The 504,494-nt window shown below is 36.3% G+C and overlaps 1 protein-coding gene, 1 long non-coding RNA gene and 4 pseudogenes across 26 annotated transcripts, besides 11 other annotated features; 4 read left to right on the top strand and 2 right to left on the bottom strand.

Moving 5' to 3' along the window:
* Positions 38,186–38,393: a silencer, noted in NCBI's record as "fragment chr5:108533816-108534023 (GRCh37/hg19 assembly coordinates)". NCBI's record gives its function as "represses an EF-1alpha promoter that drives an FKBP-Casp9 reporter gene in an ReSE screen in HepG2 liver carcinoma cells {active_cell/tissue: HepG2}" and the evidence as "EXISTENCE:reporter gene assay evidence [ECO:0000049][PMID:32094911]".
* FER (FER tyrosine kinase) lies at positions 39,667–488,611 on the bottom strand. 25 transcript variants are annotated; one of them, NR_146155.2, is made up of 20 exons: positions 487,515–487,560; positions 438,119–438,384; positions 403,565–403,738; positions 400,701–400,800; positions 368,558–368,741; positions 365,006–365,143; positions 364,296–364,415; positions 352,990–353,112; positions 338,660–338,849; positions 338,376–338,545; positions 290,286–290,378; positions 281,576–281,779; positions 277,161–277,283; positions 199,030–199,086; positions 191,713–191,828; positions 189,310–189,404; positions 135,989–136,112; positions 55,607–55,761; positions 50,186–50,308; positions 39,667–49,075 (listed from the first exon to the last, which is right to left on the bottom strand). NR_146155.2 is itself a non-coding variant. In NM_005246.4 (20 exons), the coding sequence occupies exons 3-20, from the start codon at positions 438,323–438,325 to the stop codon at positions 48,933–48,935; spliced, it is 2,469 nt and encodes an 822-aa protein (NP_005237.2). In that variant the 5' UTR covers positions 438,326–438,384; positions 468,270–468,415; positions 488,508–488,611; the 3' UTR covers positions 39,667–48,932. The 25 variants fall into 25 exon arrangements, 21 of the variants coding, with proteins under 21 accessions (NP_005237.2, XP_011541571.1, XP_011541572.1 ...); NM_005246.4 differs by lacking the exons at positions 338,376–338,545; positions 487,515–487,560 and adding exons at positions 468,270–468,415; positions 488,508–488,611; XM_011543269.3 differs by lacking the exons at positions 338,376–338,545; positions 487,515–487,560 and adding exons at positions 99,324–99,368; positions 488,508–488,611.
* Positions 42,233–42,433: a silencer, noted in NCBI's record as "peak5412 fragment used in MPRA reporter construct". NCBI's record gives its function as "represses an SCP1 promoter by STARR-seq MPRAs in K562 erythroleukemia cells {active_cell/tissue: K562}" and the evidence as "EXISTENCE:reporter gene assay evidence [ECO:0000049][PMID:32103011]".
* Positions 42,473–42,673: a silencer, noted in NCBI's record as "peak5411 fragment used in MPRA reporter construct". NCBI's record gives its function as "represses an SCP1 promoter by STARR-seq MPRAs in K562 erythroleukemia cells {active_cell/tissue: K562}" and the evidence as "EXISTENCE:reporter gene assay evidence [ECO:0000049][PMID:32103011]".
* LOC124901040 (uncharacterized) lies at positions 55,755–73,801 on the top strand. The gene is made up of 2 exons (XR_007058897.1): positions 55,755–69,679; positions 72,808–73,801. It is a non-coding gene; the product is annotated as an uncharacterized LOC124901040 (long non-coding RNA).
* Positions 65,439–65,994: an enhancer, noted in NCBI's record as "NANOG hESC enhancer chr5:108506215-108506770 (GRCh37/hg19 assembly coordinates)". NCBI's record gives its function as "activates a minimal SCP1, AML or CMV promoter by ChIP-STARR-seq in primed H9 embryonic stem cells {active_cell/tissue: H9 hESC(primed)}" and the evidence as "EXISTENCE:reporter gene assay evidence [ECO:0000049][PMID:30033119]".
* Positions 80,573–80,773: a silencer, noted in NCBI's record as "peak5410 fragment used in MPRA reporter construct". NCBI's record gives its function as "represses an SCP1 promoter by STARR-seq MPRAs in K562 erythroleukemia cells {active_cell/tissue: K562}" and the evidence as "EXISTENCE:reporter gene assay evidence [ECO:0000049][PMID:32103011]".
* Positions 183,852–186,926, top strand: GJA1P1 (gap junction protein alpha 1 pseudogene 1; annotated as a pseudogene).
* Positions 201,842–201,891: an enhancer, noted in NCBI's record as "active region_22878". NCBI's record gives its function as "activates an Ori minimal core promoter by ATAC-STARR-seq in GM12878 lymphoblastoid cells {active_cell/tissue: GM12878}" and the evidence as "EXISTENCE:reporter gene assay evidence [ECO:0000049][PMID:35858748]".
* On the top strand, positions 221,568–221,673 carry RNU6-47P (RNA, U6 small nuclear 47, pseudogene; annotated as a pseudogene).
* Positions 242,903–243,792: an enhancer, noted in NCBI's record as "H3K27ac hESC enhancer chr5:108328417-108329306 (GRCh37/hg19 assembly coordinates)". NCBI's record gives its function as "activates a minimal SCP1, AML or CMV promoter by ChIP-STARR-seq in primed H9 embryonic stem cells {active_cell/tissue: H9 hESC(primed)}" and the evidence as "EXISTENCE:reporter gene assay evidence [ECO:0000049][PMID:30033119]".
* Positions 341,838–342,518, top strand: LSM2P2 (LSM2 pseudogene 2; annotated as a pseudogene).
* Positions 369,333–369,533: a silencer, noted in NCBI's record as "peak5407 fragment used in MPRA reporter construct". NCBI's record gives its function as "represses an SCP1 promoter by STARR-seq MPRAs in K562 erythroleukemia cells {active_cell/tissue: K562}" and the evidence as "EXISTENCE:reporter gene assay evidence [ECO:0000049][PMID:32103011]".
* Positions 450,911–452,503, bottom strand: RACK1P1 (RACK1 pseudogene 1; annotated as a pseudogene).
* Positions 487,065–487,474: a silencer, noted in NCBI's record as "silent region_16223". NCBI's record gives its function as "represses an Ori minimal core promoter by ATAC-STARR-seq in GM12878 lymphoblastoid cells {active_cell/tissue: GM12878}" and the evidence as "EXISTENCE:reporter gene assay evidence [ECO:0000049][PMID:35858748]".
* Positions 487,605–487,664: a silencer, noted in NCBI's record as "silent region_16222". NCBI's record gives its function as "represses an Ori minimal core promoter by ATAC-STARR-seq in GM12878 lymphoblastoid cells {active_cell/tissue: GM12878}" and the evidence as "EXISTENCE:reporter gene assay evidence [ECO:0000049][PMID:35858748]".
* Positions 487,745–487,844: a silencer, noted in NCBI's record as "silent region_16221". NCBI's record gives its function as "represses an Ori minimal core promoter by ATAC-STARR-seq in GM12878 lymphoblastoid cells {active_cell/tissue: GM12878}" and the evidence as "EXISTENCE:reporter gene assay evidence [ECO:0000049][PMID:35858748]".

Here is a 504,494-nt window from a genome sequence, read left to right as displayed (position 1 = left end):
GTTTGGGACCTTTATTAAATCTGCAAAATTCCTTCACAGCAGCACCCAGATGGGTGTTTGCTTGAATAACTGGGAGGTGGTATGTGTGCATTGGGTGCTGGGTATCTGGGAGGACCACCTTAGAATTCTGTCTACCACGCTATTTTAGAGGACAATGGTGAACAAAGCAGATGAGGTGGGTTTTGCATTCCAACTGTGGAGACAGACTATAAACAAGCATACAAAGGAATAAGGTCATTCCAGGCCACGGCCAGTATGTTAGGCTGTCTTTGCATTGCTATAAAGAAATAGCTGAGACTGGGTAATTTATAAATAAAAGAGGTTTGATTGGTTCATGGTTATGCAGGCAGTACAAGCATGGCACTGACCCCGTTCGGCTTCTGGGGAAGCCTCAGGGAGCTTTTACTCATGGCGGAAGACAAAGTGGGAGCAGGCATGGTCATGGTGATCATGGTGAAAGCAGGAGCAAGAGAGAGTTGGGAGAGAGAGGTGCCACATACTTTTTAAACAAATGTTTATTTCAATAGTTTTTTGGGCAACAGGTAGTGTTTGCTTACATGAAATAAGCTCTTTAGTGGTGATTTCTGATATTTTGGTGCACCCATCACCCAAGGAGTGTACACTGTACCCAATGTGTAGTCTTTTTTTGTTGTTGTTTTTTTGAGATGGAGTCTCGCTGTCGCCCAGGTTGGAGTGCAGTGGCGCGATCTCGGCTCACTGCAGGCTCCGCCCCCCGAGGTTCACGCCATTCTCCTGCCTCAGCCTCCCGAGTAGCTGGGACTACAGGTGCCCGCCACCCCGCCCGGCTAATTTTTTGTATTTTTAGTAGAGATGAGGTTTCACCGTGTTAGCCAGGATGGTCTCAATCTCCTGACCTCGTGATCTGCCCGCCTCGGCCTCCCAAAGTGCTGGGATTACAGGCGTGAACCACCGCACCCGGCCCCATTGTGTAGTCTTATCCCTCATCCCCCCCCACCCCATTCCCCCAACTCCCCAAAGTCCAGTGTAACATTCTTATGCCTTTGCATCCTCATAGCTTAGCTCCCACATATGAGTGTGGACATACAATGTTTGGTGTTCCATTCCTGAATTACTTCACTTGGAAAAATCGTCTCCATTTCCATCCAGGTTGCTGTGAATGCCCATTATCTCATTTTTTTTTTTTTTTGAGAGATGCCACACACTTTTTAAAGACCAGATCTTCCCTATTGTGAAGCCAGCATCAAACCATGAGGGATCCGCCCCCATGACCCAAACACCTCCCACCAGGCCCCACCTCCAGCATTGAGGATTACAACTCAACATGAGATTTGGGTGGGGACAAATATCTAACCTATATCATTCTGCTCCTGGACCTCCCAGATCTCATATCCTTCTCACATTGCAAAATGCAATCATGCCTTCCCAATAACCCCAAAAGTCTTAACTCGTTCCAGCATTACCTCAATCCCAAGCCACATCTGGAGATGAGTTCCTTACACCTATAAGCCTGTAAAATCAAAACAAGTCGGGAATTACAATTCAATATGATATTTGGGTGGAGGACAGATATCCAAACTCTGCCAGCCAGTGCCATGAAGGCAATGCCATAGGTCTCCAGAAGGCATCAGCTACTTTTTCATAAAGGGGGAGAACCCACAGTAGATTGGTCCTTGCTCCTCCTACTCCTTGTCCCCTGGAAACAGGTGCTGGGACACACCAAGGTCATCCAGTGAGTTGAGGCTGCATTAAGACTAAAGTCTCCCAAGCCTGGGCATTTCTAGTGCTGCCCCCTGGGGCTGGGGCTCACCTGCACCCACCACCTGCTCCCACCACCTGCTCTCACAGGCAACCAGGCTCCTGCGAGAACTCAGGTCTCAGAGCAAGGACACTTGCTGTGCCACGTCTGACCCAGGCCAGAGGTGGCAAGCAGACAGGCTAGGAATGGGAGTACTCCATCATACCTGACAGGTAGACTTTAGGGCACCATGACCTAGGGGAATTCAATTTTGAGAGGAAAGCTATGCCCAGCAGCTGAGCCTTCAGTGGTTGTCAGCCTTCCCTGACCCCTGCCCTCCCTGTCGCTCCCCTCTAGGACCTCTGTGCCCCTCGCCACCCCAGACATTTTTGTGAGCCAGCTCCTGAACACACAAAGTTCCCAGGGTGTGAACAGTATTTCCACACCACCTTGGCACTGCTGCAGGGACAGGAGGTGTGAGCTCTTGTCACCCACCAAGGAGACAAGAGCAGGGCTTGCAAGGACAAGGTGTGGTTGGGATCAGAACAATGGCTCTGTCCTCTATTGGAACTCTCAAAGATTTTTTGGGAGAAAGTTATAGATGCACATATATGGTTCTGTCAGTGGGAGCACCAGACTTCTGAACAGATTTGACTTTTTGAATGAAGGTTGAGATGATAGCCATTATTTTAAAAGTCAAAGATCCATCAGCAAAGGAGCTTTGGGTCTCCTTGTGCCTACAGAACCCCCCTGGAACACTCTGCTTGCTACTGAGTGAGCAACTGTTGGGGAGGAGAAGAGAGTCCATGACCTCAAGGAGCTCTGGATATGTAGAAAGGGTTGAGCTGCAGCCTCTGAAATTATTAGAGACCAGTCATTCAGTCCTGTCAGCCACATCTTCAAAACCTATGCCAGTTCTGGCCTCCTCTGCACGTCCACTGCTACCCTCTTGACCTGAGCCACATCAGGTCCCACCTGAAGAAGCTTTCTGAATGAACTCTGTGCTCCTCTACCACTGAAGTATATGTTCTCCACACAGCAGCCATGAAATATATAAAACAGAGACATATCCGCACTTAAAGGCTTCTTATAGCTCCTTCCACACTTGGAATACAACCAACATTTGTTAAGTCTATTTGGGGAACATTGGCATCTTAGCCATATTGAGTTTTCCAATCCATGAGCATCGTATCTCTCTGTTTATTTAGGTATTTCCTTAATTGCTTCAGCAGTGTTCTTAGATATGTTGAGGTATTATTTACATGTAGTCAAATTCTTTCTTGTTAGGTATACAGTTTGAATTTTGACAAATGTATACGGTTATATAACCACCACGAGGCCTGGTTAACATGGTGAAAACCCATCTCTACTAAAAATACAAAAATTAGCCAGGCATGGTGGCGGGCACCTGTAGCCCCAGCTACCTAGGAGGCTGAGGCAGGAGAATCACTTGAACCTGGGAGGCGGATGTTGCAGTGAGCCAAGATTGTGCCACTGCACTCCAGCCTGGGTGACAGAGCATTATTTCAAAGTTTCCCCCCCTTTTTTAGTCCATCCTTTCCTCCCCTTTCAAATCCTATAGTTTTGCCTTTTTCTAGATGGCATATAAGTGGACTCATAGTGGGTAGCCTTCTGTGTTTTGCTGCGTTTGCTTTGTGTGATGCCGTTGATGCTTATCCATGCTTTCTATGTGCGAATAGTTAATTATTTTTTAGGGCTGAGTGGTATTCCATTGTAAGAATAGGTCACAATTTATTCATCTTTGGATTGACATTTCAGCTTTTTCCAGTTTTTAAGCTATTACACATACAAGTACATGATTTGAGTACAAGACTTGTGACAACAGGTGTTTTCATTTCTCCTGGGTAAATACCTAGAAGCGATATTGCTGGGTATGGTGGTAAGCGTATGTTTAACAATATGAAAATGTCTTCCAATGTGCTGTACTATTTTTTCATTATCACAAGCAATGTTTGTGAGTTCCAGTTGTTGAATATTCTTGCTGGCACTTTGTATTGTCCAGCTTTTGTTTTTTGTGATCCACTGCAGTAGGTGTGTTTTATACCTCATTTCCCTACAGACTGTTGATACTGAGCTGCTTTTTACATATCCCTTTATTGGGAAAGTGTCTCTTCAAATATTTTGTCTTTTGCCCATTTTTTAATGTACACTGTTTATCTTGTTATTGAATTATAAGTGTTCTTTTATGTATCTTGGATTAAGTCCTTTATCAGATATACATTCCACAAATATTTCTTCCGGTCTGTTTTTTTCTAGAATTTTTATAGTTTTAATTTTTATGGTTAGCTCTATCATCCATTTCAAGTTGATTTTTGTAAATGTGAGAAAAGAGTTAAGTTTGGTGAGGGGGGGTGGTTGGTTTTTGCAAATGGATGTCCAGTTGTTGCCAGCATCATTTATTGAATAGGCTATTCTTTTTCCAATGAATTGCCACAGCAGCTTCATTTAAAAAATCAATTGAGCATATATATGTGGACCTATTTCTGGTCTCTCTTCTGTTCCATTGATTTATATCTTTGTCTTCACACTCATGCCACATGGTCTTGATTGCTGTAGCTTTAAGGCAGGTCTTGAAACCTCATGGTAAGAATGCTCCAACTTTGTTCTTTTTCAAAATTATTTTGGCTGTTGTAGGTCCTTTGCAATTGCATATAAATTTTGTTCTCAACTTGTGAATCTCTACCAGAAACATCCTGTTGGGACTTTTATTGAAATTGTATTGAATCTGTAGTCCTGTATCTATTAAGTTGAACCTGTAGTTAAAAGCTTGCCCACAAACAAAAACTGTAGGTGAGCATAGATTCACTGATGAAATTTACCAAACATTAAAGAAGTCATACCAATTCTACACAAGCTCTTCTAGAATATAAAAGAGAATGGAACACTTCCCAGCTCGTTAAATGAGGGACAACATCCTGACTAAGCCTGAGACCAAAACATTATAAGAAAAAGAAAACAAAAGATTGATATCCCTCATCAGAGACAAAAATTCTTAACAAAATTTTAGCAGATGTCATCTTGTCCTAGCTCTAAGCTTTCCTTCCAAGATATTTTGAAAGAGCTACAGATTTATAGCAATACAAATTCCTTCAGTCTCCTGGGGCAGCTGGAGCCCCTAGGTCAGTTGCTTCCAACTGCCAGCAGTCCATTTACCTGGTGTGCCGCTAGGTGCAAAAGGTTAGGAAGCACTGCCTGGATCTCACGGTCTATCACTTCAGTGCCCCTGGCTTTTGTCCTAAACTGTCTTGCCCTCAACCCTCATAGTTTCCCTTGTGACTGCCCTCCAGTACCCCCAGCCCCTCTATTCACCTTCAGCTTGATGTCTCTGCTGCTTCCCACTACTGAGCACTGGTTAGGAAACCTTATTTATGTTTATATAGAGAGACAGACAAGGTCTTGCTCTGTTGCCCAGGCTGGAGTGCAGTAGCACAGTCCTAGCTCACTGCATCCTCAAACTCAAGCAATCCTCCCACCTCAGTCTCCCAAGTAGCTAGGATTACAGGCAGACCACCATGCGCAGCAGGGCATCACTTTTTATATGGGTCATAGTCACCAACCTTGACTAGCCCTTGGTGCTAGACAAGCTTTCCATGGGTCTCAGCCAATGACCCCTCACATTTTCCTCGGTTATTTTTCTATTCTCAATTGCTTTTTTAAAAGCCTCCTCTCCAACTGCAGCACCCTTTCTTCTCAGATAACCTTACTTGGTACTTTACTGAAAAGAAAAATGGAGGCCATCGGATAATAACATTCTTAGCTATTTTCTCAGCCAGCCACAAGTTCATCCGTGTTGGCATACATATGAGGAATGATTCTCCACGAATCCCTCAAGTCATTAGATGTCTAAGCACCAACAGCCAGTTAGATTTAGACTGTCTTCCCGAGAATGTTAGGATAAGCAAGGGCCTTGGAAAGATAGAAATGTCTCTTACATTACAAATTAGTAAAAATAGAGACATCTCCCTTGCCTCCTCAGGGCAGATTTGCTTATATTTCTGGGTAACAAAGATATCTCTTTCTGGAAAGGAAGATGGGTGACTTTCTCTTTCCGGAAACCCTTATAGGAGATCAGCTCTTCCTAGTCTCAGGCTCCTTCCCCACAGTGCAACCCTCCACATCTGCTGGCAACACTTAGCCCTGATCATGTTGCCCTGTAAGAATTGGGATTTGGGGAACTGGTGCCAGATGTTACTCTGCCTCCTACTGTTGCTGAGAGTAATCATCTGTTTTTTGCCTTCAACCCAGAAGCCTGTGTTTTCTGCCAATATTTACGAAATGTGGCAAGCTGTCTTGTTAACTTGCATATAGAACAGAATCTTAGACTCTCATAGCTCTGGACTTGGCATATACTCTTTGCACCTGCCCTTCAGTCTCAGGAGAGTTCTGGTCCCTCCTCCTTTACAAGGCTAGTCCCTTCTCTCGGCCTTTGGTTCCATCATTTCTCATCTCTTCATGGACTTGGTCCATTGATAGTCACTCCTGTCTGGCTTTCCCCCACCATCATGCTAAACATCATCAAGTCTCTCCCAATTAAAAACAAACATTTCCTCCCTCCAGCTACCATCCTTCCTGTCTTCTTACTAGCAAGCTTCTTGAAAGATAAGTCTCTTAATGTCATTTCCTACCTCCCATTCATTCTCCAGCTCACTGCAGTCTTATAAGTCTCCTTTACCTGGGTCTACCACAAAAACTTATCTCTATATTGCCTAATACAATCAACATTTTATGTGGTAATCCTACTTCTTAGTGACATTTGACGAACATACTTCTTGATTTGTCCCCTGGACATTGTGACATGTCTCTCAGTTTACCTCCTTTTCATTTTCTTTCATGGGTTCTCTTTTCTTTCTCACCTTAAGCATCCATAAGGCTTAGTACTTCACCCTCTGCCTCCTGCTCTTCTCACACCACACCCTTGCTCTCTGGAGACTCTCATCCAAACTTATCCAAATTCATAGCTACCCTTACCCTCAGGAAGCAGATAAATCCCAAATTTACATTTCCATTCCCAACTGCAGACCCATATACCCAACTGCCTCCTGATCATTCCCATTTGGATGCCCCAGATTGGACTCATTGCTTTTTCCCACACCTGTTCCTCGCTTGCCCTCATACCCATCTTAGTGATGCCCACAGCCCTGCCAGTCTTGAGACAAGGGACATCAGCATCATCTTCCATGCCCTCATTTCGCTTTTTCCCATACTTAATCCTGAAGATTTACCCTTCAGATGTGCCTTGAAGTCATGTCTTCCTCTCTGTCTGCACAGTCATACTTTAAGAGTTGGGTGCTAAATGCTCTGTTTCTTCCCCCCCAAAAAAATGTGGTCCTGTCCAGCACCGCTTCAAATTCTTCAAAGTTTGTTGGTGTGATGATTAATAGTATGTGTCAGCTTGAGTGGGTTACAGGTTGCCCAGATATTTAATTACACATTACTTCTGGATGAGTCTGTGAAGGTGTTTCTGGAAGAGAGTAACATTTGAATTGGTAGACTGAGTAAAGCAGACTGTCCTCCCCATTGTGGGTGGGCCTCATCCAAGCTGTTAAAGGCCTGAATGGAAGCCCTGAGTAAGGGAGAATTATTTCTGCCTATCTTTGAGCTGCAATATCAATCTTTTACTGCCTTTAGACTTGGACTCGAACTAGAACTTATACCATTAGCTCTCCTGGTTCTCAGGCCTTTGGACATAGCCTGAAACTATACCAGTGGCTCTCCTGGGTCTCCAGCTTGCCAATTGTTGATCTTGGACTTCTCAGCCTCCATAATCATATGAACCAATACCTTACAGTAAATCTCTCTAGATAAATAGATTGATAATCTTTCACCCTCTCTCCTTCTCCCCCTCTCCCCTTTCCTCTCCCCGCTGCTTCCCCTACCCCCATTGGTTCCATTTCTTTAGAGAACTCAGCCTGATACTAATACAGATGGACTTTCTATCCGTCCACACATTTCATATTAGCATGCAAAGCCCTTTGTGTGTGATCTCTCCAGCATCTTCCCTCTAGTCTCATTGCCTCCCCTTCACAAAGGGGAGAGAACTCAGCCTGATACTAATACAGATGGACTTTCTATCCATCCACACATTTCATATTAGCATGCAAAGCCCTTTGTGTGTGATCTCTCCAGCATCTTCCCTCTAGTCTCATTGCCTCCCCTTCACAAAGGCCCTCACCAGATCTATGGAACCCCTTCCAGCTACCCTGTGTGCCTGGCTTCTCTGCCACTGGATATGGTATTCTTTTTACTGGGGCTGCTCTTCATTCTTCCTTTACTACCTCCCACCCATACTTCAAATCTCAGGTCAGGAGCACACATTAAGTCTTTTTGAAACCTTCTGATCTATTGCCCCTCAGCAAAGTCCCAAAGTTCTTTGCCCTGCTCTGATATTTCTCATACTTGGTAATCATGGTTGATTCATTTTTGCCACTCTCAACACTGAAAGTTCCTTGATGATGTGAATTTTGTCTCAATTTTTTCTATCCCCTGCACCTAGAAAATTCTTGACTCATATCAAATGGTTTTAGTTATTGGTTTAATGAAAAAAATAGAAGTCACAGCCATGCCCAGAGCCAACCTGGAGCCCAGCAAAGGAGATAGGAAGAAGTAACACTGGTGTCCCTTCCTCTGGCTCCCTTACCCTTCAAATCCATCTTCCACACTGCCATGGGGTTGGTATTCATAAAAGGAAATGGGCATCTAAGTTGGCCCCTCTGAGTGGGCTCTACTAATTGGAGACCATTTGAATGACAGACTTGTGGAACCTGAAATCACTCCATCCTCTGGCACCAACTCATGACTCCTTAATCATCTGACTAGAGCCCCACTAGGGTTGCCCCACCAGTCCTGCCCCACCAGTGCTCTAATTATCCCTACATTTGCCTGAGTCTTTTAGGGGCCCAGTTTGAACTAGAACTGATGCCCAAATCCTACAGGAGATGCAGTGTGACCATCTGTGACCCCTGCCACATGCAGATAAGACACTGATGCTTGGGACACTGTGTCACTTGCTCATAGCGCTCCCACCCCTACCCCCAACAGCAAGCTATCTTTCTCCTGTGCTAGCCCACCTCCTCACCCGCTTTGCCCCCTCTGCCCCTACCTTCAACCAGCAAGGTGTGCCAAGTCCTCTGAGCAGCCCTTTGCCTTATAATCAATAATGAACAAAGTAGCCCAAGATGGCTGCCCTTGGGCTGACTAGATATTGAAATAGAAGCAGTTTATAGTGAAATATTTCTGTATTTCAACAGCATTACATTTCTGGCTCTGAATTACATTGCCAATATCTTTTCATATAGTTCAGTTTCAATGAGCAATACATTTCTTTTCCCCAGATGCCTTTTTAGATGAATTTTCTGGAAGGCTGCACCTCTTATCCCAAGTGTATTGCATGCACCTAAATAAATCTCAATTTATATAATCCCAACATCACAAAATAAATCTGTTGCAGAAAAAAGACTTTGAGACAGGCAGGGAAGCAAAGTCGAGCAGGGTTCCTGTGACTTCGAACCGGTGACCATACTTCCGGGATAGTCCTGTTGTCCCAGCTTGACTATGAAGAGTGTCCCCTTTCACTGTCAGTATTTTCCTGTAAACCTTTAAGGCCCCCTCCCAATCATCTTCCCAACATCCCTTCGTCATCTGTGGGCCACCCATCTGAAGACACGGCTTCACTTGTGGCCAGAAGGGAGGCTAATTCTTGTGGACTCCATCAGTTCATACCACCTCCTTGTAGATTCCCAAACAAGTGAGGTCCTTGAAAGTGTCTGTGCTGGAATTGTTTTGGACCAGTGAAACAATGGATAGGATAGGTCCTTGAAATTTAACTCAAGCTGCACTGGTGTAAAATATTCCAGTAACTGTTATTATTATGACTAGCATTAAAAAGCTGTAAAGTGCCTTCATAAGGCAAATATGTCCCAAAAAATTCCAACAGTGATGTAAATGAAAGGAAAGGTTCCCAAGAAAAAGTGCATCGGCCACCTCCTCCTCCAAATCCTTGGTTCTCTGTCTCCCAGGACTTACAGACTATTCATTCCCACTGTGAGCTGTGCTGCTCTCCTCCTCTCCTGGGCGTCCAGGCGCCCAGAGGGATGTGGCAAAACAGGAGCTGTGAGCCCAAGGGCTGATCACATTAGGCCAACAGACACTGAAAGCCGGAGCTGCTTCAGGGAGCTTAGAATTTAGGAAGCTGAAAGCAAATCCTAGAAGCATGGAGGTTAGAGGAAAAAAGATGGTGGAAGAAGTTTCCAGAATGACATTAAGTACTGGAAGGGTAAAAAGTATTCCACATCTTTCAGAGAACTGAGCCAGATGGCTTTCCTGTTACCAGTTCTATTTTTCTCAAACTTTAGCACATTTTGCTTTGCAATAAATAAGCAGATGTCAATTTGTCAACAAGCCATTAGCAATGCCTTTGCCTTTGTGCAATGCGAATCTCCCTCTTCTTATTCCCCAGGCTGAGGCCAAGTTCCAGATGACCAACCTTGAGCATCCCCTCTGCCCACCACGCCTGCCTCCCGGAGAGGTGCATATGATAATGAGGTAGCACAATCCCTCTGGACACATGAAATTGTGGCGTTGCTCTCCTGGACTTGCTGTGAGGCCCTTATTCATTTCCAGTCTCTTGGGGAACTCTAAGGCCAAAAGAAAGATTTGTTTTTTCACCTCATCATCTGAGTTGTTAAAAAGTATTTCCAAACTATTATAGATAGAAAATATCTCATCCATAAGAGATATAAAGTTACCAATTTCCTCCCTGTAAAAATATGCTTCAGAGGGATAGAGCCAGTGCAAATCAATCAAGAGAGCACAACATGGTTCCCTGCTCAGAGCCCGAGCATGCGCTGAGCTGGCAATGGGCCTGTGGATGTGCCCCAGACAGACCTCGTGTGTTTCTTTTATCTCCAGCGTCAAGACTCCAGGCTTATTTTGTACTTTTTCACTGTCAAATTCTTGCCAGGAAAAATTCTGAAAAAAGGTCTTTAAAGCAGGCATGGTAATGCGTCACCCAGAGGAGGCTCAGGGGTCACATCACGGCAACAATCAGTGGGTTTTGAGTGAAACAGCCTTGTGTTTGATTGTTAGTGAAAACAGTATCATTAGTTTTTAAGTCTCAAGACCAAACGTTCCTGACCACTGTCATGTTTTAGTCTGTAGTCTGACACTTGACGGCAACTCATAAGGATGAGAAACTCATGCTCATGTGAAGCTGATCAATCCAGCACATAGAAGTCGAGTGGCTGGAGAACCAGAGAGGCTGTTCTGAGCACCATTCTCCAAGCATGTCTAGGAGCCCTGTTTATTGTAGAAACTAAGAGTCACTGGAGTGGGTATGTGTGTGGCTCTCCTGAGGAAGAAAGTGGAATCCTACAGCATCACAGCATGTAGGGGTGAAGTGTCCTTGGGGGTAACAGCCAGGGTTCCCTAGATGCCGGTCATTTGTACTTGGCCCTGACAGTGCCCCTGTGGCCGCATATCACCTGGACTGGTGTTTATTTACTCCCAGAACAAAATTCATTTTGTTTATTATAAATGAAAATTATCCCTTAGGTTTGATGGGCTAGTTGCAATTTTTTATTACCACATATTAGAATAAATGCACACCTATAAAACTGATATACCACCTGAATCATCTCTAGGAATACCCAGTAGCTCACATACCACTTTGAAGAAATATCAGGTGTGCCTGGAAGGCTGCACCAATAGTACTGGGTGCCATCAGCTTTCTTCAATTCTTGATGTCTTCCCTTCAGCTGGATACAGCCTGGCTGGCTGTGCCAGGCCAAAGCATTCACTTCTCAGTGTCTGACTGAAAGATATCAACTCTAGTTTAATACTGCTGATTTCATGGGAAAATCAATTGACTGTTTTTTCATACATGATTTGGAAAGACACGCTATCAAAGTGTGTGTGTGCTGGGAGTAATATAAATGGGTTTTTAGTGGTGGAAGTTTAGTTCAGACAACACAGAATGGGTAGATGAAGAAACTAAGCTTTAGAGAACTCCAGGAACACACAAAGGGAGAGAGGCCTGAAGCACATGGGCTCTGATGCCTGGCCACACACACCCCTTTCCTCTGTGTCACTGGCTTCTGCCACTTCCCTCTCCCTCTCCCCAGGGCGAGTTGCTCCTGGCCACATCTGCATTAAATGGATGACCACAGCTTTTCCCAAGGAGCTGCAGTTCCCTGACCCAAAGGAGGTACAAGGCTGGGAAATGGGCTGTGTTGCACTGGAATGATTCAAATGCTGGCACCTGTACCCAGTGTGAGTGGTTAGGGAGCTCCATGCAGGGACCGTGAGGCTCTTTCTTACTCTTTGATCCCCATTCAGGGCCATATGAGGGCCTGGATGATAGAAATTGTTTGATAAAAATGTGTGAAATAAGTGAGTGGAAGAGTGAGTAAATTAAACAGAAAGCACCTCCCGTGTGTTGTCTACCCCTCCTCATGGGACCCATCTTCCCTAAACAACAAAGCTAGTGTTGCCCCCCATTTCTTCCCAGAGCAAATGTCTTCTGAGGCTGGCACAGAAGTAGAGCCAGGAGTTTTAACATTGCCACACAGGCCGCAGTTGACACACCTGGGCATATTTAGCATGGAGAAGAGAACTCTTGAAGGGGACATGCCACTTTTCCAGGCTGCAGCAGACATAAGCTAAGATGACCACCGTGAGTCGTGCCCCTGTCTGATAACCTTGTCTATAATGGTGTGGGTGGAACCTGCGACTGGCTTTTATTCAATGGAATATGGCAAAATTGATGGATGCCCCTCCCTTGATAGATTACTTCATCTGGCAAATGCCGCTCCTGTGATTGTATCTCACTCTGACACTGTCTTCTCAGACTAGAGAGAAACCTTGCTGCTGTCTCTGAAGGAGCAAGCTGCTGTCTGCCACGCAAACTGCTGTGGAGGGGGTCAGCATGACAGGAAACTGGGTGGTCCCTGGCCTACAGCCAGCAGTGAAACTGGACCTCAGTGCTACACTTGCAAGAAGACGAATTCTGCCCACAATGAGAGACTGTGTTTTGACCCTCTTATGACACTGCAGCCCTGCTGACACCGGCATTGCCGCCCGGTCAGCCCCTAGAGCGGAGGCCCCAGCTAAGCTGTGCCTCCTGCTGGAAACAATGTTTGGAACTTAGAAAAAACAAATATATGTTGTTTACTGCCTCTAGGTTTAAGGTGATTGTTACGGCAACAGAAAACTAATGTCAAGGCTTTCTCTCGGCCGCATCCTGTGGTAGACATTTAAAAATGGATCATCTCACTTAATTTTCACAAGAACCATAAGAAGTAGGCACCACAATTTCACTGGTTTTACCAATGTGGAAATCAGTGACAGATTTGAGCCGTGGTAAACTTCAGGTAACTAAAAACTTATGACTAGGCTGATGGTTCCCAAACTGTGCACTGAGCTTCCCACCAAACCCCCAGGGTGCCGCAGAAACTCACAGGCACCTCCATGGAACATTTTAAATTTTTGACGAAAACCTCTGTTGGGTATTGTTTGAATGACTAGCTCAATGTGGTTTAGTTTCAATATTAAATGATACTATATTCTATTTGATGAGATCATATCTTTGTAAAACTGGGTTTTCAGTGGTTGCTGCAATAAAAAGTATTGAAATTGGGGTGGTTAGTCCAATCCGATTCCAAAGTTTGAGAAGCCGTGCAGGGCCCAACATGCACACATCCCATTACTAAGTAATTGTGGTTATTTAGGAACAAAACCAAAATTTTTTTCCTTCAATTTATGAGTGTTTTTATATCAAACAGCTACTAAGCTGTTAGAAGATAAATTTCCACCGAGCCTCCATCCAGCCAATCCCTGAGAGTCTCCACTTAGAGCTCAGCTCTGGGACTCTCTGTTCTTCCCAGAGCCAGGCATTCCTAGGGAACCTGGAACTCGAGGATCTGGGCATTGGAGGTAGAATGTCCATATTAGCCCAGTGGTAGACTAATACGATGCCATAAAAAAAAAAAGAGGCCCCAACCACAGTAGATTTAACATGTTTCTCTTATTTAACTCCTTGAGAACACAGGACTGTAATCTAGGGTTGGAGGAGACCTCTCCACCATTTTCAACATGTGGTTTCCATCCCTGTCCCCTGTCCAAGGAAGCTTCTCTGCTTGTAGTCATCTCCCAGCCAGCAGGAGGGAGGCAAAGGGACACACGGAGTGCAAGTAGCTTCCACTTGAAAGGCAAGACCTGGAAGCTGCCATGCAGCTTCCGCTCACATCTCACATCCTGCTGGCTCCAACTTTGTTTTATGGCCCAACCCCACTGCAAGGAAGGCTGGGAAATTTAGTCTTTCATATGCTTAGCTATAACTAAAATAACTCTATTTCTAAAGTGAAGGAGAGAATGAATATTGTATTAGTGTGCTGGGGCTGCCATAACAAAATACTACAGGTTGAGTGGCTTAAACGATAGAAATTTATTTTCTCACAGTTCTGGAGGCTGGGAAGTCCAAGATCCAGGGGTCAGCAGGTTGGTTTCTTGAGAGGCCTCTTTTCTTGGCTGTCTTCATGTTCACATGGCATTCTTTTTCTATGCATGTCTGTGTCCAAATTTTCTCTTCTGAGAAGGACATCAGTCATATTGGATTAGGGTTTACTCTCATTACCTCTTTTTAACCAAATTGCCTCTTTTAAAACACTGTCTTCAAAAATAGTCACATTCTGTGGAATCAGAGGTTAGGACTTTAACATATGAATTTTGAAGGGGCATAATTCAGGTCATAACAGATATTGAAGGACAATTCTCAGTCTTCCACAAGTGTCAAGGCCCAGAAGCCTCAGAGATACCCAGGCTGTAGTGATCACAGCAGAAACTGAGAGGAGGAAATGAGAGGCAGGGAATATTCAAAGGCACCTGTGTCAATCCCTCAGCTAATTCTAGTATCAGGTAAAGGAGCTTAGAAAAATGAGCACTAGAGATTTAGAGATCAGGAAGCCCGTCTAAACTTATTCAAACTCAAAAATTTGAAAAACCTACTTGGAATACAATGTAACTATGGGTAGGATTTTGCCTGAAAGTCACCAAGGACAGAGCCTATGTCTGCCAGTTTTCCAGCCCTGACATTATGTGGTGTGATGGCCTTTGGAAGGGCTGATGATGTTATAGGTCTCAGGCTTTTTGGCTTCTCATGTAATGAAAATTAACATGGGGCCAAGCAGATGTCCCAGACAAGGCTTTTATTTCAGGGCCTGTGTCTGAGCACAAGGAAGACAGTGGAGGTGCAAGGATCCTCTGGCAGATTCTCAAAAAAAAAAGCTAGTAGGGATCTTTGATTAGGCAAAGTGTGGGAATTGACATGGGGGTCGGGTTGCAATGGTTATCTTAAGTAATGGACCACCTGATGGTCTGGCCAGGAGCACCAATGCTGTAAGGCAGTTGTTTAGCATTCCTTCCCTAGGTGAAACACTCCATGACTTTGTTTGATATTTGGATTTTCTAAGGCCAGTTTCTGGAATTCTTTTAGGTAAGAGGCATGGTTAAACATGGCATCAGTGAGGCAGTGGTGTGGGTTTTGTGATGAGTGGGGATGTGTGAAAGAATGTTCTAGCAGGGGTGACCTGAAGCCAAACTGCATCCTACCTTGTCTCAAAGATAACTCATCTGTTACTGATGGCTATGATTCCTTGAATAGAGATAAATGGATGATATTTACAAGCATTTTGAAGAGGAAATCTCTGGAAAAAGTTGAGGAAGGAGAGAGGAAACATTTATGGAGCACTTGTGGGTGATTGTTCCACTGGGCACCTTTACACACATTGCTGCTAATTAAAGCACATATCAATAGGATGGGTATTATCTTTATTTTGCTGATGGAGGATCCAAGACTCAAGAGATACTGCGTTCTTTTTTCAATGCTTCACGGTGTGTGGAAGAGCCAGGATTTGAACTCGGGTCCATTTGATGCTGAAGCTCATGTGCTTTTCATATTTAAATTTTTTATTTTTTGACCCCTTGCTCCTCCCCTTCATGTGCTTTTACCATGCCCTGCTGTTTCATTTATGTCGAGGTGAAAATAATTGAGAGCTGAATTTCCCTGATAGAAGACATTGCCAAGATAGACAAAGAGTCAGAGTGGCAGGCTTCAAAAGCCCTGGGAAGGGTTCAAGAGAATGAAAGAGTGGGAAGGTCTACTGCCTGCTTCTCCTGGCACAATTCTATTTTGCCCAGAGCTAGCACTGGGCATGCTGAGACTTGGCTGTGCTTTCTTTCTTTTTTATAAAGAAAATAGATATTTATTTCCTCATAAAAACATCAACATCTACAACAAAATCATTATATAGCTGGAGACTTGTAAAGAAATTGATAGGCTAAGAGAAAACATTCTTAACATAAGAAAAAGGTTTAATATTCTATATTCATCAGTACATATTAAATATGTATACTATATGTCAGGCACTGTTCTTAGTTGTGAGGATATTGAACTGAACAAAATTGATTAACTTTCCTGACTTCTATGCCTTTAAACATTAACAAATAGTTTCTTAAAATTAATTTTAAAAAAGAGAAAACCCAAAAGAAAAATGGCAAATCTCGGAAGAAGAAATGAATATGACTGAAGGTAAAGATATGAAAATGCAAACAAAATAAGGATATATCATTTCTTTTACATAGATTGGCAGAAATGAAAGGAATGATAATATCTAGTGTAGGCCAAAGCATAAGGCTTTAGGCTGCCACAGCTGTGCTTTCTTGAGAGCCAAGGCTTTCCCAACCTGGCTGAACAGGGAGGCTGGGACAGAATGGTGCATCTTCTGTAGCAGCTGTCCTCAAAATTTTTGACACCAGGGACTGGTTTCATGGAAGACAATTTTTCCATGGACAGGGTGTAAGGTAGAGGGATGGTTTTGGGATGATAATTCAAGTGCATTACGTTTACTGTATACTTTATTACTATTACATTGTAATATATATAAAGAAATAATTATACAACTCACCATAATGTAGAATCAGCGGGAACCCTGAGCTTGTTTTCCTGAAACTAAACAGTCCCTTCTGAAGGTGGTGGGAGATCATCAGACATTAGATTTTCATAAGGAGCGTGCAACCTAGATCCTTCACGTGCAACCTAGATCCTTCGCATGCACAGTTCACAATAGGGTTTGCCTGTCTATGAGATCTAACGCCACCACTGATCTGACAGGAGATGGTGCTCAGGTGGGAATGCGAGCAATGGGGGTAGCTATAAATACAGATGAAGCTGCCCTCACTCACCTGCCACTCACCTCCTGCTGTGTGGCCTAGTTCCTAACAGGCCACGGATCAGTACTGCTATGTGGCCCAGGGACTGGGGGACCTTTGCTCTACAGCAATCCACAGGCTGACAGAGAAGACCCAAATGTGGGACCCCTGCAGGGTGCAGGAGGACCCCCACCCCACCTGCAGTCTGGGTGCTGCAGAGAGCAGCTTTGTCCCACAGCACGTGGGGCAGCCCCATCATGTGTGTAGAACAATCTCCAGAGCAGCCGTCGTCATTTTTGTCCTCATTCTTTAATTCCTTTCCTTCCTTCCAGTGATTTCTCTTCCCCAGTCTTTCCCAAATGGGCACTGGCTCTCCCAGAGCCCAGGCTCAGCTCCAGGAAAGAGGAAGCAGAAGACTGGGGCTGGTTCCGGCAAGGCTCACTGATTAATTTCACACATCTCACCCCTCCCAAGATGCTCGTTTCTAAGTCCAGCCTCCTCTTAACATTCTTCCTATTTCTGTATTTTCCTGGCTGCCTTCCATGGAGATTCGGATTTCATTAGTGATGTGAGCTGATAAAGACAGACAGCACATCCACAATTTTAAATTCGCTGCTCTAATTTAATCTATCATTTGATGTTTCTGCTTTACAGGCAGGATAATCAGTTGGATTTTCTTGGCTGCTGTTCATAGCTCTAATGTTTAGCTCTGGGGTCAATGTCTTTGCCCTTCCTTGACCTTTCCTCAGAGTAATTGGTCTCAACAAGCATTCCATCCACCTGAGGAAAATACTTTCTCTCTCATCTTCTAGTCTCATAAATTCCTAATCTCTTGTTCCATTATATGCTGTGGGCATCTGGTAGAACAATGAGCCCTGACTGAGGCCGACTATGTCAACTGTGGTTGCCCTTGAGGTTGGTGCCTCACTGGTGTTCAAGCATTCTCTGGCAAATCTGGGCTGGCAGCTAGGCTGGGTGCTCACTTTTGAAGGGATGTGAAAATGTGTTGCATGATAGAGGTGAACATAATCATATCAATCTTAGGTTGCTGAGCTTTAGGAAAACTCCTGTACACGCTGGTGATGACTTCCCTTTCCAGTGTCATGTTGTCACTGCAGCTCCACCTCATTTCCGAGCAAAACATTACACAGCAGCTCGCTTAGGGAGGATCCTTGCCTGAGAAACTAGATGAGGCAGGTTAGAGGGGGCATTTACATGAAGATATCTGCACACCACCACTGCCATCCTGTGTACCTGATTGAAAAACGTTGTCCTGAGGAAAGGAGGCCACAGGGACACTCTGGAGATGGCTCCCTGAGATCACTCAGCATAGCCCTATACGGGTGAGTATATATGTCAGTGTGTGTGAGTGTGGAGTGGGGACAGGAGGCTGGATAAAGGTTTGGCTAAGACAAATTGCACTAGAAAACCCATTTTGAACTGATTAGAGACAGAGAGAGGGAGTATTATAATTTTGTTGTTAAATTCTACAGTTTCAAGGCAAACTTCCCAGGAGCTCAACCATCTGCCTTTTCTCTTCCAAAAACCTAAAAATGAATCGATTTCAAGCACAGAGGGCATCAGAAATGAAGAGCTAGTCAACTAGACTCCCTAAGCCTTTAATTCCTTCCTTGGGCAAATGGTCGTCTTTTTAAAATTAGTTTCGAATGGGTTACATATTTACATGATTCAAAGAGGAAAATAATATCAAAAGGTACATACTGACAAGTCCCCATCTACCCTGGTTATCTTTCTAGTATCTCTCTAGACAAATGTAAGCAAATGATGATATATATTATTTCCTGTTTCTTAAATAAAAGATAGTACACTCTAGATATAGTTCTGCACCTTGCTTTAAAAAAAAAAAGTTACAACAGACCTGGCGCGGTGGGTCACACCTGTAATCCCAGCACTTTGGGAGGCCGAGGCGGGCGGATCATGAGGTCAGGAGATCGAGACCATTCTAGCTAACATGGTGAAACCCCGTCTCTACTAAAAATACAAAAAATTAGCCGTGCGTGGTGGCGGGCGCCTGTAGTCCCAGCTACTTGGGAGGCTGAGGCAGGAGAATGACGTGAACCCGGGAGGTGGAGCTTGCAGTGAGCCAAGATTGTGCCACTGCACTCCAGCCTGGGCGACAGAGCGAGACTTTGTCTCAAAAAAAAAAAAAAAAAAAAAAAAGTTACAAATTTCAAAGAGAAGAGTTGAAAGATTTTAACAAAGATCAACCATATGCCTACCACCTGTATTCTACAATTACATATACACAATTATATATATATCTACACTTGTATACATAGAGTTGTCCTATACTTTATCACATACCTAATCATTTTTCCATTCCTCTACCCTCTCATCAGTTCATAGTTTTTGCTGTATTTCAGAATAAATTAGATAATAAATTATGTCCTAATATAGTTCAGTATGCTTATCATTAGAGTTCAATATTTGTGTACTCTTTTCCTTTGATGTAAAATTTATAAACAAGGAAGTGGAAAAATTTTCACTGATTGTTACAAGTAGATGTCTCCGTGAAACCCAAATCCCTGTCAATACATAAAACATAGTGATTTCCATACAATGGTCCCACGTGTCTCTTACTCATTCCTTGTTCCCACCCAAGAGGGAACTGTTCTGATTTTTTCTCCACAGCAGAGTAGTTTTTCCTAACCTCATGAAAATTGAATCTCGTAATATATACTTTGTAATGTAAGACTTATTTCATGTAGAATAATGCTTTTGAGGTTCATTCTGATCAGTAATTTATTCCTTCTTATTGTTGAATAGGATCCCATTGGGATACATTATACCACATGCCAGTTTATTCATGTTTGTGTTTATGGACACCCAGTTTTTTTTTTTTTTTTACTAGTTTTTGGATGTTATGAATAACATGAACTTTCTATTTTTTGTTGACATATGATATATGTTTTCATTTTTCTTGGGTAAATACCTAGGAGAGGTTGGGTTGTAGGGTAGGTGTAGGTTTGCTTTTATTCAAAACTTCAAGATGTCTTGTAAAGTAGTTGCACCATTTTGCACTCCAACCAGCAACAGATGAGAGTGCAAGTTGTTTCATATCCTTGTCAGCACTTGATACAGCCAGTCTATAATTTTAGCCATTCTGGTGATGTCTGGCAGAATTTCATTATAGCTTTCATTTGCATTTCCCTGATTAATGATGATGTTGAATGTCTTTGCAGTGCTTATTCACCCTTCCTGTATATCTTCTTTTGTGAATTGTTTAGATCTTTTGGCCAAATGTTTTCTCATTTGTCAATACTTAGGCCAATACTACACTTTACTGTATGTCCTCCTACTTTATTCTTCTTTGATAGGACTGCTTTGGATATTCCAGGTCCTTTAAATTTTCACACATATGGCTATTTAGAATCTGCTTGTTGTTTCTTTAAGTGTGACATTTTGCCAATCTGTTAGGTAAGAAATGGCATTTCAATGCAGTTTTTATTTTCATTTCTTTCATTAGATGTTAATTTGATCATTGAACAAACTTTCTAATAGTAATTAGAAAAATGCAGCCTAATGCTTTGGAAGAAGGGAGTGAGCTGGATCAGGTAAACTTTTGACAGAGAAGTATAGTCATGCATGGTGTAATTATGGGAATACATTCTGAGAAATGTGCATTGGGCAATTGTGTCGCTGTGTGAACATCATAGAGTGTACTGACGTAACCCAGATGGGACAGCCTACTACAAACCTAGGCTATGTGTTATAGCCTGTTGCTCCTAGATACAAACTTGTACAGCATGTAACTGAACTGAATAGGCAACTGGAACACAATGATATTTGTGTATCTAAACATATTTAGACATAGAAAAGGTACGGTAAAAATATGGTGTTATAATCTTAGAGACCACTGTTGTATATGCAATCTTTTGTTGACTGAAATGTCATTATGTGTAGCACGACTGTATTTGTGAGAGGACTCGTAATTGCCTGGCTTCCCACTCCCATCATTGCACCATTTTCATCACTTTCATCCCTGCCTGTAACCTGCCTCAGCCTCTGGTCTCTTCTGGGAGGTAGGGCTATAGGGTGCTTTATGGCAGCTCAGTAAAATAGCAGCTTAAAAATAAATGTGGAAAGATGGACAAATACACGGGAATCAAGTAGATGGCACAGGTCTAGACTTCTGGGCAGGGGATTCAGAAATGGGGAGGAAGGCTAAATGCCAAACCCTCCTGTGTGAGCTGTCCAAACTAGGACATTTGCTTAGCACTCCCCAGGCCTCTGTGCACCCTCTCCATGGCCTCTTGGAGTCGCTTTGACTTGGCTGGACTAAGATGGCCAAACATGTTACAGCCTGGGTGTTGGAATAAAGGTCAACAAAGGATCACGCTTCACACTCTGAACCTTGCTCTTTAAGCAAAGCTTTGGCATGGCTGAGATAAAACAGGGAGATGGAATTATTTTCAGATAAAGAGCAGCCCTTCCAGGTTTCCTGTCTGTCCGCATGCCAGCCAAGTAAAGACAGTGCTCTTTAATGTGAATGGCAGTCTTGAGATGGTTCCCTAAAAGGCATTTTAGGCATAGAACATGCCATCTAATGGGCCTGCTGTCCCATTTCAGTAGAACATTCTGTCTGCAGATAGAAAACACTTATTAGAGAAACAAGGTACTACAAGCACTATGTCCCTATAGGAAAAATATTAAACCAATAAATACTTATTTTATATAAGAAAACTGATAAAATGCCTCTTTAGTTGCCTCAGCACAGGAAAAATTGTTCTAACACACAAATTTATAACTCAATTTTTTTTCCTTATTACTTTTAACACCCATTGTATTATGAAAATATACAGAAATATATACTGTGTAAGAAATAAAGAATAACAATATAGGTATCAGTGTAGAGAGCACTTACCTTAAGAAGTAGAGGATTGAGTGTGGTTCCAAGATGGCCAAATAGGAACAGCTCCAGTCTACAGCTCCCAGCGTGAGTGATGCAGAAGACGGGTGATTTCTGCATTTCCAACTGAGGTACCCGGTTAATCTCACTGGGGCTTGTCAGACATTGGGGGCAGGACAGTGGGTGCAGCCCACCAAGTGTAAGCCGAAGAAGGGTGAGGCATCACCTCATCTGGGAAGAGCAAGGAGTCATTCCCTTTCCTAGCCAAGGGAATTCCCTTTCCTAGCCAAGGGAATTCCCTTTCCTAGCTCAAGGGGAATTCCCTTTCCTAGCCAAGGGAAGCTGTGACAGATGGCACCTGGAAAATCGGGTCACTCCTACCCTAATACTGCACTTTTCCAACAGTCTTCGCAAACGGCACACCGGGAGATTATATCCCGTGCCTGGCTAGGAGGGTCCCACACCCATGGAGCCTCACTCATTGCTGGCACAGCAGTCTGAGATCGAACTACAAGGTGGCAGTGAGGCTGGGGGAGGCGCACCCACCATTGCTGAGGCTTGAGTAGGTAAACATAGCGGCCGGGAAGATCTAACTGCGTGGAGCCCACAGCAGCTCAAGGAGGCCTGCCTGCCTCTATAGACTCCACCTCTGGGGGCAGGTCATAGCCGAACAAAAGGTAGCAGAAACCTCTGCAGACTTAAATGTCCCTGTCTGACAGCTTTGAAGAGAGTAGTGGTTCTCCCAGCACAGAGTTTGAGCTCTGAGAATGGACAGACTGCCTCCTCAAGTGGGTCCCTGACCCCTGAGTAGCCTAACTGGGAGGCATCCCCCAGTAGGGGCAGACTGACACCTCATACAGCCAGGTACCCCTCTGAGATGAAGCTTCCAGAGGAAGGATCAGGCAGCAACATTTGCTGTTCAGCAATATTCAATGTTCTGCAGCCTCTGCTGGTAATACCCAGGCAAACAGGGTCTGGAGTGAACCTCCAGCAAACTCCAACAGACTTGCAGCTGAGGGTCCTGATTGTTAGAAGGAAAATTAACAAACAGAAAGGACATCCACACCAAAACCCCATCTGTACGTCATCATCATCAAAGACCAAAGGTAGATAAAACCACAAAGGTGGGGAAAAAACAGAGCAGAAAAGCTGAAAATTCTAAAAATCAGAGCGCCTCTCCCCCTCCAAAGGAATGCAGGTCCTCACCAGCAACGGAACAAAGCTGGACGGAGAATGACTTTGACGAGTTGAGAGAAGAAGGCTTCAGACGATCAAACTACTCCAAGCTAAAGAAGGAAGTTCAAACCCATGGCAAAGAAGCTAAAAACCTTGAAAAAAGATTAAACAAATGGCTAACTAGAATAAACAGTGTAGAGAAGTCCTTAAATGACCTGATGGAGCTGAAAACCATGGCACGAGAACTACGTGACGAATACACAGCCTTCAGTAGCTGATTCGATCAACTGGAAGAAAGGGTATCAGTGATTGAAGATCAAATGAATGAAATGAAGCAAGAAGAGAAAAAGAGTAAAAAGAAACGAACAAAGACTCCAAGAAATATGGGACTATGTGAAAAGACCAAATCTACGTATCATTGGTGTAACTGAAAGTGATGGGGACAATGGAAACAAGTTGGAAAATACTCTGCAGGATGATATTATCCACGAGAACTTCCCCAACCTAGCAAGGCAGGCCAATATTCAAATTCAGGAAATACAGAGAATGCCACAAAGATACTCCTCGAGAACAGCAACTCCAAGACACATAATTGTCAGATTCACCAAAGTTGAAATAAAGGAAAAAATGTTAAGGGCAGCCAGAGAGAAAGGTCGGGTTACCCACAAAGGGAAGCCCATCAGATTAACAGCTGATCTCTCAGCAGAAACTCTATAAGCCAGAAAAGAGTGGGAGCCAATATTCAACAATCTTAAAGAAAAGAAGTTTCAACCCAGAATTTCATATCCAGCCAAACTAAGCTTCATAAGTGAAGGAGAAATAAAATACTTTACAGACAAGCAAATGCTGAGAGATTTTGTCACCACCAGGCCTGCCCTAAAAGAGCTCCTGAAGGAAGCACTAAACATGGAAAGGAACAACCAGTACCAGCCACTGCAAAAACATGCTAAATTGTAAAGACCTTCGAGGCTAAGAAGAAACTGCATCAACTAATGAGCAAAATAACCAGCTAACATCATAATGACAGGATCAAATTCATACATAACAATATTAACCTTAAATATAAATGGCTAAATTCTCCAATTAAAAGACACAGACTGAAAAATTTGATAGAGTCAAGACCCATCAGTGTGCTGTATTCAGGAGACCCATCTCATGTGCAGAGACACACATAGGCTCTAAATAAAGGGATGGAGGAAGATCTACCAAGCAAATGGAAAACAAAAAAAGGCAGGAGTTGCAATCCTAGTTGCTGATAAAACAGACTTTAAACCAACAAAGATCAAAGAGACAAAGAAGGCCATTACATAGTGGTAAAGGGCTCAATTCAACAAGAAGAGCTAACTATCCTAAATATATATGCACCCAATACAAGAGCACCCAGATTCATAGAGCAAGTCCTAAGAGACCTACAAAGAGACTTAGACTCCCACACAACAATAAAGGGAGACTTCACCCCACTGTCAACATTAGATCAACAAGACAGAAAGTTAACAAGGATATCCAGGAATTGAATGGAGCTCTGCAACAAGCAGACCCAATAGACATCTACAGAACTCTCCACCCCAAATCAACAGGATATACATTCTTGTCAGCACCACACTGCACTTATTCCAAAATTGACCACATATTTGGAAGTAACGCACTCCTCAGCAAATGTAAAAGAACAGAAATTATAACAAACTGTCTCAGACCACAGTGCAATCAAACTAGAACTCAGGATTAAGAAACTCACTCAAAACTGCTCAACTACATGGAAATTGAATAACCTGCTCCTGAATGACTACTGGGTACATAACAAAATGAAGGCAGAAATAAAGATGTCCTCTGAAACCAATGAGAACAAAGACACAACATACAAGAATCTTTGGGACACATTTAAAGCAGTGTGTAGAGGGAAATTTATAGCACGAAATGCCCACAAGAGAAAGCAGGAAAGATCTGAAATTGACACCCTAACATCACAATTAAAAGAACTAGAGAAACAAGACCAAACACATTCAAAAGCTAGCAGAAGGCAAGAAATAATTAAGATCAGAGCAGAACTGAAAGAGATAGAGACAGAAAAAACCCTTCAAAAATCAACAAATTCAGGAGTTGGTTTTTTGAAAAGATCAACAAAATTGATAGACTGCTAGCAAGACTAATGAAGAAAAGAGAGAAGAATCAAATAGACGCAATAAAAAATGATAAAAGGGATATCACCACCGATCCCACAGAAATACAAACTACCATCAGAGAATACTATAAACACCTCTACACAAATAAACCAGAAAATCTAGAAGAAATGGATAAATTCCTCGATACATACACCCTCCCAAGACTAAACCAGGAAGAAATTGAATCCCTGAACAGACCAATAACAGGCTCTGAAATTAAGGCAATAACTAACAGCTTACCAACTAAAAAAAGTCCAGGACCAGAGGGATTCACAGCTGAATTCTACCAGAGGTACAAGGAGGAGCTGGTACCATTCCTTCTGAAAATATTCCAATCAATAGAAAAAGAGGGAATCCTCCCTAACTCATTTTATGAGGCCAGCATCATCCTGATACCAAAGCCCAGCAGAGACACAACAAAAAGAATTTTAGACCAATATCCCTGATGCACATTGATGCTAAAATACTGGCAAACCGAATACAGCAGCACATAAAAAGCTCATCCACCATGATCAAGTGGGCTTCATCCCTGGGATACAAGGCTGGTTCAACATATGCAAATCAATAAACGTAATCCAGCATGTAAACAGAACCAAAGAAAAAAACCACATGATTATCTCAATAGATGCAGAAAAGGCCTTTGACAAAATTCAACAATGCTTCATGCTAAAAACTCTCAATAAATTAGGTATTGATGGGACATATCTCAAAATAATAAGAGCTATTTATGACAAACCCACAGCCAATATCTACTGAATGGGCAAAAACTGGAAGCATTCCCTTTGAAAACTGGCACAAGACAGGGATGCCCTCTCTCACCATTCCTATTCAACATAGTGTTGGAAGTTCTGGCCAGGGCAATCAGGCAGGAGAAGGAAATAAAGGGCATTCAATTATGAAAAGAGGAAGTCAAATTGTCCCTGTTTGCAGATGACATGATTGTATATTTAGAAAACCCCATCATCTCAGCCCAAAATCTCCTTAAGTTGATAAGCAACTTTAGCAAATCTCAGGGTACAAAATCAATGTGCAAAAATTGCAAGCATTCTCATACACCAATAACAGACAAACAACAGAGAGCCAGATCATGAGTGAACTCCCATTCATGATGGCTTCAAAGAGAATAAAATACCTAGGAATCCAACTTACAAGGAATGTGAAGGGCCTCTTCAAGGAGAACTACAAAGCACTGCTCAAGGAAATAAAAGAGGACACAAACAAATGGAAGAACATTCCATGCTCATGGATAGGAAGAATCAATATCGTGAAAATGGCCATACTGCCCAAGGTAATTTATAGATTCAATGTCATCCCCATCAAGCTACCAATGACTTTCTTCACAGAATTGGAAAAAACTACTTTAAAGTTCATATGGAACCAAAAAAGAGCCTGCATTGCCAAGTCAATCCTAAGCCAAAAGAACAAAGCTGGAGGCATCACGCTACCTGACTTCAAACTATACTGTAAGGCTACAGTAACCAAAACAGCATGGTACTGGTACCGAAACAGAGATATAGACCAATGGAATGGAATAGAGTCCTCAGAAATAATACCACACATCTACAACCATCTGATCTTTGACAAACCTGACAAAAACAAGAAATGGGGAAAGAATTCCCTATTTAACAAATGGTTCTGGGAAAACTGGCTAGCCATATGTAGAAAGCTGAAACTGGATCCCTTCCTTACACCTTATACAAAAATTAATTCAAGATGGATTAAAGACTTAAATGTTAGACCTAAAACCATAAAAACTCTGGAAGAAAACCTAGGCAATACCATTCTGGACATAGGCATGGGCAAGGACTTCATATCTAAAACACCAAAAGCAATGGTAGCAAAAGCCAAAATTGACAAATGGGATCTAATTAAAGAGCTTCTGCACAGCAAAAGAAGCTACCATCAGAGTGAACAGGTAACCTACAGAATGGGAGACAATTTTTGCAATCTACTCATCTGACAAAGGGCTAATATCAAGAATCTACAAAGAACTCAAACAAACTTACAAAAAAAAAACCATCAAAAAGTGGGCGAAGGATATGAACAGACACTTCTCAAAAGAAGATATTTATGCAGCCAACAGACACATGAAAAAATGCTCCTCATCACTGGCCATCAGAGAAATGCAAATCAAAACCACAACGAGATACCATCTCCCACCAGTTAGAATGGTGATCATTAAAAAGTCAGGAAACAACAGGTGCTGGAGAGGATGTGGAGAAATAGGAACACTTTTACACCATTGGTAGGACTGTAAACTAGTTCAACCATTGTGGAAGACAGTATGGTGATTCCTCAAGGATCTAGAACAAGAAATACCATTTGACCCAGCCATCCCATTATTGGGTATATACCCAAAGGATTATAAATCATGCTGCTATAAAGACACATGCACAGGTATGTTCATTGCGGCACTATTCACAATAGCAAAGACTTGGAACCAACCCAAATGTCCATCAATGACAGATTGGAATAAGAAAATGTGGCACATATACACCATGGAATACTATGCAGCCATAAAAAAGGATGAGTTCATGTCCTTTGTAGGGATGTGGATGAAGCTGGAAACCATCATTCTCAGCAAACTATCAGAAGGATAAAAAACCAAACACCGCATGTTCTCACTCATAGGTAGGAATTGAACAATGAGAACACTTGGACACAGGAAGGGGAACATCACACTCTGGGGCCTGTCATGGGATGGGGGGAGGGGGGAGGGATAGCATTTGGAGATATACCTAATGTTAAATGACGAGTTACTGGGTGCAGCACACCAACATGGCACATGTATACATATGTAACAAACCTGTACATTGTGCACATGTACCCTAGAACTTAAAATATAAATAAATAAATGCTACATTAAATTAAAAAAAAAAGAAATAGAGGATAAGGAGGACTCTAAAGACCCTGTGAACCTCTCTCCATCATGCTCATCTCCTCTTCCCTCACAAGTAACCAAGATTTAAAATTGTGCATTTATTTTCTTGGCTTATGTTGTAGTGTTAACTGCATGCTTGTGTATCCCAAAACAAGGCTGAAAATTTTACATGAAGTTTGGATCTTTATATAAATGGGCTCATATGACGTATCTATGATTTGGTTTTCATTAAAATTTTTGCTTGGTTTTCTGAGGTATAATTTACATATAATAAAACTCACCTTTTAAAATGTACGGTTCAAATGAGTGTTGAGGACTGTATACAGCTGCATCATCATTCTGTCACTAAGAGGGACAGTATTTCCACCATCTCACAGTTTCCTCGGACCCCTTGTAGTCAAACATCATTCTCTGGCAACCACTGATCTGTTTTCTGTTATATATTTTTTGCCTTTTCTAGAATGTCATATAAATGGGGTGATATGGTATAAAGTCTTTTGTGTTTGGCTTTTTTTCCTCTTAGCATAAACCTTTTGCACACAGGTCATTGTGTGGTCTTTTGTTTTCATTTCTTTCCAGGAGTGGATTTTCTGCATCACATGGTAGGTAGATTTTTAATTTTACCAGAGACGCTCAAAATGTTTTCTGTGCCGTTTTGTATCTGCACTGGCAATATGTGAGAGTTCCAGTTGTCCAGCATCCTTGTCAGTGGTGGTAATATCAGTCTTTTAAAGTTTAGCCATTCTATTGGCTGTGCAGTATTAAGGTTTTAATTTGTATTTCTTTGACAACTAACAATATTGAGTAACTTTTTATGTGCTTATTGGTTATTTGTAGTTTTTCTTTGGAACATTGGTTCAATTTTGGGGGTCTATTTTTGAAAAATTGAGTTCGTTTTATTAGTAAGGTATAGAAGTTCCATGCATATTCTGGAAACCTTTTTCAAATGTGTTTTGTGAATATTTTCACCCAGTCCATCATCTGTCTTTTCATTGTATTAAAACTATCTTTCAAATAGCAAAAGCTTTTAATTTCAAGGAAGTCTAATTTATAATTTTTTAATGGTTTGTGCTTTTTGTATTTAAAAATCATTTGCCTAACCTATGACTGCAAAGATTTTCTCCAGTGGTTTCTTTTAAATGTTTTATAATTTTACCTTTGTGTTTAGGCATATTTACCTTTCTGTTTATGATCCATTTAGAAATATTTCTTATTTGGTGAGAAGTAAGGGCAAAGGTTCCATGGCAAATGGCAAGGGTTTTTGCATAGGAATATCCAATTTTTTGGGCACCGTGAGCCTATTTTGGCATGTGAGTCTATTTTGGAATCACAATTTGGTTTCGTTGATCTGTACATTTATCTTTATGCAAATACCAAATGCAAATACAACAGTATTTTGATTACTTGTAGCTTTAAGTAAATTAGATATTATAAGTCTTCTTTCTTTTTCAAATTTTTTGACTATTTTCAGTCAGTTGTCTTTACACATACATTATAGAATCAACTTGACCATATCTAAAAGTGACCTGCTGGAATTTTGATTGGGGTTGCATTGAATCTTTGGATCATCTGGGGGTAACTGACATCTTAATCTTGAGTCTTTCAATCTATGACCATGATATCTCTCTCCCTTAATTGCTCTCAGCAACTTGTATGTCTTAGTGTACAGTTCTTACATACATCTTGTTAAATTTATCCTTAAATATTTCATGTTTTTGATGCAACTGTAAATGGTTTTTGTGAAACTTGTTTCCAGTGTTCATTTCTAATATATAGAATCAGATTGATTTTGTATGTTGACCTTTTATTCTGTGACCTTGCTTAATTCGCTGAATAGTTCTAGCAGCTTTTTTGGTAATTTCTTAGGATATTTTATATGGATGATCATTCTCCTGCAAATAAAGATGATTTTACTTTTTTCCTTTTCAGATTTTTTTTTTTTGAGACAGGGTCTTGCTCTGTTGCCCAGGCTGGAATGCAGTGGCACAATCATGACTCATTGCAGCCTCAGCCTTCTGGGTTGAAGCACTTGTCTTACCTCAGCCCCCAAAAGTATTAATAGCCGGGGCCACAGGCAAGTGCCACCATGCCTGGCTAATTTTTGTGTTTTTTGGAGAGATGGGGCTTTGCTGTGTTGGGCAGGCTGGTCTTCAACTCCTGGATTCAAGGAATCTGCCTGCCTTGGCCTCTCAAAGAGCTGCGATTACAGGTGTGAGCCACTGTGCCCAGCCTATTTCTTTTTCTTACATTAGTATAGTGATTATGACCTCTAGGACAATTATAAATAAAAATGGTGAGAGTAGACATCCTTGCTTTGTTCTTGATCTTAGGGGAAAAGACTTCTTTTTTTAGCATTAAATATTATATTACCTGTAGGCCTTTCATAGATACCCTTTATCAGTTGAGGATATTTCTATTCCTAGTTTAAGCATTTTTATCATTAGAGGATATGGAACTTCGTCAAATGTTTTTTTGTGCAATTAATGAGACAATCATATAGGTTTTCTTTTTTGGTCTGTTGATGTGGTTAATTCCTTTTTAAAACAAATTTTATTTTTGTTGAAGCAACCTTGCAGTTCTGGGACAAAATCCATTTGTTCATGATTTATTATCTTTTTTACATATTGGTAGATTTTTATATGCTAAGAATTTGTTAAGTTTTGTGTCTATATTCCTGAGTGATATTGGTCTGCAGTTTTCATGAAATATCGTTCTATGGTTTTGGTATCTGTGTAATGCTGGCCTCTTAAAATGACTTAAGAAGCATTTCTTCCTTTTCTAGATTCTAGAAGAGTTCGTGTAATATTGTTACTATTTCTTCCTTTAGTGTTTGGTAGATTTCATCAGTGAAGCCATCTGGCCTAGAATTTTCTTGGTGGGAAGATTTTTAACTATAAATTCATTTTATTTAATAAACAGCTATTTGGGATTATCACTTCTTGACTGAGCTTTCATAGTTTATATCTTTTAAGAAATTTGTTGATATTATGTAAGTTGGCAAATTTACTGGCATAAAGTTATTAATAGTGTTTCCTTATACTCCTTTCAAGGTATATAGAGTTGCAGGAGTTGTCCCATTATTACTGATATTGGTAATCTTTGTTTTCCCCTTTTTCTCCTTGATCAGTCTGGTAGGCCTTTGTTGTTTTCACTGATTCTGCCACCCACCCAAGGAATGAGCATACTTTCATTGATTTTTCTCTTTTGATTTTCTATTTATTTCATTGAGTTCTGCTCTTATCTTATTTCCTTCCATCTGCTTACTTTGGCTTTGATTCTCTTTTTCTTCTAGTTTCTCCAGGTCATTGATTTGAAGCCTTTCTTCTTTTTAGTGTAAGCATTGAATGCTATAAATTTCCCTCTAGGTGCTGCTTTAGCTACATCCCACACCTTATTTTATGTTTCATTGAGTTCAATGATGAAGTTTTCTCAGCATTCCTATCCCCACCCTGATGGGAGACCACTTTTCCTTCCCCCTACTCAATGTGGGCCTAGCACACAAGGGGGTTTCCTGCCTCAGAGGCAAATTTTTTTTTTTAAATCACAGAAATGAATAATGTTTAGGGGGTGGCCAAGTTCCTGCCTGTCCTTTAGCAGCAACCACTTGTAATCTTGTATTTCCACTGGGTTAAGATTGTAGATGGGTTTCTCCTAGTACCTCTGTTCTACTCTCAAATCTTGGCAGTCTCTCATGCCACCAAGAACGGCTTTCTCAGGTCTCCCACTCTCATGAGCACCTTGGTGGATACACATGGAGAAGAGATGGCAAGTGGGTGCAGATGCCCTTTGTGGCTGGAGCTCCAAGACTGCCACATGATTTCATACTTTGCCTTTAAGTGCTTGTTATAATTTCAGTTGCTTTCTGTTTAACTGCAGATATGACTATCTCTTCTTCCTGTGCTCTGCCAAAAGTGAAATAGTTTGTGTGTCTCATGTCTTCTCCTAGGATGTGTTACTCGTTGCAATTTAATTTACTTGGTTATATTACAACATTAGTTCTCTGGGGGTCTACAGAAATTTATGGTTTTGTGGATTTTTCAGGGTTTTTTTCATTGTTTATGGTGAGAGTGACATTTTCTTGTGGCTTCTATGTCCTAAGCAAAAGTAGAAGCCTCCAAAATTTTATTTTTGAGATTTATTCATGTTGATTCTACTAAACACAGCTCATTAATTTTTATTGCTGTACAGTATTTCACCATAAGAATATATCACAATTTATTTTTCCATTCTCCTGTTAATGAACATTTCATGTTTCTTGTCTGTTTCTATTTCTTTCTATTCTATTTTCACAGAACAGTGTTACTATGCACTTTTATTTTCTATTTATTTATTTAATTTTTGAGACAGGGTCCTGCTTTGTGGCCTAAGCTGGAGGGCAGTGGTGCAAAAATGGTTCACTGCAGCTTCAACCTCCTGGGCTCAAGCAATTCTCCCACCTTGGTCTCTCAAAGTTCTGAGATTACAGGTGTGAGCCACTGCACCCAGCCTGAACTGTGTGTTTGAATGCCTGTTGGAACACTTGTGCAAGTATTTCTCTCAGACGTATACCTAGGAAAGAATTTTCTGAGTTACAGGCACAACCCATCACTCTCTAAGAATTACTCTTTGTTCCCTATCTTCATCTACGCATGGTATTACCCAACTTTTAAATTTTGCCAGCCTTGTAGGAATCAAATTTTATGTGCTTGTAGTTTTGATTTGCATTTCCCTGATTACTAAAGAGGTTGAGTTTTTTTGTCCCCCTCATGTGTTTATGGGTCATTCATCTTTCTGTGAAATGGGTTTCATTTTTCTCTTGGGTGGTTTGTCATTTCTTATTGATCTGCAGGAGTCTTTTGTATATTACTGATGATTAATTCTTTGTCAGTTGCATGTATTGTAAATATTATCTAACAGTTTATGGTTTGTCTTCACTTTTTCATGATTCCTCTGCATTTACATGTTTTATTTTAATGTAATTGTATTCAGAAGTCTTTTCCTTTTGTGTCTTGTTTAAGAATCATTTCTCTGCTCCAAAGTTGTAAAGATATCTGTATTTTCTTCCAAAAGTTTCAATGTTTTGCTTTTTATATTTAAGCTTTTAATCTAGTTGGCATTTTTTAAGTATGTAGAGTATGAGGTAAGAGTTTAAGCTCATTTCCCCCTCATATGGGTAAGCTAATCTCCCTGCACCGTATAATGAGTAGTCCATCTTTTCCCCACTGATCTGCAGTGCTGTCTTTGCAATGTATTAAATATTTGCATTTGTTTGGGTTTATTTTCGGTCTCTCTATTCTGGTCCATCTTCCTGCTTGTTCATCTCTGTGCTAATACCATACTCTAGCTTTATGGTAAGTCTCATCTCTTTAGGAGTGTCATTGCTATTCTTGATCCTTTGTTCTTCCATATACATTTTAGAATCATCTTAATTTATATAAGGAATCCTAGACATCAAGAATTACATTTTATTTGTAGTCAATTTAAAAAGAATTGATAGTTTTATAATATCTGAGTAAAAATGCACAATATCTTTATAAACTCTAAGTAAAAATGTACAATATTTTTACAGTATCTGGGTATTCCTAGCCATGAAAAGATATGTCTCTCCATTTATCTAATGGTCATCTTTAACATTTTGAAAACTTTCTCCATAAAGGGCTTACATATCTTTCATTAGTTTATTCCAGAGTGTCTTGTAGTTTTGGTTGCTATTGCAACCAAATTTTGAAATTTAAATTTTAAATAAAAATGGTATCTTAAAAATACCATGTATCTTCTCCTTTGACTGGTATACAGAAAATTTTTTTTTTTTCATGTTGATCTTGTATCTAGAAATTTAGCTAAACTCTTATTCACTCTAATAATGTGTTAGTTTTCTGAGGTTCAAAATGTAAGCAATCATATTATCTGTGAATATGAAGTTTTCTTTCCAATTATTACACCTTATTCAGAATTTATTTTTCTTGTCTTTCTGTACCGGCTGGAGTTTCCAATACAAGAATGGATAGAAATGGTGGTTGATGTTCCCTTTTCTTGTCCCTGATTTGTGTGTGTGTGTATGTGTGTGTGTGTGTGTGTGCATGTGTGTGTGTGTGTGTGGTAGAGATGGGGTTTCACTATGTTGCCTAGGCTGGTGGTCTCCAACTCATGGCCTCAAGCAATCCTCCTGCCTAAGCCTCCTGAATAGCTGGGTTTATAGGCACAAGCGATCATGTGTGGCTCTTGGTCCTAATTTTAAAAGGGATGCTTCTAATGCTTCACTGTTGTGTCCAATGTTTGCTGTAGATTTTTGTAGATCTTTTTATAATTTTAAAGAAGTTACATTTCTCCCCTAGTTTTCTAAGTTTTTTTGATTGCCTGGCAGAATTTTATGTGTTTTCTTCCTTGTTCTGTTAATGTGCTAATTTATATTAATAACTCATAAAAATCATCCTTTTATTCTTAGAATAAATCTAATTCAAAATTGATATTTTATATATTTTATTCATTGCTGAGTTAACTTTGCCTTTACTTTGGGAGAAGTTCATCTGTATTCATGATTAAGATTGGCTTGTAGTTTTTTGTATTTTCCTTGTACTTTGTTTTCAAAGTTATCTCATTAGATAGATTGAAGGGTCATTGTCATCTTTTTTTCTTTTTTTCTGGAAGAGTTTGCAAGAATTATCTGTCCCTTGGAAGCATGGTGGATCACCTCCAAATCCTATACTTCTTGGTCTGTTATTGTTTTTGTGGGAAGATTCTTGCTTCCTTATATAATTTTTTAAACTTTTCACTTTGAAATAATTACATATTTGCAAGAGGCTGCAAAGGAATGCACAGGGAAATCTGTGTGTTTCTCCTGGCCACCTCCAAGAATTTGACAGGGGTACAACCATAGAGCTTATTCAAATTTCACTGGTTATACATGCACCCATTGATGTGTTTGTGTGTATGTAGCTCTATGAAGTTTTATCATGTGTAGCCTTGTGAAACCAGCATTATATTATGATACTGAACTGTACCATCAGCACAAGACTCTTTCATGTTACTCATTTATAGCCACCCTCACCCCTTCCCCATCTCTAGCTCCTGGCAATTGCTGATGTGTTCTCTATCTCTGTTGTTATTTCATCAATATTACATAAATTATGCAGTATTTATCCCTTTAAGATTGGCTTTTTTTTTCTTAGCATAGTTTTCTTTAGGTTCATCCTGTGTGTATCAATAGTTTATTGCTTTTTATTACCGAGTAGTATCTCATGGATATACCACAGTTAATGATTCACCTACTGAAGAACTTTTGGGTAGTTTCAAGTTTTTGGCTGTTTTGAAGAATGCTTCTATGAACATTTGTGTACAACTTTATGCATAAAAATAAATCTTCAATTCCCTGAAATAAGTGCTGTGGGAAGATTTTAGACTACTGATTTCAGTTCATTAATGGTTATAGAACTACTCTGAATGTGTATTTCTTCTTGAGTTTGCTTTGGTAAACTATATTTTTTCCTAGGAATATGTCAATTCTTTTTAAGTTTTCAAATTTATTGGCATAAAGTTCATAGTATTCATTTATTACCTTTTCAATCACTGCTGTTTCTGTAGTTCTTTATACCTGTTTTTTGTTTTTGTTTTTTTAATTCCTAGTATGTTTTTTTTTTTTTCTTGGTAAATCTCATCAGAGGTTGGCCTTAAAGAACTAAGTCTTGGCTTCGTTAATCCTCTAGATTGTTTCTCTGTGTAAGCAATATATCAAATATGTCAACTTTTGGGAAATACATTTTAAAACATTCTGATTTTTATCTTCTCCTGTTCCTTTAAAGTTTGTCCAGTTAAAGTCTTCCCCTGATTCTGGATAGAAATTCAGATAGGCCCCATGACTGAAGGTTTCTCAATCATGCCACTACTGACATTTTGGGTCAGATAATTCTTTGGTGTGGGGTCTGATCTGTGCACTAGAGGATGTTAAGTGGCATTCCTGTCTTCTGTCTACTAGATGCCAGTAGTACTCCCAGTAGTGACAACAAAAATGTGTCTGCAGACATCGTCAGATGTCCCCTGGGGGACAGAATGGCTCCCAGCTGAGGATCCGTGCCATGACTTGTGTTCAATCTTAGAAAACATAAAGTCATAGAATAACTTTTTTTCTGACCTTTTAAGTTAAATGCCAAATTCATTTTTCTGCCTTTTTCATTTTCTAAAATAAGTACTCCTCATTGTTTGTTTTGGTTGTCAAGAGATCCAGTGCCATTTATTGCCTAATTGCAGTCATTAACATATTCCAGATACTTGTGTGTTTTTTTTTTTTTTTTTTTTTTTGCTCTTTACAGTTAGATTTTAATTCTAATTCTCCTCTTTTACCTTATGATTAATCTTGTGAACGATCTCTGGTCTTCCCAATATAGACCAATGATTATATTCATGGAACATCTGCTTTGGGGTAAGAAACTGTGGTGTATACTGATAGAGGACTCATTTCAGACCAGGAGAAAGGGTGTGTCTGAGAGAGAAGAAAAGGAAGAATGGGAGGGAGCAGTGAAGCAAAGAGGGGTAGGGATGGTGCTGGAAGTCAGCTGGTCTCCTAGTTCTAAGTTTCTATATGCATTAGACCTGCACAGGGGAGCGGCTGGTATTAGTTTGACATGAAAAGAAGTTTAGGGGTTAACCTGGCTGGAGCAGACAGCTGCTCCCTCACTTTACTTTGTCGAGATGAAAAGTAATGCCAAAAACAGGTAAGATGTCCCCATCGCTGGCATTCCCTGGAAGATGAATGAAGTGTGCAATCCTGGAGGAGAAAATAAAAGCCGGCTTCTTACATTTTTGGCTGGCTGTGACAGGGTCTTCACTATTCTAAGGCTGTAAGACTGTGAACCTGGATGGGTCACCAGTGAGCAAATCCTTCACCTGCCCCACTAACTTCCTTTCATCAGGCTCATGTATCCTAAGTACCTTCCTCAGAGACCCGCTGTGCTGCATCGCTGTCAGAATCATTCCTTGACATTTGGCAGGAGGACAAGAAGTGAGTGGCAGGCAGAGGGAAGGGCTCCAGGGGCTACTTGGGAAATCAGCTTGAGTTGAAATACCAACAGGCTTATTTATTGGCTTTTACCCAGGCTTAAAAGGAGACATTTTGTGAGTTTGTTTGTTTTCAGGAGAGGGAAAGGCCCTTCTGAATGTGGACTAAGACTAAGCCCTGCTGAAAGCTGGGAGACAGAGGCCCTAAGAGGGGAGCTTCTAAGGCTGTCAGTACCTCAGCTTCCTATGACATTTGTTTTTCTATTAATTCTTGGCATTTATATTGCTGTGATAGATCAATTAGCCCATCACAATGTCTAGTCCATTGATCTTATCATTTATCCTGTGGTACCACTGGTTACCACAGGGAGACTGCAAAAGAAACATTTATAATTTTGAATTACTTAAGTCCAGAGCTGGGGAAATATGAAAAAGCTTAGTTTGGATAATCAGCAGCACATTAGGTGAGGGAAACTTTAGGGAATTTTCCTTTTTCTCATCACTCTTGAATTTCAACAGCCATGTTGTATGAGGAAAGGAACAGAACCCACCTCATATAGCGTTGGTGTTTGGATATCTGAAATGACTCAAGAAGCCTTGGGAGATCACACAGTCTCAAAGCTCGAAGGTGTCTTAGAGATCGTCATATTGGTCAGGATCCTTGGCTGCAGACAACAGAAATGGACTATGGATGACTTAGGTTAAAAAAAAAAAAAAAAAAAAAAAAGGGAATTCGCTACAAGGCTGACATGGGCTCCAAAGTTAATGGGGAGGCTAGAGAATGAGGTTTGGGAATGGAAAAAACTAAGGGTGTCCTGGAGTGTTGGGTAGCAGGAATTACAGCAACACTTTACTAGGGAGAATGGACTCTGCTTTAGTGAATGCTCTCAGGCTGTTCTTTGTCCTTCAAGTGTCAGCCCTGGGAGAAAGGATCCAATTGGATAAGTTTACAGACTAGTGAGAGTCCAACCAGGAATGAGATCCTGAGTTTCCCAGCTCCCAGCTTGGTGCTTGTTTCAACACCAGACAGCTTTGGAACCCAGCACCATCAGCCTTCCTTGGGCATAATCACAAGTCTGACCTAAGTGTGTGGGCCAGTCCACGTGTACCACCACATTTTGGAAGTTTGAAAAAGCACTTCATTTAGATTCAGTTTTTATTGAAGGGGCAGCCATTGATGCTGTTAATAGAAACTAGTTCTTACATTTATGTGTGTGTGTGTTGTTGTTTTTGTTTTTTGTTTTGTTTTGTTTTTTTGAGACGGAGTCTCACTCTGTCTCCCAGGCTGGAGTGTAGTGGTGCGAACTCAGCTCACTGCAAGCTCTGCCTCCCTGGTTCACGCCATTCTCTTGCCTCAGCCTCCCGAGTAGCTGGGTTTACAGGCACCCGCCACCACGCCTGGCTAATTTCTTTTTGTATTTTTAGTAGAGACGGGGTTTCACCATCTTAGCCAGGATGGTCTCGATCTCCTGATCTCGTGATCCGCCCACCTTGGCCTCCCAAAGTGGTGGGATTACAGGCGTGAGCCACCGTGCCTGGCCTTTTTTTTTTTTTTTTTTTTTTTTTTTTAACAAGCAACATCACCATTTGCCTGAAGAAATCAGCTAGAAGGGGGAGTGTGAAACGAAGTGTAGGACTTCAAACACCAAAAGAACTCCAGGATTTCAGAGATGCTATTTATTCATCTTGGGGAATGGGATTTCAGTCTGATAGCCAACCTTCTTTGGTGGTGAATGTACCTCATCCTAATTAATTGAAGTCAGTGAAAGCACAGGTTGTCTAGGAGACTGTGCCAGATATCAAACCTGCTGGAGCAGAGGATGCAACTCTAGACAGACAATTATGAGCTATGGTGAAAATGAATTCACCAAGGGCCCAGAAGCACACAGCTCTGGGTAGGGTGCTGTGGAAGCAGGAAGGTTAAGAGGATTGTATGGATTCATTTTGTCTATCCTAAGGAGCTTGTGGCCTACCCCATGAACAGTAAACATGTGTGTTTTTGAGAAGCAGTGGAGGTTGACTCATCTAATCCAAGCTCAGGGATGAGGAGGGGGCTTGGTTTAATGTAAGGGAAGTGTATGTTGCCCAAAATCCATGTAAATAACAGCCGGCAGTTTTAGGAAGGTTACCGATTTGCCAACTGAAGGGTACCTAGAAGTTAAGCGATGGCTCTGTGACCAGCTCAGTCCTGTACAGGACAGGCAAGGATACACATCTGAACTGCTCTAGGGTAGCAGGCTTCAGCCTCTGTTTCCAAACATCTCTCAGCCATCTTTCTCCCGCAAATCCTTGTGTTATGTCAAACAAATCTTGTTATGAAAAGCAAAAAAAAAAAAAAAAAAAAAAAACCCAAAAACCCAAAAGTAAAACACAAAAATCCACGCAAATAGCGAATCCACCCAGATAACTGGGACTTGAGCTCCATTACAGTTTTGATTTCTAAACAGGAAGCAGTGATTGGACTGTAAGCAACACACACCCATTATCATCAGAACTAATAAGCTTAATTACAGAGAAACTGAAAGCTAATAATTTTTATGCACTGTTATATCCCTAGGAGGCCAGTTACCATGGAAATCTTGCCTGCCTTTTCTTCCACTTGGAGCATATTTATATGGAAAAGGAAGAGAAATATAAACATGATGGAAAGATTAAATAAGACAAGGCACAGTTTGCTACAAATATTTTACATTTATTATAGGAATACAATAAAGAGGTTCTGCAGACACATGAGTGGTAACTGGTCTATTGGAAAAGAAAAGACAATTAAAAAATGATCTAAGTTTACAAAAATGATGAATCATGCTTTAAAAATGTAGAAACAATTAAAAAATATCCTACAATGTTAGCCAAAGTTCAAAGTGTATTTCTTTTGAATGTAAAAACTAACAAATAAATAAGTGTTAAATACAGATCTGAGTAAAAATGATAAAAGATAGACAACCAACTGCTTTATATATTTAGCTTTCATCCATTTTTCAGACTTGTTTATAAAGCCAGATAAACCCGCCAAAGCCTTGTTTGTGTTTTACACTGAACTTTCCAGAAGAAGCACCCTATTTCCAGTGTTTATCCACTTCACAAATACATTATCTTAAAACAACAAAAATGATTAAAGGTGCTTTAGCCTAACATTAAATGGACCATAAATCGGCAAACCACAGCAGTGCTTTACTCAAAATGCTGCTTGCAGGTGGAATGTCTTTACCAGAAGTGCCTGAGGGCCCCACTCCTACTCCATCATCTCAAACTCATCTATCAAAAGGAAAAGGAAGGAACTTAGAAAAATCATATTTCCACAACCATTCACTAAGAGAGCCCTAGACTAGAGGGCCACCCACAGTCAAATGAATGGCATGGGCACCATTTGTACATTTTGTCTTGGCTTTCAATTTGCTTGGATTCCTGAAGAAGTCAGGGCTGTTGCTGGAACTTTGACAACTTGATTTTATTCTTCCATTTTTTCATCTGGGCTTTCCCATATGGTTCTATGTCTATGACTTTATACAGTGTTCCAGTCTTTTAGGGCACTTGCCAGAAGAAGCCAGACAAAACCAAGAAAAAACACGAAGAAAACCATAACATAAAGCCAGCAGAATTTGCACCACCACCAACCCCCACTATATTCATTCAGATGCTCAATTGGGCCATCTAACTTAATGCATTTAAATGTAAATTTATGTAAAATCTATAGACGTCTGACTAAAGAAGCTGTTTCAGTGGGAAACCTCAATGCTCTGTAAAGAATGATGAACAGAAATGGCCCATAAATATGCTCCTGGCCACTGGTCCACATTGACAGTCTGATCATGTCACAGGATGCAACTGGGTAGCTGACATTTTGTATAGTAAAGTGAAATGCTCAGCAGGTATAAGAGTTTCATGTCTTTGGACACTTTGGTCATGGATTTGAAATAACTAAGACCCCTCTCGACCAGTTCCCCTTTGTCTGTGATTTTGATTTGATGCTTAGAATCTATATTGGGGATTGAATTTAGAATCATAGGATTATAAAATTTACTTGTTATGGGAAATCAGATGAACCTTGTAGAACCAATCTCTTTGACACTAAAGCCAAAAATAGTGAATTCCATTGGAACATGTACATATTCTGTACACTGCAGGTATGAGAGGTCTAGAATCTAAGGTGGAATTATGACAAGTTATTTTCTGTTGGACTGGTCTTCTGATTGTTACTGAAGCAAAGCAATTCACATTGGCATGGCATGGGATAGACCTCCATAGCATCTTATAGTCTAAATACAAGCAACGTACTTTAATTAAGGAGAAAATATTCAAAGTCCTATCAAGCATGGCTCTGGGCACCTTTCCCTCGGCATTTGCTTCCAACTGTCTGGCATTTAAGAGCAGGCAGGCAAGTTTATTTCTACCAGGTCAAATTATTTGTAAAAGGGAAATTCCTACATAAGAGGGTGTGTTTCTTTCTTTCTTTTGGGTTTAAAAATAAAAGCACGGACCAATGAGGTGGGAAAGACTGCCAGGCTGGTTCTTTTACCTAGGATCTCAGTAATACCAGATTCCAGATTCCCTCTCGGCCTCTAAGGCTCTGAATCCAGGTTAGAGGTCTGAACCCCTCCCCCCGTCCCCAAATGGGGGGCATTTAGTTTTTTGTTTCATAAATACTGTCCAGGCAACTCAAAGAAGACACCAAGGTTATACTATTTGACAACAGCTATATGAAAAATGACTTTGGATTCTGTTTCCTTTCCTGCTCAGTTTTTTGCTGCTCCAGTGTATGAATTGAGATTTATTTTTTAAGGCCCTCCTACATTTATCCTGTGTTGCTCAGAACGCCGACGTTTCCCACTGATATCTGTCCTATACTTTCAAAAGAAGGTATGATCTTCTGGGATCAGATGAATTGCTTAAGTGGTTACAGTTTTTGCAAGGGTGTTCTAACTGATGACAGTGGGGTAAAGTGGGATTTCTATTGTCTTCTTTGGTTACAATTTGAATCTGGCTTCTTACTATGTCATTTTAGAATCTGCTTTGGATACTATTTACAACGTGCTTATTCTGATTCTTAGCAAATAGGAAAATAGGTGTGGTGTTTGGCTTTTCAGGAAGAATACTGCTTTGAGGAACTGCAGAGTACAGGTATTTTCATGCAATGTGCTCTGGGGTCTGTATTTCTAGGTAGAATGACTTATTTTGAACTTAAGGCTTCATATTTGCTGCCCTCTTTTCTGAAGCTATGAAAAAACTCCTTAACATTACACAATTGAAATACTTTCAGACATTTGCTGCCAAGAGGAGTGTGAAGAAAACAACAAAAGGTATTGGCAATAGAACAGTGGAATGGAAGAACTGAGTATGTCCAGGAGTTTAAGATAAAGCAATTATTGCTAGTGTTTACACATTTCTTTAGTGGGTAGAGGAGGCCACCTGATCAGCTTACTTGGTCAAGTCAATAGGCTGCCTCCCAGGATACCTCCCAGGATACCTCTACTCACAGAAATCTTGCTGCGTTAGGAAAATCTCTCAAGAGCTTCTACTGATAGTGTTAGTCATCTAACAAGTGTGACCTGATCATCCTGTCTCCACATCTAGGACTCCAACCAGGTCTTTGAATTCTAACCTGCATCCATCATGGGGCTTATCACATACTGAGTGTGTAGCTGGCCTTGTTAAGTAGGTGCCTGGGAGTTCCTTAGAAGGCTAGGGGCCCCCAAGTACCTGAGGAGAAACTTTGATTGAAACCAATTACAACATTATTCAATATAAGCTGATGATAAAGGCTTTACTATTTTGGTAAAGCAAAATCTTGAAAAACTAAAGATGAGAAAAGGAAATAGTAATCAGAAGTCAAATACTGGAAAAACTAGCACCTGGTAGTATTCTCTGCACCTCATGTGGCAGATGTTCAAGAAAAACTTTCTGAATGAATACAGCTGAGCGAAAACATAACATTCCACTTCCAGCATCAACACTGTCACTTAGAACAGTTCATTATTTTGTAGAACACTTGCATCTTGCTGGCCTCAGTAATATTTGAGAAGATAGTTAGAAATTCAGGATTTGTATCTCTTAGAGTGAATTCCAAATATTCATTTGTTTTGAGGTTTTTACAAATTTGCTGACAAGTGGGAAGCTAAATCTGTCTTCGTGTCACAAACCTGAAAGACTTTTTCTATATTAAAATTAAAAACAGGAGGTTCACAGCAATTTTCCTGAATGCTGGCTATCCTAGACATATGTGTGCCATTACTCAGCTTGCTACTGCTTAGGGAGAGGGCTGAACCACCGTTGTGTCTGAGGCCTCACAGATAAACAGAGCAAGGGTAATTCTGATTAAATAATGGTTACCTCCTGAGATTATAGGGAGCGTAGGTAAAAATTAAACCAATGTCCAATTCAATGCCCTTTAAAAAAGTGTTGTAGAGACTTAAGAGGCACGCACTGTTTAAGGACACACAGCAGGAAGCTCCTCAAACCCTTTGTGAGGGTTAGTTTCCTTTATTGTTATTGCATTTATTGTTGGCTATGGGTCATTTTACATTGGTGCTTTGTTACTGCCCTTCATTTCCTTTCAACCTTCCTTTCTGGATGTCTCTTTCTTTTTGTGTCTTACCTTAGGCACCCTGACTAAGCTTTAGGATTTCTAGATTCCTTTCCCTCAAATGTTATTGAAGACAAGGAACATTGCTACTTGTATTCTTCCATTTCTCTGTTGAATACTATGTTTCCCCACAGTAGCTCTCATCATAGTAAGCTCCCTCTGTGGGTAACTCTAGGAGCCATTTAGTCAACGTTAGTCCAAAGGTGAAATAGGGCGGATCTAAGTGTAGTCCCATTTAGGAGACTTTAGCCCAGGTTAAGCCTCACTGTAACCAAAGATTTCTAATAACGTGTGGATAATCAGTGATCTTAGCTTAAGAAATATTAAATATAACCAATGCAAATGTAAAGAAGCTTTGGGTAGTGTCTTTGAAAAACTGGAATACATATGTCCAAATGCATTAGTTGGGAAATAATGAATATAAGCATTTCCCAGCACACAATCATCTCTGAGCTGGGAATATAACAGTGCTCCTAACACAAGGAGAGGTATTTGGTTTACTCTTTGCTAAGGCCCACACACTGGAGATGACTGCTTTTGCTTTAGTTCTGCTGATCTTTTTTATTTTCCATAGGACAGGATCTGGCCTTGTAGCATGTTCTCCTCAGGCTTCCTAATGACACTGTCCAAATCTTTGTTTCACTTTAATTTTTCCACACTCTGTGTGGGGGTGCATCATCCTGCCTTGGAATAACTGGTTCCTCCCTCTTTTGCATTTGAATCTGCTGCCTCAGCACCTTATTAAATATACTGAAGCCTATGCTCATTACTTCTATGCAGTTTAAAGTGACTAAGAATCTAGCACACCAGGATTTTTCTGCCACCCAAGAATCTCAGTCCTTATTAAGTGGCTAAGTGATTCCTAATGCCTACACTAAAAGTTCAGAATTTAATTTCTGAATCGGTATGAGGCAGGAGGATGGCTTTTAATGGGGTAGTATTTCATTAAATTGAATTATGGCTAAGGTATAGTTTATACACCTTCTGTAGGACAGCATTTTTTTTAAAGGGGAATTTTTGGGACTCTAAGAGTGTAGCAAAATCTCCTTCAAGTAGGTCATTCTTGGTACATGAAATCCTGACTTTTAAAATCAGTATCTTCATATGTGGTTTTGGATTCTTCCAAAATATAGTATTCAGACTTGATGTGAAACTAATCAAAACATAGAAAAATAAATGAAATTAAAATATTTAATGAATATCATTCTGATATGTATAAGCAAATCAGAGTTAGTCATAAAAGAAGTAACGCTATTTTGATGGTAAACTTTCACACTGACTTAGTATAATGGAAATGTAATATAAACTCATTTCCATACAAAATCTGATTCCATTTAATTAAGATATTAATACCTAAAGAAAACATGTCTTTTCCAACTGTCTGTCTCTCTGCTGCTTATTTTGCACTGTTCTGTTTTGTGGGAGGGTGTGGCTTCCTAAATGCAAAAGCAAGTCTTGCGATGACTCAGCACTAACCAGGGCAGCCAATTTTGTTGATAAGAAACATCTAAAATATCAATGATAAATGGAGTATACGTAAAAAGAAGAGGGCTGAGGCAAACAATGCTTTTTCAGAAAATATCAAACTTCAAAAGATGCATGGCCATTAAACAGTGTACACAGTATACTAAGTAAGGTTTTCAGGTACATTCCTACATCTGATGACTCACCAGAATTAATTATAAAGTGGTGTGACTGAAAGAACCCTGAAAAACTGTGACTTATGATTCAGATATTTGTATTGTTACATTATAATTTATTTGGATTGTTGCATTTTAATTTTTGTTTATCCCACTACAAGGTCCTCAGTGGGTGGCGTATGTTGTAACTAAAACACTTTCTTCTTGACATAATCTAACACTAGTATTGTGAAGCCATAGTTATTTTGTGGTACTAGCCAATCTTCACAAAAGTTATATGGGAAAACTGAACTGAATATAATATAGATAGAAAAACCAAATTATGGTTTAAAGGAAATTAAAACTATTTCAATTACAAAACATTTTTTCTTCTCAAAATAATCCTAAAATGAAAAACAACTGTGAAATGTGCACTGAAAATATCTAACACAGTTAGGCTCCTGGTCTATACTTATCTGCTAATAAGATGTTTCAGTAATATCGTATTTGTAATAAAACAGTGAATTACGAAAGGAGAATTTTATTGCCCACATTAAATTTGGGAGATAAAAGAGAAACAATTACATGAGACCTTTCACTGGAGACCTCTCACTGGAGACCTCATGGCAGGACAGGCTGAAATAAAGCTTCAGTTTCTGAAGTTTAAACAAAACCTGTCAATTTTATTTTCCCAGAAGAGAAAGAATATGTTGGCTTTGGCCTTAGATTACATGGAATGCAAAATTAATTTTAGGTTTCACATGTTGGTAATAAATGTTAATTTAACAGTGAAAAATTTCTTTCCTTGTGAAATGATGAACAACCTAAACTGTCTCATAAAGGCCCCTTAGTGACCAGTGAGACACAGACTGCTTGTGTTTACCTCCCCCTTTTAATAAATTTAAGGACTTATGAGAGGAACTATGCAGTAGTAAGAATATATATATATATCTTGAATAATCCATTAACAACACAAAGATTTGTGACTGGACTAATTACATCCGGACCAGAAGAAATTTTGGTTACAACTCTTTTCTTACTAAACAAATCACAGGATTTTGTACATTTCTGAATCTTCCTTTCCCTACATCAACTTGCACATTCTGAACAGTATGTTCGTGCTTCCTGGGCATGGATTAGCCTCCTAAAGTATATAATTCCAATAATTAATTATCAGTGACAGAAGGGATGAATAAATTATGCTTCAAGCACAACAAAATTAACAGTGAAAAACTGTTTGCGTAAGTTTTTCTTAATGCATGTGACTATATTAAATTTAATATTCTATATGACTGAGAGACTCCCAATAAGTTATTAATCCTGAACTATACCACTGCCTGCTTTAGGACAAAGAATAAAATGGAATTTAAATGCTACACATGTCACGATGTTTTGAAAAGCTTTTTAAATTTAAGCACAGAGTAATGATGTGAACTGCAAATTCTAACAGCCTGGATAAGTGAAATATCAATGCTGTGTTCATTCTTAACACCAGAATGTCAGGATTAAGCTTTAGGTCTTGTTCATAAAACTAAAGCCAAAACCATCATTCTCTCTCCTTGCTGAGAGCTTAGCATGAAGCCACTATGAGATGGGAGGCTGTTTTCTTTAAACAGACAAAGAATATTACAGAGATTCACTTAGAAATACTAAAAAAAAGGGTAGGAATATCCCATTTTACTCTTACTTTTGAAGGTTGGTAAGTGCCTCAATACCATAGCACTTCTGAGTTTGCGCTTTGATTTACCATAGTACGTGCCATCAAAAGAAATTTCCCTTTAGTCTGAATGTACTAATCATTAAGTATGTATGAAATCTGCAAGGAGATTGAAATGTTAGATACAAGTCACTTTTCTCTTCAGTATTATCTTTCATACTCTAAAGTACTGGTGTGAGTTCTGTGCGATGGTACAGGCAGCAAACAGCTGGAGAGGGCAGGAGGCATTTTCTATCCCTAAGCTCTTCCAATGAATGCAGACCAAATAATCACTAAGGTAATGTTTACCAGGACACAGGCCTGAGAACTTATAAAAGGCTTCCAGAACATATTTAGCCCTGAGCATGACCATCTTCTATATATGCATTTATCCTGAGAGGCAACTATATACAGATCATGGGGTAAGTAAGTAAGTTCCCTAGATAAGAGTTAAGATACAGAATCCTAGTTTTAACTGAGTGAGTGAGTTACATTTTATTCACATGAGACATCTTCAGCACTCTGCTTGCATACCTGTCAGCTAATGGTAAGAATGTCCAGGGGGCAGTATAATGGTCAATGAAGGTGGAAGTAGAAATGGGAGGGCTGTCCCTATGTCATATTTCTCATTAATATTCACCTGACTTCTAGACTGTCTACTTCATTCACATCTGTCTTGCACCTTGGTGGTGTGTGTGCACGCGCATGTACACACGTGAATGTGTTGGTGAACTAGAATCATGAAATTCTGACAGCTCTAAAAACTGGTACAAATAAAGGAAATTACATTTTGGAATGCCCCCTCTAAGGTGAAAATGCTTAACTGAAAGTATGCTGTTATTTCTGTGGATTTGTGCTTTGCAGTTTCTCTCAAAATTTTTGTTGCCATTACGAGGACTCTACGAACTCCTGAAACTTTTCTTAGGACCTTTCTGGTAAATTCAGACCATAAAATAGAATATGTATTATTATGTGTTTTTAGAATAGAATATGTGAATGTTTGTTTGTTTAGATGTTTAGAAAGGCATAACTCTGATAAGGTGGTTTTATATTTTCACTTTCTTCTTTACTCTGTTAATCATTCTTTAGCTGCTCTGTTCTCCAGCCCACCCTCCTGTTCAAATCTGTTTCTTGCTTCACAGCTCTCTGTACATCCTTGAAAAGCAACTGCCTCAACTCTAACTTTGACGACGTTTCATGCGTTGTGTGTGTGTTTCTTTTTTTTTTTTTGGTAGAGACAGGGTTTCACCATGCAAGCCAGGCTGGTCTCGAACTCCTGACCTCAGGTGATCCGCCTGCCTCAGCCTCCCAAAGGAGGGAGGGGGCTGGGCACTGTGGCTCACGCCTGTAATCCCAGGCATGAGATTACATGCCTGGGATTACAGGCGTGAGCCACCGTGCCCGACCTACGTGCATTGTTTTCTGATGCCCAGACAAAGGAGGAGGAAAATGACAACCTTACAAATAATGTAGGAGCATGATGATTCTTACATTGGGCTTATACCTGGCAAGAAAGAAAAGAAAAATCTCAGGAGGTCCAAATAATTCCCAATATAAAATTCTGTTTGTTTGTTTACAAATATAATCCTGCTTTGGCAGAGGTGAAAGCCAGCTGTGGTTGGAACATGTCCTGCAAACATGGCATTACCAATGCTGTTTATAGCACCAACGGAGTAGGGTCTGTGGCATAGGATGGCAGCCTACAAACTGTGCCTGAAGTAGAAACAAGGTGTGAAAAGGATAGGATAGATCTTTTATCCTTCACACACTTAGAAGCCTGTGCTTTTCTATTTGCAATGGCCTGAAATGGTAGGATTGCTATGGTTAGCTAAGAAAGCCCTTGGTAGGACTGCCTATTTCTTTAACAAATTTGCCTTTGACTTTTTACAAGTGGAACGTACTTTTAAAACACCCAGTTAATAAAAAATAATGGTAGAAGACTGTCGAAGGTAATGTGGTATAAATTCATTGTTAATGAGAACAATAATGTTACTCTGCTGGAGGACAGAGTCCTGAAGGCTGAGTTTGGCGCCATCCTGTCACTATGTGAGTTTTCTCTTGATGATAGTGAGCTCTTTCTGAAGTTCACTGAACTTAGGGCGATTTTCAGGTTTATAATCCCAACACTTCATCATGATTTTGGAAATATCCTCTGGACAGTGCTGGGGAGCTGACATCCGGTATCCTGAAGACCCAAGAGAAGGAGAACAGAATTTAGAATGGAGGTAAGACACAAAATGTTCACACAGGGCATTATGCAGTTATTAACTTTTGGTACCTTATGTTGTAGTTATATGGAAACAAAACATCCATTTCTGGGGAGGCTGAGTTTTTATTTTCTACAGGTGATGCAGAATTCAATATTACAGAGTCTTAGAGTTCTAATTCAAAGAACATTTTTTATTTGTTCATTTCTCAGAAAGTCTGATGTAAGATACAATACAAATGCATATTTTAGTTGCTCTAAGTATTCACTTTCAGAATTAGATCCTGTGAACAGTTTTAAAAAATCATCTGTGTTTTTCAAGATGAAGAGAAGATGAGGATTTTATAAATGTGAATTCAATATGAGGATTTTATAAATGTGAATTCAATAGGGAAATAAAAATGAATATGAGTCATATTCTTTTACCGTCTGTTGGTTGGCAGTGTTTCAGCAGTGCATTGGGTAGTGTGTAAAGGTAGGAGAAGGTAGAAAGGAAGTTAGAAAGGCATCTTCCTTCATCCACTTCTACAACCATGCCCCTCACTGGGGACCAGACATTAGGGCACAGTATTTTATCACGAGCTTTCTTTTTGTCGAGACTGTATGCTACACAAGTGCATGCAAGCCTGTCACCATTACTTAGTTATTCCCATCTATGGTCTAGGAACCCCAAAGGGTTTCTTCAGAAGTGCTACAATGTTGTCATATTCTCAAAGACTTCCTGAAGACTAACTGCATTTCAATTGGGAATATTATTTAAAAGGAGGTTTATCTGGCATAGAATACAAGAGTTTGAGAAACACCACCCTATTTCTCTTAACGACAGTGAACAGCACAATCCTGCAGCTGTCATGCCAGACAGGGAAAGGGTGGAAGAAAAGCCTATATACCTCTCTCTCGCATTGAAATCCTTCAAAGTGTTTGGATAAAGAGCAGAGATGTTAGATAAATCTGCTTCTGAACCCCAGAGATGGTCTCATAACACAACCAAACAGTATTTAACACACCCCTCCTCAAGCAGACACACTATAAGCACTGCCTACCCCTGGGGCTGGACATGAACACTAACAATGAATGTACTTGGCTCACCTCTTTCTACTTGCTCTCTTGCTTGCTGATTTGTCATTCCAGGGTACGGACAAACCCCTAAGCTGAAGGTCTCCCAGAGAAGGATGCCAAAGCTCCACACGTCACTCTCTGAACTGTATCTCCCTGGAAGAGGAACAACAACCATAACCACATGAGGCACAGTAGACAAGTAGGTGACCCTTCCTGGTTATGTATGTCTGTGTCAGTCATGCACCACATAATGATGTTTGGTCAATGATGGAGCACATATATGACAGTGGTCCCAGTATAATGGAGCTAAAAAATTCCTATTGCCTAGTGATGTGGTAGCCATGGTAATGTCATAGTATAACACATTACCTTTTCTATGTCTAGATACACAAAAACTTACCATTGTGTTAAAATGACCTGTAGTATTCAATACAGTAACATGCTATATAGGTTTGTAGCCTAGATGTGTACTTGGTTTCTGTAAGTATACCCTATGATCATGGAATGATGAAACTGCGTAACGACGCATTTCTCAGAGTGTATCCCTGTCATTAAGCGATACATGACTGTATTTAAACTTACCAAATGAGTTCGACATGCAGTCTTCCTATTCTCTTTACTGGTTTTACATTCCAGGTCTAGTAATATTACCAATTAAATAAATATTCTTCAGGCTGCTAGTTTAATCAAACTAGCCTCCAAATCACTCTCCCTCCCCCCAAGAATAAATATTCAGCCAGTGTGCAAGCTTACTTTCTCTGTGGTATCTGAATGAGATAGATGGCTTATATTAAAAAGATATACATTTTTACGTTATCAATCCTAGGAGATTAACCAAGTTGGATTCCTGCGATTTTGTCTTACGCCTACTTCGTTTTCTTTCCATTAAAATTACAAACAAACTTAAAGCAATTAGGAAAGTTTCTTCATTTTTTCACTCATTGCTGTTTACAGATGTTCTTACATGCTTAAAGGTCTCATTTTCTCTGATAGTTTCATTTACGAAAAATATTTATGTGTGTTTTAAACAGTGGAAATTAACATAGCTGGCTAACAAAAACGTCTTTAAATCACATGGTGCCTTGTTTTGTTGAAATACCTAGGTGCACCTGTTTTACTGAGCTACATGAGCTAAGCTCTAAGAATTTTTTTGGTAGTCTCCTAGAGAAGCACAAAGATACAAACCAGCACAAGGTTGTCTTCTGGAGATGGACGTGGAATAAAGGAGGGGAAGCAGATCAGTTTTTTCCAATCTCCAGCCTCTCCAAGAAGCTAAGAGTTTCCAAGATGTTCCCAACATATTTGTATTTTTTACTTTTACATATACTATCATAACTAAACTCCATTTACAGTGGTGTTAAAGATTTCTTAAGTTATTTCATTTTCTATCCCTCATGTGGTTTCCTGTCTTAACTCTGCCACTGCAGGATTTATAAATACTCCTCCTCCAAAACTGTCATGTTACTTTAAAACAGGATGGCCTTTCTTAAAAAAAGAAAAAAAAGTACTTAGTGAAAACCAGAGTATGCCTGCTATAATAACTGCTCTGACATCAGAGTGGGGTTGTACTAACTGATTATCAGCTCCAGCTGTGTGAAGTAGCGTCCTTCTTAGTAGATAGATAGTAATTATGGACATTTTTGGGTGGAAGATTAATTTTCTTGTCTGCCTATCATTTCATGCTTGGCATTCAATAATTTAATACTTTTCATGAAAATCATTCTATGGCTACAAGTTAAGACTAATTCTTTAAGAAAATGTAGGTTATACAGACTCATATCTTATTTTGTAAGATAATATCTGGGCAGAGATCAATAAAGACATATTACATATAAAGCAAGATCACATTCTGGAAGTAAAAGCTTATAACCTAGCTCTGAAACCTGGATCTTTGAACCTGGTTTTGTTGGGTAATTTTAACAGACCAAGAGTAACTTACAATTGTATAGCATTTGGCTACTTTTCTATGTCTCACTTGATCTTCATAATACTCTATAGGGAAAAGGTCCTATTGTTCTTATCTTACAAACTGATGGCTTGCCAGGGTCACGCAGCTAATGGCATGGGAAACCTGCTCACTAAAAATTCTGCCTCCCTCCCATTTCACAGTACTTAGTTACATCATGCTAATATAACTAATTAGAGGATATATCAGCCCCAAATACCCAGGTGACAAAAGGAAAATTTCTGTTCAATAATTGATGATAAATAGATGATTTATGATTTCTTAGTTGGAGATCAGTATTCTATTTTCCCCTTATAAAAACAGTACCTTTGGTGACAGCTGTGACTAAGGATGGTAGCAATATATGCCAAACAGGTGTTGAGTATTCTACCATTTTGTATTTTTTTTTAAAGTATATGAGAGAGACACATACAAAAAGATTTCTCAGCCACTTATGAGAAGAGTATGAGACTGTATCAAGAGTATTTTCATCTAGGAAGGAAAATGATCTGGCTAGCAATAGGGCTGGGAAGGCCCTTTAGTATTGCTTGATTTTCTTTTTAAAGCCAAATATACAAAAACAACACTTATGATAACGCAGTGACAACAGGTTTAATTCTATGCCCCACCCCCCACTTTTCTTGAGACAGGGTCTCGCTGTGTTGCCCAGGCTGGCATGTAGTGGCATGATCATGGCTCTGTGGCCCTAAGACAGTTTCAGAGAGGTTCCTTGGACTGGAGGTTTCTTTCATCCACCCCGACCCCATACTACATGGGAGATTTGAGTGTTTCACCTATTCTGAGTGAGACAAGAGTGAAGAAAGAGTATATACTGCTTTCATATATGAAAGAAGTATTGGATTGGGCACGGTAGCTCACGCCTGTAATCCCAGCACCTTGGAAGGCCAAGGCGGGTGGATCACCAGAGGTCAGGAGTTCGAGACCAGCCTGACCAATATGGTAAAACCCTGTCTCTACTAAAAGTACAAAAATTAGCTGGGCGTGGTGGCGGGCACCTGTAGTCCCAGCTACTGGGGAGGCTGAGACAGGAGAATTGCTTGAACCCAGGAGGCAGAGGTTGCCGTGAGCCTAGATCGCGCTGCTGCGCTCCAGCCTGGGCAACAGAGCAAAACTCCATCTCAAAAAAAAAAAAAAAAAACACGCTAGGATTTAGAGTCAATCTTCAGTAACTGTAGTCTGTGGGAACTAAACTTCTCTGGGTTGCTAGGAGAAGGCTTGTAGAGTCTTTCAGGAACTCTCTCATTGGACTGGGTATTAAATACTATAAACGTCTCCTATATCAAAATCTCTCCTTCCTTGTCATCTAAATTGTTCTACGTTTCATAAAATTTACTAAAGTCTACTAAAAAAGTCCCTCACTCTAGATCAAGGATCTTCAGAGACTGGGCGCAATGGCTCATGCCTGCAGTCCCAGCTACTCTGGAGGATGAGGTGGGAGGACTGCTTGAGCCCTGGAGGTTGAGGTTGCAGTGAGCCATGATTATGCCGCCGCACTCCAGCCCGGGTGACAAAGTAAGACCCTGTCTCAATTAAAAAAAATCTTTAGACTTGACTTGTCCTTATTACTTACTTAAAATGCTTTGGGTCTGGCTGTTAGATATATCCAGAATTGAAACTTTAATTTGTAAATACAACACTTTAGTCAGCTTGAAATTCAAAAACTATACCGTGATCAAGAGGCAGAATTTTACTTGGCAAAATTGTTTAAGAGTAAGAGGACTTTTAAAGGCTATATAACACAGAGAATCTGGCAGAGTTAAGAGCAAATTCAAGGACTCCCAAGCCCAGTTACAGCTTCCTTAGTGCTTGAAAATGTTTTGTCATCTAACAAAAACCTTTGTGTAAATATTGAGTATTATAATCTATCTTTTATCCTGTGATCATCCCCCTTAGTAATATAATCTGACCCTAGAGTTAATAACAACAATCACCCCAGAGAGGAATCACTATGGAAAATAGCAGCTCTGCCATTTTTTCTAGATTCTAAGGAATAGTGGAACTGGCTTGCAATCACTAGAAAGCTCATAAGAAAGAACCTCTCTTGCTGACACGCTGAAAGACAAACTAAGGGTGAGGGTTAGCATCTGTGGTAGCTGGGTCAGCCCCAATCAACTTCCAAACCAATTACATTCAAAAGCTTTATCTGGAAAACATTTGGTGGTTCCTCAAAAAGTTAAACATAAAATTACCATATGACTTCTAGTATATACCCAGAATAATTGAAACCTGCCCAAATATACAAAAATGGATAAATAAATGGTTGTATATCCATACAATGGATTATTCAGTCCTAAAAAGGAATGAAGTACTGATACATGATACAAGATGGATGAACCTCAAAAATCTTACGCTAAGTAAAATAAGCCAGACACAAGATATCGCATACCGTATAATTCCATTTGTATGAAATTCCCAGAATAGGTAAATCCACAGAAATAAAAGGCAGATTGGTGGCTACTAGGGGACAACGGAACGGAAGAATGGGAGGAGGATGCTTATTGGTGACAGGGTTTTATTTTGGAGTGATGAAAATGTTTTGAAACTAGAGGTACTGGTTATACAACATTGTGAACTGTACTAAATGCCAATGATTGTTCACTTTAAAGTAATTAATTTTATGGTATGTGAATTTCACCTCAATTTTTTAAAAAAGCTTTCTCTAATTTGGGAATTAAATTAAGGCATTTATAAATGCTTTACAAATTAGTTTCCATAATGAGGTAATTTTTCATTTTAAATCAACAAAGAATCATTTTACATTTTTATTCAAAACATACCATACCCATTCACCAATCCATGGCTCATATGCTGCTTCCCTTAATGAAAATATAATTTCTAATTTTATTTAAAGCACACTTTTTTTTTCTCTTAAATTCTTGAGTTGTCATCCATCTTGTAATGGCCCATTTCATCCCAACCACAGATAATGCAAGTTATATTTATTTCCAATTACAATGACGCATAAAAATTCAAGTGAAAAAAATCCCTGCCGTTTTAAAATGTAATTCCCATCTCCTTCTTTGCTCAAGATTTATATCAGTTCCACAGACTGAGATGCTAAGAAACCATGTCGATTTCAGAGTGAGAAACTAAAGAACTGATTGACTTAATATTTTAGGAACCTAACATCAGATGAGGTTATTGGACCAATTATAAGACATTCGAAAGAAATGGTCCAGAGCCACAACAACGCTTACTCTGTATAATCTATTACAAAGTCATTTTTTTTTGGTATAAAAACTCTTTCTCAGATGTATAGTCATATTTAAAAGTACTTATATCTACCTTTTTAATATAGCAATGTTACATATAGAAATCTGATCAATAATTTCAACAAATTAAAAGTATGAAATTCACTTATTTGTGTTGATCCTCAAATCATTCTAACTTGCATTCTGTGCTACCCCTGTAAATATTGCTTGTGAATGTTTTATGCTGATGCCGTTCATTTTTACCATTAAAAAAAAAATGTGGTCTATTCTTACCATAATTAAGAGCTTCCGGTGCTGTCCATTTAATGGGAATCTGCTTTAAGCCAGAAGATGAATACACTCCACCATCCTCTTGACGAGACATTCCAAAGTCACTGATTTTCAGAACATTATTTTCACCTACCAGGCAGTTTCTTGCAGCAAGGTCCCTAGGTTACAGTAAGACACAGAAAACGCCTATTAAAACAAATTGAAAGCCACTTTCACATTTATGATTTCCACACTTTGCATTTTTACATTTGCAATGTATTTATAATGAGGTTAAGAATGCTTGTGATTTACCAGTCCTCATCTTTTCTGTCATAGGTAAAAAACATCCATGAGAACATATGCATATGGAGTAGGCCACATGCTAGTTTTCTAGGTACCACATATATTTCCATTTAAATAGAAAAACACCGATTCTAGCTTTAAAAGAGAAAATTACAGAGAAGAGGCTAAGCAAAGTTGGCATTATTTCTCCTTTGGCTTTCCTAGAGCAGCATTGTCCAATAAAGTAGCCATCTGCCACATGTGCTGCTGGACACCTGCAATGTGGCTAGTGTGACCAAGAAACTGAATTTTTCATTTTATATACTTTTAGTTACATTAAATAGCTGCATGTGCCTAGTAGATACTGAGTAGACTCTGATAAGACAATTCTTAGGGCTTCCCAAAGGTTGGAAAGTGGCTGAGGTACCAGAGAGTTTGGCAACTCTTTTTCTGCTGCATCTGGCCCTGTCTCTCTCTAGCCCACCTCATCTTGTCCAGTCTCCCTATCATTAATATATCCCATCCATACTGGGCTTCTTTTTGTCCCCAAATGCAGGACGAGTTCCCTAAATGAGGCAAGCTTGTTTGCACTGTATACCCTTTGCACTTAGCTGTTCCGCTTTGCCTCCAGTGTTCTTCCAGTTTTGCATAGCTGGCTCCTCTTCATTCATTCTTAGCCCAAACGCTCTCTCTTCAGAGAGTTCTTTCCTGACCACTCTAATCTTCCAAAGTATTTCTGGTGGGGAGGACATTCAATAACCAAATTCATATACAGCCATCCCTTGGGATCCATGATTGGTTCCAGGACCCCCCCTCAGATACCAAAATCCAAAGATGCTCAAATCCCTGATATAAAATGGTGTAGATTTGCATATGCACATGATCCTATATACTTTAAATCATCTCTAGATTACTTATAATACATAATACATTGTAAATGCTATGTAATAGTTGTTATATTTAGGGAATGATGACAAGGAAGTTTGTATGTTTAGTACAGACACAACTATCCATTTTAAAAAAAAAATCTCTGGATGGTTGAATCCACAGATGTGGAACTTACAGATACAGTCATATACAAAAATAACAAATAACCAAGTGGAGCTTGTCCTAGTAACACAAGGTTGGTTTAACATTTTAAAAGTAATCGATGTTATTCACTAGAGTAACAGAACATAGGAGGGAAAAACTTGATCATTCCAACTGATGCAGAAAAAGCATTGGACAAATATTCAAACCCATTGGTAAAACAATCTAGAAATATTAAGGAATTTATTTAACCTGACAAAGGGCATACACAAAAACTTAAATCCCTAACATTACACACTTAAATGGTGAAAGGCTAAATTTTTTTCTATTGAGGTCAAAGCAAGGATACCTGTTTTCACCACTTCTAGTCAAAGGGTTCTCTTGGAAACAATTTTACTACTTTTCTGATATCTGCCTCTCAATTTTGTGTTTTCTCTTATGTCTTTTTCAATTTGAAAATCTGATGTTTTTTACACAGAATATCTTTGGGAATGTTTATAACAAGAACTAGAATTAATGATTTACAAGGCTGCAAAAATACACAAAGTATTCTTGTAAGCAGCAAACAACTGGAAAATAAATTCCATTTACAGTAGTTCCAATAAGGCAAATATCTAAAAATAAATCTAACAAAAGACAAGTCCTTTATACTACAAAACTTGACTGAAAAAAATCATGTGAATATTAATTAAAAAATATGTGAATATTAATATGGCAATTCTGCCCAAATTAATGTATAGATTTAATGCACTCACAACCAAAATTTCTGGCTGATGTGTTGTAGAACTAGATAAATGGAGTCTAAAATGTATATGGAAATGAGGGGCTCTAAAATAAAGTAATTTTAAGAAAGGTGTACAAAGTTGTAGGACTTACCTAACCTGATTTCAGATCCCACTAGAAAGCTACAGTTCTCAATACAGTTTAGCATTGGTAGAAATGTTTGTAGCTCAATTGAATAGAACAGAGAGGATCTAGAAACAGACCCACATATGTATAGTCAACTAATTTTTTTGGCAGAGGTACAATGGCAATATAGTATGCACCTCCCAACTCTAGTCAGTGGGCCAAATGCCATCATCCTTGGTCGGAATGAGTTTTCAGTCACTGCAACACTTTAGTCGTGTATAGGATTTCACTGTTAGTACTTTCTTCAGAGTAATATCTATGTTTTATAGCTACATACACTTCTGTTGTCATAACTATCTTCATTGCATCACCAGTTTAGAGATTTGTCCTCTGAAATGAGAATCACGGTTCTATGAGAGGCCAATCTAAAACTAATTTAGAGATACCTCAATTCAGTGTAAATAAAATTTCAATAACATTTACAGAAAATGCTACTTCCTTTGGGCTGCATTAAGTTCAAGTGAGTGGAAATGGGATCTTTTTGAGATAATCTATGCATTAAATAAAACCTTAGGCCTTTAGGCCATAAGCAGGCACTGCATACTCAGTTTGCAAATATTCTAATAAGTATTAAAGGAGACAGAAAAAAGGATATGGTGTCTGGGCTAAGAAGCCAACAATCTAATTTGGGAGATAAGGCAATCATACACTTTTCCTCCTTTTCTCTCTATTCTCTTCTTTATTAAGCCTACTATTGCCCAGTTCTGAGTCACACTTTGGGAGACACACTAGTACTCCCAGCCTCTTCACACATAAAAGTGCTAGAGAACAATCAGTGTGAACCTGTGTGTTATAGACTGCAAATCCTACATGAATTCAGAGGTGAGAAATCTCATAATAGGCTGGTGTTGTCATTCACCTGAGGTATCAGAGACAGCTATATCTCACCACATGCAGAGGGATATAACAGCAAATGCTGCTCACTGCCAAAAGGAGATGGAAATGTTCCATTTATGTCTGCCGAGTAATCTTATTTGAAGATTCAAACTTCTGAGTGTGTAACAGAGGTGTCTTACAAGTCATACATAATATGAGACAGGTTAATTAAGGATTAAATAAGAACAGAGAGCAGTTACAGGAATGCCAAGGCCAGCAGGCAATGGAGATGAGTAAATTTTCTTCACTGTCTAGAAAGCACAATGGTGCACGTCTTGTTCTGTGGCTATGTTCACTCTTACAGCAAATCGTACAGTAAGCCAGGAATCACCATGAGGCTGAGCCAGAGTTCTCCTTTGCAATGCTGTTATGTAAAAAAAGTTAGAGAAATTTTTGCTTTTTTTTTTTTGGCATAAAAACTATTCCCACTGGGTCTGGATAATATTGAGCCACAAATAACTACTAGCACTTATGAGGAGAAAACCTCTTTAAGGCCCTGGAGTTTCCTGATTCTGGCTGAAACATGGCATAAAACCAACAACCCAGGGAGTGAGGATTAAATGAAGCATATTTCATTTGCTCTACTATATTCTGATAAAAAGGGGATAATTATTATAAAAATGTATTTATATAGTTAGCTGCAAGCATATTTGGGGGACATTACAGTAGTTAAAAGCACCAACTTTTAAAAATACATGAATTACGTTATTTTCTAATAATTTTTATATCACTTATACACTGATACATGTTCTTTAAAAATTTAAACACAAAAGAATGTGACCAAACGTTTCCCATCAGACTTTGCCAGTTTCATTTGACTCATTGTTATACATTTAGATACATACATTATTATAAAAACTTGTACTACATGTATATATTTGTTTACAAACCTGACTTTAATTGTACATTTCTTGTTCTGACATTTATTCTAATATCATTTGATGTCCTTCAGAAAATGTTAATAATTTCCTCCACACAGGCCAAGTGTACTCCTTGGCAGATTTATTTACTTTTTTTGTTGACAACTGCGAGTATACGGTTCCATTACTTCTTTCCCCTATTATTCTTAGTTGACATATAATAATCGTACATATTTATGGGACAGTGATATTTTGATATGTGTATACAATATGTAATGATCAAATCAGGGTAATGAGCATATCTATCATCTCAAACATTTATCATTTGTGTCATGAACACTGAAATCTTCCCTTCTGCCTTCTTGAGAATATAGAATAAATTAACCTTATTCATTCTACACTGCTACAGAACACCAGAACTCTTTCTATATAGCTATATTTTTGGTATCTACAAACCCAATCTCTTTCCATCCTCCCCACCTCTCTACCCTTCCCAGTCTCCTGTACCTTTCAATTCTGCTCTCTTCCTTCATGAGCTCGATTTTTTTAGCTCCCATATGAGTGAGAACACGCAGTATTTATCTTTCTCTGCCTTACTTATTTTGCTTAACATAATGTACTCCAGGCTCATCCATGTTGCTGCAAATGACGGGATTTCATTCTTTTTAAACAGGTAAATAGTATTCTATCATGTATGTATACACACCACATTTTCTTTGTTGATGGACATTTAGGTTGATTCCTTATCTTAGCTATTGTGAATAGTGCTTTAATAAACATAGGTATCCCTTTGATATACTGGGTTTCTTTCCTTTGGACAAATATGCTGGATCATATGTTCTACTCTTAGTTTTTTTTCTTAAGAAACTTCCCCACTGTTTTCCATAATATATATATTAATTTACATTCTCACCAACAGTGTATAAGAGCTTCCTTTTCTCTGCATCCTTGCCAGCATTTGTTATTTGTTTGTTTGTTTGTTTGTTTTTTGGAGATGGAATCTTGCTCTGTCGCCTGGGCTGGAGTGCAGTGGCACGATCTCGGCTCACTGCAACCTCCATCTCCCACGTTCATGCGATTCTCCCACCTCGGCCTCCCAAAGTGTTGGAATTGCAGGTGTGAGCCACCGCACCTGGCGTTGTCTTTTGATGACAGCCATTCTAACTGGGGTGAAATGGTATCCCACTGTGGTTTTGATTTGCATTTCCATAATGATTAGTGTTGAGCTGTTTGAGTTTCTTGGATATTCTGGATTTTAGTCCCTTGTCAGATGAATAGTTTGCAAATATTTTCTTCCATTCTACAGGTTGTCTCTTCACTATGCTGATTGTTTCCTTTGCTGTGCAGAAGCTTTTAAATTTAATATAGTCCCATTTGTCTATTTTTGTTTTAGTTGCCTGAGCTTTTGAAGTCTTAGCCATAAAACCTTTGCCTAGACCAATGTCCTGAAGCATTTCTCCTATGTTTTCTGAAGTAGTTTTATAGTTTCAGATCTTATTTTAAGTCTTCAATCCTTTTTTATATATGGTAAAAGCATCAACTTTTAAGTATTACATCATTTATTAGCTCTTGGAGGTTTGGAAATTTACTTACTCTTAGCTTTAGTTTTCTCATTTGTGAAATGGGGATAATAATTGTACCTACAACATGAGGTTTTTGTGAGAATTAAATGAAATATATAAACCACTTAAACAGAAAGTAGTCAGTGTCAATAAATGTTAGTCACACACACATACAAAACTGTACGTTCATCATAGGAAGACTTGAATTTAGCCTCAGAAACAATGCATCGGGGAATCTGCCTCTTTTCCCTTTCTAATTAGATTCAACTAAATTTGACAATTTTCTCTTCACATGAATATAAAAGACACTCAGTTTAGTTCTCCTAAAACCAACTTAAATAGTATTTACTATATGCTGGGTACTATTTGAAGCACTTTTTATACGTTAAGTCACTCAGAAATTACTGTACTTATGATCTCCATTCCTATAGATGATAAAACTGAAGCCCAGGAAGCTAATCAACTTGCCCAAGGTCACAAAGCCCGTAAGCGGAGGAAAGCAGAAATTGAATCCCAGCAGCGCAGCTCCAGAGTCTGTAATTTTAGCCACCTACTATGCTTCTCAATTTAGCTAATAATTCTCTTTCAGAATGTAATCAAATGACACACACCTTAACCCATGGCCAATGGCTATAACTTTTGAACTTTAAATAAGAGCCAAAATGGATGACCTTTAGGAAAGGAAGTGACACTTCAGACTCCCTCCCTGCCCCCTAAAAAACAACAAAACAACCTACATAATACACATATAAAAATCTGTTTTCTAATGAAGCAGCCAAATGTCACCAACGGCTTTGAAACAATATGAGTGTCCTGATGAAGGACAGTAGGATTGCCTGTTTCTGGCAAAATTTTGCACACAGTAACAGAAGTGGAACCATAAACTGTCTCTTAGAGCACACCAAGAAACTGAGGTTGGGCAAGGTGGGGTGTCTTTGGCAATAGAGGTGGTATGTTGAGCCCTTTTTTAAAAAACAAAAACAAAAACAAGGCAATACCATAGCCACTATTTAGCTGAAAGTGATGGGATCAGAGATTGACCAAAAAATAAATGGCTAGCCAGCTTCTTCTGCATGTCAGATGTTGCTTATTTCCATTTCAGAATCTACCTTATTTCCTTTGAACAGAATACATAAATATGGAATCTCCCTACATTTCTCATTTCAGTGCACTGCTGATCTCACTGTGTTTTCCACTCATCATACTGTTCCTCACCTCTTCTCTTCCCTTTGCGACCTCCTTTACCGCACTTCATACCTCTCTCTGGCAAGTTCTGTGCCCATTACTAACAGGGCACTTATTTCTAAAAGTGGCCCCAAAGGAAGCCTGCAGCTGTAAATTAGTACCATTATGGAAGCGTGTCTGTTCTCTCTCTTTGAAGAACTGTTCCAGTGCCACAGACTTCTGGGAGGATGAAAACAGAAGTCCCGCCTCTTTGAATGCAGCTATCAACTGATGTAGAGTGAGAGCATAATTTGTGCTTTTTTGTTCAGGGTTGGTTCAATGCCCTACAGATATTTATTGTGAGAGCAAATGACTGCTTATTCTTGAAGGATCTCTCCTGCTACCTGTCAGGACGCTCAGAATACAGTCTTCCCATTTACTTAAAGCCACTGTTAAAATGCATGTATGTTACTTGTGGGGGGGGGGGAGGTACATATTATACCACTTACTCATATTTTAGCAGAAATTATTTGAATAGATAATTGAATAGACATCACAGTCTTAAGGGATTAGGAGGACAGGGCTGATATGTTCTGACAGTGGGAAAAAATAAGAGAAAACTGGTTGAGCAGGCCTGGGTGAGGCATGAAGTAGGCTTTTAAGGAATAGTCAATTTGGGCACTGGGAGAATTCTGAAGGTTATGACAGAGCACTGGGTGGGGACAACAATGCAGACATAACTTATAAAAAAATTTGTATAGGGCTAAGCCCTGCTGTATTTATTCTCTATCGGGTTATTTCGTCTCAATAGCAGAGGAAGATCCTACTGGTGGCTTGGATGCCTCAACCATTGAGTCCATTTACTATATTGGAGTAAGATTCCTCTCTCTGGAGAAACAGAGGCCTGTGGTGATTCCCTTCAATGAGGTTGCTGCCTAATGGCTGGAACACAAAACAACCAAGTTGTTGCCTGACACAGCTGACTGAATGGGAATCACTTATGGAAAATACTGCAAGTCATCTGGCTTCCCTTAAAATGGCCATGCTCAGCACAGAGAAGTGCTTGCTGCTTTTGGATCTTTTATCTCATTTCCTTGGGTGAGTTCCCTGTAAGAGAATTCTGGTTGGACATTTACAAGTGCAGATTCCACATATTCTTTTCTTTAGCTTAGAAATCATATTCCTAGATAAAGAAAGAGAACTCATACTAAATATGAATGTTGAGATAACTCGGAACCAAACATATAGTGATAAAGCTTGTCTTAAATTTACCTGAAAAACCCAAGTGGACCTTTCTTTGCATTTAATTACTGTGATTAATCTGGATGGTTTATAGTTTATGAAATGGGTACTAAATTTGTATAGTCAGATATAAATTTCTCTCAGTCAATATTTCTGCTCCCTATCACCTGTGGGCCACATTGTGAAATGAAATACCAAATCTCCAGGCACAAATTTTAAATAAATATTGATCTATTGTTAAACCTCTTAATAAAGATTCTGGTCTAAAGGAACTTGGTGGGGGTACAGATTAAAAACATTTAAGTAAATGTTTTAATCTCTTCAGTTCACAGAAACATATAAAAAATTTTTTTCTTTTTATTTTATTATTATACTTTAAGTTTTAGGGTACATGTGCACAATGTGCAGGTTAGTTACATATGTATACATGTGCCATGCTGGTGTGCTGCACCCAGTAACTCGTCATTTAGCATTAGGTATATCTCCTAATGCTATCCCTCCCCCCTCCCCCCACCCCACAACAGTCCCCAGAGTGTGATGTTCCCCTTCCTGTGTCCATGTGTTCTCATTGTTCAATTCCCACCTATGAGTGAGAACATGCAGTGTTTGGTCTTTTGTCCTTGCGATAGTTTACTGACAATGATGATTTCCAGTTTCATCCATGTCCCTAAAAAGGACATGAACTCATCGATTTTTATGGCTGCATAGTATTCCATGGTGTATATGTGCCACATTTTCTTAATCCAGTCTATCATTGTTGGACATTTGGGTTGGTTCCAAGTCTTTGCTATTGTGAATAGTGCCGCAATAAGCATACGTGTGCATGTGTCTTTATAGCAGCATGATTTATAGTCCTTTGGGTATATACCCAGTAATGGGATGGCTGGGTCAAATGGTATTTCTAGTTCTAGATCCCTGAGGAATTGCCACACTGACTTCCACAATGGTTGAACTAGTTTACCTTCCCACCAACAGTGTAAAAGTGTTCCTATTTCTCCACATCCTCTCCAGCACCTGTTGTTTCCTGACTTTTTAATGATTGCCATTCTAACTGGTGTGAGATGGTATCTCACTGTGGTTTTGATTTGCATTTCTCTGATGGCCAGTGATGATGAACATATCAAATTTTACTGGGTAATTTAATAACAAAACTGAGCTCTGTCTTAAGCAAACAAATTAAAGGCCACTAGCTGTCTGAGGCTACAATAAAATGCACTACAAGGACCTGGCTCAGAAGTTAGTCTCAGTATTGATGGCAATAGCGTCTACTCCTAAAAGACTTCTGGAAGAGAGATTTAAAAAACATACACCCGCTCCCATTCTGAGACTATGAAGTGAAAACAGAAGTACTTGCCTGAGTGACAAATAACATAACTTAAAATGTTATACTTGGATGCAATAAGTTACCTGAGCAACAGACAGAAAAAAGTGACAAAACCACTTCTTACTGAATAGCCGTCATGATAATGGCTGTCATTTATTGAGTCCTTTATATGTGCCAGATACCATTTTAAATGTCTTTCATATAACCCATGCTCTTTCAATACTCAACTTCATGCATACTAATCTGTACACTAAATACTTCCACAGATTTTTTCCATAAGCAGTGATACAAACATTTGCATTGTTGGAAGTTCTGGACTAGGGATTAACAGAGTTTTCACCCAGTGTTTTCTTTAATAAGCTGTATAAGCTTATGTGTTCCATATTTTCCTGGACCCTGGAAATGAGAGCACCAGTTCTTGATTTTCTGAGCATGAGGGCTGCTGAATGATGTCGAACAATTTTATGATCCTTTGCACCACACATCAACCCTGATGTCATGTTTTATAATGGCTGACAGCAAAAATACAACATGATGAAAAGCTACTAAGAATTTGACAATGTTTTGAAGTGAATTTACACTCTACTAATCACAACAGTAAAAGAATAGTGCACATAGATAGATATATGCAAGACATTATTCTGTATCAGGTGATGCTGAATAGACACTTGGAACACTTGCAATAATTTGGAGGAACCACGGGTCCATGGTGCACCAGCTGGTGGCTAGCATATGACCCTTTCAACTCTAACGTCCTGTATACTCCAGGTTAAAGGCACTGTCTTCCTGTAACTAGCCAGATGAATCTAGCCTCACAGAGGTGGTAGATGGTCCTGGCAAAGAGCTTTCCATGTTGACAATACAACAGTGGGTGTCAGCAGCTAATGAATGCAAGTCACACTCAGAGGGTAAGTTAAAAGATTTCCACTACCCAGGAGCTCAACTATAGCAATGGAAGTATCCTCTAGCTTGCCTTTGCTGAGTAACTGTGGGTTACAACCAAGAAATCACACTTCCCAACCCTGTAAGAATATTGGTAACCATTGATTGACACCTATTATGTGTCAGGCACAATGCTAGGAACTTAACCTATTATCCCTAATCCTAACAATCACACTCAGAGGCATAGATGTCTTTGTATATGGATACAGAAACAGGCTCAGAGATTAAATAACTTGCCCAAGATCACATAGCTGGTAAGTGGCTGAGTATGGAATCTGTTTTGCTCCAAAGCTCTAGTTCTTTGTTTTCCACAGTGTTTAGTGTTCTTTTGGTTTCTTTGAAATACTATTCATTTTATCTTGATAAAAGTTATACTCTTTAATCCCTGAGTAGATAGATTTCTGCCATTTTGTTCCTGGGAACTATTTTCTTTCCCATTTAAGATGAATGAAATAAAGCCCCTGACTTGGCACTTAGGCTATGGAATAAGAATATATTGGGAGGACTAAAATATGCATTTTTTTCTATTCTATTTTCTATAAGGGCATATAACAATTCCTCCATAATCATTTGTTATGGTTTATAATTTCATGAAGTGATATACATAGTCACACTAAGACCTAAATTAAGATATAAAAGGCACATAAAGATACAGAGCAACTGTGTAATCTGTGATGCACAAGGTGCCATAATGAGCCTCAAGAACATTTAAATTTTTATAGTCTGCAAAATGTTCAGCTACTAATGAATAAATACACCCTAATTATAGTGGAATGCACCTAGATTTAGATACTGAATGTTCTGCAGTGGTTAACTCTTTGCAAGATTTTCTTCTTTGTACAAGGGATGCCACTGACTTTGTACTTTACCAAGAGTGCCAATAATGGACTACGTCCCCTAAATTCTCCCAACCAGACACAGCTACATGGTCAGCTTGCACATTTACCTCTGGTTTTCTGACTCCTAGGCCACACTCCTGGGTGGCAAATGGCAAACTCTTCATCTGGCATATCATCACAAAAAGCATTTTTAGAGTAGTTTTGGTCCCAACATACAAAGGGGAAATATATTTATTGTAGCACCAGTATTCTGTTAATGGAAAACAGTTTTCAGTATTTATAGGAATTCAAAAGAAGTAATGACTTTTTTATGTATCTCAGCAGTTCTTTCCTTGCCTCCCATTTACATTCTTTTAAAATGAAATTTTCATTATTCCCATTTCAATTTCTAATGTTGCTTTCTATGTTTATGAAGTAATATCCCAGGTGACTTTATAATAAATTTCCCTTCAGTCCTATGATTGCTCGCAGTGTAGAAAACTGAAATAGAGTCTAAGTTATGAATACAGGTCTATTTTATAATAATTCATTTTTATCTTGAAACAAAGATCTGAAATTCAATTTCTTTTCTGTCTCTATATATTTTCTTTCCATAGTCAGGAAAGCTTTCTTTATCTTTGTTCAATTTAATTCTGCATTATATTTGATAAGACTTTATGGTATTAAGACTTGATTTCATATGCATAGCTACTTTTCTTGTAGCTCTACAAGATAAAGGTTTTTAAAAATATTTACCTAAAATATTCACCCAATGTCCTTCCATGATTGTTATTCATTTTGTGATTCTTTGATGTAATCCACAAAAAATCTGCATTGTGCATTCATGAAGGATTATTTGTCTGAGCAAATATTAACTTTGCATATACATGTGTCCTTTTGGTCTCTTAATGAAATTTGCTTTTACTAACTTGCAGACCACAGTTACATAAAAGTGTCTGAAAGACTCCAGGTGGACAAAATAATTTCTATAAATGTAAAATTTATCATGCCTGAAGGGTTTGGAAGAATTTGGCAAATTTATAGCAATTTCCAAATTACAGGAAGAATAATGTGACAGCTGCTTGACAGCATTCAGCAACAGTGTACAGCAATGTAGGCAAGTGGGTATCATAGGATCTTGGTGAAATTCAATGTGAATTACTTATGTAAGAACTAAGACATAGGATTTTAAAATTCTGTGAAACATCAAATGGTCATTTTAGTGCTGTTAGGTAGTAGGCCTTTTAGATTATTCAAAATATTTTTTATACATGCCAGTTTATGATAAATAATATCTTGAAGAATACAAATGAAGAGGTATGGGGAAGGGGATTCCATGCCCTCTCTGGGTGCACCACCCTCCAGCACCTCCCTCATCTTTAGCTATCTGGAAGCTCTGGAAACACTGTCCTTTTGGGTTTTTATGGAGGCTTCAATACACAGGCATGACTGATTAAACCACTGGTGACCAATTTACTTTCAGCCCTCCTTCACTCCCCAGAGATTGGGGGATGGAGACAAAAGTCCCAACCCTCCAGTCATGCCTTGGTCTTTCTGGTGACTAGGCCCCATCCTGAAGCTCCCTAGGGGTTGCCAGCTGTCAGTCAACTCATTAGCATATAAAAAGACGTCATTTATGCCAGGAAAAGGGGACAAAGACCAATATATATTTCACAATATCACAGTCAACTCCCAGTCTTCTAACGGGATCTGTTACATCCAAAGAATATATGACTTAAAAGATACCGGGACATTACTAGAATTCATTTAGTCATTAATACTGTAATTTGTCCAGTCCATCATATTGTATGAATATGTCTCCTAAAGTGAGGCCACTCAGGTTTGCAGGCTTCCAAAGCAGGAGTGGTCTCAGAAAACATACAGGTTCACTCTTTCAGGCATTTGGTATAATTAAGCTAAGAGACAGTGTCATCTCTTGCTCTGAGCCTCTTTTAAGGTAATATAATATTGGATTTCTCTCATATAATTCATTTGTTCATTTCTTTACCCTCAGCTATTTTTCCTTCTGTTCATTCATACTGAAACTTTTCTACCTTTGGAAGGGACACTAGGTTTGACTACCCTGCTTGTCTAGACTATAGGCAACAATCCTAGTCCACAAGTACCTCCCCCTCAGACCACTCCCATTCAGATAGGGTAAGGTTACACTGGGGCAGAACTAGTAGGCTATTTTTACTATCAAGCAATATAGTTGCATTCATTGTTAACTCCAATTCTGGCAGAAGGCCCTCAGGAATTCTGACATAAGGTTTAAGAACTGTAGTTACAAAGTAATTTGGGTCTACATTTGCAACTACTTTTAAGACCTTGTTATTTTGGCACAAATGGTAATGAATCTGACCTTAAATACACGCCAAAGACAAAATGTAACTTGGACTATAAAAGGTCCAACATATTTGACAATGATGGTGTAGAAAAGAGATGATCATTTCTGGTTATTTGATCTGGGAACTGAATCAGGAAACATTACTAAGTCTCTATTATGCAGATGAATTTGTATGTTCTAGGAACACTGCATTCTATGGTTATTGACTGACATATACACAAAAACCCCTACTATTTTAAAATGGAAAAGACATACTTCCAATTTACTTTGGAGTTTTTGCAAAGTACCATTTCTGTTAATCTTATAATCACAGAATTTAGCCATGTAAAACAGGATATTCATTCATGTATATGTATGTACGTATCAACCAGCTGGCACACCATTCATTTATTGAGATCTTACTCATAACAAGTCCTCTGTTATATACTGCAGATATAGATAAACTAATTCCTTCCCTCAAAGAGTTCAATTCTATAAGAAGAGATAGTTATGCAAACCCATAAATTGCAATATTGAAAATTTCAAGTTTGAAGGTAATGCTGAGAGGTAGGCTCTCACAGGTGTGATATGAAAAATGAAGCCGTAACATTTTGTACTTCTCTACCCTTTTGTATCTAGGCTAACCTAGCAGAATGTGGTAGAAGTGATGGTATGAAGTTCTGGAGTGTAGGCCACAAGAGACCTTGCAGCTTCCAACTTTTGTCTTTCTGGAACATTCCTGATACCATGTAAAGAAGCCCAGGTGAGAAACCATGTCGAATGAGAGGGACTCAATCTACAGCCAGCATAAAGGCCCCAGACATGTAAATGTGAGGGTATGTTATACTCTCCAGCCCTAGTAAGGCTACCAATGACTGAAGCTACAAAAGTGATTCCTGAGTAGAACAGTGGAAAACTATTCAGCTGAGCCCAGCACAAACTGTTGACCCAAACTGACAGAACAATAAGAAATAAACAGTTGTGTGTTAAGACACTATACTTTGAGACACTGTACTATAAGACAAAATACTTTGGGGTGGTATTTTATGAATCAATAGATAACTGGGACAACAGATTGATTAATAGTGCAAATGATAGCTCAACAGTAAGAATGGGCAGACTTGGGGTTAGAGATGGAAGAAAAATGATCACTGTTCAGGGAGGGAGCAGAGCTAATTACTTGCTTCTTTCTCATTCACACCTGATAGAAAGCTGTTGCAGGTGCCTTCTCATTGGGGTAATAATGTCTTCTGTCTTGGCTTCTCATCTTCAACTTTGAACTCATTTTAACCGGCTTGTTATGAGTTACAAACCTAAATTTTCCCTCTTCCAAGCTTTGGTGCACTGACATCTGCCAGGCTATTAAGTCATATCTCTGTTAAAATATACCCCAACAGACAGACAGACAAGATGGAAACCCTATGGCTAGGCTAACATGAGAAAATGAAAAAAAAAAAGAAAATCTCATGGCTAGCAGGATGAGGGGTTGGTCCCAATGTTGTGCCATAAGTTTTCCTGTAATCAAGCAGAAACCAGCTCCTGAGAAGCATTGCTGAAACAACTATAGCTGGAAATTTTCCCAACCAACCCTGATAGACTGCTGGATGCCAGCTGACAACCCCTTTCCCCTGCCTTGTGGTCCTGCCATAACTCCAATTAGACAGAGGACCTGTTTTATAAACATTGTTTATTGATAGACAGCCAGTTTTGGTCAGCTGAAGGCTGCACACAAATTGCCTTTATGTCAAATAAGTGAATTACAGGGCATGAAGAGCCAAGTTCCACCTTACTTTAATACTAAAACGCCACCATAGAATGAACATGGGATGTATGTTACATATGTTTACCACCCACTATGCAAGTGCCTGATTTCCCTCATGAATAGTCATAGATTTTCCCCAACTCTGCTCAATATGTACATAAGACTGAGTCTGTGATATATATGTGTGTATACACACACACACACACACACACACACACACACACACACACACACACCAGTTCCCTCCTCCCACCTGTGTGGTGTGCACTTTATTTCCCTAAAAGTGACCCTTCCCTCATCTGAGGATAGTTCCTCCCTCTGAAAATCATGTTGTCTCCTTTCCTTCCTCTCTGGATCTGATGACCTTTGGTTAACATCTTCTAGGAACTGCTTCTTGGAATACCTCTGGCGCCAGCAAATGCCATACTCCGAGGATTCTACTACTACCACTTTTAGTCTGATATAAAGAGAAGAAAAATTTAAACCTGGCATATTGAAACTATTTAATTTAGAGGCACTCAAATTAGAGCAATAGAGATAATGAGGACCCTGAGTCATCAATAATGATCACCTCTTGTAGGGGTATACCTGGTGTCAGAAAGTAGTAACATGTGATTGACAATTTATAATTGTTTCCATAAACAATTTATTCATTCAAAAAATATATATGTAGCACTTACTATTTGCCAGGCACTGTTCTAGGCAAGGCAGGGAACAACAAAAGACAAGAATTCATGTCCTCATGGAACTTTTATGTTCCTCTGATAGGACCTAGTTAAATAATACATCATCAAATAGCACACATAAAAAAGAATTACTCAAGGATCTATTCCTTATAATGTAAAAAGGGAATCTACAAAAGGGGAAGAGATGGGGAGGAAAAACAGGAGCAAAGAAGTGAGACAATTACGACTACATAATTGTTGATTCATCTGTTTAAAAAATGGAGACAAAATTTTAGATGGCGTCAACATGCTAAGTGGAAGGGAGGAAGTGAAAAGTAAAAATATGCCAAAGTTGCTCTCCTGTTCACATACATGAAAATAAGGATTAGGATGTAAAAGGCAAGACTGTTTAGTATATGCTACCAAACAGAAGGTGTGACAATATTGCTATCAGGAAATGAAATTTGAGGAAAAGGCATCAATTAGAATAAAAGGAACCATATTTCTAAAAGGTGGAATTCATGAAAAAGATATGTTAATGATACTAAATGGCAAATGCAGCAAATATAGTGAAAACAACAAGAATCAAGACACATAGTTAAGAGCAAGAATAAAAGAAACACAATTCAATACAGATATAGACATGATTCAGAAAGGAGCAATGTATAAAACATGTAATAGATGGAATGTCAGCAGTATCAGCACAAATGGAGTAGGCAGCATTAGAAGCAAGTATTAAACAAGGACCAGAGGACCTCCTTCTAAGCAAAGAGCAACTTAGTTAACAATAGTAAAGAAAAATGGAGGCCACCTTGGACTATCTTAATACTATCACTAATGGAAGACAGGGTCATTCAAATTCTATCCATGTGAAAACAATCAGCAATTATGGAGTAACACACTATGCCAGCGTGGGGTCTAATTATTAAAAAGGCACTGATGTCATTTTGGGGAAGTTGTGTCTGCTTCACTGCTCAGCTTATTTGAAGCAAGACTGACGAAGGCCTCTGAAAACACCTTACTGGGAGCAAATGTGACTCTGAGAAAGAATGAGCCAATCCACTAGGACTTTCCAGCTATAATCTCAAACATTATTTTTAAATGTTAACTGGTTTAGGTTTTATGCAGCTTAGGTATTTGGGTGACTGACTACTAATACAACAATAGGCAAAACAACCACTATGCAATAAGGAATTCACTTTATTTTCTGAATGTTTTCATAATCTATTAGCTATAGAATAGACAAATAAACCTCATCAAACTGCCATGAAGTTATTGTCTAAAACCCTATCAGACATCCAGAATAGTGTATTAAGGTTTTCCTTATATTCCAAATCATATTTATGTTAGATGATCAAAGAATACACTAAGTAGCAGAAATGTTTTTAAAAAAATGTTTAGTATTTTATTCAAAAATTTTTAGGCCGGGTGCAGTAGCTCATGCCTGTAATCCCACCACTCTAGGAAGCCGAGGCAGGAGGATCGAGCGCAGGAGTTCAAGACCAGCCTGGGCAACACAGTGGGATCCTGTCTCTAATTTTAAAAAAATGTAAACCACAATGAGATATCACTGCACATACCCACCAGAATGACTAAAACTCAAGACTGACGGTAACAAGTGTTGACAAAGACATGAAGAAATAGCAGCTGTCATACATTGTTGGTGAGAACACAAAGTGGAACAACCACTTTGGAAAACAGTTTTGTAGTTTCTTATAAAGCTAAATGTAATTTTTTTCCATAGAACCCAGCCACTCACCTTCTAGATATTTTCTCAAGAAAAATAACACACTGACACAAAGACTTACATATGACTATTCAGAGCAGCTTTCTTCATAATGGCCCTAAACTGGAAATAACCCACCTGTTTATCAACTGGAGATTGGAAAACAATCTGTAATATATTCATACAATGAAATACTCAGAAATAAAAAAGCATAAACTAACATACGCAATAATATGGACAGATCTGAAAAGCATTATAAGTTACAAAAAAGAAAGCTAGAACAAAACATACTGCATATGTTTTGTTCTAATGAAATGATCTAAATGTCGATCATTTAGACATTAGAGATCATAGCTCGATGTAAATGCAATTTTAGAAACATCTAAGCTACAGTGACAGATGAGTGGTTCCCTAGGGCCAGAGATAGGAAAAGGATACTGACTGCAAAACAGTGTGAGGGAACTTTTGGGGATGATGGAAGTGTGGTAATGATTACATGACATGACTATATGTATTTGGCAAGACTCATCAAACTGTACCTTAAAATTGGTGCATTTTATTGTATTTATAGTGCAATAAAGGTGATTAAAAAAATAGGCACCTTAAGATTCTTACAAATATATAATATGCAAGTCTTGTGTGAATCTGTTATTTTTCCTGAGTAAATATCTATTTGTAACTATATAAAATTATAAAGTTACTGGTGTTACTAATAAAGAACTTGGGATGGCATGTTACTGTGGATTTCTTTACATGGGATTGCAAAACAGGGGCCACACAGTCAAATTTAAGTTAAACTCCAGAAAATAAATGTATTAAAATGCTTCTGAGGATAAGTTAAGTTTTCTGCTTTCTAAAAATTATCTTGGTGGGATTTTTGTTCAGTCATTTCCATAAGACCAGCACCCTTGTGGACCGTATTTGTGAGAGAAAAAGGCTTGCTGGGGAATGTGAGGCTCTAATGTAGCCTTTTCTAATACAAACAGGATCTAGATGGCACTTAGCTTTTCATTTTGGCCTTTATTTTTGGTAACACAGTACAAGTAAAATTCAATAAACTATTTTTGTATTTTAAGATATTATCCCATGGAAAAAATGGCATTTCTATTAATATCCAAATAATGATATGACTGTCTTATGGGATTATAATGACTAATTCTTTCAAACGAAAGAACTCTTACGAAACAGACTGAGTTATACCATGAAATGTTACTCATTTGGAGATTCCCTATTTGTTTTAAAAGCTATTAACAGTACAAAAATGACTTGAGAGTAAAGCATTCCTGAAAAAGTACATACATATTTTAGACCACTAAGAAACATTTACAAGAAAAAACCAAACAACTCTGTTAAAAAGTAGGTATAGGACATGAACAGACTTTTCAAAAGACAACATACATATGGCCAACAAGCATATGAAAAACTCATCATTGATAGAGAAATGCAAATTAAAACCACAATGAGATACCCTCTCACACCAGTCGGAATGGCTATTAAAAAGTAAGTAACAGATGCTAGTGAGGTTGTAGAGAGAAAGGAAGGTTTATACACTGTTGGTTGGAGTGTAAATAGTTCAATAATTGTGGAAGACAGTGTGGCGATTCCTCAAAGACCTAGAAACAGAGCTACCATTAGACCAAGCAATCACATTGGGGTTGCACTGGGGTCTAATATACCCATAATGGGCATATACCCAAAGGAATAAAATCGTTCTACCATAAATACACATATACGCGTATATTCACTGCCTCACTATTCACAATAGCAAAGATATGGAATCAACCTAAATGCCCATTAATGGTAGACTGGATAAAGAAAATGTGGTACATATACATCATGGAATGCTATGTAGCTGTAAAAAGGAATGAGATCCTGTCCTTTGAAGGAACATCCTTAGCAAACTAATGCAGGAAGAGAAAACCAAATACCACATATTCTCGCTTATAAGTGGGAGCTAAACGATGAGAACACATGGATACATAGAGGGGAACAATACACACTTGGGCTTATGAAGGGTGGGAGGAGGGAGAGGGTCAGGAAAAATAACCCAGTAAGTCTAGTGGGTACTAGACTTAATACCTGGGTGACAAAATACTGTGTACAATAAACCCCCATGACACAAGTTTACCAATCTAACAAACCTGCACATATACCCCTGAACTTAAAATAATATTTCAAGATACTTATGGCCTCATAATTTTAAATCTACAAATATTACTTACAGAAGCATCCTACAGACACTATTTGAAAAGGATATTTAAATAAAGAACCTTTTATAAACAACGAAGCTGTAAGAGGAATACATTAACAACATTCAGCATCTTACTTTAAGCCATTGCTCCTATTTTTAATCTTACACATTACTTTCTCTTGATCTTTGCATTTAGTGTTTATGTATGACAAGTACTCAAAAGCTTTTAGTGCACCTTGGAGAGACAGAATTTGAAAAAAGGTCATTATGCTAAGAATGGCAAAGAATAAGATAATATATCAAGGTGTGGCTTTTCTCCAACTCCCACATGTAGCATCCGTCATCAGTCTTTCAGATTCCCAAGAGAAAGTTCAGGTACTAGAGGTCTATTTTCATCTTAAATTCAGAATTTAGATAGAAAAATTCTCTAGGTGTTTTTATACAGCTACACAATTGGTCTGGTCCCAAAGGTTGGTTTGTTTCTTCTTCTATGACCCAGACAGTTGACATTCTGCTTACAAAAACAGACTCAGAGAAGAGCAGGCAGTGCTTCTCAAGGGCTGCCAAATTGTGTCTACTTCGGCATTTTACAATTAGACAAAATTAAAGGCAACAGTAATGAAAACAGTATCTAGACCTAAGAAGGAGGTTACTTGAACCAGGATTGGATGAATTTATTTAGCACAGAGAACCGAAATTTAATAGCTCTAAGAATGAATAAAGTAGGGAAGACATAGTATTTTGCACAGCAAGTTACGACTGGATGCTTCCAGAACAGGAATTTTCTTCTTATGAAACACTGACAACACCATTTGCAATTATGTATATATTTCTTCAAGAAAAGTTATTGATATACTAATAGAGAAAGGAGATGAGAGAAAATGAACTGAACCAGTTTGCATTTAGGATGCAGCAAGGTTTCCTGGTGGACAGGATGCCTCATGAATCTCTTTTCATCCCTGTCGTTTGATTCATCACTGTTTCTTCCCATGAAGTCTGCAGATGTGCCAGTCAGTATCACTAAGTCTGGAATCTGACTGAATCCTAAGAGTTACCTGTATAGTTCCATAGGCTAATTTTTAATTTTAGGGGAAGAAATCTATTCGGGATGCCTTGTTTTTCTTATACTACATCTGAATGTAGTAAGCATGAATGACATTCCAATCTTTCACTAAATATTTACTTGATTTGAGACAAAAAGATATCTCTGGTTCATTTCTTTCCTCCCAGCAGATGCTCTTACAAGGTTTAAGTTGGGATCCCCACCCCCACCAAATGTAGTCTTTCTCTTTGTCACTTTAATAACCATCACTAAGAAAACAGAAAAGGTAGGTAAATCAAAACTAGTCAATGGTTTTTTATCAGTGCAGATCATCTGCTTAGTAGATTACTGCTGCCACAGACTATTTTTGTGCAGAGCCTCTATGAGAGGCCTGGGGAGGGTGGGCTGCGACTATTCGCAGACTCTAGTCTGTGCCTCTGCATTCATAATTTTGACCTTCAAATGTTCCTGAAGTATTTTTCCAAGTAAAACTACTTCCTTTTGGCACCTATCTCAGCCATAATCCCTGAATCTCATTTTATGAAAGAGGATTCTACTGACAGTGTTTAAAGAAGTCCTTTAGTACTGACCGTACTATACACCCCACATTTATATACTACTTGACAATTATTGTCTTATAAATTAACATCTATTTTATATTTTTCTTGACATGTATTGTCTCTCTAATAAGGTTTTAAGCCCTTTAAAGAAAATAACTACTTCAAATTGCCATCAGCATGAATTCATTCATTCAACAGAGTGATCCCTGTTCATGGTACCAACTGGTTACTGTGGGAGTTCTAGCATGTAATTAAAATATAATCATAGAATGAGAGATGCTGCTATAAACACAAAAATATGTGATAGAAAAGGTAAAGATTATTTCTGATTGGTGAATGGCAGGAAAATCTGTGAAGGAAAGACTAAGTTGAGCCGCTTGAAAGAAGAGTAGGGTTTTTAGAACTATTTTAAAAGTTGAAAATAACATCTATTATTTTGTTTTCTTACTGTAAAAGCACAAGAAGTTTACTGATAAAATATAGAAAAGCCAAAACAGGGGTAGGGAGAAGAGTAGCTTTTACCCAACTGGCCAGAGATAATGACTGTTAATACCAGGTTGAATATGCCTAAAGTTTGCTCAGCAGTTTATTTTTAAAAAATGTGATTAAACATACTATATTATATCCCTTTTGTTTTATCTAGCAATATATCTTTTCATAATAATCCCATAAAATTCTTTTTAATGACTGAATTTAAAATTATTTTAATAATTATTTTAAATGACTTTCATTATTGGTATTCATGAACATACTAATAATTATTTCAGATATTTTAGGTTCTAAGAATAGGTATGATTCTAAGATATGGCAGAAAAGGCAGACAGAAAGGAAGAGCATTCTAAGTAGAAGGTATAACCTGAGCAGAGGTGGAGATAAGAAAGTGAGAAGTGAGTTCAGGGAACAACGAGTACTTCAATTTTTGAGAGGATCAGTAGGCCCTAAATTAATGAAGACACTCAAGCTAGATTCTGGAGAGTCTCGAATGCTAGCTATCATCCGAAGGCAATGTTGAGCCACTAAAGATTTCTCAAGAGAGGTATGATGAACAGAGCTGAGATTTAAAAGAATATCAAAGCAAAAGTAAATGGTAGATTGAATGACAAAATGGAGGCTATAATTCTAGGAGAAGATTGGTATTCTTAAGTGAAGCATTCTCCCTGCCATCATTTTTTTCTAACTCATTTCACAGACTCCCAGCTTCTTTATATAAAATATAGACTAATTTTTATTTTTATTATTTTTTGAGACAGTGTCTCACTCTGTCACCCAGGCTGGAGTGAAGTGTTCTGATTAGAGCTCACTGCAGCTTTGACTTCCGGGTTCAGGTGATTCATCTACCTCAACTGCCCCGACCCCGACTTCTGACCCCCAGTATATGGGACCTACAGGCATGTGCCACCAAGCCCGGCTAATTTTTTGGTATTTTTTTTGTAGAGACGGGGTTTCATCATGTTGCCCAGGCTGGTCTCTAAGTCCTGGGCTCAAGCAATTTTCCCACCTCAGGCTCCCAAAGTGCTGAGGGGTTACAGGCATGAGCCACCGTGCCCAGCCTATTTAAAAAATAGATACACGCCTGTTTTTTTTTCTTTTTTCTTTTAACTTAGCTCTCTCCCTTCTTCATCTAGCTAAATCCTATGCATTCTTCAAAACCTAACTCCAGCATTGTTACTTTCAGAAAGGCTTTTCTATGATACCATAGCAATATTCGTCACGTATCTCACTGAATAGTAATCATAGCTTTGTCTGACTCTGTCTCAAATGTCAGCTTCGTGCAGAACTTCTTATGTGAGTTGGAACCTCAAAACCGAGGTAGATGCTGCTATACAGTAGTTCTCAATACATGTTTGCTGAATAAATGCATCAAAGTTCTCAAGTCCCCAGTATTCAAATGCCACTTAAACTTTGAAACTAAATTTGTATCAGAGAAGTTCTGGGTAGGTAAACTAAAATCCACAATTTTAGAAATAATGAAAATTCCATAAAAATGGAAAGTCACTAAGGAAAATAAGTCAATTATTTTTTGGAAGCATATCCTCACAATAGGAAATCTATTGAAGTTAACAGCACTGGAGCACAGAGGCAGACTCATTAGGGAACAGTTTGAAATGCTCGATATCAGAAAAAAAAAACAGAACTCATCGCCAGTGATCGAATAAAACACTAGCAACAGCAATGTACACTCCAGCAGAAAATTCCAACAAGAAGACAATGGTTTACAAAAATGACAGTCCAGGCATGACAGAGCAAAGGGAGTAGAATTTAGAACAGTGGAAATTTTACAGCCTCCCCCATTACTGATCACAGCAGTAAATTGCATTTTAAAGTGTTTTCATAGAAACCGTCACTAAGAAAATCTGTGTAACACTGAACTGCCAGCAGATTTAAAAACACAAGTGTCTCTCAGAAGGTAATAAAGATCAGATTCAATTTAATTGTGTATATATTTTTGATTGATTGAGAAATAGTAAGTCTACAGTTCTGATTGACTTTTGGAGAGAGTAAGGGGCTATACCAAGCTTCATCATGATGTAACAAGCATGAAATCCACATAGCTTGGCAGTTTTCAAAAAACACTATGATATTCCTGTGATTTATGGCCTAGGAGAAATAACTGGCTGGGTCTCAGTTTAGCATAATTTACTTACCAAGTGTGGTCTACCTCCTCTTCTCCATGGACTCCATTAGCATCTGAGCATTAAAAAATCTTACCTTTGAGCCCCTTCCAGATATCACCCCATTCTCTGTTTCTATTACTTCACCTCCTTTCTTGGCCCTCCATAATATTAATATGATTTTGCCCCCATTACTTTATTGAAACTGCTCTAGCTTCGTTGTGGTTACATGCTATGCATACTCAGGGCCTTCTTTTTCTTGATTTTTCAGTAGCACTTTACATTACTGACCACTGCTTCTTTGAAACTATTCCTTTAGTTTCTAATCACTAGACCACCTTTGACTACCCCCTCTTGGTCTCTTCTGCCCATAAATTCCTTAAACATTGATGTTCCCCCAGGTTTGGTCCCAGGTGCTCTTTTCTTTTCAGTCTATAGGGTCTTTCTAGATCATCTCATATACTTCTATGGCTCTTACTGTCATCTATATGCTCATGACTCCTAGAGATCTAGACCTAGATCTCTGCCCTAAATTCCTCCTTTGTTCCAGGGCTTAACTAGGTGCCTCCAGATAGCTCTAGTTTGCTATCCTACAGCTACCTAAAATTTATCATAATCTAAATCTGCTTTCTTTATCAGCCAATGGTACCACTATTCACTAATTTGCTCAAGTCTTCTTCCTGAGTGTAGTGTTTGGTGTTTCACTGTATTTCCACTCTGACATTCTATTAATGAAAAACCCTGTCCACCTTATGAACTTAAGGCCTTTCAAATCTATCAACTACTGTCTAATTATACTGCAACTCTCTCAATTCCGTCTACCATCACCTCTTACCTCCTGGCTTGTCTCTGGTATTAGCTTGCTTTAAGCGTTGTCTACACTGCAGAAAAGTGTTATTTCTATAACACAAATCTTATCATTTCTTAGCCTTAGTAAATACAGATTATAATTTTAAAAAGTCTAAATCCCTTAATATCGCTTATAAGGATTTTCATGATTTGGCTGTAGTTCATTTTTCTATTCTTACTTTTTTAAAAAAACTTTCTCTTATTTGCCACTTGTTACAAATCCACTTAACTGTATTATCAATTAGAACCCCTTTCCTCATCTGGTCCTCAAGAGATATCATGAGAAACTTTCTCAAAAACCTTAGTGAAACCCTGATATAACCACACTGTTTCCCTTATCTACCAGTGTATAGGCTCTCTCAGGAAATGAAGAGAAAGAAATGTTTTTGAGTTCATGCTGGCTTCATTTGACCATCACTTTCCCTTCTATGGACTCACAATCTATTTTATCATCCATTTCAGAATTGTGTAAGAGAGTATCATCAAGCTCTCTGGTATAAAGGTTTCAGAATCTATATTTTCACTCTTGTGAAAAATCAAGACAATATTTGTAGACTTTAGTGCTGTAGTTCCCTTTCTATTCTCCATGAGTGTTGAGATCACTATCAACAGTTTAGTGATCTCACTTGCAGGTTTTCTTTTACTTTGGGCTACAATTAATCTTAACCAGGAAACCCACTCCAAGCAATTAAACTTTCCTAGTCACTCTTGAATTACAAGTACCTCTATGCAATTTCTCTTCTCTCCTGATTTGCCCTATCTCTTGTTAAAATGATCACATCTTTTCTAAGTATCGGCTCTATTCTTCCTAGTTTGAACACTAACCCCCAAAATGTTCATCTTACTTTTTTAACTTGACTACTCTTCATATTTTTCAATGACCTCAGCTCATTAAAAATTTTGAAACCTGCTTATGCTAGTCTCACAGAAAGTTTCTTGCCAGATAGGATCCTAGGCAGTAACATATCAGTTACTTAAGAGACATCAATATCTGGTTCTTCATTCCCGAGCACATGGAATACACTTCCTAGCTTCCTTAGGGCTAGGTGGGCCATATGACAAGAGAATATGAATGTGTGACATGTTACTTTTGAACTAGGGAGTAAAAAGCTTCCATGTAACTATTTAGGGCTCCTCTTGCCATGGCAAATGTAGGGTACATATCGAGATGATAGAGTTATAAGATTAACCCACACTGGTTTCTCAGAGTTCCTGCTTGAGATGGAGATGCTCTGTAGTTATAGGACTCATAAAAGATATTCCAAGAGCAAGAAATACTGTTTTATACACGAAGCCACTGAGATGTAGTATTTATTTGTTATTATAGCGTATGTCTAACTTTTCTTAGCTAATATTGGATCTTTCACTATTATTTCAAAATTTCAGTTTTGAAGGTCCCTATTCCAAATGAGTCATTTTTTCATTTTAGGGTCTTAAGATAATGTGGTAGGTTGAATAAAATTTGTGGTAATTTGTTACAGCCACAACAGGAAAAGTGATATAGATGTCGAATAGTACTTTTCCTTTCTCTGAACATTTTGAAAGTGGCTAAGGTATAAGTAAACTATGTCTTAAACGAGATTCCTCTTTCCTTCCATCTTTATCTAAATGTTAATAGTTAAGGGCTATAAGATGTGAGTTTTTTCTTCCTGTATTCTTTAACCCACTCATTCTTCCATGTTCATCTTACAGGCATGGATTTGGTTTCTTTTTTACTCTCTATAAAAAAGTTTCTTTCCTACTTTCAGTTCTGAATTATTTATCTTATCTTTCCTAATAAATTGGAACACAGAAATCATTTCATCAAGGCTTTCACCTTTTACGTGGTAAAAATCAGCTTCCATTTAATGTTCTCAAAACTGGTGATACACTTCATCAAGGAAGATAAACATAGCACAGTCTCTGAAGGTTTCTTCCCTGTTCCTTCAGTTTTCATACTTCTGGTAAAGGTTTGTAACTGTTATAGCTATCCATGACACCTGCTGTGAAGAAGTATAATGTCAAAACATCTGTTACACTTGTTTTCTGGTTCCAATTATGAGACTTATCAGAACTAAACTCCTATGCAGGGTGGACCCGTTCTTCGAGCAGCATGGGTTTTTTTTTTGCGTAAGTATGCATATTAACTATACTCTTGCTAGTTTCTGCAAACCTAGAGATCCTTAAACAAATATAAGACAATGACTTGAGAAAGATCGCTGAGAATATGGTAATTCACTGCTCCCTGCCACTTGATTCTTTCTGTGTTTCCAGGCAAACTGTCTATAATAAAACATTCTGGAGCCAGTCACTTTATTTTTGAGATGAGAAAGCAGAGGCTCTGATAACTGAAGTGACTTTCCCAATATGAGAGACGGTATACTGCTAATGGTTAAATACAAGGACTCTAGAGCCTGGGTTCAAATTCAGAGTCTGCCACTTATTACTAGCTATACATCACTGGGCCTCATTTTCCTTATCTGTAAACTGGGGATAATGATATCACTTGCCTCATAGTGAGGATTAAATTAGTAAAATTTAGAATAGATCCTGGCAAATAGAAAGCAATACATAAATGTTGATAACTACTGTGTTATGCAGTGAATAAATGATAGAGTTAGTATTAAGAAGTGATTCTGGTGCTCACTCTTCCCACTGTCCCACCCAAGATCTTTCAGTCAAATATGATATACTGGAATTGTTAGCACACTTTATTACTGAAAATACAACCGTTAAGTCAAACCTTTTTTTCCCTAGTTTTAGAATGAATTTTGTTGCTGTTGTAAAATAAGGCATTTTTAAAATAAAAAATCAAGCAATCATAGAAAAGCACAAAGAAAAACAATCATATCAAATCCTATCACTTGAAATATCTCTGTATGTATATGTACAACCAGAAGATGTAACTATATTGATGGATAATGTGATTGATCATAACATAATGCTGCTTTTTAATAAAAACTCAAATGAGTGTCCAAATTGATTTTTTTTTTTTTACCATAAAATCCTGGTTTAATAGTTTGCTTGAGAAATAGCACCACCATGGTATAATGAAATTTTCTCTGCTTCATGAGATCATAAAAAGGGCTTCATGTTCATCTTCATTTTGACTCTGTGGCTAATGAATAGATTTTCCTAATTCTAAAGACTAAATCACTTGAGTTTAGCTATACACATATACCATGTATATAGCTATGGTATCTTCTTCCATACTCTTTTTTGATACTCTCTAGTTCTAATCTATGTTTTGTTAATCCACTGTTAATCTATTTTTAAAAGACAACATGAATATTTTTAAAGCTCAATAAAATATCTCCAAAATGGCTTGTTCTTAACGGCTTCTTTTACAATGAAAGTTTTATTACGATGGTGGTAATAAGATAGGTAGTGCATAAAACTACAGGTTCCACATTTCCTTCCTTGACACAGTTTGAAAAGTCCCCTGAAAGGGCTTTGCTTTCCTGAACATGATAGCAAAACTGAAAATGTAGCCATAAGTATAATAAAGGCATGTATATACACATAATTTCACCGTGAAGTTATTCTATAAATACTTGCAATTCAGTACGTATCTGATTATATTTGTTTTATATATTGTATACCCACACCTATAAATCAGAGACATATGTTGACCTTTCTTTTTCCTGACAGCAATCATAATTCAATACTTTTCCAGAGGGCTACACGAGTCCTAAACCTGACATTTATATTTATTAATGATTTCTATACAGCCTAATTCTAATGGGTTTATGGTCTTGGCAATACTTCTAGCCTTATGTTGTCTTTTTGAAAATTAAAACTGGTCTCCCCTCTGGGTAGGCAAATGGATTGCAGTCTACATTTATTTCCCAAGTACCCCCTAATGCAGGGCACAAATTAGATAACTATATGATGAGTCTGGTAGATTAAAACAAAGATTTGGGATTTAAAAAAAATCTAGACCATCTTAAACTAAGAAGAGGAGCTAGCTGATGATATAGCAGATTTTATAACTCTCAGGAACTGACTTTGATTTTACATTTTTGGCAGCTATGGCAGAAAGATAAATATGTAGGGTTACATAGCCTTGTTTCCTCAAGTTCATATATATGTACCAAATCATCTGTATAAATGTACAGGCAAATTTTTCCTGGAATTAAACTCAAATGGAGATATTATTTACATCATGGAATAAAATACCTTGACTATCTACAGCTACGGTTGCCCGAAAGTCTCAGAAATGCTGTACAAACTGAAAATTCTTGCATTGATCCTAAGAACAGGAGGCATGACAGTAAACCATAACTCTATAAAGATGCATCTTTGTGGAGCTAAAAATAATGTAGTCATTTGCTTTCTGATTTTGCGAGTTATGAGACAGAATTTGGAAAACCTTTTTCAAATTTTGTCACATAACTTGTCTGTAAACTTTGTCTCATAACTTCGTCTGTAAAAATGTCCACTGGACTGTTTCTAAAACATGAGAAAGATGAAATGCATTTTGAGTAGGTGCTGGGCTGCTGTCAGATTATGCTTTGACCGCAGGTCTTGTGATGTATTTTCCAGATCATTGTAGCTGTTGCTGTAATGACACCAGTCTGTTTCTAAAAGTTTCTTTACTGGAACCATCTCTTCTGGAGTCAAGTTCTCCAGTAATTTCTACTACAGCAAATGCCCTAATTTACCAATGAAAGAAAATACATCCCATTAGCAAAAGCAAAACAGAAATCACACACCCTGGTCACGTTATCTAACTTTGCATATTTTTCTCATCTTTTACCTTGGGTGAAAGATGTATGTCTGTAGCTTTTGTACCAGTCTGTAAATTTAGTAATCTCTGCATTTTCTTGAGTTTCTTGTTTTATGGTCTTTGGAGTGAAAATTTAATATACTGCATATAAAGCAGAAAATCTAATTTTTCATTTGAATTTAGTAGTCTTGCCAACAATTCATCTGAATTTAACCTTATGATTCCAGTTCTTGTGTCTCAAAGTAATGTGTAGAAAAATATTACCTCTAATACTCAAAAATGGATAAAACAAATGTAAAAACAAAGTGATTTTTTAAAAAATCTGAAACCTCCATCAAAAAAGTATAGCACGGCAGGAAGCATCATTCAGCGAATTACAACAATTTTCTGTTCAGCAAAGCCATTTTAGACTATTTTTCTACTTTCAAAGGGAAAAGAAACTAGCCAAAGATACAAATTCTTCAAAATACTTGGTCTATATTTCATTATTTTAGAGCCCATTACTTATTTCCAATACAATTGTATTAAATACCACTTTGATTAACTTAACATTATTTAGTAATAATTAAATTATAATGTATTCTGTTTTGATGACTCAGTTATGTAAGATAAATTTGCAAAGGGCTCTAATCCAAGGTCAAACATTTAGAATGTCACGAATAAATGACAGATTGTTCTGATAACAATAATATAGCAAAGACACATGAAATTTCATTTTCAATAATGGCTCAGTAAATTTCTATGCAAGGAGAATGTTAATCACAGGGGAGAAACATAAACAACTATAACGTTAAAGATATATTGTCTCCTGGAACCCAAAAAGAGATAACTTATTGTTTTATTTCCTCTTATAAGAGCTAGCCAGGCCAATGCCATGCTATTCTATGGCTGTGTTTGCTGACCACCTAGTTCCTAGTTAAGTTACTATTTTGTATTCCAGAGCAGTGTCAGAGAAGTCTGAGGGAGAGAGGTAGCTATGTAAACAATCATAATTAGTGCAGTAAGTGCTATGAGAGAGTAATAAAAGGGGAAGCTAAACAATTTTTGGTAGAGAAATGGGGCTTGCTAAGGAAAATGAGGTCTAACTGGAACCTAAAGGAAATAACAAAGTGAGATGGGTATAGGATGCTCCAGAGGAAGTGAAAGTATGTTTAAAGTTGATGGAGCAAGAGAGGTATACTGGGAAAGGTGGGTTCAAAGGAAGGAAGCGATGACTTAGAGAAAATGAGAGCCAGCTGATCAGATAGATGCTCAGTTTAAGGCAAAGGGATGACTTAGAGAAAATGAGAGCCAACTGATCAAATAGATGCTCAGTCTAAGGCAGTGGTCCCCAGCGCTTTTGGCACCAGGGACAGGTTTCGTGGAAGGCAGTTTTTCCACAAACAGGGGTGGCGGTGGGGATATTTTGGGGATGAAACTGTTCCACCTCAGACCATCAGGCATTAGATTTTCGTAAGGAGTGCGCAACCTAGATCTCTCGCATGTGCAGTTCACAATAGGGTTCACACTCCTTTGAGAATCTAATGCGTTGCTGATTTGACAGGCGGTGGAGCTCAGGCGGTAATGCTCCCTGGCCTTCCGCTCACTTCCTGCTGGGCAGCTCAGTTTCTAACAGGCGAGGAACCCGTACTGGTTTAAAGTAAATATTTTTCACTTCTGAGTTCTGTGAAGTAACGGAACTTTTTCAATTCATGTTTACTACTGTTCCTGGAAATTTTATTCCCAGCCACATGGTTTTGTTGTTTTCCTATTTATCTTATAAGCGTGTTTCCATATTCTCCTAAAACTACTTACCTACATTACTCCTTTTTAAAGTAATCCTTTACAAGCTTTGTTTACTAGAATTTCCAACACTTGCCATTGTGAGGTCATACCACTGTGAGTTTCTTGATTGATATGAAATTTGTTTCTCTATTGGTGTAGGTATACAAAACTAGATTTGTTTGAGGTCCCTTCAGGATAATATGTACTCTCCAAGCAGTTCTTTGTAGTTCAAAATAAAGAAATTGAGAGCTCCTCATAAGATTTATAAAGACTCAAATAGAGCAGTTTTCTTCCATTAGAGGTGGGTTGGGGACCCCTGGTCTAAGGGATCAGACTGTAGGCGCTCAGAGAAGTTTAGGGTGTCTCATGCTCCAGATACTCTTTTATCTCTTCTCCCTCCCATCCCTATTACAAGTGAACTACTCTTAGTCTTGTACTCTTTGTAGTAAGGGGAAGAAGAGAAGAGCCATTTGTGAGAGACCTTTTACATTTAAGAGAGGCCTCAAATTTAGACTTTTAAATCATCATCTTTAAATAACGTTACACATATGGTCACAGAAACATTCACATAAGATTAGAGAATAAAAAGATGTCACAATTTTAAAACCAGGTTTTGCATTTTTTTTAATATATCAGAAAAAAGGAAAGTGACTTGACTATTATTTGGACCTTTTAGAGACCCTGATTGAACTAGGTTATGTGACAATTGCTAGCAATGGGTAAGACAGATGTAGTTTGGTCATATTTTACTCTCTTAAGTAATATTATAACTTAGGTTAAAATGCAGGTCTCTACATCTACATCATCTTTATTTGATGATCTTTCTAATCCTTAGCATCTCCAAGACCATCTTACACACTCATTGCTATTCTGGTACTTACAATGCCAAGCATCAAAGCCTATCGCTAGCCACTTGCTGGGTGAGAATACATACACACATACCCATACCAAAGCCCCATTTTGACTGTCTTGGCCAAGAAAAAAAGTATTTTACATAAGGAAATTATCCAAGTAACTGAGGGGTAACCCTTTGAGGAAAACCTTTAAAAGTTTTAACCACTTTTAGTGAAAAACTTTCTAAAATGTAGCACATACTTTCTTATACTCTTAAACAGAATGAAAATAGTATCCCAGTGTCCCACACAACTCTAGGAAATCATTATGAATAGAATAACTAAACTTTGGTGTAAGAGAGTTGATACGTCAGACTACTTAAAAGCAGGTTTCTTCCCACATGCTATCTGATGCTTTAAGAATCTTGTCCCTTTCCTTTACTGTCTTTTCAATCTTTTTAAAAAGCATCTTTGTTTCTTTTCTCTCTGGACTGCACCTTCCCTGACAGCCTTTTTCTAACTTGCAGATTAAAATCTATGAGAACCTGAAAACCAAATTTATGAGACTTATGCTTAAAGTAAAAATAAAGATGCCTCAAAAGAATCTCCTATATCTAAACTGTCAGTTTCAGTGCAGGTAACTGTATGGCATACATTTAGGCTTTAGAGCTCTTTCATGGATTAATTCCCATTCTTAATTATTCACTGGAGAGTTGGAGTTGCAGGATAATTATATCCCAGGTAAGTGAACTATTAAACAGATTATAAAATCTACATGCACCCAGTTAAGACAGATGCCCCTACTACATACTTAACCATCTATATATATATGTACAACATTTAAAAAAACCTATTAAACAAATACTTCATTGAAGAAGGAGTGACATGTAATTCAAAAATAAATACATTTTTGAGTATGGATGAAAAAATTTAATTTTTCTCTAGTTACGAAAGTGATTGGTCAATGGAAAAAAAGAACAAACTTATTTGGAACCTAACTAAAAATATCACTCAATATTTTGGTGTGTTTCACTAGTATTTCTCTGTCTCTGTCTCTCTCTCTCTCTCTCTCTCTCTCTATATATATATATATATATATGTATGTGTGTGTGTGTGTTCTCTTTGTATAGAACATACATGTTTGCATGTTTGTATGCACTGATACTTTTCAAAAAGTTACATCATAGATTCTAACATCTGGCCTGCCTTTTTCAGCTAGAAATATAGTGTGAATATTTTCTGCCAACAAATTTTCTTATGGCACAGGATTTATAATGGCAGCATTTGTATTCTACAAATGGGCATACTATTGTTTATAGAACTAATACTTGATTGTTGGATATTTTATCTTTTCAGGATTTAATTTTTTTCTTTTTTTGAAAACTATCATGAATGATGTTGCATGTCTGTAGTCTTTCTGCATGCCTGTAATTTCACAGAATATATTCCTAGACATAAAACAGCTGGGATAAAGTAAAGGCAAATTTGCATGGTTTTAGAAATATATTTCTAACTTACCGCCCAAAGGGGTTGTGCAATTTACACCCCCACTGCCGGCATATGCATGTCTGTTTTCCCATATCCTTATTCACATCGATTCATAGCATTCTTTTAAATTCTTGCCAATTTGCAGTACACAAGTATCTTATTTATTTTTATTCTGTATTTCTTTAATGACTATTCAATTTTAACATTTTTTAAATGTTAATTTTTTGTATATTAATAAGTTCAATTTGTTTTCAATTTTTTTTTGAGAAGTCTGAGTAATCACTTTTCTGTGACTTGCCTTTCATCTCCTTTACCCATTTTTCCATTCAGTTGTTTATTTATAATCTCTATGAATGGAAGTGGTCACTTATCACATATATTCTGTATTCCTCAACATTTTTGCCTCCATTTATTAATGCTTTAAAAAATACATTGTCTCTTAAATATTCCCTTATCATATTACTAAATCTTCTGATAGATTTCTAAGGCTCTTCTCTATTATTATTTTTTTAAATCTCCTTTGGATTTTCTCCCAGTCCATCAGGTCTGAGGTAATGACGCATACAACATAGCAAAGTCAAGTCTTGCCAATGCCATACTTACCATATGGAGCAACATATTAACCTCTGTGGTTCATTCTGTCAGTACTGCATCTCTGGCATATGGATATTTAAATCATTCAAATCGATGTGTCACTTTGGGGAAGAACTTTGTCTTTTGTGAGGCACACATAATTATACGATATATATGATGTCTTATAGGTACTTCATCCATGTCATGTCATACATGTCATATATGTTCATAATTTAAAAATTTTGCCATACAAGGAAATGTTACTGCATGTAGAAATAAACAAGACAGCTAAAACAATTATAATAATAACAGAGGAAATGTGGATAAATATGGCTAGAAGCATGTAAAAGATTAGTAGTTAATAATAATACTTGAGTCAGTAACTTTGGAATTTAGATATTTAACCTCTTTAACGCCAGCTGGATGAGGGGATTTCTACTTGTGCTCCCAAGGGGAGAAAGAGCTGGACCTGGTTCTCCACTTCACTGGTAAACAAATTCAAAAACACTAGAAAAGTGCTACCCAAGATATATATATATATATATATATATATATATATATATATTAGATAGATTATATATATATTAGATAGATAATATATATATATAAAATAGATAGATTATATATATATGTATTTTTTTGCTGCAAAATTCTGTAATTCTATCAGTCCCCCTCTCTGTTGTTTAAATTCAGACAATTAAAATGGAAAACTATATTTTATAAATTATCTTAATTTCATTGAGAAATCTCTACATTATATAGTTTTTTATTGGTTGCCTGGTATGTCATCTGTACGTATCTTAAAAACTGAATACCATAAGATGTAAATCACCTAAGTTTCTATCTCTATATTATTCATGCAAAATTCTGGGAGATTATTGATTTTTTTTTTAAATAATAACATACAGCTTATAAATTGTAAGATATATTTTCTAGGCAGCCAAATAGCTTCAATATTCAGCACATCTACTCAAGGCCTTAAAAAAAGCAAGTAGAAACACATTAGCATATATTTCCTGAGAAATGTAACATCAATGTGACAATAATAAAGTTCCAATAATAACATTCTATATGCATACAGCCTCCCTTCCACAAATCTGAAGCTTCCTGAATGATCTCAGAAAATGTTTTACCACACTTGAATAAAGATCTTCTTTTTAAAAAACATTTCTTTATTTTTGAATGTTAGATCTTGCTGGCAATCAAGATGCCTCCTAGTCTGCCTCCATCCAAAGATACTGCTTGATGCCAAGCAATGCAAAGCACAGAGTAATTTAAACAGAGGGGAGAAAAGTTGCGGGGGTTGGGGGAGCAAATTATTTACAACTCAGGCAAGAAAAAAATTGTAAAGAAAATATAAAACACTGAAGCACATAATATGTAGGTAAATTTAACTTCATAAAATGATATGAGAAAGTTTCTGTAATCATCCTTTTCCTTCCTCATGTTGTTGTAAAGCTTAGCAAAGAAGATGACTGTGCTATTTTGAAGTCTGGAGATTTCAAAGAGAGCATTTTCTTTGGGAATAGAGTCACTTTCTCTGCTTTGGCTGTGCAAGTCCAAGTGAGAGTCCCTTGTTCTTCAGGACATACTGGGTGAAGTCAGTGACTTTATGCATGTGCAACATTGGAGCTATCAGAAAGTTTACCAGGAAGGGAGAGAGGGAGCTTTGCTAGGCAAAGCTCTCTATAGCTGAGTTTGCCATGCATTATTAACACAAAGGCATAACTCTTAATTTGAAACATAACAATAAAGCTTAACTACATTTTCATAAAAAAAAAAACAACTAAAGAAATGAAACAATCCTGGTCAGATTTTTTTGACCTTGAAAAACAGAGAAAGGAGATTTGAAGGAGAAAAGTGGCACCACATATCTCTTCATAGCTTGAAGATTCTTCATAGATGGGAGGAGAAACTGTAACAAATTAAATACCACATTTATTCTCATGTTCTCCAATTTACTTGATTTGGAATTAGAATCAATACAAAAGATATTTGTATTTGTCCTCATATCTCCTAAGGTTCCTTTCTTGCTCCGAGATCCAAAAACCTCTTAAATGCTTTGGGTCCTAGGTCCATCCAAACAACATTTGGTAACATCTCTCTGGCCCTTAGCTACTCCAAGAATGGAGGGAAACTGGCTAGGTCCTGAAAAGGCCCTTGTGTTCTGGTTAGCTAAGTGTAGGAAAATCAAACCAAACCAAAGAAAACCCCAAAACAAGCCAAATGCACATTTCAGATATTCTCACTTTTAAAGATCGGAATGAGAATCAGATATAGGTGTATGTAGATACCATCTGATATACATAGATAATTGGAAAAGGCCATCTAGGTAAATGTAGATAACTAGAATTAGCATGCTACGGAGTGCAGGGCTCTGAGAGGATGCACTGTAATCTTGATTTCCATAGGAAGACTCAGATCTCAAGGAAGCCAGAACTCCAAGGCTGGCCAAGGACATCACCAATCCAGAATGCACGTTCACTGACTCCCAGTTGGTACTTGTTAAATATCTCCCACACAGCCTCTGAGATATAAGGAGCCTCTCTGATATCCAATTTATAAAATTAATCAATTTCTTGTTTACTTTTAAAAAAACCTATTGGTAAAAATGGTAAGAGGAAGAATATGAAGGATAAAATGAGCAGGGAAGTCGGGATTCAGAGTCCAGAGAGCTCTCTACCTTCAGCTATCTGAAACACCTTCACCAGGAAAATGGTTCCAAATCATGCTTTTGTGGTGAGTAATGGATTTGACATTTACATTATGGAAACACAGCAATAAACAAAATAAATTCCTTTCCTCATGGAGCTTAGACATTGGTGGCAAGAGCCAGTGTGTTAATGGCAATCAAGATGCCTCCTAGTCTGCCTCTATCCAAAGATACTGCTTGAAACTGAAAAACACTAGAAAGGTGCTGACCCCAAGATAGATATATATATATTTTATATAAATATATATATATTTTGCTGCAAAATTCTGTAATTCTTAGAAATTACACCTCTAGTCCCAGCTTGTAGGGAGACTGAAGTGGGAGGATAGCTTGAGCCTAGGAGTTCGAATCCAGCCTGGGCCACACAGCAAGACTTTCAAAAAAAAACAAAACAAAACAAAACAAAAAGATTGGTGGAAGACAAAAAATAAACAAGTAAATAAGTGGTACAATTTCTGATAGTTATATCTGTTTTTAGAAAAAATAGAGGAGGTTCGGGGACAGAGTATAATGGAGGTGGGGTGGAGACTATTTTCATGGGGTTCACGGATAAGGCCTCTGAGGAAGTGATGTCTGAAAAAGGGAGGAGATCTCTGAATTCTGAAATGTAAGTTACAGTTAGGCTGATAGAAAGGTCTGACATGAAAAACAGGTCGAGTGAAACAAAAACTTACACTGGATCCTAGTTAGGGTTCTGTTTTCTCCCAAATGTTTTTGCTTGTCCTTTCTTTAACTCAATACTCAGAGGCTGATTAGACAATCTATCTTTTAGGTTGGCAACAAGACAAGTAAATTTATGTGTCTAGAGTCAAGGACTTTATGGCATACAGTAAACTCTTTTCTCTGTGTAAGTGGATTGGGCTAGAGGAGTGAAGTATCTTGTTTCCTGATATAACTCTTCCTGATGCTCCCAAGATTGCTGCAAATGCTGACTCTGACTGTCCATGTTACTTAAAGGAATGACAGAGCTGCTAGCATTTTTCACTGACCCTGAACTCCTTCTTAATTAAACAGGAACATGTGACTCAACATAGATGGGTCCTTGCCTAAATTAAAGTGGCCAGAAGTGGTGCAAGGTTGCTGCTTTTTCCACAAAATAATCACATCTCATCTTCAGTGACAGGATAAAAAAGCGAAGACCCATTTTTCACTGGCTGACCATCAATCTCCCTAACATTGAAGAGGTAAAATTTTTAGGCTTCCTCAGTATCGTCTACTAGCTACAATCTACAATTCTAATACTCTGCATGCCTCACATTTTAATATAAAACACAACCTTCCACAGAAGAAGGAGTTCAATGCTAAAATATATACTGACTTGTCACTGAGAGGTCTGCTGTTTCCATTTTTTCTATTTCTATGTCTTTTTTTCTGTTTCTTTGTTTGTCCTCTTCTGTTAGTCAAATTTGCCTTTGATGCCTTTGGCCAAATCTCCCTCCAGAGTTCCTGCAAACCATACCATATACTGTATATGCTCTCTCTATAAATATTTACTTTGGATCCGTGGTACCTAGCACAGAGTCTGTCGTACAGTGGTTGCTTAATAAATGTTCCTCAAAAGTATGCCTTTCTTTTCACTTCCCTCAAGCATGGCTCTTGTTATCTTAATTATAAAAATAAGTTTTATAGTCCCTAGAATCCTACCTCTTTGATGAAAATTTTCCAGATGGAGCCTGCCTGTTTGTATATTTCCTACACCTGTTCAGTGGCTCACCATCAAACAATACATCCATCATTGTCATTTATATAATAAAAACATTAGAGAAGGGAATTAGGGTCAGATTATTAGAATTAAGCAAAGGAAGTGGAACTGAGTTTTCAAATGTTCTAATATCGACAACTTAATTATTATTTTTAAATCTCTTTGTAACTCACATTAAAAGCAATTCTCAGAAAACTCCCATTGTGTAAATAATAGAACATGAACAGGTTTTTATGGCAGTCTCTGTATCCTCCTTCCCACTCTATCTTCACCCTCTTAAATGAGATTATGAATGCCTTTTCTTCCTGAGCCCAAAGTTACTATGTGAAGGGAGTTGATAATGCTCACGGAAAATTCAGTGGTACTAACAAACCAGGAAAAACGGACCTTGGAATCCACACTCTGGTGGCCACACTGGGAAGAACAGGCCATGAAGTCCAAGGCCTCTCCCACTTGATGTGTCTGTAGGCTTTTATGCTGGTGGTTTGAAAACCACAATAAACCAGGCAAACTGTTCTGAAACCTACACTCCATTGGCATAGCAAATAGAATTGGAAGTTTGGTAGTTATATTATTGGTTACAAATATACAGTATCTCTCTCTGCAGGAGGATTACATATCTCCACCACACTGAATGCAGGCATGGCTGTGTAACTTGACTTAGTCAGTGAAATTTGAGCAGAAGTGATGACTGTTACTTCTAGGAAGTAGCTTTCAGAGCCTGCGCACAGCTTGGCAAGTTCTCTGCCTCTATGATTGTGGAAGTAACTGACTCTCCATCTTCCAGTGTCCCTAAGTCGCTACTGTGCCCAGAGCTCCTTTTCTGACACATGGTAGCAAGAAATAAACTTAGCTGTGTTTAAGCTCCTAACATTTTCATGTTGTTTGTTACTACATCTATCTGTGTTAGCCTAACTGATACAGAAGTCAAAACTTTTCTAGCTTCTGTGGTGGCTGGAATATGAGGGCCATTTGCAGTTAGTCTGCAGTACCACCTGTGGCTTTTCAGTTTAGTGAACCACCAATCAAGCCCAATGCAGAGGAAAGAAAGAATGCTGCCTTTATCTTCAAGTATTTTATCATAACTTAAAGCTCTTGTGAGCTTTTCTTATTCCTAATATTTCAGATATTCATGATAAAATAAAATATTGTTAACATGGCTTATAAAAAATTGAGAAAGGAAGTTGAATTTATATTTTCAAAAAAGGAAATCTTTGTTTTCTCCTGAAAAAGGCCCTCCCTAGTATTCTGTAGAGTTCTTAACATTAGGTATACAAGGTAAGAGGGGCCACCTGTACGCCCTCTGAAGGTGCTGACCTGGTTAGGCCTCCATTAAGTCTTATACTTGAATAAAGACCTCAGAGCTGCTCACATGTTCCTACAAGTTTTCTAAGTCTCTGAACATGGTATGCTCGAGATATGGAAGAATAGGAGCTACTGTGGAATATGGGTCCAGAATTTTACCTTGGAAGACTTCTCAATGGACTCTGGTACTTTGTATATTGGGGGCAATAATGACTTATGAGGGGACTGTTCTTGCAACTTCACTTAAATGATAAAGGATTTTTATGTCTGTCACATAACAATCTCTTCCCTCCCAATTCATTATGATTTAAATATACTCCACCCTATTATCAGATGGCTCAGACTATGAAAGGCATTTTTGTGTATTAATAATGTCTCCAGTTACAAGGCGTAAGGCTAAAAATTTTGCTATCATTAGCAGCATTACCAAAGGAAAAAGCATTTGAAGTCCAAGACTTTCATAAGGGTAGCATAAAACACTGAAATCATTTTAACAGGCTTTTGTATTTAGTAATTTTTTTTCTTTCTTGCTTCCTTAAAAGTCATTAATAGCTTTCTGATGACAATTTTAAAAAGCCACATTTTCTAGCTACATAGGTCTTTCCTAATTTTGTTTTTCTATTTCACGGGCTCATAGCAACACACCACTGATCATACTCTTACAAATGATAGCCAAACTTTTTTTCCATGGAATGCAGATGAAAAACTTGGCCAATAAGAGCACAAGATGTACTACCTTATAAGCAATGCTGTGGTTAGATGCCAATTCAAGATGCTGTTAATGGTGCTTCAGAAAGGATATGTTTTGTACTGTTTCTTTATTTGTATTTTAGATATGATTTTAGTTTAGTACAGGTAAAATTCTGTTATACTGGAATGTATTCTTTTCCATTTAAAGCTTTATTTGAATTAAGAGCCACTCAAATAATCAATTTTTAATATAATAAGCATATGTTTTTTGTGTGCACAGAATTTTAAAAAGGCTTAATTTGCTAGTAGAAAAAACTAAATACTTTGTTCACTGTAATATTTCACATTATACAAGGTAGAATTGTTTGTTTACTAGGCACTAAAGATATTCGCAATTTGAGCTTTTTTGGGAATCACAGGAAAATGCTTTGGCTTTTATTTCTGATATGGTTCAATAACATACTTGCCAGTCAGTAATTGATAGCAGTATACTGTGTTTAATTCTATTTTTTTTTATTGCAATCCATCTAGCACGGTGTAGATCCTGTCAGCTAACTGGCTGCCCATCTTCCTAACCAATACTTACTTCAGCCAATGTAAAATTGAGATGTTTTCAATCAATTCTTATTCCCAGATTGATTCATCAAAATATTAAGCATTAGGGCATGTCAGCAAAATGTGTGTTCCCATATTAACACATCATATCCAGAAGAAAACTGGGGGTTTGCTTTCATAACAGGGGATATAGTAACTACAATTTTCTGCTGACTTGCAGAAAACCTCTAAATCTTAATGGGCAAAAAAGTGAAACAAAAACCAGTCCTGACATCTGAAAATGAAGTCATAGTCAAACTATATTTTCTTAAAAATGCTCTCTTTTAGCATTTTTTCTTAAAAACTGCTATCTTTTAGCAATGTCCCTAGGTTATAAAGAAGGAGAAGTAGCAGGAGAATGGCTTGGAACCGGGAAGTGGAGCTTGCAGTGAGCCGAGATCGCACCACTGCACTCCAGCCTGGGCAACAGAGCGAGACTCTGCCTCAAAAAAAAAAAAAAAAAAGAAAGAAAGAAGGAGAAGTAAAGACATAGGCCCTGCCTTTTAGGGGTACAGGGTGGGGGTGGGAATCTTCTGCAGGGTTGACAGCAAGACAGACTCAGGAAGGAGTCTGTGGAAGACAAGGAAGTGATTTTGATAGACAATATTAAAGAAAAGACCTGAGACTCCTATATACCATCCTTGAATCACTTAGCTCCGCTGTGTTCCTTTTGAGCCTCTCTCAATGTTATACCCTCCACCCCATATTTCAACTAGACTGTTCTGGCTTTCTCTTCCTAGATGTCCTACAGGTACCTCAAATTCAACAAGTCCAAAAGCAAATGTCAAATCTTTGTTCCCTCTGAAACCTGCTCTTAACCCTGTGCCCTATGTCTTAATTCATAGATTGCCATGGGCCCTCTACTTCTGTTAGAAATGTACTCTCAATATCTTCTTGGATTCTCCCCTCTCCTTTACCCTGTCATATCAAGAATTTGTATTTATTCTATTTCTGAAAATGTTTTTGAATTCAACTATTCAACCCCTTCCTTGGCACTCATACTGCACGTGACATAGTTCAAACCCTTATCATCTCTTTCTGGAATAGCTGTAATAGTCTCCTAACTGCTTCGAGAGGGTAAGTGACTTCACAGCCCTCAATCTGTGAAACATCAGATGGAAACACAAGGATAGCTGACTGATATTAAAATAGAGTGAGAGGAACTAGAGAAATCAAGAATTTTTGAGGCAATAACATTTCTTCAAACAAACAAAAATAACCCAGAAGGGGTTGGGGAGAGTAACTAAGTCTAAGGCCTTTAGCTGACATTAAGGTCTTGAATTTTTCTTTTATATTTTAAACTATTTAATTGACAAGGGTGAATATATCCAAGGTGTATAACACGATGATTGGATATATGTATATACTACATAATGATTATCACAAATTAACACACATATCACCACCCATGCTGTACCTTGGATTCCCAGAAACTGTTCATCTTATAACTCAAAGTTTGTGTCCTTTGACTAACATATTCCCATTTCCCCTACCCCTGAATTTCTCTTCTAACATCTTTTTACTGTCTTTGATAATTCCCACTACAAAAAAAATAAGATAATAATATGAATTATGAAACATCCTGAACACTGGCAAGTATCCCTTGGTAATCTGAAGAAACATTTTCCTTTTTTGCTGAATGGAGAGAGTAATTCTTCATCCTCTTTCTCCCACCCTCCTTTTCCTGTACATGCTTTGTTCCAGCCCTACATATGGCATTCTCTCCTATAGTTCCTGAAGCATGAGTCTCTTTAGTTCCGATATGACAGAAAGACTTCAGGCTTGAGCTGCAATGCAGGAAACTGGGAAGACCAAACCAGTGCATTAGTTAAAGACTAGAGCTAGAGAGTAGGCCCAGTACATCTTGCGGGAGAAAATAGGCCAGGATAGCATTCCCAAGTTAAATCAAGACACTAGCTAATGGGTCTGGGTAAGTCCATAAGAAAAAGATTAGAATTAACCATGGCAGAAACCTCAAGCTCTGAAGATTGGAGTGGGACTGAAAATTGGTTTTGATGTCCTTTATTGCTCCTTTTCTCACTGGGTTGAAGCCACAGGGGTACTACAAAAAGGTATCCATCATTTATGGGCCTTTTGCCAGATTCAGTCTCTTACTAACACCAACCCGCCTATCTTTCTACCTTCGTTTGTGGCTCCTTTCCATCAGACATGAGTTCTTTCTCTTTCTGGTACCTGTGCATGGGAGCTTGTTAGATCACTTTGTAATTTATGAGCTAGATTTCCCCTTGGATACTATCTTGAGTTCCCCCCTAGGACTTTATTCTCTACAATTGGAAGCCAGTCTTGCCCTACTTCTTATAGTTCCCCAAGTTTCTAAAATCCAGACCAAGGTTAGTGCCTTAGCACAGTCTTTGGTGATATGTGAATAGAGAAAAACAGGCCTGTCGGGAAAGCTGGTTAGGAACAAACATGGCAGAACTATACAGCTTTAGTAAACCCTAAGGGAGAGTCAATGACTGCATGGTATGTGGACCCTCTGATTGGTACATAGTTGAAGAAGAGACAGAGCAGCCTCTTGTCCATCCTTTTTTCTTCTGGAAACCAAGGGTAAAGTCTTACAGTAGGATCTAAGATTTTGCTGTGTAGAAAAAAATCCTTTCATGACTTACCCTAGGTTGGATGTTTCCTTCATCTCCCCCTTTCCTTCACAGAGCCTAATGAACAGATGAGGTAACCAGTTTATAAAAGCCACTGACATCAAGACACAACGAAAAATATTTCTTAAGTAAACTAAGAGACTTTGGGAAATGCTATTTTAACGCACAGCACTAGTTTATACAGACAAGTTGTATAGCCTGTATTATCTGAATGTTACATTAGGATAAGGCTTCTTTGCTTCAAATTGATGATATCAAAATTGCTTTTACACCAATAAAAAATACTTCAGGTTACCTGAGTAATTATCACAGAGTTGGGAATTTACTTGTTTTATACAAATGCCATAGTGGTTAAAGCTTGGACTAGAGACTCATGTGTCTCCAGTATTAGCTAGTATTAATAAGATTTTGATTCATAGAATTTATAAATGTGAAGAGGTTTTGCATGGTAGTGAAAAAAAAAGCCTAGATCTGAAGGTAGAAAACCTTGAATGAAGCTCTGAAAACACATGTATCTTCACTAAATCTATGTTCTTTAATCTATAAAATGGTGATAATTACCTCACTAGGCTACTGTGAAGATCAAATGAAAATCTGTATATGAAAATAATTTGTAAGCTATAACTAGCTAAAAAAATGTAGTTCCTATCATTATTCTCAAGATTGTCTTTCTAAGCAGTACAGATTAAAGAATAACTGTGAGAAATATGAAATTACTTTTATATGATATTTATGTGCTACCCATACTTGGAGACATTTCTAAAACATAAAACCAGAAAGGACTCAATTAAAACACGATTTTTTATATATGTATTCTAACTATTTAAAAATTCTCTTATGCTTTAAGTTATCTCCTGTTCAATCCTTTTTTTATTGTTTTTATTTTATTTTTATTTTTTATTTTTAGACGGGGTCTAGTTCTGTCACCCAGGCTGGAGTACAGTGGCGTGATCTCAGCTCATTGCAACCTCTGCCTCCTGGCTTCAAGTGATTCTCCCACCTCAGCCTCCCAAGTAGGGTTCAAGTGATTCTCTCACCTCAGACTCCCAAGTAGCTGGGATTACAGGTGAGTGCCACTACGCTCGACTACTTTTTGTATTTTTAGTAAAAACAGGGTTTCGCCATGTTGCCCAGGCTGGTCTCAAACTCCAGACCTCAAGTTAACCAACTGCCTTGGCCTCCCAAAGTGCTGGGATTACAGGCATGAGCCACTGTGCCTGGCTCAATCTTATAGCAGTATATGCTTTATGGGTAGACCTGGGATGGCCCGGGCCAAGCAGAAGGAAGTAAGGTCATACAGAAAAGCTTTACAAAGAGTTGCTTTTGCTTTCTTTTCTGTTTTTGAGCGCTGGTTATTAGAACTTCACCTTATAGTAGCAGAAATCACCAGAAACAGAGAAGTGTCAGCCAAAGGCAACTGGACTGGTAAAGTCAAAGGAATAAGGTCAAAGGGTAAGGAATCAGGCCAATTTACAAAGAAATGGGAATAAGACAGGCTTAGAGTGGGAGTCCTGGATTACTGGATAATAGTGGTCCTTGTTTTTAGAGAGTTTTGGTGAGTTGGGGAGGCTATAGTCTATTGCCCCCAAAAGTCTTGTTTCCCTTGTTCAAACCCTTTCCAGGGTTCCATCTGTATTTATAATACCCAAATTCTTCTGCATGACATTAGGTTGAACCATTTGAAATTACCAATATGTAACCATTGCGACTTGCAAAAATGTCAGTTACATATGTCTAATTAAATACAAAAAGCCCCACACTATTAAGAGCGTAAACTTGGAGCCAGACTGCCTGGGTTCAAAAGCTGGTTCTGCCCTAAGTCACTTATATGATCTGGAGAAAATCACTTAACCTCTCTGTACTTCAGTTTCCTCATCTGTAAAAATGGAAGAATAATAATTGTACATCCTTCAAGGATTTTGTGAGGATTAAGTGAACGAATATACATAAGGTGCCTAAAACTGTGTGGTACAGTAAATGCTGAATAAATGTTACCTACCATTATTATCATCCCTCCAGCTTTATCTCCAACCATTTCCCCACCTGTCTTGACTTTGTGTTCCACAGGTATCAACAATGTATCATTTCTTGAACATCTAATGTAGATAATTCCATTTCTGCTTAGTATGCTCCTTCCTATCTTTCTTTACCTGGGTCATTCAGCAATGCTTTTCTTGAATATTGATTATTATACTAGGTTTTAAAGAAATATTGGTGAACAAAATATACACGGTTTCTGCCCTTACGAAGATCACAATCTCATGGGAGACACATCTGCTGTTTAAAGACTGTTGGTTACTACTCATTTGGACAAAGACTCTTTGCCTTAGCCATGTCCCCTACAAAGCTATCCTAGGCAGAGTGAATCATTCTTCCTATGTATTAATCATGTTTCTAGGAACATACTTTTATAGTATGAGTGCACTTGTTTCAATTATGCATTTACATGCTGTTCCTGCTTCCAAAGCAGATTGTGAACTCATCCAGGAGAGAGACTATATATCCCTCTTCTCAGTGGTTTTAGTGTCGAGCAGAGTTCCTTGGCCGAACTGCTCTTAATGGAAGCACAATCAGTCACTAGCTGGTTGTAGTGGCCAACCAATTACCCAAGTTAAATCTGTGTGGGAGCCACCTTTCAAACTTAAAAGAACAAAATCTAGTTTTAATTGCTTGTTTAGGACAGGCCTCTAAAGCAGCTGGGGTGGAAGGAGTATAATCATATCAGTATGCTATTTAAAAATAATTTTTAATAAATGACAAAGAAAAACCTTAAGATTATAAAACCTCTTGATGTTACATTTCTATTTCACCCTTTTAATTTTGATAAATACTGTAAAGGAAATTAAATTTATCTTTAAAATTTGAAACTTTATGTTTTATATAAAACTCTAACATTGACTGGGATATTTCCTGTTCTGTGTTTAGTTTTTAAAGCACAGCAGACTAATCAAGTCACAAAATATTACATAGTATGGAACTTTTCTTTGGGTATTCGAGCTTTTATTATACCAACACAATGGAATATTTTTAATATTCATTTACTTTTTCATGCTTCAACTTCACAGGAAAATGAAATCAATACAGGAAACATTCTTTTATCCTTTCAAGTAAGAGAAATAAGATACTTAGGAACTAATGTATTTCTTTAAAAATAGAAAAATTATTTATCTATCATCACAACTTAGGAAGAGAGAAAAATTATTCCTGATGTCTTAGTCAAACCCTTCAGCTATCGTCAATAATTAAGGATACAATTATTAATCAGAGGTAAAAAATAACATCTGTGATTAAAATGCTAGTCTTTAAGAACAAATTTTGGAGTTGAAATATATTTTTAATAACTATCAGCAACATTTGATGCAATCTTTTACACCAAATTTTGTTTATAGGCTTTAAAAGAATGCTGGAAATGGCAGACACTAAAGAGAAACTAGTTGACTCATGGGAAATACATAGAATATAGTTTTGTTACATAAATTTGGATTTAGGGAACAATTATCACATAAATGGAGAAGATACAGATAACAAATTTTTCTTGACATGGTCTTGCTTCAACTTTCAATTTTTCAAATAGTCAAATGTGCTTTCTTTTTTATCCCAGAGATACAGGTAACTGTTTTTAAAACCTTGATAATTATGCAGTGCCTTATAAAATTTCTGCCATTTAAAACTGTGAATAAACAAATATTTTTAAAAATATTGCCTTTACTAACCTTTTTAAATTTTTCAAGGAAACCAGCCAAATTCATCATACTATTATCATTTATAAATATTTAGAAATAAGTCCTGAAATAGCTAACAGAGTAATTTTGGCTGTTACTTTACTTGTTTTTGCTGCTGCTGCAAGTTGAATTTTAATAGTTCAGACAAAACTTTTCTGTTTTTCTGTAAGTCACATTATCAAATTTTCTAGCATTGTTTGCATATCTTCATGATAGTGTTTCTCTCCTCTAAAAGGAACACTTTCTGAAATGAAAGCCAGGAACTTATTGACTGACTTATCTCCTACAGTCACTTTCAAACTTATCAATTTATGATATGCACTTTATCAAGCTAGATAACCCTCTGCCCAAGAACATACTAACATTTACTTTCCAATAAAACCGAAAGTTACAGTATGACAAAAATCCCAACTTAAATACTATGAACATCTTCTACAATGACTTATACATGTTAGGAATCATTTTGGAAACTACATATGAGGACACATGCTTTGGTTATGCAGCAACAGGCTTCCCTCCACACAGCACCCTTTCTATCTGCCCACAGCTCTTCTCTCAACTGCTGTACATTCAGTCTCTGCTCCTGATTTGTTCTTTATTTCAGTTCTCTACTAAGAGGAGCCTGAAGTCTATCCTCAATTCCCATCAGTTGGTTTGGGCTCAGATGATGTGACAGTCCCTTTTCACCAGGTGCTGCCATCTGGGCTATATTCCAAATTGTCAGCATTCTTTTTCAGTCAGTATACCACCCATCCTCCAAACCTCTACCCAGAGATCTGTATTCCCCATAGATTGTCTGAGGCCTCTTGGACATCAACATGAACTTGAACTGGACTAAAGGGTACCTGTTTCCTCAGACACTAGGCATTAGATTTTGGCCTGATGGTCTCCTGTCCTGGGATCTAGGCCTTTTAACAGTCAAAGTAGAGCAGACCTTCCTTCCCTGCCTCCACCTGTTTCTAGCACACTCTTCTCCCATCCTCACAGCAGAACCTGCTGGGGTTGAAGTTCTAAGTCTAAATTTCACTAGAAAGACTATAATGAAGGAATTTTTGTTTTGTTCACTGATGCATCCCAAGTTCCTAGAATAGCTCCTGCCACATAGTAAGCACTCAATAGATTAAATGAATAAATAAACTGAATGCCTTAGCTGTATTTTAATTTTAGTTGCCCCTTTTCAGGAATTTCCTCTTTCTTATATTTTTCTTATGGAAAAAGATTGAGAAATCACAGCCCATAATATCAGATGTGATATTTGGCTTAGTACCGGTTGCCTATTTTGGTTTTATTTTTGGGAATTGGGTAATTTTTAAGTTTGTGAAGATGCCCAGCATTTAGATCCCAATGCCGACAACAAAGTATTTGGTTGTTTCTTTAGAAAAGATAATAATATTGATGATAATAAAAGTAACTGCTTGTTGCATATTTACTGTAGACACATACTTTAGGTACATTTATCTCATATAATTCTTGCAACAACTTTATGAGATGGGTAACATATAGATGAGATTGAGAAGATGCTGGACAAGTAGCAAAGCCTGAATTTTAACTGGATCTGTCTGACAGCAAAGCGGTTTTAATTTACATGTCTGGCTACTGTAACAAGGAGTATGCATGATACTAACATGGCTAAACAATGATTCCTAGGCCCTTAACCTAATAACAAAACTATTAGCTAAGAGCACATCAGAAAACAAATATGGATTATTTTCTGTTCTTAGCAACAAATACCATAATGGCATATGATGGCTGCTCAGTTACTATTACTGACAAACTAAAAGCACTCATCAGCATTATTTATAACATCAGTTATGTGGGGAAAAGATATCTCACACACCCAAAAAATAAATACATTACTGATCTCATCTTTCCTATTAGAAGAAAAATTGAAATATTAAAAGAAAAATTGAAATAATGTAAATGTTAAAATTAATGTTCTACATTTTAGATAAAGAAAGCTTAAGGTAATTATCATAACTAATATTATTAATGCTAAAGCTCATTATATGATTAATATTAACCAACTATTGTCTGTCTCCACTGAAGATCACAGGGGAAAAAATCTTATGCTACAGCAAAGGATTATTAAGATTGACAGGGAAGAACTCAACAGCTGTAAAATTTATTCAACAAAGAACAAGGTTGTATTAAGGAAGGCTGATAAATCTCTAATCCTTAGAGATCTTTAAAAATAAAATCAGCAATCAGCCATATTCGATGGCTTAATCTAAAGCTCAAATAAATGAACAGTTGAGGTCTTTCAATTTCTACTGCTAAATGCTAAATAATCCTACAATTTTGAACTTGTGAGACTTAATGTGAAATATCTCAAGAGATGATTTACCAGAAAAAAGTTCTTTGAAGTAAAAAATCAGTTTCTCTCTTCTCTAACTTCCTTGCGACAAACATATATTGAGTGTCTTCTATGTCAGAGATATAAAGCTGAATAAAACATGGTTACTATGTTGAAGAGCACACAATTTAAGAGATGAGTATATAAATGAAAAGTATGAAGTATAAAACAGCAAGTGATATCACAGTTAGAAACTGCAAATAAACTTGTTTGGGGAAGCAAATTCAAATATTAAAATGTTTATTAAATTCCAGGCACTGTATTAGGCACTGGAGTAAAAAGGATTCCCTTGTCCTCACAGAGCTTACAGTCTAAGGCTGTGCTGTTTGGTATGGCAGCCACTAGCCACATATGATTGCTGAACAGCTGAAACATAGCTAGTCCAACTGAGATGTGCATAAGTAAAAAATACACACCAGATTTTGAAAATTTCTATGACAAAACAACGTAAAATTTATCAACAGGCAGCAGGTGGTCAGAAAAAAAAACGTAAAATACCTCATTAACAAATTTCACACTAATTGCATGTTAAAATGATAAATTTTTCATGTATCTGTATTGAGTTATTATTTAAACTAATTTCATCTGTTTATTTTTATATCATTTTATTTTGTTTCTGTTTATATTTTTAATGTGGCTACTAAAAATTTTAAAATTACATATGTAGTTCATACTACATATCTTGGACAAGGCCAATAGGAAGTACAGACAAATTAACAGAGGACTATATACACTATGGCATCTTTAATAAGTGTTATGATAGTGTAGTACAACAGAGAAGGAAAATACAGAAAAGCCTTCTCAGGGGAAAACTGGTTTCTCTTAAACATCAAAATGTGAGAAAAAAATCAATTAAAACTCAAATTATTATATGTCACATATTAAATGCCAAATTTTCCATTAATCAGATGTATTTTCACTATAATATTTACTATGGGATAAAAATCTCTAATCATCTTTTAAATCATTTTTTAAAAATGGGATAGGTTTTGTAAAACTATAAAGGTATTTCTACTCTGAATCACTATGAAAGGAAGCATAAGTATAAATGTAAAAAAAAACCTACGCACAAGTATTAATACATTGTCCTTCTAAACTATTCATGTATAAATATGAAAATGCAAATTTATTTTTATAAAATTACAGCATACTACAACTATTATTTGGTATTGTTATTATTTCTCAATAGTAAAAGTAGGATCTCATATATGTGAGATGTAGGATTTTCCCAAAAATTTGTCATTATAAACAACAATATGATGGGCAACTAAAAACACACATATTTGATGTTTTGATTATTGCCTTAAGACAAACTCTTAGGAGTTGAATTGCTGTGTAAAAGGGTATGCATTTTTAAAGACGTTTGACACATTTCAATAATTCCTATACGAAAACCTTGTACCAATTTATACATCTGCCTAGAGCATATCAGAGTATGTTCTAAATGAACTTACTGTTCGTGTTCTTTGCTCATTTTTATATTTGTTTTATTTTGTTTTGTAAGAGCTTTTTATATCATGAAATATTAAAATTTAGTTTATCGAATATGTTTCAAACCCTTTTATCCAGGTTTCTAGGTCATCATTTAACAGTGACTGGTTGATTGTTATATGGAAGTAGAAAGCAGTGAAATAAAAGTACAAAGAGTCTTGGAAATTCGAGGAGGTTTTAATAAAATTACTATATGATACAGGACTTCAATATACCATTTTAGGATTCAGAACAAGTTAAAGGTAAACAAGTATACATAGATATGAAAAGTTTTAGAATAATTAATGGGAAAATTAAGATGTATGTTTGTGACACGAAACTCTTAAACTGTAACAAATTTTCCATATTCTCCAATAACTATTATTCAAACAGAACAAACTGCTGAAAAAGTAGAATCATTTATTAAGATTCTCCACCCGGAATTCATTTTGTTATAAGATAAGGTATGAGTATCTGACTTTATTCCTCTGCCACCACCCCAGCTCTACCACCAATAGTTACATAATTGTTCCAACACCATTTATGTACAATAATTTAAAGTAATCCACTGATTTAAAATATCATTTTTACTGTATTCTAAATCTTTATCTATATATTAGTCTATTTCTTAACAATATACTATTTCCACATACACTAAAAATAGTTCTCATTTTTACATATATCCATGTCTACCCACTGTTGCTTTAATTACTATAGCTTTATAAAATGTTTTAACATATACATGGGAAAGTTCTTTTTCATCCTTCTTTATTTTACAATGTTTTCTCAATTTTTGTGACATATTTTTCCAGACACACTTTAGAATCATTTTGTGAAGTTTTCCAACAAAAACTTTAAGTTTTGAAAATATATTAAATGTATGCTCCATATATTAAAATAATAACTCATTTAAATTTACATAATATGTGTATTTATTATTTTAGGTACATTGACACCTACATACTATAGAAATTTATGCTTGGTTAACCTATGGGTATTGCTGAATAGTAGTGTGAACATCTTAATACAATCCCCATTCTGCATTGCTACACTGGGGCTTAAACACATGATGAGAAGTGCATGCTACAAGAGAGTAAACACCAGAATGATGACAAGCTGTCCTCCTTTTCACTGATTTTTATTAGGTAACTCCCAAGTATGAATTAGAAATATCATCACATTACTGAGACTAAAGGCAACTGTCTAAAATCACATATTGATAGTAAAAGTGTTTATTGTGAATGACTTACTTAGAAGACTTATTTTAGGTTCCCAAAACTTACAATTGAAAGTTGTCATAAATATTTATAGTATGCCAAAACTCATTATTACACTTACAAATGTGAGAATCTGGGAACTGAAAGAATACTATTTCATGATTAAGAAATAGTTCTCAGTATGTCTCTCATTAAAAAAAAAAAACTTGTATATCTCACAAAGGTATGATGCTACTGACTTGTGTGATCAATCACTGGGTAAGGAAGGAGAGGGTAGGAAAATATATTTCTTTTTCATGGCTAGGATAAATTTAACCTTCAACACTGTAGCTGCTCAGCACCACTTTTACATTCCACATCTCAATTTAAACGCTAAATCAAAGACTTATAAAATTTCTGATTAACGGTTTTCAACAGAACTGGTAAAAGTTAAAATCAAATATGGATAAAGCAGTACTGTAAAAACAAGATAAAATAGTTGGTCTATAAACAGTGTTTATACTACCAAAACTAGCAAGAACATAAATTAGAATTTCAATATTATGAAAAATAACTTTTAATTACAGAACACATACATTGATTTTCAGGAGCCTACTTCTGAACATATGGCTGATTCTGGGTCCCTAGTAAAATGTAAAAATTAAGTTTGAACATAAAAATATTTTCATTTTTAATGACTCCTAATATAGTTAATTAGTAATATTTTTCTAATCTTTAAAAATAAAAATGGAGGCCAAGCACGGTGGCTCACGCTGTAATCCCAGCACTTTGGGAGGCCATGGCCGGTGGATCATGAGCTCAGGAGATCGAGATCATCCTGGCCAACATGGTGAAACCCCGTCTCTAATAAAAATACAAAAAAAAATTAGCTGATGTGGTGGCGCGTGCCTGTAATCCCAGCTACTCAGCAGGCTGAGGCAGGAGAACCCCTTGAACCTGGGAGGTGGAGATTGCAGTGAGCCGAGATCACGTCACTGCACTCCAGCCTGGCAACAGAGCGAGACTCTGTCTCAAAAAAATACAAATAAAAGTAAAAATAAAAAATAAAAATGGAAACACAGTTGAGGCACATATTATATGAACATTAATATAGTTATTTGAGGTAATAAAGACATACAATACACACAGAGACACACTCTGAACTCTTTACTATATGTTCTAATGAAATAGTGTAAATAATCCCCAAAGGTGGACAGTTTTAAAATAATGGATTTTTGTATTGGTATTCAATACAGATATATGACAAAGCCCCCAGAGTAACTCTATATTGAAAGATAATCCATGGTTAGATGGAAGTGCATACAATAAATGCCAATACATATTTATAACATGTGAGAAATAATCTTGGAACGTTCCCAACACAAGAATGTAGCAGTTAGATTTCTTTGTATTGGAAATACGTGATTTCATGAAAGGCTAAGATAGAGCTTATTATAGCCTTTTCTGCTGGTTGGTAAATCCTGAATAACCTTTGTAACACAGCCTGGAAATTTGTTCTCCCTAATCTTCACATCGCTAACTCCCTCAGTGCTCATCAAAATGTAGACTCCTCAGAAGTCTTTCCTGACTTCCTATACTTCCATATAGTTTATTCTTTACACTTTACCTTGTTTGGTTCTATCACAGCATTTATCAAAGCTAGTGTATACCTTATTATTTGTTTCTATACCTGCTTTTTATCTGCCTCTCTTGCCTAAGATGAGTTACATAATGACAAGGAGCAATTCAACCAGTACCTAGTGTGATACTTGGCACAAAATAAACAATCCGGTATCTGCTAACTGAATGAAAAAAGAGATCAGACCTGAGAAGGCTTGTCTCTATTCACTGTAAGTTCACACCCATGAGAGACAGAATCAGCAATAAATTATTATTCATTAATCAATCCCTTTCTTGAAAATTAAAAATTATTTTTTTAATTTACAAAATTTTCTTGTAACCATGCTTGGATTTAGACGGGCCTAGCCCTGAAATCAAGATCCTAAATTCTTTTTCTTCCAAGAACTTTCTGTGTAGTGGCTCCATGTATAATGGATAAGGTGAATATGTAAACAGAGGATAAAAGCAAAAGAGTATTGCTCCTGTTGCTCTAGCCCTTCTAAGAGGAATGAAGGCTAGAGTGCTTAAAGATATAGCAAGCATGCAAACCGCAGGGTTCTTAACTCCGTGTGCACTTAAAATGGGGCCAAGGGACTAGATGAACAGGTGCAAGGAAGGGGGAAAGGAAGTGCCTAAGCAGCTATCTCACCCTACACTGTGAATGTTTAGCGTCTTTTTTCGTGTTTTACAGCTAAGAACTACAATTATTTCCAAGCACATAATTCTGATTATCCACAGATAATCCAAAAAAGATCAGGGAGTCTGACAGAAAGTATGGTTTCTGGAACTCAGCCAATTACTGGCTGTATCAGAAAAGGAAAAAAAAAACAGCTATAGATATGAAGTTCTGAGCACTAAGAAATGAATCAGCCATCTGTGGATGTAGCAGTTTTAGCCTTCACCGTTTCATTCTTTCTGACAAAGGAGAAGAACAAAGAGTCCCGAAACAGTCAGGTGATGCCTAAAAAGAATTTCCAGTTTAGGAAAAAGGATATTAGGAACAACCTGGGAATGTTCTTATTCTAAAACTATTTCTCAAAAGTCTTACATGAGATGATTTACAAAATAAAACACTTGGGAATATCAGGTTTTTAGAAGGACTATATGAAGAGAGAGAGAAAAAATCCAGTTCTGTTACCTTAACATTTCAGAAACAATACTGCTACTACTAAGACCAGCTCACATTTACAGAATGATTAAAATGTTCTAAGCACTGTGCCAAACACTTTACACTGAATCTTCACCAATCTTCTATAAGTGCTATTATTATCCTAATTTCATAGACTGTGTTATATGTGAGTTTGGCGAGGGAAAGATGGTCTGAAATTGTATTATTTTAAAAATATGACTGCAGTAGGAAGAGACAGTGAACTTAGTCACAGATGTTTACAGGTTTGAATATAAGACACTTTTAAGAAAAATTTAGTAAACTTATTTATGTAAAACCACTTACATAAATAGATAAAATATTTAAATCACAATTAATTTTCACAATGATTATGATTTTATGGTTATGGAATTATCCAAATAATACTTCACAAAACTGTTGGAACTCACCATAGTATGTAATACTTCACAAAAATGTTGGAACTTACCATAGTATGTAAAGAGTTCTAATGTATGTATATAAAAGGAAAAAAAACAGATAATAATTCTAAATATTTAATTCATGGGGTATTAGAATCTTGAGAACAGCAAGTTTAGTGAAAGAATAAAGTCATTTGTTTTAAGACTTTTCCTACTGATTAGCAGTCAACTTCTATCTTTCTTCTTTTTTTTTTTTTTTTTTTGAGACAGAGTCTCACTCTGTCGCCCAGGCTGGAGTGCAGTGGTGCAATCTCGGCTCACTGCAAGCTCTGCCTCCTGGGTTCACGCCATTCTCCTGCCTCAGCCTCCCGAGTAGCTGGGACTACAGGTGCCCGCCACTACGCCTGGCTAATTTTTTGTATTTTTAGTGGAGACGGGGTTTCACCGTGTTAGCCAGAATGGTCTGGATCTCCTGACCTCGTGATCCACCTGTCTCGGCCTCCCAAAGTGCTGGGATTACAGGCGTGAGCCACCGCGCCCGGCCCAACTTCTATCTTAAAAGGAATGTTTATGTTTCTAATCTTGTATTTTCTTCCTTTTAAATGTTTTTCTTCCTAAATAACTGGCCCAGAGTCACAGTTTTGAGATCTTGATTTAAGGCTGCTGTCAATCAGGAAGGGGAGCAAAACAACAACAACAACAACAACAACAACAACAACAAAACTATTAAAAAATGTCTGTCTTCTAAGAAATGACAAACAATTATAAAGCTGGCAGATATTATGCTTCAAAGAACAACTGATACTTTTCTGAATACAGAGGAAGAGAGGAGGCTCCACAAAGCCATTCTGGGCAATTTACGAAGGGGTTTAATGAATAACTTCTTCCATCTCACAAGTACACGAAGAGTTCATAAGCCTTAAGAACCAACAGTCTAAGCACAAGCCACTTAATGGAAATATTGCTAATAATTTCCCACAGCATTTAGTTAATGAAAGCCTTCCTTCCAATTGCTTATTATAACAAAGGTAAAGAAAACTGCCAAGCACCTAGTTTTTTGTCCCTTTTAATATGTCTTTTTTGAGACAGGGTCTTGCTCTGTTGCCCAGGCTGGGGTGCAGTGGCACAATCATGGCACACTGCAGCCTCGACTTCCCAGGTTCTGTCAATTTTCCCACCTCAGCCTTTTGTAGCTGGGATTACAGACACACACCATCATGCCCTGCTATTTTTTTTTTGTATTTTTTGTAGAGATCAGGTTTTGCCATGTTGCTCAGGTTAGACTCAAACTCCTGGACTCAGTGATCTACCTCGGTCTCCCAAAGTGCTGGGATTACAGGCATGAGCCACTGCGCCATGCTCTTTTAATATTTCTTGCATTATCTATGTAAACATAATGTAAACATACAAATGTAAACATAGAACAACATAAGCCCACAGTGTAACTAGATACTAAGATGTTCAATAACAGGTTAAAATGTTCTCCAGACAAAAGGAGCAATGATCAAAATGTAAATTCACCTTCTTTTGCCCAGCAGTCACTGATTATAGAATTAAATTTCAGTCTGATCGATAATATAAGAAGATAGAAATAATAAGTTAGAAAGCAGGAGAATGGAATTAAAGTATAGAATCTTTATTAGTTTTCTCTTTGCTTGTTAGTTTGTTTATATAACCAGTGATAAATTGACATCAGTTTAAATAAAATAATTTGTTATAAGATGTTATTTGGAAGCCTCATAACCTCAAATTTAAAAACATACAAGAGATATACAAAAAAATAAAAAGCAAGAAATTAAAATATAGCACCAGAAAAAAGTCACCTTCACTAAAAAAAAACCAACAAAAAAACAAGGCTGGGTGATGTGGCTCACACCTGTAATCCCAGCACTTTGGAGGCTGAGGTGGGCGGATCATGAGGCCAGGAGATCGAGACCATCCCGGCTAACACGGTGAAACCCTGTCTCTAATAAAAATACAAAAAAATTAGCTGGGCACGGTGGCGGGTGCCTGTAGACCCAGCTACTCAGGAGGCTGAGGCAGGAGAATGGCGTGAACCCGGGAGGCGGAGCTTGCAGTGAGCCGAGATTGCACCACTGCACTACAGCCTGGGCGACAGAGTGAGACTCCGTCTCAAAAAAAAAAAAAAAACAAGACAGGAAGGAAGGAAATAAGAGGGGACCACAAAACAACCAGAAAATAACAAAATGGCAGGAGTAAGTCCTTACTTAACAATAACATTGAATATAAATGGACTAAACTCTCCAATCAAAACGTATAGAGTGGCTGAATGGATTAATAAAAAAAAGACCCAATGATCTATTGCCTACAAGAAAAACACTTCATCCATAAAGACACACATATCCTGAAAATAAAAGGATGAAAAAAGATATTCCGTGCAAACAGAAACCAAAAACGAGCAAAGGTAGCTATACTTACATCACAACAAATAGCTTTCAAGACAAAAACTAAAAAAGAGACAAAGAAGGTCATTATATAATGAAAAAGGGGTCAATTCAGCAAGATATATAACAATTATAAATATGTATGCACCCAACACTTGAGCACCCAGATATATAAAGCAAATATTATTAGGGCTAAAGAAAGAGACCCCAATACAACAACAGCCAGAGCTGTCAACACCCCACTTTCCGCATTGGACATACCATCCATACAGAAAATGAACAAAGACACATTGAACTTAATCGGCACTATATACCAATTGGACCTAATAGATATTTACAGAACGTTTCACCAAAGGCTGCAGAACATGCCTTTTTTTTTTTTCTCAGCACATGGATCATTCTCAAGGACAGACCATAAATTAGGAAGCAAAATAAGTCTAAAAACAGGATTAAAAATTGAAATAAAGTACATCTTCTCTGACAACAATTGAATAAAACTAGAAATCAAAAACAAGAAGAATTTTGGAAACTATACAAACACACGGAAATTAAACAATATGCTCCCAAATGACCAGTGAATCAATGAAGAAATTAAGAAGGAAATTAAAAAATGTCCTGCTACAATTGATATGGAAACACAACATACTAAAACCTGTAAGATACAGCAAAAGCAGTACTAAGAGGGAAGTTTAGAGCTGTAAGGGCCTATATCAACAAAGTGGAAAAATTTCAAATAAACAACTTAATGATGTATCTGAAAGAACTAGAAAAGTAAGAACAAACTAAACCAAAATAAGAAGAAATATTAATGGTCAAGGGAAGATAAATGAAATTGAAATAAAGAAAATACAAAAGGCTAACAAAACAAAAGTTGTTTTTTTTAAAAGATAAAATGGATAAACCTTTAGCCAGACTAAGAAAAAAAGAGAAGACACAAATAAAATTGAAAATGAAAAAGGAAACATTATAACTGATACTGCCAAAATACAAAGGATCATTAGCGGCTACTATGAGGAACTATAAGCCAATACATTTAAAAACTTAGAAGAGATGGATAAATTCCTAGACACATAAAACCTATCAAGATTGAACCATGAAGAAATCCAAATTCTGAACAGACCAATAACAAGTAATGAGATTAAAGCCATTATAAAAAATCGCCCAGCAAAGAAAATCCTAGGACCTGATGGCTTCACTGCTGAATTTTACCAAACATTTAAAGAAAAATATTAATCCTACTGAAACTATTCCTGCCCCCCAAAAATACAGGAAGAAGGAATACTTCCCAACTCATTCCATGAGGCCACTATTAACCTGATACTAAAACCGGATAAAGACACATCAAAAAAAGAAAACTACAGGTCAATATCCCTGATGAACATTGATGCAAAAATCCTCAAAGTAAGAATAAACTGAATTCAATGACACATTAAAAAGATCATTCATCACGACCAAGTGGGATTTATCCCAAGGTGAAAAGATGGTCCAACATACATGCAACTCGATCAATGTGACATATCACATCAACAGAATGGAGGACAAAAACCATATTATCATTTCAATTGATGTTGAAATTGCATTTGACAAAATTCAACATGTTTTCATGATAAAAACCCTCTGAAAACTTGGTACAGAAGAAACATACCTCAACATATTAAAAGCCATACATGACAGACCCACTGCTAGTATAATACTGAATGGGGAAAAACTGAAAGCCTTTCCTCTAAGATCTAGAACATGACAAGGATGCCCACTTTCATTAGTGTTACTCAACATAGTATGGAATTCCTAGCTAGAGCAATCAGACAAGAGAAAGAAATAAAGAGCATCCAAACTGGAAAAGAAAAAGTCAAATTATCCTTGTGTGAAGATGATATACTCTTATATTTGAAAATACCTAAAGACTCCACCAAAAACTATGAGAACTAACAAAATACATTCAGTAAAGTTATGGGATACAAAATCAACATACACAAATTAGTAGCATTTCCATATGCCAACAGCAAACAAGTTGAAAAAGAAATCAAGAAAGTAGTTTCATTTACAACAGCTACAGATAAAATTAAATAGCTAAGAATCAACTAATCAAATAAGCAAAAGATGTCTATAATGAAAACTATAAAACATTGGTGAAATAAATTGAACACGAAAAATGAAAAAATATTCCATGTTCATGAATTGAAGGAATCAATATTGTTAAAAAGTCCATACAACCCAAAGCAATCAACAAACTAATTGCAATTCCTATCTAAATACCAACGGCATTCTTCACAGAAACAGAAAAAAACAAAGCTAAAATTTAGATGGAACCACAAAAGACCCAGAATAGTCAATGCTTTCCTAAGCAAAAAGAACAGAATTGGAGGAAACACATTACCTGACTATAAAATATACTACAGAGCTATAGTACCCAAAACAGAATGGTACTGGCAATAAAAATAGACACAAAGACCATTGTTAACAAAATAGAGAACATAGAAACAAATCCATACATCTACAGTGAACACACTTTTGACAGAGAGAGCATACATTAGGGAAAGGACAGTCTCTTCAATAAATGGTGCTGAGAAAACTGGAGATCCATGTGCAGAAGAATGAAACTAAACCCATATCTCTTGCCATATACAAAAATAAAATCAAAGCCGATTAAAGACTTAATTCTAAGACTTTAGTCTGTGAAACCGCTAAAAGAAAACATTGGGGAAACTCTCCAGGACATTGGGCTGATTCTTCAGTAATACCTCACAAGCATAGGCAACCAAAGCAAACATGGACAAATGTGATCAAATGAAGTTAAAAAGCTTCTGCACAGCAAAGAAAATAAAGTGAAGAGATAATACAGAAGAAAATACTTGCTAACTATCCTTCTGAGAAGGGGTTAATAACTAGAATACAGAAGGAGCTCAGACAACTCTATAGGAAAGAAAAATCTAATGATCCACTTTAAAAATAGGCAAAAGATCTAAATAGGCATTTCTCAAAAGAAGACATAAAAATGGCAAATAGGCATATGAAAAGGTGCTCAACATCACTGACCATCAGAGAAATGCAAATCAAAGCTAAAATGAGATGTCATTTTACCCCAGTTGAAATGATTTCTATCTAAAAGACAGGCAATCACAAATGCTGGTGAAGATGTGGAGAAAAAGGAACTCTTGGTACACTATCTGTAGGAATGTAAATTAATACAAACACTATGCACCCAATACAGGAGCACCCAGATTCATAAAGCAAGTCCTTAGAGACCTACAAAGAGACTTAGACTCCCACACAATAATAATAGGAGACTTTAACACCCCACTGTCAACATCAGACAGATCAACGAGACAGAAAGTTAACAAGGATATCCAGGAATTGAACTCAGCTCTGCACCAAGAAGACCTAACAGACATCTACAGAACTCTCCACCCCAAATCAACAGAATATACATTCTTTTTAGCACCACACTGCACTTATTCCAAAATTGACCACATAGTTGGAAGTAAAGCTCTCCTCAGCAAATGTAAAAGAACAGAAATTACAACAAACTGTCTCTCAGACCACAGTGCAAACAAACTAGAACTCAGGATTAAGAAACTCACTCAAAACCACTCAACTACATGGAAACTGAACAACCTGCTCCTGAATGACTACTGGGTACATAACAAAATGAAGGCAGAAATAAAGATGTTCTTTGAAACCAATGAGAACAAACACACAACATACCAGAATCTCTGAGACACATTCAAAGCAGTGTGTAGAGGGAAATTTATAGCACTAAATGCCCACAAGAGAAAGCAGGAAAGATCTAAAATTGACACCCTAACATCACAATTAAAAGAACTAGAGAAACAAGAGCAAACACATTCAAAAGCTAGCAGAAGGCAAGAAATAACTAAGATCAGAGCAGAACTGAAGGAGATAGAGACACAAAAAACCCTTCAAAAAAATCAATGAATCCAGCAGCTGGTTTTTTTTTTTCAAAAGATCAACAAAATTGATAGACCGCTAGCAAGACTAATAAAGAAAAGACAGAAGAATCAAATAGATGCAATAAAAAATGATAAAGGGGATATCACCACTGATCCCACAGAAATACAAACTACCATCAGAGAATACTATAAACACCTCTATGCAAATAAACTAGAAAATCTAGAAGAAATGGACAATTCCTGGACACATACACCCTTCCAAGACTAAACAAGGAAGAAACTGAATCCCTGAATAGACCAATAACAGGCTCTGAAATTGAGGCAATAATTAATAGCCTACCAACCAAAAAAAGTCCAGGACCAGATGGATTCACAGCTGAGTTCTACCAGAGATACAAGGAGGAACTGGTACCATTCCTTCTGAAACTATTCCAATCAATAGAAAAAGAGGGAATCCTCCCTAACTCATTTTATGAGGCCAGCATCATCCTGATACCAAAGCCTGGCAGAGACACAACAAAAAAAGAGAATTTTAGACCAATATCCATGATGAACATTGATGCAAAAATCCTCAATAAAATGCTGGCAAGCCGAATCCAGCAGCACATCAAAAAGCTTATCCACCATGATCAAGTGGGCTTCATCCCTGGGATGCAAGGCTGGTTCAACATACGAAAATCAATAAATATAATCCAGCATATAAACAGAACCAACGACAAAAACCATATGATTATCTCAATAGATGAAGAAAAGGCCTTTGACAAAATTCAACAACGCTTCATGCTAAAAACTCTCAATGAATTAGGTATTGATGGGACGTATCTCAAAATAAGAGCTATCTATGACAAACCCACAGCCAATATCATACTGAATGGGCAAAAACTGGAAGCATTCCCTTTGAAAATTGGCACAAGACACGGATGCCCTCTCTCACCACTCCTATTCAACATAGTGTTGGAAGTTCTGGCCAGGGCAATCAGGCAGGAGAAGGAAATAAAGGGCATTCAATTAGGAAAAGAGGAAGTCAAATTGTCCCTATTTGCAGATGACATGATTGTATATCTAGAAAACCCCATCGTCTCACCCCAAAATCTTCTTAAGCTGATAGGCAACTTCAGCAAAGTCTCAGGATACAAAATCAATGTGCAAAAATCACAAGCATTCTTATACACCAATAACAGACAAACAGAGAGCCAAATCATGAGTGAACTCCCATTCACAATTGCTTCAAAGAGAATAAAATACCTAGGAATCCAACTTACAAGGGATGTGAAGGACCTCTTCAAGGAGAACTACAAACCACTGCTCAAGGAAATAAAAGAGGATACAAACAAATGGAAGAACATTCCATGCTCATGGGTAGGAAGAATCAATATCGTGAAAATGGCCATACTGTCCAAGGTAATTTATAGATTCAATGCCATCCCCATCAAGCTACCAATGACTTTCACTATCCAGGGAAGAGATCAAAATAATATACAGCAAATTATTATAAAAATTTAGGCATACAAATCTTATTTCCAGAAGCCTTATTTTACATAAGAATGATATGAGTTTATCACAAAATGATAGAAGTACACGACAATGTCCTTATGGTTTATAAGACCTTGATATTTCCCTGTTTCACATGAAATAGTGGAATTATAGGGTGTAGAGAATTACCAACACATGAATTATTGTTCTGTAGTCACTATTTCTTCTGACCCACAGAATCTTATACAATGATTTCATCCAATGTACAGAGAAATAGACTTAAGTAGACTAAACATTTAATGGTAAAGATAATTAAATCTTTCTGGTTTGCCATTCTAGAATGTATTCCTGAAAGAAAAAGAACCTTTCTGAATTGTAACATTTTAAGTATAATGGAGTTAACATATTATATCTGAGAAAGAATAAGTAGTGCCAACAAAGTCCCTTAAAATAAAGGTAAAATCTCATATGAAAGATGAAATGGAAAGCTAAAAGCCTGGACAAATTGTCTCACGAAAGGTTCCCTTCCAAAATTCTGACACATATGACAGAAAATAGCAAAATCATAAACTTAAAAATTCTATTCATATTCTGTTCTTTGGCCTTTTTAAAAAGCATAATCACAAAAATACGTATTTATTATTCATTTCACTTTAGTCCTTACTCTGAACTGCTGATAATTTTCATTCATACAAAAAGTGGAAAATGACATTATGTTTAAAAATGCCATTTGTCTTCAAACTATGTTTGTCTTTACTTACAAAGAGTGACATCCTGAAGGCAAAATGCAATGCAAATGTTTTATGTGTAGGAAGACAGGCTGCATCAGTAACAATTATCTCGAAATATGGTGGCAGCCTATAATCAATGACATCAGCACAAGCAACATGTAAAGAGAATAAGGCAAAATAGCAACATTTTAAATGAATAACTTGATGCAGATTTGGTTTAATTCACCAGGTGGGCTTTAGAACTGAAAGAATCATTGATTCCTTAACATTTTAGATGACATACACATTGTCAAAATATACTTTCAAACAGAAATGAAGCAATACATTGACACTGTTATTTTTTTTCATTTTTTTTTTTTTTTGGCGGGGGGAATAATCTGACAGAGCATTCTCCATAAAAAGGGAAAAGAGAAAATCTATGAAGCAACAGAAACAAGTTTTAAACAAAGACTATAGATAAAATAATTCTTTTATAACTGAAGTCTAGAGTCAGTACTACTACATTGCTTTTCAACATCTATCGGTAAAGAAAACTGGCAAACATCATTTCACAGGTTTCCATCTCCCAGTATAGGTTACAGATTTTTGGAAGCATGGCGACCTCTTCGGGACACTGCTACCATTAGAGCAAGGTGGCCAAGGGAGCATAGAGACCGTAACTCAGAAAAGGCCCCCAGCACACTCCCTTTGAGTTCATGTATCCAATCTGTTGAAAGAAATATTTCCCCAATTCAAGCCACTTTAATTTCTTTGGTATCTCATCATTTCATGTTATTATATATTCTGGTTGAATGTGTATGTCTCACATCTTCTTTTATATGAAAAACCTCCTGATGGAAAATAAATTTTTATTTATTATAGAATTCTCTGTTAGAACTAACACTACGCCTACCACAGAGTAGACCAAGGCTTGAGAAAAGGAGGAGAGGGGTAAGAAGAAAAGGAAAGAGTTTACAGTAGTATTTGTGTAAGTGATTTTTTATAATTTTGAATTATAAACAGAAAGCATCTAACTACCAAGTTTATAAATAAAAATACCAAAAACCACAAAACAATTGGAAGCTGAAAATTCTGATTTTTCTGAAAGAACAGAGGAGTCGTGCCAAACAAACAAACAAACAAACAAACAAACAAAAACTGCACAAAATCTGTCTGGAAACTTACTAGCAGGAAACTTACTTACAGAGATGTCTAAAAATAACTTGAACTATTTACATAATTTTAGGTTGAATAACTTGAGGATAAGATAACAATTATTATAAACGAACATAAAAATTCTCCTAGGTGTAGAGATAATTAGTTAAGATAAGATACCACTTACTTTGCTATCTCCATGCAAATCCTTTTCCACTTAGAACTGCCTAGGCTGGTGAATAGGTATGGCAGTATTACTTGGAAAATACCTGGTTTCAATTTGGATCTGAGAAACCTAGGAGTCACCTTCACCCACCATCGCCAACCTATCAATAAATCATGTTGATTCTACTTCCTAAATAGTCTTTAATTTTATATCTTTTTCCTATCACTACTATAGTTTAGGCCTTTCTCATCTTTTGCCTAACAGGTCTCTCTGGTCTTACATGTTTACAAATTTTCATGATAAAAATGTTAAACTCTTCATTAGCAACAAGCATTTAACGACTACTATGTTAGGGCTTGAGAAATTTAAATAAAATAATTACTTTTATAATATCTCCTAAGATAACAGTCAAGAATTAAAATAAATTCATTATTAGCAACAAAATATCTACTGGCTTCTCCATTAAGAACCAATGTGGAGGAGGGAGGGATGGTAGAATGGAGGGAAGAGAGGAGGGAAAGAAGGAAGAAGGCAATCTATATACTCGAATGGCTAACAAAAGTAGTTGGTAAAACAAGACCTTCATTTTAGAAGATAACAGGATATAATACAAACAATAGGGACAGAGAGAATGAGGGGAAGCTGATGAGAGGGGGAGTGGAAATGATTTGAATCACAGTCTCAAAGGAAAATTAAAGATAGATATGCTGAGAAGAGGGATGCTTTTGTTCTCATTTTGGAGTATGGGTCTGTAAAAACATGGCCCATGATCCAAATCCAGTCTGCTTTATTTTTTTGGTAAATAAAATTTTATTGAAACGAAGACATGTTCCTTTTACATATTTTCTGTAACTTCTTTCAGAATGGGAGAGTTGAGTAGTTGTGATGGAAACCATATGACCTAGAAAGCCTAAAATATTCAGTACAGTATTTGGCCCTGAAGAAAAGGTTACAGAGCAAGGGTTCAATCATTTTTTTTCTCATCCATTTATTATCCTCAAAAGTTCCAAGTTAAAACCCTGCATGATTATAGATAGCTTCATAAGCAATGAGGTCTTGATATTAGCATATAAAAATGAAAAGAACAGCACCATTGACTTTAATATCTTTATTAAATATTATTATTTGAATAAAGTTTACTTCTTTCTACTCAAACATCTGCAGGGTTTCACAATTCAAAAGTGATAAATGAAAAATTAATAATTGATAGCTACTGGGAAATAAATTACTCATATTAAATTTAGTCCTGGGTATGCTACAATCACCATTTGCCTATAGAGTAGTTACAAAAGACATGGCTTATAAATGAAATTAATCAAGTCCTTTTACATTAGAGTGAGGGATTAGTACAGTGAGTGGGGAAGTAAGTACCCATCACTTCCAATATACAGTTCACTGAGTGGACACACAGACTTTCAATTCTAAGAATGTCACTTTAGCACCAATCATCATTATCACATTTACTTAGAAAGCGTAAGGGCAATAGCTTAGAAAAGCCATTCTTAAGGCCTTGATTATATATAGTTTTCTATTTTTTTAATCTTGTTTCATCTGTTGCCTATTTCCCATGGCTTTTCCCTTACATATTAAATGATTTAACATTAGATAATGTTTTCAGTATATGCTCTTTGGAGCAAATTAGGGAAATTTACTTTTTCCACTAAATATCATTATCCATGAGTAAGCATTTATAAAGGTAAAACATACTTTGTGCTGCAAAAAGTTAAGATTTCTTAACACTTAACCTACCTTTAATTCTTTTGTCCATGAATTACTCAGCCATACTATGCGCCAGGCATAGTGCTAGGCAAGGGGGATAATACCTCAACATGAATATAGTTCCACCCTTCAAGAGGTTCCCGGCTTGCGCTGTGTATGCATGGACACATAAAGCAACAATATTTAAACAACTTCAGAAGAACTCAGTAGCTTGAAGAGTTTCCTATGAAAAATGTAAGTAAATTTCTGTTGCCCCAAGAAGTGAAAAGAGAATGTCTTTCCTTCCACAGATACTGCTTAAAAGTAGTGGTTCTCAGACATTTTCATCCAGTAATATAAAATAATTCCTGAAATATCCTGTTTCCTTTGCTTCTTACTGTTTAAAAAATTAGAAAAAGAAATATATTTGAGTAGGTATATATAGTCTACACCTTTTCTGTATCTTTTCCCGCTGCTTAATGTGGGACTCCTGATGTCCTCAAGTCATAGATATGTAAGCAGAAGTTCCTAGGACAGATCAAGATCAGGCAGGAAAAACCCAGTTTTCACTTCAGCAAAGACTTAACAAGCCCTCCTCATATTATTAACCTGTTACTATTAACTGAGCAATTGTGGAAGATGAACTCTGTATTATTCTGACATCATCAGGTTGGTTCTAGTTTCAGCAGTGATGGAAGCCTATTCTTATCTTTTCTCAAAACCTAGAGGATTTTAGATCATGACCACTTTTTCTTGCATTGGAAAAGACAGCTTGACAGGTAGATGGATTAGGAAAGACAGATGACTCGAGAGGGCATGGATATCTATGAAAATGTCAAAGGTTTCATACTACTGAGAAGAGGCTGTATATTTGATATATCAGATCAGAAAGCTGTCTACTCTTCTTCAGTAGGATGCAGACTAACAGCATCAAGAATAGGAAGTTATAAGATGCACTGCTGGAAACTGCAGTGACCCTTCTGCATTAGACATTCATTTTTAAGCAGTTTTCAAATGTTTCAAAATATGGGTTCAAATAAACTCTAAAACAGTGATTTAATAAAGATAATGGGAAAAAAGCTAATTCCCCTCTCTCCTCATAAAGACAAGAAAACTAAGGTCGAAACACACCAGCTAAAACTTTCTTAATGTTGCAGTATTTTTCTTCCAAGTAAATAAAATGTTAAAGATGGAAATATGAAAAAGAAAGAGAGAGTGAGAGAGGTGCAGCCAAAACCTCCGGGCATAGTGATCTCTCTCAGAGCCTGCTTTGAAGCAGTGGCCCACACCAGGGAAGGCCCACTGAGATGACCAGCACTGGATGCCAATAGTAAGTTTTACTTCAGCTACATTATAGTTGACACAGGGTCCCTTTATAGTGGATACATAGAGAGGCTGCATTCTTAATTAGAATAATGATCACCATCTACATTTATCCCATTCAAACCTTTTTTAACTTGCACCTTCTTCAACCTATTTATTCCTTCAGCTATCTTTGTTTTCTTTTCATTTTCTAATATACCTTGGTATCTAACTCCCTCTTCATCTACAACTGGATAATAATTTAATACTACTATAATTTGAACTGCCATTTAGTTTTCTCAAAACTTATCTATGTCTTATTTTAATTTAACCTAAAAAAAAACAAACAAACAGTGACTGTGAGGTAGGTTAACATTATAACCCTCTTTTAAATTTGCATTACTTCTTTCCCCACAAAAAGCAAATAAAACTGTGTAATAAAAGAAGTTCAGCATTAAAAGGTTAATTTAAGAGCATAATAAGCAGGTGTTTTTGTTCTATAATAAAAATATGTGTCCATAAGAAGTAAAAATAGGCACACCAGACCACAAACAGTAACCATTCTAAGTTATTTTATGCAAGAATTTCTTATGGTGTCGCTATGTTTCCCCACCCTAATCTCATGTTGAATTACATAATTCCCAATGTTGGGGGAGGACCTGATGGGAGGTGATTGGATCATGGGGGTGGTTTTCCCCATGCTGTTCTCATGATAGTGAGTTCTTATGAGATTTGATGGTTTAAAAGTCTCTCTCTCTCCTGCTGCTATGTGAAGAAAGTGCTTACTCCCTCTTCGCCTTCTGCCATGATTGTAAGTTTCCTGAGACCTCCCAGTCATGCTTCCTGTTAAGCCTGTGGAACTGTGAGTCAGTTAAACCTCTCTTCTTCATAAATTATCAGTCTCAGGAAGTTCTTTATAGCAGTGTGAGAATGAACTAATGAAGCAGAATTTTTTATTATAAGGTTGATGCAAAAGCAATTGTGATTTTTGCCATTATTTCCAATGGCAAAAACTGCAATTACTTTTGCACCAATCTATACAATAGAGTTCATTTTGCTTTAGAGTACATAATCTTTCTTTAGAAGGGAATGGCCTTTTTTTATACCAAACATAATAGCAAATAAATGACATCTTCTCTTTCATGTCACCTTAGTTCTATAGATAACATTGATTCTCCAAAAATTAGCCATGATCTGTTGTTTTTGTTAACTAGCAACAACACGGTTATTCACTTAGGTAAATAATAATTACCTGTGTTCATTTACAAGTCATAAAACCAGAGACCCCAGATGGAAAATATAACCCTCTATAAATTATACACATATTTAATTTTACTTATCTCTCAAAATCAATGGGTCTATGAACTAGGATACTATTAACAAAGTATACTTCTAAAGATCTAGAACTTATTTGGGAAACATATGTCCAATTTAAATATAAAAAACTGTAGCTAAGACTCTGAGTGCCATTAATTTCAAGGTCTTCATTTTTCTTCCATTACAAGAATTACATAGTGTGATAAAACAATGCCAGGAGGAATGGTACTCTGTCCATCTTGCTCATGATTGTATCACCAGTAGCACAGCAGTCAGCATATAGTAGCGTCCCAGTAGAAAAGAAGCTATGAGTTATGTTTTTCTTTCATTTGGCTCATTACAGTTTGATGGAGTAATACGTTAAAATTGTTAGAATTACAAAATAGCATTAGGAGATATACCTAATGTTAAATGACGAGTTAATGGGTGCAGCACACAAACATGGCACATGTATACATATGTAACAAACCTGCACATTGTGCACATGTACCCTAAAACTTAAAGTATAATAATAATAAAATTAAAAAATATATAAAAAAGAATTCCACTGATTCTTCATAAACCTGGAACAGATCAAATTGCCATCAATTACCCCCACCTCATGTGGACTAAAAGCCACAGTCCTTTCAATGGCTTACAAGAACTTTATGATCTGGCCATGTAACAACTCACCTAATTTTCTGACCTTGCTGGCTTACTTTGACACACCTAGCATGCCCCTGTCTCTGTTCTATCTTGCAGTTCCAATGCTCATTGCCAGGAAGGCTCTTCTCACTGATATTCACATGGCTCACTCTTTTATCTCCTTTGGGTCTTCTCTTAACACCCTATATAAAATGGTGCCCATCTCCACCATCCCTTTCTCTTTTGTCCTATTATCCTCTATATCACTTTTTAACACATGGACTATTTTATATTTGATTATTATTTTTTAAAAATATGTTTATTATCCACTTTCCCCAATTACTAAAGTTCCCTAAGGGTAGAGCTTTGTTTCATTCATCACTGTAGCCAGAGAATCTTGAAGAATGCTTGGCCAAAACATACTCAGTATTGGTAACACTTAGCTAAAGGGGTAATGAAAGTGAAGTAGCAGACTATGGAGATATGAGTGGAGTCAGAGATACAGTGCCTAGAGACAGCCCGCCTTTAACTTTGCATTTTTCCCAGAGTAAGGATTCAACCTTGTTAACACCGGATTTGGCACAAAAACCAGTATAGCCCTATGTTTAAAACTTTACATTCAACAAACCTACATAGATGTATAAGTACACCCTGAATGGGAGTATAATTAGCAAGAAAATGAGCATCTCAGATTCAACAAGGCCCTACCCTTTTTAGATAGTGTCACTATTAGAAACTCTGGGGACCATGGTAAGGTGAATTGAAATATCGTGCATTTGCTCTTGCTTTATGTGGCTATCTTTTTCTGGAACATTTCTGTATCTTCAGCTAAACAGACAACTTAATCTAATCTTAAAATGGTATGGGCGTGTGTGGTTTCTTCTTAAGTTGTGGTCCCCCTGAGATGCTGTGGGGAGTGGAAAGCCTTCAGATACTCCTTTGCTACTTAAGTAGCCTTGCCTTCTCTAACCTGAATCAGTGTACTGGAGTGAATATTATCATCCTGATTTTATACTGGAAGAAATGAAGCATAGTAAGTAACTTCATTCACTCATTCAACAAATTTTTGATGAGCAATGACTAGAAGCTCTGTATTGAGTACTAAGTAATGGACAAAATAAAGTCAATGTCCTCATGGAACTTGAGGGGGAGTTGGGGGAGATAAGCAATAAAAAGGAAACCAGTTATTTTACATATGTGTCTATATAAATACATGCATAAGCATATATACATGTGAATATATGCACATACATGTGTATGTTTATATAAATAAAATAAACAGGTGATAGTAAGGACTATCACAAAAAATAAAACAGGTTATGGGTTACAGGGAATTCCCAGGTGGGGAGGAGGGGAGGTCTAAAATCACACAGCTAATTTGTTGAAAACCTAGGATTCATGCACAGAGCATTCCAGTTTCAAATCGGTGGTCTTAGCCACGATGCTGAAGCTGCTAACTGCTCTGCAAATGCTTACACTTAATAGATATCAGAGTTGGCAATGTGGATGGAAACAGTCCAGACTGGCACAGAACACTTTAAAAGAGAAGCCTGGGACTGAAAAGGATTTCTTGTAGTGCTTTTGTATTTAATAAAATGATGAACAATATTTTAAAACAATAATTGGGCAAAGAACCCAGTAATTTTTAAAATTGAGAGTCAATGTCCAGCTAGAGTTCTCTAGTTCTGTATGTTGATTGCTCCAATCCTGCCTTGGAGGCCAGAAAGTAGGAGATAATTTGCAAGCCAGAAGGTCAAACTTGTTTCTGCGTCATCTATGTTCTGATGAATTCCCCAGAATTTGATCAAGACTAACTAGAAAAAGTGAGTTACTTTATCATAAATCAGGTTTGACTTGAGAACATGAATTCTCAAATCAATGCTTGAACCAATGGTCAGCCAAGTTTTGGAGATAATCATGAACCCAATTCCACTGTACTGAGATTGATCTCCTGCCTGTTGGATGGACTTGGTATGACATAGGATTTAAGGAGACTGAATGGACCAACTGGCAGTCCCTGTGACATGAAATGTGAGGGAATGAATCATCCCAGGAAAATACAGAGATAGGATCTATAAAAGATTCTCTTCTCCCTACAACAAGGCTTTCTCTAAATCAGCATTTATTAGTTTTAAGTTTGCTTCATAAGAGGGATATCCATATGGCTGATCATCTTCACAAAAGGGAAGAAAATGATAAATATATCTAATACATAGTTTAATTCTTTTGCTTTACTTCACAGGTTTTATCATCAGCTCAGAATAGGCCTGAATCTTCCTCTTACTAGCTGTGTGACATTAGAAAAGTTACTTACTCTTTTGTGGCTCAATCTATTCCATTATGAAATGTAGATTAAATAGTACCAATCTCATAGAAATATAAGGTTAAATGAGCATATGAATGTACTTGGCAAACAGTGAGCTCTCCATGAGTGTACGATAGCCATCTTTTGAAGCCTTTTAGTACATGCCCCATCATCTGAGAACTATCCCCTTGCACACAAGAGATTGGCTCCTCTAGCTCTAGGTAACAGTGACCCTGCACACTCTTTTCTGTCTAGCCATGTTATTAAAATTGGGATAGACATTTAATATAAGCTGGGCCAATTATTTGTGTCCATAATTTGAAATTTGAGCTCAAAGACTAATTAATTACCTGCAGATGCTGGGCCTGGCAGGTTATATTAGCCTAAATGTCATTTGAGGGCCCTTTGCAAGAGGAGTGGAGGAATGTAGTCTTCAAGGTGAAAGGGAAAATGAGCAGCAACACGTTAAAAAGCATTAATGAAACTCCAAATGAACACACAGGGAAAGACAAAAAGAGATCCTGCCTTGGTCCCTGACTGCTTCCCGGTTACTAGTTTCAAGAACTCCAAAGCCTGGCTGAACTTTCAGTCCTTGAGTTCTGTGAGATAACCCCATAACTTTCCTTATGATAAAGGAAACTAACACAGGAACAACCAAATATTGCATATTCTCACTTATAAGTGTGAGCTAAATGATGAGAACTTATAAATATTAAGAATGGAACAACAGACACTGGGGTCTACTTGAGGGTAGAGGGTGGAGGGAGGGAGAGGAGCAGAAAAAGAAACTACTGGGTACTAGGCTTAATACGTGGATAATGAAACAATCTGTACAACAACCCCCTGTGAGATGAGTTTACCTGTATAACAAACCTTCACATGTACCCCCTGAGCCTAAAATAAAAGTTAAAAGAAAAACTCCTATGGCTTAGTTTCTGTTCCTTGTAATCAAATATTCCCTAAAAGAAAAATGGTAACTGTAACCATTTGTAATTGTTTAATGTAAAAGATCACTTTTTTGACATTCTGAATCCAAAATGTACTTATTGTAATTGACTGGAAAAAAGTCAGAAATGAGGAAGAATATGAGACATCAGCCAATTTTCTCTTCTATCTTATCTGTGTAACACAGGACATGGCTAGCCCTAACTAAACCATGAAATAGCCTTAATGTACTACTATTCCCTTCATTCCTTCTCCTCTCACTCTCAAGGACTTTCAGTGTGCTCAATGGACTGCCCTTAAGTCCTCAACAGTCTCTGCATATACTGCATCTTTCCTACCAGTAACCATAAATAGTTAACTACTGTCCTCTGACCCTTTACTCCAAATCTCTCATTTTTGTTTTCTAAAGTAGCAGCTAGATATGCTGGTACATTAACCCAAGCCAAGATGTTAATTGGCTAACATAAAGGAAGGTCTCTTTTTTCATTCCTGGAAACATATTACACATGTGTCTTTAGGGAAAAGTCCTTAATTAAAATGAGTGAAACTAGTGGTGGGAAATTTTTACCCTGAATAAAGCAGTAGGATAAAAAATTTTTATAAAGGTGTTCACTTACATTATCTTTGTATGATAATTGCACTGCATATACAAATACCAATTTGTAACAGGAAAAAAGGGTTAAAGAAGGACTATATATTCTTAATACATTTAAAATTATTGAGCAGTCCTCTCTGTATTATAGCAAAATTGGTTTCAAAGCTAAAAATAAAAATACAGCTTAATATATTCAAAATTGTAAATCAAATGTCAGAACAAGAAAATCAGTCATAAATGCTTAGTCAACTAACTGAGATTATCACATCTCTATGTTAATCCTGTGTGTTTAATTAACAGATAAAGCATAAGGGGGCATTCTAAACAACAGTATATAAAAATGAAAAAAAATTCAAACTCTTATTAAATAGAGAAGCAACAACAAAATGCTCCTGCATTTCAGCAACTGTTCATTAAATGATAAAAACATCTTGGTTTGTCTTTCTAAAATTATGTTTCACAGCCTTCAGAACCCTCTTCTGTTTTTGCTCATGATCATTACAGAGTGCAGATGTTAAATATAAGCTTAGTCATCACATCAAATACCATTCGGCCTTCTGCCTTGACTTTCCTAGGTAATCAGAAGATACCTCTGTTGTACAAGGCAGTAGAGTAGATTCAGTGTGTGGCCTTAGAACCAGAGTGCTGAGATTCACATCCTGAAACTACCACTTGTTTTTAATATGATCTTGGGCACGATACTCAAACTCCCTAACTGTGAGTTTCCTCATGTGTAAAACGGGCTTAAACAATAGTACCGCTATTGTTTTGAAGGTTCATTCATTTAGCTTCAATTGCTAGGCACTGTTCCAGGCTTTTGGAATCCATTAGTGAACGATATGAATAAAAATCACTGATCTCAGGAAGCTGACATTCTCAGACATTGCATCTAAAGCACTTAGAAGAACTGTGTCTAGTACTCAGTGAGCCCTTAATAAATGCCAGCTGTTAGGGTTACTAATACTTGAATGAGACAGAGCAAAACACTGGCACTGGAATTACAGGAAATGTGTCAGAATGGAGTCAGCACATTTAGGACCTAGCAGTGGCCCAGCCACTAATTGTTTAGGTGACCTTCCTTTAATCTCTCTGGGTCTCAGTTACTTAAAGTGGTCTTACAGTGCCTTCAATTGAGTATATGGTAGATCACGAGTGACAGAAATGATGAAGGGTTCAAAACGTCACAGAAAACATTTTATTTTATTTTTATTTATTTTGTCTTTATTTTACCATTTAAATGATTTGAAGGTGCACCAAGGACAAAATACTTTTTCAGTATACTCACAGTTTAGGAAAAGCTCAGACACTAGGTAATCATTTTCAGTACAAAAATAGAGAAATAAATCCTCAAAGATCATCGGGAAAAATGTAAATGGTCAGAAGCATACCAAATCTTTTACTTAATAAAATATGAAGTCTCAAAACACACACACACACACACACACACACACACACACACACACACACACACAAATATAAGCTGGAAGCAGTATCTTACATTTAACTAAAAAAGTACACATAGGTAATCCTTATTAGAAATCACTGGACAAGGCAATCTCTTCTAGAATATATAAATGAAATATAATATTACTCTCTTCCTGGCAATCTTAGCCTTCCTAAATTAGTTTTCCCAATGAAGCTTAAGAATAATATTAGTCTTGGCCGGGCGCGGTGGCTCATGCTTGTAATCCCAGCACTTTGGGAGGCCAAGGCAGGCGGATCACGAGGTCAGGAGATTGAGACCATCCTGGCTAACATGGTGAAACCCTGTCTCTACTAAAAACACAAAAAAATTAGCCGGGCGTGGTGGCGGGCACCTGTAGTCCCAGCTACTCATGAGGCTGAGGTAGGAGAATGGCGTGAACCTGGGAGGCAGAGCTTGCAGTGAGCCGAGATGGCGCCACTGCACTCCAGCCTGGGCGACAGAGTGAGACTCCGTTTCAAAAAAAAGAAAAAAAAATATTGGTCTCATATACATTTTCATGAGATTATACATTTTTTAGGGTTTTGTAAATTTTGTTCAAATTAGTTTTCTTTTTTCAGTTAAAATTCATATTCGTTCAACAAAATGTCCACAATTAAGTCAAGCTCTCTCTTACAAAGCATTGTAACTTTGCTTTCAATTTTCCTTCAGTTGGAATCTTCTTACTCCTTCTATTCAGTGACACACCCATCCACCAAGTCTCACTCAGAGGGTATCCTCTGCAAAGTTTCCCTGATTATTCCCATCATCGTCCCCATACTGACAGGTCATATTAGACTCTCTTGATATTACTCCCAAAGAATTCTGTAGATTTTATCACAAAATTGACTATCTCTTTGCATTATTGTTAACTTTTGTTCTATCCATCTGAGGGCAGTGACTATAATCTTCATTTTGGTAGCCCCTGGCATAGAGTAGTCAACTGCCCACATTTGTGAAACACTGGAAATATCAATGTCTTCAATGCATAAGCAAAACTCTGACTGATTAATAAAATAAATGTGGTCTAATATACTTTAATTTGTAAAGTTGTTAGCTTACTCCATGATAAACAAAAATCACTGTGTTAGAGCAACCAAACATGAAGAGAATCAGTATAGAGTTGAAAATTAGAAAAAGAAATCATATTCTACCTAACCCCTCCAAAATATATCTTTTCTGATATTGACAATGACATACGAAATTAAGAAATGTTCCCCAAACTCCCCATAAATTGTGGGCTTTCACTCAAGTATATGGCAATAAAAAGTGTGTCCTCCTTTTACTTTCTGAAGATATCAAAGAACAATGGCACAAAGCCAACTTTTAGAAATAAACCTGAATAAAAACAAATTTGGCAGTAGGATTCATCAAGAATAAAACCATAAATGAATGCCATTACCATTAATATCAAGTATGTCAATCCTGACTCCCCTTAACTTCAAAATCAGAGTATTCTTTACAGATGACATCTAACAATCTAGTAACATACCTTTGTAAGTAAACATACACACACCACAAAGTTTATCAGTGTATTTCAAACAGTTCATAAAGTACAAGTAGGAAAGAAAATTTCACACTGGCCTACAGAATAGTTTTAAATAAAATGCCGTTGATTAAAACTAACCCAAAATTCCAACTATACAGCAATCCTCAAGCTGTAAACAGAAATAGTTTCCACTAGAAACTTGTAGCAAGAGAACTCTTCTGGAAGTTAAATGGAAATTACAACAAGAACACTTCCAAATGCAGGTCATTTCTTAATGCAGTAACCTCTTTCCATTTTATAGTTGTCATAATTGTTTTCCTATAATGAAACACTGCTCTTCTCATATCAAAACAATAAAACAAAGCTAAAGAAAGAATATGTGTCCTTAAAAGTTAAAAACACTATTTTGGGAAGAGACAATTGGAAATATTTTCAACTATATACTGAGTTCTAGTGACCTCCCGTCAGTGAACAGGATAAAATTTGTAAATTCATATAAAATTTAAAGAAGATTTAAAATTTTTGCTAGAATTTGCTGGACACAAAGCTTGGCTTTGTAATTCATAGACATGCATTTATTTTTGTTATGTTTTGGCATATAAAAATGAGACTTAGAACCTTTCCTCATTACCTGAAAAACTAAAGGGAACTTTCAATCATGTTTTACATTATTTTAATTCATTAAAAATTTTTTCAGTGAGGAAAAAACTGTTCACTGTAGTAAATCCTATATTTTTTTTCTTTCATATTTCTTAGGAGCAAAAACACATAATCTATGTCTTAACTCTACATCAAGTAAAATTCTATTGCAACTACTATTTCCAAAGAAAGAACTATGTAGGCTGGCACATAGGAACAGGGTTCTACAGCACAATTCACTACTATAAAAAAACTCAACACAAAGAATAATTTATTTTATCAATACAATAGTATGAATTGGTGAAGTACTAAAATGAAAAAAACAATGTATCCAAAAGAGCATTTAATGAGTCTGAAGAGGAACAAAGGACCACTAGTTGGGAGATATCATAAAATTCATCTAGCACTCAAGATTAACAAAGGAAATAAGAAACCAGATAGTTTAGAAGAATTAAATGAAAGTGATTAAAGAAAAACATTATATTGTTGCTAGTAAGGAAAAGTCATAACAAACATTTTTAAATGTCAGAAAAGTATTTATGAGAATAAAAACAAAAAGAAGATATTCTATGCCAAGGATGACAAATTTGGGGCGTGTGTGTTAATACTCGTGAGTACCCTGGCAGATGTGACTAATTGATCACTGGACTCTTTATGGCTGTTCCTAGAATTCTTCTCAACATATACAGGGAGAGCCACTACCATTCACTAAAAGTTGGCGCTAGTGTTGAAACCTATTTGTCAAACCCGCTCTCACTGACATTGTTCAAGATGTTCAACTGGGAAACCTTCCCAGTAGGCAAATGGCATAGGTCTATGCACAACCTGCTAGGATATGTGGTCAAGAAAGGGTTAACTTTCAAAAATTTGTGAAGGCATGAAAATTCTTAAAAAGCAAAGTGGGAAAAACAACATTACAGCAGATAATATTATGATTTAGAGAGGGAAATGAATTCAAAAAAGCTAACTGCCATCTACAATGTAGAATAGTTTCAATTCTCATGACATAGGCATTTATACAGTGACCCATTTTTTAAGAAAATAATCACTACAAAAAGTAGCAAGAGATTGAAACAATGGTCCTCTCAAATGCAATGTCCCAGAAATTAAAGAAGAGTCATGGTAACTGACAAATTAAAAAAAGTTTCAATAATGTGTATTTATTACAGTTTAAAGCCCACAGGCGGTCTAATGGTATGAAATAAATCAGAGACAAAAGGAGTAATTACCAGAGAGAATTTGAAGCACCTCAATACCTCGGCAACCAAAATTACAGATTTTCTCCAAATGAAGAGCAAAACCTTTATGGTTAATTTTAACACAGTGTTGACCACTAATGAAATTAATGGTAGTACAATTTTTATCCAGAATCAAATGCTTTTTAAGTCAATTCTTATCATGTGATTCAATCTACAGTCATAGAAAGTAAAACAGAAATGCAATGATAATGTCTTATTTTTAGTTAATTTCCAAAAGAAATATCTCCATAGAAATGAATTTTAAAATATATGCAATTGTTGAACCATATTTAAAATACAGGTCATAATTATAGTTTCAGAATAAAGCTGAACACTGAGTAAAATTTGGGGTGAGCATGGGGAAATTAAGTCAAAAATATCTATTGAGATCAAATAAATGTATAGTTAAGGTGATGGTAACTTTGTTTTCCTTTAATTATATATTATACAACCTCACTAGAGTGTTAAAGCAAAGCCTGGACAATGATTCCCCTCAGAGAAAAGTATACTTCAGTAACAAAACCAGTTAGATAAAGTGTACAACAGCTCACTCTAGCAATGAACCTTGCTCCACATTAAACAGTATTATGCACAGTTTCTGGTGCATAAAAACTGCATCAGTTCTCCACTTCATTGTGCTTATTTATACTTAGCCATATTTAGGATCTGACATGAATTCTGCAACAGATCATAAATTGTACTGACATTTAGCACTAAAAAACAATTCCCGCTACAAGCAACTAAAACCACAATGTATAAAGCATTAAGACCAGGTCACTACATACAATCAGAACAAGTTTCATAAAATCTCCTTTGAAATAACTAGTATTTATTTTCTCAATACGATGCCATGAATTAGTGAGGTACTAAAATGAAAGAAAAATTAATTTGTCCAAAAGAGCATTAAATGAGTCTGAAAATCTTTTACCCTTGACCAAATTCACTGTTATGAATTGCTGTTTTACTATTATGCTTTTCCATGACTTCATATGTAATTTCTTTGGAAAATGAGAATAGACAACACATGAAACAATCTTATCTGATTATAAGGCTGTAGTTTCTTATATTACTAAATTGTAGTACATTCCATGTCACCGTTGTTCATGATTATAATAAAACAAATTCTAACTAGTAGGCAAATGACTGTCTAATTAGGTACTCACTTCAAGTAAGAGGAAAAAGGAGTGTTTGTATAAACTATATAAACAACTAGCAGAGGACACTTTCACACAAAATACAGAAAACAAGAAAAGACATGTTTCATGAAAGAAAATGACTTCTATTGTAGCAAATACATCAGTTTTCCAGCATTCTATTAATAAAACCAAAAATTGCTTTAAAAATGTTCTCCTTACCTGTGTATACAGTTTTTACTCTCGAGATACAACATACCAGCAGCAGCGTCTAATGAAAATTTCACTAACTGTTTGAGTTTTAGTTCATCCTTCTTCCTTCTCAGAAAGGTGAGGAAATCACCTCCTAGAGGAATTGATAGATGAACAATGAGACAAAGTTATGATGAAAGTCACATTTATCATCTATTTGGATCTATTAGGAATATTTGACAGAGCAAAATGCATTACACATTTGGCCATGCTTTTTGCCCAATTTGTTTGACGTGAGGATAACAGAAAACATGAAAAGAACACAACATATTAGAAAACAGACACCATAATCTCTTCTAGATACCGTTTAAGTACTTTAAGTGTTTCATATTGTACATTATCCAGGTCATAATAATATACAAAAATCATACTTTTTCCTTTATCACTGTTTTTACCAATTTGCTTCACTAAAATCTATAGAATTTGCTTTTCTCTAATACCACATGAAAACTATATTATTATGAGTCAAATATGAGTATGTAAAAAGTAAATTATAAAAGCTAATTACAAAAAAGTAAATTATATGGATTAGCTATTAGATTCAGTGATTGCTTAAAAAATTAGACTATTCACACCAACATAACTGATAGCAGTGTCCGGACAGAGAGAAAAAGAAAAATGCTATGATTTTGGCCTGATTTACTCACTGACCCAGAATGTATTTTTATGTATCAAATAAATTCCAGTGAAGTCTTAGAAAACCTTCTTAAACCTTTATGGTCCAAGACATACATAACATGAGCTAAGTAGTAATTTGAAGTTTACTAGTAGCCACATTTTTAAAAAATTTTTAAAAATATTTAAAAAGTTTTTTTAAACCGTGCAATTTATTTTAATAATATAGTTTTCTTGAATCTAACATATCCAAAACATATCAACATATGTCAATATGAAAATTTTAGTTGAGATATTTTACATTTTAAAATCACACTCTTTGAAATATATTTACTCTACATTTATGATACATCTCAATTTAGATGTAAATTTCATCTGAAATATCTGATCTATATTTAGATTTCATTAAATTTACAGCTGAAAAGTAGATTCACATACCCAAGATGTTCCAAATATGCTTAAAATTTTCCAATTACTGAATCAATATCAGTATTTTAATTTAAATCAATTAAAATGAAATGAAATTAAAATTCAGTTTTTTAGAAGCACTAGCCACATTTTAAGAGCTCAAGAGCCTCATATGGTCAGTGACTACCATACTGACTAATGCAACCATAAACTTTGCATTCACTCTTAACATTCAAAGCTTTGGCTTATTTTTCTTTTTAGTTACTTTATAGTTTATTGCACTATTAAAAAAAGAGTTAAAGTATATTAAAATATACGTTCTCTAAAAACAATCTTTCCCACTTTCTCTATTAGGCCCCCAGATATTAAGCCAGAATTTTAAAAGAGAGATTAGCATTTTATTTGCCATTTCTAGACTATTTTTTTCTTTTACTTTCTTCACCAGGGATCTATGCTTTCTTAAGTAGAAAAGCTATAGAGGTGAAGACTTAGTGGCTTTTTCCTTAATGAGAATACCTAGAAAATAAACATCTGCCTAACTCTCCTTTAAATATCCTCTTCTTTTCTAACCTTTTCTCTTATTCACAGATTAAGTATTATACAAATTTAGGTGAGCCATTAACAAAATCAAATAAGCTATATGCTTTAAACATAAACTTAACGGTGTCAATTTTTTCCTGTTATTTTTAAGAGAATACCAAATATATTAAATTACCAGGATGATGACTGAAATAGTTTCTATCAAGCTTTACTTAAAAATCGGAACAAAACCTGATTTCAATAGTGAAAAGTAAAATTCCACTAATTTATCAACTTTAATAGGTACTAAAATGCCTATTAAAATAGACTTGAAATTAATATTTAGTTCAAGCTATTACTTGAACCAATATTCACATATTAATTCTTTTGTTAGATATATGTAACTGCTTTAGAAAACGTGTACCCTTCTGCTTTTGAAACCACATAGTATTCTGTCTGAGCTACAGACTAACTTTTAAATGAAATGATCTTTTCTGCAATTTGATTTAAAAGCAGCATATGACATAACCCCAGTGTTGTTCTGTAGAATCCTGATACTTTTTTTCCAGTTAGCACTTTATCATCTGCCTCCTGCCTTTTAAAAATTTACTTCTTGATATAATACTTTGTACTCCCAACACACATTTGTTATTCAACAAATTATTTAACAAATAAACTATTATTCAACAAATTACCAAATATTGTTTAATAGTACATAATATATTAATAAACAAAGAAAAACACTACACTTAAATAGCATTAAATAATGAATGAAAAGTGATGTCCAGAAAATAAAGTACTAGGAAAGCAGAGCTATAGACAACTCTTTCCAAATACTGTAACATAGTCAAAGATACACAAGGGGTTTCTGATTGTTCTGTAGTTAATCCAACAATATTTCTGCCTTAGAACAATTTCTTGCTTCGAGTCATTAAATCTAGGAAAGTAAATTTTAAATTTATTTCCAATTTATAGTTATTTAAGCCACAGATATACAAATACTAAGTAAAGGAACACAATTCCACCATTCCACAAGCCTAGTCAGCTTTTTGTAGAAAACTAGAGGGAAGCAAGGACCTCAATAAAAATTAAATAATTATGAATCATTATTGAAAGCCCAAGCCTTCCGCAAGTACAAGTATTAAGAACCCTGAAGCAAGAAATAAACTCCCCAGGAGGCAGAATATGGGACTAAAGTTAGGACACCCAGAAAATAACTCAGACTGGGCCAGAGATATTCCCTTAGCCACAATACTCGATTATCACCACTAAGTGACAAACTGAAGGCTGATATCAGATGACATAGTCTTTAGTGTTCACTGTAAAGTTATTTTAGAAGGCAGAGCCTGTCCTTTTCAACTTGTTCTTTTGTCATTTTCATTAAGTGCCAATACAAAAACCTCTCTTAGAATTTGTGATATATGCAATATTCATACATGCAGCACACAGGTATATATGCATATGGATACATATAGCATACAGTATCCTACCTGACCATTGCAATAAGGATCTTGGTGCTCAAAGTAGGCAAAAAAAAGATAACTCACACCCCTTTTGTAATTCTGCTTATCAAGACTTTTTTCTGTATGGGTATGTTGCACATTAAACCAAAATGGGATAGGTTATTTCCTAGAATTCTATAATAATGATAAATTTCTAAGACAATACTTACAATGTTCTTAATAGTCAGCTTATGGTTTACTAGGGAGATAGCATGACTTGGTGAAAAGACATGGACATTTAAGTCAGACTGACCTAGGTCTGATTAACCATGCGGCTTTGGGTAACTGTTTAATCTTTCTAAACTTCTGGAAAACAGACATTTAATACCATTTATTTCTCAAGACGGCTTTGAAGACTAAAATGTATTTAAAGTATCAAGCATGTGCCTAGCACACAGTACACACAATAAATACTATTACTATTTATTATACTATTATACTTTATATAATTATATATTTATATTTATATATTTATTATATATTTATATACTGTTACAAATACTATTTACTATTTATACTATTACTATTATTGTTGTTGTTATTTTGTAAAAAACAAATGAGAAAGGGTTGTAGTAGGGACTTGGTGTTTGCTGTATAACATCTATTTTCCCTGATTCATCCCAATTTCCTTCATGAGACTGCCCCTCTACCATTTTGGAGGGTATTAACCTGACTTAACCTGACCCTCAGTAATAAGGGTGGTCCTAGACTGGCTTAGCCCAATCAATGAAATCTCTTCCCCTGCCCAAGTGATTGGTTCAGGAATAGGCACAAATCTTAAGAAGATTAGATAACACTGAGAGGCAAAGATGCTTGAAGAGTGAAAGAAACTATTTTTTGAGAGAAGTGCCAGGAAAGAAGTACAACCAGACATAAACATGACATCACATAATATCGTGAAGATTGGCAGCCTTAGGATGAAAGCATCCTAAGATGCATTCACGGAAAGCAGAAAAGAGTGAAGATACTAGCCATTGGTGACACGCCTGAGCCACCAAATTACATACTGCCTGTAGTGTGACTTGCCTCTAAGTTTTTCAATTAACTGAATAAAGCCTATAGAGTTTTTTATACATCTTCTGTATTAGCAATTTGAAGATATCTAACGGATAAGATAATATCTGTATCAGAAGGTCACTTTGAGGATTAAATATATATATTAAATATCTGAAACAAGTAGAAGTGTTTATTATTGTTTGCAGCCAACTTTTAATGAGATGATAGGTGGCTATTATTTTCAACAACTGTTTCTCAAAGATTTCTGCTACTCTGTGCTGTGAAAATTTGATCTCACCTGTTCTTTCAGTATTAATGGGGCTCAGAGGAACCGATCACACTAAACATAAACTCAGTGAGATTATTATGCAACAAGAATATTAATTTATAATTTGTAATTGGAGAGAAGAGATCATCAGGGCAATGCCACTAATGACTTCTTGTCATTGAATCATAGGGATCTTAATTTATCTTCAACAAACTTCAGAGTTTATTCAATTAAGATATATCAGTTTCCCAGTGATGTATAAAATGTATAATTAATTACCCTTGTTTTTAGGATACCAATTTGTTTCCTGAGAAGTTTGGTTTAGCTACATTCAATTATTTGTTAAAAAATAGGCTAGTAATCAAGGCAAATACTAAATCATAGAGAACTATTTTGGGGGTCCATTTATGTCATTATTCAGAATTCTTATTTTTAAAATGTTTTGCTTTTTAACCAGCAGTGATGAGAATTATGGCTGTTAGCCAGCCCATCAGAAATGACGGGGAAAAATCGATATGACAAATATAAACGACAATGAATGCTGATGTAAACTGCACCCCATGAAACACAGAATAGATTTCATACAATAGGATATAAACCCAAACAAGTTCCTGAAGAGGAGAGGACCGATGCAAACACTAAAGCAGAGGATACTGGCTGCTACATATAGGGTATATTTATGAGAGATGGGCTGCACAGAAAGGGAGATTAGCCAGGAGAGGGCTCTAGTTGCTGAGTGGGGTGATGATGGCTTGTAGCATGAACAAACCATAGAAACAAACTGAAACATTAGGTCTGAAAAGACTCAGTAATAAGCTAGAATTGGGTCGGTTTGTGGGGCAAGATGAGGAAGATTAAATACTAAAAAACAGAAAATGACTCCAAAAACATACTGGCTTTCCTGATTCCTTTTCCTTCTTTAAAAAAGTACTTCCTGAACAGCTTGCTACCCAAGTAACAGACTTCAGCTAGACCAAATGCAGAGCTGAATGTGTGGGTTTCCTAATTTGGTCTAATAAATATCATCAGTCTTTTCAGATGAGGTTCATCGATGGTCATGTTCTGCTAACACTAGAATAGCACGAACCTTTTGCATTTTTCCTTGGCAGGTGATTTTTGAGAATATAACCAATAGCAGTTATGATAACAGTTCTGTAAAATAAAAGAGTACATTTCACTGTATTTTTAAGTTGCTTGTTCAAGAAACAACAGCTATACTCTTGCCAGACATGATGCAAACTGCGAGGAGAGATGCCATAGTCAACTTTGACAAACACTCAGAATGTTTGCATTAGAAGGGACTTTGGAGATAATCTAATTCAGCCTTTTCATATTACCGATGAGGGAACTAAATTTATTTGACTTACATTTTTAAGGCGGTGATTTTGGTGATATTACTGAAATTCTAAGGCTAAGTGTCTGCAAACCATGGCCTTGAGCCCAATCCAGCCTATTGCCTGTTTCTGTGAATAAAGTTTTATTGGAAAACAACCACACTAATTTCTTTACATATTGTCTATTGCTGCTTTCATGCTATAATGACAGAGTTGTGATGGCCTGCAGAGTCTGTATGGCCCACAAAACCTTAACATTTTATTATCTGGCCCGTTATAAAAAAAATTTGTCAACCACTGTTCTAAGGTACAGATAGAGTAGTATCTCTTATATGAAATGACTTGGACCAGAAGTGTTTCAGATTTTGGAATATTTGCATTACAGATTGGTCGAGCATTCCAAATCTGAAAATCTGAAATGTTCCAGTGGGCATTTCCTTTGAGTATCATGTTGGCCCTCAAAAAGATTTAGATTTTAAGGAGCATTTTGAATTTCGGATTTGGGATGCTCAATCTGTATTACTCAATTATTCCATATAGCTGGAGCTCCTTTCACTGAAATAATGCTTATGATTGTTTTGTCTATTTTCAACCAATATTTTACTTTTCACTCTGTTTTTGTAGCACCAGAGTTCAATAGTACTGTTATTTCTTAATTCTCAAAAAAAAAAAAAGCTGGAAAGGTGGATTTATCAATTAATTTTTTATGTCTGGAGGCTGATACACAAATTTACACACAAATACACATGCACATTGAGACCATAAGTCCTCTGCCACCCTCCCCATTCACAACCCACTGTTTGCCACCAAGGCAAAGAAGTTCGACTGTCTGCCTCTCTCCCTACTTTGATGCTAAACTACTCATTTTATATTTTTGGCTTCTTATCCCTCTCAAAGTTGCCTCTGATAGACAGTGTAAAAGCAAGAATGAAAAAAAAGGAAAGTCAGATGTATAATATGTTGGCTCGAAACCCCCCAGGATACCCTTCAAATACTTAAATGCTACAATGGTATTTTTTTAAACAAAAAGAAAAATCAATGGAATACTACATTTTGATACCTATCTGCTACAGTAAAACCTGCAGAGAAAAAAAGAAGGCATCAATTCAAGCTTCCTTACATTTTTAAAAGAGATGTGAGATAAAATGACATCCACAAATACATTTAAATTTAAAAAGGGTAAAATATTTACAAATGTCAACAATATTTTCTGAAATTGAATGTATCATAACCCAGATATTTTAGGGATATTAAGATCCCCAAAACAATGATATCAGTGGATGTCATACAATCTTATTAAATAATTAAAAACAGAAAATGTCATACAATCTTACTATTTAAATAATTAAAAACATAAATTTTCATATTTATGAGAATGTGTTGGTCGTAGTCAGAATTTACACAACGTAAAGATTTTGATCAGAAATACATTCACCAATTATAAAACTACTTCTATCAGATTACAGAAATATTATATTGAAATAATACTTGTAAAGAACACATTGCAGCAAGAGTTGGGAATGTCTGTATTAAAACAAGTCTGAATAAACAAGAATCTTCTTTCTCACTTTTTTATTGTGGTAAAAACCACATAAATTTACACAATAAATTTACTGTATTAACAATTTTTAAATGTACAGTCCAATCTTAACATATTACATATTGTTGTACAACACATCTCTAGAACTTTTGGTTTTACTTGATTGAAACTCTACACTCATTGAACAACAACACTGTTTTCCCTTCCTTGCAATCCCTGGTAACCATCATTCTACTTTGTTTCTGTAAGTTTGACTACTTCAGATATCCCATATAAGTGGAATTATGCAGTATTTGTCTTTCTGTGGCTGTTTTATTTCACTTAGCACAATGTTTTCAAGGTTTATCTATGTTGTAGCATTTGGCACAATTTTCTTCTTTAAGGCTGAATAATATTCCATTTTATATATATACCCCATTTTCTTTATCCATTCATCTGTCCGTGGATATTACACTGCCTCTACTTCTTGGTTGTTGTGAATCACACCGAAATGAACACAAGTGTAACCGTATCTTTTCAAAATCTTGTTTTCAATTCTTTTGAATATATATCCAGAAATGGGATGGCTAGATTATATGGTAGTTCCAGTTTTAATTTTTTGAGGAAGCTCCATACTGTTTGCCATCACAGTTTTACTTTTTCACGATTATAACGGCAATGCACAGGATTCTGTTTTCTCCACATCCTCTCCAAAATTTTTTATCTTCTACTTTTTTTATAGTGGCCATCCTAACAGATGTAAAGTAATACCTTATTGTGGTTTTGATTGCATTGTCCTGATACTTAGTTATACAGAAAATCTTTCAATTTGCTTATCTATGTGTATATCTTCCTTGGAGAAAATGTCTAAGTCCTTTGCTCATTTTTTAATTGGGTTTTTTACTTTTTGTTGTTGAGTTGCAGGAATTCTTTATTTATTCTGGATATTAAACCTTTATCAGATATGTGGTTTGTAAACTTTTCTCTCATTCTTTAGGTTGCTTTTTCCCTCTGATGTTTTTTTTTTTTTTTTTTTTTTTTTTTGCCATCATAAGGTTTTTAAGATTGATGTACTCTCCCTGTCTATTTTTGCATTAGTTGCCTAGGCTTTTGGTGTCATATCCAAATATCATTGTCCAATCAAATATCCATGTTTTCTTCTAGCAGTTTTATACTTTCAGATCTTACATTTAGGTCATTTTAGGCAACTCCAAGATAAAGGTGTCAGCAGGCTTGGTGTCTGGTGAGGGCCTGATCTTTGATTCCAAGCTGGTACCTTGAAAGCCGTGTCCTCTGGAGAGGACATACACTGTGTCCTCACATTATAGAAGGGATAGAAGGGCAAAAAAGGACCCCTAGCTAGTCCCTTCCAGCCTTTTTATAAAGTCACTACTCTACATCATAATAGTATTTCTTAATAAATAAATTTCTTAATAAATAATAAAGCTCTTCCCTCTTTATTTATTCACCTCTGAAGGCCCCACCTCTTAATATTATCACATTGAGTCTTAGGTAAGAAGTGTGTGTGTCCAGGGGGTCAGGGAGGATGTTGATTCAAACCACAGCATTTGTCTCCTGGCCCCTGAAAGTTCATGACACACCAGGGTGGGGTATTTGCCCCAAAGACCTTGGGTAGCCCTACACTCATGGCTTGGCTATGTGCAGTGTACATTGCCGCTCTCAAGGGTTGAGGCTGGGTGCCTGCAGCTCTCTCAAGCTGGCTTTCCATGTTGGTGGCTCTACAGGTCTGGGGTTTTAGGAGTAGCACTGAGCCCCTGACTGCTAGGCATTGCTCTAGTCGGGGCTCTCTGTGGTGGCTCTTTGCCCGCGGCAGTTATCTGTCAAGGCTCTGAGGGTCTCCGTGGAATCTGGGTGGAGGCATCCATGCTTTCACAGATGTGCACACTGCATACCTGCAGTTAGCACCATATGGACACCACCAAGGTTTATGGCTTGTACTTTCCAGAGGACAGCACCTGGGCCCACAGGAGCCATATCTGGGGTGACCAAGGAACACTACACCAGGATGCAAGGATTAGAAACTTGAAGCATCCCTGGAAAACACCCTCCAAGGTCCAATGGGTTCCCCAGCCCCCTTAAAAGTGTACTGCCCTCAAGGTCCTGATAATATGGGCCTATGATGGGAGTGGCAGCCTCTAAGATCTCCAAAATGCATTGTTTTGATGAATAGCCTCTGTCTTCCTTCCATCCAGACTAATTTCCTTATTAAATTGGTTCAACCACACCTTCAGTGGTTTCTCCCATTCTTTTACAACATGGTAAGGCTGACAATTTTCCAAATCTTTATGCTCTGTTCCCCTTTTGATTACAAATTTCATCTTTAATCTGTATCTGTCTTCTCACATTTTCCTAGAAGCATTCAAGAGAAGCAATATAGCACTCCAAGCTCTCTGTCCCCTTCTCTTACTTTTATCCTTTGAAAATCCCCTAATGTGTATATTGGTCCATGTGATGGTGTCCCATAAGTCCCTTAGGTTTTCTTCACTTTTCCTCCATTTGTTTTTCTTTTTACTCCTTGGATTTTGTAATTTCAAATGACATATCTTTGAGTTTAATGATTCTTTCCTATACTTAATCAAGGCTGTTGCTGAATTCCACTACTAAATTTTACTATTCAGTTATGGTATTCTTTCACTCCAGAACTTCTGCTTAATTCTTTTTTATAGTTTCCCTCTCTGTGAGTATTCTCATTTTGTTCATTCATTGTTTTCCTGATTTTTTTGTTTAATTGTCTGTGTTCCCATGCAAAGCACTGAACTTTATATTGAATTATTTGTCAGGTAATTAATAAATCCCTGTTTCTTTGGGGGTTGGCCTGTAAATTTATTTTGCTCCTTTGATTGGGCCATGTTTCCCTGTTTCTTCATGTGTCTTGTGATTTTTTGCTAAGTTTGTACATTTACAAAAACAGCCACCACTACAAATCTTTATGGATTGGCTTCATACAGAGGAATATATACACCATTTAGTCCAGCTAGATATTTGGGGAATCTCTGAACTCTTTTTGGGGGGATGTGACTTGAGATTGTGCATGTAATTTCCCACCTAGAGAAGTTTGCAGTTGTCTTTTTTAAGAGCTTGTAATCTCTCACTCCATTTGCTGTCTGCTGTACTACCGCAGGTTCTGTGGCATTGCCACAGCAAGTCACTCTGCTCTCCTTGGTTCTCAGTGCCCCCAGTGATCCAAAGGCCATTGGCTCCTCAGCAGTGGTGAGTAGGCAACACAGATACCAGTCCTTCAGACAGACCTCCAAAAAACCAGAATACTGGATGCACACTCCACTCATCTTCTTCCCTCCTGAAGAAGAAACCACAAGTTGGGTGCTTCCTCCGAAAGGCACTAAGCCAAGCCAGACTTTCTCAGCAGCACAGTAGGTCCTTTGGTACCACAGGAAGCCACTTCTACTCTCCCTTGTTTTCAATGGATTCAGGCATCTAATCTATGCTTGTTTCATCAGTGTTTGGGGTCAGGTGAGACAGAAACCAGTTCTCTGGGGAGATCTCTGAAAAGGTGGAATACTGGCTAAACATTTCATTCTCTTCCTCAAACCCAGGAGAAATTGCAAGCTGAGAAATATGCTCCTGGCACTAAGCTATGCTGGCTTAGTAAAGTCAAACTGCTTTTTTCACTCATTTCAAGATGGCTATTCTTGGCTTTGTACTTGCCCAGTGTACTGCAACTTCTTATCTGGTTTCTGGAGTTCTCATAAAGTATTTTAATCCATACATTGCTATTAAGTCAGTGTCTCAGTAGAGGATCAAGGACTGAGACTTTCTATTCTGCCATCTTGCTGATTTCACCTTCTCCTTTCTCACTTTTGACTTACAAAATGTTGGCCAGTATGCTACAAGGCACTAGCACTTCATCATTTTCACATTTCTTACTGAGATGCTGCCCTCCTTAAAGTCAGTGGTAAAAACCATTAGTCAGCCCTTTGTACTTCAGCATTTGTTTACAATGCTTCAAAAAATGTGAAAGGGGTAACAATTCCATCTTAGTGGTATTTCACTTTTCACTATGTGTTTTCTCTACCAGGGTTCAACAGTACTATTTTAAAAAAATTCTCAAAGAGAAAGCTGGAAAGGTGGCTTCACCAATTTCTAAAAAATGTGATGAAGCTGATACATTTATAGACAAATACATACATACAGTGAGATCATAGATCTGCCACCCACCCTATACACAGCCCACTGTCTGCAACTAAAGCAACAAAGTCTGACTGTCTCCCTATTTCCATGCCAAATACAAACTGCCATTTTCACTCTTTAGGGATTATATTATACACATTTGAAAATCACTCCTCAGAAATCTAGGGTAGCCTATTGCAGAATCTCTCTTAACTTTGTGAGTCACTATCCTTAATACCTTTTTCTTTAGATGAACCACATGTCTCAGTGCAGGTATCTTCATTTAATAGTTTTCTCTATAAGAGGCTGTTCTTTTTTTAAGGAGGTCTTGATAACTTCATCCATCTGGGGTTATATGAATTGTCTATAATTCCCCTTGAATGATACTGGCTGACTCAAGGGATAGGGTACTACCTAGTAGGTAATCCAGAAATAAACAAATTAGCCCTTTATATAACTTACTCTTAATTTTATAAAAGGATTTATTTAGCTTAATGATTTATGCATATGGAAGAGCATTAATAATCTTAGAACAATAAAACTTTGACTTCCTCAATTACTGGCTATGTAAGAAAAATAATACTTTTCATCTTTGTATCTTTGCAATCAGCAGATAATTCTCTTCCTTTTCTCACCTCAACCCCAATGCTCAACCAAACCACATTTCTGGAATACTGTTCACCTAAAAATTTTCTGATGCTACTTAGATGATTCTATTTGTACCTGAGAGGGAGGAAAATGCCTGCTTAAATATTTCCCATTATTGATTATCAGAAATAACATTCCATCTTTTTAAAAAATGATTAAATAATTTAGTACCTTAAATACAAAGACAGAGAAAACTACTGTGGAACCAAAAAGCAAACAAGAAAATTAGATTAGCAACTTACTGCCTGGTCCAAATGATAAGCCTAGGAGATATAACTGTTAAGTTCAGCCTAGGTTTTAAAAACAAAAGAAGAAACAATGCAAATGGGAACCTACCAATTCAGAATCAAATGCTTTCTCTCTAGATCTGTGGCCATGACCCGTAATATGTAATACATTTTTCACTATGATCCCAAGTGCAAATACTCCTGTGTGTATAAAACTGAAGAAATATTAATAAAGAAAGATTTACTATGGCCAATATATTCTTATGTCTCCTACTGTGTTTGATTTGTAAATGCATATGAAAACCACTAAATTCATTCCATTACCTATTAATGGGTCATGAGCCAATTACTAAAAAACATTGTTATAATACTTTATAAAATTAGATTTTGAAACATTCAGGGACTGTCCCTGGGACAGAAATTCAGGTAATAATTACTATATTCTGTAAAATCATGAACATCTTTAAGAATGTGATAAAAATTATAGATATTCTACTCAAATGCTTACACATACATACAACATGTTGCATGAAATTTTTGAGGCTGATTAATATTTAAAGTCCATACATTGAGGCAAAATAAGCAAATAAATCTCCTCCCACTACCAAAACAAAAACCAAAAAAAAAGTGCACCGAGGATTGGAAACTTTTTTTCCAATGAGGATTACAATGACAACCCCATTATACCTCCAAGAATATGTTCAGAGATTAAAAAAACACACACAAGCAGAGGTAAATATAAAATGATAGCCTAAACTTCTAGAAATAAATGAAGAAAAATTAATAAAATTAAGATAAAAAGACAAACATATAATCAGTGTTGGATATTTAAACAAACTTTTTCTCAATAATTAATAGAATAAGTAGAGCAAAGGGAAATAAAGATTTAGAAGATTTTAGTATGTTATCAACCAACTCAATATAATTGAACATAGAATTCTACACTCAACAACTACAAAAGGCACATTCATTTCAAGTGTGCACTAAATATTCACCAAAAAGGACCATGTGCATGGCAATTAAACAAGTCTGAATAAATTTTAAAGAATAAAAGTCATACAGAACATATGACCTCAAATTAATTCAGTTAAAATTAATAACAAAGAGGTTTCAAGAAAATGTCCAAATATTCAAACATTGAGCAACACACTTTTAAATAACAAATATGTTATGGGCTGAAATTTGTCTCTCCAAAATTATTATATTTAAGTCCTAACCCTCAGTACCTCAGAATGTAATTATAATTGGAAATAGGTTCTTTAAAGAGAGAATTCAGGTAAAATGAAGTCCCCAGGGTAAGCCCTAATCTAGTATGACTGGTATCCTTATAAGAGGAGGAGATTAGACACAGACAAAGGGAAGATCATGTGAAGACACACAGAGAAGATGACCATACACAAGCTAAGAAGAGAGGCCTCAGAAGAAACCAACTCTGCTGACATTTTAAATTTGTAGCTTCTAAAATTATGGGAAAAAAATTTTTGTTAAGTCACTTGGTACTTTGTATGGAAGCTCTAGCAAACTAATATATCATGGAAAGAAAAGACAAGAATGAAAGAAACCACAAGAAAAATTAGAACATGATTCAAACTGAAGTATAATCAGAATTTATTGTATATAGCTAAACAGTGCTAGGAGGGAAATTTACAGCTTTCAATGCTTATGTCAGAAAAGGATAGGAATGAAAATTAATCTACATACATTTCTAAATGACAAAGCAAGGCAGGAAAAGGCAAATTTAAACGAAAGTAGGAAGAAGGAAATAATAAAGGGCAGCAATCAACAATGAGAAACAAATTATAAAAAAAAGCTAAAAGTTGTTTAATAGATTAAATAAAATGGATAAACACCTAGGAAGACTGTTCTCCGCCATTCCCACAACCCACCAAAAAAGGGGAGAAAACACAATTTACAAATATCAGAATTGAAAGATGAAACATCTTTACAGGCCCTACAGATGGGAAAAGAATAATTAGGGGATATGATAAATAACCTTATGGCATACACTTGACAAATGGATGTAAGGACCGATACCTTGAAAGACAACTAAAGTGAACACAAGATAAAATAAAAAAATTTAAATAGCCCATATTGTGAAGAACACTAAATTTGTAGCTAAAACACTTCCTATAAAGAAAACTCTAGGTCCAGATGGCTTCATTGGTAAATTCTATAAAATACTTAAGAAAAAAATAGAATCAATCATATACAAATTTTCTTAGAAAAGGAGAAGAAAATATTTCTAACTGTTTTTATGAGTCCTGTATAACCTTGATACTAAAACCTTACAAGGATATTATAAGAAAAGGAAATTATAAAACAATGTCATTTGACAAATTTTATAAGCACAATATATATCATTAATAGAATGCAGCAATACTTTGAAAAGGTAACACAACATGATGAAGTAGGTTTTATCCCAGTAAATGTTTAACATTAAAAATCAATCTACAGCAATTCAACATCATAAGGGGAAAAGGAGAAAAATCATGTAATCGTATCAATAGATACAGGAAAGCATTAAACAAATTCAGTATCTACTAATGATTTTTAAAAATCTCTCCGCAAACTAGGGAAAGAATAGAACTTCCTAGGTCCTAAAAGGAACACCTATGGAGAACCTACATCTATCACCATACTTAATGGTAAAATATTGAACACTTATCTCTCAGAATCAGGACCAAGGCAAGGATGCCTGCACTTACTACTTACCATTTATCATTTTACTGAATATCTATCCCAGTGCTATAATTCAGAAAAAAATGGAAAAATAAGAAAGAAGTAAAATCTCTTTGCAGAAAATTATGAGTACACAGAAAATAAGAAAAAAAATCTACAAAAAAAAAAAATCCACCAGATTTGGCAGAACAGTGAATTTATGAAGGTCACAGAATACAAACTCAATTATCAAAATATCAATTATATCTCTATATGCCAGAAAAAAATACTTGAAAAGTAAATTAGAAAAACATCCTTTATAACCACAAATAACAAAATACTTTGGAGAAATTTTAAAGAAGGATGTTTTAAACCTTTATACTGATAAGTACAAAATATCTCTAAGAGAAGTGAAAGGAGAGCAAAATAAATGGAACAATGTATCAAGTCCATAAATTGGAAGGCTTAATATTGTAAATTTCCCCCATATTGATTTACAGAATTAATACAATCTCAACCAAATTCCCAGGAGGCTTTTTTGTTGAATTTGACAAGCTGCTTCTAAATTTTTCCATAGAACTATAAAAGATCTACAATAGAAAAAACGTTGCAGAAGAACAAACTGTGAGGAGTTTGACTATCCAATTTTAAGAATTACTACAAAGTTTCAATCAAGAAAGTACGGTTTTTGGTTTCAGGATAATTACATAGATCAATGGAACAGACAAAGTCCAGAAATGACCCACAATTCATTTATAACATAGACACCGAAGCAACTCAATGAGGAAAGGGAAGTCTTTTAAAGAATTGATAGTTGAAAGAACTACATATAACTGTATGGGGAAAATATAATTTCAACCCCCTCGGTAACATCATAGGTGAAATTAGTTTCAAATGATTTATAGATCTAAAGTATAAGGCTCCTAAAAGAAAACACAAGAAAATATATTTGTGATCTTGGAGTATGTAAAGATTTCTTAGGACTCAAAAGCAGTAACCACACAAAAGAGGGGTAGGGGGAAGATAATGGGACTTCATCCAAAAATATTTTTTTAAAGAACTTTTGCTTATCAAAATATATCATTACACAAATAAGTATAAGTAAACCATACAATTGGCTATTTTTTAAATTTTTTTTTATTTTTAATTGTGGTAAAATAACCCCACATAACAGAATTTGTCATTTTTATCATTTTTAAGTGTACCATTCAGTAGTGTTAGGTACATTCACACTGTTGTGCAATGGATCTCCAGAACTTTCAGAACTGGCTTTTATTCAAGTTTTATAAAACACTCCTACAATTCAGTAACAAATAGGTAAGCAACACAATAAAAATGGGCAAAAGGAACTTCAAAAAGAAGATGTATGTGTGGCAATAAGAATATGTAAAGAGAGTTCAGTATCATTCACATAAAGTTCAAAAATAGGCAAAATTAATCTCTTTTAAAAGTCAACAAAGTGCTTACCCCTGGTGACGAAGGTGGTTAGGAATGGGTGGGAGTGACCAGGAAGGTGTATGAGAGAGGATTCAATAGTCATGTCCTATTTCTCAATCAGGCTGGAAGTAACATGACTGTAAACACTTTGTGATAATTCAAGCTCTATACTTAAGACTTGTGTTCTCTGCTGTGTATTATACTTTGTTAGGTCTAGGATTTTACCTTGTTTATAAGTTAATAAGCTAGCCTATTATTTTTTCATGGATGCTGGCAGAAGGCATGATACTCACAGGTCAGAGACAAAGGACTTTATTATTCATAGCATAGCATGGTGGTATTGGGGATGAGCCTAGATGGATACCTGCACACAGAATAGGTTGTCATCTTTGAGTCTGGGATGCCTGCCATTTTACAGCAGGCAGTAAGCAAGCCTACTCTCTGTCATACAGGGAGGCATTATTTCATCTTTCAGAGTTGCTCACTAAAGATACATCCCTGAGAAATGGCCTGGGTCAAGATCAGTGACGGTCTTGCATTCTTAATATACCCAGTAAGATGTGCAGACATGCAAGTGATCTGTGGAAAAGTATCTCTTCACATTTTCCAACAAAAAGTTTACTAGATATTTTTATACTTCAAAAAAATTAGATTAGAGGAATGTCGCAAATAAAATGCAACAAGATTTCAGCCCAGCCATTTGAGCTATCATTACAATCTTTGGGTTAAAATGGAGATAAAGTGAGATGGATAGAATTACAGTTAAGTGGATTTGTAGGCTGAACAATAATAGCCATGGAATATTGATTTAAGGTTTGATGGAGATCTGTCATAATGTTATTAGTGGTATGATGTGGGACTGCATGCTTAATCTTCTTTTCAATATTTTCATTAAGAACTGGATGAAGACCTACAAGGCATGTTACACACAGAATGAAAAATATAAGTAAAATTAATTGTCATGTCCTGGAAATATTAAAAATATTTGGATAGATATCAAAGCCGCTTTCAATAAATGAAGAGCTTTCTCAAGTGAAGTAAGAACTTGATTATTTCCTATATAACATCAGGTTTCAAGCACAGTTTATATTTTTACACATACTAGGGCAGCATATCATTAATTATTTCTTCAAGAACACTAAAGGAAATCTTCAAATATAGATTTAACACCTATCTTTTCACTTTCAAATATTTGCTTCAGGAGAATTTAAACTGCCTCTGCCTTTTTTTCTTTTTTTGGGGGGTTCAGAACAGAAAGCTATCTTGCTTAGCATTTAGAATAGAAAAGTGTAAAGGGGGTTCTTTTGATAGGTCTGACAGATTTCCACATGATGAACAGTCAATAATAAAAAGATGATTTCTCATCTTGGATAAAGAATTTAGAGGTACTAAAATTTCCTAGGATGGATGACATTTCAAGGCAATTCTTAACTTGATCTCTCAAAGGAAAACATATAAAACTGTTGACATTCTAATAGTACAGTACATGGAATTATTTTGGTAGTATCTGATTACAAGTAGTACTTAGCCCACAAACACTTGGGGTTTTAATGAAAATCAGGACAAAAAAAAAATCCCTTTCTCTAAGAGGTAAAACTCTCAGTAGGAGTTTAATATAAAAAGTTTGTCTTTCGTATGTTTAATAGTTTACACGTGCTGTCATAGGCATTATCTCATTGAGCTCTCTTAATAATAATGTAAGTATTAATTGACTTTCCCAACAACGTACTATAAGTCAGGGCCTGGGCTGGGTCTCAAATCCATGTATTTTATCTAGACAGCAGAATTTTATGGACTATAGCAGTTTTCCAGGTATAGAGCAGTGACTGTGTTCTGAAAGGACATGCATTTGACATTTGTCAGGTGAGGCACATATGACAGTGAGGAACAGATCTTCCACAAAAGAGAGTACTGGGTGCAGGGTGGTGCAGCCACTCAGGTCACACAGTAAGCTCTTCAGCTAGCCATCTCACAAAATGTCTCCTGTGACACATTGGGCAAGAGTAGGGAGTCCTATCTAGAAATGAACAAAGAAAGAATAACGCTCAAAGGACTTTAGAGTAGAAAAAAATAAGACAAAAAATATAGGTGCTTATTTCAGGCAAAGTGCCAAAGGCCTTCTAACTTATCATTAAAGTACATTCCCTGTCCCCCGTTCAAATTTCATACATAAACTATAATAAGATATAGTAAAATAATGGCTACACAGACACACAAGTAATATGTTATAATGGTTCAGAAACCTTCAATGGATTCTGAAGGGGTAGGAGAGGGATCCAGAGAACAGGTTAAGAATGGAGCATTCTTCCTTCACTGGGAGGAAACAAGTACCTTTAAAGTACTTTAGGAAAAAGTAATAAATTAATAAATATTGCTTTAGGATAAAGTAATAAATACTTTAGGAGTATTGATTTTAAAGGGGATGTATTAAATCAAAACAAAGAAAAAGTTCTTGAGAATTAAGCATCCATAGAACTAGGTTCTAAGACTTACATTTCTCTTTTATTTGTATTTTCCTGTTGCTGAAATGTCTGTGCTAAGTCAGTACTACCACTGACAACTATTTAAGTTTCCTCCTAAGTAACTGCTTAGGAGAAAAAGCTAAATCGGTTTCAATATAATACTGAGAATATCCTTTTCCTTAGATATCATTCAGGGTATGAAATAAATATTAATGCCTTATTTGGAGATTTTCTATTAGAATTTAAGTCTGTACTAGAAACAACTCTAGGCCTCTAGAAGCAGAAAAATGTTTGGCCATAAACAGATATTTCTCCTAATTCAGATCGTAATGAAAGAGGTTCCCGATTACACTTAATTTTCTCATATCTAAGTTGGGGAAAAAGATAAGATTAAAGTAACTTGTTTCAAATGTTTTTCTTAGGACAAGTACTTCAGGAAAGAGATAAGAGTCATGCACACAATAAAATTTTAGTTATTTAAAAGAAAAGGACCCATTCTATATTCGTTTAAGATTAACTTTGTTGAGTTTTACTACATAAACTTGCAGATCGTCTTTTCTCACTTCAACTTTACAAGCAATTAGTTGTAGGAGCTCAGACAACTTGCCCAATTTTTCTGGATTTCATTGATTACATAAAGAGATGAGGTTAGAATGCTGTCTAAAGTCCATTCTAGACCAGGAAGCTCAGCCCAATAAGGAAGTGGGACTGTGGAGACTATTTAACCACCATCTCTGGGTTCCCTGTTTTAATATGCTCTACTTTGAACACTTTGCATGAAATCATATTTTATTATTTGTAAAAGTCTTCCATCCTCGCTACCCAGCATTGTCCCTCTTTACTTCAAGACTGTGGCCCTGTTAACTGTGCATACGTGACCTGTTGAAAAGCTGGAACTCCTGTGCAATCCTTCTCCATTCTCAACTCTCGATCCAATCTTATAATCATCTCTGATCTACAATTCAAGCAATCTGAGAATAATGTTTTACTCATTATCATAGTTTATTCTATATGTACAATGTACAATCTTTTTCCTTGCTCCTATCATTTAAACTTTACTGTCACTGTTTTTGGCCCAAGTCCATATCCATTTACTTTTGAACTCACAAGAACTTTCTTTACACATCTTGAACTCAGATAAATGGAAATACTGCCTTACAGATTGCCAGAGAACTTACTCCCATTATTCAGACCTAAAATTTGTAAGAATCAACTCCTTGATTCAACAAAAGATGACTTTCACCGATACCTGAAAATCAAAATGGGTAATGCATTGTTTATTTCTTTACAACTCATATAACTTTATTTTTTAAAACAGTAAATATTTAATTAACTAAATTTTTAATTAATTTATTATCTATGTGACCTTTCCACATTCACTCACATGGAGTATTCCAACCCAGGTCTTTCATCACTTCCCAGAAAGCACAGACTAGTAAGCCACTTTGCACAACACTATGTGCAAATAAGCAATTAAAATTGTTTCATTAAAATGACAGGTTAAATGCCAGAGACAGCATCAAAAGAATTTAGATTACACAGGCATTCCTTTCAAGTTATCACAGATTATTTCTTACAGGGTGTTATTTTTATGTTATGACATGCATATAAGTTTAATGAGCAAGCAGATAGAAAAATGCTATGTATAATTGGGATTTCTTTTTCACTCTAGATACACTTTATTCATTTAACCATGGGAGGAAAAATGTATTTATCAAAAAAGTAGCAGTTTTATTAAACTACCAAGCCTATAAGCTTAAATGTAGAGCATAGTGAAATCACCATCCACTCAACAGGCTGGCAAACAAAAACTACTTTCTGTAATTAATAAATTATCAGAAACTGCTAGAAAAGCATGTAGCATTAAGTCTAGAAATGGGGTCAGGATTAGGAGAGAACTGTGGGGTTGGCATTGGCTTGGCTATGATGTCTGACAGCTACATTGCAGGGCAGTTTAAGCAGGGAAAGGTCTAAAAATCTGCAGAATCTAATCTAATGTGATATTTTCTGTGCTGAACAGATTTCTTTGAGGTAACCATAACCTTTCCTGGGTATCATTTCCTTAGCCTTCAAGCCAGAATTTTACTTAGGGGTTCTGGCATCTACACTGACATGTGTTCTTTCTAAAACCAGAACAACATTAGTATGATTTCCAACTGTGCATACAGGGGAAGATATTTTATTAATGCTAGGAAAAAAATGAGGAAAGCTAAAATTATTATGTTTTATAATTCATTCACTCAGTAAATATGGTCTAATATGGCACCATAAGACAGTCAGACTTATGATGAAAGAATCAATTCAGTCCACACTTCAGAGCACCAATCTGGAGTTACCGATGTCAAACAAGCCTTCAATTGCTTCCCAGTATCTCCCACTTTCCAACAGAGAGGAAGGTGTTTTCCCCACCCCTCCCAATAAACATCGTCCCTTGTGAAAGTTTTTTCTCCACCTTCATGGACAGTTTCTTCTCTGTACCCTTTGCCCCAGGTGGAGCAGTGGTTAGGACATTTCCATAATCACAGCATCTTATAAAGTTGATTTTAACAGGGTTTTTCTTTTCAACTAATAAGATAAAATAGGTCTGGTAAATATCTGTTTGTCTCAGTCTTGGAACATTACCACTAGAAAAAAATAAACAAGGAGAATGTATACAAATTCATCTTTAAATGTCTCCCATAACTCACTCAATCTGATATTCAACTATGTGGGTATGGTTGTGGTAAGACTGAGGATCTCAAATATGGTCTGCAGATACACGAGAACAAATAGAAGTGAATGCAATGTCATACGTTCTCTTCTTTCCATCCAAGAGATCAGGTAAGAATTTTGGCAAAAAGATTTACCTGGTAAGCTATATATTAAAACCCAATTACTAGTGATCCTCTCTTATGGACTTATTAAGTCATAAGGGGACCAACTCTGACAGTATTCAAAATATGAGAAAATAGTGGAGATGTTCTATGTAATCTGTTGGCAAATTTTTCAAGATACAAACTCCCACAGGGTTTACAGTCTTTTATATTCCTAATGTGTGACTACACCCATCATTTGAGTAACTTGGTCAATATTTACTAAATGTGTAACTAGTTTTTACAACAGTTGTCTATTCTAAAACAGTTGATCAACTTCTCATTGTGTGGATGATGTGAAAGAGGGAGAGTCAGTAAACAGACCCAATCAGAGGCATATTCCTCTTTCTTGAGGTAAACTCAAGAGAAAAAAGAACATTAGTACAGCTGGCTCAATTCTCCAGATCTATCCAGGTTGACTGAGAAAGAAAAAGAAACTGGAATGTCTCCTAGTTTTATGACAGATGTAGAGACATCACCCAGACATGGAGCTACCTAAATAATGCAATATTAAATTAGCCACGCAGATTTTAATAATCTTGTCAGTGGATAAAAAATATTTCTGGCTAGTAATAAACTAATAAACTACCTGATTCTCCACAGCATTATTTTTAAGATTACCACTGGTGTGACAGTTTGTAGATTCCATGGACGTATCCTTGAGCCTTTAACTGCTGTATATAGGGAGTATAGAGGGATGTCACTAGTGGCACATATGTCTTTCATTTTGCTCCTTTTGTATTCTTACACTATAGGTGTTCTTCACACAGATGTTGCTGAACTATTCTGAAGCACTCCTGGATACTTCTTGGGCCCAGCCTTGGACTTTTACAGTCCCTTGAGTATACTGGTGATTGCTGACACTAGTACTACTTGATATTAGTTTATTTCAAAAACTTTTTTGATCTGCAAGTTTACAATAAATAATCTTTTTGATCCATAATTTCCTCCTGTGTAAAGTGGAAATTATAATAATACTTAAGTACTATATAAGATGAAACAAATCAAATTATTTATGATTACAAAAAAACTAATTATATGGGTTTGAAAGTTCTTTATAATGCTTTGTCCAATTTAAAAACATTTTAAAAAACCAGCAATAATATTAATTGTGTGATATCCACTGCTTTTTCATTGTTCCTTAATATGGTTGGCTGTTATTAGTGAGACAAATGATACACATAGTGGTTACCAGCTATGGAAAAAGGAAAGTCAACAGGGCAGGAAACAAGGAATATTGCCCTGATGGATGGTCTCAAGTACATGTTCTACTTCTGTTAGGTTTAATGACAGAGTTTACAAAGACCCTGCAATGCAAATGGACCATAACAAATTGATACTATGCTTTAAAATGAATGGTAACTGGGAAGAATCAATTTTAAAAGCTAAATTCCATAGTCTTCATTTTGTAGTAATTTTCATTAATAAGATATGTATATTATTTTAAAAGATGATTCTGAATGTAGAAATTATTGATATTTATTAACAATTATGTTACCTTAAGGTATTTTTTAAAGGCTTTTTGGTTAATTGTCCAGACAAGACTTGATTTAGCAGTTAATTCATATAATAAGGTAAAAATCAAGATTGATGTAAAAATCTAAGAAAGTTTCATTACGGTTGCTCATGTACTCTAAATAGGATTTCTCTTGGAATAGCTCTTGATGACTCCTCACTGTCTGAAAGAGTGATTCACATTTTTGCCCCACAGTGCCTCAACATTTTTCATTTTAGCAATATTGTTAAAATTCGACACTACGCAGTTTCATTATTGCTTTTAATAATATAGCTGATATTAAAGACAGTGTATAAAAGGCAGTCAAGGTAGCTGACATTTATGATGGTATATAAAAGGCAGACAAGTGTAAGAGATGTGAAGAAGACTGGCCTGATTCAGAGGCTCTCTGTGATAAATAAGTTAGCTCTGTGTATTGGCTCTGGCCATAGGGCCTCAGGCTTATCATCATCCATAATGACGGCATGAAAATAACCACATCACAGGGCTGAAGTGAAGATTCAAAAGTGATTACCAGTGTCTGAAATACAGAAAGCTAAAAACTCAAGATATAGTTGCTTTTACTGTTGCTGTTGTTACTATATGTTGTTATTGCTATTACAGGGAACCTAACCCAGACTTCCAGTTTGAAACAACCTTACAGGCCAGGTACAGTGTCTCACATCTGTAATCCCAACACTTTGGGAGGTCAAGGCAGGTGAATCACATGAGCCCAGGAGTTCGAGACCAGCTTGGGCAACAAAGCGAAATCCCATCTCTATAAAAAATACAAAAATTAGGCAGGTGTGGTGGCATGCCCCTGTAGTCACAACTACTTGAGAGGCTGAGGTGGGAAGAATGGAGGATCACTTGAGCCAGGGAGGGAGAGGTTGCAGTGTGCCATGATTACACCACTGCACTCCAAGCCTGGCGACAGAGCAAGACCGTGTCTCAAAACACAAAAAACAAAAGAAATTACAGCAGAATGCTATAAAAAAGTACATGAATCTGCTAATTATCCAGTGGGCAAGGAAGTCATTCAAAATGACCACTAAGAGAAAATAAAAACAGGGTAAAATTTACTTCAATGAAAGCATAGTAATAAAGTTTTCTTTTAGCCTAATATTAGTAATGTTGCTACATAATAGTTTCTGTCACTGTTTTGTTACATGATAGAAGATAACTTTGAATGTCTTGGTTCTAAATTTTACTGATTTCGCTATCTTTCTCCTTATATATAATTTTTTTGATATAAATTCTTAGAAAGAATAGCCATAAAAATGCTACACATAATTAATATAAAAATGTAGGTGGGTGTTATAAAGCTCCAATCGGAAAAATATAGACTGATAAAAACTAAGAGATAATGTTAAAAGAGTATGTGTTCCCTGAAATAGCTTCTAATTTTTTTTTTCATTTTTCTTTTCTGAAGATACATTATAAAAATAATTAGTGTTTATATACTTTATTATGATTATGGATATGCATGCCACTCCTATGTGGAGAATCCCAGATAATTAGTTTTTAGAAGGGAAGAAACATTTCAAACTGAAAAAAGATAATATTCCTTTTTACAAAATATATTTATTGCAAGCTCTAACTATGATTAGCTTCCAACCACGATTAATTTCGGTATGTTTTTAAGTGGTAGACAGGTACATATTAAAAATGCTAAGCGGGCTGGGCATGGTGGTTCACGCATGTAATCCCAGCACTTTGGGAGGCCAAGGAGGGTGGATCACGAGGTCAGGAGATTGAGACCATCCTGGCTAACACGGTGAAACCCCGTCTCTACTAAAAATACAAAAAATTATCCGGGTGTGGTGGCAGGCACCTGTAGTCCCAGCTACTCAGGAGGCTGAGGCAGGAGAATGGTGTGAACCTGGGAGGCGGAGCTTGCAGTGAGTCGAGATTGCGCCCTCCAGCCCGGGTGACAGAGCGAGACTCTGCCTCAAAAAAAAAAAAAAAAAAATGCTAAGCAAAAGCCATTCCAAAGATATTTTTAGCCAAGAAACAATCTAGAAAATAATATTCAAAGTTATATGCTTTCATATATTTGCTATTGATTTACAGATCAGTTTTACAACTAGATGTAATTAACATACCATGCTTAGATAACAACAGAAAAGTGGCAAGCAATGGTATTAATGGAATAACTACATTTTTTTACATTAATTTTTTTCTAAGTCTTAACTAGTCAGAATCTTTGGAATTACTCTTTAAAAAAGAACAAGAAAAGAGACAGCAGCGTAAACAAGAGATGAGAGAAGGGTTGAAGGATTTGCAAGGGGAAGTGTACAGAAGGGACACAGGAAAAGTTAGAAAGCTAAGATATATACACACAGAATTTTGATGCTTAAAAACTGATTTTATTAAATTAGCAATACCTGGTTTAGATATAACTTAAATTTGATATATTCCATACTGATACACAGAATACTATGAACATGTCACCAATTCATTAGTATTGTTTCTGTTTATATTTCCAAAGAATCATTTGTTCTTTAATCACGTTGTATGTTAGTATTATGAATACTTAGCACAGCAAACTAACATTTACTTAGGTTTTCACGTCACTTACTGCAAAACACACTGTATCTGAAAAATGATTCATGCCAAGGTATATGACCCAAACTCTGCTTTCGCAAAAGCGAGCAAAGCCCTGGTTCCAAAACATACCTGTACAACTCTTCAATTTCCATGAAGATTCTAAATGGTACTTTGATGCTTTTATGAAATCAGGTTTCCTGACCGCCCTCTTTAATTTACTTTGAGCTGTGCTCCAAGAGATAGCTGTAAAATTCATTACTGTATTAATAGTACTGCAGAGTGGAACTCCAAGTATATGGAATTCCAGGCTTTAGGGCCAAGGACAGCTATGGGTCCAGGGAAAATTTAAATTAAATTTTGTAGTCACTACGAATGTGGTAGAGTTTATTGAGTTTCTATCTTTGACTTACTTCTAAAGATGTTAGAAATTAATTTGAGACCCAACTCTAGCAATCCTGCATGATATTACAATGTATCTTTTGATATAACAGCTCTACTCTGGTTTCACTATAGGGCTGTGATTCAGAGAACTGGCACTGGATTCTGGCTAGATGTGAATCCTGACAAGTAGCAACTGAAAAGTGTGGAATCTTGGACAGCTAATTACTTAGTCTCTCTTTGCTTCAGTTTCCTTATTTGTAAACTGAGGATAATAATATTTTAAAGAACTATGGTGATATCAAAGAAGTTCTACATGTTAAGTGCTTAAAACAGTGTTTTGCACAAAGCATACTCTAGATATCATTTTGCCCTGCCAGCTTTTTATTTTTCCTTCACTGTGATTTCTATTTTCTTTGCATTTTAGCCAACCTCAAGTTTCAAATACATTTTTGAGTAAGACAGGATAAGTGTTTATAAGATACGAAAGAAAAGTGTAAAATTTTTAGGTAATGATTCTTTTACTCAATATTTAAAGCTTTATCCAAGTAAACACAAATTAATAATGTATTTTTTTATTATTAAGAGTTTAACAATTTGTTACTTTTCCTTCCTAAATGTAGTGTAATATAGTTGACCCTTGAACAACTTGAGTTTGAACTGTGCAGGTCCACTTATATGTGGATTTTTTTCAAAGGCTGACTTTTCATGTAAGTGGGTTCTGCAGGGCCCACTGCAGAACCTGAGTATGCATGAATTTTGGAATATGTGGAAGGGGAGGAGGATTGATTTACGAAGGGAAAAGTGTAATCATTATTTGGATATGAAAGTATCACATTCATAAAGGCTATGTGCTAAAGTTCACAAGTTCCTTAAATTCACAAACTCTTTACTATACATAGTTTTCCCCATTAGATATTTATATAATGGTGAGATATAAACCACACAAAACAAAGACATGCTAAGGTGCAGATACCGGCCCCTTAGCTAGGATCAATTACGGTATAAATGATTCACAGCCTAACACTAGCCTCAGAGCTCATATTATCCTTAAATAAATTATGACGGACTATATGGCACGAGCCATGAGGACAGAGATGGTCATCAATGCTCTGACCACTAACCAAATTCAAGGTGTTTGAGTCTTGTTGAAAGCTGAGATTGGACAGTGTAGCTCCTCAAGTATCTCAAATAATCAGATGTATCATGGATTTAGCAGAACATAAACTACTGTTTTGTAACTGTCTTTCAATATAACATAACCCAATAAAACACACAGATCTATTAATTAAAACAACTAACAGTGTGTACCAGGTTGAACATTGTCCCCCCAAAATTTATGTCTACCTGGGACTTCAGAATATTACATTATTTGGGAATAAGATTTCTGCAGATGTAATTACTCATTATGTGATCATATTAGGGTGGGCTCTTAAACCAATGACTAGTGTCTTTATAAAACAAAGAAAACAGAGATTTGAATATAGAGACACGAAGACACACAGAGGGAAGAAGGCTATGTGATTGCAGAGACAGAAACTGAATGATATACCTGCAAATTAAGAAACACCAAGGATTGCTGGGAATTGCCAGAAAAGCTAGGAAGAAGCAGGAATAAATTACTCCCCAGAGCTTTTGGAGGGAGCATGGCCCTGGTGACACCTTGATTTTGAACTTTCTAACTTTCAGAGTTGTGAGAGAATAAATTTCTGTTGTTTTAAATCACATAGTTTGTGATATTTTGTTACTTCAGTCCTATCAAACCAATACAGAGTATACCATGCTCATCTTCGAGCAGATTTCATTATAGACCTTATATTTCCTTTGAGTCCGATAGCTGGATGTGGAAAGAGAAACATAGCTTTAAGTCACTATCACTAAAAAACGGATTAAAGGGAAACACGACATCACTGGCCTACTGTTTTTCTGGGATCACTTGATTAAGGCATAAGATTTCATTTATTTTTCGTTGTAACAACAACAGAAAATACCGCACAATCTGAGTTTTCAAAGTCCTGGGAACAAACCCAGAGGGATTAATGACTCTGAAAAATATTAGGTTGGTGCAGAAGTAATCGCGGTTGTTGCCATTAAAAGTTTTTATCATTACTTTTCATGGCAACAAGTGTGATTACTTCTGCACCAACCTAATACATTAGATAGACTATCTTTTGAAATACATGCCAACTCACATCATTTACAGTTTTCATTTGCGAGCATAGAATAGAAAGAGGTTTTTTTTCTGTCATGTTTTTAATTGCACTCAGGTAGCACAGAAAAAAATCAAGCCTGCCTGAAAGCAGAAATGTCATAAGGGTAAACAATTTTCTTAAAAGATCTAGTTAGTTATATCCAAATTATTTATATCAAACAGTACAATGTATATACAATCTTGGTCTTATTTATATGAGAAAAATGTGAACCTAAAATATCTTTCTGATTTATATTTCTGTATGAAGAATTAGGTTCGTAACATAACGCACACTCAAAATTAGATATCCACCGAGACCATCGTCAAAAAATGTTATATATCACTAGCAAATATTCAGGAAGAAAAATTCCCTCATGACGATAGAACTATATAAACATTGCCATGTAAAGCTTTTCACAGTTAATGGCTTTTTTCCAGTTTCTCCACTCATTAATTTGTTGCTTAATAAGAATGTTAGTTAAAAATTTCTGGACACATGATGTCCAGATTGTCAATTATATGTTTTCTAAAATTATTTTGCACTACCAATGAAACATAATAAAAATTCCCCGTGTCCTCTTCTCATATACTACTTTTTTGAATTGGAACAAGGAAAAAAAAACCCAAAATTTTGTTAGCTTTCTAAAGATAAGACTGTATACTGTTATAGACTGATTTGTGGGAACACTATATCTTAAAAGGAATTGTCTATGATCTTTGTATATTTTCAAGCATAATAGGAACAATATATGAAAAAGATGATACATATAGAGATAAAATTACAAGGCATTTATTTGTCACTATAAAATGGTTTACTCAAGTGATGTAGGTTTCTATCACCAGTGATGTCATGTGGATATGATGTACCCCCTGCTGTGATATAATGAGAAGGGCATTTTGCCTGTGTGATATTTTTCCAAAATCCATAAGGTCAGTCTAATTATGAAGAGAAAAAATTCAGACAAACTCCGATCAGCAAAACATTTCCATGGACATCTAGCTAATATTCTCAAAGACTGTCAAAGATGATGAAAAACAAGGATAGACTGAGAAACTCTCACAGACTAGAGGATACTGAGGAGATATGACAACTAAATGCAACATAATGCCTTCTATTGTAACCTGGAAGCGAAAGAGGGCATTACAGAAAAACCAGTGAAATTTAATTATAGTGTAATGTTTCGCTTAAGAAATGTTTTTACTGATATTCTCATTAATAGAAGATAGACATACACGAATTTGGAACATTCACAATTATAGAAAATACAATATAGAATTCATGGTATATATTATCCACAGCAAAGCTGCCATACGATAGATACTTGATATGTACCTGTTGGTTGAAAGATAGATGAATCATTTATTTTTAAAAAATGTCCATTTTCAGCAAAAGATACATGAAATAATCATGTTTGTATTACAAAATGACTGCATTAATTATAATCAAATTGCCTCTATTTCATTGCAAATAATCCTGAAATGTTTCTGAATTATGTTATTCGCATTTCTAAATTTGTCCTTTTTTCTAAATAATATAGAAAAGCCTTACCTATACTGTGACTTATTTTTAACAGACTTATTTTCTTCTCTACTTTCTTTTCCCAAGTATTGAGTCTAAATCATACTGACTAGAGCCAAGAGTTAAATTCTTTTTCTACAATTTAACAACAGGTCCACCTCGCAATTCACTTAACCTCTCAATGCATATTTTTCCATCAGTAAAATGGCATACAATAAGTGTTATATTATTATGGAGCTACTGTTATGTTATTATCTTGCTCGTCACAGGGAACACCTAAATTTCACAGTTTTTTCTTTCATTAGTATTTCCAAAGTCGATTATCTTCTAAGGAAAGGTAGGTATACTCATCACCAAACATGGTGATGTTTAAAATACTCCTTTTCAAAATATACTGTTTCCTCAAATCAGTCTGTAAGAGTATCATTCCCCAACATATTATACTGAACTGGATAGACCTTAAGTCTAAAAACATGTGGCATGTCTTATGCTCTTTCATTTATATGACCAAGTGAAACATGTTTTTATCTCCTTTTCTCTCCATGTTTTCAATAATCTTTTCCCAGCTTTATTTAAAAGCTATTTCTGGACTTGCAGGGACATATGGTTGCGGAGATGAAAAAAAAAAATCAACCTTTATTATTAAAAAGGTTATCATGTAATAATTACTCCAAAAAACCACATAAATGGACTGCCAATGAGTTTGATTTACACTTAATGAGGAGAATAGGCAAATCTCAACGTTTAAGATTGCTACTGTAAAAAGTTATAAAAGTACAATCTTAGAATTGTTCAATAGTCTAAGCTTATGTGTGGCTGCAGATTATATAAAACAACTTTATTGTCCATTCAACACTAAGAATTACAAACCAATAACAAATGAAGTAAAACAGACCAAATATTTTACTCATCATCCATTACATTTAAGGTTTTTATTTCCTTAGCCACTTAGAGTTCAAACAGAAAAAAAATTCTATGGCTCATCCTTCTGAAGTAAATAACACAGGGACGTCAATGATGGATTGGAAATAGGACATTTTGAACAATCTTTGACATCAACATCTTTTCTTCTTTTGGCAACAACCTTGTCATTTGCTCTGGAATACTACCAGAACCTATCCTCACTTGGACTCAAAACCTACTCTTCATACCACAGTCATTTCCCACCTCAATTATTAAAATTAAACTCTTCATAAATCTATCTTCAATATACTCAGGGGGTAGAGACAATGCAGCCAACTTATTTTATCATTTAACCCTGTCTTACATACTCTGGTTTCCTATGTGTCTCAGCACATTTCAGAAAGTGTTCTTCTATTCATTCGTATCCATCTCTGACAGTTTTTAAACTCTCTAAAGATCTCTTGTCCTCTAAGCCACCTACTAACTATCCATGTGTCGTCTAACTTTGATTTGCCTATCTCTTATTATCTCTGAGCTTGTGATTTTGCTTAGCCAAACTGCCTTCCAAACTCTTGCCTATTACAAATAAGCATTTTTTATATCTCACCTCAGAAACACATTCCTTTCTACATTTATGGCTGACTTTTAGAAAATGTTTGGTCTACTGAAAGCTGCTATTTGTAATTGTATTGTATTTGTATGATTTTTCCCTAGAATCTAAAGGTTTAATATTTGCAAATATCAAGAAAAAGTTTACTGATCTACACATTAATAGCATTCTTTCTCTGAAATTAAAATTTGTTTGGTAATAGTCTAGTAGGAAGAAAAAAAAATGAAGGCCCCCAGATTAATTTTTTAATTAGTTAGTTAACATTTGGACTAAGCCAAAATGGGCGACTACTACTGCTGTGAAATTACTGAGTTTTCAAAAGGTTGGATATCATTTATTCTGAAATATTTAGGCATTACAAGAATATGATAGCTCATTGAACTGAAAATTCCATCTATACATAATGTTACTTCTCAGCCCAGATTAATTTACCAGCAGGTAATATTTACTAAGAACTCAGAATGAGTTAAGAAATGAGCCACATTCTTTACATATATTATTTCATTTAACCCTTTGAGCATTATATTCTTTTCCCATTTTATAAGTAAAAATGTTGAGGCTTAAAGAGATCAAGTAGCATGCTTAAAGTCACACAAATGATAGTAGAGCAATAATTTAAAACCACATATGGTTCCAAAGCCACAGTGGTCATGTTTAGCCTGGCAAAAGTCACTTCCAGGTATAACAGCATCTAAATAAGAATTACAGTGCATTTTGCATCCCACTGAGCATTTCTTTTTATAAGTGTTAAAGTGAGTAATAACAGAGCAACGGGCACGGTGGCTCACACTTGTAATCCCAGCACTTTGGGAGGCTGAGGCAGGCAGATCACAAGGTCAGGAGTTCGATACCAGCCTGGCCAATATGGTGAAACCCCATCTCTACAAAAAACACAAAAATTAGCCGGGTGTGGAGGCGGGCGCCTATAGCCCCAGCTACTCGGGAGGCTGAGGCAGGAGAATTGCTTGAACCCGGAAGGCAGAGGGTGCAGTGAGCGGACTCTGTGCCGCTACACTCCAGCCTGGGCCATAGAGTAAGACTCCGTCTCAAAAAAATGAAAAAAAAAAAAGAGATGACTGAGTGGACCTAAATGCTTTGGGAGCAGGTATGTTTCCCACTGGGCTTTCTCAGTTTTCTAAAGAAATTCTGACTCCATAATCGAGTATTCTGGAATACAATAAATTTGGTCTGAGGGGAAATTATATAGAGGTATCAGAAAAAAAATACTTTCTGACATTCTTATTCATAAAGAGTAAAATTCCTTCTATGATTACGGCTAGATGTGCGGCTTGCTTGACTATTTGTAAACTCATCTCCTATACATACCTGCTTTTATATAAAATATTATAAAGGCTTCTGGAAGCACAGACTCCACCGGGAGCCACTATATTTTCTAGAAATCTCTTGAGTTCAAATCGAATGCTACCTGAACTGTGGATCTAGAGGTATAAATTTTTGGGAATGTTCATGAATCTTTCCTATACCATATCTATTTAGATATTCAAGAGAGTAGAATTTAACCCAAAATATATATCTACAAGAAAGAAATCATAGATGTACAAAATTTTGACTGAAGCACTCTGTATTACTATAGTAGCAGATGATTAGAAAACTAATTATCAAGGAGGAACAGATACTACCAAGCTAAAAGAATAGATTAAATCTACATATACTGATGTAAATAACTCCAAGATATTTTATCAAATTAAAAAAAATAAAGAGGGCAGAACAGTGTATAAGCTATCATTTGTGATAAAAAATAAAAAGATGTATATGCATGTGTCTCCATTTGCATAAAAAAGCTCTGGAAGGATAAAAACAGAACTAAACAAACAAAAATAACAACAATAAAAATCCCACAAAAAGTAAGAGGAGCTATCTTCAAGAAGAGAAACTAAGGAGAATAGGGGTCATGGACAGAAAGACGGTTTTGGTGTCCCCTATGTAATCTCTGAAAATTAAAAACAGCAGCAGCAGCAGCAACAGCAACAACAACAACAACAACAACAACAACAACAACAAACCAGTCACTCCACTCCCTAACACACGACTGACTGTATGGCAAATAAAATCCAGTTGCTTACCCTGACCTGTAAGGTCCTACCTTTCCAATCTTATGTCAGTCTCTCTAAGGCTCACTGAGCCGCAGTCACTCTACCCTTCTGTTCCCCAAACACAAAAGCCTTCTCCCACCACAGGTTTTTGCATTTGCTATTATCTGAGCCTTTTCCTACCCCTTTGCAAGGTTATTTTTGTCTTTCAGATCTTAACACAAATGTCACCTCCAGATGATGTTTCCTAAGGCCCCTAAAACAAAATAGATTCCACCTGCTACCATCCCTCTGATCACTTTTTTTCATATCAAAATTTGAAATAAATTTGTGATTATTGTTAAACATATGTTTCTCCCATTACAGTGTGACTTCTTTGAGAAAAGAGATCACTGATGTATTTTTCACCAGCGTATTTTGTATGGAACAAAGCTGGTGCCCAATAAGTATTTAACAAATAGTGTAATTAATCCAAATCTCATAACAGGTTTATAAAGAATAGAAAGTCTTAAAGAAAAACAGGTGTATTTCTAGGTTTCAGTCACTTAAATACAGGATGACACATTTGTCTCCAACAAAAAATAAATTAATCGTTGCATCTCCTGGGTTTATTTTTATCAGAACTGACGGGTTTCAACTATTTTTGAAATAATAAAGCTCCATCAAATTATAGCCTCATTAGTTTAGAAATCCTACTTAACTTAAAAAGAATTTAGAAGTATAAATTTGATTCTTAAAAGCAAATAATTTCAATGATGTAATATTTATAAATTTTGTGCTATGTAATTACCTATGTACAAAATCTTTTATTTTAAAAAAGCACATATAAAGATGTAAAAAATTGTAAAACAATAGATATTTGAGTCTCTCATCCTATTCAACAAATGGCATGAAATCATGATAGGTGTTAACTACAGGAAGGGTTTATTCCTTAATTTATAGCACCCAAGATAGAAAATACAGAGATTCAACCACTTGCTGGTAGCAGGTATCATCTTATGAGATATATTCATTTTGAAGTCTTTATCAATGATCTGGTAAAGGTTCCTGAAACTAACGCAGACAAACACAGAAGAAGAAAAAGGTCTTAAAAAAACAGATTCTAACCTGAAAATATTTAATATATGTAATCTCTTACAATAAAAAGTTAAAGACGCTATAGAAAGTCACCTCTTTAATCACCTTCACTTTGCTATACAAAATCTTTCATTTTGAATGCGGATATTATCAAATGTGATCATGTTTTCTCAAGTTTGACCCAGAATAATTTAGGCAAATTTACTCTTTCAAACAAAGGTTACATTTTGTAGGTACATTTATTAGGCTCTCAATCATATTCTCTCTGGAATTGAAATACACACTTATAAACAGGTACTAATGACAATCTAGTTTTACAGGAAAGGACAAATGAAAGCAAATAAAGAATTAAAAAGTTCCACATGTACAAAACCTTGTTATGACAATTTCTAATATTATTTTCACATTTCACTGACAAGAGGCTATACAATGCTTAATATAATATGTAATCCTTCATAATGAATTTGTGAACCCCTGGGCTCACGTGCTCCACCACCCTTAGGCTCCCAAAGTGCTAGGATTACGGGATGAGCCACCAAGCTCAGCTGATTTACCTTCCTTAATATTAATGCATAAGCTTCATCGCTTCCACAAACTTGAGAAGAGTCCAGATACTTTGTATCGTCATCATTTCTGAATACAGAGGCTAACTTACAATTAAAAAGGCATAAAATTTACAAATAAAAGAGTAGCATTACAATATCTTTGGCTAATGCTGACCAGATCATGGCTTTTATTTGGTTTCTACATAATAGAATCTGAATATATATGGTACATCAGTGCAAGCAGGAAAAAATAAAACAGAATATTCACTTTTAACTTGGATTCAATAAATGTTTTTTTAAAATTTTGATTCAAAGGATTTTCAGTTGTCTTTTAATCTTGGAAAAACAGTATGGGCTCCAAACTGTTTTAATGAAATTATAGTTTTCCTTACAATTCTGATAAAATGAAAATTTCATACTGATACTCACTGTTAGTTTCATATATATTGGATAGGTTATTGGTGAAAACCTATTTGTAAAAACAAGCCATTTTACGTAAAATTTGTTTTTTATTTCAATTGAATTCACCAGTTACACTAGTCCTGCTCACACCTCTAACATTTGCATCAAATATAAGTAGACTGCCAATAATAAATTTTCTTATTATTTAAAATATTACATTAAACTTTGTTCATCTTTTGGAATTTTAAGACTTTTCCATGTATAGTAACAAAAATATAAAAATTATCACCTACAAAGCCAACAGTGAAACTCACAGTACCTTTAAAGAAATGTTCATTCATGTGGAAGGATACATATGTATTCATAACTCCTACACTTTCAATTGTGAAGGAACTTCAAATAACAGAAAGTCATTTAAAAAACAGAATCTAAGAGCAAGAGTGGTTCAGAACATGCTTTGTCCTGCTCACCATGCCACCTGCCTCTTTGCTGGAGGTACTTACTCATAGGTATAAATGCCATCGAAGCTCAGAACATAAAAAGCCTACGAGTAATACTACTCAGACATACATAATGCATCTATGGCTCAAATGTACCATGAAAACTTAATGTTTCTTACAACATACCAACATTTCCTCATTAATAGAAAAAAATCCCTTGGCACTCTTTAAAACCACTCAAAGAGGTGACAGAGTAATAGTTATAGATATATTTTCTTTACAGGAGTGATCCTATTAACTGAAATAGTTATATTTTTATTTCTTATATTCTTCTTCTGGGTTAATGTCTTTATCATTTAGCTCAACCTCTGGGAAAGAATATACACTACTAGAATAGATGCCTACTAAAAAAAACAGTGGCCTACTAAGAGAGTATATCTAAAAAACATTAGGAAAAAAGGTCAATACCACACATGTGGAATGCCAATAGGTTACCAACTTATGTCACATGTAAATTAAATAAAGTAACTCCAATTTACAAGGATATTACTGACTTTAGTATCTGCAGGAATGGCCAGTTTAAACTATTCCATCTGTATTTGCTTTGGGATATTAAGCAGCAAGTGAAATACTAAAGCAATCCAAGGTATCACTGGGGTCAGAAAGAAATATCAATTTAAAATTGCTATCTTTCTAAATGTTGTTTTGAAAATACATTATATCAAACATATTACGCATGATGTAAAATGACAACCAAGAGCATAATATTTTGACTTTCAGTAATGTAATGTTCTTGAATTATACAATAAAAATGGGAATGTCTAGGTTTAGATATAACATCAGTTAACATAAAAAAGAAAAAAAGTACTCATTCTCCCAAATTGAAACTTACTGTGCACTAATCTATAATTGCATGCATTTAGGCTCATATCAAAGTTGTTTTAAAGGAATATTCTACCATCATCTTCAAACAACACAAAATAATAAACTCCACAGTATTGGGTTTTCTTTAGTAATCCGTTTGCAACGTTAAAAAATTCAGCCACTGAGTTGCTATATCTTAAAATTTTTTGAATGAAATATTAATTCGAGAATTACTATGTTGTTCTTTTAATCGGCCTCAAAACTGATTACTGTGAAGTAAAATTGTAATATAATTGGCAATGGGTTAAACTATGTTAGGAAAGGCACCAGTTCAGACTTTGAGGATTCTCTTTTAGTGAGTATGAGGCAGGAGTCACATTCCTTAATCCTTTGTTGGCTCAATTTATCCTTTCTACATTTATCACAAGTGAAAGACACAAATGCCAGGCAAGTATCTAGACTCCAAATGCTGGGATTTGTTACCAAAGCAGCTGAAACTGTCATTGCCAGTTAACTACCATAGTAACCTTCCAGAGCTGTGAAGTCACATAACTGAAACTGACTGTTAAAATCCTGTAAAAATATAAAATTTCACAATAAATGGGAAGGATGAAATGTTTATTTTTTAAAAGAATTTAACTTTTTGGCAAAAATTAGTGAAATGTACTATAGAAATTACAAATGCAAATGAAAAATTAAAAGAAAACGAATTTTGACAATTGAAAGATTTATATGGAAATCTTAAAGACATTTATGAGAACAATATAAATAATCATGTCTAGATTTCTAAGCCTAAAATTTCTAAGCCTAAAATAAACCAAATGAACTCAATTACTTTTTTTAAACCATAAATAAAATGTCATGTTACAGAGGTGAGATAAATTCTGACAATGTCTTAAGCCTGGTGAAAACTCTTCAAAAATTCTAAAAGTTCCAAAGTCATAAGTCATTTTAAAATTACGATGAGTTTGAGGATTGCCAAGGGCCATGAGTCTGTGTGAGCTGAGAATTGTACCAGATAATATAACATTTAATTAGTTCCAGGAAGTTCTGAACTCAAAAAGAACATTCAGGTCAGAAAGAAGGGAGTAGTTACTAATCCCTAGGGAAAGAAAAAGTTGAGACTGACATTTTTTTTCAGGCTTTCTAAAATTAACCAGCTTTCCCAGAGTCAGCACAGGTGTTATTGTACTTGGAGGTTAAGGTGCTAAGTCTCCTATTCATCACGGCATCTTTCATTGCAGTCTTAATTTAATCACATATATGAAAACAAATGACAGCTGTCTAGACTACATATTTTACATATAACATAATATATATTGTTATATATATTTTTTTTTCTTTTGAGACAGATTCTCACTCTGTCACCCAGACTGAAGTGCAGTGATGTGATCCTGGTTCACTGTAACCTCTGCCTCCCAGGTTCAAGCGATCCTGCTGCCTCAGCCTCCCAAGTAACTGAGATTACAGGTGTACACCACCATGCCCAGCTAATTTTTTGCATTTTTAGTAGAAATGGGGTTTTTGCTTTGTTGGGCAGGCTGGTCTTGAACTCCCGGCCTCGAGTGATCGACCCCACCTTGGCTGCCCAAAGTGCTGGGATTACAGGCGTGAGCCACTACGCCCAGCCAGGACTAGAAATATTCTTTTAACTCATAGCTTGTCACTTTTAAAAGTCCTCTCTTAATTTGAATTTCTAAGTAATAACTTGTCTATAAAGTAAGGGGTCATCTTTTAGCATATTAGGGTTTTTTTTTCATATTACCCATTGCCATTTAGAGCTGACTTTTGTTTGATTTTACTTATCCAGCAACTCATAAGCAAGCAAGCAAGCAAGCAAGCAAGCAAAGTATTCATAATTCAAGAGATGATTCAAACAAAGACAGAATCATCTTGGACTACTCACTCTAAACTTGAATTCTCAAATGCTTATAATCTTCTCAAACATTACTCTGGTTAAAACATATTTTGGATTTATGATTCCAAAAGGGCTCAGTTATCTGACAAGAACAGGAGCATATTAAATCTCTGCATAATACATTTTAGAAATGATTTGCATATTAGACACTAGGAAGTTATTAAATTCTTGCTTTTAACCTAACAGTTTTCTAAATCTTCCCTCCACAGCTTTATTCCCAGTAGAGAAAAAAGAAACTCAAACAGAAATTTTCCTGTTTACTGAAACGAGCTATTTATTTATCTATGCACAAGGTTGAGAAATTATGAAATAGGGATTCATGTTTTCATCCACAGAGTATCTTGCACAGACATTTTGCTTGAATTTTCATTTCATAAAAGGATTATATATTTTGACCCACATAAAAATCTAATTACACAATAGTAGAAATAGAGTACTATTAGCCTACTTTCTATTTAACTGATGTTGACAGGTCACTTCAAGCTCTCTGTACCTCACTTATTTAATAGTTTCTTTGTAAATGGAAATAATAACTTCTAGTAGAATAACTGACATAATGTTAAAGTGCTTTGACAACTGTAAAATATTATGTAAATGTAAGATACTATATATTATTGTACTAGTTTTATAATAAAAAAACTAGCTGGTTATTTCCCTATTATGTCTTTTATAAAGAGAAAAGACAAATAATTTTGAAGTGGTCTTAAAGTTTATCAGAGGTTTCAAATTTTCAAAAAAATTTCATAACAATGAAACAATTCAAGGTTATAGCTAAAATTTAGAGGTCATGTAATCCAATCACTTCAGTTTCACATATGAAGAAAATGACACGTATAAAGGCTAAACATTACAACATACAATCACAAATGATGGTAAAAGGGAAGAACTGAAGACAAACTGTGCTTCCCAATTTGTTTTTAGGTCATTCTTGACTACACAAGTATCAGGTTAGAATAGAGTTAGAAGCAGGGGCAGGAGCAGGTTCAGTCTGAGTTAAAGTTCTGGCTGGATTATAGCAGGCATTTTAATTAGCCATTTTTTTCCTCTCAGACAATTATGAAGTATAATGATACTGATGATGATGATGAGCACAAACACATAGTGATTATGTGTCAAGCACTCTAAGATATTTATGTAGATGTTTACATATGTGTGTTTGGTGTGTATATATATATATATACACACACACACACCACACATACGCACACACACACAATCACAGTACATTTAATAACAATCTTATTTTTTAATTTTTTTTATTTCTTTTTTGGAGACAGAGTCTCACTCTGTCACCAGGCCAGAGTGCAGTGATGCAATCTCAGCTCACTGCAACCTCCGCCTCCCGGGTTCAAGCAATTCTTCTGCCTCAGCCTTCTGAGTAGCTGAGACTACAGGCACACACCACCACGCCCAGCTAATTTTTGCATTTTCAGTGGAGACAGGGTTTCACCATGTTGGCCTGGATCGTCTTGATCTCTTGACCTCATGATCCGCCCGCCTCAGCCTCCCAAAGTATTATTTTACAGATAAGGAAACTAAGGCACAGAGAGGTTAAAAGTAAGTTGAGTAAGTTCATACAACTTAAAAGAGACTGAGCTAAGTAAGCTTTCAGCTAAGACTGCCTGGCTCTTGAGTTTGTTGTTTTGTTTTTCTTAAGAAGTATATTGAAGCTTAGTTTATATATGTAAATTCTACCCAGCTTATTGTACAATTCAATGAGTTTTGACAAATTTAGAATAATTTCATCACTCCAAAAAGAACCCTCATGCCTGTCTATTGTCTATCCCCATCTACACCCCAGCCCCAGGAAAATACAATCTTTCTTTTTCTATAGATTTGTCTTTTCTGGGTATTTCATATAAATGGAATCATATAACGTGTAGTCTTTTGACTTCACTTGGGATAGTTTTTGAGGTTCATCCATGTTGTAGCATATATTAGTAGCTCATTTTTCTTCATTGTTTAATAGTTATTTACTGTATGGATATACTAAATATTGGTTATTCATTCATCAGCTGATGGACATTTGGGTTCTACTTTTGGGCAATTATAAATGATGCTTCTATAATCATTTACATACAAGTATTTGCACGGACAGAGGTTTTTATTTCTCTTATGTAGATGCCTAGTAGTGGAATTCTTAGGTCATATGAAAGATTTTTATTTAACGTTTTGGGAAGACTTGAAATTCTCTTCCAAAGTGACCATCATTTTACATTCTACCAGTAACGTATGAATGTTCTGGTTTCCTCATATTTTTATCACCACTTATTAGAGCTCCACTCTTCACCACTAACCTCTACTGCCTTTCAATAACTCTGTACGTTTGTCATTACATGTTGAAATAAGAGGGAGAGAGGAACTAAGCAAAGAAATAAGGGAAGGAGACAGAGATCCCATAATTGTTTTTTGTTCTGGGTTTTTTTGAGATGGAGTCTCACTCTGTCGCCAGGCTGGAGGGCAGTGGCACGATCTCAGCTCACTGCAACCTCCGCCTCCCGGGTTCAAGCGATTCTCCTGCCTCAGCTTCCCAAGTAGCTGGGACTACAGGCGTGCGCCACCACACCCAGCTAATTTTTTTTTTTTTTTTTTAGTAGAGGCAGGGTTTCACCATGTTGGCCAGGATGGTCTTGAGAAATCCCATAATTCTTAAAAGCTAACCAAGTCTATTTAGTTTCTCCAGTGCTTTTCATAACCATGTATTTATAAGGTTTTGATTTTGTAGTGGAAATTCATTCAAGGGACTTTTTGCTTTTCTGCTGATTTATCTTTACAAATTCTGAGATGTACATCTGCTCTTTGATGAGAACAAAAAGTGGTATAGTAGATGTTAAACAGCAATATATTGAGAGAAGTAAGTAGAAGGTGGGAAGAGGTTGTTACCAAGGTTTAACTTGAAAATAGCATAAAATTGGCCGGGCATGGTGGCTCACGCCTGTAATCCCACCACTTAGGGAGGCTGAGGTGGGTGTATTACCTGAGGTCAGGAGTTCGAGACCAGCCTGACCAACATGGTGAAACCCTGTTTTTGGTGAAACTAAAAAATACAAAAATTAGCCGGGCATGGTGGTGGGCTCCTATAATCCCAGCTACTCGGGAGGCTGAGGCAGGAGAATCTCTTGAACCCAGAAGGCGGAGGTTGCAGTGAGCTGAGATCGCACAGTTGCACTCCCGGCTGGGAGACAGAGCTAGACTCCGTCTCAAAAAAAAAAAAAAAAAAAAAAAAAAGAAAGAAAGAAAGAAAAAGAAAAAGAAGATAGCACAAAATTATATCATTTTTCAAATTGTTATTTTGGCCCTATTTTCATGATAATATTAGAAAGTTATATATAACTTGTATAAGACTAGAGGATTCAAAGCCATGTCTAAAGAGGACATCACTGGAGATAAGAAAACATAACTGGTCAACCATAAATCCAAAAAGTTTAAAAAAAAATCAATTAATTTTAAGTTTTGTAGAATTAATACCACATAATCTTATAATACTACAGTATCTTACCATTTTAATTTTAAATACTGGCAAATAAATATGGGAGCAAAGAAAACATATTCAAACAATTAAAAGATGCCTTTTACTTTTTTCTTCTTTATTGCACCAACTAGAACACCCAGTACAATAAGAGAAGTTGTGAGTGCCAGCATATCTATCTTATTTCTGATATAAAGGGGGAAAACATTTAGTCATTTGTCATTCATTCATTAAATATAATGTTAGCTATGGGTTTCTCTTAGAAGCCCTTTATCATAATGAGGAAGTTTTCTATTCCTGTTTACAGAGAATTTTATTAAATCAGGAAAGGGTGCTGGATTTTGCCAAATGTTTTTTTCTGCATTTAAATAATCATATAATTTCTATTTTATCTATATGATTAATTATATTGATTTATGAAAGTTAAATCAGCTTTCAGTCCTGGGATAAATCCCACTTGATCATGAATTCTTATATATTGTTAAATTTGCTTTGTTAAAATTGTGCTTAGAATTTTTAAATCTATGATCATGAATGATATTGGTCTGCAGTTTTCTTTTCCTGTAATGTTTCTGTCTCATTTTAGAATCAGGGTAATGCTGGCCTCAAATAATGAGTTTAGAAATATTCTTCAATTTCAACTTTTTCAGTGGGTTGTATAGAATTGGTAACATTTTCTTCTTAAAAGTTTGGTATAATTCACCAGAAAAGCCATCTAGGCCTGGAGTTTTCTTTGAGGAATGGTTATTTAAATGAGAAATTCAATTCTTAAAAGATATGGTACTATGCAGGTTCTTTATATCTTCATGAATGAGATTAGGTAGTTCGTATCTTTAAGGAAATTTGTCCATTTTATCTAAGTTACCAAATTCCGGGAGGCTGAGGCAGGAGGACTGCTTGTGCCAGGAGCAAGGCTACAGTGAGCTATGATCACACTACTGTATTCCAGCAGGTGACAGAGTGAGACCCTGTCTCTAAAAATAAAATAAAATTTGTATAAAGTTATTCATAACATTCATTATCCTTCTAATATCTGAATATTCTGTGGTGATATCACCTCTCTCTTCATATTAGTAATTTCAGTCTTTTTCTGATAAGTCTGGGAAGACGTTCATCAATTTTACTAATCTTCTCAAAGGACTAGCTTTTAGTTTTATCACTATTCCCTGTTTTTGTATTTTCCATTCCATTGATTTCTGCTGCTATCTATATTGTTTCTTTTCTTCTACTTATTTTGGTTTAATTTGCTCTTATTCTAATTTCTTAAGCTAGAAGCTGAGGTTGTTACTTTGAGTCCTTTCTTCTTTTAGTGGTACATCAGTGATAAATCTGACAAAAGATGAAGAGTCCCATATGCTAAAGTAAAGAACCTTGCTTAGAGAAATTGCAGACAACCTATGTAACTACAGAGATATACTATGTCCATGGATCAGAAAGCTTAATATTGCTAGGAAGTCTATTTTCCCCAAATTGATATATTGATAAAATAAAATCTCACTCTAAATTCTACCAAGCCTTTCTATAGAAACTGAAAAACTAATACTAAAATTAATATGGAAATGCAAAGGACTTCTAAAAGAATCTGAAAAAGAAGAATAAACCGGACTAATACTACCTGATTTTAAGACTTTTTAAAGAACTATTATTGTGTATATTAAAGGTACATGTTATGGAATACATATTGATGGTAAAAAGAATATTATAGTGAAGCAAATTAACATATCCATCATCTTACATAGTTACCCATTTTTTTGTGTGACAAGAACAGCTAAACTCTACTCATTTAGCATGAATCCCATACACAGAACAATTTTATTACCTATAGTTCACATGTTGTAAATTACATCTCTAGACTTGATCATTCTACATATTTCCTACTTTGTATCCTCTGACCTACATCTTCCCATTTCCTCTGTTCCTGCCCTCTGCCCTAGTGACCCGTTTCATTCTCTATCTCTGTATATCTGACTTTTTTTTAAGATTCCATATATAATATGTAATATTTTCATTTCTGTGTCTGGCTTATTTCACTCAGCATAATGTCCCCCAGGCTCATCTGTGTTTTGACAAATGGTCAGATCTTGCTCCTTTTTACGGCTGAAGAATATTCTACTGAACATATGTAACACATTTTCTTTATCCATTTCTCTGCTGACAAACATTTAGTTTTTTTCCGTATCTTGGCTATCGTGAGTAACACTGCAATACATATAGGAGTGCACATATCTTTACAAGCGGTGATTAAATTTGCTTTGGGCATATACCCAGAAGAGGGATTGCTGAGGTACATGGTAGCTCTATTTTTAATTCCTTTAGGAACCTTCATACTGTTTGCCATAATGGCTGTACCAATCTTCATTCCTACCGACAGTGTACAGGATTTCTCCATACCCCTGCCAATATTTGTTATCTTTTCCCTTTTTAAAAATAGCCATCCTAATTGGAGTAAGGTGCTATCTCACAGTGGTTTTCATTTGCATTTTCCTGATGATTAATAATGTTGAGCACCTATCGTATATCTGTCGGCCATTTTTATGTTTTCTTTGGAGAAACGTCTATTTAGGCCTTTGCCCATTTTTAAAAACAGTTCTTTGTTGTTTTGTTTTTGTTTTTTGGGTTTTTTTTTTTTTTTGAGACAATGTTTTGCTCTCTTTTGGTACATCAGTTGTATGTGATTTTTTTTTTTTTTTTTTGAGACAAGGTTTCACTCTGTTGTGGCACATCTGTTGTGATCAGTGGCATGATCACAGCTCACTGCAGACTCAACCTCCCTGGCTTAAATAATACTTCCATCTCAGCCTCCTGAGTAGCTGGGACTACAGGCACACGTCACCATGTCTGGTTAATTTAAAAAAAAAAGTCATAGAGACAGGATCTCACTACGTTGCCCAGGCTGGTCTGAACTCCTGGATCCAACAGTCCTCCTGCCTCAGCCTCCCAAAGTGCTGGGATTACAGGAATGAGCCACTGCATCCAGCCTCCTCTGCCCATCTTTAAACTGAGTTATTTGCTTTTCTACTATTGAGTTGTATGAGTTCTTTATACATTTTGGATATTAACCCCTTATCAGGTATATGATTTGCAAGTAGTTTTCACAATCTGTAGGCTACTGCTTCATTTTGCTGATTGTTTCCTTTGCTGTGCAGAAGCTTTTCAGTTTGATATAGTCCTATTTATTTATTTTTGTTTTTGTGGCCTGAGTTTTTGCTGTAATATCCAAAAAATCATCACCAAGGCCAATGTCCCAGAGTTTTCCCCCATGTTCTCTTCTAGGAATTTTATTGTTTCTGGTTTTATATTTAGGTCTTTCATCCAATTTGAGATGATTTTTGTGTATGGTATAAATAAGGGTCCCATTTCATTCTTTTGTATGTGAAAATGCAGTTTTCCCAGCACCATCTGTCAGGCAGACTATTCTTTCCCCTTTGTGTCTTCTTGTCAAAAATTAGTTGACTGTATATGTTTGGATTTATTTCTGAGTCAAGACTTATTATAAAGCTACTGTCATCAAGACATTGTGGTATTGGCATGGAGACAAAAGGATTGACAGAAAAGAACAGAGTCCAAAAATAGAGACACATATAAGTATGAAAAACTGAATTTAATATGAAGGTAAAAAGTTAAGTCAAGAGAGAAAGAATAGTCATTTAAAACAAGTGGTGCTGGAAAAACTGGATATCCACATGCCAAAAATATAAACTTCTAACCATTTCCCACACTATATACAAAAATTAACTTGAAATGGGTCCTACACTCAAATATAAATTTTAAACTTCTAAAAGTAAACTTAAGAAACAACTTTTAGGACCTTGGGTTCAACAGTTTTCTTAGATATACCATCAAAAAAGTATGATCCATAAAAGAAAAAAATTGATTAATTAAACTTTATCAAAATAAAGATGTTTTTCAAAAGACACTGTTAAGAGAATGAAAAGACAAGACACAGACTGAGAGAAAAAGGATTTGTATCCAGAATATGTAAAGAACCAAGACTTAATTACAAGAAAACAACCAACCCAATTTTTAAAATAGGCAAGACGATTTGGACACTTGACCAGTGAAGATATACAAACGTCAAATAAGCAAATGAAAACATGCATGACATCATTATTCAATGGGAAAGGGCAAATTAAAATCACAATAAGGTATAGAAGTATTAGAAAGGCTAACAACTAACCAGGCCAAGTAAGTGCTGACGACGATGGGGAGGAACTGAAACTATCATAGACTGCTGTTGGGAATGTAAACTAGAACAAAAACTTTAGAAAGTAATTTGGTAGTTTCTTAAAAAATTTAACATGCAAATGCCAGATGATCGATTCATTCCACTACTAGGCAGTTTCCCAAGAGAATGAAAGCATTTGTCCAGATGAAGGCTTGTACAGGAATGTTTACAGCAACTTCATTTAGAGTAGCCCCAAACTGGAAATCATCCAAAAGTCTATCAACAGTTGAATGGATAAACTGCAGTATATTCATTAAATAGAACTCCAGGCCGGGCGCAGTGGCTCACGTCTGTAATCCTAGCACTTTGGGAGGCCGAGGCGGGCGGATCACGAGGTCAGGAGATCGAGACCATCCTGGCTAACATGGTGAAACCCCGTCAGTACTAAAAATACAAAAAAATTAGCCGGGCATGGTAACAGGTGCCTGTAGTCCCAGCTACTCGGGAGGCTGAGGCAGGAGAATGGCGTGAACCCAGGAGGCGGAGCTTGCAGTGAGCCAAGATCGCACCACTGCACTCCAGCCTGGGCGAGAGCGAGATTCCGTCTCAAAAAAAAAAAAAAAAAAATAGAACTCCACTCAGCAATAAAAAGAATAACCTATTGATACACATTACAATATGGATTAATCTTAAAATAATTATACTTAGTGGAAAAAAAAGTGCTTACTGCATGATTCTATTTTTAAGAGTTCTGAGAAATGCTAATACCTAGTGACAGAAAGCACCTTAGTGGTTGGCTGTGACAGGGTAGTAAAAGGTAGAAGAAAGGAATTACAAAGAGGCATGAGTAAATTTAGGTGCTACAGATTTGTTCAAAACATGTATCTGCCACAATGAGCTTCACAGCCTCCATTACTTTTTTTTTTTTTTTTTTTTGAGACGGAGTCTCACTCTTTCGCTGAGGCTGGAGTGCAGTGGCATGATCTTGGCTCACTGCAACCTCTGCCTTCTGGGTTCAAGCGATTCTCCTCCCTCAGCCTCCCAAGTAGCTGAGATTACACAGGCATGCACCACCACACTTGGCTAATTTTATTTTTAGTAGAGATGGGGTTTCGCTATGTTGGCCAGGCTGGTCCCGAATGCCTGACCTCATGATCCACCCACCCTGGCCTCCAAAGTGATAGGATTACAGGCGTGAGCCACTGTTCCCGGCCGCCTCCATTACTTTTCTGAGACTTGTGACATTAATAAATGTGTGATATTACATAATGAATTATATCATTATTTGAAATACCTGCATGACTTGGTGATCTGATATTTTCCAAATGACTGAAGCATGATGCTATAAAATCATGCATGGGTAAAAGAGGCATTCAAACTGCAAGATCAACCAATGAACTTAATGTAACTGAATATGAAAAGTTCACTAATAAGATTTGAGATTCCACACTGCAAACAGCCTTTAGGAAAATTTAGCAAAATCTACTGTGGTAGACAGAATTTGAATATGGCCTCCCAAAGATGTCCTACTCTAATACCTGGATCCCTATGAGTGTAAGTACTACTCATAATATGTTCTATCATGTACAGTTGACCTTAAAATAAGATTATCCAGGTGTGCCTGATCTAATCATACAAGCCCTTTTAAAAGTAGAGAGTAGCAGCTTTTACGAGGTATCAGCACTTTTCTTTCATTGGGGGAAGGTGTGAGGAAAGTAACAAACAGCAGCGGAGTTTTAAACTTTAAATAGACAGGTCTGAGTGCCTGAATTTGCCTTTTCATTTTACTTCATCCTCCAAGGAGTTCAATCACCTGGCGTGACTTCACTTCTTTTAAGCAAAAGAGTGGTGCCCAGGCAACATGCGTGACTGGAGCACTTTAGGCAAACTCCTTGACAAGGTTCAAGCCTACTTAACTGCTGGAGGGAAGGTGTGGCTGTCAGTACTTTTCATTTTCCAAATCCTGCTGCTGAAGACAGTGGTTGAGTCAGCCTGGGGAGATGAGCAGTCTGCCTTTCGTTGTAACACTCAGCAACCTGGTTGTGAAAATGTCTGCTATGACAAGTCTTTCCCAATCTCTCATGTGCGCTTCTGGGTCCTGCAGATCATATTTGTGTCTGTACCCATACTCTTGTACCTGGCTCATGTGTTCTATGTGATGCAAAAGGAAGAGAAACTGAACAAGAAAGAGGAGGAACTCAAGGTTGCCCAAACTGATGGTGTCAATGTGGAGATGCACTTGAAGCAGATTGAGATAAAGAAGTTCAAGTATGGTATTGAAGAGCATGGTAAGGTGAAAATGCAAGGGGGGTTGCTGCGAACCTACATCATCAGTATCCTCTTCAAGTCTATCTTTGAGGTGACCTTGCTGATCCAGTGGTACATCTATGGATTCAGCTTGAGTGCTGTTCACACTTGCAAAAGAGATCCCTGCCCACATCAGGTGGACTGCTTCCTCTCTTGCCCCATGGAGAAAACCATCTTCATCATCTTCATGCTGGTGGTGTCCTTGGTGTCCCTGGCCTTGAATATCATTGAACTCTTCTACGTTTTCTTCAAGGGCGTTAAGGATTGGGTTAAGGGAAAGAGCGACCCTTACCATGCGACCACTGGCCCGCTGAGCCCCGCCAAAGACTGTGGGTCTCAAAAATATGCTTATTTCAATGGCTGCTCCTCACCAACTGCTCCCCTCTCGCCTATGTCTCTTCCTGGGTACAAGCTGGTTAATGGCGACAGAAACAATTCTTCTTGCCGCAATTACGACAAGCAAGCAAGTGAGCAAAACTGGGCTAATTACAGTGCAGAACAAAATCGAATGGGGCAGGCGGGAAGCACCATCTCTAACTCCCACGCACAGCCTTTTGATTTCCCCGATGATAACCAGAATTCTAAAAAACTAGCTGCTGGACATGAACTACAGCCACTAGCCATTGTGGACCAGCAACCTTCAAGCAGAGCCAGCAGTCGTGCCAGCAGCAGGCCTCAGCCTGATGACCTGGAGATCTAGATACAGGCTTGAAAGTATCAAGATTCCTCTCACTTGTGGAGAAGAAAAAAGGTGCTGTAGAAAGTGCACCAGGTGTTAATTTTGATCCGGTGGAGGTGGTATTCAACAGTCTTATTCATGAGGCTTAGAAAACACAAAGACATTAGAATACCTAGGTTCACTGGGGGTGTATGGGGTAGATGGGTGGAGAGGGAGGGGATAAGAGAGGTGCATATTGGTATTTAAAGTAGTGGATTCAAAAAACTTAGATTATAAATAAGAGTTCCATTACATGATACATAGATTAGGGCTTTTTCTCCCAGCAAACACCCCTAAGAATGGTTCTGGGTATGTGAATGAGTGGGTGGTAATTGTGGCTAAATATTTTTGTTTTACCAAGAAACTGAAATAATTCTGGCCAGGAATAAATACTTCCTGAACATCTTAGGTCTTTTCAACAAGAAAAAGACAGAGGATTGTCCTTAAGTCCCTGCTAAAACATTCCATTGTTAAAATTTGCACTTTGAAGGTTAGCTTTCTAGGCCTGACCCTCCAGGTGTCAATGGACTTGTGCTACTATATTTTTTTATTCTTGGTATCAGTTTAAAATTCAGACAAGGCCCACAGAATAAGATTTTCCATGCATTTGAAAATCTCAGCATTATACATATATTTTTTCCATCCACTTGCACCATATCATTACCATCACTTTTTCATCATTCCTCAGCTACTACTCACATTCATTTAATGGTTTCTGTAAACATTTTTAAGACAGTTGGGATGTCACTTAACATTTTTTTTCTTTTGAGCTAGAGTCAGGGAATCAAGCCATGCTTAATATTTAACAGTCACTTGTATGTGTGTGGAAGTTTGTTTTGTTTGTCATGTATTGGTACAAGCAGATACAGTACAAACTCACAAACACAGATTTGAAAATAATGCACATACAGTGTTCAAATTTGAACCTTTCTCATGGATTTTTGTGGTGTGGGCCAATACGGTGTTTACATTATATAATTCCTGCTGTGGCAAGTAAAACACACTTTTTTTTTTCTCCTAAAATGTTTTTCCCCGTGTATCCTATTACGGATACTAGTTTTGTTAATTATGATTCTTTATTTTCTCTCTTTTTTTTAGGATATAGCAGTAATGCTATTACTGAAATGAATTTCCTTTCTCTGAAATGTAATCACTGATGCTTGAATGACAGAATTTTAGTACTGTAAACAGGCTTTAGTCATTAATGTGAGAGACTTAGAAAAAATGCTTAGAGTGGAGTGGACTATTAAACGTGCCTAAATGAATTTTGCAGTAACTGGTATTCTTGGGTTTGCCCTACTTAATACACAGTAATTCAGAACTTGTATTCTGAGTTTAACAGTCTTTTGGAGTGACCAGCAACTTTGATGTTTGCACTAAGATTTCATTTGGAATGCAAGAGAGGTTGAAAGAGGATTCAGTAGTACACATATAACTAATTTATTTGAACTATATGCTGAAGACATCTACCAGTTTCTCCAAATGCCTTTTTTAAAACTCATCACAGACGACTGGTGAAAATGCTGAGTATGACACTTTTCTACTTGCATGTCAGCTACATAAACAGTTTTGTACAATGAAAATTACTAATTTGTTTGACATTCCATGTTAAACTATGGTCATGTTCAGCTTCACTGCATGTAATGTAGACCTTGTCCATCAGATCATGTGTTCTGGAGAGTGTTCTTTATTCAATAGTTTTAATTTAGCATTTTAAAAAAAAAAGTAGAGAGTATTCTTTAGCTAGTAACGTAAGAGAAAGTTAGAAAAATTCAAAATACTTGAAGGATTTAGCAGGCCCGTGCTGACTTTGAAGATAGAAAGACGATGTGAAAAGGGATGCAGGCAACCTCAAGGAGCTAAGAGATGCCCCTGGCAGACAGAAGGCAAAGAAACAGGAACTTTAGACATATAGCTGCAAGGGACATGATTCTGCCAGCAACTGAATGAGCTTGGTAGCAGATTCTTCCCCAGAGCCTCCAGATAACAGCTCAGCCTGACATCCTGATTTTGGCTTTGTGAGACCCTGAGCACGGAACACAGTCAAGGCTGCCAGGAATTCTAACCTACAGACCCTGTCAGGTAAAAAATGGGTGTCACTTTAAGCCCTCAGGTTGTGATAATTACTTGTGCAGCAATCAAAAGCTAATACATTTACATAAATCAAAATACACAGAAACTCGGATCCAACAATCTCACTACTGAATTTTTACCTACAGACACACTTCCAAATGATTCTTACAGTGAGTCCAAGGATATTCATTGAACACTGTTTGTAAAAACAAATAATAAAAATAAAAATGACCAAACTATCCACAAATAAAGTTGCGGTTGAATAAATTATGTAAATCCACAAAATGGAATATTCTGTAGCCATTACCAAAAAAAGTAGAATTGTATAGATAACTGCAAAACAGTAAAACCATCACACATTATAGTAATAAGAAAAAAAAAGCAAGATCTGAAACAGTGGTGGAGTATAATTTGTTTCATAATTAAATTTAAAGCATCTGCATTAAACATTTTTCTGGAAAAAAATTTAAAAACTGCAAGCAGCAATTAGCTTTGAGATATAATTAGACTGTTGAGTAGAAGGTTTCATTTTCAATTTTCTACCTTTTATTATATTTTCAATTTTCTAATGAAGTTTATTATTCTTATTCATTTAAAAAATATAAACAGGTTACTAGTCAGAGTCTAGATAAACACTTGCTTGGCTCCTCTACAAAGCTATCTTCTTTTGTTTTATTTAACTAGGACTTGTCATCTGGTATTTGCATCTGTGGTCCTTTAACAATTACAGTAAGACCAGAATCACCTTTCCTCAAGTTCATCCCACCTCCCAAATCTGAGTTTTTCAGTGGCGTTCCTTATTATTCAGGGGCTTCATTTGTACCCATGTAAATGTTAATATGTATTTTTATAATATTTACACATTTAAACCATTAAAACATACAATGTACTTAACACAGACAATGCCATCTTAATGAGGATAAAGATGATAATGATCTAGGTATTCTGCAGTTACATGGTAATATTGAGAAATATTTCAATAGCAAGCAAAGCAGTATAACAAAACAGGACCAATAATTATAAATCATGAAAAATTAATTTCTGTAAACAGAAATTAATGAGCAGTCTACAATATTATGTTTACTTAATATATTTTAATTAAAATTAGAAACGTTTTACATATTTCTTTAAATTTCTCCTAAAATGAGTAAATAATTGTTAAAAGTAAAGCAAATCCCTTTCACTTATTAAATACTCTATTTGTAAAGCTTATGAGATCAAATTTTACTTCTGAATGTATCTTCTACAACAGGAAGTTGGACAACGAAAAAAACTTTAAAACATACTATTAATACAGCACTTCAAAGTTTTCTTTGTTGTCAAAAGTTGTTAACATAAAGGTGTTGAAAGTCACCAGAAATAAATACCAAGACATATTCATAGACTGATCACCTTTTTGTTTGTCCACATATGAAAGAAGTTCATAATTCGAAAGTGATTCAAAGCATTGTGAGATTATTATATATAACCATCAAAAAAGAGGTTTTGCAGGGTGCTGCGGCTCATGTCTGTAATCCCAGCACTTTGGGAGGCCAAGGCAGGAGAATCACATGAGCCCAGAAGTTCAAGACCAGCCTGAGCAATATAGTGAGACTCCATTTCTACAAAAAAAAATTAAAAATTAATTTAAACATTTAGAAGAGAGGTTGTGTGGAGATGTACTTGGAAAATGATATACAGTGAACTAAATATAAGATAGTACTATCACTGTTAGAAAGTCTAAGTACACTGCCTTTTTCTAAATAGTGTTTTGCACATAAAGATGTATAACTGAATTCCATGTGTAACTATATTCTAATAATAAATCTGCCTTTTAAAAAAGCAGTTGACATTTTCTAGAAAATAGTAAAGTGTTACAGCCTATAAAAATACTGACTATAGGTACAGACTCTTTTGTTATCTGGAAATGTTAAACAAAATCCTTGGAGACTTTACGAGGAGAAATCAAAGAGATCGAACATATAAAAACAATAAAACATGACATTAAAATGTCATCATGCAAAAATTCTCAGATCACATTACCTGAAACCAGTTCCATAATGATGTAGACAGGCTGTCTTTGTGTGCAAACTCCTATAAGTTTGACAATATTGGGATGATCATATTGCTTGAGAATTCTAGATGAGATGAAAATATACGAATAGTTATCATTTGAATAATAAAGCATTAATTTGTGATCACAAATAGGGTTTACAACTAGAATACTCTTGAATCATAATTCAATTTTTAAAATTTCAGTATGACCCCAAATTATGATAAATTGGATGTATACAAACGAGTAAAGCCTTCCCTCAGTATCTGTAGGAGACTGGTTCCAGGACCCCCGTGGATACAGAAATCTATGCATGTTAAAGTCTCTTACACAAAATGGTGCAATATTTGCATACAACCTACACGCACCCTCTTATATACTTTAAACCATCTCCAGATTACTTATAAGACCTAATATAATGTAAATGTTATATAAATAGTTGTTATACTGTATTGTTTAGGGAATAATAAGAAAAAAAATTCTGTACATGTTCTGTACAGATGCAATCATCAACATTTTCCCCCACTAATATTTTTGTTCTGTGGCTGATCAAATCCACAGATACAGAACCCATGGAGACAGAGGCCCAACCATACTGATACATATTGGCAACATAATGTGGATGCAAATGAGTCAATTCTCCTTAATTTAATATTCTTTTAAAAATTATTATCTACTCTGAATGATTAACAACCATGTTAAAAACTAGTTAATCTAAAACATGTACAACTCCCTTCAAATTATAATATCTGGTTTTAGCCACTACCACAAAAGTATAGCTGAAAAGTATTAGTGGGCCAAAAATTGTAAGCTGCTAGGGTAGCGCATATATATATATATATTTTTTAACACACGCACTTGATTTTAAAATACATAAAATAGGAAATCATTTTATACTGGCAAATGCTACAGGGTAACCATTTCATTGGATTTTGTAATAGTTAAATACTTTCTTGATCAGGGTCAATTTCAAAATGGTAGAAACAAAAGTTCTGAGAAAGTTGGCAAATGGATAATTGAATAATGGAGTTTCAACAGAGACTTCAGCTGAAGCAGAGTAGACTTTGTTTGGATAAAGGCAAAATTTCATCAGAGGGCTATGAAAGTAGGATAGACTTGAAACCATGTCCCTAAAGAGTTAAGAAAAAAAACCTCAACACAGTAATAACCAACAAAAATTCTTGAGTTTGCAGGATAGCACGTAAAAAAAGAAACAACTTGCTTAATCACTGAAACTCCCGTTGTTTATAAAAGAACTGGCTGAAATTGGTTAGAACAAATAGGGCTGACTGGCATCTGTGCAGAAACAAGCTTGCTAACATCACAGCCTGAATTTCCACTGCATGGTTCAGACTAACTCCCCCTGGATTTGCACATATGAACCATGAGATTGCATGAAGAGATAACTGTGTGTGGCCAAGGACTTTCCAGGCCTCCCATTTCCCCTTCCACCAATCACTTAGTAATTTCAGAATCTACCCCCTCAACCTTTTCTAATAAAACTATTGCTTTGAAATCATTAAGAGTTGACGTTTAATAGTAAGCTTTTCTTTTCTCAAAGACCTGGTGTCACAGTATTGGCTTCTAGCACATTGGGCAGTGAGCCCCTTCTACTTGATAATGCACTCACCTATAGGACTCTAAACATGAACTAAAAATAAACTAGATTACCTCAAATGCCTGTCTGTCCCAATTATTTCTATTACCAAATCTTATTCTTTATTATCTTATCAACAGTTATAAATTCACTCATCTTTGAAAACTGCTGTATACTTTCCTAAGAGAATGAAAAAGGTAACTTTGGAGAAAGATAAAAAATTTATGCATGTTTTGTACATGTACAACTAAACCAAGGATAGCTATAAAAAGGTATATAATGTATATATATAATGTATATAATGTATATACTTAAATGTATATACTTAAATGTATATGTAAGTTATACAGTTGAAGAAGAAATCTGAGGTTCTCAGAAATGAAACCTAACAGCTGAGAAAACAGAAGCAAGCAGTACTATCTAAGGAGGGTAGGACAGATGTAATTATCTACTTAAATGTATATGTGAGCTGTACAGTATATGTATATAATACATTAATATTTTTATCATAAGCACAGTATTGCATATATACATATATGTATATGTATGTGTGATGAAAGCAAAATATCTTAACATTTTAAGAACTTGAATAATACTGCTTTTTAACACCTGGTTTGACTATGATTGCTGAATTGATCTGCAGAATATCACAAAAGCACAAATTTTTGGATTCCATACTGTAAAAGTGCTTACCCCTACTATTTCAGTAAATCACAATTTAAGATGTCTTCAAACTTACATTTTAATAAATAATTTACATAATAAATACATATTTTGATTACTTTAAATAACTCACTTGGCTTCTTGTAAAAATTTTATTTTCAATTCCTGAGGAAGATCTTCTTTACATGTTTTAACAGCAACAGAAGTTTTATCCTTTAATGTGCCCTTATATACTTCACCAAAATTTCCCTGAAAATAGAAATACATTCATTGTCTGGGGTAAATGACAGCATGTATATCTTTGCCAAATACAAGGAAAGGTACCAAAGAGGAGGAGGTGCTTACCTACATGTCAATATCACCAGTGATGAACTAATTTCTATCAGACATACGAACTTCTAACTTTACTCTATGGCTAGGACATATTGTGGTATAAAATGCCTCATTTGGCCAGGCGTGGTGGCTCATGCCTGTAATCCCAGCACTTTGGGAGGCTGAGGTGGGCAGATCACGAGGTCAGGAGATCGAGACCATCCTTGCTAACACAGTGAAACCCCGTCTCTACTAAAAAAATACCAAAAAATTAGCTGAGCATGGTGGCGGGCGCCTGTAGTCCCAGCTACTTGGGAGGCTGAGGCAGGAGAATGGCATGAACCCGGGAGGCAGGGCTTGCAGTGAACAGAGATTGCGCCACTGCACTCCAGCCTGGGCAACAGAGCAAGACTCTGTCTCCAAAAAAAAAAAAAGGCCTGATTTATAGTGTATTTATTTTAGAAGAGATGACATTTTGAAATCTATTTTTTAAAATTAAATCCAAAACATTACCGAGAAGATAAACAAGACTAACACACTAGCACAACAGCTATTCTTGAGTATTCTCTTAGGTTTTTTTACACTGCATATGTATTTTTTACATAGCTATAATCATATTATGCAAACTTTTTTTTCTTTTTTTTTCTGAGACAGAGTCTCACTCTGTTGCCAGTCTGGAGTGCAGCAGCACAATCTCGGCTCACTGCAACCTCCGCCTCCCAGGTTCAAGCAATTCTCCTGTCTCAGCCTCCCGAGTAGCTGGGACTACAGGCGCACACCACCACACCCAGCTAATTTTTGTATTTTTAGTAGAGATGGGGTTTCAGCATGTTGGCCAGGATGGTCTCGATCTCTTGACCTCGTGATCCGCCTGCCTTGGCCTTCCAAAATGCTGGGATTATAGGTGTGAGCCACCACACCTGGCATATGCAAACATTTTATAATAAACTTTAATGCTATTGTTGAGCAAGAAGTAACTAAACTAGAAGCCTACTTTGCTTACTGAGTTTTAGAGCACTAAGATGAATGTAACTCTTAATATTTGAAGTTCACAAGTTAAAATTTGTACCTTGAACTACGGCTTATTAATAAATAAAATTATTAAAATACCTTAAAATATTTTTAACAAGTCTTATATTCAATTTTTACCATTTAATCTAATAGTCAACTCAAATATTTATAAAACAATGATCAATCATGTTTTCATAAAAAATATACTTAAACAGTAAACATTCGTGATAAATTTAAAAAAGGAAAATTTGAGCTTCACATCTGTTATTCTCAAGAGATTGTCTTTTACCCACAATTGTCAGATTATTTATTACATCAGAGGTAGAGCTGAGAGAAGATATTAATTTACATGATTACTGCTGGGCCTCCACTTACCTAAAGCACTTACGATTCAGCTTGTCTAAAACTTACTGTTTTATTAATCAAAAGATTCTTCCTGGCTATATTACTTTTTTCGGTTACTAGAACCATCATTTGCCTTGTAAGCATTCAGACCCTACCTCCATAATACTTTTTGTCTTATTCCTTGCATCTCAGAAAGGTTACCCTGATTCATGACCTCAATTCTATTACCTAAGCTGATCTCATCTTCAGTCCCTCACTTCTCCAATCCACCTACAACAGCACTGCCAAATTAATCTTTCCTAGAGAAAACTTTGATTATACTACTGCTTTGCTCAATATCCATCCTTCAATTACTATCACTTTCTTGGCCTCTATATAGCTCCACATTATAACCCCCAACTGTTACATGTACTCTGAACTCAAATACATAGTGATCCCTAAATACGTGTCATGCCTTTTCTACATTTTTCCCTCTGTGGAAAACGCCCACCTCCAATCAGAAGCTGATACTTCGTCTTTAAATCCATTTCTTATGCCCCTTGTTCATGAAGACTTTCTTGATTTTCCCAAAATTGATTTTCCTGTCCCTGAATACATATTATCCCCATTGCCCTTTGTGTCTTTCTAATGGTTTCTGCCCTATTTTAAGAGGTACTGGCATGTACTAGGCATTTGAAAAATTTAAACATTAATTTAGCAACCACTATCCAGAGAATGTCAACTTTATCAACGGTGGTCAGGGGGACAGTCTTCAGACACTGAGAAATGACTATGCTTTCCCAGACCACCTCTTCTCTATCCAAAGAGGTGAGGAGGAAGCTCAGGACACTCATCACTCTGTATCATTCAATCATCATTCAACGCAAACCTTTGCTTTAAAGGGGAGGTGAGGGACTGAATATAAGATCAGCTTAGGTGACAGAATTGAGATTCTGAATCAGGGTAACCTTTCTAAGATGCAAGGGGTGAGACAAAAAGTCATGAAGCATGACTTCATCTCTGCTGCTGCCCTTCAGTCCCTGAGGACAAATCTTATGCCCCTTGACTGTGTTTATGTCAGTCAATGTAAGATGACCCTGGTCCTCGGTTAATCTTCATTTCTCCCTCTCCAGCCCCCTCAGATTCAGCATACTTCTATTTGATCCTTCTTTCTCATCTATCTCCGACTTGCATAGTGCCTTCTGGAATTCATGGCCCATCATCATCAAAATTATATTTTCAATCTATTCTTTGATCATTTCCTTTAACTTCCTGTTCTAACAAAATCCTGGCTCTCACTTGAGAAGACCCAAATGGTGGATGAACTTCCTTTTGCCATCTAAACTTAAGTGATGACTTATTTTCCCCACATATAATCCTACTAATGCCCTGCAGATAGAACACAGTGTTCTATTACCTACTTATCACTGGCTTTAAACCATTATCTCTCCCACATTCCTGAAACTCTCAGCTTTGAAAATTTGTCACTCAATTATATTACCCACTATTCCTCACTCCAGCTGTCATTTACTGAATTTGAAAATATTTTGTTTATTGGCAATTTGAGCTGTTGGGTAACTGTCAGTCTACCCAGTGTCCTAATTCTTTGTAATTTCAATAGACATTTAAAGGACCTTCCAACAATTCAAACTCTCAGTTTCTTGAACATCTCTCCTCCAATTACCTTGCACTCCAAGCTATTTTCTAGGGTCATACTTTAAACTCTGCCATACCAATAATGCAAATGTTGTATAACATCTATCTCATTCATTTCAACTTCCGGTTGGCTTCTATCTTTCTAGCTTACTTCCTCTTTTTTTTTTTGAATACTTATCCAGACTTCAAAAGTCCTTTGACTTTATAGGAACTGCCAATCTTTCGGTTCTATCACTTTTTACGTCATTCTTTTATTATATTCTCCTCCTTCTGTGTTCCACCTTAAATTCCATGGTCAATAATTATAACTGCCTTCCCATACACTCTCAGTTTATTTGCTCCTCTGTTAATCTGTAAAACTCCCTTAGCAAATCTACAAGTCTGATTAAATCCAAAACTCTGCCTATTCTGCACCTATAAAGCTAATATGGCTGGAGAAAAACCATAATCATGCTGACTGATTTAACTTTAAATTCATGAACACAAACCCTTAGGGGGCCCTTAATGCTACTCAATAATCATATTATATTTCTTTAGACCATTCACACTCCCAGTTTTCTGGATGACTGCTTCTCTTCTATTCTCTTCTCAAATCTCCCATCCTCATTCTTAGCTGATGCTTTTGTTTCCTACTTCATTTCAAGAATTGAAGCAATATAAAGAGAACTCTGGGCTCTTGTCCCTATATTGACCCACCTACCAATTTTCCTCGCTGTTATAAAAAGTGAACTACTGTGTTTCTATTAAAGTCAATCCTCCATTGTGAACTAAATTGCATCCCCTCTTACCTGCTCAAGGATGACGCTCTAGCAATGTTCATCCCTCTCTCTTAAATGATGAATTTTCACTAGATCATTCCCAACTGCAAACTAGTATGCTATTATTTTTCTCAAGTTAAACAGTAACAGTGACAAAGCACAAATCATTCTCTTGAAACTATCACCCCACATCTCTGATTTCTTTTGCAGCAAAACTTCAAAGAATTACATCTTTGCTATCGCTAATTCTCTCCTCCCGTTCCTCTCAAATCCATTCCAAACTGGCTTTCACCTAAAGCATTCCAAGGAAACTGCTCAGCCAAGTCATCAGTGATCCTCTCATTGCTAAATCCCATCTTGTTTGGCTTTTCAGCATCATCTGACACCACTGATCACTCTCTTCCTTGGTATATACTTTCTCTTCTTGTCTTCCAAGGCATCATATCTCCTGGTTTTCTGCCTCCTACTTGGCTGCTCTTTTCAACCTTCTTTGGGGATTGCTTCTCTTATCTCCACCTCTTAATGTTCGAGTGGGCAAGGCTCAATCCTTGATCCTCTTCTCTTCTTCATCTAGACTCACTCCACTGTTGAATCCACCTAATTGTGGTAAGTACCAGCTATATACTAACAACTACCAGATTTGTACTTTTGACTCAGACCTCTTTTCTCCAACTCCAGACTTAATACCCAATAGTTTCCATCATCCCCACTTGGAAGTTTCATAGAAAAACTCAATACATCCAAAACTGAACACCTCTTCTCGTTCCCTGAAATCTTTTACACTTAGGACTGAAATCTTTCTCTAATACCCCACATACAGAGTCCATCAGGATATTCAATTGGTTCAATTTCAAAAGTACATCCAGAACTCACTACTTCACACCACCACCACTGCTATCATCTTAACCTAGCATCATCTTTTAGTCAGGTAAGTTCAACTGCCTCCTAACCTTCCAAGTTGTCAGCCTATTTTCACAACTCCCGGAGTAACTTTTTAAAAAAGATCATGCCATTCCTCCTCTCAAAATTGCCCACCAGCTCGCCATTTCATTCATGATCAAAGCCAAAGTTATACAATGACTTAAAAGGTCAATGTAATTTATACCCTCATCACCTAACAGACTTCCTCTCCTATCACATTCCCTCTTGCTTACTGTTACAATGAAAATGCTTCCTTTGCTCTTCAAACAAATTTTGCATTGGCTGTTTACTCTGCATAGACCCCTCTTCCCTCAGATGTCCATGTGGCTATATTTCCCACCTCCTTCAAGTCTTTATTCAAAAGTAAACATAATAAGGTTTATCTGGATTTCCTACTAAAAACAGCAACTACAACTAGTAACGCTTCCAATCCCTCTATTGTTCACAGGACTTAGCACCCTCTAACATTATAAAATTTACCTATTTATTATGCTTATTGTTTATCTTCTCCTCCTAGAAAGAATATTAAGCTCCGTAAGAGAAAGGATTTCTGGCTACTTGCTCATTGAAACTGTAAAACATGCCTAGAAGAGTGCCTTGCACATAGTAGGCATTCAAAAAACACTGGATGACTGAATATTTGTTGAATACCAACTATCGACTATAGCTGCATCTGATACTGTATATCAAGTACAGTCTACTAAAAATATAGTGCTGAATACAAAAAAAAAAACCCTCAGCGTTCCTGCCATTACCTTATATTATAACTTAACTCCAAAGTCTCTAACAATAGGAATCATGGCTAATTGTCTTAATTAGCCATGTACTCTTAAGCAGTATACTGTAAATGATTATTTAAAATAGGCAGTGAAAAATGTTAAATAACCATTTTCTTGTACTTAAAACTACTGGATGAAATTAAGCTACACACTGCCTCAAAGTCACAGTCTTCTATTTAAAATAAATTCATTAAGACTGACATATTACTTGTCGTTGAGAAAAAAATTATTCTTTGAAATAGTCTAAGGAGATAAATTCCTCCTAATACTTTATAGCATAAACTAAACACAAAAATAGAAATATTTCTCTTTAACTAAAAATATTTTTTTCGTAGTACTAAAAAGTCTGTCCTTCTAAACATATTCTGCCTTTATTTCAGTAAATGCTTTAGTTTTATAATTTATTATTTAATTGTATCATGGAAATTAATCTTTGTAATATTTTTTGGCCCAGTCACTGCTACTGAGTTACCTAGAGCAAGGGAAAGAAGAAATATTTCCTTAAGGATGAGGAAATAAACCCAGAGGAAATAACATATGAGTCACTGCTTTTAGCTTGAGGTTCTTTAGAATTCACTTACTAAATATGCCAATAAAAATCTGCTTTCCAATAACAATTCGATGCTTTGGGAAAAGTATTTTAAAATCATAAATGATAAGAATCCTGCAAACTATGTTATTTCAACAGAGATTTACTTTCTCAGAGATTTTTTAAAAATAGGGGAAAATAGTCAATTCATCAAGTTTACATTTGAATCAAAAAAGTAATGAGTAATCATTTCTTCATCTAAAATGCTGAGCCTTAATTAAGTTCAGTACTGATCACTCATATGTATGTTAGCTTTTCCTAAATATATAGATTTTAAACTATTTTTTGTATCACACCATAAGCTAAAATGAATTCACATTTTTATATATTAATGGAAATAATCACTAATTAAGTCACTGACAAAAAAGTGAATACTTATTCATTGGAACTCAATTATAAATAAAAGTTATTAATAAATTTTCAAATAGTCCATTTGGTTAATTCTCAAGTATCTGCCATTATTGTTAAATAACATATACTTGACTACGGCCTATGAGTTCAAAGAAACTTCCAACTACATTGGAAGAAAAGGGACTTTTATTATATATAGTTGCTTTTTCTGATTAATAGAACTAGTTATAAAATTAATATTTATATTGAAACAAGTGTCTTGTCCACATTTTTAGATTGAAATATGCCCAGTGTTGTTACATACTGTAATTCTATATACAATCCTGAAATCCCAAGAGGCAGTATTTCATTTTTTTCTAAACTATCACATGTAACCAGAAACAAAAAGAACAAGACTATTAGGTATTTATTTAAACTTTTATTATCTCACTGTTTCTTTTCAAATCTCAGTTCACTAGTTTTGACTTTACTGCACACTGAAGTAAAATCATTATGATTTTTAGTCCTTCCAGGGGAAAACACACATATAATATTCTTAAATGTTAAGAATCATCCTTAAATCTTTCAAAGACTTTCACACATCTATTTCAGTGAGCATCACAATATTGAGAAGATATAGCATTGTGTTCTAGTTAATGTGTAATGTGCCTTGTGGCAATATAAGAAAAGCTTTGAGGAAAATGAAAAAATCTGCAGTCTTCACAATCAATATAGAGACTTCTGGTTATTTAGCTCAGTTGATTACATACCTTGCCCAGTAATTCTCCCAATATGACATCTTCATGACTGAGAATCCATTTCTTGTCCTACAGCAAAGAATAAGAACAGTTGTTTAGTACAAGCAAGGGTACACTTCTTGAAGTTGCATTTGAGCCAGTGGAAAGTCGACCTAAAGGGATATTTCATTCAGACCATTCAATCAACAGCACACTGAGAAGTTATAACCCCAAGATGCTGTAAAACAAATTTAAGAAACGGTACTACACAATAGGACATTAAAGTCTACATTACAGCCAAATTCTATCAGAAATCTCAGCCTTCGAAATGATAGTATCTCTGTAATTAGAGCACAGCATGTACTTTCCACCAACCATAAAGTTTATGTTATGCTATTATTTGTCATTTCAAAAAGCTGTCATAAATACATGAGGGAGTTTGATTTTACAATGTAAAATTTTCAGTTCTCATTTAATCTTAGAAATTGTTTTTCTACTCAAATCATATTACTAAGAGCTAATTTTTCCACATATAAATGGGCCATGAGTTATAGCTGTCTATGACACTTCATATAGTCCCATATCTTTCCCAAGTAATCTCCTGTGGTATAATAAAGCAACAAACACCAATTACAATATCACTAGGGTGCATAAGGCCAGTGATGCAAACATATCATTGAAAGAGAGCATCCCATTATCTGATCTCAAGAACTGATTACTAGAGGATATTTTATCATCTAAAAAAGGCTCAACTATGAAATCCCACAATACCATAATGTAAGAAAAAATATGGTTTTTAATGAAGAAAGGAAAAAGGAAAAAAGTAAGAGAAAAGGAAGGGAGGAATAAAAAGGAAAGAAAGAGAGGAAGGGAAGAAAAAAAGGAGGGGAGTAGGAAGGAAGAGTTGGAGGAAGAGTATCCTGGTTGATATATTTTATTTATGAGTTAGGTTTCTTATTAATGTTAGAGTGTAGTTTTCCCCTCATTACAAAGACAGATGGAAATGTAATGATGATCTATGAGTTGTAACAAGTAATCAGACATCTTGAAGTAAAAATTCACCCTAACTATGACTTTAAAATGTCCTGGACAGTTATTTGAAGTGCTTTACCTTCTGAAATACCATGTGGCAAACACTCAACCAACACTCTCTGTTAGGTCAACAAAGGGACAACACTGATTTTTAAAATGCAATAGTTTTTATGCATAGTTTTTTCACCTAAATATAAAGTTAATGCTATAAAGATCCTGGAAGAAAACTTAGGAGGATAACGTCATGATCAAGTGGGTAAGTGAAGGTTTCTTAGAGAAGCACAAAAAAACACTAACTATAAAAAAGAAATGAAAATTGGACCTCATCAAAATTGAAAACATTTATTCAAAAGCATCACTTAAAAAATGAAAAGACAAACTACAACCTGGGAGAACATTTTTGCAATACTGAATTTCTATCTGATAAAGCATTTGTATGAAGAACATATACAAAACTCGTATCTCAACAACAAAACAAAGAACCCAGCTCAAGAAATTGTGTAAAACAAGTTCAGAAAAGATGATGAACAAATAGCCAGTAAGAACATCAGAGACACTTAACATCATTAGTCACCAGTGATATACAAATACAAATCACAATAAGACGATACTTCATTACTTCGTACCCATTAAGATACTAAAATTAAAAAGATTAACAAATCAAGAGATTGTGAGGGTGTGGAGCAACTGTAATCCTTATGTATCGCTGGTGAAAATGCAAAAGCATTTTTTTCCCAACGCAGAAAAAGCATTTTTGCGTTTGGGAAAATAATTTGGAAGTTTCTCATAAAGTTAAACATACACATCCTATGACTCAAATTGCTCTCCTAGGAATTAACCAAAGATAAATGAAAACATATCCACAAAAAGATTCATCAAAAAATGCTGGAAGCAGCTCTATTTGTAATAGCCAAAAACTAGAAACAACTCATATGTCCATCAAAAAGAAAACTGATAAACACATTTTGGTACATTCAGGGAACTGACTATTCGGCAATAAAAAGGAACTTACTACAGATGCATACAACAGAGCACTTGCAAATCACTTTGCTGAGTTAATAAATCTAGACAAACTTTACATACATAGATACTAATTCCATTTACATAAAATTCTAGAGAAGGACAATCTATAATGCTAGGTATCAGAGAAGTGGTTGCTTGGGGTAGGAGTTGAGAAAGACTGACTGCAAAAGGGAAAGAAGCAACTTTGCGGGGGGTTATAAAAATGTTCAACTCCTGGCCAAAATGGTGAAACCCCATCTCTACTAAAATACAAAAATTAGCTGGGTGTGGTGGCGCACACTTGCAGTCCTACCTATTTGGGAAGCTGAGGCAGGAGAATCGCTTGAACCCGGGAAGCAGAGGTTGCAGTGAGCCAAGATTGCGCCACTGCACTCCAGCCTGATGACAGAGCGAGACTCAGTAAAAAAAAAAAAAAAAAAAAAAGTTCAATTTCTTGGTGTTTCATTGAACTATATATTTAAAACCTGTGGAAAATTTTATTTTATATAAATTACACATCCATAAAGTTCATTTTTTAATAAAAAATAAAAGAGCTGTACTTTCCATTTGATTAGCAGTTCTGGGGTTTAATTCTCCACCCCAAACCCTATATATAAGCAAATGTTATTCTTCTAAGAGTGCCATCTGGCAGTCAGGAAAGTTATTTTAAAGTTGCAAACTGATTCTTGGACAGCTTTTCCACTTTAGACAATGATAACCTAGGCAGTTGAGCCCAATCCTTGTAGTGCAAACCACTGAAAAAATAGGTTGAAATGTAGAAACAAAAACACAAAAAGAAAAAACAACCAAACAAAGAAAACCCCTAAACATCCATTTAAAGGCACTGGAGAGCTAGTAAAATAGTGAAGTATTGACAGACTAAAGCTAGGTTAAGAAAAGAAGCCATGTCAAGGATTTATGGGCTACTTTTACCCTTGAATGCACATGGTCATTGTGAAAGCAGAAGCCAATAGGTTAAAAAATACAGAGAGAGTTCAGGGCCTGCAAGCAGAAGAGGCTCTGATAAAATACCCCAGGCTTTTAATAAACCCCAAACATACCACACTGTGGTAGAAAAAGTAACCTCGAAATGAAAAGAAGTAAGCCTACCTTCTAAACATGTCCATCATGGATTGAACCAAATTAGGGATTGGCAGACTAAGTCTGCAGACCAAACCGGCTCACTGCCTGTCATATCAAAGTTGAATTTCAGTGTCCTTAGATAATTGATCAATAGATCTACAGAAATTATCCAGTCTAAGTTATAGACAGAAAAAAACAAAAGAACAGTAGAGAACAGAATGTTGGTCAGCAGAAACAGGAGGTGTGAGGGGTTGAGGAATGGAGATAAGTTGACCAAATGGTACAAAGTCTCAGTTAGATGGGAGGAGTAAGTTTCCAAGATCTATTGCACAGCAAAGTGACCATGGTTAATAATAATGTATTTCTACTTCAAAATTGCTACAAAAAGCTCCAGATTTTAAATGATCTCACTACCAAAAATAAGTTATGTGAAGTGATGGATATGTTAGTTAGCTTGATATAATCATTCCACAATATATACATATATCAAAACATCACATTGTACTCATACCCATAAATATATACAATTATTATTTGTTAATTAAAAGTAAAAATTTAAATAATAAAAAAAGACATGTGACTCAGCCTGTAAGAGGCAGGGATAAATGCCCCAGGAGAATTCAGTGACTATTTTGATCAGAATTTGTGGATAGTCTGCAGAAGTGTTGATAGAGAGGCAAACTCCCAATCCGTTAAATTGGATAAAGATGGGGTAGAACTACCAACCCTCTCCCCCTTAGGTATTAAATGGAATATTCCTAAGAAGGCTGCTAAGTGGCTGAGAAAGACATTCAATTTCAGTTATATGATGATGCTAAAGCTTTACTTACGCCTCTGAAATGGTTTCAGAGGGCAAGTCAAAAGTAAATTAGGGAACATGGACATTGAGTAACGCAGAGTTGGAGAATGGGGAGTTGCTGAAGAAGCCTGGAACTCTGCATTTGCTTTTATTTTTACTGACTTTTCTCCTTCTCCCCTTCTATCCAAAGGAAAGAAAAGTCACACTCAGAAGATATGGCCAAAGACAGCTGCAGCTTGCTCCTTAACAACTGCTCCAGAGCTGGTTTCTCCTAAAGTGATTATACTACATATTTCTGGTCTCTATCTTTGCTCTGTTTTTTGTAAAGGGACAAGCAGACTTTTTGCAACCTTCTCAAATATAGAGAAAAAACAGAAAAAATGGAAGCAGACTGCCTCTTAGTCTCTTCCAAGAAATAGGAATAGTAGCTTTATCAGTCCACAGGTTAATGAATGAAAATAAAAGTTGTAATTAAGTATAAACCATCAATAGAAACAAGGCAAAGACATAAAAGATGTATTACAATAGGAATGAATAGAGTTGACAGAGTTATATTTAACATTTCATTTGCTTGCAAGTGATCTGTGACCATACAGAAAAATCTACAGACCTGTGTTCAAAACTAATGGTTAAATTTCCCTGATCTTGAAGCTACAACAGATTGACTTAGACTCCTGACTTGTTAATATTTGGATTCTATTCTTTATGTTAATTCCTGAGTATTAATATATCATGATTACGGTAAAAGAAAAATATCCACTTTTCCTATTTATCAATTCTCTTATTTTAGAGAGATTCTGGAGATATAAATTATGCACTTTGGTAATCACTGTAAGATATGGGCTACATATAAAGATTTTGGTGGCCTTATAAACCCATGAAATCACAGTGTACCTTCTAATTGCCTAAGCAAATAATACTTATTTTTATTAATTGATTCGTGAGTGACACTGAGAAAAGAAGAAATGAATGAGATGGATTAACTGCCCTTCTGGGGAGTTGGCTGATGCTACTGAATCTAGTTCTAATAACTTGTGGATGTGAGGTAGCTGACTGTCCCTGTCTTAGTTTGGGTTCTCTCAGAAGCAGACCCTGAGACAAGGATTCAAATGCAAGTAGTAGTTAATTTGAGAAGCACAAGGAACAGAAGGAAAAAGAGATGTAATACAGGAAACTGGGGGCAACCAATAAGGTAAGCTATTACCTGTTGAGTGAAAAAATGAGGCACAGGGAGGAAATGTAAGTGTGTTCAGTGAAGGGTAGGAGTTGGGCAAGAATACCTGTGTAAAAGAAACATAGTTTCTTTTCTAACCTATGATTAGTGGTTGTCACAGTCCCACCAACATTAGCTCTCTTCTCTCTAACATCTCTAAAGAGTTTATTTTTCTACTTCGCTGCCAACAAACTTTCTCTCAGTCTGCCATGCAGCAGTCTCTCTGGCATAGCCCACAGAAGCCACCACTCCTATGGGACTCAGTATTAACTACGCTGGTAGAGAAGGGGTGTAAGTCTAGGAATATGAACCTGGAATTTTAAGATAGAACTGTCAGTATATAAGGATATATTCCATTAGACTCATGTAAAATGGTAGTTATGCTCCATACATTGCATATGTTATGGATATACTTAAGCATTGCTAGCACTGCTTCTCTAGGAAAGTTCATCTCCAAACAGATGAGTTAAAGATAAACTTAGATTACACTCTGTTCAAAATGTCATTTCAAGTGTCACATGAGTAATGTAAGTGATGACAAAGGATTTCAGAGGAAAAGGAAGCCATATTGTGCTAGAAAAGTCAGAAGAAGTCTCAAAAAACAGGTAGTATTTGAGATAAGTCTTGAACATGGATATGATTGATATGCTAAAAGGAGAAAATAACTTTGGCAAAAGCATAGAAAGAAGTAGAAATCTTCTAGATAGAGTGAATACACAAGAAGAGTGAAGGCAAAGACTTCTTAAAGGGGAGTAATGTTCAGTGAAAAACTAGAAATGTACTTTCTAACCAGGCCATGGAGAGCTTAAACAAGGAATCAAGTATTCACTTAATCTTATAGACCAGAAGTCTCCAAATACTCTTTATTGTGTAACCCTTTAATTTTTTTTTAAAAATGTGAGCATTTGTTCTACTATACAAATATAGAATGTATATTATCCAGCATCCAAACAAACAATTAAAATACTATGGTCATTGGACAAGTTCTAGAAGCATAATTCTCCCTGCTCCTTTCCACAGGAAAGTATTATAGCTATAAACCCTGGACATAATTCAAGAGGCAAACAAGGAACTCTGAAAGATGGTATGAGAAGGGTGAATTGGTTTGGGACTCCTGGAATGGGAGAACAGAATAGTGGCAGGATGTCTTCCATCCTACCGCCACAACAGAAGGCAGTTTGACTCCCAACATAGCCATAGAAGGCGGCTCAGTTAGGCCTATTCCTCCCCTGGATTATATAAGAGTCCTCAAAATGACCAAATGAGCCCAGTACCACCTTCAAGGGGATTGACTGGAGATCCAACTAACAATAAGCAGCTAAGGGAAGACTCCCTTTCCCAGCTGGCCTAAGACTGCTTTGCCCCACCAAGAAATACTGGGATGGCCCACAAGTAACAGGAAGATAGATCCCAGACAAATGAGCGACCAAGCCTAAGAGGCCTCTTTGTTTCTGTGGGCCTGTTATCTCACTTCCCAACTGAGAAATAACAAGGCAGCTCAGTTGCATTGGCAAGAGAAGTACTGCCACAAAAAAAAGACCTATCCTGGGAAGTCTCTTTGTCTCCATGCACTGAGACTCCTATCTCCCTTGCCAGAGATGACAGGGCAGTGTGCCTAACGGGAGAAAGAATCCCACCACAATAAGGTCCCAGCCCAGGAAGTACTCTGTTCCTCAGAGGCAGGAGAAGTCTACCAAACAATCCCATAGGCCTAAGATGCCCTTCCTCAGTGAAACACCTGGCAGCCCAGACTTGGGGAATTCCCTCTACTCCTAGAGGCAGCATTAAAATGAACAAGTTAGAAGGAAGCCCAGTGGCACCAGATAAACCAACAAAACAAAATAACACCAAAAAAGCTCTAAAAATTGCACTGTCATTGAAACCATTTAAAGCAGGCCAGGCCCTACCTGCTAAACCTAAACAAGGTAACTACCTGCAAAAATGAAAGATTTAAATGGGACCCAAGATGTCCTAACATAATAGATTATATGTCTAGGGTACAATTAAAAATCATCCATCATATCAAGAGCCAAGAAAATCACAATCTGAATGAGAAAAGACAGTCAACCAACAGTGGGATGGATCTGATGTTGGAATTACCTGACGAGGATTTTAAAGCTGCCAGAAAAATGCACAACAATCACTTACAAATTCCCTTGAAAAATATGAAAACACATAGATTATCTCAGCCATAGAAACAGAAGTTATTAAAAAAAGAACCAAATAAAAAGTATATAACTAAAAATTACAAAGCAAATTTTAAAAACTCACTGAATGGGCTCAATAGTAAAGTGAAGATAAGAGAGGCTAATCATTGAACTTGAGGACAGATCAATAGATTACCCAATTTGAACAACAAAGAGAAAATAGATTGGGTGAAAAAAAATGAACAGAACCTTAGGAACCTGTAAGGCAAGCAATCCCACATTTGTATAATCTGAGATAAAAGGAGAGGAGAAAGAGTAGGGCTGAAAGAGTACTTAAAGAAATAATGACTGAAACTTCTCAAATTTGGCGAAAGACACAAATCTACAAACAAGAAGCTGACAGGACCTGAAATAGGATAAACACAAATAAATTCAAGCCAAGATTCATCATAATCAAACTTCCGACAAGGAAAGACAAGGAGTCTTGAAAGCAGCCAGAGAGAAATGACTTTACCTACAGGGTATACCAATTCACAGAAAGCAGACTTCTCTTCTGAAACCACACAGTTTGGACAAAAGTAGCACAGTATCCTTCCAGTGTTGAAAGAAAATAACTGTCAACTGTAAATAGTAAATGTGGTAAAACCATCTTTCAAGAATGAATGGAAAACAAGGCTGGGCACAGTGGCTCACCCTAGCACTTTGGGAAGCCGAGGCAGGAGGATTGCTTCAGGCCAAGAGATCTAAACCAGCTTGGGAAACAAAGTGGGACTCTTTCTCTAATTAAAAAAAAAAAAAAAAAAAAAAAAAGAACAATGAATAGAAAATAAAGACATTTTCAGATAAAGAAAGCCTTGGGAGATATACCTAATGCTAGATGACGAGTTAGTGGGTGCAGCACACCAGCATGGCACATGTATACATATGTAACTAACCTGCACATTGTGCACATGTACCCTAAAACTTAAAGTATAATAATAAAAAAAAAAAGGTAAGAAGAAAAAAAAAAAAAAAAGAAAGCCTAAAAGGACGTAGGTAAAACCAAAACTAAACAGAGCTCTACCTTAACTTTCACAATAACTCTGTGAGGAAAGTTTAACAAAGTAGGTCTGTTTCATTCAGTTTCTGCTTATCTCTATACTCTTGACCACCTTTGGTGAAAATGAGAACTAAACTACCAGAATGTTCAAAAGTTACTGAGTAATATTAGTCCATAATGACTGAAGTGGCAGGTCAAGAAGAACTAGGTTGTTAGCATGCTTAAAGTAAACATAAATATCCATTCTATGCACATGGTGCCTGGTTTGGGGTCCTCACATGGCTGGTCATGTTAACAGGTATGTGATCAGCCCCTGGTAAGAACTTTGGACTCCAAAACTCAAATGGGATTTCCTGAGTAATGGTATCACACATGGCCTTGCAGTTTGTAGACAGAAAGACTTAGCCATACAATTCCTGCTATAAATAGGGCAAGAAAGCCTCTTTTGACCTAGCTTTTGCTGTTCCTACATGAGTCAGTCTTTTGCGACAATAAATCCTAGCCTTGAATATAACTTAATGTTAACTTATGTGAGCCTTTCTAGTGGATCACTGAACTTGGGGGTGTTAGTGACACCATCAAGCCAGGACTCTGAGGTTCTGAGAGACAGGCTACTCTGACAGCAAATGGCAGAAACAATGTTTGAACCCATATATGTCTGACTCTGAAGCTTATGTCCTTTCTAACAAATTATACTGTTACCCAAAATAGAGTAATTTATTTAAAGCAATGCATATGACTCTTTCAAGTTCAGAGATAATGATGCAATCAATTTTAATTAATTGAAACACAATGGGTTATAAATTCTATTTTAAGTTTCAAGTTCTATTCCTAACAGATTTTTTAACTTATGATTTACATACTTTGTTTGAAATTATTTCTATGCAAATGAATTATAGATTGCTCTTCATCTACTGCATTCATTAGATTATAATCTAAAGCTTTGCATTTTGCACATTCACAGTTTTTGTGCCAAAAAATGAAATCACAAAAAGCTTTACAGTTGTAATCAAGTATGTCAATATAACTGGCAGAGTTATGAGTCAATTTTGTATAATCTTTATGTAATCTGTAACCTAAAAAAATAATGACTCAACTTCGGTCTCTATACCACTTATTTCCACTAGATAAATGACAAATATTCCATTTTCCCACAATAACTCTGTTCCAAATTTTCTATAAAATATAAAATCACTTAAAAATAAGGTTTCAACAAAATTGTCATTAATATAGTACTTTTAATGAAAACACTATGTAAATCCCACATCTTTATACAAGTAGATACAGTAATAAGCAAAAGCTATAAAAATAACTGAAAATAAAATCTAATTAGTTTTAAAATGCTAAAACCTAAATCTTAGAATTTTGCCTCACAAATGTAGTCATTTTAAATAAAGTGAACAACTATCAAATAAGCAACGTCTCCTTTGTTCACCTGCTGAAGACAACCAGCAGTCTGCCCAGGCTGCAGGGACTAACTGTGCTTCTTGGTGGACTGCTACAGGGTACAGATGGTCATTATTTATTATGTCAATCAACCGCTGCCAAATCTCTTTGGATGGTTGTGCCATTTCTTCCTAAAGTTATCCCTTTAAAGGGCTTTATGGGGCACAGGGACATATTTGAAATTCGATCTCAAGTAGGTAAGTCAGAGTGATTAGAAGTGTGACTTAAATTAACACTTCCCTTTGATTCACAGTTCTCCAAGAAGAATGCCCACCAAAAGAAAATACTGCTAATAGTAAAGAACAACCTTATTCTATTCCTATATATCTCCCCAACATTCAAAACTGAAATAGAAGTTCTTGCTTCCATGTGACTGAAGTTATATTTTTAATTCAACATTTTCATTTTTAAATCATTGTTTTTGATAAATAATTCTACCTTAAATACAGGCCAATTCACTAATACAGTAATACAATCTATTCCTCAGCAAGAGCCAATGTATTGCAGGTTCAACATGAGGACTTAATTACAAAAAATACTGGAAATACAAGCTTTGTCCAGCCCCTGGTCAAAGGGATAGTGGTAATCATCCAGTGTAATAGTTTGAAAGAAAGAAAGAAAAAAGGCAAAATTTAAATCAGAATTAAAAAAAAATATTATCTCACTACAAAGATTTAATACCTGTAGCAGATGAATTTCTAAACATATTGACAACATGGTATTTTGGAGCTAATGCACAAAGACCAACATATAATCCTTAGAAAGAATAATTAGCCGGGTGTGGTGGCTCACGCCTGTAATCCCAGCACTTTGGGAGGCCGAGGTGGGCAGTTCACAAGGTCAGGAATTTGAGACCAGCCTGGCCAACATGGTAAAACCCCGTTTCTACTAAAAATACAAAAAAATTAGCCACGCATGGTGGCGGGCGCCTGTAATCCCAGCTACTCGGGAGGCTGAGACAGGAGAATTCCTTGAACCCGGGAGGCGGAAGTTGCAGTGAGCCAAGATTGGGCCACTGTACTCCAGCTCAGGCAACAACAACAACAACAAAAAAGAAAGAATAATTAACAAAATGTCACAATACATAAGATGATTCTCAGAGATTTTTCTACTACTCATACTGAGAAATATTTGCTATCTCTATTTTTCTTTTATATACAATTTTTCAGTCAGCCTGCTTCATTATCTCCCTAGCTGGCTCAGCACATTTATTCCACTCAAAGTCTCAGCCATAGAACCTTTTTATAATCCAAGAATTATTCAGAATTTGATCAGCTTTGTCATTAAAGTTATCAGGGTTGCTTTAGAGGAAAAAAAAAAACTTATTGAAAAGTATGCAAAGTAGTTGCCCATCTGGAATCTATCTGAGAAGCTTTTAGTAACCGAGTATTTGTTTAAATGTTCTATAAATTCATTCTAAATAATCCAAAAGTACTTTCTTCCCAAATGGTTCTTATTTAGGAAACACACACATTATTACCTTAGAAAATATTTCATTATATTTGCAAGCTACATAAAATAGTTCTTGTATGTGTATAATTTATTTTATCCTATCATTCTAGAAAGGATTTTAATTGGTTCTTATTTTTAATGTATGTCTATGTAATTTCCCTACTTATAAAATAAACTTGTTTATTATAGGATAGTATTAACTGAACAAAAGGCTGTATAATTTTCTGTACACATATGAATATTTTCTAACTCATTTTCATTCATCTCAACTTTAGAATGTCTCATTTTTCTTGACTAAAAAACTCTCAGAGCCAACAGTTATGCCCTCCAAAGGAAGCAATGCAGGTGATAATAAGTGAAAAAATGCTGATACAGACCCTTTTCAGGTTCTGGCAACTGAGTGGCTAAAAATAGCCAGCTAGAAAAATATGTACGTTCAAAAAGGCCTTTGACAAAATTCAACAACCCTTCATGCTAAAAACTCTCAATAAATTAGGTATTGATGGGATGTATTTCAAAATAATAAGAGCTATCTATGACAAACCCACAGCCAATATCATACTGAATGGGCAAAAACTAGAAGCATTCCCTTTGAAAACTGGCACAAGACAGGGATGCCCTCTCTCACCACTCCTATTCAACATAGTGTTGGAAGTTCTGGCCAGGGCAATTAGGCAGGAGAAGGAAATAAAGGGTATTCAATTAGGAAAAGAGGAAGTCAAATTGTCCCTGTTTGCAGACGACATGATTGTATATCTAGAAAACCCCATTGTCTCAGCCCAAAATCTCCTTAAGCTGATAGGCAACTTCAGCAAAGTCTCAGGATACAAAATCAATGTGCAAAAATCACAAGCATTCTTATACACCAACAACAGACAAACAGAGAGCCAAATCATGAGTGAACTCCCATTCACAATTGCTCCAAAGAGAATAAAATACCTAGGAATCCAACTTACAAGGGACGTGATGGACCTCTTCAAGGAGAACTACAAACCACTGCTCAAGGAAATAAAAGAGGATACAAACAAATGGAAGAACATTCCATGTTCATGGGTAGGAAGAATCAATATCATGAAAATGGCCATACTGCCCAAGGTAATTTATAGATTCAATGCCATCCCCATCAAGCTACCAATGACTTTCTTCACAGAATTGGAAAAAACTACTTTAAAGTTCATATGGAACCAAAACAGAGCCCACATCGCCAAGTCAATCCTAAGCCAAAAGAACAAAGCTGGAGGCATCACGCTACCTGACTTCAAACTATACTACAAAGCTACAGTAACCAAAACAGCATGGTACTGGTACCAAAACAGAGATATAGATCAATGGAACAGAACAGAGCCCTCAGAAATAAGGCCGTATATCTACAACTATCTGATCTTTGACAAACCTGAGAAAAACAAGCAATGGGGAAAGGATTCCCTATTTAATAAATGGTGCTGGGAAAACTGGCTAGCCATATGTAGAAAGCTGAAACTGGATCCCTTCCTTACACCTTATACAAAAATCAATTCAAGATGGATTAAAGACTTAAACATGATGTGAAAGGCACAGGGGCTCATCAAAATGAAAGCAAAATATAGTTTCTGCTCTCAGGAGTTTCTTATCCAGTGACAATATGAAAAAGAAAGGGGGATTAGACGGTACCTTTATCTTCAAAGAGCAAAAAAGATGAGACTCCTGGCTTTTTCCTTTCATTCTTTGGTATCTACCCACCGTCCTCCGTAGCTCACACACTCTGGCCATTATGAAGAAGGGGTCTCTATCAGATGGGCTTGGCACTGTCCCCAGTGGCTACCAGAAAAAAGGAGACCTGCCTGTGAGTTGAAGTGAATCAGGATCTTGCTCCCAAGGACCTCTCTCCACTGCTTTCTTTCGTTTTCTTTCCATTCCACTCTGCATAGGGTGGTAGTCTTATGAAGAAGAGATATGCAAGGAGTGAACCTTGTCCAGGCTTCAAGGAATACACAGTGGTGTCATTTTGTTGGGCTGTTGGAACCTGACACTGGGAAGAGGCATCTGAGGAGTATTATGTACTATTCCACTGAGTTTATCAGAATCCTCTTCAATAGCATCAAAGGCTAAGGAAACTACAATGATCTACAGCACTGCAGAAATAGTCTTCTGTTCTATGTATTTGTTAAGAGACTAGGCTATGGAGCGAAACTGCTTGAGCTTGAAATATGGCTGTCCTGCACTAGCTGTGTAACTTTCAGCAACATGGCCTCTTTCAGTCTCAGCTTCCTTATCTGCAAAATAAAGATAAAAAGAGAAGCTACTATATAGGGTGGTTCTAAATATTAAATGAGATCTTAATAAAGTACTCAGTCAGTGCCTAACATATAATAAGTGCTTAATAAACATTAACCATTCTTCCTCTTACTCAAGAACCCTCAAATCTTTGGGGGAAAGGGGAGTCCATCATCTCTCATACTGTTCTACTCCTAGCACCTTGTCTTTCCTTTTAAGCAAACCACAACTGCTCATTCATTCATTCAATCAACAAGTATTTACTGAATATCTATCAAGTGACAGGCACTGTGCTAGGCATTGGCTAGATAGGGTGAGTGAAACAATGTCCCTCTTCATGAAGAGAAGAAAAAGTGAAAATGTTTGCAAATTAAAAAAAAAAAGTTACAAAAAAACCCCAAAACACAAACAATACTGAGATAGAGAATAAAAATGGACATAAGGGAACCATTTAGATAGATTGGCATTTAAGCTGAGACTGAAAGCAGGCAAAGGTAGGAAAGAATACTGCCGACAAAAGGCACAACTGGAACTAAGGCTCTGAGACATAAGAAGCATGTGGTATGTTCACAAAACAAAAGGAGAGTCCACATTGTTCCCCTGAGTTCAACTTGGACGTATCCAAGTGCCTACTTGAAATCTCCACTTGATTGTCTAATAGTACCTCAGACTAACCATGTTCACAATAGAACTCTCAATTCCTATCTCCCTAAAAAACTGTGTTTCTCTCATAGCATTCTCTATTTCAGTAAATGTAACTACTATTCATCCAGGTTCTCAAACCAAAAATCTTAATCATTCTTGATTATTTTCCCTGCCTCATTCTCCACATACAATGCATCAGGGAAAATGTTAGGTCTACTTGCAAAACATCACTCGACACATACACTTTCTGTCTATCTCTACTCCTACCAGTTAAGACCAAGCAAACATCATTTCCTTCCACAGGTCACTATAATAGTCTTTTAACCTGATTTCATGCTTCCATCCTCCCTTTACATACATTTTACACATAAGAAAAAAGATGTGGTTTCTTTAAAAAGATGTAATTAAGAACCTGCTATTCTCTCATTAAATCCCTCCAGTAATGCCCCATTGCTCTTAGATTAAAAACCAAGCTATTATCTATAGCATAATAGGGCATAATCTAGTCCCTGCAGATCTCTATCCTTATGTTATTTCATTCCTTCCTCTGAGGTCCTCTTTTGATTCTTTATGCAGATGAAGCATCTGGTTATTGTTGATTTTGATCCTCTATACATTTGTATGACATAGTTACCCTAGCTGGAATACCCTCCAGTTAAAACTTATTTGTTTTCCTCTACAAGTTCATGTTCCAGGTCTTGACTTGAATCGTGTCTCCTCAGAGAAACTTTATCTGATCATCCTAACTAAAGTGACCCTCACAAGGTAATATTTCTATATATTATGTCATTAGCCTTTGTGGGGCCCAATGTCACATGTCTAAATATGTAAAACTTACATATCAAGTCAACAAATCATTAAATGTGACATCTTCTTTTCCATTACTTTGACAAATATACCTCCCTAATAACCTGGAAAGTCAAATATTCACTTCAAGACTTCTGCACTAGAACATGGCAGTATAGGAGAAGTCTCCCCAGGTCCTGTACTGCAAGCCTACTTGTCTCTCTTCCCATTCCTGGTTCCTTTATGCTCCTCATGTAGCCTAGTATGTGGTATCTCTAGACTCTCCTTCCTGTATATTCCAAGCTGCATCCATGTGTTCCTCAAATATATTGGCCACCCTTCCTGTGGTCCACCCTTGAGACAATGGACTTCCCTTGAGACAATAGACTTCAGTCATTAGCTTGGGCAGGGCATGGAAGTGGGCTCAGGGTTGCTGGAACAGGAAATATGAAGATCTACAGACTCTGAGGTAGAAAGCATGGACTGTATATGGGCACATATTCTAGGTACTTTAAACTCCTCAACTGTAGGGAGGGTGTAACTGGTAGACTGCCAAAATGGAGCCAGAGAAGTAGCCCTCCTTTTGGATCTAAGGACATTATTACTTTGCTTGTTTCCTTTTTAGCATGATGAACCTATAATTATCTTATAAATTATTTGTTTACCTTTCTCTATCTTCTCCCTCTAAAAGGTAAGCTGCATACCTACAGGGGCTTTATCTGTCTTGCAATGCTTAACATGCGGTAGGTATTTTTTGGATTTTACTTCTTGTAGTAATGCAACATGAAAAAACAACAACTTTTAGGAACAAAATGCACACATTTCACAACGTCATGTTTCATAAATATCTATCAAATCTAAGAAAGCTTGTTTTTTTGCTTTTCAATTAATCTTATTCATAGAAGACATACAGTTTAGTAGAAAATTAATTACTTTATAGTAATGAGATGGGATATATGTTGTTTATCCTAAAGCTTCAGTAATGTTATAAAGTACTAAGATAAGCACTAAGAATCCTTCATTATAAACTAAAAGCTAGTAGCTAAGAAAAAATTGGTGAAGAAAGCTTACTTTTAGGAAAAACACTTTTATTCTAATAGATTCTAGTATTCAGAGTATCCCTCTAGCAAATGTTGTTAGAATACTAAAAATGAAAAAAGCAATTCCCACTTGTGAGTCTACAATCCATTAAATGACTTGATAATTATGTTAAGTATACCCTTATATTATGCATATGCATTTTTAAAAATAATGTACATAGAAGTTTGTTGATTTCAACACTAAAAGAAGCATCCAGAAAGACTTCACACAGGGAAGTCAACATTATAGTCCCTGTTCTCACTCTTATTAAGGTCAAATAAATCTTAACAGACCTACCGTTAGTAAGCACACCGGCTAAAATCTAAATTTATTAATTAAAATGGTAGTAGGATAACACTGAGTACAGCAAATATACGTATTATATATATTCACCTTTTTGGATCTGATCATGAGGTGGGTGTGCAGTATTTTGGCATTTCTGATAAAAGATGTATAAAGTAGCTACACTAAAATTATTCTACTTAATATGAAGCAAAACACTTAAAATAACTTGAATTTAAAGGAGAATAAAGGTAAAATGGTTCCTTAACTCCTGGTTACAAGCATACCAACAACATGCTATCTTTATGTTCTGAGTGTTAAAAACAAACATTTCATTCAAATCAGACCCAAATCAAACAGGACCATTTAGAAAATTTCAAAACGATTGAGATAATTATTTCTCTACAGTTCTTCAATAATTAAAATAAACAAAAGAGGTTCATCAGTACAAGGCCTTTAGTTTGGCAAGGTGGCTGAAAACCAATTTTGAGGTCTTTTTACAGTGTTCATAAAAGGCAGAGTGCTTCTGGATACAAAACAAAGTCATAAGGCAAAGCTCGGCCGCGAAGTGTGTGCCAAAAGTTCACAAGGGGATATATAATAGCTGGATAAAACATAATTAATCTTTGTCATCCATCAATTTCTCTAATTAGGGAAGATTTCCAGCAAGCCAATTTTAGTAACCAAAAAATTCCAAGTCATATAGAAGGAAACTGAGATCTAAATGTGGCTTATTTTCTTCCTCAATCTTACAAGTTAATGATCTGAAGGAATATTTCTTTTTATTAAATAACAAAGAATGAAAAGGATGTTATTTGTTCAGTTCTAAGTTGAGTTTTAGAAGATTCTTTAAAAAAGAGAAATTTTGGTCTTATTTCTAGAACTGTGGTAGAGACCAGTGAGATGGGCCAAATTTATGCTTTATTATATATGACTATAAAGTAATATTACTGATTTTTTAAAAGTGTAATTTCAAAGTAAGCTTATTCTAAAAATGCTGATCTTGCTCAAGGCAAGATGTTTTAAGACTGATTTTAAAATTAATTTCCAAATGCAGGAAATTGGAAATTCATACTTAAAACTACCTTTAAGCAATTTAAGAATATTTCTAATGTCTGTAGATTAGCAATGTACATACAATTAATTTTCAGAAAGCCAATCATTAAGAGTCAAATCTGGTGGGCGTGTTAAGAGGTCAAACTTGGTGAAAAACAGTTGCACTGCAAAGCAGTAAGACACATTTTATTTTGGATTAAAAGTTACCTTGAAGTAAATTCTAAAAGAAACAAATTGCAAAGTACATTAGGAAAAAGCAGCACTGCTACAATTTTTTTCTACAAGGTGATTTTGGTGATAATGTTTATATTGTTACCATCAGCATTTTAAAATCAGTCGTAAAACATTTTTTATATATAAATATATCTACAGACATATAAAGAAATAGGTTAAGTTTGGAAAGTAAAAGGTTATTGTCAGGTGTGTAACTCACTTCTTCCCTGGGATTGCAGGGAAGAATGCTAGAAGAAATGAATGACCTCCACCAGATCTCTTTATAAAGTTATTACAATTGTTTTTCAAACTTTAGCCTGCATCAGAATCAACTGGAGAGCTTGTAAAACATGACTGATGTCTCATCCTCAAAATTTCTGAATCAGTAGGCCTGGCATAGGAACCAATAATTTGTATTTTTAATAAGTTCCCTTATGATATTGATGCTACTGGTCTGGCGATCACACTTTGACAATATTAATAATGATACTTTAACCAGATACTGGTTTGGTAATCATACTTTGACAGTACTAATAATGATACTAATAATGACCACACTTTGACAATACTAACAATGATACTTTTGCATTTACTTGAGAGAAAGTTACTAGGAAGGACCTATCTATTATATAAAATGTTTTGAGCAGGATATATTAGTGTCTTCTAGACTGCTATTGTAAATAAACCTATAATTTAAAATTTTATGAGGGCATGGCTAGAGAATATGACATAATCACATAAGAATTTTTCTTTTAATGAAATTAATGGAGTATAAAACTGAAGAGTTCCAAAACCAAAATAGCATACACTGGAGCCCATCTCTTAATCCAAAACCAAAATCTAATCAAATGTGGATAAAGGGACATTTTTTGAAGCTGTCTATGATACATTCAAACCCCTCTGGAAAAAAATATTACACTTGTGCCTGGTTTCTGCTTGTATCTTTTGAATTATTAGGATATTATGGTGTTAGATAATACCTATGATTCATATGAATCAGCTTTGACAATTCAATCTGTTTTGTTACCTAAGTGAATTCTCAAAGTCATATGGCTCAACAGCAGTACTACCCACAGTAATCAAGGTTTCCTGTTCTATTTTACATTTCCCTCTACTATTTGTCCAAACAAGGGCTTGGGAAAAAATATCCAGAAAACGATGTGGGTGAAATCCAACTCTACTACTTAAGTCCCTTCTAAAGGTTCATATTTTGCTTACAGAACTTGATGAATTCTTAACAATGTTGTGGGAAATAATTATTATATCTATGCCATTTTAAATGGTTTTTATATGCCACTGTAATGTTTACATATATACGATTCAAAGGATTACATGATTCCATTAACATCTACACAAACCTACCACACAACCACAATTTACAGATAAGGAAATGGAAGCTCAGACTGATAAAGTAATTTAACCATTCTACACATCCACTATTGTGGGACAAGTCTTTGATTCTAAAATCTGTATTCTTCACCACCAAACCACACAGAAAATTGTGAAAAGGTAAATTAAAATGAAAATAAGGGTGTAAAAACCTTGCTTATCTAAGGTTCTCTACATGTGTAGTCCCAATGGTAAGATATCAATTATTTTAACTTCATCTTAAAGCCATATTGAATTATTGATCAGTTATCAGTCGCAAATCTTTATATAATCAATTATCAGAAGACAATCTATTTCTAAGTGGGCAGGATAAAGCAAAACCACTCAATGACTATCACTGATACTGATACTTTCTAGTCAGTGTTAAGCAATTTTCATGGAAAATTTGTGGACTTTTAAAATTATTTCAGCCTGTTTGTCTCAGTCTCATTTTTTCCTTCTTATGTCTCCAATTCAATGAAAATGTACTAAGTAGAAGTAAAAAATCCAAAGTATTAAGTCATTTGACTAGGCATTCTAACTAAAACAGACAGGAGACAATAGGTTGACCATACATACATGATGCTTTCTTTCCCTACTATTACAAAGTAAGATGTTAGAAAATAGGGTTTTTAAAAAGAGAATCTATAGAGAAAATGAAAACAAAGGGTTTGTTACTATAGAAGTCCCAACAATCATATATGTGACCACAGATGGAGGTTGTCAGGGAAAGAAAAGGGTAGTGACTCTCTACAATGCATTAGTTCTCATAATTGAGGGAAAACAAGTAGGTTTTGTGAATTTCTTGGATAATGGTCATTTAAGTATTCACATTTCTAACCTGAGTTGTTGGATTTGGTCTCTGATAAGACTTATATTTTATCTTAAAGCAAATAAACAAATTAAATAACTATAATAACATTTAAGAGCAATGATGATATATATCCTCCAAAACTAGTCAACAAAATAAAAGCAAAATGAATTTTATTTTGATTTGGACCCAAGCTAAAAGAACTAAAATTTATGATATGCAAATAAGTTATCTCTTTTCTTATGAATTACATTATTTCAAGACAAAGGTTCAACAATGAATAACAGAAAGACTGTGAATATACAAGACTTATTTATAAGGCATGAAAATCTTACTATGTCATTTGGGTATTTCTGCAGCAATCATGAGCAGAGGACATCACATCCAACATTTTGCTTCAAAACAATCCAAAGCAATTCTTAAAACAATATGTTTTGTATTTGTAATGTATGAAATAAAATACTTTAAATTCTATAATAACTATCTTGTCTTTTCTAATAATTTTTGATTTGCAAAATATATAACATATCTTTTTGAAAAATTTGAATAAATCTAGGGATATTTTTCTTTCCTAGCCCCTCATTAGCCCTGCAATCCTCTCAAGCTCACATTTCAAAAGGCAACATAAAATAACTGTCTCATTTCAGTAAAAAGCCTGTAATATTAAAATTCCTAAAATAACTATGCAATAGAAATAAGAAAACAGCACGTTCATTACATGGTGTATTGGTCAGCTTAGGCTGCCATAACAAAGTATCATAGACTGGGTGGCTTAAACAACAGAATCTGCTGAGGGCTTTCTCACTGGATTGCAGACTGCCTTCTTCCCACTGTGTCCTCACATGGCCTTTCCTAGGCATATTCACAGGTAGAGATAGGTCTCTCTTCCTCTTATAAGACCACAAAACCTATTGAATTAGGAGGCCATTCTTATAACCTTATTTAACCTTAATTACCTCCTAAAAGCCCTACCTATAAAGACATGTTGGTGGTTCAACATATGAATCTGAGAGGAACTTAATTCTGTGCATAGCACATAATAAAAAACTATAATAATAATGTGGAAAATATGTATATATTCAAATAAAGAATAGATTCTAAACATTGACTAAGTATACACATACACATTTCAAAGTTTTGCTATTGCTTTGCAACAAAAGCTTTTTGTTTGACAAGCGACCTACAATTAAGTCATTTGATTTACATCTGTGGTCATGGCTTTATCAGTGATAAGAGAAAGCTGGTCTGATATCATCAGAGACACAAAAAAGTACACAAGTGTGTATTGTTTCCTGTTGTCCTTGGTTAAAGTGAAACCAGTTTTCTTCACACACTGCTTGCAATTTCACTTTGCTTTATAGGAGTTGCTCAATCCTCTTATCTTTATTCATATTCAACAAAAGTCCAAATCAGAGTGGCTGATACACAGTGAAGTTTTAATCAACAAAGACAATCTTGAACTACTCAGAAACTAATCCTCCAGTATTCTGTCACCTGGCCTTGTCATCTTCAAGCTTATCATCAGCCTATAGAATTGGGATGGATTAAGTTGTCCAAAATTAACAATATATTGTATGCTTCCCTACACAGGATGCCTTGGAATACATAAAGATCTTGTAGAAACAGATACTGACAGGGCTATAACATTAGCATGTAATTATAGTCTCTGATTACTGAAGAAGTGCACAACTTAGGTCAGATATAGAGGGAAAAAGTCACCTAGAAAAGGGCATTCTCAGCTCCTGGTGCCTTTGTTCTCTTTGCTCACTAATAGTAACCCTTAAACTAAATGTGACCCAGTCCTCCAAGAGGAGCAAAGGAAATGCAAATAATCACCCCCATTCAGGAGCATCCAAAGCCAGAGAAGGTAAATCTGAGATGCAATGTGACATAGTGGTTCAAACATTAAAGACATTCTTCGGAGTATGGAGGGGAATGAGGAGGTGGAAAAAGGCACACGATGCTGACAACACAGAAAAAAGCCAATTTCTGAATGACAGCAACTCATTCAAAACTAAAATTTAAGTTGAAAAAAGGCTTAATTTACACTAAGAAAATCATATTTCTGCTTTAAAATATAGGGTTGCTCATGATTCCATTTAATTTTGAATTACCATATATAATGCTGTCTCCTGCTTCCCCGAGGCATGATGTGCTGATCCTGCTCTAGTGCTTCCACAGTTCTGTTCATGCTTATGTCACCTGTCAGCTTGGATTATACTGATCTATTTACCTGTCAGTCTCCACTGGCAGATAGAAGCTCTTTGAGGGAAAAGGCTATGTCTCAGTCACCAGTATAGCTCCAGAGTGTATCAAGAAGCTGTCACATAATGGGCATTCAGTTAATGTGGCATGAAAGAAGGAATGAATATATGCTCCCTCCAACTACTACTTAAAAAAAAAAGTCACACGTTTGCTTCTCTATCTACATCTTAACCATTTTTAATTTATCTAAAAGTCAATTTTAAAAGAAAGTATTATTTGACGCCAAGAACTGGTATTTCAAGTTTTACTACAAAAGAAACCGATACAGCAGTTTTAAAAAGTGCTGAACAGCAAAATCAAAATGGAACGACACTACTGTGATAACTGCAAAGGGGCTAGCACATGTTGCTTTAATAAAAAAGCCATATTACTATGTGCTAGAAACAAGGGGCTTATCAAATCATACATATACAAAAAAATCAAGATGTATGTTAACTGTCAAACACAAAAACAACTTTTTTCTATAACTAGATTGAGTCTGAAATTATTTCTGAAGACACCAATTCCATACTTTCAAATTACCACCTACAGAGACATTTAGAACAAAACAGTCTTTAAAAAAAATCAACATTAAGAAGATAACTTTAAAAGCAAACATAGTGCTCGCTTCAGCAGCACATATACTAAAATTGGAACGATACAGGGAAGATTAGCATGGCCCCTGCGCAAGGATGACACGCAAATTCATTAAGCATTCCATATTTTTAGAATAAAATACCTAGGAATCCAACTTACAAGGGACGTGATGGACCTCTTCAAGGAGAACTACAAACCACTGCTCAATGAAATAAAAGAGGATACAAACAAATGGAAGAATATTCCATGTTCATGGGTAGGAAGAATCAATATCATGAAAATGGCCATACTGCCCAAGGTAATTTATAGATTCAATGCCATCCCCATCAAGCTACCAATGACTTTCTTCACAGAATTGGAAAAAACTACTTCAAAGTTCATATGGAACCAAAAAAGAGCCCACATCGCCAAGTCAATCCTAAGCCAAAAGAACAAAGCTGGAGGCATCACGCTACCTGACTTCAAACTATACTACAAGGCTACAGTAACCAAAACAGCATGGTGCTGGTACCAAAACAGAGATATAGATCAATGGAACAGAACAGAGCCCTCAGAAATAAGGCCGTATATCTACAACTATCTGATCTTTGACAAACCTGACAAAAACAACAATGGGGAAAGGATTCCCTATTTAATAAATGGTGCTGGGAAAACTGGCTAGCCATATGTAGAAAGCTGAAACTGGATCCCTTCCTGACACCTCATACAAAAATTAATTCAAGATGGATTAAAGACTTAAACGTTAGACCTAAAACCATAAAAACCCTAGAAGAAAACCTAGGCATTACCATTCAGGACATAGGCATGGGCAAGGACTTCATGTCTAAAACACCAAAAGCAATGGCAACAAAAGCCAAAATTGACAAATGGGATCTAATTAAACTAAAGAGCTTCTGCACAGCAAAAGAAACTACCATCAGAGTGAACAGGCAACCTACAAAATGGGAGAAAATTTTTGCAACCTACTCATCTGACAAAGGGCTAATATCCAGAATCTACAATGAACTCAAACAAATTTACAAGAAAAAAAGAACCAACCCCATCAAAAAGTGGGAGAAGGACATGAACAGACATTTCTCAAAAGAAGACATTTATGCAGCCAAAAAACACATGAAAAAATGCTCACCATCACTGGCCATCAGAGAAATGCAAATCAAAACCACAATGAGATACCATCTCACACCAGTTAGAATGGCAATCATTAAAAAGTCAGGAAACAACAGGTGCTGGAGAGGATGTGGAGAAATAGGAACACTTTTTTACACTGTTGGTGGGACTGTAAACTAGTTCAACCATTGTGGAAGTCAGTGTGGCGATTCCTCAGGGATCTAGAACTAGAAATACCATTTGACCCAGCCATCCCATTACTGGGTATATACCCAAAGGACTATAAATCATGCTGCTATAAAGACACATGCACACGTATGTTTATTGCGGCATTATTCACAATAGCAAAGACTTGGAACCAACCCAAATGTCCAACAATGATAGACTGGATTAAGAAAATGTGGCACATATACACCGTGGAATACTATGCAGCTATAAAAATTGATGAGTTCATGTCCTCTGTAGGGACATGGATGAAATTGGAAATCATCATTCTCAGTAAACTATCGCAAGGACAAAAAACCAAACACCGCAAGTTCTCACTCATAGGTGGGAATTGAACAATGAGAACACATGGACACAGGAAGGGGTACATCACACTTCGGGGACTGTTGTGGGGTGGGGGGAGGGGGGAGGGATAGCATTAGGAGATATACCTAATGCTAAATGATGAGTTACTGGGTTCAGCACACCAGCATGGCACATGTATACATATGTAACTAACCTGTACATTGTGCACATGTACCCTAAAACTTAAAGTATAATAATAATAAAATTAAATTAAATTAAAAAAAAAAAAGCAAAAGCAATGATAACACTAAAGCCAAAATGCATTTAACACTTCATCACCATTCTAGTAACAGGTAATTCCGCTCCACACGTTCAGCCAAGGGAGAAATAAGTGAGTTAAATATTCAATGAGAATCTTTACTTCCAATGTCCCTTGCTTTTGTCATTTTAAGTCTATCAAGTATGACTTTGGTAGTTTTTAATTTTTATTTCATTATTCATCATATTGTCATAGAGTTTTCCAGTATTTATAGTCATTGATTTTTTTTTCTCTTTTCCATTTTGGCAAAAGCCAAAAGGAAAAAAGGCACTTCATAATTTAAAAGAAACTGTAATTAGCAGTTATGCTGAGCCATACCTCTACATTCACTTAATGTCCTATCAAGACAAAGTATTTCTTTGAACAAAACTCTCCAATATCAAGTTCTACAGATACTGCTGATGTAGTGCCATCGCAATGATACCACACAGGTCTCAAATTTTTGGAAAGGCTTTATGGAATCATATTACCTGAATGTTATTGATTTAAAAATAAAAGCTTTTACTTTGAAACAAATCAATAAAAAGTGGGAGGGAGGCAAGAATAAATGCCTCTTAAAGATGACTAAATCAGTATTGGAATTTCATATTTAGCCTCAAAATACGTACATAAAACTTTAATTGTGACACGTGAAACTTGCCATCAATTGAAGGCAATGTTGCTATCCCTCCCATGAAAAACATACTAAATAAGCAACTCACCAATTCTCCACAACAGCTGCTCTACATTTAATCACTAAACCGGCTGAGTTGTATTTATCTATGTGAACATTATCTTAGTGTAATCATGATCTTTACTAAATTTGCTAAGCATTTTAAGCAAACCTATAACATGGCTGGCATACGTGAATACACAGTCTACCTCCAAGAAGGTTACAATCAAACACCTCTTCACAATAAGTAAAAATAAGGAAAGAACTAAGTGCGGAGCACCAAAGAGTGCGGCGAATGCAGAGAAGAGATGGTTACTTTGATCAAGGACTGAGGGCTAAAGATGGCTGCACAGTAGAGAAGTAGGCTCTGCTGGGGAGAAAAGGGAAGCACAAGAAGGCAATACTCCAGGTAAAGAAAACAGCATGAGCAAAGTAACTGACGCATGAGTGTTCATAGTGGCTGTCAGAAACAGAGGCTAAAGAAAGGATCAATTGGAATTAGGTAAACTAGTTACATTAGATTTCCACAATCAAAGAAAATTGTATCAGCTCGCTATTGTTTTGGAGGTCTTTTGTCCCAAAGAAAAAATAAAAGAGGAAGCAGCCCTGAATCTGCACAGGTCTGTAGATTTATTGGGTTTGATTTAATTTGAATGAGAGCAAAAAGATAAAATAGCCCTGAACGCATGCAGGCAAACTTATATTCAAAAAAATAAAAGCAAGATAAAGCCCTGCTAAAAACATAAACATGCAAAAAAGGAGAAAACAATGCCTTGTGAGAGAAGGATAACCATGGGAGGTTAGGGGAAAACTCAAAGAGGCTAGCTCATTAAGTCCAAGAAGTTAAAGGAAATATTACAAATGGCATGCTAATAACAACAAAGGGATAATTTAAAAAAGAGGTGAGGTAGAAAGGTAACTGAGCGAGACAAGAAACAAATTCCAGTTAATGTACTGAAAACAAAGACAAACCAGAAAGTACCTTATCTCACTAATTCTTTGTCTAAAATTACATTTCTCCTCTGATGTTAAACATTAGAGGTCCTCCGTTGTGCATACATTTTGCTGTATCCATCTCTAATTTTTAGAGATGCTGATTTTTAGCCTGATATTTACATCTTCTCAATATCTCACTGAATTCTGTTCTTTGTCCCACTTTTTAAGTCTTAGAAGAATTTCTAATACTATGCATCAAAAGAAGCTGATTATATAATTTGAAAAAAACAGATAAAAACAATACCTATAGCATTAACACATTTAAAAAACATGCTTAAAATGTTTTTTAAATGTAAATGTATTTGGACATTAGATATGCATATTTAAAAACCTAAAAGAATGTACACAGAAAGCTTAATACTGTGTACATCTGAGTGAGGCTCATGGGTAATTTTTAATTCCTTTTACATTTTTCCATATGTATGTTCCTCACTTTTTCAAAATAAACTCATTTCACTTTTTTACTTCACAAAATAAACTGATTTCATTTCACTTTTGCCAAAAATATTCAAAACTCAAAAACACTGTAAATTACTCAAATACTAGTATTAAAATACAAAGAATAATGGAAACCTGAATAATGGCTCTGAGGTAGAAAACGAGAGGGCAGATGTTCCAAATTTATAGTCAGCAGGACTTTATCAGCAACTGAATATGGGAGGTAAGAAAAGGTACAAAAATAATCTAGTTTGCATAACTACAGATAATGCCATGGACCGGGGATCAAGATATAAATCCAGGAAGGGAAGAGAAGATGTGGGGTGAGAAATAGGGATTATGAATTCTCTTTTGGACTATCTTAATTTGGATCACCCACAGGAGATCCAGGTGTTGATCCTTGGAGACGATTATAAATATTGGTGAAAACCTTATGAAACTGGTAAGAGAACAGGAACACAAAACATTTAAAGAAGGATAAAAAAGGCTGGGCACGGTGGCTCACGGCTGTAATTCCAATGCTTTGAGAGGCCGAGGCGGGCGGATCACGAGGTCAGGAGATCGACACCATCCTGGCTAACACGGTCAAACCCCGTCTCTACTAAAAATACAAAAAATTAGCCAGGCGTGGTGGCGGGCGCCTGTAGTCTCAGCTACTGGGGAGGCTGAGGCAGGAGAATGGCATTAACCCAGGAGGCGGAGCTTGCAGTGGGCCGAGATTGTGCCACTGCACTCTAGCCTGGGCGACAGGCTGTCTCAAAAAAAAGAAGGATAAAAAAGAAAACTAAGAAGAGATAACTAAGAGTCACAAAATAAGAAATATAGTAGACTGTTTAATATCCACACCTTTCCCACCCAAGTACAGGTACCTCTTTGAAATGTGATCTTGCTGTTTCTCCTGTCCAGAGGTAGTGTCTCTTTCTCATTTTGACTCTGAGTTAGTCTTGTTACTTACTTTGACCAACAGATTGTGGCAGAAGTGACACTGTGGAAATTACAAAATTTAGACCTGAAGAGGCCTTGATGTTTCCATCTTCACTGTCTTAAAACACTACCCGTGTTTAACAGATCATGACACTGTTAAACCTGGGCTTAAAAGACTAGCCATTTCAGCTGTCTCAACTGAACCCATCCCTTAATCAACCTGTCAGCTGAATGCAAATACATGAGTAAATCCAGGCTAAGTCAGCAGAACCTCCACCCAGTCAACCCAAAGAATCATGAGAAACATAAAACATTATTTTTTAAGACACTATATTTTTGGGTGGTGGCTTATACAGGAATAAGTAACTGCAACAAGGACAAACGGAATTGTGTCTTGAAAGAAGCAAAACGCAAAGGGAGAAGGTAGATTCTATAAGAGTAGTGAGACTCTTCCAAAAATAGCAGACATTTCAAACAGGCTGAGGGCTGAGAAGAGATGATTAATGCTAGTAATGAGTTGTCTCCAACATTTGAGAGTTAAATTTAAGTAAGGTGGTCAGGGGTAGAGGCTTTTGGTGGGTTTCTAATAGGTCGCTGATGAGAAACATCAACAAAGTAAGATATATTATGCTTATAAGTTACTTCATAAGAAAGGAGTCATGACCTATTAAAAAGATGGAAGAGGGCCGGGCACGGTGGCTCACCTGTAATCCCACCACTTTGGGAGGCTGAGGTGGGCAGTTCACTTGAGGTCAGGAGTTCAAGACCAGCCTGGCCAACATGGTGAAACCCCGTCTCTACTAAAAATATAAAAATTAGCCAGGCATGGTGGTGTGCACCTACTTGGGAGACTAAGGCAGGAGAATAGCTTAAACCCGGGAGGCGGCAGTTGCAGGGAGCCGAGATCACGCCAGTGCATTCCAGCCTAGACAACAGAGTGAGACTCCGTTTCAAAAAAAAAAAAAAAAAAAAAGACTGAAGAGGAAGACTAGACTAGTGAAATGAAAGCTTTGGCTATTGTTTTGTTGTTGTTGTTGTTGTTGTTTTGAGATGGAGTTTCGCTCTTGTTGCCCAGGCTAGAGTGCAACGGCACGATCTTGGCTCACTGCAACCTCTGCCTCCCAGGTTCAAGCAATTCTCCTGCCTCACCCTCCCGAGCAGCTGGGATTACAGGCATGCGCCACCATGCCTGGTTAATTTTGTATTTTTAGTAGAGACAGGGTTTCTCCATGTTGGTCAGGCTGGTCTCAAACTCCTGATCTGCCCGCCTCGGCCTCCCAAAAGGCTGGGATTACAGGCGTGAGCCACTGTGCCCGGCCTGCTATTATTGTTTAAGATAAGGATGGAGTGGCTGAGGAAAAAGACTGTAAGGAAATACGCAAAATATTTTTTTAAAGCAGAGAAAATGATACATGAAAGGCCTAGGGAAGGTGAGAAGAGAAGGGACAAGATAGATGAGTTAACTAGAGAAAAATGAAGAATCAAAGACCTGGGTGAGGTGAGAGGAGCTGCGATAACACAGAGAAAATTAGGACAGGTGAAAATAACTGCTGGTGGAGTGTGCAAGTGTTTCTTCTTCAGGTTCTTAGTAAAAGAAGGAAGCAAGTCCCTGACTAATACTGAAGAAACTACAGACAGTTTAAGAACTTGAGAAAAAATGGTAAAGGTTGGAAATAGCTGTGGGAAATGGGGAGAGGAATCAATTAGACATGAGAACTATTAGGAACATGGTAAACATCTTTAATGATAGTTGTAGTCAGGAAGAATAATTACCATTATGTCATTTAAATAGACAATAAAATGATTTTTGTCAATTTTATGTACTAATAAACTCAATAATATAAGGTTAAAGAGAGATACACTTTATTTCCTCCGTGAGTACAAGATTATAATTTTAATCCACTAGTTTGTCTTTCTGTGGTTGTCAAAAGTGCCCACAAAGAAGACATACAGATCACAAATAACCACATGAAATGATGCTCAACATCTTTAGTCATTAGGGAAATACAAATTAAAACTACAGTGAGATACCATTATATATACCTATGAGAGTAGCTAAAAGTAATTATCTAATTTATTTATTTTAAACTGAAAAAACTAAAAGCTAGTAAAAATGTGGAGTCACTGGAATTCTCACGCAGTTGGTAGGAATGCAAAATAGCAGAGCCACTTTAGAAAATAATTTGGCAGTTTCTTATAAACTTAAAGGAACACTTACTAGACAAACCACCAATCTCATTCATAAGTATATACTCGATAAATGAAAAGTTAATGTTGACATAAAACGCTTTAAATGAATGTTTATAGTTTTATTCATAATTGTTAAAAACTCAAAAACTCTTTCAACTGAGGAATGAATAAACAAATGGTGGTACATCACAAGGAAATGTTATTCACAATAAAAGGAGGAAATTACTGATTTGTGCAACAATACAGATGAATCCCAATTGTACTTTGCCAAATAAAAGAAGTCAAATTGAAAAGAGCACATACTGTACGATTCCTTGTATATGACATTCTCACTTTCCAAAGGGTAAGTAGCTGGGTTGACTAGAAAGGGGCATAGAATAATTTTGGGAGCTGATGCAATTGTTCTATAATTTGACTGTGGTGGTAAACAACTATATGAATTTGTCTAAACTTATCAGAACTATATGCTAAAAAGAATTAATTTTCACTTCTCTATGTAAAATGTATCCCTTAATAAGTCTGACTAAAACAATGTGAAGTGCCTTTTCAAAATGAAAGGACACTGTAAAGACTGATGTCTCCTACTTTGGGTTAAAAGACAACATGATCACTATACTGATATAATGTTAATACCTCATGTATCTCAGAATATGAGCTATTACTTCGAAACTGCATTTGGCCAATATCAATAGACAATGTAATTAAAACTTTTTAAATCATAAATAATTTCTCAATTTTCTGAATAACCCATCTAAAAAATAATGCCTCAATTTTCTGAATAACCCAACTAATAAAAACCTCTGAACAACATCAGAATATAAAAAGCACAGGTCCCATAGCATGTTAATCTTATTCAATACCAAAGTTAAGTAAACTTTTGAAGCAAAGAACTGAAGACAACCTCTATCAAAGTTTTCCTCCAGAATTGTGCTCTTAGTATCAATATATTGCTTTAATAATCTTAATTAAGTGGAGGTGAGGCAGGTAAGATTTTTTTTCCCCCCACCATATGAGCATCACATTCACTTTAGGCTAATTTTAGAGGACATTTGTGGTAAAATGAAAACAGGTTTGTTCAAAAACTTAGATTACAATTTTTTACTCATCTTTAGAAATCACATGTAAATAACAATTCTCCCCCCACCCTTCCTATTTTTGTTATAGTTTTAAAAACAAAAAGCCAAAAAGCTAAGAGAGCTAATTTCATCACAGGTATATGTTAAACACAAAAAGCAAAACCTTGCTTACTGCTTGTATTACTCTATTCTCACACTGCTAATAAAGACTTACCAAAGACTGGGTAATTTATAAAGGAAAGAGGCTTAATGCACTCACAGTTCCACATAGCTGGGGAGGCCTCACAATCATGGTGGAAGGCAAAGAAGAAGCAAAGGCTTGTCTCACATGGCGGTAGGCAAGAGAACACTTGCAGAGGAACTCCCGTTTATAAAACGACCAGCTCTCGTGAGACTTACTCTCACAAGAACAGCACAGGAAAGACTCGCCCCCATGATTCATTACCTCCGCCAGATACCTCCCACAACAGGTGGGAATTATGGCAGCTACAATTCAAGTAGCTCAATATAACTGCTCAATGAAAACTCCTCACAGCTTTCTTCATTTCACTATCTCATTACAGAAGGGTAAAAGGAAAAAGGAAAATTGTTTAACCTCCCCAAGATTCAAAGTCATCATTTACAAAATAGTCTTAATGCTGCTTCTCTCTACATCATCAGGTTGTTACAAAAAGCATATAAGTAGCTTTGTGCAGTACCATAAACAAAATCATGATATGTTCCTATAGTATATCTGAGTTAATCAATACTGGTTAAAAACAATAAATATTTTAAAAATGTACAATTCCTTTTCATTCAATTAATTGTTCTAAAAGTGGTCTCCAAGCGAATACAAATTTGTCTTAAGTTATACTCTGGTTGAGTGAAAACAATATTTAAATGGAATGATTAATTCATTCATTCTTACAACAGTGAGACACTTCCTGGGTGTGAAGCACTGTACAAGAGTTTACAAAGCACAGGAAGGCAGAACACATGGTCCTTGCTGCTAAGGAACTTCAACTGAAGGGAAATTTAAACTCTTGTGTGTTCAGTATGCTTTCATTGGTGTGCAAGAGCATGTGTATCTAAAACAAGTGTTACCTAAAGGTTCCCTAGCTATTTTTTGGAACTCCTCTGTCTAAACCAGAATTCTTTTCCAACTAGTTCCATTGTTTTCTATATTTACTAGAATTTAAATATCTTGTATATGTGCATATGTTTGTATGTGTCTGGGAGTATGCACAAACGTTGGAATCTTCCACAAATAGATGACACATGCTTATACATATATACATCACAACTCATGTAAATATAATACCAACCATTAACCGCATATGTATGTGTTACATAAGTATGTTTGAATAAACACATACAGAGAAATACACACACACACACACACACGGGATAGTTTTTTTCCATTTGCCAACCTGCCTCACCCTCTAACACCTTCTATCCTCTCTCCTGCTTGGATCTATTACATGCCCCAGGAGGCTGACTCCTCAGACTTCACTTGAGGACTGTCTTGTTGATGGACCTCCAGTTAGATTCCAGCATGAGATCCAAAGGTGGAAGAAAAGAGGTCTGATTTCTTTCCCACTCCTTTCCTCTTGCTGTGTTTAGGGCAGCTGCATCATCTCGTCATGGGCAGCCCCATTTGCAAAGTTCTGGCACACACTGGATTCTGGTAACTATTTCTGCCTCTTGTCCCTTTATCCCTAGGGATGGATAGTAATAAGTTCCTACTGTGGCTAGTTTCCGAGAAATCAGCCATCCCTAGTCAGTTTGTTCCTTAATCCTGGAGTGCTTTTATCAGTAGTTCTTTTTATTAAAAAACAAAACAAAACAAACATAAAAAAAACAACTCTTCATTTGAACCATTTGGTAATATGATACTTATTAATAAATATATAAATTTGTCAACCACCACAAAATTTCAAATGAAACAAACAACCTAAAATGAACACAATCACTAATGTTTCATAAGGTGCAAAACCAGGTTCCAAACCAACATACTTTTGACTTTTTTGTTACTATAACAGTAGTACATTATAATAGAAAACACTATAAAAAACCACCAACACTATAATGCTCTGTAATGTAAATTTTAAAATATTTTAAAATAAATTTGTAATCATATGGTAAATTTGTGGTCATGCTGTTTTGTGGCCTGTCTGTTCAATTAGAAGGATATTTTGTAAGCATATTACCATGACATTAATCCAAACACTTATTTTTAATAGGCTGCATAATATCCTTTCATATAAATTTATAGTCATTTACAGCTCCTTGTTGTGGACATTTGGATTTTTTCCCATTTTTGCTGTTGTTTTCAATGTTTTGGTTAGGATCCTTAAATGGCTAATATTTATTTATAATACATTCCTAGAAATAGCAGTATTTGAAAAAGGATATGAATATTTTGAAACTACTGAGTGATAGCCAATAAACTATTCTGTGATTAGGGAAATGTTATCTCTGATGTATGCAATATGTAGCCACAGGCCACGTGGAGGCTGATGAGGGCTTAAAATGTGGTTACTGAAACTGAGGACATAAATGTTTAAGTAGCCAATGTATCTAGTGGTCATTTAGAGCATAGGATAGCTCTAGATTCTTACTGCCCAACTGTCATTCAGAAAAGTTGTAGGGATTTACATTTGCATCAGCAGAGTATGAGAGTGCTCACTTCCTCATACCATTATTAGCAATGACATTTATTGTTTTCTAATATTTGTCAATTTGACAAAAAAAAAGATTGTACAATTGGTTTGTTGTTTGGTTTTGTTTCTTGAGACCCGGTCTTACACCGTCGCCCAGGCTGAAGTGCAGTGGCATGATCACAGCTCACTACAGCCTCAACCCCCTGGGCTTAAGTGATCCTCCCACCTTGGCATCCCAAGTAGCTTGGACTACAGGTGTGCGCCACCATGCCCAGCAAATTTTAATTTTTTTTGTAGAGATGGGGTCTCTCTATGATGCCTAGGCTGATCTTGAAATTCTAGGTCCAAGCAATTCTCCCACCTCTAGCTCCCAAAGTGCTGGGATTACATGTAAGAGAAACCATGCCTGGCTATAATTTTTTAATTTTTTAAATTTAAATTTTTGAATGCTTGGGATAAATATTTTTATTTTTATTTTTTTAATTTTATTATTATTATACTTTAAGTTTTAGGATACATGTGCACTACGTGCAGGTTTGTTACATATGTATACATGTGCCATGCTGGTGTGCTGCACTCATAAACTCGTCATTTAGCATTAGGTATATCTCCAATTGCTATCCCTCCCCGCTCCTCCCAACCCACAACAGGCCCCAGAGTGTGATGTTCCCCTTCCTGTGTCCATGTGTTCTCATTGTTCAATTCCCACCTATGAGTGAGAACATGCGGTGTTTGGTTTTTTGTCCTTGTGATAGTCTGCTGAGAATGATGGTTTCCATCTTCATCCATGTCCCTCAAAGGACATGAACTCATCATTTTTTATAGCTGCATAGTATTACATGGTGTATATGTGCCACATTTTCTTAATCCAGTCTATCATTGTTGGACATTTGGGTTGGTTCCAAGTCTTTGCTATTGTGAATAGTGCTTCAATAAACATACGTGTGCATGTGTCTTTATAGCAGCATGATTTATAGTCCTTTGGGTATATACCCAGTAATGGGATGGCTGGGTCAAATGGTATTTCTAGTTCTAGATCCCTGAGGAATCGCCACACTGACTTCCACAATGGTTGAACTAGTTTACAGTCCCACCAACAGTGTAAAAAAGTGTTCCTATTTCTCCACATCCTCTCCAGCACCTGTTGTTTCCTGACTTTTTAATGATCGCCATTCTAACTGGTATGAGATGGTATCTCATTGTGGTTTTGATTTGCATTTCTCTGATGGCCAGTGATGATGAGCATTTTTTCATGTATTTTTTGGATACAAAAATGTCTTCTTTTGAGAAGTGTCTGTTCATATCCTTCGCCCCCTTTTTGATGCGGTTGTTTTTTTCTTGTAAATTTGAGTTCATTGTAGATTCTGGATATTAGCCCTTTGTCAGATGAGTAGGTTGTGAAAATTTTCTCCCATTTTGTAGGTTGCCTGTTCACTCTGATAGTAGTTTCTTTTGCTGTGCAGAAGTTTTTAGTTTCATTAGATCCCATTTGTCAATTTTGGCTTTTGTTGCCATTGCTTTTGCTGTTCTAGACATGAAGTCCTTGCCCATGCCTATGTCCTGAATGGTAATGCCTAGGTTTTCTTCTAGGGTTTTTATGGTTTTAGGTCTAACGTTTAAGTCTTTAATCCATCTTGAATTAATTTTTGTATAAGGTATAAGGAAGGGATCCAGTTTCAGCTTTCTACATATGGCTAGCCAGTTTTCCCAGCACCATTTATTAAATAGGGAATCCTTTCCCCATTGCTTGTTTTTCTCAGGTTTGTCAAAGATCAGATAGTTGTAGATATGCGGCGTTATTTCTGAGGGCTCTGTTCTGTTCCATTGGTCTATATCTCCGCTTTGGTACCAGTCCCATGCTGTTTTGGTTACTGTAGCCTTGTAGTATAGTTTGAAGTCAGGTAGCGTGATGCCTCCAGCTTTGTTCTTTTGGCTTAGGAGTGACTTGGCAATGCGGGCTCTTTTTTGGTTCCATATGAACTTTAAAGTAGTTTTTTCCAATTCTGTGAAGAAAGTCATTGGTAGCTTGATGGGGATGGCATTGAATCTATAAATTACCTTGGGCAGTATGGCCATTTTCACGATATTGATTCTTCCTACCCATGAGCATGGAATGTTCTTCCATTTGTTTGTATCCTCTTTTATTTCATTGAGCAGTGGTTTGTAGTTCTCCTTCACATCCCTTGTAAGTTGGATTCCTAGGTATTTTGTTCTCTTTGAAGCAATTGTGAATGGGAGTTCACTCATGATTTGGCTCTCTGTTTGTCTGTTATTGGTGTATAAGAATGCTTGTGATTTTTGCACATTGATATTCTATCCTGAGACTTTGCTGAAGTTGCCTATTAGCTTAAGGAGATTTTGGGCTAAGACGATGGGGTTTTCTAGATATACAATCATGTCATCTGCAAACAGGGACAATTTGACTTCCTCTTTTCCTAATTGAATGCCCTTTATTTCCTTCTCCTGCATAATTGCCCTGGCCAAAACTTCCAACACTATGTTGAATAGGAGTGGTGAGAGAGGGCATCCCTGTCTTGTGCCAGTTTTCAAAGGGAATGCTTCCAGTTTTTGTACATTCAGTATGATATTGGCAGTGGGTTTGTCATAGATAGCTCTTATTACTTTGAGATATGTCCCATCAATACCTAATTGATTGAGAGTTTTTAGCATGAATGGTTGTTGAATTTTGTCAAAGGCCTTTTCTGCATCTATTGAGATAATCATGTGGTTTTTGTCTTTGGTTCTGTTTATACGCTGGATTACGTTTATTGATTTTCGTATGTTGAACCAGCCTTGCATCCCAGGGAAGAAGCCCACTTGATCATGGTGGATAAGCTTTTTGATGTGCTGCTGGATTCAGTTTGCCAGTATTGTATTGAGAATTTTCCCATCAAATGTTCATCAAGGGTATTGGTCTAAAATTCTCTTTTTTTGTTGTGTCTCTGCCAGGCTTTGGTATCAGGATGATGCTGGCCTTATAAAATGAGTTAGGGAGGATTCTAGTTTCAGAAGGAATGGTACCAGCTCCTCCTTGTACCTCTGGTAGAATTCAGCTGTGAATCCATCTGGTCCTGGACTCTTTTTGGTTGGTAAGCTATTGATTATTGCCACAATTTCAGCTCCTGTTATTGGTCTATTCAGAGATTCAACTTCTTCCTGGTTTAGTCTTGGGAGAGTGTATGTGTCCAGGAATTTATCCATTTCTTCTAGATTTTCTAGTTTATTTGCGTAGAGGTGTTTATAGTATTCTATGATGGTAGTTTGTATTTCTGTGGGACAGGTGGTGATATCCCTTTTGTCATTTTTTATTGTGTCTATTTGATTCCTCTCTCTTTTCTTCTTTATTAGTCTTGCTAGCGGTCTATCAATTTTGTTGATCTTTTAAAAAAACCGGCTCCTGGATTCACTGAGTTTTTGAAGGGTTTTTTGTGTCTCTATTTCCTTCAGTTCTGCTCTGATCTTAGTTATTTCTTGCCTTCTGCTAGCTTTTGAATGTGTTTGCTCTTGCTTCTCTAGTTCTTTTAATTGTGATGTTAGGGTGTCAATTTTAGATCTTTCCTGCTTTCTCTTGTGGGCATTTCATGCTATAAATTTCCCTCTACACCCTGCTTTGAATGTGTCCGAGAGATTCTGGAATGTTGTGTCTTTTTTCTCGTTGGTTTCAAAGAACATCTTTAGCGATAAATATTTTTAAAATATGTTTTCTATCCATTTGTTTTGCTTCATGAATTGTTCTCTTTCTTTACTCATTTTTTTTTACTAGAGAGTTTGTTTTTCTTAGAACAAATGTACTCTATATATTAAATAAATTAATGTCTGCTTAAATATGTGGCAAATAATTTTAAAATTCTGTTTATGATGCTTTTTGATAAACACGTTTTACATTTTAATATAAACTATGGTTCTTCCATTTGTGTCTTTTTCCTAAGTCAATTTAGTCTCAAATAAACTTATATATATATTATATATCATCTTTATGAAAAAAAGGTCAACATTAACCAGTAAATATATACATTAAAAGACTATGCCAGCGTCCAACACATAGCAATGCAGAAAAATATAAAGAGAAAGAATCAAAAAAACTGCTGGACTCAGAAACAAAATAAATACTTTCAGAGAAGAGAGATGCAGAGTTAATGCCCCAAATCAGCTGTACTACTGTGTGCTATGTAGTGAAATTAGACAGTTATAGTAAAGGGCTTTCCTCCTACTTATTAAAAGAGACTAAAAATCAATCCATAATCCCACATTGAAGCAAATTTAAACAGTAATACATAGAAGTGGAAAACAGAAGAGCTAATACACACAGGAAAAGATGTTAAATCATCTAGTAATCAAAAAATATAATCTAATCTAGTAACATAATTGAAACCATACCTACCAGGATGGCAAAAAAAAAAAATAGTAAGAATGGTAAAGGTGTACATAAATGAAAACTCTTTTGCCATACTGATAGGAGTATAAATTGGTACAAACATATTGGGAAGCACCTTAGCAACATCTAATAAAATTAACGACATGCAGACCCTTTCTTCTTGGTACTCTACTTCTAGGTATACAAAATAAAAGAAACTCTCACACATACGTCACATCTCTAGAAGAATCTTCTGTATGTTCTGTTTGTGTCAGTGAAAATTAAAAGCAAAACAAATAAAAATATCCATTTAAAGAAAAATGTATGAATTGTGTTACATCCATAAATTTTAAAAATCTATTTAAAAATTAAAAACAGTTGAAACAAATGAACCAGAGCCACACTATCCATACAGGTGAATATAATTTTTTAAATGTTCAGTACTAAGAACTGGGTTACAGAATAGTAAAATTGTATAAAAAATTTAAAACGTAACAAATGATAAACATGCAAAGACATATTGTGTATGGCTAGTACAAATAGCACAGTGAAGTAACAGTATAAAATTCAAGGAAGGAGAAATCAGAGAAGTATTATAGATAACACTAACTGGAAAAAACATAGAATCAAGGAAGGCTACAAGTTTATGCATAATGTTTCAATTCTTACTTTTAAAAAAACTAAAGCAAGAACAGTCAAATGTTAGAAAAAAATTAAAAGTTAGTTCATATATGGGTATTTACTAGTTTAGTCTCTGTATTTTTTCATGTTTGAAACAATTCATATTATGTATCAAAGTAATAAAAACAACCTACAAAGAGTTCTCTAGAACCTTTTCTAAAATACAACATATATAAATCACTTTAACATCGAGGCAAAAATCCTCAGTAAAATATTGGCAAACGGAATCCAGCAGCACACCAGAAAGCTTATCCACCACAATCAAGTCAGGTTCACCCTGTGATGCAAGGCTGGTTCAACATACACAAATCAATAAATGTAATTCATCACATAAACAGAACTAAAGACAAAAACCACATGTTTATCTCAACAGACCCAGAAAAGGCCTTCGATAAAATGCAACATCCCTTCATGTTAAAAACTCTCAATAAACTAGGTATTGATGGAACATACCTCAAATTAATAAGAGCCATTAATGCGCCAAGATGGCCAAATAGGAACAGCTCCAGTCTGCAGCTCCCAGGGAGAAGGCAGGGGATTTCTGCATTTGTAACTGAGGTATCCGGTTCATCTCACTGGGACTGGTTGGACAGTGGGTGCGGCCAATGGAGGGCGAGCCGAAGAAGGATGGGATGTCGCCTCACCCAGGAAGCACAAGGGGTGTTAGCGAATTTCCCTCCCCTGGCCAAGGGAAGTCATGAGGGACTGTGCTGTGAGGAACACTGCACTCTGGCCCAGATACTGTGCTTTTCCCAGTCTTCACAATCCGCAGACCAGGAGATTCCCTCAGGTGGCTAGGCAACGAGGGCCCTGAGTTTCAACCACAAGACTGGGCGGCCGTTTGGGCAGTACCTAGCTAGCTGCAAGAGTTTTTTTTTTTTTTTTTTTTTTCATACCCCGGTGGTGCCTGGAACGCCAGCAAGACAGAACCGTTCATCCCCCGGGGAAAGGGAGATGAAGCCAGGGAGCCAAGTGGTCTGGTACGGCAGGTCCCACACCCACGGAGCCTGGCAAGCTAAGATCCACTGGCATAAAATTCTCACTGCCAGCACAGCAGTTGAGGTCGACCTGGGATGCTGGAGCTTGGTATGGGGTAAGGTGTCCACCATTGCTGAAGCTTGAGTAGGTGGTTTTACCCTCACAGTGTAAACAAAGCCACAGGGAATTTCGAACTGGGAGGAGCCTACCACACACAGCTCAGCAAGGCCACTGTGGCCAGACTGCCCCTCTAGATTCCTCCTCTCTGGGCAGGGCATCTCTGAAAAAAAGGCAGCAGCCACAGTCAGGAACTTATAGATAAAACCCCCATCTTCATGAAACAGAGCACCTGGGGAAAGAGGCAGCTGTGGGAGCAGCTTCAGCAGACATAACCGTCCCTGCCTGATGGCTCTGAAGAGAGCAGCGGATCTCCCAGCACAGCACCGGAGCTCTGCTAAGGGTAAGACTGCCTCCTCAAGTGGGTCCCTGACCCCGTCTCTCATCACTCCTATTGAACATAGTATTAGAAGTCTGGCCAGGGCAATCAGGCAAGAGACAGAAATAAAGGGTATTCAATTAGGAAAAGAGAAAGTCAAATTTTCTCTACTTGCAGATGACATGAGTGTATATTTGGAAAACCCCATCGTCTCAGCCCAAAATCTCTTTTTTTTTTTTTTTTTGAGACAGGGTCTCGCTCCACCACCCAGGCTGGAGTGCAGTGGCATGCTCTCGCTCACTGCAAGCTCTGCCTCCTGGGTTCACGCCATTCTCCTGCCTCAGCCTCCCGAGTAGCTGGGACTACAGGCGCCCACCACCAAGCCCGGCTAATTTTTTTTGTATTTTTTTTTTTTTTTTAGTAGAGACGGGGTTTCACCGTGTTAGCCAGGATGGTCTCGATCTCCTGACCTTGTGATCTGCCTGCCTCGGCCTCCCCTCAGCCCAAAATCTCCTTAAGCTGATAAGCAACTTTAGCAAAGTCTCAGGATACAAAATCAATGTGCAAATTTCACAAGCATTCCTAAACACCAATAACAGACAGAGAGCCAAATCATGAGTGAACTCCCATTCACAATTGCTACAAAGGGAATAAAATACCTAGGAATCCAACTTACAAGGAATGTGAAGGACGTCTTTAAGGAGAACTACAAACCACTGTACAAGGAAGTAAAAGAGGACACAAATAAATGAAAAAACATTCCATGCTCATGGATAAGAAGAATCAATATCGTGAAAAGGGCCATATTGCCCAAAGTAATGTATAGATTAAATGCTATCCCCATCAAGTGACCACTGACTTTCTTCACAAAGTTGGAAAAAACTACTTTAAATTGCATATGGAAACAAAAAAAGAGCCCACACAGCCAAGACAATCCTAGCAAAAAAGAACAATGCTGGAGGCATCATGCTACCTGACTTCAAACTATACCACAAGGCTACAGTAACCAAAACAGCATGGTACTGGTATTAAAACAGATATACAGACCAACGGAACAGAATAGAGGCCTCAGAAATAACACCACACACCTACAACCATCTTATCTTTGACAAACCTGACAAAAACAAGAAATGAGGAAAGGATTCCCTATTTAATAATTGTGTTGGGAAAACTGGCTAGCCTTATGCAGAAAACTGAAACTGGACCCCTTCCTTACACCTTATACAAAAATAAACTCAAGATGGATTAAATACTTAAATGTAAGACCTAAAACAATAAAAACCCTAGAAGAAAACCTAGGCATTACCATTCAGGACATGGGCATGGGCAAAGACTTCAGGACTAAAACACCAAAAGCAATGGCAACAAAATCCAAAGTTGACAAATGGGATCAAATTAAACTAGAGAGCTTCCACACAGCAAAAGAAACTATCATCAGAGTGAACACGCAACCTACAGAATGGGAGAAAATTTTTGCAATCTCTCCATCTGACAAAGGGCTAATATCCAGAATCTACAATGAATTAAACAAATTTACAAGAAAAAAACAACTCCTTCAAAAAGTGGGCAAGGGATATGAACAGACATTTCTCAAAAAAAGACATTTATGCGGCCAACAAACATACGAAGAAAAGCTCATTATCACTGGTCATTAGAGAAATGCAAATCAAAACCACAAAGAGATACCATCTCACACCAGTTAGAATGGTGATCATTAAGAAGTCAGGAAACAACAGATGCTGGAGAGGATGTGGAAAAATAGGAACATTTTACACTGTTGGTGGGAGTGTAAATTAGTTCAGCCATTGTGGAAGACAGTGTGGTGATTCCTCAAGGATCTAGAATCAGAAATACCATTTGACCCAGCAATCCCATTACTGGCTATCTACCCAAAGGATTATAAATCATTCTACTATAAAGACACATGCACACGTATGTTTTATTGCAGCACTGTTCACAATAGCAAAGACTTGGAACCAACCCAAATGCCCATCAATGATAGACTGGATAAAGAAAACATGGCACATATACACCATGGAATACTAAGTAGCCATAAAAAAGGATGAGTTCATGTTTTTGCAGGGACATGGATGAAGCTGAAAACTATAATTCTCAGCAAACTAACACAAGAACAGAAAACCAAACACCACATGTTCTCATTCATAAGTGGGAGCTGAACAATGAGAACACATGTACATAGGAAGGGGAACATCACACACTGGGGCCTGTTGGGGGGTGGGGGGCTAGTAGAGGGATAGCATTAGGAGAAATACCTAATGTAGATGACAGGTTGATGGGTGCAGTAAACCACCATGACACGTGTATACCTATGTAACAAACCTGCATGTTCTGCACATGTACCCCAGAACTTAAAGTATAATAATTAAAAAAAGAAAAGAAAAGCCATTTATGACAAAACAACAGTCAATACCATACTGAATGGGCAAAAGCTAGAAGCATTCCCCTTAAAACTGTACAAGACAAGGATGCCCTCTCTCACCACTCCTTTTCAACACAGTATTAGAAGTTCTGGCCAGGGCAATCAGGTAAGAGAAAGAAATAGAGGGTATACAAATAGGAAGAGAGGAAGTCAAACTACCTCTGTTTGCAGATGACGAGATCCTACATCTAGAAAACCCAATAGTCTCAGCCCCAAATCTCCTTAAGCTGGTAAGTAACCTCAGCAAAGTCTCAGGATACAAAATCAATGTGCAAAAATCACAAGCATTCCTATATACCAACAATAGACAAGCAAAGCACCAAATTATGAATGAAGTCCCATTCACAATTGCTACAAAGAGAATAAAATACCTAGGCATACAGCTAACAAGGGAAGTGAAGGACCTCTTCAAGGAGAACTACAAACCACTGCTCAAGGAAATAAGAGAGGAAACAAACAAATGGAAAAACATTCCATGCTCGTGGATAGGAATAATCAGTATCATAAAAAAGGCCATACTGCCCAAAGCAATTTATAAATTCAATGCTATTCACATGAAACTACCACTGATATTCTTCACAGAATTAGAAAAAACTACTTTAAAATTCATATAGAACCAAAAAAGACCCCAAATAGCCAAGATAATCATAAGCAAAAAGAACAAAGCTGGAGGAATCATACTACCCAACTTCAAACTATACTACAAGACTACACTAACCAAAACAGCATGGTACTGGTACAGAAACAGACACAAAGACCAATGGAACAGAATTGAGATCTCAGAACTATGACTGCACATCTACAACCATCTGATCTTCGACAAACCTGGCAAAAACAAGCAATGGGGAAAAGATTCCCTATTTAATAAATGGTGCTGGGAGAACTGGCTAGCCATATGGAGAAAATTGGAACTGGACCCCTTCCTTATACCTTATACAAAAATTAACTCAAGATGGATTAAAGACTGAAATACAAAACCCAAAACTATAAAAACTCTAGCAGAAAATGTGGGGCATAGGCATGGGCAAAGATTTCATGATTAATATATCAAAAGCAATTGCAACAAGAGCAAAAACTGACATATGGGATCTAATTAAACTAAAGAGCTTCTGAACAGCAAAAGGAACTATCATCAGAGTGAACAGACGACCTACAGAATGGGAGAAAAATTTTGCAATCTATCCATCTGACAAAGTATTAATATCTAGAACCTACAAGGAACTTAAATAAATTTACAAGAAGAAAACAACACCATTAAAAAGTGGGCAAAGGGCATGAACAGACACTTCTGAAAAGAAGACATTTAAGGGGCTAATAAACATGAAAAAAAAGCTCAACATCACTGATCATTAGAGAAATGCAAATCAAAACCACAAAGATACCATCTCACACCAGTCAGAAGGGCAACTATCAAAAGTTAAGACACAACAGATGCTGGCAAGGCTATGGAGAAACAGGGATGCTTTTACACTGTTGGTGGGAATCACCCAAGTGATTAACATCAGAAGAACCATCCTCAACTTGTATTTGAAAATACAGCCCTCTCCCTCTCCCTCACCCTCGCCCTCGCCCTCGCCCTCGCCCTCACCCTCGCCCTCGCCCTTGCCCTCTCCCTCGCCCTCGCCCTCTCCCTCTCCCTCTCCCTCTCCCCACGGTCTCCCTCTCCCCACAGTCTCCCTCTCCCTCTCTTTCCACAGTCTCCCTCTGATGCCGAGCCGAAGCTGGACTGTACTGCTGCCATCTCGGCTCACTGCATCCTCCCTGCCTGATTCTCCTGCCTCAGCCTGGCGAGTGCCTGCGATTGCAGGCGCGCGCGGCCACGCCTGACTGGTTTTCGTATTTTTTTGGTGGAGACGGGGTTTCGCTGTGTTGGCCGGGCTGGTCTCTAGCTCCTAACCGCGAGTGATCCGCCAGCCTCGGCCTCCCGAGGTGCCGGGATTGCAGACAGAGTCTCGTTCACTCAGTGCTCAATGGTGCCCAGGCTAGAGTGCAGTGGCGTGATCTCAGCTCGCCACAACCTCCACCTCCCAGCCGCCTGCCTTGGCCTCCCAAAGTGCTGAGATTGCAGCCTCTGCCCGGCCGCCACCCCGTCTGGGAAGTGAGGAGCCTCTCTGCTTGGCCGCCCATCGTCTGGGAGGTGAGGAGCCCCTCTGCCTGGCTGCCCAGTCTGGAAAGTGAGGAGCGTCTCTGCCCGGCCGCCATCCCATCTAGGAAGTGAGGAGCGCCTCTTCCCGGCCGCCATCCCATCTAGGAAGTGAGGAGCGTCTCTGCCCGGCCGCCCATCGTCGGAGATGTGGGAAGCGTCTCTGCCCCGCCGCCCCGTCTGGGATGTGAGGAGCGCCTCTGCCTGGCCGCGACCCCGTCTGGGAGGTGAGGAGTGTCTCTGCCCGGCCGCCCTGTCTGAGAAGTGAGGAGACCCTCTGCCTGGCAACCGCCCCGTCTGAGAAGTGAGGAGCCCCTCCGCCCGGCAGCCACCCCGTCTGGGAAGTGAGGAGCGTCTCCGCCCAGCAGCCACCCCATCCGGGAGGGAGGTGGGGGTCAGCCCCCGCCAGGCCAGCCGCCCCGTCCGGGAGGGAGGTGGGGTGGTCAGCCCCCCGCCCGGCCAGCCGCCCCATCTGGGAGGTAAGGGGCGCCTCTGCCCAGCCACCCCTACTGGGAAGTGAGGAGCCCCTCTGCCCGGCCAGCTGCCCCGTCCGGGAGGGAGGTGGGGGGTCAGCCCCCCGCCCGGCCAGCCACCCCGTCCGGGAGGTGAGGGGCGCCTCTGCCCTGCCGCCCCTACTGGGAAGTGAGGAGCCCCTCTGCCTGGCCACCACCCCGTCTGGGAGGTGTACCCAACAGCTCATTGAGAACGGGCCATGATGACAATGGCGGTTTTGTAGAATAGAAAGGGGGTAAAGGTGGGGAAAAGATTGAGAAATCGGATGATTGCCGTGTCTGTGTAGGAAGAAGTAGACATGGGAGACTTTTCATTTTGTTCTGTACTAGAAAAATTCTTCTGCCTTGGGATCCTGTAGATCTGTGACCTTACCCCCAACCCTGTGCTCTCTGAAACATGTGCTGTGTCCACTCAGGGTTAAATGGATTAAGGGCGGTGCAAGATGTGCTTTGTTAAACAGATGCTTGAAGGCAGCATGCTCGTTAAGAGTCATCACCACTCCCTAACCTCAAGTACCCAGGGACACAAACACTGCGGAAGGCCGCAGGGTCCTCTGCCTAGGAAAACCAGAGACCTTTGTTCACTTGTTTATCTGTTGACCTTCCCTCCACTATTGTCCTATGACCCTGCCAAATCCCCCTCTGCGAGAAACACCCAAGAATGATCAATAAAAATAAATTAATTAATTTAAAAAAAAAAAAGAAAATACAAAGAAAAGGAAATAGAATTACTCAGCCAAAGGAAGAGAAAGCTTTGAAATAATTTAATATATTTCTGTGGCTAAGTTATATCTTGAGAGCTTTAAAGTGGTTATAACAGAAAATTTTTCCTGAGTAAAATAGCAAGTGCTAAAAAAAACCTTACTGAATAAACTTAAAACCTTACTGAATAAACAAATGAATGAATAACAAATGAATAAGGAAGGAGATATTGAAATACAGAAAAAAAAGTTTATCTGCTTGTGATTATAAATTCTGCACAAATGTGATATAAATGACAATCCTGGAATAAATGTTGAACTCTTAAAAAAATAAAATATCAAAGTATACGATCTGAAAAGCTGCTAATTTCTTTTAATGATACATCTTTTCATTAAATTATAAAACCTTACATATGGATAAACAAATTAATAATTTTCAGTAATTTGAGTGTTAAAAATTTGTCTGTTTTTGGGGGGGCCGTGACACTTCATTGTCTATAATCACTTAAGATTATAAAATATGCCTATACTTTTTTCCTTTGCCTTAACAATAATTAGAGTAATTAAACTATGTTATAATTCAATTAATTGCATTATCCAGAATCCAGAAGCCAGCTGAAATACACACACACCCATATATACATGTGCGTATATACACATATACAAAATGAGACAGACATGCTATGCTAATATTGGTATTTAATTTCAATATTGAAACTTTCTCCTTTATACTTAATAATTTTCTTATTTTCTGTCTTATTACAAATAAAAGTACCCCTGTTTAAGATATATATTTGTATATATGTGTGTATATATACATATACTATATATCTAAATATTAAATATTTATGTCAAACTCAGAAGCACAATATGCAAATACATATTCATTCTAATTCTCAACAAAGCCTTATTTCTTGCTTCATAAGTTATGTACATATTTTAATATTAAAAGTAGAGTACTAGGTATTTTAGCAGTATCAGTGTGAAAAATCATGGATGTAAATCTAGAAACATATTTCATTTCTGTACTATATTTGGGTAGAGAATCTCTGTATTGCTTGATTTTATTTAAGCTTCCTTCATTTTAAAGATGTTAATAAAGATGACTCATCTATTTCACTGAATAATTACTCTTCATTTTCTCACTCATTTCTGGCTTTATAAAGATGTATTTTCTGTGTCTCTCTCTCTTAAGACCATTTAATCTCTTTCAACTCCCAAATATAGCATTCCTATTAATACTTCCCAAATATTTATACATTATTATAATACTTTCTGTTATCCTCTCATCAATTTCCTTCATTTTCTCTTCACCTGTAATTTTTTTGCAAGTATACTTACCTTTACATTTATATTTCTTTGAAATGTATTAAGTGGGCAGTTAGGATGAAATGTATCTACATACATACACATGCATACACCAATAGAGATACAAGTTGTATCTAATTTTCTAAGCTGAAATATTGATATACATAAATCAATATGTAATATACAATATTTTTAGAAAACTCTAAGTCTAGTATATTGAAACTTATTATCAACCATATTTTTTAAAGTTTGATTAAATATCTATCTACAGGAGAATTCAAATGAAAACCACCAAGTTAAAACAAGCTAGCAAAATCATGTTTCCTTCTAATACTATGTAAATACTAGCTTCCTTTCAGTTTCATCAGCATTTTAATTCAATGACTAAGCTAATTTAAAATTTGTTTTTGCTTGTATTAATATACACTAATGTTAAGAAGCTGCTTACTTTTATATGACTGTGACAGAAAAAATTAAATAGATTGTATGTGTCACATGTCCCAAATCACCTAATCAATTCTTTAGAAATTTACTGAGTATCTAGTAAGTACAAGGCACTAGGGGGACACAAAAAGTATTATGACATACTCCTTGACCTGAGACTGACTAGAGGGAAAAATGTGACTGCTTACAATAACTAAAACAAACATTGGTGAATATAGTACAAACTATCTTCTTCAAATTAAAATAAATGCATTAAATGTCTAGCTATATCATATTATACTATTTTGTATTAATGTATTCTCATGCTTACACCACATACGATTTTTATAAAGGAAATACTACTAAAATAATGACTATTTTAATTGCTTTCTTGGGCATTTTTCAAAGCTAATACTAATCATCAAGATGCAATGGGAGAGAAATAGTTATAAATAAGAGATACAAAAATGTTTAGAAAATCCTAATGTAATCAAATAAAGAAAAAATACACATATGTAATATTAGTTAAGTTCATCTGTTAAAACAAAAATGGAAAGATGGATAATATTTCACACTCAGAAAGAAAGGAATATGCTAAATGACCTAGGATTTTTTAAAGTATCCAGGAAGCTCATAAACAGGCCAATATTTCATTGGATTCATAATAAAATATTTTTTGGAACTTAGTATTTCTTAATGATTCTTAATATTTCTTAATATTTATTTCTTAATTATTTTCATTTGATTATTTGTAATGTAAAGCAACTGAAGAATATTGCAGAATGCAGTTTGGCAAAGGTTGTTGGTCTTTTTAAGAAATCCTGAAAGACCAACAGATCAGCATTATCCATCTTCATGCACTCCCATAATCGTTTTCTCATAATGACTAGTTCTGATTTTTTTCTATTATAATAAAAACAAGACGAGTAACACTCAGCATCCAGATTTTACACATTTGAAGATTATTTCAGTAGGACTGACTCCTGGTAATAAGATTAAAAGGTCAACAGTAAAATAAAATTGGAAATCAACTCCAAAAGGAACCTCAAAACCATGCAAATAAGTAGAAATTAAATAACCTGCTCGTGAATGACCGTTGCAAATGAAATCAAGATGGAAATTAAAAAATTCTTTGAACGAACAATAACAATGACACAATGTATCAAAACCTTTGGGATACAGCAAAGGTAGTGCTAAGAGGAAAGTTCCTTAAATGTCTACATCAAAAAGTCTGAAAGAGTACAAATAGACAATCTAAGGTCACACCTAAAGAAACAAGAAGAAACCAAACCCAAACCTATCACAAGAAAAGAAACAACAAAGATCAGAGCCAAACTAAATGAAACTGAAACAAATAACACCAAAACCAACAACAACAAAGATAAATGAAGCAAAAAGCTGGTTCTTTGAAAAGATAGATAAAATTGATAGATCATTAGCAGCATTAACCCAGAAAATAAGAAAGAAGATCCAAATAAGCTCAATTATAATTGAAATGGGAGATATTACAACTGATACCACGGAAATACAAAAGATCATTGAAGGCTACTATGAACACCTTTACGTACCTAAATTAGAAAACCTAGAGAAAACGGACAAATTCCTGGAAATAAAGGACCCTCCTAGATTAAACCAAGAAGAAACAGAAACTCTGAGCAGATCAGTAATAAGCAGTGAGATTGAAATGGTAATAAAAACTTGCCAACAAAAAAGTCCAGGACCAGATGGATTCACAGCTGAATTCTATCAGACATTCAAAGAAGAATTGGTACCAATCCTAGTGACACTATTCTCCAAGATAAAGAGAAAATACTCCCTAAATCATTCTATGAAGCCAATATCATCCTAATATCAAAATCAGAAAAGGACAGAGCAAAAAAAGAAAAACTACAGACCAACATTCCTGATGAATATAGATGCAAAAATCCTTAAGAAATACAAGCTAACCGAATCCAACAGAATATCAAAAGGACAATCCACCATGACCAAGTGGGTTTCATACCAGGGATGCAGGGATGGTTCAACATACACAAGTCAATAAACGTAATACACCACATAAACAGAATCAAAAACAGAAATCACATCATCTCAAGAAACGCAGAAAAAGCATTTGACAAAATTCAGCATCCGTTTGTGATTAACACCCTCAGCAATACTGGCAGAGAAGGGATATACCTTAACGTAATAAAAGCCATCTATGACAAACCCACAGCCAACATAATATTGAATGGGAAAAAGTTGAAAGCATTCCCTCTGAGAAGTGGAATGAGACAAGGACGCCCATTCTCACCACTTCCATTCAACATAGTACTGGAAGTCCTAGCCAGAGCAATCAGACAAGAGAAAAAAAATAAAGGGCATCCAAATTGGTAAAGAGGATATTAAACTGTTGCTGTTTGCTAATGATATGATTGTATACCTAGAAAACCCTAAAGACTCCTCCAAAAAGCTTGTAGAACTGGTAAATGAATTTGGCAAAGTTTCAGGATACAAAATTAATGTACACAAATCAGTAGCTCTTCCACACACCAACAGCAACCAAGCTGAGAATCAAATTAAGAACTCAAATTCCTTTACAATAGCTGCAAATAAAATAAAATAAAATAAAATTTAGGAATATACCTAACCACTGAGGTGAAAGACCTCTACAAGATTTTGGTTTTCGATTTTTTTGTTTTCTTTTTTTTGAGATGGAGTTTTGCTCTTGTTGCCCAGGCTGGAGTACAAGGGCGTGATCTCATCTCACTGCAACCTCCACCTCCCAGGTTCAAGCGATTCTCCTGCCTTAGCCTCCCAAGTAGCTGGGATTACAGGTGCCCACCACCATGCCCGGCTAATTTTTGTATTTTTAGTAGAGATGGGGTTTCGCCATGTTGGCCAGGCTGGTCTCGAAATCCTGACCTCATGTGATCTGCCTACCTTGGCTTCCCAAAGTGCTGGGATTACAGGTGTGAGCCATTGCACCCAGCCTCTACAAGGTTTTAAAACTACAAAACACTAAAACACTGCTGAAAGAAATCACAGAAAAAACAAACAAATGGAAACACATCTCAAGCTTATGGATGGGGTAGAATCAATATTATGAGAATGACCATATTACCAAGAGCAATCTACAAATTCAATGCAATTCCCATCAAAATACCACCATCATTCTTGACAGAACTAGAAAAAAAAAATCCTAAAACTCACATGGAAGCAAAAAAGAACCGTCATTGACAAAACAAGAGTAAACAAAAAGAACAAATCTGGAGGCATCACATTACCTGACTCCAAATTATGCTATAAAGCCACAGTCACCAAAACAGCACGGTACCGATATAAAAGTAGGCATAGACCAATGGAACAGAATAGAGAACCCAGAAATAAACCCAAATACTTACAGTCAACTGATCTTCAACAAAGCAAACAAAAACATAAAGTGGGTAAAGTACACCCTATTCAACAAATGTTGCTGGAATAATTGGAAAGTCACATGTAGAAGAATGAAATTGGATCCTCATTTCTCACCTTATACCAAAATCAACTCAAGATGGATCAAGGACTTAAATTTAAGATCTGAAACTATAAAAATACTAAAAGATAACATCAGAAAAACACTTCTAGACACTGGATTAGGCAAAGACTTCATAACCAAGAACCCAAAAGCAAATGCAACAAAAACAAAGATAAATATATGAGACTTAATTAAATGAAAAAGCTTCTGCACAGAAAAAGAAACAATCAGCAGAGCAAACAGACAACACATAGAGTGGAAGAAAATCTTCACAATCTATACATCTGAAAAAGGACTAATATCCAGAATCTACAATGAAGTCAAACAAATCAGGAAAAAAAAAAAAGAGAAGAAAAAAACCCAGCAAAAAGTGGGCTAACGACATGAATAGACAATTCTCAACAGAAGATATACAATTAGCCAACAAATATTTGATGAAATGCTCAACATCATTAATGATTAGGGAAATGCAAATCAAAACCACAATGTGATACCACCTTACTCCTACAAGAGTGGCCATAATAAAAAAAACAAAAAATAATACATGTTGGCATAGATGTGGTGAAAAGGGAACACTTCTACACTGCTGGTGGGAATATAAACAAGTATAACCACTATGGAAAACAATGTGGAGATTCCTTAAAGAAGTAAAAGTAGAACTACCATTTGATCCAGCAATCCCACCATTGGGTATCTATCCAGAGGAAAAGAAGTCATTGTACGAAAAAGGTATTTGCATACACATGTCTACAGGAGCACAATTTGCAATTGCAAAAATATGAAACCAACCCAAATGCCCATCAATCAATGAGTGGATAAAGAAATTGTGGTGTATATATACCATATAACACTATTCAGCCATAAAACAGAATAAAATAATGGCATTTGCAGCCACCTGGATGCAACTGGGGACCATTATTCTAAGTGAAGTAACAGAGGAATGAAAAACCAAACATCGTATGTTCTCACTCATGAGTGGGAGCTAAGCTATGAGGATGCAAAGGCATAAGAATGATACAATGGACTTTGGGGACTCGTGGGAAATGGTGGGAGGGAATCAGGGATATAAGACTACACACTGGGTACAGCGTATACTGCTCGGGTAATGGGTGCACCATAATCTCAGAAATCACAACCTCCATAAAGAACTTACTCATGTAAGCAAACACCACCTGCTCCCCAGAAACCTATTTAAAAAGAAAGAGAGAAAAAAAAACTTTTAAAAAGTGGAAAGAAACAAATAGTGACTATCAGGTTAAATGCACGAAAAAACAAAAATATTAAAAGGTCAAAGAGTAGAACAATTTATATTACTATTTACTGTAAAGATATCATCCCGTTATGGTCCAGCTTTTTAAATTTTGCTAAAAATGTTTCAAAAAATAAAATCTATTCAGAGCTATATTTGTACATATGGTTACATTGAATTGTCATACTTTACATTTATTTTTAAAAACAATTTTAGTCACTCTCATGTGACCTGTCAGCCCATGTCCACTCTCCATTTAAACCCTGAATTTGTAGTATGTTTCTCCCTATTTTTATGAGTTATTTGTATGATAAGCACTAGTTTTAATTCGTAATTTGTCTTATTATCTTGGAATTATTCTTTTAATATTTTAGATTAGAATATTATTAGATACTCAAAATTGCTAACATTAACCTTTTTTATTTTCTGTGGGTTTTCTAACCTCTAAATGTCTTATCTCCATGTCCAAAAGTTTATAAATATTAAGTTATATTTTATTCTTTCTTACAACTTGATTTTATATGTAATTCTAATTCATTTTAAAAGTATAATACTGTGAAAAGCAATGTCTAAACTGTTGCCTTACCAAATTGCTACCAGTTTATCTCACCACCACGGATTGAGAGAAAATTCCCTTTCCAATTGATTTTTGATATAGCCTTTGTTACAGTTTCCCCACGTACTTTTAGATAAATGACAATTTGTCATATTTGTGTGTTTTTCAGTGTAATAAAAAGACATGAGCATAATACTCAATAAATATTAAGTACTGTATTATATTCAATGAAATATAACTCAATGAATAATACAGAATGTAAAAAAAAAAAACTATCGTGGCATTTACTTATTCTCCAACATCATGTTTGGGATAAGAATAATTTCAGTTCCCAGTTAGTTTTCTTCTATAGTATTTTCAAATATGCTTTGATGATCCTTCAAACAAATCTTATACTCTTCAGCTTTATTCCCTAAGGATATTTAAACTTGTATATATAATAACTGGGATTTCGTAGGACATTTTATACAATTTTTATATTTATATCTTCTGAGCTATTATTAACTTGACTAATAGAATTGTTTCTGTACATCTGGTGAACACATTCTCAATTCCTTTTTCTATATTCCTCTAGATCTTTGCCTACAGTAACTTTAACTCCCCATAAAGAGAATTTTAAGAAATAAGAATGGTAAGACAGGATTCTGGGAAAACTTTTAGGGATCTTTTACTTTTGGAAGAATAAAAGGTAAGACAAGCAAAGGAAAGGACAGAAAACTGCTAGTAGAACTTGACCTAAAATAATATTTTTGAAAAATTAAATGAGTCCCCAGAGTATACATTTCAAGAAGAGTAGGCACCGTGTCTGTTTTGTTTTTTTACTGTATTGCCAGCACCAGAGGCAAAGCAGGTGCTCAATAAATATTTGCTGACTGCATGAAAGAAACCAAGAAAGCAGAGAGAAAGAGAGAGAGGATGATAGAGCAAAGGGAGAATGAAAGCGTGAGCACAAGTATACCGGTGTGTTAGCTTGCTTTCAGTAGCTATTTGAGATGTCTCATAATTCTATGCATTTTTGGAAGAAGAATCTGGGTAGTGCATTTTAGCTGACCTAGAAGGACTTGAAATCAGGAGCTGTTTAAATCACCATATGTCTCTTGCTCCTCTATGACCTTGATTCTGCCATTAAAATTGTAAACCGCTTAAAGTCAAATTTCACCCACAGACTTCAGATGAGTAACTCCAGTGTTCCCTCTGCTCTCAACTTAGGAATTCCATATGGCTTAGAAATACTACTCATCTGCTTAATGTGTTGATGAAACTACTAAGGATGACTGTAATGTCAAAAACTTCACTGTCATCAGAGGACAAAAATTAATTTACTACTTTACATATATTTCATACCTAGAAGAATACTATGAATCAGCTGTCCATATTTCTGCCCAAAATCTACTCAATTTTAAAATATAATTAGATTTCAACTTGGTTTAAACCAAAAGCACAAAGGCATTTTAAGGAAGCATACAGTAAAGTAAAAGAATAGGGGTTTTGAGGAAGCAGTAAAGAGCTCAGACTGGGAAAAAGTGTTAAATTATGGTCTAAGTATAAATCTTAGTCAGAGATGCTATTGGTTTTGTAATTTTGTGCTAGTAATTCCTTTTTCAGAAGTCACATTGAACAGAAATGTTCAATATGATGCTCAATTATGTCCAAAATTGTTCCTGACCCCGTACATATTTCCATATTGTCATAGCATCTCATCAAGATTAGAATTATTCAATTTATCAATTCACTCATTCAACAAATATTTACTGAATACATACTAGGTGCTAGGGAACACAATGGCACAAAATATATACCATCTTTGCCATCATGGGGTTTACTGTGTAGTGGTATTAGTATATTAGTAGTAGTAATAAATAACAGAAACGGTTAACATATTTAGTATGCATGCCATTTAAGACAACAGAACCAATGAGGTAAAATTATCACCATTTTATGGATGAGAAAATGAGGCTTAAGTAGGTAAATGCTAATAAATGCATAATTACAAAAAAAAGAGAAAAATGTTGAGAAGGAAAACTAAAGTGTGTAGGGAATATCTGATAATTGCCTAGGAGTTGGGGACATATTTCTGAAGAAATAATCTTCATAGTAGCTTTCTTGACTCAACCTAAAATATGACAGACCAAACATAGGTTTAAGAATTATAATTCTTACAAAGATGAACTTTACTATTTACTGTTTCAAATCACTTCAGAATGATTGCAGTGAATAGTTCATAAGAGGAATACCGAAAAAATAGTGTTAATGCAGAATATTATTTCGGATACCTTTCTTTTGAGTTCTATAAGACTGCAAAAATCAATTTTGGAACATCAACTTCTCCAAAAAGCCATAAAATAGGTATTTCTGCACCACTGATTCTTGATCATTAGGATGCTTGGAGATGATTAAAGTTTAAAGAGGTCATTGCTTATACCTCAAATAATTACCAGCCTAGTCCCTGATAAATGCAATTTTTTCTCTTATTACCAAAGGTAGAATGCACGTGCTTTTACTACAAACTCCTACTATATTCTCCATCTAAATTACAAAGATAAGGTCATAACAATAACTTACAGGCTCCAGATACCCTTTTTTTCTTTCCATCTAGATTACTTTATGTTACAGGTTCTCAAACTTTAGGGAACATCCAAATCACCTAGAAGTGTCATTAAAACGCAGAAAGCTGGGCCCTACTTTCAGAGTTTCTGATTCTGTAGGTGTGGGGTGGAGTCAGAAAATTTGCATTTCTAACAAGTTCCCAGGTGATGTTGACTTTACTGGTCCAGAGCCTGCGCTTTCAAAACCTCTGGTCTAAGAAGTGAGCCACAGGGAGGTCTATAAGTAAAAGTGGGAAAGTACTCATGTTTCCCAGTGTCAGTGGTCCTTAATTAGCATCATTGATGGTTATAAGAAACAGGCACAAAAATTCAATAAACTCTTACTATGAACATGAAATTACAGGCACTCTCCTCTTAGATGCCACTTGGAGAGGCAGCATGGCATAATGTTGAAGACAAAATACCCTCAAGTCAAAATGTCTGGGTTGGAATCCAAGCTCTGCCACTTAATAGTTATGCAGTCTTGAACAAATTATGTAACTTCTCTGTGCCTCAATTTCCTCATCCATAAAACTAGGAAAATAATATCCACCTCGTAAGATTTTTACAAAAATTTAATGAGTAAAGCACTTAGAACAATGTCTGATTTATATTACATATAAATGTTTATTAAATAAATGCTAGTCTTCTGATTAAAGCCTTACAAAAGCTATCTCTAAGGTCTCAGGACTATGCACAGCTGTTCTCTTCAGCACCTTCCTTTATTTTACACTTTTATTGTTTACCCACTCAGAACTGAATGTGTAGCCTATATCGACTTTAGAGGAACCTTGATAAACATTTCTGTATAATATTTACCTTATATAAGGAGGGAATATGTATTTATACCCTCCTTAAATATGTATATATGCTTTTTTTCTCTTCTCTCCAGTTTCAACATCCCCTCACTTTTAGCCTGTTTGATTTAACATAGCTTTGCAAATGTCTCCTAATCCTTTAGGGGAATTAAGCAAGATATATAAATCAATGACCCCCATAAATATGCTCTGACTTTTTCCTATGTTTAAATACTACAGTCATTAAACAATGGAAGTAAACTAAAACACATTATTAAGCTTCAATTATGAACTAAAAAAAAAACTTCAGCGATTGTGTATTACCTTTTACACAATAATGAGCTATAATACAAGCATACCTTATTTTATTGTGCTTCACTTTACTGTGATTTGTAGATATTTCTTACAAATTGAAGGTTTGGCAACCGTGGGTCAATCAAGTCTATTGATGTCATTTTCCAACAGCGTGTGCTCACTTCTTCTCTAAAAAACCCTACCAAAAGTTATTCTTTTCCCCTTTAACAAAAACATGTTTTTCAGTTTTTACTAAAATTTTATCAAATGACAAGAAATCTGAATTATAAGTTGAATGTTATATCTGTCCAACAAAACACTTGTTTCTTTTGCTTCTTCAAATAATTCAGTAATAGGGTCAGACCCACAGAGGATATTCAACAATCACTCATGGACTATGACAATCAGGTGACAATAATGAAAATGCTCAGTCTTCTGAAGGGTGTTTGGAAATTCACTCTGTTATCGGTCTAAACCTATAAACACTGTTTCTTCATTATGACTTCTAAATGCTTCCTTTGATCTTGCAAAGGGCCTGAAAAACCAACCAATTTCAAACAGATTAGTCTGTGACATGGGAATTGAGGATGAAATTTCACATTTCTATATACATCAGGTGAAATGGCATTGAAGAAATAGTAAGTGCTATTTTGGCTTGGAATATTTCTGTTAGAAAGAAGAATCAAAACAATTACAGGAGTTTATCAAAACAAGAGACGCTCTCCTGTATAGATGAATACTGAATATTCAATTTATGCAAAAATTTTAGACCTTTGTAAATTTTCTTGGTCTTTACTCTTCTCTATGGCCTTCCTCTTTTTCTAAGATTTTAGACCTCAAGGATCCCAATGCTTCTTGCTTTTTTACTCTCTCCTGGCCTACCAGTATAAATTTATACATAGAGGCATGGTACATGGCTGAAATGAATGTCATTCACAGTAAGATTTTCCCTGAATCAGTCATTTGTAACTTCATCCTTTTGATCTCACTCACAGAAAGAAAAAAATTTGATTTTGTTTTTTATGTTGTTTGTTTTGTTTCAAGGATTTGTTTCTGTTCCTCATCCTCATTGAAACAATTGATTACTCAGTATGGGCTGAACAGAAAAAAAACAAAAGTTTTGTAATTTAGAACAGTGCTTCTCAAACCACAGATCACTTTAATGATAATTACCTGGTATCTTTTTGAAAATGCAGATCTTGGTGCCCCATCCCATATTCACTGGATCCTAATCCCATTGTAATGGTCCTAGAACCTCCACAACTCACAAACAGTGCAGATGACCCGCACATATCTAAACACTGAACACTACTATCTGAGGGTAATTATTCAACTTGTATTCATATAAAAAGGCAATGTCACACTAAAAGTATTTCTTCTAAAATAAATTTTTATAAGAAAAAAAGGACACAACAGGAGACAATGCCTCATGGCCCTTAGTCAACATAGAAAAATTGGCTCACAAGATGAATTATTTTTCACTAGTAACAGAGAGAAACTTCTATTGTATTATATCAAGTATGAACAAGATTAGAATGATCTTATGCCACATTTAATGATATACTTAGCAAATGGATATTTTAATAAGAATTACTTTTTAATTTTTTAATTAAGCCTTTCTCTATACTTAAAGTAATGCCGTGTAATATTTTTTGAACTCTTGACTCTGACTTAATATTTAAATGCTTAATACATCTACTGTTCAAACTGTAACTTATAAATACTGACTTCTTAATTTCTTTATTTTGGAGTTAATGCTTTCACCACTTTGCCCTTCCAACAACACTGTGAAGTAGGTACAGAAAATGAAATTCAGGGAAAGAGATTAAGCATATTGTCCAATGTCTCACAGGAAAAACAAATAATCTAGCAAAGATACAGCTGGTAGAGAAGGTGTCAAGCTGAATCGACTTCTGAACAGGCTTTCCTGCCAGATTTCTTCCAGGAAATAATCAGGAAGAACTTTACAGGAAAGAATATTGCTTTAATTGTCTATAACCACAAGCTAGGATTTCTAAGGGTAAATAATGGAAATGCAATTTGCCAACAATCAAAGTGGTAACTCAGGCCTCTCCAAATATCTAAAAAAATAGTTTGATTCACAATATCTATGATATTGAGAATAATACAAATAAGCTCTACAGGAATGACACACACAAGAAATCACTGAATCATTAAACAATAATTATTTCCTTACCTACAGGTAGTTGCATAACACTTCCAAGTTTGTAATCCCAATAATTTCTCCAATCTGAATATTTTTTAGTTTCATTGGCTCTTTCTTGAAGGTGACTACTAGAATTATAATCTAAGGGATGTAAGTGCCACTCACGTCCTTGAGTAAGAACCAGACTATTGTCTCTGACTTATTAATTATAATATTCCTATTAATGCCTAGATCGTTTTGGGCTTCATGTACACAGTTTGCATCTATGAGTATATATAGTGTTCTGTTCTTTAAAACATTCTCTCAACGCATATTTATTGAGTACCTTTTATGTGCCACAATGGATCAAGGAAGACAAAGATGAATTAATATACTCCCGGACTTCACAAATCCACAACAGAAGTATTTTTAAAAAATAATTTCAATACTACACAATAAATAATGTAATCATGCTTGTGAATTGTATGCAAGCACAGGGAAAGGAGGACTTAATATGAACTGGTAGAGTTAAGAAAGACTTTAAACAGAATTGATGCCCAAAATATATTTCCAAGAAAGAGCGCAGCGTTACAAAGATAGAAAGGTATGAAATAACAGACCACATTCTGGGAGTGAAAGGGATTTTGGTAAATTGCAGCTTCAGACATGCAAAGGATTGTCAGGAGAAACAACTGGAAAAACTGAAAAAATCTATAAAGGATTTTTGTATGTTAGAATGTATCAACCTGATCAATGAGTAATGTAGATTCATTAGGGTATTTTAAGCATTTAAAGAACATAATCGGTCATTATTTTAGATATTCCAAACATCTAAACATGACAAAGGCAAACAAGAGAAACAGGAGTTAGCTAGGCACGATGGCTCATGCCTGTAATACCAGCACTTTAGGAGACCAAGGCGGGCAGACGCTTGAGCTCAGGAGTTCAAGACCAGCCTGGGCAATGCGGTGAAACCCCATCTCTACTAAAAATACAAATATTAGCCAATCGTGGTGGCATGCATCAGTGGTCCCAGCTACCTCGGGAGGCTGAGGCAGGAGGATCGCTTGGGCCCAGGAGGCAGGGGCTGCAGTGAGCCAAGATCGTACCACTGCACTCCAGCTGGGTGACATAGTGAGACTCCATCTAAACAAAAGAGAGAGAAGAGAGAAACAGGAGTCGCTTCACAAGTGTCTGACCCACATTGCTGAAGGCCTCAGCTGAGATAGCCGCAGCAAGGAAATAGAGCAGGTAACAAATCTGAAAGCCATTATGAGGTTTAAGTTACAGGAATTCATGACTTATTAAATGTGAAGGATGAGGAAAAGGGAGTATATAAACATTCCAAATATGTTTTTATAATAGAATGGATAGTGTTAACAAAGACCAAAACTGAAAAGTAGGGGCAGTGGGGAACATAGAAGTAAATCAACATAATGAGTTCATGCTTATAAATGCTGAGTTTGAGGTTCTATATTATTATACAGTTGACCCTTGAACTACATAGGTTTGAACTGTGTGGATTCACTTATACATGGACTTTTTAAATTAAATACATTGGAAAATATTTTTGGAAATTTGAGACAACTTGGAAAAGCAGATGAATTGCCTAGCCTAGAAATATTGAGAAAAAATAAGAAAAAGGTATGTCATGAATCCATAAAATACATCTAACTATTAGTCTATCTTATTTACTACCATAAAATATACATAAACCTATTATAAAAAGTTAAAATTTATCAGAATTTATACACAAACAGACCATACATGGTGCCATTTATAGCTCAGAAAAATATGAACATAAAAATGCAGTATTAAATCACAACTGCATAAAATTAACTGTAGTACATACATTACTACTGTAATAATTTTGTAGCTACCTCTCACTGCTATTGTGGTGAGCTCAAGTGTTGCAAATATCTGCTTAAAATGCTGTGTGATGCTAATCATCTCTGTGTGAGCAGTTTGTCTCTGTACTAAACTCTATCACAGTAAAAAGTGATCTCTTGTGGTTCTTGTGAATTTTTCATCATGTTTTATGCAATACCATAAACCTTGAATAACACCATGGGACCCACATAAAGTGCCACTAGTGATGCTGGAAATGTTCCCAGCAGAGAAAAGTCATAATATTACAAGATAAAGTTGAATTGCTTGATATGCACCATAGATTGAGGTCTGAAGCTATAGATGCCCACCATGTCAGAGAGATCATTCATCTTGTAAACAGATGATACAAACTTACGGTATCAATAAATACAGTACAATACTATAAATGTAGTATCTCTTCCTTATAATTTTTAAAGTAATATTTTCTTTTCTCTGCCTTATTGTAAGAATACAGTATAGACATATAGCATACAAAATATGTGTTAAATATGTTATCAGTAAGGCTTCTGGTCAACAGTAGGCTATTAGTAGTTGTTTCTGGGAAGTCAAAAGTCATATGCAGATTTTTGACTATGCAGGGGGTCAGCACCCGTCACCCCCAGATTGTTCAGGGGGTCAACTGTATATGCATTCTAACAGGGTGGCTAAAGGAAAGGGAACAAAGGAAGAAGGGGCTAAATTGGGCAGGTGAACTAGGATCCCACCTTAGAAAACCTTGATGAGACAAAGAGGCCTGCATTGCTTCACAAAAGCAAAAGAAGTATCATAAGTTTTAAAAGTAGCAATCTGATAGGATAAAATGTTATTTTAGAAGGATAATTCTAGTGAGAAGAGGGAGGAAAAGATCCTAAAGGAAAGAGAAGTAGATGAGTTATCAGCAATCTAGGTTTAAAGTGATGAAAGCCTGTATAAATAAGGCAGCAACATGAGTGAAAGGAAGAAATAAGTGAGAGAGACCAATGGAGCCTCCTCTTCTGCCATCCCTGAATTATCTGTCATAGGCCCTTGTCGCATGCTAAATATTTTCTCATTTACTCCAAACCTTCAGGTATTTTCTCTACATATTGGTGACTCCCATATCTATATCTGTGGCCCTGAGGTTGCTTCTAAATTCCAGATATACATATCCATCGGCCTACAGGTCACATCTATTTGGAAATGTCACATATATGTAAAACTTAGCATGCCCCCAATTTTCTCCTTAACCTGGCTTCCTATAGCATCTCAGTCCATGACATCATCACCTAGCTGCTGAATTATAAACCTGAAGGTAATCCTTAAAACCTCTCTTTCACCCATCAACTTCTTTGCCAAGTCTTAGTGATTCTGACAGATAACTAAGCTAATGATTCGTAATTTTATCCAGCAATCAACACCCCCACAAATACCTAATCATTCTCTAAAACCCAAATTTACATTTTTACATCTCATTGTCACTTCTATTTCTTACCTGTCAACAACTCACTAAGTGATTTCCAAGATGAAGCCATAATTATCCGTAGAAAATACAAATCTGATCATGACTTTTCCTAGTATAAGACCATTCAAAATTTCCTGTTGCCCCCAAAGATCAAACCCTTTAGGATGAAATGTTATTATTTGGCACCTTTTCCCTTCTCCAACCTCACCTCCTGTATTAGTTTTCTACTGCTACTGTAACTAATTGTCATATATTTAGTAGCTTAATGCAAGACAAATTTATTTTTATTTTATTTTAAGTTCTGGGATACATGTACAGAACATGCATGTTTGTTACATAGGTATACATGTGTCATGGTGGTTCGCTGCACCTATTGACCCATCATCTACGTTTTAAGCCCCGCGTGCATTAGCTATTTATCCTAATGCTCTCCTCTCCCTTGCCCCTCAACCCGACAGACCCCGGTGTGTGATGTTCCCCTCCCGGTGTCCATGTGTTCTCACTGTTCAACTCCCACTTATGAGTGAGAACATGCAGTGTTTGGTTTTCTGTTCCTGTGTTAGTTTGCTGAGAATGATGGTTTCCAGCTTCATCCATGTCCCTGCAAATGACATGAACTTATTCTTTTTTATGGCTCCATAGTATTCCATGGTATATATGTGCCACATTTTCTTTATCCAGTCTATCATTGATGAGCATTTGGGTTGGTTCCAAGTCTTTGCTATTGCAATAAACACACATATGCATGTGTCTTTATAGTAAACACAAATTTATTATTTTACAGTTCTGGAGGTCAAAAGTCCAGAATGAGTCTCTTGGGGCTAAAATCATAATGTCTGCAGAGCTATGTTCTTTTTGCAGGTTATAAGGAAATAATCTATTTCTTGCCTTTTCCAGTTTCTAGAGGCTGTCATCATTCCTTGGACCTTGGCCATGTAACTAGTTTTGTAGTCATACTGTAGGCATATCTTCTTGTCTGACTACGACTTCTACCTTCCTCTTCCAGGTAAGAATACTTGTGAGTACAAGAGGTCCATGTGGATAATCCAGAACTATCTCCCCATCACAAAATCCTTAACATAGTCACATCTGCAAAATTCCTTTTGCTTTGTAATGGAACCTATTCACAGATGCCAGCAATTAGGGTGTAGACATATTTGGGGAGCCATTATTCTATCTACCATGCCTCTTTTCCTCTCTTTCCCTGATGACTAATGTAGTCTCCACTCCAGGTGTATAAGATAGAATCCTTCAAATAGTTCTTCAAATGTGCCACAGAATTTTTCACCCCAAGATCAGATGCACCTCCTCTGAAAAACTATGCTGTCTCAGGCCCTTCACCAGTGCAGTTGTAGTCATTCTTCACAACTCAGCCCACCTTTTGTCCTTTCCTCAACTGTCTAACATACTATGTCCCCTAAAATACCATAAAATTCCTCTGGAATGGGGTTCATCACCTCAATCATGAATGAATTCTCACTAATCTATCTTGCCAACCAGACTCTTAATTTCTTTTGAGGCAAATATTGTCATAGTCATCACTGTATCCTCAGTACCTAATATAATTTCTATGATATACTAAGCAACTAAATACGTATTTATTGAATGTTAACTCAAGAGATAATCAGAAAAATGCTTAAGAGCTGTGGGATTCCTCGAAAATTTCTACTATTTATTTCAGATGAACATTGATGATCTTCCTGAAAACCCACATTCAAGACTGCAATAGAAGTGAAGAAGTCTTTTCAAACTTATTTCTAGAGAAGACTCAGAAAACTTTATTGACTATCTCATGATCCAGTATTATGAACATTAAGAAATGATTCCTAAGGTCTCCAACTGAAGTGATTCTAGAGTCAAAAAAGGATATAGATTTATTATTTAAAAGAGAATACAGCATTACTAGAAAGTAGTGAGAAAATCATACCTCTTATAGGCCACCATTAGGAAGTATCCCTCATGGTAAGACCATGAAACAATGAGAGCTATGGTGTGAAGATGAGGATCCTTGATTACTAAGAGACACATAAGAAATTGTAACTGATTTTTGCTGAGGTTGATTCTATTTCTCATTAATTTAAATAACTATCAATCAACGTTCAAGGATGTCCACAAGATTGTAATTTCTCTCTATGGGTATTCCTGCTACAAAATCCATTTTTGGTGTAGTTTTAATATATACAAATTGTTACATAAATAACAAAAAAAAACAAAAAGAAGTTTCATTTTTCTGTAAGGCTTATAAATACATACAATGAGGTTTCTCGTTTTTTAAAAATCACTTGCAGATATCTTTTTAATGTCTTTGGTTTTTCTAACTTAAATCCTAGTATTTTGATGTCATTAAAATTCTTAGCATGCAAACTTAGTCTACATAAAATAGAATGTGGGACAAGCCTTTTGTGGCACAATTAAATCGTTCCCTTGAAGGACAAGGTAGCAGAAGGTGAACACTAATTTAATTAATATGATAAAGATAAATGGTGTTTTTTAAAGTGAAAACAAGTATGTCTGTTCTTGTATATCATTCTCACTTTTCAAATGGGTTAATACAGGGCTTTAATTTTCAAATAAGGAATATTAAATATTACACAAGATTGTGTCACCACTTTAATATCAGAGAGAAATCTCATCAAGGTGTCAAATAAATTTAATGGAAACAATTAGATATAGTTTGCCGTAGTATAAAATACAGATAAGCTGAATAAGAGTGCAACCAGAAATGTTTTCTATCTGTACTCAAAAACATTTATGAAGTTTCCGAAGAGCACTGTAACTACATGGAAAACTCACTTCAAATATAATTTAAAAATAGAAAGTAAATTACTGTACAAATAGAATTGAAACTGGATATATCTTATTTCCAAAGAGATGCCACACATAAATGTAAACAAAGCCCAACTCTGGAATCGTTAAAAGCCAAAATTTCTACATTATTCTGAAAATAGAATATGAGTCTTGTTTATATTTTTCAAATGTTATATTGGGCACTTCTTAGATGTCTAGATTTTTTCAAAAATAATATCAAGTATTTACTGAATGTATATTACACGTAAGACTCTGAGAGATACAAAAAAGTGAGTAAAAATATCCTTATTGCTCTCAAACACCTTTAATGGGCACGTCAGATATACAAAACTAACATAGTACAAGACTGAATAAATTAAATGCCATAACTACTTCAAAGATCAATGTAAGCTGAGGAAGAAGACTTTTTATGAGATGCTTTATGAGTATGTATGTCAACTAAAGGAGACTAATAATGAAGATGGAATAATGAAAATATCATCATGCGAGATGTTCTGCCTCAGAAGTGTATGTGAGCTGCAGGTAGGGACAGAGGGAGGAGACTACTAAGAATAAGGGGTTATGTGGGTTGAAGAGACCAGTCCAAGACAGAGGCCGAGAAGGTACCCTCTTCTCTCTGTCACACTCCTACTGCTCACAGACTCACCACACTCACTCCTTACCACCTCTCATCTGTCCCTCCATTCTGATAACCACTTTTCTTCTGCTTGAACTATAGAAGTACAAACACTAATAATCCTTGTATCAGAGTTCCTCTGTTCTTTTGGGGTTTATAGAATATCAAATGTGTCCTCAATGTCTAAGTTCAAAATCTAAAAAGCAAAACATTAAAGAAGATGGTGAACCTCCATTAAATTAAGTAATTTTGAACTGATAATTTATAAAATAAAATAAAATATTGGAAACATATTTTCAAAAGTGCAAAGCCTAAAGGGAAAAAAAACTTCAACAATTCATTACATCTTAATGTTTGTTTTCACTCAGCATGTGCATTCTCTACGAACCTGACTAAATATTAAACTGTTCAGGTATATAAATATCATGAGATATTTGTAAATGTCATATGTATAACCCTTGATATTCTGAGTTGTTTAAACTTTTTAATGTATTTAATGCTAATTTTTATTAATATTTTGATAAGTCTGGAGTCCTAGAATTTTACTATTCTATTCAGGAAAAATTGAAAATAGGGGGAAAATGCTGATGTAGAATGTTCTTTATTAAGCTGTGTTTTAATATTATAACCTTGGCTACATTTAAAGGATGCTAAAATCAACAACCTATGAGATCTGTTTCTAAACTTGTACAAAAATATTGTTGAGGACACTGTTATCTAAAATCCCAAGAGAGAAATTTCCCTTAGAACTTACTGGCAGTAAAATTTTGCTTTAAACAAATTAAAATCCTTCTTCCTTTCTAATCATGAAATTAGCTAACTCCTTTTCTGTAACAGCTTCCAGGAAGCTTACAGCTAAATTTTAAGCTCAACAAGGAAATTATACATAGGCCATTAGAAGCCTGTATTTTATTTACTATTTCTGAATTCCTACCATTACTTATTTTTCTCCAGTACTGAGAATTTCTTTCTTTCTTTCTGGGTTTTTTTTTTTTTTTTTTTTTTTTGAGACAGGTTCAAGTGATCCTCCATCTCAGCCTCCCAAAGTGCTGGGATTACAAGTGTGAGCCACTGAGCCTGGCCATTGTGTTTCTACTCCTATTTTAACATTATTATACTAGGAATTGGTTTTAGCTACACAAGTACTATTTGAAACATGGTAAAATGAACATTGATTTTTTTCTGTTAAGTGTGCCAATGAATTCCTTAACTTCTTCCCACAATTAAAAATCGGAATAGTTTCAATATTTTAGTGAGTTATGTATATATCTCACATATGAGGTATGAAGTATGTGGTATCACCATCATATTTAAGATGTGCTTATATCACATCCATCCTTTGCTTATAAACCTTTACCAGAATGGCATTTTCCATCACAATTCTGGTATTCAGGGCCTTCAAAAATCTGATTTTAACCTAAACTTTTCAGATTATTCACCTTTCCAAATCACCTGCTTCTGTCAAACTGATCTTGCCTGACTTAAAACAGGCCTAGAAATTTCCCATGTTTAGCTTCTCCTCTTATCAAATAATTTCCCTCCTCCTCCTTCTGCCTATTCTCAAGACCTACTTCAAGTTCATTTTCCTTTTTAAACCATTCCCAGCCAATTTTTTCCTCTCTTCTGAATTCCCGTAACACATACTGCGACTTTAGAAATAGCTTTTGTTGATTTTTAAAAATCCTTCATATAAATACTTTTCAAATTGAGGTTCAAGAAACCAACTTATTGGCTGTAAACACTTCTAAAAATAAAGTATAGGCTGGGCGCAGTGGCTCACGCCTGTAATCCCAGCACTTTGGGAGGCCGAGGCTGATGGATCATGAGGTCAGGAGATCAAGACCATGCTGGCTAACACGGCAAAACCCCGTCTCTACTAAAAAATACAAAAAAAAAATTAGCCAGGCATGGTGGCAGACGCCTGTAGTCCCAGCCACTTGGGAGGCTGAGGCAGGAGAATGGCGTGAACCTGAGAGGCAGAGCTTGCAGTGAGCCAAGATTGCGCCACTGCACTCCAGCCTGGGCAACAGAGTGAGACTCCGTCTCAAAAATAAATAAATAAAAATAAATAAATAAATCAAATAAATTAAATATAATGCAGCTCATTTAGGAAGCATAAAACAGTGTTTGGAAAACTTGTTTTAGTTACGCACACACATAAATATCAATACTCTCAAGTTTGTGTGTCCTGAGTCTTAAACTACAATGCGATTTCTTCATATAAATTATGGGAAAAATAGTTTTTAAAACATTGCTCTATAGTGTTCTACAAAACATTAGCATGTAATATAATTTTAGAAAATGTTCATATTACAAACATAGTAACATGTTCAATGAAAAACGTTTTTAAACTGCCCCAAATCACCCATTACTACTCCACTCTAAGGTAATCATAATTAATATCCTGGAATATAGCCTTCCAACTTTTTCCATGTATTTGGATATCTATACTTTATTTAATAAAAATCAGATAAATACCATAATGCTATTTTATAAACTGCTTTTCCTACTTTAACAATATATAGCATGAATATTTTGTCTTCTTATCAATAATTTCTCAATAAAGCATCATCCTAAAAATTTATATTTGCTTGAGGACAGGTGCCATGTTTTCAATATTTCTTAATCTTACCTTTTGAATAGGTAATACATTCACAGTGTTCAAAAAAATTAAAATGTAAAATATAACAAGTAAAAAGTTTCCCCTAAACCTCTGCTTTCAATTTCAACCACCTCCCCAAACATGTAATCTGTTATTGTTTATTGTATTATTTTTAAGTTTCTTTATCACATAAAAGCAAAATCAGACTTATAATCATACTCCTACCCTTTTTATATAAAAGGTAACAACATAACCTAAACTGTTTGCAGCTTAGTTCTTTGTATTAACAATGTCTCTTGGAGCTCTCCCCAGTCAGTACATATAGAACTTCCTCATTCACAGTACTCCACTGGATAGGGTACTATAATTTATTTAACTAGCCCCTAATGGTGAAAATTTCAATGATTTCCAGTTTCCTAATATTACAAACAATGCTGCAGTGACTAACCTTGGAATGACACAACTTCATACATGCATAGAACTAAAGGATAAGTTGTAAAAGTGTTATTGCTGAATCAAAGATATATACATTTTACAGTTTTGACAGATTCTGCCAAAATGCCTTCTATAGTGGTTTTTCATGTTGTTGTTGAGAATTTATACTTTCAACAGCAAAGTATCAAAGAGCATTTTTATCCACATCTTTGTCAAGACACTGTTATTAAATTTTAAATTTATGCTAATCTAATAGGTGAATAAATATATTTTTATTTTTCCTTTATTTTACTGAGAATGGGGCAAATCAACTTTAATATATTTAAAATCATTTGTATTTCTATTTTCTAAAGTAGCCCCATATCCATTGCCAATATTTTTATTTGGTTGTCCTTATCCATTTCTAGTAGCACACTGTATATTGAAGAGATTCACCCTTTTGTGGTATGAGTTTGTATTGATTATATTAACAAGTATTTTAATTATTTATTATTTTCTAAAAGCAACTATTATATACATATTATATTTTTCCCTTTTCTAATTCATTCCTTTATGCTTTTAGTTTTATTACTTCCATTCTTCCATATTCCTTTGATTTGATTGTGGGTTTGATTTTCCTCGTTTTGGGTGAGATGATGAACTCATTTATTTCATGCTTTTTATTTTATTAATACAAGTACTTAAGGCTCTGAATTTTCCTCCAAGGGCAGTTTTGGCTATATTAATTAACATATCACATAAATTTTTATTTCCTTCATCCCTTTCTCACATCCATTTTTGTAAGCAAGGAATACAGCCTTAGAATTTAAGGGTACATTCTTCACATTCAGCAGGTAATTTTTTTTCTTTTTTTGAGATGGAGTCTCCTCTCTCTGTGGCCCAGGCTAGAGGGCAGTGGCATGATCTTGGCTCACTGCAACCTCCGCCTCCCAGGTTCAAGCAATTGTCCTGCCTCAGCCTCCTAAATAGTTGGGATTACAGGCATGCGCCACCAGGCCCAGCTAATTTTTGTATTTTTAGTAGAAAAAGCATTTTGCCATGTTGGCCAGGCTTGTCTCGAACTCCTGACCTCAAGTGATACCTGCCTTTGCCTCCCAAAGTGCTGGGATTACAGGCCTGAGCCACTGTGCCCGGCCACTTTTAGCAGGTAATTTTTGTTGGAGGTGGTAAAATACATTGCAGCTTGTTTCTCTGATTATATCTTCTCTTAACTTTATTATTATGTGATTTCTCCACAATCTATGTGATAGCAGCAAGAGGCAGACAAACGCCTAGGCAGATAGGGGCAGGTCCCCAGTGAAACCCCAACTCCAAGCCAAAACCTCCAGGCTTTTTCAGTTTAAAGCCAGAAAGCCAAGCCACAAGTCAAACTATGGACTACATTGAGAGCCTGTCTTCCCATTTGGCACACTTTCCCCACCTTTCACCTGTTTTACTCATACCTACCCTTTCCTAATTGTTTTTTTTTTTTTTTTTTTTTTTTGAGACGGAGTCTCGCTTTGTCGCCCAGGCCAGAGTGCAGTGGCACAATCTTGGCTCACTACAGCCTCCACCTCCCGGGTTCAAGCGATTCTCCTGCCTTAGCCTCCTAGGTAGCTGGGGTTACAGGTGCCCACCACCACACCCAGCTAATTTTTGTATTTTTAGTAGAGAGGGTTTCACCATATTGGCCAAGCTGGTCTCAACCTCCTGATCTTAGGAGATTCATCCACCTCGGCCTCCCAAATTGCTGAGATTACAGGTGTAAGCCACCGTGCCTGGCGTCATAATTGGTTTTTCACACTGTCATGCCCAACTTTCAGTGGTGCCTTTCTTTTAACCTTTTCTGCATACTCACAAACCAATCAGCACACACTCCCCTATTCTGAGCCCATAGAAGTCCCAGACTTAGCCACACTGGGAGAGAAACCAGCTGACTCAGGATAGCTGACCACTCTCATGTCCCCTCTCTGCTGAGAGCCGTTTTGTTGCTCAATAAAATTATTCTCTGCCCTCATCACCCTTCAATTGTCAGTGTATCCTTATTCTTCTTGGACGCAGGACAAGAACTTGGAAACAGTTGAATGTGATACCAACTATAACACAGGCGGGCTGAGCTGGTGCATAAGCCAGGGTTGGCCCGGGCAGGCCAAGTGAGCAGGCCACCTGTTGCAGCAAGTAAAGTGGCTGTGTGAGGCCTAGGTGGGGGCATCACTGGCTGAAGGTCCGTGGCTTACAAAGTGACTGAGAAAAATCATGTGTCATAAGGTGCTTTGGGCTACTTTATGATATACTCTGAAGTCCCTGTTTCATGAAAAATGCAGTTTACGAGTTTTCCAATTTTTGTTGTTTTTGTTCTATGGCTTTGTTTGTTCTATGTTTGTTCAATGTTACTGTGTATGTTACTCTTTGTTACTGTTCTATGGCTTCCAACAAGAAATGGGGGAGGGGAGAATTATACATTATACATCCATGTTCATATCAGAAATATTGTACATTTTGTTGTACATTTCTACAAAAGTACATTTGTAGAAATGCTTTCCAAAGTCCATGCATATAGAAAGTATAATAAATACTTGGCCAGGCGCAGTGGCTCACGCCTGTAATCCCAGCACTTTGGGAGGCTGAGGTGGGTGGATCATGAGGTCACGAGTTCGAGACCAGCCTGAGCAACATGATGAAACCCCGTCTCTACTAAAAACACAAAAGTTAGCCCGGCGTGGTGGCACGTGCCTGTAATCCCAGCTACTCAGGAGGCTGAGGCAGGAGAATTGCTTGAACCCAGGAGGTGGAGGTTGCAGTGAGCTGAGATCATGCCACTGCACTCCAGCCTGAGCAAAAGAGCAAAACTCCATCTCAAAAAAAAAAAAAAAAAGAAAAGAAAAAGGAAGTATAATAAATACTTTAAAATGATGAAATGGTGAATATCAGGCAATGTTTGTGCTATAAATATCAAATCCTGCCTTTCAATTTGCATTAAAAAATTCCAATGACTTATTCTTTTAATAGACCTTACCTGCCTATGCCCATTTCCCTTCAAATATTTATAAAGTAGGCAAAAAAAATGTATAGAAGTAATTACTGAAAACCTGGCTCTTCTGACTAAAAACATAATGATATTTAAGAAAGTCTGAGGTAGGCTTATGGATGTGAAACTTTTGAAGTATCATTTATGGAACATCAGTGGTTTCTAAAGTCTATTACTTTTTTGATACTAGCATTGCTTTTCCTCAAAATATCTGCTGGTAGAGGATGAGAGTTTTAAAAATCAGTCTGGGTGTTATTAAATATATGTACCATGGTAGGGTTCTTTTATATTATTAAGTAGATCAAGCCTAAAGTCCAATCTTAATTTAACTTTGCAGACTATACTAAGTAGTGACTATATAGTCAAATATCACCCTGTATTTCCCTTAGCACAACACGCTTATAGTCTCTGCTAGACTTTCATGTGGGTTGGGGACATAGCTGTTAAGTTCACTTATATCCTGGTGCTAAAATATTGGAGTATAGAAAAAATTTTTGTTAAGCTATTGACATTAATCAGATAGTAGAGATTATGATTTATGCTAGCTGGAGTTGTAATTAAAAGATGATGAATAGAACAGAATCCCTTTCAGGTAACAACTCTGAAACTTACAGTAAATTTGATTTAGGGTAAATTATAATGTCTGAGTTTCCTTACCTAATAATGGGGATAATATTAATAATCAAATTCACAGTTGTTGAAAAGATTTAATAAAATAATAGAGGTAGAGTATTCTCAACAGTACTCAAGTGTTTTTTTTCCTTCTTTCACAATTTAAAATGCTCCAAATTTTCCTTCTGTTAATTATTTATCTGTCCTGCGAAAAATGCTTTCAAACAAAAACTATACGCTATTTTGCAGTTTCCACCATATAACTACAGAGATTTTCACACATGATTTTTATAACAAGTGAGGTTATTGTAGGCCACAGATGAAGTTAGAAGGCTGGCTTGCCTAAGAAGATGTGGCTGATAATAGTGAAAACTGGGATTTAAAAATGGATTCTCTGTGCTCAAATCCAAGACCGACATGGAGATTTATATATTCCTGATAAATTTCCTAAAAAGAACATTTTGTAATTTTTTTGTGCTCTTCACTCTCAATAGACCTAATTAATTGATTTAAAAAAGCCAATTAAATAGAAACCTTAACAGTGAGTATTCCAGTTCAGAACGTTTTTTTCAAACTGTGAGTTTCCATGCCTGGAAATCCAATTTGATATTTAATTATCTAATTTTAAAGAGCTAAAAATAAAGATCACTCTTATGTCTTTTCAAATGTTCGACACACAGCAATTTTTGAAAAGCCCATACAAGTGACAGCATAAAATGATTAACTGCAAAAGCACAGCTAACTAGATGCCTCCAAAAATAATGTTACTGGGAAAAAAGTTCTTAGAAATAAAAACATGGAATTTACTGTAATTTATTTGGATGGCCTATTCTACTAAATATACTCCCTTGAAATTCACTACCAGTATTAAACATAAATCTTTTGTTTCAAGAGACCCACTATGAAAACTTGTAAAATTTTATGCTGAATTTCTACTCAAATGATGTGAATTTCTTAAATTATACAAAGAAAAACTGGCCTTTTAAGATGATATGTATTAATTATTAAATTAATCCAAATCTGCGCTCATCTCCCATCACTCTCCCTTTTGACCACTCTGCTTCAGCCATACTAACCTCTGTAGTTCTTCAATCACACCAGCAAACACTCTTCCCCAGGTACACAAGGAGAATAGACAGTCAGTAAACACCTCTACGGCTCTTCGAATTGTTTGCTGCTGGCATCTGTTCTGATAGGTTGGTACACATGCTGTACTAACTGCTGAACACTTTCACCATTACCCCTTTATACAACCACACAGATAACTCCCTGTTTCCATTTACGTCTCTGTCCAAAATTCATTAGGAGGCTTTCTTTGATAATATTTAAAAAATTAGCCCTCTCTATGCACATACACACACACTACCTAAACACTGTCCTCAACACAGTCTAGAACTTCATTATCTCCTTACCCTACTTCATTTTCATAACATTTATTCGCTCTAACATAATAAAGAACATAGCACAGAGTGAGTACTAAGTAAATATTTACTAAATGAATACTGAATCACATATATTTTTCATTCCTTTCTTAAAAAATTAAATTATTTTAAAAATTACACAATAGCTCTTAATGAATTGAAGAACATGGATATAGACTTAAGGAAAAGGAAGACTGATTTCATAAAATGATGAATTGGTAAGACATCAACATATCAAAAACTATATTATAAGCCTCTATAAAATGAAAATTACTAAACAGTAATATTGGAAAAGGCAAGCTATATCAGATGTAAGATAAAATGGTCTTTACATCATCTAAAACTAACAATGTAAACAGCGCTTAAAGTGCAGTTTCTTCTCTTAAAAACTGTCCTTTGCAGTGTCTGATAATCATGAATGTTGCTGCCATGAACCTGTCTCCCCAGGACAAGTCAGTAGTTTCAGACACAGACTTACTCTCCTCTCACAAATCTAACTCTAATATTCTGACAATCTATATGACATTCTGGTAAAAAGCTACAATTACAATTACTTAATTTAAGCTGGTTGTCTAAGGTTCAAATTAATTGCCCTCTGCCTATCTAACGTACATTTTGTTTTTTGTTTTGTTTTGTTTTTTGAGATGGAGTTTCACTCTGTTGCCCAGGCTGGAGTGCAGTGGCACAATCTCAGCTCACTGCAACCTCTGCCTCCCAGATTCAAGTGATTCTCCTGCCTCAGCCCCCCAAGTAGCTGGGATTATAGGTGTGTGCCACCACACCTGGCTAATTTTTGTATTTTTAGTAGAGACGGGGTTTCACTTGTTAGTCAGGCTGGTCTTGAACTCCTTACCTCAAGCAATCCGCCCACCTCAGCCTCCCAAAGTCCTGGGATTACAGGCACGAGCCACTGCACTTGGCCTAATCTACATTTAATCATAAATGTTTTTGCTTTACCTTCGATTCAGAAAGCGATTTCTTACTTAAAAACATCTAAATATGAAGAAATATTAAACTTAACAAAGCAAATATCTTCCAAAAGTGTCATTTAAATGTTAAACTAGATGTCTTTCTTAAATATATTTGACCAATCCCTATATTTTAGCTCAAATCCTAGCTTTCCCTACCCAATATTGCTGTTCAGTAATTTTTCTTTTATAGAAACAAATAGTTTTTGATATATTAAAATCTTGTTCAAGTTAATATTTTATAGAATGAAAGAGATTTCCTCTTCCTTAAACTCACATTCATATTAATTAAACAGTTTATTTTAGCCTCTAAAACTTAGACTCTACAATCTGGAAAAATATATAGTGGTTAAGAATGTGGGCTCAAACTCCAGATCTGCCTCTTAACCAGTTCTGTTTTCTTGGGGAATTCATTTACCATTTTAATCTTTAGCTCTTCATTCATAATATTTTATAGCAATAACAGCAACAATAATATTATATGAGATTAACAACAATTCTTATTAATATTTTATAGGAATATGTGAGGTTAAATGAGATAATGTGTATAAAAAGGTCAGCAATTACCTGGGCTCCTAGCCATTGCTCAGTGAATTCAATCCTCTAACAAATATTTATTGAATGTTACCCTGGGTCAGCACTCTTCGAGACACTGGAAATACACTACACTAATTGTTAAATACAACTGTGACCCTATTGAAGTTATTTTACTTGGGAGAGACAAATGATTAAAAATACATCATATAATATAATGTCACTTAAATGTTAGCATGACAAAGAGAAATAAAGGCAGAAGAAGGGGGAGCAAAAGGGCTTGATGTGTTATTTTATACATGGTAGTCAGACAAGGCCTCCCTGATGAAGTGACATTTGAGTAGAAACTGAATTAAGTAAAGAACAGGTCATATACATGTCCAACTTGTTTGCTAATGTAAGAATGATGATAACGGGTGATTAATAACCCCTCTTTACAAAAATTTCTTCCATCTTCCATATGTTTACACAAGCTCTGAAGGCAGTGCAGGAAAAATCAGGGAGAGGGATGGGTGGCTCAGGCACCCACTAGTTTTCATAAAGTGAGAAAGTTAAACAATTTAATCCTGTCTAGTTTTCGGTACCTCTGAGTGAATGTGCATAAAAATGTGAAGGTAAGGAAGAGATTACTTTGGCCATTCTGTCCTCAAGTTAGGCATTATGATGATAAACATATTTTTATGGGTAGGAGCAGAGATAAATGGGAAGAGAAATAAATGGGAAATAGAAATTACAATGAACTAAAGTGGAATTCTTTAGGCTAAAAATGAAGTCTAGCAAGACAGAAATTAAATATTTTACAGCACATTATATAATCAAAGACATTTACTTTTCACACAAATTAAATCAAGAAATAGATTCAGTTATAAGAGTACAAATAATTCAAAGGAAGATAAGTAACAGATACTACCACCATAACAAATCCATATCAATTTGTTATGTACTCATAGTTGAAAATTATCTAACTCAAAGCTTCTGCTTTGTGATTTTCTTTTAAAAGAGCAACATGAACCTTTAAATCAGTGTATAATATTTGCAACAAACTGAGATAATGATTTGCATATTTCAAATACCAGTACTTTAGATTAGGTTAATACCCAGATAAACTTTAAATTTCTACCTCATATAAAAAATCACATATAACGATTTAATTTCTACAGCATCCAGTATATATTTATTTTCATAGCTAGTTCTATCAGATGGTGAGATAATCAATTCCAAAGTGTTGGGGGTTGGAAAAACAATAATTAACCATGTAATAGTCCAGAGAATCTAATCTATTATCAAAGTTTTATAGCAAATTTTATATTATAAGGGGTATAGCTTTATTTGAAATTTTGTATTCCTAGTCAAACTCATACCTGCGTTGTTATTTCTTTCTTTTATAGATTTGGTCTCCCAATTTAGACCTGGCTAAGCCTGTAGACAATGCAAACATTTGGTTGACTTGTGAAATGGGACATCAGTATCTCTGAAATCCTATTTGTATATTTTGTTAACCTAATCTGGATAAAAAATATCTTCCTGCACTGAATTTTATTCATACTGATATATACTGGAATTGATGTTCATACTTCCACATGAATAATTAAGCATACAAAACACTTTATTTAGAGACAGGGTCTCACTCTGCTGCCTAGGCTGGAGTGCAGTGGTACAATCACAGCTCACTACAGTCTCAACCTCCCGGGCTCAAGCAATCCTCCCATCTCAGCCCCCCAAGTAGCTGGGACTACAGGCATGTGCCACTACCCCCAGCTAACTTTTGTATTTTTAAGAGATATATACTTAATTGTAACCTAGAGTGTTAGAGGGAGGGCAGTGATGTAAAAGAAAGAGATGTCAAAGAAGACCCCTCAATTTATGACTTGAGAAGCTGGGTATTTGGTGGCATCACTTGTTTAAAAAGAAACAACAAATTTTGAAGTTAAAGGTGATAAGCACAGTTTGAGGTGGAAATTTGAACAATTTCAGTTTTGGAAAATAGAAATCTGAGTTATAAATATAAATTTGCAAATTGTTGATATATAAATAGTAAATAAAGCCATGAGAATAGATTGCTTTGACTAAAGAGAAAATATCTTAGAATTCTATAACAGCATTCATTTACAGATGAAGGAGGAAATATTGAAAGATTTATATATATATATATTTTGCTATAGAAAAAATGTGACAACCTATTTCAGGCTGAAGAAGAATTTTTTATGGTTTTGGTAATTAAGGGTAGAAAATGAATAAAAAAATTTAACAAAGAATGAGCCAATTTCATAATTATAGAAAACTGTTCAAGAAAGCCAGTTCCTTAACCAGAGAATTAGAATGTTTAACAAACAACTGTTAAAATCTTCTGTGAGAGAAATATTAAAGGTCACCCTCTCAGTGAAGACTCAGTAGTACAATAAAAGTACAAATATAGATATTATATCCCAGATTAACAAAAGGAAATAAAATACTTGTTTTTTAAATTTCCAAATCACTAAATCCAGACTAGGTACCAGCATTCTTGGAACTGGCACTTACTTCAAATTAAAAGCAATCCCTAAATGTATAAAAGTCATATCAACAAATATTAATCTACCAAGTTGTGTGGCTTTCCTATTTCTACGCTGTTCTTCATATTAGACAGTCCTGAAAGGAAAGAGCTCTTGCCAATACCAACCCAACTCCTGAAACATCAAAAGTGATCAGAAACTAAGCCAGTTCCATTATTCCACTTCAGTTTAAGTCCCAAAGATTTTACCTTTAAAACACAAAACTTCCACATACCCATACTTTATTGAACAAATCTTGTAAAGCACATGTAAGTAGTGTTTTCTGTGATAGATCATAGAGGTAAAAATGACCTAAGACAATCTCTTATCCAACCACCTTGCTCCACATAGATAAGTTTCTGATTTACTGCTTCTGTGAAGAGTAGACTAATTTTTAATAGTTCCAATATCTTATAATACATTGTAAATGTAACATCCCAAATTAAAACCCTAATTTATTCCTAACTGCTAGACATTTTCTTTGACTTATACAACTTAGAATCTGTTATAACCTGAACCTTTCAAAGTATGAACCTTATAAAGTGAAGAAAAGCCTCAAGTCTGAAGAAAAACTAGGAAAGGGGAAAAAAAACCAAGCCATCTGTATACTAGCAAATACTGAATAAGAAAGCAGCTCATCTTAATAAAATCAAGGAAGTTTCATGTTTCAATTGCATTAGTAATAAAAGCTAGAAAAACAAAAACAAAACTTTTTTTCTGAACTACTAGCATATAACCTAAGAATTTTATTTACTGTTGGAAATGTTAACTCACCAAAAATTCTTTTAAAACAAACAGACAAAAAAGTATATAAGCACCTACCTTAGGAATAGGATTCAGCAGAACTACACCTGATTTCTTAGTGATGACCTGTTTTGTTGTATAGTGATGATCTATAAGTTGAGGAATGTTTGAAAACCCAGTGCCCTCGAATCGATACATGTTCTGGAGAGAGAACAATAAGGTAGAATAAATGTGAAGACATTGCTTTAGAAAATCTACATTCATTGATAAATTAGATTCCTTTCTTAAAAAAACTATAATTGCACAACAATGTGAATATACTTAACACTACTGAACTATACCCTTAAAAATGGTTAAGATGATAAAAATATAAATAGATAAATAAAACTCTGACATGTTTTAAAATTCTACCTTGTGACAGATAAATCAATTTTCACAATGTTTAAATCTAATTCAAATTGTTGAAAAATAAAAAATCTAACAAACAGACCTGAAATGCATTTTGCTAAAATGCTAACCAAAGGAAACAAAGCATGGGATACACCTGAGTTACTGGACAAGATACATGTTTACATATGTCTACATATGTGTTCCATTTGATAAAACTTTCAATATCAAAAATGTCAAAAATATAAGGAAAGATATCCAATCTGATGGTAAATATTTTAATACATCTGATCATTTATTTTCTATCTGCTGATACAGTATTAGTTTGCTTTCTGTAGTGGAGTATTCATTTATTATTAATTACCAAAAACACTCATTCACACATCTTGGATAAAGAAATAAAATGCAACAGTGACAAAACTGTAGATATCAACACGCTCAAATCTTAGCATTTTTTAATTGCATATCACCAGGTAAGGTGCAATTTTCCTCAAACTCCTCCAAGACCGCTTTTCTCTTGTTTTCATATTTCAAATTGGCCTATGAGTAGGTTGTCATATGGATAAATTGATAGCAATAAACCTGGCAAATCAAAAATACCCTATTGGCCATATTTTTCAAAGCAAGAAGCATTGCAATGCAATGTAACAAAAGCTTCCAACTGCTAGTTCTCATACCCAGGAAGATATATACAAATACAGATATGGGAGTACCCCCATTTTAAGAAAATGCTGTGAAGAAATAAGAACTTTCGAAACTGACTAAATTCTGACATTACTTGCATTACTGGAAGATTACTTTCCCAGCTGAAAGTTTAAAAACTCAAAGCTCTTTTTCCATACTATAAAATAAAAAAGATTGAATGTATCAAAATTTAATTTATATAAAACTTTTTAAATGAATATTTGTTTCATTGAGTAATGAACAAACACGCATTAGTTTACTTTAACACTTAACTATGGAGAATAAATCAACTCAAGGGCAGTTAGTGTTTGAATCAGTTCAAAGCAGTTGTTAATTCACTGCCTAAAGAACTTTTGTACATAGTAGGCAGACCTCCTATGATATATTAGCACTGATCCTTAAGAATATTTCACACTGAAGGTACTAACCTATTTCTAATAATATATGTTTCTAGGTGTGCAAAACACTGAGAAAGATCTCTCAGTGTCTCAGCTTATTCCTTAGTGAAACAGAGATAATATTTGTACCTCCTCACAGAGTAAAAGAGTTGAATAACTATTAACATGCAAACCACTTTACCCAGTATATGGTACATGTACTGGCACACATTCAATTGTCAAATCACCAGACAAATAATAAATGTTAATGGACACAGATTGATTCCTTATCTTTGCTACTGTGAATAGTACTGCAATAAGCATGGGAGTACAGGTATCCCTTTGGTATACTGATTTATTTTCCTTTGGATAAATACCCAGTAGTGGGATTGCTAGATCATATGGCAGTTCTATCATAGCTTTTTGAGAAATCTCCATACTGATTTCCATAATGAATTTACTAATTTACATTCCCATCAACAGTGTGTAAGAGTTCCCTTTTCTCCACATCCTTGCCTGCATTTATTATTTTTTTGTGTTTTTAATAATAGCCATTCTACTGGGATAAAATGATGTTTTATTGTGGTTTTGATTTGTACTTCTCTGATGATCAGTGATACTGAGCATTTTTTCATAATACCTACTGGCCATTTGTACAACTTTTTGGAGAAATGTCTATTTATACTTTGTATTAAATGTTGTATTCAATGTCTTGAATGCATGAATGCATGAGTACATGAGCTTTCCAGTATTCATTTCTATGCTGCCTTATTGGTTTATTTAATTTCACGTCCTGCAAAGTATGTATTCACTGATTTGATTCTCGCAAAAACTCTTTAAGATATTAACCCCCTTTATTTCCTAAACCACAGAACAAGTAAAGACAGAGCTAGGACTGAAAGCCAAGTGTTCTAACTCCAAATTCAGTGCTCTTTTTATTGATCAACTATTTAATATTTTTAACTCCTCTAAAATCTTGTATTACTTTATAACCTCTTCTATTGGAACACTTGTTGACTCATTTACTTACAGCTCGTATAATATAAACTCCTTCATTAGAATACAGTAGGCACTCATTAAATATCTGTTAATGAATTTCCCCATTTATTGACCCCTTCTAGTCAACAGGTATATGAGGCAATTAATAGGATAATTTTAGCTCATGGAAGATTCACCTGCACAAAATGAAAAAGAATTAAAACTGTCTATATCATCTTAAACTGTTTACAACTGCTTCAGGAGCTCAACACTATACAGCAAAAACTCACTAGAATAAAATTAGGCAGCAGAAAACCTGAGGCATTTAGTGAAAAATAAATGTTCTCATCTTTAACAGAGATATTTGAAAAATTTCAGTGACAGAAGGAAACCAGATAAAACTATCAAATGTGAACTCGTAACCTCTTATTTTTAGCATATATTATATTGCTCATTTTAGCCACTTAAAATGGCAATATTAAAAACAAGCAAAAATTTGCACACTGACCCTTTCCTTTTTGTTTCTAAGAACGCTAATTTAAATACTTATAGTTACAATTTAAACTAGAAGTGATAATAAGACAAATATTTCAGGTTTACATAATACATATTTCAAAAATAGTTACTTTTAGAGCTTAGAAAATAAAATGAAACATTCATACAAGTTGTGGTTAACGAGTTTATACTTTACCTACAATCTTTCCTTCTACAATTCTCATACCACGTAATAAATATTGGCAATATGGTCGCAAATTGTAATAGGGTAGGTTATCTAAATTCATAACTTAAAGGCATATACAAATTACAAAAGAGTTTGCCAAGGAAATAAAAAATGACACATTATTAGAAACAACATAGTTTCCAAAACAGTAGGTTAGATGTATGAATGTGGGCAAATATGATTATCAAGTTGAGGTCTGAATACTACGAAAAATTAACGAATAGTGTGAACATTATGATAGTGGAAATACTTTAATGGATATATTCCTTTTAACCTATTTGAATGGTATCTACTTTCATTTAGCTATAACTACGAGATGTAAATGTACTAAATGCCACTGAATCCTACATTTTAAAATGATTAATTGTATGGTATGTGAATGTCAGCTCAAAGATACGTTTTATATATATATAAACTTATTAAGAGATGTATGTGCACATGTGCATGTCTGTGTACATACACCTGTTACTAAGTTATCTAAGCCCTCAAGTTCATCTAATGATCATGGTTCAATTTCTGTAAGGCAATTAGTATCACCCTAGTCTCTCAACATAAAATGAAATCCTGTGGATAGCAATCTTGAAAATGCAGGCCATTTGAAATGATGGGAATGGAAAACAAACAGAGGCATCAATTCTTTCATATGCCAAAAACATTAAAATTCCTTAGTGGGTAAAGCTAAATTTTGAAATTACTCTTCATCTGTTTAAGGCTCAATAAAGAAATGTAACAAACATAGAAAGTAGTTTAGCAATACTTAAATAAATTTCAAAAAATAAATTAGCATTAGAATAATCAATGTAAATAGATTTTTAATTCTTCATTAATTTCTATTCATTATTAATGCCAATAAACAAGAGCTTATCTATAAAAACCAATTCAACCATCATCCCATTCATTAAGAAATTTTATTATTACTATTGAATAAAATATTTCTTAAAAATCTTTCATGGCACCATTCTGAAAACAATTCCAAGCTCCAATTTCAAAAGTATAAGTTTCATAAACTTAAGTTTCTCTAGAAAAAAATTTATAATAATCACATTGTTTTTAGTTTTAATTCAAAATATCTTTAATGTTCAAATTTAACAACATATTTTAAATAGCTATATACTTTGATTTTATAAACATTATTTTTAATTTAAAATATTACTAAATACATGTTTCCTTAAACATATTTAAATGTTAGTACATTTTGAAGCACTGTATTTAAGAAATTCAGAAAAAAATTAAGTGCTAAATTTCAAGTGTTGCAGGCATTTATCACAAACCATTCGTTATTTTAATATAATTGTACCGCAATGAACTACATCAAAATATACATATGAACTAAACTGGAAACGTACATCAACATATTGTATGATAAAATGTCTCCTCTGTCCATCAGAATATACAGAAAGGACATATTCACCAGGTTTCCCATGACTCTCTCGCACCAAAAAGTCTCCTTGTTTTTTTAACAGTTCTTGAGCTTCTATTCTGGGAATTGCACCATGGTACCAGTCCTGTTCTGCCAAAGGCTTCTCACTGATGGAGATCATATCAGAAAGCTTAAACAAATATTAAAAAAAAAAAACTAAATTAGAGAAAATACTGATTATTTTCTAATAAAATTCATAGCAACTATAAAGGCTTCTTACAAATGTTCCTCCCTTTAATTGACCAATTAAAAGTTATACAATAAACCTAAAATATCTTTTGAAGTACTGGTGCTGAAGTTTACCACAAATACATATGCTTCAACACTTTGTTTTATCTATCATACAAAGGTAGACACAATATTAGCATTTAGAGTTAGCACTGATAATCTTATTCACCATGTCCTAAAATAAATCTATATACTAAAATTATCAACCAGAGAAATTATGAAGAAAAGGAGGGAATTAACAGAAATGTATCACAAAATAACTTAATTTTTATGTAAATGAAAAGTTGAGTTATTTCTTTTTTATGTAATTAACTCTTGATCACAGAGGTTCTGAGCAGTGTCATACATTCCAGGAGTACTATCTCAGGTTTTATTTGATGCTGCCTTGCTGCTGTGCCTTTCTGTCTTTATCTTCACTCACCTGACTTCCTTAACCATTACCTCTGCCACATGGCTGGCCCTGCTTCTACAAAGCAATGGTAGATAAAGCCCTAGGAGAAATAGCATCACTGAAAACCACCAACATGCAATTACAAACACATGGCAAAGATAAGGAGTGGTTATAAACCATGAGCATGGTAGAGAAAGCAAATTCTCTGTTATTTTAAGAGGCCAAATGCTAACACCAAGTCAGAGATAATTTAAGAGATGATTGTATTTCCTTGAAATGTGCTGATAGTAGATTAAATCACACATTTTCTGATTACAAGTAAGAATCTTGTTGATGTTGTTGTTGTTGTTTTTATGGCACACAGGAACTAAACTGCTCCAGATAGAGAGAGTACTTTGCGGTTAAGGTACAGTAATCTGAACTAACTTTTAAGGTTCTCAAAATACAATATGCACAATGCCTCATGAGAAAGTAATTTATAAATTGGAAAAATCAGAATTAATAATAAACGAAAGGCAAATATTCATATATGAAGTTTTATAGGCTGATATAAATTCTAGGTAGGGCCAAAGTATGGTAATTTTGTAGTAAGTAAAAACTGGTTTTTAACATAGCCTTTATTGTTTCGTACCACTGAGGAGACCCAAAACTTACTGCTCAAAGTTCTATTTCATGTTATCCAAACTCATTCTGTTGGTTAAAAGAACAAAACAAAACAACAATAAAAAACTTGAAAAGTCCCAAACAGACCTCAAGGAAAGTCTACATTCTGATTCTTACTTCTTCCACTTGTATTAAATAACATTTTAAACTTTTAAAATATATTCCGTTTGTGACTATATATGGAAGTTTTGGTAAACTAAGTCTTTTAATTTTCATGCAAACTATGACAAATAATATTGTATCATATTTAACATATATATTTTATTTCAAAAAATGGTTTAATGTATTCCCAAAAATTGTTTTAAAGAGCAATTTTATCTAAAGACCCACCCACGACTATGAGGTAAAAGAATATTGCTTTTAAAAACAAACGCATAATCTACACAAAATTAACTTTTTGTATATACTGATACTAATAATTTACAATTATTAAAGAAGTAAAAATAATCAAATGTTTTCTATTTTTATAATCAAAAATTTTATTTTAAAATTTTATGATAGTGCATCTAATTAGAGTAAATTCTAAAATTTTTACTATAATAGAAATATTTCTGTCTCACCAATAGCAAAACTGCTTATTTATTCAACAGTTATTACTGAATACAAGAAATTCAATGTAACATCTTTACAAAGGACTTTTTATCATTGTCTCTCTAAAAGGTCAACGTAACAGGAAAGCATCCCAAACAAGGATGCTACCTGTTGATTTCTTGTCCTAGCCAATCTATCCTTCCAAATTTGCATTTATTTCCAACTGAGAGAATGATGAACAGAGTTCGATGAACTAATTAAGGTGGAAAAAAGTACAAAAGCTCAGCCAGCATTCCAAGAAATTTATTTAAACATATGACGAAGAATATGTATGGGGGAAAAAGTCATCTGGGGAAAGTATCTGAGTTTTGTTTTTAAAAAACTAAATAGTAAGGAACTTATATTGCTATCTCATAAAGATCACACTTCAATTCTATAGGCTTCTTAGTTCCTTTGTAGGTAGGAAGGGAAGCTCAAAGATCTGTTATTCCCCATCCCCTATACAACACTGTTATGAAATATAAGCTGAACTTACTGTCAGTGTATGTGTGTATATACACATGTATATACACACATACACAGGGAAAAGTCACACATATCCCCTGCCTGGGTATATCAGGTCTTTCAAAGACTTCTCTAGAAGCACTGGAAGGAATATTTTTATCAATATGATTTCAATGAAATCCCAAACAATTTTACAAACTTGACAGTAATATATGTAGGATGCATCAGCAAAAAAAATGTAACATCCCAAGAGCCCACCATAATGACATCACAAATGAAAGGAAGCTTTCTACCTCAAATATCCCATCTTTCTCAGCCTCAATAGACAGGGTTTTTCTTTGTTGGTAAGTTATCTGAGATTTTTGCCAAAGATATGGGGGTAGGAGCAAAGCCTCCTTTTTAAAAGTTTCAGTTAATACAGTACAGTTAATAAGTTATATTTAATAAGTTTTCCTGATTGATTGGGTTAGCTGTCTTATTAGTTATTTTCCCTAGATCTTGTTCCTAAAGAATAGTCCAGCAAAAATATGCTGGAATTAGTGAAATTAAAGAGATTATTTTATATGAAAAGGCAATAAGGAGGCAGCACTTGAAAATATTTTTTTCTTGGGGAAAGAAAAAGAGATTATTTTTTTCTCCTTACCCTGGTCCAGGCTAATTCTCAAGTATGTAATGAAGATTTGTATACCTTTACTCAAGCATTTGAGTAGCAAGATGAGCTTCTTTTTGGGAGGCAAAAACAAAAATGTTTTTTAAAAATATCTGGTCTAGATTCTATTAAAATTAATTACACAATAAACCATTTTGAAAAAAGCAAAACAAGAATAAAACAGCATCAAAAATATACAAGTAAAACCCTTACTGAGCTTGAACAACCTAAATAAAACTTCAACACAAACTTTTTTAAATTCTGAATTTTTAACATGAAAATGACATTTAATTATCTTTTCTATTCTCATGTAAATTTAGTTATTAACATTAATTTAATAGTCTAATTAATAAGTTATTCCAAATCTAGTTTAGTAATACACTAGGGTGACAAAGAGTAATTCATAAGATTTTAAACATTTCTCAAAAATTCCGTTAAGACTCAACTGGTAGCATGGCTAAGTGGTCTAAGGCACTAGATTAAGATTTGGCCGGGCACAGTGGCTGTATCCTGTAACAGCACTTTGGGAGGCCAAGGTGGGAGGACTGCTTAAGTCAGGAGTTCAAGACCAGCCTGGACAACATAGTGAGGCCCTATCTCTAGAAATTTATTTTTATTTTTATTTTTTTGAGATGGAGTCTTGCTCTGTCACCCAGGCTGGAGTCCAATGGCGTCATCTCCGCTCACTGCAACCTCTGCCTCCTGGGTCCAAGTGATTCTCCTGCCTCAGCCTCCCGAGTAGCTGGGATTGCGCACCACCCCACCTGGTTAATTTTTTGTACTTTTAGTGGAGACAGGGTTTCACCATGTTGGCCAGTGTGGTCTCAAAGTCCTGACCTCATGATCCGCCTGCCCGAGCCTCCCAAAGTGCTGAGATTACAGGTGTGAGCCACCATGCCTGGCCCTATAAATTTATTTTTTTTTTAATTCCATAGGACCCCTTTTATTTTAAAGCTATGTATTACTTAGGAATTTTGGGAGGGGATGAGAAATCAACTGTTTACAAAAGATGGGAAACACTAGTCTACCGAATGTGCCTGGTGGTAGTAAAAATTATTTGCAGTGAAAGGGAAATGTAATCATAGGTAGGAAAGTGTATTTTATGCCATTTCTAGTTTGATAGTTGAACATAATTTTTTTATTTGTACAGATATACTAAATGTTTAATATAAAATGAAAACAAAAAATAATGTTCTCCCTTCCAGTTTTTTAAAAATTTCTAAATAGTTACCGTTTGAATCTATTGAATTAATCTTAAAATAATGAAAAATAAGATATTCCGAATATTTGTACCTCAGGATCATTTGTGTTCAGGATAGACAAACAGGATGTAAATTAGTTAAAATAGTGGTTCTGTCTTTGGCACTAAATGACTATCTTTAATTCTACAAATTCTGATTTTTTAGCAGTAAAGCTGAATTGGCAGTTTTTTCATGCACTGGTATCATTAACCAAAAAAAAATACTTCACCTAATATTTACATTCTATAATGAAACTAGCTGTAAAATTTTTATTCATAAATTTCTTAACAATTTTTTGTACTACAATATTTGAGAATTTGAATTTGTTTGGTTTTTAGCTAACAATAAAACTGTTCTCTAGGATAGTAACTATAAAGAATTACATGTTAATCAGAGATAAGCATTAGTACACAATTCTTTCTAAAACTTGTATTAAACAAAAATAGACAACTAAGCCAAACTCAAGTATCAGGTTACCTCCACAGCTTCCCATTTCCTGGCCTTTTTGTACCCCTTCTTGGGTCTCTGATAAGGGACACTATCTTTAGCAAAATATGTATTTTATTTTACCTTTCTTTCTTTCTAACAATTCTGCTTCCTTCAGTACCTTTGGGGTTTCCTCCGACTTCTTTTTTGCCGGCTTCTTTTGTTCCCTTACTCATCATTTATTGGTAATAACATGCTTTTCTCTCTTTATTATTTTTACCCAGTTACTTTTACGATTGTGCCTGTGACTCTCACTCATCCTCTCTCATCATTTTAACACATTTTTGCTATAGTTTCATTTTATTCAGTATCAAATATTCTTTCCTTAAACCCATATATTTTACATATAAAATGTGCCACAATATCAGTAAGAACACATTTTCATCAATTAACTATATTCAATGCTAAAATCTTATCACACATTGCAACTAAAACTACTACCAGATCATTGCAATATGTCAATACGCAACCATATTTCAGTAAATGTAAACATTTATCATCAAGTTGGGATTGCCTGTATAAACTTAGTATCAGTCTGACATGATCTCTGTCATCTGTTTTAAGCATTTCAGCAAACATATAAACAATAGATTTGTTCCATTACAGTACAAATTATGGAATATCAATCTCAATAAGTCCTTTAAGAAAAATTACATGTAATACTGCAAGTGATTCAAAACTTAATTTTCCTAAACATGACAGAATTTAGTGTATGAGAGTGATATAATGCAAAAAATCTTTATTTTCCCTTGTTTATCACTCTTTTACATATTAATAAATGGGGGGAAAGCGCAACTTAAGACCTTAAGAATAACAGAAGACAACTGATATATTTAAAATGTATACTATTTAACCTGAACTTGACAACGTGCCTTGATTAAAGAAAGTACAAGGCCGCTTTTCTAGACTCAAAGGAGAACACTAAAAAATACAAGCAGTTCACATCATGCATGAAAATAGCTACATTCCCCTATGCCACTGGTGGAAGCCAAGCATTATAACACTATATTACAACTGATGTACAACTTAACATAACTGAATGATGTTTCTAAAAAGCAAGCAAGCAAGCAAATCTTACTTACAATATTATTCTATATGAAGGAAGCAATTTTTATTTTCTAATATTTTGATTTTCTAAATTCTAGTACAAAGTAATTCTAAAATTGAAATAGCACCCATGTCAACAGAGTGTAGAAAATATGAATTTTAAGGAGACTGCTGTTGAATAATTTAATAATTCTTCTGTTATCTATATAAAGAACAAACCATTTGGACCAAAATGTGCTTTATTTTTGTTTTAAAGAATATTTTTCAAAGACTGCTACTATCAGACGGGCATTATTCACTCCATATATCAGTGATACAACTAGTATTCATGAGTGGCTGTAAGATGGAACAAGCGATTTGCTCAGCCACTCATTATAGAAATTCTGCAGTAGATAGATGGCCCTAGAAAAAGGGCAATATTCTTGACATGACTGGAACAGATCTCATTAAATATAATATGGTTTGAAAGACTTTCAATTGGAATGGACCCTCATGATTGCCAGTAGGCTTTTAAAATATGTAATTAATACTGTCTAACATCTCTAGGCCTTGGCTTCAGAAGCAGTCTCTGAAAAATAGTTCTCAATGCAAAATTATAACCTCCTTAAGATAGGAAGATGCTAGATGTAACTGTAGCCTCAGTAATCTGAGATACTAATAATAGGGATTTTAACCCCTTTGGTACACTGGAAAGGAAAGCACATGCTTGTAGCTGATATAACATATTAAAATATTATTCTGATCATAACAAAAAATATTAAACATCTGATGACATCAAATACAATATTCAGATGAAAACAAATTCTGCTATCAGCCAAAGTCTTAAGTTCTTTCTTCTATCAAGACTGTTGATCTAAGCGTTCCATTAGACTGTCTTTAAAGGGAGCTCTACATTTTAAAGATACTGTTAAAAACAGAGGTAAATCGTTATGTCACGTCCAGTAAAAATACCATTGCGATTAATTCTAATTTCATTTTCCTATATATAATGCATTTGCTTTACTTTATCTAAAATTATGCTTTAACATTCTAATTTTTGTATGTTTATTTGCATAAACAGTGATTCATAGTTGTTGCATTTTAAAGATTTTAAGTTAAATATGCTTCCATATGCAAAAGAATGAATTTGAACTCTTAGCGGGGCCGAGGAGGGAGGATCACTTGAGCTCAGGAACTCAACACCAGCCTGGGTAATAGATTGAAACCTCATCTCAAAAATAAATAAATTAAATAAATAAATAAATAAAAATTTGAACCTGTACCTCACTCCATATACAAAAATTAACCAATAATAAACAAAGATATAAGTGGAAGAATAAAACTCTAAGAAGAAAACAAACAAAGATGAATTATCAGCATAATCTTGGATTAGACGATTTTTTTTTGACAACCAAAAGCACACACAGTCAAGGAAAAAATAAATTGCTCTTCATCAAAATAAAAAACTTAGGTGTGTTAAAGGACATTAACAAGAAAGTGAAAAAAAATCCGAAGGGTGAGAAAAAACATTTGTAGATTATATGTATAAGGAGTTTGTTTTCAGAATATATACTCTTACAACTCAACAATAAATAAGCAATTTTAAAATGTGCAAAGAATATTAATAAACACATCTCCAAAGAACACATATAAGCTGCCAATAAGAACATGAAAAAATGCTCAACATCATTAGTCATTAGGAAAATGGAAATTAAAACTACAGTAAGATACTACTTCACGCCCACTAGAATGCCTGTAACATGAAAACATTTAAAATAACAATTGTTGGCAAGAATGTGGAGAAATCAAAATATTCATATATTGCTAATGGGAATGTAAAATGGTATAATTACCATGAAAAACAGTTTGGCAGTTCCTCAAAAGCTTAAATAGAGAATTATTACCATATAACCCAGAAATTCTACTCCTGGGTACACACCCAAGAGAACTGAAAACATATACACAGAAAAACACTTGAAAACGAACGTTCATAGCAGCATTATTTATAATAGCCAACAAGCTGAAACAACCAAATGTCCATCAGCTGGTGAATAGATAGACAATATGTGGTAAATATATACAATGGAGTATTATTCAGTCACAAAAAGGAATGAAGTACTGTCACATTGTATGACATGGATGAACCTTGGAAGAATTATAAATGGAAGAAACTACATGCAAAAGGTCACATATTGTATGATTTTATTTATGTGAAATATCCAGTGTAGGTAAATCCATCAGGACCAGAATTAGACTAGTACTTGTTAGGGGTGTATACACTGGAGTGCCTGTGTGTTTGAGGGGGAAAAAAAACTCCTTCTCCAAGTAAATAGAACTAATGCTTTAGAGAAACTCTTCTGTGTGTTTGTTCATGTGTATGAGATGGCCAAACTGCTGTTACTAAAGACAACTAATACTCTAGCACTACTGTGATATGCCAAACCCACATTTCAATGATTAATCTATCAAACAGACTTCAATTTTATAATCAAAATGTTCTTTAAAATATAAATATACACATAAATACATTTTTAAAATATATATAGTAATCCCTACTGTAAAAAGGTTATGTTTCACTAGAAAAGAATTGTTTACACTATTATTCCAGTAAGAATCAAAGTACATAAAATGTTTCTCATAATTATTTGTATATTGTAAAGGAAGCCTATAATTCAAGTTTATTTCTGTCTTCCCTATGTCAATGTTACATGGGATTTTACTATACACATATATAGACAGATTCATATGCACACAAAAAGTTAAATTATGCACTTATCTTTCCATTTGTAAGTGCAAATTTATATATGTATATACATATATATACACACACACACACATATATATATATTCATTAGTGCATCAGAAAGAAGCTAGACAATGACCATTTTCAGTAGCACAGAGAGTTAATCCTACTTACTGCTGAAGAGCCCAGTGCAGATTTTGGAGACCTAATTATTCCAGCAATTGAATGACGAATAGATTCAAATTTGGATAGCCTCTCCTTTCTTTCCTGGAGGGATTAAGAAACAAGCCTTCAGCAACAGTAAACTATCCAATATGTATAGACATTTATGTATTTAGGTACTTATCCACAGCTTATCCATCATGTCTTCCAACTAAATAAAATATAAACTTCCTGACATTCAAGATAACAAATAACCAAATACACATAAACTCTATAGCATTTTACTTTACTGACCCCTCAACAAATGTTTTGATTTGGGGGAAACAATAAGAAAGAAATAGAAATTCATATAGCAATTCATATAGAATTCATACAGATGAAAACAAGAAATGCAAAGGAAATTCACAGAAAACCAAGTATTAACACATGCAAAAAAGAACACAAGCTATAAGGAACCTATTTAACAGACTATTTCGGATAGGACTATAGTTGGGAGGGAATTCAAATAAGAAAAAATAATCACAAAAAAAAACAGGAATAAAAGTATATGGAACACATTTTTTAAAGGTGAATTTCACTTCAGTACCTAGGAAGTTTCCCAAAGATTCACATGATGATGATGACCATCATAATGATCCTGATGATAAGGAGGAGAAAGGCGGGTGGGAGGAGGATGAAGTAAAATAAGAAGGTAATGGCAGACATACCTACCACCAATCCTACCAAATCCAGATTGCTATTTGCCACACAATGTGTATTTCTGAATATCATATACCATAATGAAGGAAACTTTTCCTAAAATTTCAAATCTTTAGATCCATTTTATAAACATAAGTGAATGGGGTAGGTAAGAGGGCAGAAAAAAAGAGGGAAAAAGGAAAAAAAACCAAAACTAGGACATAAGAAGGGCACCAAGAGCAAAGCACGTGTGGTTTTGTAATGGAAGTATTGGTCAATTTTCCAATGACGACTACATTTCAACTGCTAATCAGCAGCAGACAAAAGAACAAGAGATCCTTTTGTCAAGCACACTAATTCCGTATGTCTTCCAGCATTAGTGATGCCAAATTTTACTTCTGGAAAACAAGTAAGTAGGTCACAAATAACATCTTTTGTTTCTTTTGTCTCCAATACCTAGGGTATATCTCTGTAACAGTAAATGTACATATTCTTGGCCACATGCTTTCTCCCAAAACCCTTTGGTAATATCAAAACAAAACATTTTCTAAGTGCGTAATACTAAAATTACCCAATGGATTAGAATTATCTAATGGAGAGGTCCAGTTAGGGGATAAAGAAAACTTTAAAAATTGCTCCCTTATATTAAGTTACAAAGCATAACATATTGTGTGTTAGACAGGATACAATTAGTGAAAACATCTTTTCATATGAAGGTTCTTTATAGATAGGTTGGCCTAAAAACATATTATCAAAAATAATAATGAGACCTTAAGTTTCATATAGCAGCAATCAAAATGCAAATAGGGTTAATAAAACATGCCAACCAGTGCCAGATCATTTGGTGCCCAGATTTCTACAAATAAAACATGAAACTCATTTGTCATGTAGTTCCTGTCTATGTAACATCTAGTATCAGCTTTAAATTACAGTCTACCTAATAACACATCAGACTGTGCTGAATTCATTGACAGGTTGATTTTTACATCAAACAATCAAATGGCTACTTTTAAAAATTAAAATTAAAAAACTTCCCTTCAACTGCCATGAATACAATGCCTAAGTTTGCTTTTAGGCCTGGCAGGGCTGGTGGTGATACTCTCATTTTACTCACCTCAAGTAATGGCAAGATACATTTTCCAGATAAAGGAGGTGTAGGAATTAGTTCTGGCAAAAGGATGGCCCCTCACAATGGAGGTAGTAGGGGACTAATGAAGGGGTGAAGGGAGAAGCAATGTTATTAAATAATACCTGAAATTGTAAAATAATATTCTGATGAGATGCTCAGAAAAAGTGCTGTAAGTACAACTATTACCTTGGCTTGAAAGAAAAGTTCTAGGTACAGTATCAGTTTCGCATCTCATTTAAGAATAGTTTTTCATTATTTTAAAATTAAATGAGACAGTGTGTGTGTTTGTGTGTGTGTGTGTGTGTGTGTGTGTGTGTGTACACATACACATAAAACTAAGAGACTGGTTCATAATAATTACAAGTTTATCTATTATCAGTTAAAAAGAACTCTATGCCAGGCTTGGTGGTTCATGCCTGTAATTCCAGCACTTTGGGTGACCAAGTGGGGAGTATTGCTCGAACCCAGGAGTTTGATACCAGCCTCGGCAACACAGTGAGACCCCATCTCTACAAAGTTTTTAAAAATTAGCCAGACATGGTAGCGTGTGCCTCTAGTCCCAGCTGCTCAGGAGGCTGAGGTGAGAGGATGGCTTGAGCCCAAGAGGTTGAGGTTGCAGTGAGGCCAGACTGTACCACTGTACTCCAGCCTGGGCAACAGAGCAAGACCCTGTCTCAAAACAAACAAAAAATAAAAACAAACAAACAGAAAAACTCTATTAAAAAAATACCTAAATTACTTAAAGTAAAATCATACCTATCAAGTTTTGAAATTATCCTTCATTAGAAAATTGCAGTGAAAAAGGCTCTTTCACTGCAATATTCCATTTAGTGCCCCCATTCCCTGCGCACTAAAGCACAAAGATATAAAGGGCAAGAATTAAGGTTCTGCTGATTGGAGTGGCTCTGACAAAGATCAAAAGCTCTAACCAATGACTGCCTATCTGGCTGCTGTAGAAAGTGACAACCAAAAAGCATATAACAGTTCTCAAAGTGAGGTTCTGAAAGGAGGCACTAAGGCAAAGGAATAAGGTTCTTGAAGTCAGAAGGGATAAAGAGTATGAGTCTGAGCAAATTACTCAACTACCCTGGCTCTCAGTTTCCACATCAGAAAAAAGAAAGGCACTGGCTAGATAAAATTTTCATCTCAAAAATTCTGTGACTTTTGTCCAACTCCCCATCATTTGCGTTACGCTGATCATTAATGAAAACCCCAGAGAAGAGTTTCATGGTACCAGGCTGGCAATGAGTACTTTCCTTGGAGCAGTTAGTCACAGTTCGCCTGAGGTACCCTTTGAATATGAACCAATGAGAAGGCTGAACTATCGTGAAAGGAAGACCTTTACTGTTGTTGTTAATAACGGGTCTTTAAAACAAAAACTGAATATTATTTCTCACAGACTTATGTAAATAAACCCAATCTAATAACATTCTTGGACAGAACAATGAAAGTGATTATTTGGCTCTGTAGGAACAGCCAGCTACTTATTAAAATCAGGAGGCAATAAGAATCAAGAAAAATATAATATTCATGCTCAAACTCCAGGCTGAGTGCCAAATATCTTAGGGGCTTCTTATGCAAAGCAGGCATAAAATTCAGAGGGATTTTGTGAGAAATAACTACAGGGAAATTATAACCCCAGAGAAGACTACCTTCTGAAAAAATTCTACATTACAGCTCATAATGTAAATGAAATACTGTAAATATCAGTATGTCCTTCATTTTAAAAAAATGCATTTATAAGTAAGTAACCTAAGGTTTTGAAAATGCTGATTTGCTGGGCACAATGAAAGATAGATAGCTTCTATTCCCATCAGGATACAGAATTTCAGTATTAAAACAGTTTCTAAATGATTTGTTTTAGCAACAGGGTTTCTGACTAAAGGCAAATCATTTTAGAAGTATTCACTCTCTAGTAACTCAGTTTGTCATGCTGTCTTTTCTCTTTGATGCTTGCATATTAAGAATATTTATTAAAAGAAAGAAAACCCCCTTGCTAAATCAAGCATATTCATTTTCTGAAATAATGAAATTAGAAACCAAATGCACAAAACAAACATCTGAATGATTATTAAGATCTTGTTTTAAAACAACAATGCTAAGGAAACCTAGAGTAAAACAGAATAGAGTTCGGTGAGATCCAGGTTGTAAAATGTCATAAATCATTCTTTTTGCTTTCTTTATTCTGTATCTCTTAAATAAGATGTCTCTAGGGAAATAAGACCCAAGAAGAAGGCTATAATTAGCTCCCGTCCTATTCAATAGCCAGTTCACGTTCCATGGTGCTTTTCCCAAATGTGTGACCAAAATGGCTAAACATATTTTTTTAAAGACTACTTTTTAGAACAGTCTTAGGTTCATAGCATAAGCAGGAGGAAGGAATGGATTTTCTCATATGTCCTCTGCCCCCACACATGCACAGCCTCCACCATTATCAACATCTCCCTCCAGCGTGTTGCCTGTGTTACAGTTGAGAACCTTCATTGACAGATCATTATCACTCAAGAGTCCATAGTTTTCATTAGGGTTTGCTCTTATTGCTGTACATTCTATGGGTTTGGACAAATGTTTAACAACATGTAGCCAACACTGTCCTAAAGATCCTCTGTGCTCTGCCTATTCATCCATCCTTCACCAAAATACGTTTTTTGTAAATTATCCAGTACTACAAGATGCACACCAACCAGCTTCCTGATGAGCATCTCACTGATACAACTTAAGAGCTGATTGACTTTGCTCAGTAAACAACTGTGTAATTTGCTTGTATGAAAAATCATAACTATTATAAATTAGATTATCAAGGTATCTTAACTAAGATTCTGCTTTTAATACAATTTAGGGACATAACGATACAACAGTAAATTTTTCTACTTGACTTAAACTAATAAACTGTGAGACAAGGAATACCTTATAATGAGAGTGAAAGTATTACATCCCTAAGCATTTTTGTAACGGCTATATTAACGAATATCTCATAATTCCAAGATCTGGGTCTACTTTCTTGCCTATGGGTCAAATTTCTCACTTTTTGGTGTGTCATATAATCTTTGATTGTAGGCCAGACAGTTTGTATAAAAGAACAGTAGAGTCTGAATTCAAGAATATTTTCCTCAAGAAATGGACATACCCACTCCTTTTTTTGACAGGCTGCTGGAGAGTTGGAGCTGTAGTTAATAAGTTGGTTCTAGCCTTTGCTACAGTTTTAGTTTAAATCAATTGCCACAGCCTTCAAATACTTTGAGAGAGATCAGTTTTCCTTCATCTAGAAATAAAGCTGAGCCATGATGAGATTCTAGCATCCTCCCTCAGCTTCAAAGCTGATCCACCAGCTTTAGGAAATACAGGAGATCTCTCCCAGCTTTACAGCCTCTCGGGTGGGAGAGAGAAGTCTCTTTGCTCTCACCCACTACTTTATGTACCTAAGAAGACAACTTTCAGCTCTAATACCCATTCCCCAGCCTAGTCTTTGAAGGGCCATTGCCCTAGAATGTGAAGACCCAGAATTCCCTACAGAGAATCAGTTTGGGAAGGGGCTCTTATATTCTTTTGTAAGTGAAAGCCTAGAGTACTCAGTTTTTCTGCCTGAACTCCTCCCCACGCCCACACCCCTCATCAGAAACACACCCTACATACCACCATTCTGATGTATTGAGGATTTCATCTGAAGTATCTCTCAAGTCTCCTTCTCTGATCTACTGCTTCACCCAGTGAAAACACTTGAGTAAGAGTAGATGGGTAGATAGTGCTTCGCTCTGTGGGTTAGGCTCCTCTAGATTCTAATCTTTCACATCGGCCTACACCTGATGCTACAAATCTCTTAAAAACTTTTGAGGATTGATCTGCTCATACAGTTCCACCGAGGATGAAAGTAATCATGGGTCTATTTTTTCCTGTAAAAGGCCTGTCACTTTCTGGATGTAGGTTCATTTAGGTTTACTTCTGTCCTTAGCTGTCTGATGAGGTTTCTAAAAACTACTATTTTGTAGCTTATTTTGGTTGTTAGGAAGAAATGATGGTCTCTTGTGACTTTCCATATCCAACCTGGATATAAATTTCATATGCTTTTCATTAAGGCCAGTAATTTGTTTAACACTAGTCATCATTTTACTTTCCTTTATTTATAAAGCAGGAAAACATAAAAACATCTTTTATGGTTATTCACTAAAATGTCCATCAAAAAGACCACTAATTTGTCAAAAGCTACAGATTTGATTTTGACTACCATTTTCTATGACAGTCAATTACTACACAGTTAAAGGCTACATTCCTCAGAAAATAATTTAACAGGTTAAAGGCCAAATGTCTCAAAAGTTTGATGTGTTATTTTGTGGGGTTTGGTTTGGTTTTGTTTTGTTTTCCTTTATTGATGAGTTTCAGGGGATAGAGAGGATAAGTTTTATGGGTTTTGTATTTGTTGCAGAGGACCTCACAAGGACGCAATAAAGATTACTAAGTACATATTTCATTTCTGTAAATGTTTTAAGTTTCCAACTTTATCTAAAAAGTTCCTGAATGGTTTTAATGTTTAGTATTCTTGTACTGTACATGCATCAATAATACTCTTATCAGAGCTCCTTTTGTTACTGCAACTAGTAACTGGGAACATTTGGAGTTTCAAGTCCTCAGTCAAGATTTTATTTATTAGAATGGAATCAGAAACTAAGAACCTAAACGAAAATCCTAAGATTTAATAAAAATATAGAAAAATTAAAATTTTTAAATAAAGAAAGATGGTGGTTATAATATTGTACTTCTTTTGTCAGCTAATAAAATCCAACCAGGAGATGCATTTTAGAAAGAAGTCAGTCAGATTCTAAGTGCTTGTCCCATCCTCAGCCTCTCTGAGAGAAACTGTCACACTGTAGGACATCAGTACATCCTGCCTGAGAATGAAGTCCATACAACAGAAGGTAGAGCTGCGAAATGAAAACAAATCCTTGACGACATGGTTTGAACTTCTGTGTATATCCAGCTACATGACTGGGTAAACTCTTCTTTGTTTTAACTAATCCAACTTGGGTAACTATTGTATAGAACTAATATAGTAGGCTTTCCTGGAATATCAATTACTAATTAAAGATTTTCAATAAGCAACTTCAAATGTCACAATGATCACTAACAAAACAATATATTAACTTACATTTTTAGGTTTTAGAAACATTTAATTTTAATAGGAAAAGAAATCTTTTGATATTGATATATATTAATGTAGATTAAATTCTTTATAAACTAAACACATATGTTGTGATAATTATTCTCACTTATTCCCATTAATTTAACAGTTTCAGCACATAACAAATAAAACAACTGCTCAAAAGTATGGAAAAACCCTAGTTTAAATGGCCATTAATAGATGTCATAGTACAAAAGCTTCTGTAGTCCCACAGATTTTAGAAATGCACAGTTAAACAAATTTAAACAGATTCATTAATGCAATATGTCTCAGAGTCTTAATAATGTATTACTATTTGCATCTTTTGGGAGAGAAAATATTCTGCAAAATACACCTCAGAAGGTGCTGTCACAAAGCTTTCAATCTGTAGGGGTGGAAGGGGAAACATTTTTGTCCACTCTACATCAGTCATGGCTTTGTCTTGGACACTATCATCACATGGAATAGCTCTAAATTCAAGCTCCCCTCTTTCTGGCCACAGTCTCCTATCCCATCAGTTTGCTTTCAACCAGTTCTGCTGTAACCATTTTTCAATCTCACTGGAACTCTTAAGTCTTGTAGTCTCCCACTTTCTCCCAATCAATCATCTTCTCTTCTCTTCTCTCTTTATCTAACTTAGATGCCATGCTACATCATTTTCAATGATACTCTTGCCAATATTCTAAATTCCCTTGCTACCCTGTCTCTTAGGTGCTCCCTTGTGGCAAAATTCAGCCCTGGATGGATCCAACTATCTGCTCTCTCTGAGTTCACACCCAAGCAACTAAACACTGTTACCGAGTATCACATGATTACTAACTTCAAATGGGCCCTAAATATCTGGCCAACTCATTTCTTATTTTCCACTCTCATTGTCAACCATTTCAAACTCTTCTTACTTTTCTATGTCTAAAACAACTTTTTTCCATACCTTCTAGCTTCTTTAGAATTAACAAAGGTAGGAACCTCTTCATTTTGTTTTTTCAAAGCTATAAAATTCTCTACCTATTATAATCTCCTTCCTTTTTTTGAAACATGAGGCAGATAACTCCCATCTTAGGATTACCACTCTACTTAACTTTGGATCTCATTGCTTCCTGACCTCCTAAGAACCTTACACCTTACAAGAACCTAATGGATCTCTGAGGTACTGTCAACCATCCCTTCTCAAATGGTTCTTTCCCATCAGCCCTTCAGTTTTTACGTGTGTGTGTGTGTGTGTGTGTGTGTGTGTGTGTGTGTGTGTGTGAGAGAGAGATAGGGAAAAAAAGGAGGGAAGAGAGTAGGAAATAAAGGAAGGAAAGAGCAGAAGAAAGAGAAGGATGAACCTCTCCCTTCACCACATATTCTGTTCCAGCTACTGCTTGCCCTTTATAAAAAAAAATTCCTAAAAGAGTTATATATGCTCACTGTCTCCATTTTCTCTACTCTCACTCATTCCTCAATCTGCTCTTATTTGGCTGTCACCCCATAACTACACCAAAGCAGATGGTCTTAGGAAACCAACAGACTCCATTTCACCAATCTAACAGACACATTTTCCACTTCTCTTACTTGACGTCTCAACACAATTCCACTCTATTGACCATGTATGCCTACATGAAACATTTATTCCCCTACCACACTATCCTCCAACCTCTCAGACTACACATTCTCAGTTTCTTCAGCAGGCTCACCCTCCTCTACCAGGTCATTAAATGGTAATGTGATTCTAGGCTCTACTGATTCCAGGTTTCTTCTTTTCTCACTCTGTACTTTCTCCCTAGGTAATCTCTTTTATGTCTCAACTTCAATTACCACCTGAACCAAGTCTACTCACAAATTTAAATCTGCAACTTAAACTTTTTTCACTGAGCTCCAAACTTGAATGTTGAAACATCCGTGTGACTTCTATTTAGATGTCGCAAGAGGTAGATAAAAGTCAATATATTACTGAACTCATAATTCCCAAAGCTGGCCTTTTATCAGTTTCCCATTTCAATGAATGGTACTACTACCTCTGTTATACAAGCCAGATATCTAGAGGCCCAAGCACACACTCACAATACAATCTAAGCTACAAGAAGGCAGGGGGATTTATTGGTTTCTTAACTCAAATTATTAAAATATTAAAATAAATGCTACATATTAATGATGAAGTTAAGCAAGACAGGAGCTATTAGACATCATTTAAATAGTAAATAAAAGGGAATATATTTACTTGAACTATTGTTTTGTGCTAAGAAACCTCAAATGACACATAAGAAAAAAATGAAATTAAAGTACTCAAATTTAACCCAAGTCATTCCAATTATAGGTAATCTTTTTAACTCAGACTGATTTTAAGAATCTGTAGTTATCCCTATTTAAATAGTAGGAAATTCTCAAAAACAACAGAGGAATACTATCTTGGGAGTTAAAAGATATTTTCCTTTGCATTTTTCAAAAAGATTGATTTTTCTAATTATTTTAATTTGAAAACTAGTTTGCTGTACTTATAAATAGCTAAAAGTGTTAATACAGAGAATATTTAACTTCTTAATAAAACAAGTTCAAGAAAGGCCTAGTACATACCTAGAAATAAAAATGTATTATTTAATCCCAACATTACCAATTACCAAATATTATAAATAACACCTCCAGGGCTTAATTTTTATCAATATGAATGTAAGTTAGAAATCTTAGGACCAGGTCTCTATTTCTATGTAATAGGCTCTAGTCTGCTTGAATTAATAAAGTACCCATGAGAATTGTTGTACACTGGGTATTTTCAGAAGTTCATTAACTATTACGTCAACAGGCAATAAGCATAGGAGAATCAATATGAAATAAACAACATAATAAACCACTGGCCTAAAGCAGCCATTGTGTAACTCCAAACATCAGACTTATAACCATGAAGACATCTGATTAAGAGTCATCATCCAAACTACAATTATCATCTAAAAATTAAGAATGGGTACTCACCAAATAACTGTATCAAAGGTTTAGCAAAATTATTAAAGGTAAAATAATAGCCACTGTTATTAAAATTGTATTTTTTATATTAAGCAGAATCATTTTCCTTGAATAAAAAGTTTAAATATTGAGAATTTGAAAATCCCCTCAATCCCTTTGCTCCCAATGAATCCCCAGGTATTTTCCAAATAGTGTGAGCCAGGACTGTGAGCCCTAGAAATACTAAGTGATTTGCTGAACGTCATGTGGTCAAGCAGCCGAAATTTAAATTCAGCTTTAATACAAATTTTTTGCTATTAATCATTATGCTATGTTGACTGCCTTGAATAAATAGTTCTTGCAAGACACAGACCTCATATTTCCCAAGGACTCTTTCCCAAACCATTCAAAAAGTAATGCTATTTGAAGTCTGCTCAATAAATGTATATTTAATTGCTCCAATAATGTAATAAACAGAGGACTTTCTGGTCTCATAATACAGACGTAAACACTTGATTCAGAATCTATGCTCTAGGCCTGGCTTTGACTCTAACTCAGAGTTGGACCATAAACAAAGTATCTGTGCTTCTGGCAAAAGAAAAATATTTTATAGTATCTTCCAGTCCCGAAATATTATGACTCACAGAGAAGTACTCAAAAAATTACTTGAATAAAAGGGCAGAAAGAACCAGCTTCTCTCAAGTTAAAGATTTCACCCACAACCAAAGTTTTAATTTTTGAGAACTTTCTTGATAATTAAACAGAAGATAGACACAAACTGTAGGTGGGTTGGATGGTGACTACCACCTCCCCGCACCCCACTCAGAAGATATTTCCACTAAGAACCTATGAATGTAACCTTATTTGGAAAAGCAAGTTTTGCAGATTTAATTAAGTCAAGGGTCTCAACATGAGATCAAACAGGATTATCCAGGGACCCTAAATCCAATGACAAGTTTCCTCGTAAGAGACTTAGAAGAGGAAGAAACACAGAAGGCGATGTGAAGAAGGAGACAGATTAGAGTGATGTGTTTATGAACCAAGGAATGATAGGATCTCCAGCAGCCACAAGAAGCTAGGATAGAGGCAGGGAACAATTCTCATTCAGAGACTCCTGAAGGAATCAACCCTGGCAAAACCTTGACTTTGGACTTCTGGCCTCCCGAACTGTGAAAGAAGAAATTTCTGTTGTTTTCAGCCACCAAATTTGTGGTAATTTTTTATGGAGGTCCTAGACAACTAATATATAGCTGAGAAAGAATCACTGCATATTTACCTTATAAGCAGCAGCTACCTTAAATGTCTAAGAAAAGAAAAATCACCCCTATATGTAATATATTAATCAGGAAAATGGGTTAAGAATTGCATGATTCACATAGATTCTATGCAATAAAAATGTGCATATACGCTTTTTTCTTTTTTTCCAATCCTGTTCCTTCTGTAGATATATGCATTTGTTAATCTTTCATTTCCCATCCAGTTTTTAGAACATTATCTCTAACTAAAGCGACACCTTGCCCCAAAATCCACTGTCAGAAATATAGCTGTAGTCCCAAAGATATTTTTTCTCAGCAAGAGCCTAAAGCCCTGATAATTCCAGGAAACTGTACAGCAACATTTACAGCTCAGCAGTAGCAAGGTCACTGGATAATCTCCCTCTGGCTATTCACACACCTACAGTGCAGTAGCTGGAAAACTAGCTAACTTTTTATTTGCTTCGCTAGCATCTCTTTTCACAGTAATTAGCACATGTGGTTTGAAGTTTCTTCCCATATTTTGGAGTCCAATATAGTTGCTGATTAGATATCAGCAAAGAAAGAATTTTAAAAAGCAACGAACTCCCAAGACAAAAATAAGTTGGTCAATATACGTTTATGTAAATAGGGCATTACTAAAAAGATTAACATTAAAAATAAGTGTGAAAATTACTGGGCCATAATTTTTATTCTATCACATTTTTTACAACGCTGTCATATAATGAAATGGTCTTAAACAATCAGTGGTAGAAGGAACCTTCTGTGTTAAAGATTTTCTATTTCAGCTTTTTCACTTCATAATACATGAGAAAATGAAGGTCAGAGGGGGTGAAATGACTTGCACTAAGGCACAGAAAAGATAACAAAGTAACTCTTTGCTTACTCTCTTTGTAGTAAGCCAGGTTGCCTAGATTACATACAGAAAGCCAAGCAAACGCTGGGCATCAGTCATTCATTCAAAACCAAGACAAGGATGCCCTGTCTCACCACTCCTATTCAACACAGTATTGAAAGTTCTCGCCAGGGCAATCAGGCAAGAGAAAGAAATAAAGGGTATTCAAACAGGAAGAGAGGAAGTCAAATTTTAGAAAACGCCATCGTCTCAGCCAAAATCTCCTTAAGCTGATAAAGAACTTCAGCAGTCTCAGGATACAAAATCAGTGTACAAAAATCACAAGCATTCCTATACACCAATAATAGACAAACAGCCAAATAATGAGTGAACTCCCATTCAAAACTGCTACAGAGAGAATAAAATATCTAGGAATACAACTTACAAGGGATGCAAAGGACCTCTTCAAGGAGAACTACAAACCACTGCTCAAGGAAATCAGAGAGGACACAAACAAATGGAAAAAAATTCCATGCTCATGGGTAGGAAGAATCAATATCGTAAAAATGTTCATACTGCCCAAAGTAGTTTATAGATTCAGTGCTTCAATGCTATCCGCATCAAGTTACCATTGACTTTCTTCATAGAATTAGAAAAAAAACTAGTTTAAATTTCATATGGAACCAAAAATGAGCCTATACAGCCAAGATAATCCTAAGCAAAAAGAATAAAGCTGGAAGCATCATGCTACCTGACTTCAACCTATACTACAAAGCTACAGTAACCAAAACAGCATGGTACTGGTACCAAAACACATATATAGACCAATGAAACAGAACAGAGGCCTCAGAAATAACACCACACATCTATAACCATCTAATCTTTGACAAATCTAACAAAAACAAGCAATGGGGAAAGGATTCCCTATTTAATAAACAGTGTTGGGAAAACTGGCTAGCCATATGCAGAAAACTAAAACTGGACCCCTTCCTCACACCTTATTAAAAAATTAACTCAAGATAGATTAAAGACTTAAACGTAAGACCTAAAATCATAAAAACTCTAGAAGAAAACCTAGGCAATACCATTCAGGACATAGGCATGGGCAAACACTTCATGACTAAAACACCAAAAGCAATGGCAACAAAAGCCAAAATTGACAAATGGGATCTAATTAAACTAAGGAGCTTTTGCACAGCAAAAGAAAGTATCATCAGAGTGAACAGGCAACCTACAAAATGGGAGAAAATTTTTGCAATCTATCCATCTGACAAAGGGCTAATATCCAGAATCTACAAGGAACTTAAACAAATTTACAAGAAAAGAACAACCCCAGGGCTAATATCCAGAATCTACAAGGAACTTAAACAAATTTACAAGAAAAAAACAAACAACCCCATCAAAAAAAAAAAAAAGTGGGCAAAGGATATGAACAGGCACTTCTCAAAAGAAGACATTTATGTAGCCAACAAACATACAAAAAAAAGCTCATCATCACTGGTCATTAGAGAAATGCAAATCAAAACCACAATGAGATACAATCTCATGCCAGCTAGAATGGTAATCATTAAAAAGTCAGGAAACAACAGATGCTGGAGAGGATGTAGAGAAACAGGAACACGTTTCTCCACTGTTGGTGGGAGTGTAAATTAGTTCACCTATTGTGGAAGACAATGTGGCAATTCCTCAAGGATCTAGAACTAGAAATACCATTTGACCCAGCAATCCCATTACTGGCTATATACCCAAAGGATTATAAATCATTCTACTATAAAGACACATGCAAATGTATGTTTACTGCAGCACTATTCACAATAGCAAAGACTTGGAACCAACCCAAATGTCCATCAGTGATAGGCTGGATAAAGAAAATGTGGCACATGCACACCATGGAATACTATGCTGCCATAAAAAAAGATGAGTTCATGTCTTTTGCAGGAACATGGATGAAGCGGGAAACCATCATTCTCAGCAAACTAACACAGGAACAGAAAACCAAACACCGCATGTTCTCACTCATAAGTGGGAGTTGAACAATGAGAACACATGGACACAGGGAGAGGAATATTACACACCAGGGCCTGTCAGGGGGTAGGGGGCTAGGTGAGGGATAGCATTAGGAGAAATACCTAATGTAGATGATGGGTTGATGGGTGCAGCAAACCACCATGGCATGTGTATACCTATGTACAAACCTGCACATTCTGCACATGTATCCCAGAACTTAAAGTATAATAAAAAAAAAATGTAACCAAGTGATATAACCAAGTATAATTTTAAAAAATGAAACACACACACACACACACACAAAATTTAAGATATTGGAAGGATGGAGGGCCTCTACCTCCTATATTTGAACAATTACCACATTCAAATGGACAATATTATATATAAAACTTGGTTAATTTATACCTAAGAATTATGCACTATTTTTTTTCCCCGAGATGGAGTTTCATTCTTGTCGCCTAGGGTGGAGTGCAATGGTGCATTCTTGGCTCACTGCAACCTCCACCTCCCAGGTTCAAGCGTTTCTCCTGCTTCAGCCTCCCAAGTAGCTGGGATTACAGGTCCCCGCCACCATGCCTAGCTAATTTTTCTATTTTTAGTAGAGACGGGGTTTCACCATGTTGGCCAGGCTGGTCTCGAACTCCTGACTTCAGGCATGCACTATTTTTAATACCACATCTCAAGAAAAGAGCCATTTTTGGCCTGGAATGATAAGAGAATTTAGACATGAATGAAAACTATGCAATATTAATGACATAAAATGATCACAAACTTTTTTCATTAAAGATAAAACACTAAGAGGAGAGGCCCTTGGATATAAACACAGGAAAGTTTGGATCTACATTTCAGAAATCCTTCGTTCAGTGACATAAGTTTATTAAATCTCAGTGTAGCTCAGTGAGACACCAAATTTTTTTTATTGTAAAATACACGGAAAAAAAAATACATGGAAAAAACAGAGTAACAATCACTATTGCTGAAGTTTTAAGGGCTACATAAAAGATAATAGTCACAATATACCATTTGAAGTCTCTGTTGAAAAGAGAATACTAACCTGCTTAGAAAAGGTCTCAAACACTGACAGCAGCACTAACTATAAGCCAAGCACCATCGCCCATTTTAATCTTCTATGAACACTATATAGCAGGTCCTGTTATTATCCTCATTTTATAGATTAGAAAGCCAAAGCCTAGAGTGGTTAAATAACTTTTCCAAAGATAATAATAAAAAGTTCTTACTCAGAATAAGAATTCTTATAATCAAATCTATAATGTAATTTAAGTCAAATCGTTTTCTTCCTTCCCTACACTGATAGGGGAGCAACAAAATTATTCATAGAACTAATGAGTTGGGCCAGGGGCGTTGGCTCACGCGTGTGATCTCAACACTTTGGGAGGCCAAGGCAGATGGATCACTTGAGGTTAGGAGTTCGAGCCCAGTCTGGGCAACATGGTGAAACCCTGTCTCTACTAAAAATACAAAAATCAGTAGAGTGTACTGTTGCTCACCTGTACTCCCAGCTACTCAGAAAGCTAAGGCAGGAGAATCATTTGAACTCAGGAGACAGAGGTTGCAGTGAACCCAGATGGCACAACCAGCCTGGGAGACAGAGCGAGACCCTGTCTCAAAAAGGAAGGAGAGGGAAGGAAAAAAGGAGGGGAGAGGAGGAGGGGAGGGCAGAGGAGGGGAAGAGAAGGGGCAGGAAGGGGAGGGGAGGGGAGGAGAAGGGGCACGAAGGGGAGGGGAGGGGAGGGGAGAAGAGGGGGAGAGGAGAAGAGGGAAAAGGGAGGGGAGGAGAAGGGGAGGGTAAGAAAAGGGGAAGGGGGGAGGAAACGGGGAGGGGGAGGGGAGGAAAAAAGAAGGGGAGAGGAGGAGAAGGGGAGGGGAGGGGAAAGGAGGGGAGAGGAGAGGGGAGGCGGGGAGGGGAGGGGATAAGAAAGAATTAATGGGTAGGGCCAGGCACGGAGGCTTATGCCTGTAATCCTTTTACTTTGGGAGGCCTGGTCAGGAAGACTGCTTGAAGCCAGGAGTTTGAGACCAGCCTGGGCAACAAAACATGACTGTGTCTCTACAAAACATTTTTTTAAGTTAAAAAATGTAAAACAAAAAAGAAAGACAAAAAAGGTACTAATGTGTTAATATCTGCAATTGCTTCACTGCTTAAGAATCATACATAGATTCAAACAAAGTATCCATAAATTATCTTGAGGGTGTAAAGGTACAAAAAACAAACAGCTAATTATTAGATATCTTAAAACTTTAGAAATTCACAATTTTTAAAACAATAACTTACCTTGGAACTAAAAGGCACTAATGAAATGCCTCATTCAGCCATATCTTTAAAAAGATTATCTTCAAAAACCAAATTATGTATTTGTGTCTTTTCAAACAGTTCAAAATGTACATGGTTTGACTTTCTCTTGATGACTCAAGGCTACGAGACTCTGCTTTGTAATTACTTCTATCTGTATTTTGTACGTTTTTCCCCTGATATTTTAAAGTATTTTTAACTTGGAGACAAGGTCATATTTCTGGAACATTTTTTAATCAACAGGCCCTCTTATTCTGTTACTACTCCCTTCATTCACAGAAAACCTATCACTAGAGAGTTATTCATTTCTTGATAGCCAGACATTTTTAATGACTTCCTTTAAAAAAAAAAAATCACCTCCTTCTTTGTAAGCCCAATTCCTTAAAAGGATCATGTACCTTATTTCTGTTAACTTAAATGCAAAGGAAAAGCCAACATTGCTTTGGGTGAAATAATGCAACAGATAAACCATATAACCAAGGATTTCTGTGATTCTAGTAAACAGTACCTTAGATGTCTAGATTCCAGCTAGCAACATCTGGTGAGATAGGAATTGACTTACAAGATGTAGCTTCATCTAATAAAGTATTTATACTTTGTTCTGGCACCACTTACAATGGATTAGCAGTAACACATTCTGGAACAGAGGAATCTATTTTTGTGTGCTTCTTTAATTAAAAAAAATGATTGGCAAAGAGAGACTTTAAGGCAGCCAACCCTTTTTTACTATCACAAACAAAACAAACAGTCTGTTTTTACTAATTACTGCAGGATATATACCTTTATGACATTAGGAATATAGAAACATCTTACCCGCTGTGATTGAGTAAAAAGGCTAAAACCCATTTCATACTTTTCCTCTTTCCCAGTCCCCTCAGGGTTATTTACAGTCTATATCTGGGGGTAAATTTTTATCATATATTCAATGTTCTCATATCCCTACAGATATATTTATTCATCAAAATAAAGTATACAAAACATTTTTAAATCCATAGAAAAATATAATAAAAAGTAAACTATAAAGACTCCAAGGCTTATGTGGCTAAAATATTAGACACAGATTAAAGCATTCACCTATCATTATCCTTTTGATTTATTTTCTAACTTTGACCATACTTTCTACTGCTCTGCTCCTCATTCTCTCTCACCCTCTTCTTTAAGAAAAGAGCAAAAACAGTTTATATGTATACAGACTTTATATATATGTATATGTACATATATTAAACAGTTTATATACATATATATATGCATGTATATGCTTTCAAGGGAGATGCTATATAAAAATTATACCGTTCATAGCTAGAATAAACCTTTTGCTAGAAATTAATTAGAAACTGAGTATCCAAAGCAGTACCTAAAACTAAACAATCAGAAAGGGCAATGTGAAATACAATTACCTTATTTTCTCTGAATATATTTAATAGCCATTAAAATCAATTCCTTACAATATTTATTTTATTCTTATTAAAAAGTTGAGCCCTATAATACATTTCAAGAACTCACGAATTTATTTTCATAAATACTATTGTCACATCACCAAAAACTGAAATATATACATAGCTTTAAAATATTTTGTGATATGATTGCCAATTGGCAGCAGTAAAAACTTCCTAAGAATTCCATCAGAAAGTATGGAGCTGGCAGGAGGGTAAGTACCAGGCCTTCAAAATATAGATATTTACAAAAGCAAGGTGTGATGGCCAGATTTTAAAATCCACCGTAACATCTAATTGATGCACTAGAATTCTTCTACCTTCATAAACTTAGTGCCACAAGAAGCTCCTGCATTTGGGAGCAAGCACCTTCTAAAAAAGGAACGAACAAACTACAGCAATCAAACTAGCGGTACTGTGCTAAGCCATATTATCTATTTTTGTCAACATTTTACCTACTCTTTCAGTTAGGGTTGCTTTCAGCTACTGTGGCAGAAATATGTCTAAAATTAACCTAGATAAATAAGGTTTTATGTCTCTCATGAAATGAAATTCATAAGTAAAGTAAGCAGTCCGGAGTTGGTGCTAGTTACTCAACAGAAACAAGAAGACCTAAGAGCCTTCTTCTGTCTTTCTTAGAAAAAGTCTCTTGACTTAAATTTGCTTATCAGCTACCATCCCTCAGTCAACACTATTTTTAGATCAATAAATGTAGAAACTAAATTTTAGGTGGGTCTTCCACGTGACTGCTAACGTCATCCCAAAATGACCAAAAGTAGAAAAAGAGACTAAACCAGAGAGCACATGCATTGATGAATAAGGAGGAATGAACAGAAGTTCCAAAGATTTCGACAATGAGCAGGGATAAAATGCAATACAACCAAACTTCACAAGCCTTGAAAACACAAAGACTTTCACATGAGGGTAAAGGAATAATAAAGCCCACATTAAGAGCCACTTCTCGCCGGGCGCGATGGCTCACGCCTGTAATCCCAGCACTTTGGGAGGCCGAGGCAGGTGGATCATGAGGTCAGGAGATCAAGACCATCCTGGCTAACAAGGTGAACCCCGTCTCTACTAAAAATACAAAAAATTAGCCGGGCGCGGTGGCGGGCGCCTGTAGTCCCAGCTACTCGGGAGGCTGAGGCAGAACAATGGCGTGAACCCGGGAAGCGGAGCTTGCAGTGAGCCAAGATTGCGCCACTGCAGTCCGCAGTCCGGCCTGGGCGACAGAGCGAGACTCCGTCTCAAAAAAAAAAAAAAAAAAAGAGCCACTTCTCAATGCTGAATTACATGGGATATGGGAGAATGAGCAATCTTCTGTTGAACAGGAAGTTTGCTTACCAGAATGAGCTTTCAAAGGCCAAATTTAAAAATTCTTACAAGATGGAAAAGTGTATTATAATAGGAGAGGGAAGTGAAATTCCAATAAAGAATGGATCTACCACACATAATACAATATCAATATGACACACTACTTGGAGGGAACAGATGACCCAGAAAAGCAGCTTGAGGGGCTATGGCTTACCAGAAAACTATGTCTAGACTAGTCTCATCTCCAGAGGAATGTCAGTTTCTGATAAAAGGACAACTTCTGCCTAAAATATACTCTCGTGAATCAGTATGTACTTTATGGTGGTAAGAATTCACTGAAAAAAAAATCATAAATAATACCAGAATATAAAAACAAAAGATGTCAAGAACATCTGTATAAAACACAGAGGCTAAATAGTGACTCCATGAGAATACAAAGGCTTCCTATGATCAATTCAGGTATGTGTGACTGAATATGTATGTCTCCAAGTGAGTGTGGTAACATCTGACTGAGCAGACTGACAATGAAAAGTACTTAAAAGTATATTTTTAGGTTTATCAAGAGGTCTCATTATACTTAGGTCAGTATTAGTTAATAACCAAGATAAATCATCAAGGCTATGGGTAGAAGTTCATAATTATGAGAGTTCAATTAAGTATGTACTTGTTGAATTGTTTTAAAATTTCAAGAGTCAGTGTGCATCCTTACATGTAATGCCTTCCTAAGGATGGTGGGTGATAGCCATCAAAGCAAAAATTCTTATTCTATTTACTCTGAACAGAATTTACATAAATGAGAAAAATAATAAAACTGTAATCTTTTCTACTTTACTTTGAAGATATGTAGTAGAACTACTATAAAAGAAAAAAGTTAATAAAATTTAAGAGGATTAAGAACTATTTCAAAAATAACAAATAAAAAGCACAAAATTGTTTTGAAAAGACAACGATGGTATGTATAAAAAAATACATAGAAAAATATTAAAGAAGGATAATAAAAGAATATATATCAGAGATTGAAGATTCTAATATAAAAGAAAAAAGTTAATAAAATTTAAGAGAATTAAGAACAATTTCAAAAATAAATAAAAAGCACAAAATGTTTTGAAAAGACAATGACTGTGTATAAAAAAAAAGAAAAATATTAAAGAAGGATCATAAAAGAATATATATCAGAGATTGAAGGGTAACAAGAAAGCGAGACTTTTTTAAAGTTAAAAAAATTTAAGTTATGCAAGTCACTAGCTAGCTATGTGAGTCATTAATTACCTCAGGCTTCAGAGACATTATTATATATAAAATGATAATTTGGAGAAGATGATCCCAATGGATTCAATATCCTCTAATATTTTTATAAATTTATAAACCAGATAAGCAAAACTTATGCACACAAGTAATGGTCATTATATTTACAAACAGTACTTATCCAATAATATAAGACACATATTTGGAACACCATAACCCAAACACTGGATGTAGTAATATTAAAGCAAGAATCGTGTATGTATTTCAACTATCTTCAAAATAAAGAAAATACATAAACTTTTTTGGCATTGACAATTCTTATTTGAAGACCAGAATTAGGTTTTCCTAATATAGTGAATCTGAAAAAAGAAAGCCTAAAAAAGAGAGGCATTAAATAAGGGACTCAAGAGAATGCAGGCAATTAAGTCGCAAAATGACATATAAATATAATTCTTCACCAACACAACAGATTTAAAATAGGGCTATATTCCTATTAGTAACAGAAATTATATTTTATACATTAAAAGAGTAAGGAATTAGTGTATTCCAAGTTCCTAAATTAAACCATAAACATTGATTACAAAATTAGCATTGAACTATATAGCTACATATCATAATGAAAAGCTTTACCAGTTATGGTCACCAACTATTAAATACCTATGTTCAAGAAAAACATTATTAGTTTCCTTTGGTGACAGACATTGAAAATAACAAGGCTAAATTGAGCTCACCAGCCAGAATAGAAACTGAAATTTGAAAAATAGAAATCTTAATATCATCTTTGTTGAATATTTGAGGAGAAACATGGCTCAGTTTAAAATCTGAGCCATGTTTCTCCTCAAATATTCAATAAAACTGCACTCTCTTTTACCTTCCATGTATTGAAATACTGGAAAGGACATATTTTTCTCAAAACTGAGAGGTGAATTAAGGAAACAAATGAAATAAAATACAAATGTGAAAAGAAGCCACTTTCATTTTTTTCAGTGGCTTTGGTTTAGCATCTAAGTGATAGCATTGTTCAAAAGAATTTTGTTTACCACCAGATTCAGAAGTCAAGAGAAATTATCCTTCCCATTTGAAGCAGCCGCATAAAATAGATGACCTGCTGGACTCTTAGATAATGTCTGGGGCCCTGGGTAAAGTAGGCCTGTGGCAGAACTTCTCCTTACCTGATCTCTGTGGACTTCTGATGTGGAAGGCTCAGAGCTGAACATTAAAGCACATGTTTTACAGGATTGGGAGCCGAAACCAGACTCCAGCTGATCCTTACAATGAGGACATTTCATTTTCTGCTCCATCTCAAAATTTAGCTAAGAGATAGTGACAGTGGGCCCAAGGAAGTCAATTTACCAACAAACCTTCCTGTGTGAGGCAAAAGCAAGATAGAAGAGAGGTGCAAATCTGGATCTCCTATTTCATACTATCTCCCCCTGTTGGCATGGAAGTATACTAGTCAGTTCTGGATTAAAGGAACAGATACAGCCAACAAATGTTGCGTTTTCGAGCAACAAACGGAAAATCCTTGTACATTAAGTAAAGAAACACTATCTAAGAAATAAATCTCTGTTCTACTTGATTTTTTTTTTTTTTTTTTTTTTGAGACAGAGTTTCGCTCTTGTCGCCCAGGCTGGAGTGCAATGGCATGCTCTTGACTCTCTGCAACCTCTGCTTCCCGGGTTCAAGTGATTATCCTGCCTGAGTCTCCTGAGTAGCTGGGATTACAGGTGCCCACCACCGTGCCTGGCTAAATTTTTTTGTATTTTTAGTAGAGACGGGGTTTTACCATGTTGGCCAGGCTAGTCTCGAACTCCTGACCTCAGGTGATCCGCCCGCCTCGGCCTCCCAAAGTGCTGGGATTACAGGTGTGAGCTTACTGCACCTGGCCTTTGATTTTTTAAATTAGATAAATAAAATACCTGATTTTATTCCTAAGAAACATATAGAAGTCTTCTTATTTTAGGTTTTGGATCTCAAGGTCTCTGAGAATATACCTCACTTTCAAGCACTTCTTGAAACAAAACCTTGCAGATAGCTGTGCTACAAAGCTTTTCTTAATCCAATGTGTTTTAATTTTTTTTATTTTTTATTGAGGTATAACTCTCCAATACTTTATAATTCTTCATTCAAAGGAAAAGAATATAAATTATGTGTAAATGATCTCTAAGGTCTCAACAGAAATAAAAATTTTAAATTTCCTTGCCACAAAAACCTACTACACTTAACACAAAATGAAGTGTCAGGGCTAGAGAGGAAGTAGAGTGGGATACTCAAAACCATAAATGTTTAATCGGAAAGTAAGGCTCCACTTTTGATAACCTATTCTATAATGATTTGTTAATTGCTTTATAAATCCCTGCTTTATTCATTCATTTTTTTAAACAAAGATACAACTACTAGATGCCAGGTATCATATTCAGGCATTGTACAGAACATTCTTTCTAAGGGACCAAAGTTCAAGAAACTTTATGAAACCAAATAAGAAAAATAGAAAAGAGCAAGAGAGTCAAAAGTCTTACTCCGTAAAACTTCCCTGGGTCACAATTCTGACATAAACATCTCCTTCTTTAAAGTCTTTGGCTCCCTTTATAATTAGATGCAATCAAAAAAAAATTTTTTAATTTTCTTGCCTTTTTGCATAATTTCCTCTAGTTTTCTTTTTTGGATACTCACTTTTTAAATTTTATTGTCCGCAACAACCATTCTTTATATCACGTCCATCAAAATAAATCTCATTTTGTACACTGAGAATAATTTTATAAAATTTTATATTTAATAAACAATAAAAGACAATATAGGGTAAAGAATTTCTTAGGAGAAAGCATTTTCTCGGCATTTTAGATGGATTATCTCATTTAACTCCCCACATTAACCCTATGAAATAGTTTCTGTTACAAACCCTAGTTTACAGATGAGAAAACTGAGGTACAGAAAGTTTAACTTGCCCAAAGTTATATAGCCAAAAAATAGCTGATGCCACATATTCAAATCCAAGGACTGTGGATCCAGAAACTATGCAACTTTGTTCCAGAAACTATGCAATTAACTACTATACTGTTTCTTAGATTAAGTCACTGCTCTATTTCACCAAAGGTATTCTTTTGCCAAAAAAGAGTCTCCAAAGATACATTAACAATTTATTAATTTTGTTTTTCTACTTAAGTGTTGATATATTCAGTAAACAATGCGTATAGTTTCCCAGTATTCACTCCCTGCACTCATTTTTCCCTAACTGTAACCATAATTTGAATTTTATACCAGAATAAGTTTATATTTTCATTAAAATAAAATTATATTTTCCTATATTTTATTCCCTGATTGGTTTCACTTATTTATTTTTTAAATATTCATTAAGCATTAATTAGGTGCCAGGCACTTACCCAGGCTCATAAAATCATAAAACATTAAATCTGGAAGCAATTTTCAACATTAAATGTGTTGAAATCAGTGCTTACAGTCAAAGAATATAAAATCTTAAGATGCTGGATTTGTTACTTGTTCTAGCACAGAGAGAAGCTAATTTTGGTGTTTCTTTGTTCATCATCTGTACTCACTGGTTTTGCTCTTCACAACTAGAAGACTTTAATGTCATCTAGATACCTCACTAGGAAGACCCTCCTCTTTCAGATCATTTATAAAGACAATAATCACAACAGATGTTGTACTAATTCCCTAGGGCTGCTGTAACACAGTACCAGAAATCGGGTGACTTCTAACAACAGAAACTTACTCTCCTACAGTTCTGGAGGCCAGAAGTCTGAAATCAAGGTGTTAGCCAAGGCCATGCTCCCTCCAAAATTTCTAGGGGATAACCCTTCCTTACTTCCTATAGCTTCTGGTAGCCCCAGGCATTCCTTTGCTTGTGATAGCATAATTCCAATATCTGCCTCTGTCTTCTCATGGCTGTCTTCCCTGTATGTCAGCCTCTCTTCTCTTCTTATAAGGGCACCAGTCACACTGGATTAGAGCTCACCCTAACAACTTCATATTAACTAGTTTACAACTACAGACCCTATTTCCAAAGTAGGTCACATACACAGGTATTTAGTATTACAACTTAAAGATATCTTTTGGGGGCACATAATTCAAACCATAACAGATGTGATCATCAATTGCTGGGGCACTCTCTTTATACTTTTCTAGTCAAATAAACATCTATTCCTACTGTTTGATTTCTGATTTTAAACCTGTTGTTGGGCCATTCTAAAAGCCTATTTCCCATTTCAGCAGTGACTTAACATTTAGTAACCTTTGGTAAAAAACATTGTCAACGTCTTTTCTAAAATCGAAGTAGCTTATTTTATATACCCTATTACCTTCATAAAAAAAGACTCTAAGAATAATCGGTCAGGTATGATTTCTTCCACTGATATGTTCCCTATCCCCTAGGAGATTATTTTACATAAATATTTGATAACTCTACTTGTTGATACGAGTTCTAAGAGCTTGTTCAATATTCAAAAAATATTTACTTAGCCTCCCCTACATAGCAAGCACTGTACAAGGCAGAGGAAATAGTAGTAAACATAATGAAAGTGCCTACCTTCTGAGAGCTACAGTTTAAGGAACAAGCAGGGATTATAGAAGACAGATAATAAAAACATACACACATACATACATACATACCATAATCAAATGAGTTCATACATACCAAAGTACATATATTAGTATTTAATGCATGGAAATATTTAGAACTAACCTACCACAGAGTAAATTCTAACCAACAAAATAGTAATAATTGTAGTAATAGTAGAAATAGTAAAGATACTAAAGTAAGTGCTTTGCAAGAAAAGGAAAAAGGCAATAGGATAAATAATGATGACAGGGGTCTGATAGGGCCTATTACAGCTGAAGTAGTCAGAGATCTCTCAAAGAAGTATCATTTGACCTGAAATTATCAAAAGAAGGCAGTTGGTCATACGAAGATCTGGGGAATAAGTATTAAAAAGAGATGAAACATAAAGTCCCAGAGATAAGAAGACACTTAGTGTACCCAAAGGACAGTAAGACCTCAATGGCTGGAGTGTGATGGATGAGGACTGGTAGGAAATAATGAGGGGAAGTAGGCAGGGATGAGATTATGTAATTGAGTTCATGGTGAGGATTAGAATTTCATTCTGGTTATATAGGAATACCAATGGAGGGTCATAAGCAGGAGAAATATAAAATCTCATTTATACATTACGATAACTCAAGTTATTATACAGAAAATAAAATTTACAAAGGGCAAGGGAACAAACAGGTAAACTGGCTGAAGTAGTTCAGACCTTAATTTATGGTGAATTTACCAGGATGATCACAATGGAAATGTTATCAAGAGGTCAGATTTGGAATATATTTTGGAGGTAATATCAAGACAACTTGCTAACAGGATTTGGAAGAAAGTGAACACAAGGGTGATTCCCAAGATTTGGACTTAAGCAATTGACTGAAAATACCCTAAGAAGACTGTGGGAATGGCAGATTTGAGGGTTTTGACAAGTTAAATTTAAGATTATCAGTGTAATTACTTTATTGTATGAAGTGACCAAATTTGAAGACAATCTTTATAAATTAAGTTCACATTAAAAATGTCTTATTCATGCAAATGAACTGTCATACCTTATGTATGACACCAGATATAGCAAACAATTTAAAATAATTATAACAAAAGCATTCCTTCTACATATTCAAAAACCAAGTTGCAGGGTGATAACTTTTGGTAGGTAGGATTAAAAAAGAAGGCCTTCACATGTAAATTTTAAAACTATATGCATTTAATTTTATTTTTAAAACATAAGGTGATAAAATACCTCAATTTCAGAAATTTGTTTTTTCTGATACTGAGCTCCACCTGCTGGTAATTTCTTACCTTCAGGTATTACATAACTAAAAAGAACTAAAATATCTATAATAAGGGGACTGTAGTCTCTGAAATGAAAATACTAAAAACTCTACTTCTTTATAGCTACCATTTATTGAACTTAGCTATATACCAGGCACTGTACTAAACATTTTTGCAAGCATTATTTCACGTAACTTTTAAGACAATTCTATGAGGTTTCTATGACTTGCCACTTTTAACCAGTAAGGAATCTTATCTCAGAGAGGTTATGTGATTTTGCCTATGGTGATACATTAATAGCACAGAGGATTTGAACTAAAGTCCCTCTGATTACACATCTGTTGGCTTAGTAATCATGCAACACTGATTGTATAAAATAGAAACTTCATTGTCAAGAAGTTTCTATTTGAGTTTGAATCTGCCACACCGATTCTGATAAAGTTCCTTAATCTCTTCAAGCTTCAATGTTCTTGTCTGAAAGGCTGGAATAACTCCCTTGCAGGACTGTTTGCCAGTAGTAAATAAAGTATGTTATATATCTAGCATACTGTTTAGCACACAGTAAAGAGTAATTAAGGATTAGTTCTTTTAGTAAGTTTTGTTAAATGACACATTAAAATGACTTAAGATATGAGGCCTTATTGACAAATGTCAATGAATCAAATTAAGTATCTCTCAAAGAATCTTTTGGAAAATTTAAAATTTTCCATTTTAATAGCTACTAAATAAACTTGTTTAGAAAAACCCTCCCTCCAAAATAGGACATGTTTCATACAATAGCTAAATTTTCTGTACTCTTTACTCATCTCTAAAACCTATAGAAATACTGATCATCTATAAAGCCATAAAAAAAAATCTACAAAGTGAAATCAAGAATAACCAACTAGAATTACAAGATCCAACTCTGATTTAAAAAAAAAAAACAAGCAGAAATAGTAAGATATCAATGAGTAAAATGTAACATGAAAATTATAAGCAAAAGTTGAAGTTTAACATTGAAAATTACCCTTCAATCATCAGTAATATTTTTTAATCCTAAAAAGGGAAGTGATTTCAATAACTTGTGGGAGTTATAATTTCACAAATATAAACATTATTTTTAACACAGAAATTATCTAATTGTTTTAAAATACAGCTTCAAAATTTTTGAAACTCAGCTAATGAATTAACTAACAAATCCTACTAATTTTACAGATCTAGCCTCAAACAAGTATAGAATATCTGCAATCGAGAACTCTCCTCAGAATACAATTGAGAACTCCACACAGAATACAATTATCCATTGCATATCCAAACTTTAGCTGAGAGAAATGACACTAAGAAAGGATTGTTAAAAACACACCCAGTCCAAGGCGGGGCGCGGTGGCTCACGCCTGTAATCCCAGCACTTTGGGAGGCTGAGGCGGGCGGATCATGAGGTCAGGAGATCGAGACCATCCTGGCTAACACAGTGAAACCCCGTCTCTAGTAAAAATACAAAAAAATTAGCCAGGCGTGGTGGCGGGGGCCTGTAGTCCCAGCTACTCGGGAGGCTGAGGCAGGAGAATGGTGTGAACCCGGGAGGCGGAGCTTGCAGTGAGCAGAGATCGCACCACTGCACTCCAGCCTGGGCAACAGAGCGAGACTCCATCTCAAAAAAAAAAAAAAGAAAAAACACACACCCAGTCCACTACCCATTATTCTAAGTCTAGATTATATTATTGGATAAAATCAATTTAGAGACAGCTGCATTCTTAGGCCCACATAGAATGATTTTGATGTCATGGCCTCCACTTTCACTGATGGATTCTAGATTCTGCAAGAGATGGTCTTATGAGTCTCCTTCCTACATTAGCTTTAGTGATATTGTCAAGGGCACCGCCACTAAGAACGTCAGAATGAAAGCCTCCAGTAAGAAATTCTATCAGGGCTCAATACAATGAAAAGCTTTGCTTCCCCTGCAATGTGACATGCTTTCTTTTATTTAAGAGTGTTATATGACTTTATCTCCCTTTTCATTTTGGCCTTTGGAAAGCTTAGAGACAAAATAGTAGCTCTAGGGTAGTAACTATACATACATCCTATGAACTATAGTCTTGATATCCTGTTACAACTTACATTGTTCCTGGTTCTCATTTTATTTTATATTTATATTTTCCTGAATGTTGTTGTCATTAGCTACCTCAAATACTCTGGGGAGTAAGGCAGGAAATAAATAAATGAGTAAATGAACACAAGCATGTAAATCTTTTATAAAAAGCCCTGCAATGTGAGGTTTACTTATTCAGGGAGCACAGTCTTATCTCTGAACAATTTAAAACAAAAGCCTGATTACCAAGAGTTGGTGACATCATGCTCCTTGGCATCTTCAGACTCCCAGACATGGTCATTCTACTGAGCTACCTTTCTTAGAGGTGATAAAGCTGAAGCTTAAAGTATCACCTTTTTCATACTTCCTGTTAATCATTTGTTTGACTCTAAGGAAAATTAGAAGCAAACAAGAAGCTTCCCTTGTGTTCTTTGGTTTTTAGTTATAATCCCAAGTCACATCATACACCTACTCAGCAAGAAATCAAAGCTGTCTCTGACTTTGGGAAATGGGAAAGAGGCAACATCCCCCAAAATCACCCAAGAAAACAATAAGGAAGAGCAAACAAAAATTAAATTATTTCTACTTAAACTGACTTATCTGAAAAAAAGTTAAATTAGACTTTCATATTCCTGTGGAGAACAAAAGACCAGTGTTTCATTGGTCTAGTGTGACTAGTCCATGCTTGTTTTACTCCCCATATACCAAATTATCTTAAGTGTTTACAATAATTACTCCATCACCTTAAAAGCATGGCCTATCTTAAAAATAGAAACAATTATGATTTAATTCCTCAGCACAATTTTAAAATTATAATGAGCAACCACTAAGTTAAAATGAGGCCTCTAAATGCTAGAAAGCACATAGGTATTAATTTCTGTTGAGTTAAATAGCTAGCAAAAAAGTCAAAATCAACGTATCTACATATCATCTTTGTATCATAGTTCTCTGGAATAGAAGAAAGCCTCGTGGATTGTCATTATTATTTTATAAAGACTGGCAATGAAATTTTCTGATTAAATACATGTTTAATACACAAAGACAATTATATGAATGAAAGATGATACAGAATACTGTATCACACTAGAAAATGCTAACTGATCAAAATATAGAATCCTATGTTCAATTAATTTGTATTAGATTTAATACAGGAATTAAATCCTGGAAAACATGATCAAATATAATATGAAATTGTTGGCAGTTATCCAAAAAGTCTATATGATTCTATTATACACAAAGGGAGAACAAAAACGAATCTCAGTAAGAGTTTTCATGATTATTTGAATTTCATCTTATGCCATCCAACCCATGAGCGAACATGATAGAGTTTTCTGGCAATTTTCTTTTATAATAACACACCTACACTGGGGCCTAATAAATAGCAAAGACTATGAATATTTTATAAGTAATAAAATTGGAAAAGGTTCACTATATCAAAAAATACAGCTATCTGTAATAATTATATAATACTGTGAACATAAGCTATATCTAAATACCCACAACATAATTAATAGATAATTGAAGTAACTATATATATAACGCAAGTCTATACTCATCCAGGCCCCTCCCGATCCAATGCTACAATTAATTACATTTCAGATTTCTGTTTGGCAGGGGGTCGGGGGGGTACCCAAATTATTAAGGTAAACATCTAAATTTCCCATTTCATTTTATCTTATTAAATACCTCCCAATAAAAACTTTGGGAATCAACAATTTGGAATGAATCAAGTAAGTACAGATAAACAAATTTTCTAAAAATTTTATACTAGGCTGTTGATGTAAAACTTGAATCAAGTATAATAATGAATTTTCCTAAGTATCTGAACCACAAATTGGATCCATATGTTAGATTTTATTAAACTATAAAGGAAGAGTTTTGACACCTTTAGGTAAGATTGGTTCAATAAATATTTTTATTTTAAATTCCAAATATTTTTAATTTGAGAATGCAAATATAATCAATGCCTTTTGTCTATGAATTCTTACCTTGTACAGCTCCAGTTTAAAAAAGAAACAGAGGAAAAGTTCACAAGTCAGTAGTCAATAAAAATGGAAACCTGGAGAGTAAAGCAGGAGAGAAGAGGGAAGTGGGTCATATCATAGTACCCTGTGTCAAGCAGGGGAGTATGGGAAAAGTGAAAGAAGAGGGAATGAAAAGCTTTTCTTACCTCAGACCCTCTTCTTCATCTCCTTTTTCCTACTCCCTTTTTGTTTGTCCTTTTATCTGCCTCTCATTCCTGTATTTTCTTTCTCTTCTGTTCTTTACCTTTCATCTTCCTCACCTTTCTTTACTGATCTTCTTCCTTCCCTCACCTGTTTCTTTTGCTACCTTTCTCCTGACACATATCTCCTTTTCCCTCTTTCTTAATTCTTCCTTAATGGCCTTAGCAACAAAAAACTGGGGGAGAGAAAAGAGTTCCCATCAAAATTAAATTTTAATTAGGACAGAGTAATTTATCCCCTTGCCAAAAAAAAAAAAGTCCTTTGTGGAATAAGAACAACGCTCAGGCTCCATAAAAACTGTGCCTTATTATAAAGAAACAAACAAGAGCCATTTAACTACCAGAGTTTCAGAAAGTAGTTATTTGTTTTTTGTTTTTGTTTTTGTTTTGAGATGGAGTGTCAATTTTGATTGATGGGGCAATCTCGGCTCATGCATCCTCTGCCTCCTGGGTTCAAGCGTTTCTCCTGCCTCAGCCTCTCGAGTAGCTGGGATTACAGGTGACACCACCACGCCTGGCTAATTTTTGTATTTTTAGTAGAGACGGGATTTCACCACATTGGCCAGGCTGGTCTCAAACTCCTGACCTCAGGTGATCCAACTGCCTCAGCCTCCCAAAGTGCTGGGATTACAGGCATGAGCCACTGGGCCGGGCCAAAAGTAGCTATTTGTAATGACTAAGGTTCTGGAGACTCTTAGGTTAACCAAATCTCTCAAAAGACAACTAAAGCTTTTTCTTACCAACTGGATTCCATCTCTACCTAACCTTCTTAGTCCTTTGTTCACTGACTTCTGAAACCAGGTGTCTTTCATAATCCATATCCTACTTTACTTCAACTCCTTCCAAGTTACATGCCTAACCCATATCCTCCTTGTCCTTGCTAAACCCTGTAGCCACCACCATTCCTGGCTATACCACAGAAAAGAAATGAGTTCTTCTTTCCAAAATTTCAAGAGCTTTTCCCAAGCCTTCTCCTCTATTCTAAATTATTTTTTCCTATATACTTATCTTAACCTAAATTACTTTTGAAAAGGGAAGAGCTAGGCTTACACAAATTTGTGAAATGGGCTAAATTAATCATCAGCAACTTCTCACCTTCCCTTCCAGCACTATGCCCCTCACTAGCCTGCCTATCAGAATAAAGACTACTTCAAAGTATCATTTCACATGCTTGTGCTATCTACTTCCATGCTGATTTCACCGCTCCTGCATTCCTCAAGCCCCTGAATTGAGGTACATATTAATGTCTGATGATGCTTAACATGCTACTTCTCCAAGAGGCATTCAGAATTTAATAAGGATCTTTAAGACAAAAATCCTTTGCCCAAAAGTCATTATTTTTCAACCACAAGAGATCTGAAGAATACAACACTTTGTTATCAAAAATAATAGCGAACTATAGTTTCTCAGTAAAAGAGAAAGAATAAGAGGTACATAGTCCATAGAAGAAACGTAATAATAATGGTTAGAGAGTCGGTAACAGAGAAAAGTAAGTATGGCATATATGGTTTAAAAAGCTCCTCCTTCTCCCAGATAATTCTGAAAAGATAGCCATAGAAAGCTCAACACACAATCTAACACATACACACACACACACACACACACACACACACAGAGAGACAAGTTAAGCATGCTTTCATTTTGGTCCTATGCTAAGTTAGAACAATTTTTTTCTAAATTTTTTCATTGAAGTACAAGATGAATATAGCAAAGTTTACAAATCAAAAGTGTGCAGGTTATAAATTTTTGCAGATTGAAAAAGTCCCTGTAACCAGAACACAGATCAAGAAACAAGTCACTGTCTATACTCTAGAAGTGTCTTGTGTGGCCCCTTTCAGTCACTACACCCACCCTACCAAGGGGAACCACTATTCTAAAATCGAATGTCATTGATTACTTTTACATTTTTTTGAGCTCCATATAAATGGAATCACAGAATATGTAATGTCTGGTGTCTTTTCACTTAGCATTATTTTTGTAAGATTCAGCCATACTGCTGCATGTAGTTGTAATCTGTTCATTTTCATTACTGCGGAGTATCCCATTGGGTAAGTATCCCACAATTTATGTATTCTACTGTTGACTGACATCTGGACAGTTTCTAGCTGGGGTCATTATAAATTGTGCTCCTGTGAATATTCTTGTACATGCCTTTTTGAGAGCATATGTATGTATTTCTATTGAGTATATATCCAGGAGCAGATATACTGAGTCACAGGGTGTACACATTTCCTTCTTTAGTAGACACTGCCCAATAGGCTTTCCAAAGTAGTGGTTGTGGCTAAGATATTTTAGAGGACATAGTTCATTCTGGCCCTGCTTAAATAACACAGTATGCCAAATTTCTACTTTGCCTATCTATAAATGATAGCTATGTTAGTCAAGACTATCACTCTGCATCCTTTCCTTTCTGTCAGAATTATGAGTTTATTACTTTATCACACAGATACTAGACTAATTTACCCCTATACATTAGCTTAGTGTTTTGTTTTTGTTTGGTATTTATATACAAGGAATATGTAGAGTGAGTCACACATTTAACTAAAAACTGCAACCTAAATGCTGATGGTTTCATTTTGCAATATCAAGCATGTTCAAAGAAAAATTTATCGAGTACCTACTCTTTGCCAGGTACTGTGTTAAGCAGTAAAAGTTTATATAGAAAATAATTATAAGAGATGCAGTAGGTATAATAATAGCATAAATGAAACCATTTGTGGATATTTACATTCTCAATACTCTCATCTACCTCTCAGACACTCCCTTTCATTTACTGAGGTATTTGTATTTGGCAAGTAGCTTAAGATTATTTTCTTTCCAGCTCAACCCCCAACAATATCATAAATGATTCTTATACCCAAGGCCTCAAAGTTCCTTGGATGGCTTCATCTCCAAGAGTACTCATCTAGGCTCAACTTCAGTAACTCATTCTACCATTTTTAACTTGGAACTTACCAGTCAGAATTTCTTCACTTGTAAGATTTCAGACCACACTTGATAGCTACTTACTCCAACTACACTTGTTCATAACTGAATTGATACAACCAGCCCAGGTAATACCCCCCAAATTTTTTTCCCAGGCCTTCAATCCTTATATCTTCCTTTCTTGTTTTGCTCTTCTTTCATAGCGTCATGTCTGTGATTACAACCAGTATCCATTCAGATTAGTAAGAGTTCATAGGGCCACGCACAGTGGCTCACACCTGTAGTCAATCTCAGCACTTTAGAAGGTCGAGGCAGGTGGATCACCTGAGGTCAGAGTTCGAAACCAGCCTGGCCAACATGGCAAAACCCAGTCTCTACTAAAAATACAAAAATTAGCCAGGCTTGGTGGTGGGCACCTGTAATCCCAGCTACTTGAGAGGCTGAGGCATGAGAATCTCTTGAACCTGGGAGACAGAGGTTGCAGTGAGCCAAGATTGTGCCACTGCACTCCAGCCTGGGTGACAAGAGCGAGACTCTGTCTCAAGAAAAAACAAAAAAAGTCCATGGTAGGAGCCAGACAAGGTAAACCCTTTAGGCAGGTCACTTAAAGAAATTTGTTGTTTAATCCTAAGCAAAAACAACAAATCTGGAGGCATCATATTACCTGACTTTAAATTATACTACAAGGCTAAAGTAACTTGTATTAGTCCGTTTTCACACTGCTAATAAAGACATACCTGAGACTGGGTAATTTATGAAGAAAAAGAGGCTTTACTCACAGTTCCAAGTGGCTGAGGAGGCCTCACAATTATGGTGGAAGGCAGAAGGCGAAAGGCACTTCTTACATGGCAGCAGACGAGAGAATGAGAGCCAAGCAAAAGAGGAAACCCCTTATAAAACCATCAGATCCTGTAACAATTATTCACTATCACAAGAACAGTATGGGGAAAACTGCCCTCGTGATTCAATTATCTCCAACCAGGTACCTGCCACAACACGTGGGAATTGTGGGAGCTACAATTCAAGATGAGATTTGGGTGGGGACACAGCCAAACCATATCATAACTAAAACTGCATGATACTTGTACAAATATAGACACAGATCAATGAAACAGAACAGAGAACCCAGAAATAAAGCCATCTACCTACAACCAACTGACCTTTGACAAAGTTCACAAAAATAAACAGTGAGGAAAGGCTACCCTATCCAATAAATGGTGCTCTGAAAATTGGCTAGCAATATGCAAAAGAATAAAACTAGACCCCTATCTCTCACCATATACAAAAATTAACTCGAGATGGATTAAAGACTCAAACGTAAACCTGAAACTATAAAAATTCCAGAAGAAAACCTAAGAAACACTCTTCCAGACATTGGCCTACACGAAGAATTTATGACAACAACCCCAAAAGCAAATGCAACAAAAACAAACATAGATAAATGAGACTTAAACTAGAAAGTTTTTATACATCAAAATAAATAATCAACAGAACAAACACACAATCTACAGTATAGGAGAAAATATTTGCAAGTTATGACTCTAACAAAGTACTAATATCCAGAATCTATAGGGAACTGAAACAACACAAGAAAAAAATGAACAACTCCATTAAAAAGTGGGCAAACGACATGAACACACATTTCTCAAAAGAAGACATACACATGACCAAGAAATATATGAAAAAAACCTCAACATCACTAATCATCAGAGAAATGCAAATTAAAACCACAATGAGATATCATTTTACGTCAGTCAGAATGGCTATGTTGAAAAAGTCAAAAAACAACAGATGCTAGTGCGGATGTGGTGAAAAGAAAATGTTATGCACTGTTGGTGGGAATGTAAATTAGTTAAACTTCTATGGAAAACAACATGGAGAATTTTTCAAAGAACTAAAAATAGAACTACTACTATTTGACCCAGTAATCCCACTACTGGGTATTATATCAAAAAGACACCTACACTCATATGTTTATTGTAATACTCTTCACAATAGCAAAGTCATGGAATCAACCTAAATATCCACCAATAGTTGATTGGATAAAGGAAATGTGGTATATATACCCTATGGAATACTATGCAGCCATAAAAAATAATGAAATAATGTCCTTTGCAGCAACTAGATGGAGCTGGAGGCCATGATCCATCATCCTAAGTGAAAAAACTCAGAAATAGAAAATCAAATACCGTATGTTCTCACTTATAAGCAGGGGCTAAATAATGGGTATATTGGACATAAAGCTGAAAATAATAGACACTGGGGACTCCTAAAGGGCGAAGTGGGAGAAGCGGAGGGGGTTGAAAATTACCTATGTGGTACAATGTTCACTATTTGGGTGATGGGTATACTAGAAGCCCAAACCCCACCATTATACAATATATTCATGTAACAAACCTGCACATATACCTACTGAATCTAAAATGGAATTAAATTTTTAAACAAACCTTTTTTTTAAAAAAAGTAAAAGCCTTCCAAAGAATAGGGAAATTATGCTAAGTGTGGTCAAGAAATTTGGTGTTTCACCTGAAAGTCATAAAAAGCCACTGTACCCATTCTTGTTGAGACCACTATAACCAGACTGGCTGATGTGAAATTTTAAAAGATAACTTTGGCTAGAGTAGAGAGCAGGTTCGAAGGAAGCCACTGTAGATGATGATAGACAAGTTTAACAGTTCATTAATTTCTAATTGCATTTCTTAATCATTATTTTCATTACTAGTGGCTTGAAAAGTTTTTAAATATCTTACAAAAATTTATATTTAATCTATTATGAATATCTTATTCATAATCTTTGTCCATTTTTAATTGGTGCATTACTTTTTTCTAAACCAATTTGGATGATCTACTTATATATTTACAAACATTAATACTTTGTCACAAGAGCAGTACATATTATTCCCAGTTTTTATCCTGCATTTTAATTCAGTTTATTTTCCAACATAGGAAAATGTTCAGTAATATTTTCTTCTAGTAGTTTTGTGGCTTTTTAAAAATATTTGAGTATTTAATACATCTGAAATTTCCTCTTTATGTAGCATAAGTTTAAAATCAAAATTGATATTTATCCAACATAAAAAGTTTTGTTTTCCTCAAAATATTATTTTATTTATATATAAGTATATATATGATACATATATAAATACATATACATTGGAGTTTACTTCACCGAAGTATTCTTCTCTATTAGTCTGTCCGAAGATTGTTTCTTAACTATGTGGTACCCTTCCAGCTGTTCAAATGTTTTTTTTCTAACATCACCAGTATGACAGCATTAATTCAAGTTTCAAAAAGAAGACAGATTTAAACATCTGAATTTGTTTATATTCTTCTTACAGTCCTCTGACAACATATACCATATAGTTAAATATAGAATAGAAGTGTAACTGATACTTTGGAATGAGTTGTTTCTCCTTCCAAGGAACAAATGATTTTTTTACACAACCTTGAGAATTTTCAAGAAAACTTAGCCTCTACTCTCAAAGATCTCTAGATACACTGTGATAGAGAAAACCTTTCCTTAGTTTCAGATCACATCCTTCATCTGTGATTTGCGAAGTAAACCGATGATTTAAAAAATTAACAGTGGATCCTTAAGCTTTTAAATATGTATAATGAGAAACAACTTTCTGCACAATACTATAATAAAAAAAAGGATTTAAAATTCATCTGGTACCAAATGAAGCAATAAATCATAACATTCACACATTCTCTTTATAAAAACTTTCAGTTAAAGAAATTAATGTCATAAAATAATTATCAAAATTCAAGACACAAGATTTTGGAGACAAAAACATATAAATCCTTCACTACATACATTGTCAAAAATCTACCCACAATTAAGCCGCCAGATAGAACATCTTCAAACATAATTGTTTTGTTTGTTTTCTAACACAGGGTCTGGTTCTGTTGCCCAGGCTGGAGAACAGTGATGTCATCTTGGCTCACTGCAACCTCTGCCTCCTGGGCTCAAGCCATCGTCCCACCTTAGTCTCCTGAGGACTACAGGCACGTGCCACCACACCCAGCTAATTTTTTACTTTTTGTAGATACAGGGTTTCTCCATGTGGCCCAGGCTAGTCTAGAACTTCTGAGCTCAAGCGATCCACCCACCTTGGCCTCTGAAAGTACAGAGATTACAGGCATGAGCCAGCCACCACACCTGGCCTTCAAATATAAATTTTTTTTTTTTTTTTTTTTGAGACGGAGTCTCGCTCACTCGCCCAGGCTAGAGTGCAATGGCGCCATCTCGGCTCACTGCAAGCTCCGCCTCCCGGGTTCACAGCATTCTCCTGCCTCAGCAAATACAAATTTTAAAACAAATACTACACAGTTTAATAGAGAGATTAGCAACCAAATTGTATAGGCTGGAATGACTTTTTTCAGGTTGAAGAAAATGAAATTATTTTTAAAAATCGTAACAAAATGACTTGAACATGTTATGTGATGGTTTATATGCCAAGTAATTACTTTTGATTGATTTATTAATATTTTTTAATGAGCACCCAAAAACTATTGTATAGGCAGAAAAAAGAACTATTAATCTATGAATAGAAATTTCTTTAGCAATTTCATTCTTAACAGCTATTATTTCGTTATAGCAATGTAAGGGAAGGAAAAAGGTTTTTAAAAAATTTTTTAACAGTTATTACAGCAAATTAGCCATGCATTTAAATATCTTTTATTCCTTTTTCCGGTAATTAAATTTCTGTTCAGTTTCTCAAACAATATATCCGCATTAAGCTACATCATCATAGTCCAAAGTTTTTGTTTTTTAATTAACACAAAACGAACGCCAGGTAATACTACCTCTATCAGGTAAACAGTTAATCTAAAAATGAAAATCAAAGGAAGAAAATCTAATTGGTATATAAATAATAATGAAATTGTTCTCAATAAACTAAAATGTTTTACTACATTTAACCTTTTCTGCATGAACTTGCTTAAATCACTTAACTTTCTCTCTGCTTTCATTTTTTGTCTTTATCTGGAGTGGTATTCCAGTACTCTCAATTTTCTCGAAAATGTACATTTGGGTGTCAATCAATTGATGTCTAAATCATGACAAAAGAAAAAAAAATCCACTGATACCTGAATACAAAGAAAAGAAAACAAACTGAAGACTGAGTGTTAAATACTGAAGCCTAAGGAATATTAATGATTAATTTCATCAGAGTACTTAGTTCTATCTGATGTTTTCTTGTTAATCATTTGTTTATTGCAATTTTCTGCTTGCTGAATGTAGATCTAAGAGTGCAGAGACTCTGTCTACTATTCCAGGTTATCTACATCCATGGCACTAGATACTTACAGAAGTTGGTTAACTGTGGCCGGGCCCAGGGGCTCACTCCTATAATCCCAGCACTTTGGGAGGCCGAGGCGGGTGGATCCCTAAGTCAGGAGCTCAAGACCAGCCTGAACAAGATGATAAAACCCCGTCTCTATCAAAAATACAAAAAAATTAGCTGGGTGTGGTGGCAGCACCTGTAATCCCAGCTACTCGGAAGGCTGAGCCCAAGAATTGCTTGAACCCAGGAGGCAGAGGTTTCAGTGAACCGAGATCCCGCCACTGCACTCCAGCCTGGGCAACAGAGTGAGACTCCATCTCAAAAAAAAAGAAAAGAAAAGAAAAGAAGTTGGCTAATTGTGTTTAATGAGAAGGCAGAGGAGGGAGGAAAAAGGTGGAAGAGACAAAAAAAAGAGGGAAAAAGGAAATGGAGAAAAAGGGGAAATAAAAGGAACAAAAACCAAATGTGCATTAAGCACCTTCCTAATTGTATCTGGAGCTGTATATTGTTTTTACATTCATTCATAAATACATCCAACAATCCTATGAAGTGTATATTATTAATTAGATTTTACCGATGAAGACATTGTAGTTTAGCGGGTGAAAATCCACCTAAAGGCAATTAAACCCAGGATAATGTGACTCCAATTCCCACAATTTTTTCCACCCTACACCACTGTTAGAAAGATAGACTTTGAACAATACTGAGAGAAAGGGACCAAAGGAAATGGAAAAAACAGGTTTCAACTGGTAGAATGAATAAAATCATGGTATTGCATAAGATGGCAGAAAGGAGAATTGTTAAAAGGAAGTATTATGAGTATCAAAAGCTGTTATTTTCCATAACAGCAAATTTAAACATATATATATATTATTTTAGTAATGAATAATCTTAAGATATAATTGTACTTAGGGATTTTTTTCTTTCATTCAAATTAAACTATAAAAGTAACATTAAAATAATGGGATTATGTACTATTTTTTATAAAAATTGCATCATGTAAAAATTTAAACACAAACTTTAATAATGTATGAGAAAGGAAAAAAGCAGACTTCTAATAAACTAGTAACACTAAAAATATTTGAAAAATTAGCTGATCAACTCTAATAACGTCATAAAAGGGCTATTATAAAGGTAATGCATAAGTCGTAAGTTAATTACATGACAGTTTTTTAAAAAATGTTTTCCAATCTATTGTGGCTAAAAGACAACAATATTTCAAGTACAGAGAAGAGTAGATCACAAACATGCTTACCTATCATCTAAAAATTAATAGTTTGCATTTTTAAAAGGAAGGATTTATGCTTAATGAAAAAATAACATCAAGAACAGGGAAAAAAAGACCAGCAAAAAAGTAAGCACACACATTAACTTATTATTGTTTCTGTGATGTTTCATCAAATAATCAAATATTAGACAATACTAGTTTACTAAGTGACAAGCACTGTTCTGCATGCTTTAAATGTATAAACTTAACTATTCCTGCAACAAACCCAAGAGTGGGTAACACAGTAATCTCATTTTACACACTGGGAAATGGGGACAGAAAAAGTCCCATAACTTGGCTTATACCCTGCACTTACTTAAGTGGTGAGGCAAAGACTCAAACCAAAGAAGTCTGGCTCTATAGCTGGGGCTCTCCCTAGAGCAAAGATTCTATCACAACCACTCATTAGTCATTATCTCTGTAACTACTCCAGATTTTTTCACCCTGTTAGAATACCATTGCCACAATTACTTATTAATAAAGTGGGAAATACTTGATGAAAACAATTTTAACATTTAAACCATTTTAAAAATTGAGTTACATCAATTTTAACCTGCTTTTGAAATTCTGTACCTATTCATTTCATCTATAAACATTTACTGAGTATATATATAGGTACTGCTAAACACAAGTTTAAAAAATGTTTTAATGTATAAATACATACAAGTCAAAATTCAGCCAACTTTCAATTAACTGTTAAATCAATTACTTGTGCTTCATGTCTCCGACCAAATCCTGTAACAGCTTCTAAATCTCTTTGACCCACCTTTCCCAAAAAACCCCATTACATAATAATCCTGTGGTAAGTAATCATTAAGCGCTGTTGAATCCCAAGTGACTGAATAAATAAATCTGAGGAATTCTTTTTATTTGCATTAATCATAGTAGATATTTAATTCTTACCTAACTTTATCTTCTCTCTCCTTTTATTATATCCTTCTAGGGCTAGTTCACCCCTGGCCAGTTAGTTTATGCTAAGAAATTAAGAAATTCATAATTTAAAAGATAAATTTGAAATATATACATATAGTTTTTCCAAAACCAAATGGAAAATCTTATTTTTATTTACTTCATTTTGGCCTATATATCAACTTCATATGAATATGAACACAGATAACAGTTAAAATATAAGCTAAAAAACACTTTGAAAGTTTAAGCATTGTTTTTTCTCTCCTGATACTGAAGATACTGTGGCCTAATGAAAAAGAGTGTTTCTGGCATCATCCATTGGCTAACGTGATATGAAATGACTTCATTTATATGAGCCAAAGAAAAATGGCTATTGATGAATGGAATCTTGACCTGAATCATTTGGAAAATGATTATAATCATAATCACCTCCTAGCTTACCTGTTTTATAAGTTAGAAATTTATATATCAAATTTATATACAGTATAACATACAACTGTAAATATACTTTAGGTGTCAGAGCCATAGAAGAATTTAATAATAGTAATGGTTTGTTAAGACACTGAAGTTCAGCATGGTAAAATTCATGCCACAGAAAAGCTGGAAGCAAAAATTTACTCATCTACAAAACTGAAATATTAATGTTATAATTAATATCTATAACTGACATTGTTCTCAGGTTCAGAAACTTTTCAACTTTTTTGACAGTAAAATCTAAACCTATATAAGCTGAACAAAACCTAAAATATATCTTACACATAAACTACACACAATAGTATTACAAGGATTTTCACTGAAGATGTATTTACAACAAAAAATTGAAAACCATGTAAAAATGTCACTCCCTCACTCAGAACGCTCAATGATTTCTAATTTCTCTATGAATTAGCACTGAAGTCCTACGTGGGTCTGTATGACTTTATGATCTAACTGCCCATTACTTCTCAGACCCTATCTCCTATTACTTTCTCTCTCTTCAGCTACACTGGCTTCCTTTTGGTTCCTCCTTTCATCTGCTCTTCCCACTGCCTGAAATATTCTCACCCCAAGCAGTCTCATTTGCTCTCTCAGTTCTTCCAGATATCTGCACAAATGGCACTTTATCAAGGAATCCTTCCTTAACCACACTATGTATAAAAATAACTCCCAGCACTCATTGCCTTATTGCCCCCAATCTTGCTTTTTTTCAAAAGAATTTACCACCATGTGACATACTATGTATTTATTTGTTTGTTTATTCACTGTCCCCTCCAATTAGAGTAAAAGGCCCATAACAGTGAAAACAAATTCTATTTTGTTCACTACTGTATCCCCAAAACCTAAAATGATACCTGACACCTGACATTCAATAAATATTTGCTTTTTGAATGGATAAATGAAAAAAAACTGAAGTAACTGTACATTCACTATTATAAAATGATACCTAAGATGCATTAAGTAAAAAAGCAAGATACAGAACACTACTGTTGTATGCTGTAACACTTGTGTAAAAAGAACAGCAGGCATATCATTTACACTTGTGTTTTTATTTGCATACAACACTTCTGGAAGATTACCTCTAAGGAAGAGAACTGGGACACTAAGAAAGGACACTTAGACCCATGTAAATGTGCATGTACTACCTATCCAAAGAAATTAAGGTTTTTCCTTTATGAATAAGAAATATGTAAAATAATCTTACAGAAAATCTACAATTCATACTTAAGAACTCAGTGAATATCAATTAATTTACCTGTAAACTAAGGTACATTTTTTAGAAAAACTGAAATAGAAGCTGATATTTTTCTACAGGATTTTATAATATACAAAATATGTTTATACACATTATCTCATTTCAGTGTCACAGAAATCCTGTAAGGCAAAAGAGGTATATATTCATTTCCTCCCTCTACGGAAAAGAAAACTCAGAAAGGTTAAGGGATCTTAACCATGTCTGGCTAATCTTTGTATTTTTAGTAGAGACAGGGTTTTGCCATGTTGGTCAGGCTGGTCTCGAACTCCTGACCTCAAGTGATCCACGGGCCTCAGCCTCCCAAAGTGCTAGGATTACAGGCGCAAACCACCAGGCCTGGCCTGACAATTTTTAGCCAACAAATTAAATGTGTTGTTGGTTGAAAATGTAACAAAATAGGATTTTACTGATACTGCTGCTCAATTAAGCAAAACTAAGTAACATGTGCAGAGAAGAAAAATCTATGTTGTGTGTTGGTCTAGCAAAAGGGCTTAAACAAAATGTGCAATTTCAGAAACAAAGGCAATTATCATACAGACTAGCTAATTACATTTATAAAGTAGAAATTCATTTTATGGTGCCATAAATTCTAGACATATCTGACATATAAGGGAGACTCTTTCAACAAAAATTATTATATGTTTGGTCCAAAGCATATATTGTCATAAAGTTAAATAACCAGATTATTCTGAAGGGAAAACGAAGTCCAATTATTTAATTCAGCATATACTAATTGAATATTTATTATGTTCTTACAACTAGATAACTAAAAAAAGAATGAAGAACATGTCTCTTAATAAATAAATAAATAAATAAATAAATATAATAAGAAAGCAGCTGATGTTTACTTGGAGATTAGAAAATTTTGATATTCTCATCACTGTGAGTCAACAGAGTTCACCCTCCTAATTTGCTCCAGAAGGCAGATTCTTCTACCCCAAAGAGCTAGAATTGAACTATTATATAAAATAATCCTTAAATTCAACAACACATAAGCAATTCAAAATTCTTCAGAATTATTAGACATTTAATCTGTCATTATCCCAATTCAATAAGAAAGGATTTATCTTCTAACTAAGCATTTCCCAAAGTATGCTCCATTACACTATGGTCCTCCCAGGAGGCTCCTTGAAAGGGAATTGGGACAATATTTTCAGAAACACTGCATCCCATATACTATTTCCCCCTTGGACATTTAATATTAAAGGCTTAGAAAGTTCCTGCAGTCAATATTACTGTTTCTTTTGGCTTCACCCAACATGACTCAAATTCTGCAACTCACTTCTCCATGGTACACTTCTTAACATCCCACAAACTAATGGGAAATACACAGAGAAAATAAAGATCTAATCTAATGAATCAAATCAATACAACAAAACTCAGACTAGTACTACTGCCAGCCTAGCAAAATAAATATGACTAACATTGCTAGGAAAACCTTCCATAAATTATCATTGTACTTCTCCTTTTGTAATTATAATGGTCTCAAAGATATCATCTCTAAATGCTCTAAAGATGTGTATTCTTATAGCCCGTTTTTTTCCTCTTTAATAGAGTACTGCCAAAGTTCAAATGAATTTATTCCCCCTCCGGTAGTCTATAAGCTTGATGGTATAACAGAAAAGACTAATCTTTCCAATGTTATCCTAAGCCTTAGAAACACTCTGTTAAGTTCAGAGAAGTAGAGTGAACCTTTGCAAATAAGGTAAAACTGTGATTTATGGTTTTTAAAGGTTACTCTACTAATAGACCAAAATTATTTTTATTTTATTTTGAGACTGGCTCTCACTCTGTCACCCAGGCTGGAGTGCAGTGGCACAATCGTGGAACACTGCAGTCTCAAACTACACACCTTAAACAATCCTTTTACCTCAAACTCCTGAGTGGTTAGCATTACAGGCATGTGCCACCACACCCGACTAATTTTTATATATTTGTAGAGACAAGGTTTTGCCATGTTGCCCAGGCTGGTCTCAAACTCCTGAACTCAGGCAGTAAATCCACCTCAGCCTCCCAAAATGCTGACATTACAGGTGTGAGCCACTACATCCAGTCTACCAAAATTATTTTTTAAATAATATTAAGGTTTATAAAATGGCAGGGTTTTATTTCTGTGGTAGACACAAAGTGATTATTATTTATTATATTCCCTTACAGGTGTGCCATTGAAGATGCTTCACTTTTATTTCTGATTCTGCTTACTGTCACTGGCTAGAGGAAATTCCAAAATTTTAAGATTCTATTATCTAACCTATTATGCCATAATCACCTGATTTAACAACCTATCTCCTCAAAGCACTTTTCCTTATACTCCATTCCTCTCTTGATGGCCTCTGTCTTTATTACACAGCTTTAATTCTTTAATCATTATAATCACTTTCTTATATGCATCTTCACTCCTCTTCCCCTCTCTTACTTAATTCATCATACTTATCTAGCATAACCACAGCTTTCCTCATTAGCATAGTTGTGAAGGAAAAAAAAAAGAAAGAAATTCATTTTTCACAGTTCCAGGAAGTCCAAGATCAAGGTGCTAGCAGACCTGGCATCTGAAAAGAGCCCAATCTCCAATTCCAAGATGGACCACTGAAGACTGCATCCTCCAAAGGAAAAGAATCCTTTGGTTTCACATGGCGGGGGTGGGGAGGTGGGCAAAGAGGTAAAGGGGAGCCAAACTCCCTCTTTTATAAAGACATTAATTACATCCATAAGGATGAAGCCCTCCTGACCTAATCACCTCTCAAAGGTCCCACCTCTTAACACTCTTACAATGGCAATTAAATTTCCACATGAGTTTTGGAGAGAGCAAACGTTTAAACTGTAACAATGAGCTTTAACTCTCATTGACTCATAGAGCTAAAATAAACATCAAGACTAAGACAAAATAAACATCAAACACTAAGAACTTGACTATACAACCCCAACCCTGATTACACATTTGATCATTTGGAACCTTTATAAGAATACCCAATGCATGGCACATTTCAATGGTACAGTTCCTTAAAGCACTCTTCTACAGAAGCATTCACCACCGAAGAGTCGGTATTTTCAGTAACACTGCCATTAACTAAGATCATGGAGCATAATTCATTGTCTCTCCTGCTCTCAAATAATATTTACACAAATTTTCACAATTTTCCATGATACAATAGTTTAATTTTGAGTTCTTCCAATTCTTCCAATATTCAAATAAGTCTCTTATTGAAATTGTATACCATTTATAGCAATGGAATTTATAAAGAGAAAATACCAATAGAACCACTTATGTGAATTCCAGGCTTTTCTTGTAACATTATTCATAAAGCAATGCTTAAACAGTCATTTGGGGACAAAATCATTTAAAGCTTTGATTGTTTTCGTTTCCAAGTAAACTGAAAAGTAATATTCTAATTATTAATTGAAAAACTGAATTACACAAAGATTTCACTGACACATGTAGATGTATTCTTAAGTTTTAGGAATTGGGCATTGTAAAAATTTCTAATTGTTCTGAAAAAATGCTGTAAAATCTCATTAACTGGCATTAATTTGTAAGAATGCCCTGTCTTATTTGTAAAATATTAATTTATTGCTTTAAACTACATATATTATAGTATTCTTTTACAAAAAAATCCTTAATGACTAAAAGCATTGCTTCAGCAAATAGGCAAGATCTAATTTATAATTAGTATTTCAACAATTTAAAATAAATTTGATAAAATGAAATATGCAGCACCATCTTGTAAAAATATATTAAGTATTATCACCATTGAATTAATGGACACGAGAGCAGAACTTGAAGGTGCCGGAAGGCAATTCATTCTCTTAAACTACACTATACACTACCTCAGAAACATTATCTATTCATTAGTTAAACAAAACTTTTCTTCAATGATTATGAAATATTAAACTCCAGATGATCAGAATTTTTTTTTTTTTTTTTGAGATGGAGTCTTGCCCTTTCACCAGGCTGGAGTGCAGTGGCACGATCTCAGCTCACTGCAACCTCCACCTCCCAGGTTCAAATGATTCTCCCACCTCAGCCTCCTGAGTAGCTGGGATTACAGGCACACACCACCACACCCAGCTAATTTTTTTTTTTTTGTATTTTAGTAGAGACAGGGTTTCACCATGTTGGCCAGGATGGTCTCGATCTCCTGACCTTGTGATCCACCCACCTCGGCCTCCCAAGGTGCTGGGATTACAGGCGTGAGCCACCGCGCCCAGCCAAGCCTTTAAATAACCAATTCCACAACGTCATGGTAACAGGGAAATATTATAAACCACACTCAGTGAACAAAAGATTTACTAGATAAGATATTCCAAAGCCAAACAAAAGGAAAACATTTCAAAAGTTCCTTTGAAAGAACACATATGCCAGATACTTATCAAGAATCATGAAGCAAGAAAGGGAATTTAATAGGGTCCTTGGTACATGTGCTGAGATCCTTATAGCTAGGACAGTGAAAGAGTGCAAGGATTCATAATTCACAATTCACAAAGTGATGTGTAGATTAATATGGCTCAATATTACTAACAACCACAATAGTTTAATTTTAATATTTAATAGTAATAGTAATAACCACAATTGTTTAAATACTTCATATTCATTACTACATTTACCGTATTCTCAGATACGGTCTTTTTTTTTTTTTTTTGCTATGGAGACATATGAACCCACTTAATCAAATCATACTATTTAGAACAACATAAAGTAAAAAGTACTAAAATATCAGCTATAGCATAACTATAATAGTTCTGTAAGTTACCCACAGGAAATGCCAAGGATGTAGCTCAGACTTTTTTAACCTTGGCACTTTTGACATTTTAGCCTGGATAATTTTGTGCTGGGAGTGTGAAGGGAGGGGCTGTTCTGTGCATTCTAAGAGGTTTACCAGCATCACCAATCTCTACCCACTAGATCTGGTTATGACAATCACAGTGTCTGGTGATACTACCAAATGTCCCAGGTATGTGTGTGGCAGGGGGTGAGAACCACCAACATACATAGATAGATAGATCAATAGGTAGATAATAGAAAAAGGAAAGATAAAGAAAGAAAGAGGAAGAGAGAGAAAAGAAAGAGGAAGAGAGAAAGGAAAGAAAAAGAAAAAGAAAGGAAGGAAGGAAGGAAGGAAAGGGGAGGGGAAGGGAGGGGAGGGGAGGGGAAGGGAGGGAAGGGAAGGGAAGGGAGGAAGGGGAGGGGAAGGGAGGGAAAGGAAGGAAGAAGGAGAAAGGAGAGAGAAAGAGGAAGGAAAGGAAAGGAGAGGACAGAAAGGAAGAGGAGAGAGGGGAGCAAAGAAGAGAAGAAAGGAGAGGAGTGGAAAGGAAAGGAGAGAAGAAGAAAGACTTTATACTAGGCATTCTTAAACAGTTAATAAAACTATGAAATAAAGTTGAATTTCAAGTTGGTGAATTTGAATGTATTTATTGTAGTCTAAGGGTCACATTTATGAGCAGAAAAAAAATTCTTAAACTAAATCAATATTTTGTATTTTAAAAGCAATAAATACACCAGCAATCTCAGATAAATAAGATTCTACTTAAGAAGAAAAAAATCAATAAATAGCTTTCTTCTTATTGCTTACTTCTCTCTTAAGAATAAGACCCTACCTTCCTGCTGTCTCCCAGGAATAAAAACAACTGCAGTCTTTCCTTTCAGTTTTGAAGGCAAGAGAAGAACTTTTTCCTCTGACTCTACAGGTGGTTCCTGAAAGTGCTCTCCAGGTGACCTGAGGTGACTGACAAGTCTATTTTGCATTTACAAACAAGTTTAATAGGACCTGCATATTAACAAGAGTAACAATTTGTTATAGCAAATTTAAATAATTTTTGTATGCACTTATTACCTAGACACTACTCTTCCAAGTTTCTCATTGGATTATTCTTTAGCTTACCATAGATGTAACTGATCGTGCATCTTCTTCATAATTTACTACTGGAGGTGGCTCTTTCCCATCATTTTCTTGCACTTTTTGCTCTAGTAATTCCTTCTGTGCTGAAAACTTTGCTTCAGTGCATCTCAGCTGCTGGACTGACTGTTTCAGTTCTTCAAGTGCCTGTTTTTGGCTTAGCAGAAGCACAATACTAAAAGAGAATAAATATAAATGATTTCAACTTCATTAAGAAGACATTAAGGAAACCTCATATATGTAAATTATGCTTTTCTTTGATTTCATTTTTATAAGAGCCCTTTAGAATCATAAAAAATATGAAACTAAGCAGATTTTAAGTTATCACAGTATTTATTACATGCTAGCATTAACAAAATATAATGAAGTGTTTGGAGTCAAATCCAAATTCAAGATGCTTTCAAATATATTATGATCTATGGCATTCATTTTATTTTAGCTAAACTATATACCTCACAGAGTAGACACTTAGGTCCAGAGGTATAGGGCCTAGAATGAATTAAAATAACAGAAGCAGGATCTTAAATTTACTTTAAGTATCAAAGGCAATATAGCTAGGGTCAGATCTGTGCCTAGGGTAAAATAAATAAAATCAAGGTGACAGTCTGGACACAAAGCTTGTGTATATGTTGTGAGGGATGTGTGTCTGGCGGCAAGTGAAACTACTATGACAAGGACTAAGGGCTAAGATGTAACTGGAGGAATGAGTAAAACAAAGGTCTCCAAATCTTTCCAACGTCTCCAATATAAATACAGTATACTTTCCCATCCCTCCTTTAAAGTACAGGGCCACAGGTTGTCTTACTGTGACTTTTTAACCCTTGGAGGCTGCCTTCAATGGGAATTTCAAACTAATTCACCCACATTGAAGCCACGTGTAAACAGGTAGTGGTGGTAGATACTTCTGGAAATAGCCCACACTATATATTACAATAATTTCCAAAAAGGACCGTGCCATGCACTGCTGAAAGTAAGTTATTAATATGTAAGAGACAATAGATTATAAATTAGACAAAATGTCAAAATTGGAAAATAAGGTCAGAAAATACTATCTTCTTAAATTTAAACTATAAGTCTCAACATAAACTGAATAAATATTCACAGACAAAAGTAACCCACACTAAGAGAGATTTATTTATATATATGATGCTGATGGATATTTTGAAAACTAAATTCAAACTTAATTGAGCACAGTGCAACCTCAGTGACTGCTATAAAGAAAGCTGTAATCTCCTTATTGTAACAAGTTTCAGGTGAGTGTCCTAACAAACAGTAGAGAAAAAAGTCTAAGAAAAGTAAAACTAATGAGTAAGAACATTTGTGAGAGACCTAGTAATATCCAGAAGACAGACCTCTCCAGTGGAATTCAATAAATGGTAATCAGCATTTACATCATTATCATTCAACAGTCTGTGATCTGTGTTCTAAATCCACAGACTTCTTCATAAGTTCATGCTGGTTTATTTATTAGTTAGTATCTTCTTTTTAATAATAAATTGACATTTCTGATTTCTCAGTAATCTCTTGAAAGAAAGTTGATTTTTTAAAAGAATCACTTTTGTGAACATAAATTTCTAAGGACCAGGTCCTGGAAAAGACTGCACCCATTATGTACTTAAAGCTTCCAGAGGGTTTCCTCTTTGCATCTCCTAGCTACCAAGAAAAAAAAAAGACTCCAACAATGACAACAATATAAGAAATAATTTAAAACATACAAGGTAAAGTGGAAAAATATATTTTCATGTACTTCCGGAATATCAGTCACAAAAAGGTGAATGATTTCAAAAATGTGGGCAAAATCAACAGGGAGGTATACTTCAAAATAATAATACTCTAAAGTAGTATTGTTACAGTAATTTTACACAAACGAATTTCATAAAGACTACCAGGAAAAATAAAAAAAATTTAAAAGAATAAAAATAAACTTTGCAAAATGAAATCAGAAATGACAAGGCACAAGGCAAGTAAATATTAACTGAACATCTGAATATAATTCAAAAACATTTATTTATGGAAGTAAATAATATACATTTTACTCTCTTAAACCTATGGTCAGCTGAATAATGTCCCCCAAAAGATAACCACATCCTTATGCCCAGAACCTGTAGTGTTTGTCAGCTTACGTGGCAAAGAAACTTTTCAGATATGATTAAATTGAGGATGTTGAGATGTCCGATTATCCTGTATTATTCAGGTGGGCCTAGTGTAATCATAAGAATACTTACAAGAAGGAGGCAAGATGAACAATGTCAGAAAAGGTGATGTGACAATGGAAATGGTGGAAGAAAAGGCAGTGTAACTTGGGACCAAGAGTGATGTAATGAGGACAGCCTCTAAAAACTGGAAAAGGCAAAGGAAGCAAATTCTCCCCTAGAGTGTCTAGAAGAAACTAGCCCTAGGAATACCATAGTTTTAGGCCAGTAAAACTGATTTCTGACTTGTGACCTCCAGAACTATAAGAGAATAAATCTGTGTTGTTTTAAGCTACTGTACTCGTGGCAATTTGCTACAGCAGCAAGATGAAAGTAATACAAACCCTGATAGACAACATATCCATTTTATGTTCATTTAAAAGGAAAAGATTAAACCATTATAAAAAGTTAAAATTTTGAAAAAACGATTTCAAGTCATATATATTCTCAAGTTTAGAGAAACAGCTTAATTTTAACAAGTGACTTCTCATGATGTTTCCAATCTCTATGCTTTACTGTTATTTCACCTTTATTTTACCCTGGATAATAAATGGGATCTTCCAAAATGATTCTAAAACATTTGTATAATTTTTAAAAATCACTAATAACTGATTCTCTAACTACAACAATCCATTTTCTCTAATCCTCACTGGGAACCTGAATAGCCCGATATGATTTGGCTGTGTCCTCACCCAAATCTCAAATTGTAGCCCCCCTAATTCCCACGTATCATGAGAGGGACCTGTTGGGAGGTAATTGAAACATGATGGGGGGTCTTTTCTGTGCTGTTCTCGCGGCAGTACGTGAGTCTCATGAGATCTGGTGGTTTCATAAGGGGGATCCCCTGCACATGCTCTCTCTCTTGCCTGCTGCCATGTAAGACGTGTCTTGCTTCCCCTGCACCTTCCACCATGATTGTGAGGCCTCCCCAGGCATGTGGAACTGTGAGTCAATTAAACCTCTTTCCTTTCCCCTGTCCTCTTTCTGGTCCAGCCCGCAGGACCAGCACCACGCTCTTCTATTATTTTTTCAAGTCCCTTGAGGGCAAGCATGTGGTCGTGGAACTCAAGAATGACCTGAGCATCTGTGGAACCCTCCATTCTGTGGATCGGTATCTCAACATCAAACTAACTAATATCAGTGTCATAGACTCTGAGAAATATCCTCACATGTTATCAGTGAAGAACTGCTTCATTCAGGGCTCAGTGGTCCGATACATGCAGTTGCCAGCAGACGAGGTCCACAAACAGTTGCTACAGGATGCAGCAAGGAAGGAACCCTTGCAGCAGAAACAGTGATGGCTCCTCCTCCTCTTCCCCTTCCTCTTTCATTGGTGACCCCCAAGTCCCAACCTGAACCCCTAATGCCCAATACTTGAAGAGGTTTTGTTTGTTTGTTTACTAATGATCGTTTTGTGGGGTTTTTTAAGGGATGAGTGGATGAGAGGAATAATAGAGAACAGCTATCCTCTGTTGAGAAGGTGAGAAAAAGTAGGATGGAAAACTTCAAAGCCTTCCAGTCCCCAGCACCTGCCTTTGTTGCTACTTCCCTGGAGATGGTGGAAGAGTTTCCTAGGTCTTTCAGGGGCAGCATGTGATTCATTTGGAGATGGAAGGAATCTGTCCCACATCAGGAATAAAATTTATGATGCAGGGGAAAAAAAAAAAAAAAAACCTCTTTCCTTTATAATTTACCCAGTCTTGGGTATGTCTTTATTAGCAGTGTGAAAACAGACTAATACAGCCCCCTACCAGTTTTATGTGTTATTTAAATATCTGTTCATGGAGTCCTCCACTGTAAGTAGGAACACTTTCTTTAAAAGACGACTATTCATTGATTTTTATGCTCTTAGAACCATCCAAGATCAAGCTCTTATGACCATAAGGCCTTTTTTTCCTTTCCTTTTGCTTGCCCCACACAGTTGCCTTTTGTCTTGTTGCTGTTCGTCATTCAGCCGCTCACACAAATATGGGGGGAGACTTATGGGGACACTGTCACCTAGAATGCTGAACATGCTGTCTGTGGGATGTTTTTGTTCTTATTGTTGTTGTTTCCATGTGGTATCCTCATTACTATGCCTGCTTCTGAGAGACATTTTGGCCAGATTATAAAACTACATCCCAAGACCTCCTACTTCTAGGAAGATAGAATGTACTGACTCTGCAGAAAAGAGTTAACGTAGATTTAAATGTAAAATCTCAAACTATTATACTTGTAGAAAAAAAAAATAAAGAAGAAAACCTTTGAGATCTAGGATTAATAGAATGTACTGCCTCAGCAGAAAAGAGTTAACATAGATGTAAATGTAAAATCTCAAACTATTAAACTTTTAGAAAAAAAAAACAAGGGTAGGAAGAACCAATATCGTGAAAATGGCCATACTGCCCAAAGTAATTTATAGAGTCAATGCCATCCCCATCAAGCTACCAATGACTTTCTTCACAGAATTGGAAAAAACTACTTTAAAGTTCATATGGAACCAAAAAAGAGCCTGCATCGCCAAGTCAATCCTAAGCCAAAAGAACAAAGCTGGAGGCATCACGATACCTGACTTCAAACTATACTACAAGGCTACAGTAACCAAAACAGCATGGTACTGGTACCAAAACAGAGATGTAGACCAATGGAACAGAACAGAGCCCTCAGAAATAATGCCGCATATCTACAACTATCTGATCTTTGACAAACCTGACAAAAACAAGCACTGGGGAAAGGATTCCCTATTTAATAAATGGTGCTGGGAAAACTGGCTAGCCATATGTAGAAAGCTGAAACTGGATCCCTTCCTTACACCTTATACAGAAATTAATTCAAGATGGATTAAAGACTTAAACGTTAGACCTAACACCATAAAAACCCTAGAAGAAAACCTAGGCATTACCATTCAGGACATAGGCATGGGCAAGGACTTCATGTCTAGAACACCAAAAGAAATGGCAACAAAAGCCAAAATTGACAAACGGGATCTAATTAAACTAAAGAGCTTCTGCACAGCAAAAGAAACTACCATCAGAGTGAACAGGCAACCTACAGAAAGAGAGAAAATTTTTGCAAGCTGCTCATCTGACAAAGGGCTAATATCCAGAATCTACAATGAACTCAAACAAATTTACAAGAAAAAAACAAACAACCCCATCAAAAAGGGGGTGAAGGATATGAACAGACACTTCTCAAAAGAAGACATTTATGCAGCCAAAAGACACATGAAAAAAATGCTCATCATCACTGGCCATCAGAGAAATGCAAATCAAAACCACAATGAGATACCATCTCACACCAGTTAGAATGGCAATCATTAAAAAGTCAGGAAACAACAGGTGCTGGAGAGGATGTGGAGAAACAGGAACACTTTTACACTGTTGGTGGGACGGTAAACTAGTTCAACTGTTGTGGAAGTCAGTGTGGCGATTCCTCAGGGACCTAGAACTAGAAATACCATTTGACCCAGCCATCCCATTACTGGGTATATACCCAAAGGACTATAAATCATGCTGCTATAAAGACACATGCACACGTATGTTTATTGTGGCACTATTCACAATAGCAAAGACTTGGAACCAACCCAAATGTCCAACAATGATAGACTGGATTAAGAAAATGTGGCACATATACACCATGAAATACTATGCAGCCATAAAAAAGGATGAGTTCATGTCCTTTGTAGGGACATGGATGAAGCTGGAAACCATCATTCTCAGCAAACTATCACAAGGACAAAAAAACCAAACACCGCATGTTCTCACTCATAGGTGGGAATTGAACAATGAGAACACATGGACACAGGAAGGGGAACATCACACACCGGGGCCTGTTGTTGCGTGGGGGAAGGGGGAGGGATAGCATTTGGAGATATACCTAATGTTAAATGACGAGTTACTGGGTTCAGCACACCAGCATGGCACATGTATACATATGTAACTAACCTGCACGTTGTGCACATGTACCCTAAAACGTAAAGTATAATAAAAAAAAAAGAAAAAAAAAACAAACAAAAGAGAAAAAAACCTCTGAGATCTAGGACTAGGCAAAGACTTCTTAGACTTAACACCAAAGCACCAACCACAAACCTTAAAAGAAATAAAATGGACTTTTTTTTTAAGACTAGTCAAGTGCAGTAGTGAGAATGGGAGAAGGAGTAAAACGAGGAGTTCAATCTATAACTGACTGTGAACAATCAATTGAGTTATCCACTCTTCGGACCAGCCTAAAATGGACTTCTTTAAAATTAAAAAATTTTGTTCTATGAAAGACCCTGTCTCTTGAGAAGATAAAAAGACAAGGTACAGACTGGGAGAAAACTATTTACAAATGACATATGTGTCAAAGAACTAGAATATATAAAGAACTAGAATATATAAAGCTCTAGAATATATAAAGAGTGCAGAGTTAAAAAACAAAACAAAACAAAACAACCAAACATCCAATTAGAAAATGAGCAAAAAAGTTGAACAGGTATTTCACGAAAACAGGATATACAAATGACAAACCAGCACATTGAAAAGATGTTCCAGAACATCATTCATTAGGGAAATGCATATTAAAACAACAATGAGATATCACTACACATCTTTTAGAATGGCTCAAATATAGCATAGTGAAAAAGTGACACCACCAAATGCTGGCAAGGATGAGAAAAAACTGGATCACTCACACATTGCTGATGGAAATGTGTAATAGTACAAAACTAAACTAAACATACAATTACCATACAATTAGCAACTGTGATCCTAGGCAGTTACTCCAGAAAAATTGTAACTTATGTTCACATAAAAACCTATACATAAATGTTTGGAGACCTTTATTTGTACTAGCTCCAAACTAGAAACAAACCAAACATCCTTCAAAGGGTGAATGATTAGACAAATTGTGGTATATCCATACTGTTAGGGGTTGAATTGTATCCCCCAGGAAGATATGCTCAAGTCCTAATGCCTGAAATCTCAGAATGTGACCTTATTTGGAAACAGGGTTGTTTCAGATGTAGTTAAGATGAGATTATACAGGAGTAGGATAGGCCATTAATGGAAAAGACTGTTGCCCTTATAAGAAGAGGAAAATTTGGATACAGAGAAGAGACACACAGGCAGAGGGTCATATGGAGACAGAGGCAGAGACTAGAGTAAAGCTTCTACAAACCAAGAAATGTCAAGGATTGTCAGCCATCACCAGAAGCTAGGAGACAGGCATGAAACAGATTCTCCTTTGGAGTTCTCAGAAGGAACCAACACTGCCAACACCTCATTACATACTTTCACCCTCCAGAACTGAGAATAAATTTAATAAATAAAATTATGTTGCTTTAAGCTACCCACTGTGCAGTATTTTATTACAGCAGCCCTAAGAAACTGATACACATACCATGGAACACTGCACTACTCAACAGTAAAAAGGAATGAAAGTAGCTGGATGAATTTCTGAAGAATTATGCTGAATAAAAAGCCAATGCCAAAAGGTTACATACAACATGACTCCATTTATATCACATTCTTGAAAAAACACACTAATGGTTTCTAGGGGTTACTAAGGAGGTAGATGGACTGAAGGAAGTGTGGCTAAAAGTACAACATGAGAGATCCTTGTAGTGATGGAAATGTTCTGTATCTTAACTGCATAATGTCAGTATCTGGGTTGTGATATTATTTTATGGTTTTACAAGATGCTACCATTGAGGGAAACTGAGTATAGGGTACACGGGATCTCTCTGTATTATTTCTAACAACTAAATGTCAATCCATAATGATCTCAAAATAAAAAAATTAATTTAAAAATATGTATCACCGCTGCTACATCACGCTTCCTCTGGTGAGGTGAGGAATTTTTTCATTTTTTATTTTTGTGGGTACATAATAGGTATATATATTTATGAAGTACATGAGATATTTTGATAAAAGCATGTGATGTGTTATACTCACATCACGGTAAACGGGGTATCCATCACCTCAAGCATTTATCCTTTGTGTTATAAACTATCCTATTATACTCTTTTAGTTATTTTAAAATGTACAATTAAATTATTATTGACTACAGTTACCCTGTTGTGCTATCAAATATCAGGTCTCATTCATTTGCCCAGCACTTCCCACTACCCTTCCCAGCCTCTGATAACCATCCTTCTACTCTCTATCTCCAGGAGTTCAAATGTTTTAATTTTTAGCTCCTACAAATAAGCAAGAACATGCAAAGTTTGTCTTTCTGTGCCTGGCTTATTTCACTTAACATAATGACCTCCAGTGCCATCCATGTTGAAAATGACAGGATCTCATTCTTTTTTTAATGGCTGAATAGTAGTCCATTGTGTATAGGTACATTTCCTTTGTCTGTTGATGGACACGTAGGTTGCTTCGGACTCTTGACTATTGTGAATAGTGCTGCAATAAACATGGGAGTGTAAATATCTCTTGGAGACACTGACTTCCCTTCTTTTGAGTATATACCTAGCAGTGAGATTGCTGGATGGCATGGTAGCTCTATTTTTAGTTTTTTCAGGTACCTCCAAACTGTTCTCCATAGTGGTTACACTAACTGAGTTCAGGTTTTTATCTTCTCATATGTCTTGGGCGCCTACCCAAATAATCTGTTTTGGAGGAAGGTCTTTTTTATTCCCCTTCAGGACTTGAAAGTTTCTACTGTATTGTACCATGCTGGCAATCAATTAGATACTCAGAGACACTATCTTAATACCAAGAATAAGATTAAAACGTAAATTTCCTGGTTTTGATTTTTAGTGGTTTTTAAGGATAATGAGACTTGCAGGGGGTGTATGTCTCTAGTCCTAACATTTTAAAATCAACATGTCTGATCATGAAATCAATTAGAAAAATTCATTTCTTCCAATTAATCCCATTTCAGCCTTTATCTATGACATAATCTCTCATATATGAACATGTTCCTTTTGTTCAATAATTATTGAAAAAAATGTATTGCTGGTCTCACTATGTAAAATACTATACAATTATGTTTATAATACCATTGAGCAAACAAGCAATACATACTTCAGTAAGTAGAAATTATAGTAAATGTATGATTATTTAGTACATGATGCATAGGAGGCCATAAATAAATTTAAAACGTGGAAGCTTCCAGAACCCTTGCATGTGCTATTTCCTATGTCTGAACACTCTTTCCATGCATTCTTCACATGCAGGTTATCTTCTGCCTATCTCCTAGGAGACCTCTGACCGTACTTCTTAAGTAGCTGTTCCTCTGTTATTCTTCTATCTGAACCCTTATTTCACAGCAATGATAATAACTGGTAATTATTTTAATTTTGTGTTGGTTTCCTCCACAAAAGTGTAAGTTTCATGAGCCACGTGACCATACGTGTCTTACCTCTCACTGCAATCACAGCATCTGGTAGATGCACAATCAACATTGTTGAATGAATTCCCTATTTACATAGCACATTTTTTTTAAATCACATAATTCTAAAACTCTGAGCCAAAGGAAAAAAATGTAAGGTTCCTGAATTTCAAAACTAGAACACTATTCTAGATTATTAAGTCTTAGCTTTACCAGAAGCTAGATGTGACATTTTGCAAGTCTCTCAAAATTTCTGGACCTCAGATGTCACATTATTTGAAAGGCAGTGAGGCTAAATCAAATGATCTCTTAAGATTCTGCATGGCTCTATCATTTTATAATACATAAGGTATTTTTAAATACTAAGTGATAATGATATAAAACAGGTTAAGACAATACAAAATTAAATAATCATTTACTTTTTGTAAATCAAACCAAGCATTCAAACCAACAGTAACATCACTAGCTCTTTATGCCACCAAGTCATAAATGACATATGCTTGGTATTTTTTCCCATAACTTTTTTCTAATACAAAAGTCAAGGACCACAAATCAGGAAAAGATTGGTATTATTTCCATTTGAATAAAGAGACTTTAGAAGTAATGAGTGAAGGTATATATACTAGACTGATATTCTGTGTTGGATTAAAGTATATTTAGTGTATGTTATACAATACAAAATTTTAGCATATTAAATACACTAAATGCACGAAGTACATTAAATGTATTTAATTTAGCATATTTAGTGTATTTAATACATTAAAATTTTTTTATAAAAATTTCAAATGGTTGGTTTTATTTCTTTCATTCTATATTTTTTAAATAAAATTCTGCGATAGCTACATTTCAACTAAGACCTGCATTACTTATATAAGCTTGAACTCTGTTTTTGCTAATGTGTCAATTTAAAATCACATAAAAGCCATTCTTGAAGTTTATTTTTCTCTTCATATTATTCAATTATAGGAATCAAAGCCATCAAATGATTTATCATATAATTTATTTTTTCACTGTCATTAGATATTTTAGAGACATGGATATATTAAATTCAAATTATAAAAATGTGGTTTTAGTCTCATATTTTGATACAACAAATACTGTTATTTCTATTAAGTAAACATTCAATATAATTCCATTAATTTAAAAATAATTTAAGAATGCAAATATCTAACATAGACTATTTTTGACATTTAGGAAGAAATGTAGTCTCACAAGTAACACAGTACATGAAACTAACAAAGTGTTGAGAAGTAAAGATAATGTAAGTTTATTATTAAAACCAGATAAAAATTGATTTTAATTATATATGCATATTTAAACATACATGTGTAGTTATATACACATGTACACAATAAAAGGAAATATTCAAGAAATATTAAGAAATTAAAATGCAAACATTTGCCCTGGAATCCCTTTCAGACTATGTGTTTAGCAAAATATGTTAACATATAATTCAAAGGCAAACTTAACCCTACCAATGTCTGCATTTAATGAAATTTAGCAGTAACTCTTTAGTCATATAAATATACTTAACATTTTCAAGATTATACCTTGACTCTAACAATAATAACTCCATGGTAACAAAGGTTAACAAGAGTTGGGTTAAACAGGTCTCATCCCCTGAAAAGCTTGGCATACTTACCCCTGCTAACTTATTCTCTAAAGAATGCTGTTAAAATCATAAGATCAAGCAAATAATATGATCAAAAAGACAGAAGCTATGGAGTCAACAACTCATGTCTTTTCTACCATTTACTATGTATGTGATTGTAAGTAAGTTATGTAAAGTCTCAAAGACCTGAAGGTAAAACACAGGCTACTATACAAAAGGCACAGAAAGATAACATTCAATGAGTTAACATATATATATATGTACATTTATGTATGTTACATATATGTTTATGTATGTTATATATAATATATATGTTTATATGTTATAATATATATATATAAATACCCAGCATAATATGTGACACAAAGTAAAAACTCAAGAAATGTTACTTTCCATATATCCACTACCCTTCAAGGCTCCTCTCTTATATCCATTCTCATATCCTGATAAATATAAACAGGTAGAGGAACATGGATTATACACCCATTATGTAGATAAAAAGAGAGGCAAAGATTTGTCAAGAAAACATGCAAAAATTCAAATAATCTCATAACTTCTAGATTAGGGAGCCCTTAAAGATCATCTCCTCCAACAACTTATAGCCAGACATTCTGGTGAAATGGTTAGCACTTTCAATTTTCTTTCTTTATATCCACTAAATTTTAAAATAGGAGTCATTATAATGTGTCCTTTTGCAAAATTATAAAAAGTAGAACCACTTGGTCATCTATAAACATGTGAAGAGATTCATCCACAAACACAGAAAAGCAAAAGATAATTCTTTTGTTTAATTTTATATGTGCAATGGGTGATGTTTTATTTTACCATTCAAATAAAATCTTCTGTTAATGCAATACTAAAAATTTGCAGATTTAGTAAAGGAATGATCAGAGTAACTCAAATTTTCCTGTTCTCGCCTTTACAGGGCTCATCGATTCCCATTTAATGTTGCAATGGACTGAATGTTTGTATGCTGCCAAAATTCAGATGTTGAAAACTCCTAATACAATGGTATTAGGAGGTGGGGGCCTTTGGAAGGTAATTAAGTCATGAAGGTAGAGCCCTTATCAATGGGATTAGTGCCATTATAAAAGAGATCCCGGGGAGCTCTTACCCTCTTTCTGCCATGTGAGGATACAATGAGAAGACAGCAGTCTGCAGTCTGGAAAAGAGTCCTCACAAGAACCCAATCATGCTGGCACCCTGATTTCAGACTTACAGCCTCCAGAACTGTGAGAAATAAAGTCTGCTCTTTATTAAGTCACCTAGTCTATGGCACATTGTTATAGCAGACCAAACAGACCCAGACAAAAATTTAACACCAAGTTGTAATAACAGCTATAGTATAAATGAGAAAAGTAGCCCTCTAAAATTTGATGTGGTATAATAGAATGGATGATGTTGCCATTCACTGAAATAAAGAATACTAAGAGTGAACCAGGTTAGGTTGAGTTTGGTTGGGTTGTATGGAGATTTTTAATTCAGCCTTTAGACATTGGGAATTTAGGATACTTCTAAGACATTCAAAAAGGCATGTCAAGTAGGCAATTGGTTACATGGCCACGGAGTTCAGAAAATAAATCTGAGAGAGAGTAATAAATGGCTCATCTTCACCAGATCACTTAGGGAAAAAGTTCAGGGAAAGGAGTGAGACAGCCTAGGGCCGTGCCTTCCCTAACTCTAAAATGGATTGGCTGAGCGGAAGAGAATGGGTTTGCAAAGGAGTGGCCAGAAAGAGAGGATTAAGATCTGGCATTTTGAGTTCCAAAGGCCAAGGGAAAAGAAAATAAATGAAGTCAGTAAATTCAGATACTATTAAGAGGTCAAGTAAGATAGTTTCTAAATTTAGCTAGCAATGTAGACATCATTGTGATCTTAGAGCTACCCATTTCCATAGCGATAGGGCAAAAAGCCAGACTTTGAAAACTAAGTGGGAATTGAGGAAATGAGTGAGCATAATCACTCTTGGAACAAGTTCGAACTAAGAAAACAGAAAGCAAAGATAGTACGTGGGAAAAAATATGGAGATTTAAAAAGGATTATTTGGGGTGGGTAGGGAGGTGGAGATTGTTTTTCGGAGTCAAGACTTAAGTATATTTTAAAAGTGAGCACAAGGACCCAGTTGGGAAGGAAAGGTGAACATAATACATAAATTATGTAAAATCTGAGAAAGTAGAGACGAGAAAATACAAAAACAAACAAACAAACAAAAAAAAAACCAGGCATAAGAAATGAACTTAGGACAAAGAACTGTTCCTCTATTGAAGTAAGGAAAGATGTTGAGTACAAATTTGGGTGGGTTTGGAACTCTAATCTCAGAAAAGAAGAAAAATGTCATCCAATGTTTCTAATTTATTTCTGGGATGTGGATGTCCATCTGCTCACTATGATGAGGGAGATAAGTAATCAGAGATCTGAAATAAGTGGAGGATATATGAAAAGTTGTGCAGAAATAGCAGGTATAAACTGGAGAAATTCTATATATCACAAATTCCTTGAGAGTCTTGATAAATCAAAGAATATGTGAGAGTATAATAGCAAGAAATATGTGAGGTCTAGTCAGGATTAGAAAAACCACACCAGCACCCACTCTTGTAGATGCAATTAATAAAAGCAGATTAGAAACTTGAAGTTTAGATTAAATTTTAAATTCTTAAGCAGTAGAAAGCATAATGAAGTCAGTAAAAGAAGAGTATACCAACACAAGTAAAGTCTGTGGACCTAGGAAGATATTTGCAAATCCAGAAATCAGCAAGACAAAATAGCACAGCTAATCACTGAGTGATTTTTATCTGTTTTCTCATCAGTCTGCTTCCATTTAACAGAGTAGAGACTATTTATAGGTAATATTGGTCTGCCACTTTCTTAACAGGGGAATTCACAATGGGTCTGGTGAAAATGGATGTAGGAAAGTAAAGACAGCTTTTAACAATGAATTTTTGAAAGATAGTTCAAACTGTTAAAACATTGAGACATATGATCAGAATGCTATATTTACAAAAATACATAATCATTTTTCCCAAGGACACTATATTTTTTAAAACCACAGAATCATTTTTCCAGAATCCTAGAAATTAACTATACAAAACTTCATACTTAAAATAAAAGTTTCTGTTTCTAGAAATGTTAGGTTCACACTGCCATGTAACTAAAATATTTTTGTAAAATTACAATTAAACATTCTTCCTTCAAATTGTTTCTCTTTTACTCACTCAGACTTCTTCTCACAAGTTTCAGAAGATTCTTCAATTCTCTTCTCTAACTCCAAAACAGCCTCCTCCTTGTTTAAAAGCATCTGCTGTGTTTGCATAAGTTCTTCCGCTAACGTTTTCAACCTAGAATAAACAGTATCCTCAATAACAACCAACAAATTAATTTTCACTTTATACATATCAAAAAAGTATTCATACATCTTATGTTGCAATGTCCAAAACAGTAGCCACATATAATCTGATTCAAACTAAAATAAAATTTCAGCTCTTTGGTTGCATTAGACACATTTCAGGTGCTAAACAGAAATGTAGCTACTGGCTACCTTACTGGATGGTGGAAAAAAGAATATTTCAATAATCACAGTAAGTACTCGGGCAATACTGGTCTAGAGTCTTATTCACCAAAAAGAAAAAGAGAAGTAGGTAAAGAAAAGAGAAGAGAACAACTTTGGTAGACATTGAGTAAATGGTAAGTAGTATTATTTGCAGATGTTATCTCATTTACTCTTCACAACAATCTTATGAGATATATAGTATTATTTTAAAGAAATGAAAGTGAGGCTCAGTTATTTGTCATTTTAAATTCATGGTAAGCTATTTCTATTTTCACATATTGTAGTAATACTTTAGGAGTATTTTCTGTATAGAATTGAAGACAATTTAATACATAAATTAATATGCGCTCACAAACCAGATAATTTATGTTTGTATAAAATGCATTGAGTCCTTAACGGAAGTATTTCTACCACAAAAACATACATGGCTATCATATCACTTTAAAATTTTTATCTTCAGCTTTTCAAAGCAAGACATGAAACCCAAAAGACAAAAAAGAAAATATTAAATAATCTAACTCTATAAAAATGAAAATTTATTTGAACTTAAAGAGATCATAAAGTCAAAAGCAAACCTGAAGAAATACCTGCAGCGCAAATTACCAGAAAGAGCCCTTTTCGTGCAGAAAAACTCTTAGAAAAAAGACAAACTAATATGAAAATGGACAAAAAACACAATGGAAGTTCACCATGAAAAAATTAAATGATCAATAAGCATATGAAGTTCATATGCTTAACACAACGGAAGTTCACCATGAAAAAATTAAATGATCAATAAGCATATGACATTATTATAACTAGACTGACTATATAATAAGTTATTTTTCACCTACTAAAATTGACAAGCATGAAAAATACTTGGAATATCCAGTAATAGCAATATTATTTTTTTTTAATGGAAACAATTATACATCACTGATGTGAAAAAATTGGCACAGATTTTTCAGGGGTCATCTTGGAACTGTCTCTCAAATTTTAAATTAGAAAATTATCTGACCATCTAAAAATGTGTCTTACCAAAACACTTGTACAATATGCACAAAGTCTGTCCATACAAAAATATTTGTTGCAATATTGATTATAAAGCAAAAAACTACAAAATATTTAAATGCCCTAGTATAGCATACAGTCACTAAAACAGAATTAGGTACACATATATAAGGTTTTTCTAAGATACAATTTTAAATTAAAAGGCAAAATGTAGCAGAATACATATAGCATTGTTCTAATTATATTAAAATACATATACATGCATATGTTCCATGAACTGAATTGTGACCCCAAAATTCATCTGTTGGGGCCCTAACCCCCAATATAATGGTATCTGGAGATGGAGCCTCTAGGAGGTAATTAGAATTAGATGAAGTCATGAAGGTGGGGCCCTCATGATGGGATCAGAGCCCTTATAAGAAGAAGCAGCACAGAACCCACTACCTCTCCTCTCCCTCTCCTCATGTATGCAAAGAAAGGGTCATCTGAGGACACAGCAAGAATTACCTATCTACAAGTCAGGAAAAGAGACCTCATAAGTAACCCAAATCAGTTGACATCTTGATCTTGGGCTTCCCAGCCTCCATATCTATGAGAAATCATTTCTGTTGTTTCAGCCATCCAGCCTATGGTAATTTGTATGACAGTCTGATATGGTTTGGCTGTGTCCTCACCCAAATCTCATCTCGAATTGTAACTCCCACAATTTCCACGTGTTGTGAGAGGGACCCAGTGGGAGGTAACTGAATCATGGGGGCAGGTCTTTCTCACGCTCTTTTCACAATAGTGAGTAAGTCTCATGAAATCTGATGGTTTTAAAATGAAGAGTTCCCCTGCACAAACTCTCTTTGCCTGCTGCCATCCGTGTAAAACGTGACTTGCTCCTCCTTGCCTTCTACCATGATTGTGAGGCCTCCCAAGCTATGGGGAACTGTAAGTCCATTAAACTTCTTTGTCTTCCCAGGCTCAAAAGTCTTTATCAGCATCGTGAAAACAGACTAATACAGTCCAAACAGACTAATACAATATATTTATGTGGTATGTGTTTATATGTGAGTGCACAGGATAAGAAACAGATGACTATAAACCAAAGTTTTATCAATACTCTGAGAGGTGTGCGATTGGACTAGGGAGTGATTTAAGTCCAAAGAAGTCTTTCATAGTTTACTCCATATATATCATTGTTTGAATCTCTTATAACAGGAATAGATTTTTTTAGAATCATTAAATAATAGGTAATAGAAATAAGAGAGGCAGAAAAACTATTATACATATTCAGAAGAATGCTAAATACAGCAATAAATATTATTTCATTTTTATTTAGAGTGAAACAACGTCATAAATTTCAGTAAGTCTCTGACGGCATTTGATATTAAAGCAAAATAAAGCAATAATACTTATAATAATGATCGAGAGTCATCAGGGAAAGGTCAGATTGAACATTTTTCTTTAATCATATATATATATTCATAAGACATTTGTATCAAATCCAGTAAAATTATGTTTTTGAATATCATGGAGATACAAGCTTCAGTTATTGAGAGAATTGGCTTGCATGGAATAGTTCATATTCTGACTATCAGATAAAGAAAACATTACTATATTAAGATTCAAGATCATTGTCAAGAAAGCTACATTTCAACCACTGGCTCCAACTTCCTTATTAAATAATTATAAATAAATAAATAAGTAAATAACACATAATGCTTTGCTGTTCCAACTGTGCCTTATATATAATCTCATTTAATTCAAATGAAAGTTTAGAACACAGAGCCCTACCTCAGAATCTGTCCCAACCACTTTCTGACACCCAAGTCTGGTGGAAACAGAAAAAACAACCAGCTTCTTATCACTGCCTTGACCATGCTACATCAAAGCTGAATTTAATAAAAAGCCTTTCCTCTCCTTATCACTTTCTTCTGTTCTATCCTTTGCTGCTCTTCCCTGCACATTTCCCTTATTCTCATTCTCTTCCTGGTTAATTTTCCATTCATCTCTCTTCTCAAAACTTCAATCATTCATTTAAACAAGTGTTTATTAAACACATTCCTTGTGTCAGACAGTCTGCTAGACAGTAGGGATACAATAATAAACAAGTTTGCCTTCAGGAAACTTACATTCTACTAGACAGACATCAAAGAAGAAAAGACAAATGAATTTAGAAGAATAAAATTATACAGGGAGGCCAGGAGCAGTGGCTCACATCTGTAATCCCAGCACTTTGGGAGGTTGAGGGCGGGTGGATCATTTGAGGTCAGGAGTTTGAGACCAGCCTGGCCAACATGGTGAAACCTCGTCTCTACTAAAAATACAAAAATTAGCTGGGTGTGGTGGCAGGCACCTGTAATCCCAGCTACTCAGGCGGCTGAGGCAGGAGAATCACTTTAACCTGAGAGGCGGAGGTTACAGTGACCCAAGATCGTGCCACTGCACTCCAGCCTAGGCAACAGAGTGAGACTTTGCCTCAAATATATATATATATATATATATATTTTTTTTTAATCTAAAAAAAATACATATGGTGAAAGTATTTACTCTTTCTTACCATTATCCCCTTAAAAATAAAAAAAAACCTGTAATGTGTGAATTAAGTGAAGAGAAAAACATTTGAGTAATTACAGTTCATGTATAGATGACATAACAAATGTAAGAATAGTTCATAAATTTCAAAGTACAATATTCACCATCATGTTATTACATGTTTCGTATACAAATATAATAGTAACAGTTCAAATGAGAACACACAGATACAGGGAGGGGAATAACACACACTGGGGCCTCTGAGGGGAGGGCCGGCAGGGTGAGGGACAGCATTAGGATATATAGTTAATGCATGCGAGACAATACCCAGTGATGGGTCTATAGGTGCAGCAAACCACCATGGCACACGTTATATATAACAAACCTGCATGTACTGCACATGTATCTGGAACTTAAATAAAATAAAATAGCATAAAAAATAGTAACAGTTCAAATGGCTTATTCTTTATATTTTTAAATTAAATATTATAATATTATAAGGCAAAGCAGTTAAAAGTCATAAAATGACCCTACCTGGAAAAAAATCACAAAATGACATAATACTTAACATTTGAGTGCCAAGCATAGTTTTAAGCACTTTATAAATAAGCACTTAAATTTATATAATTCTTATAACACCCTTATAATCCCCATTTACATATGAAGAACTGAAGCAGAGAGGTTAAAGCTCTTGTCCACCGTCACAGAGCCGGTAAGTGGGAAAAGCTGATAATAGAGCCCAAGCAGCTTAAATCCTGAATCCACACCCTTAACAACTAATATCCTGTCTTAGTAATTACACATCCTAGAATTTATCCCATATATATGCTTCAAAAGTGTACAAAGATGTAAATACAAGAATGTTTATTGTATAATCACAATAAACAAAAGTAAATGTATCATGATGCTAATGATGCTTAGTTCTCAGGTGCCTCACTTGCATGATCCCTTCCAAGACTCTCTACTTAATTTTGTATTTGTAAGTTTGTATAGATTTTCTTAAAGATGTTCCCCACACTCCAATTTTATAAGCTTAGAGTCCCACAAAACCTAGCACCAACTCCATCAATGGAAAAAACTGGAAATAACCTAAATGCCCATCAATAAATAACAAAACTAAAGAAATTACATTACATACAAGTAGTAAAACACTGTACACATTAAGAAGATTTAATACATGTTAAAAAAAAGAAGATGATGCTAAGGAATATGCATAAAATAATTCCTACTTACACAGAAGAAAACAATTCACACACATGTATATACATTGTATATACATTCTGGAAAAATACATACACTTTCTTCATGAGTTAAACCTAGAAGGTAGTGATGGTGGTCGACGAAAAGAAGAAAGGAAAATGTTAATTTTTATTGTATACCTTTTTGTAAGATTTTATAGATTTTATCATCTGCATGCTTTAGTTAGATAATTTTTAAAGATTTAATTGTATTAAACGATACAAAGGAAGCCCAGCATGTTGGCTCCCGAATGTAATCGCAGCACTTTGGGAGGCTGCGGCGGGTAGATCAGTTGAGGTCAGGAGTTCGAGACCAGCCTGGCCAACATGGTGAAACCCCATCTCTAATAAAAATACAAAAAATTAGCCAAGTATGGTGGTGCACACCCGTAGTTCCAATTACTTGGAAAGCTGAGGCAGGTAAATCACTTGAAAGTGGGAGGCAGAGGCTGCAGTGAGCAGAGATTGCGCCACTGCACTCCAGCCTGGGCAACAGAGCAAGACTCAGTCTAAAAAAAAAAGATACAAAGTCTTAAAACCTTTACTATGGATAATAAAAAGTTTCCAATACTTATCCAACACTTTTCATATCATAATCATTGGATGTCACGATCTAAATCTTACAACACTCTTAAAGGGATCAAACTTCCAACTTCCAAAAAAAATTATGACTTGACAAACCATCTTAACTTTCATTTCTTACATGAAATTTGCAATGCTGAAACTTTAAGTGTGACATTTGGGTTAATTAAAAAAATGGAATTTATAGTTGCCTGAGGTAACTTTTCTGGCATCTCTTTTTCTCTATTGTTGCAATATAAATTGAAAACATAAACTATTTCTTGCCATCTCTTTCTTAAAATATAATTGCAAGAGCATAGGATTTTTATGGATGACAATCTATACCATGACACAAATCTTTATGAGCTTTTCTCAAGAGTAAACAGAAGATGGCTTCTACAACCAAGTGAAAGTTACGAGTTTCTGTTAAATACAGTCACCTCCTAATACCCACTTAATCCACCTCCAATCCAACAAATCCATCTGCTTTCTTCCATACAACTTTGTTTCCCTTAATCAAACGGTCCTTCCGACATGTCACCTGACTTCAATATTTTACATTTTTCCAAATCTTTCCAACTCACTCTTAAAGTATTCCCCTAACACAGCCTGAGCAAATTATAATACTGTATATGTTCAACCAGAGACCAAACTTGAGCTAATACTGTAAACAAGAACAGCCAAAAACAGATTTGGTAAAAGCAAGGCTCTATGCAAGAGATGGAGTAGTGAAGTATTTGACACCCCATTAAATACAAGGTTGATTCAGATAGTTGGATGGGTTAAATTGGTATCATCCTCTGTAACAGGAGTCAGCAACCATTTTCTGATAAAAGCACAGAAAGCAAATATTTTAGACTTTGCCACCAAGAAGCAAAATCAAGCATGGTACATAGGTATTTATATAACAAAAGAGAAAACAAAGATTCACAAATATTTTGTTGGCAAATTCAAAATACAGTAATAACTGGGCACATGTTATCGTAATGCAAGTCTCTTAATGAGAAGAATGAAAATTTTTTGATGGCCATAATACTTCCTATCACTGCAGTTCAAAGTTAGTGTTTATAATCAAAATCAACTATAAATGTTCACCTATTAATGCAGATATTTAATAAAATTTTAAGTCTTTCACATTTGTACAGTACATAGACTAGTACTGCCAAATACCAATAGCAATCCATGACCATAAGATTTTAATTAAGTATATTCAGTGCTTAGCAGGCATGGTGCAATTGCATAATAAACACAATGTTTCTTCATCTAATTCAATAACAAAATAATCCACATTCTGCTATGCCTTAAAAGTGCCACATTTGAAATCTATTTTCTCTTCTTCTTTTGACACTATAGGCATGAACTGATAATAAAAATAAGATGCCACAGTATACTGATATGTGTGGCACTCAAAATGCTGTTGAGTTATAACTGTGTCACTGTGATTTGTATAGTGCCAAGCAGATGTGTGAAGTAATGAGTGTGCCACATATGGTCTCTGTCACAACTGCTTGGCTCTGCCACTGTAGTGTGAAATCACCCACAGATAGCAGGTAAGTGAATGAGCATGGCTGTGTTCCAATAAAACTTTATTTACGTACTCTGATATTTAAACATCACATAATTTTTGTGTGTCACAAAATATAATTCTTCCTTTGATTTTTTTCCAACCATTTAAAATGCAAACAGCATTCTTAGCCTCGTGGGCTGCATAAAAATGGGCAACTAGCTGGATTTGCCTCATGGGCTATAGTTTGCTGACTCATGCCCTACAAGATCCAAGACAATCACTTTTCCACATAAAGAATTACCATTCTTCAATTGAGATATCCTATTTATATTCTAAAAGCTAAATATGTTCTGATTTTAAACTTTAAAAAATGTACTTGAAATCATAAGGCCTGAGACTAGATTTTGTTTTAGAATACAAGACTACACATTTTACGTAATCATGGTATTCAAATATATCTACTACTGATAGGCAATAACACCTTATAATAAAGAGACCTCATTTGAAATCAGAAAACAGAGTCAACAAAATAACTAAATAGGACCTTAATTCTTTACTGCTTTATTAAAATTAATCAAAATTTCTTCTTTTGCAGACAAGTTAATGCTTATATTATTTTAGAATAACCTGCTATCTTTAATTTGTCATACTTAGCCTACTGATGTGTTGATTCAAAACTCCATTTAAGTTTGCAATAGGTCACCATTAGATGACTCATCTGTCCATAATGACAAAAAGCACGAAACAGACACTTAAATATATTCTTCTAATGTTCAAAATTGTATGGACTTTACTTTTTCAACTAATTTGAAAAACTAAAATTACTGAGTCCCAAATTATTCAATTAAATAGTAACTAGATGAGATGAAATATTTGCATATATAATTTTAATAAATAGATGATTAAAAATAAATTAAGCACAAAAACGCTTTCAGCATTTGGCAAAGAAGGTAGATGCAAAAAAAGAGGCAGATGGGAGATAGGTGTTGGTAGGGAAGGAGAGAAATTATATTATATATAATAGATACAAAGAAAGTAACCTCAGATTTAAGCCCGAAAATAATGTAGCATAAATGCATGTGTGATGGGAAGTGCACAGCTTCAGGTGTCCAGTACTAGAAGTTACCTGAAGCTGAGAAATAGCCTTTGACCACATGGTAAGATACCATCCAAAAAATTTTCCTATAAATAGGAGATAATCCTACAAATAATTGAGTTTAACTCTCCTATGTATTTAGACCTTGATAAATATGGCTGATAGATAAATAATGAGATTACGATAAAATGCTTCGTGGTACATATTCAGATAGGTAAAGGTGATAACTTTATCAGGTACATGTCATAGTGTTAGATTTCCATAACAGAGGGGATAAGTTATCTGTCCAGTTTCACAAATATAATTTGCCAAATTATACACCAACTTACATATGTAGCAACATTTTATAAGAGGGCTTATATATCTGTACTTTATACAACACTGGGTATTATCCAATTATTTAATGTTTTCTAATCTGGTAAGTTAAATAGCCTATTTCTTTTTAATTTATATTTAATTGCCAAAGAAGAATATCTTTTCCAAGTACTATTGGTAATTTGTATTTCTTTTTCCAGGAACTAACTGTTCATTTGTTTCTTTCACTTCTATTAGAATAATATTACAACACGAATCTACGACTAAATTAACAATATTAATGCCTTCAGGAAAGAAAAGATGTTTAACTTTAAAGCACTACTAAGTTAAAAAAAAAAAGGAAGAAAGATTTTTCTAAGTCTTATATTACATTAAAAAAATACATACAGTTTTAATGGAATTACCTTATACTTATTTGAAAGTGCCAACAGAGATGCTGAATAACTCTCTGGGAATAAAATTCTTGAAGAAACCCCTAATCTTAAACTCATATCCTGAATACAGACACTGTTAAATGAAATGTAACTAAAGTTTATCTCAGTAAAATGTGAGCAATTAAAACTTCTACCACATTATCAAAGATTTATTACCTTCAATTTATTGCATTTTTGTTTACTGCTTCATCACTATAATTAAGAAACAATGATTTATGAGCATACCTAATTTTGGTCTCATTATACCCTAGAAAGCTATAAAACAAATTCTTCTTTGGTCACAAAATCTCTGATTTTACATAAGCTTATAACAGGTAGCTATTTTTAATTTTACCACACTATATTCCAAAATCTATATACTCACTCTTTCTGGTGTTTATTAAAACATATTAATCAATTTCAGTGTAAAGTCCTTGAAGGCATTAACCCTTACAACCTTAGATATACAGTAAATATATCAGATGAATAAATTAGTAAGTTATTTGGGAGCAATATTATAATAAAAAGAAACAGGAGTAATCTATGTCATATTCCTTCACCAGCAGCACGTGAATTGAGAAATGGAATGTCTCACTGCACAGGAATTGAGAAACTCTGCTATCCATTTTGCACCATACATTCAACTCCATTGTTTAAAGCAGAGTCTCTCAGCCTCAACACTACTGATATTTTCACCAGATAATTCTTTGTTTGGGAGGCTGTCCTGTGCACTGTAGGACGTTTAGCAGCATCTACGGCTAATGTCTTCAGATACTGTCAAATGTCCCCTGGAGTATAAAATCACCCAGGGCAAGGACTACTGGTTTAGAGATGGCTGACATTGTAAATATCAATGGTCAGAAACCTAGTCAAGTGAGACCCCTGTATAGGGCATGAAAAACTTAGGAACAGCTTCAAAAATCCCAATAAGGCTGCTAGGAAAAACTCTGTAATGCAGTGTACTCTCATGCCTCCATTGCTCTCACCAGTAGTCAGTATGCCATAATTACTAAGCCTTCATCTTGTACACATGATTTGCGGACAAATATTTGTTAGTTTCTTCAATCCTATCTAGCCAGCTTTAAAGATTCCAAAACCTGGCTGGGCACAGTGGCTCACGCCTGTAATCCCAGCACTCTGGCAGGCCGAGGTGGGTGAATCACTTGAAGTCAGGAATTTGAGATCAGCCTGGCCAGCAGGGCAAAACCCCATCTCTACAAAAAAAACACAAAAATTAGCCAGGCATGGTGGCACATGCCTGTAATCCAGCTACTCAGGAGGCTGAGGCATGAGAATCATTTGAACTGCGAGGCAGAGGTTGCAGTGAGCCGAGATCGCACCACTGCACTCCAGCCTGGGCCACAAAGTGAGACCTCATCTCAAAATTAAAATGAAATAAAATTAAAAAAACAAAAAAAAAGATTCCAAACCTCTTTCCAAGAGCCAGTCTGCATTTCCTACCTTAGCTAATTACCCGTACCACCACCATGTTACTGAACAATAGAAAGAAGATTGTTTAATTATATTAGGTGGGGACATTTGGCTGAGTCATTTGAGGTAAATTTCCAACAGGTGATATGATATAACATGTCTAACATTGAGGAGCAATGAGTGCATAATCATTTATAGCTGTGGTTCTGGCATAAAGAAAAAATACATGCAATGTTTGTTAATAAATATATTTCCTTGTGTTGCTCCCACACAAAATCAAGAGATAGGTTAAATATTTAGAAGTAGAGCACCTTATGTTTTCTAAATTCAAAAATATACTACTAATTGCTTTTAATGTTTGAAAAGAACTAAAAACACATTGTGATTTCTCAAAATTCCTTTAATATTTTACACAACAAAAACAACAAAGTGAAGAAGGAACTGATTTAACAGCCTATAACAGAAGACATCCCTGCTTCAAGAGAAAATAATTCAATTAAAAGTCAATTTTTTGTACTAAGTGCTCTGACATCAATAAGTCTCTTATCTCTAACAGTAAACAACCTAATTTCCAAAATGGTTCTTCCAATAAATTGTGAGGATGAAATGAGATTTTAATATATATATAAATTTTGAAAAGCATAAAGCATTATTCCAATGTCAAATACTAGCAACAATTGGGCAAATGAATGTAACATCACACAGAACTTTGATATTCGGAATTACCAAAAGTAGTGACGAAAATGAGTAAAATTAACATATTTCTCAAAACATGTCACTCTGACCCCAAAAATTTACTGTTCAATACTTGTAAAAATAATTGATATTTTAAATCTGAGTACAACAATAAAGCAATAATAATACTAGTATTTAAACTGTTGATATTTTGTGAATACTTACATTACTTGCAAACTTTCTGCTGTTAAGTTATTCCACATGATCTCATTTGCCTGAAGATTTTCATTTTCTTCCAGTAAGGAAGTATCAAACTCTATTTCTTGTTCTTTAGCAGCCGTTGTTCTAGTAAAGCATGGCAAATAATTTTGATCATTGTAAATACAGTATCATAATATATCTTCATATACACTAAAGGCAGAATATTTGTTTTTATCCAAAATTATGTTAACAAAGAAAACACAAATAGTATAAATCAAACTAAATCCTGGGTTTCAAAATTGTGTAACTTGAGACTTAGATTCCTTATCTGTAGAATTCAGGCATTAACCTGCTTTATTCCTGTCACAATTGTATTAAGTATAAAATAAGATGCCATGGAAAAGTATTTGGCGCATCATAAAGTGTAATATACATATAAAGTCATGGTTTTATTATATAAGCATAAAAAAAAAATTTCATGGATTAAATATGGATTTAAGCATGGATTAAATATGGATTAACAACTAACAAATTTTTACATATCAAAAACTATACATTATATAGTTATCATCATTGACAAAGAACTTTTAAAATTAAAAGCAGATAAATTAATATGAAATATTCTATGTCTTAATAAGATCTTAAGTATTTCTTATTTTTATCTGTGGTTAACTATTGTATGAATGAAAAATAATACTGTCATAAATCCTTAAAGAGGAATAAACATGTCATACCTGTGAACATCTATGAAATTATTGTATTCTGTACTAGGATCTATCTGTTCAACCGACATTTGAATCTCTTTATGGACATTCACTATTTCCTCTGTGACAAGACTGGTTATCTGGCTGTATTCATCAAATATACCTTTGCTGAAAACAAAAATAAAATTTTGCAGCATTTTAAAGTTTTATCAAGAGAGATACTATCTCAAAAAGGATTCAGAACAATAAGCATAAGAAATGTAATGTTGAAATGTACAGATGGTTGTTTCCTGTACCACCTTATTTCATACCTGGAGAGTAAAGAAGAGGGATTATATAAATGTACAGATTAGCAATTTATATTTGTTATAATACAATAATTACAAATGATATAGAATATGGCATTACCTTTTCAAAAATGTATTTGATATGTCCAAAATGCAGGGCCAGAGTTGATAACTTTCTATGTCTAAATATTCTCGTATAAATTTTGGGTTGAATAACATGGAACTCTGATCAACTCCTGACTCTTTAATGTTCCTTTCCAGTGTCTGTTACTTCCTCACATGCTCTACCTGACTGGTTCTTCCCTGCTCCTCTGGGCCTCTGCTCTTTTTTGTATACTTAGTTGAACTGGTTCTATACCTTGAATGACATCTAAATTTCTTCTCTTGACCTCCAATCAGTAGCAAAAATGTCATCAAAATTATTAGCCTGGTCTAATAAATGCAAAAGGGAAAAAACTATTCTGTCGCAGAGACCAGCTTCCTACTTAAAAATGCTATACTGTAAAAATATGCCATAGGTCACTGTCAACAGCAAGTGTAGACAGACAAGGTTATCCTGCATATGCTGAAATAAATACAAAGCATGGTTTTTCTTTTCCACCATCATTACTTATAAAAAACTAATATGTACAAAAGCTCCCTTATTGTGAAGTATTCTCTCAATTACTTTATTTTAAATAGGAAAATATCATTTGGGTAAAAAAACTGAGATTTAAATTGTTTCAGGCAATGCTAGTTTCAAATAATTAGAGAAATCAACTGGCAGACACAATTTAAAGAAAAGGGGAGGCAGAAAAATTTAATACAGATTTAGTCAGTATCTCTGGGATTATAATCTCATAAGTAAAAGTACTGAATGTTGCTAATGTAAATGAGCCTATCTAAATAACTCTTTTAAAGCAATACAGTAAATAGGTGTAATGTGGAGATCATTAACATTTACCTTTAATACAAATGGGGAGGAAAAATGAAAAACATCTCCTAATATTATATGAATGGGTATTTGTTCCATGAGATTCATCTGTGGTGATATAATCATGCTTGGATTTTTAAAATTCTAAATCTAAAATAATGTATTACACAAAGTACAGATAACATACCATGAGAAACCATTATATGTCTCAAAAAAATATTCCAGTGATGATGAAGATACTATTATTGAAAATCATGTGAACAGTTTAAATATGTCTATTAATAAATGAAAGTAGGAAAGGAAATATTTCTAAATCAATAGTACTTTAGAGATAAGTAAATCTATGAATCAAATATTTAACTAGACATTTCACTATTTTATCAACACTAAAAAGTTTACATATTCAAATTAACTAAAAACACTTTATCTTCTTATGTGAATATGGAGGATCACCTAAAATTTAGTCTTACCTACACACAAGTATATACTATCAAATTATCTTTATTTTCACATAAAGAGAAGTAAAAGTCAGTCAAGCAGAGTCTGGAAGGCAGCAAAGACAAATTTGCGCTTCTAATTTCAGAGGCTGTGGAAGTCAATAGCCCAAGAAATATTATCCCTAATCTGAAATATTTGTATGTAAAACAGAATAATATAACACAATGATAGCTAGTTATACTAAATCTGTCATGGCACGGGGGAGCCCTTCAAAGAAAACGATGTCAATCTCTGCCTCTGTCTTCACAAGGCCTTCTCTGTGTCTCTCTCTGTCCTTCCTCCCGTCTTCTTATAAAGACTCCAGCCATTGGATTTAGGGCCTACTCTAAATCCAGAATGATTTCAACTTGAGATCCTTGACTAATTACATCTGCAAAGACCCTATTTCCAAATAAGTTCACATTCTGAGATTCTGGGTACACAAGAATTTTGAGGGTACATTCTTCAAATCACTACATTCCTCTCACGGAGAGTGCAGGGTTAGTCAGAAGACTCAAGCTTCAAGTTCCAGATGTGCCACCTCTTAGCTTTGTGAATCTGGGTCCATTCTCACTTGTCTGTCATAGATATACCCTGGATATAACCTGTACTTCCTAACTCTACAGGATACTGTAAGGAACAAGTAAGCAAATGCACATGAAAGTGCTTTGCAAACTGCAATGTAGTCTATAAATGAAATGTTTTGTTTTAGAAATTATCATTTTACCTTTAACAGTTACTTTGGCATTTATTAACCCATTTATGACTAGTGTTCCATTATTGGAACACTAAACTTATGGGAGTTATTCATATCCTACTGCTCAAGGTTATCGCTAAGGTCTGATTTTATGCACAAAAAAAAATGTTCACACAAAAAAATTTGCAACCTCTGGCTTAAATGGGTTAATTGATGTAATATTCAGGCTTCCTCTTGCACCATAACCTGAAAAATGCTCATAATAATTTTTCATATCAATTTACCACTACATTTCAAAATATGCTAAACCTAAGAGCTTATGTGCTAATTTATGTAATTACAGATAAATTAAGTACAATGCAAGAACCTGCATTAAACTGGTCCAAGTTCCTTTTCTCATACTTCACTACTTTTTTTGAATTTTAACTCCACCTGAGAGATAACCATTTACTTCTTTTCTAATGCTCTTCCATTACTACACCATTCTTCAACCCTACTCATAGTTCACAGCAACTCTAACATTGAAGAATTCCCCGACACAATTTTCAGTGAAAGAAAATTGAATTTAGTCATTTGGAAGGCACTAAAACAACTAAGCAAGGAAATAGGGTCTACCAAAGGATGACTTATTTTTTCTGTCATTTTGTATCAGTGTGTGTGATAAACATGTGTCCATTTGACTCACTAATTAAAGTATACTGTTAGATCAAGAAGGCAAGAATTGTGCCCTGCTCATCTCTATATCCCTAAGCATCAGATAATGTGCTTTGCATACGTAAAACTTCAATAAACATTTGTTGATTTTAATCTTATACAGAAAAAAAAACAAGAAGCTGACAAATAAACTTTCAAAAAATCTCTTCCTTGAGCCTCTTCAGTTGTTCAAGATTTAAATACCCAACTCTCTGGAGGCAGATATTCACTTCCTAACACTTTTCAACTTATAATTTTTTCATTTAAATTTCCAGCTAAGGAAACAAAACAAAAACATACAAAAGAAGGACCATTTTGGAAGCTAGCTAGAAGGTTTAGGGGATAAGCACAAACTGAAGGGACATGAAAAGTGAAAATCAAGAAGAATCAAGGTCTGAAATACCCCCTGGACTGGGTTAATAATAAAACTTATGAAGCAACACCTAAACTAGAGAGAAAATATGTTGAAATCATTTTGTGAAGGGATTTTATGATAAAAAGAAAATGTATCTTACAGTGCTTTTATCATTTCTTCTTGCATCTTTTGTAAGGAGTCCAGAAGCAGGGGAAGTGTGATATCATAATACTGATTCTGATGGAGCTGTGCCCCTTTCAACGCCAATACATACTGATTGTGCAACATATGAAGTTTCATTGTGGCTTTGTCGTATCGTTCCTTGGCCTTTTCAGTTTCCTTCCCTGAAAAAAAAAAAAACTGAAGAAAGTTAGTAAAGAGATAAGAAAAAAAATTGTATCTTCACTACATACAAACTGAATTACTACTGTTTTATGTTATTTCACGCATTTTTTAAACAAAAAAATTTTATTGAACACATAATATGTGCTTAGCTTTATGCAAGGTACTGTTAGATTTGCAAATCCTTAACACAAAGGTTGCCAAGGAGGCATGTAGGATACTAAATGGTGAATAAAGGTCAAAGTAAAACACAAAAAAGTACAGATATATGATCCTTTTCATCTTCAAGAAGCTTATACCAAATTGAAACAGCAGTGCACATAAAACTGTAAAACCAAGAAACCAAGAAAGTTTGTAAATAATGTTAAATTTTGAGGTCTATGTTTGAGATATCAACAAAGACAAGGGTAGTCAGAGGAGGCTTTGTGGAGAAGACAAACCTTAAAATATGGGACATATCTGGGGAAGCATAAAAAAGATAAGAACAGATAGTTCCTTCCTCTCACCTTCCTTTTTTCCCTTCATTCCTTCCTTCCTTTCATTCAATGAATATTATTAGCTGAACGCTACTAGGAACTGTGCTAAACATTGGGAATTCAGTATTTGGCAAAACAGTCCTTGAAATAGAGCCTTGTGAACTGCAATATTGAGTGAATACATGGAAAGAACAAAGTTACATAGAGATAAGCTTGTCTACAGACAGCAAGTTTTGAGAAAGTTGAAGAAATAGGTCTCCTTAGGTAGTGCAGTTCTAGGTGCTGAATGACTTGAAAATCAAGCAGAGAAATTTAGACTTCATGTGGAAGAAGTCTGAGAGATACTGATAATGTTATGAGTTAAAAACATTTTATGGTTCCTTTACTAGTCATTTAGAAAACATTTACAGATTGCCAATATAAGCAAATGAAGATATAAAGAAATGAAAATTTTAAGCAGATCTTAAACTTTTGATGCAAATTACACAAATATTTCTTGTCATTGTAGACTCAGAAAATAAACTGTTCAAGATATTTACTACTTTCTGCCCTTTCCAAAGAAGTCCTCCAAATAAATCCTCTCCCCAGAAACAGATCTTTTTTTTTAATGTAAATAAATTTTATTTGCATTCTTTTGTAACTTGTATTTCATTGCATTGAGATTCATTGGTGTCAAGGCATCAGTTTCTAGCTGATTCTTTTTTTTTTTAATACTTTAAGTTTTAGGGTACATGTGCACAACATGCAGGTTTGTTACATATGTATACATGTGCCACGTTGGTGTGTGGCACCCATTAACTTGTCATTTAACATTAGGTATATCTCCTAAGGCTATCACTCCCCCTTCCCCCCATCCCACAACAGTCCTTGGTGTGTAATGTTCCCCTTCCTGTGTCCATGTGTTCTCACTGTTCAATACCCACCTATGGGTGAGAACACGCGGTGTTTAGTTTTTTGTCCTTGTGACAGTCTGCTGAGAATGATGGTTTCCAGCTTCATCCATGTCCCTACAAAGGACATGAACTCATCCTTTTTTATGGCTGCATAGTATTCCATGGTGTATATGTGCCATATTTTCTTAATCCAGTCTATCACTGTTGGACATTGGGTTGGTTCCAAGTCTTTGCTATTGTGAATAGTACCGCAATAAACATACATGTGCATGTGTCTTTATAGCAGCATGATTTATAATATTTTTGGTATATACTCAGTAATGGGATGGCTGGGTCAAATGGTACTTCTAGTTCCAGATCCCTGAAGAATCACCACACTGACTTCCACAATGGTTGAACTTGTTTACAGTCCCACCAACAGTGTAAAAGTGTTCCTATTTCTCCACATCCTCTCCAGCACCTGTTGTTTCCTGACTTCTTAATGATTGCCATTCTAACTGGTGTGAGATGGTATCTCATTGTGGTTTTGATTTGCATTTCTCTGATGGCCAGTGATGGTGAGCATTTTTTCATGTGTCTTTTGGCTGCATAAATGTCTTCTTTTGAGAAGTGTCTGTTCATATCCTTCGCCCACTTTTTGATGGGGTTGTTTGTTTTTTTCTTGTAAACTTGTTTGAGTTCATTGTAGATTCTGGATATTAGCCCTTTGTCAGATGAGTAGATTGCAAAAATTTTCTCCCATTCTGTAGGCTGCCTGTTCAATCTGATGGTAGGTTTCTTTTGCTGTGCAGAAGCTCTTTAGTTTAATTAGATCCTGTTTGTCAATTTTGGCTTTTGTTGCCATTGCTTTTGGTGTTTTAGACATGAAGTCCTTACCCATGCCTATGTCCTGAATGGTATTGCCAAGGTTTTCTTCTGGGGTTTTTATGGTTTTAGGTCTAACATTTAAGTCTTTACTCCATCCTGAATTAATTTTTGTATAAGGTGTAACTCACTATTCCTATTCAACATAGTGTTGGAAGTTCTGGCCAGGGCAATCAGGCAGGAGAAGGAAATAGAGGGTATTCAATTAGGAAAAGAGGAAGTCAAATTGTCCCTGTTTGCAGATGACATGATTGTTTATTTAGAAAACCCCATCATCTCAGCCCAAAATCTCCTTAAGCTGATAGGCAACTTCAGCAAAGTCTCAGGATACAAAATCAATGTGCAAAAATCACAAGCATTCTTATACACCAATAACAGACAGAGAGCCAAATCATGAGTGAACTCCCATTCACAATTGCTTCAAAGAGAATAAAATACTTAGGAATCCAACTTACAAGGGACGTGAAGGACCTCTTCAAGGAGAACAACAAACCACTGCTCAATGAAATAAAAGAGGATACAAACAAATGGAAGAACATTCCATGCTCATGGGTAGGAAGAATCAATATCGTGAAAATGGCCATACTGCCCAAGGTAATTTATAGATTCAATGCCATCCCCATCAAGCTACCAATGACTTTCTTCAAAGAATTGGAAAAAACTACTTTAAAGTTCATATGGAACCAAAAAAGAGCCCACATTGCCAAGTCAACCCTAAGCCAAAAGAACAAAGCTGGAGGCATCATGCTACCTGACTTCAAACTATACTACAAGGCTACTGTAACCAAAACAGCATGGTACTGGTACCAAAACAGAGATATAGACCAATGGAACAGAACAGAGCCCTTAGAAATAATGCCGCATATCTACAACCATCTGATCTTTGACAACCCTGACAAAAACAAGCACTGGGGAAAGGATTCCCTATTTAATAAATGGTGCTGGGAAAACTGGCTAGCCATATGTAGAAAGCTGAAACAGAAACAGATCTTAAGTTGAGAATTTTTGACGGCAGGCTCCCTTCTGTTGCCATTCTGCTTAGGCTCAGCAACCATCTGAGTATTCCTCATTTAAGAATCTCAGTACCCCAGAGCAAAGAGCAGAGAAAAGGTGAGGGTTTTTGCAAAGAGGGACAATTTCAGACCTCAGACCATTCCTAGGAAGAACAACAGAATGAGAAATAGAATTCCCTTGCTTTCTCATCATCCCTCCAATTCTGATGCTCAGGAACTACATCCACATCGTATAAACAGAAACAAACCTTCTGGCAGACTTGTATGTCTCTACTATCAATAAATTCTAGAGTTCACAAATACTAGAATCACCACTGACTTCTATGGAGCAACACATAATTTTTTTAAAGAGTTTAATTCTGTACCCATTGTCCATTCACTGGCTCTTGCACATGAGGATATTAATAACTGTCCAAGTTTTTAACAAAATGTTACCCAGATAATCTATTTCACTTTATAACATAAAGAACTTCTTAATAAGAAAATAATCTTTTCACCTGAGTATCTCTAACCCCTGTCACTGCTGAAGAGAAACATGTTCTAAAACTAGAGTGGCAGGAGGGAAGCAAGTACATTAATTTAGTTCTCACCTGAAGAAAATCAGAAAGAAAGAAAAAAACTTGAATCACTAAAGTAATACTTTTCAAACTTTTTGACTACCACCCACAAGATAATATATTTTATGTCATGAACCAGTAAATAATCAAATATGTGTTTATATAAATGTAATATAAAATGATTATTCTCCTTACTATGAGGTATGCCCAGTGATTTTTTCAAAAATTCTAATCTATTTGAATTTTTTTAATGTTTATCAGAAATCAGTAAATTTTTTGCCTCAGTTAAAATAAATCCCTAGAGAAGATTTATCTCACTCTGCATGACACTTGGCACAATTTTTTAACTTAGCAATTAATAAAATAACTTCAGTAATACTAACCATGAATGATTTTTAATGTTCTAAGGAACATATCCTCCCACATGATCAGTTACTAATAATTTTTCATAGAATAATACAATAGCATTTTTATCCATGAATATTACTACTTAGCATTCTTCTTACAGAATATATTTCATTAAAAGTCCCCAAAAGTCAATGCAATTGCCTGGGTGCAGCAGCTCACGTGTAATCCCAACACTTTCAGAGGCCGAGGCGGGCGGATTACTTGAGGTCAGGAGTTCGAGGCCAGCCTGGCCAACACAGTGAAACCCCATCTCTACTAAAATACAAAACAAGTAGCCAGGTGTGGTGGTGCATGCCTGTGGTCCCAGCCAATCGGGAGGCTGAGGCAGGAGAATCACTTTAACCCAGGAGGCGGAGGTTGCAGTGAACCAAGATCAAGCCTCTTCACTCCAGCCTGGGCAACAGAGCTAGACTCTGTCAAACAAACAAAAAAAAAGGTCAGTGCAACTGACATATCTATGGCCAGCCCACAGCCTTCCATCTAAAAGTGATCACCCCTTTTTGTCCCCACCCACACAAGTTAGGAGGAGGCTCCTACATGGAGCTGACATCCAAGATCTAAGGTACATACCTGACAATATAGGAACCAATATTTTGGCTAGAAGCTAAGTCATATTAATTCCTGAATAAGAGTAAAAGTTCACTAACTCCTGCTACAGAAGCTGCCTTTTCTGAGGCCCATTTCAAGGTTTTTGGTTTTTAGTCTGGTTTTTTTTTTTACTCACCATTTTTAAGCTAGTTTAAGTTTCTGTTAACTACTTGAAATTGAACAAATTAATTCTGACAACAGTTCAAAAGGTCAGGTACAATTAACCAGATAAGTTAATTCCAAGTAATAAAGACACTTTCCACAGTCCACATGTTCATAATAAGAAAACAAAACAGGCAGTTACCATGCAAGTGTATTTGAGTACTGTGTTCTAAGATGTTACTTTTTACTGTCAGTTCAAAAGGTATAATCAATTCACTGAATTCCATATTTTGCCTCTTATTTAAAAATTTTATTTTGTTATATTAACTATTATTCCTAATTAATTCCCTGAATTTTTTAGTCTAACTTCAGAAGACAATCTCTCTACACATTTTCATTGAGACATTTAAACCATTTAAACCACCCATCTGTCCTCTCATTTGCACAGATATTTAAACTGCACACTACCCATCTGTCTTTCTAGCTGGTGTAAAATGATTCACTAAACATACAACACTCAACTCAGTAAGATTTTATGCTCCAAGATAACATTAGAGAAGTTAAGAATTTCCCAGATACCTTTTTCTTTATTAAATATAGTATATGACAAACAGCCTGAAGTCATTAGAGCCAAAATTTAATCACCAACAGCTTACCAATGGTCATTAATAACAATTACAAAAATATTTACTGCCTTTGGAAATATCCAATGCAGAATCTATTGTATTAAAATAATAATAATAAATTCTCAAAACCACTTTCAGGTTTAAAACCAGATTTCAGGTTATGTTTTGACAGATTTTGGGGAGGAGTACTCCACAGCTCACATACACTTCTACATTTGGTTATAAGGCATACTTATGCATGCACATTATCAATCAATCTGTTATCTCCTTCCCTTGCAGGTAAAAACAAAGAGTTTTAAAAACATGCTCACTTACCATGATTTGGAAAGGGATTCTATGTTACTTTTTACTGATTTGTTTTAAAATAAATGTTTAGGGTGCTATACAGGATACATAAGTCAATTTCAGAAATGTTAATACCATATAAAAACCAATGTTACAAATAAAAATTTTAAAATTCCTTTTACTTAACAAAATTATTGCAAAAAATAACCTAATACAATTCTATTTACTTCGAAATATCTTAGATCACTAATATACTTTCTTAACTTTTAAATAAATGCATATGCTCTTAAAATTAACGTGAAGTACATAGAATGAAAAAATTCTTATTTTTCATTCAACAGACACAGTATCCTATCTTTGTTTTGTGTGCTTTTTTTCTTTTTTCTTTAAATGATGACAGGCATTGGAGCAGGGCATGAGTGTTCTACATGTCAATCAACAAGGAGGAAAACATCCAATTTTTCCTCCTCCACATAATAAAATTCACAAAGAGATTAAATTATAATTTGTTTGCCACAACTTGTTGACAAATCTATTTAATGTTTTGTAATAACAGAATGCATAAACAACATATCATGCCATCAACAATATTATGAAGCTAGCAAAACTCAATTATGTAAGTTTGACATTTACAAGAGAAAGGCTAGACTACTCATTAAGCTAGTCTAAAAAGTCACTTTTTTTATTATAAACTTCTGAAGTGTTTGCCATTTGCGAATTATGGTAGAAACCTGCTGATAATAAATAAGAAGTGATTATTTTCTAAAAATAAAGTGCCTACAAGTAGACTCTGCTTTGATTTGGATAACTAAACATTCCACCACCTTACAATTTTCCTTTCTTTCAGAACATTCCTTGTTAATATGGTTTGGCTCTATGTCCCCACCCAAATCTCATCTGGAATTATAATCCCTATAATTCCCATGTATCAAGGGAAGGACCAGGTGGAAGGTGGTTAAATCATGAAGGGGTATTTTTACCCCCATGCTGTTCTTGTGATAGTGAGTTCTCAGAAGATCTGGTGGTTTTACAAGGCAGTTTTCCCTACTCTTGCTCAGTCTCTCTCACCTGCCACCATGAAGTCATGCCTCTTCCTCTTCCACCATGATTGTAAGTTTCCTGAGGCCTCCCCAGCAATGTGGAACTGTGAGCCAATTAAACCTCTTTTCTTTATAAATTACCCAGTAATTATATGTCTTTATAGCAGTGTGAAAACAGACTAATACGCTGCTCAATTTCACAATTTTACTTATTACTCTACACTCGCTATCCTAGGCACACTGAGTATGAAGAAAATGAACAGGAATTCATCTTAACTTATAGTTACTTGGGTCAAATGTATACACATGTTTTTTTCACATGGAAGTTAAATTCAAGTGTGATATGTAGAAACAATGAAGGAGCTACCTTTTTTACTCAGTGTGGTTCTGACAAGAACAATGTTAAAAAGTCAGTACTAGTCTCAGCTTTTCCTTTGATTAGATGTGCAGCCCCAAGCAAAACATTTAATCTAAATTTTAGTTTCTGATTTTTAAACATAGGAATTAAATTATCTGCCCTTTCTAATTCACTGGGTTGTAATGTAGATTAAATGGCAGAAAACTGACAAAATGCAGTTAATAGCAAAGGCTAAATAAAGCACAGAATTTGGAAAGACAAAAAGAAAATGTTTGTGTTTATATGCTCCTATAAAGCATTAAAAACAAAAATAGGTATGGCCAGGCACAGTGGCTCACATCTGTAATCCCAGCACTTTGGGGGACTGAGGTGGAAGGATCATGAGGTCAGGAGTTTGAGACCAGCCTGGCCAATATGGTGAAACCCTGTCTCTCTTAAAAAATACAAAAATTAGCTGGGCGTGGTGGTGCACACCTGTAGTCCCAGCTACTTGGGAGGCTGAGGCAGGACAATCACTGGAACCCGGGAGGTGGAGGTTGCAGTGAGCCGAGATCGCACAACTGCACTCCAGCCTGGGCGACAGAGAGAGACTCCATCTCAAAATAATAATAATAATAATAATAATAATAATAATAATAGGTATATACATATCTTGCTACTTTTAATAAATTTCCTGGCATAAGAAAATTTGATTTATCAAGAAACATTTACTAAACATTTTATGGGTTTTGAACTGTTCAGAGAACTGAAATAGTGATACTTTATTTAAAAATTCAATATAAAACACCTTTAAAGAGCAAGTTCTCAAACTCTGTGTAATATAATTTCCTTGCATATAGTGATTGCTACATTCAATTGATCCACAGTCTTCTAACAACCTGTAAAGTGAATGATGTACCATGTCCAAATCTACATTCCATAATTTCCTAATACTGTGAATGAGGGAGTTCTGGGTAGCTGGGATATGGCAGCAGCATAATTCTGAATCTCCCACATATTACCCAAAAATATAATAAAGAACAAAATGAAAAACATAACTCATACCCTCAGCATAACAGGCACAGAAAGTCCAAATTTTAAATTGGCTATGAGTAGAAAAGTAAACACCAAATCTCTACAAATGATCTCTCCCCCTCCCAAAGCAAGCCTTTACGAAGACCAAATGCTGTTGGGTGGGTTGGTTGGAGGTGGGTGTTGGGGGGTGAGGCAGGGGTCGGGGTGAAGAGAAGAAACAGCAGAATGCTTAAGACTGATCTAAAAACAACCATCAGAAAAAGAAGGTCTGCTCTACTTGTGAAAATACTGAAAAACTGTAGTGGTAGATCACAGCAGTGACAGCAATGTAAGAGTTAAAGAAAAGAGGAAGTGAGATACTATGTCTCATCTACCAAATTGAGAAACACTCTGTTGGCGAGGATGTGGAGAAAAAACATTCATACATTTCTAGTAGAAATGCAAATTGGTATAATCCTTATAGAAGGAAATTTGGCAATATCTAACAAAATCACATGTAAGTATACCTTTTAACCCAGCCATCACACTTCTTGGAATTTATATCACACTTTTGGGAATTCATATCTCCAATCACACACACAAACACACACACATACAAAACACATACATAAGGTTATTTATAGTAGGAGTACATATAATTAGAAAAATCAGAAATAAGCTATATGTCCATATGTAGGAAAGGGCTTAAATAATCTTAAAATAAAGTGGCATGCAGCTGTTGAAACGAATGAAAAAACGAGCAAGAGACTGTGAGGACAGAAAAAAAAAAAAAAAAAAATGAAAAAACTGTCTACCAACTCAAATGTTGTCATTTTCAAGATGCATTATCAATGGAGAAGCAAAGGAAAAAGAATATTATATAATCGTAGTTTTGTGTAAGAAAGAAAGGAAAATAAAAATGATTGAGTTCCCTATATGGTTTTGAACAGTATTAACTTTTGGAATCACTAAAGTTTCACATAGAAATAAATAAACAAAATTAACAAGGATAAGAGGGAGGGGGGAAAATAAAATGAGATACAACAGAAACAAATGAACCAAACTGTATTTCCAGTGAATAACACTAACCACACTAAAAGGAGTAGGGAAGTAACTTTGTAAAAAACTAAGTAACTTTGGAAAACAGTATTTGATTACAATAGAAAGCTAAAGACAAAAAAAGCTTTAAACAAATACCAAACTGTAGTCTTTAAGTTTCATTTTTCAGAGGCATGAGTTAGCAATACTGAAATTACTTTCTGTGTATTCTAGCATTTGAGCAAGTAAGTAAAATATTGTGAACAACAGAAGCTAGGTTTCTCACTGCCAGAGAAAGCAGTTGCAAATATATAAATAGGAAGAGGAGGAATAAACTGTATGGTATTGGACTAGAATTTGAAGTATCAATGTGAACCCCTCAGTGTATCCCTAGACAGACCAATAGATAACAGAAGAAAGCACAGGTGTACATGAATGTGTACGTGTTGCTTATTTCCTGTGTCTGTCAATTAACAGGACCTAGAATAAGATACTCCACTAGCAATGAGCACACCAATGGCCAGATACTGTTTTCCAAATATAATTCTCCACTAAAAGGAACTAGGGTTTCATAGAGAAATGGAACCTGAAGTAGGAAAAGTATAAGATGAGCCAGAAAATACGTATTCAATGAATGATAGGAATGTGTCAAAAGGACAGAGGAGCCAGTTTGAAGTGGCTCCCACTGGCCAAATCCGAGCATGATAGTATATCATTATGATAGTATAAAATTATAATCCATGAATAAAAATCAGAATCTGTGAGTTCATTCTAATACATTAAATTAATACATAAATTTAAAAAATAAACAGGAGGGGAAAGCCCTTCCTTATATTAAAAACAAATTAATAAATGTAAAAGGAATAATTGAATTAGAAAATTACCATTTCACAATTGCCATAATAATAAATGATTTAGGCAGGAACCATTGATAGACATAAAAACTAGTGGGTGAAAATCTGAAGAGTAACACCGTATTTACATAGCGTCAACGTTTTCCCTACAATACTTATTAACAAAAAGAAAAATGAAAATGTAACTTAAGTGTGGAGAAATCAAGCGTATACCACCTTACTCCAATGATCAAATTAATATCCAATAATGGGATGAACTGACATCATGGACCTGATATAAAGCACCAACAACAGAACATCATTTCTATGGTATTCCTATGAAAAATAAATAAATATTATGCAGAAAAACAAATCAAGGAATACTCCATAAAATAACTGTTCTATACTGCTCAAAAATGTCAATGTTTTGTGAACCATAAAGACTATTAACTGTTCCAGTGTAAAGGCAACTAAAAAGATATGACAACTGAATAAATATACATTTACGTTTTTATATTTACACATACACACACATGCATATATATGTATGCACCACATACAGAGACAGAAAAGCATAAAGCAAATGTGGTAAAATGTGAACATTTGGGAAACATGAGTGAACGGTATATGGGAATTCTTTCTACTATTCTTTCAACATTTCTCTAGGACTGAAATGACGTTAAAATATAGTTAAAAGAAAGCTGTGAAAATTGGATCAAAATTTTAAAGTATCAGAATATTCATTGTATCTAAAGAACTGGTATTATTTAGCCTACAGATAAGAAACCTCAACAATTTGTTCTTTAAATATCAAAACACTGATTTCCTAGTTCAGAAAAGAAAATTTAGTTTTAATTTGTATGTCTCCTAGCAGGTATGTTTCCACTACACGTAATATTAACACACAAAGAAGTCACACTGAAAAAAAAAAGATTTAACTCTACTTTAGAAGACTAGTCGAGTGTGTGGAAGAACAACATTTACAGAAAATTTAGGGCATTCATCCTTTAAATGTTTATCTACAATCCATGGTGTCCTAGGTTATGTGAGGGATGCACAGTTATAGTCTCTTCCTAAAAGATACTGGATACGAAAATTAAAATGAAAGCTGACCAAATAGTCATCATGTTAGGATATGACTGTATCAAAAATGTAGAGATCATCATTAATTTAGCATAAACAAACACATACTAACCTCCAACTCCTAATATGTACTATGATACGAAAGGTATCTAATAAGTTGATGAACACACTTAACAAACTGGCTTAAAAGCTACATGTTATGCATAAAATATCTCTAGAAAAAGCAGATAATATCTGTTGCCTCTGGAGGAAAAAAATGAATAATGAGTGGGAAAAAAAACTTTTTCATTGTATACTTAATGGTTTGTACCTTATGATTTTGAAATCTGAACCATATTAGTGTGAAGAGGGAGTCTGTGAACCCCATTTTTAAAAATTACTCTGAAGAGAACTTCCATAAGCTTTCACCAGCATATCTAACCTTTTTATCTGAATTTATATCTCTCCATCTCTCCTAAGCTATTACTATGAATAAACTGTCCTTGTTCAAAGTGAAGACTAATCTATTTATTGGGGTACTAGATGTATCCTCTCTCACCTACTCAGGGACATTTCTCCAGCAATTCTTCCTTCATTCCTGCTGCCTCAACTGTTTTTCCTTCCCTAGAAGTGCACTTCCATCAGTAAACAAGCTGTAATAGCTCCCAATCTTGAAAAAAAAAAAAAATCCTCCCTTTACTACACTTCTTCCAGTTAATTCCGTATTTCATTCCTCCCCTTTACCGCAAAACTGATACTAGTTATCTCCAGTTTCTTTTTTCTCCTTCTTTCTTAAACCCAGCCCATTTAGGGTTTTCCCTGTACTACTCCACTGAAACTTCTCTTGTCAAAATCACCAATAACCTACACTTTGCTAACTCCAAATCTTAATCCTCACCTTATGTTTTAGCAGTATTCAACCTAGTTGATCACTTGCTCTTCCTTGAAACCTATCTTCCCACATCTGTCTTCCAGAATAGTACATTCACTTAGTTTTCCTTTTACATTGGTCTTTTGTATTCTTTTTTTTTTTTTTTTCGCTGGAGTGCAGTGGCGCGATCTTGGCTCACTGCAAGTTCCGCCTCCCGGGTTCACGCCATTCTCCTGCCTCAGCCTCCCGAGTAGCTGGGACTACAGGCGCCCACCACCGCGCCCGGCTAATTTTTTGTATTTTTTAGCAGAGACGGGATTTCACCGTGGTCTCGATCTCCTGACCTTGTCATCTGCCCGCCTCGGCCTCCCAAAGTGCTGGGATTACAGGCGTGAGCCACCGCGCCCGGCCGGTCTTTTGTATTCTTTTTAACTCTTTATTTCGCTGACTTCTTAATGTTGGGCTCAGTCTTTGTTAAGACTCTTCTCTTTTTTATCTTCATTTATATTACTGGTAATGTCATAAAATCTCATGGCTTTAAATGACAATTAACATTTCATATTTATAGTTCTACTCCAGACCTCTCCCTGGAACTGCTGAACTAGAGATTTAATTCAACAGTTCCACTTGAGTATCTAATAAGACTCTAAAAACCAGTCTTCCCACATTTTTCCCATTTCAGTTAATAATAATGCCATTCTTCCAGTTGCTCAGGCCAAAAATCTTGGAATCAGTCTTTTCTTCTTTCTCTCACAAACTACATCCAATTCAATGGCAAATCCTCTACGCTTTTTTTTTTTTTTTTTTTTTTTTTTGAGACAGGGTCTTGCTGCTCTGTCAGCCCAGCTGGAGTGCAGTGGGGGCAATCTTGGCTCACTGCAACCTCCGCCTCCTGGGTCAGGCAATTCTGGTGCCTCAGCCTCCCTAGTAGCTGGGACTATAGGCGTGTGCCACCAGGCCTGGTTAATTTTTTGTATTTTTAGTAGAGACACGGTTTCACCATGATGGCCAGTGGCCAGGTTGGTCTTGAACTCCTGGCCTCAAGTGATCCATCTGCCTCGGCCTCCCAAAATGCTGGGATTACAGGCATGAGCCACCACGTCCAGCCCGCTCTACTTTCAATATATGGTAGATTTTCATTATTTGTGAAAGCTGCATTCCTGAATTTACCTACTGGGTAAAATTTCTTTAAAACCCCCAAAACAATACATGCATTGCATTCCAGGTCAGTTACAGGCATGCCATGTGCAGAGCAGCAAAAAATTTGAGTAAAGGCACAGGTTCTTAGCTGAGGTTGAACAAAGTTAGGCTCCACTTTTTGTTTCAGCTTTCACAACTGTAAACAATTTGCAGTCTATGTGGTGCAATTTTCACATTTTTGTGAATTTTGTTGGTGATTTCACTGTTTGAAACGGCTCTAGTGCCGAAGTATAATGGTCGTACACTCAAAAAGGCTGTGATGACCCTTTAAGAGAAGATACCTGTACTAGATAAGTTTCATTTAGCCATCAGTTATAGCACCATTGGTTGTGAGTTCAATGTTAAATTAGGTGTCTTTAAATGAAAACATACATAAAATAAAGTTATGTATTGATCAGTTGCTGAAAATGTTGTGTCACTGCTTGCAGGAAACAAACCTTTATGTCCCCTAGGTGAAACAAGTCAGCACTAACTAATTTAATGTACACAGTGACTTTATCAAACTACCATGAATAACAAGAATTAATTGTTTATACAGAATTTGAGCACTTCTCAGCACTTCTTTTGCTACCAACCAGGTCCAAACCAGCATGACCCCTTGCCTAAACTACTGCAATAGCCTGGAAGTAACTGTCTCCTTACTTCTGCCCTTCCTCTCTCATTTCAGACTATTCTCAAAAAGGTTACAACAATTATCCTGTTAAAATGTAAGTTCATTCACGTCACTCCTCTGCTCAAAACACTCCAATGGCTTCCCATCTTACTTGAGTAAAAGTCAGTGTTTTAAAGGAACTACCAAGATCCTACATAATCTATGCATCGCCTGTCAACCACCATCATTCTCCCTCTCTGACCTCATCTCATACCTCCATGCCTCTCTCTTATCAATCAACTCAGTTATAGACAAAAAGGTATCTGTACTGATCTTCAAATATGCCGGAAATGATAAAATCTCAATGACTTTGTTTGGTTATTCCCTCTACCTAGAGTACTCTTTGCTACAGATGATCACATGGTTCACTCCCTGACTTCCTTCATTCTTTATTTAAATGTTTCTTTCTCCATGAGGAATACATGATCATCTTCTCAATACCCAATCTTCCTACCTTGTTTCATTTTTCTCCATGGTATTTATCACCATTTCATATGCTATGTTTCACTTATTTATTTTATGAATCAGCTATCTTCTGCTCTAAAATGTAAGCCTCAAGGAGGCTGGGATTTTTGTATGTATTGTTATCTACAATATCCCAAATTAAGAGAGCAGTGACTAACATATAGCAAGAACTCAACAAATAGTTCTTAAATGCATAAATTGATATAGTTCTTATTTGAAAAAAAGAAATTTAAACAAATCAATTTTTAAAAAGTTATTGAAAGATTATAATTTTACCTTGTGCTGTTCAGATCACGCTGTTTATATTATCAATTCTACCCTCTGATATTTATATCATCTTTTTAGTAATTAAGTCCAAAACTAATATTGCAAAGAAGCTTACCGATAAAATATAGAAGATAATTAGCAAAAAGACAGAACTTCTCTTAAGTTTTTCATGTGTAGAACTTAGCTTTGTTTACTTATCAAAACTAAGCAAAATATGGACAAATTTAGGAAGTAATACAAAGAATATAAATGAATCATATAGCATATTCCATCCCATATATTTCAGTGTTTAATGAGATTATTATAGCTGTCATTCCAATTTCTGCACAGCTTTAAACCAATGCAAATTAAAGCTAAGAGTGCCATTACTTTTAATTACCTTGTAAAATTCCTATCATATTAATGAAATTTCACTTCATACTTTATGCAGCAAAAAGCATTCATTCCATAAGTTAGCTGCTGATATATATTAATCACTAAATCCAAAAATAAGTGGAAACCTCTCATTTTCAGGTAACTTCAGTAGAATTCATGACCAACAACTGTAGCTTGAACTCTACTTTGGCCACTACCATGTCCAATATGAATTTTTCCATATGTTAAACTGAGAGAGAAATTTGAATTCCAGAATATAAGGACCTCCATATATCACCTGAACATAAATTTGATATTTAAATATCGCCAAAATATACAGATATTGAATAAGAAGGCTAGTTGCCATTCTTGGTGACCTCAAATTGAGGAAATCAACTAAAAGAGCTTTTAAAAAGTCGTATCCATTTTTTAAAATGTGGACTTATTTAAACATAAATTTAACCATCTGTCTCAAGGCTGGACTCATTTCAAACTGGTTTTCATAATTAAAGTACTCTACAGAGACAACTCAACAGATCTAATCAATTTTAATTGGCTATAAAATATCACAAACTATTCATAATGCATGAAGAGGCAATTTAAGAAAATCTACTTCCCAATTACAGAAAAATTTACTTTTGAATGAGACTTGCAGCTACTCCCCACAGTTCTAGCAGTAGGTAATCCTCTTACTCTGTCTGCTTAGGGTAAATGACGGCTTATAAATTATCATTGGGTTTACCCATCCCTTAGCATTCTTTTATTTATCATAGAGAAAGGATAATTAGGAAGATAGTTTGTTTCCCCACTTGTGTGATAAAAGAGGGTGAAGAGAACTCCTTTCAAGTGCCTCTAGACTGACTGACATGGGCATGTGTAATGTGGAGTAGCTATCCTGTTTTCTTTCTTTTTCCTGAACATGATGTATGATAAAGCAGAAGCATTCAGACTCCTACTCATGTAAGAGAAAGCCTTTATAAATACTATGATGGGTATTTTGAGGCTTGGTAAACATAAAACCCTAGCATAATTCTAAACATACAGAATCAATTAAGTAGGCTATATCTGAATATATAATTACAAGGTAGTTATTTTTAACATCTTTTCTGATACTTCAGAATATCTTTAAGTAAACTATAAAATTTCAAAGAAAAATCACATTTGAAATTATTAAATTCAATACCATACAATTAAATATGGTTTTGCTTACATATTATAAAATTGGCATGCATTATATTTACTCTTAATTTTTGTTTTTGTTTTTTTTACTTTGAACAAAGTACTACATGGCATCCGCACAAGAACCTGCATGTGTATATATATAGGTGAAGATGACTGATATGGTTTGGCTTTGTCCCCACCCAAATCTCATGTTGAATTCCCACATGTTGTGGGAGGGACCCAGTGGGAGGTAACTGAATCATGGCGGCAGGTCTTTCCCATGGCGTTCTCATGATAGTGAATAAATCTCACGTGAATAAGTCTCATGAGACTGATGGCTTTATAAGGCAGAGTTTCCCTGCCCAATCTCTCTCTTTGCCTGCTGCCATCCATGTAAGACATGACTTTCTCCTCCTTGCCTTCTGCCACGATTGTGAGGCCTCCCTAGTCATATGGAAATGTAAGTCCATTAAACCTCTTTCTTTTGTAAATTGCCCAGTCTTTATCAGCAGCATGAAAACAGATTAATACAATGATGTATATTATCTACAACATGAACAAGTTGAGGAAATGGTGAGCCCAAAATATCTGGGAATAAATAAACTCATATAACTCTCAGAACAAATTAGGAAGGATGATAAACTCCACTAAGACTCTAAAACTTAGGTTAATGTGTTTTGGTCTTTCATTATCATTAACAGAGTTTAATTTAATTCATGTTCTTCATAGGAAGAAGCAAAACCAACAAAGGCCATGGACACTGAAATCAGACAGATTTGGTTTCAACTATTTCTTTATTCTCCCAATCATGTACTTGAAAACTGTTTGTCTATGAGAAATTTCCAGAGAAACTATCTAACATTGTAAGTGACCATTATTAATTTTTGTGAATACTGTAAAATAACGGTGTAGTAAAATCAATTATGATCTGCCCTAAATAAACAAAATTACTGTAATAAACAGAATACACAGATATTCTTTGCAGCATTTCTTCAGAAATCCCTTGACAAGAAAAAAAATAAAAAGTAAATCTTAAAAGTTTAATGTTTTCTAATAGAAAAACAAATAGTATTCCAACTTAAAAAAAGAGATAACACATTTTCCTTCAAGTTTTATATAAAATTTTTTCTCATTTCACATGAGATCAAAAGACAAATCAAGCACAACGACAAATTACTTAAAGGTGTACAGTGATAAACCTAAACTTATGGAATCCCTTGAAAAATCAAGTACTACAAAAGGATTATCTAAGTATAGTATACAAAAACTTCAATTATTTAACTTATGCAGAAGAAAAATCAGAAACACCTTAACTGGAATCCTCAGATTAATTTATGAAACAAAATAAACACATGGAAAAGTATATTATAGATATCATACAGAAAAACAGTAGAGGATCATTATAAATTTCAAGAGGAAAAAAAAACAAGCTCAAAAAAGGCACTAATAATATGATTTTTTTTTTTTTTGAGACGGAGTCTTGCTCTGTCACCAGGCTAGAGTACAGTGGCACGATCTAGGCTCACTGCAACCTCCACCTCCCAGGTTCAAGCAATTCTCCTGCCTCAGCCTCCCAAGTGGCTAGGACTACAGGCGCGCACCACCATGCCCAGCTAATTTTTTTTTGCATTTTTTAGTAGAGACGGGGTTTCACAATGTTGGCCAGGCTGGTCTTGATCTCTTGACCTCATGATCCACCCGCCTTGGCCTCCCAAAGTGCTGGGATTACAGGCGTGAGCCACCGCGCCTGGCCCTAATAATGTGATTTTTAAACTTCCATCATTTCACAAACAAAATTTTATTATTATTCTCTCTGTCATGAATCAAGGCAATGTTCTACATTTTCTCCTTGGACTAGAAGTCTTATAGCTTTATTAGAAATGTTAATGAGACCCAGTCTAATGAGTTTAAAATGCACAATGTATGGCATCTCATCAAAAGTTATCAGGCATTCAAAGAAGCAAAAATATCTAACCAAAATGAAGGAACAAATCAATCAACTGAAAGTGACTGACACAGATGTTAGAACTGGGTGACAAGGATTTCAAAACAGTTATTATAGTGGTATTCAGTATGTTCAAAAAGTTAAGTAGATATATAAAAGGTTTAAGAAGAGACCCAAATCATACTTGAGGAGGCAAAACCTATACTGCCTGAGATAACAACAACAACAACAAAACAAAACAACAACAACAACAACAACAACAAAACCACCACCAGATGGGATTAAAGGCAATTAGGCATTGCAGAAGAAAAGATTACTAAACTGTTAGACATAGTCATAGAAACTAACCAAAATGAAACAAAAAAAAGACAAGGGGAAAAAAATTATCAGAGCATTAGGAGTCTGTAAGAGAACTACAAGCAGCCTAATATATGTGTAACTGGAGTCTCTGAAAGAAAGCAAAAAGAGAAGGGGAGACAGAAAATATATGTGAAGAAATAATGGCTGAAAGTTTTCCAAATTTGATGAAAACTAAAAACTCAAATACAAGAAGCTCAAAAAACACAAACATAAATTAAAACTTTAATAAAAAACTTACAACAAAGTAAATCATGATAGAATTGCTTAAAACTAATGATAAAAGGAAAATCTTAAAAGCTACCAAAGGAAAATGAAATGTTCAGAGCAACTAAGATAAGGATTAGAGCAGATTTCTCCGTGACAAGGCACTGGAGAAACATCTTTAAATACATAAAGAGGTAAAAATCTGTTTAAAAAAAAATTCTATACTCCCAAAAAATATATTTTAAAATGAAAGTGAAATAAATATTTTTTCGGACATACATAATTCATTACTTGCAGACCTACATTACAAGAAATGTTAAAAGTAAGCCATTCAGGCAAAAGTAAAATGATACCAAATAGAAATAGAGACATAGATAAATAAATAAAGAATGCTGGAAAAGATAAGTACTTGGATAAATATATGAAATATTTTATTATTGAAGATAATTTACTATTTAAACAAAACAAAAACAATGTAGTGTGTAGTTTGTAACATAAGCAAAAGTAAAATATATAAAATATATCACAATAATAGCACAAAGACAGGAAAGGGAGAAACAGAACTATCCTATTGTAAGATTCCCATACTATATACATGGTATATATACAAAGTGGCATAATACCAGTTAAAGGTATATTATAGTAAATTACATACAAAATAAAATAAAACATTAGAGCTAACAAATTAGCAGAAGAGATAAGAATCTTCAGAAAAATGTTCAATTAATCCAGAGAAAGGTAGAATAAAGGCAAAGTGAAATACAGAATACGTGGAACAAAAAGAAAATAAACTGCAAAATGACAGATTAAACCTAACATTATAAACAGTTACATTTAAATATTGGTCTAAATGCCACTAATTAAAAGGTAAGGATTATCAAGAAACAAAAGAGATAACTATATGCTGTTTACAAGAGATGCATTTCAGAAATAAAGACTGAAACTGGTTAAAGTATGAAAAAAGAATATAGATAGGTCAGATGTGGTGGCTCATACCTGTACTCTCAACACTTTGGGAGGCCCAGGGAGGCAGATAACTTGAGCTCAGGGGTTTGAGATTAGCCTAGGGAAGATGGCGAAACCCCATCTCTATAAAAAGTTAGCTGGGCATGGCAACACATGCTCGTATTCCCAGCTACACAGTTGGCTGAGACAGGAGGATTACTTGAGCCCAGGAGTTCGAGGCTGCAGCGAGCTATGATCGCACCACCACTGCACTCCAACCTGAGCAACAGAGTGAGACCCTGTTGTAAAAAAAATAAAATATAAAGTAAAAAAGGAAAAAGAAAAAATATACTACATAAACACTAATCAAAAGAAAGCTGGAATGGCTACGTTAATATCAAACGGAATGAATAACAGAGCAAACAATATTATTACCAGGCATAATAAAGGTCATTTCATAATAATAAAGTAGTCAGGTCATCAAAAGAATATAATACTCATAAATGCTTACATACCAATAATAGTTTCAAAAGACATAAAGTAAAAACTGATAGAACTACAAGAAGAAATACACAAATCCACAATTATGGTTGGCGATTTCAATATCCTTCCATCAATAACTGATACAACAGGTAGACAAAAAAATTGTTAAGAACATAACAAATTTGAATAATACTATTAAACAACTGGACCAAGTTGACAATGTAGATCACTCCAAAGAACAATAGCATAATACACATTCTTATCAAGTGCACATAAAGCATTTACCAAAACAGACATTTACTGGCCATAATAAACTATTACATAAATGTAAAAGAAATAAAGTCATAAAAACATTCTCAGACCACAACGAAATTAAATTTTAAAAAATTAAAAAACTCTAGAAAAACGATAAAACATTAGGAAACTAGACAACATTCTTCTAAATAACCTATGAATCAAAGAAAAACACACACAAAAAAATAATCAAAAAGGAAATTAGAAAGCATTTTGACCGGAATAAAAATGAAAACATAATATATAAAATTGAGGGCAAACTGCAAAAAAAAAAAGTATTTAAGGAACTTTAGAGTACCAAATGCTTGCATTTGAAAAGAAGATGGTTCTCAAATCAATGACCTCAGCTTCCACATTAAGAAAAACAGAAAAAGTGCAAACTAAGCCTAAAGCAAGCAGAAGGAAGGAAATAAGGACAAAGCAGAAAGTGTTAAAGTAGAAATCACAAAAACAGAAGAAAAAAGACCAAAAGCTGGTCTTTGAGAAGATTAATAAGACTGATAAACCTCTAGTCACAATGATCAGGAAACAAGAGAAAAACTACTAATAAAGGAAATGTCACTACACATTCTATAAATATAAAAAGGTGGGGAGGCCGAGGCGGGAAGATCACAAAGTCAGGAGATCGAGACCATCATGGCTAACATGGTGAAACCTCGTCTCTACTAAAAATACAAAAAAATTAGCCGGGCGTGGTGGCAGGTGCCTGCAGTCCCAGCTACTTGGGAGGCTGAGACAGGAGAATGGCGTGAACCCGGGAGGCAGAGCTCGCAGTGGGCCGTGATCGCGCCACTGCACTCCAGCCTGGGTGACAGAGCAAGACTGTCTCAAAATAAATAAATAAAAAATATATAAATAAAAAGGTGAATAAAGGACTATTATGAACAAATTACTATCAATACATTCTATAACTTATATGAAATGGACAAATTCCTGAAAAGACAACCTACCAAACCTAAAATAAAAAGAAACAAACTAAGTAGCCTCATTTTTCTTTTTTTTTCCAGAGACAAGGTCTCACTTTGTCACCCAGTCTGGAGTACAATGGCATATAACTTCGTACTCCTAGGCTCAAGCGATCCTCCCCCTTCTCAGCCTCCCAAGTAGCTGGGACAACCAACACATGCCACCATACTGGGCTAAAATAGCCTATATTGATTACAGAAAGTGAATTTATACTTTAAAAGCTTAACCAAAAAGGAAAAATAAAAACAAGCAGATCCAGATGGTTTCACAAGCAAAGTCTACCAATATTTAAGAAAGAAATAATACTAACTCAACACAAATCTTCCTAGAAAATTGGTGAGAAGGTAATCAGTCTGAGGCCAGCATTATCCTCATATGAAAATGAGACAAAGACATTACAAGAAACATAGACATAGGTGATAAATTATAAACAAAAACTTAGCAAATCACATCCAACAATTTAAAAAGTAGTAATACATCATGACTAAGAAAATTGTATCCTTAGTCATGACTAGCGAGATTTTATGCAAGGTTGGTGTAATATTTGAAATGTGAAAATCAATCAAAATAACCATATTAACAAACAAAATAGGTATCTATTTATCTCAATAGATGCAGAAAGAGCATTTGACAAGATCCAACATCCATTCTAACACAGGAATAGAGAAAAATTACTTCAGTAGGATTTTAAGTCTTTAAAAAACTACAGCAAACATCATACTTGAAGGTGAGAGACTAAATAAATGCTTTACACCTAAGTTCAGGAACAAGGCAAGCCAACATTGTTTGCTCCTCTCACTTCTATTCAATATCATACTGGAGGATCTAGCCAGGGCAATTAGGCAAGAAAAAGAAAAAGAAAAAGAAGGAGAAAAAAAAGTCACCTAGATTGAAAAGGTAAAAGTAAAACTGTCTTTATACATAGATAACATGATCCTATAAGTAAAAAATCCTAAGAAATTCATTTTTAAAAAACCAACTAGAGGCCAGGCACGGTGGCTCATGCCTGTAACCCCAGCACTTTGGGAGGCCGAGCAGGCATATCACTTGAGGTCAGGAGTTCAAGACCAGCCTGACCAACATGGTGAAACCCCATCTCTACTGGAAAAATATATATACACAAAAAATAAGCTGGGAGTGGTGGCAGGCACCTGTAGTCCCAGCTACTCAGGAGGCTGAGCCAGGAGAATCGCCTGAACCTGAGAGACAGAGGTTACAGTGACCCAAGATGGTGCCACTGTACTCCAGCCTGGGCGACAGAGCAAGACACCATGTAAAAAAAACAAAACAAAACAAAACAAAAGTCTACTAGAATTAATAAACAAGTTCAGTAAGTCCATAGGATAAAAGTTAATATTCAAAAATCAATTGTGTGTGTGTGTGTGTGTGTGTGTGTGTATATATATATATATATATATATATATGTATATATATATATATATATATATATATATATATATATATATATACACACACACACACCAGCAATGAACAATCCAAAAATGTCATTTTATTTGTAATGGCCCAATACTGGAAACAACCCAAATGCCTATTAACAGGAAAATGGATAAACAAACTGTAGTAGATCCATACAATAGAGTCCTAATGAGCAATTTTAAAAAGTGAATTACTCATACATGCAACAACATGGATGGATTTCAAAATAACTATTCTGAACAAATTAAGGCAGACAAAATAGAGTGTGTACTATATGGTTCCTTTTTAAAATATTCTAAGAAATGAAAACCAAACTATACAGTGACAGAAGGCAGTTCAGTAGTTGCCTCGAGATAGAAGACGGAAGATCACAGAGAGGTGGAAGACAGGGATTACAAAAGGGCACTAGGAATTTTTCAGGGGTGAAAGACATGTTCATTATCTTGATTGTAGTAATAATTTCACAGGTGTGTACATATGTCAAAATTTATCAAAATAAATATTTTAAATAGGTGCTGTCTGTTGTATGTTAACTGTATCAAAATGAACCTGTTAAAAAATAAAGAGGGTAAGGGCAATTCTTCTACATGGCAATTAAACACAATATATAAACCTTTATTTGGACCCTGGATCCAAAACAAACAAGGTTATAAAGGACATTTTTGTAATGAATTTGAAAACAGATTATATATTTAATTTTTTTAGTGTATCAAAGTTTAATTTCTTGGGCATATTAAATTAGGGTTGTGTTGGAAAATACAGTTCTTAGAAAATATATGCTTAGGTATTTAAAAGGAAATGTTATGATGTTACAATATACTTTCAAGTGCTTCATCAAAAGAAAACTATATATATATGTTCACACATATATATGTTCACACACACATATATGTTCACACACATATATGTGTTCACACACATGTTCACACACATATGTTCACACGCATATATGTTCACACACATATATATGTTCACACACATATATATGTTCACACACATATATATGTTCACACACATATATATATACATAGAAAGAGGCGAAACAGAGACAGCAGAAGCCTAGCCGTGACAAAATTTTGGCAATTTTTGAATCCAGGTAAAAAGTATGCAGGAGTTCATTATGTTATCATTTCAACTTTTCTACGGGCTTGAAATTTTTTTTAATTAGGTAAAAATTTGATTTTATAAAAATTTCAACTTTCAGCCAGGCATGGTGGCTCACACCTGTAATCCTAGCACTTTGGGAGGCTGAGGTGGGTGGATTACGAGGTCAAGAGACAGAGACCATCCTGGCCAACATGGTGAAACCCCATCTCTACTAAAAATACAAAAATTAGCTGGGTTTGGTGGCGCACACCTGTAGCCCCAGCTACTCAGGAGGCTGAGGAGGAGAATTACTTGAACCTGGGAGGTGGAGGCTACAGCGACCCGAGATCACACCACTGCACTCCAGCCTGGCGACAGAGCGAGACTCCATCTTGGGAAAAAAAAAAAAAAAAATTCAACTTTCAATGGCTTGAAGGTAGGGTCCACATCTTTTTCATTTTTATATCTCTGGCATTTACCAAACAAAAGAAATTCTTATTAAATGAGTGATTAAATGAAGGATTAATACATAAATGTACTCATATATAAATATAAAATGATAAGGAATAGATTCAGAATAATTTGATATTGAAATAGTTGCCCCAATAAGGATCATCTGAGACCTTTCTTTCATTTCTTTTTTTGTTTTCCATAGATAGATAGATGATGGAATACTACTCAGCCATAAAAAAGGAATGAATTAACAGCATTTGCAGTGACCTGGATGAGATTGGAGACTATTATTCTAAGTGAAGTAATCCAGGAACGGAAAACCTGAGTTATGTTCTCACTGATGTGTGGGAGCTAAGCTCTGAGGATGCAAAGGCATAAGAATAATACAGTGGACTTTGGGATTTGAGGGGAAGAGTGTGAGGCAGGAGCACTCTGTATACACTCTTATATACACCACAGTTTCTTTATCCACTTGTTTATTGATGGACATTTGGGTTGGTTCCACGATTTTGCAATTGTGAATTGTGCTGCTATAAACATGCATGTGCATGTATCTTTTTCATATGACTTCTTTTCCTCTGGGTGGATACCCAGTAGTGGGATTGCTGGATCAAATGGTAGTTCTACTTTTAGCTCTTAAAGGAATCTCCACTCTGTTTTCCATAGTGGCTGTACTATTTTACATTCCCACCAGCCGTGTAGAAGTGTTCCCTGATTTCCATATCCACGCCAACATCTACTGTTTTGTTTTGTTTTGTTTTTGTATTATGGCCATTCTTGCAGGAGTAAGGAGGTATCACATTGTGGTTTTGATTTGCATTTCCCTGAAAATTAGTGATGTTGAGCATTTTTTCATAGGTTTGTTACCTATTTGTATATCTTCTTTTGAGAATTGTCTATTCATGTCTATTCATGTGCTTAGCCCACTTTTTGATGAGATTGTTAGTTTTTTTTCTTACTGATTCGTTGTAGATTCTGGATTTTAGTCCTTTGTTAGGTGTATAGATTGTGAAGATTTCCTCCCACTCTGTTTACTCTGCTGACTGTTCCTTTTGCTGTGCAAAAGCTCTTTAGTTTAATTAGGTCCCAGCTATTTATCTTTGTTTTTATTGTATTTGCTTTTGAGTTTTTGGTCATGAAATACTTGCCTATGCCAATGTCTAGTTTTCTTTCATTTCTTATGGTGACATTCTTTATTTTTATATAATTTTTGTGGAAAAAATCCAACCTATACAAAAGTAGAAAGAATTGTTCAATATCTCCATGTACCTATCAACTGGTTTGAATGATCATCAATTCATGATCAATCATGTTTCATCTATACTTCTATCTATCTACTCCCTATTCTTTAGATAATTTTGAAGCAAACCTCAGATATCACATCACTTCAGCTGTGAATATTTCTGCATTTAATGCAAAAATAAAGAGAACATCAAAAAAATCACAATTTCATTATCAAAGCTATAATATAACAAGATTTCCTTAATATCAAATATCCTGTCTGGGTAAAATTTCTCAGGTTATCTCATAATTTTAATAGTTGATTTTCAAAAAAGGACCTAAACAGCATCTATATAAATACATACAAAAATACTAATCCTTACAAATCCCAGGTACTTACAACATAATTTATTCCCACAACCATCCATCACTTCTTCACTGATAAGACATAGGAAAAAAAGAAAGGAAGACTGAGTATTTTGCACACCATTGGTCCAGAAAGACCTCCCACTTGGCTCTCACTCTCACCTGATGGTACAAAACAGACTGCAGGTTCAGCAGCTTAAATACTACTTTGTTACTCCTGACACAAACCTTCACTATTCATGTTTTTAAAATTAATTAACAGACTAAAACCCACATTAGAATTATTTCCCATGAACAACAACAGCATTGATGATAGTCAAAGGGAGTTGTTAAGGCACATCATGGCAAACAGTACCTGAATTCCCCATATTTGCCAGAGCCCCCAACAAACCTCTCGATGTCTCCTAAGAGATAAATCTCAGAGTATTATTTATTTCCTAATATATACAAGTTAAAAGTTTTTAAAAATATATTATTTCCTTTATACTACTTAGTGCAGATACAAGCTTTATGGATTCACAAAACTGTTTTATGGCTAAACCTAACCAAGTGTTTAACCCACTAAAGGTGTTCGGAATTTAACCTTCAATAGGAAGGTAAAATCTGTGTATTTTGCATTTAAGTACCTGTTATTTTATGCTGATGTCAAGAAACACTTCTAACTGAAATGCGTTCACTACCTAGTAAAGTGACAGCCCTGAGCAAGAGGCTTTCTTTGCTCACTGCTTCAAGCCAGCATTACCTTAAAGGGTTCATGACTTTGGAAAGAGTTAAACGTAAAAAGAGAAGGGTATCAGCAAAGCTTTTGGAATTGTTTTCCCATTTCCAGCTTTTTATTCCCTCTTTACATTGTTCTCTGTTTCTTCCCTCAACCCTCCTTTCTCTTCCCAGTCATCTGCTAGGCATTTTACAAATGATGGGCTGTTAACGTAATATTGCTACTGGCAAGGATGATCAATGGATGCCAAGCCATTGGATAGAAGGTTGTTGGGGGATAGGTTATTCACACATGCCAATGTATCTCTCTGCAGTTACTTACCAATTACATGGGGTAAAGGTACCTTCACAATGGAGAGATCTGGCAGTCACTACTTGACTAAAGAAATCAAACTTGACTGAGCACTAAGAGTAAGACAAGCCAACTTTATGTGCCTCCTGGTAGGATGCAACATAAAGTATACATCGTCATCTATGAAGCAGTCCTGTCAAAAATGTTTGACCTGAATCTAATCAAGCCTCTAGAACTATCCTTAAATTTACAGGAAATATAGGGGATAGATCAGGGACAAGTTAAACAGTAGTCATGAGAATGCAATCAGACAATCCAGCATATGAGAAATTTTACAAGAAAACTGGACTCCAGAAAAAAAAAAAGTCATGAGTAAAAAGTAGGAGGACTGTTCTAGATGAAAAGACTAAGAGTCTACAGACACAACAATCAAATGTGGTATGTTTACTTTGATCAGATCCTGGTTCAAAGCAACAACAACGAAGGAAATGATGGACAGAAAAAAATAAAAACTATTAGATTGGTGCAAAAGTAATTGTGGTTTTTGACATTATTTTCAATGGTGAAAATAGCTATTACTTTTACACCAACCTGTATAAGAGACATTCTGGGGAGACCAGAATATGGACCGGATATTAGATGATAATAGAGAATTATTTATTGTTAATTTTATTAGAAATGATAATTGCATTGTGGCTTTTTAGAAGAATGTCTTTATTCTCAGCAGATGCAAGCTAAAGCATTTACCGATCAAGAGTATATGACGCCTGAAACATACATTCAAATGATTCTGCCAATGTGGCAGAAGGTTAATACTTGTTGAATCCAGTATGCATATTCACTGTCCCATCCTTCTAATTTCTACGTTTGTTTTAATTTTTTTTTAAAGGTTGGAAAAAATAAAATGAGAGGCTGCTTGTTGGGGCTGGACGAGTAGATATTTTTTTCAACCTGTGTAAATTAAAGTCAGTCCCGATAAAGAATCTGATTAACTACTTTTAGAAAATGGCATGGGATGGCCGGACGCGGTGGCTCACGCCTGTAATCCCAGCAGTTTGGGAGGCGAAGGCAGGCGGATCACGAAGTCAGGAGATCGCGACCATCCTGGCTAACACAGTGAAACCCCATCTCTACTAAAAATACAAAAAATTAGCCAGGCGTGATGGCGGGCGCCTGTAGTCCCAGCTACTCCAGAGGCTGAGGCAGGAGAATGGCGTGAATCTGGGAGGCGGAGCTTGCAGTGAGCCGAGACAGCGCCACTGCACTCCAGCCTGGGAGGCAGAGCGAGGCTCCGTCTCAAAAAAAAAAAAAAAAAAAAAAAGAAAATGGCATGGGGTTGGGGTAGGAAGAATTTCTCTGTGGCTACTTTCTGCTTCCTGCTCTACTTATTCTTTTTAAAAACCCATTGGATATTTACAGATACTTTCCATTCCCTTCTCCTCACTCAGAGCAGACTTCCTTAAGCAGCCTACAGGCACTTGACTAGCCTAACTCCCCAAAATCTTCTCTTCCTACCTGGACTAACTTGGTTCCTTTTAACTTTTGATTTGACAATCACCTAGGATTCCTTTCATTTTTGGCTAGCCCCAAACTATTACCTTCACCTGATTTGTGGGAGCCACAATCCTTCACCCATTGTTCTTTCTTCTTGGTCAGCTCTTCTTACTTATTCTGAAGGAACATTTAGAGGCATTTGCATTTTTATTAAATCTAGTAAAGGTGATTTCCCGTCTATAAGAGGCACTGACATGGGCCATGAACAGCTGTGGATATGTATGTGTTTAGTAGTGATGGTAACAGTGGGGGAATCCTTTACTACCTTTTGTACTTCTTTGTATCAAAGGGTATTTGTATCTAAATGTTTGTTAAGGCAATGAAGGAAAAAAAAAGAAACACCTCCAAGTTATTAACTTCAGCTCAATAGGTTAAAATTATTTTGGTTGTCCTCAGCATCCATTATAAGTAATAATCAATCAACTAATGTTCAAATTAGTCCAAGTCAATTTAAGATAAAATGCAATATACATGTGCTCCCTCAACATACCACACAGCAATGCACATTTAATGTTTAAGGTGTATTATTTTTAGAATGTTTAAGGTGTATTATTTTAGAATGTTTAAGGTGTATTATTTTAAGGTGCATTTAATTTTTAGAAAATTAAAATGATGCTAAATTCATATTGTAAATGAATGTTACATTTTACATTATACTAAACATAAACGAGTGTTCCTTTGTATATAAATTTTAACATTCAAAATTTAAAATATCAGTTTAATTTATACAGCAGGGGTCAGGGGTTTGTAGTTTCAGCATTAACTCAGCCTTCCTGCTGGTTTACTACTACTACTACTGCTGAACTCCCAGTTATAGGAACTGAACCCTTGAGTCCAAACCCATTTCTTGATCAAATATAGAATTTATCTTACTATAGGAATTATTTCCAGGCCTTGTTTCCCCAAGGCCTGTCTTCTCTAATTGGATGCTCTATGTTAGATTGGGATTGTAAATAACTTTTCTAAGACCTTCCAATGTCTAAAGTAATGACTCTGGATGCCAGACAAATATCTGAGTAGCTATTGTAAGCACCCCGCAGTCTCTAGGGCCCATTCCAAAAGTGTCCTAATCTGGCCCATGTAGGTGAACTAAGGTTCTGACATAAAGCCTATATATGTTGGAAAAATTTGCCATTACAGCTCATCATCCTTGTAAAGAGTAAATAACTCCACAAAACTCCTATTTCCATAAAAACAGAAGCAGTTTGAAACATAAATTTTTCAAAAATAAAATTTTATACTTTTTCATTTAAATATGAGTATAAACACAGTTTTGATTATAAAAGAAAAGTTTACCTATCTCTCATGTGTGAAGTGGATATATAAAAGTACTTATTTTAAAAGTAACTATATATTCTGTAGGATTTAATGTGAGAAATCAAATTCTTGAAAACAGAAAAATACTATCATGAATACCTTTAGAAAGACAACTAAGCTTGTATAATTTTTAAAAAAAGATTCAAATAATTCACTTCTTACAATTTATTACAAGTATGATCTTCAGATTCTCTCGTTGCCTTCCAACTATTAATACAATACTAAATGGTGTTTCATCTGAATCAAGAGTAAAGAATAATGATTTTCCATAATCTTTTCTAATATAAGCATTAGGTACAACAATTAAAACTTTGACATCAGAATTAGATTTTGCTTTTAAAAAAATAAACTGTATCACTAAAAACAGATATCAAAGACTTGAAAGTACTTATGTATTTCTTTTTCTAACTAATAATTCTCCAACATATACAAACCTAGTGCGAAATACACAACATAGCTGGATTACAATATGGTTGCTGTGGGTGAAGTTAGATATGGATATTTGCAATGTAATTTAATTAACTTGAGAATGCTAGCCAGGCATGAAGCAATGAACTTTATAAAATTAACTATTTTGACAGATTAAGAAGTAATGTTTAATGTATAAAGTTATTTTTAAACTATTCTTGATGATTTAGCAAGGGATACCTTGTGAAAAAGCTAAATTTTGCAAGAGAGTGAGACTTGGAGTTCTCAAGTTAGTGAACCAGACTGTAAGCTCCTTGAATGCCTGGCAAATATTGTTTTGAATCTCAGTAACTTAAACATAGCAAGTGCCCAGTAAATATTTCTTGGTTATCTAAAGCACTCCTAAAATAACAAAGGAATAATAATTAGGTATAGGAAGTTTGAAAATCTATGAAATAATCACACAATGTTGGAACTTAAATCCAGGACTCTCTGACTCCAAAGCCTGTGCTCTTTCCACTGTCATTTCTTTCTTTGCTTCACTAAAATAATTTAGATAATTTAAAGATAAAAGCATTTCAAAAGATATATCTACATTAATAGAGACCATAATCTCAAAGTCTTGGCTGAGTTACATGACAAATAAGTAAGGAAACTGTGAATATGCATACAACTTCCCTAGTAAATTGGGGGAAGCGGGGAGAGAAGGAGACACAAAGTAAATGTTGGGGTAAGAAGTGGAGGAGGAAGAGAGAGAAGGGGGACAAACAGGGAGTCCAAGGGAGAGGAAGGAAGAAGATAAAGAAGAGGGGAAAAGGAGAGAGAAAGGAAGGAGAAGAGAAAGAACTGCATTTAAATCAGTATCACTTCTAGTGTACTGGGAATAACAACAATATTTTCATTGTGCAAGATACAGCCAAATGGAGGAGCTGTTTACTTCATTTACTATGACAAAATAACGAGAATGTTTAACAAATGAAAGATAAAGAGAAAATGTAGAGAAAGATGAATTTAAGAACCAAAATAAAATAGAGATTCTAATAAACGCTTTATTTAGCTAGAAAGAAAATTAACAAAACAAAAAGAAAAATCCTCCAACTTTCATAAAGAAAAAATGTATAAATATGAGTGGTTTAGGCACATTTAAACATAAGGAAAATATTGCCCAATTATAGCAACAGCCAAAGAAGTTTCTGTTCATAAACTATGCTTAGTCTTTACTGAAATCTAACATTTCAAAATTTAGATACAAGATCACCTAAGTACTTAATAAGAAATTATAACCATAAATCTCTGTTTGAAACATAAATAATATGCTTCTCTTTCCATTTATTTTTAAGACTTCTTATGAAAATTTTAGGGCAATATAGACACATAAAATTAAGCTATAAAGAGAACATAATGCTATAAAATGATGTGGTTTTAATGACTTAAATAATACAGGTAAAAAAGAAGATTTTAAAAGTTTCTAAATAAATATACTCCTATTTTTCTTACTTAAGCACTCTGTAATTAAATAAGTAAATATGATGCAAGAGAGAAAATTTTAAACATCCCTTCAATTCTATTACACATGCTACATAATTCCATTTAGTATGAACTATTCGAAAATACTTTGAGTCATTTAAAGCAATGGAAAATTAGTAAGACTTACTACACTGTTTGACAATTAGCCAATGTGGGTTTATTTTGAGTTTTTTATATGTGAAATGCTCTAAATGGAATCATTCCACTACTTACAAAGATAACTTTCAAACAGTAAGAATAAAAATCACCTAAGTAAACAATTTTTAAAATTTTGCCTTACCTTTAGCTAAAGCTTCTTTATATTTCTCTTTGGCAGAATTCATTTCTTTTATTAATTGTCTATAGCTGCATTTTAACTTCTCCAATTCTGTTTTGGTAACCTGTCAAAGAAACAAAATGCATAAATGTATTAAATTGTTTAAATTTAAATTGCTCAAGAACTTAAATTCCAAAGTATTAACTGATGTGTATTTCACTACTTACAGGTCAGAGTTGTCCTTTAATATACAACTATAGAAAATAAACTACAAGTATGTTTTAAAAATCAGTACTAAATTCAATAGCATGTGAAAACAAATAAACTTTTTTAAGAGAATAGCAAATCAGGCCAGGCACGGTGGCTCACGCCTGTAACCAGCACTTTGGGAGGCTAAAACAAGCAGATCACTTGGGGTCAGTAATTCATGACCAGCCTGGCCAACACAGCAAAACCCTGTCTCTACCAAAAATACCAAAAAAGGAGCCAGGCTATGGTGGCGCATGCCTATAATCCCAGCTACTCGGGAGGATGAGGCACAAGAATCGCTTGAACCTGGGAGGCAGAGGTTGCAATGAGCCAAGATCACACCACTGCACTCCAGCCTGGCTGAAACTTGACTCAAAAAAAAAGTGGGGGGGGGGGGGTGGCGCAAACGAAGAAATAACACTGCCATTATCTAAAATTTAAAAAAATTAACTTAGTATGTGCAGAAATATTTTCTGTAATTAAACAAACCATTAAAATATTATTTCTGTGGAACAATGAAACAAATGCAAGTCCTTGACTGTAGTCAAAAAGTCATTTGAATGCAATTTAAGGAAAAAATATGTGTCCCAGATATTGTCTACAGATCTTCAAATTTGCCATTTGAGAAGATTAAGAAAGAGAAAGCATCAAAACCTTGCAAAAGTGGTTATCAGCAACTTGGAAGATAATCTCAAACCCCTTTTAAAGAAATTCTGTATCACCAATGTTCTTGATGACACAGACGATGACACTGTGTGAATAAACAAAAAATATAAATATAAATGAGTTCAAATCATTCTCCATTCAAGAAAAAACTCACTGGTTAACTTTGTAAAACTATTTGGTAAAAGTCTGATACCAAACTTTTTTTTTTTTTTTTTTTTGAGACAGAATCTCCCTCTGTTGCCCAGGCTGTTAGGGCAGTGGCATGATCTAGGCTTACTGCAGCCTCTGCCTCCAGTGTTCAAGCAATTCTCATGCCTCAGCCTCCCAAGTGGCTGGGGTTACAGACGTGCACCACCGCACCTGGCTAATTTTTGTATTTTTAGTAGAGACGGGGTTTCACCGTGTTGCCCAGGCTGGTCTTGAACTCCTGACCTCAGGCGATCTGCCCATCTTGGCCTCCCAAAGTGCTGGGATTACAGGCATGAGCCACCGCACCCAGCCAGAAAACTTTTTTAATAGATTGATCAGGTTGACAACACTGGAACCAATTAGTCAAGTTTCACATAATAAAAAGATAAATCAACATTATATACCTCCTGATATAAAACTGCAAGAAGTGTATACCACCACCTATGATGTACTCTTGCCCAAAATATGCAGCCAGAATCTTATCAAGTCTCTAGATTTAAATTCCAATTTACAGAAAAAATTAAAGATGAAGGAATATGTGAAATCACATCATAAGATGCTAACAGAAAAACCCAATATGAAGAAAATTCAATTATATAGAGCAAATTACCTAGTTTCTTCCATAAATAAATGGCATTTTATTAAACACTGTGCAGGAAAGAGAACCTACATATTTTTTAAAAGTATCATTCAAATGCAAGGTATAGATGGTATTTGGATCCTGATTGAAACCAACCAACTATAAAAAAACATTTAAACAACAAGCATTTCAACAAAAAGTATTCGATAACATGAAGGAATTATTATTTTTAGGCAAATTAACGGTATTGTAGTTACATTTTTTTTTTTTTTTTGAGACGGAGTCTTGCTCTGATGCCCAGGCTGGAGTGCAGTGGTGCGATCTCCGCTCACTGCAACCTCCACCTTCCAGGTTCACGCCATTCTCCTGCCTCAGCCTCCTGAGTAGCTGGGACTACAGGCGCCCGCCAGTACGCCCAGCTAATTTTTTGTATTTTTAGTAGAGACGGGGTTTCACCCTGTTAGCCAGGATGGTCTTGATCTCCTGACCTCGTGATCCGCCTTCCTCGGCCTCCCAAAGTGCTGGGATTACAGGTGTGAGGTACCGCATCTGGCCTGTAGTTACATTTCTAACAAGATCACTTATTTTAGCTATACATTCTAAAATATTTATGGATAAAATGATACCTTTAAAATGATCCAATGTAAAAAAAAAAAAAGTGGGTAGGAGTATAGAAAAAACGGTGACTATTCAGGTGATGGGTAGGTGGAAGTTGATTTTACTATCCTCTCTTGTTTTATACATTTACAAATTTCTATAATAAAAATAATTTGAAAAAAGTCATTCAGAAGAGACAGACTCCGAATGTAGGGAAAATGAGGGATACGTAAATTTAAGAATACCAAAAGTAATTCTGCCTGTATTTTCTTTTTTATTTATGCAAAGTATTAGATAAGACAAATTTATTTTTAAAAGTCTCAAAGAACTATTTCAGTAAATAAAAACTAAAAATCCTAAGTGATAAGAAAGCTTTGTGTCATAGTTTAATTGGGAGCCTCTTTTTTCTTTCATAGGAGTATATACAGTCACAGTATATCCTATAATCAATGTTTTATGTTCAATAAGATATTACTTATTAGAGACCATAAACCTATTTCTTGTTGGGAAATGATGAATAAACAATTTTTAAAGCCAAATAAGGTAAAATATTTCTGTGAATTTGGAAAACAATTTCAAGAAAGAACTTCAATATGGAAAAACGAACCTTGATCATCTCTGCCTCTATCTGCTGATGAACACCTATGTAACTTTTCTTCACCTGCTGCTTGTCCTTAATCATCATGGTGAGCCTGTGTAAAGGTCCAGAGTTCAAGTCCTCTGCATGTGTCTTCATTATCCTACTAAGTTGTTCTGTCTGCTGAATCATAAGTAGCCAAGACTTAAAAAAAAAAAAAAAAGAAACAAACATTTGCATTAAAGGTTTCCATTTAGCTGTGCTTTAAGAGTTCAAAACTTTAAATATTTAGTTTTATGTAAATTATTACATTAATATAAAAAATAGGTTTCTGGCAACTGTTCAAAGATCTATGAATGGTTCATATTTAACGTCTTCAACTTCAACTACACATGCTTCAAAATTCTATAATCACAGACAACACAGAAAACTAAGAAAAAGATTACGGGACTCTTTAAGAGTCCACACTTGCAGTCTTCATTTGTTCACTTCTCATTTGTTTTCCAGCACACTGAAATACTGCTCTGCCACATGATTCTAATGTCCCACTATGGTCTTCAGTTCCTAATGGTCAAATGCAACAGACATTGTCCCATCCACATCTTAACCTGCATCTCTCTGTGGCATCTGATCCTGCTGACTCAACTTCACTCTGAAACTGTCTTTTGTGGAGGCTCGCTTAGCTTCCTATTTCCAAAATTCCTGGCTTGTTTTCCTCCCTTTCTAAAATTTCCTTTTCAATCTTTGGTACCTGTTCTTTTGTTGCCTGTGAGAATACTGGTATTGTATGGATTTCTATCTATAGCTCTATTCTTTTCCTAACAAATACCTTTACATCTCAATAGTTCTTCCAGCACAATACACCAAAGGGCACAACACACTGCCTCAATAGCAAGAGGCACATAATTGTAGGTTTGGGATCAGTGGGCATATGGAAACTGCTAGAAGAACAAATCATTTATTAGTTAGACTTCCTGACATACACATACTTTTAAAAAAAAAAGGAACAGAGGAATCCTCTTCGCTATAGTATTCAATATTCTATTCAGAAACAATATTGAAGACCTATGACACAGTGGATCCAAAAGATATTTTTTAAATGAGCAAAGTTTGGTTTCAGATACTGACAAGAATAATTTTCTACTCTATTATTTTTGATCTGTGAATGAACAGAATTATTTTCCTTCTGTTAATATTCCAATGTAATCAAAAATCAAAATTTCATAAGCATCTAAAGCAAAATTATAGCCTAAAGAAAGCAAATTCTTAGTCATAATACAAAGTTGCCAGGATCTGACTTGCCAATCTTGTTTTTGATACACTGCATTGTATGTTTTTTAAAAAATAATAACCTTTGAGAACAGTTTTTTAGGGAGGGGACTATTTTTAGTTGTGAAATGATATGATGAACATGGAACATATGTGCGGCCTATAAACCCATCATATTTACTTTTAAATATGAAAATATAATCACTAATTTGCTCTTAACACCACAAAGCAATTTAAAACTAATGTAGTCCTTACTTTAAAATCTAAAATGTAACAAAGATGCAAACAGTATAAAACTATATAAACATGGATTAAAAACATAAACTAAATGGCTATAATATATGTAGCTTTGCCTTTTTCATCTAGTATTTTCACTTCAAACTATGCAGTGTTGGAGAAATATTCTATGGCATGTGTAGAATGTTAATGCTACAAAAAAATAAAAAGTGAGAGGAGACAGTCTTCTTGCTGTATCTTCAAAAAATAAATATTCTTTAAGTGCTTTGTAGCAATAACTTTTTGTAATTCTATGTAGCAGTCCTTGCAGCCTAGGCGAGAAGATTTCTTGCAAGCCAAAAAACCACACAATTGGGTCAGATTGCCCTCCTCTCCCAGAATGGTACATCCCAACCTGCCTAAAAGCCCTGTTCAGTGTAGTCACTACAGGAAGTCCAAGGTCTCAAAGCATATATTGCCACTCTGTCAACCCCATATTGTCCTCAGTATCTCCTAATCCAACCCAAGCCACTATCTATAGAATCCTGTATTGTCAAGAACTCTCGCTCTATAATTAGAAAACTCTTCATACCTCTTATCAGAACTTTCCATTCATCTTCTAGTTTTAACAAAAGCCTGGCTCTATCTCACTCCCAACACCCCAACGCTGCTAATAAACATTCTCTGTGTTTCTGCAGAAGTCCCAGCTCCTTTGAATCTGAGGACACCCTTCTCCATGAACAATGCATCAGCAAGTCTTTCAGATTCTGTCTCCAAAGTCAATCACAAATCCATCTTCTTCTCTCCATCTCCAGTGCCACTCCTTTGAAGGTTATGATTACCTCTGGCTTAGACTATTACAACACCTCCCAAATGGTACACTCTCATGCTCCTTTCCAATCCATTCTCTTTAAAGTAGCAATAATAATAATAATACAATAATAATTTAAAAATTAATATAACTGTCTCCCTTAAAACACTACATTGGCTTTCCTTTTCATTTAAAGAAAAATCCAAACTCCTTTCTTTTGTGTTGAGATGGAGTCTTGCTCCATCACCTAGGCTGGAGTGCAGTCACGCAATCTCCACTCACTACAACCTCCACCTCCTGGGTCCAAGTGATTCTTGTGCCTCAGCCTCCCAAGTAGCTGAGACTACATGTGTGAACCACTACGCCCAGCTAATTTTTGTATTTTTAGTAGAGGCGGGGTTTTGTCATTTTGCCCAGGCTGGTCTGGAATTCCTGGCCTCAAGTGATCCACCCACTTTGGCCTCCCAAAGTTCTGGGATTGCAGGCATGAGCCACCACACCCAGCCCAAACTCCTTCTAAGACTTATAATGTCTCCCATTATCTATCTGCTAATCTATCCTTCCAACTTCATGTATTGCTGTTCTCTACCAAGCTAAATAAATGCTAGAAATATTGTTCTTTCTTCACTTTGCTGAACATAGCAAGCTCCAATCTCTTCCTGAAAGTTTCTACCTCTACCTGGAAGCTCTTCCTCACCTTCACCTGGCAAGCTCCATACCTTCCTTTAGTAATCAGCTAAATATCCTATAGGTCTAATCCTTGCTATTCTGTCTTACTCTTTCTCAGCATTTAAAACAATTATTTATCTATATGTATAATTGGTGGTTTGGTTTTTTATAATGTCTCCTCAATTGAAATGGAAGCTCCATGAAGGCGGTACCATGTTTAATATTTTGAGTATTTATTGTGATGTTTGAGACAAGAGGGAGGGAAAGAGGGAAGAAGTAGGAAAAAAGAAAGAAAAAAAGGAAGGAGGAATGTAGAATAAAACCATGAATTAAATACATGCCATAAAAGTGACTTAAAAAAGTTTTTTTTGAGACAGGGTCTCACCCTGTCACCCAGGCTGGAGTGCAATGGCACGATCATGGCTCACTGCAGACTCAACCTCCCAGGCTCAAGTGATTCTCCCACTTCGGCTTTCCAAGGAGCTGTGACTACAGGCATGCACCACTATGTCCAGCTAATTATTTTGATTTTTAGTAGAGACAAGGTCTCACTATGTTGTTCAGGGTGGTCTTAAACTCCTGAGTTTGAGTGATCTTCCCACCTCAGCCTCCCAAAGTGCTGGGATTACAGGTGTGAGCCACCATGCACAGCCATAAATATTTTTTTTAACACAGAATTAGGTAATATTATAATGTGATAGTGAAGAAAAAGTAAACAGGTCTATCTTCAACTGAAAAAATAACAGAAATAGCAGAGCAGCATGTAATGCAAATGAAACACTGACCTAAAAGGAATGGTTGAAAGTCACAAACAAAAAGATCTTTGGATGATATAATTCCTTGAATTAGCTGGGTGGGTGGGATATTTGTTAAAAGAGAGGAGAGTAAAATGTTAATAGGTGCTTAACAAAGAAACAAACAAAAGTAAAGCTACATTTCTATATTTACAGTAAAACTGGAATATAGCACGTTGCAGATATAGCTCTTTGGTTACAGCATAGCAATGATTAGGACATAGATAAATTGTTATTAGGATAATTTGTGGAAGATAATTCTTTTTCTTTTTTTAAAAAAATAGAGACAGGGTCTCACCATGTTGCACAGGCTGGTCTCAAACTCCTGGCCTCAATCAATCATCCTGCCGGTCTCCCAAAGTGCTAAGATTACAGGCGTAAGCTACTGCACCCAGCTGCAAGCTAATTCTTTGTAACTTAATAAACAAAATATTGTCGGCCACTTGAAGACCTTAAAATTGCTTCATTATACAGAAACCTGATTGCTAATAGTATTCCTTACAATTGAATTTTACCAGTAGGAAGTCACTGATGCTGAAAGTTATAGACAGGTTAAAAAATATTAAAAAGTAAAAATACCTGAATTTTAATTTTAGAAAAGTTTAATCATAGGCAAATAACAATAATACAATCAGGAAAAAACACTGTTAAAATTTGCAAAACGGAATATAAATATCATCATTATTGAAAAAAGAGCTACAAAACATTAAAGTGATAATAATTTAATTTTACTAGACTAGACAAAAATTCCACAGGATACCAACAAAAATGAAGAATGAGAGACTGACGGAAAGAAGTGTTAGTACCTTTTCAAATAGAAGAGTCAGAAGATAGCTTTAGTTCTTAAGTTTGTGTATCAAGAAGTATAAATTTGAGTTTATAATTCTTGAGTTTCTAAAGTTAACCAAGTGAAGGTTTTTAAATAAGCAGCCTATTTATACCTCCTGAATTATCAAAAGTGCTTTTTAAGGAAAGTTAACACTATCCATTTTAACAAAGTACAAAAAGTAAATAATAATTGAAAATAAGTACAAAATACAAATGAGGCCAGGAGCAGTGGCTCATATCTGTAATCCCAGTGTTTGGGGAGGCCAAGGTGGGAGGATTATTTGAGGCCAGGAGCTCGAGAGTAGCCTGGGCAATGTAGCAAGACAGTGTCTCTACAAAAAAAAAATTTTTAATCAAAAATTTGAAAAGCTTTGTTTTTAAATTTAAACATTAGCTGGATATGGTGGCTTGTTTCTATAGTCCTAGCTACTCAGGAGGCTGAGGTTGGAAGATTCCCTTAAGCCCAGGAGTTTGAGGTTACAGTGAGCTATGACTTTGCCACTACACTCCAGCCTGGGTGACAGAGCAAGAGCCTGTCTTGGGGGAAAAAAAAAAAAAAAAAAAGATACTAACTCCATCTGTTAAATATTATACGAAAATGGGATAAACACTTATAAAAAGGAAAACATTATCAAATCAGAGAGGGGACAAAACTTCACTATATGCAATACGTATGAAACAGAAATAAAATACAGCACAACAACAAAAAGACAAGTGAAAACACCCCAGAAAAATATGAACAACAAGACCCTGTAGTCACTATATTCAAATAATATAAAGTCAAATTCTAGGACAAAATATAAAACAAAGAAGAGCTTACTTAATTACAGAAAAAAGGAAATAAAGTCGCTAAAATTAAGTCTAAGAAAAGAGAAATAACCATAGATTAATAATAACTTATGAGAACTTTGACAGGAAAATACTAAAGAATGGAAGAAATGGGTACTATTTTTTTCTTCTTTTGAAGAGAAACATAAAGTGCCAAGACTGACACTTCAAGATATAGGGTACGGATCATTTGATTGCTCACAGTTAGAAACCCAGCCCTTTATCTGTGCTGTCCCTTGCTAATTACCTTCTGATAGGGTTGAGGAATAGGAGGAAGGCTGGCAGGCTCTCACTCTTGCACTCTCTCTCCCTCTCCTGTTTCCTTTTAGCTTTTCCAAAAGTGTTGAAGATTTTCCCAAAATTAAAACCTGTCTATTGAACTACATCATGTAAGTTCCACTTTCCTGTTGGAATCCCAACTTTTACAAGTACGAAATTCAAAGAGACCAATAACCATGGAGTCCATGGTTGTCATAAACCAATTATGAATAACATACCTCTAATAAAGTGCAAAGCTCAAATGTTTTGCTATTGAATAATATCTAAATTGTTTGAATCAGTAAACTTTGGTGCTACTTAAATTGTCTCTAAGAATTGAGAATAAAAAAAAAGTTTCTAAAACCACCATAACATTGAGAAACTGAGGCAGAACCCTGTGGAATCCCTGAATTGAGGAGACAGAGCTGGGAGTCTGCAAAGAACAAGGTGCTATGGAATAAAAACAAATACAACCTACCAAGACTGAATCATGAAGAAACAGAAATTCTGACTAGACTAAAACAGGTAGGGAGACTGAATCAGTAATCAAGCACTTCCCATCAAAAAGCCCAGACCTTTGTTTGATTCATTAGTGAATTCTACAAAACATTTATAGAAGAATTGACATCAGTCCTTTTCAAACTACTCTAGAAAACTGAAAAGGAGGGAACACTTCCAAATTCATTCTATGAAGCCAGTATTACCCTGACAGCAAAGCCAGACAAAGACACTATAAGAAACAAGAACTGTCCAGGTGCAGAGGCCCATGCCTGTAATCCCAGCACTTTGGGAGGTTGAGGCGAGAGGACCGTTTCAGCCCAGGAGTTCAAGATCAGCCTGGGTAACACAGGAAGGCACCATGTCTACAAAAAATAAAAATAAATTGGAAAAAAAGGAAAGAAAAATTACAAGCCAATATCCCTAATGAACACAGATGTAAAAATCCTCAATATAATTCTAGAGAACAAAATTGTATACATATTAAAAGGATCATATACCATGACCAAGTGGGCAAGTGGGATTTATCCCTGGGATGCAAGCATGGTTCAACATACACGAATCAATAATTTTGTATTTGACACATTATATTAACAGAATAATGAATAACTTCATGTGATCGTGTCAATATATGCACAAAGAGTATTGGGCAAAATTCAACATCCTTTCATGATAAAAATTCTCAAGGAATCAAGTATAGAATCAATGTATCTCAACATAATAAAGGCTAGATATGGCAAGCTCACAGCTAACATAGTCAATGGTAAAAAACTGATAGCTTTTCCTCTAAAATCGGAAAAAAGAAAAGGATGCTCACTCTCACTTCCATTTAATGGCATACTAAAAGTCCTAGCCAGAGCAATTAGGCAATAAAAAGAAATTTTAAAAATCCAAATCAGAAAGAAAAGTATGACTGTCTACAATAGACAGGATCTTGTGTTGCGGGAAGTCAGGGACCCCAAATGGAGGAACCGGCTGAAGCCATGACAGAAGAACGTGGATTATGAAGATTTTATGGACATTTATTGGTTCCCCCAAATTAATACTTTGGTAATTTCTTATGCCTGTCTTTACTGTAATCTCTAAGCATAAATTGTAAAGATTTCATGGACACTTATCACTTCCCCAATCAATACCCTTGTGATTTCCTATGCCTGTCTTTACTTTAATCTCTTAATCCTGTCAGCTGAGGAGGATGTATATCCTTCCAGGACCCTGTAATAATTGCGTTAACTACACAAATTGCACAGCATGTGTGTTTGAGCAATATGAAATGTGGGCACCCTGAAAAAAGAACAGGATAACAGCAATTGTTCAGGGAATAAGAGAGATAACCTTAAACTCTGACCGCCGGTGAGCTGGGCAGAACAGAGCCATATTTCTCTTCTTTCAAAAGCCCAAATGGGAGAAATATTGCTGAATTCTTTCTTTCAGCATGGAACGTCCCCCAGAAAGAGAATGCGCACCTAGGGGTACGTCTCTGAACTGGGCCCCCCGGGGCGTACCTGTCTCTTATGGTTGAGACTGCAGGGGTGAAATAAACTCCAGTCTCCCATAGCGCTCCCAGGCTTATTAGGAAGAGGAAATTCCCACCTAATAAATTTTGGTCAGACCGGTTGATCTCAAAACTCTGTCTCCTGATAAGATGTTATCAATGACGGTGGTGCCCAAAACTTCATTAGCAATTTTAATTTCGCCTCCGTCCTGTGGTCCTGTGATCTCGCCCTGCCTCCACTTGCCTTGTGATATTCTATTACCCTGTTAAGTACTTTTTGTCTGTCACCCACACCTATTCGCACACTCCCTCCCCTTTTGAAACTCCCTAATAAAAACTTGCTGGTTTTTGTGGCTTGTGGGCATCACAGATCCTACCAATGTGTGATGTCTCCCCCGGATGCCCAACTTTAAAATTTATCTCTTTTGTACTCTGTCCTTTTATTTCTCAAGCCAGCCGACGCTTAGGAAAATAGAAAAGAACCTACGTGATTATCGGGGCAGGTCCCCCGATAATCTCGTATGTAGAAACCTGTGACTCTCCAATTTTAAAAAACTGAATTAATAAGTGAATTCTGTAAAATTGTAGGATTAAAAAATCAACATATAAAGATCAATAACATTTGTTTTTCTTTTTTCTTTTTTAAAATTTATTTCTTTTCCTGCCAGGAGTATAAAAACAATCAGTAACATTTCTATACAGTAACAACAAACTATCCAAAAAAGAAATTAGGAAAACACTCCCAAATTAGCATCAAAAATAATACGATACATAGGAATAAATTTAACCAAGGAAGTGAAAGGTCTTTGCACTGAAAACTATAAGATATTGATGAAAGAAGTTGAAGAAGGCACAGATAAATGGAAAATATGTTTACGTTCATGAATTGAAAGAATGATCATTAAAATATCCATACCACCCAAAACAATCTACAGATTGAAAGCAATTCTATCAGAATTCCTAATTAAAATTTCAATGATAAAAAACGACATTAGAATTTTGAAATAGAAAAAAAAAATCCTAAACTTCTTATGGAGCCATAAAATACCCTGAATGCTAAAACAATCTTTACAAAGAATAAAGCTGGAGGCATCATACTTCCTTTTTCCAAACTATATTTCCAAAGGTATATTAATCAAAATAATATAATACTAGCATAAAAACAGATACATGGGCCAATGGAAGAATAGAGGGAGCACAGAAAAATAAACCCACACATATACAATCAACTCATCTTTGACAAGGGCACCAAGAATACACAATAGGGAAAAGATAGTCTCTTCAATAAACAGTGTTGGGAAAACTGGATATCCACATGTAAGAGAATGAAACTGGATCCCTATCTTAGACCATACACAAAAATCAACTCAAAAAGAACTAAAGACTTAAATATAAGACCTGAATCCATAAAACTCCTAGAAGAAAAAATAAAGGAAAAGTTCCCTGACACTGCTGTTGGCAATGATTTTTTGAAGATGACACCAAAAGCACAGACAACAAAAGCAAAATTAAACAAGTGAGACTGCACCAAACTAAAAAGCTTCTACACAGCAAAGGAAATAACCAAATAAAAAGGCAATCTAAAGAATGGGAAAAAATATTTGCAAATTATATATCTAATAAGGGAACTGATATAAATATGTAAGGAACTAACACAACTCAACAGCACACAGAAAAAAATAGCTCAGTTTTCAAAATCTGCAAAGGACCTGAGCAGATATTCTTCCAAAGAAGATACACAAATGACCAAAGGATATATGAAAAGGTGCTCAGTATCACTAATCATCAGGTAACTACAAATCAAAACCACAATGACCTATCACCTCACACCTATTAAGATGGCTATTATAAAAAAGACAAAAGATAAGTGTTGACAAAGATGTGAAGAAAAGGAGCACTATACACTGTTGATGGAAATGTAAATTAGGACACCCATTATGTAAAACATATCGAGGTTCCTCAAAAAATTAAAAATAGAACTGTTATATGATCTAACAAGCCCTCTTCTGGTTACATAGCCAAAGAAAACAAAATCAATACAACAAAAAGATACCTGTAATCTCATGTTCATTGTCATATTGCTACAGCTTGCATATTATTTGTTTGTCCCCACCAAAACTCACGTTAAAGTTTGATCCCCAGGCCAGGCACAGTGGTTCATGCCTGTAATCCCAGGACTTTGGGAGGCCAAGGGGGGCAGATCACTTAAGGTCAGAAGTCCAAGCCTGGCCAACATAGTGAAATCCTGTCTCTACTAAAAATACAAAAATTAGCTGGCCATGGTGGCAGGCCACCTGTGATCCCAGCTACTCAGGAGGCTGAGGCAGGAGAATCACTTGAACCCAAGAGGCAGAGGCTGCAGTGAGCCGAGATGGCGCCACTGCATTCCAGCCAGGAGGCTGAGGCAGGAGAATCACTTGAACCCAAGAGGCAGAGGCTGCAGTGAGCCGAGATGGCGCCACTGTATTCCAGCCTAGGCGACAGAACGAGACTCTGTCTCAAAAATAACATAAAATAACATAAAATAACATAAAATAAAATAAATAAAATAAAATAAAATAAAATAAAATAAAATAAAATAAAATAAAATAAAATAAATAAAATAAAATTTGATCCCCAATGTGGTGGTATTGGTAGGTAGGGCCTAATGGAAGGTGTTTGGGTCATGAGGGCTGCTACTATGTGGGTGGCTTGGTGCCATTCTCAGAATAGTGAGTTCTCACTCTGGCAAGACTAGATTAGCTCTTGTAGCAATGGATTAGTTCCCACAAAAGTGGATTGCTATAAAGTCCCTGGATTTTCTCTCTTTGCATATGTCCACTTCCCTTTATTTTTCTCCCTGTGTTATGACACAGCACAATAGTTCTCACCGGAAGCCAGGGTGATGACCTTGAACTTCCCAGCCTACAGAACTATAAGCTAAATAAACCTCTTTCTTTATAAAATGCCCAATATCAGGAATTCTATTATACCAACAGAACTTGGACTAGGACAGGCATTATTCATAATAGGCAAGATATAGGAACAACCCTCAACAAATGAATAGATAAAGAAATTATAGTAAATAAAATGTGTGTGTGTGTGTATACACATATATAATGGAATATTATTCAATCATAAAAAAGAAGGAAATCCTGCCATTTTTGAGAACAGGGATTAATCTAGAGGGCATTATGCTAAGTGAAAAAGCCAGGCATAAAAAGACAAATATTGCATGATCTCACCCATATGTGGAATTTTAAAAAGTCAAATTCAGAAAAAGAGAATAGAATGATGATTGCCAGGGGATAGGGGTGAAGAAAATGGGGACATTTTGGTCAAAGGGAACAAAGTTTCAGTTATGCAGGATTAAAAAGTCCTGAAGATCTAATGTACACCATGATAACTAGAGTTAATAATAATTTATTATACACTTTGAATTTGCTAAGAGAGTACGTATCTTAAGTGTTCTCCTCATGAAAAGAAATAATAACTATGTGAGGTGACAGATAAGTTAATTAACTTGATTGTGGTAATCATTATACAACATATATCAAAATATTACAAGGTATACCATAAATACATATAATTTTTCTTAAAAAATAAAATAATTATATTATAGAATTTAATAACAAAAATAATATGTGTGTACTTGGAAACCTCTAAGGAGACAGAGGGAGAGACAAGGAAAGTATTCAAAGAATAATGGCTAAAATTTTTCAAAATTGGATGAAAAATAAATACAGATCAAAGAAGCTCAATGAACCCAAGCACAAGAAGCATGAAAAAGGCAAGACTACCACTACCATATTTGTGTCAGCCTTGGGATATTAAAATTTTCATAGTGATAATATAATAATTTTCAAAAACTGTTTACATATATGAAACTCCTTCAACGGTATAACTCATTGTAATGAGTTCTTGGATATCTTCATTTTTCTTATAACATTTAAAAATTTTCCCCTATAAATACAGCAGGAATTGACTAGTCTCTTTCCCCGGATCATTTATGTCTTGGTGTCCAGATTTATAAGCATGTTCCTATCTGGTGAAGGTTTTTAAAGAACCAAAGGACTAAGGTTACTTGATAAATCAGAGGAAGGTGAATCATCTGAGTTAAGTATGACCTTCAATGTCAGCAGAATTTCACTTTCTCTTGGTTAAAGCCTTTCTAACAATAGAAAGGTTGAAACTTTTAAGACCATGTTATTTTTTTTGAGACGTAGTCTCACTCTATCACCCAGGCTGGAGTACAGTGGAGCAATCCTGGCTCACTATACTTTCCACCTCCTGGGTTCAAGTGATTCTCTTGCCTCAACCTCCCGAGTAGCTGGGATTACAGGCATGTGCCACCATGCTCGGCTAATTTTTGTATTTTTAGTAAAGACAGGGTTTCACCATGTTGGCCAGGCTGGTCCCAAGTGATTCGCCCACCTTGGCCTCCCAAAGTGCTGGGATTACAGGCGTGAGCCACTGCACCTGGCCTAAGACTCTGTTATTTCAAGTATTTCAGATTCTCAGATCATCAAACACTAATATAATAACCAAAATGAATCCAAATGAAAGCAAAAATAATATGTGGACAAAGACTAAATTTTTTAAATAAAACCAATATAATCAAATTAAATAATTGGTTTCTAATGACTGGTACCAAAGATGCTGAGCTGCATTAGCTCAGTTACGGTCCAGTCTCAAAAGTTAGAGAACCACATGACTACCGGGATATTACTACTGGTATTAAAAAGGTAAATCTAAGTATCTAAACACAGAACAGGCCAGAAAAGAAATTAAGAAATTATATTACCTTTTCTTTCCCAATACTTTTCCAGCTTCTTGGTGCTCCTCAATTGCTTTTATTCCTCTTGGACTTAAGGGCCACCTTTCTTGTTCTTCTTTTGAAGAACAGTAACCAGAAAAATAACCAGCCATAGTCACCTTTATTCTTCAGAAGTAAATCGCCTAACCTCAGCAGTTTTCTCCTACCAAAAATTAAGCATTGAATAAAATACCTTCACAGTCCCTTTCAGTTCCAGCATCCTGTGATCTTTTCCTATTTATTAATAGCTACTTCCTTATTTAGTGCCATCCTCACAAACTCCTTGACTTTTATAGCTCACGTCCAGAGAAGATTCCTTTGTTGATCCAGCTCTAGTAGAGGACTGTTAAAACAATAATGGCCTATTTGGAAATTTTAAAGAGAAGAATGAACTATAGTTAGGATTCTGGGAGATTTTTATCTCTTCTTTAGCTTCTTTTTTTTATATTCCTGCTCTCCACTCTTTCCCATTCCCTTTCCATGTCCTAGACAAGCCGTTCTGTTATTTTCTATTTCCTGTAGTTCCAGATTATCCTTCATTGGCCCCATCAGCTCAATATTTTTTTAAAAAACAAAGTCCTCTCTTTCCTCCTCCAACCCAATCAACCTTTTCATCTACTGCCTTATCTATCTTTTTTCAAACTCCTCAAATAGACTTCTGGGGGAAAAAAATTAAAACTCAGTTCTTACTCCCAGAAGGTATAAACTAATCTATATACTCAAGACACTTCCTTCTTCTGAATCTCTATTTTAAAAAAATGCTTTTTTTCTCTCTCACATAGAATGAACAGGTGGAATTGATGGTCTCCATTAGTTCTTTCCAACCTGACTCCTATTAAAGCTAACTTTGCTTATCTAAATGAGAGAGACGCTCTCTGCCTCTTTTACATACTGGGGCTTCACTTATTAATATTACCAACCTCTTGCACACTCGCAGCAGGCCTTCTCTTATTTACTCCTTTTATCAACACTATGAAGAAAATACCTTCATCTTATAAATGTGGAGTTTGAATGTCAGATAAATTAATCTGCCTAAAGTCACACACCTAAATAATGGAAGAGCTCACATTCAAATACAAAACTAATTCTTAATGTGTTACACCTGACATAACCTGATGCTTGGAGGGAGCAGTGTGGGAACCTAAAGGTCTTAATATCTACAAACTACTTTAAGAATAACTACCTAGCCAGGTGCAGTGGGACATGCCTATAATCCCAGCACTTTGGAATTACAGGCTGAGGCAGGAGGATCACTTGAGCCCAAAAGTTCAAGACGAGCGTGGGCAAAAGAGTCAGATCCCAGCTCTAAAAATTAAAAAAAAAAAAAAAAAAAGCTGAGCATGGTGGTGCACACCTGCAGTCCCTGCTACTCGGGAGGCTGAGGTGAGAGGATCACTTAAGCCCAGGAGTTAAAGGCTACAGTGAGCTATGAGCACACCACTGCACTCCAGCCTAAGCGACAGAGCTAGACCCTGTTTCTAAAAATAAAAAAGAATAACTATCTAGGTTAAACTAAGGAGAATATTATTAAACTGGTTACAAATTACATAGTAATCTTTAATTTCTATTTAGTACTTAATCATTAAATTAGAAGTGAAGAGCCATAGGAAAAGCTATCTACTCCTTTAGGCTACCTACTTTGTAGTATGAGCACATCTAAAAAGAAGTCCTTGTAGGGCAAGATTGGTGAGTCACTCTTGATATGACATGCTCTGTGAGAAGCTATGGATATGAAAATGAAAGAGGCCTCTCACTGTAACTGCCTTTCTAACTAAAGTAATGACCCATCTCTCAAATCTCCCTGAACAGAACAATTAAATAAAATTATCATCTTATCTAACCGCCCCAATATCTCACTGGATAATTAGAAATAGGACTACTTTAACACAGTGAAAAAGACAGCACACATTTCCCAATGCCCCAGGAAAACAAATTACTAATTTGAGATTTTAAAATTTTAGAACATTTTTCAGAATTCTGAGTTGTATATTAATATTAATATTATTAAAAATATTGCTTTTACCTGAAATGTAAAATGTGATTTCAAAAGATTTATTCTTTTTATCTTTTTTTTGGAGAAAGTCTTGCTCTGTCACCCAGGTTAGAGTGCAGTGGCACAATCACGGCTCACAGAAGCCTTGACTTCCCGGGCTTAGGTGATTCTCCCACCTCAGCATCCTGAGCAGCTGGGACCACAGGAATACACCGCACACCACCATGCCCAACTAATTTTCTTTTTGTATTTTTTGTAGAGATGGGATTTCACCATGATGTCCAGGCTGGTCTAGAACTCCTGAGCTCAAGCAATCCACCCTCCTTGGCCTCCCAAAGTGCTAATATTACAGGCGTCAGCTACCGCATATGGCCAATTTTCTAAATTCTTAAATGCGATTCTTTGGCAGTGTTGTTTTGTGACCAAAAATAAAATGGTTCCTAGAAATAAACACATCACCTATTTCATAATAAAAAGGAGGAATAATAATTCAATTTACAGAAATTTTATTCTCATCTACCCCAAAAACGAGATCATTGCATACATTAAATAGCATCTCAGGCTTCTAAAATAATTAACATAAACCCTACAATGCCTATTTTATGCTTAGGAAGACTATAGAGGTAAATAGTACCAGTTATACTAAGATTAATACATGATATAAAGAAAGTAAACTCTGCATGCAACTTTTGAAAAAGAGAAAACTACACATAAGGGGAAAATACATAACTTTTAGAAATGCATATTAGTCCTTTCTTGCCCTCTAAATTTGAACTAACAGCTGTGTAGTGAGGTAAATCAGTATTCCATAAACAGGTATTAATTTAAGTGCTCTGAGTTTATTATACCAAAAGTATTTATTCTACAACACTGGATTAAAGAACAAACTACTACTGGAGCTATAATTATACTAAAACATTGAAAATAAATCACGAAGATGACTCAAGCTTGAAAAATACCTAAATAATAGTTGTTATAAATAGCTTTTCACTGCAGACTACACCTCCAACTACTTGTTTGCTTTCTTTTTGCTTGAATTTTTTTAAATACAACATAAAAATTCCATGAAGAATGCATAGTCTGTGCACTACACAATAACTCAAAATAAATGGTTCTGTGAAACAACAGTTTTTATTGTGAGTTTGCCCATTACATAAGAAGAATGTTTTTGGAGTCTCTGTGTCTTTATGGAATATAGAAATCCAGAAGACAACTCCTTAAATTCCCCTAAAGCTGAAGTTTTCAAAGATTCAATCGCAAGTTCAAAGGAAATTTTAGATACTTCCCATTCATAAGAGCCTCTCTTCATTTTCTTCAAAGCTTCACGGTTTCCCTGGACTAGTGGTTCACAACTCTGGCTGCAATAAGAAGCAACTGCAAGCTTTTTTTTTTTTTTTTTTTTTTTTTTTTTTTTTTGAGACAGTGTCTTGCTCTGTTGCCCAGGATGGAGTGCAGTGGCATGATCTCTGCTAACTGCAACCTCTGCCTCCTGGGCTAAAGTGATCCTCCCACCTCAGCTTCCCAAGTAGCTGGGACTACAGGACCAGGCCACCATGCTCAGCTAATTTTCTTTTATTTTTGGTAGAGATGGGATTTTGCCACGTTGCCCAGGCTGATCTTGAACTCCTGCGCTCAAGTGATCTGCCCACCTCAGCCTCCCAGAGTGCTGGATTACAGGCATGAGCCACCATGCCCAGTCAAACAACTGCAAACTTTTTAAAAATACCAATTATTGGCTCTAAGGCCATAGATTCTTATTTAACAGGCTTTGGATGGGGTCTATACATCAGTACTTTAAAGCTCCACAACTAATTCTAATGTATAAGCTCTACTGTAACAAAATATTTTTGTGCCTAATAACCATGAGATTGTACAAAAATTACAGAATAAAAACCACAGGGCTTATGGACAAATGGGGTTAAAGGCATAATACTCAAGAAACTAATCAGGGACACATTTTTTTAAAAACAGAAACCTAACAGAAAAAACTTTGCATAGTTTTACACATATTAAACGTTAAGAAGCACATGACTACTATATTAACATGGCACTTCATTTTGAAAAGACCTGAAGCTTGCTTGTCAAAGTCGACTTCAGAAAGGTTGCAACTTGCGAATTCTGTAAAGGGGAGAGTTATTCAAAATTTGACAGAAAGTTGAAATGCCACATGTGGATGAGTGTGGCTCACAACAAAAAGGTAAATGAAGGTAGCCAGTAAAGGACTGAAGTGTGTGTCTACTATGTATTCCTACGCAGCATGGTTAAGCTAGTTATAGTTTTCTGCATTCACCTAGTGCTTCTTCAGGTTTCAGACATAAACAAATGCAAAATTAACGTTAAGCTCAAATCGTTCCTAATATGTCAATTGTGTGGGAACAAACTCATGGTTTTTTTTTTGATAGATTAAAGCATGTGTGTATATATGTGTGGTGTGTGTGTGTTTGGGGGGGCGGTGGTGTAGTTAGTTAGTTACTTAGTTAAGACAGGGTCTTGCTATGTTACCCAGACTCGTCTTCAATTTGTGGCCTCAGGTGATCCTCTCATTAACCAAGTTTTTAAATGTTGAAATGATTTCAACCAAGATTTCAATGTTTTCAAATCCGGTGGTATAGCAGAAGTGGCTCTATAGCCAGGCTTAAAAATTACTGCTTTAAAAATATATATAGTTGAAACCCTAGTTGTACAGGCTCAAGTTACATTATATATGTATTATGTGACTACTAAATAATCAGACTGATTCATCAAAAAGCATTTTTCATTACTTTTTATTCCTATGTGGTATATGTAACATCACCAATATTTCAATTCACTTCATGTTTAAAAGGTAAGGCAATACTTCCTTTTAAGTACCTTGCATCATTTGAAGATAGTATTTATCACTGTACTATTTCAGAAGTTGACTGTATGCAGACAGATATAATTTTACATAAAGAAGAAGAAGCAAAGTAAAATTCATCTTCAGCACAGAAAACAGGTCCTAACAATACAATAGCTGTTAAACATATGAAAGATGTTTAATTTAACTCTTTTTAGAGAAATATAAAAGCACCCTAGATATCATTTCTTACCTATCAGAATAATAAAAATACAAAAGTCTGAGAACAAACTCTGTTACCCAGATTAAGTAGAAGCTGACATCCTCCTATGTTTCTGCTGGATATGCAAAATGATACAAGATCCACAGAGGAAATTTCTAGAAATATAAATTTATATTTATATTGGCAATATATAACAAAAATATATAATATAACAGGTACATTTACATTTTGGCCTGGAAATCTCATTTCCAAAAATTCAGCGTGAAGACACCCATGTTACAAAAATACACCTATTCAAAGTTATCCATTGCAGCATTATTTGTAATTGCAAATACTGTGAAACCTAAAATTCCATATATAGTAAATTGGTTGAATGTTCAGATATTTTCCCCACTAAAAGAAACCAGGACTCCTAGGGAAAAGGGTTTATTCCAGGAATGTAGAAAGCAACATTCAAGATGAGATTGGAATATCTTCTTATGCCAAAAAGTAAACAAGTGCTCAGAGAATGAAGAAAAAATAGAAACCAGGTAGTTGGGGGAAAAAGATAGCTACCTAGGTCTCCATCTCCTACTATTTCCTCCAATAGGAATACAAACGAACAAAAAAAGAAAAGAAAACCACACAAGAAACATGCCCTCAGGATTAAAGACAGAATGTACACACTTCAAAATAACTATAAATAACAGAGGCATTCGAACTAGAGTGATTCCATCTTGAGTGAGGGCTAGGAAAAATGAGGCTGCGACTTGCTGAGCTGCATGCCCAGAAAGTTAGGTATTGCTAGCCTCTAGATGTTTATGGTTAAGGGAACAGATTGATAATGTTTACTAAACAGATCCAGACTTAGGAGTGTCCTAATACCCCGATGATATCTTGAGAACAGAAGCATTCCTAATTTTGCTTTAAAGATAATAACATCAATTCTTGCAAAATATAGTAATTAAGAAAAGTAATCCTTTATCACAAACCCTTGTAACAGAGCACATCTCCCAATGATCTTTTTTTATCCTGTATACAAACACGTATTGTACCTAGGGTGGACACATTTCTCCTCTTACTTTCAGGAACGCCCTCCCCTGTGTATGGAGTAGCTGTACTTTCACCACTTTACTTTCTTAATAAACCTGCTTTTGCTTTGCACTGTGGACCTGTTCTGAATTATTTCTTGCGCGAGATCCAATAACCCTCCCTTGGGGTCTGAACTGGGACCCCTTTCCTGTAAAATAAATTAAAAAATGAAAAATTACCAAATCACAGGTTCATGTGATTTCTCATGTTCGTATTCTAGATAAAAAGTCACAGAAGAGATACAACAACTATTAAATAAATGAAATAAGTGACTGTGTATTGAATTCTGGATCAGAATGAAAAAGTAATTGCCAAAAAAGGACTATATTCCATATATTCACAAAACTAGAGGAAAGAATAAATATATTAAGTCAAAAGATACAAGATATAAAAGGAATTCAAATCTACTAGAGATATTTACGACTTGTTCATTTTTAACATGGAAATGGCCCAACTACTTGATTTCTGTTTATTCTCTCCATTTGTTCCACCCTAAAGTATGGGTGTGGAGCAAAAGGAAAAGTTGAGTTTTGGCAGGTACAAGAAGACGAAGGAATGGTACACAGGCATAATTTAAATTTAAATATTGGCAAGAAAGGAAGTATTGTTGCCAGAAAAGGAGGAGTGAGGGAAGAAGAGACACTGCTGGAAATAAGTGATCAGGGAAAGAATTAAAGTTAACCTCATTAATAGGGTTACGAAAGGAAGTTGGAAGTAAAAATATCTGAGCTGAAAAATACAGTGGATAAAATTAACAACAGATTAGACATTGAATAAAAGTAAGATTAGTGAAGTAGAAGACAACAATAAAAACTAACCACAATGAAACACAGAGAAGAAAGAAAAATACAGCATAGTAAACTGTAAGACAACTTTAAACAGCCAAATCCATACGTAATCAGGGTCCTGAAAGAAGATAAAAGGAAGAGGGAGAACTAAAAAACAATTATTTAAAATAATGCCTGAAAACTTTCCAAAGTTGATGAAAACTGTAGTAGCCCATGGGTTTAAAAAGGTCAACAAGACCCTAGCACAAAAAATGCAGAGAAAACTACATAAAGGCACATAATGAATTGCTTAACATCAGTAACAAAGGGAAAACCTTAAGTGCAGCCAGAGGAAAAAAACATTAGGCACAAATTTTTCATGAGAAACAACACAAGTAAGATGATAATACAGCAACATCTTTAAAATATGTAAAGAAATTGCCAAACAGGAATCTTATACATGTAAAAATTGTTTTCAAAAACAAAGGACACCATAAAGATATTTTTACGCTTTCAAACCTAAAAAAAAATTTTTTTCAATAGACTTGCACTATAAGAAATGTGAAAGGAAGTTCTTCAAACAGAAAGAAAATGATACAAGCTAGAAACCTGAATCTACATAAAGAAGACTACCATACACTGTAACTCAATGAGCAAATATAAAGAATTATGTACTTATTATTTAAATTATTCAAAAGATAATCAGCAAAAATAATAATGTATTGTGGATTTATAACTCACATATAATTAAAAGCTGTAACAATAATAACACAAAGAACAGGTGGGAGAAACTGAAGTATACTCTTGCAAGAATATTATTATAGATGAGGTTCTACATATCACTGAAATACAGACTTATAGTAAGTTATAGATGTATACTATAGACCTTAATGCAACCATTAAAATAACACAATAAACATTTATAGGCAATAATTCAATAAAGGAGATAAAAATAGTCACATTTTAAAAATGCTCAATCCAAAAGAAACAGGAGAAAGGAATATAAGAACATAAAAAGAGCAGACAGGATAAGGAGAAAACAAATGGTAAGATGATAAATTTAAACCTAATCATATCAATAATCACACTAAATGAAATAGTCTAAACACACAAACTAAATAGCAGAGATTGTCATATTAGGAAACCAAGCAAGACTCAACTATATGTTACTTACAAAAACCCACTTCAAATATACCAAATATATGATGAAAAACGACATACCACGCTAACATTAGCCAAATGAAACCCAGCGTGGTTATATTAATATCAGACAGCTTACATTTCACAACAAAGAATGTTACCAGAGTTAAGTTAATTTCTCAGTGATAAAGGGCCTAATTAATGAGGAGAAAATAAAAATCCTAAACATTTCCCACCCAATAAACAAGTTAATTTATTTGTCAAGAAGATATAACATTTCTAAACATTTATGCATCTAATAATAGGGAATTGAAATATAAGAAAAATGGACTAATAAATGCCAAAGAGAAACAGGCAAGTTCACAGTTATAGTGGGAGATTTCAGCATCCCTCTCTCAACTGATGGGACAGGTAGACAAACATGAGTAAAGAAACTGTGATGTTTAATTTTATGTGTCAACTTGACTGACTCAAAGGAACTGCAGATAGCTGGTGAAACCCATCTCTGTGTGTCTTTGAGGGTGTTTCCAGAAGAGATTAGCATTTGAATGAGACAACTGAGTAAAGAAGATCCACCAGAAGATTCGATGACAAGCATTATCGAATCTATTGACAGCCTAATGGAACAAAAAGGAGGAGGAAGGGCAAATTCACTCTCTCTCTTCTAGAACAGATATTCATCTCCTCCTGCCCTCGAGCATCAGAACTCTAGGTTTTTGGGCCTTCTTACTCTGGGATTTACACAGGAGGTACCTCTGGTTCTCGGGCCTTTAGACTCAGACTGAATTACAGCACTGTCTTTCCTAGTTCTCCAGCTTGCAGACAGCATATCGTGTGTCTTTTAGACTTCCATGATAAATCATATATATATATCTCCTATTGGTTCTGTTTCTCTGGAAAACCCTAATACAGAAATAGAAGACTTAAACACCACTATCAACCATCTTCACTTTACTGTCATCTATAGAACACTCTAACCAACAACAGCAGAATACATACTTCTTAGCAACTGCACATGCAATATTTACCAAGACAAACTATTTTCTGGGCCATGAAACAAGTATTCATGAATTTTTAAACATTCAACTGATACAAAATAGATTCTTGAAAAACAATGAAATTAAATTTAAAATCAGTAACGAAGAGATCCATGGCAAAATATATATACATTTGAAAATTAAGTAATATAACATGGTATTTTGGGGCCCACTCCACTCCATACCCAGGCAGATCTCTAGGCATCTGGAGCATCCACTCACTTGGATCAGCAGCATGACCTGCCCCACCCTTCCCATTCACAGATCTTGGTGCAGGGAGGCCCTCTCCACTTCACACCTAGGCAGATCTCCAGGCATTCAGAGCACCCACTTGCCTGGTTCAGCAGCCTGGGATGCCCTACCCTTCCTGGACATAGATTGTGGGGCAGAAGGGCCCTCTCCATTCCACGGCCAGGCAGATCTCCAGGTACTTGGAGCACTTGCTCACCTGGAGAAGCAGGCTGACACACCCACCCTTCCTGTGCATAGATCATGGGGCAATAGGGCCCTCTCTGCTCCTCACCAGGGCAGGTCTCCAGGCATTCAAAGAACCTGCATGCCCGGACTGGAAGCATGAGCCACCCTACCCTTTCTGTGCAAAGATACAGGTAAAGGAGGGCCTTCTCTTCCTCACCCCCAGGCAGATCTCCAGACAGCTGAAACACCTGCTCACCTAGGTCAGCAGACTAAGTATCCAACCCTTCCTATGAAGACACCGTATTGCAGCTGGGCCCTCTCTGCTCAACACCAAAGCAGATCTCCACTGGGAGCACCTACTCTTCTGAATCAGCAACCTGACCTGCCCCACCATTCCTGTGCAGAGACTGTGGTGCTGCAGTACTCTCCATGTCTAGGCATCTGGAGTACCCACTCTCCTGGATTAGGAGTTTGGCCAACTCTCCCTCCCCGGGCAAAGAACTTGGGGCTGAGGAGGTTTCCTAGGCACACCTCTGAGCACTTGGTGGACACCCATTGGATTCTCCCTCAGTGCTGGTGCTTCTGCCTGCCACTGGGCGACAGGTAGGCAGGCCTGCCCAGTCCGGCCCCACACATGTTGCTCCCCAGCCTGGAGAGGTGAGCAGGGAAATCAGACCACTGTGCACTACACGGATCAATCAATTGCCTGAGGCAACAGAGAGCTTCTCTCAGTAAGCGAGGATCAAGTATACACACCCAGCTGTGTTAGCCACAGCCACGTCTTACCTATAAGCGCTATGTACTGGCTTATATATAAAGAAAGCCCAATACAAAAGCCCAGTATAAAACCTGCCAACGGAAGTCCATACGGCAGAGCCAAAAAGACATTACTGAACATTCTCTATAGACATACTACCTAGGAAGGAGGGGAAAGGAAAAGAGAAATTAAAAAATAACAATAATATCACAAGAAAAGAAAGAAAAAAGAAAAATTCCTACCTGCACAAAAATAATTACAAAAATTAGAAGTGCCAGCACCTCTAGATGAGAAGGAACCAGCACAAGAATTCTGGCACTATGAAAAATGTGAATGTAGTGACATCACCAAAGGATCATACCAGCTCTCCAGCAATGGTCTGTAACCAAACTGGAAACTCAGAAATGACAGATAAAGAATTTAAAGCACAGGCTTGGCATGGTGGCTCACATCTGCAATCATAGCATTTTGGGATGCCAAGGCAGGAGGATCACTTGAGCCCAGAAGTTTGAGAACAGCCTGGGCAATATGGTAATATCCCATCTCTACAAAATATACAAAAATTAGCCAGGCATGGTGGTCCACACTTGTAGTCCCAGCTACTCAGGAGGCTAAGATAGGAGGATTACTTAAGCCCAGAAGATCAAGGCTGAAGAGAGCTGTGATCATGCCACTGCACACCAGCCTGGGCAACAGAGCAAGAACCTGTCTAAAAAACAAAACAAAACAAAAAATTCAAAGTATGGAAAAGCATGTATTACAAGAATGATTAACAAGATCCAAGACAAGGATGAAATTCAATACAAAGAAACTTCAAAAGCAATCCAGGCAATGAAGGAATACATCAGCATCTTAAAGAGAAATCAGTCAGAGCTTATGGAGTTGAAAAACTCACTTAAGGAGTTTCAAAAGACAACTGAAAGCTTCAGAGGAAACTTCAGAGCCTAAATACATGTCTTCAGAACTAACGCAGTCAGACAAAAGTAAATAAAAAAGAATTTTTTAAAATAAACAAACTCTCTGAGAAATACGGGATTAGGTAAAGCAACGAAACCTACAAGTTACGTCATTCCTGAGAAAGAAGGAGAAAAAGTAAACAACCTGGAAAACATATTTGAAGGAATAATACAAAAAAAGTTTCCCTAATCTTACTGGAGAGGTAGATATCCACATACAAAAAAATCCAGGTAACACCTGTGAGATGCTATACAAAGTGAACAGCAACAAGACATATTGTCACAAGACTGTCCAAGATCAAAACTAAAGAAAAAAATCTTAAAGGCAGCTGAGAAAAAGGTCAGATCACATGTGCAAAGGGAAATCTGTCAGGCCAACAGTGGACTTCTCAGCAGAAATCTTCTAAGCCAGGGAAGATTAGGGGTGTACTTTCAGCCATCTTTAAGAAAAGAAATTCCAATCAAGAATTTCACATCTCACCAAACTAAGCATCGTAAGTGAAGGAGGAATAAAACATTTTCCGGACAAGCAAGTGCTAACAGAATTCTATACCAGGTCGCCTCACAAGAGATCCTTAAGGGAGTTCTAAACAAGGAAACAACAACAACGAAAATACCTGCTACCACAAAAACATGCACACAGGCCCTATAAAGGAACCACACAATACAAACTACAAAGTAATCATCTAATGACTTCACAATAGGATCAAAATCTTACATATTAATATTAATATTAATATTGAATGTAAACTGTCTAACTACTCCACTTAAAAGGCACAGAGTTGCAAGTTGGATTAAAAAAACAAACCCAACCATCTGCTGTCTTCAAGAAACCCATTCTTACATGTTGACACCCACAGGCACAGAGTAAAGGGTTAGAGAAAGATCACACAAACAGAAAACAAAAAAGAATAGTGAAGCTATTCTTATATCAGATAAAACAAATGTTGGACCAACAAAAAAAAATGGACAAGAAGTAATAATGATACTAATGATAAAGAATTTAATTCAACAAGAAGACTTAACTTATATTTAATATATGCACCCAACATTGAAGCACCTAGATTCACAAAAAAAATACATCTAGACCTACAAAAAGACACAGACAGCCACACAACACCCCACTGATAGCATCAGACAGATCACTGAGACAGAAAACTAAGAAAGAAATTCTGACCTGAAATTCAACACTTGACCAACTGGATCTAATAGAAATCTAGGAAATATTCCATGTATCATACACAGAATACACATTACTCTCATCTGACATGGAACATAATCTAACATCAACCACATGCTTGGCCATAAAACAAGTCCCAGTAAATTAAAAAAAAAAAAAACTAAATCATACCAACAACACTCTTGGGCCACAGTGAAATAAAAGCAGAAGTCAACACCAAGAAGATATCTCAAAACTACACAATTACATGAAATTAAACAACTTGCTCCAGAATGACTTGTGGGTAAACAATGAAATTAAGGCAGAAATCAAAACATTATCTGAAATAAATGAAAATAGAGAAACAGCATACCAGAATCTCTGGGACGCAACAAGAGCAGTGTTCAGAGAAAAGTATATAGCACTAAACACCACCTCAAAAAGGTAGAAAGATCTCGAATTCAGGATCTAATACTATACCTAGAAGATCAAGAAAAACAAGAACTAACCCTAAAGATAGCAAAAGAAAAGAAGTAACCAAAACCAAAGAAAAACTGAATGAAATTGATATCCAATCATCCATACAAATAAACAACAAAACAAAAACTTTGATCTTTGAAAGGATAAACAAGGTTGATAGACCACTAGCTAGACCAACAAAGAAAAAGACGGAAAATGAAAATAAGCACAATAAGAAATCACAAAGGTGACATCAAAACTGATCCACAGAAAAACAAAAGATCCTCAGAGACTATTACGAATACCTCTATGCAAACAAACTAGAAAATCTACAGGAATGGACAAATTCCTGGAAACACGCAACTTCTCAAGATTGAATCAGGAATATATTAGTCTGTTTTCACACTGCTGATAAAGACATACCTGAGACAGGGCAATTTACAAAAGACAGAGGTTTAACTGGACTTACAGTTCCACGTGGCTGGGGAGGCCTCACAAACATAGTGGAGGGCAAGGAGAAGCAAATCACATCTTACATGGATGGCGGCAAGCAAAAAGAGAGCTAGTGCAGGAAAATTCCCGTTTTTAAAGCCATCAGATCTCATGAGACTCATTCACTAACATGAGAACAGCACAGGAAAGATCTGCCTCCATAATTCAGTCACCTCCCACGGGGTTCCTCCCACAACACATGGGAATTGTGGGAGTTAAAATTCAATATGAGATTTTGGGTGGGACACAGCTAAACCATATCATTCCACCCTGGACCCCTCCCAAATCTCATGTCCTCACATTTCAAAACCAATCACGCCTTCCCAACAGTCCCCCAAAGTCTTATTTCAGCATTAACTCAAAAGTCCACAATCCAATGTCTCATCTGAGACAAGGCAAGTCCCTTCCGCCTATGAACTTGTAAAATCAAAAGCAACTTAGTTACTTCCTAGATACAATGGGAGTACAGGTATTAGGTAAATACAGCCATTCCAAAAGGGAGACGCTGGCCAAAACAAAGGGACTACAGACCCCATGCAAGTCTGAAATCCAGTGGGGCAGTCAAATCTCAAAGCTCCAAAATGATCTCCTTTGACTCCATGTCTTGCATCCAGGTCACGCAGATGCAAGAGGCGGGTTCCCATAGTCTTGGGCAGCTCTGCCCCTGTGGCTTTGCAGGGTACAGCCTCCCTTCCAGCTGCTTTCACAGACTGTTGGTGAGTGTCTGCAGCTTTTCCAGGCACACAGTGCAGGCTGTCGGTATAGCTACCATTCTGGGGTCTGGAGGACGGTAGCCCTCTTCTCACAGCTCCACTAGGTGGTGCCCCAGTAGGGACTCTGTGTGGGGGCTCCAACCCCACATTTCCCTTCCACATTGCCCTAGCAGAGGTTCTCCAGGAGAGCCCCACCCCTGTGGCAAACTTCTGCTGGGACATCCAGGCATTTCCACACATCCTCAGAAATCTAGGAGGAGGTTCCCAAACCTCAATCCTTGACTTCTGTGCACTGGCAGGCTCAACACCACGTGGAAGCTGCCAAGGCTTGGAGCTTGCACCCTCTGAAGCCATGGCCCAAGCTATACCTTGGCCCCTTTTAGTCACGGCTGGAGCGGCTAGGATGCAGGGCACCAAGTCCTTAGACTGCACGTAACACAGGGACCCTGGGCTTGGCCCACAATACCATGTTTTCCTCCTAGGCCTCCAGGCCTATGATGGAGGGGCTGTCATGAAGACCTCTGACATGCCCTGGAGACATTTTTGCCATTGTCTTGGTGATTAACATTCAATTCCTTGTTACTTATGCAAATTTCTTGAATTTCTCTCAGAAAATGGGATTTTCTTTTCTATCACATTTTCAGGCTGCAAATTTTCCAAACTTTTATGCTCTGCTTCCTTTATGAAACTGAATGCCTTTAACAGCACCCAAGTCACCTCTTGAGTGCTTTGCTGCTTAGAAATTTCTTCTGGCACATACCCTAAATCATCTCTCTCAAGTTCAAATTTCGATAAATCTCTAGGGCAGGGGCAAAATTCCACCAGTCTCTTTGCTGCAACAAAACAAGAGTCACCTGTGCTCCGGTTCACAACAAGTTCCTCATCTCTATCTGAGACTACCTCAGCCTGGACCTTTTCGTTCATATCACTAACAGTATTTCTGTCAAAGCCATTCAACAAGTCTCTAGGAAGTTCCAAACTTTCCCACATTTTCCTGTCTTCTTCTGAACCTTCCAAACTGTTCCAACCTCTGCCTGTTACCCAGTTCCAAAGTCATTACCACATTTTCAGGTAGCTTTTTAGCAACGCCCCACTCTACTGGTACCAATTTACTGTATTAATCTGTTTTCATGCTGCTGATACCTGAGACTGGCCAATTTACAAAAGAAAGAGATTTAACTGAACTTACAGTTCCACATGGCTGGGGAGGCCTCACAAACATGGTGGAAGGCAAGGAGGAGCAAATCACGTCTTATGTGGATGACGGCAGGCAAAAGAGAGCTTGTGCAGGAAAGTTCCCATTTTTAAAACCATCGGATCTCATGAGACTCATTCACTATCACGAGAACAGCCCAGGAAAGACCCACTCCCATAATTCAGTCACCTCCCACAACATGTGGGAATTGTGGGAGTTACAATTCAAGATGAGATTTGGGTGGGGACACAGCCGAACCATATCAAGGAAGAAACTGAAACCCTGAAAAGACCAATATCCAGCTCCAAATTGAATCAGTAATAAAAAACCTATCCAATTAAAAAAAAAAAGCAGACTAAATGGATTCACAGCCAAATTCTACTAGATGTACAAAGAGGTAGTACCAATTCTACAGAAACTATTCCAAAAAATCAAGTAGGAGGGAATTCTACCTAATTCATTCTAAAAAGCCAGCATCACACTGATACCAAAACTTGGCAAAGACACAACAAAAGCAGAAAACTGCAGGTCAATATCCATGATGAACATAAACACAAAAATCCTCAATGAAATACTATTAATAGCAAACTGAATCAAGCAACACATCAAAAAATTAATTCATCATGATCCAATAGGCTTCATTCCTGTGATGCAAGGTTGGATCAACATATACAAATCAATAACTGTAATTTGTCACACGAACACAATCAGAAACAAAACCATATAATAATCTCAATTGATGATTGAGATTGAAGCGTTTGATAAAATCCATCATCGCTTCATGATAAAAATCCTCAATAAACTAGGCATGGAAGGAATATAATTCAAAACAGTAAGAGCCATCTATGACAAACACACAGCCCACATCATACTGAACGGCAAATGCTTGAGCTATTCCCCTTGAGAACTGGAACAAGACAAGGATGCACACTCTCACCACTCCAATACAGTATAGTACTAGAAGTCCTAGCCAGAACAATCAGGCAAGAGAAAAAAATAAAAGGCACCCAAATAGGAAAAGAAGTCAAACTATCTCTCTTAATGGATGACATGCATCTATACCTACAAAGCCCTAAATACTTCACCAAAAGGCTCCTGAAACTGATAAACGACTTCAGTAAACAATCAGGATACAAAATAAATTAGAAAAATCAGCACCAATTCTATATACTAATAACATTCAAGCTGATAGCCAAATCAAGAATGCAATGCCATTTACAAGAGAAACAAAAAAATAAAATAAAACACCTAGGGATACATTTAACCAAGAAAATAAAAGATCCCTATAAGAAGCACTACAAGACACTGCTGAAAGAAATCACAGATGACACAAACAAATGGAAAAACATTCTGTGCGGACGGTCTGAAAGAATCAATATCATTAAATGCCCATACAGCCCAAAGCAATCTACAGATTCAACACTATTCCTATCAAACTACTGTCATTTCTCACAGAACTGGGAAAAAACTATAATAAAATTCATATGCAACCAAAAAGTCGCCCAAATAGCCAAAGCAGTCCTAAGTAAAGAGAACAAAGCCAGTGGCTTGATGTTACGCAAGTTCAAACTATACTATAAAGCTACAATAACCAAAACAGCATGGTAGTGGTACAAAAAAAGACACATAGACCAATGGAACAGATTAGAAAACACAGAAATTAAAAAAAAAAAATGCAAACCTACAGCCATCTGATCTTTCATCAAAAATAAGCAACAGGGAAAGAACTCCCTATTTAATAAATGCTGCTGGGATAGCTGGCTAGCTTTATATGCAGAAGAATGAAACTTGTCCCCTACCTTTCACCATGTACAAAAATTAATTCAGAATGGATTAAAGATTTAAATGTAAGACCTCAAACTATAAGAATCCTAGAAGAAAACCTGGGAAACACCATTCTGGGTATCAGCTGTGGGAAGAAATTTATGACTAAATTCTCAAAAGCAATTGCAACAAAAATGAAAATTGACAAGTGGGACTTAATCAAACTAAAGAGCTTCTATACAACAAAAGTAACTACCAACAGAGTAAACAGACAACCTACAGAATGGGAGAAAATAATCATAAACCATGCATCCAACAAAGGACTAATGTTCTACACAGAACTTAAACAAATCATCAAGAAAAAAAAACATTAAAAAGTGGGCATAGGACATTAATAGATACTTCTCAAAGGAAGACATACAAGTGGCCAACAAACACATGATAAAATGCTCAACGTCATTAATTATCAGATAAATGCAAATCAAGACCACAATGAGATACCATCTCACACCAGTAAGAATGGCTATAATTAAAACGTCAAAAAAACAACACATGCTCGTGAGGTTGTGGAGAGACGGGAACACTTAATACACTGTTGGTGGAAATGTAAATTAGTTCAGCCACTAGAGAAAGCACTCTAGAGATTTCTCAAAGAAATTAAAACAGAACTACCATTAGACCTAGCAGTCCCATTAGTGGGTATACAGCCAAAAGAAAATAAATAGTTCTACCAAACAGACACCTGTTTCTGTTTTGTAGAAACAGAAAACAGAAAATTCGTAAGTTTTAAGGTGATACCGCTCTGAGTGAAGAAAATGCAGCACATATGCACCACAGAATACTATATGGTCATAAAAAAGAAAGAAATCATGCCCTTTGCAGCAACATGTATGCAGCTGGAGGCCATTATCCTAAGCAAATTAACACAGGAACAAAAAAAAACAAATACTCCATGTTCTCACTTATAAGTGGCAGCTAAACATTGGGTACACAAGGATATAAAGATGGAAACAATGGGCACTACAGAATATTAGAGGGGAGAGGGAAGGACGGGGGGAAAGGCTGAAAAACTATTGGGTATTATGCTTACGACTTTGGTAATGGGGTCATTCATACCATAAACCTCAGCATCACACAATATATCCAGGTAACAAACCTGCATGTGTACCCCCGGAATCTAAAATAAAAGTTGAATTATTTTTTAACAATTTAAAATGTATATCATTTTTATTTATTGAAAGACCCAATACTGTTAAGATATAGATTTTCCCCAAATTTATCTATACATTCAATGTAATTCCAAGCAAAATCCCAGTAGCCTTTTAAAAAAAATGATTGGTAAGGTGCTCCTAAAATTTGTAAGGAGATGCACAACATTTAGAAAAGACAAAATAATTTTGAAAAAAAAAATAAGTTCAGTAGTACCCCTTAATCTGTTGTTTTGCTTCCTGCAGTTTTGATTGCACGTAATCCAAAAATGGAAAATTCCAGAAATAAACAATTCGTAAGTTTTAAGGTGACACCGCTCTGAGTAGTATGATGAAATACCTAGCCTCCCCACTCTGTCCTGCCCAGGATATGAATCATCCCTTTGTCTAGTGTATCCATGCTGTATATGCTACTTGAATATTACTCACTTAGTAGCCATCTCAGTTATCCTTGCTATAGCAGTGCTTGTGTTTAAGGAACCTTTATTTAACTTAATAATAGCCCCAAACTGCAAGGATAGTGATGCCGGTAATTTGGATATGCCAAAAAGAAGACAGAAAGTGTCTCCTTTGGGTGAAGGGATGAAAGTTCTCAACTTAAGGAAAGAAAAAAAACATATGCTGAGTTTGCTAAGAGCTACAGTAAGAATGAATCTTCTATCCATGCAACTGTGAAAAAGAAGAAAAAGGAAATTTGCACCTTTGAATTTTTGATGTTGCACTTCAAACTGCAAAAGTTATATGCATAGTACGTGATAAGTGCTTAGTTAAGATGGAAAAGGAATTAAATGTGTGGGTGGAAGGCATGAAAAGAAACATATTCTGATGGACAACAATGGACGTTCAGTACTATCCACAGCTTCAGGCATCTACTGGGGATATTAGAACATATCTCCCATGAATAAGGGATGACTACTGTACACTACCTGACTTTGATATTATTATCAAGGAACAAATAATTAAATGTGTTACTGATGTCATGATAGACAAAAATATGAATGGAACAGAATAAAGAGTATAAAAATAGACTCGCATTATGGTTAACTGATTTTAAACAAAGATGCAAAGGCAATTCAATGGAGAAAGCTTAGTGTTTTCAACAAATGAAGTTAGAACAAATGGGTATCCAGAAGCAAAAAAAGATAAAAATATGAACTTCAATCCATAGCTTGCCACATGTACAAAAATTAAATAAAAATAAATCATAGACCTACAAACAAAACTTAAAACTATAAAAATTTCCAGATGATAACACAGGCAAAACTCTTTAACTTTGCATCAGGCAAAGATTTTTTTTTGTGAGACAGAGTCTTGCTCTGTCGCCCAGGCTGGAGTGCAATGGCATGACCTCGGCTCACTGCAAGCTCCGCCTCCCGGGTTCACGCCATTCTCCTGTCTCAGCCTCCCAAGTAGCTGGGACTACAGGCACTCGCCACCACGCCCGGCTAATTTTTTTGTATTTTTGGTAGAGACGAGGTTTCACCGTGTTAGCCAGGATGGTCTCGATCTCCTGACCTTGTGATCCGCCCATCTCGGCCTCCCAAAGTGCTGGGATTACAGGCGTGAGCCACCACGCCCGGCCCAGGCAAAGATTTTTTAAGATATAATACGAAAAGCACAATCCTCTTTTTAAAAGGTAGACTTTACTTATAGGTAGAATAAATCATAGTTTTTCTGTGTTAAGAGGAAAGAATGGCTGGTCACAGTGGCTCATGCCTATAATCCCAGATCTTTGGGAGGCCAAGGTGGGAGGATTGCTTGAGCCCAGAAGGTCAAGGTCAGCCTGGGCAATATACTGAGACCCCGTTTCTATAAAATAAAAAATAAAATTAGCCAGTTATGGTGGCGCATGCCTATAGTCCCAGCTCCCTAGAAAGCTGAGGTGGAAGGATTGCTTGAGCCTGGGTGGTCAAGGCTGCAATGAGCCATGACTGTACCACTGCACTCCAGCCTGGATGCCAGAGCAAGATCCTAAAGAGAAAAAAAAAAGAGGAAAGGCTGACATACTCCTTGATTTTCTGTGAGTTCTCAACCATTGTTCAACTGTTAATTTAATGTATAAATTAGCAATAACAAAGAAAACAGAAACTATGTGACAATGGCAAATAAGATATGTCAACAGAATGTAAGAAAATGAAAAGCAGATAAGTGGTAACTAATTAGCATATGAGGAAAAGTTAAAACCTAAGTGTCCTGCAAAAGGGAGGTCAAGATTTATGAGGTCAGATGACTCCGTTAAAGCTCAGGAGACCGAGGCAGGTAGATCATTTGAGGTCAGGAGTTCAAGACCAGCCTAGCCAACATGATGAAACCCCATCTGCACTAAAAATACAAAAATTAGCCAGGTGTAGTGGTACACACCTGTAATCCCAGCTACTCATGAGGCGGAGACACAAGAATCACCTGAACCCGGGAGGCAGAGGTTTTAGTGAGCCAAGATTGCACCACCGTACTCCAGCCTGGGCGAGAAAGTGAGACTGCATCTCAAAAAAAAAAAAAAGAAAAGAAAAGAAAACAAGAGGGATAAATGAAGCAGAAAGCCTTTGGACTCAGAAACACCAGGTAGCTTACCAAAAACAAGAAGATTAAATAAAATGTGACTTTTAAAATACCAAAAATACTTTCCCTATCTATTCCCATTAACATAATAGAAGGCTTTATACCCACAGATGAAATTGCCAAATAAAATAAAGGATATCCAGTTAAATTTGAATTTCAGATAAATAACAAATCATTTTTAATGTATGTTTGTCCTAAATACTGCATGCAAATTCAAATGGTGTCCTGTATTTTTTGTGGCCATCTCTGGCAGCTCTACCTTCAGACTAGATACTGGCCCAGAAAGGAAGTTAAAGATATGAACATTACTGGGTTCTTAACAGAATCACAACTCCTTACTTGATCAAACACACTATATACACAGTCTCCACAGGTAACAGAGTTTTCCTCTAAAATTTACTCAAATCCTAAGACCCAAAAGTGAAAGAAGATTAATTTTTTTAACATTCTATAGTGAAATATGATATTTAAATAAGACACTGGAAGTAACAAAGCAAGAATCCAAGAACTATTAGAGTTTAATATTTCTTCTTCAATGTTTTCAAAGAACAATTAACAGTGTAATTCTGGCCCTTATTTTTATATGACAGAATAATCTTGGATTTAAAAAATACATTATTCATCTAATGGATGTTTTAAGAGTGACTAACTCAACAATATACTAATATTTTTGTACTGAAATGATAGCAAATAAGAGCTACATGCTAAAATATTCCATATGATTCACAACACTAATGGTTCACAGAAGAATTCAGGGAGTGGTTTATAACTAAAGTTTGTGCAAAAGGGAAAAATAGCAGGGTTCAAATGACCCAAAGCCAGAAGAGTTAATAAAAGAAACCAAAATTTGTAACAATGGTTCTCAAACCTGACCCATTAAGTCAGAGCATCAGAGAGGTACAGCTATAGAATACAGAATATCAGAGAGGCACAAAAAATTAGGGAATTTTTTGTTTTGTTTTTTGAGACAGGGTCTCACTCTGTCACCCACGGCTCACTGCAGCCTTGATCTAACAGGCTCAAGCAATCCTCCCACCTCAACCTCCCAAGTAGCTAGGACTACAGTCACATGCTACCACGCCCAGCTAATTTTCATATTTTTTGTAGAGACAGGGTTTCACCACTTTCCCCAGGCTGGTCTCAAACTCCTAGGCTAAAGTGATGTTGCTGCCTCAGCCTTCCAAAGTGCTAGGATTACAGGTGTGAGCCACCATGCCCGGCCACTCCAAAATTTATAATTTTTAAAAACTTCTCCATGAGATTTTCATACTCTGTAAAACTGTGGAATCACTGCTTTAGAATGCTGACTTAAGTATGCTCATTCAATAGTTTGAGCTATTGCATTTTAAGGACAATTATAATGTTATAAATAACAAAGAGTGAAATTATTCTTCTTACCTTGGATACGTTGCTGACATAATTCATTTGGACAGTACTTTCCTTATCAACTTGATTACAAAGGTTCTGTAAAGTAGATGCATATTCTTTATCACTTTTTATTCTCAGGGCCATAAATTTCTTTACTGTTTCCAGTAACCGTAATTCCCAGTCTTGCAATTTTAACACTGCTTCATGTGAATTCTTCAGGTCACTCCCAAACCCCATTTTGTAAGGCACTGGTTATCCTCCACACTGCACAAGTGAGCCTTCTAATCAGCACATATCTGTGTATGTAAACAAAAGAGAAAAACTCTTAAATAAAAAGGAAATTAGTCTTCAAAAAAAAAAAAGTTATGATAGATTCTTCTTTGGGGTTAAAAAAAAAAAACACAACTGAATACTTTCTTCCAAAGATCAGAAACAAGATGAAGAAGTCCACCCTATTGTTGGCTTCAACATTACTCCAGAGGTCTTAGCCATTACAGTGAAACAAACGAAATAAAAGGGGCATTCAGATCGGAAAGGAAGAAGTAAAACTATCTTAATTTGCAAATTACATCATCTTGTATGAAGAAAATCCTATGTAATGCAACAAAAACCATTAAAATAAATGACTAGAAGCCTCCACCAATTATGCCTCCCTGCCCCCTGCCAGCAGGAAAACCAAATTTAACAACTATTTACACACACAAAAATCAGGTGAGCAATCACAGTACCCAGTTTTAACTTCCTATCGCTGAAAGAGGTACTGAAAAGGGTAGAAAACACAGTCTCGAATCATCAAGACCAGTCCTCTCCCATCACCCAGCAGTGGCCACATGGTGCACAGAGTATGCTTGGAGGAGAAAGAGAGCACTGTGATTGTGGGACTTTGCAATAAACTCACTGCTGCCATGTCACAGCAGAAAGCAAAACCAGGATGAACTCAGCCAATGCCCACCCAGGAAGGGAGCATTTAGACCAGCCATAGCCAGAGGGGAATTGCCCATTCCAGCAGTCAGAACTTGAGTTTCAGCAACCTAGAGAGACATGAGAGAGGGAGGCTACAGGAGTGCTTGCAACACCCCTTCTGCACCCCGGCCAGCACAGCTTGCAGCAACAAAAGTGACTCCATCCTTCTGCTTGAGGAGAGGAGACAAACAGTAAAGAGAATGTTGTCCTGCCTCTTGGATACCAGCTCAGCCACAGAAGGATAGAGCACTGGGCAGTCATTAGGCGCCTATTATAGGCCCTACCTCCTGAATGACATTTCTAAACACAACCTGGGCCAAAAAAAACCCCGCTGCCTTGAAAGGGAGGACCCAGTCCCGGCAGGCTTCATCACCTGCTGACTTAAGAGCCTCTGGTCCCTGAATAACCAGCAGTGATACCCGGGTAGTACGCTGTGGGCTCTGGGTCAGATTCAGACATGCTAACCTCAGGTGAGACCCAGCACATTCCCAGTTGTGGTGGCTATGGTGAGAGACTCCTTCTGCTTGAGAAAAACAAAGAGAAAATTAAGGGGACTTTGTCTTACACCTTAGGTACCATCTCGAACACAGTGGGGTAGAGCACCAAGCACATTCTTACGGCCCCCAATTCCAGGCCTTGCCTCTTAGGTGGCACTTCTAGACCTGCTCTGGCCAGAGAGGAGCCCACTGCCCTGCAGGGTAAGTCCCAGGACTGCCAGCATTCACCACAATCTGACTGAAGGAAACTTGGGCCTCACGTCAACATCAGCAGTAGCCTGGCAGTACTTCCTGTGGGCCTACGGTGGTGGTGGCCAGGGAGAGAGGCTCTTCTACTTGAGGAAAGGAGAGGGAAGAGCGGGAAAGACTTTGTCTCATGGCTTGAGTGCCAGTTTAGCTGTAGAATAGGGCATCAGGTAGATTTCTAAGGTTTTGACTCTACTCCTTGGCTAACAGACAGCATTTCTGGACCCACTTGGAGCCTACAGAAACTCACCACCCTTGAGGAAAGGACACAAGCTTCGCTGGCTTCACCACATGCTGATTATAAAGCTCAGGTGCCTTGAGCAAACATAGGCAGGAGTCAGGTAGCAATTACAGTGGGCCTTGGGCATGACCCAGTGCTGCGCTGGCTTTAGGTCTGACCCAGTGCAATTCCAGTACTGGTAGCAACATGGGTGACTGTGTCACCCCATCCCCTGCTCCAGGTGACTCAAAAGAGAGAGAGACTCCATTTGTTTGGGAGAAAGTAACGAAAGGGAACAAGAGTTTCTGCTGGTAATGTAGAGAATCCTCCCAGATCTTATCCAAGACCACAAAGGCAGTGCCCCTACAAGTCCACTTAAATCATAGTGTTACTGGGCTTGAAGTGGCCCCTAATACAGATACAGCTTACATGACAGCACCCAAGTACCTTGTATTACCTGGAAAGCCTTCCCAAGGATGACAGGTACAAACAAAGCACAGAAGTGAAGACTACAATAAATATCTAATAAATACCTAACTCTCGAATGTACAGACTCTGTCGAACAGCCACAAGATTCAAGACCATCCAGGAAAACAGGATCTCCATACACAAACTAAATTAAGGCACCAGGAACCAATCCTGGCCTGAAAGATATGGGATCTTTAACACAGAGAATTCAAAATAGCTGTTTTAAAGTTAACTCAAAGAAATTCAAGATAACAGAGAGACCAAATTTAGAATTCTATCTAGATAAATTTAACAAGGAGATTGAAATAAATAAAAAGAATGAAGCACAAATTCTAGAGTTGAAAAATGCAACTGACGCACTGAAGAATGCATCAGTGTCTCTTAATATCAGAATCGATGAAGCAGAAGAAAGAATTAGTGAGCTTGAAGACAGACTATTTAAAAATAGTCAGAGGGAACAACAACAATTAAAAAAAAGAATAAAAGAGAATAAACCATGCCTACGAGAACTAGAAAATAGCCTCAAAAGGGGAAATTTTTTCTTTTTTTTCAGACAGGGTCTCCCTCTGTCTCCCAGGTTGGAGTACAGTGGCACAAAAAATAGTCAGAGGGAACATAAAAAAAAAAAAAAGAAAACAAAAAAAGAGAATAAACCATGCCTACAAGAACTAGAAAATAGTCTCAAAAGGGGAAAGTTTTTCTTTTTTTCCAGACAGGGTCTCCCTCTGGCTAGAGTACAGTGGCACAATCACAGTTTACTGCAGCCTCAACCTCCTGGGCTAAAGAGATCCTCCTGTCTCAGCCTCCTGAGTAGCTGGGACTACAAGTATGTGTCACCATGCCCAGCTAATTTTAAAATTTTTTTGTAAAGAAGGGGTCACACTTTGTTGCCCAGGCTGCTGTCAAACTCCTACGTGCAAGCAATCTTCCCATCTTGGCCTTCCAAAGTACTGGCCTTCCAAAGTACAGGCATGAGCCACCATGTCCAGCCAAAAAAGGGAATCTAAGAGTAATTAGAATTAAAAAGGAGGTACAGAAAGAGATAGGGGTAGAAAGTTTATTCAAAGTGATAATAACAGAGATCTTTCCAAACCTGTAGAAAGATGTAAATATTCATGTACAAGAAGGTTATTGAACAACAAGCAGATTTAATGTAAAGACTACCTCAAGGCATTTAATAATCAAACTCCCAAAGGTCAAGAATAAAGAAAAGATCCTAAAAGCAACAAGAGAAAAGAAACAAATAACATCCAATGGAGATCCCACATGTGTGGCAGCAGCCTTTTCAGTGGAAATCTTACATGGCAGGAGAGAGTGGCATGAAATATTTGAAGTGCTGAAGGAAAAAAAAAGTTTACCCTAGAATAGCATATCTGGTGAAAATATCCTTTAAGCATAAATGAGAAATAAAGATGTTCCCAAACAAACAAAAGCTGAAGGATTTCATCAGCACCACACTAGTCCTATAAGAAATGTTAAGGTGCGGGGAGGGGGGGGGGTGCGGAGGGGGCAAGCACAGTGACTCACATCTGTAATCCCAGCACTTTGGGAGGCCAAGGTGGGTGGATCACCTGAGGTCAGGAATTTGAGACCAGCCTGGCCAACATGGTGAAACCCTGTCTCTACTAAAAGTACAAAAAATTAGCTGGGCGTGGAGGCGGGCACATGTAATCCCAGCTACTAGGGAGGCCGCAGCAGGAGAATCACTTGAACCTGGGAGGCGGAGATTGCAGTGAGCCAAGATTGCATCACTGCACTCCAGCCTGGGCAACAAGAGTGAAACTCTGTCTCAAAAAAAAAAAAGAAAAAAAAAAGGAAATGCTAAGGGGGATTAATCAATCAGAAAGAAAAGGACATTAATGAGCAGTAACGAATCATCTGAAGGTACAAAACTCACTGGTAGAAGTAAGTACACCAAAAAAACAAAGAATATTATCACATTATAATAATAATGTGTAATTGTGGTGTGTAAACTACTCTGGTCTTCAGAAAAAAGACAAGATGAACCAATCAAAAATAATAACTACAACTTTTCAAGACATAGTACAATGAGTTATGAATAGAAACAATAAGTTAAAAAGCGGAGAGGGGTCAAAGTTAAAGTGTAGAGTTTTCATTAGTTTTCTTTTTGCTTGTTTGTTTATACAATCATGTTAACTTGTCATTAGTTTAAAATACTGGGTTATAAAACAGTATTTGCAAGCTTCATGGTAACCTCAAATCAAAAAAACATACAATGAATACAAAAAAAGTAAAATTAAGTCATACTAACAAAGAAAATTACCTTCCCTAAAAGAAAGACAGGAAGACAGGAAAGGAAAAAGACCATAAAACAACCAGAAAACAAATAGTAAGGATGTAGAAAAGAGAGAATCCTGAAACACTGCTGCTGGTGGGAATGTGTACAACCACTATGGAGAACAGTTTGGAGCTTCCTCAAAAAACTAAAAACTGAGCTACCATATAATCCAGCAATCCCGCTGCTGGGTATATAACCACCCCCCCCGCCCCGCCAAAAAAAAAATAGATATCAGTATACCAAAGAGATATCTGCACTCCTATGTTTTTTGCAGCATTGTTTACAATAGCCAATATTTGGAAGCAACCTAAGTGTCCATCAACAGATGAATGAATAAAGAGATGTGGTACATATACGCAATGGAGTACTATTCAGCCATTAAAAAGAGTGAGATCTTGTTATCTGCAACAACATGGATAGAACTGGTGGTCGTTATGTTAAGTGAAATAAGCCAGACACAGTCATTATATTAAGTGAAATAAGCCAGACACAGAAAGACAATCTTGAGCTCCTGGAGACAAAGAGTAGAAGGATGGTTACAACAGGTTATAAAGGGTAGTGGGAAGCAGGGGGAAAGTTGGGATGGTTAATGGGAACAAAAAATATATACAGAATAAGACCTAGTACCTGATAGCACAACAGGGTGACTATAGTCAATAATAATTTAATTGTACATTATCAAATAACTAAAGCTGTATAATTGAATTGTTTGTGACACAAAGGATAAATGCTTGAGGTGATGGATACCCCATTTACCCTGATGTGATTATTACACACTGCATGTCTGTATCAAAATATTTCATGTACCCTATAAATATATATACCTACTATGTATCCACAAAATTTAAAATATAAACAAAAAATAAGTAATAGTACAGGGTACAAGGTCAATATACAAAATAAATTATATTTATACAATATAGAAAAATAAATTATATTTCTAGATACCATCATTGAACAATCCAAAAATGAAATTAGAAAACAATTCTATTACAAAAGCACCAAAAAAGAATAAAATACTTAGGAATAAATTTTACAAAAAAAAAAAGCAAAACTTGTAAGCTTAAGACACTGTTGAAAGTAATTTTAGGGCCAGGTGCAGTGGCTCACACCTGTAATCCCAGCACTTTGGGAGGCTGAGGCAGGTGGATCACCTGAGGTCAGGAGTTTGGGACCAGCCTGATCAACCTGGAGAAACTCCGTCTCTACTAAAAATACAAAATTAGCCGTGCGTGGTGGCGCATGCCTGTAATCCCAGCTACTCGGAGGCTGAGGCAGGTGAATCACTTAACCAGGAAGTGGAGGTTGCAGTGAGTCAAAATCACGCCCACTGCACTCCAGCCTGGGCAACAAGAGCAAAACTCCGTCTCAAAAAAGAAAGTAATTTTAAAAGAACTAAGTAAATTGAAATATTCATGTTCACAGATCAAAAGATTTAATATTGTTAAGAAAGATTCTCCAATTTGATCTACAAATTTAACACAATCCATATTAATATCTCGGCTAGCTTTTTTATAGAACTTGACAAGCTATCCTAAAATCTATACAGAAAAGTAAGGGAGCCAAAATAACATGAAATAACTTGAAAAGAGGCACGAAGTTGGAAGATTCACACTTTCTGATTTCAAAACCTACTAAAAAGCTACAGTGATCAACACACTATGGTAATGGCATCTGGATAAACATAGAAATCAATGGAATAGACTAGAGGGGCCAAATGCAAATCTTTACATTTATGGTAAAGTGATTTTCTACATGGGTGCCAAGTCCATTCCATTGGAAAAGAAAAGTCTTTTCAACAACTGGTTCTGGGACAACTGGATTTCCACATGCAAAACAATGAAGCAGGATGCCTTCCTTGGACCGCACACAAAACATTAACTGTGAATGGATGACATACCTAAGTATCAGAGCTAAAACTATAAAATTCTCAGAATAAAACATACAAGTAATCTTTGTAACCTTGGCTTAGGCAATGGTTTCTTAGATACAACAACAAAAGCACAAATGACAAAATAAAAACACATTAGTTGGATTTCATCAAAATTTAAAACTTCCATGCTTCAAAGGACACCATCAAGAAAGTGAAAAGACAACCTACAGAATGGGAGAAAATATTTACAAATCATATATATATGTATATATATATATCATATATATGTATATACACATATGTGTGTGTATATATATATGATAAGGAACTTCTGGATGGAGGACATAAAGAATTTTTACAACTCAATAATAAGAAAAACGAACAAAAAAATGGACAAAGGATTTGAATGGACAGTTCTCTAAGAAAAATGTACAAATGTCCAATAGGCTCATGAAAAGATGCTCAATATATCAGGAAAATTCAAATCAGAACTATAATGAGATAACTATTTCACACCATTAGAATGTCTCTAATCAAAAAAGACAGACATGTAGTTTAGCACTGAAGAGAATGGAATCTTCATCCCTTGCTAGCTGAAACATTAAATGGTGCAACCACTGCGGAAAAGAGTTTGGCAGTTCCTGGAAACGTAAAACATAGAGTTAGCATATGATCCAGAAATTCACCTCCCAGGTATATACCCGACCAAAATGAAAACATATGTCTATACAAAAACTTGCATATGAATGTTTGAAGCAACATTATTCACAATAGCTGCAAAGTAGAACCAACCCAAATATCCATCAACAGGTGAACAGATAAATAAAATGGGACAACATCCATACAATGGAATATAATTTGGCAATGAAAAGGAAGTATTGATACAGGCTACAACATGGATGAACCTTGAAAATGTTTTACTAGGTCAAAGAAACCAGACACAAAAGATCACAGGGTATGATTTCATTAATAAGAAATGCTCAAAATGGGCAAATCTATAAACTAGATTACTAGTTGATCAGGGCTGGCAAATGTGGGGTGAAATTAGGAATGACTGTTAGTGGGTGCTGGATTTCCTTTTGTGGTGATGAAAATGTTCTAACATTGATTGTAGTAGTGCCTGCATAACTGTGAATGTACTAAAAACAAATTGTACAATTTCAACGGCTGAATTCTTTGGTTATAAATAATAGTTCAAAAAAGCTGTTTAAAAAAATTACTACAGCATAACTTATAATTATCTAAAGATCAGTTAGCATAAGCTTCCCCAAAATACCCTGTTTATTATAAATCCTGAAAATGATGGTAGAATTTATTTGGTACCCCAGTTTCCTAGAATTTCAGGCAGTAAAATCTTTCAGAGCCAGTTAGAAGAAATGAAGAAAAACACCTTTTATCTTTCATTCTAGTTCATCCATACCAGAGGTGAATTTCTTGTTAATTCAGCTGATATCCTCTAAGCTACACAGAAAAGCAAGAGCTTTAGCTCTCTAACTTCAATAATCTTATTTGAAGACATGGTAAAAATTAGAGTTTTCCAAATAGAGAAAAAAAATCACATATGTATATGTATGTAAGAGTGTGTGTGTGTGTGTGTGTGTGTGTGTGTGTGTGTGTGGTGTGTATGCATATATGTATACATACAGTTTTTTAAGATGGGATCTCCCTATGTTGTCCAGGCTGGAGTGCAGTGGCTATTCACAGGCACAATAATAGCACATTGCCACCTCAAACTCTTGGCCTCAAGCAATGCTCCCACCTCGGCCTTCCAAGTAGCTGAAACTACAGGCACAAGCCATTGCACCCAACGAATATTTTACATTTTTTAAAAAAAACTGTATCTGATATTGTGGTTCATTTTATTCTGTAACTTGGAAAAATATCACTTCTGTTTCTAAATGCATTGTAATAACAATGTTTACCTTTCTCTCATCAAAAATTCCTGCTGGTGGGCCAGGTGTGGTGGCTCACACCTGTAATCCCAGCATTTTGGGAGGCTGAGGCAGGTGGATCACTTGAGGTCAGGAGTTCGAGACCAGCCTGTCCAACATGGCAAAACCCCATCTCTACTAAAAATACAAAAATTGGCTGGGTATGGTGGCGTGCACCTGTAGTCCTAGCTACTTGGGAGTCTGAGACACAAGAATCACTTGAACCTGGGAAGCGGAGGTTGCAGTGAGCCAAGACTGCACTCCAGCCAGGGCAACAGAATGAGACACTGTCTTTTAAAAAAAAAAAAGAAGAAGAAGAAAAAGAAAATTCCTGTTGGTAGATATTTCAGATATCTCCTGGGTTTTTGTTGTTGTTATTGCAAATATTACTGCAAGTTAATTAAAGCTGGAATAACCCAGAAAATTTCTTAGAAATGGCAAGATATGAATTAGGACTGAAATAATGATCATGATTTAGAATATAGAAAGTCAAATGGGAAATGTATTTCAGGAAATAGAGATGTATAAGGCAAAAAAAAAAAAGTGAGTATGAGATACAGTTAAAATAGCAAACATCTCCAAAATTAAACTCTATGTGACAAGTAGTGGGAGATGGCATGCCAATTTATCTTCTGCTAGTCCTCTGCTCAAGAAACCAATAAAGCCCAAACTCCTTAAATTAATTTTTGTTAACACAAGGTTACAATTTTTGAAAACCAAGATCATGAATACAATAGTTTAAAAAGATTAATTTGTTGGTACTAGCTGCACAAGTATGGTCAGTTTGTGAAAATTCATCAAGCTGAACACTTATGATTTGTACACTTTTCTGTGTGTATGTTATCGTTCAATAAACAGAAGGACAAAGAGACACAAAGATAGATTTTGATTTGGGAGCTAATAAGACATAAGAAGCCATTATACCAACATAGCTTGAGAAATGAAGATCTAGAATTGACAATGTCAATGCGAATTAAAATGAAAGATTCTTGACCTAGTGAATGGATTTAGTGAACAAAAGAGAGACAATTCAATAAAATTTTTAAGGCTTTAGAAATCAATAATCATGACAGTATCAATAGAAATGAAAGAACAAGAATATGGAACTACTTTGAGTAAACTATAATCGTTTCAGCTGCAAGTTTTACCTTTAGGTAAAATATTAAGGTTAAAAATCCAAATTCAAGAGTCAATTACTTAAAGGTGACAGATGAAACCAACAGACTGAATGTTGACAGAAAAGCAGAGAGTCAAGGATAAAACCCATGAGAACCTGGCAGTCCAAGACTGAAAGGAGGAGAAACCAACCAAAGGATAGAAATTAAGTAAGCAAAAAGATAACAGGGGTCTGGCAGAGTCACAGGCATCAGGAGGGAAAAAAAAAAAAAGATATTAGTGTCGCAGGATCATTAGGGTGTTGCTTTGCCAGCCAGAAACCTCTGTAGCCAGTGGTGCCTCTGCTTGGGTTTCACTTGTGCCCGCTGAACTCATTCCATCCACTCAGCCTGGCAGGCTGCACTCAGCTCACACTACTGGCCTGGATCCCACACATGCCAAGGGTGAGCCAGGAGTGGAGCAGCAAGGGGTGTGTGAGTGAGCAAGCGCGGGATCTGTCCACTGTGTACAGCCAGGCACACCAGCTGCTGCAGGACAGGCAGCTCCAGGCAGGCACCAGCACAGGCGCTGGCTCTGTGCAAGGCTGCAGTTGGACCAGACATACAACACGTAGCTTCAGTAGCATCTGGACAGGGGGAAAACGATGGCACCAGAAAGCTCAGAGATACCAGGAACCACAGAGTCCCAAAAAGGGTGTTACAGCATGTCACAGTCCTGGCTCAGGTAGCCCCAAGCTCTGGAATCCCAGAAGGGCCACAGATCTTCTCTCTTTCTCGTTGCACGCAGCGTAGTGACTGGAGGGCATGTTTCTACTGTGCTCGTGTTACAGCTCTTTTTAGTCCCACCATTCAGTAGGTCCCAAGCACTTGTCCCACATCCAGAAAGAATGAGGTATGCAGACAACTGGAGGATGAGCAAGGCAGAGAGGAGCTTCACTGAGCGACAGAATGGCTCTCAGGAGACTCAAAGTGGGTAGGTCCTTTCTGCAGGCAGGTTGTCCCAATGTGTGCCCAACTCAGAAGGGAGGAGACCTGTAGTGGGCAGCTCCTTTCCACAGGCAGGTTGTCCCAACAAGCATCCAGCTCTCAGCGGAGGAGACCCATAGTGGGTAGCTCCTTTCTGCAAGCAGGTCATCTGGATTAATGTGTGTCTGGCTGAGCCTGGGATTTTTATGTGCTCAGAATCAGGGAACTGCATACTGATTCATCCATGGGCAGCCATGGTGGGCCTAGAAAAAGCCCCATCAAATTTGCCAAACAGTCATCAATGAAGTTCTCACTCTGGGCCACGGACTTCACCTAGAACTGGCAGCCCAGCCCCCAGGCTTCAGGCCATCGCTGGCCTGAGGTAAAGTTTCACCAGGGACCCACCCCTTTCTGCCTAGGAACCTGTCTGCCTTTAACATGCCATCCACGGCACCCAAACTGACTGTCCCAAGAGGCGCCTGCAGGCTGGTGCCAAGCTGCCCTCAGCCCCTGCGGCCCCCCTCCTACGCTTGTCGATACCCAAAGTCCAGAGGGGACGATGGTGGCAAGGGGCTGGCATATCAGCACCACTCTGAGCATGCACATACCTGGCCGGGTTGCAACAGTGCCTGGACTTGGCCACAGCTTTGCTCCACCCTGGAGCAGGCGCCAGAAGCAGGGAGAGGCCAGGGGGTGAGAGCAGGCACTTTCAAGCCTACAGGGGCAGGGGGCTTCCTGGGCCCCAAGCTGCAGCTGGGCAGCTGCAGCTGCACCCAGGAGCACAAAGCTCCCGCCTGTTCCCAGCCCCTGCTGGCTCTGCAGAGTGCACAGCCCCGATGGGTGCAGCCCTGGCCACACCTCCCCAGCCACAGCTGGCGTCTCCACAGCAGCTGCTCCAGATAGGCTGCCACCACCATCATTAGCAATGTCAAAAGTTAGAGGAAGATGTAAAAACTGCAAAAATCTCATCATCAAGCAGTACTTCAAAAGCTCCTACTGACAATAGTGAAAAAAAATAGGGTTTAAGAAAAAACAAAAATTTGGCCGGGCACGGTGGCTCATGCCTGTAATCCCAGCACTTTGGGAGGCTGAGGTGGGCGGATCACGAGGTTAGGAGATCGAGACCATTCTGGCTAACACAGTGAAACCCTGTCTCCACTAAACATACAAAAAATTAGCTGGGCGTGCTAGCAGGCTCCTGTAGCCCCAGCTGCTTGGTAGGCTGAGACAGGAGAATGACTTGAACCCGGGAGGCAGAGCTTGCAGTGAGCCCCCCTCGCATCACTGCACTCCAGCCTGTGTGATGGAGCAAGACTCCGTCTCAAAAAAAGAAAAAACACAAAACAAAAATTTAAACATATCACCAACAAATAAAGGAGTACAACCTTATTCCGTAAGTTTCACAGCATGGTTTCAGTGAGTCCAATACTACCCCAACCAGGCCAGAAGATATTCTGGCAAAGAAAAGTTAACAAAATCCTGAGACTTCACACTGGATACTCCAATATGAAAAGAAGCAGGCAGAGAGTGAATAGACCAAACTAGGGAAAGTCAAGAAAATATCTAAAGAGAAAGTCCCTCTGTACCAGCATAGGGCTTTAGAAAACATAGGGAGGACAGCACTGGCTTACAATTTTCCAGAACTCTATGATGAACTGGTGAATGAAATTTAAGTCCAGGCATAGAGGATGTTTAATGAACTCTTTTAAAAGTGAGTAAATCTCAGGGCCTCCAACAAAGCCAAACTCAGGGTGTTGCTGAGTATCTCTCCACTTGTTTACCTGCACACTCACATGCCACAGAAACTGAAATTAGAAGGAAAACCCAGCTTGTGGTCCAGACAAGATGGCACAGACCATTTTTTCCAGTTAATCCCCACTAAGCACAAATATAAACAAATACTGCAAGAGACAAACGAAGAACTCTGGAAGGTGGAAAGAAGAAGGCAAACTCCTTTGTAACCCTACAACAAGAAGAACAGCACAGAGGCAGGATGACTTACGCCTACCTCACCCAAGTGAAGAAGGCCACACAGACCTGGTTTTTCCCAGCCACAGCCTAGGGGCAGAAGGCAGCCCATGCAGGCTAATTCCTCCCAGAATAGAATAGATGTCCCTCTGACAAATATCAAGGAAGCCAGACACCACCAGCAAGAGAGATTAACTAGGAACCTCAACAAAAACAAACAGCCAGGGGAAACACTCTCCTTCACCATAAGGCCTGAGACTCCCCACTTTTTTTTTTCCAGTTTGTTCGTTTCTTAATTTCTAAAGCTCTGCCATAAACTTCTAGCAGGTGCCCATGTCACCTGCCACACTCACACCAGGTTGTCTGTGTAGCCAGCAAACAAATGACCACCAACAGACCAGGCCAGGGAGGTACACTGGGGTGGTTCTGCCTTGCTGCCAGTACTAATAACTTCTTGCTTCAGTTCATCTACGATGATATTTACCCCTAAGTCCCAGATCTTGATGCTGGGGCCCATGGCAGCACAGAGCCAGTAGCAGTTGGGGCTGAAGCACAGGGTGTTGATAATGCCCCCACCATCTGGCATATAAAGGTGTTTGCCTTCGTTGAGATCCCACAGCATGGCCTGGCCATCCTTGCCTCCAGATGCACAGAGGGATCCATTTGGAGACATAGTCACAGTGTTCAGATAACCTGTGTGGCCAATGTGGTTGGTCTTCAGCTTGCAGTTAGCCAGATTCCATACCTTGACCAGCTTGTCCCAGCTACAGGAGACAGTGATAGGGTTGCTGCTGTTAGGCAAGAAGCGAACACAAGACACCCACTCTGTGACTCTCATACTAGACAGTGTATCTGCATACACCCAGGTGTTGGGAACAGGCCCCCAAATCTGGCCATAAACTGGCCCCAAAACTGGCCATAAAATCTCTGCAGCACTGTGATATGTTCATGATGGCCATGACTCCCATGCTATAAGGCTGTCAGTTTACCGGAATGAGGGCAAGAAACACCTGGCCCACCCAGGGCGAGAAAACCACTTAAGGCATTCCTAAACCACAAACTATAGCAGGAGCGATCTGTGCCTGAGGGACATGTTCCTGCTGCAGATAATTAGCCAGAGCCCATCCCTTTGTTTCAGCCCATCCCTTTGTTTCCCGTAAGGAATACTTTTAGTAAATCTATAATCTACAGAAACAATGCTTATCACTGGCTTGCTGTCAATAAATATGTGGGTAAATCTCTGTTTGGGGCTCTCAGCTCTGAAGCCTGTGAGACCCCTGATTTCCCACTCCACATGTTATATTTCTGTGTGTGCGTCTTTAATTCCTCTAGCGCCGCTGAGTTAGGGTCTCCACGAACAAGCTGGTCTTGGCACCCAGGGTTTTCTATAACTTGAGGTTTTATCTCATGATCCACAGACAATCTGCTGGTTGTCAGGGGAGGCCACATTCAGCACGTCCTTGGTATGGCCCACAAATTGTCTCACGGTGATGCCCATTGTGAAATCCTAGAGGCATGGGGTTCCATCCAAGGAGCTTGAGAGGGTAATGTGACCATCTGAGGAGGTGACCAAGTCACTAAAAAAGTGGGAGTGACCCCACAGAGCATGTTGTGGGATGCCATAGTTGGAATCTTCCCTGCTCAATTTCTACGTAATGATGCTCTTGTCTTGAGAGGTGGACAGGATCTTGTCCAGGAACTGTGGAGTAGCAGTGGTCTGGTTTACCCAGCCGTTGGGGCCCTGAGGGTGCCACAAAGGGTCATCTGCTCAGTCATGATGATGGCAAATCGAGATTCCCCTTTTCCATCAAGAGAAACAAAGACAGGCATGAAACCAGAGGGCCTAGTCAGGAACCAGTCAAGAACCTCAGCCTTCACAGGTCTGAGGATCTCCTTCTCTACCCACAGACATCAGAACAGGCAGTCAGAACTGGCAAGCCAAACCCAGTTTTGCTAGATATCCAATCTCAGGAAGCCTCTTGTTCTCCACATGTCCAAGACTCTCCTCCCCTGTCCAGAGACATCAGGGTAGCAGGGAGCATGGTAAGGAAATCCCAGCCCATCCCTTCCCCAGCAATAGATATACACTAACTCAGCCTAAGAATGAATCCCTACTCCCTCAGGCAGCATCAGCAGAGACCAGTGGGAGCCCTAGTGCCACTAGATACAAGAAGCCAACCAAAACAACAGTGCAGACTCAAAATTAAACTATCATTGGAAGCACAACCCACAAAAATATAGGCTAAGACCTGCATGATAAACCTAAACAGGATGATTGCTTGTGAAAATAAAAGGTTGAACTAGCCCTCAGAATCTCCTAACATATTAGACAAAATATTTAAGTTTCAAATGGAAATCACCTGTCACACCAAGAACCAAGAAAAATCATAACTTGAATGAGAGAAGACAATCAACCAATGCAAACACCTAGATGAATCAGATGTTGAAATTATCTGACAAGAATTTTAAAACAACCATCGTAAAAATGCTTCAACAATCAATTGTAAATTCTCTTAAAACAAATGTAAAAATAGAAGATCAAAGCAAGGAAATAAAAGTTATAAAAATAACCAGATGAAAATTATGTAACTAAGAAATGCAATAACAAAAGACAAGCTAGATAGGCTCAATAGTAGAGTGAAGATGACACAGGATACAGTCAATGAGCTTATGGACAGAACAACAGAATTCACCCAATCCAAACAACACAGAAAAAAATAGAAAAAATTAAGAAAGCCTCACGGACCTGTGGGACAACAACAAAAGATCCAACATTTGTATCATCAGAGTGCAAGGAGAAGAGAAAGAGAGCCAGACTGAAAGATAATTCAAAGAAATATGGTCCAGCCTGCTGTAGAGCTACAGAAATCAAGACAGTGTACTATTAGTAGAAGACAGAAAATAGATCAATGAAACAGAACAGAGAATCCAGGAATAACCAACACAAATATGTTTAACTGATTTTTGACAAAGGGCTAACAGTAATTCAATAGAAGAAGAATAGCCTTTTCAACAAACAGTACAGGGGCAATTAGGCATCTATTGGCAGAAAAGAAAAAAGAAACTTGACTGGCAACTGTTACAAAATTTAACTCAGTCCTTGCACAGTGGCTCATACCTGTAATCCCAGCACTCTGAGAGGCCAAAGCAGGCATATTGCTTGAGCCCAGGAGTTCAAGATCAGCCTAGGCAACAAAGCGCGACCCCATCTCTACCAAAAAAATAAAAAGAAAACAAAAATTTAACTCAAAAGGATTATGGACTTACATGTAAACATAAAGCTGCTAACATTTAGAGAAAAAAAATACAGGAGGAAATCTTTCAGATCTAAAGCTAGGCAGAGTCCTTAGATTTGATACCAAAACCACAATCCAAAAAAGAAAAAATGAATAAAATGGACCTCATCAAAAGTAAAATATTTTGCTCATGTGAACAAGATAAAACAAGTTGCAACTTCTGGCTTCTACTGGGCATGTAAGAAACGTGGTCTATGCAGGAGGTTGAAGGGGGAGGATCATTTAAGGCCATGAGTTTGAGTCCAGCTTGGGCAACATAGCAAAATTTCATCTCTTAAAAAAAAAAAAAATACTTGGAAGTCACTAGGCCATCCTACCAACAAGAAAAGCTAAACAAACTGAAAAATCTACAACTCTTCTAGGATCAGTAAGAGAAATGAAGTCACACGGCAAACCACTGCCCCACAAACTGGAGGAACAGGTGACTGCAAAGAATCCCATCAAACTGAAGCAGAAAACTCTGCAGGAACCAGTGCAGGGTAGGAAAAACTGAACTGTAATTGACAAACTGCTGAAGGCTCAGTGCCAACAAGTGGGAAACTTAAAAAGCCAGGGGGACTCAGTCATAAGACAGCCTTCATACTTTTATTAGTTTCACCTCCAGTAAATCAATATGGTTCTCACAGTATGTATGACAGGGTGGGGGAAAAAAAAAAAACCCTATTACTTCTGACAGAGGGAGGGAAAACAAAATCATTTTTAAATAAGCTAGAACATTCTGTTCTTAATAAGGTCTTTCCTTCAGGAGAAACTATTTAGTCAGAGCCTGCTGGGGTTCTATCAGAGTCTAACTAACTTATAGGAAGGGAAATAGGAAATACCAATTGCAGCCCATACTAGCCATGCTGTCTTACCTTGGGAGACGGGGATAGTGCTAACAAACATCTGTGAAGGTCACACCCAGAGACACAGAGACTCATTAAAAGACTGAGATATAATCATTGGACTGTAGAATGCTTCCTATCCCCCAACACCTTACTGCCACATTACTAAAGACCTATACAGCAGCTCCTTTTACCCAAGACATCAGCTTCAGCTATCAAGAAAAATTTATATGTCACACTAAAAGGCAAAAAACACAGGCTGGGCTGGGCACGGTGGCTCACGCCTGTAATCCCAGCACTTTGGGAGGCCGAGGCAGGTGGATCACCTGAGGTCAGGAGTTCAAGACCAGCCTGGCCAACATGGTGAAATGCCATCTCTACTAAAAACACAAAAATTAGCCAGGTGTGGTAAGCAGGCGCCTGTAATCCTAGCTACTTGGGAGGCTGAGGCAGGATAATCGCTTGAACCCAGGAAGCAGAGGTTGCAGTATGCCAAGATCATACCACTGCACTCCAGCCTGGGTGACAGAGTGAGACTCCATCTCAAACAAACAAACAAAAAAACACAGTCTGAAGAAAGAGAGCTAGTATAAGAACCAGACTCAGACATGGCAAAGGATGTGAGAATCATCAGCTCAATTACTAAAAACAACTATGATTAATATGCTAAGGGTTCTAATGGATAAAATAGACTGCATATAAGAACAGATGGGCAATGTAAGCAGAGAAATGAAAATTCTAAGACAGAACCAAAAAGAAACACCAGAGATCAAAAACACTGTAACAGAAATGAAGAATGCCTATGTTGGGTTCAATTAAGTTGATAGGCTCAGTCTAGTAGACTGGACACAGCTGAGGAAAGAATATCTAAGGGATATCCCAATAGATACCTAAAAAAAAAAACTACAAAGCAAACAGAAAATAGACTGAAAAAATACAGAGCAGAATATACAAAAACTGTGGGACAACTAAAAAAGGTGTAACATACATGTAATGGGAATACCAAAAGAAGAATGAGAGAAAGGAACAGAAAAAATATTTGAAACAATAATAAATGACAATTTCACCAAATCAATGTCAGCACTAAACCACCAATCCAAAAAGCTCAGAAAACTCCAAGCAGGATAATGATTAAAAAACAAACAACCAACAACAACAAAAAACTACACCTAGGCTTATCACAATTCAAACTACAGAAAATAAAAGATAAAGAAAAAATCCTGAAAGAAGACAGTGGAAAAAAGACATTACCTATCAAAGAGCAAAGAGAATAATTACATTGACATTACCTCCAAAACCATATAAGCAAGAAGGGAGTGAAGTGAATTATTTAAAATCTTAAGATAAAAAGTAAAAAATTAAAAAAAAAAAACCCACTAACCTAGAATTATGTACCTTGAAAAATTATCCTTCAAAAGTGAAAGAGAAATAGTTTCTCAAACATAAATATTGAGGGAATTTGTTGCCAGTAGATCCAACTTGCAAGAAATGTCCAAAAGAAAAGTTCTTCAGGGGGAAGAAAAATGATAGAGGTCAGAAATTGAGATCTATATAAAGAAAAGTACTGGAGATGAATAAGTGAAGGTAAGATTTAAAGAACATTTGTTTTTCTTACTCTCAATTGATCTAACACATAAGCATCTGTTCAAAATAGCAGCAACAATATATTTGATTATGTATGCTTATGTGTTTTTCTCACTCTCAGTCGATCTAACACATAAGCATTTGTTCAAAATAGCAGCAACAATATATTCGATTATGTATGCTTATGTGTGTGTATACAGATATATGCTTATGTATGTTTATCTATAAGTGTAATAAATAACAGCAATGGTACAAAGGATGGAGGTGGTAATTAGTATTTTATTATTTTGATCCTACTAAAATCCGGAACAAGGCAAGGTTGTCCCGTCACCTCTCCTTCTCAACATCTTACTGGAAGTCCTAGCTAATGCAGTGAGATAAGAAGGAGATTTTTAAAGTGTACTGATCGGAAAAAATAAAATAAAACTGTGTTTGTTCACAGATGACAAGATTGACTGTGTAGAAAATCTGAAAGAATTGACCCAACGAACTCCTTGAACTAATATGCAATTACAGCAATGGCAGGCTTCAAGGCTAATACACAAAAGTCAATTGCTTTCCTACATACCAGCAATGAACAAGTACAATTTGAAAGTAAAAACACAACAACATTTATATTGGTAGCCTCCAAAATGACATACTTACATATAAATCTAACAAAATATGTTCAAGATGAATATGAGAAAAACTTACACACTTTTGATTAAAGAAATCAAAGAACTAAATAAATGAAGAGATATTCCATGTTCATGGACAAGAAGAGTCAATATTGTCAAAATGTCAATTCTTCCCAATTTCATTTATAGATTCAATTTAATCCCAATCAAAATCTTATCAAGTTATTTTGTGTAGATCAGTAAATAGATGCTGGCAAAAGACCCAGAATAGCCAACACAGCATTAAAGGAAAAGAATAAAGTTGGAAGACTGATACTGCCCAGTTTCAAGACTTACAATAAAGTTACAGTAATCAAGACAAGTGTGGCATGAGCAAAAGAACAGACAAATAGACCGATAGAACAGAATAGAGAGTATACAAATAGATCAACAAAAATACAGTCAACTGATCTTTGACAAAGAAAGCAATACAACCAAGAAAAGATAGTCTTTTCACTATATGGTGCTAGAACAATTGGACATCCACTTGCAAAAAAAAAAAAGAGCCTAGACACAGATCTTACACACTTCACAAAAATTAACTCAAAATCAATCATAGGCCAAAATGTAAAATGCAAAAGTAAAACTCCTAGAGGACAACATAGGAGAAAATTTAGATTCCCTTGAGTTTGAATATGACTTTTGAGATTTAACACCAAAGGCACAATCCATGAAAGAAAGAATAAGCTGAACTTCATTAAAATTATATTTTCTGCTCTTTGAAACACACTGTCAAGAGAATGAAAAGATAAACCACAAACTGGGAAAATATATTTATAACAGATATTTCTGAAAAAGGACCGTTATCCAAAATGTACAAAGAATAATAAGAAAACAACCCAATTTAAAAATGGGCCACAGACCTTAACAGACAACTCACCAAATAATATACACGGACAGAAAATAAGCATATGAAAAGATGCTCCACATCACATGATTTCTAGGAAATGCACATTAAAACAACATTGAGACACCACCTCACATTTATCAGAACAGCCAAAATCCAGGACGCTGTTTACACTAAATGCTGGTGAGGATGTGGAACAACAGGAACTTTCATTTATTGCTGGTAAGAATGCAAAATGGTATGGCCACTTTGGAAGACAGTTTGGCAGTTTCTTACAAAACTAAACATACTCTTACCATACAAAATGCAATCATATTAACTATGATTAAATTAAATGCCCCGTAAGTCCTTGGTATGGAAAGAGTTGAAATTTTATATCCACACAAAAACCTGAACATTGAACATCAATGTTTACAGCAGATTTATTCATAATTGCCAAAACTTGGAAGCAACCAAGATGTCTTTCAGTAGGTGAATAGATGAACTGTGGTAAATACAAACAATGGAATATTATTCAGCACTAAAAAGAACTGAACTATCAAGCCATGAAAAGACATGGAGAAATTTAAATGCACCTTACTAAATGAAAGAAGTCTATCAGAAAAGGCTATATATGACACAATTATACCTATATGACATTCTGAAAAAAGCAATACTATGAAGACAGTTGATATGATTTGGTTCTGTGTCCCCACCCAAATCTCATCTTGTAGCTCCCATAATTCCCACATGTTGTGGGAGGGACCCTGTGGGAGATGACTGAATCATGGGGGTGGGTCTTTCCCTTGCTATTCTCTTGATCGTGAATGGGTCTCACGAGATCTGATGGTTTTAAAAATGGGAGTTTCTCTACAGAAGCTCTCTCTTTGCCTGCTGCCATCCACGTAAGATGTGACTTGCTCCTCCTTGCCTTCCACCATGATTGTGAGGCCTCCCCAGTCATGTGGAACTGTAAGTCCAATAAACCTCTTTCTTTTGTAAAATTCCCAGTCTCAGGTATGTCTTTATCAGCAGTGTGAAAATGGACTCATACAACAGTAAAAAGATCAGTGGTTGCCAGGGTTTAGAGGGAAGAGAGGAATGAATAGTTGGAGTACAGAGGATTTTTAGGACAGTGAAACTACCCTCTATGATGCTATAATGGTGCATACATGTCACTGTATATTTTTCCAAACCCATAATATGTACAATGCCAAGAGTGAACCCTAATGTAAACTACAGTCTTTGGGGGATAATGACATATCAGTGTAGGTTCATCAATTGTAAACAAATATACCACTCTGGTGAGAAATATTGATAACAGAGGATATGTAGTGGGTGGAAGTATGTGGGAAATCTCTGTACCTTTCTCCAAATTTTGCTGTTAACTTAAAACTGCTCTAAAAAAATTCTATTACATAAAAATAAAAATAAGAATAAGACCAGCTACAGATTGGGAGCAAATATCTGCAAGCCATATCTGCAAGCCATATATCTGACAAAGTACAATTTATAACTATAAAGATCTTTCCAAATTCACCAGTTAAAAAACAACAACAATAATCCCAGGCTGGTCTCCAACTTCTGGCCTCAAGCAATCCTCCCACCCTGGCCTCCCAACGTGCTGGGATTACAGGCATAGGCCAATATGCCTGGCATGACGAGGTTAAAAAAATGAGATTTTTAAACAATAGTTTCTATGATTTCCTGCATAGTAAGTATAAATCAGGCAGAAACAGAATATTACACAAAAGTGTATGCATGTTATTAGCAACAGTATCTACTTTTAAAAAGTATATTTTTAAAAAGCAAAACTAGTAAAAATCCTACAAAGTATTGACCATTTAGATTTATTTAAATCTATCTTGTTTAATGTTATTTAATTTGGTATTTAGGATTAAGTGAGTGCTTACATGTTGAGTTTTCAATTCACCATAAATACTGATTTAAAACTTTTTTAAAAAACCATTAAAATTGCTGTTTTCTAAAATCAGAAGTTTAATTTACATAAAATAAATCTATAAATACACAGTTTTTAAACAGAAATGGAAGTTATTAAAAAGCAAAATGTAAAACAGATAACTAGTTTCCTTGGAAGGATAATCGGATTCCCACAGTATTTCTTGTGAATATAAGGGTATATGCAAGTATCTGTATAAAATGTCTCCTGTTTTTCAACTTTTGCCTCCACAACTGGCAATTTTTACATTCTCCAAGTACAAAGATGGAAATATTGTTTTTACCTAACATGAAATTTAATTAGTTTTAAATATTTGCTTTTTTGTAATTAGTAATAAATTGCCTAAATTGTAGGGGCAATTTATTTTTTAACAGGATTATGTTTTATGGTTGAAAATATTCATTTATTTATTTTAACATTGATATAGAGATTCAACTATACTACTGAAAGTACACTAATTTATAAAAATCAGAAATACGTGAATAAAAACTATGTAACAGAAATAAGAAATCCTTCATTCTTCCCCCAACATATATTCTTATTAACTAGAAGGAAATTCAATACAGCTTGAATTTATAATCCTTGACTAATAAAAACCTATCAAAATTAGTTTATGGTTCAAGTTATATTATCAGAATATGTTTGTATAAAGACTATAAAATAAAGTACAAGATGAATTATCATAAGGTATTTCCTACCTTTTACATGCTTCAATACTGACAGTTAGAAGTCACAAATAGAGTGACTGTGTTTGAATAAAATATTAAGCTGCCACAGCAAGATAGAAACAAAGTCACAAAAAGCCACTAAGCATGCAAGTACAAACCAAAAAACTAACCTCACATGAATACAAAGCGAGGTCTTTTTTCAGAAGCACTTAAACGCAGAAATGAACAGTCACCAAAGCTTAGCTACCAAAATAATATCATTCATTACCAATTAACATATGCTGACCTTCACTACCTATGGACATAATATTTAAAACTCCTCCTATGCTTTCTTAATTTGAAAGTGTTGGTTCTAACTCAATTTAATATAAAAGTTACATGCAAGTGAAACAGCACCTGACTGGCCAGCCTATTGGAGCAACATTAACGCATGATGATCTCCCACTGAGAGAAAACAATTAATAAAAACTTTGAAAGTCTATAAACAAATGAATAACATGTTTGCTTTTAAATCAACTATTATATTTTTATTTTTAAACTACATTTGAAGTACTGATATTTAAAATTATTTAAGGAGAGCAGAATTATTAACAAAAATGTTTTCTTTAAGGTATTGATATAAATCAACAGGCATTTATTAGGGAATCATGTGACAGATAATCGTAAGGGATACAAAGATGAATAAAATCTAGATTACTGCCTTCAAACAATTTACAGTGTAGTAAAAATAACTAGACAAGTTCACAGGTAATGAGGATACAATTAATTCATTCAAAATTCATTCATGGTACTAGTACCAAAACAGATATATAGACAAATGGAACAGAACAGGGACCTCAGAAATAACACCACACATCTACAACCAACTGATCCTTGACAAACCTGACAAAAACAAGCAATGGGGAAAGGATCTCCTAGTCAATAAATGGTGCTGAGAAAACTGGCTAGCCATATGCAGAAAACTGAAACTGGACCACTTCCTTACACCCTACAAAAAAATTAACTCAGATGGATTAAAGATTTAAATTTAAAACCCAAAACCATAAAAATTCTAGAAGAAAACCTAGACAAAATCATTCAGGACATAGGCATGAGCAAAGACTTCATGATGAAAATGCCAAAAACAATTGCAACAAAAGCCAAAATTGACACATGGGATCTAATTAAACTAAAGAGCTTCTGCACAGTGAAAGAAACTATCATCAGAGTGAACAGGCAACCTACAGAATGGGAGAAAATTTTTGCAATCTACCCATGTGACAAAAGTCTAATATCCAAAATTTTCAAGGAACTAAAACAAATTTACAAGAAAAAAAAAACCCTTCTAAAAGTGGGCAAAGGATATGAACAGACACATCTCAAAAAAAGACATTTATGTAGCCAACAAACATGAAAAAAAGCTCCACTGATCGTTAAAGAAATGCAAATCAAAAGCACAATGAGATAACCTCTCATGCCAATCACAATGGTGATTATTAAAAAGTCAAGAAAAAATAGATGCTGGAGAGGCTGTGGAGAAATACGAATGCTTTTACACTGTTGATGGGAATGTAAATTAGTTCAACCATTGTGGAAGACAGTATGGCAATTCCTCAAGGATCTAGAACCAGAAATACAACTTGACCCAGCAATCCCATTACTGGGTCTATATCCAAAGGAACATAAATCATTCTACTATAAAGACACACACACACGTATGTTTATTGCAGCAGCACTATTTAAAATAGCAGAGACAGAACCAACCCAAATGCCCATCAATGATAGACTGGATAAAGAAAATGTGGTACATACACACCATGGAATACTATGCAGCCATAAAAAGGAATGAGCTCATATCTTTTACAGGGACATGGATGAAGCTGCAAGCCATCATCCCCAGCAAACTAACACAGGAACAGAAAACCAAACATCCCACGTTCTCACTCATAAGTGGGAGGTGAACAATCAGAACACATGGACACAGGGAGGGGAACAACACATACCAGGGCCTGTTGGGGGGTGAGGAGGTGAGGGGAGGGAACTTACAGGATGGGTCAATAGGTGCGGCAAACCACCATGGCACACATATACCTATGTAATAAACCTGAACATTCTGCACATGTATACCAGAACTTAAAGTAAAATAAACAAACAAACAAAAACCACAATGAGATACCATCTCACACCAGTCAGAATGGTTATTATTAAAAAGTCAAAAACCAACAGATGTTGGTGAGGTTGTGGAGAAAAATGAATGCATTTACACTGTTGGTGGTAGTGTAAATTAGTTCAACCATTGTGGAAGACAGTGTGGCGATTCCTCAAAGACCTAGAGACAGAAATATCATTTGACCCAGCAATCCCATTACTGGGTATATACCCAGTGAAATACAGATCATTCTATTATAAAGATACATGCATGCATATGTTCACTGCCACACTATTCACAACAGCAAAGACACGGAATTAACCTAAATGGCCATCAATGATAGAATGGATTAAAAAAAAGTGTACATATATACCATGGAATACTATGCAGCCATAAAAAGGAATGAGATTATGTCCTTTGAAAGGACATGGATGGAATTGGAAGCCATAATTCTCAGCAAAGTAACGTAGGAACAGAAAACCAAATACCACATGTTCTTACTCCTAAGTGGGAGCTGAACAATGAGAACACATGGACACAGGGAGGGGAACAATACCCACTGGGGCCTGTGGGACAGCAGGGGTGTGGGGAAAGGGAGAGCATCAGGAAGAATAGCTAATGGATGATGGGCTTAATACCTAGGTGATGGGATGATCTGTGCAGCGAACCACCATGGCACATGTTTACCTATATAATAAACCTGCACATCCTGCACATGTAACCCTGAGCTTAAAATAATAAAAAATTAATAAATAAAAGTAAATATCCTACTTAAAAGTTATCCCTACCTCTTCCTAAAAAAGCTACACTCGTTCCAAATTTCATACCCTTCTCAAAGAAAACCTACCAAATCTATGAAACGCAAAAGCACGGAAAGAAGGTAAAAGAGAACACTCGCTGAGTGACAGTTCTACACAAGTACCAGAGAGAGAGGGTATTTAATTAAATCTTTTCTGATTGTGCTTAGCTCTGAGTGTCTCTATGTACTTGCTTACACATCATTTGCATTTTAATCTACTTCTGACTTGAAAGTATGCATTTCTGAAAGACTAGACTGCTACTGCTTTATAATGTCCAAAGCTACTATTAATAGATACATATTCCTAGATAGAATTCCTGGTTAGAAGGTGAGTATAGGCAATGGAGGGTGGAGGAGGAACGCCTTGAATTTCAATTGCTGACTAGTGCCAGCAGATCAAGTCCAACATACATCTCCCAGTTTTCTTATCTTTAACTTAATGCAACCAAATGTAAAAACCACAGCCAATGTCATGTATATTTAAAGTTGAAATTATGTTTTGAGGAAAAAAAAGCTTGGAAATGACAATGTTATCTCCAGCTATCTCAGGGAATTTAAACAAAGAGGCAAACTGCAAATAAATTTTGGTTGAATAGTATTCTAAGAAACCAGGCAATTCCCAGAAGAGATGTTAAGTACATACAAATCTTATCTCTTAAAAGAAAATACAGATCATGAAAAAAAAAGCAAGCAGCTGTTTGAAAATAAAAAAGAATAAAGAGGCATAAGAAGCAAATGCAATACATGAAACCTGCTTGAATCCTATAACAACAACAACAAAATATATACATATATATGTGTATATATATATACATACATATATATATGGCATAACAGGGGAGATCTGAATACGAACCACTGCATTAAACACTACTATGGTTTGAATATATGTGTCCCTCCAAAATTCAACTTAACCCCCCAAGGTGACAGTATTAAGAGTAGGGGCCCTCAGGAGGTGACTAGGCCATGAATGATCTGCACTCATAGACAGAATTAATGCCCTATAAAAGAGGCTGCAGAGAGCTGCATTCCCCCTTCGCAGTTCCATCCCTCCTGTCATATGAGGTCACCAAAAAGGCACAAACTATGAAGAACAAGCCTTCTCCAGACACTAAACCTGCTGGTGTCTTGATGTTGGACTTCCTAGACTCCCTAACCATGCAAAATAAATTTCTGTTGTTTATAAATTACTCAGTCTCAGGTATTTTGTCATAGCAGCCAAAATGAACAAAAAGACAAATACATTCTTAATGTTATGGTTATTTTCTTATATATGATATTGGTACTGTGATTATGTAGGAAATTACCCATGTTCTCAGGATCTGCATGCTAAAAGTTTTAAGTTATCATGATGTCTTTAATATTGTTTCAAATGATTTTTTAACATATTTTTTACATATATAAATATGTGAACAAAGAAAATGTGGCAAAATGTTAACAGTGAGTCCAGGTAAAAGGTAATATAGGTGTTCATTGTCCTATATACTCAATTTTGATGTGGCACTGAACATTTTCAATAAATGTTGAAAAGAGAGAAATACAGAAAGCATGAGAGGAGACCAGTTTGAAGCATGATGAGTGAAAGCAGCACTAGCCTCAACAATTATGAAAGCCAGCTACATGATCTTGGGCAGGTCACAGAACCTCTCTAGGTCCCAGCTAAAGGAGAAGGAAGTGGAATAATCTCCAAGGCATTTTTCAGTTATAAAATCCTACTACTACTAAAATTCTACTACTACCTCTCAGCTCTAAAACTCAAAAGATAACCATATGCAAAGTGGAAAAAATAGAACTGTTTAAGGATAAAAATAAAATAGTTAAAACAGATAACCAAATGCCTTTTATAGACAGCACACACACTAACTTTTTTGAGAAAACATCTTAAAAATTCTTCAGAGGGGCCGGGCATGGTGGCTCAAGTCTGTAATCCCAGCACTTTGGGAGGCCGAGGCAGGTGGATCACAAGGGCAGGAGTTCAAGACCAGCTTGGCCAACATGGTGAAACCCTGTCTCTACTAAAAATACAAAAATTAGCTGGGCATGGTGGCGGGCATCTGTAATCCCAGCTACTCGGGAGGATGAGACAGAACACTGCTTGAACCCGGGAGGCAGAGGTTGCAGTGAGCCGAGATCACACCACTGCACTCCAGCCTGGGTGACAGAGTGAGACTCCATCTCAAAAAAAAAAATTTTTTTTCAGAGAAAAAAATGAAAGGTAGGACTACTGATGAATTTAGAAGAAACGAATAATACACAGATTTATTTTAAGGTTTATTCCATTTCACTTTGCACCTGAAATATCAATCCTAAGAAGCTGAATATAAATATCCTCTGATGAAGCTGTAAAACCAAAAAGATAATAAATGAACCTCCTAGGAATTTAGACAAGCTAGATGCTTTCAAGTGAGGTTAGTATGACATACATCTAAGGGTGAGATGCTTGAAAATCTCCAAATAGGCCAGGCACTGTAGTTCACAGATGTAGTCCCAACACTTTGGGAGACTGAGGTGGGAGGATGGCTTGAGCTCAGGAGAACAGCCTGCACAACATAACAAAACTCTGTCTCCGTCTCCAGGCTGCAATGAGCTGTGATTGTGCAACTGCACTCCAGCCTGGGCAATACAGCGAGACTCTGTCCCATAAAGAAAGAAAAAAGGAAATCTTTGAAATAAATAACAATAAAATTACATATTAGAACTTTGAATTAACAGTCTGGGAAGATTTCGGACTGGCCAAAAATCTTAAAAGAATTATCTCTTTTAAAAGAGCACAAGGGATAGTAGACTTAAAACTCAGTATAAAAGTATAGACCAATTATTTTTACTTCCAGAAAGACTCTGAAGTCAGATAAAATTCAACTCATAATTAATTAAAAATTATACAAGGCCAGGCGCAGTGGCTCATGCCTGTAACCCCGGCACTTTGGGACACCAAGGTGGGAGGATCACCTGAGGCCGGGAGTTCGAGACCAGCCTGACCAACATGGAGAAACCTCATCTCTACTAAAAATACGAAATTAGCCGGGCATGGTGGCACATGCCTGTAATCCCAGCTACTTGGGAGGCTGAGGCAGGAGAATCGCTTGAACTCAAGAGGTGGAGGTTGTGGTGAATCGAGATTGTGCCATTGCACTCCAACCTGAGCAACAAGAGTGAAGCTCCGTCTCAAAAAAAAATCATCATCATCATCATCATCATCAGTGGAAAAAAAGCAAAATAAAGTATTAACTAGTATATATTACAAATTTGCCAGATGCTTTATTTCCAGCACTAATATTATTTCTAGCACTATAGCTAAGTGCCTTTTGCTAAAATAAGCAATCCATCAGTTAACAAGAAAGATAGTTTTCTAAAAGGTTTCTGTACATGATACCAGCTTCTAATCAGCTGCTCAAAAACCAAAATTCTTGAAGTCATCCTTGAGTATGTTCTCTCTCTCTCTTTCCATGCCCAAACAACATACAAGTCCTATGAGTTCTGTCTAAAAAAAACACAAAAATGCATCTCAAATTCATCCATCTCTCCCTTATTGCTACAACCATCATGCAGGCCATCACTATCTCACCTCAGCTCCTAAAAGCCAGCTTTCACTTTCCTTTCAACCAGTCCATGTCTCACACAGCAGTTAAAATGATATAAAATGCAAACCTCGGGCCAAACCCTTCAAAGCCCTAAATATTTCTATAATCTCTTCCTACTCAAATCTGCCTCTTTCTCTGTGTCAACCACACTGGTATTTTTTGGTCCCTCAAATTCACCAAGCTCCTTCCTCATTCAGGGTTTCTGCACACCATATTCCTTCTAATGAGAATGCTCTTCCAATCAAAAACTACTCCCTTCCCCTGCCCCAACACTCACTCTTTAAATAGCTCCTTCTCATATAATAGGTCTCATCTTAAATTACAGCCCCTCAGAGGAGCCTTATATGACCCTATCTAAAGTAGATTCCACCTCCTCAACTCCAAATTATCTGTTCTTTTGCTTTCCTTAAAAAATTGTATTATAAGGCCAGGCACAGTAGCTCACGCCTGTAATCCCAGCACTTTAGGAGGCTGAGGCAGAAAGATCATCTGAGGTCAGGAGTTTGAGAAGAGCCTGGCCAATGTGGCAAAACCCCATCTCTTCTAAAAAAATACAAAAATTAGCCAGGAGTGGTGGTGAGCTCCTGTAATCCCAGCTACTTGGGAGGCTGAGGCAGGAGAATCGCTTGAACCCAGGAGGCGGAGGTTGCAATGAGCCAAGATTGTGCCACTGCACTCCAGCCTGGGCGACAGAGCCAGACCCTGTCTCAAAAAAAAAAAAAATTGTATTATAATTCATAATTGTTTTGTCAATTTATTTTTAACCTATCCCCTCCCCCAGAATATAAGGATAGAAATAAGGATGGAACATCCAGTGTATTCATCATTACATCCTCAGAGGCAGCACACTGTATGACACTTAGAAGAATATCAATGTACCTCAAATGAATTAATGAATCAATGAATATATGATTATATTAGACAATGAGATTAATAATGCTATTAATGGAAATACAGAAATCAGAACAAAGTGCAAGTATTTGAGAAGAAAAATATGATATGTTCAGTTTGGTGCCAAATGGTTGAAAATATAGGACTGGTGGGCACACAGATTGAGGAAGAGATACAGATTGGGATTCTGCTAATTATAAGTGTTAGTTGAGAAAAATAATTATGTCACAAATGAGGTAAAATCATTGGGATAGATGACAAGCAAAAAATAAATAAACACAAATATAAAACAGTAACAGCCTACATAGACAGTAGAATAATCTAACATAAAGAATACTACAAAATCAAGACAAGTCACAATTTCAGAGACCCAAAATAAAAAACGGTTTAGTAACTTACTAAGAAGAATAAAGTAATCCTACCTTACTACTGTTCATTGCTGGTCATGCCTTAGCTAAAGTAGCGTGTCCATGATGAGGTGTCACACATTAGGGACAAAGAAGATACTTGAGAAAACGTGCAGTGAAGTCTAGCGAAAATGGTCATAGGTCTAGCCAAAAAACATGAGCTGCAAGAAGAAATTCAAGGAGTCAGAACTGTTCACTACAGAGAAAGAGATAAAAATGTACACTTTCAGTATACTTGGCTATTCCTGGAAATTAACTGTGACAGCTTATGACAATTGCTACGTTAAAAATAAGAATGCTACACTTACCTAACTTATCTATCCATTGCTTACTCCCTCCCCTATCTTTCTCTAACTTTCCGAAACAGTAATGTATTGTTACCTTCTCCTCCAACCTATTCCCTCAGTTTTCAAGAGGTAATTCATGTTTTTCTCCACGTTTACATCATAAAACTAACTTCAAGTTTGAAACACACCAGGCACAGTGGCTCACACCTGTAATCCCAACACTGTGGAAGGCCAAAGTAGGAGGATGGCCTGAGTACAGGAGTTCGAGGCCAGCCTGGGCAACACAGTGAAACCTAGTCTCTATAAGTTTAAAAATTAGTCAGGCATCGTGGCACACACCTGTAGTCTCAGCTATTTGGGAAGATGAGGTAGGAAGACTGCTTGAGCCCAGGAGGTTGAGGCTGCAGTGAGCCATGATCATGCCACTGCACCTCAGCTCGGATGACAGAGCAAGACTGTCTCAAAAACCGAAAAAGTCTGAAAGGCCATCAGAAGAAGCCAGTGATTATGCTTGTTAAAATATTATTACAGCCTAAAGTAGTAATTAAGTACATAAGAAAAACTTTTTCAAAGGCTGGGGAAGGTTTGGGAAGGATTCCCCCAGCAAACACATACTTTCTCCACTTCATATGTTTTATTTATTTATTTGCTTGTTTGTTTGTTTGAGATGGAGTCTCACTCTGTCACCCAAGCTGGAGTGCTCTGGCATGATCTCGACTCACTCAGCCTCCACCTCCTGGGTTCAAGTGATTCTCATGCCTCAGGCTCCTGAGTATCTGGGATTACAGGCATGCACCACCACGCCCAGCTGATTCTTGCATTTTTAGTACAGACAGGGTTTCACCATGTTGGTCAGGCTGGTCTCGAATTCCTGACCTCAGGTGATCCACCACCCATCTCGGCCTCCCAAAATGCTGGGATTACAGGCATGGGTCACTGCGCCTGGCCTCTGCCTCATAGGCTTCAGTATGCCAAAGTATGATCCTTGAATTGGCTGTTCTCCCTTCAGTCCTTGAAAACTGTGAACTCTTCTGAGAGGTTTTCTTGGTCACTCTCTCCTTTATCACTGAGGTCAATATATGTAGTTTACAGCCCTGTTACAACGTCTCACTTTTTGCCTGTGCCATACTATTTTTAATCCCAACTTCCTGGTTTATCATAAACTCTCCCCTTCTTCCAAGTTCTTCTTTTTTGTTTGCCTACTCTGTCTCCCATCATTTCCTCTACTGCCTTGACTTTCACATCAATCAGATGACATTCCATAAATGTTACCAACAAGATTATTCCTCTCCTTCTGGTCAGCAAACAGATCAAACACAGTATGTCAGGCATATTCTCCAAGTCTACTTTTCTAATCTTTTAACCATTTCCAAAGGGTGCCTTCGCCCTTAGGAAAACATTTTATTCCCTTCTAGATATAGCAAAGCTCCTAAAGCTAGAATTGGTTGGAAATCTAATCTATATGTAATTAAAGTGTTAATACATTTCTCTTCTTCCATAAAACTGTGACATAAATGAGACAAGAATTTCTATCTTAACACAGTCAGCCACTTGCATAGTACCTGGAACACAGTAGCCATCAAACAAGTGACTACCAAATGAATGAAATTCCAAAATGAATTATGGTTTCCTCTGATTTGTACACTTTGGTGTAAAGTAAGGCATCAACAAGAGTTGTTATATAAAACGATAAAATTCATGACAAAATTATTTTTAAATATAAAATTTTAATGATGGCCAGATGAGGTGGCTCATGCCAGTAATGTCAGCACTTTGGGAGGCCAAGGCAGGAGGATCACTTGAGTCCAGGAGTTCCAAACCCTCCTGGACAACATAGTGAGAGCCCGTCTCTACAAAAAAATTATATAAATTAGCCAGGCATGGTGGCATGTACCTGTAGTCCCTGCTACTTGAGAGGCTAAGGTGGGAGGATCACCTGAGCCCAGGAATTTGAGGTTGCAGTGAACAATGATTGTGCCACTGCACTCCAGCCTAGGCAATAAAGTGAGACCCTGCTTCAAAAAAAAAAAAAAATTCAGTCATGACTTCACTTTTGACTGCTTTCAACACATCATCTTTAATTAAATCCCCAGGGTATAGTTCAGTAAACAGTATTACTCATACAGCTTTCTGAGGAACAAAACACATTATATATGTATCCAATTCCACTCCAAAGACAAACCCAAAAATTACTAGATCATCCAATTAATATGAAAAATGTTTAAACTCTCTTCTCTATCAGCAAAGATAGTTGCATTATTTAGAATTCCCTGTTCTAGTCTCTCACTTTGCTATGGAAATGGTTATTTCCACAGACCTAAGTTCAAGAAAGACAACTATTCAACTGAGATTCCATGCCCAATATTGAGCAGTGTCAAGTATCTTGCTCAGGAAAGCTAGCCCACTGTAGTCCTAGCTACTCAAGAGGCTGAGGCAGAAGGATCACTTGAGCCTAGGAGGTCAAGCCTGCAATGAGCTGTGATCACATCACTGTACTCAAGCATGGGTAAGAGAGCAATACCCTGTCAAAAAAAAAGAAAAGAGAAAAGAAAGTAAGCTAGTCACAGGACCCATGTATTGTGTCTCAATCTCTAACTCAGTCTTTTCTATAATTTTTATTTTCCAATGAAACAAAAAGCATTTTTCTTTGATATTGAAAAGATTTGGGTTAAAAGTAACAACTTTTTTTGGTGGCATCTCTAAATGGAACTTTTTAAAATTCAAACTACTATAAACCTATGAATCAAAAAAATTATATTCCTTGCGTTACTTCAAAGGTATTATCATGCTTACCAGACTCAGCAAACGTTTCCATACATAACAGTTGAAAATGCATAATGACTGCTTTCTAATGCACCTTAATCTTCCCCAAGAACTTCCTCAATTACACATACTTTCATCTCTAACGCACATTCATAGCCAAAAAATAGTTCCTATTCCCTGAAATATGCTTGTCTTCACAAATGGGACTAGGGTGATGCAAAAGAAATACCTGGGGCGCAAAATTTAAGGAGATACTCTCAGGATCATGCAAGTGCCACCCTGCAGCTGCATGACCCTAAAAGTGATTATGTCTCATATTTTGTGTCCTAGGCAACTCTCTTGCCTTACCCTAGTCCTGGCTCTACTTCTCTTTCCCATCTCTACTCTCCCCACTTCTCTAATAAATATCCCCTTAGTTTTTCAAAATCCAATTCTGATAAACTAAATATTTATTTTAAACAAAGAATTTAAGTATAATTTTACAACCATTTAAAATTATGTTTCCACGGCCAGGTGCAGTGGCTCATGCCTGTAATCCCAGCACTTTGGGAGGTCAAGGTGGGTGGATCACCTGAGGTCAGGAGTTCAAGATCAGCCTGACCAACATGGAGAAACCCCATCTCTACTAAAAATACAAAATCAGCCGGGCATGGTGGCGCATGCCTGTAATCCCAGCTACTTGGGAGGCTGAGGCAGGAGAATCGCTTGAACACGGGAGGTAGAGGTTGCAGTGAGCCAAGATGGCGTCACTGCACTGCAGTCTGGGCAACAAGAGTGAAACTTCGTCTCAAAAATAAATAAATAAATAATAAAATTAAATTTAAAAAATAAAATAAAATTGTTTTCAAAGAAAATTTCTTGTTCATGATATGTGGTAGGTAAAAAATAAATGAAGTAGTTATATCTATATACAGTAAGATTATATTTTTTTAAATGATTGTGAGTTGCATGTGCATGTAAGTAATAGACCTGTGTTGTTTTTTACTCTGAAGCATCTATCTCCCCTTCTGTTGGTAGCAGCATCTTAATTTTCTTTTCCCAAACTATCCTTCTCTTATCATCAATCCACACGGTTTGGGTGGCATTGATCACCAGCACTCTAATGTTTCTGGGGTAGGAACATAACCTGGGTCTGGGAAATCAGCATATTCCTTCTCGCAAGCAGTAGTTTAGGAATAGGTATGTTACCCAAATTGAACAGATAATACTGAATCCCAACATTTTTGCAGAAGCTAATCAGGAAGGAAAGTCATCTTTCAGCCAAGGTTGCTAAACTGAAAGATGATGATAAGTACCTACTAGACAATCAAGCAACCCAAACAAAGAACCAAGAGAAGAGAAACGGAGAAATGTCTGAAAATATTTTGCCCCTATATATGAGTTCAGATGTAAATAGATATAGCTGCTGGAATTCAGAATTACTGCTGGGAAACAATTCACTCTGCATTTCTCATGTTCCTGCACAGAATCTTCTGACCAAAATGTACTACAAATGGATATTTGCATAACAGACAGCCTTGGAAGCTAGAGACAGTATCTCCCTAAAGATAGAAAACTCCAAAGAGCTTTGGAGAAATTAAGCCTTCTCCTTCCCCTCCCTGGAAACATTTACTTATATTCTAGGGTAAGAAACCTAAAGATACCTTCTCCCTCTCCTCTGGAAGCGATGTGTTTAATAAGTAATCTCTCTCTCGCTCTGCAGGGGAGGATGGCAGATGTGCCAACACCCTATACAAGCTTGGAGTCTCCTCATTTCAAGGCTCCTCTCCTATGATGCAAATCTGCTGCATGTGTAGGTAAACACCTGGCCCTCATCACATTGTTTTGTCACAGAGATGGGGCAGGGAGAACTAGCACTAAGATATTTCTCTGGCCACTGCTTTTACTGCAATAAACCCTCTGAGTCTCTGACCCAGGGCTCTTCTATTAATGTATGTATATAAAAGTATGGCAAGGTAACTTGCTTGTTTGCAAACAGGGTATTCTAAGTCCCTTCAGAGTTTCAGAGTTAATGGTTACGTGAGGCAACGACACATTTTTTTTTTCTTATTTATTAATTCGTTCAACAAATATTTGCTGAAAGCCTACTATGCTATCTGTGTGCCATGAGTTTTCCTATACAACAGGTAAAAATTCTTGCCTTCCTGGAGATTATATTCTAGAAAGAGGAAACAAACAAAATACAAAATAAGTAAGTAAAATACACAGTGTTAGGTAGTAATAAGCACTATTTTTAAAAGCAGAAAAAGGTAAGTATGAAGTAGGTAGGAGATTTCAAATTTATGTTGAGTGATTAAAGACTTTACAGATAAAGTGACATTTACCAAAGACCTGAAGGAGATAAGGAAGTTAGTCACATGGTTAGCTAAAGGAACCGCTATCTGGAAGAAGGGCATTCTAAGCAGAGAACAGAAAGTACAAAATGTCTATCTAAGGAAAAACAAGGAGGCCTGTGTGCAGTGAATGGTGGAGAAAATAGTAAAAAAATCCCGCATGAGGGAGGGAGAACAGAACCACAAAACCGTGGCCCATTTTAAACTACAGTTCAGAGAAGAACTAGTTCAGAGAAAGATCCTGCATGAAGGAAGGAAAGCAGGACCATGAAACTATAGCTCATTTTAAGGACTTGAGCTTTTATGTGGGAAACCCCTGAAAGATTCTGAGCAAGAAAAGACATGATCTCTTACGTCTAAAAAGGATAACACAGGCTATTTATTTAGAGCAACAGTAGTAGTGGGGAGACTTTTTAGGAATCATGCAGAAGGAGAAAAAGGATGTTGCCGAACCAGGATGATAGAAGTAGGGGTGGTGAGAGCAAGTCAGATTATAGGTATTTCTTTGAAGAAAACAGAGTATGCTGAAAGACTAAGTTGAAGAACTAAAGGAAAAGAATCAAGGATAACTTTGCTCACACTGGGGTCAGGGCAAAAACAAAGATGGAGCTGCCATTTACAAAGATGGGAAGGACTAAATTGTTAAATAGGTGTCTGCCACTGGCATCCAAAACTAGCCTAACAAACATAAAAAATTATACCACAAGGCAGGCAGATTGCCTGACGTAAGGAGTTCAAGACCAGCCTGACCAACATGGTAAAACCCTGTCTGCATTAAAAATACAAAAAAAAATTAGCCAGGTGTGGAGGCACACACCTATAGTCCCAGCTACTTGGGAGGCTGAGGCAGGAGAATCGCTTGAACCCAGGAGGCCAAGGTTGCAGTGAGCTGAGATCATGCCACTGCACTCCAGCCTGGGTGGCAAAGTGAGACTCCATCTTAAAAAAATAATAATAATAATAATTATACTAGAAATAAGGTAATACAAGTTACACTTCTAAAATGTGGGACTGAGTCAATAACAGAAAGTGAAGGAAACTTGGTAATCCTCTACTTTAGGGTAAGAAGTCAGCAATTCTTAATAAGCAAAATAGCTGGTAAATTGCTGTTCTCATAAATCAGACAAGTATATCTTGTTTTATTGCACTTCGACTTTCTGCACTTCACAAATATTCCCTTTTTTACAAATTGAAGGTCTATTATAATCCTGCACTGAGCAACTCTATTGGCACCATTTTTCCAAAGCATATACACATTTCACGCCTCTGTGTTACATTTGGTGATTCTTACAATATTTCAAACTTTTTCATTATTATCTTTTATGGTCATCTGTGATCAGTGATCTTTGATATTACTATCTTAATTGTTTTGGGGCACCAAGAACCACACTCATATATAACGGTGAACTTAACTGATAAGTGTTATGTGTGTTTTGACTGCTCTACTGACCAGCCATTCTCTACTCCCTCTCCTTCTTCTTGGACTTCCCTGTTCCATGAGACACAACAATTTGATATTAGGCCAATTAATAATCCTTCAAAGGCCTCTAAGTGTTCAAATAAAAGGAATAGTTGCACATCCCTCATTTTAAATTAAAAGCTAAATTAAGCTTAGTGAGGAAGGCATGTTGAAAGCCAAAATAGGCCAGGTGCAGTGGCTCACACCTGTAATCCCAGCACTTTGGGAGGCCGAGGTGGGGGGACCACGAGGCCAGGGGTTCGAGACCAGCCTGACAAACATGGTGAAACCCCATCTCTACTGAAAATACAAAAATTAGCTGGCGTGGTGGCGGGCACCTGTAATCCCAGCTACTCAGGAGGCTGAGGCAGGAGAATTGCTTGAACCCAGGAGGCGGAAGTTGCAGTGAGCAGAGATCGTGCCACTGCACTCCAGCCTGGGCAACAGAGCGAGACTCCATCTCAAAAAAAAAAAGAAAAGAAAAGAAAGCCAAAATAAGCTGAACCTCTTGAACCAAACACCCACATTGTAAAAGCAAAGGAAAAGTTATTGAAGAAAATTAAAAGTGCTCCTCCAGTGAACACGCAAATGACAAGAAAGCAAAACAGCCTTATTGCTGATATAAAGAAAGTTTCAGTAGTCTAGATAGATCAAACCAGCCACAAAATTTCCTCAAGCCAAGGCCTAACCCAGAACAAGGCCTTAACTCTCTTCAATTCTATGAAGTCTGGGTGAGGTGAGGAAGCTTCAGAAGACAACTCTGAAACTAGCAGAGATTGATTCATGAGGCTGAAGGAAAGAGGCTATCTCAACATAAAAGTGCAAGGTGAAGCAGCAAGTGGTGATGTACAAGTTGCAGCAAGTTATCCAAAACTCTAGCCAAGATCACTGATGAATTTGGCTACACTAAACAACAGATTTTCAGTGTATATGAAACAGCCTTATATAGAAAGAAAATGTCATCTGGGACTTTCATAGCTACAGAAGAAAAGTTAATGCGTGACTTCAAAGCTTCAAAGGACAGACTGACTCTTGTTATGGGCTAATGCAGCTGGTGACTTTAAGTTGAACCCAATGCTCATTGCCCATTCTAAATATTGCAGAGTCCATAAGAATGATACTAAATCTACTCTGCTTGTGCTATAGGAATGAAAACACAAAGGCTGTATGACAGCACATCTGTTTACAGCATGGTTTACTGAATATTTTAAGCCCATTGTTCAGACCTACTGCTCAGAAAAAAAAAAAAAAAACAGAAGACTGCTTTCAAAATATTATTGATCATCAACAATGCACCTGGTCACCCAAAAACTCTGATGGAGATGTACTAGAGTAATGTTGTTTTTGTGACTGCTAACGCAACATCCATTCTGCCATATTGGCTAAGCAAAAATCTTATTCCACTGCCAGGGCAAAAAATCCTTGTCATATCTATCCAGTGAAATATACCTGTATTATGGATGAGATATCTCTGTGGGCTGTTTCCCCTTTTTCCCTCTTCCAGTTGCTATAGTTTGAATGTGTGCTCTCCATAATTCATGTATTGAAAACTTCCCCAGGGTCATTGTATTGGAAGGTGTGGACTTTTGGAAGGTGTTTAGGTCTCAAACCTAAACCTAAACCATGATGGTGGAGTCCTCATGAATGGATTAATGCTGGTACAAAAAGAGCTTGCAGGAATGTGTTCTCTTCTCTTCTGCCATGTGAGGACACACAGTTCATCCCTCTCTTGCCCTTCGGCTTTCTGCCATGTGAGGACACAGCAAGAAGGCCCTCATGAGATGTCTACACCTTGACTTTGAAATTTCCAGCCTCTAGAACTGTGAGAGAATAAATTTCTATTATTTTTAAATTACTCAGTCTGTGGTATTCTGTTATAGAAGCACAAAATGGACTAAGACAGAAACTGGTACCAGAGAAGTGGCATGTTGCTATAACAAATACCTAAAAATGTGGAAGCAGCTCTGGAATTGGGTAATGGGTAGAAGCTATAACAGTTCTGAAGATGAATGCTAGAAAAAGCCTGTGTTGCCATGAACAGAATATTGGTAGACATATGAACAGTAAAGGCTATTCTGATGAGGTCTCAGACAGAAATGAGAACAAAGTATTGGAAACTGGGGGAAAGGCCATCCTTGTTATAAAGTGATTAAGCACTTGCCTGAATTATGTCCATGTCCAGGACTTTACAGCAGGCAGAACTTAAGAGTGATGAAGTAGGATATCAATTAAGGGTTTTTGTTGTCCACATGCTATTTTCCTTCTATCACTGAAAACTGGCCTTACTACAATTAATTATACTGGTCAACTGCAAGTTGCTAGACCCTAAGACAGTCTGTTCAAACAGAGCTAAAGAAATTATCCAGAGATCCTAGTCTTAAAGCTAGATGCAGTACTTAAACAAATCTCTTAGTTGTCTTCTTTTCTTGAGGGACAGGTGGTAAATGCATCGAAAGTTATAAGCAAGAAATTTACACAATGATAGGTGAGGGCATTTTTTTCAAGGGCATATATACAAAGGAGGAAATGTATGCACGCTAGAGGACTATAGTAAATGCGTTTTGCTCACCCAGCATCTACTCCCTCCTTCCAGGGTCACAGTATCTTCTCCTTCCTCGAGTGATTCTAACCATTGTGAATCTCAGGCCAAAGGGCTTAGACATAGCTGACCACACTTCCTATTCCTAGTTCCAGTAATTAGCACCTAATCCAGATATGGCCTATCATCATATATCATCCCTGTGACGATGGGATCAGGGATGGGGAAATGATTGGAATCCTTCAACGAGACACAATCCTGGAACTTTTGCTAGAACTAAGGAAAACAGAAGTCTTTATGTTTGGCTTCCTGAACCCAACTGAAAGAAATGTCACAGAGCTCCATATGGAGAAGGCCTACATGAGGGTCTATCTGTACCTAAAGAGAATATACTTCTAGTTTCAGTGCCCTAAGTATGAGCAGAGTTTTGGTCTCATGCAACTGAAGAATCGTGAAAATTCTAGTATTATCACCCTTAGTTTGAACTTGAAAAATCCCAAAGTTATAAGAATTAAATTATTTGTCTAAATTCATACAGCTATTACTAGGAGCACAGATTCAACTCTAGGTAGGTTTGCTCTTTTCCCCACACCACACTCCCTCTCAGGAAAACAGTCCGAAACCTCTCTATGCTTTATAATATCTGTACCCATAAGCTAAATCCTCACATGGGGTGTGTATTCTAGTAACATCTGTAGAAAGACCGAAAATGGAAGAATCACATCCCTTCCTGCTTTCTGTCCCATTCCTGCAACAGCTTGCCTCTTGTCTAGCATAGAACATTTCTACATTATTTTTATAATGTAGATTGAAGGCCATGTCTATCTCTTCACCATCTTCATCCTCTTTCAAAATCCATGATATTAGTGTATATAATAGCAAGTATCTCCAAGCTAAGACATTTAGATCTTAGAATGCCAGTTCCAGACACAGGGTAAACCAGGCTCCAAAATACAGAAAAGAAATCAGAAACTTAAAACAGGCAACCACCAAGGTAAGGTCTAGCTCCTATATTTGTTATGATTAATTGTGAAATAGTCACCATAGCAAACCCCTATTATCCCAGAAGTTAGGACACTGTTGTTTATGTTAACATTTTAAGATATTTGTCAGAACTATATTAACTTCTAGAAAGTAGTAGCTGTTAATAAACAAATTCCTTTCAAATATTATTGTTGAGGGTGCGACAGAAGGGATGGAGGACAGGATTTATGAACGTAAGATTCCTGACATTTTCAAGAAGTCTGTCTAAAGACCATGAGAATTTTTGACAGAGCTGGAACACTCAATGAAAATGTTTCACAAATTAACTTTTTTTTACCTCTAAGGCATGGAGGATTGATGTGCGTCAAGATCAAAGACTCACTGAATTCAACATTCCATTGTTAAATTTATTCAAAAATGTCTGTTTTCTAGCTAAGATCCACCACCTTCTCAGGCCTCTTTATTCTCTCTCCACTTCTAGCAGCTGGCTTTCTTTTTCAGGAAATTTTTTTACAAAGAAACATGTTATAACTTCACAGAAGTTATAGTTTAGGACAATCTCAAACAGAACAAAGCCAAAGCAAGATATAGACACAAGACTGTTAGCCAGGAGCATGAATATCTTAGGGTCTTGCTTCTAATGAGAGGAAGTAATCTCAGCAAAACTGCAAATATTTCAACATAGACCTTTAGAGTTGCTCCCAAATAGCTGAAACTTCTATTAAATCCAGGACCATTAATAGTTTACTACAGACTTTTACCATTTACATTTATTTCAGGTTTAGAGTATGAAACACCCAAGTTCAAATCCCAGTATCATTTTATAACTGGGTCTCCTTGGATAAATGATATGACCTAAAATTGGTTCCAGATCACAAAAAGAACATGCAAGCCATCAAATTCATAAATTCAAAAGAAATGTACAAAAGTGCATCACACTTTTAGCAGGCACTAAAGAAATGTTAGTGCCCCCACCATTATATCTGAAGCCATGTAATTTACTAAAAGACTTAAGACTTATATTGACAGAAACTGTCTCTACCTGGGAGGTTAAAATGTTGAGGAGGGGAGAAAAAAGAACTATACAAAAACAAAACAAAAAATGTGTGTGTGTGTAGGAGAAAGAAATTGGCTTCTTCCTTTGTAAAATTTTCTATTGTATATAAATCTACATAAAGATTCTCATACATCATCCCCAACATAAATGCTTGTAAATAATTGAAATACTGATCTATCATTAATTATATAGTATATTAATAAGTTATATTGACCTATAATTAATTACATATTACCATTATATGTTATCATTAATAATTATCTGAAACAACTACATTGTTTAGTTCCCCTTAATTACTCTCCTATAGCAAATTTATTAAATATATTAAAAGTAAACAGGCATCACAAAGTAATGGTACTTAGCCAAATACATAAATTTGGAGTAGATTCAGAATGGTCAGGAAATGCGATAGTGACTGGATTTTCCATATTACAAAGTCCATCACACACTTCTATACTGAAACAAAGAAAAAAGGTGATACCTGAAAATGTTTCCTTTGCTCCTAGTAAAGCAAAGTTTCTAAAACCTTAGTGAAAATTTAAGTAATGGTTAACCTATATAAGAACGTACATAGAAAGCATGTAATTCTAAAAGAAAAATAATTCAAGAGAAAGTCAAGACACTGTATATTTTCTTTTTATTGTATTTATTATTATTATTTTTTTTTTTTTTTTTGAGATGGAGTTTCTCGCTCTTGTCACCCAGGCTGGAGTGCAATGGCATGGTCTCGGCTCACCGCAACCTCCACCTCCCGTGTTCAAGCAATTCTCCTGCCTCAGTCTCCCAAGTAGCTGGGATTACAGGTGCGTGCCATCACACCCAGCTAATTTTTGTATTTTTTTAGTAAAGACAGGGTTTCACCATGTTGGCCAGGCTGGTCTCAAACTCCTGACCTCAGGTGATCCACCCACCTCGGCCTCCCAAAGTGCTGGGATTACAGGTGTGACCCACAGTGCCCGGCTGATACTGTATATTTTCATAAAACAAGATGTGGTATAGCTGCTAGGGTGGCTACTGACCCATTTGTTATCAAAACTGAACACTGCAGCCAGCCACTGTGGCTCATGCCTGTAATCCCAGCACTTTGGGAGGCCAAGGCGGGTGGATCACCTGAGGTCAGGAGTTTGTGACAAGCCTGACTAACATGGTGAAACCCCATCTCTACTAAATACAAAAAAATTAGCCGGGCGTGGTGGTGCATGCCTGTAATCCCAGCTACTCGGGAGGCTGAGGCAGGAGAATTGCTTGAACCCGGGAGGTGGAGGTTGCGGTGAGCCGAGATTGTGCCATTGCACTTCAGCCTGGGCAACAAGAGTGGAATTCTGTCTCAAAAAACAACAACAAAAAAACCCTGAACACTGCTAGAAGAGTCAAATGCACTTTTCTTTGTAGAATGTGAAATTAACAAGGGAGCCCCATCAATCCACGGAAGCTTGGGAAAGTCTCCCAAGCTGAAGACATCCAGAGAAAGGACACATACTACAGAAGTGTTCAACTCCAAGGAGAAAACATCCAAGAAACAGAAGCATACAGAAAAGCATTACAGCGACCAAGGACTAAACCTTGTGACAACGCAGCAAGCTTTGTGATTAAGCCAGAAATGCTCTTTTATTCTGCAAACTATAGGATACAAGGGGCAAGAATAAGAACCTTGCCTGTATACAAATAATGTAATGCAAAGTTGTCTAGTCTTCATTTCAGAAGCAAAAAAATTAATAGCTTTAATGACTCGAGTCCTCCTTACCGGATTGTACGGGTCTGAAGGGATCACTTAAACTTTTCCATTAAATTTGACTGCATTTTATGGAGGTGGTTATATCCTAGATTCACAAAGGTTTCAGGAAATACCACTTGCAAATATCAAAGGTCTACTAAGTCTTCACTTGGAACTGTATATTATACGTGGTACTTCCACATAGGATGAGTGATTTAAAATTAAGCTCTATTCATGGTAATGCAAAGATACTTTTCTGACTGAGCCAATGTAAAGAGCATTTTTACATTCTAAGTGCCTAGAAAATAAAAATTCTAGTACTGTTTCCACTTCTCTTAAAACCATGAGTCCCAATATAGAAATAGCCTTTTTGCAAGCAAAATGATTTACACTAGAAAACTAATTTCAATTTTTGTACAACAATTAGTGTTATTCCAGTCACAATACAGACTGAGGTACTGTTACCTAAATATTTTTACATGTTCATTAAGTTATTCTAACTTTTAAATATAGGTCTCTATTAATGACATAAAATTAGTGTAATAATATTTTCTTATGTAGCATTATAAGAATGATAAGAAAAACTAAAGGGGCATTCACTTCAGGAAAATGTGGAAATAACTTGGGTCCCTTACAGAATTGTAAGGTATGTCTTCAGTACTTGTTACTAACAATACTTACACACTATTTTTTTTTTTTTTTTTTTTTTTTGAGACAGGGACTCACTCTGTTGCCCAGGCCGAAGCACAGTGCTGCAATCATAGCTCAATGCAGTATTGAACTCCTGGGCTCAAGGAATCCTCCTGCCTTAGCCACCTTAGTAGTAGTACAAGCACATGCCATCATATCGGGCTAATTTTTTAACTTTTTTGTAGAGTGCCGTCTCGTTATGTTACCCAGGCTGCTCTCAAACTTCTAGGCTCAAGTGATCCTCTCGTTTCAGCCTCCCAAAATACTGTGATTACAGGCATGAGCCACTGCACCCAGCCCACATTTTTTAATGACTCACTTTCTCCAATAAATCAGAGTAGATTCAAGTTTATACCCATAATGATGTCACTCTCAATCATCTGCATTCTAATATGCTTTCTTGAATAGGAGAGAGACTGAATTAGAGCTCGCATGCTAGAAAACTGCACAGTGGAATATGTCATACATGTAAATATCTTGTACCTGGACGGGAAAAAATATAAGAAAACTGACTTGGATCACAAAAATCTGTTTTACTGCTGGATGAGACCATATGGACTCTAGTTCAACTGCTAAGTCAGTTCAGTGCTTGCTTCTCTACACAGAATAACCATAGGCTGGTCTGCCCATTTAAACTGTATGTTCTTTAAGAATTAGAACCCTGTATTTACAGAACACACAATCTGAAACAGGGATATCTGTAAAATACTGCTCCTTAAAAAATAATCATACGTTTCAGTAGGAGGTGGAAAAGACACAACTAATATACAAATAAGGGTATTATTAAATTTAAAAATGAAGTTTAAATTTTAAACAGATTGAGAAAATGTGTTTGCGGGGGCACTAGTTAGAGATTTAAGACAGTAACGTGTAGCTAATACCTGTGGTTTAAATGAAAGGAATTTAGGGCAACCATCCAAAAACACATGATCATCTAGGCAAAAAGAAAAATAAATCAGGAATCCAGACAAACTGGAGATATTTTGGAGTTAAAAATCATTTAAAGTAAATTTATAATTATCCCTGCTGAGATACAATAAGCTAAGATTTATAAAAAGAACAGCTAATCTGAGATATTTCTAACTATTTATTTGTATAAATGCAAATGTCATTCAACTTAAGTAAATTTATTGTAAATTTAAATTTAAGTAAATTTAATTATATTTTAATTTCTTATGTCTGAAACAAGGACTTTGTGGATGGTATAATAAACACATTAATACAAGGAGAGATAAAATCAATGTTATCACATAAAGAACTGAATACAGAAGCTGAATACTTCCTAAAGTCAGTTTAATACTTCCTAAATCTTACCTACATTGTCTCATTTCTTCTATGTAACAAGCTAGTGAAGCAATTTTACTATCCCTATTGAATAGATGAGAAAATTATGACTTAAAGAGATAAAATAACTTGTCCAAGATCCCACAGAACAGAAACTGGAACTAAAACCCGATTATCTGACTCTAAAATAAATGGCTCCTCTTTTCACTACACTTTGAAACCTAGCAAGGAAAACCTACATAAAATGTCCAGTCTTTTAATACCTACTAAAAAAAGTGACAATATCAAGTTTATAATGAATGGTGATGATGAATAAAAATTAGTAATTGTCTGATATGAATATTTTTAAAATAATTCCAAACATGCATGACATTAAATTTTTAAAGCTGAATTATGTAATATCCTCCAAAAATGAAGAAATCTGAACTATTTCTTGAAAAGAACCAAGAAAACTTTGTTTTACCTAGATACTTTGAATTCCAAAGAAAAAATATGGCCTCATATTTTGTCAGCCATACAGCAGTTTTATATGGTAAACTAAAATATTTATACTTACAGAATAAGAAACAGTAACTGCTTGGGTCTAATTCCTCTGTTCTGACTCTAATCTGTCCTCTATTTATTCTTTTCCATTTTTCCCCCAGATCTAGGAGCCCTCTTCTAATTTAAGGTAACAGCCTCAAGTTCAGGAACTCTTACAAATTTTGATGTGAATGCAGATACACTGAAATGAAAACCATAAAATCTCAATAATTGGTAGAGTGTTACAGAAGAAATCAAAGTTTGTTAGTTTTCAAATCATTATGGTAGAATGATGAGTGACTTCATTTTCTTCTCTATAGTTTTCTGAATTGATTGTAAGGCATTTAACATTTATAATCAAACAAAAATAAGAAAGAAAAGGAGTAAAAAAAGGGAAGGAGGAAGGGAGGGAAGGGAAAATTGGAGCCTTGATTTTAAAAAATCCAATTGTTTCTGAGTTCACTGAATCTACAACTAAAGTTCTAAAACTGTGACCTAATTGTTTCCTTCAGTCTCTCAATAGCATGATAGGTTAACCATACATAAGCATACCAAAGACAAATGAAATTTGGAAAAATAGTAATAAAGCAATCCAGAGATCTATAAATTCTGAGACATAGCCCTTAATATTTAAGAAATTACTATATGAACGAGGTAAGTATGAAAAACAGATTTAGGGTATGCAAAAACTAAAAAGCAAGATTCAAATACTTAAAAAGGTGTACACAAATTTCTCGGGTATAGAAAAATTACAAATATACAAATGTGTGAATTTATACCCATTTCCACTTATTCCTTTACTATAAATTGAAGTTTTATATCAAAATATTCCTCAGAACCATGAGACAACACCCAAGATCGTTGAGTCCTATCGAAATACTGACTTAAATTTCTCTAATTACGTCAGTCTCCATGAAGCAGTTCTACTAAAAAAAGTTCACCTTTGTAAGCTTTTTCCATTACAAAAATACATTCTTATTCCAAATGAACAGACATAAGATTGACCCAATTTATCAAGTTACCAAAATTTTACATAATTGATAGTCCCTTGGACTTCCCTCCAAAAGATGTTTATTTATAAATCAAGTACAAAACTATAATCTATTTACACAGGAGTCCAATTTTGAAGCAAAACGTTTTTTTGTATAACAAGTTCATCAGATTTCCTTTTGTCTGATTACCAAAATGCAGTTTACTTATTTGGGCCTTGATTACAAAGATGATGACTTCCTACCTCACTCACAAGATTGCTTTGAATAGTCTCATGTAATTAAGTTAGTATAGTTTTAGTAAGTACAATTCCCACTCACAAACAAAAATAAGCACCTTATAATTTGGTGGTGTGTATATACATGTATACTACATATACATGTATATACATATGCTGGGCTTTTTGTGGTTTTTTTGTTTGTTTGTTTTTTGTTTTTCTGAGATGGAGTTTCGGTCTTGTTACCTAGGCTGGAGTGCAATGGTGTGATCTCCACTCACCACAACCTCCGCCTCACGGGTTCAAGCGGTTCTCCTGCCTCAGCCTCCCGAGTAGCTGGGATTACAGGCATGCACCACCATGCCCGGCTAATTTTGTATTTTTATTAGAGACCATGTTTCTCCATTTTGGTCAGGCTGGTCTCGAACTCCCGACCTCAGGTGATCCGCCCGCCTCGGCCTCCCAAAGTGCTGGGATTACAGGCATGAGCCACCGCGCCCGGCCACATACGCTGGTTTTTTAAGCTTGATCATTTCAGTTCCTCTATTCCTTAATGTTTACTGTGTAACAGTGGTCTTGAAATCGTTATTGCTAAATATATAGGTGGTGGGTTCAACTCGACTCTTCTGCATTGTTTGAAATTTTTCATAGTAAAATAGTTGAGAAAAAACTGGCAAATTTGAAATGTTCACGGTCCAGAGTTACAGTAACATCTACATCGAAGATGAAATGTAAATGATTTGTCTACCAAAGCTTGAATTATTTCTTCTGAACTAAAGACATCAACCTTTGAAGCAGTGCAGAAGCTGCAACAACTTGACACTACATAGTTTTAGATTATGTATATTTAATGCTGTCAACAATCAATGCAGAAGAGAAACAGATCTTCACTAAAGGTCTTTCAAAGATGAAAACAGAAGTATGCCTATGTACTCTCTTAATATATTCCCAGCATCTTTGGAAGCATAATTCTCTTGGCTCAAAAGTACTAGCAGAAAAGCTTTCCTGGACTACAAAAAGATACACTCTGCTTTCCCGACTGACAAACCTGGAGCTACTCACAAATGTCTTCTTAAGGGCAACACAGGTATATATACCAGGACTACAAATACTGCACTAAAGATTTTGCAATAGTTTTTTTTTTTTATCCTATTCTCATTCCACATATGAATTGAAAAGTATTTTCTAATCTTTAATCACTAAAATAGTTTTGATCTATTCTCTTATTGATGTTCCACTACACTTTTATATATGGTAACCTCATCTGAGAAATTTATTATCTTAACATATCTGGAGAAAAGGAAAATGGAGTACACCTTTACAGCAGTTTATGTCAAAGTGATAGTGAGACAACCATTAATATACGCAACTTCTGAATTAAAAAGGTTAAAAAGCTGCTCTTTTTTTAACCATAAGGCGAAGGAAAAAAATGTAAGGCTACCAGCCGTAACAAATTATTAGATTTTGAATTGCACTACAGTGGATGGCAAAATCGCAAACGTACAAAGTGCCCACCTCATAGTACAATCCTCAATTTGTTTAAGAAGTACCTTGCCCCTACCAACACAACCCAATGAGCGTATTCAGAAAGTAGATCCTAGGGGTAACTGTAAGGCAGAAGGATGACCCCTGAAGGTGCCTCCAAACATCTCCCCAATTCTAACTGGCAAAGAGACCACAGAGCAGAAATTACCGACGACACCACTAGCTTCACACTTAAGATCTATCTCTTGATTAGACTCTTGGAGGACACCTCTGGCCAAGACCGGAGGAGAAAGATGAGGTGGGGGATAAAAGCGGGAGAAGGTGACAGATAGGAGGAGAGCTGGGGAGGACCGAGCGGGTCAAGGGAGACTGCGGGGCTCCAGAAGCAGGAAGGGATGGGGGGAATACCAGGGGTTGAGAATGCCCCCGTAGCGGGACGGCGGCGCCCAGATGAGTGCCGCCGAGAAAAGGGGTGAGGGTACAGGCAAGATTGGGTGGTGCCCACAGTCCCCCCACCACCCCGCCTCACGCCCATCAGCCCCCAGACCCCGCGACGGGGCGGAGCCACTACGCCCGCCACAGCCCTTTCGCGCCGGCACCCGCCCCCTCAGCCTTCGGGTCCCGGGATGGTGGGAGGGGCGGCCCTCGTGGGGCTGGGTGTGTAGCCCGGCCCAAGCCCCAACCAGGAATGCTCTGCTGCGGGCGGGAGGATGAGCGGATGACCCTGCAGCCAGGGACGGGGGTTGGGGGGGGCGCTGGCTGAGGGCGGAGGAAGAGCCTCGGCACAGCCCCCAACGCCCTGGCCGAATCCCGGGCGCCCCTCTGCGGGCAGGCATTGTTGCCCCCGCTCTAGGCTTGCCTTCCCTCCTCTTCCCCCCTCCCCCCGCGTTGCCCCGGGCAACAGCGCCTACCGCCGGCGGCGCGAAACGCACCTACCTAGAACCTGACAAGCCCGAACCCCTCAGACTCCGGAGCCAGTCACCACCCCGCGTCACGGGGGCTGCCACAGCCAATAGGCGCCACTGTCACGAACCTCTGCAACCAATCCCGCTGCACTCCGGTCTCCGGGCACCCTCGAGGCCTCAGCCAATGGGCAAGAGCGGAAGGCGGGCGCAGCCGCCCGGCCCTCAGCCCCCTCCTCCACTACCTCCCAGGAGGCGGGGAGCGGCCGATTGGCCCGGTCCCCGAAGGGGCAGGACTTGGGCCCTAGGCTGGGTGGGCGCACGCTTAGCCCAAGCTGCGGGCCCTGGGAGTGGAGACGCGGAGCTGCGGTCGCCGCTTTCTGGGCTCGCTCACCAGCCCGGGTGGAGTCCCGAGGTCTGCGCGTTTGTGCCGCTCTCCCCGCCTCGGTAACCTGCTCCTCCCTAGCGGGTGTCCTGGGCTGCCGTGGTGAGATGGGGCCGGAGACGGACGAAGGCCTCACAGGAAACTTTGGGAGGCTCGCCTGGCCGCGGCCGGGAAGTGGCCGGACCGGCGATGATAAGCTGAGGCCGCCTGGAAGGGACTACTCGGCGGGTCGGCAGCCGGAAAGGAATTCGGAGAGTGGGGGCGGAGGCGTGATTAAAATGTTAAGTGTGCCCGGAGGGCGCTGGGCGATCCCTGGAGCTGAAATCTCCGGGAAGGGAAGCTGCTTTAGGGCCGCGAGGCCCCCACCCCTAAAATAGGCACTTTTCAGCCTCAGAATTGGTCACTTTTTCCTGTACGTTCCCACGTTTTACTTGTATCTGTTATTAACGTGGATTGCTTTAGAATGGTTTTCAGCAACTCCAGTTTACTCTGAGTCCCTTAAGGACGGGAACTGTCTTTCAATCCTGTACTCCCAGTGCCTGAGCCTGCCTAAAAATGTTAGAAACTCAATGCTGGAATTGTAATGGATGTTTAAAAGCATACAGCAGGTCCTGGGAGTGGCCCCCTATAATAAATTCTTACCTCTTCGGGAGTCTAGAATGCGTGGAGAACCCAAACGGGTCTGCTCTTCAGTGATGGCCGTTTCTGAAGCGTCCTTCACCAAAAGAATTTGGTGAAAAATGAGTAATGTGAACTACAAGATTATTACTAGGTGATCAGTAACAGTAGGATAGGTATGCGTCATTATTCGAGGGTGTGACCCTCCCATGTTCCTGTAGTAGACTTTTTAAGGCGGTGTTATCTTTTGCATTGGTTGAACCACATAGCGTCAATCCGGTATTTCCCCTCCCTCTCAAAAACTGAGTTACATAGGAGCCAAAGAAGAGTGGTGAATATTTTCTCTAAGCAGGGTTATTTATTTAACCGTAGAGAACAGCCCTACACATAAAAAAACATAAATCTTAAGTTGGACTTTTTTTAAGTCTACTGTTTTAAAGCTAAATAAACAAAAACCAACATAAAAATTTTAAATAAGAGGCTTAATTCTCCCTATTGAAAATGGAGGATGAGATTTCCCGTCCCTTTCTCTCCGAGCATTTGTCTTAGAAAACTTAAGTACTTTCTTAATTGTTAAGTACTTTCTCAACTCTTTGAAATGTGTATAAATCCACTTGAGGACTAGATAGGTCTTGTCAACTGTATGCTCAGTCAGGAATGTCTCTGGACCTTTTTTTTTTTTTTTTTTTTGAAATGCTGCACATATCAACGGAGTAGCATCCTTCCCTATCTCCCAGTTTCTGTGAGAGAGTAGGAGCGTAACTTCGGTGAGCAACTTGCTCCGTGTTGCAAAACTACCTTCCGTCATAAAGACAGGAGAAGTTTGTTTTTCCTCTGGATAAAACCAATTAACTAACACAGATGGTCACCCCAATTATTAAGTAAAGTTAATGTCACAAATGTCAGGTCCTCTTACTTGAGGACTAGTTATTGTTCAACTTGAAAACGTGTATGTAATGGGTCGTATATACTTGGCTATACAAAAGGGCAAGATTTCTGTCTTTGCAATCTCTTAGCAAATTGCCTGTGATGTGTATCACAGTCTCGTTTAATGCTTATTCAGTAATAAAAGTGTTTTGTCTACTAACGTTTGTGGAGAGGATTTCTGGGTTGGGAGATTTTGGTTTTTAATTATATTTTTCCAACAATGCCTATACCCAGAATGTTGGGATGACAAAGTTAAGGAAAGTAGTTACTTCGGAGTTTTTAAATTGTTCTCTAAAATGATGGTTAATGTTTCATATGTATTTCATAGTGATTGTTAAATGCACAAACTGTGGTTCTGTGAGTAAACTTCTTAAAATAGAAGTTAATTTTCTGTGAACATCAAATGTTATAGTATATGTAATGTCAATAAGAATGAAATGAATGAAAATTTGGTTAGGTAAGGCCAAAATACAACTTTGGAGACTGCTTCATGACTGAATACCTTTCCCAAGAACCTTAGAATTTCTCCATTTATACAAAGGGAATCAAAATGTAGAAAGATGTGGTTGGTGAATACGTTATTACATATTTGCAGAAAGTAGCTTTCAATAAAGATATGGTAGAAATAGAGCTGTTTGATACACAACATGTGTGTTTGTGTTAAGGAACCCAAATCTAGAAAAATCAGCAAGAATCTTTCCATATCTACAATTGTTCTCTGAGTTCTCACCTATTCATTCCAAAACCTTAAAAGCTGTCTACCATATGCCAGTCATTGTGCTAGGAAATGCAGTTGTGAAAGAATATACTTGAAGTAAATGAATGTGGCAAAAATCTATGCTGCATTTTTGAAGCATACAAAAATATATAGCAAATCCAGTTTCACATTTTTTTCCTCTGTTGGAATTATCACATTGCATTGCAACACATTTAATAAACACTGTGTGTCACCTTAGTATATATTCCATGTTCTCAAATACCAAACTTTGTCTGTTCTAATAGCATTACTTACTGGACAATGAAAATAATAATGTGGACATCAAACCTAGGTGGGTAATAAAAAATGATTGAAAAGTTTTTTACTTTTTTTGATTAGCACCATCCATGCCTCACCCCATCTCTCCACCTCCCTTTTTTCCTGTTTAAAAGTATAGACTGCAAGAGGAATCTTGGTTGTGTGCCATCTTAGTTCAGTAGTTCCAATACTTACCCCTCCCTCCTTTTCTTCATCTGTGTCTCTTTTCTGCCAACTCCTTTGATTTGTGACTCTCTGCTTTCTAATCCACAATTCATACCTATCCACAATTCATAACTAACCATACACACATACTGCTCCTAAAATAGAGATCATGATGAGGTATGCAATATGGAAACCATATCTATCCTTATTCTATACATGCTGCAGTGTTTGTTTTCAGTGGATATATATTTTTTTCTTTTTGAAAATTGTTCTCTTGAATGAATACTGTTCCTAGAGGTCACATTTGTGTGAAATTTTCTTTAGGACTGTTTTGGCTTTCCAAATTTCAAATTTTCAAAATGGCTTAATCATTTCCTTTATTTTTTGAATCTGTGTTAGGAAAATAGCAGAGTAGTTGGAGGGGGAGGGAAGAAAAGAAAATGAAGTAGACTTGAAGGAAGAAAACATCCATTCTGTCTTCAAACTAGATGTCAAATGTATTAACACCATCTCCCAACCATCTTTCCCAGCCAGCGGGTGGCCATCCTAGTACTCTAATTAATATTGGTTCTCCTGCTTCCCTGACCTGCTCTCCATTAAGAAATCCACCAACATTCGTAATCAAGACATGCCTTCTCCAAAATGCCCCTGGATCACTAAAGGCCTGTCCCTTTTTAAGCCATCCTTTTCTCAGATTTTTTTTTTCATTTCTTTTTTAAAACAGAGTCTCACTGTTACCCAGGCTGGAGTGCAGTGGTGTGATCTCAGCTCACTGCAACCTCCGCCTTCCAGGTTCAGGCTGTTCTCCTGCCTCGGCCTCCAGGGATTACAGGCATGTGCCACCACGCTCAGCTAATTTTTGTATTTTTATTAGAGACAAAGTTTCACCAAGTTGGCCAGGCTGGTTTCGAACTCCTGACTTCAAGTGATCCACCTCTCTCGGGCTCCCAAAGTTCTGGGATTACAGGCATAAGCCACCGTGCCCGGCCTTTTCTCAGAATTGACCTGTCCTTTTCCTCATCCCCTTATCCCTGGTTCATTATGGCTTCAGAGTTAACTGAAAAATGTGTGTGCCTGTGTAACAGTGCTGTAATAATGAATTTATATGTGTGATATTATCAGAATCACCTGAGGATCTTTTCAAAAATAGACTCCCAGATTAACTCCCAAAGATTCTCACTTGGAAAGGCAAAAAAGTTCAGGAAAGTCTGTATGTTTGGCATGAGACCAGTGAATTATTCAACATGGTGTGTTGAACTCAGGCATTTATCTCTGCTCTGTCCTGAAAATCCTTGATATAACATAAACACAGGTCCAGGTGCCTCAGCCTCCTGAACAGCTGGGATTACAGGCATGTGCCACCACACTCAGCTAATTTTTGTATTTTTATTAGAAACGGGGTTTCACCAAGTTGGCCAGGCTAGTTTCAAACTCCTGACCTCAAGTGATCCACCTCTCTTGGCCTCCCAAAGTGCCTAGGTCCAGGCCTAGGGATCTCTGAGGGGGCATGGTTGAGAAAAGAGGCTGTAAACAACAGGATTGCTTGACAGTCTGTAAAAGGAGTAGGGAGACCCTACTTGCCCCATCAAGATCACTTCCCCCACCAAGCAGCTAGGTTAAAACACTACTCTACCACAATCCAGAGACAACAAGGTTTACTCCTTGGAGTCATTAGAGAAGCTCAGATCTTGAAGATACAGAGACAGCTGAATATTACCTAGGAGAAAAGTGCCTACTGCACATTGGGGTAAAGGGAATACATGAAAGTCTACATACTAAACTGTGAGACTTATCCTCCAAGCTCCCATAATGACTGTATTCAGGTTCCTGTCCCTCAGAGAAGACCTTAGAGGATTCCTTTTTAGGGAAATTGACTTGCCTGAGGAAAAGTATTTTTATAACTAGTGAGTACTGAGGGTGTGGGGGCGGGGGGATTTTCCAAAATGTACAGATTCCCTGCCTAATCACGTCAAAAATAAGGTCTGCCAATCCTTAAAGAAATGAAAACAGGAGGCTATTTTTCTAAAGAAAAATTCAGAGAGAGAAACGAACTTTGAAAAGTTAAAAAACAAATTAAAATTCAATAGCAGATGATAAAATGAAATTGAGAAGTCTCAAAATAAAAACAAAAAGACAAGCAGTTGAAAAATATGAGGAAAAAAATGTAGGATCAATTCAGGAGATCAAACATCTAATCTATAGAAAGAAAAAAGGAGACGGGGAGAGGGGGCAAAATTAGCAAAGAAAGACATTTCCCCAGTACTGAAGGACCTGAGTTTCCAGATTGAAAAGGATCTGATGAATGGCTTGCAAAATAATGAAAAAGACTCACACAAAAGCACTTAATCCTAAAATGTCAGAACAGCTGAGATTTTTTAAATTCCCTAAATGCTTCAGATAAAATAACAGAATGCAGACAAAAGAACAGACATGAGAACAGAGAAAGGCATTGGACTTCTTAACAATGATACTGAAAACTAGAAGAAAATTGAGCAATATCCTAAATTCCAAGGAGAGATCATTTACAATCCAGAATTCCCAATAAAACCAACAATCAATGAAGTCTAATTGTAGAATAAAAGTATTTTCAGACATGCAAGATCTCAAAAAGTTTTATTTCTATGAAATCTTTTCTCATGAAGGTACTTAAGGGTGTTTTCCACCAAAAAGAGGGCTTAAAATAAGAGAGATTGTGGCAGGACAGGTCTGACTAGCATAGGCCTCTATAACAACTGTTTCAGTACTGACTGAGTGGTTAAGTTAAATATTAAAAGCCAGTGCCCTTATACAAAGGCTGAAATGTAAGAAAAGCCCACCAAGAGTTTTGCCTAGGCCTTTCCTGGGCCTTAGAACATGACAAAAATAACAAAATTCTTAACAGGACCCATTTAGGATTAAATAAGTTTTATTGGAGATCTGAAGAAACTCCCCAGGCTTCCACAAACAAGTTTATTGGGGGTCTGAAGGAACTCCCCAAACCTCCATGATTTAGCAGGAGACAAGATAAGGGTAGTCACCCCAGTACCTGGACCCATTTACATTAAGAAAATTTACTGAGGCTCCAGAGAAAGGTCATCAGGACTCAGACCTTAGTTATAGATTAAAAGAAGTTAATCACTGATGTCTTTAGATGAATGCACACTTACACGTAGACATATAGCTTAGAAGGTATATAAGCTCAGGAAAACTTTGTAATTTTAAGTTGGTCTGGCGATAACTTCCAGGCCTTCTCCCTGTAACCAAATGCAGAAATAAAACCTCTCTTCCTCCCCGTTCATTTGCATCTCATTATTGGGCCACAAGAAATAGCAGCCCGACCCTCAGCTTGGTCCAGGAAGAAGAGGAAGACATGGAGTCAACATTGGAGAAAGGAAAGAGGAATATCCAGGATGATATCAAAAGAAATTTCTAGGATAATAGTTGTATCACAGGCCTAAAAGGCAGCCAGTGTAGATTGAAGCAAGAGAATGGATATCTCTGGAACTGATGTCTCCAGGAGAAAAAACAGTGGGGTCAATAGAGTTTCTGATGTATTTCATCACATGAAGAGATGTAGTCCCATTCTGACCAAATTTATAGATGACTTATGGGTAGGCATAAAAGAGATGAAACAAATGGAAAATAGAGCAATTATTAACCACAGGAGGAAAAAATTATTTTAAAAACAAACTTTATATTTATAAATGTAATCATAGTATTTCATGTAGCTTAGTATTAAAACTTATTGCATAATTATCTTAATCTAAGCACAAAAATTGATTAACTAAAAAATTATAATACTGTCTTTTCTATAATATTATAGGACAAGGATAAGGGAAACTGAGTGGAAGTAATGTGAGGTAGCTAAGTCCTCTTCTTCCATAGTAGGAAGTCAGCAGATAATTTCCAATATTGAAAAACCAAGAAAGAGTATTGTGAGCATGCTTCATGGTAGAAAGGGTAAACACCAGTGTTAAGAGTAGAGTTCAACTATCAGATGGTGATGGGGACTGAAGAGTACAGTGATTAGGGCTGGGAGCTGCTTTTTAGTGTTATAAATGAAGATGTCATTTCACTTGTATTGCTTTGATAAAAACAGACTTTAAAAAAAAATCTGTAGATGAGTCTGTTGCACGGCCAGGTTTGAAAGCTACTGAGAGGAAAAATAGAGCAAGGAACATCTGTCCCCATCACTGCAGATAGAATACACATTAAAAAGGATATGCCTCTTCTATGTAAGTGACATTCTAGAGGGAAAAAAAAGGGCCAGGCATGGTGGCTTACGCCCGTAATCCCAACACTCTGGGAGGCCGAGGTGAGCAGATCACTTGAGACCAGGAATTGGAGACCAGCCTGGCCAACATGGTGAAATCTTATCTCTGCTAAAAATACAAAAATGAGCTGGGCATGGTGGCAGGCACCTATAATCCCAGCTAGGGTAGCTGAGGAGGAGAATTGCTTGAACCTGGGAGGTGGAGGTTGCAGTGAGCCAAGATTGCACCATTGCACTCCAGCCTGGGTGACAAAGTGAGACTGTCTCTAATAAAATAAAAATAAGATAAAAAGAAAAAAAAAGGATATGTCAATAATAATAATGTTTTATCTTTGCTTTCTAACTTAGTTCTTTACTCAATGAATATTTCTTGAGCACTTATTTACCAAAAGCACTGTTGAGAGGCTCTGAGGATATAACAGAGAGCTGCTGCAGGGATAGGGTTCCTTCCCTGAAGTCAAATGGGACATACAGACAATCGACAAGAAAAAGGATTAACAGACAACCTACAGATTGTGATAAATGCTAGGAAGGAAGTAATAGAATGACATGAGAGAGAATAAAAAGGACTAGAAAGAAGGAAACAACTAAGCTACAAGTCTTAGAATCATAGTTATATAGTGGGAACTTAAGCAAATCACTTAGCCTTTCTGAGCTTCAATTTTTGCATTATTAATTGTGGGTAATAATTCCAACCTCACTGGTTCTTATGAGGATTTGTTAAGATGGAGTAAACCAGGCAGGGCGTGGTGGCTTACACCTGTAATCCCAGCGCTTTGGGAGACTGAGGTGGATGGATCACGAGGTCAGGAGATGGAGACCATCCTGGCTAACATGGTGAAATCCTGTCTCTACTAAAATACAAAAAATTAGCCAGGCATGGTGGCGTGGGCCTTTTGTCCCAGCTACTTCAGAGGCTGAGGCATGGGAATCACTTGAACCCAGGAGGCGGAGGCAGAGGTTGCAGTGAGCCAAGATCGTGCTACTGCACTACAGCCTGGCTACAGAGCAAGACTCCATTTAAAAAAAAAAAAAAAAGATGTACTAAACGAAAGAAACTGAAAGAATTTTCAATGGATAGATTCCTTTTCAGATATAAGGTATTTATCCTTAGGGAGCCATTGTCACCTCTTAATTGGTTTCCCTGCCTGCCACCCTAGGGCTCTGTGGTGCACATTGTCAACAGTCAGGTCACCTAACCATTATTTTCATTTTGACATTCTGATCTTCAAATGCTTTGGCTTAGAAGTATGTCTAGTTTCTTAACCTTGGCTTCAGGGACTTTTACAAACCTACAAGCAATTTATCCCGACTTATCTCCCACCACGCAGTTACCTCTCCCTCTTCCTCTCCAGCAATAGAATACTTTATGCCTCCACATTTATTTATTTTCTAATTTGCATACAGTAAAATTCACTGTTTTTGGTGTACAGTTCTATGAATTTTGACCAATGCATAGCTGTGTAACTATCACCACGATCAAAAAGCAGAACAGTTCCAACTCCCCTCCCCACAAAATTCCCTCATGCTATTCGTTCATAGTCAACCCTATCCCCACACAACCCCTGACAACCAGTGATCTGTTCTTCATCACTATTGTTTTGCCTTTTCAAAATGTCATATAAATTGAATTGTACAGTATACAGCCTTTTAAGCCTGGCTTCTTTCACTTACCATAACGTATTTGAGATTTGTCTGTTATCGTATTTGTCATTTTTTTCATTTCATCGAAGTGTAGTGTTTCATTGTTTGTTTATCCATATCTCAGTTGAGGGACATTTGGTGTTTTCCAGGTTTGGGCAATTATGAATAAAGTTGCTATAAACATTCACACACAAGTTTTATTGTATGAACACAAATTTTCAGTTCACTTGGCCAAATACTTAGGAGTGAAATTGCCAAACCCATGGTAAGTGCATATTCAGTTTTATAACTAGTAAACTTTTCTCAAGTGGCTGCACCACTTTACATTTCCACCAGTAACATATGACAGTTCCAGTTGCTCCTCTGTCTCATCAGCCCTTGGTGGTGTTGGGGTGGTACTGGAGTTTGTTTGTTTTGCCATTCATATTGGTGTGTAGTGGTATCTTGTAGGGTTTTAATTTACATTTCCCTAACGACTAATACTGTTAAGAATCTTTGCATGTGTTTACCTGCCGTCCATGTACAGTCATCCCTCTGTATATTCCAGAGATTGATTCCAGGCTCCCCACATTTATCAGAATCTGTGCATACTCAAGTCACTCAGTTGGCGCTGAGAAATCTGCTATATGAAATCGGCCCTCTGTATACTTGAGGTATGCATCTGCAAATACTGTATTTTCAGTTCACCTTTGTTTTATTTATTTATTTGCTTGTTTTTTGAGAGGGAGTCTCACTCTGTCACCCAGGCTGGAGTGCAGTGGCGCAATCTCAGCTCACTGCCAACCTCTACCTCCTGGGTGCAAGTACTTCTCTTGCCTCAGCGTCCGGAGTAGCTGGAATTACAGGCACCCGCCACCACGCCCGCCTAATGTTTATATTTTTAATAAAGACAGGGTTTCACCATGTGGACCAGGTTGGTCTTGAACTCCTGACCTCAAGTGATCCACCCACCTAGGCCTCCCAAAGTGCTGGGATTACAGGTGTGAGCCACCACGCCCAGCCTCACTTCACCTTTGGTTGAAAAAAAATCTGCCCATAAGTGGACTTGTGCAGTTCTAACCCATGTTGTTCAAGGATCAACTATATATTATTTGGTGAAATGTCTGTTCAAAGCTTTTGCCCATTTTAAAAATTTGGTTGTTGTTTTGAAAAGAAAGAAAACTCGAAGGACTCAAACAACATGATTTCAAGACTCATTATAAAGCCATAGTAATCAAGAGAGTGAGGTATTGGTAAAAACATAGGCAACCAGATCAATGGAACAGAATAAAGATCCAGAAATACACCCATGCAAATATGGTCAGTAGATTATTGGCAAAGGTGCAAAGATAATTCAGTGGAGAAGGGCAGTCTTTTTAAAAAATAGTGCTGGAACAATTGGACACTGACATAGAACCCATATCTCTCACCTATACAAAAATTAACTCAAAAATTGATCACAGAGACCTAAATGCAAAATGTAAAATGATAAAACTTTAAAAAAGAAAACACAGAAAATCTTTGTGACCTTCAGTTAAGGAAAGAGTTCTTAAATACTGCATCAAAAACACAATACATAAAAGAAAAAAAATCGGTAAATTTGACTTGATCAAATTTTTAAAATTTTGCTCTGTGAAAGATACTGTCAAGAGAATGAAAAAGTAACCCACAGAAAATATCTGTAAATCATTATTACTTTCCTGTAGAGAAATATACTTTGATAAATATACCCTAATATTCTAATCCCCTTTGTAACTAAAAACCTGTATACATTTGCCAGACACTGTATATGTATTAGATATGCTGCAGGGTGTTACCCAGGAATGAAATAAAACTTTACTAAAACAAATAATAAGTACCACAGATGGCATCATCTTACAGATCCCAAATTGCTCACATCATGTCTTAGCCCTGGGGAGGTCATATCTAATGAGGGCAGGGCTGGAAAGGAACATGTATTTTATAACTGTAGATAATGTCTTGAGTGGATCTGTGAATATGTATTTCTCTAAGCATACAGTTATATAAAGTTAAAAAACATTTTAAAAAATTCTAAATCATAATTTTATTTTGTTGAAATAGCAACTCTATTGTTTCATTTTGTTGCCACATTTACTGTTGTATTATTGCTTTCTTTCCTTTTTTTTTTTTTTTTTTTTTTGAGACAGAGTCTCACCCTGTCACCCAGGCTGGAGTGGAGTGGTGCAATCTCAGCTCACTGCAACCTCTGCCTCCCAAGTTCAAGCAATTCTCCTGCCTCAGCCTCCTGAGTAGCTGGGATTACAGGCACACGCCACCACACCCAGCTAATTTTTTGTATCTTTAGCAGAGACGGGATTTCACCATGTTGGCCAGGCTGGTCTTGAACTCCTGTCCTCATGATCCGCCTGCCTCAGCCTCCCAAGGTGCTGGGATTCCAGGTGTGAGCCACTGTGCCCAACTGCTAAGTATATTTTATAACTATAATTTGTCATTTGGATTGATGAAAAAGCTTCATACAAGAGATCAGGCAAGGCCAGGCGTGGTGGCTCACGCCTGTAACCCCAGAATTTGGGAGACTGAGGCGGAGTTGAGAACAGCTTGAGGTCACCTGAGGTCAGGAGTTTGAGACCAGCTTGGCCAACATGGCAAAACCCTGTCTCTACTAAAAATACAAACATTAGACAAGTGTGGTGGTGGGCGCCTGTAATCCCAGCTACCAGAATTGCTTGAACCCGGGAGGCAGAGGTTGCAGTGAGCCAAGATGGTGCCACTGCACTCCAGCTTGGGAGAAAGAGCAAGACTCAGTCTCAAAAAAAAAAAAAAAAAAAAAAGAGAGGGAGGAGGCAAAATATGTATCTCAGTAGTTTGTATCTGGTATGTTTTGGCTCTGTGTCCCTGCCGACCCCACCATTCTCATTTCGCATTGTAGTCCCCATAATCCCCACGAGGCCAGGGTGGGACCTGGTGGGAGGTGATTTCCCTCATGGGGGTGGTTTCCCTCATGCTGTTCTCGTGATAGTGAGTTCTGACAAGATCTGATGGTTTTATAGTGTTTAACGGTTCCTCATATGCATACGTACACTCTCTCTCTCTCTCACCTACTGCCAGGTAAGACGTAGCTGCTTCCCCTTCCACCATGACTGTAAGTTTTCTGAGGCCTCCCCAGCCATGCAGAACTGTGAGTGAATTAAACCTCTTTTCTTTATACATTATCCAGTCTCAGGTATTTCTTTATAGCAGTGTGAAAATCGACAAATAAAGTATCTGATTGCATTTCCAATTCTAAGTTTAAAAGAAAGAAATTGAGATTATATTTTTATATAATATTATGTACTTTATTTTATTCACTCTGTTTTTTACTTCCTTTTATTTCTATGGTCACTTTCAAGAAAAACAATTGAATTTGTTCTTACTTGAAATTGATAGTCTACTTTGTAACATCATGATTGTCAATGAGAAGAAATTGAACAAGTGAAGGTCCCTAAACTCTATATATTAAAAAAAATTAGTTCATCATAAAGTATTAACCTGGGAGATTTTCTCCAAATAAGAGAGATAGAAATTATGTTCTTATGGAAAGGTCTTCCCTTTCCATCATTATAATTTCATTGTTATTTAGGAATTATGTTTCATTCACACAAGAAAGAATTACTTTCTAATTGGATTTAATGGGCTTTTGTTTTTAAGTAAATACTTTGAAATTCATATTGCATTGTACCTTTGTTCATTTTCTAAGTAGCACTTTAATATTAAATGTCTAACATGTATCAGCAGTAAATTTTCCATTTCAGCAGGGAAAGAGATATTAAACAATTAAGTAAGGAAGGCCAATTCAGCGCTAAATTCTATGTAGCAAAGTAATGTGGGAAAGATTGCGTGTTGCCAGGTGCAAGGAGGGCCCTTGCTAACATTAGATGAGGAGTCTGAGAGAAGCCCTCTCTTCAGAAGGTAACACTTGAAATAAGACTTGAAGGCAAAGACAGAGCAGATCTGAGGGCAAAGTGTTCTAGATAGCAGTTACAGATTACAGTCCACGAGTTGGGAATGATTCAGAATGTTCCAGGCACAGAAAGAAGATCAGCATGACTGGAGCTAACGAACCAACCAGAAAGGAAACAGGCCAGATAAGCTGATGATTGATCAGGGCTTTATGCGATAAGAGAAAGATTCTGTGTTATATTCTGACTGCAATGAGAAGGCAGCACAGTTTTAAGCTGGCGAATAACATGCTCAATTTTACTTTTTAAACAAAGATCATTTATGCTGCTGCATGGAAAATAAATTGTGGGATAGCAAGAGGGGAAAAATCAGGAGGCTGCTGAAGTGCTCGAGAAGGAGGTAATAGTGATTCCTGTCATGGTAACAATGGGATCTAGAGAAGAGAAGGAACTCAGGATATGTTAAGAAATGTTTTCATAATTACCTTGCTATTGGAAAATAATAGATTCTATTATACATAAACATAATTTTACCAAAAATATTGTAGATTTAATTAAACTCAATCCAACAATGATTGATTACATAATATATCCCAGGTTTTCTGCCTGTTGTATTACTCATACAGTATCCCTGCCCTCCAGAAATGCAGTATTATATTTGTGAAAATATCTGTGGTAATGAAATAATCTCCAACAAAGAAGAATTTTAAAAATGTATTTTAAAGAGTCTTAAAAAATTAAAAATAAAAATAAATTATCTCAGGCTATCTTTAAAAGAAATAATGAAACTTTAGGAAAAGGGATCTGTACTTGACTCGCTCTTTCTCTCCAATTGGTTAGCAGGTGAAGAGATTCAGATACCTTTTCTTTTTGGTATATTGAAAATTCAGTTATAAATAATCATTGGGAACTCTGGAGTCCAATGTATAAAATTAAAACATAGTATTTCTTAAGCAATCTTTAGAAAGAGGCTCTACAGCATGTTCTGGAAAGAATGGAAACTTGGCATTACAATATGCTCCCCGTCCCCAAAAAGTTATGCTGTTATGGGCTAAATTGTGCCCCGCCACCCACCCTCCCCCGGCCGGCAATTCATATGTTGAAGCCCTAATTTCTCTACCTTACAATGTGACTATATTGGGATATAGGACATTTGAAAAGGTGATTAAGTTAAAATGAAATAGTTAGCATGTGACTGATTTCCTTATAAGAAGAGGAAATTTAGATACACAGACTCTAGGGATGCTCACATACAGAAGAAAGATCACATGAGGACACAGAGAAGGTGCCCATCTGCAAGCCCAGAGGCCTCAGAGAAAACCAATCCTGCCAACACCTTGATCTTGGACTTCTAGTCTCCAGAACTATGATAAAATAAATTTCTGTTATTTAAGTCACCCAGTCTGTGCTACTTTGTTGTAGCAGCCTCAGCTAACTAATACATATACCAAGGCATTTATTCATACTCATAATGTCAGCTCAATAATATTTTTAATATAAAAGAAACATAGTCTTTTAAGATTGGAAACAAATGAAAACAAAGCAAAACAGAAAAATTAAGAAATGAATGTAACAGATGTGTCCAGACGTATTAGACCCAGCATCCAAGCCATAGTAACATGATACTTGCAAGAGACAATGTCAAGGGATGATAACATGTCACTGAAGGAAATTTATCACATACAAGCTAAAATCAGACAATGTTAGCGGCTTAGTGTATTAGAGGCCACTCCAATAGTCTCAGTTTAATTTACTCACCTTTTTACAAGCCCTGTCACCAAATACAGCCACATTCCGAGGCACTCGGCTTCAATACATGAATTTTGGGAGGACACAATTCAGTCAGTAACGCTTACACCTTGGGAGCTGAAGTACCTTTTTTTTTGGTGTTTTAATGTTCATGGAAGAACATGCATTTTCTTTGACAAAACTTGTCCTATTTTTCTTCCCTGAATATATAATATTTGCTGCATAGCATATTACCACAAACTTAGTGGCTTAGAATAATACTCATTTATTATCCCATATTTCTGTAGGTCAACAGTTCGGGTAACACATAGTTGGGCCCTCTGCATCAGTCTCACAAGGCTGCCATCAAGGGTTCTACTCAGGCTATGATGTCACTCAAGCTCCAGGTCTTCCATACTCACACAGGCTGTTGGCAAAATTTAGTCCCATGCAGCTATAGAACTCATGGTGGCCTTCATCTTCTGCAAAGCAAGCAGGTAAGCAATTCTCTGCCTTTGAATCTTTGCCAAGATAATGTAACCATGGGAGTGAAATCCCATCATATGCACAAGTTGCGTGCATATTCAAGCGGGGGAGATTATACCAAGTGTGTGTGTCAATTGGGCAGGAATTTTGGGAGCTGCCTTACATGTGTGGTGTGGTTTGTTTCTTTTTATTTTTTGAGATGGGGGTCTTGCTATGTTGCCCAGGCTGGTCTCGAACTCCTGGGCTTAAGCAATCCTCCTCCCTCAGCCTCCTGAGTAGCTGGGATTATAAGTACAGTGCCACCCTGGGGTCTCTTGGGGGCCATCTTAAAATTCTGCCTATCACAATAAGATAATAGAACAGTAATTATAATTACAGCATAATACATAATTTCATAATTGAAATTACATAAGTAATTTCAGTGTGATGAGTTTAAAAGTGTTTGTTAGGAATTTTCTAGTGGCAAATATCAGAAACCCAACTTAAGCACCTTTAGGCAAACAGGGCAAAGTATTTGAAAGATGTCGTGTATTTGGAAGAAGTGTGAATAACCACAGTGCTAGAACGAGATACTTAGGGATACAGAAACAACCAAACCAAGGCCTAGCCGGTAGCCATGACTCACTTTCTCTCTCTCCTATTTTTTTCTTATCCCTCAGTTTTACTCTTTCGTATTCTTCCTGTTACATGGCACGTACACATAAACATGCTAACAAACTCTGTAGAACAGTTTCTTCTATGTGGCACTGACAGTATTCAAGTTTCATAATTCATAGATGCTACTATGGAGGAGGGAAAAAATCTTATCAATTCCAGTTTGAAAAATTCTAGAGAAGGACTGTGATTGGCTCCTCTCTCATATATCAAATATCAAGATCAGACTCAGCGCTGTGCCTCACAGCTGTAATCCCAGTACTTTGGGAGGCTGAGGTGGATGGATTGCTTGAGCCCAAAAGTTCATGACCAGCCTGGGCAACATGGTGAAACCTGCCTCTACTAAAAACACAAAAATTAGCAGGGTGTGCTGGGGTACCCCTATGGTCCCAGCTAATCGGGAGGCTGAGGCCAGAGGACTACTTGAGCCTGGGAGGTCGCAGCTGCAGTGAGCTATGATCACTAGTCACTCCAGCCTGGGTGACAGAATAAGACCCTGTCAGAAAAGAAAAGAAAAGGAAGGGAAGGGGAACGGGGCAAAGAAAAGGGAAGAAAAGGGAAGGGAAGAAAAGGGAAGGGAAGGGAAGGAAAAGGAAGGGGAGGGGAGGGGGGAATTGAGATCAGTCAAGTGTCAACAGTTGGCAGAATCATGCAAAAACATGACAGCTTCCACTGGAACTACATAGTTGAAGTGGCACAAAAGCACTTCTCAAGGGATGGGTGCTAATCTCTACCGTTGATTTCTGCTACAAGCAGCCACAGGGCTGCTTATGGCTTACTAACATGGGACAGGTAGTGTGGGGATTCTATACAGAGTTTTCTTTTTTCTTTCTTTCTTTTTTTTTTTTTTGAGACAGTCTCGCTCTGTCACCCAGACTGGAGTACAGTGTCGTGATCTTAGCTCACTGCAACCTCCACCTCCTGGGTTCAAGTGATTCTCCTGCCTCAGCCTCCTGAGTAACTGGGACTACAGGTGTGCACCACCACGCCCTGCTATTTTTTTTTTTTTTTGTATTTTCAGTAGAGATGGGGTTTCACCATGTTGGCCAGGCTGGTCTCAAACTCCTGATCTCAAGTGATCCGTCCACCTTGGCCTCCCAAAGTGCTGGGATTACAGGCGTGAGCCATGTCACCTGGCCCTCTATACAGACTTTGTATTTCAAAACTTTAGTACCCTTCGGCCGCGTGTGGTGGCTCATGCCTGTAATCCCAACCCTTTGGGCGGCTGAGGCGGGTGGATC

The sequence above is a fragment of the Homo sapiens genome, chromosome 5 (genome assembly GCF_000001405.40).
Source record: "Homo sapiens chromosome 5, GRCh38.p14 Primary Assembly".
NCBI lineage: Eukaryota > Metazoa > Chordata > Mammalia > Primates > Hominidae > Homo > Homo sapiens.
This window is presented reverse-complemented; position numbering and strand designations above follow the sequence as displayed.

Excerpts from the sequence above, each read along its gene's own strand:
- FER (XM_011543269.3), bottom strand. The coding sequence starts at position 438,325 with ATGGGGTTTGGGAGTGACCTGAAGAATTCACATGAAGCAGTGTTAAAA. Across the intron at positions 403,739-438,118 it reads ATGTCAGCAACGTATCCAAG|TCTTGGCTACTTATGATTCA; the intron begins GTAAGAAGAATA and ends TTTTTTTTTAAG. Across the intron at positions 136,113-189,309 it reads CATTATGGAACTGGTTTCAG|GAGGTGATTTCCTCACCTTT; the intron begins GTAATGTGATCT and ends CAATTCCTCTAG.